The 576,716-nt window shown below is 40.4% G+C and overlaps 11 protein-coding genes across 34 annotated transcripts in view; 7 read left to right on the forward strand and 4 right to left on the reverse strand.

Moving 5' to 3' along the window:
- Positions 1-19,293: 19,293 nt before the first annotated feature.
- CIDEA (cell death inducing DFFA like effector a) lies at positions 19,294-32,894 on the forward strand. Of its 2 annotated transcripts, none has more exons than XM_083826704.1 (5): positions 19,294-19,510; positions 23,039-23,121; positions 23,319-23,465; positions 25,414-25,595; positions 28,539-32,894. In XM_083826704.1, the coding sequence occupies exons 1-5, from the start codon at positions 19,309-19,311 to the stop codon at positions 28,669-28,671; spliced, it is 747 nt and encodes a 248-aa protein (XP_083682830.1). In that variant the 5' UTR covers positions 19,294-19,308; the 3' UTR covers positions 28,672-32,894. The 2 variants fall into 2 exon arrangements, with proteins under 2 accessions (XP_083682830.1, XP_083682831.1); XM_083826705.1 differs by having other exon boundaries at positions 19,365-19,510; positions 22,965-23,121.
- Positions 32,895-45,610: 12,716 nt separating this feature from the next.
- Positions 45,611-53,681, forward strand: TUBB6 (tubulin beta 6 class V). The gene is made up of 4 exons (XM_083826682.1): positions 45,611-45,811; positions 46,136-46,244; positions 47,354-47,464; positions 52,049-53,681. Exons 1-4 carry the CDS (start codon positions 45,755-45,757, stop codon positions 53,110-53,112), a joined length of 1,341 nt encoding a protein of 446 aa, XP_083682808.1. The 5' UTR covers positions 45,611-45,754; the 3' UTR covers positions 53,113-53,681.
- Positions 53,682-58,134: 4,453 nt separating this feature from the next.
- On the reverse strand, positions 58,135-83,732 carry AFG3L2 (AFG3 like matrix AAA peptidase subunit 2). Of its 2 annotated transcripts, none has more exons than XM_083826670.1 (17): positions 83,509-83,732; positions 79,549-79,648; positions 79,007-79,075; positions 77,903-78,018; positions 76,841-76,993; positions 74,432-74,506; positions 72,768-72,889; positions 70,163-70,436; positions 69,452-69,589; positions 65,981-66,134; positions 65,236-65,343; positions 64,964-65,089; positions 63,821-63,931; positions 63,146-63,261; positions 62,012-62,212; positions 60,262-60,456; positions 58,135-59,142 (listed from the first exon to the last, which is right to left on the reverse strand). In XM_083826670.1, exons 1-17 carry the CDS (start codon positions 83,620-83,622, stop codon positions 58,900-58,902), a joined length of 2,415 nt encoding a protein of 804 aa, XP_083682796.1. In that variant the 5' UTR covers positions 83,623-83,732; the 3' UTR covers positions 58,135-58,899. The 2 variants fall into 2 exon arrangements, with proteins under 2 accessions (XP_083682796.1, XP_083682795.1); XM_083826669.1 differs by having other exon boundaries at positions 72,768-72,892.
- Positions 83,733-83,862: 130 nt separating this feature from the next.
- On the forward strand, positions 83,863-91,860 carry PRELID3A (PRELI domain containing 3A). 3 transcript variants are annotated; one of them, XM_083826706.1, is made up of 6 exons: positions 83,863-84,022; positions 84,544-84,712; positions 85,101-85,190; positions 85,942-86,012; positions 86,107-86,209; positions 91,091-91,860. In XM_083826706.1, exons 1-6 carry the CDS (start codon positions 83,991-83,993, stop codon positions 91,202-91,204), a joined length of 579 nt encoding a protein of 192 aa, XP_083682832.1. In that variant the 5' UTR covers positions 83,863-83,990; the 3' UTR covers positions 91,205-91,860. The 3 variants fall into 3 exon arrangements, with proteins under 3 accessions (XP_083682832.1, XP_083682834.1, XP_083682833.1); XM_083826708.1 differs by lacking the exon at positions 91,091-91,860 and adding an exon at positions 87,989-91,084 and having other exon boundaries at positions 83,866-84,022; XM_083826707.1 differs by lacking the exon at positions 83,863-84,022 and adding an exon at positions 84,075-84,205.
- Positions 91,861-91,874: 14 nt separating this feature from the next.
- On the reverse strand, positions 91,875-228,643 carry SPIRE1 (spire type actin nucleation factor 1). 2 transcript variants are annotated; one of them, XM_083826671.1, is made up of 17 exons: positions 227,984-228,634; positions 217,408-217,442; positions 168,797-169,033; positions 146,187-146,312; positions 136,024-136,107; positions 134,954-135,118; positions 128,724-128,810; positions 128,212-128,341; positions 117,268-117,431; positions 112,944-113,034; positions 112,435-112,577; positions 109,605-109,778; positions 106,143-106,280; positions 104,111-104,181; positions 103,596-103,623; positions 103,370-103,506; positions 91,875-102,253 (listed from the first exon to the last, which is right to left on the reverse strand). In XM_083826671.1, the coding sequence occupies exons 1-17, from the start codon at positions 228,324-228,326 to the stop codon at positions 101,995-101,997; spliced, it is 2,412 nt and encodes an 803-aa protein (XP_083682797.1). In that variant the 5' UTR covers positions 228,327-228,634; the 3' UTR covers positions 91,875-101,994. The 2 variants fall into 2 exon arrangements, with proteins under 2 accessions (XP_083682797.1, XP_083682798.1); XM_083826672.1 differs by lacking the exon at positions 109,605-109,778 and having other exon boundaries at positions 227,984-228,643.
- A 966-nt stretch (positions 228,644-229,609) lies between these two features.
- CEP76 (centrosomal protein 76) lies at positions 229,610-243,906 on the reverse strand. Of its 3 annotated transcripts, none has more exons than XM_083826673.1 (12): positions 243,774-243,906; positions 243,162-243,317; positions 242,411-242,492; positions 241,780-242,004; positions 240,323-240,508; positions 238,467-238,564; positions 237,673-237,801; positions 236,396-236,587; positions 233,343-233,509; positions 231,754-232,087; positions 230,320-230,537; positions 229,610-229,832 (listed from the first exon to the last, which is right to left on the reverse strand). In XM_083826673.1, exons 1-12 carry the CDS (start codon positions 243,849-243,851, stop codon positions 229,694-229,696), a joined length of 2,004 nt encoding a protein of 667 aa, XP_083682799.1. In that variant the 5' UTR covers positions 243,852-243,906; the 3' UTR covers positions 229,610-229,693. The 3 variants fall into 3 exon arrangements, with proteins under 3 accessions (XP_083682799.1, XP_083682800.1, XP_083682801.1); XM_083826674.1 differs by lacking the exon at positions 243,774-243,906 and adding an exon at positions 243,539-243,747; XM_083826675.1 differs by lacking the exon at positions 243,774-243,906 and having other exon boundaries at positions 242,411-242,512; positions 243,162-243,298.
- Positions 243,843-259,465, forward strand: PSMG2 (proteasome assembly chaperone 2). Of its 8 annotated transcripts, XR_014580639.1 has the most exons (9): positions 243,893-244,051; positions 245,487-245,658; positions 246,457-246,515; positions 247,453-247,571; positions 248,416-248,589; positions 251,595-251,715; positions 252,099-252,236; positions 254,412-254,527; positions 256,692-259,465. XR_014580639.1 is itself a non-coding variant. In XM_083826698.1 (8 exons), the coding sequence occupies exons 1-7, from the start codon at positions 243,995-243,997 to the stop codon at positions 252,216-252,218; spliced, it is 822 nt and encodes a 273-aa protein (XP_083682824.1). In that variant the 5' UTR covers positions 243,893-243,994; the 3' UTR covers positions 252,219-252,236; positions 256,692-259,465. The 8 variants fall into 8 exon arrangements, 7 of the variants coding, with proteins under 7 accessions (XP_083682828.1, XP_083682829.1, XP_083682824.1 ...); XM_083826698.1 differs by lacking the exon at positions 254,412-254,527; XM_083826699.1 differs by lacking the exons at positions 254,412-254,527; positions 256,692-259,465 and adding an exon at positions 253,190-254,381.
- On the reverse strand, positions 258,456-291,680 carry PTPN2 (protein tyrosine phosphatase non-receptor type 2). 2 transcript variants are annotated; one of them, XM_083826677.1, is made up of 10 exons: positions 291,456-291,679; positions 288,921-289,011; positions 281,082-281,182; positions 280,295-280,393; positions 279,003-279,140; positions 271,485-271,694; positions 269,740-269,898; positions 265,025-265,212; positions 263,436-263,537; positions 258,456-258,812 (listed from the first exon to the last, which is right to left on the reverse strand). In XM_083826677.1, the coding sequence occupies exons 1-10, from the start codon at positions 291,639-291,641 to the stop codon at positions 258,791-258,793; spliced, it is 1,296 nt and encodes a 431-aa protein (XP_083682803.1). In that variant the 5' UTR covers positions 291,642-291,679; the 3' UTR covers positions 258,456-258,790. The 2 variants fall into 2 exon arrangements, with proteins under 2 accessions (XP_083682803.1, XP_083682802.1); XM_083826676.1 differs by lacking the exon at positions 258,456-258,812 and having other exon boundaries at positions 262,439-263,537; positions 291,456-291,680.
- Positions 291,681-320,798: 29,118 nt separating this feature from the next.
- On the forward strand, positions 320,799-334,136 carry SEH1L (SEH1 like nucleoporin). Of its 2 annotated transcripts, none has more exons than XM_083826712.1 (9): positions 320,799-320,967; positions 323,170-323,220; positions 324,635-324,781; positions 325,656-325,867; positions 327,220-327,318; positions 328,378-328,518; positions 328,826-328,983; positions 329,680-329,830; positions 333,350-334,136. In XM_083826712.1, exons 1-9 carry the CDS (start codon positions 320,857-320,859, stop codon positions 333,537-333,539), a joined length of 1,260 nt encoding a protein of 419 aa, XP_083682838.1. In that variant the 5' UTR covers positions 320,799-320,856; the 3' UTR covers positions 333,540-334,136. The 2 variants fall into 2 exon arrangements, with proteins under 2 accessions (XP_083682838.1, XP_083682839.1); XM_083826713.1 differs by having other exon boundaries at positions 320,800-320,967; positions 331,733-334,136.
- Positions 334,137-337,550: 3,414 nt separating this feature from the next.
- CEP192 (centrosomal protein 192) lies at positions 337,551-403,347 on the forward strand. Of its 4 annotated transcripts, none has more exons than XM_083826709.1 (44): positions 337,551-337,732; positions 338,045-338,218; positions 338,996-339,121; positions 340,900-341,054; positions 342,563-342,609; positions 344,045-344,177; positions 346,057-346,211; positions 348,951-349,091; positions 349,382-349,730; positions 350,117-350,257; positions 352,386-352,450; positions 352,530-352,721; positions 353,622-353,745; positions 355,654-355,784; positions 356,215-357,247; positions 357,374-357,500; positions 358,957-359,128; positions 360,102-360,999; positions 362,561-362,709; positions 364,530-364,760; positions 365,946-366,071; positions 366,974-367,117; positions 367,305-367,368; positions 368,017-368,156; positions 368,290-368,382; positions 369,408-369,523; positions 371,612-371,788; positions 373,691-373,781; positions 376,595-376,771; positions 377,281-377,541; positions 377,718-377,836; positions 378,768-378,877; positions 380,455-380,596; positions 382,883-383,055; positions 383,411-383,534; positions 386,311-386,416; positions 388,682-388,886; positions 390,159-390,238; positions 390,956-391,051; positions 392,460-392,579; positions 396,314-396,435; positions 397,328-397,451; positions 397,904-397,962; positions 402,853-403,347. In XM_083826709.1, the coding sequence occupies exons 1-44, from the start codon at positions 337,566-337,568 to the stop codon at positions 402,989-402,991; spliced, it is 7,818 nt and encodes a 2,605-aa protein (XP_083682835.1). In that variant the 5' UTR covers positions 337,551-337,565; the 3' UTR covers positions 402,992-403,347. The 4 variants fall into 4 exon arrangements, 3 of the variants coding, with proteins under 3 accessions (XP_083682835.1, XP_083682836.1, XP_083682837.1); XM_083826710.1 differs by having other exon boundaries at positions 355,657-355,784; XM_083826711.1 differs by lacking the exons at positions 337,551-337,732; positions 338,045-338,218; positions 342,563-342,609.
- Positions 403,348-430,031: 26,684 nt separating this feature from the next.
- The window catches only part of LDLRAD4 (low density lipoprotein receptor class A domain containing 4), a 291,353-nt gene continuing 144,668 nt past the window's right edge, over positions 430,032-576,716 (forward strand). For 2 of the 5 annotated variants that reach the window (XR_014580824.1, XM_083827162.1), the window contains exons 1-4: positions 430,032-430,268; positions 473,665-473,748; positions 535,591-536,049; positions 572,001-572,141. Coding sequence is in view for 4 of the 5 variants with exons in the window: in XM_083827162.1 (XP_083683288.1) it covers positions 536,010-536,049; positions 572,001-572,141 (181 nt within the window). In the remaining variant the exon portion in view is untranslated. Of the gene's footprint in view, positions 430,269-462,482; positions 462,550-473,664; positions 473,749-525,525; positions 525,659-535,590; positions 536,050-572,000; positions 572,142-576,716 lie in introns of those variants that run through there. The other 3 variants (XM_083827164.1, XM_083827163.1, XM_083827166.1) reach the window with 3 other exon arrangements.

Consider the following 576,716-nt stretch of genomic DNA (forward strand, 5'->3'; position numbering starts at 1 on the left):
CCTAGTTCGAGCCCGTTAAACCAGCGCTGTGTGTGCGAAGCAGCAATCCCGCCTTTCCCCACCTCCCCTGCCTCCTGCGTGCCAGTACAGACGTTTTTGAATCCTTCCAGTGGACCAGATGAGCGAAGTGATCTGCCTGCAAAGTACCCCAGTAAACAAAAACGGGATTATTTTACAGACAGATCGCTTTCCCAAGCCAATTTCCCTGGCCACCAGCAGCAGCTGACTTCAGGCAGCAAAGGGGGTACGGACGGGGCAGGCAGGACAGAGCCAAATTACACCAGTTCAAACTTTTGACCAAGGTACAGCTTTAAAACTTTTTGATTACACATATTGATGGAAATAAACTGTATGGGAGTTTGTCCTTCCGTTGTTTTGTCTTGCTAGACAGCCGAAACTTTGCTCGGCATGCATATCCGTCAGCTCTCCCTTCTAGCGTGTGCATTCATAATACAGTAAGTGCAGGGCATAAGCCAGAACCTTAAATCCCTCTAAATACCTAGTTAAACACGTGTGGTTTTTTTCCTACTGGCTATTGTAAAACACTGCAAATGTTTTCCACTGTATACATTATGGAGTACATATGTGCATCTGTAGTTACACATCTGAGACAGATGCTCACAGACGATTTTCTCTGCTAACAGTGGCACAAATATGTCTATCCTTTGAAAAGTCACTATTTCCTCTAAGCAAACAGTGCTCAGCTTCTCAGCGTTTTCTCATTTTCTTTCCGTGTCCCTCACCAGCTTGGTGGTTTGGAACATTTCACACTTCCCAGCTGGCCAGCCTGGTCTCCCATGGGCATGCGAATACGGGCATTTTGGTAGAATAAGCAGTGGAAATACCCGTGAACTCCAGCAAAATGGTTGGTGGTTGAGTCGTTTGCAATGTGTCTTGTTGAGCTCAGCAGATCTTACAGGACAAGTATCAGCGTGTTGCGTATGTGCCAAAGGACTGATATTTTCCCATTGCTAATCCCACCGTATTGAGGAATTGCGTGTGTTGGAGCTCTTACCTAAGGGCCCACTGGCAGCATTCTCCATTTTTCATCTAGATTTTTGTTCCTGTTGGCAATGGCTTCAGGTAAAACAATAAAATCACTTTCCAACAGCTACTAATACTTGAGTTATGCTAGTTCCTCAGCAAGGCTGGACCTAGTCAGTGCATGCACGAAAGTGCAAGAGAATCTTTGAATAATGAAATGGGACTTAAACCACTACAGTAAATTAACACAAACCTCACCCTTTAGCTTCCTAGAGTGACCAAGACAGTTTAACTTTTTTATTTCTTTAAGCCTGTAGGGAAACTATACAAAAACATGCTCTGTTTCAGTATTGTGTGACCAAGACTGAAAATGTAAAGCAATCAGAATTAAGTATCCTACAGCAGTTTCCATTGTACAGTGCGTTACAGTTAGGTCTTTCATAAAGCATCCCCACAACGCTAAGGAATGTGACAAATCATCCACCGACACTGGAAAGAGGAATTCCATCTTCCTTTAATTTAGGGACCTTGCATGACAATAGCACTACAGGATACTGCATTTTATATGCATGCTGTGTTCAGATTGCAAAAGACCTACTTGTTTTCAAAAGAGGAATAACTGTTAAGGATGGTAACTGGATTTCCTGGGGTTTTGCTCCAAAAATTTTTATTTTAAAATGTGTTATGATAGTGGTTTGGTGCTTCTGTTCTTTACAGCCCACTCTATTTAGAGTAAAATGCATTGAAGGTTGAAGTGTGTCCGTTCTCATCACAGAATGGGAATGGGGATTGGAAGGTATTTCACAACACGGAGAATCAGAATTCTGTGTTGCAGCTTACCAAAGTGTACTATTTCTCTCGTATACTGCTATGAAATCTGTTAATACATACGACGTACTGCAATGCAGCCTGGTAACACCACAGACAGACAGACCCACCTCACAGAGCTGGTATGAGAATTAATGAATGTTCAGAAGGTTCTTTAACTGGATTCAGTTTTATACAATTATTGAAATCGTGCTGAATACTTCAGTGCATACCCTAATTTAGAGCACTGTAAGCTTTTATGCACACTACCACGGTGTGCCCCATTAATATCATAGCCTAATACACCGTGCTTTCTTCAGTTTAGTCACAGACTTTCAGTTTTACTGAAAGCTAGTATACTCCTAGTGAATACCCAGGATTTTTTATAATACTGCATTTAAAAACTATTGCTACACAATTCATTGAAATAGATTCAAAATAGAGGCTTGTGTCATCTTGACAACAGTTACTGAGATGAATTGGACATAACAGTGGAATTGCACCTATTTACAGTAGAAAAAAAAAATAGCCTAGCCAAAAACATGTTTCACATGCAGAAGATCCAATCTGACTGCAGGGAGGGAAAGGCTCCTCTGGCTCAGCAACGCCTGGTGTACAGTGAAGAACGTTAAGCAGCTCCAAAAGGAGTGCTTTGCAGCTCCTGGGAGGAAACCCTAGCAGTTCCAGCCAAAATCACTGCCAGTACAATTTGAAAAAATATTCAAATATTATTCATATATTCATATACGTACATGCATAATTTTCCAATATTTCTGAAAGGTGGAACAATTTTTTTATATATATATGTATAATGGTGTATATATAAATACATAAATCGAGATGGAAATTGAGAACAGGCTAGTTTTTTATTTACAAATTGCACATGCAAAGGCTCACAAAAATTCTCTTTAATTTTCTGAATGTCTGTACCTTCAGCCAACAGTTGCAATAAAATTCAAAGTATTAATCCAAGGAAAGAAGAACATTTATTCAGATGTGTTTGCTAAGGTAAAAATCTTAGGCTCGCAGACACATTCCTCACTCAGAAAGATTATGGTAGTATTAAAGAGGTCAGTAGAGAACAGATAAACTTTATCATGTTAAGCTGAAAACTTCATTAGCTGTGAAAGGTCTATGTCATTTAACAGTGGTTTTGTTTTAGCCATAGCTATGCAGTGGTGGTATTTGAATTTTGGATGATTTAGGGAAGTAGAACTATATATGCAAGTGCACTGTTTCTGTATCAATGACATAGCATTTCTTCTAAAAACTGACATTAATGGTCACTTACAAAACCGTGAATTGAATATATTCATAACAGGAATACTGGTTTATTCTATTTTGAAATGAATTCAAGCATTATTATTCAGGCTGTCAGACAACATGGAACTAAAACCAGGATTCCATCGCTTTTGTTTCTCCTTTTTCATAAGCAACACATTGTTCTCCTGAGAAACACAGATATTTTGTCTTGCCAAGCGCCGTCCAATGTTGTTCTTGTTGAGCCGTGCCACCAGAAAATGCCAGTAAGCCCCACTGAAGAAAATGTGGGCCAAAGGCACTATTGGCACAAGTGGGCACAGCTTCGGTGACGTCAATGAAACTCGGGCCACAACGTGACTATCACTGTAACTCAGCAAAGCTATCGGTTGTCTTTGTGCTGAAATCACAGCTAAGTCTTCTGGGACGTAAGTACTGACACGTAGCCAGGATATCTGGAGACACCGAGTGATTCTAAGTAGTTACCTCAGGTGCTCAGCATGCCTCAGGGTCGCTCTTAATGTTTCAGACAACAAATATTTTAATGAATTTCTTTACTGTAAAATGTAATTATCATATATATGTAGGAAACTAGAAATTTAATGCTGGTCGTTTTCTGCCTTGCACCTGGTGTAATCATTTACCATTTGTAACAAGAATGAGACATGCTGCATTAATACAATATTAGTATTTTGCATTCACTTTGCAAATGTAGAAATAAGTATACAAACTGCAAGGGCTCACTGGTTTTTAACAGTGTTTCCAAAATTTATGATAAAATTACTTATATTTTACTGAGATTTTTTTCAGATGCACTTTATCCCTGCACATTTTCATCTAGACATAAAACAGCAGTGGGAGGAGGAATTAGTTTTACAGATGTAACCTGACTTCAAAAGAGATTAAGACCGGTTATTTACACCAGAATACCTTCCACTGACTTGCTAGCCTGCAGTAAATCTGAACCTAAGTGTGCATCTGGAAAAAAAAAAAAAAAGACATAAAGTCATTACAACTCGTATTTCTTATCCGTAGTTTTGTCTAAGATGTCTTCCTTCTGTAGTTATGTACTAGAAGCTAAGAATAATTATCTTCAGATGTTTATAACGTCAAGGCAAACACGGACTACGTAGCCAATAGCCGAGTTTGGATCAAGAAAGCAAAACCTGGCTAATTCTTCATGTAAGCATGTACAATGTCAATGAATGCTCTCCAGACATTGACACCTATGGAAGTTAAACTCATCTCTACCATATAGACATTTTGATATGAAAACTTATTTTAAAAATACAGAAATGTCCATGTTGAACTGTTGTGCTTCTCTTTTGCAAAGTTGTTCTTTGTACTTTGGAAAATAGCACTGGTTTTGTACTGTACCACATACCAGTGTAGTTTTAAAGAGCTTCTCATTATTTTGTAATAAATGCTAGAAATTAACGATCACAGAAATGAATAGACCAGTGTGCAAATTAGGAAAACCCTCAAGTATCATGAAGTTATTATTTTACGTACAAATAAATATTATCTATATGATAATAACAAAAGAAAGAAACAAAGCCTGTGTTGTTCTGGTTGTAAATAACTTCCACAATGTTTGCTGTCAGTTAAGCAAGTTCTGTGTACTCTTGAGCTTTAATCAGGCTGGTTTTGTTCTCAGTTTTCCAGTTCCTGAAGAGTCAGAGAAGCAGTAAATCCAGTACAGTCAAACTTCACATGTGAAAAGAGTGCTCAGAAGAAATAAACACAGAGTGACTCATATTAGCCATAGAAGAGTAGAAATTCATTAAAATCTGTAAATTCTGTATGGTTCCTTTCTTGTTCATCCCACTGACAGAAGTACAAAACCCCAAGTCTCATTTTTATTATGGCTCCTTGAAGTTCCACTTCCCATTTACTCCTCTTGGAAAGCAGGCAGTTTAACCTAATAGCCAGCCTCACAAATTCGCTGTCAGGGCCCTGAGCAGAGCCGCCCACCAATTCGGCGACACCGAAGACCGGCTGATAAGAGCTGTTTTGAAGAAAGAGCTGGAGAAAGCCTCAGTGGGGCTTCTTCCCATGCGAACCACTTCAAGGCTGAAGCTCTCCCCCTTGCCCTTTGTGGAGCTACATCATGGCCGCGTTTGTGTTAGTTTATGTGCCACATTTATGTGCCACATTGATGGGCGCCCTAACCATCCCCACGGACCCACCTCGTCACTACGGACTTGCCTGGTGATTGGGACTGATCCTGGTCACCAGACGCGCCCTGCTTGTCTCACCCAGGTACTGGGCCCCGAGGTCCTTGCCCCACTGGCCTTTGGTCATGCTGGGCACCCAGTGCCCCTTCCCTTGGGGGCAGCCGGCCCTCGCCGCAGCCTGACTTTCACTTTGCTTCCAGTGGTCGTGGGGGTAACCATTCTTCTAGCGTGTAAGCACAGGGGTTCTGCAGCTACAAGGATATTTTTTGACACCCACTCAACCCAATTATCTATGCAAATGTGTCTTAAAATAATCTGAGGTCAAAAATCCGAACGATCTACCAACAAACTATTGCAACTTGTGTGCAGTTGCAGAGCAATAATTTAATGGAAACGCAGTGGGATAGTTCACACCACTGGAGTGCTGCTGTGGATGGATCTGGGGTTGATATTGGGTCCAATGCTGTTTCACCTTTTTATTAAAAACCTAGACAATGGGACAGAGTGCACCCTCAACAAGTTACGATACAAAACTGGGAGATGTGCGGGCAGGAACTTCATGAAGATCAGTGAAAGGAAATGTGAGGTCCTACATCTGGGGAGGAATAACCCCATGCACCCACGTAGACTTCAGCAGCTGTTTGGCTAGAAAGCAGCCTTGCCAAGACCTGGGAGTGCTGGCGGACAACAAACTGACCACAAGTTAGCAATGTGCCCTTGAAGCAAACAAGGCCAGCGGCATCCTGGGCTGTGTTAGGGAGAGCATTGCCCGCAGGCCAAGGGAGGTGCTCCTTCCCTACTGCTCTGCTCTGGCGAGGCCACGCCTGGAGTGCTGTGTCCAGTGCTGGGCTCCCCAGTACACGGGAGACACAGACGTACTGCAGCAGGTCCGGCAAAGGGCCGCTAAGGTGATTAAGGGCTTGGAGCATCTGTCACAGGAGGACAGGCTGAGAGAGCTGGGATTGTTTAGCCTTGAGCAGGGAAGGCTCAGGGAGATCTTATCAACGTGCATAAATACCTGGCACGAGGGAGGAAAGAAGATGGAGCCAAGCTCTTCTCAGTGGTGTCCAGCGATAGAACAAGAGGCAATGGGTACAAACTGAAATACAATAAATCAGTTTAAACATAAGAAAAGGGTTTGGTTTTGTTTATTTTATTTTGTTTTATTTTAAGGGTAACTGAGCACTGGAACGGGTTGTCTGGAAAGGCTATGAAATCTCCATCCTTGGAGATATTCAGAATCCCAGGACATGGCCCTCAGCAACCTGTTCTAGTTCATTCTGCTTAGAGCAGTTGGGTTGGACTGGGGAATCCCCAGGGGTGCCTTCCAACCTGCTCTTTCACAATATCTTTTACAAGGCACTAAGAAAATAAGCACCATCAGCACACAGCTGTTAGCAGCAGATAAGCATCAGTAAACTGTCCCCTGGGAAGCCTGGAGATCTAAACTGATCTTCATTATTTTCAAGCTTAAAAAGAAGAAACTGATAGCGCATGCTAGGTAGCACCAGTCTGCAATCAAAAGACCATCAAACTCTTCTTTGCAATGCAGCGTGGCAGGGATGTGAAGAGCAGTAGCCCTCTGCCATTGCATGGCTGTACTGAAAATCAAGGTACACAGGGAACCTCAGGTACCTGACCTACTTCTTTGCTCCCTTCCAGTCTCACTTCAGTAGCTCAGTGTTACTTTAGATCAATACATTGAAGTAGAATCCTGAAAACAAACAAATATCCTTCCTTCCCCCCCAAAAAAACTAAAAATAAAGCTCTAAGTACAGAAAAATAATTCATGGCCAAGCAGAATGTCACAGAACAGGATTGGTATGACCGGAAGACGTGTCAGAGCTAAATTTCAGAAAAGGATCTCATTGCTTTCTCCATAAAAAAGATCGAAAGTGCTCCAGCCTAAGTGCCATAAGTACAATCCACTCAACCTATATGCTGAAATATGGAAATGGCCAGGAATACTGAGGTGTGGCTAAAATATTGTCCTTTTGTTCCCTCCATATACACTGTATTTTCTCCACAACCCAGTCATCCAGTATAGTCCAGTTTTCTTTCTCGAAGCCTAACTCAAATTCACTATTTTCATAAATTCACGAAGCTTTTACATACACGTTAGCCAAGGATCATCTCACCTGCTTATAGAAGACAGCTGCTGCCCACCGTTAAAATAAGAAAGAAACACAGGGAAACACCTTCCTCTGTTTCGTCCAGTATATGTTATACTGCTTATTTAGTTAAATTGTCATTTTGGGGGGACAAGAAAAACATGCAGGGCAGTATGCAATTTCAGTCTCAAAAGAGAGAGACTGAAAAATGTCAAACAGAAGTAACAGTCCTGCGTGGTGCTCAGGGCACAGAGGGCTGTGGAGTCGGCCTTTACATTCTTCCTGTGCAACATCATGAACACAGTTTTGATAGCTACAAGAACAACTTCAGACAAGGATATATTGTTGTATATTCATGAAGCCATTGCTGCAGCTGGATTAGTTTCATACACCGTCTGATTTGCAGCACTGCTGGAGACACCACAGCCTCACTTGGACTGATACCGTGAGGCTTGGAGGAGCCAGCCCTACTCCCACTGAAGGACGTGGAAAATTTCCCATTTACTGCAACAAGACAGTTAAAACCCAAAGTTTCAGTGCTTCCACTGGCACTGTTGACACTCAGTGACATCATGCCTCAGCAATGTCCTTTATGTAAATAGCAGGGATTTGAAAAGAAAACAACAAGCACAAAAAATAAAGAACCCCCATACAGAAACAAAATGCCTGATGCATTACCTGAAAATCTGGTTGCGTATCTAGCAGAGATGACATGGCTGCTTTTACAATGACTGGGCATTTTCGCTAGCAGCATTGCCACCATTCCCTTCAAGCAAGCGATTTTCATTTTCTTATCTTTCCCCTGGCAAATATCTTTCCTATTGACAAATCCTAAGCCTTTATTATCTTCTTTCTGCCTTAAAAAAAAAAAAAAAAAAAAAAAAAAGATTATTCAAAACAGTTCTAGTTCTGTGGGAGCATCAAGAACAGAGCTCAGACTTAATGCAGAGCCACCTGCTGACAACCAAGTGTATTTGTTTCAAATCCTTAAAATCAGAACAATCAGAACAGGTTGGTGTTCATATCACATAGTAATAAAAAGAAGACAACTAATAGAAAATATGTAAGTCAATTTTAGCCAACACAAATCTTTTATTTCCACCCATGCTGATTTTGGACCACTGCTTCTTTTTCCTAGAAAACAACAGCTCATGGCAAGTTTTCTGTGTCTGTGTATCTGCATCAAAGAGCTTTGAGGGAGAGAAGCTAAAAAGCAGATCATTAAAAACAAACACAACTATGCAGCAAACCTACTGTGTCTTTAAACATATGCAAAATGTCATGGGTGATATTTGAGAGAGAGTCCCGTTGGTGGTTACTGACACTTGTGGATTTCAGTTGCAGTGGTGGCCAAATTTCCATCCACCCCAATTCTGTCCGGTAGCGAGACGAGCTGCCAAAGCCCGAGAGCAAGCAGCACGATGTGACACAGCACACCTCTCTTCGGCACCTGGGTCAAACACGCCCGGTGGCGTGGCTCACTCTGAAAGATGAGTTCAGTCCGGAGGTTTTAAATTGGCTCGTTTTCAGGCTCATTCTTTGCTCTGCTCTGCCTCGTGCACCTGTGAACATTTCAGATGCTATCAGCCGTGTACAAGTATGTGAGAGGCTGGGATAAAACACCTGCATTCAACCCCTTTTTCGACCAAATAACCAGCGCACGTGCTGGTGTGTTACGTGACAAGTACACGTGAAGGCCATGCAAAAGCAGAATATTTTCTGCAAATCCTGATGACTGTTTATTAACTTCTGCTGAGAGTTGCATGACGAGATGAGAGGAGTGCACACAGAAGTCCCTCAGGTAGCTGTTCATTTCCTTCTCACAGAGTCACAGAATTGTAGGCGTTGGAAGGGACCTCAGGAGATCTTCAGGTCCAACCCCCCTGCCAAAGCAGGTTCCCTAGAGCAGGCTGCCCAGGTAGGCGTCCAGACGGGCCTTGAATATCTCCAGAGAGGGAGACTCCACAACCTCCCTGGGCAGCCTGTTCCAGTGCTCCGTCACCAGGTTCTCCAGGTCATACAGAAGCAATCTAACAACACCTGATGTAGGTATTGATCTCGCAACATTTGGTCCCTTTCTGGTCTTGCTTTCAAAAATCGTGTGATGTTGCCAGTGCGACTGGCAGGCGGCTGCTGCCTGGGGCTGCAGCCGAACCGTCCTGCACCACCTTGCAGCTCAGGGCTTGAGGAGCTGCAGCTGAAGCGTTGCCCTAACCCGTGTCCTGGCCACACACCAAAACCCTTCCTTAGAGGCTAACTCGGCCAGACTGGCTGGCCAACAGAGGGCAGCCCTACACTTAGATGGATTTCCTCAGTCTGTGCCCAAGCACCCAGACCCATGCAGTTCCGTGCACCCCTGCACCTCTTAGTCGTATGGTCTGAATTTTTGGGTAGACCTGTGTGGTGCCAGGAGCTGGACTCAGTGATCCTTGTGGGTCCCTTCCAACTCGGGATATTCTGTGATTCTGGCGTTGCCTCTGTGCTGCAACACGCGAACACGTTAAAACCTTGCCCTCTGGCTCTCCCTGAGCTACATGAGAGGGATTCATTTCTGTGCATAGATGTCTCTAGTTAATGCATGCATAACCTCTGTCAAAAAACACCTGGGCACTGCTTCTGCAGCTTTAAGTGTCCGCATTTGGTGAGGAAGACTAAATACATAATCCAAGATACCGGAGGGGGTTGTGGGTGTACACGTACCCACAGAAAGAAAAAAAATGGACATTTGACACTAATAGGAAGGAACATGCTATGCAGAAAAGCCAAATAGATACGAATATATTTAATATATGGCCACAGTGTAAGGCGCTTCACTTAGATCTGCAGAAATAACATGAAATACGAACAATCTCTAGGAAGTTCTGACAGAAACAAGTTTTAGACCAAAATGAAAGCTTGACCTAAGGAAGCGTGCCCAAAAGCTGACGCAAGATCTCAGGCCAAAGCTTTCCAGACAGCAGTCTTTAAGAGCTCTCCCTGAGCACAGCAGAGCTCCCAGGTCTGCACTCACAGAACCATAGGATGGTTTGGGTTGGAAGGGACCGTAAAGATCAGCTGGCTCCAGCCCTCCAGCCATGGGCAGGGACACCTCCCACCAGACCAGGTTGCCCAAAGCCCCATCCAGCCTGGCCTTGAGCACCTCCAGGGATGGGGCATCCACAGCTTCTCTGGGCAACCTGTTTCAGTGCCTCATAGTAAAGAATTTCTTCTTCATATCCAATCTAAACCTATCCTCTTTTAGTTTAAAGCCTAAATTACCCCTTGTCCTGTCACTCCACTCCCTGACAGAGTTCCTCCCCATCACTCCTGCAGGCCCCCTTTAGGTATTGGAAGACCACTGTAAGGCCTGCCTGGAGCCTTCTCTTCTCCAGGCTGAACAGCCCCAACTCCCTCAAACTGTCTTCACAGGAGAGGTGCTCCGGCCCTGTGATCATTCTCGTGGCCCTCAGCTGGACCCACTCCAACAGGTGCATGACCTGCTTGTGCTGGGGACCCCAGAGCTGAACGCAGTACTCGACTACTCATGCCCAAATCCAGCTTCTTCCACCTCTTCCATGTGATGCAGCTCAGATGGGAGACAGGGAACACATTTCAGCCAGATCCCACATCCCTACACTTCCCCTATGATTCAACTTCATTGGCATAAAACTCACAAAGTTAAAACAGGACAACCTTTTACCTTGGGTACACTTAGGCAGTATATTGTACATATAAAAGTACAGCTTGTTCTCTTCCCTAGGAGTCCCCAAAATTGACTATATCAGCATTTGTTTCTTCTTTCCTAAAAAAAAAAAACAAAAAAAAAAAAACAAATGGTCAAAAATGATGAGTAGGCTAAAGTTTAGCTGAGAAAGTTGTTGAGACAGAGGCCTTGGCTAAGTGCCCATCAAAATCAATAGGAGTCTTTCCGTTTACTTAATGGGCTTTAGCCTGAGCCCCAAGTGAAGGCGGGAGTGGGAGGGGGGATCTGCACCGATTACACGCTAACAAAGAGGTGTTTCAAATAATCTGCTGCCATCTGTCTTTGTTTTGCTAACCCACTCCTCTGGGCCTGAACAGAAAATCTGTAAGATGGGTAGAGCATTAATTATCACCAGAATGGCCTATTTGCATTTCTTGTCTTCCAGAATAAATACACTCATTGTCCATGCCAAATATTTCCTTACATTATTATAACGAACCACCACAAAAGTAAGAGGCTACCGGTGGTGTTACATCCATATGTAAACATATAATATGAGTTATATAAATAAGTAGACTACTTTAGCCTCAAAGAGCTGCTATAAAATATATGTATTCAGAGGGGCCAGTAACATTATCTGCATTCAGGAGTGGAAAGGAGTTATGGTTAAGTCTCTTTCAATAACACAGTAATAATATTTCACGCGATCGCTTGGCTCTCCCCCTTATCACAGTCCTGCCCCAACTATAAGGACGTGGAGCTGATTATAGGAATCCAGTGCCATCACGTGCATTGTTATACGTGTCTGTGTCTGTCTGGGGCAGAAAAAGGAGGGACACCACAGAGATGAGAAAAGTTACCCAAGACCAGACTATTGGATCCGTTCTAACGAGAGGACAAAACCTCTTCTTAGAGTAATCACCTACAAGTAAGAACACAGAAGTTTATTAACAACCCGATAAATCTCTGTTTGGTCAGTGTTGTAGAGGCAAGGAGGGCACATAGCTGACCACTTTTTTAGGGGACGTGAAGTCTACTTTGATGCGAGGGAGCAGCACGCACATGCACAATACAGCTTGTGAATCCAGCAGCTTGGAACCAGTGGGACACGAAGCACTTCAGCCATTTGCTTTCACTGTAAATATGTGATTGTTTACTAGGCTCCTTATCTAACAAGACAACTGGAAACATAACCTCTCTGGCAACATTATACCAGGCAGTGATACCACCCAGAAAAGTTAAAGCTCTTCTTTCAATTTCCTCCAGAGGAGAGGCAGCTACTTTAACCGCAGATTTACATTATTCCCTCCACCAGTTAAGAGTGTTTTGTTTTTTTTTTTATCAGAGATCACTATCCTTTGCCTAGGGTGACACAGTCTCCTTCTGAGTGAATGTGTTTTCCTGAGATAGTCACAATTCAGTATTAACTTAGGGTGATCTGCCAGAAACAGATCTTCAGATTTACTTTGGGTTTAGTTACATAAAAAAAAGGGCACACACACAACTGAGGGCCAGAGGTACCTTCCAGAAGTGTCCAGGAGATTTTACTGACTCCAACTCCAAATAAATCACTTCATAAATTCAGAACTGCAGAAGACCCAAGCAATAGTTATAATTTTCTCAGCATACTAAATTTGATGGACAAAATGAAGTTTTGGTATAACTTTACATGAGTTCCGTGGCATTTCAGAAGGTGCTGATTTGTCTCTGTATGTCACGTAAACTCAGTACAGAAGTCCAAAGGCAACAAATGATTAAGTAGTTAACTGTGGTGACTCACGTGCAAGGAGCTGATGACCTCTGCTGCATGGACGTGGCTGTAATGCCTTTTTATGAACCTCGTGAAAGCCAGCAGAATGACTGACAACCAGACTCACGTCTGCTCTTTGGCTCTGAAGTTGCCCTGTAATAAGGTGTTACGGGAACACAGTCATTCTTAGTCATTCATCACAGGACCAAGGATGATTAAGATAGAGAATATTCCAGCTTTGGGTATGTATGTTTAAGAGCTCTCTTATCACATCTGCAGTGGTAGTAATACACCCCTGGTATCTGTCAAAAAGAGAATGGCTCAAGTGTGACCATGAGATAAGGCGGACAGCCCCATATCCTTGTTAACATGTCACATTCACTTCATTTCAGAAATTAAGCAAGACTTGGCTGGTAGCCCATGAGGAAAATGAGGCCGATTGGAGCAAAGCGATGAACTGTATGATTTCTCAAGAATCAATCCAGACTCAGTATCAATGTTCACCTGCTCTAGTCTCAATGTAAGTGAGAGGGTATCGTAAATCTGTGGTCTGAAGTGTCAGTTCCTAGCACAGGGGGAGCATTACTGTCACAGTGACATACAAATAAAGCCAAACCCAAAGGACTTAGCTTTGTCGGGCTTGTTACTTTAGGTTGGAATCAAAACCAGCAAAGGCAAAGCTGAGGGGTGGACAGGCCAGGAGAGATCTGCACAGGCTGGGCATCGGTGTGGGTGGCACTAATGCAAATCCAAGGTCATGAGGTGGGAGAGGACAAGGACGTTGGAGCTGAGGTGACCAGAAAGCTGCTTCTGAGTGGTGGTGGAAAGCAAGGGGAGCATAGTGATGCTCAGTTGTTCAGAGGACAAACCCACTCTCCTAATTCTGCAACCTGACCCGCCTGAGGGCAAGCCTGAGGGAAACAAGGAGCACTGGGGTGTACCACAGACCAGCCCAATGGCTAATGACCACTCCTGTTCCTAACGGATTATAAAAGGACATAGCCACACGTAGAAATACACTGTGTAGAAGGAGACCTGATAAAAAGGAAGGAAAAGGCAAAGCAGTTAGAGTCTGAAGGCTGACTAAGGATATTTCACAGTGACAGGTACAGAGGCAGGCCAGCTCTGGTCAGAAGTCATTTAGCTGCCTAAATCAGGCTTGGCCTCCACACTAGGTCCGAGAGTTACTGAGAGACTCTGAGAGCTCCTGCAGCTCACCAAGAGCTTATTTATCTGGAGGGTGAATGTACCCAGACAAGATATTAAGCCAGTAAGTAGCAGCAATATTTTCCTCAATCTCTTTCAATTTGTGGTCCCTAAAAGTTTTCTAGTGGAGCAGCTTTGGAAATTTCATGTGCATAGATTACTGTGCAGTATCTATCAGCTTAGTCTGTGCATCCCTTAGAAATAACTGATGATGCTTGCAGGTTAACACACCACAGGTTGAAAAACATTGATTGAAAGGCAGTGGGACCCTCAGAAGGTCACCCGTTAAGCTGTCTGGCTATTATTGCTTTAATCTTTACATTTTTGACAGAAACAAAATTTTAAAAAATGTTATTTCTCATTAAACCTTTAAAACATGCTATATGAGATGTAAAATACAGATACTCCTTCTCCAAGAAGATTTTAAAATATTATTTTTTAAATCAATTAGTACATCTACCAAAGAATTATGAACTCACCGTTCAGTTTGGGGGTCAATAGCTCTGGAGTGTTGCCTGGAGTCTAAAGCTCTTCAAGGTCTTCTATAGAAATCATAACACAACTGTACACCATGAGACAATTCCACACTTGATAGCCTCTCATTTTGCAGAGAAATATCTCCTAAAATAAAATTAAAAGCTTATTAAAAAAAAAGTCATATTTCTTTCTGAGTAAGATTTTCTTTTCTTCCTGTATCAATAAACAATAATAAATAGTAGAGATGTTAAAAACAAGAATATTTTCAACAGTTATTCTGTCTTATTTGGAACTTATACATTTTGAAGTTGTAACTTTTGAAATGTAAAATAAAACATTCAGATTATCCTTGCATGCTCAGGATAAACAAACATTATTTTTCCACTGCATTATTTCCAATAACAGACCTCACAGGCAAAATTTCTGCCTTTCTTTACTGCTGTCACAATACAGCTTTCAGTAAGTCAGCTTTCAGTTAAATGCTGCCCACAAATACTTGCAATTCATTCATACCCCCAGGATTGCAGAGGGGGTAAGTGAGGGCAAAGTCTGCCTTGATTTTAATATCCTAACTATAAAACATCCGAATTTAAACAGATGTGTTCAAAGAATTTCACACCACTGAAATACTCTTGGTAGAGAATTTTTTCCCATATATACAGCATGTGCCCATCCATCAACACTGTCTTGATGCTATTGTTAAAATCTTTGAAAACTTAGAAGAACAAAACAAAACAAATACCCACCCATGAAATCTCATAATAAAGAGCATTTTTATGTGCCAGATGGTTCACTGAAGAAAAGGATTAGTCTTTTGTTCAAATGGGGCTTTCAAAATTGGAATCTTTGCAGACCACAGAACCATTTCCAGCCAATTACAAAGGATTTTAATTAGTATTAAAAATATTCCTGTCCTTTTCCGCGCAGCTTTGCAGAGCCGCAAAATCGCCTTTAGGAGGAGCCTCTTTCCCTCCTTTAGGGCTGATAAAAACACCGTGACTCCTGTAAATCCATTAGGCATTATACAGTATGGTTTCATTAACAAGGACTCTGAAAAATACAGAAAACGATGAAAAGCAACCTCATGAGATCATTTACTCCACAGTCTTACCTCAAAGTAATCAACTGTATCTAAGCCTTCCGTGACAGATGATTGTCTAATTTGCTCTTAAAAACATTCAGTGATGGTATAGTAGAGGTTAACACAAATACTAAGAATGATCTACCAAACCTTTAGCATGAACAGCCTGGCAGAAATCAATCAGAGCCAGTGGCAATGGAGACAGGAATCCACTGAATAGTAAAAGCAGTTCAGAAATTAATATGGTTATTTAGAGGACACAGTGAAGAATAGAATGTTGGGTCTATATGGAAGGAATAAGAAATAATAAAATTTACTTAGGGGTAGTCAAAAGAGCACTTCTTGGAAAAATTAGACCAAAGGATCACTTAGCTGAAAACAGGAAAGGGCAGAAAGGCAGAACAAAAGGTTGGTTTTTGCAAATCTCAGCCCTTGTAATCTGTTATCTTTGCAGGTAACACTGCCATAAATATATCTGTCCACTTCTTGCACTCCCCTCTTAAGGGGTGATCAAGGTTGGTAAGATGCAGAAACACTTTATTCTGCATTAATCTCACTCACATAGTTCGTCAGAGTTTTGAGGAACAGAAGGAATGTCCAAATCGATCTTTGGGATCCTGATTTGTCCCTTGTATCATTTGAACACTGGCCCAAGCAATGTCTGTGTCTAACTGACTACACACCTTCAGCAGGCATTTCACCCCAGCCCCTAACAGTCCTTTTATTGTTGACATGTCTCCTAATGCATAACTTAATTCTCCAGTCCTATAGGTTAAGCCCCAATAGGCATGAAGAAAATTTTACTCCATCTTCACAGTGCTCTCTAACATCATTGAACCCTGTGATTTGCTTCTCCACCCAATCCTATTTCCCAAACTACACAGCTCATACACAATGATTCCTGGGTCTCTGATCATTCCTGCTTTCCACTGAGTTTCCTGCAATTTGTCAACTTTTTTTCTTGAAAACCTGGCCTGATGCTGCTTGTTCACTAATGTGAAATTGCATGCAAGACTATTTCAAGTGCATCATGCTGCCTGTTATATATATGCCATGTGCAAACCTTTTTCATAACCATATGACTATTGTGAGAAGTGGCTTAAGCAAACTTGTTTAACTTGAAACGCAATGGACAAGTAACATGTATGGAGTCAGCTAATGCCCCTCAGCGAAGGGGCAGTAAGACAGTAATTTATTTTCAATACAATTACTTGTTCAACTCCACCTCTAGTGTTCACTGCCTTTCATATCCGACACGTACTTTTCCCCCTGCATGATTAATGTTTTCAGTGAAGGCTGAAGCAAAACGTTGCTGAGTATTTTGGCCTCCTCAAGACTACTTCAAGTGCATCATGCTGCCTGTTACATATGCCACGTTTTCCTCTTATAGCTATTGTTCCTACACTGAATGTTATCTTGTCATATCTGCTTTTAATGAGATCTCATTTTTTTGCCTTGGCCTGCCTGAGCCAAAGCTCATACTACTGCTTTATACTCTTCCTTAGGAGGATCTAGTTTCCACTTTCTATTTGATTCCTTGTTAAGTTACAGTTCACAAGTTAACCAGCTTGGTTCCCTTCCCTTCCCTTCCCTTCCCTTCCCTTCCCTTCCCTTCCCTTCCCTTCCCTTCCCTTCCCTTCCCTTCCCTTCCCTTCCCTTCCCTTCCCTTCCCTTCCCTTCCCTTCCCTTCCCTTCCCTTCCCTTCCCTTCCCTTCCCTTCCCTTCCCTTCCCTTCCCTTCCCTTCCCTTCCCTTCCCTTCCCTTCCCCTTTTCCTCCATGACAATACAGAACAACATAATCGCAGAATGGCTTGGGTTGGAAGGGACCTTAAAGACCACCTGATTCCAGCCCCCCTGCCATGGGCAGGGACACCTCCCACCAGACCAGGCTGCCCAAAGCCCCATCCAGCCTGGCCTTGAACACCTCCAGGGATGGGGCATCCACAGCTTCTCTGGGCAGCCTGTGCCAGGGCCTCACCACCCTCTGAGCGAAGAATTTATTTGTGATATCTAATCTATATTGATCTATATTTATCCCATTAATGATAATTCTTTAAGAAAATGGCAATTTCTTCAACCTGAGACTTATCCCACATGGTCCTCTCCCACAGCCCTTGGAGATAACTTAAGCCTGCTTTGCTGACGTCTGTGTTGCCTCTCTTCTGTCCTTCCCCCTAAGACCCATGAACTCACAAGGGAGAGTGCCAGTCTGAAACCATACGGAAATTACAGTAACTCTAAGGATTTTTCCGTACGAGCCAGGGCACAAAATGTCTGGAGCAGGAGATTCCCCTGTTGCGAAAGCATAGCTCCCCTGCAGAGGTCTCTACACAGTGGTAGAAGAGACAGACCACCTTACAAAACTTCTCTTTCGACTCTCTTTTCTCCCTGCACAACAGGAAAAGCTGCAGTATGTACACATTTCTTGACAGTAGAGAAACGCTCGGTGAGAATTCATTATAAACGCCCATTTTGCTTAAATAACCTCAGTTGTGCCCACAATCAACCATAAGATACAGACCCAGGGGAAAACAGGCTGCTTTGAGTCCAATGCCCAGAGAAATATCTACTGTTGCCCATTTCCCGTTCTCCTTGACTTACTGCCAGGGGCATATTACAGAACTGTAACAAAACTACATGTAGGAGTAGTAGTTTGGAGATCTTCAGAGGTCCCTTCTAACCTGTGGTAGGGGATAGAAAAAGAAGGGGTTAACTTTTGAGAAGGGGGGGCCCTCACACCTGCCAGCCCTAGGGAGCCTGAGGAAGAAGAGATAAGAGCCTGAGCTCAGGTTCACATAGGGAAGCCTGTTGGTCTAAGCTTTGCTGTGGGGAAGTGGGATTGCTTCTTTTACCGGGTGGGGGGACACAATGCAATTTGTCCCAGATTAAAAGGTTTATTTTTTTTTTACTGCCGATAAGGGCCCCAAAGCTGAGGCTTGAGGACGTTTATGCAGGGTCTGGCTGAGTGCTGTTGAAGCCTGGAAAGCAAAGAAAGGAGGTGGGTGGCTCCTGTGCGCTGAACAAGCCGGACCAGAAAAACAGTCCCATCCATGGGGTCACCCTGGGTGAGGTCCGGGCCCTGTCACCAAGGGTGTCCCTGCGGAGCCTTCCGGATCGAGCCTCCTGCCACCGGGCAGCGTCACGGAGCTCCCTCCTCACGGGCTGGCCCTAGGTCAGTGGGGCACGGAGCAGCCAGGCTCTGACTTGGTTTCTCTGTGATCGTGGTGTTAGAGCTGTCAAAATGAACTTGTTGTTTCAGAGCTGAAACGTACCGTATCTGTGCTGGCAGGCAAGCATGAAAAGGAAAAAAAAATACATGTTTACCTGCCCCATAAACAGAAATCACTGCTGCCCATGCCCTAGGAAGGCTAAATACCTCCAGTGAAGCTACTATATACATTAATCCAAGTTGTAAGCTTATTCCCAGGCTCTAAAATCAGAAGCTGAAGCACTTTAATCTGTTGATTTACTCTAATGCTTAGAGGCTTCAAATGGGATTGGCTCCTGCTGTTGCTATATTAGCTATAACTCAGATACACACGGAACAAGCAATCTTTCTCTTTCCTTCCCTGGGTAAACGACGAGAAAAAAAAAAAAAAACTAATCGGGAATAACAATAACGATAAATCTTCCCTCCGAGGTGCTTTGCCTGGCACCTGTCAGCACAACCCCGCCACCATCCGTCGTGACAGGGAGCAGCTTGGAGCCGGCCGGGTCTCGGGGCGGGGGAAGGGGGCCCAGGGGTGGGACGGACAGCACCCCAGGACAAGGACATGGCTGCTCCAGCAGCCCACCCCCCGGGCATGCCTCCCCTCTCCCGGGGGCGGGCTGAGGGCCGCCCCGGGGGCAGGCCGGCTGGGGAGGCGGAGCGGCCCCGCTCCCCTTTAAGGGCGGTGGCGGCCGGCGCTGCCCGGCGGCTGGGGGGGGGGGACGGGCCATGGAGGTGGCGCGGGGCTACGTGGGCTCGGCGGTGCGGTGAGTGTCCCCGTGTCCTTTTAATTTATTTTTTTAAGAAGCCTGAGAAGCGGAGGTTCGCTCGGCGGGGGAGCTCGGCGCCGTCCCCGCTCGTCCCGGGGTCGGTGCTGGCGTTTGGGGTGTCTGCTCCGCTTCTGCGCCTCACGGGCTGTGGTGTCTTTTCAGGCTGTGTTTATCGGGGAAGCCAGGTGGGACACACAGTCTCCCGGCTGATTTCTGACTTATTTCTGGTTTTGTTGTTACTGCCGTTGTCGTTTGTCAGTGAACTCTAACCTAAAAATCCAGCCGTGCCATATTCTGAAGCTCTTGTGTTGTGCAATGTTGGTTTTCCTGAGGCTGAGGACCATTGCACCACATTCTTAGACAAACATACAGGGCATATTGCAAACAAAGATAACGAGTGAAATTAGCGTACAGGGCTCAAGGCAGGTTTTTAATCCCTGGTTTCTCCTCCAAACCAAAGAGCTCAGCTGTCCCCCAGCCCTGGCACTACACCGAATGCTTGGGACAGTGTCCGCGAGTCTCTAAGTGGCTGGGGTTATACGGAGCAAGCTGGATGATGTACTAGAGCTTGAAGATATTTGCTTCTTCAGTTATAAATGCTTTTCTGAGTTCTTGTGTTTTCCACTGACATAGGATCCCTCCTCTTGTAGGGAAGAGCGAAGATCTGCACTTCAGCACCATCCCTTTCCTCTGTACCGCTTGTTCCCTCACGCTTGATCTCCTTTTAGTAGGCAATTATTTTCAGTAACTCCAATCTAACAGGGAAATTCCCTGCAAAAAAAGAAGTGATATTTCTTTCTAAGAGTCCCAAACTAAGGCTGACACCTGTGAGTCTCTGGTCTGCGTATGTGTGAGGGGAAACAAGCAAAACAGGCTTTAGGCAGTAGACCCAGAAATGGAAGGGTTCACTCTGTTTTCAGGCTTTTTTTTGTTTGTTTATTTGTTTGTTTTTTTTTAAGCTTTTGTTACCTAGTACTTAATATTGACTGGAACCTCACCCTGCTCTAGACACACTGCTTCATGGGCAGACTTACTTGAAAGATTTTGACTGCTCTTATGGAAACATAAGTGGAATGGCATCGCTTGTTAAATACCTACCCGAGACTTGGACTGCTGTTAAGTGGCAGCCTGGTGGAGCTAATGAAAGTCCTGGTTTATTAATCTCTTTGTTTTTGACTTCTTTCCGCCAATAGAATTAGGCAACGGTGTAAGATCGTGGTTGTCGAGCTCTGAAGAAAATTTTTCTTAGACCTACAAAAAAGGGCTTATGGAGTTGGCTCTGCTAATGCCCGAGATGAACCCTTGCTCTTAAAAGATCTTGAGTCCTGCCTGTGAGCTGTGTTCCTAATACTCTTCCTGCTGCATCGGGATGTGTGGCTTGGCTTTTTTCCTTACGCTTTGTCTCTTTATGAATAGCAACTGGGCTTAAGTAATGGGAAAGAACAGGACTGGTATCTTCTGTCATCACAAAAGAAATCTCAGCAGTAATGTCATGTATACCACTCAAGGAAATATTCTACATGATAGTTTTCAAACATGTGGGGGGGGAATGGGTTGTGCTAGCTCTGGAAGTGTTCTCTCATGAATCCTAAATGCTGCACTTGCTAACAACCAGGAGCCCAGCAAAGTGGGGTCACCAGCGCTGAGATAAATGCACGGGCTTCATACCTGAGGAAGAGACTGGAGTGATTCAGAATGGGAGCTGCCTGCAGACTGGCAGGGTGATTGGGGCACTGCTTAGTCAGTGCAGAGATTAACACACACACACACCCTGTCCTAGCACACTTTCCGTCTATGGAGGGGAAGTTAGTGTCTTCCTCCGTGCTATTTGTCATCTTGTCCTCCTCCCTGGTTGTGATCCTTCTCCAGGAGGAAAATGCGTATAGCTTTTTCATTTGAAACAATGACAGTCTCCTAAAAACCTTACTGAATGCTCACCCGCACCTGCTTTGTTATGCCACACGAACATACTTGCAAAGTGTTGAAAGCCAGAGACCTGGTGTTCAGACAGCACTACCAAGACACCATTAGGTTCAGCTAGAAATAATGCTTGAACACCTCACTCCTTTTAAAAATATATGCTCCAGTAATGCTGATGAGTTTTTGAGGAAGAGAAACTCCTCAGCGTACAGAGGAAAAGTCGTATCCCAAAGCCCTGTAGAATTAGTGGTTCAGAATGAGAGCAGGAAAGAAGTTAATTACTGAAATTAGCTAGCTAGTCACAAAAATGACTTCCCATGCATCTCAAAAATATGCTTAAAGACCAGATACGAGATCTGGAAAAGATATTTATTTTCTTCCAGGTGGTGATTTTTGGCAAATCGTCTGGGTATTAAATTAACCAATACAATTTGGCAGTAAAAAGCTGTCACTGGTGATATTTAGGGGAGTATCACCTAGGGATATTTAAGTGATATAATTTGAGAACATAAACAGTCACTATTGAAGATGTGATTGTCCAGGAAAACTCAAAACCTCTTTCTAAAAGAATCACAGAATCTGCCAAGCTGGAAGGGACCCATGAGGAGTCCAACTCCTGGCTCCGCACAGGACCACCCAAAAAACAGACCCTATGTCTGAGAGCGTTGTCCAAACACTTCTTCAAGTCTGGTAGGCTCAGTGCTGTGACCACTGCCCTGGGGAGCCTGTCCCAGTGCCCGACCACCCTCTGGGTGCAGACCCTTTCCCTAACCCCCAGCCTGACCCTCCCCTGTCCCAGCTCCATGCTGTTCCAAAAAAGTGTTTGAATTCCTAGCCTCTGTGGTAGCCTGCTCCAATGCTATCCGCTTGTGTACTTGGATCTTAATTTAATTTCATTCCGCTTCCTTTGATACATTAGGGCACAAACAAGTCTTATTTTGTCATTCTCAAAGCTAAATGAAGTTTTATAGGCTGTAGATGTTATTTATAAGCATCTTTGCCATTTGCAAGTCAAGCATAACTATCAAAAAGTTCCACTTGCATTCTGAAACTAGGTGTTTTGAATACGGACAGTATGTTCAGTCTCCCTAAAGCTAACCCTTACCTTAAATAAATAGTTGAAAGTAGTCGTGTGTACCATCTGACCGAGTGTTTATCTTGCAGGTAAAGAGAGTGATTTATATGGCTGCATGCAGTAAGAGCTGCTGCCTTTCTAATCCACTGTAGTGTTAAAACCTGTCGACCTCACTGTAACCTTGATGTCAGCTGAGCTCAGCAGCAACTTGGCCCACATCTGCTCGAAATGTTTTTCATTTGAGAAGTGGTTTTCAAATGTCACCAGCAAGGGAAAGTTCAGAGACAACTGTAGGGCTATGTAGTGTTTAATTTTGAAAGCAAGCTCTACAAGTCCAACGTGACCCGTGAATTGCTCATATAATGTCCTTGTGTACCGAACTCAACGGTCCTCCTCCTTCTTGTGGTACTTGTTGTCACTATTTTTATAACTACACTGAATTTTTATTTATCTTAGATCTTTGGTATCCATGGGAGCATCTGTGGGAGCAGTAACAAAACAGACCCTGTTCCCTCCTCTCATGCCTGCAGGGCGACCTTTCCGTGTGTCAAATGCCTCCAGGAGCAGCCGGAAAGGAATTGTTGCGAGCAGTCTGCAAGAACTCATCAGCAAGGTACAGCAAACGCTCCCGCTCTGGCTGAAACTTGCACCGAAGTGCAGTATTGCAGGAAGGCAACCCACCGACTGTCGTTGAGAATCGTTAGTGGGGAAGTTCAGGAGAATGCAAGTCTACATATTAAATGACAGAGGGGAAAAAATATCACAGTAATAGGCTCCCTTTTGAATTCTGTAATCTGCTGTTTTTTGCAGACTTTAGAAGCCTTCCTTATAACCGCTGGAGTCGTTACTCTGGTTTTGGAAGAAGATGGCACGGTTGTGGACACAGAAGAGTTCTTTCGGTCCCTGGATGATAACACACACTTCATGGTTCTAGAAAAAGGACAGAAATGGACCCAAGTAAGTGTTCACTGCCTCCCTCCTGCTTGAATAGAAGTGGATGGAAAAAGGTCTGTGGCTTCTTAAATTCTTGGGAAGAGGGGGAGATGAGGAAGAAAACTTCCCCTGTGCAAGGGAAGGTATCAACTCCTTGTTCCTTCATCCAGGAAGGCTTAACAAGTTCATTTTTTGTCCCCTGCTGTGACATAGAACTGTTGACAAAAATCTGCCAAGAACTGAACTGAAATGCTATCACTGAAAAGAATTATAGGGGAAAAATCCCACTTTTGGAGCACCTCAGGAATAACTTAGTTCTTGAGCTGTTGCATAACACACAGGGAATGAGGACTTTGATTTCTTTAAGCTAAAAATACAATCTCTTCAGTTTGTTTTGGGGGGAGGGAGAATGCCCAAATTAAGCAATATAAAACAAGCTTTGCCTTGTGAATGCAGTAATAGTGAAGATGAGAAAAATGTGTGTGTTAATCTTGCAAACAGCTAAAGGTTGTCATCAAAACCTAACATTAGAATATTAGCCTTCATGCTTCTAGATATTTTAAGAGAGATGTTAAGGTTGCCCAGCTTTAGCCTTTTAATAGTGTAAATTTAGCGTCCAGTTAGTTTTGTGGAGGAGTTCGTTGGTAAGATAGTCAAACTCTGAAGTTTCTCACAATGAAATGATTGTTGTTAGAAAGCTAGCATTAAAATTTCTTCTGCCAGGTGCAGAGTTAGCTTAGTAGCTGCAAGCTGGCCCGCTGTTCCTTTCTGTAGGTGCATGGCTCAACCATGTGGCCCCGTTGTTTGTCTCTTATTGCAGCATGGGCAGGTTGTCTGTTTTTTCCCCAAGATAATTCACTGACTTATCAACCTGCTGCATCTGGGCATGAGCTCCGAAAGCAGAAAAGGAGTTGCAGCCAGGGTATGACTCCACCTTGCTCCTTCTCCCCTTGCCTTATGTCCTGTTTCGTGCGGCAGCAGAACAAGTTTAAACGCTGCCCTCCTCAGTGTGCACACTTTATCCAAATGTCCTGTGTGCTAATGGGGACATGCTCCCAAGCAAACCCAACCGCATGTACATGTTCAAAACCTTCGTTGGTAGGGTTCTACTTGCTGGAGCTGGGAGCTCAGAGGCTATCGGAGTAAAACAGGCATAAAATTGCTGGCTGATGATACACTGCAGTGTTCAAGTTTGTCTGACTTACCGTGGCACTGTCTGAGCACTGGGATGACAAGTACAAAAGGCCCCAGCCTTACGCAACTTTATTGCTTCATTTAGCATGCAAAAAGCAGATTGGCAGGTGCTACGTTACAATCTTTGAACTGAATGTGCTGAGCAGAGCAACCCACGTATCCACTAGATGTCTCTCTAAATAAGGATATTCCTTACTATTTCTCTTTTTTTCTTTTTCTTGAAGCAAATGACCCACTCTTGAAAGAGGGCAAGGGCTGCTTTTAGTAAGAGGTGGAAGATGACTTTCCACACTTCTCTCGCTCTTCTTTTTCTAGCTTAAACTCAGTACTAAAGTCTGGGCCTAATCAGTAGTGGCTCCTTCTTCCATTTACTTTTTAGAAAGAAGGAAAAGAAAGGTGAGCTAGGATTTGAAATGAGAACTTGACTTTTTTCACAGATTTTCACAGGAAGTGAGGCTTTACTTCACCTGAACAACATGTATCAGCTATCTCCAAGATTGCTGATCGCTTTTGTGTTCATTCCTAAACGAAACAACCTAATGTCTTGTTAATTTGGTGTCCTGTTTGTGTGGACCTTTTGGAATAGTTTCAGAAGCCTAATCAGGACTTGAACAAAATTGCATAAGCTACAGACTGGCTTATCTCTCAGTGCTTTTTATTTCTAATTTAGAATTGGTTAAGAATAAGGGAGTTACTTCTAAAGAACTGCACCATTGACAATTGTCTTGCCATGGTTCTCTGGCTTACGATATAAACTGTCTCTCTCTTTTTAAATCAGACAAGAAATGGAGTCGTCCCTGCAAGACAAAAGAAGAAAATGGGAATAGCTAACATCACATTCGATCTGTACAAGCTGAACCCTAAGGATTTTATTGGCTGCTTAAATGTGAAGGCAACTTTCTATGAGATCTACTCAGTGTCATATGACATCAAATGTATGGGAGCAAAAAATGTACTGCGGTAAGTATGTTTCCGTTGCTGATCAGGCATATGCATTAATGAAAACCTGTTTGGTTACCAGTTCTATGGAGTTTATATAAATGTAGTATTTTATTAATTCTTATATCTGCCCAATATGCTGAATCTTCCTTTAATAGCTGTCTTGTAAAAACTTACCGTAGCTTTTTATGGTGGAATCTTAAATTTCCCCCAGGACAAAACCCTATTAGCTTTTACTCATATCAAGAGACTAGGTACAATCTCGTGGGAGAATTTCCTCAGATTTCTTTGACTTGTTTAAAGAATGCAGGGTGCTGAGGAAGGCTCTTTGAAGGGGAACTTCAATGAGAGGAAATAAGACAGGAATTGGAGATCTAAAGACAGAGGACTTAATGGTGGCTGTCAAATTCCCCTCCTGAAAGGTACATGGAGACAAGGGGGAAAAGATTCTCTTAGTCTCTAAGAGAGTCTAGCAAGGACCACCGTCTTCCACGGGAGCAAGCTGTAGTGGATTGCAAGTTTGGTAGAACAGGTTGTTGGGAAATACTGTCTCAAAACAATATCTGTCCTTTCAACTGTGAAAGTCAGTGCCATGTCAAAAACAGCTGTGTCTTGCCCTGATGGAAGAAAACTTTGAGTTCAGCCTCTTTCACAGAGATACCATACTCTGATTTTTAACAGCTGTTTAAGCTACAGCTCTGAATCTCTCTACCTGACCTGCCAAATTCTGGTTGAGATGCAGTAGTGTAGTTGCTGCGTTTTGTTACTTGAGAACCAGACCTACACTGTTCAGAACAGATTACATGGCCTGTAAGGGAGTTTATTTCACTTGGGCGGCATGCAGTCTTTAGTTTGAAGCCTTCAAGTAGTCCCTAGGCTCATGGATGCAGGTATTAAGCATCATAATGCTAATCTTATTCCCTGTCTGACCTCTGCCGTTCTGCTTCGGTGGTCCCTTGCCTAATCTTTCAGACTACAGCTGGTGTGACTGTAGATGAGGCTCATCTCTCTGCCCAGGCTGCAGTGATGTTCCAGCTGTATGCTACGCCCACCCGTAGCACTGGTTTTGCTAGAGTCCCTTCAAAGCAAAGGTCTGCCCTCGGACAGCTGCACTCCTCCAGTTCCTGTGTTTGTTAAGCCTCTTGAGCCAGAGCAAACTCTGTATCTCTGGCTATCTGTTGTGGGGATGAGTGTCGGCACTGGAACTTGCGCCGTTGAGGAGAACTTGAAGTGACAGTGCTGCCTCCCTGCCAGCACAGTGCGGCTGGTGAGAAACAAGAAGTGCTGGCAAACAGCTGAAGTAGCTGCGGAGTTCTTCTAGAAGTGCTGTTACATTACGAAGAGTTGAAGGGGAAGTGCCGGTGTGGGGCTGGGAAAACAGTCCACCAGCAAGGAGCAGGGGGAGAGAGAAGAGAACCTTGGGTGCTCTTGAATAGGACACAGTCTGCCTCAATTTGCTATTTAAACTGGAGACACACGGGGTTAGATTCTCAGTGTAGTCCCTCTGCTAATGAGTTACAAGTTGTCAGCTCTGATGCCCTCTTCCTGAGCCCGCCTGTGGAATGTGAGGGGGGGGGGAAAGAAAACTTTAAACACTGCAGTTGTTCGTTGGTGGGAGGGGCTCGAAGCCTGCCAGATCTCATTAGTGCATTTCTCTTCAGGGTTTCTCCCTGTCTGGTCCAACTGATGGATCAAATGTCCAGTTCAACAAATAACTTCCTCCGTGGCTTAAGTGACAACTGCTCTCGTGTGCAAGTGACACACTGCAGCTGCCCGAAAGCTCAGTACCAGGTGCAGCTTTCTTTGACTGTACAGCTCCTTTGCCTGCGCTGTCCTGCGGAGGGAAGGACACACTGAAATGGCATATGTGTGGGGAGCATGAATAAGGGTACAGTCTTTTTTTTTAAAGGCTCTAAGTAGCAGGGTATTCAACTCTTTTGAAACACTGGATTTTGACTGCAAACCTTTCATTAGAGTGGAAAAAAGAATCGTGAGAACTTTGCGTTCTCTGCTAGAGGTGAAGGGAGAAGTGAATAGCAACAGAGGGTTCACAGTTGCATGTTGACTTGGACAGGAATACAAAAAGCCCTTCCCTTTTTGGAGAAGGGGATCACTGGTATGGTTTCTGCATCTTCAGAAACTGATCCCCTTCCAATTTTGGAGTGGTCCAAGTTCTTGTGCGCTACTTCCCCAGTGCCTTAACTTTATGCGTATGAGGGCCTACTCTGAAAGATTAAAGCTTGAAAATCTCTCAGTATTCATGTCCTCATGATTTCTTGGAGATTGGAAGGGAGAAAAAGAAACAGGTATAAATAAATTGAAGAAATGACCACTCAGATATGATAATCTCTATTCCTTTGGATGCTCTCTTGATCTTAATTTGTAGATCTGTCTAGATTCTCACACCGTATGTTTCAGTTCAGATAAATACTAATGTGTTAAAATGGTTGTGAACTGAGAATTATTAATGTTTGCAGCTTGGACAGTTAATTTGATTGGCTTCACTTATTTTGCTGTTGGGCATCCACTGTACTGTAATTGCTGAGCTTCAGCACTAATCAAGTTTGATCTGTAGCTTGGAGGTGCACACAGGCTTCGTAGTGACCTGCCTAAAGGTGAGAAGCAAGATCAGTTCATGCTGCAGGGCTCCCAGTGTTGCTCTCGTAGTTTGAGCGATGGTTTTCCAGGTGGCCTAATGGGATTACAGAATGATTCATTAAATGTGTTTTCTGGTTCTGCCCAAGTCTACAACATGCCAACAGTTTTCTTTCAGTCAATGGCCACAGACAGAAGTAATTGCACTAAAGAAGGTATGGAAATGACCATCCTCTCAGAAGTGGAAAGGAATGAGAGAATTCCTAAACATATCTACCTAATTCATCCTAAAGGTGCTGGGGTTGGGAGGGGTTTGGGCTACGTTGCCCTGTTGTCGACATTTTTTTAAACAAATGCCTTTTCTTCTAGGAAGGTGCTTCAGCTCATGTCCCACGCGGCACAAATAACTGGACAGTTTCTTCTCTATACTGGAACATACATGTTGCAGCTGATGGATGAATATGATGAAGATGGCACCTGTGCAAGAACGCAGCACAAGTAATAACCACAGCTGCACTCCTGATATTGGATCCTTCTGCCTAAAGACATTCCCTTGCCCAAGTTTGTTTGTAATGATGTTACAGGGGGGAAGATGTCCACTGAGGTGAACTAACAGTTTTCCCGTTTGGGAATGCTTGTAGGCCATAGTCATAAAGTAAGCGTTTGGTGTTTATAGGCTCTTAACACAGCAAAAGGATGGGTGCCTAATGTCTGAGAACTGGGCAAAGGAAGAGAGGGCAAGTTTTTACCCCAGCAACTCAATAGAAAATAAGAATACTTAGAAATACGCATGCTTTGTAACCACTGGATCCTTTCCTTGCACTGATCAAAACGTGGTTTGTTTTTTCATGGCTGTCCGCTTGCCTTCTGAACAGACAGGGCTGTGGTTGTTTTTGTTTTTAATCCTTAACACTGCTGGTACTGGTGTCCAGCTGGCACTGAGCTACAAAAGGGTGAAGTGTACTTATTTACTACTTCTAACAATGGAAATATATAGTACAGCTGAATCCTGGTTCAGTGACTGGCCTAATCTCATGAATTTTAATTGGAGAAAGTGCAACTACTATACAGAAGCTTAAAACTTAGCCTTACTTCCCTTAAAACAAGCAAAAAAAAAAACATGTAACTCTATATTTTTCTTCAAATGTACAGAAAGTTCTGGTGAGTATAGCTTATACCAGTTGAAGAACAATAATTTCTTTAATGTGTCTGATGTCCCATTTTGCCTGAAGCATTGAATACCTTGCTGCAGCTTCATGCACATGGCTTACAGGAAACCTCCTGAAGCTTCTTTCAGGTGTAAACCTTCACTTCTGTAACTTTTGCTCTTCAGCTACAAGATGACACTACATCCCAAGCTGTACTTAAAGTGCACGTAGTAGGGATCTGGAAGAGACATTAAATTTTGATGTCCCTGTGCTCAGGGGAGAGCAGCCGGATGCTGCTGTGTAACATGCATATGCTCTAAACTGGATATTTGCAATCTTACAGTCTACCAAGACAAGTTGTATTAAAGGGCGAAGTTTTTAATTTTTAGATAGGATTGTCCAGAAAGTTTTTTTAACAGCTTCATGAACGACTAATGTGACCAGTTTCCAGTAAGGGTCTCCTTAACGGTAAGACAAACTAGAAAACAAGCAATGGTGTAGGCATCGTGTGTCAAAATTCAGACTCCCATTGTTGAAGGGAAGAAGTCCAACTTCTGTTGTTCACAGGTGTGGCTTTTGAGATTTTCATTTGCTTTCTTCTGTTGGATTTTAATAAATTATTTTCTTGCTTAAGACTGAAAGCTGTTAAGGAGATGACAGACCCAGGTAAATGTCTGACCTGACAGCAGGTGCCACCCAGGCAGAGAAATTCTAGTGAGGGGGGAACAAGTGGGATGGGGGAAGAAAGTAGCGGGAGCGAAAGGGAAAGAGACCAATGTGGGCCCCAAGGTGTTTGCTGTGCTTCTGCTGAGACAAGAATCCTTTAACCACGTGCATCAAGTGCACTGATTAGGTGGAGGAAAACCTGCTGTGCAAAAAGAGGAACAGATGGGCTGAAAAGAGCAAGCATCATGGTTGCTGGTATCCATTCTGATCTGTCAGCTGCACCTGTTCCCTTCAAATGTTACTGACACGTGGGAATATTGCTCTCATGTTTATCTGTGAACTTCAACTTCATACATTTATTTTTGCCTTCCCTTTATGGATCTGACTTAACCAGCTGGGGCTGCATCTTTCAAATCACTGTTGTGGTGGAAAGCAGCCTAAAATCAATCTTAAAGGAACTGACAGACCCAAGTTTTCTAGATCTCCACCTGTCTCTTCACTACTGGTATTACAGATGAGTAGACAGCTAAGAAGAAACTTTTGTGTTTTTTTTTTTTTTCCTGGTGTCTGTTGTTTTCCATCCACTTCTGAATATTTGCTGGGGGGAGAGAGGATGGTGGTGAGGCACACAGCTTGAGACAAGGGGAGAGCTGTGGGTTTTTTTTAACTTATTTCTCTGGAGGAAGAATGTCTGCAGCTCTCAGCACTATCAGGTTTCCTTCAAAAGAGAACAAACTGCTCTACAGGTAATGAGAAAAAGGTTATGTTAAAATGGAGACTTTAGACTTTATCTGTATTGTTCTTGCTCACCACCTCCCCCGCCCCCCCGCCCCGACTGCTACCATGATAACTGATGGCCAGAGTCTTTCTAACCCCAGTTCTCCCTAAGGAATTGCATTTAGCTGATGCAGTGCAAGGGCTTTGTCATTAATTCTTTCAGCTTTTAAGGACCATTTATTCCATTAGAACAAGACCATCTCTTGAAAGTAAACTACATGTAATGCTTCTAATAATATATACGTTGCTAATGGTGGAAGCACCAACGTTAAAAAAAAAAGCAAACAACAAAACTTTCAATAGTTCAATATTGCATTAATCAGTGTGAATTGCATCTTCAACATCTGTAATAGGAAAGCATCTGCAAGTCTGAAGTGTGCAGATACCAAATTCCTCCCCTCTACAGCCAGGGCAGTTGTCACAGAACTAATACACTCCATAGTTTCCAGTGGTGTTACTGTAGAACTGAACCTGGTCTAAAAGGCTAACTCGATATGAATTTGAAATGTTTTTAAGCAGCTGCTTCTTTGGCAGCCTCACTTAAAACAAGCTGCTGAAGATCATGTGAGCTGCAAAGTCTCCATCTCAGAGCATCTCCCTCTAATTCAAAATGCAAACAGCTGAACAAAATAACCCAGCTTTGATATTTTCTCAGAATGAAGATAAATGTCTTGGAAAGTTCTGAGAATGTGAAATTGTTCCATTGCTTCTGAATCTGGGGTTTGCTACAGATTTAGTGTTAGGAAGATATTTGCTACTATACCAACTTCTTTCCAGAGAAACTTTTGGCTTTGGGTCAAACCAGAGGAGTTCATAATTTTCTGAGTTGGAGCCAGTTTGCTTTTTACAGCCTTCTTAAGATGCGTAGCTTTTACTTCAGTTGTATGCGGTACGCAGCAGAGAACTTCAGCATTATCTAGCTTTCAGAAAACTATTTGAGTGGTGTGCAGTACGTAGTGAGACAAAATCTAAAGGCAAAGGCTCCTAACTGCAGGTATGTAGAAATGAAACTAGCTTTTCTACTTTACATTTTTAGTTTTATTTTTTTTCCCTCTTATAGGCTCAGTTAATCTGCGCTTGCTCCTGTTGCAGTCCAGGCTGGTAGCACTGAAATTTCAAAGGTGTGCGACATGTTTACTCCCTTCTTGCTTTCACTGTCCCTTTTTGCCTGTTGCTTTGCATCACTTGCTAACAATGCACCAAGTCATGCTCTGTAGTTACCAAAAAAGGAATTTTCACTGAAGTACTGGATCTTGTTGACTCAGGCACTGTTCATGTTCTGCAAGCAAAACAAAGTTGCTCTCTCTGTGACTAGAATGAAGAATCTAGTAGCTTTTGTGTGTGTGTAACTTACTTCATTTCCTTCCTTTCATAAACCCATGAAGTTGCTGCTTTCTTGCACCTTCCTGTCCTTTCAGGAGAAACAGGATTACAAGATTTTCTGTCTGGGGGAGAGGATAAGGCAGTGCCTAAAGTCTTCAGACCATTAGGAACATGCACTATGAAACATCCTCAAATCCCTTCTCTGTAGGGAGGGAAGGGGTTAAAGAAAGGAAAACAGGACTTTGGGCTGGAAGCTTTTTCAGCACAGTAAGTAGAGAGGTAGGCGTTAACAATTTAGGAAATGTTGATAATTCTGAATATGAACTGTGAAGATAACTGCAGAGGATTATGTGTAACTGACTAGCATTATAGCTAAATCATTTCAACGTACTTCTTCCACAGGTAGCACTTGAACTGAAGGCATAAGCTTCTTTAAGTAAAGTTTAAAACCAAAGCGCAAAGTATATTTTGAACTTAATGCCTCAAGCTTTACTGGAGGTATTAATGTAATTATCAATCCATTTTAGTTATATGCTAGTAATTATCCTCGTAGGGTTTAGCATAAATCACTTTGCTTTCTGTACCTTTCCTTGCCATATGATATTTATAAACCATGAGGACTGCTGTTTTTTTGAGGGAAAAGATGGTATTTTACCGTTTCAAAACTTTGGAACCCAGTAGTTACAACTTGCTATGAAAACTGAGATGACTGAGAATTATACTGTCAGCGATGGCAATATTTTCTGATATGTGGTGCCAATTTTAAGGAATACTTAAATGTCTATGAATAAATTTAAATGGTGGCTTTGGATGTCGCGTCTATTAATTTTCAGAGTAACTTATTCCTGAAATAATCATGAGTGCTAATGGATCTGTGGTCTCTCACAGAAAGTTTCCAAAGGCTGCACTGCAGCAGTGAAGTAACTGGATACTATTATGTGGCTCTGAACTCTTAACTCTCTACTGCTGACTCACTTTCTGGCTTTGGAGAAAACATGCAAATCCTTTCTTTCCATACAAAAGGAGTGCCCTCCTCCATCTCTTACCAAAGTTGCAAAAGACTATGGAGTACAGGAGATAAAAGGCTTGGGAAATATCTGGTAGGAGTTGCCTCTTCACTAAGTACAGTAAGGATCATGGAAATGCCTCATGGAAAACTCCCTGCAGTCATTTACCTACAGCTACACTAGTACACAGTTTGATTGCATAAAGATATATATGTTTCACTAAAGTAAATCAAATTCGTCTAATCCACCACTAACTCATGCTTCAAGAGAAAGAGCATGTAGTTGTGAGATCACCTTGGCCTACTCAGTACTTCCTGTACTCAGCTTAAGTGACAATTTGATAATGCTTGACTACTGAGTGGGTTTCCTTCTTGTGGGAGAACTGAGGTCTGATTTATAGCTTTAGAAAAGCACAAAATAAACCCAATACAGAGGTACATGGCAAGGTTTTGGGTTTATTCTTTTTACTCTTTTTACTCTTATTATTTATATATCTCCTCACTGTGTGAGGAGAGATTAGGGGTTGCCCCTTGTCTAGTAGAAGTGGTCCCAGCTGGCATTGAAACAGACCCACTGCTGGCCAAAGCTGAGCCCATCAGCAATGCTGGTGGTGCCTCTGGAAACATACTTAAGAAAGGATAAAAGGACACTGTGCAGCAGCTGTGAGAGAAAGGGAAAAAAATGAGAGAAACAGCCCTGCAGGCACCAAGGTCACTGAAGAAGGAGGGGGAAAAGGTGCTCCAGGCACCAGAGCAGAGGTTTCCCCTGCAGCCTCTGGAGAAGACCATACTGGAGCAGGCTGTCCCCTGGCAGCCTGCAGAGGAGCACACTGGAGCAGATCTCCATGCTGCAGCCCGTGGGGGAGCCCATGCCACAGCAGGTGGATGTGCCCTGAAGGAAGCTGTAGGAGTCAATGAGCACTGGCACAGGTTGCCCAGAGATTTTGTGGAGTCTCCTCCTTGGAGATCACAGAATGGTTTGGGTTGGAAGGGACCTTAAAGACCAGCCAGTTCCAACCCCCCTGCCATCGGCAGGGACACCTCCCACCAGACCAGGCTGCCCAAAGCCCCATCCAGCCTGGCCTTGAGCACCTCCAGGGATGGGGCATCCACAGCTTCTCTGGGCAGCCTGTGCCAGGGCCTCACCACCCTCTGAGCGAAGAATTCTTTCCATCTATCTAATCTAAATCGATCTATATTTATCCCGTTAATTAATAAATTTAATCCCATTAATAAATTCCATTGTTTAATAAATTTATTTAAGAAAATGACAATTTCTTCAACCTGAGACTTATCCCACACGGTCCTCTCCCCCAGTCGTCAGAGACGACTTATGTCGGCTTTGTTGTGGGGGAGGAAGGTGTTTGTAGTTGTGTGTTTGTGTTTCTCACTATCCTACTCTATTTTTAATTTGCAACAAATAAAATTAATCTTCCCCAAGTCAATTCTGCATTGCCCCGATGGTAACTGGCAAATGATCTCCCTGTCTTTATCCCATCCCAGGAACTTTCTCATCTTATTTTCTCTTACAAGTGCTGTTGAGGAGGGAGATCAGCTGGATGGGTGCCTGGCAGCCAGCAAATGCTAACCCACCACAAGCACAAAACAGTAGCAGTAAGAATAAGCAAAAAGCAAGTTGCCTGTGCTATGGGTGGCCAGTAACATTTGAAGCAAATCTTTCAGAGTGTTTTCTGTTGTGTTTTTTTTTTCATAGCTGTGTTTGCAGAGACAAACTCCAGCACTACACAGTACAGCGTTAATATTTTCAGTTGTCATGATACAAAATATTTACTGGCCTCCATCTCACGAACTTTTTTTAGGTATATCTAAGGTCACCCATCAGTCTGAATTGTTCATACTAGGCTCCACTCCAAATGTATTCTTGGTTAGGAATATTTATTAATAAGCATTAATAACCATTTGAAAGAGAACGTTGAAATAGTACTGTTATTTTATAAAACAATGAAATGTACCACCAGAAATATAGAATTTCTTAATAAAATCTGGGTTCAGGATAATCCATTCTATGCAGTTCCAGTATAAGTTGATTGATCATCAGTTTTCTTAAAAGTTTTATAATTAGCATACATTATGCATAGATTAGGCTTGGCCTTTTTAAGTGCAATATAACTATCAGCAGCAGCACAGGTTGGTTGTGAACCTGTGTGTTTACAAGTTAATAAATAAATAAGTTTAGATCCTTAGAAAACAACTATATTTAAGAAAGTGTTAGCTTAATGACATATACTATCTATTATAGAAGTAGAGAAATCTCAGACATCTAAGAAGTCCTTTAAGGTCCAGTTAGGTGTAATTATTTCTGACGCATTTTGTAACTATGCTTTGAAGTCCATAGTCATTTATGTTAAAAACACTTGTAATTACAAAGCATCTTCCCTCACATAGCTACTTGACTTGGTTTGCTGCTGCTCTTTATTAAGTAGTGTTTTCAGATGCTCTTCCTGCATGTCAAAAATCAAGAAAGAATAAGAAAGAAAATAATCTTATTTAAGTATAAGAAGGACTACTGATTTACTATTGAACTAGGCAAACTGAAGTCTACAGAAATGCTCTCCATTTTTCTCCTGAAAAGCTGAAGTGCAGATGGCATTGTTTCGGTGATCCCTGTACCAAATGTGCTTAATTTATGTGCTGCCAGTTGCAGCTTTCAGGCCTTCTTGCCTACATAAGGAATTTGCCTGGTAAAGCTGCCCAGAACAGTTGTAGAATATTGTTCTCATCTGCACTTGACTCTCTAACTAAATGTGCTTTCCCAACAAAAGTCAGTATCTTCCAGAGTAACTAATGTGTTTTCAGAGATGACTGATTATTTAACAATAAACCCATTTTGTCTGAAATCAGAAATTACTGAATAGTTTCTGCAACTAGCTAGCTATTCCAGTTGCCCTATACAGAAAATCATTTCATCATTGGATGGGATGGCCAGGCTGTTGTTACTTCTCACGGTAAGCATAGTATGCAAACTGCATTAAGAGCAGAATTTCACCGAGATAAAAATGTGCAGTCTCTAATCGAGTTTCACCTCTGTGACCACTGAATTCAGTAAACAGCCCTCTCAGTACCTCCTTGTCTTATCTGTCCCTGACGTGTTGGTACTGTGTTTAGTTTTCACAGGAGTTGTGATCACTGAAAACAAAGCAGCTTTTGTCACTAATGACTAAAGGCAGTAGCAACTCAATGGATAAAAACCACTTCTGCTTCCAGGACTTCCACCTCTCTGATTTTTTTTTTCTTTTCTCCAGAAATTTCCAACTCCTGATGGAAAACCTCTGCTTCTCACTTAAAAGCTCCCAGAACTTTTCAAACTACTCTAGTTTTCCTTCACCTAAATCTTCCTGTATGTCTGATGCTATTATCTAGATGTCACCACCTTCAAGCACGCAATTCCTTTTGCTGTATTTCCTTGCCTCCCTCCTTTTGCACATACAGCTTGTTCTGCAGCTCTCGGGCTACTCTTGTGACCTTCCATCACCTTTGCCAGATTCCCTGAGGCCACATTCCAAAGAAAAAATACTTAATGACTGAGGAAAAGGGGAGGGGAATGACACAACAATTTTTTAAGCAAATGTAAATTTTAAAAAAAATATGTGTATGTCTGTCCTGTTCTATATGTAGTTCATGTTAAGTCTATAGCTAGAAATGGTCAGCCTCCTTGTTTATATAGCAATTTCTGCGTAACTGTCTTCCATACTAATGAAGCTGCTGTCCTGAGATAGTTTCTGACTACTTAGAGCTGCTCTCTGTTCCTGACAGATCGTACAAGCCACGCTTAGTGTAAAGTCCCTATTCAGTCTAGCGACGTGACACCACGATGAAACCATTTTACACAACGGAGCTGTATCTCTCCACAGTTTTTTCTGTGCACAGGCAACAACTGCGTCCCCACACCCATCCCGCAAGGCAGTGGCATTCTCTTGTGCGGCCTGCATGCCCCCGTAATCCCATATCCTCCCGTATTCTGGTACGCTGTTCGACAAACAGGCCATGAAACGGATTATTCGACGTGGGCGGGCAGTGGGTTGAGTCCTGGCCGTGGGCCAAACTGACCTCTTAGATTCTTAGCATTCGTGAGCTTTTAAATCATGACTGTGGTAATGCTGCTACGCTTGCAGTCCGAGGCAGCGGGCGTACGCTACACCCTCAGCGTCGCTGCTGCAGAATGATTTTCTAAAAGGAAAAAAAATGCCAGGTCGCCGTGTGGAAACGCTGTCTTCCCTTTGTAGTCCTTGATCCCAGGGGTGTTGTGCTCGGAGGGGAATTCTTCAGCTGCTCTCGCGCTGCCGCTATCAGCCCGCATTCCTTCAGCGGCAGCACCCGCCCGCCCTTGCCTGCGTTACAGATTGTCTTGTTAAAAATAAGCCGGGCTCCGTCAAGCTGCGGCCTCTGCTGTGCTCTGTGTGCTGGGCTGGTGGAGCTGGGAGGGATGCTTCCCTTCTCCCTGCGAGGGTAACGTGAGGGAATCGTCTGTCAGGCAGGCCAGAAGCGGTGTGCTGGTTGGGTTCGGACACGTGTGACAGATGAACAGGAGCCGTCTGAGTGAGCGAAGGGAGGCAGCCAGGAGCCACTCACCACCCGAGAAAGAGGGTAAGGCAGAAAACTGCGACTCACCTGCGAAACCCAGGGCCCGACTGGAGCAATATGCAATTGATTTTAGCTGCGAAATTATTCTTATAAAATAAGCGTTTCTCACAGTGAGGTGAATCACTTGACTTGAAAAGCTCCCCATTTCATCTCGCATATACACCATGCTTAGCAAGTATTAAATAACTGGCAGTCTAGGCAGGACTCCAACCCTTTCTCTTAGAGGTCTATTACTTTTTTTTTCTCAGAGAATAAAACCAAGGGAAGTTATTCTGTGTAATGCACCCCGCACCTCCCCTTTCTCCCCTTCCCTCCCACACACGGCAGTACAAATCTCTGCTGTCAAGTGTTGCAAGGTGTTTTAGTCAAGAGGAGTTTTAGTTTTAGTCAAGGAGACTGAGCTGGATCGGATACGATCCCATACAAGTGCTCTTCTGCTTTAATAATAAAGAAGAAAAAAAAAAGTCTAGAACAGATGCATTGGTTGTGCTTGGGTCTGACTGGCATAATGCTAATGGCACAGTGCTGAAGCTTCAAAAATGCAACGAACAAGTGAAGCTTTTTGGTTGTATAAAAATCTTCAGGGTAGTCAAAACTGCAATAGGTTGGAATGAATTTCAGAAATATTTCGTTATACTGACAAGAATAAAACAATACCTGATGAAATTTGTGATGCATACCTACATAACACCGAGTAAATGAACTCTATCTGTCTACAGTGAAGGCATCTTCTGCTGTCACCGCTCTCAAAAGACATCTGCAAGGTGCTATGGATAGTTCGATGTAAAGAAAACAGCTTAGAGATCAGCAGCAGTGAAGAAGGCAAGCACCGTGTAAAGATTTATTAGAAAGCAAAGACCAGAGCAGAAAGCATCATATGGCACTGCGTAAGTCAATGGCCGTGATTTGAATTCTGTCACTCTCCTTTCACAGAGGCTACAGCAGAGCTAGTGCACAGAGACGGGTGATAAGCAGGGAGTATCACAGGAGTGGAATGTCCCCCTCAAACACAGGGAAATCAATTAGACTGATACTTCCAGCTCAGAGAAAAAAAACTAAAACCTTCACCTTACACAAGGCTACAATGGTCCTTAGGAAGTTAATCCCTGTTTCCCAAAATAGAAGAATTTTGGGGCACCAAGTTAAGGCATTGACTTTACAGCAGAAAGAAGTACTTCATGGGACCAAATTCAGCTGTGTGGCAGGTAACGCCACAGGACGTAATACACGCTTCAAAAGGACTATTGAATGTGATGGTCTGGATCCAGTCTTTGGTTCAATAAATCCTTAATCCCTGACTGCCAAGATGTAGAAGGGCATTTTGGGGGAAGTGTTGTCATACTCCTTCCCTAGTGCCCATCACTGGCTACTGTCAGAGATGTAATTCTAGTCCAGCTGGATCTTCCGTGTGATCAAGAGCAGTTGCTGTTGGTATACTCAGCGAGAACATACTTTTCCTCTTGGTAATCTTTAGTGTGACTTCTGGTTTGAAGACCGTTTTGTCCTCATTCTGGTGTCTCCCACTCAAAACACTAGGACTTTACTGATAAGCTCTGCATCGTATCTATTCAGACCCTGACTAAACTCCAAAAGCAAGTCAGCAGTATCTCAGATCCATCGTCCTCTTGCAGCTGTACCACTCACTCACTGTGTGTTACAGATAGTGGAGAGTACACATTCCAGATAAAATTTGTTTTCACCCTGTTCTTCGAAGAATTCAGCTGCCCCAAGTCTCCGACATGCAGAGAGGCTGCAGAGTTGAATGTAGATAAATTCCTGACTTGATTTTGTATTCCCACACTTTTTTGGTTGTGGCTGTAAGTAAACATTAAGCTAGATAATTTACCAGCTTCGTTGAACACAAAGCCTGTTCTCTGGATCTGTTTGTTTATGTAGCTAAGTGACCTATTAAAATGGAAGTTAAAACAGCCACACCAAACACGCACTCTGCCTGACATAACAGGCAGGTACATGCCTCTCTCTTCTACAGCTGCTACAGCTGCTGCACAAAAAAATCACCACGACCAACCCTGCGAAAAGTCATGGGTGAGTTATTGTTAGTATTGAGGCTAAACGCAGGGAGAAACAAAGGGCTGAAAGAAAATCCTTGTTTCCAAAGGACAAAAAATGTGTTGCAAATGAAAAGACAGTGAGGCTTCCAGTGCGTGAAAGTGAAAAGGCAACTGAACTCAAACATGTTAATATTCATGGGTAGACTTCTAGTGTGGTTTTTTTTCATTCAACTTGTCAAACAGTGAGAAAAGTATGTGAGAAGGTAGCTAGAAACACCTTCTGATGGGATGGTGGAGTTCTTCCAGTGTGTTGCTTCAAGCTCTCACAGACTTTTCACCCATAAACATATTTAGCCCTGCCCTGATGTAGTAACCTTTGCCTTAGCATCCCAAGGCTCAGACCACAAACAACAGCATTACCTCCCCTGGCAGCTGCAGTTATAAAGCAGATAGGTGAGCAGCATTAAAACAAACTCCCAAGTATGTTTGAGCATAGGTGGCAATTAGCGACACTGCAGCTTCCACAGCAACAAGCCTAACATGGGAACAAAACAGGAAACTCTTTGAGAGCTATATGAAATATAGTGGCTTTTCTAGGCAAGATAGAAATAGCAAAAGCTCCAAAACACCTATGGTAAGTGTGTATGCTGGCTTCAGCCTAATTCGACTGTATGCTTCTGGGTATTGAAAGACCATGCTATGAAGTTCTAGGGCTGTTTCTGGGCTCTTCTGAAGCTGCACTATCTCTGGGACTCATGTGCCTCTGTCTGATTTTGTCACAATATGTTGACAGATTGAAAATGTGGTTACGGAGATACACGGACACACACTTGCACAGAGCATGACTTCCCACTTTTTGTTTCCTCAGGAAGCCAGGCAAAACACACACACACACACACAAAAGCCTAACCATTTAAAGATTTTTTCTTTATTTTTAACCTACATGAAAACTACAGAGGCTACTCTCACCCTGAGACCTTTATCCTCAAGGCAACCATGGTGTAAGTAGCATTCACCAGCCTACTAAAATCTGTCAGAATGAATCTAGTCTACGGATTATATTTATTGCTTTGGTCATTAATGTAAGTGCTAACAGGCTTTATAGCCCTGCATGGACCCTTGTTGATACCCCTACATAGGGAAATAGAGCACATTATCCCTCTGAAAAAGGGAGTAGTGACTATCATGTTAACTGTTCTGCTATGACATGAATTTTTCTCTAGTCCTTAAAAACTCCTCCAGTAAATAGAAATAGTCCTAGCAACAACCCTGATATAAACACAAATGTGTTTCCTGAAAAGCAGGAAGCAGCTAACAATCATATCATATGACCTGCTAAATACAGAAGAACTTTGCTGGGGTTTTTCCAGGACATTAAAGCACATTTCCACGTGACCTTGTTGGAGATGACTATTGCCTGGTCTGCTGTTAGTGGAAAATCCTTCTTCTCTATAACAGAGGCGCTTTACACATTTTATCCTGCGTTAGGAAATTATAACCATAGAATCATAGAATCATCTAGGTTGGAAAAGACCCTTAGGATCATCAAATCCAACCAACAACCTAACAACACCACCAAACCTTGTCCCTATGCGCCACGTCCACATTCAGCATCTTGTAGGGCTCCATTTCTATTTCAGCATTGTGAAAAGCACAAGATGAGAACACTTGAGGGTCTACAGCCCCACACTTTGTTTGGACCATGAAGGTATATAGCTTTTTTTTTGTGAAAACGGGATCTCCCACAGGAGCAATGCAAGTATTTCATTTACTATTACTCTCTGATACCACTGCCAGGACTGACTGCCAAGATCCTTGTCAGAACTTGCTACCAGGAGTAAAGAGCTACCTGGGCTCTGCCCATCATATTGGAGCACCAAAGAACTGTCCAGTGGAAATGAACTGCTCTAGGTTTACACCAGCCTCAGACTAATCTCAAACTAATCCAGACTTGGCCTAGCAGCCAGATATGCCTTCATCCACATCCTTTCTGTCATAAATGGTCATGACACTCCCTAAAATATAAGCATGGACCTCTTTTACTATTTAATCTTTTGCTTCCTCACTTAGGAAAAGATATCAAGTAAAAATCCATTTTAGAGAATACATATTGTGTTCTTATGTTAATCTATTTATAGAATGAACCTTGTGGACTCGGTCAGATGAAGCACCTATAAAGAAATCTTTAGATATTTAGGTGCCTTAAACTTCCAAGAGGCACTTACTGGGTTTTAAAACACATCCATAAGTAAGCCATGGCAGTTAAGCTCATGGTAGGATTTTGAAACACCTAAGTGCCTTTAAAAATCCTGGACGAAGCCAACAAGAATGCAGGCTTTTGAAGATACACATTATAATGGCAACTGCATCTCCTCAGTCAGCTGAACTGCCAAGTAAACACCAGCTCGGGTGATGAAAAGGATTCAAAGGTACATTTACATTCAATGACCAAGAAATGGGTGTTGCTTCTTTTCAGATTACTAGCAATAAAACACAGGGAAGCTGCAGGTTGGTTCAGGTCTGACTGAATATGAGAACATATTTAAATAGTTTTAAAATGTGTTAAAGTGAGATGCAAATGCTTTGGGTAAACTTGCTCACCGCTGACAATTCCACAGCCTGATGCTTATTTCACTTGGTTGCTTTGTATGTGTGGGAAAACGGCTAAAGTTTTGGCCTCTGAAGGACACTGGACCAACTGCAGATGAATCTTTTGAAGACGACAAACACTTGCTGGTACATAGAGCTTTTCAGGACACGTGTGGACTAAAGGTTCTACTGCAGTAGTCTCACTGCTTCTTTTACCCCTTCACTGGCCTACATAATTCTATTTTTTTCTCCCTATTTTCCATCTAAAACTACGATTTGATTCAGAAGGCTGCTGTTGGGTTATGGGATTAAAGGCTTATCTCCAGGAACAATGGCAGGTGGGGGAACCCCAATAACATACCCATGGAAAAGGAGCCTTGGCCCCGACTCCTTCCAGAGAGGGATCAGCCCATGGGCCGGGTGTGACACCCATCACCGTGAGTCAATGGGAGAGGCTCGCTGTACTCGTGGGGCTTACTGCCTAGGGGTACGGGACTCAGTAGGGAATGCAGGGGAACAGAGTCTTTGGGGTCATACAAGACTTACCAGGGAATGCTCAGAGGAGGAATCAGAGGTAGTGAAATGAGGGGCTGGAGGGGAAGGTGGTTTGGTGAGTAACAAGCATGGAAAAATAAAAGGATTAGGGGTTAAAATGGAACCACTGGGTGTAAAAAGTCTTGTCTGGCTATGCCCTGCACTTATCACCTCAGTCTGGCTTGTCTCATTAAACTCTATTTTGATCATTTTCCTGGGCGAGGGGACCCTCCATTCCCCATGTATGTGTGTGTGGTGTCAGCAATTAGAGTAGGGGCCACAGGTCACAGGGGCTTTCGTGTCTGTGCTGCCAGCACCTGAAGAGACCAGAGTGCATGCACATTGTATGGGTCTGTACATCAGTGTGTTCACCAGTAAAAATCAAGCCAGGCCGTGCTGGAGAGCAGGGTACGAAGCTTGGGGGTCATGTATTGGAGCAGCCATAAGTCTGGGCAAGATACTGAGGAGAATAGAGAGCCTGTGAGTTCACTACTGGAGGGAGCAGGGGGCCCAAGCCGGCCACTGAGGAAACTGTGATGGGGTCTGGGGGTGAGCTACTGATAAGGCCAAAAGTCTGCACCAGAACCAGGGAATCTAGGAGCCAGCTTCTGAATGGGCTGAGTGTCTAAGACCAGCTACTGGATGAGGGACCCACAGCGTATATGTGGGTGTAAATGCCATGAACTGAAGCAGGGCGGTGGGCCTCTGAGAACAACACTTCTGGGTGCCAGCAACTGGAAGATCTGGGGTCCAGGAGTCAGCTACTGAACAGGCGACTGTCTAAGGTCAGCTACTGGAGGGATCCATATTGTATAACGTGTACATACGCATATCTATTTTCCATTAATGGGCTTTTGCCCTGATAAGCCAGAGAAAGCAGCAGGATGAGGCCACTGGTGCTGTTTGTGTTTGCATGCGTGCTGTGTTTTCTGTCCATGCCAATCAGTGTGGCTGGATATGTGTGTATAGGTGCGGGATGTGTGTGTGCGCCCATTGGGAACACACACTCAGTCTCTCCACTAACTGGACTTGCATCGAGCTGTGGCAGCCGCACCTCTATCCAGCTAGCAGATTTGGCAACCCTAACAACTACCTTTTGGTTTTATGTTGTTACACCACTTAATGTAGCGGGTTCTTGAACTACGCCTAGGCTCTTTTGTGCCATAAGAGTAAACCTATTTTAAAATCCTAATTCCAATGTTGTAATGGTTACAGGAATAATCTGAGATCCTGCCATCAGAATGCAGGATAGCTTGCCGCTGAGAAGTCTAATGCTGCTCTCGCACACAGGGTCTGAAGTTGAAAGTATTCATGCAAGTCTTCCACAGGTACATTTCATACCTGATAGCTGTGCCTAATTAACAGAAGAGGTATTACCCTTTCCTTGATTGAGATTAGTAAGAAGCAAAGCCCAGCTGACAGATGTACAGGAATAGGTGGAGAGCGAGCGATCTGGAGAATGACTTTTAGAAAGTGGCATAGTAGCAGAAATGATCCTAACAAGACACAATGCTCTGACGGTACGTATGAGACACAATGGTGTATTAAAGGATCTGCAAAGCATGGGGAAAGCCAGGCCTGAAGGCATATTCAAGGACATACAGATTCAAGCAGAGCCCAAGATGACCTCAATAATCAGGCTACTGAGCGAATGACTTGCTCATGGATCTCTTCCAAAAATGCAGATCACAAACAGAAGGACATTTATTTGAGTCCTTCTGCAGAGAAAAAGGCACATAGTATCCAATCCTGTGGTGCTGACTGCTTGCGAGGCAAACGCACTGATCCTCCAGCTGCTTCACGGATGTCAGAAAGGCATTTGACTCAGCCTAGCGTGGTGTTTGTGGGCTACTCAGAGGTCATCTGCAGGAAACTGCTAGCTCCGCTGAAAAACATTTAGGGGAAAGCAAGTTTGGTGCCCAGAGCACATGGTCTAGCTGGTATCAGTCATGTCACAGCAACATAGGGGCAGGTAGAAAGGAGGAGGCCTCCCAGCCTAGGTACAGATTTGGGGTTATTTAGGGGTCATATAAAGATATATTGGGCTTATTTTAACTGTGTTCAGACTGGAGGGAGCACCCAAGATTTTTGTCCTGGAGAATTCCAGCTGGGTCACCTTTAACCTAACTTAATTCTTAATTCTTTTAAAACATGAGTGAAGTTCTGCAACTGTGGCCTCAGGGCTGGTCTTGCACAACCAAAGAGATGTGTTCAGACAGTAAGGATGTGCATGGATAGACGAATGCCTCCTACCAGGGCTATGTATCAGAACAGGCTCTCTAAGTGGCACTGGAAGTGGCATTCCACCGAAGAGTCACAGGGACGTTAAAATGGACAGCCAAGCTAGCCAGCTTTTCTCTACCTGGGAAACTGCGAAACGGCTACCTAAAGGGATCCTAAAGGAGACACGGCAGTTCTGGGAACTTGTTTCCTGTCCGGAGGTGACAGAAGGTCTCCCTTTTCGTTAAAAACCAAGCTGCTCACGCCATGCACCTTCCAGGGCATGCACGAGCTTTCTGGGAGGTTGCTCCACAGAAGTCTCCTCATCGTCCCGGTGACGAGCGCCAGGCGGCGGCTCGGTGTGACCTGCCAGCAAAACCACCCCAGACAGCCGGGATGAGGAGCAGTTAGCCACCGCCAGGACAGCGAGGAGGAGGCACGATTTTATGACTCCCCCTGCGGCTGTCACAGGGGGCACCCTGCCGCAGCCGGGGGCCGAGCCCCCCCTCAGCGGGGGCCGAGCCGCGGCCGGCATGGGGGCGGCCGTTGGGCGGCCGTTGGGCGGGCGGAGGGGTGTGGAGGGAGGGGGGGGGGTCCGCGCCGCCTCGGAGCCCATAAAGCGCCGCCTGCGGGGGGCAGAGCCGGGCTGGGCCGGCACGGCAGGGCGAGGCTGAGGCGATCGTGCCGGGGCTGGGGGCGGGCGTCGCCATGAGGGAGATCGTGCACATCCAGGCGGGCCAGTGCGGCAACCAGATCGGGACCAAGGTGAGCCGGGGGGCCAGACGGGGCTGCCGCCGCCGCCGTGCCGCTTCTCCTGAGGGAGCCGCGCCCGGGAGGAGCCCTGCTGGCCATAAAAGGCTTTGGGAAGCGCTGAAAGCCAACTTTTAAATCTTTTTTTATTTAATTTATTTGTATTCAGTGCGGGCGGGAGGCCGAGCAGCCCCCTCCCGGCGCCAGGTCGGCGCGAAATGGCGGGGAGGGCAGGGTCCGTGGGGCACGCCAGGAATCCGGCAGCTGCCCGGCCGCCGCCCCCGGCTCGGCGGGGCGCTCGCTGACCCTCCTCTCCTCCCGCTCCTTCTCCTCCCCTAGTTTTGGGAAGTGATCAGCGATGAGCATGGCATCGACCCAGCTGGAGGCTACGTCGGTGACTCAGCGCTGCAGCTGGAACGGATCAACGTCTACTATAATGAATCATCCTGTAAGTGCGGGGTGGGGAGCCTGTGGGGAGGGACGCAGAAATTTGGGAGAGAGCGGGTCTTGGTGAAACTGCACCACACATCTGGCTACCCTCCTTGCTTGCCGTCAGCCCTCCGGCACCTGCTAGCGTCTCCCCAGGTGGGGAGAAGTAGCACGGGGGAATGTCCCAGTATGGGCACGGCCGTGGGGTCTGGAGATGGAAGTTTGTTTGTGCTGGGTGTTTGTTCTTCTAACGTATGATTAATTCATCAGATGTGTCATATCGGTTGTCCCAAATTAAACTGTTGTTTATGTGAGCCCGCATCTGCAGTACACTGATTTCAGGATGGAGGGGGTTGGGCCATAGCTAATGGCGATTCATTAATAAGTTGCTAAAAGTGCCCAAATCCTGTGAGGCAGTCTGGTGTTGGAAGGTATTACAGGGTAAACTGGGGACCAGGAGTCCTTTCAGCTCTTGAGAAGAACCCAAAAGTGCAAGCATTTCAGCCTAGGTTAATGCATGTTATTTACCTTAGTTTCTTTGAACAATTTCAACTATTTTGGTTGCCCAGAGAAACTGTGGATGCCCCATCCCTGGAGGTGTTCAAGGCCAGGCTGGATGGGGCTTTGAGCAACCTGATCTAGTGGGAGGTGTCCCTGCCCATGGCACGGGGGCTGGAACCAGGTGATCTTTAAGGTCCCTTCCAACCCAAACCATTCTGTGATTCCTTTTTTGTGCTTTGTGGTAGGGATGCTAATCTGCTATTGTTTGTACCTACACCAAGTAGCACTTTCATTGGAGGTGATTCCTTCAAGCATCAAGCTTGTGAAATGTTTTAGGAACATTTGGACATAAACTCTCCACTTACCCCATGATACACAGAAAAAAGAGCTTACAAAACGTCATGTACCATTGACATCTGATGTCAAGTCTGTTGTTCAAGTAGAATTGATTTCTTCCTATGATGCTGAGATTTTTTTTTTTACCACCTGACTTCCTGTATAGGAAATATATGTCTAATTTATATTAGACTACTAACATGCAATATAACATAATTGTATGTTAAGAGCTGTAAGTGTTTTAGTTATTTTTCTGAACATTGAGGGTATGTTTATTTTTTTGATTTGCAGCCCAGAAATTTGTACCAAGAGCAGTCTTAGTGGACTTGGAGCCGGGAACCATGGACAGTGTGAGATCTGGTCCTTTTGGTCAGCTCTTTCGGCCTGATAACTTCATCTTTGGTATGTAGATGTCACTTAAAAAAAAAAAAAATCCAACAGGTGTTCAATTACTGAGTGAATAGTCAAAAAGCATTTAAACTATGTTGCCTCTTCCCTATTCCCAAGTGATCGTTAGTACTCAGAAGTCTTAATAGCTTAACAAAGCAGTTCCAATTATCTAAGTCAGCCAAAAGATTCCATTAACTGAAAGAGTTATTCTTCTGTTAATTGTCCCTTCAATTAGCAAACTACTGAAAGTTTCCTGTGATACTCAGATAGTGTACACTTGCTTTCAATACTTATGAACTTTATGGAAATCCTGAGACTACTTATTTGCAACAAAGTACATGGAAATTCTGCAGGAAATGTAAAGGGGGGGGGGGGGACCTCAACCACAAACCAGCCAGGCTGTTCTTGACTTGAATTGATGTTAAGTGCTTGATGTGAAGTTGTTTAAAGGCTGTGTTTAGTTTAACTTTTTCAGCAGAGTCTTGCAGTATGGCATAGTAGGCGGTAGAAGAAGATCAATTCTAATATGAAAAACACTCATGTATGGCTGGTTTCTGGGTTATTCTCCAACATAATGAGGAACAGTCTGAGAGCATGTGAGGAACTTCAGGTTTTGCAGTATTTGTGGACAGGGTGGTTCTAGCCTTGGCTGTTTTGCTTTGCACTTCTGTAGTACTCTCCACTGAAGCTTAAAAGTGCACATTACCATGATTCAGTTTCATAGCATCCTTACAAAGTACAGAAGCATTATCGGCTCCTTTGCACTAAAGAAGAAACAGCGTGTGAAAGTCAAGTGATCCACTTGCTCAAACAGGAAGTCTGAATTAAAGCTACCATGAGAACTCTCATGTCCTTCTGGTTTCCAAGTTTGTACTAGCCACAAAACACATTTCCTCCTGCCAAGGCAAGCTTAGGTTGCAAGTTAGTTTGGTATATTGTGTTAACATGAAGAAGGAACGATGCCAGGGACAGACAGAGAACGGATAAACATTATTTGGGTGGTATGAAACAAGCTACAGACCAGACTGTTGCTGTTGAGGTAGGGAATAAGAAGCCATAGTGAGTCACTTTAAGTCTTTAACTGACTTCAGACTCTTAATGCTGCCCCTCTTCTTCTCCCTTATACTCCATGGCAGTGTTTTTAAAGGCATCTTACAAAGGAATTTTAAGTTACAATATGTATGAGTAAGCTTGGGATAAAAAGCCATAGGCAGCTGTACAAAATGTTTTTATATTCAGGTTTCTGCTTTTACTCCCTTTCTCTTGCATGGACCACAGCAGCCCCTTGAAAGTGAATTCAGTTGACCTTTGGAAATACCTGAGCTGGAACTTCACCACTTGGCATATCACCAGTAATACCAGAGCAAAATCAATTCAGTGTCTTCAATACAATACAGCAGTTCAGTTCACTGCACTCCCTTCCTGCCAAGCTAACAATGAGCCAACAGCATGTGATGGATTCGTATCTGACAGAGGCCCCCGCCAGCATCAGGCACTGTCCTCCCAACCTGCTGAATAATGCAGAATGGCTGCCCGAGTGCTGAAGTAATGATCTTCTGTGTCAAAAGCCGACAAAGCGTTTTGTTTTCTCTTTTTAAAAATCCAGCCTGGCCAACAGAGGATTTTGTGACAGAAGCTGGCTGTTCCATACTCGCTGTGTCACAGGCCGTTAGGGCTCGTTCTAATGGAGATGTTTGCAGCCTCTGCTTGTATAAACACATCCGTCTGCACGTCTCTGTAGCGAGTAGCTGTGGACCATCAGTCAGAACTTGATTCAGGTGTACTGGGTACATAATCACACACTCCAGATACAAGAATTTTAGCCCAGAGCAGCAGGAGATTGAGATAGATGCAGACATAATCCTCGTGCTTTACTGTTGGTGTTGGCAGGGTACTGATCCAAAAGGTGAAGATGCACAGGTGGAACGAGCTTGCCGCAGGAGAGCAGCAGGTCTCCTGGCCTCCTAATGGCGTAAGGCTGCCCACCAGGAACCACTGTGAGCAGTCTGATGTAGCTCCTTTTTTTATGGGCTTTTAAGCAGTAGTATACAAGCTACCAGTCTCCTCCCAGACTTGTCTTTTATTTCAAGCAGTGGAGAGAGGGAGAGAAAGAAGATTGCAGGAAATAGTTGCTATTTTGGAGATTAAAAAATAAATAGTCTTTTAAACAAATGGCTTCCGTGCGTGTGCAGCTCAGCCTGAGCACGTGTAATAGTTCTACAGTTCACTGGAGAAAGAAATAGTGGTGGGAAGATTTGGAGGTACCAACAGCACAGATCAGTTGTGGGATTACTTGTAGACTTCCTTTAGATCTCAGAAAATGCACAGTGAGAAGAGGCAGAGGCAGGATGCTAGAGACTGGCTACATACAATACAGAGCTTCCGGGACTGGTGAAAGATCTGCCAAGTCCTGATTTTTGTGGATACACGCTCATTTTCCATGCTTAGATTTAGTCTAGGTGGAGTTTGACAATTCCATGTGTTTGTCTAAGATTTTCAGAGGTTTGCTGGGTATCTGATAAGTGGGGAGCATCCAGTGGGGTTTCACAATCGTGGTCAAGACTTCCAGGTATATGGCAGCCTTGTCATACCCCTGGCACCTCCGCACTGTATGGTATTGTAACAGATAACAAGTCTGGAGCTTCCAGGGATTGCGCATGTGTGGTGGTCTTGTGGTGCTATAGAGCCAGGGGGTCTGGAAGCATCAGCTTACTGGGCGTGTGTGTGTGTGCCCAGCAGGAAATCTCCTAGGGAAACATAGTAGGAGATCCTAGGCAGGTGGATGAGTAAGTAGGTGGAGTGGGATGTTATCACAGGAGCAGCTGATAGTTACAGGGTGGAGGGAAACGATTCGCATTGGTGAAGGCAGCCACCGCTACAGTTAAACCGTGATTTAAATACACAGGCTCTGTTAGTGCAACAGAGAGAGGTGGCAGTGATCCTGTGGGCTTCTAGGAGTTTACGCAACTTGGATTTTTAAGGAGTCTGATGCAGTAGATAGCCTGAAGAAGAACAGGCCCACCTCTGGATTAGCCATTTTACCTCCTAAATTACTTTGCAAGCTAAGAAAAAGCAAGTAAAATCAGTCTCTGATTATTTTTTTTCCATGAACATATATTTTCCACATTTTCAAGAGTAATTTCCATTCTCTTCTTTCCTCACTCTTTGTTCCTATTCTCTATTCTCTCCTGTTCTCTCCTTATCTTACTGCCTACTGGAGAAGGATGATACTGTGTGCGCACAAGGGACGATCTGCAAAATATGGTTCTAAACTCAGAATTTGGCCTTGTTAAAATCCTTCTGCATCTTAGAGCAATGTCTTGTTAATGTGCAGCGTGATGTGTTATACAGATCCCTATCTATAGTAGGAGACCTGCTCAAGCACACTGCAGATCGTTGCAAGCATATTTAATCCTGGAAGGATATTACTTTGTGCTTTGCCCAGCTGGACAGGAAGTGCTGAGCTTCCTAGATTTAAAGAGAGAAAAATACAGCAGTGTGTAGAACAATGCATCAACTAACTGAATACATCATGAGGAAACCAAGCATTTCTGCAGTGAAAATAAAATATATCATATCTGAACAATACCCCCGCAGGCAGTTTCCCAAATTCATATGTTCGGCATCAACACACAGACACTGGGAATTGAATTGAGACATGGTAGTAGGAAGGAAGGGAGGACTTGGAGAACAATGCAGGAGTTGACAGCCCTGTACCTGATTCTGAAACTGTCGCTCCTTCTGATGACCTCTCACAATAGCACTGCTGGCTGGGTTTGGTGGCACGACGTGTGTATGTAGCAGTGACTGGGAGGAATGGGAGTATTAAAGGAAAATGGAAGCAGGGGGAGAAAATCAAGGGCTCGTCAAATGCAAATAATCCAATTTTGCAAGCTGCTTTGCAGATCCCGAAGAACAGTGAATTTCTAGGGAAATGAGTATAAGTTAAAAGGCACTTAGTAACCCCCAAATTTTTGAAATAACATTTGTGAAGTTTCTGTTGATCGCTATTTTGATTCAGGCTAGGTAACCCTGAATTTAAAAAGTTATAGTTCTTGATATAGCAAGTTAAAAAGCATTTCAGAAGCCCAGCCTTACCCCTGAGTGACAACAATGCCTCCTGTCTGGCAGTAGCAACTCATGGGAACAGTCCAAGAACCTTTCATTTAGAAATGCGTATCTGTGATTTAGCTTCGTATACATCATGGTCCTTATAAACTGAGAGCATTTAAATATAAACAGTCTCCTTGTGTTTATGGAATGAGTAGGATTGGGAGTGTGAGAGCTTTCAAAGCATGGAGTCAATGCCATCTTTGCATTTATGGAAAGTTAAATACGAAAAACCAGAAAGCCGCCCAGAGGCATAAATGAAAACTAAGGGGGATTTGAGGCAAAAGGAGACCGTGTTAAAAAGCTTGTGGATACTGCTGAAAACATTTGTAGGCAAAACTGAAGAGCCCAGTTACCTACCCGACAGATTTATAGCAGCTTTTTTTTTTTTTTTAACAGATGTGATGTGAATCTATTTGGTGTCCAAATGCCAAACCCTACCAATAACTTTATATATAATTTTTTCCCTATTGTTTATTGTTTTAGGACAAACTGGTGCAGGAAACAACTGGGCCAAAGGACACTATACAGAAGGGGCAGAGCTGGTTGATTCCGTACTTGATGTAGTAAGAAAGGAGTGTGAACACTGCGATTGCTTGCAAGGATTTCAGCTCACTCATTCCCTGGGAGGAGGGACAGGGTCTGGCATGGGAACCCTGCTCATCAGTAAGATACGAGAGGAATATCCTGACAGGATAATGAATACCTTCAGCGTCATGCCCTCCCCGAAGGTCTCTGATACCGTGGTGGAGCCTTATAATGCTACGCTCTCGGTCCACCAGCTGGTTGAAAATACGGATGAAACCTACTGCATTGACAATGAAGCTCTATATGACATTTGCTTCCGCACGCTGAAGCTCACCACTCCAACGTACGGTGATTTAAACCACTTGGTTTCCGCTACCATGAGCGGGGTAACCACATCCCTGCGTTTCCCTGGCCAACTCAACGCTGACCTCCGGAAGCTGGCAGTAAATATGGTCCCATTTCCGCGCCTTCACTTTTTCATGCCAGGCTTCGCTCCGTTGACAGCCCGAGGCAGCCAGCAATACCGAGCGCTCACCGTTCCAGAGCTCACCCAGCAGATGTTCGACGCCAAAAATATGATGGCAGCCTGTGACCCAAGGCATGGGAGATACTTGACGGTGGCTACCGTCTTCCGTGGTCCCATGTCGATGAAGGAGGTTGACGAGCAGATGCTGGCCATCCAGAACAAGAACAGCAGCTACTTTGTGGAGTGGATCCCAAACAACGTCAAGGTGGCAGTGTGCGACATACCGCCTCGTGGCCTCAAGATGGCTTCCACATTCATCGGCAACAGTACTGCTATTCAAGAGCTCTTCAAAAGGATCTCGGAGCAGTTTTCAGCCATGTTCAGGAGAAAGGCCTTCCTCCACTGGTTCACGGGAGAAGGAATGGATGAAATGGAATTCACGGAAGCAGAAAGCAACATGAATGATCTGGTGTCAGAGTATCAGCAGTACCAAGAAGCTACAGCAAATGATGGAGAAGAAGCGTTTGAAGATGAGGAAGAAGAAATCAATGAATAAAGAAATTAGGTATGCTATTTTCCAGGCCAAATTCTCGCATCTGGATTTGTAATAATTAGGCTTATAAATCTGTATCTAGGCTTCAAAAAAAAAAAAAGGGAACATGAGTCTCAGATGCTAGTGGTGCTCTTCAGAGCCCATTGAGGTCACTGGGAACTGAGGACATTCAGTGTTTGTGAAAATCAGGCTATTTTTGTTCATGAGACAAACGTAAGGCATTCGGTTAAGACTTCGGCCTAGGAGTCTGAACACAGAGATTGCTAGTTTGGGATCTTTTTTTTTTTCCAAACAAATTCGTCTTCCATAAAGGTGTACAAGAAAAGAAGTAAAATACGCATGAATATCTACAAAATGGAGCTGCACTATTTTCTTCCAATTTTGAGTAAGAAAATCTTGTGGGTTTGAAGTATTCATTCTGTACTGAATGCACAATACTGAACTGCCAGGAACAAAAATTTACTGATAATAAAAAGAAGAAAAAGTTTTTAATGTTTCTGTACAGTAAGTATTAATGATGACATTTGACTCCAATTCTCTAAAAACGGAATAAAAAAGATTAGTATCCTCAAGCAAAAGTGTTCTGGGCAGTCAATGCTGTAGAAATACCCAGCGAGCTGCAGGCTGGAGCTAAGCTGTGTGGCTTCATCGCTTGTTGCTGAGTAATCGTAAATGCCATATATGAAATCTGTCCATTTGTGGTATGTGCTTTAAGGACCCGCGGGGTGTAAACTGGCAGCGGTTGATGGTGTTTCTGGCACCTGTCTCCACTCCACCGTGCCCCATAGCTGAAAGTCAGATACTCCAGGGAAGGCGGTGGGAGAGGAGGCACTGGCTGCGTGCTGCTGCGTCGCCCTACCCGGCTTTAGTTCACCGCCCCTAGGGGTGCTGTGGACATCTCGTAACCAGAACTTGTTCAAATCACTGGGTAGGCTGAGGTTAAAGTACAGATAAAAGTGTTTATCCACCATATTCAAAACAGCTGGCAAAATGGAAGGTGAACAGCAGCTAATCTGCTTACACGACAGCTGAAACCAAAAGGTCTCTGTCTTGCCCAGCTGACTTGCCTTGACAGAAGGACCGTTGGGTATCCACCCTTCACGCGCGCTTTGTGCTTCTGGTCGTATCAATTAAACAGCCCTTCTCCATTAGAGAGCCTCCGCCAGAGAACACTCTGTCTACACGGAGTGTCTTAGGTCAGTTTCTAGGCAACAAAACAAGCAAACAAAGGAAAAACCCTGCGGAAATCCAAACTTCGTGTGTTTCAGGAACTCTTTGCTCTTTTTCTTCTCGCCTTCTGAAGCACTTGCTAAGCAATGGCGTTGCTCAATACTTAAAAAGGCACTTTACAAGCATAATTTCCAAAGATCCTAAAAAGACGATCTTTGGTTAGTCTGGGATTCAGGGAATAAGACTGTATTTTATAAAGGGTCTGAGCCGTGTAACTGTTCGTCATGTAAGCTGAAGCTGTCGGCTCAATTTTGTTCCATACACTGCTGGAACTAACCGAGTTTTCATCAAGGACAAGTACAAGCACTCGCCTAGCTTCTTCGGGTGAAGTAGGAGCAGCCATCTCTTAGCTTCTGGAACTTCTGTTTCATTGTAACACAGAATTCATTACTGGGTCCCAGCCATACATTCTGGTATTATTAATAAATTATTTCTTTTTTAAGTTAATACTTTAAAAATGCCAGGGATCTCGGAGATCCTGAATAACTGAGTGTTCGCTTAGTGAGCCAGCCTCTTGTTTTTCCGACATCGACTCAAGCCAGAATTCCACCCGGACCCTGTGGAATCCAAGGCTGCAACGTCCCTGATCCTGCTTTGACTCAGTCATTCTTTTACATGTGTTTACTTTCAACCGCTGGATGAGGATTTCTAGAATGTATTGAGGTGGGGGAGGCAACTTAATGGCACCTTCAGAGGGAAAAAACAAACAACAACAAAAAAAGAGACAGCTCTTGCATGTGATTTTAGAAAAGAAAAAAACAACAACCGAACCCACGCATATGAGACAGGAGCCTGTAGTATCATCACCGGAGGCCCAGCTTGCGTGAAAGCAGTATGAGCCCTGGGAAGCTGGAATGATTCCCGTTCCCTTTCATTCAAGCAACTTTCTAGTTATCTTCCTTTTTTGACACAAAACAGAAATCTCCTTTATTAATAGGCTTGCTGGATGTTTCCTTCAGTTGCATTTCCCTTCGAGTAAGTTTCTGCTCTTTACTTAGAAACGTCTTTTATTTTGAAACGTACCTGCTGAGTCACGCCTGGCTTTGTTTGGCTTTTTCACATTCCTCACTTTTGTTTTTCATTTCCCCGCTGTTTTTTCCGACCTAGTCCCCAGCACCCTTCCTTTCTGTGGCTAGCCCACTGTCATCGGCTCTCCTTTTTACTGCTTTGCACCTGGCGGCACGAAACAACACAGCTGTGTGGTGCCAGGTCAAGCCCGACCTGAGTGCAGTTCCCGATGCCACCCAGACACAAACACCTCTGCCAGCACAAGCATGAGAGGGAAGGAAAAAAAAATACAGAAAATGCGCTCCTAAGTGACCCCACTTTAAAACAGAGTGGGCGAGGCGCGGTGGAAGGAAGGCGTGCTATCAGGCCAGAAGCAGGACCCTAGCCGGGTGTGTGGGGGGGTGCTTTTGCAAAGCTGCTCTGGTCACAGCCAGCAAGGGCTCAGGCAGAGCCCGTTTTTGGACACAGAGCCCCTGCACGTGCTGCCTGGGCCGAGCTCCCCTTAGGCTCTTGATTTATCTGCGTCCTGAGCTCGCTTTTCTTCCTTTTCTCACTTGCATTTTTTCTCTAAGGATACAAATCTCTAAGGAAAGGGCGGTCGCCCCCTGGGAACAGGGGCAAGGCTGAAAAGAGGGTCTCGCCCCGCACCCTCTCCCAGCAGCAGGAGGAACAGGGAAGGCAGTGGCTCCCCTCCTGCTGTGCAAGCCCCTGCTAGTTGACGCTGCACTGCTCTGCGTTTGCAAACGAAAATAATCTGCCTTTATTGGCAGCCACAGCGCAGACTGAACTTGATTTTCTTGATTTAAGCTAAACCACTTGAAGCCTTACAGTTGTAGGCTAACAGTCCTTCTTTAAAGGAGGAGGTTGGGTAGCGTTTAATTAGTTTTAATATCTTTGTTTTGACTCCAAGATCCCAGCACAACTTCTGCCACTTTTGGCACAAATTACGTAAACTTAGTGAGGTGAGGCTACACAAAGTAGGCTGATGCTCTAAAAACAGGGGCAAAGGAACTTGCATCTCCTTTACAGTATCAGAGACTTACTAATTGCATGCTGCACTTAAACAAGAGTGACGTTTAAGCTCTATACAGGTAAATGGCACAAACTGGGGGTAGGAGAACGCTTCCCAGAGACATGATTCTTTTAGAGTCAGGTAAAGACTGCAAAGAGTTAAATTAGGGCATTTTTGGGGTGGTTGGGTATGGCTTGTGTTTGTTTTTTTAGGGGTGGTTGGGGCTAACTAAGGAATGAGGAAACAGGCTGGGGACCTCTAAGACATAACCACATTTAGTCCTCAGCACTGGGTACACATCGCCTGTGCCAAACAAGGAAAAAAGTTCCACTCAGCGGGAAATAGGAGGAGAAAACACATGGAATTAAGTACAGGTATATTTAAAGCTTATAGATGCGAGGAAAGGGTTAACCGGTCCACCAAGAAGTTGGGCACCCAGTGCTTCGCCTCCTCCGAGCGCTGTAAACACCGCCTGAGCGCTTTCACAGGCTGTACTGGGAGCAACAAACGGATTATGTGACAAAAACACCCCAAAGCCTGTTCTGAGATAACCAGCCCTGGAGAAGAGCGAGGCCTCGGGGAGGCATCAACAGAGGCTGGAGCCAGCCCGAGTCCGGGCACCTGCCCTGCGCCGCCGGGAGCTCTGCTTGGCAGGGGAAGGGCGGGGATCTGCAGCACCAGGAGCCGCGCAGTAACGTGGTAGGAGGTGTTTGCCCCGCGCTCTGCTGCAAGGTGTGTGGAAGTTACTGCAAATTTTCACGGGGGGTGTCTCCTTCAAGGAGCAGGGGGTCTCATGACTCAATTTTAAAAAAGCTTTGTCAATCTACCCCTGGGTCTCATTTCCTTGGTCATGGGCATCCTGAGTCACTTTTGTGACATAAAATAGTTTACTATGGCAGTAAGTCAGTCACTCTAAACTTCGATTCCTGTAAGAAAAGAACTGAAGTTTATTTTTTTTAGTTTTATTCAGTTTGTTTGCTTATTTATTGTGCATTCTGCAACAGGAAAATCAGAAGTAGCACACAGAAACATTGTTTAACAACTAAAAAAGGCCCAGTAAGTACACCCTGAATTACTCCTTACCTTGCGCCCCTTGTTCCCCTTCACTGCAAAGCAGGCAACATCACTGATGGCAACAGCTTCATCATGAGAAAGTAAAATAATCCCGAAAGAATGATTTCCATAAACAATTTACTTCAAATAACTCAAGCAAAGAGCTTGTGTCTGACCTTTCACAGGCGCTTCCCCCCCCCTTACCACCCTACCGCTTTCCAGCATGTTGCAACGTGCAGATGGAATCAATCCCTAATTATTCCCTTATAACTGAGAGGGCAGATTAAGCCTTGAATAATTTGTTATCCAGCAGAGGTTTTGTTTCTTCTCCTTCCCTTATAAAAAAGGGAAACAGAACACAGCCCACACCCATTCCCTAAACCAGGCTCCCCCTCTTTTCTCTAGGACAGGGAGCCTGCCAGTTAACTTCTCAACAGCTGAGCTCTCTAACTAGCACAGCCTCGGCACGCAGCAGGTAAGCCAAAGGCAATTACTGTGCTCGGACAACTGCACTGAACTAGGCAGAGAAAATTATTACGCTTTGGTTAAACAAACCAATGACACTCAATCTGATTTAGTATCTTTGGGTTGGCTGCTGGTTTTGGTAAATTAAGGACAGCAAAATTGTTTTCACAAATAATAGTTTTATGCTCAAGACGCTTTGTGTTAAGCTGAATTCTGTACCAAGAAATCATCAAAAGAAAAAAAAAAAGAAACTTTGCTCAGAAAAGTACTGATTTTATTGTCTCAAACTGTATTTACACAACACATTCATATGTTCAATATCTTACAGAACTCTGTAAAAAAACCTGACCAATAAAACTGCAGGAGCCAAACTAAGTTTCAGACTTAAGGACACTGAACCATGAGTACGTTTTAAGATATTTAAGCGGGTGTTCAGTTTCACTGTCAACTTACATGGCAGTTCTCTGTAAACAAATTCTTTTTAAAATCAAAATGACGGGCGGGGAGAAAAAGGGGTCAGATGAAAAAGCTGTTATTTCTGCAAAGCTAGCACTTTCTAAGATCAGACTGTTGGCCAAGTATTCAACAATGCATTTTGTATGATTCTGCTTTGGAAACGAGTCACATACAGGTCTATTTTAGATCAATAATCAAAAACGTTTTTTTTTTTTAAATAAGCGTACATACATCTGAAAAAAGAGAGACCAGTGCCACAAAGTTTGTGCATGAATCTGAACTGTTTCTGTGTTTGAGAGGTTCAGTTCTGGCATTCCACTGCAGCTCAAATCCAATGCATGTTTCTTCAGCTGACAAATGAAGGATGATCACCTTTTACCAGTGAACTGATGATATCACATATGTAAGCCGGGAGCAGAATATCCTCGTCTCATCACGAGGCATCACCCTCCCAGCCATCCCTAATACAGTTTGGTTGAATAAATATTTGTTTGTTTTGGGAGTACAAACGAGGTGAGTTTATTTCTCTTCCAGAGTGCAAGTCAGCATCACCGCACACGTTGCAGTTAAAAGGGGATCCCTCCGCTGATCTGCCTAGCGACCTGTTCATCTGTTGTCTCCTCCTTCTCTTTTTCTCGATCTTTGTTCCAGTCTTTAAGGCCTTCTGGCAGTGAAGTATCCTCATCCAAGCTTCCTGTACCTTCGACAAATTCTTCGTAAGTGGACTTTTCTGCAAACGGTCTCGGGCCAAGCAGGTCTAGCATATCACTTTTATCGAGCACTTCCTTCTCCAGTAGTCGTAGGGCAACCTGAAAGAGCAGTAAGTTATGTCACACAATACATCAGTTTGCTCTCTTCCTTGGAGAGAGCTTAAGGCAGTTTGGGACAAGATTTATCAAAATGAATCTGTGCTGAATTAAGGAACAGGTTGCTCACAGTTCACTTAACACACGGTTTTTCTCCTCTGAGCATTCAGGTAGCAAAAATTCCATTAAAAAAGAATCCTACTTAAAAGATCTGGCAAAACGCCCTGCAACAGGCCACTGTTGCAGTTACTGTTACTTCAGAATAAGTCCTTGGCTGCTGCCACAAGGTTCCTGATGCGATACATTAACTGATAGATCCAAACAAGTGTGCTCTCCCAGTCAGACCTGATGGTTTGACAAGGCTGCTGTTAGGTTATAAGCTACAGAGCACCATAAAAGATCAGTGTGTATAACGTTAGTTCGTAACCTGCTTGGGCCTGTGAGTATACTGTTCAGTGGAAACAATACTCAGTGACCTCTTTCAGGATAGTGACCTACTCCACCACCATCCTCTGAATCCAAACTTAGTGGTGCCTGTCCTGGGAAATTATCCTGCTGCATCAGGATTTCAGGTGTGGCAGAAGAGGATGTACACAAGGTTTGTCTCAACTGCAGTGAAGCAGACCATAATAAGTAGCCAGCAGGCATGAAAGGAAGATGGTAGAATTTTTTTTTTATCTGAAGTTCAGAAGTAATTCAGATAAAGGAAATATTATTTCCTCCCTGCTTAGAGAGCTCCTTTCAGTCTAATCATTTGGAGTCTTGGTGTTTAGTGTTCAGGGCTGTGATTTTTTTGGGGGGTGGTAGTGGTTGCTTTTGGTTTGTTTTCTCCCTTCATACTGGTCTAGTACATTTACTGACATCTACTTTAGTAGCTAGGCTCTTCTCTCCAACTTTGCAAATGAGTATTTTGGTGAAGGAATGTTAAAACAAAACATTCATTAGAACCTTGAGGTGTTCCAACACAAAGATTTTTATTTACTTAAATCTCGTGGCACACTAAAGATTATACTGAATAATTTTCAAGGAAACTTTCTTACAGACACACATTATTTTTAATCTATTCAGTTCAATTCAGATTCCACCTAACCAGCTGGTGGCTGAAAATACTGTAACGCTTACCTTCTCTACTTCTGCTTTCTTCTCAGTCAGAAGGGTTAACGTCCGCTCATATGCGATGTTAATAAGCGACCGAACTTCTTCATCTATCAATCTGGCAGTTGCCTCACTGTAAGGTTTCTCTAATACCATGTCTCCTTGACGGGGGAGATCAAAGGAAATCTGCCCGACTTTTTCATTCATACCAAACTGGACAATCTGAAAACAGAGGGGAGATGGTGAGACTTTAGGGTACGTTGATATAAATCTGGTAGACAGAACTGAAGCAAGGAAGTCGTTTTACTATGACCCAATCTTTTCCTCTAAAGCCAACCCTCGTCTGAATACTCCAGCCTACCTAAGCTTAAGTTCTTTAGTTAACCTTCACTTACTCCTTTTTAATGATTAAAACTCAAGCATCCAAATACCACCATTTGGAGGTGGTTGCTCTCGTGATGTACATAATGCTTTGCTGTTTAAATACCAACAGATTAGAGAAAAACATTTCAACCTTCCAACCTTCCTTAAGCTGTAAAACTCTTTACCAGAAATTCAAGTTAAGGATCAAAGTATAGGGTCTCAAAGGTATTGTTCCATCATATGCTGTATTTTACTCCAACCACCCCCTACAAAAGGGATAAGAATCTCATCTTGCTTTACTCATTAATGAGTATCAGCTCCTCTGGCTGCCAAATATAGATGTTTAATTTTGCATTTTACTCCAGCAGAGGCAGAAATACACATTCACACTACTATTTACAGCTTCGCTCCATCACCACTATCAATCTGAGGGTTACTAAAGCAGCACTCTTCTGCTCAGCCTTGCAAGATGAAAATCGGTGTGACAAACACTATTCAGAAGTGAAAAAACTCTCGGCACTAGAAAGAAGCATCTTAACCTGCTTCCTAAAGATACGTTCAAAACTTTAAGTCCCTAGATCTCTCTGGAGACAACGTCTGCTTAATATGAAAAGCAATTTATACATACTGAACATTTTCTATTTAAAATTGACCAAGAGGCACTGGAGGACAGATACAGATTAGCATTACCAAGGATTTCCCTACACATTTAACTTTCAGATCTGGGAAAACAAGAAGTTTGCCAGAGACCAGCAAGGGGGTATGGCTGGAGGTGGACAGCAGGGGGAACATGACATGTGAGGGAAAAGTACTCCAACGTATTTCTCTTGCTCACCTCATAAGCATCTTATAAAATGGCAGCTTTTATGTTGATGCAGGAAATGGAATAAGCATCTAAGCAGTACACAGCTACAATTAGATGAGTCACTACATTGATAAGATTTCAAATTGCTTACCTATACTAGTTAATATGGTACCAACTAGTGTCTTCATTGACAGCAAACAGTGCTTAAATACAAGGTTTTCTGGATTTAGTTACACATGCAAACCTGAACTGTGTCTTCAAACAGGGCAATTCTAGAAGCAGCAGCAGAGGATCAAACCTGTGCCTAAACTTGATTTTTAAAGCATACGTTTTCCACATGTATTTGAACACAACCGCAGCATGCCTGTTCCTGCAGGTGGATGCATGATAGTGTTCAAAGCCCACTGCATAGACTCTTGCTGTAAGACTACCTTAAGACTCTGGAATCATCAGCATCTCTATACAACAGCATAACATTTAGTCATACAATCTTTTATTGAGTCAGGTTTCAAGGGACATGCCTGATTAAATCACATCCTTTAAAAACATTAATGTTGAACAGTAGAAATAGAAAACCGTAAGGAGGAGGAGTATTACGTAAGCACATACCTGAGCATACGCACTCTGTGTCACCTTCTTCAAGTCATCTTGGGCACCAGTTGTAATTCTTCCAAAGAAGATTTGCTCAGATACACGTCCTCCCAGAGTCATGCACATTCTGTCAAGTAGCTGCTCTTTGGTATAAAGATACTGTTCTTTTGGTAAATACTGAGCATAACCCAGTCCTTTACCACGTGGGATAATAGATACCTGCAATCAAAATTAACTGAATGGTAGAACTGAATAGTGTTAAAAAAAACAAAGTATTTGTTGGTTTGACTTAATTATTTAATACCACAACCTATACCATACTCACCCTTGAAGTTTAATTCAGACATTATTTCCGTTTACATTTTTGCCCTCATTGTGATTTATCCTTAAAAGCCCTGGCTAGATCTAAACTGCGATAACAACTACTAGAATATCTGGAAAAGAAAGGTAAGACCACTGTAATCTCTTTTCCAAAGATTGCATGGCATTTTTAAATCTGGTAATTAAAATCTTTTAGTTACACATTGGTCTGTAAGTATTTCCATAGCAGACATCCCATTTCTGCGTCACAGTAGTGTTCTGAGCAGGTAGTTTCCATGTTCGCTAGAGCCCTTCCTCCCAACAGAAAATTGTACTTGACAAATTTTAAGCTTGAAAGCCAGACCACATTAAGAACACAGCCAAGCAAAACTATGAATGTCACAGCACGTCTGGCTGCCTTTTCTTTATCTTCAACTTGTCAAGCTGTGCATCCAAACTTAAACCAGCTTCTGGACGATAATTTTTGTAGTTGTATTCCTCAAGAGGCATACACCTGCATAATCTTGTAAGATTAATTTAAACATCTGACCTGTACTAAAAGCCCTAGAGAAAAAGCAGCTATCAAATCAGGCAGTCTCATGGGAAGATCGTGTCCCTTTCACTTTTCAAGAGCTGTTCATACTACAAACCCTGTAACACCCTACCAGTCAGAAAACAGTTAAGAAAGCTACAAGTGAACCAAAACAAATGCTAACATTGACACACTTTCAATGTCTTTTGCAAGATTACATATTTTAATAACCTTCCAACATTAGGGAAAACAAACAAACAGGAAAAAGAGACGCTGTCCATGCTACTTTTAAATTACTAGTTCATATTAACTTCCTTTACCTTTAGGAGTGGGTCAGCATGTTCCAAAAACCATCCTGCAACTGCATGCCCTGCCTCATGATATGCTACAGTCTTTTTCTCCTCTGGTTGCAGTACTTGTGTTTTCTTTTCCAAACCTTTACAAAATAAATTTGATTAATAGTTTCAGACATACTTTTCTCTACTGAATCCCTTATTTACTTAGAAATGCAGTGAGCAATACTTAGATGCCATGTACCCAATCTATTGGAAAAGTTAAACACAAAAGAAAACTTGCAGCTTCTAGAGATTTTTATCTTTCAGGTTTTATAGTAACCTCGTCCTTGATTAGATTTTCTACTTTTAAAGCATACATTCTTAAGAATATTCAAATGTTCAAACAAAACATTTGCTCTTTAAAAATCAAATAATCTTCTAGACTATTAAGGCTAGAAGCAGTTAAAAGCATTGGTAAATCCAAACAGCTATTTTTCCTGGAAAGAATTTGGAAAAAATTAGAAAGTGTCCTGATGAAATTTGTATCTCTGCCCCTTCTTCATTTCAGAAGTCACCAAAATAGACCAGCAACTTACTTGCTAAATCCCATGTGTTTTTAGGGGAAAAAAATGCAGTCCTTAAGAACAGAAAATTCAAAGCGTGGCTTTGAATTTGAAACAGAACATTTTTTGATAAATGACTGATGAAATTCACACCTACCTCCAATAACTCTTTCAATTGCTTGCTCAAAATGCTTTTGGTTTATAGCATCTGAGAGATGCCTTGCAGCAATTAAAGCAGCTTCGTTACAAACATTAGCAATATCAGCACCTAAAGACAGAGAAGGCATGAATTACTGATCATTTTCAAAACTTTTCTCTCATTGTAGCATAATCTTGTCTAGGATTAGATTTTTACAGATTCTCATACAGCTTAAAACTAAAGGTAATGCACACTGAAATAATTCATTACGTATATGATGATTTTTTGACATGGACTTAAATACATTCACCATGGCTCTCTGCTTTAGCATTTTTCTTAGGTAGAGTTAGTGAATGGATCTTATGACTGGTGAGGTACTTGTTTGATTATTTAGAAGAATAATTTTCCTACATCACGGATCCAGTATAGCTCAGATCTTGATGTGAGAGGATTCCTTCTAGGGACACCACTGGCTTCAAGCCATCACACTTCTTATTAACATTATTTACAGCAATACTGTTGAGATAGCTTGGTTTCAAAACAAGTGAAAAACCACACTGGTGCGGTTGCCAGAGATGTTGACAATCAGATGCCAGGAAAACAAAGTTTTATTATAGACCACAAAAAGAGTGAAAAATTCAACTATCAGTCACTGCAGTTATTAAATATTTTAAACCACAAGCCAAGAATGAAAGCTTTGCACACCCATTCCTAATTCAACACAAGGTTACAGTACATTTTTCAGTGAGAAGATTCTACATCCAGAAACTGAAATTTCCCCAGAGAACGTGCACTCAAACTCCAAAAAACCAAACCCTTCTGTAAGCAACGTTCAAAAAAATAAAAGAAACATGTTAAAAGGAAAAACATGCATACCAGTGTTAGCAGTGAGAAATTTCTGGGATGTTTTTTGCTGAAGAGAGAAGAAACTGCCATTTCATGTCACCCTGACTGAGGGAGACAAACTTAAAACTCTCATAAGTCTCTGAGCTGATCAAACAGGCAAAGAGTATTTCACACTGTACCAGCAAACAAAAGGAAAATAAGAGAACCAGCCAGATAAGATCAAATGTAAGAAAAACAAAAATAGTATGAAACAAAAATAAATAGCATATGCTTATATAGTAAATGCAGAGAAAAGTGGAATTAAGAATTGCTTACCAGAAAAGCCAGGCGTCAGCGATGCGAGTTTTCTTGCTAAGTTATCTTTATTTAAGACAGTGTCTAATTTCAGAGGTCTAAGGTGAACTTTGAAAATAGATGCTCTTCCTTTTATATCGGGGGGGCCTTTAACATTAAAGAAATAAACATTTTTACTTTTCACATATATTTGAATGTGTGCAAGGAACATACATATCCATATGTAAATAGCTACAGTGATTTTGGCAGTACGTTACCCAAGCAGAAGCATACATTGATGCAAATACACTTACCAATGTAGATCTGCCTGTCAAAGCGTCCAGGCCTCATTAGAGCAGGGTCTAAAATATCCGGCCTGTTGGTACCTGCCAAAATTACTACATTTGTGGTTGTATTAAATCCTGTTGAAGAAATACAATGAAAATTTGTGTAAAGAACTTCCAAGAATAAAAAAATAGAAAAACTGACAAATTTACAGAGCCACAGAAGAACGAACAGTTCAAAGAAATGATCTTAAATCTGCAAATACTTCCTCTTCTTACAGCATCGCCCAGCTTTTCATAACAAGCAAAACTGGCCTTGGGCTTTGCTTTGTGAAGTACTATACGAAAGGCTAATCTATTGTTCCATTTGAAGATAAAATAAGTGCTGAGTAAACTGCAGAACAAGCATGGGTGGTATCTGGGGGGGGTATGTGTCTTTTTTCTGAACAAATTTTAGCAAATATCAGGCTGCAACAAAATAATTTACCACTACTCGTTCTAGGAAGCAAGCATTATTCATTTTAGGAAACGTTTGCCTCCTAATACAAACACAATTTGTATTTAAACTGAACCCAACTGCTGGTTAACAGGTCTGAAAAGCGTATCAGTTCTTTCATTTCTCTGTTTCTCCCTCTGCTGTCACCTGCACACTTAGGCCTTGCATCTCAAAATACAAATGTTAATGTAACGATCAATGCAGTCGGTACTTAAGCCTATAAGGACCTTCGATTAGATCCTTGCTGCTATAATGTAATATTAGAAACTCTGCACTTACCATCCATTTCTACTAGAAGCTGATTGAGCGTGTTCTCTTGTTCGCTTTGTCCTCCAAAGTTTCCCCGTCCTCTCTTCCTTCCTACTGCATCTATTTCATCAATGAAGAGAATGCACGGGGCATTCTTACGAGCAAGAGCAAATAAGTCTCGGACCTTAATAGGAGAACAGAACAAACATCAGCTAAGTTAGCAATTGGTCACCGACGGGACTGGAGCAGGGGCATGTACATCAGTAACAATATCACTATTGCTGACTGTGGCTGTTGATAAGTTTTCCAAATCCCCCAGCCAGCTCTCAGTGCAATAGGAAGTTATACCACGGCTGTCACTCAGTAAGAATCATTAATGTGGAAGCCCACTGATTGACAAATCCTTTCTCAGTCCATAAATCAAGAATATAAATTAATTAAAAGCCTTAAGAAATAACCATTTTCCCTGAATAATTACATCTTCTCTAGATGTAATTATTACATCTGCTCTAGAAGATGTAATTATTAGAGTTGATTACATCAACACTAAAGGCCTACAAACTTCTAAGATTTAAAGCAAGATTACTCTTAAGTTCTTCTTTAATGAAAAATACTACATGGAGAAATGAAATGAAAATAAGCACGCTACAACACAGATGTTCTTTATATCCAATTAAACATTTTAAGTTTTCCTGCAGATACAACAGAGTGATGTAGCTCCCACAGTGAAATTAAGGCTTATTTACAAGCACTTGCCATTATACTCTAACAATATGTTGTTATCAATACTGACTCTTAGCCATCCTGTCTCTCCATTACATGGGCTAGGAAAACTGAATTCACCTCCAAACATTTACTCTGAAGTTAAATTAACTTCTTCCAGAAGTCTGAAAAAAATGGCTAAGTCATGAGTAAATCTAAAACCTGAAAGCCCGATTTTTTTTCCAGATAAGATATTGCCTATCAAACCCTACTGTAATAGTTATACCACAAATGTGATTGGCTTTAAGATGCAACATCACGATATTCCATCCGCAAATGTATCAGAAGGACTTCATTAAAACCAGTTCAGCAAGTCAACAAGACCTACAACTGAGGGATCTAACTGGCACAAACAGGAAATGAAAAATTATGGAAGAACTTTGACCTGAGTGAGAATTATATGCAGCTCAGAGCTTGGTACGTTACAGACGACTTCTCTGAAGAAACACCGAGTACAGTAGATGTGAAATGATACAAATTTTGGACAGGATGCTGTACCATGGAAAGTCATTCTGATTTGTAACCAGAGTTTTGAAAAAAAAAGTACAATGAACAGAAGCATGGAGAATTGTGATAGACAAGGACAGTGTCAGATGCTCAAAGTGAACTCCTATCTTTTGGTCTGAGAGATCCAGGCAAACTCTTTCTCAGAAGTAACAGAACTAAAAACAAACAAACAAACAAAGAAACTAAGGCTATATAAACATTTTTAATTATAGCATAACCTAATTTACAATCGATTTACCATTATTCACAACTGTCTTATTTACCAAATTGATAGAAAATGAAACCAAAACACTCCCTGACGTTCAGTTCTACAGACACCTGAGATTGTCAACTGTATTGAAACTTTGATTCATCGCTGAAGCAGCAACTGTTATGTCAACAGATGTCACTTGGCAGTAAGAGGTGATAATCACCTGCATAAATTAGTAGAAAGACATTAAGTTACTGCTTCTGGGTCCTTCAGGTATGTGTGGACAGTTGATGACACTGCATTTTGATCACCATTAGTATTTCAGGATATCTGACACTCTCCCAGAGAAAATACATCTGTTTCTTTTGTTACCGCTTCTCAGTGAAGTCCCTTCTACAGAGCATGATTTTTTCAACTCCCACCTTTCAAACAGTCACTTTCTTTCAGTCACCATACGTGTTTTTTACACCGTTATCAGTTTCTGCATGTACTTCCCTGCCCTCTGTCTATACCCTGTCCCCACCATAGCAGCTCCTTTTGACAATTTCCTTACACGTTTTCAGTTTCTCTCTGCATCCTCATTGGAGCCTCTCCCCCAGCGTAGTTCCTATATTGAACCTTTATAAACAGCTCCTGTTCTTTCAGTTTCAAGCTCTGTACCTACTGGTGTGTCCCCACCACCCTTCCCTTTTCTCTTTACAGAAGACCCACAATTACCTGCCTTCAATTATCTTTTCCCACCTGTATTACTGGAAGAAGTCCCTGAAAAGGTCACCAGAAGAGACCTAGGCTAGCAAGAAGTATTTGCACACACAGCTCTGACAAACAGGAACAAATCTTGGAAAAGTTCAACTGCTAGCCTCTAAGTCCAGCCACATGAAAACTGTAGTTTTTCCAAGGCTTTACAGTACTTAGAATGAGTTTTCCAGTGAATTTTCACAGGACAAACACTGCATATATCTGGTAAAAGCCACTCCCTATAAATTTCAAATTCAAATCAAGATCCTAGAGCATTTCCATTTCATGCTAGAGGAATTAGTTTTTAAACAGAAGTGAAAAATGGGTAAGTTTCTTTACATCTATTCTCAGAAATTCTAGCAAACTAATTTTAACTCAACTTCTCCAAAAGAACATCAGCTTGAAAATATACTTTCTGAGGCTTAAGACCAGATGGTTGGAGTTTAGTGACGGTAAGAGCTGTTGGAAATGAGGTGTAATTTTGGACATTATGAGGAAACTTACTTTGTGGTGTTATCAGCCTCACAAAATATTTTCAGTAAATTGTTTACAGAATATTTTTTAAACAGGCAGATATAAGTGTCCCTTCTTCCTAGACACAAATAGATATAAAACTGAATGTCTGAAGTGTAGTAGTAAAAAAAATAAAAAAATAACTGGAACAGAGTTAACACCTTCCACTTGAAATAGCTCATTAAAAATGTATTATGGCAAAAGAGTATCTGTCTGTCTTACACTTCTGATGCATTCGGTTATTCAAATCACCTGATCTCCAGAAATTAAATGATTAGCTCCATGATCCTTGGACTCCTATTTCAACCAGAAGCTCATTTGTGTGTCCCAGACAACTATATTTAAGAGTTTGACCCTACAAAGAAAAGAAAGTTCTTCAGAGAAATATGAATGATTTAAGAGCGGGAGGAGATATTCCCATAGCAGTGGCCAAATAAACTACCTATTTCTGACCCAGCTGGTATGTTCAGTTCGGAGCAGAGCTTGAAGAGAGTTCTGCTCTGTTTGCATGGTTTTTTTTGTTTCTAATTTCTGCAAAGAGGTAAACCCTGGGGTGCAGATGGCCTACAACCAGATATTGAACTGGGTTAGCTCCTTTTATGAAAGGCGCATCTAAGATCCTTGTGTTTAAGCAAGCATCTGGCATCACTGACATGGTAATCTGCATAGATGAAGTAACTTAAAGCTATGAATGTTTAATTATAGCTTGAAGCTATAATTAAGCAGCCTACCAAATTTGACAGCATCCTTTCAACAACCAACACAAATAAACAGCAAGGCCAAAGACTTACTCGAGCTGGACCAACACCAACAAACATCTCTAAGAACTCGGAGCCGTTGACTGTGATAAAAGGTACATTAGCTTCTCCAGCTGTAGCTTTAGCTAGAAGTGTTTTCCCAGTACCTGGAGGTCCGGTCAGAATTGCCCCCTGCAAGAGAAACAGATATATTTTCCTCAAGAAGGAAACAATGTAACTCTATGAAATGTCTTACATAAAGATCTTCTACATGTTATGATGTTGAATCCACTGATTTTTCTTCTACCACAGTTAAAAATGCACAAGGAAACAAACTGAAGCTTAATCTGTCATTAAAACCAGCAAAAGGAAAAAAAATAGATACAACACTGCTATGTTGTCTTAGAATTATGGCACCAGTGATTTCTTCATCTACCATTTTAAAAGAATGGCCTGTCACCAGTTGGGCTGCCACTACAGCGCAGCCAAAAAATGACAGGCAATTCTATAGCCATCACATGCAGCGATGGTACACACGCATGCTATGTACCATTTCTGACTCATACAAATGGATAAAGTATTCTATGAGAAATCTTCTGGCACTATAGTTAAGCTGTTGGCCCTTACTGCCTATTTACTTTTTTCTAATTGTGAGAAGACAGATGCTGGAAAGCACTGCCTACTTAAACATTCCTAGTCCAATTCAAAATACCGAGGACTACCAAAAGAATCAAGTCATCATCTGTTCAGTCATCACTCCGTTACCTTTGGAATTTTTGCTCCCAGATCCTCATATTGCTTGGGATTTTTCAGAAAGTTAACGAACTCCATTATCTCTAATTTGGCCTCCTCACAGCCAGCTACATCTTTGAATTTAACATCTATTTCATCCTTAAGGACTTTGGCTGTGGTTTCACCCACGCTGAAAAGTCCACCCATTCCGCGCCCTGCTCGACCTAGGCCTGCAGGACCTCTTCTTAATGTGTACAGTAAAGACCCGATAATAAGGATCGTAGGCAGCAAACTCAGGAGAAATGATCTAAGAAGAAAAACAAAACAAAGCAGAAAACCAAATATATTATAAAAATCCATTACTGGACATCACCGGTTCCACGATAAGCACTCCTGAACAAATTCAGCACCAATACTCTAAGAGCTTGCAAAAATCTTGTAAACATTACAAGTTATTCACATTGGGGGATAAACAAAAATGTGAGAACAAAGAAGATTCTGAACTACAGAAATTAAACTAGCCAAAAAATACAACTCTTGTAATTAAAAGAACTGGAATTAATTTTTCATTGCCCATCCTCATTAGCCCATGCCCATGGGAAAATGAAAAATAATAGTCTTAGAGGGAAACACATCCCTACTCTCAGTGTTTAACAAGTGACAGTTTGGGGTTTTGTTTTGTTGTCTGTTTTTAAACCAAGCACAACATCAAGTGACAGTGATAAGTTTACAGAGGAAAACTGCGTTACCCAGTAAACAGAAGTAGTTCATTTTCCATGCCCTTTAAAGGTAAATTCACAGGACTAGAATTTTGACAAAATAACCATTTGTATAAGTTGTATTGGGTAACATATAATCAGTATACGCTACCCCTTCAAGCAGAAGTTTCTCTCAAATATATAACCCACTCCCATTCCCCTAGGTCTCTCTCTTTTTCTCCTCTGGTAAGAACAGCTCACAAGACATTCTGTCAACTCTCAGCAACAATAAAATACTGAATTGAAGCACTACCACGGGTTATCAGAAGAATTCCAAGCTCTACTGATATCCCAGACTCCTGGGATGAAAAGGAAAAGCTGGGCTTTTCATCGCCCTATGGTATTTAGAAGATTCCGAATCTGTTACACATCTGCTGCTCTCTCCTGTTTCCTGTGGCATTGCTGGGGCAAAAGCAAAAAGTGGCAGGCAACTGTATTCTCTGAAGCACAGACTCTGAGGAGTAGAGGGACAGAGAGAGAGATCATGACCAGAAAAAGGGATTCAGTGAGCAATTTGTGTGAGGATAAAGACGACACAGAACTGACATGCTTTTTCCAGTCTGCTCTGAGAAGCCTCAGGCTGATGTGCAGCCTCTTCACACAAGCACAGTGCTGTCCTGGCCACTCTTTTTTCCAGATTTCTTTAAGCAAGAGCTTAACAGGTTTATGAGCGCACTTAAGAGCATGCCCCACTAGACAGGAACAGAGAAGTAAGGCGGACAGCTTGTAGCAAAACAGGGAACAGAAATCCTCTGTGAAGTCCCAGAACAGTCCAGAGTTAAGGGTACTATTTTTCCTGTTGCCACAAACATGTAGCAGTTTTGTAAAACACGTTGCAGAAATAAACCAAACTTTCCCCTCTCCCCCCTAAAAAAAAAAAAAAAAAAAACCACCACTATATCAAGAATGAAAACACAGTCAGCAAACAACCATTTATCGCCAGTACTCTCAGAATGGCTGAGGCTGGCAGGGACCTCTGGAGGTCACTTCCTCCAACCCCCTGCTCAGGCAGGGCCACCCAGAGCAGGGTGCCCTGGAGCAGGTCCAGATGAGCTACTACATCCAAAGCTGAATTTTCTGATGGGACAGACCTATTCCATAGACATGAGCAGGATTTGTTTTTAACATGTTGACTCAGATGAAAAGGAAAATAGTTCTTGGGATTAAAGACAAGGCTTCTAAGCCATTCAGAAAACCACATCAGAGACTCCTAGTCTCTGCTAAAGCCCGAGTCAATAAACCTCACGAACAGAAGACCAACACAAAGAACACAAATCTAATATTGGAGCAGTTATTCCCTACCAGGGTAGCGACAATGCCATAAATCAGATGTTAGCACTATTTTGCTTATGCAACTTTGGTGATTAAAAGCATGATACATCTTCAAGTTCCTGCTAACAAGCACAATAATGTGATTTCCTTAATCACCAATATCTTGCCTTTTTGCAAGGCCAGAGAATTTGGCTTCTGTTGAATTTGCAGGCAGAAAGTGGTCCATCTTCTAACTTAGTCAGTATACTGTAGTTCTATGCCATATTTTGTCCACTCAAAAATCTACATGAGCACGATCTATGGAGCCTTACTGCTGTGCTTTGCTGACTCCTGCTCTTGTCCAAGTCATGTGAAAGAAGGATTAATTGTGAACAGAAATATTTACGGACTAAGGTTTCTACATAGATAAAGTACTGAGAACAGGTCCTCTTACATTGGACATTCAGAAACAAAACCAAGATTATTGTTCTGATAATACTGCCACCCAGTGTAGCATAAAGGGCATGTCTTCCAACTCCACTTTTCCACTGTAAAGATAACAATTTCTTATCAAGATACCATGATACTTTAAAAAAATAAACAACTAAAAAAACCCCACAGTTTCTTACCCATCGCTCTCTGTTGAGTAGACTACAGGTAATCTATTCTCCACTTCTATTCCCAGGTCCTGCTGCACAGTTTCCAGATTCCGTTCAAAAGTGTCCACGCTACCGATATTAAACCAGACGTACTGCTACAAAAAAGAAAAAGCAGAGATCACCACAAAATGCCCTATCTTACCTCAGCTTCATCACAAGCCAACTTCTTCTAAAACACATGAGCAAACCTCTGAACATATTCAGATCAAAAATATCATTTTAAGTCGCCTTGTAAAGCATGCAACTGATGCACGATGCATCTAATAAATCTAAAGCTTACCAGCCCGAATCTGTCATTGCTTCTATAGAAACCATACACCCAACAGTTTTTTTGTGCACTTTAAGTAGACTGAAATCCTGGCATTTCCTCCATGAACAAAGGGAGGGAGAGATATTTAGAAGATAATTGATAAACAGATGAAGTAGAAGGGAGCTATACAGTCAGAACAGCAAACACAGTGGTACAACCTAACTACCTCTCCAGGTCTCAGCCTTCCTGGTTGAGAAAGGCAATTCTCTATTTTTGGAGTCTATATTAACTTTCAAGTTGTATGTCTTCACAAAAGACAGCATGAGCTTATAACATATACCTGAAAAAGACTCCAGACTACTTTCAAACAGTGTTGAGACCCAGACAGTTTCAAGACAATCTCCCCTTTTGCACCATGACCTGCCTGACTTGCCCCTACTTACTCGAACATTGGAGGAAAAAAAAGTAATCCTAAGCATTATCTGATTGAGAAACTAAGGCAACTTATGGTATGTGGGCTAAAGAGTAGGTGTATAAATAAGTCACACTGAAACCCACGGATGAAGTAATTGCTGCAGATTTCACTCTACCCTGGAGGGACTTGCAGACCTTATTTCAGAAAGTCAAAAACTCCAAAACTAAACCAACCAACCAACCCACCACCCAGGAAGAGGTAACTGGATAAAGCTTCTCTAAACCATGAAATACAGTAAGAAAGAAATTACATCCACCTGTATATTGAACAGTTGGCAGAGAATGCGCCCAAAATAAAAGTTTCCATATTTATGTATATGAGCTTTATTATTATTTTTTTCAATAGGTCTCTGCCTCCGAGTATTCCTCTTTGGAGAACTTCCATCTCCATCAGTCTGTATTACCTTATCGTGTTACCAGGAAACATGGAATAAGTACTCTGCTTGAGAATAAGAGCCCTTAGCTTAATTTTAAAGACTATAGTATCAAACGGCAACAAAGTTAGAAGTCTGCTTGTTTATCAAGTAACTGGCTAAAAGCTTCTGTCTTTTTTGGGACAGAAAAGATCCAAAGGAATGTATGCTTAAGGCTGGGACTTCCCTGAGCAGATGGAAAACAGTGGTTAGAAATACAAAGCTTTCAACAATTTCTCACTCTTCCTGTTTGCATATTTGTGTTAAGAGCATGGTGCTGGATAGGAACTACTTGGCATAGTTTTAAGATATTTGTGGCAAAACGTAATCAATACAGTAAAGCGACAAACACACACTGTGTGATAATGTAGCAATAAGGCAAACAATGTTTCCATTAAAAGAACATCAATGTTCTTAAGTTTTCTGCATCAAGCTTTATCTAAAAAGATCACCTTGCTGTTTTAATACATATACATGAGATGTTATTAAGCGTTTACCCATTCATGAGGAGACTTTCCTGAAACAAAGATCACTCTAACAAAGCGCTTGTTCACCACTTCAAGTCTGTCCACCTGCAGGGTGAAAGGAGAAAACACGTTATGTCCTTGAGCGTACGATCACTACACTTCCGTCCCAGCTAACAGAGCTACATACGCCAGGTATGTTCTTCTATTTTCCACTAAGAATAAAATTCACATTATAGATCAGGATGGTTCCACAATCTGCAGTTTGCATTCTGCAAAGCATCAAGTTTTTTTCTTTATAAGGTAAGTTTATTGTTAAGAAAAAAAACATCTCACAATAAATTCTAAGTTTCGAATTATACTGAATTGTTTCAAACACTCTCATACACTTTTGCTTGGTAGCTTATAAACAGCTCTGTTTTAAAAATCTCAAACTAGACTCAATCCTAAGCACAACAAGAAATAGCAAAACCTCCCTTCCAACCCAAACTTACACACTAGGAATGCTGTTCACCAGGTTCATTTTCACTTACCTTCTTTCAGTGACAATTCAACTGAATTTCATTAATTCCAACATAAGGAAGCTAATATATGATTAGTAAATTAGATGGAAATTATGACCTCATACTTCTTTTGAGAAAAGAGCACAAAAAGCCACACACCTTGGCTCAAATCAGAGGTGCAGTACAGTAGTTAAACAATATTTAACTATTTCAATGGTCAAACACCAGAAACAGTAGACCATGTGCTGCCAAACTCGTTGGAGCTTGCAAAAACAAAAACTGAACAGAATGAGGGAAAATTTACATCTGCTCTACAATTATTTCTCCTAATATATCAGGCTTCCCGTACTACCATATTAAACAACTTAAGGTCCATTAGTTAAAAGAATTTGGTTAAGGTAACAGACACAACATAAACTAAAATCAAGTTGCAGGTTCACATATAAAAACATTAAGCTTTCTTTTTTGGATGGAAAAGTTCTCAAATGACAAGCTTCTTACATTTGACAGGATCTCTTCAGAAGTCAGTTAAAGCTTACCATTGCTAGTGAAAATGAAACAGAACTGTTTCCTTCCATTTCTTTTGCTCCTTTCCTTAAAATAACAGCTTTCAGCATTTTTCAAGTTTTTAAAACTAACAATGGTTCTACAAGTAGAGCCTGAGCTGTATGCAGGTTAGCAAGGCTTCCCTGAACTCACTATATGCGGCCATTTGTGGCAGAACTGATGCAAAACACAAGCTAAGAAGCCACTCTGTATCTAGCCTGACTTCATGCAGGACTACCTGAACACCTTTGTTTTGAAAAACCACGTCACCCGAGTATTGCTGATGTCTTCTCCCAATTAACTGGCCACCACCATGGCAGCCCACAGCTTTTGATGGCTACATATTTAGCTTATTGGAATACCCAGACTACATCTTACAAAGGCCCAAGAGACTTTGTTTTATGCAACAACCCCCTTTCATAATGCTTTTCTGCAACAAGGGTTCAGGCTTCGTTCACTGTTACAGCTAAACTAATATTTACTGAGTGAGTGCCTTAGCTGCTTTACGAGTAAAATCTGTGAGGTTTTGTTCCACAAGGCGCGCACACAGTTGCCAAGTAAGAACACAACTATGAGATACAGTCTGGGCAGAAGGGTAGAAGCGTAGTACGCAATGCAGAGCTGCTCTCTAAGACAAAAAAATAAAAAAAAGATAGGAAACAACCTGCTTAGCAGTTTATGAAAACAACAAAGGGGTAGGAAGCATGCTGTTAACGTGAAATCCTACGTCTGGAACCTAGAGGAGGAAGCGAGCCTGTGTTTTCCTAACCTGCAGCAGAAGCTACAAACGTGGAATTAACAGAGCCAAGCACTAGTGGCTCCTGACACGGAAAAGGCCTGTACAAGGCATTCAAATTCCTGAACTTCGGGGCTGCCCCTAGAAGGGATTCTTCAATTTCCCACCCCCACCTTTCTGTTAGCACCACTGCTCCTCAAATTCCCTGGTGAACTGACTTAAGTTAAGGAATGAAACGAGCAGAATTCCACCTCCCCAGCCCAGGGATGGGCTAATGGAAGCATTTAAGGATGGGAGTAAGTTTCTTCCGAGAGCAGCTGGCATGCCTGCTTAAACCATTAAATCAACTCAGATGTACTATAAAACCATCCCCTGAGAGACTGTGGCTACACTGCCTCCTTAGGCCAGTGTGAAGATGAGCTATCCAACAAAGCTGCTCTATCCCAAGCTGCTCATTCCCTCTCCTCCCTTGAACCGACACAAGCCTTCATACAACCATTCAGATCATCAGACAAGGAAATGATTATGATGATAATTAAATCCTCTCTCCCTCAAAAGCTGTTCCTGAGCTAGTTCTCACTCTGCAGCCAAACAGATACAAGCCTAAGTGGGGAAGCAGCGTGCTGATTTGTCATTTTGATTCCCCTGACTACTCACCACTCCTTTAGAAAGGTAGCTATTGACAAAGTCTTTCCAGGTGATTTCTCTCCCAGGAACCCTGAAGAAGAAGTAATATACAACCATTGTCCAGAAGAAAGAACTTCCCACTACGTACATACGAAACTCCCTGACATCCCAAGGAATGTCACCCTAGGGGGGAAAAAAGAAAGTGTTTTAGAGTCTGTAATACAGTAAGTTCATAACAGACAAGTTCCAGTATCTATTTCTGACTTCTTCTCCTGTCCTCAAGGTTGCCACAGAGAACGCCAAGCAAAACTATATTTTGTTGTACGAACACACTGCAGTAGCTTCAGATACAACTGAGAAATGACAAAGTTAGTAGAAAAAAACATTAAATGCTATACAAAAAGTAACAAGTTTTCATCTATAAACTACTCTTTAGAAAAAAAAAATTGTCATCCATTATCTGACCTCTTCCCCCTCCATTTTAACACAATTTTCCCTGTACTCTAGGACTACATGCAAGCCATACAAAAATAACGGAAGAAACTAAGAGAAAAAAACAGAAGGGATGAAAAAAGCCTGCATACCAAGTAAATTCAGATAAATATTCTTGTGCTGCTAGACGCTATAATCTTTGTGCTACAGCTAAAAACAGTTAACACAAATTACAAAATTAAACTCATATAAATATTCCATTAATGTCACAAGGGCCGACAGGAAACTTATTTAGCTTCTTTGCCAAGCATTGCGTGGTCAGCAGAATTTTTCAAATTGACCTTTTGAGACAAAATACGAAACCTTTAAAGGCCTGAGGCTCCCCTACAAAAATACTGGCTGCTAACAATGATATTCAGGTACCTTAGCATTCCATTAACGTTCACGAACTGTCAAAGAAGAGTTGGATGCCTCTGTAGGTTCATCCAAAACAATTAGTTATGAAAGGCACTGAGTGGGGGAGCCACCTAGAGCCAGTTATAACAAAACAGTAGTCACTGGAAGCTTAAGAAGAACTTATGCAATCAGAAAAAAAGTCTAAGAAGCACACCAGGTTATTCTAAGATAGTACCAAAAAGGATGATATTTTAAAGTCCAGACCTTTTGTAATCTGGTCCACCAGTTAGTGTCTTCTTTCTTGCCGCCTTTTTTTCCACCAGTGCCACCTCCTCCACTACTAGTCCCACTAGGCTGTCGGGCACTAGCTTGCTTTGCTTCTAACAGAAAACAGAAGACAAAAAGCACATCTTTATATCTTATACCAATCTCACACCGTGGCTTTTCACTTTCTTATTAGTTTTAATTTTAAAGAGTTCTGCAGAATGAACTAATTTATAATGCTTCGTTAATTAGACAACACGGAAGTACATTTTTCATAGAGAAACAAACATATAGTCCACTAGTTGGCAGACATATCTGTATCATACAGTAGATGGGTCTGTTAATTGTGTAACTGATGACACTTGGACACCAGTAACTAGAAAAACACCCGAAGTACATAAAAAAGCATGTTAGGGAGACTACATGAAATATATTTCTACGGCACTAATCCAAGACACTGAAGACTATTCTTAAAAATATATATATTCTTAAAAAACAAACAAAAACCCCACACACTGCGAGCAACACCTCCTCCCAGAATTCACCCTGCCCCTCTGGTCATAACATGCTCCTCTTGAAGTTCGGGCTTTAAGGACATCACAGGTTGGAGTCCTGTTTCATATTTTAGAAACGAGCACAGCACGGTATCAGACTGACACTACTAATTCCTCTTTCAAGCACCAGGCTACACGGCTCGTCCTTACTAAAGTTTTGGTTCTGGATCCCCACCCAGAATGACAATTCTGGTTATTCCGGACAGCAAAGACTGTACTTCATGTTGCTCTAGGAAAAGCTGAGAACTACAGAGAATATCTGAATGCATGACTATGCCAGCTGATAGGAGACAGTAAAACAAAAAGTTAAGGACAAGCACTTAAACAAAAGAATGAGAGGTAAGAATAAGTATTATCCCAGAAGAAATACAAAAGCAAAATAACATTATAAAAACATTTTGTACTTTTAAACTGATCTGGTACAGAAATATCTTCCCTGAAAAACGAACAAAAAAATACCAAACCCAAGGTTATGCTAAAATCTAATGAATACACATCCTAATAAATAAATAAATGAATAAAAGAGCTGAAATCAAGCAGCTTTTTGTACCTTTTGTTTCTCCAGCTGCGCCTTTAGTTCCATTAGCTTTCTTCCCGGTGGGAAAATATTTTTCAAATCCTATCAAGAGAGAGTTAGAAAGCAAGTAATTTTTAGTTTACACCTATCATTACACCTCAGTAGTCACAAGCTGAACGTATACTACAAAAAAGAAGGAAGCAGCACAACTACAAAGTATGAACTTATTCTTGTCTTTTTGTTGAAGAGCTCTCCCAGGTTCCCATAAACAAATCTACTACCGATATAAAAAAAAATCAGATGTATTTAATAACCTAAAGTTGTCCTTTAAACCAGACAGACAAACATAGTTCAACAGAAAACTGCATGGCTTCATATTAAGTTGAACAAACTGCAGTCACTCTTTAATATCCCCTAAAAATGCCAGAAAATCAATGCCCCATCTTAAGACTAATGGCTGGTTAATAAGAGAACTTACTGCCCCACAGACAACAAACCTAAATGGTACACAACCACGTGCAGTCCTCAGCAAGACAGGCTGCCTGCTTCATGTCAGCGATCAAAGTCATACGCACCTTTGGGAGGCTGAGAGAAGAGCCTTCTGCAAGCAGCAATTACACTCGCCAAGACCGTACTTCTGTCAGTGGTAACACCAGTGGTAACTTCTTCACGGAACTGAAAGATGAGAAACAAATATAAAGCAACAAGAAAGTTCAATGAAGTCCTCAAGTTCTCTAACAGATATTATAAGGTCTGTTGTAGAGTTTTGGTAAGAGCTGCTGCAGACCAGAGGGTAAGAGAACAACGAGATAGGGAAAAAGCAATCAAATCGGTAATCTCTAGAATGCAGACAGTTTTGTTCTATTTGCTAAAAGCAGAGATTCGTCTCACGGAGAACCATAATGCTCTTTAATAAAGGAGGAAAATCAAGCAGGAAATACCACAAGGTACAAACATCAAACACCTGTACACTGATGCTACAGGAAATATTTCATAAGACCAGCTGAATGCCACTTAAGCGCAATGTTAACTGTGACTGTGCAAGCACAACCTACACTGTAATGGATTATTTTTCATGAAAGAACTGCAACTTTTTCCAGACAGTTGAAAATGCAACTGCTGAATATGAAAGACCTGTTTGAATCCAAAAGGATACATCAGTCAGTGCTCGTGTCTAGCTAAGACACCAAGGCATGGAAGGAGTGACATCTCAGAAAGAGGACTTAAACCCCTGTGTAGGTGGAGATCCGTTAAAAAAATAAAAAAAAAAAAAGATATTTGCCATTTAAGTGCAATGAAGAAAAAATAAGTAAATGACTAATTCTTAAGGAAACTTTAGGTATTGTTACCAACTGCTTTAAAACAGTGAAACCTAATGTTATTACAGAGTTCAAACTTCTCTTCTTCTAGGACATACTTCAGATTCCAAAAACAAACACACACTTTATCCCCTTCCTAAGCTTTCCCATCACTTCTAAAAAAAAAAAAACTCATATCAAGACTTCCCCAGAGACTAAATCCTCTGATGTTTTCTAATGAAACTGACTTTATTACTGCCTCCATTTCCTTTTGCCCCAAAGGAACGCTCAGTCTCCTGTTATTTTTGATCAGAAGCTATTTATCTGAGAAATAGTAAAACCCACATACAACAGAGACAGAACAGCTCAATGAAGGAAAGCTCAATGTTAGTATCCCCGTAACTATTTTGTTATATTTTAGTGGTTACAGACAAGACCTTTGAGCTGGTAGGATACTAGTTTATATGCTAAGACTACCCCTAGGGATACTGGCACATTGTAAATTAAATTCCAATTCTCCTGAAGCCTTCTGCCTGGGAGCTGCCCCTTCCATACCCCACTAACTGAGGAACCAGCACGGAGTTATTGTGAGCAGTCATCTAGTTCCACCTGCTGGAACCTCGAGGAATGCCAAAACGTCCTTGTTTATTTTGCTATAGACTTGAGGTCAGGGGAATTCTTCAGCCGCTTGACACAGCCACGGCGTGTCTTTAAGCAAAGGCTGACACTGGAAATACAAAAGGGTATTTTACTGATCACGTAAAACATGTGCAGTGCAGATAACCCGGAGAACCACTAATCTACAGAACAGCCACCAGGGCCAACATGCCAGGACCTCCAACAGGAGCAAAAGCACGCGTGCTTCTTCCTGGAAGAAACTTTAGGACAAGTGGGATGAATCTGTGAGGGAAAACAAATGAAAACAGAGTTTGCCACAGACCAATCCATCTTTAGTTCAAATACAAACAGGTAGCAAACGCAGCGACAGATGAAACTCAAAGCCATGTCTGCTAATATTGGCTTCTTTCTACATCACTGGGCTCCTACAACAACAAAAATTTGAGATTTATTTATTCAGCAACTCAGATTATGTTAACTGAAGGTTTCTGAATATTACTTTTTATTTCTAAAGAAACAGGAAAGTAACTGCTCATGTTTAAAAGAAAAGTTTGAGTAAGCCAGATCCAACTGCCTGGCTCAGCTAGACCAGCACAGGTTTACTACAGAATTAAGTTACAGTTTAATCAGGTTTCAAGTGAGAGAGGGAGATGGAGGCAGGCAAAGTAGCAGACAGAGCTTTGGGGCAGACCTGATTAATACAACCGATTTCTTACTGGATGGTCCCTACAGATCCTAAGTTCTATGAACAATAAGCGTATAGTCGCCTGTTAAGTTTATATGCAGACATGAGCGTTTTAAAGCTGATTTTGTGAGAAAAGGAAGCAACCAGTTTCACGGCACATCCAGCAAATCACCTGACCGAGGCTGGGTGGCACACTTTCATCCTGCCTGCTGACTCACCGGAGTCTACCCCCTGCAAAACGCTGTTTCCTTTCGCTGCAACATTCCAGGAACGCAAAGGTTGGTAGAACCACGCTACACGCGTGGGGTTATTTCTTTGACTGGGTAGACTGTCAACAAGAAAACCTACCGTGTTGACCCTGATCTAGGACCTGTCCCCGGGCTGGCTGTCACCGGCAGTGCCACAGCAGCCTCAGCTGCTAGGAGCACACCCGGTGCCAAAGCGCAGGGCAAGCACACAGCACATGCCTGGGCTGGATGCTGAAGGAGCACCGTGGCTCTCTGGGGTGCGTACCAGGAGACTCTGCGAGCTTCTCGCAGTCGGAGATGAAAGAGCTGTCAAAGCAGAGAGAGTGCAAGAGACAGCACATGCAAACACCCTGGTAGTTTTTTCTTTTATTTTTCTTTCAGGCAAACTTTGTGACACCTTCCTAAAAATTAAGACTTTGTTTTAAATAGAAATTCAAGATAAGCAAGTTTGAGGTACACCAAAATCGGTTCTACAGCTAGAACACCCCAGAAGTGAGATAAAAATGTTGCTACTCCCGCGTTTAACAAACACACGACCTCTAGCACCAAAGAAAGGCCTTCTCCATAATTCCAATGTTCAACGAAAAAATAATCTTAAATAAACAGAACTACTGACTTCACACAAACACTACAACCATAATCCACGTGTTGTTTCTTTTTCAAATCAGGGATACACTAAGCAAGAACAGAAAATCCTCCTTCAGTTATGTAAGCAAAAAAAAAAATCAAGAATCCACTAACTCAGAAGAGTTGCGAGTTTACCGCTTCATCCATAAACACGCCCCAACTCAAAATTCTTAAGTGGAACACAAAATTAAGCCCAGAGTTACCCCTACTACCTAAGAGTCACCAAAATACTACATAAAAGTATGTTGTGGAAGGAAAAGAAAGCTGGTAAAAAAACTAATTTCAGGTGAGTTACTTACTTTGTTTAGCTAAAAGACATTACTTCTTTTTTTTTTAAACCTTTCCTGAAACAAACAAACTTGTTTTGCTACTTATAGAACCATGGGGATGTCAGGGTGAATATGGTTCTCTCCACAGTCCCTTTGATCCATTCCAAATAACAACATCCACGATATTTTATTGACAGAGATCAGAATCAGCTTTCTGACATCTTAGCAGCGCTGCTGACTGTTTAATTATTGTCTTAACGTTCGGTCTGAGTTGACCATCGTAATTTCAGCATTAAAAACGAAGAAAAAAAATAGCGATACTTTGGAAAAGTTACTGACATCCTTACGCATATTCCTCTCACCATTCCGTAAATCCCTGGCGATACCTCTGTAAGTACGGAGGTGCAGCAGCTCCCCGCTACACACCCCAGGACTTGCCTGGGGTGCCAGCGAGAGGCCCAGGAACTGAGCGACGCCCTTTCCCCAGGGGTATCCCCGGCCTGTCGTGGGGCTGACAGGGGCCGCTCCCCACAGGAGCTGGGGCTGACAGGAGCCACGCCCCCCAAGAACTGCCAGGATCCCGCAACCCCCCCGGGAGCCGCCCCCCAGCCACCCCCCACCGCTCCACGCTGCCCAGGCCCAGCCCCGCAGCACCACCCACCCCCTTCCCTCCTCCCCCAAACCCAACCCCTAAAGCCCCCTCAGAACCCAGCCCCCCCCCCCCCCCAGCCCCCCGGCGCCTCCCCAGCGGCCGGGGAGCGGCCGCCCGGCCCCGCGCCTCCCCCCTCACCTGCGCCAGGCCGGGCCTGGCGGCCAGCAGGCCCCTCCCGCACAGCAGCCGGGCCCCGGGCAGCCCCCGGCGGCAGCAGCCGCCCCGGGCCAGCAGCAGGTAGCGGTGCGCCATGGCGCCCAGCGGCCCTAACGGCCACTAACGGCCACTAACGGCCGCCAACCGCCCCCCGGCCCCACCGCCGCCGCCACGGCCGCCGCGTCGCCCCGCCCCCCCCCGCGCGGCGCGTGACGTCAGCACGCCGCCAACTTGCCTGCCCCCTCCCGCTGCCGCCGCCGTCAGGGGGCGGGGCCCCGCTCTGGCCACGCCCCCCGCTCGCCCGGCTCCCCCCTCCCCCGGCTCACGCAGCGAGTGACGTCAGCGGCCCCGCCCCCCCTCCCCCCCCCCGCGGTCACTGCTGCCGCCGGCCGGCGCCTGGGTGCCGGGCGGCCGCGAGCCGCGCGCGCTGCCCTGCGCCCGCCCGCACCGAGATCGCTCCGGCCATGAAAATCTGGAGCTCGGAGCACGTCTTCGGGTGAGCGCGGAAAGCGGCGCGGGCGGGCGGGCGGGCGGGCGTTCGTCGCGGCCGGCCGGCCGAGGGGCTAGGCGTTAACGGCAGGCTGCTGGCGGCGAGGCAGGGCGGGCAGGGGCTGCCGAGGGCTCCTCCTGCGGGTCAGTTCCTCTGAGGTCGGTTCCTCTGCGGGTCAGCTCCTCTGAGGTCAGTTTTTTATTTTTTTGTACAGCTAATTGGAACGTCACACGTAGCAGCTTGCCCGTTGCCCCTTGCCCTTCTTTCTGTTAGTCATGGGTTAATAATTCTTTCCTTCACTCTGAAGAAAGGAATGGATCTTGTTTTCCTGTTTGTGTACCGATGCTTTCTTACGGCCTTTCCAAGCATCACTGGGTTCTGGAGGGATATTTGATGTGGGAGCTAGGAAGTCGTACAGCACACGCCGTGTTGCGAAAGCTCGAGCAGCCTAGTCAGTTCAGGGTTGTCTGAATACTTGCAATTAACAGCAAAACAGTTACAAATGTTGTCTTTTCTTCTTTTTCCAGGCACCCCTGGGACACAGTGATCAAAGCTGCTATGAGAAAGTACCCCAACCCGATGAATCCATGTGTGGTAGGAGTAGATGTCCTGGACAGAAGCCTTGACAGCCAGGGGAGGTTGCACAGTCACCGCCTTCTCAGCACAGAGTGGGGATTGCCGAGTATTGTAAAAGCGGTATGCCTATACAGGCTTCATAGTTTATGAGGGGTGTGATGCGTTTGTCATCAGGTGAACTGGAGCTGAATTCAAAGTAAAAGCTTGATTGATAGGAAGCATCGTCCACAAATATCACATAAGCTGTAATCAGCGTGGTTTGTAGCAATAATACGTTATAGGCTTTAATATGCCCACAGTGTGTTTTTATGTCTGTACGTGCCTTCTAGGCTGGTCTGTGTCATTCTGTGTGACTGATGCAAGTTACTGCCATGTAATCTTACCACTGATCAGTGTCTTGGTATTTGTGAGGTGTATTCATTTGGGATTTATGCTTTCTTTTTTGTTGTTTGTTTTTCCTTGTTTGTTTTTAGTACTAAACTTTATTGTTGTCTTTCTTCACTTTCAGATTTTAGGAACAAGTAGAACTCTGACTTACATCGAAGAACATTCTGTGGTAGATCCAGTAGAAAAAAAGATGGAGCTTTGCTCAACTAATGTGAGTTATAGCTTAAGAAGTTTCTGATTAGTAGTTCTGGAGATTACATGCTTTGTCTCTTAATGTTTGGAAATGTGTCTACATCTTTCATTATACGGAAATATGTGTCTTAGTTGGCTCTTTTTTTTTCTTCTTCCCACAAATACTTTGGGATCAAGCATATGTGATTGTGTTTTTAATAAAATTATTTCTCAGAATGCACAAGACAGTTGGACTTTAATGTGTTTAACATTACGCTGCTATTTACAACAAATATTTTAATTTGAAATGCCTTTTTTCCACAAGTGTAAATGAAGCATCTTGCTAACTTTTGATGGGAACTTGTAATTATCAGATTTGACATAGAGATATCTGTAGGAGAGCCTTGTCTCTGTACAAGAGGCGTTTTCTTTCCTGAACATTACTTTTCTTTACCTTCAGAATAGTGTTACAGTGGTCTTGGTCTTAAAGAGCCTCTCTGAATTGCATTACCTAAATCTGATATGGCTCAACATTCAGAGAAAACGAATGGAAAACTGCTTGTGCAGCTTACTGTGAATAGGAACTTAGATGGTTATAATTAGATCTAGGATAGGAGAAGATGTATCACCCCTTATAGGTATTTTTATTGACTGTGTCCTGGGTTTCATATTCTGTGTATGCTGTTTTGTCTCTGATGTTAAAATGACTGTTCTGCTATTGAGTGATGCTGTCGATAACGCAAAAGTGAAAGTTGGGAAGTTAGAATTTCAGGTCTTTCTTTCTCTTTCAGATTACTCTCACAAACTTGGTGTCTGTTGATGAGAGACTGGTTTACACGCCTCATCCTGAAAACCCTGAAAAGTAAGTAAGGATATTTGCGTGCTTTTTTATGTATAGGAGACAGTACGTTAGTCAAATTCAGTTTAAGTATTAACTTCTCTTTATTCTCTTACAGAACTGTGCTAACTCAAGAGGCAATTATTACTGTCAAAGGCATTAGCTTGAGCAGTTATTTGGAAAGCTTAATGGCAAACACAATATCCTCTAATGCCAGAAAGGTACATATCCTTTATTCTGTTTTCTCCTTCTCTCCCCCCACAAACACCTTTCTTTTTGTTGAAATTGGAATTGTCAAGTGTGTGTGCTGAGTACTATATTTAATTTCTCTAAACTTTGTGCACAGAATTCCAATTGACTTTTTGTAGGGCCTCAGGAAGTAGAATATAATTTACCAAAGTATGAAAAGGTTTCACTGCTAAGTATCTGGTTTTCAGCTGGAATTGCACATCGGAACAAACCAACCCCTATGTGTATGCTGCAGCGATGCATACCAGAAACATATGATTTTTTTTGTTTGTTTGTTTTTTTCAAAGTACGTTTTAAACACCAGCCGCGTATTTTCAGGAGTTAGCGCTAGTAGTGAAGGTGACTTCCTTTTCAGCCTTTATAATCTGGATTTAGCAGTTAATGCCAGCGAATTTTCTGTGCCTCTTCGCGAGGTCCTATCCATTATTGAGCTGTCTCCTTGCCTTTGGCTGAAAGTAATGTCATGTCAGCAGAGGCATATTTTTTGAAGAGAGGAAACTATGCTGGCCTTTGTAGGTAACACTACACCCACTCCTCTGTCTTGTGCTCGCTTTTTCTATTTGGCTTGCAGCCACAGAGCTGAACTTCAGCACAGACAGTTTCGAGAGTGCTTGTTCCTGGACACTTTGTCCTACGCTTCTTTGGGGAAGGTGGGGAAGAAGTGGAGTTGATGGAGAAGCGCTGGCATCGCTGCCTAACAGCAGGATGAGTGCAACTGAAATGTGAGCTTGTGCTCTGCATTGCTGGAGAGGTTCTGAACGCTGGGAGTTTGGCCCAGGTAACTTCTTCTAGGCCAGAGAGACAGCTCTTTGTCCCTGTGAGAGGTGTTGCTTGACCAAGACAGAGTAACCCAACGTAGTAGGAGGTGTTGACCAACATATCAGAGAAGGAGAAAGCCTCCTTTGCTTCTCGTCTTTGTGCTTCTCCAAAAATGAGAGGAAAGCAGCGTAAAATGGGGGGATGAAGAAGGAGTGATGGATAGTTTTTAGACACTGAAGAGTAACAGTAACTAGGTGAGTGCTCTCTGTGTTGATTTGAAAGTCATTAATGGAACGTGTTTCAGATAAATTCAAATTCTCTTTTGATCCAGCTTCCATTTAAAAGTCTGTGCTGGGCATTTATTTTGGTCTTGCAACAGCAGTCCAGACCCTGGCTCACAACAAAACCTCAGCCTGACTCAGAGATAGCAAAACACCAGCTGGCTGGAGAGGACAATTCAACTGGGCACACTTAGAAGTGCCAGCTGATTTCCTCTTGTGGCATCTGTCAAATTTGCACGGCTCCACTGAACTCAAAGAGTGTAAATATTTCTTGGTACTGATTTATGTGTTGCCGTGTGAAAGCTCAATTCTTTTTTTAAAAAAGCTGTTCTTCTATTCTGCCTCTTTCAAATAACACACTGTCTCACAAGATTCTTACAGATGAAAAATAGCATCTTGTTCGTTCTGTTTCCCTGAAGAGTTTCTTTAGAGACAGTGAACTTGGCAGGAATTTGTACTTGCAGCCCTTTTCTTTGCTACCCAGTAACCTATTCTGCTATTACTAGCTCTTGTAGCATGCTGTGCTACCCTACTGGGTTCTTAGCACCCTTCTTAAACTTCGTGACAGTTGCTGAAATACATATTGTTTCTGAAGAAATAAGTATTGAGATTTTTCTCCGAGGTAGAGATGGCAGATTATGCTTTGTTATTGCACTTATAATGGAAAAAATCTTTTGCCCTATGTTGTCAATTTTTTCTGTGTTACTCCAGGGGTGGGATGCTATTGAGTGGATAATTCAAAATTCTGAAAGCGCTCTAAGCTAGCAGTTCTCCACACCTGCAGTTTGTACTAACTAGTGGTAATGCCAGCGTTCTTCTTCTCGGTGCAGCATTTCGGCTTCCTAGCAAACGTGTGCATGGATTGTCGTGATGTGGATTTCATAAATTAACCTGCACGTGTGTTTGGTACACGTTACATACAGGAATGGCAAACGTTCATTACACTGCAGCTGTAGAGAGTAGGTCACACCTAGACGGGATCGATTAGCCCGTGCTCATGTCACTGAACCACGAACCTGCTGCAGCTCTGTCTTGTGCCACGTTGTCGCTTGTGGTATGGAAGTGGAATGATTACTGCACACAACTGGGCACGGGAATGAGCCCCTCTATCACGTGTTTGCTCTGGTCTGAGTTTTGTGATTCCAGTATGTAAAACAGGTGCCCGAAGGAATTAACACGTTGTTTAATGACTGGAATCGGCGTGATGAAAACAAAGCAGAATCGTACTCCTAGGATGTAAAATTGGTTTCTTAAAACAGATTGCCTAACAAGGGTAATCCTTTGCATAGTGAAATTGTATTTTGCTTTTCTTATGCCTGAGGAGTATCGTTGCCCTTCTGTCAACCTCTGTGGAAATCTGTACAAAGTTTGAAGCTGTCAGAATACCAGACTCTCTTGGTGTTTTTCACTCGTTTTGTAGTTATATTCTTTTTGGTAGTGGTGTGTCCCTTAAGCCACGCGACTGTGACGAAGTCTGACTTCAGGGCTGAGAGAACTGAGTGCAGTTGCCTCTGATACCTCTGTGGATGGTTTTTCTTCTGCTAGCCAGTGTAGCCTGTCTCTGTCATTCCTGTATTAGCTTACACTTCGACTGACAAGACTAAATTTTAAGAAATAATCCATCATGCTGCTTCTGTCTGTGAAGAATGCAGGGTCTTTTTACACTGCTTACTTTGAGATCAGTGTATGTGACGAGTGTTTGCTTTTATGTTCTCATTCCACTAAGCTTTTATGGCTGTTTTTCTAGAAAATGTCAACTACGCAGGCTCAGCATTTATCAACCACTTAAGCTATACCAACAAATCTTCATATGTGGTGTTTGGTCTACTGAACCCATCGCGCTGCTAACACGTGCAATGAAGACTAATGCAATATGCATGCCTGGTTATGAATGTGCTTGCTTAATGAGCTACTACAGAAGTGGTTGTACACTGTAAAACTTTATAGACCAATCCTCTGTCAGATTTTTTTTTAAAAAACTGGTAGTTCCACAGTACTCGAAGGTTTTACATCTTGTTAAAGTTTGTAACTTAATTTCCCATGCAGGATACTCCTGAGATCTTCCTTGCCAACACCACGAGTTTATTCCTAGCTGCAAATTATAGCAAATAGCGTATGCAGGTCTAAGGAAAAAGGTACAGACCTCCGTAGCTGTTAAAGCTGCAGGAAGTGTTTTAGCACTCGAGTTGAGTGTTACACTTGTTGTTTTGTCTTGTCAACAAGTAGATTATATTAACTAAAACACTGTGACCTGGTTGTTTCATACTCAGGGCCTGAAAGAATCTCTCTTTTCCTACTGAGCATTTTTCTGCATCAAAGGTGTTTGACTTTCTGACCAGCTCTCTCCGTGTGATTACATAAATATAACGTAAAGTCACTGCTGTCTTACCCAGCTCTCTGTGCCCGTGTGCCACCCAGGAGAGGACACTTTAACCTGACTTGTAAATACCCAGTGCACGCTCGCTGAAAGATGATTCCCTCCCTCTCCCCCCGCTTTGTTCCTGATCGAGCACTCTACTCGGCTAATTCATGGCCAGTTACACCGTGTTGCTGTGCGGCAGCCTGCTCTCGTCGGGGTGCTTTGACGCATGCTGTGCTGGTGTTCCCAGGGCTCGCGCAGGATGTAGATGTGGTGGAAGTAATCACCCGCTGGAACACGGTGCAAGTGGAGGAACTCAGAAGTTAAATCACGCTCGTGCTCTTCTAAGGAATTTTTCCAGCAGCCCATGCTTAAACTGGGCAGATGAAATCATGCCCTTTTCAATTTTATTGATACCTTTTAAAGGCATGTCATGTACTAAGTGAACCTAAAGCTATTAGCTCTTGAGGTAGCTCAGGGTACAGACAAATCCCTCTTGCTTGAGCTCTGGCCAAGGGCTGAACGCTCTGTTGTGATAAGTGGGTGGCTTTTCTCTGTTTAAAGACTTTGTGTTTACTCTGTGGGTCCCTGTAGAATGAAAAACCTGAAGAGAACCAGTGTTGGCCCTTAAATTAATTTAATGAGAGTCTTCAGATAAACCGTTTACTTCCAGAACCCCCAGCTCCCTGTTACTGCTGGTTTCACTTCTTGTGGTCACTGGAGTGCAGGTGCTAGCGTCGTCTTAAGGCAAAAGACTTCCGACCTGCTTGCTTTGCTGGATTCCACCGCTCTTACTAAAACGTGGGCTGTCAGTGCCTGGCTTTGAGGCACTCCCAACTCTTTCTGAGAACTGGGTGAAGAAAGACCGTCCCTTGATATAAAAGGTGCAGCTGTTGTCTCTCAAATAGTCTGTTTCATATGCTGAAAAGTCACTGTGCATGCATATAGGCGTCAGTACAAGGCTATCTCTTTGAACTCTAGCTAGAGATCAAATCAGTCAGCTGCTGCGTCAAAGAGCGCTTGGAAGACTGTCTTTCTTTGTCCCGGATCTTCTCAAAAAGTGTCCATACGTATCTTGGTTAACGAATCTGCAAGCAGTGTGTAGGCTCTTTCATAAATTTGCTGGTATTTCCAGGTGGTGGGAGCAGCAAACAGTAAAAATGGCAATCCTCTTCCGCAAGGGGACTTAAATGCTGAGTGAGGCTTTTTGCAGAGATGAACTACTGCGAGCGCACAGCAATGTTGCATTTACCTCTTGCTTATGGGTTACACCGATGCCTTTGCAGTGAAATTTCAGTTAGATGAGAAATAATCAAAATAATCCCGTATGGGACCACGCAGGGTACAGAATTAATTTTAAAACAAATCTCATGTCTGACAGAGGAAGAACTATAGAAACGTTCGCAGCGACGTTGTATTTGTTCTGATCCTAAATTTCAGTATTTTCTTGGCAGGGTCGAGATGCCCTGGAGTGGGTGATCGGCAAACTAAACACAGAACTGGAGGAGCTGAAATCAACGCGCGAGGGCGTGAAACCAGCCATGGCAGCGGCATCAGCAGAAAAATAAAAGCCAAAAGTACCAAGTAACTGACAGAAAAAATTTTATTCTGCCGACTGCTTTGTAGATCTCCCTTCCAAGGCTGATCTGCATACTTTTTATATATTTGTGAGAATATAGGATCAGCGGAAAAGTAACCTCATCTTTCATCTCCACAGCAGCTCCTCTGGCCTACTGAAGGCCGAATTGACCTCCTGCAGATGCTCTTTTCATGGAAACGATTTCTTTTAAACACTGGAAACAAAACATTTAGCACATTTAAAACTGCCTAAATGTGCCTTGTGTAACAAAGATTGAGAGTATGCTATATTTTACACCATCTCAGTTTTTCATACTGAAACTTGAAAAGAACTCATGTGTTTTGAGGGTTCTCCGTACGAGCATTTGTTCTGTGAGGGCCCATAGGTACTAGAGCACTGAATTTTGTTTGTTTTGTAACCTGGCAGCATCTTATAACCATTTAAAGGGAACTACATGAGACAGGACATGATACTCTAGAGTAAGATATCTATCTAGAGAACCATCCCCAAATGCTAAAACTTGTGTGATACTAACTCTTCTCATGTTGTTTAAATGTGCTGTCTGAACGTGATGGATGCTTTACCTCTTAGATGTTTATATCCCAACGAAGATAAAGGTTCTATCGATGTTTGATGTTAATAGCCTAAGCGGATGGTTGTTTTTTTTTTCTTTTGGGGGGAGGTTATAATTTATTTTCCTATTTATTAACTTTCCCTAGTTCCTCCCCTCACTAGCAGAAGAGGAGTGGTGATTCCTGGAAGGTGCTGGAAAATACTTCTCTTATTTATCTGTAAGAAGGGTACTTGTAGGCTACCTGAGTGAAGAGGCTGTGCTGTTCCACTGGTCCTTGCTCTTCACGTCATGTCTTAACTGAGGAAGAGACTGATGCAATAACCAGAAGAGTTGAAATAAGCAGGAAGTTTGAAATCCGAAGGGTGATGTTTCATAAACATGTGTTTTTCACGTCCTAAAAGGAGAAAACAAAGAGTACAAGACAAACACACGGACTCTCCTTTTTGAGTGCTTTCTAAAAACTACTGACTACTAGCGTAACTGATTTTTTCAACACTTTGCCACATTGGTACAAATGTTTTTAGAATTCTTTTAAATGCTTCTCGTTATCTGGAAAAATACTGCAGTAACTGTTGAAATTGCCTCCTTTAAAATATACAGAAATAGATATTGGAAATGGGTACCAGCCTTTGTCAGAAGTTCACAAAACTTTCCTACTTGGTCAGGTGTAGTATGTGTTTCTTAGACAGCCCTCTGTTGGGGCATTTTAAATTATGTTTTGTGTGTGCACTAACTGAAATAAATGTTGCAAGGATGTTTACTTGTTCAAGTGGCAAACCATGTGTTTAGGAAGCTGTTAAAGAGCATGAGTAACTTCTTAAAAAAAAAAAAAAGTAAAATGTGGTCATTGTTTTGATCTGGTCATTTAAAACGTCTGTAGCTTAAGGGAATCTCAGTTTGCATTCTGTTTAGCTTGAAAGTGAATATTGATTTGATTGTAAGGATAGTCAAGCTAAATTACACGATCCTAATAAACTTAAGATATATATGTAGATATTAGTAAAAAGTAATGAAATGAGTAGCTGATATTTACATTGCTATTTTTATACGGACCTTAAGCGTTTCTTGTTTTGGAACAGAAACTTAGACTTGAAAGTCTGATGATAGCAGCTCCTTTCTGGAAGATCTGCTGGGTAGTTTTGGTGCAAGTCATTGTCATGCTCCTCCGGTGAGCAATGCCACTTCCTGTGCAAAGAATGCAGAAGCTGTTCTAGCTGTTCTAGCACCTCGTGACCTTCGGCTAGCAAGGGGAGTGCAGCTGTTGCGGAGCTCTGCGTATGAAAGGAAAGGATGAGTAAGTGTGTGTGCGTGTGGAAGCTCGTACTACAGCATTTCCATACGTGCTTCTTGGAGATGGTGAGAACTAAACTGTGAGGGAGTAGAGAAGTTTTTCTGAGGGGTTCAGGTTCAGAGGAAGAATTGTCTAAAGCTGCTTCTTACATCAGATTTGAAGTAATTGCTTAGTGCTGTCTTAACCTGAATGATTTGTGCATATAGCCTTCAGCACTGGCTGCCCTCCCAGAAAAGTCACTGCGAGCACCTGCACTGTGCCCGGGGCCAGGCTTGTCTTCTGTACCGTAGGATCAGTACCAGCTGTACCTCTGATTTTATTGATTACTTTCTTTGCACTTTGTTTCCTTCTTCCAGAAACATCCTTACCTGCTTGTGTTGCAGCATCTCCTTTCTGTTTTCGTTCCCTGCTGGTTTCTCTCCGCATTTCATGCGACTCAGGAGCTAGGCAGCGTGTGCTTGGCTTTCCAATCTCTCCGCTGCTCCACTCGCCACAGCTCAACACTTTGTCTTCTGGTGCTCGGTCCTCTTCTGCTGTTCTCTAAGCTAAATGGGAGAGGGGAAGCTTAGGGTGAGAAGGAGGCTAACTTCAGAGGCCAGTTCTGGCACCCAGCTGCCTCTCGCGACTGCCAGAAGAGTGCTGCTGTTTCTCACCATGTCTTTGGGGTAGGTGGCACTCCTGCAGCTCTGGGCTTGTTGCCCTTCCTACGGTTGCTCACTTTGCCTGTGTGTACAAAGGATGCTCGCACTCAGTGGTCATGCTGTGACCAGGTAGGCTGCAGCGTTTAGCAGGGGAAGTGGTTCTTAATTTCCTGTGAGCTTCCATGGAGAGTTGGGCTTTCTGCTTTCTGCTCATTGAGTTTGCACACAGAGCTTCCGCTCTCCTTCTGCTCTGACCACGGGAGTCTTGTCCGTGGGATCTGATGCAGTCAGCAGCTGTATGTCCAGCCCTGCTGTACACAACCATTTTCGAAGCCTGCTGCCTCCCACCCCAGTTCTGGCACTGTTATAGTCTGAGTTTACCTTTTCAGGCAAAAACATTTTTGGAATTGCATGTCTTGGTCTTGTACACCAGTCCTTCCCTAGGGAAACTCCCATCTCTTTTAATTGCTGGTAATGGCTACAACGTATTTCTGAAGTCTGTTTTATGTCCTGTGCACTGACTGAGTGTCAGAGATGGAAAGCCACCTGATGGAAGGTGCTAGGCAGCTTGCTGGGGTAGCTTTTTGTATCAGTGCAGGAACACCCTGGTATGCAGAAGGAAAGAAGTTTACAAAGCAGAAATGGTGTGGACTCATTAACTTGGAAGGATCTTGAAGTGTTGGGCACCAAGCAGGAGCAAGCTCAGCACTCGTGACCATGAATGGGCAGCAAGTGCTGTCTTGAATGTAATCCTAAACTTTGAGAGTTAAAAATAGAACGCAAGTAGCGTTTTGTGTGCTGGGGGATCAAGGTGGTTTGCTGCTCTTCACGTGCCTCTCAACCACTAGGTTGCAATTCAAGAGAAAGGGAGGCGGGGGGATGTGTGTGGTGGAGAGGAGCTTTGGTTTAAGAGTTCGTGTCCAGCTTACCCTGTCTCCAGGTCAGGATTGTGAACCCTCACCCTGCCCATACCTACACTGAGGAGCGGTGAAGCTGGGGTTAGCTTTGGGCTGGCTCCTGGCTGCTGCAGGGGGAAGGGTGAGGGGAGGCAGGAAATGGCTCCCGGAGCTTGGAAGATGGGGAGCGGCAGCACTCGGCCCTGATGGATTTTTAAGATGTTGGGAGATAAGAAGCTTGAAGTGAGCTCTGGTTTCTGGTTGATGCCTTGCTAGGGCAGGCAGGCGCCTGTTAGCAGCGAAGTCGTTAAGCTAAAATGGTGCAGTCAAATGGCCTTGTGTGCGTAACCTTGTTGTTGTTGTTGATTTGCCCTTGCTCTGTGTCAGTCTTCCATGCTCCCCGGTGCTTCTTTTCCCCGTGTCAACAGGCAGCATGCAGGGAACTTTGCGGCTGTTGGGAAAAGGGGAAACCCTGTTGTACGTTGTGGCATTGAAAGGCCTGCTTAACGCAAGCACAGCACCGAACTGCACCGCTTGGCGTGTGTCAGGAGTTTGTGCGTGCGACCATGTAATGAAGTAGCGCTGGGAGAGAGGAACCTGAACAGTGACATTCCTTGATGTGTCAGTTTTCATGTAAATCCTCAAGGGGAGCAGTTGGTAACACCTTTACTATTCTTGCATCTTCCTAGATTGTAAGCTGTGAAGGCCAGGAATCTGTAAAGTGTCTGTGTACACTATGGTGCTATCTTAAATAAACGATGTCCTCAGTTAAAAAAATAAAAATCTTCTGGGTACAGACTGTTGCTTTTCAGAGGAGTCTGCAGAAAACTATTTGAGTCAGTCTGTGCTGGGAAACACCAGGACAGAGTAAGAGGCTTCCTGGAACGAGCCGTAAGCCGTACTGCATGCTGCTCAAACGTCTGTGGGTCTGAACTGGTAATTCCACGCGGGTCTGGCGGCTGCTTCATTTAGCAGTAAAGCAGGAAGGCGTCGCCTAAATGATTAACCGTGACTTGTACCTGAGACCTTACTTAGCTAATAAGGTGTCTTCTTACCCCTCCCAACAGCACCCGCCACAGGTCAGAATTACGCAGGTAGGCGGCAGCCTTTTCCTTGCAGCTCCAGGGGGAAGGTCGTGCTTTCACAACGAGTTTGTTCAATGGAAGGCGTAGCTGTGAAACACCGCCTGTCCTCGGTTAAGGTGATCGAGGCATGGTGCTCATTTTTATGGGAAGGCACCTGCAAGTAAGATCATCAGTTCCTAATTTGGGGCCCCGCTGCTAGAACAGTTCTGACTCCTCTGTAATTTTGTTTCTAGCCTGGTTGAAATGAGCAGCAGCTAAGGTTCAGGGCTCTAACCAGACAAACATTGAACGTGACTGTCCCAGCTGTGCTGTGTAACACGCGATGCTTCCCATTTTCACAAGTAGGCCAAGACAGAGCAATGAAATGCCACTTTAAACAACTTTTTATTAGCAATGCATAAACAAGAAATTGCATTTCAGTACCGCATAACATGAAAACAAGCAGAAATTGATTCTGCTGCCGTTCTCCGTGATGACGGCTGATGCTCCTGTTGTAGCTGAAGCCGCCCCAAAGGTACACGTGCAATGACAGCACAAAAGCAAGAGAAGTTCAGAGGGGAAGGGTTTGTGCTTTAGGACTGTTAGTGTCCAAAAAGTGCATCTCCTGCTTGGGCTTTTCTTTTTTCTTAAGGAGGGGAAAGGTTGGGGGGGAACCAACTTTATTAGAAACACAGCTCAAGTAACACACGCCTCCTTTCATCTTTGTTTTGCTTTCTGATTCAGGTAATGTAACCACCGGCCCCTTCAATAGAAATGTGCCTGTCTTAAATGGTCTGAGCCAAACTGGGGCCGCGGCCTCTCAGCGTCCTGTAAGCTGGGTCCTGAGACCCTGAGACCATTTATGCTCACACGTCAATGGGATTGCTTATGTCCGCCAAACTTTGGAAGCCAAACTTGCCTCAACTACTGCCCGTGTCTTTTAATTCCAGATTTAGCACCCCGTGAAATACAGTTTAACAGTCCTGCACAGCCTGTCCTGCAAAATCCAAAACGCTGCTGGCCCACGGTGTGTACGTAGCACTGGCACGGCTGGTCAGAGAGACACAGGGAGGACCCAAAGCTTAATGTAAATGCTGCACCCGCATGGGAGGCACCAGGATGCATTTTTTCCTAATGGCTGCTCATATTTTGCACTTGCAATGGTGGTGTTGATGGTGTTTTTTTCTAATTAAACAGGTTAATAATCCAATGGGTCTTGTTCAGCTGTGACTGTCCCTTAGGCAGCACCTCTAGATGAGGACTGTTTGCTTAGGAAATGTGTTCTGATTAGCTACAGAGCCGTCTGTCCCAAAGGGCTTCCTCCGGGACTGTGGTACACAACCTGTCCCTACCACCAACTCCGACTGCGGTGCTGCTTCTGTTGCCTCGGGACGCAGAGCACAGGCTACGTACGGACCTCAGATTCAGGTCAGCCGGGCAGCGCTGCTGCAAAACAGCCCAACCAAAACGTTCCTGCGCTGGGGCCCAGTGCAAGCACATCAGCAGAGGTATCGCTACATAAAGTCAGCCGAGCCCGTAGATTTGCTACCTCGCTCCATCTCCTGGTTACGACGCAGTTTGAGTGCTGGCTGACTGCAAGATGCAGTCACGCCCTTTGCTTAGCCAAATGTGGTGACGTTACGGCTGTTCGGAGCTCACCGCGCTTTGACCCGGTGCTGACTGCGCCTAGCCCCAGCAGCGATGGAGGCTCGCAGCGCAGGCTCCTGCAGCTCCGACACCGGGCACTCGCCTCTACCAGCAGCTCCCAAAATGCTTTCACCAGCTGGGGCTGCTTTGATGTCCTGGTTCCTGCAGCTGGGGCATGGACGGGCTTGCAGCTTACTCTAGGTCAGCCGCGCAAGGACCAGCCCTGGGATTTTTCGGTGTCAAGCCAAGAAGGCGCAGCGAGGGCTCGCTCTGCCCTGGGCTGACACCAGGCCTGCCAGCAGGAGGGACCGCGGATCAAGCTGCCACGAGGGCAGTGACAACAAACTTACACATATGCATCAGGAAACAGGGTCTGTGTCTCTCTGTATCACATCAGACCGAGCTAATGCACCTCTCTGCTTGTTTTCCTACCTTCACTACTTTCAGCGAGTAGTTACCAAAAGACAGGAAGCAGTAATAAAAAAAATCAGACGGAAACAACGAAACAGATCTTTATAGCTGGACTCAATATTCGTAAACATTCCCAGATTTACCTTAAGATATATACACAGATACAAAAGAAAAAAAAATAATAAACTAGAGCAGCTCCAAGTTAGCAACACGGAAGTACCATAAAATGTCTTGGTAACGTTAACAGAACCCATACGCTGTAGCACCAGCCCTGTGTTGGTGCCGCGCAGGTGAGCCGGAGGAAGGCGTTCCTAGAAGATGTACGCAGTGCTGGAGGAGGTAAAGCACGGAGACAGCAATCGTGAGATGAAAGCCGGAGCTTTTGAATTAGTTTTAAACTCTACAGCATGCAGCCAGTGGCTAATGGTGGATGCTGACGCTGAACTTGCCTGGGAGACAGAGGGAATGCTTGAAAGAGAAGAGGGAACAACATCATGGCTGTGATAAAAACGTTCTCCCTGCTTCTGGCTTAAAAACAAAATAAAACCAAGCAACCTGACCAAAAAAACCTCTCCAAGCGATTGCCAGCATTTCTCTCTCAAAGGTGAGGGCTGGAGATGTCTCAAAGCCTGCGCTGCGTGCAGGAAAAGTGGGCGCTCCTCAGCTGCCCCCTCCAGTGTTTGAAGTAACGAGACCTGGGTTACAGCACTGGGCTGGACACGGTGACTGCGCGCTCAGCACGCCGCCGGGTTACATAAGCAGCTTTATTGCTATTCTGCGAGTACTTCCTTCCCTTCGTGCAGCCCAGCCAGTGCTCGGCTGCTGTTCAATCATTTTCGTTAACAAACCTGCGCCAGAAGAACCAGCTGACCGATCTTTACAAACCCACAAAAGCATGAAGAAAAAAAAAAAAAAAGGCAAGCTGATAGAAATTTTACATTTCCTTCCACATGAATAATTAACACGGACAAAGGCTGTATAATGGAAAGGCATTTTATTTTCGCCCAGTAACACCCCTCCCAGTATAACAGAAATAACGGGAAAAGGGAGGAAAAAAAACCCAGCCAACAAACCCCATAAGCGATAATGTCACCATGAACATTTGCAGCTTCAGGTTCTGTGTGTGTGAGAGCTGCAGCAAGGCTCTGCTCGCTCCCTCCATCGCAGCAGCGAGGCACAGCTGGGTTTGAATCCTCCACAACCAGGGTCATAGATGAAACAAGACCGACGCTGCCCGCGGCACTTTTAACTCCTTGGGTCTCCCACGGTCCATCTAAACAGGCTGTGGGCATATTAACGAAGCTAGAAAAATAACGAGATTGTAAAAATTCCCGGAAGGGAGCTCACTGTGCTGGTCCCACCTTCCTTTCAGCAATAATTCACTCTAAAATGCCTATGGAGCGCAAACTGCCTTGAGGGGCTGAAAGCGTTAACTCTAATAAAGGTAACAGCCAACACACACATAAATAGGACTCGTTTTCTTTTTAAAACATCACGGGAAGGTCAGTTCCCACTGCATGATTGATGGAGACTCCCTAAATATTAATAAATACATTACACCTATTTACAGGCTTCCGCTTTCATCCTGACGCTGCCGCGAAGCTCAGAGCAGGGCCGGGACGTGCAGGGCAGCGCCGCGGGGGCTCGCGGGCGAGCGACGGGAGGGGAGCGGGGATGCCAGAGCAAGCAGCGAGGCGGAAAGCTGCGACCAGCCCTCTCCCTCCGCAGAGATGCAGGCAGCGTAGGAAATGAGCTCCCCGCTCCATGCCACCCCCTGCGAAGCTGGCCGGACGCTCAGCCGCTGCCCCACAGCGCTGCCGAGGCGGAGGGGCCTCGGCACGTCCCGGGGGATCGCTCGGGATTTCTTGGTCCTTGCTGCTGCCAGCTCTGCGACGCCCTACGTCCGTCTCAAAGGGGACGAGGAGCCGCCGGGCAGGCTGCGGCCAAGCGGCTTGAAGAGGCCGAGGAAGAGGACGGGGAGCAGAGCGTCAGAGCGACTGCGGCACGTGGGCAGGGCGCCCGCAGGAGGAAATCGAACCGGCGGCGAGAGGGGGAGCTCAGAGTGAGACTTCACGCCTTTCTTTCCGCCCGGTTCTCCCGACGCACGACGCAGCAAACCCGAGGCCTGGTTTTGGCACAGGAATGAGAAAAAGTGCTGATCAGGCGACCCTTCCGGCTGCAGCAGGGCCCTGCCGAGCAGCCCCTGCAATCCTACGTCCTTGCCCCCCCACGCCAACACTCCGGGTGCTTTAACATGCAAAACGCTTCCAGAGGTACCCCAAAAAGGCCCTGACACCTGACCTTACGCAGACGGGGCAGCCGAAGAGGGAGAGCTAGCTCTGGCCCTGCTTTTCCCGTTTGGTTTGGGTCAGAAAGATGTCAAAACGTTACTTCCATCAGCTCTGCATATGCGAAATCCTCGTTTTCCATTTAAAGAAAAAAAAAGGAGGGATGAATCTCTGGGAAGGCTGAAGGAGACTTCTGCCTGTGCTTTTCGAATCACCTTGAATATATACGAGTGGCTGCTCCGAAGGCTGCAGCGTTACGTGCGAACAGACCTTGGGGAAGGGGAAGGGGAAGGGGAAGGGGAAGGGGAAGGGGAAGGGGAAGGGGAAGGGGAAGGGGGAGTCGTCTTCCCCTGGGCAGCAGCAGCGACCTGCGGTGGAAGTGGAGCCGAGCCGCCTGCACCACGGCACGGGGCCACCCCAGGGCTGCCTCCCCCGGGCTTCCAGACGCACCAGACTTGGACGGGAGGATTTGTTTTGGTGAATGCACCACTAAAATCACATCAGGTTAAATCCGGTCCCAGCTACTTTGGAGCAGTTCTGAGGTATCTCTCATTAATCCTTAGTATAGAAATGTTAATAAATAGATCTGAAACTTTTTTTTCTGCTATGTCACTCTATAATACACTGCTATATAGATATTAAATACGCCTCAGGGTATTAAAAAATTTATGAAAAAGTTACAGTAGTTGATTTTCAAGTATTAATAACTCGGCTATATTAGCTTGTTTTGAAATACCAAAACGGTCTGGCCCTAAATTATAGACTGAACTCTGGCTACGCCTGCATTTAAAAAAAAAAAAAAAGTACTTTGAACATAAAAAAAAAAGTGCAAAAAAAGCATGTGATGTCAGTTAACAGTGTACCACCGTTGGAACTTCTAGCCGACTAGTCTAGCACTCTTTTGTGAGCAAATTAAAAAGGGAAAAAGAAAGAAAAAAAGGGATGGGGGGGAACAGAGAGACTGCTCCCAATCTGAGACAGCACCGTCCCAAATTTCAGCAGAATCCTAATTTTTACAGCCAAGTTACAAACCCCAGAAAAAATGGGGTTGCCAGTGGATATGCTGTCAGACATAACGATAGCAGTATTTGCGCGCTCCCCTATAATACAAATGTACACCTTCACCCACCCTCTCCTCGGAGGAACCACGAGAACAACTTTACAGGTTTCCAGTCAAAATGAGAAGCCTCCCTTACGTCCTCCCCACAGGCTGTGCAACTGTCTACTGCTAAAATTTACTAGTAATCATCACCGTACATTCGAGATAGAAAGTATTGGAACTACTAAAACCTGCTCAGGAGACACTCAGAAGACCACTAAGGCTTAAGAAGGCCAGCAGCCCCGGGGAACAGCCAGCCACACGGGCCGACAGCCGTCACGTATTTTGCCCCGGTACACAGACCCCGGGAAGTCCCGGGCTGGACCCTGATCTCAGAGCAACAGAAATGGTTCACAGGAAGACCGACTGGACCGCCGCCGCTCACGCGAGGTGCCTGGTGTGCGAACTGACTCCTTGTTGCTTAATCTAGGATGTGAGCATTACTAGCCTGGTAACGCCAATACGACTTACTGTCTGCTACCGTGCTAACGCTGACACCTTGTTAGATTTGGTTCTCCATCAAACATGTTTTAGCTCATCTCCTGAAAAATGATTCGAAGAATGGTTAAAAAAAAAAAAGAGGACTGAAAGCAAGAAAAAGCTTTCTAGTTTCAATGCACACATACAAAAGAGGCAACAATTTCAAACTACTGATTTTCTTCCAGTGCTGACCCGTTGCATCCCATTCTGTACAGATAAAAACAGCCTTCTGTGTCTCTGGAAAGCATTGGAGTAGGAAACCCTGTGATCTAATGCAAATTCAAGCCCGTCGAGTGAAACGAAGCAACGGAATGAGAATCCAGTTTTCGTGACCTTTCTTATGGATGGTGACCTCATGAAGACAAAAGCAAAGCAAAAGGCACAAGGCTCAGATCTCATTGATAGTTCTTTCAGAGGGGCAGTATTCAGAGGTTCCTGGCGAGGACATGTAGAAGGACTGCGTCTTCCTTTTTAACCTGGCTCGCTTGTTGGCCAGAGAGAGGCTGCGCCGGCTTGAATTGATGATTTCTGAAATAAACTTCTTGCAGTCCACGCACACCTCCATCGTGCTCCAGTCCTCCATTAATTCTTTGGGAAACTGCAGCTCTTCACTGGACTTATCCGCGGATTTGGACCTTGACGCCAACCTGAAAGGGAAAAGATCAGGGCTCCTCTCACTATTTTGCAGCATGGCAGCGGGCACCCAGGGATGCCTTCAGGAAACAGCACGACAGAATGGTCTTGACTCCAGTTATCCTTTTTCCTATCCCAAAAATGACACCAGGAAAGCAAACACTACAGAGGACGGCTTTGGCCTGGTTCAGCAAGATTGTAGGGTCACTAACTGGAGGTATGTGTAAAGTTTACCTTGGCAAGAATAGTCTTACTAGCAACTAAAACCAGATGATGTGCTTGGCTAATCTGACACAGCATCATAACACTAGTGATTTATGCAGAGCATTTACACTGTATATTACTTTAAAAAGGAGCATTTCATTTCTATTTAATTTCTTGGATGACTTTGGCAACTACCTGCGTATAAGATAAAATCAACGGACAATTTGGTAACATCAAAGTGAAAAAAATTAGTGGCTAGAGGATCTATCTGTGCAAGGTAACATTAAATTTGGTAATTCTAGCCTGCAAGATTTATTTCCTGAGAGTCTATTCACACCAGAAAAAGAAATGCTGAGGATTTATTTGCAGAACCCCAGCACAGCTGAGGCTGTCAGGACCCTCTGGAGGCCCCCTGCCCCAGCCCCCTGCCCCAGCAGGGCCACCCAGAGCAGGGTGCCCAGCACCACGTCCAGGCGGCTTCTGAAGGTCTCCATGAGGAGACCCCACGGCCTCTCTGGGCAGCCTGTGCCAGCGCTCGGCCACCCGCACTGCCGAAAAGAGCCTCGCTCTGCCCTCTTTCTTTGTACTCTCCCTCCAGGTATTTATAGGCATTGATGAGATTCCACCCTGAGCCTCCTCTTCTAAGCTATGAAGTCCCAGAGGTACTACGGAAACAACAGTTGTCCCCGTGTCATGTTGTTTTTCAAAGTTTTAAGACACGCTGTTAATATTGTTATTTCTGGTAGTCAAAGAAGTAAATGGGAGAAACATGGATTTCAGAAGCCTTCCAAAAGGTTACTAAAAGCATTAGAAACCTTTAAAACTACCAAACAAGCAGACAGTGTCTTCTTAGTGATTCATAACTCAAGATGAAAGACTTCGTAAGCTCTTTCAATACACACGTATGAGCTAAGGTTGTTCCTCACCTAGGCATGCTCCGCAGTGATCGGTGGTGACTGGTGGAGGGTTTCTCTGGCCTCATAAAACTTTCTCCTCTTTGCAAGGTAGAAGGTCCCAGCGAGAAAATGGGGAGAGTAGAGTATGGCTTTGATGGCAATCGCATCTGTTGAGAACAGCAGAAGGAACATGCAGTATTATTACCAAAGATTAGAGCTTTTCAGAAACAAGCAAGCCATGAATTTGTTTACTTACTTTTTTGCAGCACTGTGAGCATACAGGCCTGCATAAGAAAATGAAAGCATGAATCATTTAATTGGGCAAAACTTTATTTAAATAAAGAAAAATGGATAAATATCCCAACCCCTTAAACAAACGTTTTTATTTTTAAAGCTTCCAAAGAACTACACCTACAAAAAAAAAAAAAAAAAGAAAAGGAACTAACTGTTTTTCCTCTAAAGAAACATCCTTTGGTAACTGATGCAATAAATCAGTGATTCCACAGATCTTCAGACTTATTGTCTTACTGTTCAAAAGTTCACGTTTCTTTCACTTTTGGCCGAGAGTTTCAGTCCAAAGAAGCAAGACTGACACTTAGGAAAGATCTGTTTTAGTATGCTTTTTTGCTGGTTTGTTTCTAAACTTTCACTGTTATAGAAATGAAAACAATCAGCAGTGTGCAGCAGAAACATTTGGGGGTATCTAAGGTACAAACCCATATTTTTCACTCTGAAATGGTACTTGTTCATTAACAGATATTAAATATTTACCTCTTACAGAACTGACAAGTGTAGGACCAGGTAAAGAAAGAAAACCTTCTTGTTCGACAGCAAAAGCAGAGCTAAAAGAAGAACAGAGAGTTCACAACGTTAGACAAAATCCCACACAATGATGACCTTACCCAACAGTTGCCATCAGTGAGACCAGAGTTGCAATACTACATCCAATTCTGCGGTCCATATTTCCAAGAGGATATTGAAAAGTATCACGGTTTTGGCTGGGACAGAGCCGTTTTGTTTGTTTTTTTTTTTTTTTTTTCTTCTTTTTTTTCTTCACAGAGGCTCACACAGTGCTGTGTTTTGTATTGTTGATGACAATAGTGGTGATAACAGAGGGATGTTTCAGTTGCTGCAGAGCAGCGCTCGCACAGAGCCAAGGACCTTTCTGCTCGTGCTGCCCTGCCAGCGAGGAGGCTGGGGGTGCACCAGGGGCTGGGGGGGACACAGCCAGGACGGCTGGCCCAGGGGACGTCCCACACCGTGTGGGGCCATGCTCAGCAGTAACAGCTCGGGTAAAGGAGGAGGAAGGGGGGACACTGGGAGTTTGTCTTCCCAAGAAACCACTTGGTGTGATGAGCTTTCCTGGGAGTGGCTGAACACCTCCCTGCCGACGGGAAATAGGAAATGAATTCCCGGTCTTGCTTTGCTTGTGTGTAAAGCTTTTGCTTTACCTGAACTGCCTTTATCTCAGCCCATGAGTTCCCACACTTTTACCTTTCCAATTCTCCCCCCTGTCCCACCAGGGGAGAGTGAGCGAGAGGCTACGTGGTGCTGAGCTGCCTGCTGGGCTAAACCACAGCAGTCCTTTTTGGTGCCCAACCTGGGGCCTGCAGGGCTGAGTCCAGAATTGTAACCTCATATATTTAGAAATATTCTTTTAATTTCCTACCTGAACTAAATACTTGGCAGTTAATTATTAACTTACTTTACTCCTCCCTCAGCGGTGTTTATATCAGTGCTATATAAAAGCTAGAACAAAACCAAATCAAAACAAAACAGGACAGTAAAAGTAACAACAGTAACTATTACAACTGAAGGACACAGGAACAAATGGGGATAAATTCAGCCATGAAGAAATCTGGGCTGGAAATTGTCCCTAACCATTCATATCAGGTTCTGGAATATTAGGTAGTTGCCTGTGATAAGATCTGATGATTTTCTTCCAATCCTATGTTATTGAAAACTAGAGAAATTCCAGGAATGAGCTATTGTAGCTATCGTACTTGAGGAAAACTGGTTTTATAGTCCCATATGTTTAGTTTATTCAAGGGAGGTAGGGATCACAAGAACATTTATATGAAAAAAAGGCATTGAACAAAGAAAAGGGTTTTCTGTCAAACAGAAGATGACATACTGGAACCCAAAGACTGGATCCCTTTTTTTTTTTTTTTGGTGGAGAAAAAAAACACAACACCACAAAACCAACCGTTCAGAGACAGAAATCAGTATATGCCAAACTGAAAGCTGTAGGAGACTGTATTTAAAAGGGAACTCCATTTGTGAAGTATTAATATCCAGGTACAAGAAGAGCGACACTGGCCAATTTACAAGAATTTTACTGAAACTGCTTTGCAGAAAAGTTGGAAAGAAATCAGATTTGGGACTTATATTTAGGATTGTTCTGGCTTTTACATACTTGCAGTTCTCCAGTGTGCTTTAAAGTAATACTGCAGAAGACATGGAGGCAGAAAACACCTTAGTGAAGTTTAAATATGCACTTAAAGATGTGGTCTGATTATTGCAAAAACTGCTGCGTTTTTGTAGAAGATATAAACAAATTAGATATTTCCATGAAAAGTTTTGATGTTTCTGTACATAACTCAAGGAAGCTGACCCACATGTTATACATTATATATTGCTGGATACCAACTTTTCTCCAGTACAGGGTAAGAAGCAAATGGATCTAACTAGCAAGCTTTGACTTTTGACTCCCAGCTTTCTATCAGCTGGAACGTGTAAAGGAGAGGCTTGTGGGACCAACCTCCCTCAATAAGATGGGACAGCTCCGCGGACTCAGCCATACCTTTCCTTTTTTGAGAGCGGTGTAGACATCTTTATATTGCTGGTACTTTTCCAGCTCTGCCTTCACCAGCACCTGACGGATGTGCATGACTTCCTCCACCGTCAGAGCCAGACATTCCACCGGGTAACAGAACTCCTCCTGGAAGCCAAAAAAACATATGAATTCAAAGCCACATTGCTTCTTCCAAATTTCAACCTAGACAACCAACCACCTGGTTAGTAACTCCAGAAACAGAGGGTTTCTCCCTTCAAACTGGAATAGCACTGGCTCATTCGTGGGCATCACACGAGTTTCAAACTGTTTGAGACTCCTCGAGTGTGATCTAGTTGGTCTGATGTTCAGCCCTCACAACAATGACATTTTCTTTGTTTTTCCTCCTCAAGCCACTTGACCCTTCTCTCTCCATTTGTCTTTTATTATGAAGATTATTTTGACAAATCAATCTTCAGGTTTATAATTTGAAAAGAAAAAGAATTTGGCCCATGGTACTACTTTTAAGTATTCTTGAAGACCCACAATTTGCTCGAGACTTTGTGGTGCCCAGAGTGGCCACGGAAAGTTGTTAGTTGCCCATTCTAGCAGAATTTTTTATTCAGTGGTACCACATCTTGGCGCTCACACGAGCAGAACTACAAAAAGTCGAGGCAATTCAGGCAGAAAGGCTCTCCTCTCTGCCCCCAGAAAGTAACAACAGCAAGTTAGGCTTTATAGAATAATCTTCAAACATAAAGCATGAGAACTGGTTACCCAGTGTTGAATTACTAATGGAAGAGAATCAAACAGAGAACAACAACCCAACGACCACAAATGTCCCATCTGCAAAATTTCTGTATATTCTGTATTACAGCATGCTGGAGAATATTGAGTAGAGAACGCCTGAATTTGGTACCAGAGAATAAAAAGCACCAACCCAATTTGTAATCCAGCCCTGTAGTTGATTATACAGTTCCAACAGAAAGACAGAAACCTCTGTGGGAATTCCCATCGCTTTATGCTTGGTGAACCTTTTCAGTCAGCCCAGAGGGGCTACTGTGTGGCAATGACAATGACATCTAACGCTGTCTGAATAAAGGAAGGAAATTTCTCCTGCAAGTACAAAGACGCGGCTGACAGTCTGGAGATCTAATTTATAAATTGAAGCCATGATTCAGATTAATTGTGCAGTTCTCGATTTGCTTGTATTCAGAGTTCTGTTCTGTCTTTCCATTGGATTAAAAAGAAAATTTTTCTACGTTGCAGACCTGGCAAACATTAGCATTTAGGAACCACCACATTTTTAAAAACTGTTGTCTTACCTATCTAGAAAGGGAACACAAAGAAACTTCACTCTGTTTAAGGTACCCCACAAAAGACTAGAATTGAGTTAACTTTGTTAGATTTGCCAGCTCAATCTCTGGGGCATATAATCGCTAGTTTTCTTGAAAGAACAAACTATGTCAAAAGCAACCGCAATTTGCTCTGAGGTGTAACGCAGCCCAGCCAAACTAAATGACTTGTGTTCATTAGGAGGAACTTTCCAGCTAACCAGCAGCTATCAGCATTTCACTCGGGGTCCTTCCCATAGCAACTGCCTCGCTACAGAGAAAGCACGGCCGCGGGCCGGGGCGAGACGGGAGAGGAAGTGGGTGGGAAAGCATGGTGCACACAATGCCAGCAAAAGACCTCAGTTCTGCATCGTGGGAGACTGGGAAGCTGTCTGCAGTGAATGAAGGTGGACTGAATGCTTTCGATCAATCAGAGCTTTAAGTCCTTTAGAAATAGGTTTCTTACTTGAAGGCACTTCCTTCCCCCTCATGAGCGCCCACTCCTTTAATTTATAGGACGATGATGTCAGTGAATATTGCTCCTTTGAAGACAGGCTGTAGATCTACTATAGGTGTAGAGCAGCTACTAGGGGAATAGTGTGGGTCTGCTGTCGTACCAATCAAAAATGATTACTGCTTCGGCAAATAGAAATAGCTAGCAGGCAACAGGGGAAACATAGAAAAATGTTCACAAGTTTAAATGCTAATGTTTTAATTCCAGAGGTTACACAAGGACAACAAAATGTTAATGCAACATTAAATGAAAGATAAATATTATGCTGATTTCAGAAAACTGCTTGGTTTTTTTTTCCCTTTTTGGAATAGAAATAAGTACACAAGAAAATCTTTTGTTTCAACACTCGCTCTAAGGCACTGAAATTAATTAAAATTACACTAAGCACTGACTAAACTTCATTAAACAGCGATGCTTTGGAGTTATTGCTCAAACTTCAACAATAATCTGCACCCAAGTTAGGCAGCTCCAAACGAGAGAACTTTAGTTCTCTGCAACACTTACAGACAACAGAACACACTAAAGACAAACTGTGGCTTGAATTGTACTCAATAGTTATTTCAATATTAAAGGTAATCGGTATTCTTATTTTTAAAGGAAAAAATCTTACTTAAAATACTAATTTAAACTTGGAGTTTCCGTGATCTTCATGAGAATTGGCTTTACACTTCAACTGTGCAGTCATTATATGCACCACAATAGCTTAACGTGTATGTGTGTAACTAACTTTTTTTACTCAGGAAAAACAGGTAGTAAGAATTACATATCCATTATGTGAAATAAAGTGCTTTGTAGGCCATTCTCAGCATGCACACACCTAATAGGTCCTTATGACTAGCTTTTTTAAACTAATATATTCCTTGTAAAATTTCTCATTAGAAGATGTCACTAGGCGATCAAATGGGCTGCACTAATAAATTGCAATATGAACATGTGCCAGATTGGCCTCTAAATTCTGCAATTAATGGTTAATCAAGCACTCTAAACTCTCACTGATGTTGCAGACTAAATGTTTCTAAGAAGCTCAGCTGGATATCTCAACTATAAACTCTCCTGCAGAAGGTTTCCCACTCTGACTTATCGGTTGGGACAAGACGAAGAAGGATAAATTTAAATTATTCACGTTTGATTCTACATAGGGGTAAATGAATCAGTTTTTCTTGTTAGTCAGTTTGCCTTCCCTGGTACATAGCTATTAGTTATTCTGCAAGCTCTAATACGTAAGTGTGCTGAGGACCAAAACCGTATGTAGGTTTTCAAGTAAAACAGATTGCAAATGCCCTTCCATTCTACATAGTATAACTTGTTAGAAACACAAGAGCTTATTCTTTACGACAGTCCAAGGATTACAATAGTTTTGCTGGGCTTTTGCTGCAGGATCTTCATGTGCTGTAACATTTAAGGTCTGTCCCATTGATAAATCTTGTGATGTTGCATTTTTAGTTTGCTGTCCTTTCAGAACTGATTTCTTTTCCCCGTGAGGTGATTGAAGACACACAAATATCCTACACACATTGAAATCAACGTCAATCAGGTGCAATGTCCCAGCCTAAGCTTTAATTCTTGCCACAGCTTAGGAAGTGCTCCCCTAAGTGGGAACATGCTGGTGAAGGTGATTTCCAAAGCCAGCAAAAAGAGGCAAACCTTTGCGGGTTTCCACCTGCTGGCAAAAGCTCTCTCACAGAGATAGTACATAGCCCCTGCCACCCCACACATGGCTGCTTCAATGGGATGAGAGCTGAGCAGAGAAGCTGTTTGCATAGTTGAAAAAAGTGGTCTGAAAGTCATCCTTGGAAATAAACTCGTTATCCTAGGAACCTGAACAATAGATAGGAAGCAGAGAAGCGAATGCTGTGTATAAATGAAATCATTAGCTTTGGTCCTCTGGGTCATGAAAAATAATAATGATGATGATGATTAAAAAAAAAAAAAAAGCAAACAAACTACAAAGACATTCATATGTACATCTCAGGACACTGGCTTCATCTCACTGATTAAGCACCAAGTAAGCTCACTGCAAAAAGCTCACCACCAGGGCAATCCCCCCAAAACTCACTGAGCTGCCCTGCCTGTCCACGTAGCACTGGTAGGGTGACATATCAGAAGGACGGTATTTGGCAGTTTTCCAAATTTGTTTCCCTTCCCCACCTACTTAGCTCTAACTCCTTCTGTCTGATGAGATGCCAGTTCACAAAACCATAGTTAGTATGCAAGACAGACCAGTTTCTTGCTAATCCTGCTAAGAGACAGTAGAAAACTCCTGCCTGTTTTCACTGGTATTGAGAGCTATTTATTGACGAGGCCTCTTTCACCTTGAAGAGAAACTGCAGTCACAGGAGCAGGTGATAAGAAATGAAACTCCATCAGTCCTGGAGGAAGGGACGAAGAAGTGTGAAGTCAAATTAAAAGTAAATAATATTCTGCAGGTATTGCGAGGCGTTCAGAGAAGGAACTGCAATGTTACGTAGGCAGCACCTGGCGCAGCCACTGAACGAAGCTGGCATCCTCCGGGGAAGGAAAAACTCTGCAGCAAGCCAACGCGTGTAACTGGGACAGTGCCACCATATCAGAAACCATCTACCAAAACTAAAAACAAAAGTATTGTGGGAGTTGTCTGTCACACCCTAGAGGGCACTATTGCCAAGTTAAAGAATTTACTCTCTAGGCATCAAATAAAATAGGTTCTCATTAAAGGAACATCATTTCAGTACTGCTTTCCCTTCTTTCTCGCTTCGTAGCCAAAACCAAGCTAGGTGACAGTTCTTCAGAGATCAAAAAAAATCAAGCAGAAAAGAAACTAGTAAAAATTTTTCCCATCTGTTCCCACATTTGCCTGACTTATCTAAAGTCTTTTCCTCCCTCTTCCTTTAATATTTTTAAGCAGGAGTGGAACAACTGAATTAAATTTTCTTCAGTGGTTTTATTTCAGATATTATCATCCTAGGCATATGTCAGTAAACATATGCCTAGAAACAGGTATATACAAGAAAATACGTACGTGGCCAAAAAGCTTCTGTTAAAAACTTGTTTCACCTATTTAAAATAACAGCCTCACAAATTAGATTTTTAAGTTGTATGATCCCCTCAAATACATGAGATGAGATCAGTATTACAATGTACCATATTTAGATACATTAAAAATGTGATGGAGCAAATACCTCACTATAATAAGATGCTTTCTTCCCTCCTCCCTTAAAACAGTACGTATGTGAATGACTTTGGACCTGCCAGAAAATAAACCCTATGCTTCCCCATATAGTGTGTGCAGCAGGCAATGACAGAGCAATCCACTTTATATGATAGCATCTTCGAACACATGGTGGAGGAACCTTCCAACCTGGTTCTGGTGCAACATGCTACACTCCGAGTTCATTTCAGCAAAAGTCTACTTGTGTTTTGTGTTTATCGATATGCTACAAATTGAACTTCACCTTGAATGAGAAACTACATTCTTGTGGAAGGATATAATAAAGAAAATCCAGCAGACCCTCTGAAATGAAGAGGAGGAAGCATGTAGTGGGAATATTTGGAGATTATTTTCTTGTTACTGTTTAATTTCATCAACTAATAGGTTCAGATCCCAGCCACCATTGCTTGGGCCAACAAGAACACTCTTCAAAACCCACTAATACAACTGCTCTAGAAGACAGGGTGAGTGAATATTCCCTTCCTTTCAAAACCAGGATGTGTTTATTGATTTCTCTATTCACCAGCACCTCATGGGGCATACTTCAAAACCCTGCTGGTAGGAAAAGAGACGAGGAACATATCCTGCATGAAATTACAAAGCACTAATCAGTATGTCGGCATAAAAGAACCAGGATTTCATACCCTTTGCTGCTTATACTCTGTTGGAAAACAGCTCTCAATTAAAGCTAATTGATCAAATGTACTGTACTTTCTTTTCAAGTAGTAACACATTTTTTTGCCTCAGTGACTTCAACAAAGCAACACAGAGAAACCTTGATTTGGATTACTGAAAGAACTTTCACAAGTATAAACATTAACCACACAAGTTCTTAGGATGGGAAGAAAAGAAACCATTCCATTCATTCAGCCATTAACTAAAATACTATCAACAGCTAAAAAAAAGAGAAAAAAAAAAGAAAAAAAAAGATAAAAAAATAATAATCCAGAGCTTTGGAGTCATCTCTATTCAAATTGAAAATCAATAAGGTGAAGTTTGCCTGTGTTGGTAATATTTTGAAATAAAAGCAAGGCACATGGCGTTACCCAGAGTCCTAATCAGAGTGCACACACTTTTTGAGGCACCTATACCCGGGATTTTGGATCAAAATGATAGAGAGAGAGAAAGTTCAAATCTTGATTTCAAAACGTCTTTAGTAGCCAAGGTAGTTTCTGAATTCAGGAGTTTTCTTTGAGTCAAGTTCTAATCACACTGAAGCCAAGTTTTAATTTTCATTATACTCTTAGAATGCCTCTTTTTCTCTCTCCTACCACCCACTCCACTTACAAGTGATCTGGAGCTCTGTTTTGAAGGTGGTAGAAACTGTCTCACATTGGTTGGTGTTTCCTTTTCAATGGAGTGTCGTCTCTGGGGTGGCTGCCGTCTCTCTGGCTGTGGTGTAGATGATATGGGCAAGAACTTGGGAGGCGCTAAAGATTCAACCGGTATAAAAAAATTAGTTCTCTGAAGAGAGACAATGTTGGATAACATTGCTCAGTACTTAAAACAAACATTGATTTACTAGAATTCCTACGACTGGTGGCTCAAGTGACACATACACACTCAGATCATCTTCAGTACAGGTATAGTATTCTATATACATATAGTATAGGCTAATGCCTTGCACTCAGTAATCACATTTGATCTATTCAGCTGGTTCTAGGGTTCATCTTTACAGATTTATTCCAGTAATGTTCAATTTCAGCTTCCAATAAAAACTTCAAGCAAAGTTCATGTAACAGAAGGGCAACAGAAGTGTGTAAAAGCAGCCACTGAGCTCTCTAATCAAAACTTACTCTTTCTGCTGCTGGTGCCTTCCTGAGAGGGGTCTTCCACTTGTGAGGGGGAGATGCTGCTGCTACTTGTTGATTTATGCACTGATTCCTCCTGGGTGGAAAGAGAAAAAGAAATAGAATTCCTCAGAAATTGTTTTTTCTTCTTTTACTGCTCCTTAGCACACAGAAATCTCAAGTTATCAAAGGTATTTTATGATGTTAAATCACTCAAAGCCTTAGAAGAAGTCCTCAGTTAAACATTGACTCTACACAGCACTGCGTAACTTTCTAAGCTTAACTTTTTCATAAACTGGAATAAATGGTACATTATAGGACTTCAGTGTATTTAAGCACTGCATGGAATAATAGGATCAAAAGAGAGGTGCATGAATCCACTGTAACCTGTTACTATTCCACCAGTAACTGCTCATTGTACTCAACTGCTAATTTGCAACTACAGGAGATACATTAAGCCAACTTTATGTGTCACATTAGTAAGGAACCAGCACTTGGATTTCTCTGGTCTTCAAAGGAATGAGAGGTCCTCATACAAGTGACTCAGATACAGAGAAATTAATCTGATCTCCACTGCGCTGTTCTCCAATTCCTAATCTTGGTGCATTTCTCTCCTTTCTTCTGTATTTAAAAGAACTCTTATTCGTTTCATCACAACAGCCAAGAGCAAGTCCTGCATGATGAATGAAAGGCTTAGGCTAACATCTTTCAGCTTTCTAACACATTATGCCACCAAAATTAACAAATCCTTTCACCCCAAACCTCTGTCTTCAGCCACCAGATACTAGTAAGATACAGACCATCACTGGAGCCTCCCAAAGGAACAGAGTTGAAGGGCTGATCGTGAATGCTGTTTACCTCTAATGTGAATGCTTTTAACTGAGGAGATTCATTTAAACTGCCAAGATTTACAAATCAAACAAGGGACCTGCTCTAAAATCCAGCACGTGGCTGAGCCTCTCTCACGGATTTCTTTAGTTACACGAACTGCAGGCAGGAAAACCCCCACTAACTGAAAGTGCAGCCTTTGCTAACAGCAAGTCAGAAAAGCAAAGCTGGCAGGGTCACTTCGATGGGCACCAGGCATCACAGGACAGGGGCCCTTATAAATTCCCACCAGGTGATCTGTACTTTGTGCTTATCCCAAGGACACGCACGCACTGTATGCAAGGGTACTGTGATGTATACTCTTCCAACGCACTTGCCTCAAAACAATATTCTGCAAAGGGACTCCAGCCAGCTCAGATCCCAAAACAACACATTCACTTTAACATACCCAGTGTGCTCCTTCCAAGCATTTGAGATGGGAAGACTGTAAGAAAGTCTGAACAGCATATTTAATTACAACAGCTGTTGGGCTTCCAGAATCCAGAGATCTTTGTAGATATCTGCTTCACGCCACATGGTTGCCCTAAGAGACCACTGCAGAACTTGCAGGATGCGCTGTTCTCTGGATGTGGTCCAACAGAGCTCACAAGTCTCAAGTTAAACATTTAAATTTTGTGAAGGAGAATAACCCCTGTACGAAGCGAACCATTAAACTATCCACTCTTCAGAAGTCAAATCCGTTACTTTTCCATTGCCAGAGAAGCTAAAAAGCTAAGATGAAGAACTAGGAAAGCTGTCAATCAAAAACCATAACCATGCTGCTCTGCTGCTTATTTCTATGAATGAAGCGCAGCCAGCACTTCGGAGAGAATGGAAACCAGAAGTACATTGTTTGACACAGTATTCTACCTGGAAAACAGGTATTCCAAGTCTGTCATTTCTAATTACTTCTGCGCACAAACACATGCAAGGGAAGTGCTATTACTGCCCTACGATTTCTCAGACATGGAAAGCTTTTTTTTTTTTTTTTTGAGAATGAAATCTTGTGCAGGAACCAAATCTTGTGCCAAACCTTCCTACAAACTTCTTCGCATCAATACAGAAACTGTTGACTATTATGGTAGGCAATCAGACACTTTACATGTGAGGTTAGATAACCCCACCATCTGGAACTGTGCACTTCTCCACAGACAACTAAACAGCCAGAACATTCGTGTCCTGAGAAAGCTGCAGCTTTAAAGGCGTCACCTTAAAACATCTGTCTTATGTTACTGACAAAATTTTTGTCCAGATTGCTGTAGTTTCATCAGGAAGATACTTTTCCTAACTGTATTAAAAATTACTATTAGATTTCTACTTCTTTTAACCATACCAGGCAATATGGCACTCCCTGCTCCCCATCCGAAACCATGAGTTTAGGAAATGAAGAAAAAAGCAAGGACAGAATGTAGTAAGGGTTTGTACAATATTCATCCTTGCCAGCAAATGGGCATAGGCTGTATCCTATGGGCTGTATCAGACCTTTTCTTTCACCTCTGGCTGGCAATGCAGAGTGTTGGGGTGTAGTCAGAAGCACAATACAGCTGAGAGAACAAAGGGGTTGCAGAGGAAAAAAAATGCATCTGCATCTCAGCCCATTTGGAGGTCCATAGCTCAGCAGTGCAGGTATTTGCAGCCTGTAATTAGGGCATAACAGTCATAATTTAACTCCCAGTGAGTAACTCTAAATAGGTTTAGTCCAATTCAAATTGCAGGCAAAGAGGTGCCTGAGTAGCTTACAGACAAATAGGACAACACATACACTCTTCTGTGTGTTACATACAAAGCAAAAATCAGCACAAAAGACATTTTTACAGAGCAAAGTTCACTTTCATCAAACGTTCTATGTCCCATCCCTTTTGTAAGCTTGGAAGATTTCACCCCAAATCCCTCCAGTATGTTTATTTACAGCACGTTAGTACTGTTCCTGAAACCCCACCAGTACTCTGCTGGGCATCTTAATCATCTTACTTGCTTCACCAGCTACTTCTGTTGACTCAAACCAATACAGCATCTGTTCTCTGTGACAGCTCGATGTGGTTGATTCATTTTTCAATTTATCTTTTGCTGTATGCCCCAAAGCTTATTCCTTATGATTTTGCTTGCCTACACCGTATTCCCTAATCAATAGCCATAGTCACACATTTATTTTCCCCCCCCTTCAAGAATCACTTAATGTTTCCCTTTACAGAATTTTCTTTTAGTGATTTCTGCTCATTTTTCCACGTGAAACATCATGCTGCATTAGCTTCAGGAAGCACTGACCTACAAGCTGAGAAACTCTGAGTTCAAGATCCGACTCTTTCATTGACAAGTCTCAATATTCCTGCATTCTGCCCAGCTTCATTAATATTAACAAAACCTCATATAGCCTCTATTGTAATTTTAAACACTGCTGAGAGATTTCAGAATGCAAATCGTTTTGGCTTTCAGAATAGATGCACCAAATTATGCACCCCTACAAGTCACCCATAGGATAACCCCTAACACAAAGAGGGCCAACTTCTCATGGATAAAGAAAGTACGCAAGAAGATATATTTATCCCCACATTTATTTCTCTCCAGCCTCCTATCTCTCAGCTTAGTTGCCTTTGTAAGTGCCCTGTCAGGAAACCCCACCCTCCTGATTTAACAGAGAGAAAGAGTCAGGGAAGACTGCCTTCCCCAGGCTAAAATTAGCCTCTTTATTCAAAACCCTGCCTGAATGTGCTTTCCAGACAGCTTAACTTTTAGAAAGGTTCCAATGCAGTAATATTACTGGTCCAGAAGACAAAACTCTTTCTTGAGGATATAATACTGGTGCTTCTCGAGGACTATATATAATGTGGCTTTTAAGCTAGAGAGCTTTTTTAATCCGTTCTCCGTTTTATGGTTTTTAAAAATCATTAACTCTCCCTTTAAGAGAGAATGGATTCAACATTGTGTCCCCATCAAAGTGGTATTTACTTGTCTCTATCTGTGAAACATTTGCTGGGTGTTAGTTCCCAAGCCTACATGACAAATTAACCCACTGAATTTGCACTGAACTGCAACCTCTCCGGCATAGCTGATGCTCTTTATTTAACAGCTGGGACAACGAGGCTGGGCTCACATCTGAGGCCTTCAATGACAGCTCCTGCATGGGTGCCAGGAGGATGCAAACCATTTGCCTGCATCATTCCCAAAAGCATGATTGCTGCATATGCACAGTGGACAGCTACTGGGCGTTTATGAAAAAAAAAGAAAAAAAAAAGAAAAAAAAAGGATATACTAGGATTAAAGACAAAATCATCATTTAAGTTTTTTAAAGAATACTCTCATTTCTGAGGTCTGATATAATATTCTTGAAGTTCTGCAGGCTGGCAAAACACTCTTGGAGAATTCACATTACAATCTACACAGACACTTCTTAGCGGATCAGTTCAGCAAATTAAGGAATGAGACTGAATTCTGACAAACAAGAAGTTGTGTCCTGATGTTTTACCTCCGAATCTGAGCTGTCAAGTTCAGCCAACGTGGGAGCCTTAAGGAGTCTCTTTCGTTGTACTGTCACTTGTGCGGCCCCATTCTGCTTTCCTTGTGGTGCCAGGCCACCGTTTGCTACAGAGGCATCCACTAATTTTCTTCCAGCCTCTGGCGCTGATACATCTAGCAAGAGAAATAGAACAATTGGTGCTTGGACCTCGTGCGCTAAATAGAACAATCAACTTTTATTCTGCCTTCTCAAAACTTACTGTCAAGGCAATTCACACAAAAGGGAAAAATATTTTGATAGTTATACGTGTGCAATTATTTTACTCCAGCAATACACTGCTCAGAACTACAGGCAATGGCTTGTGGTACAGAAGCAATATGGAGGAATGAAAGCAGTGGAAAAAGCAGCAGTGCAAAATACTAAAAAACAACCTCAGACTAATCCCAGGCAACTCTAAAAAATAATTCCCATGTTGAAACTGAAAATATTCTTCCTTCAACTTATAGTCTATAATTAACTAAGTATCAGAAGAATGCACAACCGTATCTGGACAAGTGGGTTTCCAGCGAATCTGAAGACAACACCACACAGAAATTATGAGGTTAAGCATGGAGTAAACCTAGTTATTCCTGCGAGGACAGAATTACACTTCGTTCTGCAGTATACAGAAAAGGAATGAGAACGAGCTAAATAACTAGCATTCATCAAAAATATGCGCCATTCCCTGGTTTGCATGGTCATTTGTATTAAAAATATGTCTGCGATGCCAAATCTTCATGTAACAGCAGCAACACGAGGATCCTGCTCTATTTTCATCTACATGAGTTTTACAAGGATGTAACTCCACCGAATAAATTACTCAGGATTTCTGCCAGTGTGCAATGAAGATGCATGGCTTGTAAGCCCAGGGTCAGCTGTGCTTAGCCTAGCTTAGCTTACACATTCAGATAATGACCTAGGCTTTGATATTTTAGGAGGGCTTAGATTTGGTCTGATAATTCAGTTTTATCCCTGTAAACGTACAAAGTGCACTATTCCAATCTGAAGAAAATTATGTCGGAGGGAGAAGGAAGAGAAGCTTTTTATCTCCCATTTGCATGTATGCCTAAGCATCTGGTCTTTCTACAAATGTGTTTTTCTACACATCTAATTATATGACTCCTTCCCCAGTCTTGTAATAACGAAGTACCTCCAGGTATTTCAGGGTTAGTGTAATGAAGTGTTATTATTCCCATTTTTACACACGGTGACGAGAGGCAGGGAAGGCCGAATGACTCGTACCTTAGGTTACCAGGAGGACTATGACAGAGTAACGATAGAACCCAGGTATTCCCAGTGCCGACAACACAAGTACTCACACATCACTTGGAGTCACTTGCATCGCTGCCCTGGTCTAAACAGACACGGTCACTGCTGCCACAACACAATTTGCACTGATAAAAGCTGTTCTTGCACTAGGTAAGTTAAAACCACACAGTACAGACAAAGCATTTGTTGCAGCAGGACGTCTGTTTTACAACGTTCTCACCGGAGCGGCTATTTAAAAGGAATAATAGGAAGAATAAGTTAAATGAATATATATGTTAAAGAATTAATTAGGTCATTGTTAAATGCTGAAAACAGAGAGAAAGGACAGGGGACATATTACAGTTCCTCTATAAATCATACCTTCAACTAGGAATGTAAGAAAAGGGGATTATTTGGGCTATTAAAGCCATGGTGACATTCCAAGCCTATGAATCGTGTACTACAGTGTTATTACTGCCTTCAGGTCCTCCCTACAAAGAATTGCAATCAAAGACTTAGACTCTCTAACCTTTAGTTCCTATCTTCAAAGGCTTTCCTAATGGATGTCCTGACTAGCACTATGGCTTCTAGGTCATATTTTTTTTCCCTACTAGATTTTTGCAAGTACAGCTTGGGCGTCCTCCACATCAAATGCATTCCTGCCGTAACAATCGCTTAATGCAATCCCAGAAAGCGACAGCAGGAAAACGAAAACCAAACTGCCTCACCTCCCTGCTGCCAATACTTCTCGAGACCTCATAATTAGCTGGCATGCAGTTGATTGAAGAAGCTCATGGTTTCCCAAATGAGCAAGAGAAAAACCTTTGATTTGTCTTTTGATCGCGCAGGGTGGTACCTGGCCAGACCGGCCGAAGCAGCAGCCCCAGCACCAAAGGTGACGTCCCTCCTCTCAAACCTTCCTGGATGGTGACTCCCCGCCCGGTGGTAGGGAGGCTGGAGCATGGACTGGAAGTATTGTTGGAGTCACTGGGAGAAAAATGATGGGCCAGCCAACAGTATTGCCCTCCTTGCAAAAAACTGTACACACAATAGGTTTGGGGAAAGCAAACAGGAGGGAAAGTCCACCCGACATCCCCTAGCACTAAGGGATGTGATATAGAGAAATACGTATTCACGGTCCATGACATAAATTGCTTGCTGTTGTTGTTTTCTGTTTGCCTGGTTTGTTTTCCAAGAATATAGGCTCCAGAGATGGAAATTTCCGAACCATTTTAGAGGTAATTTATGTAGCCAATCACTATCTAGAAAGCCTAAAACTGTTTTTATTTAAGCTTACATATGTATGAGTTGTTTAGAAACACATTGTTTATGACTTCTTGAATAGCCAATGAAGCTTTAGGTGAATCTAGAAGACAATCCATAGTATTTGTTTTGAAGGGCTCTTCGGTAGGGACTAATAATTTATCGCCATTCTTTCCTCTAGAGACAAAAACAGGGAATGTTTATAGAATTCGCAAACACTGAAGAATACCTCCCTCCCCCCAATAAAACTAAAAACTCATCCATTTATAAAACGTTTTTGGACAACAGTGATTGAGTTCAGTTTATCACTCCTGCAGTTATAGTACTGGATATAAATGGATTATCGTAATTTAAGGAAAGGATCATGAAAATTCAGTTTCATCCAGCAGATTTCAACAAAAATAACTTGTTCCAAAATTAAAAACAGAATTTGTTAGCTGATACACAGCAAAAATAGTATCACTTTGTATAAGCTACGTTTGTGGTGTACTCAGGCAGCAGAAACATTACCATGTGGCAAATAATCATATATCACCATAAACAAGATAAAACTAATCGGGATAAGCAAGTCAGAAACAATGAGTAGAGTGATGCTTATTAAAATGAGTATGACAGAAGAAATTCATGGAAAATTCACTGAAGCAAAAAAAAAATTATTATTATTTTTTTAAAACAGCCTAGAATTAAGACTTTATTAGATAATCAGACACACTGGGAGAGTGTCATTTCTCCATGTTTTCAGGCAGCGAGTACAATGCACAGTACCTGCAAATTGGATTAATGTTTGGTTTCTTCTGAGATTCTTTTAAACTATCATTACAACAGGCAAATGAAAGAGGTCTTGGATTTGATTACTTGAGCTTTGTGTTGGCCCTCCCTAACTAGCCTAAGAGGGGGGAGAAAAAAAAACCACATAGGATAATAAGAAATTCACCTTGATCTACATGTAAGATTGTTTCTTATGAAACAAAGAATTAAGCAGACCACACATTACATGCAAACTACAGCAGTCATGTAACTAACTATATGTTGTCTTCTCCTAAGCACCTCTCCTTAGCAAATAATGACAACAGAAACCTGAATTTGGTTCTGTACAGCAAGTGTACTCCTCAACCTCATCGTTTTTACACTGAGTTTGAAAGAAGGCTGAAATGGAAAGAAGGCTAAAATGGGTTTGCAGAATTAATACTCGTTTACATTTTGCTAGTTATGATGCCAGTATACTAGGAAATATTATATAATGGATAATGGTAACAGAGGTATGCTGCTCCTTTTAATGGGCTGGGGTGGTGAAGTCAAACATGAGAACTAACATATCCAAACGGCTGGTCTTTTGCTGGTGCTTGCATCACATTCTTTATTATGTTATCTAAATGAAGAGATTACTGGGACTTGGTGGAGTTCCTTCCTCACACTGGTGCGAGGCGAGGCATAGGTCGTGCAAAACCAACAGTAATACACATCATCTCCCGGCATTGGAAATAACAGGAATAATCCCTGTGAAATTTGGATTTCTTTTTTCCCCTCTCTCTTCTGCCCTGTTCCCTGTTGCTTACATTACAGCTTCAAAAAGGTGTGCACACAGCTTTGAGGTAAGAACTTGAGTGTTGCGAGTATGAAACACTGGAATTCTGAGCCATATTCAATGCAGTCCATAGAAGTAAAGCTGTTCTTAAGCTATTTTTCTACGGGAGAAAGCAGCCAACGCCTGCCTTAGTTCCTAGTTGATACCAGAGTACCTCTCAGATTATTCTCATTACACGTGGCTACTGCTCGCTCCTTCTATTCCCCATCAGGAAAATGCACTCCTCCTCCCCTCCTCGGGATGACAGCAGCAGGGAGATACGTGGCGCTGGGCAGCATGACATTGACATATCAACTACACCAGTGTGCTGCCAGAGAAAGAGGCAAACAGCAAGCGTAATAAAGCCCTGAACCTGTCCTTTAGCACTTAGAAGAAAACAATTCTGATATTCAGCAGGTTTGTGCTTTTGTGACAGCAATTCTGTCAAGCAGAGAGCAATGAAAGCAGCGAAAGAGCAAATATGTGGAAAGAGTGATCACAGAATGAAAGCACAGACTACCCCACCTCCAAAATAATGAAAAAGAAAAAAAGTAAAAACATACAAAGCAACAACACTCGAAACAACTGCTTATCTGCTTACTACCTACATCCCAACACATCAGTTTCATTTGTACCGCTCATCTGGTGTCTCACATCCAGCTAACTGGAATGTTTTAATCATCCTGAATTAAATTCTAAAGACAATTTATCAGCTCACTCAGTCACGCAATGATACTACTTGCTTAGAACCACACGACTTGGAAAAAAAACCAAAACCGATCACATTTAGCAGATGGATAAAGAAAACAGGAAGAGTTCTTCAGTGGTCAGTAAAAAAGTGCAAATCCAAGTACAGCATAGATTGCTACGAAGCTACTTCTTCAAAACAAAAACATCATGGTAACAAATTAATGGATTATGAAGGGAGAATTTACAAAATATTTTGGGGATTTAGACAAATGAGGATGTCTCAGGATTCTTAAAAAATAAAAGGCAAAAGAAGAAGCAAACAGACATGCAAAAGGACAGATCTGAACACTTCCCTTTCATTGGCACTGGCACATTCAGTTTTATAGCCTTAAAACTGAAGGAATTGACAATTTTCAGGCATATCTGAAAGTAGCAATTTTTTGAAAACTGAAGTTTGGCAGCTTATGACGTTATCTGACTTCCAGGGGACGCTTCAGCTTTCTGTGGAGTAAAACATGACACCAAGCACATGCAGAATTTGGATCCCACCGGACAGCCGTAGCAGCCGTACCATACAACATCAGCGTAAGGTTTCACAAAAGGGCTTGAGCTGGATCAACAGCTTGCCACCGCCTCTGACGGGGAGAGCCTGTTCCTTCCTCCCATCCACCCATGGTCATTATCTACCCAGCTCTCTGATCATCTGATCAGATAGTGAACAGGTTTAAAACCCTAAAAATAGCAGAAAACCAACCTCGCAAAAAAATTTAAGTATTTGTGCCTGGGTTACGTGAGTTGAACCAGTTTACCTTGTGAATAAATGAGCGCAGGGGAGGAGGGGGAAATCACATGTTTTGGGGGGGATTTTGGGGGAGAAAAGGAAGGAGCAAGAGCCCGCTCCCCCTCTTCTTGGCAATGGCAAGCTTTTTACTTGGCCATAACATGAAACCACATTCAGAGATAGATCACTTGTGAACCTCACGCCTATATTACAAAGCTATTGTATTTTATTATATCATGGTAATCAAATAACTTCTATATGGTCTTTCTAGTTTGCAGTGGGCCAGCATTTCAATCAGATCATGCCTTTTTAAGGGAAAGTGAGGTTAGAGAGTGGATAGAGAAACAGAGGAAGAAGACTCCGCAAAAGTACTGGGTGAGATGTTTCTAGGTGCAACTGGAAGGAGGGAGGGGAGGGTACAGCTGGTGTTGCTTCTTCACAAACGAGGGCATGGATTTATTTGGTAACTTTTTTTTTTTTTCAGGAGTCACCCAAGGGAAGTTAGGTAAGAGCCAACATAAGAGCTCTCCTCAGTGCACAAATCTTCGAGGATAATATAGAATATTTATAGCCTCGATGATGGAGTCTTTAGGGTTGAGCATCCTGTTAGTGCACATGGAAGGAGGACCAAATTTACTTTAGGGCTAGAAGGCACAAACTCAGGAGTTGCTGTCTCTGAAGCTGAACACATTTGTACAGTCACTGCTTACCCTAACTATTGCCCGCTAAGAGGAACCTTTAAATTTGGTATTAGATAGGTGATGAAGATCACCTATTGAATCATCTCTATCAGCTGTTGGCAGCAAACCTTAGCAACTTACTTTGCTAACCAGGAAAGCTGGAAGGTTTAACCAGTTTTGAGTGAATGTCTTTCACTTTATAACTCACAAAAGATTTACTATAAAGACACTCGGTAGAACTGATAGTTCCTTTCTAGATTAGTGTCATAGGTGCATTTTGTTAAATCTAGAAAGGCAGAAGAATTCAAAACTTGGTTTTGGATGCTCAAGAAAAATGAAGTACTGCAGAAAACGGTCTAGCCAAAAAGTGACTGTAAAGACACCAATGTCAGATAAATAAATAATAAGCAAATCAGACTCGAAGGTGACATTGTTTTCTACAATCCTTTAAAGAGTTTGGAATAGCTCCAGGCCACCTTATTATGGTCATTTATTTACACAGAATTCCAGCACTTTATTTCAGGTGAAACACAGCTGTCTCCTATACCTAGGTATCCTTTTCTCAGAGGGGAAATGCAGGTATTAACAAAAGTAATATGTCTTAAGTTTTGTTTTCACTGACCATATCTTGGAAGAATCCCTTCAAGTTTCTTTCTTAAATGGGAATTCAACAAACAGATGGAACAAATTTCACAATAAGCACAATAACCACGTCAGGTGTTGTTGCACCTTTTACCTGACAAGTCAAAACTGTAAGACATGCTAAGAGGCCGCATTGCTGTAAAAAAAGAAACAACAAAAAAACAACAAAAAGAAAATAATTCAGCTATTAGAAAAGCAGAGAGGTAATGAAAACAAAAGATTAACTCCACTTGAGGCATTTTGGATTCTGTTGCCTAAATCCAAAATGTGTCAGACATACTATTGCTTTACTGGAGTAAAGCCTGAAGTCTGAAAACTACAGTAGCATAAATGGGACTTGCAAACAGAGCAAGCATAAAGATACCTGTAGAATTATAGAACCAGATTTTTTGAAATCAATAAATCAAATACCAAAACAAGAGGCAAGTATCTTAAAAACACAGTATTTTCAATTAAAATGCCATGAAGAAAGGGGAAGGGAAAAAGAGAGACAGAAAAAGAAGAGAAAGAGAGAGAGCTGAAAAAAAGTTGAAAGTACAAAGCCACATTTCACACAAGTTTCAGTGACCTGAAATAAATATTTCTAATTTTTTTTAAGCATAATCTCCAATGATTATAATTAAACTAATAAAGAGAGACACTCAGGCTAAGTTTGACCATTTATTTCCTTGAATAGGAAAGAAAAAAAGGCCTAACAGTGTGATTTGTGCTGATTCTTGTTCTTTAAAAAAAACCCACAACCTTATGTGGATTTAGCCTTTAAAACGTATCCTTAATATTATCCTCTCTTTCTAGGGCCGCTAGCCGTTTTATTCCTAGATAAGAAAGCGGTCAGATGTTCTTTATTTCTGGGAAGTTTACATAACCAATAGCTTTGTTCCTTGCCAGCTTAATAACAAAAAATCACACATGAAAATAAAATCTCTGGATACAAGAAAATCACATGGCATAGCTGTTGAACCTTCCTCCCGGCCTTTGGTCTGCCCATGGTCCTAGCTCCAAACGCACACAAACCCCTGCTGTGTTCAGCCTACCCACACTCCAAGCTGTGCAGTGTAATTCAGGGAGTAGACACTCGACATGTTCTCAGCTGAACCCAAAACTTCAGTATACTAATCCAGATAAGCAGGCCAGGCCCAACTACAGGAATGTACCAGGACACACCAAAACTGACATCAGCTTACCTGTGATACCTGTGGGTGATGAACAAGCAGCGTTGGTATGAAAGGGTCTGTCAGGCACACATACAACTATGTGAAAACAGGTTGAAAAAGCATTGTACTGGGACAACTTTTGCTCATGAGAGCAAATTTAGGTGGGGAGCACTGTAGGTGGCTGACTCTGAGACAAATTTGGGAGTCGGGGCATTTCTCCTGTAGTTTATTACCTAGACAACATCAGCCACAGACAGCAGCGCAGAACAGTATCTAAACTGCTGTCCAAACTTAACATAAAGGCAAATACATTTTGAAGTATAGGGTTGCTATCACCTAATGGTATGTCCTAACTGAAGGTTAATGAAACAAGAGCATGAAACAAAGTTTTCTCCAAGCTCCATTAGCTCAACTTGAGTCATAAATCCATACTTTCAATTAAAAGGGCATGTACCTCAAGGCTGTGTTTGCCTTGATAGTTTATTCTGATGATCAGCTGAGCTTGTTTGAAAACTGATTCAAATTCTTCTACCCAATGTCTCCCTCTGTAAGTGCAGCTAACAAGATTAAATTACCATTTCCAAAGAAGTTTCAGCTTAACAGCAGCCAGCCCTGGGCCAGCCACACAGCCCACCAGCAAGGCTCAGGGGCTGGCACTTTGTTTCCAGCCGCTCCCTTTGCTCGGTGGCAACTGGGATGGAGAAGATCTCACCTGTACGTGTGGGTTGTGCAGAGCAAGGAGACAAAGCTGGGAAGCACATGCCACAGGTCCACTCATATTGCTGAGGATATTCAAATGTAGTTATGTGCTTGACTGCTATAAACTGAGCAACAACGAGTAACTCTGCGACATGTGGAGTGTACCACATACTCCCAGATTTTCCATTGTAATACTCCTTTTTTTCTTTGTTCTCATATCAACAAGTGTTTCTGTCCAGATGGTACAAGTGTCCCACACCGTGCTTCTCCTCAGATTTGCAATCCTTAAATCTTTTTGCCTTGCATTTTTCTCCACTAAATTACATTCAGTGGTCACCTAAACTATATGGCAGATCTATCGGTATCATATTGAAGGTCACTAGCATTATTCCATCGCCAATTCTGCACAAACACATTGTATTCTAAAAGGAACTCCGGGCAAAACAATCATTTCAATGTGACAAAAACCCAAACCTCATATTTCAACATAAGAAGCAATTATCTTCAAGATCCTTGCTCTTTTTTCTTCTTCATGCAAGCAACAAATAAGAATGTATATGATTCCACATTAAAAAAATAAAATCTTCAACACTACGGTTGGGAAGTAAAACTCACATCCCCTTTTACACCTCCAGTAATATGACATTTAAAACAAACAATTCACTAGACTGAAGGGGAATTATCACAGTTCCAAAGTTTAAAAATAATATTCTCTTAAAAAAGAGGGAGAATTGGTGGAAGACAGGTATCCTTCACTGGAGGACATACCCTGAAATCAGTTCAGGAAGTCCTATCCAGTAATACTCCAAAATCTAAGATTGTTTTTAGAAACTGTTTACTAAATGGGTTTGATGTAATTTATATCAGTTAAAAATTGTAAAAATCTATTAGATCAAATTTGCTACCTCTTACAAGACAGGATAGTTCCCAAATGGAGAACGTGTAAAATAGTGAAGTTTAATGTTTGAAAGAAAAGCAAAGAATTGTTCCATGTTTTTACAAACTTCCTGTATTTGGAAAACTGTCTAGGGCTATTAGAATCATTAGTTGATACAACAAGCATAAATTGAATCAAAACTAGAAGCTGGAAGGCCCGAAGAAACAATATCCAAAGCACCATGCATTTTAAAATGCACCCAAGCATTCACCAAACTCTACAACATACTCTATCAAAGAACAATGCAACAAAACAGGTAATGAAACTGTTTTCCTCTATAGAGAATGAATGGGTTGTCAAATCCACTTGCATCTGGATCAGTGCCTTTAAGCACATGTGGCAGGCACGCATATTCTGCAAAAGCAACAACAGAGCACACACGTGGATTATTTCATGCTTTTTCAACCATAAGATGCCACTTCTGCTCTTCAAAAATCAAGCTACTTCAGCTTTCCTAATGCAGTTTAAATACCATGCTTTTAAAGTAAAGTATGTCACAATGTAAGGCGGCATTTGTCATGCTTCTGTCAATGGCAGAACCATTGAACTAATGCGAATTGGTGATCATTGCGAAGTGTAATATTGGTATAATTTCATAGCGGGTTGTTCAATGTACACTGCAGAAATTAACAGCTTTGCAGTAAAAGTCTTAATTATTTGATCAACTGAAAACATATGCAAGCACATGCTCCATCACTTATGAAATGAAGCAAAGATTTAGATTCAAAATAGAAGCAATACTTCCAGCAAACAAAATCAAAGCAGATTTTAGAATCACTGAGTGAAAGCAATGCTTTCAGCAAACAAAATGAAAGCAGATTTTCAAATAAAATAAGGAAATTGATGATGCTAGCAACAGGAAATGAAGAGAAAAAAATTAAGAACAGACATGTGAAGAATACTTACAGATATGTAAGGAATATTGCACTGGGGAGAACCAATATCCATTCCAGTCTGAGCAAATCTAACATTAACTGTCACATCTAACGAGCAATATAATGTCATTAAATTTATCTAACGCTTACATTAAAAACATGATGATCAAGTCGAATCATACAGTACCTTATTTTTGAAAATAACTTAGCACAAAGACTACACAGCCCTAGCAAAGTCATTAGGTTTAGTCTCTCTTCATCTGAATGGGCAAGAATAATTTCTATCTTCAGTGACATTTGCATAGATATTGCTAATATTGCTGCTGCTTATGTGGGAATTTTTCTGTGAATGCTGCTGGTAAAAACTAGCAATGGACTTACCCAGCCTGCTACGCCTGATCTCATCAGGTGAGACTGGACGCAACTTTCTCTCTGCCTTGATTTCCTCCAATATCCTCTCGTGAAGGCTGCGTGGCCGTGGTGGGGTTGGTTTCAGTTTTCTTGCAGAGGCCTTGGTATATAAAGATAATTATATTTACATAAAACAGTGCTCCCTTGAAAGTAGATGTCACACTGGGGGGAGGGGAGAACGACACAATAAAATGTGGCATGTTGTGATAGGATTTTATGTGCACTCATTTCTAAAACTCACAGAAAACATAGGAAGAATTGCATTTTTCCGTGACTCAGAGATAAAGGGCTGCTGGTGAGAACAGCTATTGGCTGCTGCAAGGCATCACACACTGTTCTTCAAGAGACCACATTCTATATACATAAATCAGTATTTCTGAAAGACCGTGTCTGAAAATGTAATATTTAACACATTCCCTGAACACAGACATTTTTTAAAAAGCCACATTTTCGTTAGGAAAGAAGTACACTGGATTACATACAGGATTTAATGGAGGCCGTGATCGGATGAAATCCAGGATTATTTCATGGGCACTCTTTTTTAATCGAGGTGGAATGTCACCGTTGACCTGAAAAGGAGAAAGTGAAATACACACATATTTCCATGCCTTGCATTGATACTCGTGCAGATGATGAGAAAAAAAGAAAATCTGCAACATCCCTGACAGAGCCTGCAGAGTTCTGACACCTGCACTAGACGTAAAATCCCAACAGTCCTGAACAGAACAACAATCTGTATGCACAGCACAGGCAAGCAAAGACTTAAGGGAAAGCTTTTCAGCTTTGCAGATAGCTCCAGAATAACCACAGCTCCAGCAGCATCAATCAGCAGTACTTAGGATTTTGAAATGATGGAATTAAGTATCAAGGCTGCAACCATGTCTATGGGAGAATGCAGGCAAAGCTCGGATCTCGTTTGGAGGAAAAGGTGCCAAGACCATTTTTTTTAGGAACATCTATTTGAACCATGGCCCTCTGCCAACCATTACACGGTCTCTAACAGTCTGCTCGTAGGTTTTGAGCCCAGTTTTTGGATCTGCTTAACATCTCCCAAACTCTGATACGAAAGCAAAAACTGCACCAGGACTATCAGCAATGAATTGCTTTTAGCAATGGATGAAAAATAAGCTTCCCTTGTTCTTTGCCTGACAGGCCAGAACCTGTCTCTGCTGTTCTGGCCATGAAGAAAGAGGTGCCCGGGTGTGGAAATCCCAGCAGAAGGAGAGAAAACCCCTGGGCATGGTTTCATAGACACCTCTTCGCCTGCACTTTAATAAGTTACTCAAGGGTAAAGCAGAATTTGCCAATACGTCCAGAAAGTCAAGTTGCTAGAATGCCATGGCATGACACTGAAAGTACAGGGAGAGACCAGAAGAGGGGCTGGGTGGGAGTTGTTCTTGTTTGCTTGCTTTTTTCTGAAGACACAGACATTTCTTCCTCGGGTATCTCATTTTGAAGGTAGGACCATACACAACACATCACAGGAAAGAGTCGGCAATTCACTGCGTGTACAGGATATAAGCAAGGCAAGGGAAGTTTTCCTATCATCTGAAGAATTTATGAACTGTAAGCTGGGAATAATTGTATGGATTTGCTTAAGAAATCCATCTGTCAGGTTCAGCCTGTGTGGCACAATGCCCAAGCACACTGTCAGAGAGCATCCTATGCCATACATCTTTCTGGCACCTTCTATTACTACACAGTACCTGGCTATCAACCCTGTCCTCCAATCTGAAAGAAATTCCTGAAATACTATATTTCTTAGACTAAATGTCCCAAATTTCATCACTTTTTTTTTTTTTAAGGGCCAGATGGTTAGACTTTCTTTGGGAGACTCTTCTAACAAGCTCTGTAGCCATAAAACACGTGTAACGACAGCTCTGTTTTGTCAGATCACGTGCGCGTTTGCTAACGAGAAGAAATGCTGCAGTCAGAAAAATGGGTTTACATCCCCACACGGTCACCGCAGCATGAACCCAAACTGAACTTCGCTAATGCCACGCAGCTTCCACATAAGCTCTGCTGACCCAGGACGTGCCCTGGTTCTGGGCTGAGGCAGAGTGACAGCCTCCCATCGAAGACTCATCCCTTCCCCGATACGGGATCGGAGGCAGAGTTCCTTCAGGGGGACGTTTCATTGCTTCCTTCGGGACTCTTTCTGGAGGTACCCTACCCCAGACATGGTCTAATTTCCATTTGTTCCCCGCCCCATTAGCTTCCTCAGAGGGAACTTGATGCAGTATGGCACAGAATACCAAGCTGCTAAACCACGTGGCATGACATCTTCCTAGAAACAGTACAGAAAAATTAAAAGGGGAAAGATTTATATTAAATGGTGATTTGGCATTTTATGATAAGGAAGATATTATTTTAAGTGATGTGATTGATTTCTCCTGTTTAAAGACCGAGCAATTCTTCAAGGACAGCGTGGTTTGCAGGATCCTTAATGAAATGGTGAGTCTCTCATCCCCAGGTTACTGTTCATCAGATGTCAAAGCTGATAGCTTAAGTTGCGAGCTATTACCATCAGAACAGCCATTTTGTACGCTGATAATCTCAATTCCAGCCTTGGGGAGCAACTCTCTGCACCACGCTAGGAAATAAATAATACATGGCTCTGAGCCTTTCACCTCAGGGCACTCTCTGCACTGACTTAATGCCACCAGAGTGTAATTAGTATCAGTATTTCCATTTGATTGGAAAAGGGGAAAAGCAAGATTTGCTTAAGTGATTTTCCACAGGATGCAGAGGAAGCTGGTGGCAAAGCAAGTGGATGTTTATCAGTTGCTTCAGCCGACAAGCCAGGATCGGGAGCGCCAGCAGAAGCCCCCTTCTCATACTCGGCTCCCAAACAAGATGTTGACAGGAAAGACACTGAAGGGAAGCTTTTATCTTCTCTGTCCATGCTAGATCTATTTCTTCACTCAAACCGACTCTCCCTGTAATGAGCAATTTAACATGCATCTTTTAATTAATTAATTAAAATTCATGGCTCAATTAAAGTCTAAATCAGAGCTACATTGCACAGATGCAGCCACGGCACATGCAGAATACAAGAAAAATGATCTCGGTGCTCACGTACCACACTGCCCCAAACTGCAAAACAGTATCTAAATAGATACCTCAAAACATTGTAATGCTATCCTAAATCTTCATGTGTATAAATGGCTTTTGTACAGCAGTATGCATTAAAACTGGCCAGGTGAGAAAAGCATAATCGATGATTACAAAAATCAACCAGAAATTTAGAGATCTGAACAGCTAAAGCACAGAGAAATTACCACATAATCCTTGCTTCCATCAAATTTTAATATATAAATAGAGACTTGCAGTTAAAATAATAACTTCAAATGGTACTTGGTGACCTGCACACGACTCACAAGAACTATGTCACTCATCACTGACATTCAACTATCTCAGCCATTTATTTTTCACATTATAAAAGGTGGTAGTATTAAGTAGAAGAGTCCTATCTCTAAGTAACAGATAAAATGAAACTGATGGTTTTGTACCATCTAGAAATTTTCACTTGAAATGAAATTGCGAACACTGACATCGTCAGAGGGGACGTGCTACATCATTCCCAAAACAGCCCATGCTGAAGTCTGGTTGTGAATTCAAGCACTGTAAGTAGATAGACATGCATTTGTCAAATTTCATTATGCAGACTGTGTAGTGCTTTAGTTGTTACCTAGTTGTCACACAGTGCATATCAATTTGCTGATTTATCTCCATACAGAAAGGTCAAGCAGCAGTGTCTATTCTTTGATACTGCACATTGTAAACCACTGTATTCACGCTGCTGCACCTGCACATCTATTATGGATACAAGTTTACGATCCCCTATAATAATCATGGTACTTACACAGAGCCACTGCTTCCTTGGGTAGCCCTAAAGCATGATTAAGAACTGTAAAGCTCGCTGCTATACCTAGGATTTCTGGGAGTGAGTGTTTTGTAGGAGAAAAAAAAGCCATTAAAGCTGCTAAGGCAAACATGCCAAGATTACGAAATGCCAGGATGAAAGTCTTCTTGTTCCCATGACAACCACAGAAACAAAGACTCCTGCATCAGGGGGACAGAGAGATGACGAATTTGAAATTGTTTTTGTATCTACTAAAATAGAAATGCAGAGGTCACTGAAACTAATGAAACTAGTTATTTGCAAAAAGCCCAGAATGTGACATTTTACATCAAGACATTTTGAAGAATTGCCCTATGACAGAGGACTTGTGAGAACAGACAGCTCCAGTTATTGGTATCTGTTAACACTGCTGACAGTCTAAAACACCAAAATAGACCCTAAGTGATGCACCTAACAGGAACATCTGTTCCTTTCCTAATTTTTACTAGGAGTACCGAGCAGTCAGGGACAGATCAAGCTATTCTTTTAAACACAGCATTACATTCGTAAAAAGGAGCGTAAAGACTTTATCTAACATTTTATTTACTTAAAAATGATCCACCTCCTGTTATCTTCAGTGGCGTGCATTTTCACAAGCCGTCAAGTCTAAAAATACTACCCATAACTTTAAAGCAAAAAATGTTTTTAATAAAAATTTTGCCAAACATCTGCTTTGACGGATAGAAAGAAACATAATCCATCTTCCCCAGGCTGCTTTAAAATTCAGATTTAGGACTCCTGTCATTTCCTCCTCTTCTCAAGAAGCATGACCGTTTTCTCTGACGGGAATATATATAATTAGCTCTGACCCATAAAAGTCAGCTAAACGATGCTGTATTTATGACATCTAACCAAACTTGTAATTCTGTATGAATCCTCCAGGCTCCACACATTTCATATCAAACCGCATTCTATTGTGCATGTTTGGCACACTCTTCAAGCAGACCCTGCAGCAGAATCCAAATTACTGGATGGAAGGTTTATAATAAGAAAAAAGTTAGTTTTCTAACACACAGTCTTCAGCAGTTTTCAGATGAAGCCAGCAATTGCATGAGAGACAGCACTACAGGTCCTGTACCTACAGCTGATCGTAATCCCAATTCACGTTTATGCCCAGAGGTCACTTTGGACAATCTACCTAGTAGACAAGATAGCAGGACAAAAATAGATGCTTGCAGGGATTTTGCATACGGCAAGAGTCTGGATGAAGAGAAGAGCAGCTGTGCCTCCAAGACCTACAACATAATGAAGAAAATCTCTTCAGAAGAGGCAGGAGCTCGCTCAACAGAAGATGAATTAAAGCCCAGCCTGCCAAAAGCAAAATCAGATCACCCAAGGGTACCCATCCAGAAGAAACTACTATCTTGATTGCATACAGTAATCAGCGTCTGAGGTGACTTCTTCTTTTGCAGTGGGTAGTAGGGTCAGTTAGCTCTGTTCTCTGAACTGCGAGCGTAAAGGTAGATAGATATCATTCCTGGGTATGTATTTTCCCCTATTAATATTTAAGCAACAGAAAGCTGCTGCAGAAAATGAAAATAGTCTGATAGTCTGAATCCATACCTTGGTTAGGAAAATACTTTCACTTCATACACAAAAGGCCTTTATATTTGTAACAGGACTCATGTATTTGTTCTCCATGGAGTAATTTCAAATTTTTCCTCCTCTATTTTTTTTTCTAATGATCTCAAGTGCATGATTTCTTTCTCTCTCCTCTCTGAATTTTTCAGGTGGAATCCTGGCCTTCTTACTAGCAAAGGTTTTGTGAATTTTCTTCAGGAATACAAGTATAGTTGAATACAAGATATTTTAACAAGATGTTTCCATTGTAACTAATAACAGACAAACATAAATAAATGTCAGATATAAATGTTGACAATGACCAAGTACATGCCTCTGACAAAGGGGTTTAAAATGTTTTACTAAGGATAAGGATCCTTTTAGATCAGTTGCTGCCTTATCAGGAAGAACATCTTTACGATGAACACAATATAAACTAAAAGGAATAAAAGAACAAGGAGATGCCAGTAAATATCAAATGGGCTCTGATAAAAAGAGTGCCTCGGGTCAATCTTATATGCACTTTCATGAGTATCTAGGAGGAGACCCATCAACACTCTCCAGCTTGCCTTAGCTTCTTTTTTTTTTTCCCACTTGAAAGTAGCAATATGATACGCTGAACCAACTGAGCTCAGTTTCTACAAATCAAAGGTTTAAAATGGTTTTCACAAAGTGTTCCTTGACAACTCTTAGCAGACCATGGTACTACAAGTTTTCAAACACTGTAGGTTTTCATTTTCTGTCACAGTTCATATAACAACTTGGTGGCACTTTATATTCTGGAATGCCACATTTATTCCAAAAATTATGCTGTATCTCAACATAAACGTTCTCCCCAGTAAAAGCCTAACACCATCTCTCAGTGGAAAGCATGACAGGACTGTTGAAATGACTCTTAAGGTTATCATAAACCAACAGAAATCATTTGTTCAAGCATATGATATGTAGGAAATGTCTTTCAAAATTTTGAATTTTTCCTGCCATACGGAAAACAAAATACTCAACATTTGTTGGTTTCACATTTTTCCCCTCAAAATACTACATAGATTTAAGATGCCATATAAAACCCATGAACATTAGTACTATCTACATGACATCATAATTTCAATGTTCTCAGGAAAAAAAGAAAAGAAAAAAATTGAATGAATAAAAAAAATATATAAAAAGAAACAGAAAACAAAGGAAAAGGAAAAAAAATAAAAAGAATTATTTCAGATTTGACAAATTCTAGTAATTCTCTTGACTTACCATGACCTTTCTTAAGGTATAGCGTTTGGATCTAATGTCATCCATCAGCATTTCATAGGGTGTGAGCTGATATTCTATGGGGAGTGGGTTGTACTGACGCTCTTGAACCTTCTTAAGTTTGACACCATTCCGTAAATCTCGCATCACTTGTACCCAAAAACGAGCCTGAAGAGAAAAGAGAGCAAAATTTTATTTAATACCTTACCCTTGCATACTAATTCAGATTGAGCTGAAGTTGCTCATTCCCCCTTCAGGACACCACCAAATATATACAGCTTTATCCTTTTATTTTTAACACATCAACCAGACCCACTTTGTACATGGTGATTTTAGATAAGTCCATTTTAAACCCTGAATATAACAGGACTCATGTACTTGTTCTCCATGTAGTAGTTCCAAATTCAACAAGTGCAAGGTCCTGCATCTGGGCCGGGATAACCCTAAACACAAATACAGGTCTAGCAATACCCTCTTGGTACTCAATTTTCTTTTGCTCTGCCTACCACATACTAACATTTCCCTCTTATTATTGGGGAATGGGTAGAGAGGAGTAAGAACAGGTAGTAGACAGAAAATTAGGAAATTGAAATCAAGAACTTTTAAGAATGTCGTAATGTTTCTCTATACACTGGCCAAAAAAAAGTAAATAGAAAACAATACAAGCTACTGAGTGTTCTCTGTAGCATTTTTTCTTTCATCACTAAAGAAACTCAGCTGGTGGTTCTGCTTCCTTCCTGGCTGCCTCTCTGAAGGGCAGTCAGCATGATACCTGTCTATATGTCCAGCCCTTTAAATTGCAAAAGCTTCTACATGAAAGCTGAGTCTAAAGAAATAGTGTGATGCTTGGATACTTACATTATTTCATCTATCTGTGAAGGAAGGTTGAAATTCCATTTGGTACTAACTTGTCATAATTCAGTACTAGTTCATATGTTAAAAAAAAAAAAACACACACAAAAACAACCAACAGACACCGATTTAAACATAAACCAAACAACTTTAGGCAAGCATTATAAAGAAATATAAATTACTAATAACGGTGCTGAATCATTATTCAATTGTTGTCTTACCCAGTCAGCATTCTTTAAGTCATCAAGATCTGTACTGGATTCATCACTTGCCTCTTTGTCCATTTCTTGAATCTTCTTCAGATTCTGCAAATGAAAAGAAAATTATTCAATAAACTGAATGGTGGCATTACTTTACAGTAAAGCAGAAGCTTATCTTTTGAATGATATTGTTTGGGTATTCTACTGAGTATCTTACAACTTGAATAGTAACACTGCAAAAATAATTTGAAATACTGTTTGAATATTTCACTTAATTGAAAAATAGACCTTCGATGCTGCAAAAAATCTGAAGTTCTAAGTATGAGAATACTTCAGATAATAGCATACCAGAAAAACCTATACACAGAAATTGTAATATGCCTAAAGTTGAGCTATGCACAGAAAAAAAAAAGTAGCAAGTTTGTTAAACTCCAACATAGAAAAGGTTACTGACTTGGTAAGAATCCACTCATAACAAAATTACTGTTACTTGCCAAATGCAAGACAGCTCATTTTTGTTGAAGGAGAAATTCCCAGAAAGTTAGTTGCAAGGTGAAATAAAGTATGTGAAATCGTTCAAACAGAATAGTGACAGACTTGCATTTATGTTGACATTAAGCAGCCTGTATAACATAGTTTTATGATTTTATTACTCAGATCTCAAAATCTCTATATGAGGAAGAGAAACAGATCTGTCAGAAGTAAAACTCTTATTTATGAACAAGATCAGATGATGCAAATATGAGAAAGATTGTTTGCAAAGGGGAAAAACAAAGCTTTCATATAAACAAGAAGATGAAAAATGATCAAAAATTACAGTAAACTAAAGAACAGGAAAGCTTGCACACACACAAATGCAGGCAAAAGATTAAACGGTTTGAGAGGCTTTAGAGAAATTGTGTTAGACACCAAGAATTGCATATCCAAATGCTACTTTTACTTTTGTATTGAAATGTTGTGGAATCAGCAGAACAAATACATTCTCAATATTCCATTCCACTTTTACAGAGGGTTTTCTGGGAAATCTTTAACAATGTTTAATCTGATCTGTTTTCTTGTTACTTATTAATGTATTAAAAAGGATAGTTAAATCTGCTAACGACTTCATTATTTTATGAGATTAAACCCACAGGCCAGAGGTCTGACAAAGTTTTATGTATTTATGCATTAAAAATATTTGTCTCACTTTTGAGCACTCAAGCTCTTCCTTTAATGGAACTGAACAATGAGTCTCAAGCCTTGGAGCTTCTGAGAAAGCTTAAAAATAAGCATATTTGGCAAAACATTTTTTCTTGCAAGCAGTTCCCAAACCATAACCATTTCAATGGAAGAAATGCAAGCACTGGAAAAGTGCTTAACTTGCACACATACTGGAGTGTATCTACCGCATGTGCTAACAGAGACAGCATGTGTGAGTCAGCCGCCATGGAAGTTTTGGAAAAACAGCAGATGGATTATTTATTGTCTTTTTTAAGCAAGTAACACATTTACTTTCACATCAGCGAAGAAATATTACCACTGCCCTATAAAAAAAATAATACATAATTTACAGGAAGACTCTTAAAAAGTCATAAATCACCTATGCTACAGAAGCACATCTGTCATTGCACAATGCGGGCACATTTTGGAACGACTCGCAGTATTGCCGCAGGATGTCCAACTGGGAAAGAATGGCTGTATGGAAACTTGGGCTGGTCCTGCTGCTGCGGGCAGCACTCAGTCTAACTCTAACAGGCCATAATCTTTTCCAAAGGGAAAAAAGAAAAACAAAAAAAGAAAAACAAAAAACCAACCAACCAAACAAAAACCAGAAAGAACGAGTAACACGAAGGCCTCATTTACGCCTATTTTGCCACCCAGGGTTTCTTCTTTTCCATATCATTTTCAAAGTTGCAGTAGCCATTTCAAAGATGGTATCTGTGAGCTGTAAATTTCTTGCTTTTGTGTGAACAGCTAACGTTTACTAATAAATTGCAAGATATACAATCGTTCTAACACTTTCTCCTTTTTCTCTTCGTAATCAAAAAGTTAACTGCAGTAAATTCGCTCACAACTGCCGGAGTTGCTCCTCCTTTCCATACTGGAAGGTACCTATCAATTAAAAAAAAAAATTTACACGTTCCAGCTGCTTAACCTTTACTTTGACTGTCCAACAACATCTGCAGCAATTACCCCTTTCAGCAGCCATGCTCCCTACCATACACTTAACGGGGCTGGTTTATGCCCAGAGGCTGATGACTTTGAGTGATGTAAATATTCCATGAAACAAACTAAAACAACTACAACCTATTTTTCTTAACAACAAAAAAATAAGAAGGGGGGAGGGAGGGGAGAACACACATAACTGAACAGCTGAAAGATCTTCCAAAGGAGGCAGCCGTCTAATTAGTTTCTCTGGAACATAGCTGGAGGGGGAGTTTCTACTTTAGAAAGCGCGGGTGTGGGTGCTGCTGGCTACCACACACTCAAGAGCTGAGAGCCAAACCCACCAGCCACAAGGTACATTTCTCAAAGTGCCCTTTTTTTGACACGAATGAGCTGGCATAAGCACAGGCTACAGCCAAAGTGAGGGTCTGGGTGCTCTGGATGCTTCCTGCGCACCGGCAGAGCCACCCACTCTGCCTGATAGGGAGCTGCGTAGGGAGAAAAATCTGTGGGGAAAATACCCACTTTTTTATAGGAATAGTTTCCCCCCTACCCACAACTCAGCTGGCTCAGACCCCTAAATGCAGCTCACCATAGATGGTAATTTCCATCACTATAAAATTGAGAAAGCTTTGGAAGACTGGGGAGAAAAAAGAAACTAAGTACTTCATCCCTGCAGCCATGAATTGCGAAGGTTTCTTTAACTCTCCTCCATCTGCCAGGTGCTGCTTAGGAAGGAATCAATTCAGGGTGACAAATTATTGCATTTAAACTTCTGGACTAAATGAAATATTATCATTTCCCTCCAGCATCCCCAGTCGGTGTCCGTGGGTTTCAGAATCTGCTGCAATCGTAAATTATGGAAACCAAAACATTTACAATACAACAGACCGTTTGTCAGAACTTAGCTGGGATCCAAAACCTATGAGTAACCTCAGCTGCTGTATCCATTTGTATGTACCCTTGGGACAATGGATTAAGGAAAGCTATTATGGTGTAATAAATACATAGCCTAAATGGGTTTCCTTTTCAGAAAGCAAAAACATCTTAAAAGGGTTTTTCTAAATGATCCCAGAACCTCAAACCCATACCACAGATCTGATTCATCTATTACAGCCTGGGCATACGTTCACGAAATAAGGGTCAGATGTGTAGGAAGCAAGCGTTTCAACAGCTCTGGCTTTTTTAAACCATTACAGCACTTGGCCATTTTTTCTTCAGCTGCATTTTGCGACAAATGCTAGCAATAGAAATACCGAATTTCTTCAAATTTCTTCCTGCGCTATTAAAAGCAGGCAGCTGATTCGCTGTTGCCACGTGTCCCACATTTGTCCCACATTTGGGACACGTTCTCCTGCGCCTGCGACAGATGGGAGGTTATATAAGACACTTGTCAGCACAGCGTCAAGGGCTCGCTTCCGCAAAATGCTCCCTAAAATGCAACATTTTAACGAAGACGGTATTTCAGGAATCCAGATCTTCACTTCGTCTTTGGCCAGTTTCAGAACAAAACCTACAGCATCTCCTGCTTTATATTCTTGGTAATTTGGTCACTGATGCAAGTGATTCTTATGCTGATATCTGGGAAACTAATAAAATATTCTTGCACTTTTATTGTCAATTTAAAAATGCATAACCTGCATATAGGGGAAAAACACTTTTATGTATATAACAATCCATCCTGGATTTAAATTCAAAGGGCTTGGCCAGCAGTATTACTTCAGTTCTTTGAAGACTGTCAAGCCCCCTTTAACTCAAGCAAGAGTTGTTGAAGGGAATATGATCAGTTGAATCAGTCCCTGAAAAACTCCCTCATTCTTCAAGTCATTTTAAGAATATCACTGAATATCAGAAAAAGCTCTTCATAAACAGTGGTGTGGGTCGACATACTCAGCTCTGGAAAGAGTAGTCACTGTGCTGCTCAAAAAACTATTAAAGAGATAAAAACAAACAAACAAAAAACAAATGCATGGAACACTTACTGAGTTACAGTGCCTGCAACACACACAAAAAAACAAAACAAACAAAAAATCCCAGTCTTTTCCCTCATTTATTAGGTTGCCATTTAAATGGCTCCTAAATGGAGTGATCAAACATCATGATGGAGTTGCAAGCCTGATGACAATACAGTTGCAAAAGCGGAGTCACTGGAAGCCTAGAAGTCGAAGCAGAGGCGAACTTACAGGCAGAAAAGTTTGGGAATCAGTTTCTCCAACTGTACTTTCTGAAAATCCACTCAGCAGTGTGTTTAACAGCTATTATGGTCACGAGACTATTAAGAGTAACTTGGCTAGTGACCTTATTTGTAAAATGAGTTAGCCATTAACATTATTTAGGTATCTATTAACTAACTACCTATATAACCATATTTTGGACAAATAATACACCAGTATAGCTATGTTATATAGAAAGTAATCTACTTTTTTAATTAGCTGTTTTCCAGCTGAGTCTCTAGATGGCATGAAGATAGGGAAAAAAAAAAAGGAACAATTTCATTTCTATTTATGTACTTAATTAGACCTTGGAAGGTTTATGTTTTCATACAGGTCAGGTTGAAATATATCCAGACAGACCGAAAAAAATTAAGCTATTAGACAGGAAAGAAATCATAAGGTGCATTGTTTAAAAGATCAGTACAAAGATGACAGACTGAGGGCTTTTTCTGTATTCTACCAAAAACTTGGTTAATTAAAAGGCACACTGTGGATAATGAAATTACAGACAAGTTTTTGATGAACATGGACTTTAACTGCAATTGATGAGGTAGGCAATTATAAAAGTATACAAAATTTTAATGAGTTTGGAAGGAATATTAATTGTAATGCTCTAGGATATACATCCATTTCAACAAATTTTTGAGATACAAGTCAAACCTACTGCGGCAGATGAAGACATCTGCCTACAAGACAATGCCTGTATCTTATGGCGCCCAGCATCCCATGCTGTCTTTTAGGACCTGCTATGGTGCCAGTCGTGAGTTCATCACTCACAGTCCACTCACGAATCCTTAGCTCTGCTACAGGCTGACATCAGTATTTACTGGTACCGCTCACAGGGTCACAGAGCGGCTGAGGCTGTCAGGTCCCTCTGGAGGCCCCTGCCCCAGCCCCCTGCCCCAGCAGGGCCACCCAGAGCAGGGTGCCCAGCACCACGTCCAGGCGGCTTCTGAAGGTCTCCATGAGGAGACCCCACGGCCTCTCTGGGCAGCCTGTGCCAGTGCTCGGCCACCCGCACAGCACACAAGTGCGGCCTGCTGCTCACAGCTGTGCCCGCTGCCTCCTGTACAGTTACTGGGTACCACTGAACAGAGCCTGGCTCCATCCTCACTGCACCTTCCCTTTGGATATTTATACACATTGAGATCCCCCTTCATTGAGATCCTCCTCTTCTCCAGGCTGAACAGTCCCACCTCTCTCAGCCTCTTCGCACTGGAGAGGGGTTACAGGCCCTTTACCATCTTCATGGCCCTACACTGGGCTCTCTCCAGTGTGTCCTCATCTCTCTTGTGCTGGGGAGCCCAGAACTGGGCCCAGTACTCCAGGTGTGGCCTCACCAGCGCTGAATGAAGGGGAAGGATCGCCTCCCTTGACCTGCTGGCAATGCTTTGCCTAATGCAGCCCAGGACACCGCTGCCATCTTTGTGGCAAGGGCACGTTGCTGGCTCCCTCAGGCAGTAAGCAGGCATGGAGCACCCGCTCCAGCGGGAGGGGAGCCTGGGCAGCAACAGGGAGCTGAAGGAGGACCGGGGTAGATACCCCCTCAATTAAGCAGGTTCACAAAGCGGCCAGCAGACCAGACAGATCCACGGTCCAATCCAAATCCAATCCAATTTCTGCGTGCTTACACAGACTCTCCCTGTTTCTCACAGTCACACTCGCTGCTGTCTCCGAGCAACGTGTGAGACCTTTTCAGATACTCCACAACAGGAACATTTGTTTTATCTTGTGGACATCGCTCACTTGTGCCTGCAGTTCTGTCTATGGCTAGGGGCCAACAAAGGTGATCTCAATGGCTTTTCGATGATCCTGAACAAGATTAATCTCTTCTTTCAGATGAGGTTCATTTTAGCAGATATTCAAACTGTCTTTGCCTCACACACAAATACACTTCCCCCGCCTTGTAGTCCACATTTCCACACACACTATCAAAAACAAAGGGCAAGATTCCGCTTTTGTGGAAATTTGATTGTAATTTAAAAAACTCACTGCCTGGGATGAGAAACAAGCTGTACCCTATTTTTGCCATCAGCTGTAAACATCTGAGCTGCAGGACCATGGAGTCAGGAGGTCCTGGCCCATCGAAGACCACTTCTGGGTGGCAGCAGATGGTACACAGGGTGGATCTCCTTTCACAGAGCCTGAGTAGCATACAGATGCTGCCAGCAAGCTGAAAAGACATCCCACTACACTTTCTACAAAACCTTCACCTTGCAAAAGGATGCAAAGTTAGGTCAGATTAGTTAACTAAATTGCAGCCCTACTCCGGAGTTGCTGCTGCTGCTATTCCCAAGAAATATGTATTTTTACTCCTTTTATTCTTTTTCATTTTTTAAAATTATTATTACAACAGTAGTATCACACTTTCTCATCTCTGTCTTGAGTACTGCCCTGTACAACTACTAGACGTAACATTTCTTTCTCTGTAAGAATGGAAATGTCGTCTTCCTGTCTGCGAGTCATCTCTACTGCTGACCTCTCACACACAGAGAATCAAACTGGAAATAAAATCCACACGGCACCAAGTATGTGACAAAGTGCCTGAAACATCATATTCGACATCCATTGAGATGACCTTAACAGCTCACTCATTGCTTCATCATTTCTGAGTAATGCACTCACCCAAGTGCATGCCAGTAAAGCCCTTTCTGAAGCTACGCTCCATTTGCTAAGGCAGCGATGCTCACAGGACAGACTGGAGAGCACTACTGGCCTATACCTCGTGCCTCCTGATCCTTCCCTCGTAATTCCAGTAACTTTCAAAGCCCCGACATGTTTTTATACAAACTGAAAACAACATCACAGCAATAGTTTCTTCTGCCTCTTTCAAGCTGCACTTTCCTGCTAAACCTGCCCTGGGCTGTAGCATAAGACCAGATTTGGTACAATCCTAGTAAATGAATTTCTGCAGATAAAAATTCTCCCTCTTCTTCTATAGTAGCATTGGCTGTTTAAAGTGCCTCCTGAGCAAAAAGCATGAGCTTCATATAGCTGGGGAACAGACACCCAGATACGACACAGTAGCCCCAGAAAGAGCCCAAGGAATTTTGAAGTATTTTTTTTTATTCATAGGAAAGTTATTTTAAGCCATGTTTTTCATTTTGATCTCATCACCACAACTAGGTCTGAGGGGTTCTAAGGCTCTCCAAATTAAGTTCTCAGTTTTTAAAATAAACTATTAGTTTAAAACTCCTGGTACCCTTAGTGTCACAGACACAATATTACATGGTATAAGTTTGTGGTTTTAATTGGAGCTGATATATATGGCTTGTTTTTTCCCCAATTCTCTGACATTGCAATCACCATGAATCGATGACAATAAAATATACTTACTAAAGTATTAAGTTTTTCTCTCCTTTATACCCATACTCATATGACAATACAAAAGGAAAAGAAAAAGGATTTTATTAACTTGAATTTTATTTAACTGTATTCCTCGTTAATTAAGACCCTTCTATGTATTCGAAAAAGCAAAACGTACATAATACCACAGTTTTCACTGATGCAAACCTAGCACGATGACATGATTCCTACTTGCCTCGAGTATAAACTATAGAGGTATTTTTAAAACGGAATAACAAGATTTACAGCATTCCATCCTGTATTTGCTTCACACCTTTTTTTTTCCTTTTTATACTACATTATTTTCAAGAATCACATTGTTTCTGAATCTATAGTTGGATAAAAGCTATAAGCAAGGATCAAGAATATCATAAAAACTATTTATATTCCAGAAGCTGCTTGTAAGATAATTTTCTTGGTCACTTCTTGTATGCCTGCTAGGGGACCGATCTGGGGTAAAATGAAATCAAATGATCAAAATTCTGGCTTTGGATAAGTGCAGTGATAAAAGTCTCATTGGTTTCAGTAGGGCCAGAATTTCATCTACAAGGATTACTTCCTTTGACCTAAATGTGCTCTGAAACAATCCCTAATAGCCTTTGAGAGGCAAATGGTTCCTTTCATTTGAGATTAACTCATAGTATGCTCTATGGTGTTGTCAAATGTTGGGTTTTCATTCCCAATTACAAGATGATAAATAATCTGCAAATTCTAAAACACCCCTGTAATTATTTTAATAAATTGAAAAAAAATGTTTTAAATAATCACAATATGCAATATTTTACTTCAACATTGTCAGCACTGACACCTTATTACTGCTTACTGCAGTCAAAATGTTTACGAACTACGGGAAACATGCTTCCTCTCTAAGCAGAAACAAGAACTCCAAAGGGCCTTATCTTTGGGCCTCAGCACGGACCTTGCACTAGCTGCTAGCTGAAGTGTTTATAGCACAGATCCTTCAATTATCCAGTGGTCAGAACGCCAAGGAGCAGTCAAATGCCAAGATGTGAAATTAATGATGTCAAGGTTTTAGCACCGAGACGCTGCATTCTGTCAGCTCTCTGTGTCAGCTGCACTGTAATGCAGGTGCTTCAGAGAACAAGTGGCTCTTCAGCCACGCTGACACTGCCAAAATTATCTGTGTATGATACCACTTCAGCTTAGAAATTGCTTTCAGTTTGAGTAGGGCTGGAGGAAAAATGGAAGTGAAGCTTGATCCCAGGCAACAGAAAACCATCTCTGAAGGATTCTCCCCCCTGGACAGATGTGTCTCAACCAGGTCTCTGAACAGGAGGAAAGACAGCACCAGTCTCTTGTGCCTCCAACTGGTTTGCATCTTTCACTCGTGTGGCAACAGAGCTTTCTTGTGCTGCTCCAAAGCACACCTGACCCAATGATGAGCTGATTCAGCTCATGAACTTGACAAGGAAGCCTTCATTATTATTTTTAATTTATCATTTATTTTCTGTGTTTGTTTTCTAGAATCAGAGGAAGCAAAGCAGTGGGAGCACGTATACATGGGTGGAACAGCTCTGCGTCTTTCAGTAGCAAAACTGTTACATCAGCCCATAAAACCTTTTCAAAGGGCACTTTGGACCTTAGAGAAGCAAATTAAATCCTTCAGGTTTTTATTAAAAAGGAAAATTATGAAAGTGCTGTTATTTGACCGGCTGACTTTGATGAAGAAATCATCCTTGAGAACTATCGTTCCCTTCCTGCCCTTCCCCTCACCCACTGGTTTTCCAGTGTAACCAACACCCACACTGCGTTAACACAATTGTTCATGGAGCTACTCTGCAGACCAGATCACTGAAACTATCTTCATTAAAACTAATCCACCCACTCTCAAAGTTATTCTTCAGCCAGATCGTTTAATTGAAGTGGTTCACAGGATGGCCTTTCAGTCAACAGGAACAACCAAGCAGGCAGTGAACACAGACATCATGACCTACAGGTGGAATTGTTTATGTATTTATTTATTTTAAGCTGGCTCTGCTGTGAAGCCTGTGTGACCGACAAACAAGCTAATCATACATCAAAGGTAAGGAAAGCTGCTGAGTGAGGACAAATTACGAGCAAGGAGAATCTGAGATAATTCTCAGCCAAAGAAAAGGCATGAGGAGGAGCTGAGGAAGGACAGGGAAAGCCCTGATATTTCACAACACCACAGAAGTTTTCAGACTCAAATACATTGCTTGCATGCATGCACGTTGGAATGGAATAGTACTGCATAACATCCCAAGAAATTTTTCTGTTTTCCTTCCAAATAGTCTAGTCACAATTAATAACTATTTCTGAGACATCTGTAAATGGTTACGGGCCAAATGGAAAAAAAAATACAAACAAACAACACAGCTGTAGAACTACTCTCCCTGAACACTGCAAATAATTTCCACAAGCATCTGACATCCACTGCTGGCTGGGTACAGAGGTGATTCTGTAAGCCTAAATCACATTACAACAGATTCAAAAACTTACCTCTTTTGCACTTTTAATTTTGGCCAAGAAAGTGTACAGCTCCATTGTTTCAGCAAACAGAGCCCGACATACTGCTTGATAGTGGTTCGCTGCCTCTGATCGGGTTGGCAGGTGGGCAGCACACAGCTAGAGAGAAAAATAAACAGCAATTACAAACAATGCCCCATGGCTTTAATTATTGCTACGGAGCATGAGATAACATGAAAGGGAACGCAATGGGATATTTAGGGCACAAAAATCCACGAAAAACGTTTAAGGTTAGGTGGAAACTGGGGTGCATTTTCTGGATTTTCTGCTCCCATTTATTTTATATTCATGAGTTTCATGAAGAGGACTATAATAGAATAGATCAGCACTGATGCTGGTAGATGTAATCTTTTGCTTACAACATCCCCTAAGTCATATCCATCACTTGTAAGTATTCTTCACAGAAATCTTTGCTGGAAACAGACAGAACAACAAAATAATGTCTATAATTAATTTGCTGAAGTCTTAATACCAAAAAATTCCCAATACCAAAACTAAAATACCCATGTCATATATCATACTGGTGTATATATTAAAATAAAATAAAATCTTAAACAAGGCTTTAAAATTTGCCTTGTTACTGTGGTTTCATAACAGCTAGAGCTAAAACAATGATCAAGCCAGAACCTGAGGAAATAGGTGGCTACACTGAGAAGATCTCCAGAAGTAAGGCTTGAAACAAAAGGCTCTTTAGGAGAAGAGCCCTTAAATAGCCTAGTGGCATATTTCTCTAAATCTCTCCTGCATTACAGCGACCATTGTGGTCACAAAGGGCGCAATACCAGTAAAGCTCAGGCTGCATTTTCATGTTATTTTTGATCTGATTTAAATCCATGCTGACACTACAAGGCATGATCCTGAGGCCTCTGGCCACAGGCTCCCACCGATGCCCTTATGCTGGCACCTGAGTTTGTGCCCTAACTCGGAGGGGACTCCTCACTCAGACAAAAATTAAGACAGTGAAGGAGGCAGGGCAGGGGAGAATTACTCTTCATGGCTCGGACGCATGTGCAGTAGCGCAGGCAAAAAGGAGCAATGGGAACACCCTGCCAAAACGGGGAGTGAGAGGTGAAGGGAGGATGGGCTGAACAATTTCTTTGGATTGCAGTCACACTTAGATTGGCTTAATCTCGCTGACAAATTGCTTTCTAAGGCTGCAACCTCTTTGTTATTTTTGATTTCTTCCAATTAGTGTAACAATACAGAGTCCGATGGTCAGATTTGATCAACTCGATAAAATTTCACAAGCACCATCTGGACTCCTGCAACATCCTGCTCTGATTGTTGTAACCACATGTGTGTATGTATATTTAAATCCTTTTAGCCCTAAAAAAAGGATATACATATACATATACATATATAAGGAAAGTGTATGTATATATTTCTTCCTTCTTTCCCATATACTTTCCTTATATCTAAGGAAAGTACGGCAGACATTCAAAAGCTACCCTCAATTCACTGCTTTCAAATTTTATGCTGCTTTGTGAGTACAATCAAAATTTTGTTACACACTTCACATTTATTTCTGTGTAATCGGAGTGGCAAAGCTAACATTTTTTATTTAATTTTTTTTAGCAAATCGTATCTTCTCCTTTGCAGGTAAAGGGAGAAAGAACGAAACAGACGTGTCTCTAATGTGTGCTACAGTGACAACATATACTACAAAGAGAGAAACTGTTTAGGTATTTCCCTTGACCTAATGAAAAGTCAGAATCATACTTCATTAAAACACATCAAATTCAGAGTATGGTTAATTTGTGTTCCTTTCTCTCAATAACTAATCATGTCCTTACCTGCCTTACTATGTTTAGGGTAAGCTATTTCTAGTTATTAACTACAGCACAGATAAAAAGGATTTCATTCTACAGTACACCACTTACAGGAATAATAATAATTATAATAGGATAATAACAACAGCAATTTCAAAAAAGTCCTAAAATGGCACAGGTCTTCATAGGAAAGAATAAAACTTCATTTATTCAGATTGCAGACAGGTTTTTAAGAACGCCTTTTTTCTTTATTTAGAAGCACATTAATTAGAAACAATTTGCATCAAATATTCAGCAAGGTAATGAAATGCAGCAGTGGCAAGTTCAAGCAGGGGATGGATATAATCATGATTCTATTATTGAACATGAATTAAAGCAAAAAAATAAAATTAAATGCCTGCTGCAAAAGCCATCAGAAACATAACCACATAAGAAATCAACCATTTGGTTTGTAAACATTCGAATGCAGATATTAGAAGAGGCCCAGTAGCTCCTACTAACTTTCATGTTGTGAAAAATCAGTATCTGAGTGATCTTAGGTCATGTGAAGACGCACTACATAAAAAACACAACACCCTTGTGGTAACTTTAAATGACTTAGCACAATTTTTTGGATAGCGGAAGGTGAGCCTGAAGAAAAAGGAAAATGCAAATAAGCCAGACTGATTTTTCTTCACTGGGATCTATTACACTTGCATGTTGTTCAGAAATAAAAATGTAGGCAGTCAAGGCACACTAAGTGTGAAACGTGACATTTCTAGCCTAAGTTTAGCACATTTATACTCTTGTGCTTTTTTTAATCCCATCTTTAATTTGATGATAGTAGTGTCTGAAAAGCTACGTTTCCGAAATGCACCACAGAAGTCAGCCAGAATGTTTTAATATCTGAGTTGGGAAAGCACAGCCACCTAAGGAGCTCCTCCTCCCCTTACCATGTCACAGCAGTCGTGGTGCAGGACTGCAGGTCTGCGGTCTTTTCCAGCCATTCAACGCTCGTCAAGGAAGGGAAGCCTCTCTACCCTGCTTATTCTGACACTTGCTTTTTCATCCCTCATGATACAACTAAAACTATCCTACGGGGAATGAATGCGACCTGCGCCCAGAGCTTAACACAAGGGCTGCTTGTTCTGCTTCCAAGAAGTCTCACACAGTATGGGTGAAATCAAATGATGTGGTCTTTGGAAACTGGGGGAATATCAAAAATATTATCAACTACTGAAATGAGTCTGTAATATTTCCATTTGTAATCACTGTGAAGAACTGGGATTTTTTTTTCTTTTTTTTCTTAACTAAGCCTACCCAAAAACCAGCTTGACCCAAAGTATTCAATCTTTGCTTAGATCACTAAGAAGATTAGAGACTGTTTCCATCCACATTCAGGGTTCACAGAAAAAAGGCATTATGTAAATACCGGAGCCTTGCCAGCTCCTCTGTCCAAATTCACCCTCAATTGACTAGGAAACAGAGCACATCAAGCCAAACCAGCGTTAACAGAAATCACAATTTAACCATCAGAAGAGATCAAACAGCATTTCTTGGATGCATTTCAATATTAGGGACTACACAAAGTTACAAGGAATTCTCACAGCAGACTCATCCGCTGAAATCCAGATAGGTTTTGCAAAACCTTCTATTTGGCTAACTACATACTGCAAACTTTACCAAAACACCTGGCTTGTTGGAATTCAGATTTCAAAAGACAAACAGTGTTTCCACTTGCAATCATCTTGGGCAGAGCGCCTGAATGAATGCGCCACAGAGAATAAAAGGATCTCTTTTTTTTCCCATGGGACACAAAGGCAAGCTATTGATATTATGCAAAACGCACTACCAGGCTGCAAATGCCAGGCTTGTTAAGTGATTTTAAAGCATTGGAGTATTAACATAGGACTTAAAATACGTACTTTTTCCTTAGCCAACTAGGAGAAAGGACTTGTAACCAACAGATCACTGAACATGCAACTGGACTGGGCATCCGCCTCATCCTCTGCAGCACAGCGTTGCAACAGGCTCCAAGAATAAAACTCAGCTTGAGATGTCCTCCCAAGTCAAAGCTACTTTCAGAAAGATTTTCTCTCTGTGCAGATGAACCAGACCTCGTGACTATTTGGGGGTAGGGATTTGTTTTGTTTAAAATATATATATATATAATTTTATTCCTATGAAGGTGAACTTCAAGGAGCCACCTACCTGGCACTGAAAAGTAGACAATCTTGCTTGAAACAACACCTGCGTATTTGTAAAAGTCAACCTAGCACTTGCTTAGCTTTATTATCCGGAATAAAGTTAAAGGGATGGACTATTCAGAGCACCTAGATGTGGTTTGACAGGAGTCTGGAAGATGGTCCTGCCTGCTACAACCACACTCGTGCTTTGTACAAGGGACTTGTGCTCAGTGCAAGTTTTGAGGCAGGTTTCACAAGACCTGGAGCCACTCACCTGCCTGCTGCTCTCCTGAGCTTTCTGGGCAGAGATTTGCCCCTGGCTCCACGGCTTATAACTGCAGTGGGCCAAGGATGAGCTGGTCCCTGAGGTACTGTGATAAAGGACTTCAGGGGAAGACTAATGAGGTAAGACTGTGATAATACAAAAGGAATGGGAGCAGAGTCAGCTATTAAACCACAAAATCAATGCACAAATTCACGGAAAGTACAGAAAGTGTTCAGAGAAAGTTACTATTCCCGTAAAGCTACCTTCAGAGCCTTTTATAAATTTTACATAGATATTTCAACTGATCAGTCGCAAGTGCAGTGGAATGTCCAATTGCTCAACGTGTGAGTTCCTAATTAATTTCACACACCTCAAGGAAGAGGCAATTTGTGAAAAGTGAGGCAAATAGCTACTGTTTGTGGTGTCAAGCAGACCTACCTCATTATTTAAGTGCTCCCTAGCAATCCGGTAAGGCTTTCCCCTCATGCAGGGATTTGTTGTTTTCATCATGTTTTCCATTGCTTTGGGGTGGACAAGAGAAAAGCTGTGTAGTTCTTAACAACTCTGTTACACATGATCAGAAGTCAGTCCTCCCCACAAAATGGCCTATCATATGCATTTTCACCTCAGTGATTTTTCTAGTATGAAAAACTAAACGCATCAGCAAAGCTATTGCATTTAACAAAACTCTGAGGATTAATCGCTTCAAGCAAATTATTTACATATAAACTTAAATGTCAAACAGGAATGGGCTAACAAACATTTGCAAATGCTCTCCTGAATCAAAACTTAGTTCGGTGTGGAAGAAAAAGAGAAAGATTCACGTGGGTAGACTGTGTTTGGGAAGGCTGAAGTACCATTTCATACACTGAAATGCGTATTTATTTTTGAATTTATCTTTGAAAATAAAAAAGCAAACCCTGAGCAGTTCAACAATGCTCGGTATGAAACTGGTGCACAGCAAAGGACTCTCCTCAACTATTTTCTTCTAAAAAGAATATCCGTCCTGACATTTCTTACAGGTACCAATTGTCTTCAGAAGCTGAGTGCGATGATTCACGTTAGTACATTTCACAACTGTTTGAAAATAGGCCTAACTACTTCTTCTCGATATGAGACAATTTAAGCAGTGATGACAATCCTGATAAAATTTCAATAAGACAGCAACACAAAACTAACACCTCGTTGAGTTGTCTCATTTATAAACTTGAACCTTTTCCAACAACAGAAACAAATTAAAGGTGAAGATGATTTTCATTCTGTTACATTTACATGATGCCATATTTAGCAAAAAAAAAAGTCTCACGAATACTGAACACAATTGCTAACACTTCTGACAGCATTTAAAACTTTCACGGGTGTTAAGAAAGGGAAATCGCACTACTGTATACGTTACAGACAATTTGTCAGCCTGATCCCATATTTTTCATGCTCAGTGATCCTTATTCTTACTCTTTGTTAGCTTCCTAAGTAACTCAACTTTTTGACCATCAAAATAAAGACTTCAAATGAAGGTCAGCGTATATTTTTGCGAGAAGGTATTTCCACCAGACAATTTGACAACATTAGTTTTTACACATCTAACTAATTTTATGTGCTACTGCAGACTTTTAGACAAAGCTGCATTCATGTAAATTCACATTTCTTCTTGAAAGCTATTTAGCTATTATTACACCTCAAATATACCCCCAGCATACAGCTGTGCTAGAATGTGTTATGTGTATTGCTAGCCTGTTTTTTTTGCAGTGCCTCTGGACTAACAACATCCTGCTTCCCAAAGGAGCTTGTTTCAAAGGAGCCAATTAAGTGAAAAGCAATTCTGCATTCTCTCCCAGTTTCAGAGAAACTGTGCTCCCTTGTTCCTTAGCAGAATAATGGAGGAATTAATAATATAAATATGCAGCAATCTGAATTTGCTAGCTCTTGTTCTTTGACTATTCAGTGGAACATCAATGGGATTATTGATGAGCAAGGGTGAAACCCTGCAAATGATATTTTTCCCCTTTTTTCTACAGTAAATGCCAACCCCTGCAACATACAGCAAAGCCACTAGTTAGCCTGTCAGCAGCAACCATTTTCTAAAGCTGTCTGCCTCATAACAAGGCAACAGCTCTGTGTACGCTCAGCAGCTCTCATCTGCACCACTCACGCATTTATCTGCCTTTCCTGCAGAGCAGCAGCGTGAAGGATGGGATGGAGGCATCTCGGTAGGAAAGCTCGCTTCAGAAGTGGAGTAGAAGCGTAGATGGGGAAACGTGATAAAATCGGATAATTAAAGGAGAAGGGGAGTGTCTGTACATATTACCAGGGTTACCTGTACGGTTGTTTAACTAGCAGCCCATTAAACTGTGGAAACACCCTTTACATTATTAAATAACTTAGACCCGAACAACTGATAGCCAAGAGTTGCAGCCCTGCAATGTGATTTTGTATGGCTGTCAGACATGCTTCTCAGGTCCTCCTTAGGACTGGCAGGTGCCTTCTTACTGGACCTAGTGCTTCTGCTCAGCAGAGAAGAGAGGAGAGTTGGTTTTGTACCCGGATGCTCGGTGTACGTGGCAGAGAATGAGAACAGCACAGACGCCCTCCTCTATTTCCCTCTCCCCAGGCCTCCACACAAACACAGAAAGCAGTCAGTGAGTTCAGGGTACTGCCTGAACAAAACAGGGCATCTCTGGAAAAGCAGTGAAGAATAAAAAGAGGGAAAAAAAATTACCAAAAGGCAACAAAATAGCTGGGAATGACTCTTAAATCAGAAACTAAATCTCACTGATACATATAGAAAAGAAAGGGGAGAATAACGCGGAAAAGGTTGTTTCTACACCAATTCTTCAATAATGCCCATTAATCTCATTATTAAACAGTCCAGATGTTTGCATACTCAGTAAGTACGAGACAGTGTATTAATGTAAAGCAGTTTCATTCATGAGCCACTTAAAAACCAATTAAAATATATCAGCTAAAATAAAAACATGCACTTTCCTGGGCAGCAATTTACAGTATGTGTATAGAGCTTTAAAACGTATGTGTGTGGGAAGCTTGTTTATTTTTATGTAAAGCACTGAAACTTCTCTTGGTAGGCATAATAATAATTTGCTTTCATGTCTTGTCCTGAAGCATGACTTTTTATTCCCATCCAAAAAACAGATTTCCAGCTGCATAACCAAACAACCTGCATTACTAAACATAACAAGCTTTTAAACTTCACTCCCAATGAATAAATCCAGCAACTTCTAACCAGTCTCATTTTGCTTTCGTTAGATCTCAGCATATGGAAACCTATTCCTTTATGTATGCCATACTCCTTATTTGTAGTACCTTTGTCAGGGAAATCAAGTCTTGAAACTGATGGCACCAGAAAGCCTACAGAAAAATTCTTCCTCCTCTACTTCTAAGAAAGTATGCTTAAAATTTTTAGCCATTGAATCTCCATTGCAATTGTTTTATAAAACAAATCAGTTACATAAATGTTAAGACTTAAAACATATGCTACTTTAAGATAAATTTGAAGGAAATTATTTAATCCACAATGTATTGTATTTTCATCAGAAATAAAATACTGTATTTCTGAACCAAATATATATCCTTGCTTATTCAAGCAAAAGAAGATATCCAATAAGATGGAACTCAAAAGGTGTTATTTTCTCCTCAATTCACCCTATTTCAGGTGGTGGAGAGCTTTTTGTCCACTTCCTCTATGCACACGTTATTCCTGGAAATTGCCTCTAGTATGGTAATTACTAGAAATTGAATTATCCAGCATCAGTGGGTTTGACATACGTCCTATACATAGGTGGGATTAACCACCTGTAGGGGCTGCAGATGGTGTTTATACTGCCCTGACTGCTCAGAGAGGTGAGGGATAGGCAGCTCTAAAGCTTTTCTTGGGCTCCACACATTTCTTGCCAGTGGCAGCAGCAGAAGTAGAACCACCACTCTGACAAACATTCAAGGCCTCTTCATAGACCCAAAACGACACCAAGTCTACGCTATGGAGACTGCAGTCACTACAGGGGCTGCATCGCAGTAGGTCCCTCACAGTCTGCACGCGTTCTCTCATCTTTGTGACACTCTGAATTATCATTTCTCTTTTGCCGGATACAAAGCTAACTGAACTGGTCAGGAAGCTTTTCTGATTAAGAAAATAAACAAACTTTGGATCAGAAAAACATATAGCATGGTACGTTATTTTTCCATTATATCTCTGCTTTGTGGGTTCATTTGCACTTCTATTTGCCAAAAAGCTTGCAATCTCCATATGAAAATCTGTATTGGACAACTGTAGTGAGTTATTACACATCTTGTAGTAATTGGATTTTTTTCCGGAAATCTTAGGTCCTGAACTCATAGGAGTACATATGAAATGTAATGTTCATTATTTTTAATTAAGAGACTGTAGAGATTCTAGGACAAAATAAAGGCTGACCTCTTGCCCCAGCCTTAAAATTTATTAACATTAATTTTATTTTAATATCATGACTCGTTGGGAGGATAGGAATGAGTCTTTCTTTCTAACAAGGCCAAAAAATACATAACAGAAGATGAGAACCCAAAGATAGAAAGCACGAAATATCTTCTCTTGCTAACAAACTATATTGAGAAGCATTTATTCTTCCCTATTTTTTTTTTTACTGTAAGTGAGCTTCCTTATGTCAAAATATGCCACTTGCAGAGGAAAGCAAAGTCTTGGCCAGCCTATGATTGCAAAACCAAACAAAATATGTTGTATTTTAAAAGATAATTACTGGCACTTGAAAATGCTGAGCATTATTTTGAAAGGAAATTCCTTTGCATTCTCAAAAAAAAAAAAAAGGCAAAAAAAAAAGCACTGGAACAGAAAAAAACATGCTTTTAATTATCTGATGGGTATTCCCAACTCTTATTACATTGCTTTTAAATCAGATAAAATAATTTCGCACTTTAGGTTATTGCAACCACATCACGTAAGCCTTACCATTCTTATCCACGAAAGAGTCTTGCGGAAACAAACGTTCTACAGTTAAAGGGATACATCCTTGACAGAGAAGATTTAAGGAAAAACAAAAAACATACATACACACACCACAACCAAGCTACGAGCTAGCCCTTCATCAAAAGCTTATTATCTGAAGGGAAAAGGAGAAAATGGAGAGAGGCTAATGACTTTCCTAACTCTCCAGTCAACCACTGCATGAGAGCTTTGTTTTCAAACAGAGCTCTCAAAATAATTAAACCATTTCATGCCAAGTATTCTAAGGACCTGTGCCATAGATAATTATTTACCTGTTCTCAGTTACATATCATGAAAGACTTATCTCTGCAAGGGAGGCAGGAACTCCCAGCTCAGTTTTTCAACTTCAAAGTTAGCTTTAAAACCACTGGCACTTGCAGAAGCGTCTACTACATGTCCGTTGAAATAGATGCCTTTTCATGATATGTTTACCAATGCCTTCCAAAGAAGAAATATAAAAAGGAATTGAATCTCTGGGTGGTAATTAATACTGTAGTGACCTCAATCCATGGAGAGTAAGGTTATCAAAGAGGCGATCACTGCAGAGCACTCTCCTGTATTTAGTCAAAAACCAATTGTTTCTCTTAGGTAACTCTTTTTTGTACCGACATTTTTCATGAGAGAGACAGTTTTGAGGGATAAAACTCGGGACAGTTATTTTGAAAACAAGTAAGACTTAAGAACAAAGCACAAGTAACCAGAAATGCAAATGCAAAAATCTATTTCAAACCTTGCTACCTTAGGCAAGACAAAAGCCTGTTTAACATCAGCTTCATATAGAAGGGCTTGACTGTGATAGATGGAGAGGCAAATCTAAGATGCTGGTAAAATGGCTAAATTGGAGTTTGTTGACAGCTGTAAACTGGATTTAGGATGTGCCGTCATGTCTACATAGAGCCTAGCGTAAAACTGATGAGTGTGAAAGCTTGCAGCTTGTTTTGCCAGCAAAGATAGCTGAAAACATTATTGTCATGTCAAAAAGCCCCAAATGAAGTGGTTCTACAGGACTTCTTACTGGTATCGTTAAGTATACATTAGGGTCCCACAAGAAAGAAGACTTCAAATGTAAACGGAGGGTGGGGGAAAGAAATGGGGGTTTCTCCAGTTCCCTCAAACTCTGCATGACACCAACAGAGAGCTGCCAAGAAAGCATCTTGCTTGCAGCATCTTTATTAAAAGGCCTCAATGGCTGCCAAATTAACCTCAGAGAAAGGTTATCTTTATCTGTCCAAGCGGTAAAGAAAATTACTAATCACGTTATTGTGGTAGGCACACAAGACAACAGAGATTAGTGGGGGACGGCCTAGTTACCTCACCAGTTACCTCACCTCAGCAGTTTGCTCCCCGCACCCAGGCAGAATTAATATCTGGTGGGAGATTACAGACCTCTCCAGCCTCGTTTTTTACAGCAGAGAGTGTCCTGGAGGCGACAGAAACACCCGTCCTGCTTTAACTGATCGCTCGATCAGTCCGAGCAGGCAGAGGGAGAGGTGCCATGCCCCTCACGGAGGGGGGGGCAGCTCCCGTCTCCCTCCTTCCTCCTCCAGGCGCTTGTGACAAAAAGTAGACCCAGGGAGGAATCATTAAAAATAAATAACTAATTTGGTGTTCAATGGTATATTATTTGCTGCTGTTTTGCAATTTGTTTGAACTTAAAGATTCTCCATGACTGACAGACTGCTTAAGCAGTAGGTGGGGCCTCCTCATCCTAAAATGGCAGAACTGGAGGCTAATATAAAACAACCAGGAGCTCTGGCATGAAGATTTCAGCATTTTTCCTGAAGCTGACACCATGCAGCCCAGTGCTTTTGGCAACCGTCAGATGGACTCTTCGTTGGAAAATCCATGGTCAATTGCCTTGGCTCTGAATACAAGACACCATTTCCAGGACAACACATTGCCATCAGCACCCCCTCCTTTGCTCACTAACACATTCAAATGTTAGGAAGACTGACATCACATTCTTAAAAAGAGAACAGTGGTTAATTTCAAAGTAAAGTCGACTATGTGTTGACCTCCAATTACACCGCCCAGAATGAAAAATCTTTAAGACACCAAATGACATCACTTTAATTAATGAAACCTGTCCATCAACATAATTCACTAAAACACTTGTCATGTTCAGAGCAGCTTTAAAATTACATTAAAGGGATTTACACAAGCTTTCCCTAGCTTTCTTGATCATGCTAAGGCACATGAATCCCTTCACTTTCTATATAGATTTGTAAGAAATTACAAACAGAAAGGAAAAATTAAACTACTGATTTTTTTTTTTTTGTGTGCTGCCTGGAAAACATATTTTCTACTTTTTACCTTTGAGCCATTAAAAATATTTCTACTGTGACACAATTCCTCTGTCCAGACATGAAAAGCCTTAATAAATCATCCTGACTAATACTCTCCTGAACTTCAGAGTTTTTTCATCTGCTTGTTAATATTACATGCTGCCACAGAAGTCAAAGCTTTTGTAAAAAAACAAACCCTATGGCTCTTCTCCGCCATGTTTTCAATTATCACCTTATAGTCTTTCAATTTTAAATAGTGGATTGAGGACAATGATACTTTACATCTACCTTTGCAAGTGTGTGTAAATGTATAAAATACATAGATGGGGGCTTGCTACACACAGTGCAATACGGTAGACTGATCAATGTGAATTGATTAGAAGAGAACAGTTCATAAAGAGCCTTGTTTTTTTTTTATTTCTTAGCAAATAATTATCATCTTGTCTAGAGCAACCTCATCTAAAACAAGTGTTGGTCTTACTGTTCACCTCAAGAAATCCAGGCATGCCAAAAAGGAAAAGCAAATACAATTGCTCATTAGGACCTTCTTGTCCCAGCTCCAAGCTTCCTTTGCCCTAAGGGTAAGCCAGGCAAAAAAACATAGTTCTCTCTTTTGGCTTCAATCACTCAAAGTGTCTTGCTCTTCCTTGCCATCAGGAACTCAAAAACAATAAAACAAGCTCCTAGTTTATTTAGTGTTTAAAGTCAAGTTTCGATCCTCTTTTTTCCCAGAAGCAAACACATAAATAAAACAGAAGGTTTTGTTCTCTCCACAGGGAAAAGAGAAAAACAAAACAAAACAAAACAACAACCCTCTGTTTTCCATCTAACCAGGTTTCCAAGTGCCTTCTTCACAGACTTTAAACAAGGCAAACTCAGAGCTGTGTATGAAGCATTGCCCCCACATGCAGCTGGCTTCTCTTAGAAGGAGCACTTAGCCCTCTGCCCTTGCCAATCAGCTATATCTTCTTCTTTATATGATTGTTTTGGGTGTCCCGACAATTAGTAGCAATGGATGCTACTCAGCTGTGTCAGTTCATTTTGCCTCCCCACGCAAAATCCCTCAATTCCCACGCCTGCCTGTCTTCATATAGCTTCCAGGCTGGTCTACATCTTTTCTTCAACAAACGCTCTGCCAAACTTGGTAGATACAGTCAAGGAGTTTATCTCTTCGGATCATTTTGTTTACTTGCACAAGCCAGTATAAGTTATTAAGAAGCCTGCTAGGTAAAAATGTTCAAATAGTTTTGCACAATTAAGCATTCAAAACTCACCTGCACAGATGCACACTCTTTGTGATTGTATAGCCCAAGCAATGCAGCAAGGCAATGATAAAACTACCTAGGAAATCCACTCAAACCATCACTCAGAAAAATACTGGTTTTCCCATTGCGTTATTTCATTAAAAATATTTACAAATCAATCATTTAAAACACACTCAGGGCTATGCGACCTGCAACAGTCTTTTGAAAGCCACCCTGTAAGACTACTTCACTTACAATACTATTTAAAGATGTTGCAACCACATCTTTTAAACAAAAACCTACTGTAAAATTATTTTCATTAAGAAATGCAAAACGTTCCCTGTCTTCAAGACCAATCTTTGAGATAAATTCTGACTTTTAGATTCAGATCTTCAGGGGTCAGTACTATCTAATACACAGTTTATTTCTTTGTATCAAATGGCCTTATCTCACTCAAATATTTTTTCTAAAATACAGCATGCAACAGTACACCAAGAACAGGGGAGCAGAAAATCGCATCATGGTTAACACAGTAATCAAGGACATATTAAAAAAATCGTCTAGCTCAAACAGAGAGATTATTATTCTGGAAAATTAGTGGTACTTTTAAGTCAATTCAAACAACTTTCCTCCAAATGTTTCGTTTCTTTTACTACTGTTACCAGCACTGAAATAAATGCACCAAAAGGAACTTTGCCTGAAGCCCAAGGCTCACTCTTGAATAATTCAAAAGCAAGATCACAGTGGCTTAATTAAAGGGCCCTTGCTCAGTTTCTTCACTTTTCCCATGTTGCTGTTATAGCACAATATACCTCTATAAGGAATTAAGGAATTTTGTAGCAACTATGCTGCTTCCCTTTTCTTTGACAATGCAGTGAAATCGTCCTCATAGTGACACCAAACTCGCAACATTAACAATTGAAATACCCACAGGTCTGACCCAACGACTAACAAGAAAACGTTCTGAGCATCCTCAAACCCGGTCATTCGTGTCCTGGCAAGAAGAGGAGAAGACAAAGCTTCCACTGGCTCTTTTCTTCTTGACCTCTCTCCTGCATGGGGTGGTGGATTGTGAGGCTGGAACACCTTACAAAAGTTAGACTACAAACTTTATAGCAGACGGTACTTGGAGACCCTGCCATTCATGCCTTTATTTCAGCCTGGAATGGCTAAGGTGTTTTCACCCAGATGTATCAGTTGACCTAAGAAGTTCTTCCCCCTATAAATCCTGCTTCTCTTGTATCCTTTGAGCATTAAAACAAGAATGCTCATCCTGCCTGTTTCAAACATGAGCTGCATATGGACAACTTTAAACTGCAGAAACAAGTTCATCTACTGTTTTGAACATGGTCTGAAAGTGCAGCTACTGGGAATTTTCAACACATAGCACTGTACGAGAGAAAATTCTGCACAGCAATTTTGCATGTCACCATTAATTTACTTGTCTACTACGGCACGTATCACACACATCATGTAAATGCTACAAGCAATACCGGTAAGGTACCTGGGACATTCCCTAGGGGATGCCGGCATTACATGCAATTTGAAGAACACCCATGCCTTACAGACTCAATAGAAGATGTCATGTGAACCTGTATAAAAACACCCTGCGTTTCTCTACATTTTTTATAGTAGTGAAAGGAGACAGTACAGCTAAAAAGCTAGCTAAGTCACCATGAATATCCAAGACTGCAAAGTCTACACGCGTGGCAACAAGATTCTGACAAGATGAACCTTGACCAAATCCCAACATAAGACAATCTGCTGTCCTGGCCAATTTTTCTGAGCAGATCTACTGCCTTTACCAGGCCGACAGTGAATCTGAGAAATCCTTCGTGGCCTTCTGTGCTCTTATCAGTTTCAACACCTGGAGAGGAGAGGCATTTGCAAGCTGAAGAGACTCTCGAGCCGATCAGGCAGCCCTGGACAGATTGCACTGCCAGTCTGCGCTGCCTGGCTGAGCGCCAGCGTCACTCTGCAGGGCCGAGAAGATAGGGCCACTTTGGTAATTAAGGGCAGCTCTGCTCTTTTTTTTACTTCGTAACAGGTCACCACAGTGTTACCGTATTAATCTATTAATTGACCAACCATTACCCTGATTTCCACTCATTAGTTAGCATTTCAAATTAATCCAATCAAACAAAACGCACCTCATGGAAGTAAACACTCATTGATCTGTTTTGGCCTCCGGAGCCCATTTTAGGCAGCATAGGATAATACAGGTTCTTGGATTATTTGGATTAAACCTCATATTCAGTGTGTTATTTCTGACAAACTGCTTTGCATATTTCAGACATTTATGTTTTTAAAGAGAAAACCAGAGCTCTTTCATGAAAGAATCTGCATTTTATGCAGTGTGGGACACCATTACCACCAAAGAATCCTTCCACTCAAAGTTGGAACTTTCTTTGTACTCATGTATAAATTATTTATAGTAATTGCAGAAAAAAAAAGAAAAAAAAAACATATGAGAAAAAAAGTCCATGTCCTGCTCTGCTTCTTTTAGATGCATAAAGGCCACACACAGATTTCAGACCTATTCTAACCTACCAATATATAAAAATTATCTGAACACTCAATCTGTGTTTCCTGTTTTTGTTGGACAACTCCTTGGATTCCTCAGACTATTTTAGACCTTAGACAGGTTATACCAGTATAATTATGTGAATTACGGGTACTGTCTTTTTTTAACCAGTGTACATGCGTTACTATGAGCCATAATGGGAATGCAAAAATCACTGCAGAAAAGGCGACTTGGGTTTCTATCTCAATCTGGAATAAGACACCCTAATCCAGCTAAGTCCACATCAATGTAAGGGATATTTCAACCATTCTATGTAACAATTATTAAAGCAAGAAAAAAAAAATGCCCTCTGTTGTTGTTTTTTGATGGAAAGACCAAAATCCTGTGGGGCAGCTTCCTCATGAGTACATTTGGTATAATGTGTTTCTAAGCAAAAACAGAAAAAACCTCTAAAAATAAAAGTTGTGATCAGTGCAAAATGACTACTACTTCTACTTTGCAGAGTCTACTTCTACTACAACTTCTACTTGCAGAGTCCTCAGCTGTCACGCTACTTGCTCTGCAGCTGTTCAGAAAGCCCTCCATATCAAAACCATAGTATTATTGTTAAACAATTTTATTTTAAAACCAACAACACATAGCTATTGCTTATACACTATCAAGACTCACATATGTGGAGGGAGACAGGCTTTTTTGTGCACATTCTGTTCTCAGCTCAGCTCCCTGTGCCTGCACAGTGCAGGAGCTCCAAACCCTGACTCCTTTCATGACTCAGCCAGCAGCACAGTTTACTCCGACGGTCCTTTGATTGTGTCTGTACAAATGTTCGAGGAGTCTTATGGCAAAACAGACGAAGGAACTGATGGAGTTAAAGAACAAATCAAACAAGCAGAAAAACCTTTTGTGATGCCTTTACTAAATACAAGTGATGTGGATCCCAGCCAAGGTGAAGAAACATGCTGTGGTTTGAATGAATAGCCATGACATACAAGGCTTGGGCAAGAGAAAAATAGCAGGTTCACTGCGTTTTTAAGACAACTCACAGTTAGTTCAAAGAATGGTGAAGTAATAAGAAAATGCCTCTGGATGGGTCTGACTTTGTCACGATCTATATATTGCTTTGTTTACCAAATCTTACAACTTGTTCTTCTGGACCTTCACGATGTCTGTGCATCTGTCTGAAGACATAGCGTAGTTAACACAAAAAGTTGTGCTCTCAGCATGCTTTGGGAGGGCAGGAGCCCAGAAGGGAATGTTTTTAAGCCCCCTGAGCACGGACGATGAGCGCTGGTCCTTAGGACTTTACACTGCTGAACACAGAGGTCCCACTTCTGCGAATGCAGTACAGAAAGAAGAGAGGTGGCCATGAGGTCCAAGAACCAGAAGCTCTGGTGTGAAGATTCCTGCAAAGATTTTGGCCAGGAAGTATGCCAAAACAAGCCACCTACCTCCTCAGACCAGTACCAACCTTGGAGGTCCACCCTTGGTGGCCCAAATTCCCCAAAGGCTAACATGTCACAGCACTATGACATGAGGGTGTGTTCACAGAATCATTTGGGGAGGTCTTTGGGTTTCTTTCTAGCTTACAAAGAGTTCAAGTGCAAACAGAAACACCAGATGAGAGCCTGCCCCCCTCAAAACTGAAGAGGTACAAAAAACTAGATAAAACTAGATACTGGCACTTCCAGAAACCCAGTGGTTGGTTCAGAAGGTTCCCCAACATTAGAACAAGGGTCTCATGCACCAGGACTGTGTGCACAACTGAAAATCCAGAGGCAGAAGATGATTAACTTTTGGTCAGCACAGGAAGACTTCTGACCCACTGATTTCATCACCCCACAAACAATCAGACACACAGATCGCCTTTTTCTAAAACAAGATACACCAAAATAAAGACAAGCATGTGGCATTTGAGTATGCTAAGTACAGGACCCAAGGGAAGAGAGCTGACCACTTGTTATCTTGGAGTGTAATGATTTTCACAAACGCCCAGCACTATTGTATTCCTTTTTAATATAAAATAACCTGACATTTGGGGCATTGCTTACCATCTCAGTAAGGTTCCAAAATCTTCAGCAGCTGCAGACAGAGTGACAGGGTACATTGCAAGTTGCTTGTTTTGAAATGACGCATAAATACTGCTCTGCAGGCTCGTATAAAAATGCTAAAGCCAATCCAGCCCGAAAGAGAATTACACTTGCAGAAAGCTGCATCTTACTAATTCTAACCTCATGAACTAGGCAAAATTATGGGCCTCTGAATTCCAGTAACATGAACTCTTTAACTGTCTGTCACAAACAAATACCCAGACTTGTTTTTAACTGCATTTTCTGGTTCTTCTCTGACAGGCTCCCATATTACACTTATACGGGGTCATACCACATACATGATAATAATATATGTCCTCACACTCAGAAGGGTGCCTCCAGAACATGTAGATCTAAATGTTGATCGTTTCATCCCACCTGTAATTGCATGGAAACAGGACATATTCTTCTTTTACCCTACAGCTCGACACATGCCATAGATAGTTGATCTGTACTACAAGAGTACTGAAACAAAAAAAGTGGATCAGTATCATCGCTGTACACTTCAATTCCTTCCAGCTCAAAGAAGATATTCTACATTTAAACTACCAAAACATGAATCACGTAAGTTTGCAACTTTATTTTAGAGGTCAATTAAAATAACTAACATTATGTTCGTTTTTTCACTGAAACATAACTTATTCTTCCTCTTTGAGCAAATCACAAACATGAATTTCTATCAACAAACTGCAATCTTGTTTACATTCATTATAGCAAGATAACTCAATACTGCACAAACTGCTCTGAAAATTTTCATACAAATTAAAAGGTTAGCATGGAGATTTCTCAAGTATGAGTCTTGTTTACTATGGGACAAGTGTCACGAAATCATCTTTGTGAAGCAGCAGTTGCATGACAGTTAATTTTCGGTCAGAATTAACTAACGCTATTAGTGAACTACCTCAAAGCGATTTCTTCAGTAAGGCCAAGGACCAGAGGACACCGAGCACCCTGGGGCCACCCAGCTCTATTTGCCTCTGAGACAAGGTGTGGCTCAGCCACAGGTAAGTTTCCTGCTAAAGCTGAATTAACTTTCGGGCTGCAAGGTGAACATAAGGAAGAGTAGGATATTGGTTTAGGAAGACCACTGCCTCCTTACTTATACTGCACGAAATCTGAAGAAAAAGGTAGTAGAAGAGAGGTCGGTGACTTGAATTGCAGATACCACTGACTATTCCTCTACTCTGAAGAAGAGCTAAGCTAAGGGCGAGTACTGGCAGAAGCAATTCATCTATGATGATGTTCAACGCTGAAAGAAACGACAGGGCTAGAACTAGGATGGCAGTTCAGCCTAGCAAACACCAGAACAGAACAAAACCTGGTATCAAATGGGCTAAAGTTCAGGGGGCTTTATTTATACCTGGAATTAGAAGAGGCTGCTGACCTAGAATAAAGGATAGCACTAGAACCGGGTTTAGAGATGGGGCTCAGGCCAGCAGATACTGTTAAGCTGCAGCTTAAAAGGAACCTCAGGGTTAACATGAGAAGTGGTGCTGGCTTAAACCATCTGACTGCAGAGGTTTGTGGGATCAGGAGCGAGATAACGCTAAGATTAGGAGTGGAATTAGGGCTTGAGCATGCTCTAGAAAAGGTTGATGAACTGCATCATCCCGTTTCAATATCAGGGAGGGCAACATGCCATGATAAAGGTGCCACATGACAGGACTCCACACACCCTTAGCAAGCCTAACACACCTCCTGGCATGGCAAGCCCACTCTGCATATATCCTCTGTTGACTCAAGGCTCCCTACTTGAGCTGTATGTGTGATGTAAATCTGATGTGCACCAGACCCCTTTAGATCACCCTATATGCGAGTTTACCTTTCTTTGCACATGCGCATAGTAAACCTGGCGTGCCCAAGATGTCTGAAAATATCCAGTCCTTTCTGTCTCTATTTCTTCCTTCATTTGTACCAAGTCTGCCATGTCTGAAATACATCAAAGTCTAAAAAATTTAAGCGTATGGCAAACAATATTTCCTGTCTTCATAGATACATTTTTTAAAAGAGTGTACCAAGTCTGCACAGCGGGTTGGTCCTGCTAAGGAAATCAAAAGCCAGATCAACCAAATATACAGAGATGCTGCATAAAAGATCATCTTCGTCTTCTCCAAACATGAGCGTTGCCAGTGCTGACCTTGGCAGAGCTATTTAGCGCTAACCTTTTTCCCAATTCTTGGGAGTAGTTATCTACCACATTACTCAGAATTTTCCGTGTTAGGGAAGGGTTCAGGATTGACCTGCCTAATTTACATTACAGCAAAACCTGATGTGTATCTTCTCTATCTCTGTGTTTTAATCACAAGATAGGCTCACCCATATTAGCAATTTAAGGAAAAATTCAGTCATAGTGGTAAGAGAGGCCTTGGACCTGACAACAGCACTTTTTGGGGAAGGACGAAACAAGTCTTCAAGAAACTTATAGATGTAGAACTTAGCAGCATGGTTTAGTGGTGGGCTTGTCAGTACTAGGTTAAAAGGTTGGACTAGATGTTCTTAGAGGTCTTTTCCAACTTGAATGATTCTATGATTTTATGATTTAATCACACTTCAAGGACGAAATCATGTCCATACGGGAGACTATACAGTTAAAAACTTTAAAAATCAACACAGGTAGCACACAGCCCACCTCTACCAATTTTCAAGCTTGCAATTTGGAGAATGCAGGGCAGGCAAAAAGGATAGTTGCTCAATTCAACAAGCAAACCTGCTTCAGCATTCACTACAAACTGCAGAGGAGAAAGCTTCACAGTGAGTCTTGCCAAGAGGGAATTACAATAATCAAGCCTTATGGTCACAAGACCACACACTACTGTTGTGAAACAGTCAGTGGGTAAATAAGGGTGTAGCCTGCAATATAGCTCAGGACTGGAGGAAAAAAAAAAAAAAAGACATCCAAAACATGGTCTTAATCTTGAAAAGGTACAGAGTCAAGAAAAAAGAATCTCACAAATTCGCATGAGTGACAAAAATGTGGCAAGAATGATGCTGCTGTTCTAATACTGTCAATGGATTAATGAAATAGAATAGGGAATAAAGGCACGTCATAGAGATAAGCCTGCAGCAAGTAATTTAATCAAAAGCAACAACAGCAACAAAAGGGAATTCCAAGGCAGTTAGGAGTTAAAGTTAGGATGATGTAGGACTGACAGCTGAAGTTCAGTGTATTAAGGTGAAATCACAAGGACTACATTTCCAGAATAATAAGAAGTTAATAGCAAAAAATGATAAAAATTAAGATGCTGATTTTAAACCACAAATATGCAGGTGCCTCAGACCAGCAGAGATGCTTGTGAGCAAAGCTGAACCAGAAAAGCCACCGTTCAGCAGCCTTAATGGTTGAAGTCTGACTGAACGTTTTCTTATGCCTTTTGTGTTTCAGGCATGTGTACCAGTGTAACTGAAGGATTCCAGAGAAGTTCTCCAAAATTCTTTTCTTGTTTGCAGACATCAAGCAAAGAATGTGCAAAATGGTCACTTCTACAAACCTCTGCCCTCAGCTCTGCGTAGGCCGATGTCTCTGCTGCCTCTATACCAAGCAAAACTTCCTCTAACGATCCAGCTTTGGTTGTCTCACCACGCCACGGCATTAGTGCCAGACTGGAGGGAGAGAGGACACGCTGCATCTACCCTCTACAGCAGACACTCGGGACGTAACATCGTCCCCACAGGGGCTCAGCGGGGTGCTCCTGGCTTTTTCCACTGCTGGCCATTTTCAGGGAAGATGGCTGGGCAGCAGGGAGTGGCGGAGGGAGGGGAGAGCAAAGCAACCTTCGCTCCTTCCCGCTGACATGGCACCAACTTGGAAAGCCCAGGAGTGGCAGGGGCTTGATGGGGAGAGGCAGGCCTACGCGCGGCCGGGCCTTCCCCATCGGCGGGGAGCGAAGGGCTGCTTCGTTCACTGCTCCTGCTGACCCCTGCTCCTCTGAGGGACAGGGGAAAACGAAAGCTTTAAGTGTACGGCATCATTTCCACTGCAGGGAGGAAAAGACGACAGTTTGGGCAGGGAAAATGCGAGACTGCAGTCACATATACATGACACAAGTCACTGTGCTGGGTGGTGAGAGGACTGCGATGAAGCATGCAGAGCCCTGTCACAGGGAAAAGCAGGAACAAGATGTAAATCCTCCAGGAGAAGGGCAAATGGGAACATAGCCATGACTTTTAACCAGGTTCATGAGTAGTGGCTGTCAGTGATACTTTCCCAAATCACATCACAAGTTTAACTACATATGCAAAAGCCTCTCACACAAAAGCTACCCCCATTCTAACCTCCTGAGAGCTTTCCTCTGTATGGCCAGCCTGTCAAAAGTGGCAGGTTTCAGTGGGGGTCTTCTTTCTGCGTGCTAATGTGTCCTGATGTGCTGTTCAGGCTGCTCTCAGCTTTCACCACTACATTCTTAATTTCTCTGTCCACACTAAGCTTCTGATCCTCAGATATGATTTGTACTTAAGTACAAGCAATATAGTGTTCATTCCACTGGTACAATTTAACATACAATTTTCCAACCTGTATTAACTCTCAGATTACTTATGAGGCAAGCCAATTATACAGCTTTTGACAAAATCCATGCTTTTTAACACCTTTGTCTCTACTAGGGGCTCGCTGGGCTCTAAAATTTCTACTCTAGAGAAAATAGAGGGTTAAAAACTTTTAAATCATTGTTCACAGTAGCCTAGATAACATTAGCAAACCTGTTGCAATCAAAATTCATAAGCTGTATTTCCAAATCTCACAACTCAGGTCAAGAACCACAATCATAATTATCATCAATGAAATACTGCACCCTGACTCACTCCATACAAATAAGCTACACTTATAAAAGCAGTCCTCTGCTTCGCTAGACAAGGAAGGCAAAGGAAGAAACTGATAAAGAATAATTAAAGTAACACTGCACTAATGAAAAGGTGAAATAATTGAAGCAGCCCATGAAGTAACCAAGTGTACACAAAATAACTCAACAGATGTTACACTGGAAGGCTCAATATCCAGCACACAGATGAAATAAGAATGTGATATTAACGGCAGATCCTACAGTAAAGTTGATCATGGACCTTCTGTTGCTAACTTTCAAAATGAAATACTATATTGCATGTAATTTCTTGCAAGCAAACTTTACAGAATGACCAGGAAAATCAGAAAAAGAAAGAAAAGGCATAGCTAGTATGATATTGGACAAAAACACAGAAAACAGAGTTGAATTTCTCATTGATAAGAACAGTGAAATACCACATAATCTGCCTATTACTGTACCTTCATGACATCTTTGTAGGAATGAATAGACTCAACTTCTGCTTTGTCATCATCGTCATCGTCCCCCACTCCCTCATCCAGAGCATCATATCCTTCATCTCTACTCCCATCAGTTTCTGTGGTGTTGGTCATGTGGTCTATAAGCTGCTCCAGCGGAGGACTTAATTCCCGCTCTTCATTGTCCTTCAAACCATAGTCCAAGGCTTTGTATATAATAATCCCTAGGGATTCGATAACCTGTAAAAGTAAAAAAGAGGTATTTGTTAATGCCATTCAAATGAACAAATAGGCTAGACTAGAAATGCTCTTTTCTGGTGCTTATATAACAAACTTAGCAATGGAGAAGACAATAAACATCAAAATTAAAGAGAAAAATGAACATCTACTATCTATAGTAATACTTCAGTAATGTAGCATACAACATACAGGTCATTATTTCAAATTTTGAAATAAAAGTAATAATTTAAAAATAAAGCCAGGCCCTTTTAGATTAAAAAAAAAAAAAAAAAGGTACTCAAAAACCAGTACTATAGATTTTTATATACAACCTTTCTCTCCTGGGAAAATAAAAATAAAATGAAAAGAAAGAACAGTTTAACATGAGATGCCTCCCTCCTCCCACGAATGGTTACAACACTTGGAAACTGGCCTTTACTCTCTGCATTTCTGCATAGACCTGAGAAATGTCCGGAGCCAGCTGTGGACATCCCAGTATTAACTGTCTGAGCACTGGGACATCAGCACACAGGAACTCTTTTACCTTCTACACGTACTCCACTGAAGCTACCAACGCCTGGATTTCACTGTAATGAGTTATTACCTTGATTTTTCATTGAATTCAAGGTTTCCTTTTTGTGCTCTGGCAAGAGCAAAGCAAGCAGATGAGCCCTTACTCAGTGAAAGCTAGCAATAAATTGTCACAAACATCCCCAAATGCTAAATGCACATTTCCTTTCTTGGCATCAATTATTTTCCCTGCAGAAAATACTGAAGCTAGCAGCTTTCTAGAGATGTAAGGAGATGGCATTTCAAACTGTGGACTTTGGAAAGTGGTACTAATGGAGAAGGAAGGGAAAATGGGCTTGCACGAGTAAACCACAGTAAGGCAATGTAGATGCTTGTCTGACAAGGAAAGTAGGACTGGAGCTATTGCATGTAATCTCTCATCTTTCTTGGGTGTTATGACGGCTAGTGTGTCACACAAATGAGCAGACTCCCGTGTAGGAGTAGTTGGCACTAGAGCAACTTTAATAACAGAAGTATTTCTAAACATACCAAACCTTGTCATCAAATGCCATTTACTCTCGTCTGGCTTTCAGTACTACCCTGGTCAACACATTTTTTAATGTAGATTTTTCAAAGTCCCTTTTGGTACATAGGATAACATATATAGATTCTTAAAATGTTAAAATTAACTCACTAGCAGCTTACTCGTTCTTACACAGCAAAGTATTTTGTATGAATGCTTGGAGGTTTGCAAAGACTTAAAAATGATAGCTGAATGGACAATTTCATGCACCAGCTGTAGTCCGAAGCTTTACATTTATATTCATTCCTCTGCTGAAATCTCATTGGAGTGCAAACCCACTTTGCAAGAGAGTGGGTAATAAACAAACATAAAACCCAATAAATAAAATAACCCTTTTAGAATCTATTTCCAATAATTCTGATAACTTGATCAATATAAATATTTTTCCTATGCTATTCTCTTGAAATGTGTTTATACTTACTTGAAAAATATTCTTAAGATACAGATCAGAAAAGTGATTAGGCAAATTAATGAAGAAAAATTCGTCTTGATTTATTTAGATCAAAGAACAGCTTCTGACTCAGGAAATGCTAGTGAGACAGCCAGGTACACCAGGGGAGCATCACTGTATGCTAGCTGAGTTCTCACGCACTTCCCTAGACATCTCCTGTGACCCACTTCGGAGACAGGACACGGCACCATACAGACCTTAAGAACTGCCATGGCAGATTAAAACTTATGTTTGCAACGTATCTGGTTTGCCTCTTACATAAGCTATTTTGTAACAACTGCTTTGTAAAACTTGTACTGCTATAAAAAATCTGAACAAATGGGAATTACATAAAATAAACTACATTCTACTGGTATGCAGGTACCTGTTTCCTATACCTCAGGTTCTCAGTACAATCTCAACATATACCCCTTCTACTGAAAGGGAACAGAAGAACAGCAAGTTAATTCCAACCTGAAGTGGACCTAAATGAAAAATGAAGTACAGTTGAATAATTGCTTTGATATTTTAAACACTTGGGAGTAAACAAGGTAATTTCTAACTTTAATGAAAACTAAATTTAAAAGAGCTTAACATACCTGAGAAGGACTGAAATGTCTGAATTAGATGCAAAGAAAATAAATTCTTGTGCTGTACAGAGATGGCTGCTGATGACAGATTCTGGATTTTGTTAGACACTTAAAAAAAATCCATGGAAGAGGGGTATAAAGAAAGTGCGCTCCCTCTGCCTCCTTCTGTTTGGGAACAGGATTAAGGCATTCAAAAGCACCATGGCTAAAGCCGGGTGACAGCTGCTGCTTTCTTTGATGTATCAGCAGTGGGGCTCTTGTAGTTCAGTACCACGGCTTGTATGTTTTTCCGTACTATGTACAGATTTCCTAATACATGCAAAGCAGACACAACACGAAAACCTGGGTTCCAATTCAGACCCAGATTTCGGGCTTTCAGCTCCTTATTTAGGAGCCATGATCAAAACCGCAGTATCACAGGTTCGTCTTGCCGAGAGACAAAGCACCAAGCTTCTTAACCGAGCAACTTTCTTTGACTTGCATTAAAACTGAAAACATTCAGCGCTCTGAGTAATACTGGTTTACCAAGGACCTTGTAAAACCACAAGTGCGGCGTGAATATCAAACAAAAGTCACAGAACCGTCCAAACTTCTTCACCTGGACGGAACTGCTAATGCAACTTTACACAAATAAAACTCCCGTGTCTATATAACTAGAAACACAATGTACAAAGTTGGACAGCTCATTGCTGACTAATCTCACGAGCGCTGACACTTTGCCTGTAACATAAGTCAAATACAAACGAAAAAAGGAAAACCTGTTCATGGTTGAATGGATGAATTGATAATATATGGTTTATTGAGCTGGATAATCAGGGACTAACATATTGTTAAAAAAGCATCAGTTATTTAAAAAGAAATGACTGGTTCTAAATTGCACTGTTTGTTAACTAAACATGAAGTAAATACTTCCAGCACCTAACAGGTGACAAGTACTGACACACTTTTGATTTACATCCGTGAAAGCAGAGGTATAGCATGAAAAGAAAGTGTAAGGAGGGATTTAGTGAAGCCCTGTTTTAAGCCAGACAGATGCACGTTGACACATCAAAACAACTACACGCCACTGGAACAAGTGCCAGTACAAATGATAAACAAGGCTGCTTGATTCAGATTAAAAATAAATAAATCAAGTTCTGCCTCTCCAGTTTTAGAACTCATTTGTTCCTGGCTGACTTAAATTTTGGCAAAGGACCTGATCTCTACAAATCAATCAGTAGCTAAATAACTTAAAAAAATAAACATGGAAATCTGTGTTATTATGCTTTACACCTCCCCAAGTTCTTTTGAAAGTCATGGCTTCAGACCAAAGAAAAAAAACCCACACACCAAACATTTCCCACAGACTGAACTTGCACACTGCTTAAATCATTAGCGAAAGGGGAATTTTGTCTCGCAGTGAGTATTCTTTCAGTTCCGACACCAGTCAGGACTTGTATTATACTATTGCTTTATAACAACTTGCGATAAACTTGCGAGAGACTTTGCCAGAACATTTTGACCTGATGCATGCTGTAAAAACAATATCCTCGCGCTCCTTCTACACACACACTAAAACAAAACCCCAACCATTCAGATCATTTTCATAAACAAACACCAAATGGGACTTTCCACGCTGCATACGTTCCTCCAAGACGTTAAGGCACGCCTCTAGGAAATGGGTTCTTTACTTTCCAGGTCTTTTATGGGACATTCAGTTATGTTCTTCCAGTGAACGCTGCCAGTTTCACATTCTTAAAACTCTTCACATAGACAGCCTTTGTACAGAAGCAAAACATGTTTGAGACTTGCAAAAGTTTCAGGTGAAATCACTGTATTTCACTTTTCTTTTTTTTTTTTTTTTAACTTGAGAAGAATCCTTTTTTCCCCTCGATGTAGATGTTTCTGAATCTTTCTGAAGCTTAGACGAGAGGCAAAATCTGCGTGCCGTTCCCCCCACTCACCACACACACAATAGGGCACTGTCTAAGCTTTCATCCCCTTCCTAGGGTTTGCTTCCATTTTTAAACAAAGCAACAAAGCCTAAGGACAGGCTCATACTTACAGCAGCAAAGGGCTTTTTTTCAGCTCAAATTCCTGTCCCTCCCTAATGTTCTCCCTTCCTCCCAAAGCCACGCAGGTTTTATAGGCCTAAACTGGGATTAAAGAAGCCGTAAAGCTCCAGCTCCTACGGTGAGTCAACTAACTTTGAACTTTCCCACAGGGACCTCAAATACAGCACCCAGTCACGATAATATTTGCATTTCTACTGCATCGACTTTTACAAATTCTAATTTTTTTTAATTAAAAAATGTACACTACAATTATTATCATTAAGTTCTCAACTTCCTTACCAGCAGTTCTCCGGAGTATTTAAGAAAGAGAATCACTGCCTCACTGTCTTAGGGTAAGAGCAGCATGAGCCTGGATCCGGCTGGCAGTGGCCACACCACTGGCCGTGGCAGAGCCACCACCCCTGCCACCCACCCAGGCAGTGCCAAGACAGCACGCAAACACCGACCTTGACCTGTCCTACTGCTGGCTTCGTATTAGCCTGCCAGGGGCTCCACGCCGTGTTTCTGGTGGCATAACGCGCCGTGGAGACATGTCCATGGACAACTCTGATTTCAAGAGTTGCGTACCTTATGTTTTCTCTGGTGCATTAGGGCACGCACAAGTTTTTGTGATAAAATTCCGCAATACAATCCAAAAGATGGGTGTATTCAAGCTAATGCAAAACCCCCTGCTCACCTCCACCAAAGCCAGCAAACTACTGCTCTGATTGCCATTCCCCTCTGTAACGGAGTAATTTGCCTGTTTCTTCAGCACCTAATTCTGTAGCTGAGGAAGATCCCACTTTCAGGGAGGGTGAGCAAATAACACGGTTAGGATAAACCCAGGTACCCTTTCGGGTTATTTACCTCATCATTAGTGCCCTGGGTAACTCTCAAGAATAACTCACGGCAGAGTATGCCTAAATAGCTTGTTGTAAGACCCGCTGCTGTCCCTGCATACCTCAGGTACACTCAGGTCAGTTTTACCACAACATTCATTCCCTGGCGGTAACAGGCCAGCATCACCTGGGTTTTAATAGCAGGGGACATCGCTACATTTAAATACGACCTTCACTAAATTAGTGAGGACGGATTCATTACATTAGTGAAACAGACGGTCAAACAAGAAAAAGTGAAAACTTTCGACTGCTCCCAGTTGAGCAGCAAGGATTCAGAGTATTTGCAGTGAATCAGAAGAATTACTCATAACCAAAGAATATAGACATAAGAGACAGGATTATTTAACTTCTGGGTGGTGTTGGTTCGCAACTGAAATAATGAGATACTGTTTTCTGCAATATAATGAGCCTTGCTATTTAATACAAAGCAGTAATAAAATACTATTATTTCCTATTTAATATAAAGAAAAAAATATCAGAATGTACAGGATACAAAAGAAAATAAATATGAAAAGAAATGAAATGCAAACTTAATTAAATTCAATCTGTTTTAGATATATTCAGATTTAGGAAAACTTCTCTATCATATTCAGGGCAGATCTTTTCCAAATTGATTTTATATCCGCAGGTCTGTGAATGCACAACATGGGTACTGAGACCTACTTGCTGAATCATTTTACTATTCAGGCATACAATAAAGAGGTTCAGTGGAAGAACTGATCAAAGACACAGAACAAGCTTAAACGTACAAAGGCAATGCCAGCTTTTTTTTTCTTTTCTTTGTTCCCTCCCCAGCAAACATGTAAAAATCTAACCAGTTAAAATGTGCTTGGGCCCAGTTGCCTCTTAGAAAATGGCAGTAATTTAACTGTAAGTTTATTAAGGCTCAAGTGTAATAATATAACTCTCCAGCTTATTCAGGGGTTCCGATAATTATAAACATGTTTTTGGTTGTCTAGGTTTCCCTCTAGAGATTATCTACGGAGAACTACCATTCATTAGCATAAATGAAAACAGAATTTCTTCCATTGTATCAGTCTCAATTTACATTTTATCTGCTACATCAAAACATTGGGAAAAAATCATTTTTTCTTCTAGTTTTTGTTCATACATTATAATCTTCAAGCTTCAGATAAATATTTAGTCTGTTATTAAAGAATTTATCCAACCTGAAGGAATTTCACCAAAGTGACAGTTCATCCCCAGAGAAAAACGAAATTAGATTCCCTGATTTAACTGTGAAAACTCTAGTAATAGCAGATGCTCCAATATAAGAATTAGGTGCAATAATTAAGTAACACAGATGGTGAAAGTCATTTTAAAGTTCTTACATACACCTCTGTTCATATCATGGTTTTAAATACGGGTCATGTTAAGGCCTTTATCCGGATCTCATTTAAGTAAACGGCAGAAATAGCAATGACATAAAGAGTTTTGAGTTTGGAATATATTTGCTGAAACAAAGGCAGAGCAGATATGTTGTTATATTTCCCTACTGCAGGCTTAAAACCATTTGAAAAATGTCTTAAAATATCTTATGTATTTAGAACTTTAGGCATGTTGTCTCATCTTGGGTTTTTAGAAGCATCTTATTGTCATTGTCCATAAAGATAATTTCCCCAAAAATTCACTTAAAATCTTAGAGGCTTCAAAATTCAGCACATCAAAGTTTAGTTTGTAAATGCCTCAAGGACTATGGAAATGCTCCTTAGAACATGTTTTTTACTTTAAGTTCAAGATACAAAATCAGATCATGTCACAAACTACCGCCCTAGTTTGCTTCTCATGTGAAATATCTCCCTCCTTGGAGACCTTCAGAAGCCGCCTGGACGTGGTGCTGGGCACCCTGCTCTGGGTGGCCCTGCTGGAGCAGGAGGTTGGGGCTGGGGGCCTCCAGAGGGACCTGACAGCCTCAGCCGTTCTGCGATTCTGCGAAAGCCTTATAATGCTCTAACTCTTCAGACTAATGCTTCTTGCCCATAAGAGATTTTTATTTTTATTTTAATAAAAGTTTTGAATCTAGTATTAAGCTGATAAAACTCAAGGTAGTAGTATATTACATTAGAATCATTTAATACTGTTCCTATACAACGGAAAAAACTGCTATTCTTTTTAGCACATGTAACCCTTCAGTATACCTGACTTTACTCAATAAAATGAGGTCCAAACAAAGTTTTTGTGGTTCTAGTTGTTGTTTTTAATATATATAGGTTGGCCTAGAAATAGAAATCAATCAGGTGAACTCCTTAAGTAAGCCAACAGAAAGAGCAAAGAATTTAGTTGACCATCAAAAACAAACCAGGCCACTGAAATTCCAGAGAGTCAATTGTGTAAGAGACAGAAATTGTCATTTTTTGTATCAGCCTTTTGAATAAATTTATCTGTATTACAATAGAATATCAGATTAACTACAGCGAAAGATTTTGTAGTGAGAGGTAAGTGACCAGCTCAAGTAAAACTTGTATAAAGAGAAAGAAAACAAGTTCAGTAGCTCTGATCCTCAGAGTTCACGTGTGACTGGTTTAAATTTGGCTGATATTGCATATCTGCCCGTAGTCTGTAACACAAGCTATAGATGCAAGATAATAAAATAACCTCACTTGAAAACACTTCGAGTAGCTTTGATTCAGTCCAATTTACTTTAGTCATGAAGCAATAAAACACCAATGCCACTTTTAGTCAAAGTATCTATCTGCACAATTCAACTAATCTCCTCAACAAGTTATTTGTATTAACTTCTTAGCCTTCCCACACAGATTTCATTCCAGCCACTACAGTCATCTGCTACAGGCTCAGCCCCCATTTAATTAATCCCAAAATTAAGCGGGTAGACTCCAGCTGCAATGTAAACCACTTCTCCTCTTGTGACTCAGGAACTATCTCACAACTATTTCCCCCAAAATTAACAATTATAAAAGCCAAGCAAATAAAATAACTGTACAATGAAAGCTGTTCTTTTAAATACAAATTCTAGATTAATTAAAACTTCACATTTGCATGTGTCTTATAAGCTTTCCACCAGAGGCTCTCAACAGACTTTACAAAAGTCAGGCTGCTTTCACTATGTCTTGCAGATTTAAGTGTGCGTTTCAAGCATTTTGCAGACAACGAACTTAACAGAGACAGATGAAGCATCTGAACAAGTTCGCACAGAGTTGGGAATATGACACTTCTTCTGGCTTAAGTGTAGCTTTCCTAACATCCACCTTCTTCCATTCCAGAAAAACCATGTCCTTCTGACTGGCAGAAGACTTCTTATTAGCCAGATTGTTGCAATTTTAAGATTTCATTAGTCTGAACTCAACAATGTTAAGAACCAAGCCCAAACATACCAACATAACAGGTCGTTTTTAAAGTGACGTGGCCCAGAAGAGGGCTGACATCTCTTGCTTTGTAGTGAGTAGCACGTATGTTACACATACACAAAACAACTCAAATTTAATGCTGTTGGTCTAATGGCACTGAATACTGATGGGAAATCAAATAACCACTGGTAAGAACATTGTCCTTTTCATCAAAATGAAGGAGCAATTCCTGAGAAGTCCATGGGACACTGGCTTTTACTACACAGCAACCCAAGACTAATGATGTGTGGCTACCTCTACTATCTCATGGATAAGCACTCAGCCACACCTGGGCAGATATCTACACAGAATTTATTTCCTAAAGAAACTAGTGGGAATCTGCAGATACGGCCTGGGAACAAAAAGCTGAAAAGTGAGAGACTCTTAGTGAGATGCTTTTTGTTAGTCAGATCACAGAATCACAGAATATCCCAAGTTGGAAGGGACCCACAAGGAGTCCAACTTCTGGGTCCCCAAAAGACCACCCAAAAAATCAGACCGCGTGTCTGAGAGCATTGTCCAAACTCTTCTTGAACTCTAGCAGGCTCGGTGCCGTGACCACTGCCCTGGGGAGCCTGTCCCAGTGCCCGACCACCCTCTGGGTGCAGAGCCTTTCCCTAACCCCCAGCCTGACCCTCCCCTGTCCCAGCCCCATGCCGTTCCCTCGGGTCCTGTCGCTGTCCCCAGAGAGCAGAGCTCAGCGCCTGCCCCTCCACTCCCCTCGTGAGGGAGCTGCAGGCCGCCATGAGGCCTCCCCTCAGCCTGCTCTGCTCTGGGCTGAGCAAACCAAGGGGCCTCAGCTGCTCCTCATATGTCTTGTCCTCCAGACCCTTCACCATCTTTGTAGCCCTGTAGTAGATGTGCAAGGAAGCAGGAGCTCGGCATGTAGGACATGACTTGATCATGAAATATGTGAATTTTCAGATGGACTAACATGATAGCTCAAGGAGTTACTTACGTGTCAAACAGCTATTCATTTAGGGCATGTATGATCTCTAACCCTGTCATACAAACATAACGCTGCAGGATGACAAAGCCTGTGCAAAACTCCTACTCATATGAATATTACTCCATGCCCTCTTCCCAATAAGCAGCAACATCAGACACAAGCTTCTGGATCACTGGCATTCAAATACTCCTCCAAGACTGAATGCCTAAGTGAACATAAAGTATTTTAGTAATGAGCAAAGGGAGTTACTGCGCAATTACCTTTGAGCTCTCACAATGGCCTCATTGAGAAAACAAGCATTCCCCAGAATAATGCAAGAAAGCACCAGCAGGCACTGTTGACCAAGTTATCTGCTCATAAGAAGATACAAGCCTGACATTATTTCTTAGGTCTGAAATTCAGGTACAATGATAGCATGGGAGGCTGACTTACCCTAAACCAAAGAGGAAACAGAACCTGTGGCCAAGCCTCAGCAGAAAATTTACCACCTACTCTGAGCTGTAAAACCCCAGAGAACCCATATATGAAGTGACATTCAGTTTTCTGTTTCTTTCACTGTTCCTTCTGAACAGTGAGACCCTCTGCCAAAGAAAACCATATTAAAGCACATCTCTATCACAATTCAAAGTTACTGAAAAATTAAACATACAGTTTATATCCTCAGGTATGAAGTACCTTAGTGCAAGATATTCTAGTACCTGACACCTCCCCAAGTCATCAGAAAGTGCTGAACTATAACAATTTATTATCCCTAATGGCATAGACATATTCCTGGATTCCAAATGGCTGAGCATTGCCCTGTTGCCCTTTGTCAATATTGATAATATCCATGAATTCTAGTACAGTGATGATGGTAAAGATCTGCTTATAATCACAGTTCAGAAATGTTATGCTATTTCCAAAAAATCTATCTCCATTTTATGTTAAGATTACAAAAAAGAAAGAAAGAAAGAAAGAAAGAAAGAAAGAAAGAAAGAAAGAAAGAAAGAAAGAAAAAGAAAGCAAGCATTCCTAACTCTGATTCCCCACAGAAACCTAGATCATACAGTCAGATTTTCTACAATGCTCAGCCCTTGGCCTTCTAATAGAGATATTATGAGATACTATCTAGATAATTCATTTAGCTGCTAAGATAGCAGCCAAGTTTCTTAATATCCAACCACTGGTGGGGAAAGGTTAATTTAAACACTGGGATCTATGTACGCTGCCCAGATACTTCAGAGCAACAACAACAAAAAAATGGATTAAATAATATATATATATATATAAAGGTTATATGCATGCCAATTAACTAGACTTACTCCCTCAAAACTGATACTCAGATTCTCTGCCCTATTTTGCACTGGTTAGGGATCTCAAGAGTCACATCAGATCAGGCCTAGAAGGGACAACCCTGAGATTCTCCTGTGCTGAGCCCTTGTAAAGGGATGTGCTGCCACTCTTGCCATCCTAGCCCAAGGAAAAGCCAGATACATAAAGATGTATTTGAAACACAACTTGGTAGCAAGTGGAAGGGGGAACACCAGGGCAGAGCAATCTACCACATCCACAGGACCATTACAGGAGAGCTATAACATGGTCCTATGCCGTTCATCCCTGGATCAAGGATTCACAGCTAGCTCCTCAGAGCTTCCTCTCTGGCTGGCAAAAAAAAAAAAAAAAAAAAAAAACGCAGCTTAGACGTACAGGGAATACAAACCCCCTCAGACCTGTCATGCTTTGGAAATTAAAATGCTGCTGCAATATTACCCTGTCTTTCTAACCACCTAATCACCCTTTCAGTGACAGAATGGGAACCCTACCTGGAAAAAGAAAGTTAAGGTGTTATGTTTGTACTGTGATGAGTTTCCTGATTTCGAAAACATCACACGTTCCTTTATAACATCAACTTTGTAATATCGACTACAATTCAGAGTTACAATTTCTAGGCAAGCACTGTCATAGCACCTCTGAGTCAGAACATAGTTGCCTACACCATTTTCTTCACACAAACAAAGAAGACATCACATCGTCCACCCATTACTGCAGCCAATTTCAATGTAAGAAATGAATGGGACTGAAGGTCATGTGGGATTTTCCTAATTGCCCGTTTCTTGAGAGACCTCACACTGGCCATTTCCCCTTTCCTATAGCAGTTTCACCACCTGTTATATGAGGATATTGACCCAGTTTAAAAGCTTTGGATAAGAAGTGCTGTGCAAGTCTAAATTATATTTCTGCACGTCACACACAAAGACTTAAACTCAGCTGGAAGCCCCTCTAATCATCCTGTTTTCCCTACGACTTTTGTTCCCCGTAAAATAGGGGAAGGAAAAATGAAGAAAAGTACATGCCTGAGGCTAATGGTTAGGCTTATCAGCTGGGTGCAATGCGACACACAAAACTGCTTTTCTTTGAGAATGTAAAGCAAGATGTAAGAGTAATTTATTTAAATGTAAATAGCACAGGTAGCCAGAGAAAATAGCTAAGATTAGACTATCAGACTGTTCTAAATTTCACAGGAAATAAATTCTGACAGCATCAGCCCTTCATCTCATTATACCAATGTAATTATGTCTACCAGTCTACATCCTAGAGAATGAATGTCTTCAAGTTTAAGAAACAGGAAAAAGGGCAACATGCGCATTTTAAAAGATTTTAGACATTGTGGCTTTAAATTTTGGTCCTTAATTTAATTAATAATCCCTAATTACTTTTAATACTCTTTAAGCTTTTAACATTCTATAAACTTGATCCTATCCACACACCCTTTTAGGAATACCTTTTGTAATAGACACAACAGCACAGGTCATAATATAGTTGCAAAAGAAATTGCCTGGCAGTTTCTTCAGACAAAAACAAAATGAAAAAAAAAAGGTTGTTTCTTTAGATAGTTCCCTAAGCTCTCTAACAAGGTAAATCATTTTGTGGGGAAGAGAAAAGCAGTGTACCAGTCACAAGGTCCATTACAGAAGAAACACTAAATTTTTGCTGGAATTCCGTAGGAACCACAGATTTGGAAAGGCGAAAACATTACAGAATAGCAGAGAAACAGGTTAATCAAAAGTAATCTCTTTAACTCTGTGAGACAGCCATTTCATTCAACCAGAGAACTCTTTTTTCCTTGTTTTAATTTTGCAGTACCCCAAAAGTTGAAGATATTTAAGAATAAATACAGTTATTGTTGTATTACAAACATAAACCTAGATTTCTTTAATAAAATGAGCATAATAGTCAACACTCTTGAAGGAGTTAAAGATCAATCAAATCAGTTTGAAAGAGCATCTGCTCAGCTACCTCTAGGGAATCAAATGTTCAGTATTTCAAATGCCAGTGAACAATTTATATCCGTGAAGTCTGGAGCTCAGAGTGATGGCAGAATTTGTTTTTATTTCCTCCTCATTAACCCTTTTTGCATGGACTACTTTTCTCATTTGTCCAGTAACGCTGTTGAGTCTTACCATCCTTCATTAAGCCACATGTGCTCATGTAAACTACACAACAGGCAGCGACATGCAATCGTTGGCTTATGAGAAGGTGAAACCTTAGAGAGAAGGTGAGTCTGCTGTATGTACTGGGACCATGAGTAAGTGGCAGGCAAACAGCACTGACACCGTTTCAGTGAACACTGGTCTTAAGGTATAACTATTAGTTGTCCAACTCTGTATGCGAGTGTGTCATCCTCACCTCTCCACCTACCCTGTGATAATGCTACAGTGCTTGTGTGGCAATGTGGTCTTCCAGAACAGAAAACTGACTGCTGAAAAACGTCAGGGTTTCCTGACATGAAAAAAAAAGGAAAAAAAAATCAAACACAAAAACACAAAGAGGGAAAGAATAGATAACGTCCTCAGCCAGGCTGACCACACAGCCTCCTCCCCAGTGCTTGAGCTCCTGGGAGTGGGGCCAGGGGAGCCCAGATGGGGACTGGCTTAAGCTTACAGCTGAGGAGGGAACAGCCCTCTCTGTGCCGCCTTACATCAGCCGTGGCTTCAGGCCAAGAGAAGGCACAGCACTGCAGAAACCTCACAGCTATACTTACAGGTGGAAGAGACGTCTATTTCAGCTGGAGGAGCTAAGATCGTCCATCACAAGGATGACTGTGCAGTAGCTATTTAATGTATTTAGATGAAATGTTTGATACGAACAGAATTCTTTCTCTGACAATTTTCCTACCTTTTTACAGTAGACTGTCCTCCCTAATCTCCAATTATATCTATGAACATTGCTTTTTACCAAACACTTACTATAGTTAGAGTTGGAAGCGGGAAAAGTCCTTGCTTTCTACAGTTAAGACTTGAAAAAAAAAGTTTTGGTTATTTTAAAATTATATAAAATTAATCAATCAAAAGCAGGACACAATAAAATAAACAATAATTTATAATATAATATAATAACATATTTTAAACTAGCATTTGTTTTCAAAGCAGAGCACAATACTCCAAAAATACAGTGTTTCCCTTTAGATTTTTAAAGAACTTAATTTTTAAAACCCTTAAAATCAAATTTGTAAGTATTCGTCCATTATGCTTAAAGGTGTTTTTCCTGAGTAATGCCTGACATTCTAACAAAGGCCAGGTGCAAAGGAACAAGCAGATTGGAAACGCAGCCTTCCGTGCTCATTCCCCTTACCTAATTAAGCTAATGAAAAGTATTCTACCAGAAGAAATCAAGCTTTTTTTCTCTGTCCCAGAAAGCTTTCTATTTTTAGATGGTCAAACTGAGGTAATGAATAATGTTTATAACCATTTTCGACACAGCTCCCAGCTAAAACGTATTTTCCAGGAATTGACGAAGCAGTGGAACCATGTACAAATGCCTTAACACCACACTGTGACCTAGAAACTTGTACGCAGCAATTTCAAGAGAAAAATATTTTTCTTTCCCTGTGCAGAAGGTACACCTTAGAACTGGGGGTTACTGCTCAGCAGAAAGCATACGTTCAGGGAGAAACTTCCTCCAGTGTGCAGATGCTTCGGTCGGTGCTGCTCCTGTGGGAACACTACGTGAAATGTGTGCTAGGCAGGATGGCCAGTAGCCACCACAGATACGGACCATAACAGTTCCTGAGGGCAAGACTTAATATTTTCAGAGCATACGTGTTATTTGCCCGAATCTCTCTTTCTAGCCATTTGACTACAGCCAATTTTTCTGGACTGTTTTACAGCTCCTTCCTCCAAACTGTACCTCATTTTAGTAGGAAACTTCCATTTTGCTCTTTTCCAAAATTAAAAAAATAAATAAAATCTTTCTCATGTTGACATTATGATGTTCTCAACAGATCACCTGACACTGTTTTGTATGGAACAACAGCCATTAAACCTAGGAAAGGAAACTTGAGACAACTATCAGACCTACCAAGCATCCTATGAGCATTTACAACTCTTCCAGCGTTCGTTATTGAGGGCTCCCATTGTTTCTTGTTCAGTCACAGTTTTTGTGCTATTGTACTAAGAAAAACTAGACCTGTAAAAAAAATTTGGTCTTCTATAACTCACCAATTAAGAAGTCACTGCTCACAAATTATAGAAGCATACAAAATAAATTCACAGTCTTGTTTCTGCATTCATTACCCATCCTTTGATGAATGTGCTGCACTACAATGTGGAATGATTTCTCAGACTTACTAGAGGGTTACTAAGGGTTGCTAAACTAAGGCAGCACGTACTTGGATAAAGGTCCCAAGTACCCAAAAGTACCCTTTTAGTGATAAAGTCATTAAAGGGTACTACTACACTTCAGGTTTCAAGTAAAATGGGCTTCTGCTAACCCTACCGGAACAGATTTTTGACCAACCATATTCCTCTTTGTGGAACTCACATTAGCATTTACATTAGCAGATCACAGAATCTTAGAAGCACAGAATGGTTTGGGTTGGAAGGGACCTTAAACACCATGTAATGCCAACCCTCTGCCATGGGCAGGGACACCTCCCACTAGACCAGGTTGCTCAAAGCCCCAACAGTTTCTCTGGGCAAAGAAAGAAGCATTTGTGCAAAAAAAAAATAAACCAAAGCAGTTTGTCAAAGAAAAACATTTTTGAAGCAAACCTCTTCCTCGTCCCTCACCGAGCTTTTGGTTTGCATCATGGATGTGGTGCAAAATGGGGCTCCTTCGGGGTGAAGCTAAAACAGAAGATGAAATCCAGGAGCTCACCTAAAAAACCCGCTGTGCTGATGGCACGCTCAGCATAAAGCTCTTGGATTAGAGCTAATCTGCCATGAAGCAACTGGCACACATTCTGTGGACACTGTGTCCTCAACACCAACTTTCTTGCTCTACAGACTTGCAACATGCTACTTGTTAATGCAACAGATTGATCTGAGAATGAAACATCATAAACACCTTCAATGCAAGACTAAAGAACAACTGAAAAGTTCTAAAATAACCATAAAACTATTAAGCCAGCATAGAAAGAATAATGCAGCCAATAGCTTGCATAAATTTTCATAATAATTTTAAACAGAATATTGTGTCTTTAGTGGGGCAGCTCAACTCTGTACCTAGTTTCTGTCTAACTGGAAACTTAAGGTAGCTGGCTGCACTTCTGGTATATCAGGAGAGGTACTTGAACCCTGTGATGAAAATTTGGCAGCATCCACTAGAGATCCTTCCCCTAGCTGAAAGGAGATGAATATCATTATGGCTGGGTATGCTGATGGTAGGGGAGACAGTTTAGTAAGACCTGTATTATCAATATTTATAAGGTTATATTAACATTATATATAGGTAATATATATATATAAAATATATTAACATTATATAAGGTTATATCAACATTATAAACATAATCTATAAACATTAATGTTAAAGCATTCTACTTTGAGTCAATGCAAACAATCAGCAAGGTAATGGGAAAGAAAGAAAATGTTTTACAACTTTTGCGTTAATCACAAAGTACATTGTAAAGAGAACACAAATTATAATATAATATACCTTATAAATACCTCTAAAATATTTCTTTTTCATAGAAGTGAAAATACTGACAGAACAGGAAAATTCTCTTTAAGATGAATACCACAGCCCTGTTTTGCAAACTTTAATCCTCCCATACATACAGTAGATGATGCCTTTCACCAGTTTTTACGAAGTACATTAAATGTTTTCCTATGCATTGGCTTCTGACGAAAACTTCAGAAATTCTTAAAAAAATATGGAGTAGATGGTTATCATCATCAAAAAATATTTTAAATACACTAGAACAAGCAGAAGAGCTAGGTTTATGGGTTTTTGTTTGTTTGTTATTTATAGTCAACAATTTAAGCTTTCTAAACAAAGTAGCCTGGCTTTTTTCCTCTAACACCATCAGTATATTTTCTTCCTGCTACAATGTTGTGAAACTGAAAGCAATTATCACCAATGTACAATTACAAGAGGAATGTAACAACCGTCATAATGTAACACAGCTGAAGTGTAATTTGGAGCTCTGTACATTAAAAGGTGAAATAATACAGGTACACCTATATTGCAGGTCAAACCAGCACCTTCTACCCACTCCCCTTTACACCATGTGAAGGAAATTATATGCAGACTCAGCAACGGATACTTTGACTTTAGAAAAAAAAAGTTTAACATTAATGACAAACGTTTTTTAAAAAAATCTGTATTTTAGGACATTACATTTCTTACTGCAGGTTCAACTTCAGCCAGGATACAGACAGTGAAATATGGATGCAATAAGGTTAGTTACACGCTGAAGGTTTGTAACATCGTATGAATAATTAGGCACTGTAATTACCATCTCCCAAGCCACACCCTCCCCGTACAGGATTCTTTTCACCTATGTAGCATCCACCACGCAGCACAGAGATCTCCTCTCTGCTGAGTCCTGAGCAGAGGTCTGTGAGCAGCAGACTGTGAGATGGGAGCGATGCTCGGGAAGGAACTCACCAAGACTTGGCCACCTCTACAACCAGAGGGTGGCTACATCTTCCAGTACCTAAACCAAAGGATTCAGGAAGGCCAGATGGATTCTGGATTCTCCGCACGCACCAAATCTAGTCCTTTCCACTCCAAGGTACAATTACTTAACACAAGCAGGGATTCAAGTTAAATGGTCCAAAATGTGTACCTTCACCCCTGCAAAATGAAATCATGATGTTCATAACCCTGAGAAGGCAGCAAAGGAGGCATACAAAAAGAGCTACTAAGCAGAAATGACAGGCTTGATTAAAACCAATAGTGGAGCAAAAATATTCCCCACCAAAACATTCCTCAGGGTAGAAAAGAAGGCTTTTTTTCTCTGCTTGACAGAGCCTCTCAAACACCAACAAGCACTTGCTACGTGTCAACAGATATTATCAGATGACTTTGGACACTAACAGTATTTTCCAAACCCCATCTCAGTGGCTGATAAACTCGCTCTACTCTTCCAAAATCTTCCTTATACCACAGACTTTGTAATGGGTTAAAAATTCTATACAGACCAGAAAAAAAAAATCTGCTCTACGTAACCCTCACCTGAGATAGTCTGCTTCCTATAGAAAATACCTGTAATTGAAAACAAATCATGGATGATGCATCATCTCAGAAAACCTGCACTTGGGGTTACATCACTGACAGAGGGGTGAAGGAGTTTTTGGGGGATGAGAATCAGGGGTGGGAAAGGCAACGGGGACTCTGCAAGGAAACAGGATGCTTTAGAGTATCTTACACTACGTAACCATACACACGTGTGAAACTGCACTGCTGAATCTCTGTGGGGAAAAGGAGGAATAAAAAAAAAAAAAAAAAAAAGCAAAACCTGATAACCTGTGTGCTAAGCAGCTGACAATACAGTGAGTAATTGTGATCCAAGGTCCCCAAAACAAATGGCATTGGGAACACAAGCGGACATGGTGCTCTAAGCCACTTTATCACACAGATCTTTACCAGAGAGATCCTTCTCAAATGAGCATTTATTCTAAATGGGAGATAACTTCTGAGCAGATCAGCATTTGTCCAACATCACCTTGAGCAGTTTGCCAGGCAAGATCTACGCTAGGAGAGACTACAAAGGACTCTAATGAGGACTTGACTCACAAAGCAGCATTGATGTACAACCCTACTTTACAAGCAGCCAATTGTAGTTATTCCACAAAGCCCAGCCTGTGAGATGCAATCTCAGGTGGTCTACACCTGTTCTGCAGGACTTTGGGCTGTCAAGGTCAGATATCTTGAGCTGGTTGTAACTTGAACTCTGGCGGAGTTCAGATCAGTGCAGTTCAATAGAGAAGAGAAAGCTTTAGTGTCTCCCGAGTATCTGATTCCAACAGAGAGCAAAGGAAAACAGAAGGAAAGTTTGTGTTAGTAACAAAGGATTGGCTCTGTATTTTTTCCTTCCCTCTCCTGTCCCCAAACCATCAGGCATTGTTAGATGTCTAATTTTAGTTTCAGATATCAGGTCTCTTTTTCATTGCTTCTCCAGGCAACATGAAAAAATAACGGGAGCCTTCTTAAAATCTTAAAGTGATGAAGAGAAACAGTTGCATCTCTTGCTTTTACTATTGACTATCAACACTGAACAGATTTAATTAAAACCAAACAAACAAAAACTATATGTAACCTATGCCTTGGACCTTTGCATGGTGCATGTTATGCCAACAAAGCAACACTGCGAGTCTCTCTCATTAATTTTATATTTTACAGGGACAGTCAGACCAGGAATACCTAGTGAGCACATTTCTAGTAACTGATATATGATAACAACCGTGAAGTATAAAACTTTAAAATCACATTAAGTTTTGAAGATATACAATGCCTCATCATGATGCGACTCTGATGATCACACTCAAAGATTTGTGGTCAATGGCTCAGTGTCCAAGTAGGGATCAGTGATGACTGCTGTTCCTCAGGGGTCAGTATTAGTACCTTGTCGGTGACGGGGGACAGAGGAAGCAGGTACACCCTCAGCAAGTTTATCGATGACACCAAGCTGAGTGGTGTGGTTGACATGCTGGAGGGGAGGGATGCCACTCAGAGGGACCTGGACAGGCTTGAGAGGTGGGCCTGTGCGAACCTCGTGAGGTTCAACAAGGCCAAGGGCAAGGTCCTGCATCTGGGCTGGGGCAATCCCCAGCACAAATACAGGCTGGGTGGAGAATGGATTGAGAGCAGCCCTGAAGAGAAGGACCTGGGGGTGTTGGTGGGTGAGAAGCTCAACATGAGCTGGAAATACGCACTTGCGGCCCAGAAAGCCAACCGTATCTTGGGCTGCATCAAAAGAAGCAAGGCCAGCAGGGCGAGAGAAGTGATTCTCCCCCTCTACTCTGCTCTTGTGAGACCCCACCTGGAGCTCTGTGTTCAGCTCTGGGGCCCCCAGCACAACAAGGACATGGACATATTAGAACAAGTCCAGAGGAGGGCCAGAAAGATGATCAGAGAGCTGGAGCACCTCTCCTGTGAAGATAGGCTGAGGGAGTTGGGGTTGTTCAGCTTGGAGAAGAGAAGGCTCCAGGAAGACCTTGTAGCAGCAGCCTTCCAGTACCTAAAGGGGGCCTATAGGAAAGCTGGGGAGGGACTCTTTGTCAGGGAGTATAGTGACAAGATGAGGATTAATGGCTTTAAACTAAAAGAGGGGAGACTTAGATTAAATATAAGGAAGAAATTTATCACTCAGAGGGTGGTGAGGCACTGGCACAGGTTGCCCAGAGAAGCTGTGGATGCCCCATCCCTGGAGGTGCTCAAGGCCAGGCTGGATGGGGCTTTGGGCAACCTGCTCTGGTGGGAGGTGTCCCTGCCCACGGCAGGGGCATTGGAATTAGATGGTCTTTAAGGTCCCTTCCAACCCAAACCACTCTATGATTCTATGATATATGAAAATCTTACAATGTGCACACAAGACGTTTCCTACTGTGATTGAACGGACAACATTAATTTTGCTGGTTTTCAACTCTCACATGCATTCTCTTTCTTTTGTGAAAATGAGAAGAAAGGAGAGAAAAAAATCCAACTGAAAAATGAGCTTTATCAAATCTTTACCGTCAAGACCTCCAAACCCAGACCATCTGGTCTCATAGAAGCTAAGCACAATACAGGACTGCTCTCTTCCACATGGACTGATGTATCCTTCGTAGGTATTTGCAGAAGGAAAGAGGTCTCCCTAATACTTCTGACCAGGAACACTTCAAAAGTTTTCAGGTCTATCTTCCTTCCAAATCCCATGCTCTTCAACCCGTTCATCATTCTGTATATTTTCCTCATGAAAAAATGAAGATAGGTCACATGCTAATCTCAGGCAAACTTTTATTGGTAAAACTTCAGTCCCCACCGACTGGAAGAGTGGCTTAAAACACACATGGGTGTCTGTGGCTTTTGTTTTGTGAATTCCTTCGCTTCAACAAAATCTTCCAACATCTAGTCACAGTTTAGCTTTACAAATACCCACAAGACCAGTTGCATGTACTCAGTATAATTAGCCACTAAATTTTATACCCCTCTTTCTCTGTAAGCCTCAATTGAAAATGTGGGTCTGAACAGGAGATGCTGAACCATCAGAGCAAAAACTGAAATCTCAGACAGCTCTGCTCTCAGCATATCAAGTACTGCGTAACATTAAGTACTCTGAAAGTCAGGCTCTAGGTCTTCAGAGTGGGACTCAGAAAATTAGTTTATTTGTAGAACAAAATGAAAACACATTATGAAAATGTATATTTGTATAGCATTTTGAAATTACAGTGATTAATTAATATAATGGCCATAAATTGCCATGATAGTCAGAGTTAACCCGTCTCTGAAAACTGTTTTGAATGTCACAAATAGGACTACTCCCTGAAAATCCTGTAGGATGATACAAATATGGAAAGGAATCAAACTGCTCTTCCAAGAGCACCTTTGAGTATGGGCATTCTTAGCTTGTGAACACCTGAATTTACAACCTCGTCAAGTTGTTGGTGATGGGTTTTGTTGCGTTTTCTTTTTTAATATGCATATGTATTGAAATAGTGTCATACACAGACCTTCCTTCAAAATGATCTTTTAAAATATGTGCGCACATAGTCCATTTTAATAATGTTTTGAAATGTGTGCACATAGAGTATGCACACATGCGAGTGTCCATGCACACGTACACATAGGAACACCATTATCTGCAGCAGTAAATGAATTTCCCATCTATCCCCTGCCACGGCTTTGAAGTTAAGCTGCTTATTTAAGAAGAGTTGAACTTACTCTATTTACTCTGGAAGCTTATTAGGAGCAGCAATTTTACACTGGAACTGCTGGAGGGATATTTGCTTAAAAACAAAACAAAAAAATAGTTCAGCCCTTTTCGGAAGACCATAACATGATGTTCAACCCTTCCTAGTGCCTGAATATTTAACAAAGTGGAGACCAAACCTATACTTCATTAGCTTTGTTTCTGTGGGCAAAGCTACTGGAGATGATAGGCAGCCTTTGAGATAACGCTGTCTGAGCCCATTTAGGGCTTTGAACATAAATAGCCCGATTTAGAGCCGCACCCAGGATGTGACCAGCAGCTGAGAGCCCGTGCAGAGTACAGATGCAGCACTAAGTGCTCTCATCAGTCACTCCATGGAGGAGAACCAGCATTTGCTCCTTTCATGTGGCCTCTTAGTCATGCCATAGTGAGCTACAGATATCCTAATTGAGTCCTTCACAAGACGACGATTAACTCCAGCCAAAGACATGTTCAAGAGGAAGGGGTCTGGAGCTCCATCAGCAAGAGGTATCAGATGTTAACCATCACCATTTTCTACCAGCTTGCTTTAAATTAAAAGTGATAATTTAAGAAGAGTCTGTATCACTTCTTTAACTACCAACTGCTAGTACCACCTAAAAACTTCAAACATTAGGTCAGTCCCATAGAGCTTGTGAAGATCAGCTCACTTTTTTATTTTTTTAATTTTGGCTAGTCTTGTTTACGAGTGTTTCACAGTGCAATTATGCAAATTGTAAATCCAACCATAAGTCTGACCATACAAAAGTTCTACTTATAAAATGTAATTTGCATAGGTATTGCATAAAACTAATTGGGAAAATAATAATCATCTAGAAAAGAGTAATTACATTTTAAAAATGAAACCCTCTGCCAATTCACAGCTATCCAGATTTAGTCAGTTCATATCTAATATACTGCTATTTTGGTTTTGTTTTGTTTTTAAAAGGAAGAGCCATAATGCATATAAAAAAGCAAACCTTCATAATCCTGCTGCTCTTTCAAATTAACAATGCTACACAGGGAACAAAAGAGCAATTATTCTGAGACATTTAACAGACTTAAAGATTTTAAAATCAGCTCTTAATAAGATCATGGAAGAACATGTGAACTTCCACACCTCTTCAAAGACATATTAAGAGAACCATAACCAGTTCAGTTAATGAAAGCAGTACCAGGGAAGTTAAATTGAAAAATGCTGTCCTGACAGAATGGCTTAATTTTTTGCACATGCTTTTACTGTGTACCCATTCACATCAAAAAATTCTGATTCAATTTCAACCTCATTTCAAACAATTTTGCCAGTAACAGCTAGAAAAAGAATTCAAGGTTGATTACATACGTACTGTTCCATTCAGATCAATTTACAATACGATTCTGTTGGAATTTGTGGGATTAGAATACATGACAGTTAAAAAATAATAATTTGGGAAATAGATGCAAATATTCTGCTTATTAAGGAATTTCATCTGAACATTAACGTTACAGAACAGATACCACCAAAAATGACCTTCTGATGGCTTTCAGTTAGGGAGTTTTTAGCAAACACATCGACTAGCAAAATAAGTAGGAATATCACTCTATGCCTGCACAGGCAGAAGGGTCAAGAGCACAAAGCTCTCTTTTTACAAGCAGGAAGAAAGAAGGTTAAAGAAGGCATCACATAAGGATTTTTTTTTCCTCCCTGCTTTCAAAAAGAAGTAAGAAATTGAAGAGAAGTTTGGTTAATTTTTAATCAAAGTCAGGAATTTTTTTTGTTCACATAGAAAGGTCATTTTCTAACAACACACACCTCTACTGCTTTGCCTCTCCTCTAAGAAATAGCAAATCCCAGTAGCATATTGAACATTGTCAGTTTAAAGAATTCAGAACAAAGCATGAACAGAATATCAGAATAAGTGCCAGTAAAATGAATGATAAAGATCTTCCGTTTTCGTAAGCACACGGACCTTCCTGCAGAATATGATGTTTATTTCATTTAGACACTGCTTCCCACCGTGACATGCCGTTTCCATGAGCACTAATTCGTAAGTATTGATATATTTCATACATCCCCTCTTATTCTTTGAGTTCATTTAAACAAAGCCTTGAAAAAGCAATCCAAGAAAGTCTCCAAAAAAAAAAAAAAAGAGCGCTTACAACAGATTCAAGAGTCAAGCAAACAGATAATCAGATAATGTGGGAGAGCCTATTATACTGCATGGTTCAAAAGCCTAAAACCCCTCCTCATTAAGATTTCATTTTTAATCATTAAAATACTCTGTTATCCCCATCATAATAAGGTTCTTACACCTTTGTAATGACACGCTTTCAAAGCACTGAGTTCCCCAGACCAGCCTTTGGGTGTGAATAGGCAGAGCTTCCTCGCTGATCGACTTCACAAAGCTCTGGAGGTGTTCCTTCCCACCACTCCCCTCTCCTCTAGTTGGCCCTTTATTGTTATTTTACAGTCTCTTAAAGTATAATTTGTTGAAAAATTAAAAATAAATAAATAAATCAGAGAAGAACAAAAAAGACAAGGAAATGACAGTCACACCCAGGGATTATTGCCTTTATTGTAGATGGTTGGGTGTTGGAGCCCTTGCCATTCGAGAAGAGGCTGATGGGCCTGGGCTTCTTTAAAGCTGGAGAAGAGAAGATTTTGAGGGAGCTAAGCACAGCCAGCTAATACCTGCAAGGTGGTAACTGAGAAGACGGAGCCAGGCTCTTCACTGAACTGCATGGTGTGAGAACAAGAGACAGTGATCAGAAGTTGAAACAGGGGAGGCTCAGGCTGCATGTAAGGAAACAAAAAATTCACCTGGAGGATACCCAAGCCCTGGAACAGGCTGCTCAGAGACGCTGCGGAAATGCTGTCCTTGAAGCTTTTCAAACCCCAAATAGAAAAAAAGCCCAGAGCAACATGGTCTGAATTCAGGGCTGACCAGAGGCCTCCTTCCAGTGTCATGGCTTGGAATTTTTTAACCTAACATTTATCTTAAAATTTTAATGCTGCAACTGCAGAGGAAAAAAGCATCTGACATAAAGCAATCGTATTGATTGTGATGGCCACATAAGCTAACTTGTGAGCAGCAACAAATGCAGAAGTGAGGAGTTTTCTTTTTATAGAAATATACTGATTGGTTGTCACAGATATGTAAAAAAAAAAAAAAAAAAAAGCTGTCCCTTAAAACAAAATCAGAGGCTGTCAGTATTTATTAGGCTTTTAGCTTTTCTTAACACGGCATATTTCATGCATGTGCACACAGTATTAATGTTTTATAGAATAAATACTATTGTTATGTGCTATTTATATGAAAATATAAAAGTCATTACATATTTACATATGAATATTTTGGAATAAAACAGTTGACAGGGCTGGTGTTTTGTCTGGCTCCCAGAAAAAAAGAATTTTCCCTTGCAAACTGATTAAAAATTTGCACATGACAATTTATGTAAATAATTTATAATTATAATTTGTTAATTTATAGAGTCCTGAAGTACAGTTTACATCAAATAGAATGCAAATCATTATTTATAAAAGATCTTCCATGCCTTTGTTTTTGGAATAGTAAATATAAGCAGTTATGTTACTACAATCCCTGCTTTTTTTCTTTTTTTTTTTCCCTATTACTATTTTGGGTGTCCAAATGACAGCAATGTTCTGAAGAACTTCCAAACAAACAGCAAAAAAATCATTGTGCTAAATTATACTAGGGGAAAGTCATCAAACATACCACAGAACTAAAAGTCATTAAAAATCTGTATGAGCTGGAGTCCACTCCTGATGCAGTAAATCCTTTTTGTGCATCTGATTTAGCTGCCTATTGCATAGTGCCAGACATAAATGCATCGTTTTTTTTTCCCAATCCTGTATCTTGGCAGAGGGAAGGCTAACTTGAAAACAGACAACTTCAGCTGAAGGTGGCACAGCACCTTATGTTTGAAGTAGGAATCAATTGGAGATAAGGGGGAACACATCTACAAGGATTCTGGCATATTCAGGAGAACCCCTGGGTTACGTGGCAATTGATTATGAGATGGGAGTGGGGCAAAACTCAATACTGCCTAGTTTCATAAAGTTTTCCTCTTCTGAACAATCAAATACTTTAACTGACTCACAGACGTGCTGCTGTTTGACACATCTGACTCTGAAATCCTAGACAGAGTCATGCTATAAAATCCAGGAGGCCACTCTCTTGTCTTAGCGATCATGAAAGGCATGAGAGATGTTTCCACCAGAACAGCCAGTCTGCATCAGCATCACAAAAACATTATTTTTTTAAAAGCAGAAATTACACCAAAATAGCCTGACTTAACCAGATGAAGGTTTAGTTTCTAGGTCATATCCAGGAACAGTTCACAAAAAATACCTGATTTTTCTCCGCAAGAGGAGGCCTCATTACAAAAATACATCTCTTCAGATGACTCTCTTTTCAAGGACACTATGCTGATCATGATGTTAGTTTTTGTAGCATAAAAAAGTTGCATCTTTTACCAGTGTTTTTATAAAATACTATATATATATTATTTTTCATTCTGGTAATAAGGTATAGCATATTTTATTCATCACAGAAAGTATGAAAGGTGACATGTTGTATCAGATGAATGCAGTAACACAATTTATGGTGGAGGCATTCCCTGGGAGTCCAGCAAAACTTGCCTTGAAAGGTTTTTAATGAAAATTTAAAAGGACAAACCCTTAAACCACACAGGCCTCGGTTTACGGCAACGGAGGAGGTTTGTAGCACAGCAGCTACAAAAAAGATCTAGTCATGTTTGTACTAAAACCTGTTTCGTCATGATACATTTTTTCCAACTGCTCTTGAAATCAAAAGACTCATGCAATTTAGCCTGTTCCTTACAGTCCAAATTCCCGAGTTGAGCAACAGAGTTTATGCCTTTTTGCTGTTTATTTAAAAGTGGTGGTTTTAGCCTTTAAAGTGCAAGCAGAGAAAGAAGGAAAGAAGGAAAGCGTGTATTCTAAAGCGTTTGGGGCTTTAAGGAAGAAATGAAAGAACTCAAACTTATGAATTTCTTAGTAAAAGGTCTTTTATAAAGCCTGACCCAATTTCAGATGTTTGTGTTTTATAATACTGCTTTGTATCATCTCAGATTTACCATTCCCATAATAATCATTATACACCTAGGAAACAGAAAAAAAATCATCCTCGTACTATCCCAGTGCCAACACTTTTGCTCCTACAACATTAAGCTATTTTTAAACACCAGTCAAATCCTACCCAAAAAGAGCAGTCCTTTTAGTGATTATCATTACAATGCTTTCCCTGTATCTAACTACCCAAGGCCATAACACACTCCATCACAAAAAAATTTACTGCATCGTCTTTCAATCACATGCAGAAAATTCAGACTTTCAAACAATTTACTTAATGTAAGATACAAAAAGCAGAAGAAGAAGAAAAAAGCACCATTCTTCACAGATAGTCCTACTTTTAAGAAACAGTTTTTATATTAAACCTCTCCTGAACTTAGCCTTAGCTAGTTACATATTCTGTAATTTCCTCAGATGTAGAACAGGCACCCCTTTATTGTATCTAAAGGATTTAAAGAATCAGGAAATATTAACAGGCAGATAAAACATTTACAGAACAGGTAACAAATCTCTTGCGTTAACTCAAAGGCATGAAGGAGAACCACCTAGAAAGCAAAAGATAAGGATTCGCATTCTCGGTAGGGAAGGCAAGAAGAGAGTAGCAGCACAGGGATAAGCAAACATATCAACCGCTTTTCAAAAAAAAATAAAAATCTAGTGAAGAGTGTTTGGCATCATTTAGATGGACTTTTTCTGCTTCCCTGTGGAAGAGAGAATTCTGCAAGTTTTCCAGAAGTCCCTTCTATCTACGTTTTTATGATTCTGTGATTAATACAGGTTGAGGCTGCCAATCACCAAAGACTCTCACACTGAGTATGCAAGATGTCAGACCTACGAAGCAGAATCTTCTATTCTTCTGGTAAGAAAGTAATATTCTAAAAAAATACTTGCACAGTTCCTCCTAAAAGGCAGATGTAATGGCATTGCATTCTTCTCTTACACGGAATTCTGTGAAATAAACAGAAAAACAATTTGGCGCACAAGCCCAGCACCGTGAGCAAGCCGGTTTACAGTCATGTTGCCCATATGGAGTTGAGGGCCACCACGGTTACATGCATTCAGATACACAACTGAGACGTGTTGAAATGAATACCACAGGCCTTCCCTGTGGTTGAAGTACAAAATTCTGTATTTTATATTTGAAAACTGTGGCAAGACAGACTGGGGCCAAAACTCACGCACAAACTGAAATTCTTACATTAAAAGGCAATTGTTGAGAGTCATTTATGCTTCAGACTGTGATAAGAGGCATCTTTCTGCTTAAATATAATCCTAGATTATGTTTTACTATTATCAATATCCTTTAGGTAGAACCTCAAATTGGATCTATTAGTCCTCTATTAGTCCTCTCCAACACTAGGGCTACATCAATTAGAAAGTAACTTAGGAAATTCAGTCACTCCCCTTCTTCCTTTCCCACACTGATCCTTCAATATTAAATATTACTACATAGATGGCAACATCAGAGATGCATGGATATTCATTTAAATATATATGTTTAAAAACTTCTAAATATTTCCTTTCTGGAAAGAACTTCATGCTCAAATGCAAAGCATTGTAAATTCTGCTTCCTTAAGCCTTGCAGGCAACCCAAATACATCAGTCACCTCAAGACAGAAGAATCTCAACCACGACTCACGGGTTGGGAAATTTCTGCCCATTCCACATCAATGCGGAAATGACGCAGTCACAATGAATGGAGCGGTCCTCTTGCAAAATGGGTACAACAATAATCTGTAGGCCAATTCGTACTCCAGCAGCACTCCCTGACTCACAGCCCAAGCCAATATGCAGTGGATCTGAGATATCTTAAGTCAAAAAAAATAATTTTCATGTAGTATATGGATATTCTCTGTTCTTGTTTTTAATGGAAGCCCTGTATTTGTAAAATAGCAGTGCCTGATTAGAAGAGTCTGGCATAAAGATATGAAAAAGGTGACATCAGAAAATGATGGGAAGTTTACCTTGCAGGATTTATTAGAGAACCTGTTGACTAAATAACAAACAGATTTTGCATTTAATGCATGTGATTTTTTTATTCACAGAACAAACGTCTCAGATAACGAACTCTTATATTCTCTGTTGGGCTATTTTTTGGACTACCTCATAGCAGCTTAAAAATGAATATTAGTTTTCTTTTCCTTTGCAATAATAACAATAAGCATGGTGATCTAATAAATAGATTTAACTTAGAGCTTCACTGCACGTATCAGAAGTATGACTTTGGAGTGCAATAAAAATGGCAAAAGATTTTCTGTGTTCTGTAGAGACCAAAATTAATTTTGGTATGAAAGTTGGGCTAGTTTTGACAAACACCTTAACACTGTGGAAGTTGCAAAACTGATGTCCCTTGAAAACAACTGTCAATTTATCCATTGCAAGAGAAGAAAGGACAGGAGTATTGATTTTGTTGTGTCTCTTTAGAAAGGTCAGGCTTTTCATGCTCCTGTTTACAAGTTAATGAAGTTCCCTCCCTGAGTGCATTATCCCTTTTTTCAGAGAGAACGAGGGCACCAAACACACTAGTTTGCTTTAAAACTGGGACTGTCTTTGCAATACTGCTGTTAACACTACCAAGGAAAGTACATGAGGGGCACTCAGAGTAGTACTTGACATTTAGTACTTTGTTACATTATTTTTGTTGGCCTGAGAGTTTCAGCTTGCTCTTTTCTGACTCATAAAGTGTAGGCATCATAATTTCTCTTCTCAGAAGTCCAGTGAGCCCATTTCTTTCTGAATACAATTCACTATGAAATGATTGAGATGTTTGTTTTTCCACATAGGAATTTCTCTCACAAACAAGTCCTTGACCTTCAGGCGAACAGGCACAATGATTCCACTAATAACCTAAAATTAAATTGTGACTCGTTCACAATGGCCACATAAAATGGACATCAGGAGTGGAAAGATGAAAAAGCGGGTAGGCCACCACCACCCCACTGGCTGGTGGCTCTTCTACAGGTGGGCTGTTGCCCCTGTCGTCACACTATCCCCACTGGCTGGTGAGAGGATGTGGAGGTAAAATACTGCAACAAAACCAGAATCAGTTTCTCAAACACTAGGGCACCTTAATTCCTGTCAGCAGGTAGGGCATGCTAAAGCACCAGGACAAACCCAAGACAACTCCTCGGTATTTTCTTCAACATCCCGCTATGATACTCTCCAGCTGGGTGAGGCATTAAAGCTACGACTTTGCCAGATCATTCATAACTTTGCCATAAAATTCTCTGTATACTGTGGTCTGCATACCTCTACTCACAAGCACACGTTGGGGGAGAAGAGAAGTGCGCACATCCCCACCCACAGGGTTCACCATCCATTTGTGTCTGTAATTACTGTACTGGTAATTTCTATGCAGTGACCAGAGAAAGGACACAGGCTTGCGTGTTTTTGAAGGAGTAAGGAAAACAGTGTGAGGAAGCAGCAAGCGCAGCAAGGGAAGGCGAGTCAGGAGCTGAGGGTGACCACAACACAGGCAGGGGCAGTGCCCTCACTGACTAGGGACACAGCCCCAGGTACCCAAACAGGAAAAGAAGAGCAGGTCCGGTGACAGAAACCAGGGTCAGCCACAGTCCCCAATCAGCAGAGAAGTCCCACGGTGACGAGGCAGGTTCGAGGTTTGGCCAGGAAGGCAAGTCAGCAGGTCAGGCTCAGCAAGCGACACGGCCGGGCACACGCTGAGCTGCAGCACAGCTCCAGAGACAAAATGGGAAGGCACAGCTTAAATGCTGTTCCTGAGCAGGAAGGAGGAACACGGGGGATGAGACTTCTCATGGCTCTACCACAGCCCTCACATAGCTGTTTTCATAGCAATCTGATCCAAGGCTGCAGCTCTACCACAGCAGGGCTGGCCCTGAGCACGGGCAGCCCGGCCTCTCCATGGGGTGGGTGTGCAGGGCCCTGACGTGGGCGTGGTGCCTTGGTGCCAGGAAACCCCAAAGCACTGTCCTCTGTAGGGGAAAAAAAGGTGTATTCTTCTATTGAACAGCATGTGGCAACTATGAGGAAACAAAATGATTCTGAAAATCAGATGTCTGAAGTCAGTATCAAGAACAATCCTGGTGTCCAGACTTACTATGCAATACACAATACTGAAATATATGTGGGCTCTGTAAGTTAGAGTTCAGTGTAGCTCTCTCATAAGCTATCTCAAATTTTCCTAACTCTGTAGAACCTGAGAGACAAAATATGAGTCATTTTCTTGAGGAAGAGAACAGAAACTTCATCTTACTGAATAAAGAAGATTTGGTAATTTGCTCGCTATACTGGTTTCATAACTGATCATGAGACCTAGTAACAAGCCCATGTTGTTTGTTTTTTAATTAAATGACACTTATTATATTTAGGAATCTCCTGGGGGGGGGGGGGGGGAGGGGGGGGAATGTAATAAATTCACTGATGGTTTTAAGAGAAAAATAGCCTCTTTAAACCAATATTGTTTAGAAAATAATACCAATTAGACCCATCAATGATATCACATAAACAAGACCTTCCTTTAAAAGAAAGGATATCAACAACTACTGAAAGAATTACTGAAAACAACCACACATACAACTTTCACATCTGCAAATCATTCCTGCCTATCGTGTTACTGTGACTCCTGCACTGTCAGACTCATTTTGGTGTGCATGAGCCCCCCCAGTGCACACACGGGTGCTGTCTCCTCTGTCCCATTCTTACTTTGTTCTTCCTACAGGCCTCTGTCTTTCCTTAAGGAAGCTAAAGTCTGTTGTGGCCGCTATCATGGCTCGCTCCTCCTAGCCATCTGACCAGCCTACACTCCCAGTGACACTCAGTGAGTCAGCGAAAGCCTGTGCGGCCAGGGCAATGCTCCTGCCTCCTCCCTGAAACCTCCCTGCATCATCTCTGACACCTCATCTCCATACGCGAGGTCAGTGTGGGCGTCCCAAGCTATCAAAATATTTCAGGACTCCCATGCATCAGTCTCTCTCTCTCCTCTCTGCACTTGGAAAACAAGTGAACTTTCTTTCCATCAAATACTTGGAGAGGATAATGCAGGCAAATACGCAGCTAAAATAACCCTGACTCACAGCGTTCGAGAAGCAATAAAAAGGATTGATTTACACACACAGATTTGGTCTTTTTTTACATAAATTATTTCATTACAGCAACATGAACTAACAGATCACCAAAATGTTCCAAACAGCACATGTTTAGGCTAGCTTAACAAAATAAGTAGCTAAGAAAACATCACTAATATTTGAGAAATACATAAAAGTATTTGCCAACCTTGAAACCTTCTCATTTTAAAACTGAATTTTCTAAATAGGCATATGTATGAGCAAATGGTTTATAACACAAGGTGTTGTTATTGAGCAGCTATCCTTCTATAAGAAATATAAAATAATCTCAGGTATGCAAAGTCTATACAAATAATCATTGGAAAACACATCTAAATTTAAGACATCCAGATGGGAGAGGAAAAAAAAAAGGATGAATGCAACAAGGTGAGAGAGATCTAGGTTATACAAAGAGCTCTCAGTTAATGTAGAAACTGTCCAATCTCATACGTCTGGAAAACATTTCATCATCGGCTTTACTGCAAATAAACAGTGATACAATCTAAACCAGAAAATGAAGTACATCCAACTGTCTAATAACAATGGTTACCTAACAGTCTTTTCAAGATCATTCCATTACATTTGAAGCTGGATACATTATGATAAAACATGTTGGTATTTTAAACACTACTATCCATAAGACTCGTTAAATAACAGTAAACTTTAAATTAGATTCGGTGATTTGAAGTCTCTTCTAAAACTTGTGACCAGTCACAAGGCTCTATGCCTCTTGACATTATCTTAAAGGGAAACTTTTTTTTTCCTCCCTGATACTTAAATATTCAGAATGAGCACGTATCTACCTACCACAGCTTAACAAAAAGCTACCAAGTCTAACTTGACTTTTTACATGTACGACACACACTAATTCCTGGCGGGGTTTTACATGTGTACAACACAAACAATACAAGTCCACTGCTAATAGCAAACACCAATATATCCACTACACCTTCTTTTTGTCTACTATTTTACTGTGACAAAACCAAATACACATACATATGCACACACATGCGTTTTTGTTTACTATGCATAATCCAGTATGGGCTTTGCATCCAAGAAATCTCAGAACGATTTGCAAAGTTCAAATAAGATCACTCGTTGAGGACTGGTGTGAAATTGCTGGATCAAAACCAGCCATTTTCTAAACACAGAAATACAAGGAAAAAAAACAGGAACAAAAGGTTTATGACCAGTAAACCGAGTTCTTCAATATCTGTAATCCAAACTTTCAGTATACAGCAGCAGCTGTGTACAGTAAGTTTCTAACTAGATAGTAATAACTAGAGTCTGGGAAGCGTTTCTGGCTTTAACAGCATTATGAGAAGGAGCTCATGCAGTCACCTTTCATGTTGCACTGCTGCATCAACGCTCTGCTCCGAGCACTAACCTCCATGCCCTCAGTATTTCTCAACCTGCAATTCAAACAAGTGCTAAGATTAAAGGGAAGACAGAAAGAATGTACCCATACCTGTGGATTTTATTTTCAAGTAACTACAGCTACTGCTACGAATTTCTTTTTCTGTGTTTGGGTGACTGCCTGCATATGTGTTCTCCACAATGAGGGTGGTGAAACACTGCAGCAGATTGCCCAGAGAGCCCGTGGGACCTCCATCCTTGGATGCAATCAAAACCTGACTGGACAAGGTCCCCAAAAACCTCATTAACTTTGACGTTAGCATTGTCTTGAGTATCTTTGGTCAACAGGGATGGACCAGATGACCTCCAAAGCTCCCTTCTAACCTATATTATGATTCATTGATTTTATTACTTGGGCCAATTTCAAGCCCGGTGCCACAGACTTGCATTCATCAAACAGCAGATCACAGGGGCCTTCATACGGGTAAGTATCTGAAGTCCAGCACAGTCCTTAACAGAAAACACCGTTGACAGACTTTTCAGCAAGGCCTTAGCTAATATAAATCAGTCATGGCACAATGCATTAGTCATGTCAACAGGATTTGAGTAGGGATGGCCAACCCCCACAGTTACTCCACAGTGGAGACAAATATCTGAGAGATAATATGTAGGATTTGTACCTGTGGATATTAAAAGACAGTTCTTCACATTCAGAGCAAATAATACAGCTCAAACTTTGTACATCCAGAAGGAAAACACAAGTAAATTGCTTATACAGGAACAGTTCAATGTCTCTTCGTTAATAATGTTGTGGTTAACAGGAAGACAAACTTCATAGAAAAACACACAAGTAAATATGTTGTCAGAGGTACAAATTCAATAGGATATTGTGTTGTTCAGTGTCTCATGACACAGGAATCAGGTTGTTTAACATCTTATGATCTAACAGTGTTCTCTGCAGGCTGGAAAAAGATGATGCTTGCTTTTCTTGACCCAAGAAAAATACATACATAAGTCAGTTGCTGTAATGGACAAAGCTAAGGAAATCTGAGACTTTGTATTGTAATTATATCTCTAAAATGGACTGCAGGAGCCTTATTCCTCCATCTCAGTGGCAACAGGACAAAGTGTCATGCAGCAGGAGTCTGTAGATCGTGGTCAGATGCCTAAGAACACACCATAGATGGAGAGGAGATGGTAAGAGGGACAAAGCATCCCTAGGAGTCAACTGTACATTGAGGATCCTGAATCTCTAGCTGTCAGTGTTATCAGAGAGTGGAATGGTTGCAGCTGCAGTCAGACGTTAGCAGAACTTGTGGCCGAGGACAATCCTTTGCTGTACCCAGGCCTTTTTTTTTTTTCCTCCTCGGGGTACTGTTGTGAGATCTGCAGGTTAAATCCTTCACTGGGATGTTGAGGACACCTGAGATTTGCAGTGCCCAAGGCCACAGCATAAGTTGGTCAAGCCAGGGACAACACCGTAATTAGCCTCGAACACCAATGGGGTCAACATGATCCAAACAGAAACCCATCACCCTTCAAAGGAGGGATTCTGCAGACGTGGGCTCTGTTCCCCCTGTCTGTGGGACATGATACTGCTGACAACTCTGTGCTTAGTTACTGGACCTCTCCTGAGCAGCAGCAATACTCACTGTGGGCGGGACACCAAGAAGTATGCTTTGATGAGCCTGTACTCAGGAGGTAGACTGCTGGCTGGTAGACTGTCAAAGGAAAGCAGAAAAAAGCAGACTGGGATCCTCATTCACTGAGGAACTGAAGGGCTGACAGGCAAATTAATTAGAAAATAATTATTTAAGGTGAGAGAGATGTAAAAAGATAGTAGAAGAAATGAGTCAAGATCATTCTATTATGACTCCAATGAGTCATAAAAAAGTAAATTCAGAAAAGGACACATCCATAAAACACAGTTCCTGTTGTGCTGGATGATTCAGAGGGATGACAAGCTCTTAACCACATCTTCTGCGTGTCACAGGGAAGCCACAACAGAGCAGCTTCGATGAGCACCACGAGAATCCCTGGTCTTGGGTGTTGGTGGTGCCCAGTAACCCAGACTCTGAACAAACACGGGAGCTATCTCGGAGAGACGAATTGTCATACCCCAAGCAAACTTATTATCAGCATAAACTTAAGTACACATGTAGTTGCTTTGGATAGGGAACTGGGACTGTAAGAACACAGATTTTAATAAAACAATGCTGTTTTATAATTTCTGGTCAACTGTTCTTAAGAACATAATTTCCAAGCCTAACAATTCTCAGTTTCACTGCATCAAAACTGCAAAGGTTGCAACTACTATAACACCTGAAGCAGCTCATGTTCTTTGTTCCTACAGCCATTAAAAAGGGATAAAGCACAGCAAACAACACTTCTGTTTTCTGTTCAGAAAGCTTTTAAAAACTTGCCATCACACTCACTTTTGAAAAACTGGAATAGGCCTCGTAAAAAAAAAAAGAAAGCCTAAACCAACCAAACAGAAATCAGTGTCATACAAATTCTATCACCTTTGGTGAACAGTGTTTTTTTTAGTTACACGCAACAAAAACAAATACAATTGCCTGTTAATAACACTCAAGTTTCCATGCCAAGATAGGAAATGAAAGACAGCATCTGCAGTATCTGCTGCAGTGCCCGCTGCCTGGTCAAAGCTATCTTGATATTCATATAGATATAAGATAGAAGGACCAAGATCTTCATACATATATGAGCAATCTGAAAAAAAAAAAAGACAAACTGACAGGAAGGTGCTTGGTATCTCATTAATTTGACAGTTTGTATTTCAATATGACATTTGAAGCGCTAGAAGAATATAGAAGTGCTGTTGAAATGTAAATCCGCGGTGAGGTTCACGGTGTTTTTAATGATTATATCTTTGTTCGTGATACATCTGCTGAAAAATGATACCAGCCCTCTGAAGCAGATTCTGTAAAATGAAATACTATTTTTAGGACCATGAACTTGCTCAATTTTGTCAGACTTTTTTTCCCCTTACAGTTCTCTGCCCTACTACTTATTAGTGGAGTATTACCACATTGTGAAACTAAACATTATTTCAGTTGTATTTTAATGACAACACTCTTCATGTATTTCACTGCCTTTCCAAATGCTGCAGTAAAGGAAGGGTTGCCTTTGTTTCCCCATTCTATATTAGTTTTTGATGTGTCTTTGCCTTACTACTGGAACCTCTTCCTTTATTCATACCTAAATATGACTCCTGCTCCAAATCCCCCAAAGTTTGCTTTTTTCTTCCATAAAGCTGTTCATTTTGATTTTCCCCTAACATTCTAACTACTTCAGTTCTGAAACACTTTCTGAAATACCTACAGGAAAGATAGGGGTAGGTTTGTCTTCTGTGTAGGAACAACGCTCAGTCCATCTACTGCCAGCAAGCAAGTGAACAATAGAAAAGCAAAGTCTGTTTTTGTACTAGCACAATAACACACACATATATAACCCTGAAAGATAAGAGATTTATCTGAAAGAGAATGGGTTACTGCTTTTCTAGATTTTTAAAGTATTTACAAAATCTACACAGGAGAAAAAAAAAGGCGGGGGGGGGGGGGGGGGGGCAGGGGGGATAGTCTAGCCTGAAAGTAAATTCACAGTATTTTGATGAAAAGTCTCTCAAGGGTATTAGAATTGTCTTGGCAGCAAAGAAAAATAGGCTTATTATTTCAGGTAGTATGTAAAATCTAAAGGAAGATTTTTGCTTTTGTGATTAGGGCTCAAAGAATCTGGATTCTACGCTGGTTCTGCCACACACTCTGAATGTCACACTGGGCAATTTCCCTGATGTCTGGAGCTTGATTTTTCCTTCTCTAAAATGAGAGCAGCTTTTGTTTTCTCCCACCAGTCATTCATCTTGGCTACCACATAATTAAGTCACCGGGACTACTCGGAGAACCTCAGGTTCAGCACACACTTCATATATCTACTGCTGGTCTGGGTTTTAAGCTATTAAGTATGCCATTGCATTTGCATATATAAGTAGCATAACAGACAGACATCAACTGGAGGATCTGAGATTTGCAAACAGACAACATTCCAGAAAGCTGGGAGGCCAGGAATTGAAAAGATCTTAACTTTTAAATAAGCATTTTCCTTATGTAAGAGAATGAAGTACTTTAAATTGAAAAATAATTTTGCTATAATACCTCCAAATAAGTAGTAAAACTCATCCATCACAATAGCATGTTTTTCTCCTTTTCTCTCATTTAACTGTCCTTACCTAAATTTTTCAGATTAACTTTTTATTTAACATCTAGGAACGACTCTGCAATGGTAAAAACAGATTGTATTTCCATACATTTTCCTTGTCCCAGTGCTTTAAATGTTATACGTCCACCTATGCGACTGACTCTCCTTGTACGTGCAGTGCTGCTTGTCAGAGGTCCTTTACAATTCGTGATGAAAGCACCAGACTGATAAAAGGAGGTTAGGTTCAGCATTACCTCTGACTACTAGATCTGCATAAAAAGATTAATGAAAGCTGACAAAAGCAAAGGCCAAAGTTTGAAGAAAAATGTATCAAAATAAGAAGTCTGTTTTACTAAACAAAACCACAGCAAAAGTCCTCAAAGTAGGTTAAACTGAACAGAAAACAAAAACAGTTAAAAAAAATACTGCAGGATGTTCAATGTTATAAACCCATCCTGGCCAACAACATTCATTAAGAACATTACACCTGTTACTATATGAAAAGATTCAAAAAAAAAAAAAGAAGAAGAAATGGGAAAAGAATTATTTTCTGCATGCTTTACTAGTTGTAGGTTTAAAGCAAGCTCCAATAGTAAGCCATACAAAGAGTTATGAACAGGAGCAGCTCTTCTGGAAAATTACAAGGTAAGACACTGGCCAATGGCCAGAGACCACAAATTACTTCACTGTTTTCATACAGTTTCAACTGGATTTGTTTTCTCCATGCCCAACTAGATGAAACATTCCTTGAAGATCTAGGAACTGCATGAAGCTTTCAGTCCTAGGACAAAAGGGAAAGGCTCAATGGGATATTCAAGCACAAGCAGCACTCTCCAGACAAAAACAAACAAACAAACATAATCTGACCTGGTACAAAGTATATTCAAAAGCAAGCATTGATTCGCGATCACCAAACGGTGATTTGGGGTTAGCAATAACATAGTTTAGAAGACTACACAAGACATCCATGTTCTCTCTAACATTTGTAGCGCCTTGGCTCCAAAGCAAACAGAGCCCACAGCACGAGGAATGGCACATCCTCCTAAAGGAACAGACCAGATGGAGCTTCTGAAGGCAACTTGTTTACTTTGCAGTGAAAGTCTGCTCCAGACTTGCAATGGCATGAAGGAGATAATCTGAATCTGCAGGCCAGAGGTGAACAGGAAAGCAGCACACACCGACCCGAAAGCCATGATGTAGCCAGAGAAGAGGTCTTCTAAAAAAACTCTGAAGACATATTTTTCATCATTACCTAGAAAGGAGTAGGTGGCGGGCAGTCTGCATTAGCCAAGATGAAAAAAAAAAAAAAAAAAGCCTGAATTAACATGTTGGCAACAGAGAAGAGGGGTGCTTTTAGCAGACGGCAATTAAGGACTTGGCAAGCATCTGGAGGAAAGAGTGTGAGTCAAAGATAACGCTAATATCTCAAGTTCAGATAGCAGAGAAAGATAGAGACACAATGAGAAATGCACGGCGGAGAAATAATGTATTCAGGCAGCAGTACAACATCCACAAGGCCCTACAGAGCAAACAAGCAGAGGTGCAGGGAGCTGCGAAAAAACGCACTTGGAGCAGAGATGGCAACATTGACAGTCATCAAATATTAGGCAGAGACGGTAACACACACCCACAAAAGCAGGTGACTAACTTTTTGGTCAGAGAGAAACGATATAAAGGAAGTTAATGAGTGAACTGTAAGAGGTTTTGAGAGAAAATAGGGGAGGGAGGCTTGGAAGTGAAGGTACGCTGTAAGTGAGAAACAGAACTGGATGGGGGTCTTTCAGGCTTAGTTTTTCTCCCTCACATACTCCTCCCTATCAGTCTAACAGTGTCCCTACCTCCTTAACTGAAGCAACAGCTAATCTATGAAGTGTGAACAGCTTGCCTTATCCTAGTTAATTATTTAACCTTAACTTTTTGCTGAAGGTGAAGGTGTTACAGGTGCTTCATAATTTATTATGTAGCTATATTAACCTCTGGTTAATAGAAGAAAGGGACATGATGAAACATTTAGAATGTAGTCACCCCTTTGTTTTATCTGCATGTTTAATTTACCATTTGTATTTCATTTTAGTAAATCAAAGTATTTTACTCCACATGCCACAGCATACAGCAACACTAAAGGATAATCCAAGAAACGTTCTTAGGGTCTTCCATTCATGCCATTAAGGAGAGATCTTGGAGCTTGCTTTCTTTTTAATGATTAACATTACAAACATGTAAATGGCAGACAAAATTAAGCAACATAAGATGAAAACATCCACACTAGTAGGTCATGGGGAGCACAGAAACTTACCAGTTGGTAAAGAGTTCACTCCAGAACAAAAGCTCAAACGGGTTGCACTGTGTCAAGTCAAACAAAAGAAAGTGCAAACTAACAAAAACTCCTTTTTGCTTCAGCGAGCCCCAAGACAGATTCAGTATCCTCTTTGGCAAAGAAAGTTCACAGTGCTGCAAGCTCTTATGACTCAACAGCAAATCTTGCTTTGTTGAACGTCTCAACTTCTCAGGTCAAGTGATTTAAATAAAAATTTACATATTAGTGTTCATTAGAAGAAAAGCAAGCATTTAGTCATAGAATTGGAGAAAAGAAAAGCATTTAAGTATGTATTAACCAATTTCTGATGATCTCATTGTACACGTCTTGTGGGTTTTGAGTGCTCAGGGATGGTGTTACTGGGAACATCTGATCCGCGCTGTTACTAACCTACTGAAAATGCACATCTTACTAAAATTACAGTTAAGCTTTACTCACAGTATTTCCCTCAAATAACCTCAAATAACCTTTGGAAATCCCAAATGTGGAAATCCACATCTCTCCTCCCATCTCCTGCAATAACTGAAGCTTCTGCATGATCAAAACCAGCGGACAATGGCTCTTCCTCCCAGCAGATAGTCAAGGCAGCATATGAAGGCAAGAGAAATTGAAGGCTAAACAGAGATGAGCCACGCTGTCTACTAGTTCATAAAAATTCCACATGTTCATTTTCATTACATCAGCTAAAGCTGCATTTAAAGAAGAAAGTCTTTCATAATGTTATTTTCCCAACTATAAGCTGCTGGGAGTTCTACACATTAAAAGAAGTGGGAGTGACTAACGAGAATTTCTACATTAAAACATCATTTACTTCACAGGATAATAGATAAACTAAATCTGATATAGATACAGTTTAGATAAACTGGATCAATATTTCCAAGCAGATTCAAAGCAGGAATGTTAGAATGACTCAACGGTAGTGCAAGCTAGTACTGAAAAGCGTAGGTGTTGTTCAAGTAGGTGGGAACACGCTGGATCCACTTCATTCATAAATAAGTATTTCTCTCACTTTAAATCTCTCCAGTATTCAAAAATGAACTTACTGATATTATTAGTTCCATCTTGCAATTCTTGTGTCATTTTCTTAATGGTTAAATTTACAATTTAAATGCAGAGGATGTTTTAGGTCGGGAACCTGGTATCTGGTAAATGAACTGAAGTGAAATTAAATCTTTAGCTCCCTTGAATTCCTGCTTTCTTTGACCACTGACCAAATTCAAAACTGATAAAAAAGTAACTATGTTATCTTAACTATGTTAAAATAAGCCTAATCCATTAACCACGTCATATTTCTTGGCATGCCAACTATGAAGTACTGCTACTTGGACATTCAAGGGCTTCTATACCAGAGTCAGAGAAAGACACTAAGCCCTGCCTCTGAGAAATAAGAATTAGAGATCAATTAGAGATATAAATAAATAATAATAAAAAAAGGTCTATGAGCAATTTTTTTCTCTTAAAGTGAGTTAATAATTTAGTAGAACTATAAAATGTTACAAAAATTTGATGTTTATTTTTCACAGAACGCCATTAATACCCACTTTAGTCAGAGGAAGTTACTCATGCCCTGCAGTGATACAGCTAACCTAGCTAAAGTAAGAGTATCTGAAAAGAAAAATGCAACATTATATTCAGATACTTAAACAGGTCACCGAAGTACACTTCAGTCTTCCAAAAAAATTATGTGGTAAAGCCTGATATCCTTTGGGTTCTCAAAAATCAAACTTCCCACTGAACCTATTCAGCACTCCGCCTTCATCATGGGAAGCACAAGTGCTCCGTGGATGGAAGTGGTACACGTTCCACTCACACACACCTAGGGAAAGAATGGCTTAAATAAAAGGAAATCTTCAGAGAGAAACACTTTTTGGGAGAACAGTTCTTTACTGTGAGGGTGGTCAAACAGTGGAACAGGCTTCCTAGAGAGGTGGTTGGAGCCCCATGCTTGCCGGTGTTCAAGAGACATCAATACACTAATTTTTGGCTAGCCCTGAAGAGGTCAGTCAGTTGGACTCGATGATCTCTGAAGGTCCCTTCCAACTCAACTGATCTATCTCACTCGTATTGCACTGTACGTCTACTTCATATCACGTATACCGTTAAAGCAGAAGGGAAACACGAAGTTACAAGACTTAGGAAAAGGAAGCACAATAACAAGGTTTTTGGTATCGTTCCTCTGTTTTGTCTTTTTCTGAGGATTAAAAGCAACAGAAAGAGAAATAGAGATCAAGATGTGAATGAAACCCTGTAGTCCTACCTACTACAATAAATATCTCAAATCTACCGCAGAGGCAATAAAAAAACAGCAGCACTTATTGAAAGCAAGCTCTGATTCAATGTTAGATCGTTAGTATTTCTCTCAGCTAACAATAAAAAAAATAAATCAAAAGCAAGAGCCTCTTTTTTCTTTCACATTATTGCATTTCTTAATTAAGTTTTAACAACTTGAAGACTAACAGATTTATAAGGTTCGTGATGAAAGAAGTATTTCACAACTGGATAAGAAGCCAGTAAGATCCTCTGGATTTTTAACAATTACTTAGCTTCTAGACAGTAGCCTGAACAAGAGACAAGTATCAAGCACAAGTTTATGCACCTTATACATCAAAAAACAAATACGCTAACTCCCACTGGACTACCGATGCAAAAAAAAAAAAGCTTCCTTCAGGCATTAAATTAATAGGAAATAAATGAGTTAGAAAAGAGTGATAACAGCACAATATACCACATCAGCTTCTTTGTGTGCTTTTTTCATCTACATTTTATTTACTTTTTATTCCACCAGCTTTAAATCTTCCACATACTTTTATATTCTGGCTGTTGGAGTACTGAATGTATAATTGAGATGCCTAAGAATGGTAGGGCTTTTTTTTTTGGTTGTTTTTGTTGTCATCCCTTCCTCCCCAGACCAAAAAGCCCACACCATACCACCAGGTCAAGCCTACCACTGAAAGCGAACTCACTGAACTGCAGAGGTGCATTTTACATTAATTTCAGAATTGCCTTAGGCAAAATCCATAAAGGAGAAAAAAAAAAGAAGAGCTCCCTCCATGAAATCACACTAAGAACTATTATTTGGCTTCTATTCGTCCCCAGAAAGTGAACCCCTTGTTTGGATTATGCTTTTATTATTAAGTATTTTGCAGGGATCTTGCCCCAGCGCTTTGAAATCTGTCTGTTAAGACCAATCAGTTTGAATTTTCCATAAACCTACTTGATTTCATATGGTAACCACGAGCGGTCATTCTGCAGAATATCTGTTATATTAATTGCCCTAAAAATTGCTGCAGTGCCATATCTGTAACCAGTAAAAGTCACAGTAAAACAAACTTCTTTTTTTAAAAAAAAAAGATTTGCTTCACAAATCTTACACACATCAGAAGTTATGCATTGTAAAATACATAGGCCAAAATACTAGTACAGAGGCATAAATTATTTAACCCACACATACACAATGACAATAAATTTTGGCAAACACATCACACACAAAAAAAATAAAAATCAGACCTGCTAATTTTACAGTAGTATAAGAAAAGTCTGAAATGCTCAAGTTATGAAAAAAAAATATATATGATAACTTAACCTTTGTATTCTTCTAGTTTTCTTTTCTAGAATTTAGGATTTGTAGATGTTGAACTGCAGTAATGATATGAAGATACTGCCCACAAAAATTCCAGAACACAAAATGAAAATTATGACATACCGATACTTAAAAAAAAGAAAAAAAAAGAAAAAAAGAAGATGTAACTGAAGCCTTTTGTTTTATATTTCTTTGTTTGGAAAGCATGATTTCTTCCTTTCAATCAGTAGTTTAACGCGCATATTGTGTGTAAGTTTATAAAAATTGCCACCTTTGCCACAATTCCCCCATCAATTTGGTACTTTGTGAAGAGGCTGGAAAACCCAGCATCTCTACCACAGAACCTGTAACCAGCAGACTTCATAGAAAAACAGTGTCATAGTATCTCAGAAGCCTTTGAGGGTTTCAGTAGGCCAAGAACACAGGCAGAATGTTTGTAGGTTATTTTATTTTTTTTTTGCAGTAACAGAAACAACAACAAAAAGAAATGTTGCATTTTTCCTTTCATTCTGATACTCTGAACTATCTTTTATTTCACACAAAAACCAAAGAAGGACAATACAAGGAACCACTAGATTGTATGCACTCAACCGATACGTAAAGCTTAAGCTTTCCCTACTGTTTGACTGAGCACTCAGATTCTCCTCTTGGTCTGAACACAGAAGCAAACTTATCTACTGGCACTTGTCTACTAGAAAACTAGCACCTTAAAGCTAATTAATGTGATAGCTATCACATCAATCATTATATATGACAGCTACTGTAGATATGACAGCATATCATTGATATGATAGGTATCACATCAAACAATGCAATTGAACCAATAGAGGAAGGGTTTTGCAAAAACTGAAGACCTGTACAAAGACCTTATTCTCCCCGCACTCTGAGATCCCTTTCAGAGTAATATAAACTGAATTTGCAAACTTCTACTTCCATAGTTAATCTTGTGACAAAACTGTGTAATTCTAACGACTTCACGCATTAACTGCACAAGGAACATTTCTGTGCTTTGAGATTTAACACGAACACCACCACCTAAGTTACTGCTCCATGTTCTGCTATTTATGCTTTTCACATGCAAAATGTTCCTTGGAGGGATCAAAGCCAGTGTGAGGCCTATTCTTCTACCAGCCGTTACCTGAAATTCTGTCAGAAGGCCAGGGCTGAATTTTTGCCGCTCTGCTCTTGCCCAGCTGACTGAAAGGTTTCCCAGCAGCATCACTCGAACAAAGATTTTGTCACAAATCCCGTGTGACTTTAGGATGAGCGGATTATTGCAGGCACATCATACTACGCTGCAAAATTACAAAGCCTTTACAAGGAGCAGTTGTTTTCTCCTATAAGACCCTGGACAGATGGCAGGATTTGACTATCTCTAAATCAGCTTAGTCAAATATATTATTAGTTCTCCAGCCCAATATTCATTGTGTATTCTTAATGAAACCGTTGAATGAAAAGGGCAATGCGCCAAGCTTAAAGCAAGCAAACAACAGAAATCCATTTTCCTCCAAGATCAACCTCTTCATGGTATGCTGTGCACATTTATACAATTCAAGGACGACAGAGTTCCTCTTGAAAAAGTAGCTCGTTACAAAACACAGAAGATCAAAACCTGAATTCTGCTTTTCTGTGTGTTTTCAATTTAATCAAGTGCCTGTTGTTTTGTTGCAGCTATGAAGTAATTCAGGCAAATCAGGAGGTCAGATGACTGCCTGCCACCGAAGAACCACACCAAGAAACAAGCATAATGGGCTTCCAGGTATCTAAAATAACAGGTCCCTCAAAGGCTGGAAGTGCATCATCTCTGTGAGATAATCCCATCAGCAAGTGATGAGTGCTTCACTCATCGGAACAGGCACCTAATGCTGGAGCATGACTTAATGCTGTCAGGAAAAGATGCATGATTCTACTTTGATTTCTAAGAAGCAATCCTGAATCCCTGCTAATTCTCCTCTTAACAGCACAGCGAACCAAGAGCTTTCACAGAATTAGCAGATTTGTACCCAAGCACTCACAGAGAATTTTGGTCTGTTTTTTTTTTTTCCAGTGCATAATCAAAACTCATTTTGTTGGAAGACAAGAGTCAGCCATATTTTACTATGGGAAATTGTTCTCAAAAACATTTCTGCCTTTCCTCCTTGCAGTGACATTTCTCCTCCCTTGGCACCATAAGGGTAAAGCTCGTGAAGCAGAACTAACGATCACCACTGTGCAGACAGTGATTCCTCACTGCTGCAACTGCCCCTCAATCACAATCTTACTTCTCTTTGCACCAGGGATTAAAAAAAGAATCCTAGATATTAGTATATGCTAAATCAACCCATTTTATACTGCTTGAATTTTGAGTACACAACACTCTTGAATGTAGGTGTGGCATTATTTTTAATGCAAAATTATGACACATCTTTTGAAAACCTAACATTCTGTGCTATTAAATGCAGGCTCAGATTTTCATTAGCATGAGAAGCGGTTGATTTTCTTTTTGAGTCAATGTAATGAGTAACAAGTATATTCCTATTTGTATTGAAGTAGAAACAGTATCCTTATATAACCTATACATTTATTTCCCTAAGTTATCGTCTGAAATAGTCAATATTTCAAGTTCCCAATTAAAGAGATTTAAAAGAGAAGTTTTAGTTTCCCAGACAAGTACCATAATTTTCACTGTATGTTAACATTTTTAATAATTATGAGACACATGTAATCAATAGCTTGCAAATAGAATTTGCATACACTACACACAACAGTCTCCTCAAAACATTTTGAAAAACGATTCATTTTGTGATTTGACATGAGCTGACGGATGTTGAACAGCTTATTCACCATTGTTTGGGACAGGGTATTTAATTCATGCCTGACTTTAAAACTAATGTGAGAGTTTGTATGTACCTTTATATTTGCTTAGATGCTGGTTAACTATGTTACACAACAAGCCTATGCTCAGTTAGGTGGGTCTTCTGAAATACGTGGCAATTAAACCCTCCTACATATGAATCACTGAGCATTCACAGAATACTTTCTATATGAGTACTAAGTGTTTACAAATGAGGCTGGCATATTTTAAATAATTTTCATCACTTCACCACCTTGGTTAAGACAACGAAGTAATGCTATCATCATGTACAAACAGAGACACAGGCAGACACAGATTAAATAAGGTGACCTTATTCCTTACTCCAATATTCCCACTAAAGCTATGGCAACTGGACCCAGAATTTCACACACACCTTGAATCCCTAGCTTGAAATAAATGGAATATCAATTCAGGATCGCTTACACATTCTGCAAAAGAAATATGATTATCATTAGTTACAATTCTAAGAAGCTTCCCACAAATTCTAATACATTTGATCAGACCACACTTTTCCACAGGAATCAACAATGTGCAGTAGGCTCTCTGCTGAATTCCTAGTTCTGAAAAACACAGACATCATCACCACCAGGGCTAAAGCTGAAGCCCCAAAGGAATTTTGGAGGAGAAAAAAAGCTACTGACTCCTTCACAGTCTCCTTCAAGATGACAAGGATAAACAGAAGAGTCAATATGCCAATGGTCACAGTGCTTATCAGAGACAATTTTCAACGGCGCATCTGTACCATGGGAAATTCTAACCTGCTGAACTTGTTCTTTCTAGCTATTAACAAAAATATTTTTTTTAAATATGAAAATTTAAAAGCTCTCTCCATGGAAGATAATGAAGTAAAGTATGTCCAACTGACTCTCATCAGACATGTTTGAAACAAAAGCATTTTTACTTTACCAAAGTGAAATATTTTATGTTTTCTTAAAAAATATATTTTAACAGGGGTTTATCATCTCTATTTTCACTGTTAGGGCTTATCATTATCTTCTGCTAAAAAACATGAAGGAAAATTGTAAACAGTGTTTAGTATGCAAAGCAAATGACACATTAGATTATCATTTGTAAGTAAGGTACTAGATTTACGAACTGGGTTTCTACAAATGCTGAAACAAAAACAGGATGCATTTGCTTAATCTGAACTGCACAAAGAGAAACAAAATGTGCCTACTTCCAATTTCTGGACTTGTATCAGTGAGGAATTTCTCCTTAGACTGCATCCTGCTGAAGGAACGTTGCCATTTTATTATAAACAGCTGCAAAAACCTGGATGGCTTTGGCATTTTACCATGTGTAGTTCAATTAGCGGGCCTTTCATTTTATTGTTAAACCAGCCATTTTCATACACAGTTTTGTCTAAGTACAAACCTTTTAGCGACAGCCGTTTGTCACCCCCACATATATTAGGGATGAGAAAACAGCCCACCAATTAAGATGCCCACACTGGCCCCATCTCCAGGCTCAGCCTGAGGTAGCGATGGAACAGTTAAAGTAAAAACTCAGTTTTCCATTTCAAAGAAAGTTCAAAGGCAACAAGAAAACACTGCCCTGCAAAGGACACAGGTATTTTTATTTATTGCTGGAAAAGTTTAGTTAAGGAGTAGGCCATCAGATTTACTCTGTATCGTAACAAACAATTGTGAGTCCACATCCTGTTCAACAAGAAGGTCTACTTAGTTTTCATTCAAGTCTTGGATCAAATCTATGAATCTGACAAAATGGTGGTTTGAGCACTCTTACAACAGTCACAGCTTAGAATCAAAGACATGGAGTCAAATAATGGTCAAGATATAAAGTGAGCAGTTTTTAACTGGCTTTACGTTGCCGTTGCTACTCCAGCAAGACGTACTACACTATTTCTTAGGCCCCGTATCACAAAGTGATAAATTAAAGGAAATATTAAAAGCACACGAAAACAGGACATCTTTAGGTAGAAGAACAATATTGAGATCGCTTGTCTTCTCTGCTTCCATCCAAATTCATGGGTTGTCATAAATCACCAAGCTATTCTGCAAACACTAAGTATTTATTCCACAATCTACTAGTCCTTTATAAAGTATACTGAGAGAATTTATCCAAGAGAAATTACTTAAAATATTCTAAAATAATAAAATAAAATTATCTAAAATAAAACTAAAGATAATATTTAAAAGAAGTGAATAACAAATAAGATTACATTATCTGTAGCTCCAGCCTCGTTTTTTGAAAACTACATGGACTTTCTTTCCTCTTTTTCTGAGCATGAGACTAAATATCCCATGTTAAGACACTTTTATGCACCTGTTAATTTAAGTCATAAATACTACAAATATTTCACAGTAAGACTGCCCACTGAAAGCATTCCACATTTTCACTTTAAGATAACAAAAACAAATCTGAGCTAATCAGCACCAGCAGAGAACACAAAATACTTCTCTTACCTCCATTTCTGTGCAGTGTAACCGGCCTGATTTATCTGTAACAAAAAAAGAAAAGCTTTCAGTTTAAGTCAATAGACAAAAAAATAAGAAGTCAACTATTTTTTTCTAGTTTTAGCCAAATATTCTTTGCCTTACTTCAATCACTCATTTCAATAATATTGCAATTATACGCGCATCACAGAATTAACAACAAAAAGGCCCTGCCCTCTTTATTTGGATCCTTCACGACTCTCCCTTTTAAGATGTCTTTAATGTTTGGCTTCATTATTTAAATTGTATGAATGATGCTCAGCCATGGAGGGAACATGAAAACATGTTGGCTTAAATTAAGCAGGAGAGAGTAATTATTTCAAGAGAAAACATACCATTAATTCATAGACCAGGAAAAAGCCACTTGCTTCATCTGATACTTCTGGGATATCAGAGAGTTCAACAACAACATGAAGTTCGAGCAAGCTAAAGTAGAAATATTGCTGTAATATTTTCAGAGGTTCTTTCTTTCACTTTTTGTGTTTCCTCTGAGTTCAGAAACATCACTTTGGAATTTATACAACATGGAGAAATTAAGTGTCTGAATTGTTTCATCAAATTGAAATCTCAATATTCTTGAAGACGAAACACTTTGGTATAAAAGTGCAAGTGGCTTGCCAGTTTATGAAAAAATAAAACTGAAGTTTCACATCATATACCATTCAACTAAAAGTCACGATATTATCACTTTGTATTGATAATTCAAATGAGAAGAGCATGAAGTAGGACATAGCAGGATGATTTTCTCTTGGGAAATGATATTCAGGAAAATAAACTATTCCACAGAAACATTCCACAGAGTAGGGGAGCTCCCCAAAACCTGACTTTCAAAACACATGGATCTTTAATTTGACCTCTGTGGTCTTTGCTCTTTGGGACCTCCCACAGCACGCCGGGAAAGCCTGCAATGGGGAGCTGTAACTGGAAGGACTGTCCTCATCAGATTGCCCAGCGAGCTCAAGGAAGCTCAACCTACTGGTTAGCATAGTATTTGTACACAGGAGCGATCCTGCTGACTTAGTACGTAAAATCTGAATGGCACACAAAACCAGAGGAGAGTCACCCACACAGAAAAAGATTTATTTTTCATGCTGAACTAGTCGCCTTCCCTTTGAAACTATAGGTTACATGCATCTTGAATGAATACGGAGCAACTAACTAACAGAGGGAAAGCTGTTTACCTTCGTTTTGAACTCTTGCCAGTGTAAGCTGAACGCTTAACACCGGTGGCTTATTGCAAAATGAAGCACAGGAGAGTGACTTAGTAAGGCAGCTTTTAAATACTGCATCCTCTTTGCAGAAGGACTGGTGATCCTGGTCAATTCATGTCAAGATCCACATAAGAGACATTCCTGGTGTTCAAACCGGTAACACTTTGTTTTAAATAATAAATTCACTGAGAACTCTTTTTATTTATTTATTTTTACATACACCTACAACTCTTAACAGATTTATGACTATTGAGGGCTACTTCTGTGAAATTCAAATGAAGACGACCAAAACAACATACCTCCACAATATAAGACAATACAAGACCAATTCACAGAAATGCAGTCAAAATGGGGAAGAAAAAAAAAAAACTTTTCAGAAAAAAAAAAAAAGTATTTTTGGAAAATTACTACTTCAGAAAATGTAAGTAATTTGAAACCTTTAATCATGCAATGGTACACACCGTTCTGCCAGTACTTGCAATCACTGATAAATTCAAGTACTTTGACTTGTGTCTCTTGTAGCATGACCAACAGGAGTCAGACCATTTACCAGATCCTCTCAGTAGCACAGACCCATCACTACACTTCATGGCTACGCTGAGGTCCTATGAAGATCCTTTTAACAGAAGTCTTAACCAAATCCTTACATACAAAACAAATAAATCAGCCCACACTGAAAAAGGTAAAGCAAAAATTCTATTTCTGAAAGGAACAGCAAGAAACTCATCTCACGGCCCCTCTGATAAATCTTTGAGAAACTTCCATGAAAGAAGTTCCTCAAGGAAAAACACTCCAACTTTAGAACCTTTCCTTGTCTCATATCTGGTACTACCAAAATTTACTACTGCTTTCAGAGATTTATTTTTTTTTTAATATTATAACTAATGTAGGGAACATCTTAAGCCATATTACTTATTCGCATTGCTTGGAATCTGGGCAACACCACAGAAGAGGAGCAACGTTTATAGCAGCACCTTAAAAAACAATCGTATTGTCGGGATTCCATATGCTGAGGAGGGAAACAGGAGCAACAAGTAGTTTAAGTCTCACACCAGCTCAAATGCACCACAGATGGTATTCTAGACAGGCACAAGCTACTGGTTGACTTGCACCATTTTAACATTACAGACTGCATTATGGAAATTATTTACTGTACCATTCCCTGCCCCTCTCTACCTTGATTCCAATTCCAACCATGTACTCAGCAGATTTCCCTGACCTGTTTGCAGTGACTGTTTTGGAAGTTTCCTAGATTACTAAAGACACACGTATTAACTCACCTAAGAAACATATATTGACATGAATCTATCAAGACTGAGCTGAATTTGCTCTTGTATGGCCCGTGCAAGCAAAAATTAGTCATAATGGCTAGCTATAGGAATTTCTTCTCTTCAGCTGAGATGACTGAAAAAAACAAACTTCTAAACATAGCCTAAGGGTCACACTTTCCCAATTTGCACTGGGAGAGAGAGAAAAAAACAAAACATTTATATATAATATATATATATACACAAACACACACACCCCTATAAGTCATAAAACTGTCTCTGTCTGCAGGCAGAATGGTTTATCTCGTAAATAAGTGAAGGTTTACAAATTTATTTCAGCAGCTGCTTCTTTACATAGATCCAAACCTCCTTGCCCTTCAAAACTATTCAACTAGCTGCTAACCTGTGCAGCCTTTCTACCACTCTTGATGCCAAAAGATATATATCAAAGCGTTTTTCCATGACAGCTTTCCAATAGTGGCTAATGCATTCATTACTAGTAAACAGCACAACTTTAACTGTCAGATTAACTTCAATTTTTAAACTTCATTTTTTTTTCAGTTTGGGAGATTGTAAGATTTTTCCCTCATGGGTTGCTGAAATGCAAAAAAATGTAGTTTTTGAAAGACGGCAACAAGAGGCTTAAATTGAAGGGTATGCCTGAAAATAGTCTTCAAAGAGATGTATAGACTATGGAATAACAACAAAACAAAACCAACAAAAACCTTTGACCACCATTTTTCACTTCTCAAAATTTCTATTTGAAAATTATTCATATTTCAAGCCCCCAACAAGCTGAGTCAGGCCAAACTTTCATTGAGCATTAGGGCGCTCTGACTCATCCCTCAAGGCAGGAGCATCGGGTCGCTGATTAGACAGGGAGAAATAACTATTTCCAAATAATCATTTGGGAATGCTGTTTTAAAAAGACTGTATTCAATTGACCAATAGCCCGTGTTTCACTGAAGGGCAATTGCCACGTCTTGCAAGGATTGATATATCCCAGATAAAGGTCTTCGCAGATTTAAAAACGAACAGCAAGCCTATCATGTACTGGTGCAAAAAGTACGAAGCACACATTTAAGACGTCATTTTAAAGCTGGAGTGGATAATTCGGTATGTTAAGAAGGACTGACTGATACAGGGTATTTGCGAGAAAGCCTGCTGGATGTGCCAAACCATTTGCACTCCACTATCCGAAATAAAACTAGGGAGTCGATGTCTGTGTCCTGGCACCACAGCCACACGGCCGCTGCTGCTTCCACTGCGAGCAGCTGCCCCAAGAGCCTCGGAGCCCCTTCCCAGCCTCCCAGCAACATCTGAGACACCTCTGCACCAATCCAAAAGTGTTTCCTTCCAGACAGCTTCAGTCTCGATTGCAGAAGGGAGATCGTCAGCACTCACGTTCAGACAGCAGCGTGGCTGGGGCATGCGCTAGCAGTAAGCCTGAAAGTCATTTCGTGTTAAAGATTAATATTCTGCTTAAATATCACAACCTATTGCTGCAGGTTTGGGGAGAGCTAAACCTATTACTTCCACAATAGCAGACCTCGGGGTGCCCTCAGGGAAGACAGCCACTGCCCACTCGTGCTGGAGGACAGAGGGAGAGGTGGCAGGAGAAGGAACACGGGGCCCACCTGAAGCAAAGGCAGAGAGGGACAATCTGGGAGTCACTAACTCAGGACCCACAAATTCAACAGCCTTTAGTCAGGCCCCCAGATTAAGCAGAATTTGTATGTATTTTCTGGCTTTCGAGTCTCCAAGAGGCACTGTAGCTACAACAGTAGGTTTTTCCCCGGCCTTAAGAGAACAAGGAACTCCTTAAAAACAACAACAAGCCCTCATTGTAACCATCTGATTGCAGGAACTGGGGCAGTCCTTACCAAATCTGACAAGGTTTTCAATCCAAGAGTCAAGATTAGTGCCGATAAAAGGAAAGGACAAGAATAAAGACAGCAAAGGCACCCAAGCGACATAAAGAAAGGAGATGATACGTAAAGCACGGGGTTAGTAATTAACATGGAGAGGAAAGCAATGATGGAGCAGAAGTGAGCCAGACTTCTGGCACAGGATGGATATTACAGGACAAACAGATGAAAGGCATGGGAGGACAGAAAGAAAGCCTGGGTAATGAAATGGAAAACGTGAAAATGGCAAAGAAAATATAGATAAAGCTTGAAGATGGCCATCAGGCTGCGGGGAGGAAGGTCGTGAAGGCTGAGAACACGAGGAGGTGGAGGAGACAGAGGGGGTTAGGAGGGGAAACAGGAGAGCCCTCGGAGCAACTAGGAGAGGCTGATGTTTTTAAGGCAAACACTTAGGCCTTAAGAGTCAACGTATCCCTCCTTTAAACTATGTAATTAGGAGACGACAGGCAATGGGGTGAGTCCTCACAGCTCATGGCTTTTTGGATCTGACTCATGATTTATGTATCAGCCGCCGGTAGGTGATTTAGAACTGGTACGCTGCACTTCTCAAACTGGGAGAGGACGAAGAGGAGAGAAAGAAAATTGTAATAAAACACAAGGAAAACTCTTAGAGAGATTAATATACTGAAGGAGGCCAGGGCTTTGTGTCAATGTTTTTTTCATGCCTTCATCTTTCTCCATTCAACCCGGATTCGCTGAAGTTACTCCTCATTTTGTACAGTCATGAGTAATCCCCTGCACATTGTACAAAACAGATAATGACTAAGAGGTCTTCACCCAGTAAAGTTTTGTAATAAAAGTTTTTAAAATAATAATTTTCCTTAATACCAAATTAAGGAACCCACATGACATTAATGCTACCCTGTAAGGTATAACACAGTGATTGCTCACTGTCTTGTCCCATTTTTACTCGGCACAAGGAAACTGGCTCTGGTCACCGTGCAATTCTTTCTATGTCCACTGCTCACCCTCTATAGCAAACCCATAAGTCTACCTAGGGATCGAGCCAATTTTTGTTATTCTAAGATAAATACTGTGCTAGACACGCATCTCAAAGTGCTGCTGAGCTCTACGCACAGCTGCCATCCTCTTCCACAGATGCTTATTTGAGTACAGATACTACGCTTGCTCTTCTCTGGCACGTCCATTTATCAACTCTCCACAAAAAAAATGAATATGCGCTTAGACTTCACATGCCTCAAAACGTTTTTGTTTGTTTGTTTGTTCTTAGTTTTGTTACTCTAATCATATTCTCCTTTCTCCTAGAGCTATCCACTTACTTGCTGGTCCAACAAGCAGGCGTGCTTGTGGCAGAAAGCTGAATCCACTGAAGTCTGAGGGAACTTCAAGCACGTTACGGATTTTCTAAACTGATACCACAGCATTGCTGGACCAGTTACGAGCTTTTACCCACTGCTAATAAGCTCTCTCAAGCAGATGGAAAAGTAGTTCTCAGTCTCTCTCTACCTTGGCTATGTCTTCGGAGTCCTGTATTTACACGGCACAGACTGACTCATCCTTCTGTTGCTCTTAAAGCGCACAGCAATAAAATTCGGTGGCGTGCTCATACCTCTGCGCGTGTCACGCAAGCTACCTCCAGATTTTATCAGCGGTGGGACAATAATCGTTTTGTCTCCTTACTGGATCCAGCGCTGTAACCTAACAAATTAATTCAGAAACAAAACGCGAACGCTCTGCAGTTTTCTTTCAACAGAGATGATGAAAAAGCTTCCCTGGTTTTCTAAGATGCATTCAGCATCAACAAGGATCCAGGATGCTACGTGCCTTAATCCCCTCATCGCCTCCCTTACCGCAAGGCACTTTCTCCAGCCTCACCAAGGCACTCACGCTCTGTCCAGGCTCGGGACTCCAGGGTCATCTCCGCTGCCTGTCACTCCGACGCCCTCCTTTTCTCGGAATTGCCCCATTAGGTGCTCGCTGACTGCGGCGTCATACACAGATACCCTCTTCACCTCCAAAGCCCTTCTCACGCTGCCCCTCTCCTACCCGTCACCTCTTGCTGTGCAGTCACTGCCACCCCCAACCAGCCCCTGACGCTGGACTCTGTGACCAAAAAAAGCACCTCTGTTCCTTCTCCTGTGATGCCCCTTACAGACCTCACACTAATTCCCTGCAACATCACGGAGATGTCTCATTTCTCACTCTACTCTTCAATCTCTGTTAGCACTGACAGTTACAATTCTACTTTTCCTTCTACAGCAGCATTTAATTGCACTAGTAAAGAAAAACCCCATTAAATTACAAAAGTATTATCTTTCACTAAGTCATTACGAGCATCGGGAGCCCACAGTTCCTCAAATCTCCTTGCTGTTAAGCTTTCCTTAGGAACAATAACTGCAGATTTCGGACAACACCAAACTAGTCGCTCTGCCTTCACAGCCTAATTACCATCTTCACATTTTTGTGAACAAATCTGGCAACCAAGGTTGCCTGTCGGTAACTTCCTTCCACTTGTTTTGTGCAGGCATCTAGAATGTGATTTCATTTATTTATTTACTCCAAGCCAAAGGCATTACATTTTCTTCCTACCTTGACCTCCACCACTAACAGATACAAGTCTTAAAACTCTAGCAAGAAATGGTGAGGCTTAATACATCAACCTTACTATTTTTAAATACAATTCTTTCCAAATATCCCTGAACAAAATCTGAATTCAGAGCACAATTAAGCGTTAATTCTAGAAGTAGGATTTATTTCAGCAGCAGTCACAGGGCCCCTGTTTTGAAGTTTAAGCAGCAAACACGGCTACTCCCATCCATTATCTTTCAAAAGGGTCAACCAAATTAGAAGGACAAAGCCAGGACATTCATCTGCTTCCGAAAAGCACGCATATCTTTCATAAGCAGTCTTCAAGAGGCTGATAGATGAGAATGTCTTGATGCACACAAGGAAAATTTGCATTTATTAGTCCTATATTTCTCCGCCCTGCCTTCCAATACCTGGACACGCAAAGAAGGACGTGAAAGCCATTACACCTGCCAACACTGCGTAAACTATCCCTCTCTACCATGTCTCACCCCGAGCCCTCTGGGTCCCGTGAAAGCCACCATGCAGCCAAATATTCTGCGTTCTTTTTGATTCAGAGCCAGAGCTCTCCATGCGTTATACCCTGCCTCTGAACACTTGGCAGCTGCCCAGGAGAAAAATCTGCATGGCACTTCAGTAGCTTCCCTCTGTGCTTCCTCCTCTGGGGCTGGAGGACAACACAAAAGGAGGAGGAGGAGGAGGAGGAGGAGGTAGTTCTGGTGCTGGTTTCCTGCTCGCATACCCATCACTTTGTTACTGCTTCAAGTTTAAAAACACCACCACCACTTGTAAGCACTGTTCCTCAAGGAGAAGACTCGAAGCAGTCAAACCACACGTTTACATCCAACGTTTTAACTCATTCAGAAGGTATTTTTTATTGCATCTGGCACTTTACTAGATGCCACTGTTAGCTCCTTTCATACAAATTGCAAGCAAAATAGAGAAGACAAAAACATCCATTAGGTAAAAATACGTTCTATGCTGTATCTCCAAATTCATCTTTCCGAGCAACCCACATTTCTGTGGTATTTAGATGTCAGACAGCTGCAGTGATTCATACCAAGACGACCACAGGGAACTCTTCGTTTTTTTGCATGTTCATGTTTATTTCTTACTCGCTCCACTTCTGGCAGGACGATAAGGTTTGCAAGGCACTGTGAAAACAGCTCTTTTATAAGTGACCCCGAAGCAAACTCTGCGACGCGGCTGCATTTGCTCCTGAATTAGCCTGAGCTCTTCTGACAGGCGTGACTGATCACGCCGTTCTCCCGGCCCTGAACAAAGCCCGAATGTTGGCGACCCAAAGACACCATTCTGTGGGGACTCCTTTATTTGCCACACAGGATCCTCTTGTTTACCAAAACAGAAACCAACGGCCAACATTTGATTCCGTGATGACCCAAACCTATACGCCAACCTACGGCTATACGTTTTTCATGCACCGCAGTAACAGAATAGTTTCGCAGCTCAGAGTATTAGCCCGCAGAATCCCTACTGCTCTAACAAATCTTCTGACACAGCCACTTAAACCTAAGTTGTCTGATACACGAAGGCAAGAAAACAATTACCAGGAATCCTTCCTGATCCTCCTCCTGCTGGGGATTCAGACGGTCAGGTAATACAAACACGCGCATGAAAATGAACAGCTGAGCGAGGTTTCCATTCTCAATCATTTTTTACTTCTACATAACCAAAACCTAACTGATTAAAGGAAAAAAAAAAAGAGAGATAACTAAGGATCCAAGGATTAGCAAACTACGCAGGTAAAACTGAGAAGATTTTAAAATTGTTCTCTGGTTTTGGTTAATGACAGGGATTTGACTTCAAGGTTGTTTTCCTGCCGTCCGTATCAGTGAAACTCATCTTTCTTTCCTACCTCAAGGATATTTTGTTCAATTTCAGGTATTTTCAGTCGGAATTTCAAGTATTGCGCATTAGCCAGAGAACTGACTCGGGAGAAATGGGTTTGGAAACGCACCACCCATTTCTACATAATCAGTACTTCTTTTTAGGATAGCTTTAATTTGTATCTCAAGAGTAAAATTAATGTGGCCAGACGGCTTCAGGGCCTACGCCGCTGCACAGGGCTCCCCTAGCCATAGCACCGGGGCAGCAGCTCTCAAGTTTTCATTGCTGCTAAGCTGAATACCCGAGCGTAAGAATGACTATCCCTTTGAGAGGCTTGAGATGAAGGAGGCTCGCAACGCTCATTAATCATCGCCCAAGGACGTTGCAGGGAGCAATAAGGAAAAGAACTGGGACGGTTCAAAAGATACCAAAGAGCAGCAAGCCTGCTGTCGGCTCTTCCACACAGCGACCTACTGGCATCCACTGCACCATGCAAATTGCGATTTCCAATGGAAACCTGCCACAGGCTCTGCAAACCAAAGAAAAATGCAAGCTGCTGGACTAGGACCACCTTGGTTTCATGTTGTTGCCAGGTAGTCCTACAAATCCTTTGTAAAAGCGTGAAGGCTGAGCACGGCCTGTGCCGCACGGCCGTATTCGGAGGCGCTGGGATGACTTGGGGCAGGCAGAGATAAAGATGTGGGATCGCTGAGCACGGTCTAGCAGCCAACATCTGGCCTGAGCTCCTTTCCTTGCCTGTTAATTATAGCTATTGGAGGGGTGCGTGCCTGGTGGTCCCCCCTCGTGCCCTCCCACGTACATCCGCGTGTGCGTGCCAGAGCGCGGCCCAAACTTCACATTCGGATACACCCCGCAGGTCACTAAAAACATACCGTGAGAGGCAACAGAGTAAGGCCACGAACAGCAAGGAAAAGGTAACAACAAAAAGAAACGCGTACTAAATCACTGCGTTTCCTACCGCTGACATGAGAGAGGGGAAGAAGCCTGATCCCACCCCAGAACACCGCAACAAAAGCAGCACAGGGAGTGCAATGCCCTGTTCTGCGTGTTTGTGTGGCACACAGACCCACCGGCTGGGAAAGCACTTCCCCGGCACCTCTGGGTGTCCGTCTGGCATTTCATTAACATTACAGGCACCTATTTTTTTTTTAAATAAGAGGGCACATCAGACCGTATTCAAGTGGCAATGGTTATTCCACTCACTGAAGTTGTGGGAGAAAGTTAGAGCCCCCCTTCCATTTATTTTTTATTATTTTTTGGTATTTGGATATACTGCCGGCCCCAAGCCGGCTCAGCGCGCATCTCCAGGCAGGCGCCCCGCTGACAGCCTTCACCAGCCGGTGACACGCCGCGCAACATCCACGTCCCAGCTGCCGGGGGACCATTAACCCCACTTGGTGAATTCACCACAGCGCTCTGCTCCACACCGCCTGAAAACCCCCAAATTCCTGCCTTCCCAGGAAATTCAGCGACGCTGGATCCGGCTAGCCTGACGGCGGGGAACGCCATCGATGCGCGATGACCGGCCTCATCCCTGTGCCAGCTGGGTTTAGGTTGAAAAACCCCTAAACCCCCAAACCCGGATAAACCCAGATAACCCCCCCCAAATCCCACATCCCCCCTTACACAGCCTATCCCGGCCGAGCCGTGCCCGGCTTCCCAGGGTCCGGGTCCCGCGGACAAAGGCGGTGTAGGGGGGCTTTTGGGGGGGCTCGCCCCTCACCTGCGGCGCTGTGGGGCGGCCGCCGGGGCTCGCCCCGCTCCATGCTGACGGCGCCGTCCCTCCAGACGCGGAGGTGCGCGGCCGCCCCCGGCCTGCCCGCGGGGGTCTCTCCGCGGCGGGCGCGGGCCCGCAGCCACCCGCAGCACTGGTAGCACACGGCCCACGCCTGCTCCTCGTTGATGGGCTGGTTGTACAGCCGCAGGATCTCCTCCAGCGACAGCGCCTCCGGTTGCCCTCCTCCTCCTCCTGGTTCTCCTCCGCCGCCGTCCTCATCGGCGGCGGCGGCAGCGGGGCGGGAGGCGCCGGGCTGCGGCTCTGCGCCGCGCTCCCCCGGCAGCGCCATGCCCTGCCTCGGCTCAGCGCCCAACGCTGCTGCTGCGGCTGCTCCTTGTGCTGCTGCTGCTGCTCCTCCTTGTGCTGCTGCTGCTGCTGCTGCTGCTCCTTGTGCTGCTGCTGCTCCTTGTGCTGCTGCTGCTGCTCCTCCTTGTGCTGCTGCTGCTGCTGCTGCTGCTCCCTGCGCTCATCCTCCCCGCCCCGCCAGTGCCGCCAGGCCGCCGGACAGCCCGGCCCAGGCAGGCGGGCGGGCAGCGGGCGGCCGGCGGGAGGAGCGGCCCCGGCGCTGCCGCCGCCGCGGGGGGAACGGCTCCGAGCCGCGCAATGGCGGCCCCCGGCGCCCCGCCGCCGCAGCGCCCCCTGCCGCCCCCCGCCCCGGGACCCCGAGCGCGCGGCAGCGCCCGCAGTGCCCCCTGCTGCACGAGGGGGCTCCCCTTCGGCGGTTCGCCTTCAACCGCAGGGAGCGGGGACTTCCCCCCCTCGCATGGTTTTAGCCTTTAATTCAGCCATACCCAGCGTGCGCCGATCCAGCCCTTTGAATTATATTGGATACAAGGAGATCGATGCAGCGAGCGTACTGCCTAAAGTTTTAACTGTGGAAGCAATTCAATAGTTTCAATTTATTTAGCCTCAAAAGAGATGGCTAGAGTTGTCATGGTAAAAAGCGCAAGAGGCAGGGCCTGGGTGCCATTTCTCACAGCATGAGGACTGACAGATGCTCAGCAAAATCATCAGCATGTTTAAGACAACCGAAACCACACGTGGGTAAGTACAGGTGAGAGTATCAGGCTCTGACAAAATCATGGAGGGTTATTACATAGAACAACTACTACCGCAGAAGCGAGCTAACTTCGAGTGTCAGAAACAGGAGAGTTGTTACAGAAATGAGCCTCTGCAGGTTTTTTTTCCTCACCTATCATCCATGACATGTTATTGTCAGGGAAAAGGCACGAGGTTGGACAGACTTTATCTAAGCCAGCACAGTTATTTATGTTTTGGTGTTCAAATCTTAATTTTGAAGGTAAAAAGAAAAAAATCTATAAATTATTACATTCATAGATTATAAACATTACCTATACCCAACTGAACTGTCTGTAGAAGCTCAACATTGATGCTAGTGCTAGCTCCAAGATAGGCAGAAATAAGTTTCCGCTGTGGAAAGGAAACATACAACATTCCTATAAGTATTAAAGGTGCTTTTATTAAAATAAACTGTCTTTATAAATACAATTATCATCGTGTATACAATTCACTTCACACAATGCAGTATTCAAAATTGGTGGCATCTATATAAAATACAATATTAGTTTAATTGCATAATTTGATATGCAGATACATTATTTTGCAGATCCAAAGAGGCATGCATGATTTTGTTTTTCAAAGGACAGAGCGGTATTTACAAGCAAACATGATCCAAACAGCACATGCAGATTCAGGGTATGTAAACACTCGTACACGAACTGCAAGTCGCACTTGGTCACCCCTGCAACAGATTATTTCTTCACAGAAAGGAGACCTGCGACAAAGAAGGAAAACCAAGAGTAACAAATATCACTAAGCTATTATTAAAGTTTTCAGTTATACAGGTGCAATTATTTGAAACATGATTAACAAATAACGAGTGTCCCAAGTCTGTCAACACAAATAATATTGTTTTATAGCGGAAGGGCTGTTGCCTTGAAGGAGAACAAGACCACTGCTGATCACTTAGCAAGTGCAGAGAAATTAAATGCAGGGAGTGAAAAACAACACACTCATTCTTTAATTTAATCCATCAGAAGTCTATCATCACTGAACTCATCCATTTAACACAAGAGCTCTGTACCCCATGCCCGATTGATTACGTGCATCATACATTCCTTAATCTTCCAGTTCTTGTTAAAGGAAGTTGATTTCCTTTAAACTTAAGTCAGTATCAAAACAAACAAAAAAACCCTGCAATTCATAATTACGTATTTCTACTTGGTTTTAACATATACGTTGTTACTTATACTTAGTCTTACCGAAGACACGTGGCAAATGCTCTCCTGGCATTTCTGTATACAAAATGTATAGGAAACCCTTTAAATGTGTGACCATCGGGTACTGCTCTTCGTACAGCATCTTGAAACTCTTCGTTTCCAGCAGAAATGCTCGTGGTACGTTCGAGCTCGTAGGCTGCTAACGCTGGTGACAACAGGTAGGATAGATGGTCGTCCCAAACAGTAGAAAGGCCAAGATCCTGCGAGGCAAGTCACAACATGATGACAACCATGCAGAATGAATTTAAGGATATTAATCACCTTGCATAATGTACAGATTCAAATAAATTCATGACCAATCTTTAACTTGTAGTTCATGGAAGTGAATCCATAAAGCAGTAAGGTGTAGGTACTGATTCACACACCAAGCCAGAAGAATCAAACGCCACCAACAAAATATCAAACACTTATCAAGAAATTAAGTCAGACTCAACTAAAACAAAACCAGCAGAGTTGAAACTACATTTTAGCTACAGTATATTTGGAAGAAATTTAAGACTACAGTGCTGGTGTATAAGATAGGCAACAGAAATAAGGGAAAGATCAACAAAGATTCACCTCACGTTTTCCTAACGTCTCCTGGAAATTCACTTCAAAAAAACAACGCACAAGTTCCCAAAACACAGATATGTATGCATGTGCACTTTCCTCCTACTATCCAACAAATGCAGATAAGTAGAAAAATCTACCATTTAAGTGTTCAACACTGCACGAGATTCATTCTCTGAGAATTACTTGCAACCCTCAGGTTGAGCATTATGTGGTAACAGATTAAAAAGCAAAGATTGCTAACATTGAAAAAAAAAAAACCCATCATCTATCAGGAATTTAAAATACCATCTCCTTCATATCCAGCACAGGAAGAGTAATTTCTGGTATATTACGTCACGTAGAAATCTTGATAAAGGACAAAACTAACTTCTAAAAATACCTGCTAATTTTGTAAAGCACTCAGAGTAAGACTGAAAACTGAAAGCCTGCTTTTATCTATGGAAGAGATATACGTATAAAATTAAAAAATTAAAAATGTGATGGATACTTCAGCCCACTGACAAACAGGATTTTTATCTTCTTGGCTCTTTTATAAACCACTCATAAGTAGTCTGCAGATGCCAGAAAGCCAAAAATCACAGACCAGGAAAGAGAGGGAAAGGCAGGGTGGGGGGAATAAGCCCACAAAACTGCAGCACTGCCACTGCAAACAGTTAGTACGATGTCTAAACTAGCCAAGTACAGTCATCCCAGATGTTTTTCAGTTATTTTAATTTTCACATCTTGCACTTCTGCAACAGGTGATGGAAAACGCATTGCAAAGGCACAACTATGCAAACAAACAGCTACGCAAAACAAGCACACAACAAAAACATGCACCTTTACTACCTCAGCAGACCAGTGACAGTTTTTAAACAAGATTACCTTCCTGTGTTCCGAGACCAGTAATCTCAGCTGCAATTCTATCTCGTTGCTTGTTACTGCAGCATCTATTGCAGAAGCACACAGAGGAGGAAAAGGGGGAACTGAAGACGCTGCTCCAGGAGAACACACAGATTTTATTGCTTCTCCACTCATGGGCTTCCATTTAGACTCGTCGTGCAGGTCAAACACGCAGACCTCCACAGCATCAGTGGGCTGACAATTTCCGAAGAACTTCTGATGGTTGAAGACACAACCTATTGTGCGATAGGGATACAAGGGCTTGGGTTGTTCAACTAGCGGAGGGTCGTCAGGGTTGATAGGCCTGTGGATATACCTGATCAAAAACATTCAGTTTTTTATTAATGCACCTTATTTCACGTTTTTATTAATGCACCTTATTTCATGTCAAGGTAAAAATATGTAGATGAGACAGAAATAAGTCATTTCTCCTTTTTAAAATATAACTCAAGTTTGTTAATAAAATTTCCTCCCCAAAATAGCATTCAAATCAAGAATAATAATTTATTCTAGTAATTAATTCTAATACAGAAAAGTAATTACACGTTTTTGGAGGCGTAGCATACAATGCAATAATACATTACTTTTCCTCTTTATATGTAAGAAAATAAGCTGATTAATCAAGCAGATACTGAATAACAATTAAGTTTTGCAACTATAAAAACATGCCCATACAGCTTCCACACTGTTCATTGCATTTTGGGAAGTACAGCTTAAAATGCTAATCATAACATACATAATCACTGGCAAAACATAACTGCTTATTTTCAACACTGGTTATGAACCAGCTCCTTTCACAAAGCCAAAAGTTTTACATTCAAGTCTATGGTCCCACTGTACTTCTAACAATACAACTTCAAGCTATATATTGCAAAAATTATGTTTCCAAAGGTATCTCTTGTTTCAAACAGCACTAAGAAGTATAATGGCATGGATTATAGTGCTGAGTGTCATCTGTAAACAGGAAGTTCTTATCATTGAAGTTCTGAGCTTTTTTTTTTTTTCTTCAAATTTTGATATAAAAATTGGGACTGAGTACCACTCCATGCCCTTGAGCAACAGGGCATGCAGAATGACAAAAAGGGAAAGAATTTTTAATAAACGGGTACCAGAAGCTTTAGAATACAGAACAACAATGTGCCCTTCTAAAATGACTCAAGTGAGAATTTCAGAGATTTCTTGCACAGAGATTTCTGCAGGGGAACAAAGTAGTGCAACACTAATTTCACAAATGAACTAAGATTAAAAAAACCACATAGGGGCTCCTAATCAATCATATCAGATTTCATCTCCTTCTTCATAAATGAAGACAATCAGCTGCCCTAAGACACAAAACAGCTGAACTACTGAAAAGTATATTACAAACTGATGAAATACTTCACCTCACACTGAACCAGTTACTCTTCAAACAGCAGCAGAACGCAGAACACAAATTTGAAGACAAAAGCCTCCTAGACACTCACATACTTAGTTACATGACAGGATGTAGAGACTAAAAAAATAAATAAATCCAAAGAACTACACAGATCTCAATACACCTTGTTCAGTTTTCTTACATTCTCTTAACTCACCTATGCCCCGTTAAGCTCTCCCAAAAGGTAATCGTTCCGTCGGTTCCACAAGTCATTACCCAAGTGTGGGGGACTCCTTTTGCTTTTGTTCCCACGCACACAAAGGCTTCCAATCCATATCCAAGAAGAAGGCTGCACAGAAGGTTAGCATGATCTTCACAGTCACCCTAGACAGTAAGCATTTGTAAGTTGGTTTGAGTATCAGACACAGCTAAAACTATTAAAGAAAGAAAACCAATTATATTTCTCCAACTGTTATTTAGGAAGTCACGTTTCCCTCCTATTTACGTAAAACATGTATCAAAAAGTCAGGATTTTATTTTTTTTTTTAAAAGGTACTTTTAGGCACAAAGTAAAGCAAGTTGTATGCTGTGCTTTCGATACTCTGCAAAATCACTACACAGCATGTTAAAGCTAGAAATAACATCTACAATTTCAATATCTTCCTCATTCTTTTAAGCAAGAGAAGATGGCCAAAATCATGAACTAGTTTAATCCTGCTAACTGTATAATGGGAAAACTAACCAGTACAAACTATACTGAAATCTCCAGGCTAATTTTACAAAAAGTCTTGTTATCCCATACCAGTAGTTGGTTAGCTTCTTTGATAACTAAAGAATTCTTTCTTGTGGTAAAGTTTTAGCTTTCTGTAACAGAATAAATCATTTTAAGTAGTTTCACTGCAGACTATTTTTATTTTAGATTCAAGTACAGTGTATGACTAACACTGGAAAACATCTCTTATAAGGATACCTTCAAGTAAAACAAAACCAGAACCTCTTAGTTTTGTCTTCACAGACCAATGTTCTAATTAAAAGCAAAAATGTATATAAAGCAAATACCCAAGACAGTATCAGAAATTATACAGTATTTTCATAGTTAGGAAATATGGTCACTGAATAAAATATAGATCTACTGTAATTTTACTTTACTTTTTTAATTTAATTAAGATCTCCCACAGACGTGACTATAGAAAAGCTGAAAGTCACTTCAGCTGCATTTCCTTCCAACCAGAATTTTTCTTCATAAATTTATTGCTACCAATTTTAAATGTCTAATATTTTTTCCTCTTATGTTCTTCACAACTGTTAACTGTAAAAGAAAGATTCCTCATGCAACAAAGCCTTTATAACACAAAGCACAGCATTCATTACATAAATAGCACAATCTTCCCCTATCATAATGTACAAAGCAAATATCCGAATAAGTAGATTTAAACCAAGTTTTTGTTGAACCTGCGTTAATTTAATAATGTGTCATGGTTTTGGCTGGGATAGAGTTAATTTTGTTCGTAGAGGCTCACACAATGCTGTGTTTTGTATTTTTGATGAAAACAGTGGTGATAACACAGGGATGTTTCAGTTGCTGCAGAGCAGTGCTTGCACAGAGCCAAGGACCTTCCTGCTTGTCGTGTCCTGCCAGCGACCAGGCTGGGGGTGCACCAGGGGCTGGGGGGGACACAGCCAGGACGGCTGGCCCAGGGGACGTCCCACACCGTGTGGGGCCATGCTCAGCAGTAACAGCTGGGGTAAAGGAGGAGGAAGGGGAGGACACCGGGACCGATGGCGTTTGTCTTCCCAAGAAATCATTATGTGTGACGAGCCCTGCTTGGCTGGGAGTGGCTGAACACCTGCCTGCCGGTGGGAAGCAGTGAACAAACTCCGTGCTCTGCTTTGCTTGTGCATGCAGCATTTGCTTTACTTATTAAACTGCCTTTACCTTGACCCATGAGTTCTTTCTTACCTTTCCAATTCTCTCTCCTATCCCACCTACGGAGAGTGGGTGAGAAGCTGTGTGCTGCTTAGCTCACTACCAGGGTTAAAACACAATATAACGCCACACTGCTTTTCGTAAGAAGAGTAATAACGGTCCACCTGGTGTCTCAGGAGCTAAATTCTGCTATTTTCTGCAGAGCTTTCCACTACACTGCCTTGGAGAAAACCCTTTCTCTGTACCTCCAAGCACAACAGTCCTCAAACTCAAAAGTCACTATCATCACTTTCATCTGAAAGCCAGCGGGTAGCTCAGAGCTTGCCTTTACATGGCCGGTACCTATGTGTGATACAGTGTTATAGTCATAGGATGGCTTGGGTAGGAAGGGACCTTAAAGATCACCTGATTCCAGCCACCCTGCCATGGGCAGGGACACCTCCCAACAGACCAGGTTGCCCAAAGCCCCATCCAGCCTGGCCTTGAGCACCTCCAGGGATGGGGCATCCACAGCTTCTCTGGGCAACCTGTGCCAGGGCCTCACCACCCTCTGAGGGAAGAATTTCTTTCTTATATCTCATCTAAAGCTATACTCAGAGACAATAGCTAGTGCCTTTTCTGCGTGGTCTTTGAGACTGGTCTAAAAAATGAGGTATAGCTCCTGCTGCCAAGAACAGCGGATCTTTTTAATTATAAATACATCAGTGAGACAGTTTTTGAATGCAGAAGTTTCTCAGTGGCAATGAAAAGCAGCGATCACTCGAAAGAGCTATTAAAAGGGAGCAGTATTGCTTGTATTAATACATGAGAATTATAATCCAGAATGAGTCACAATTTATTTCATTTATGATAGTCATGTGATACAAACATTGGACTAGGCAGAAACTTAGTGAAAAACCTTGTCTTGCAAAAACTGAATACAAAGACTTACCGTCAATATGTTTTAGCACATATATATACAAAACGTGTTTTTCAAAACAGACTTTTCCAATAATTCTAGGCTAATCCAGGAAGCAAAATAGTGGCCTACACACTAGTATCAATTCACTGCATAACCATATAGGATCTTAGAGCCAATGTAGCAACCTCATTGTCCAACAGACTTGAAAAATGTATTGGGAAATGGACCCCAACAATAGCAGTAGAGAAAGCAAGCCTGTTCCAGAGCCTGCTCATCTACTACTTAACACCTGTGTCTCTTTAAAGATATCTTAAATAAGCTATTTGCAACTGGGGATTCTCTGAAATGGACCGAATCCACCTTTCACAGCCTGTTTTAAATGACTAACCTCAGTCAGAGCATACCAATGACAAGGTGTCATACACGGCCTATTTGCACATACCTTGTTTCTACAGATGAAAGCAAGAAGGGTGCACCACTGTTCCTGTTTGCCACCACCTCCTCCAATGACAGGAGCTCTTTCATAACCCAGGACACTGACAAACCGCGCTGCTTGCCTAGGTGTGTCTAGCAGGCGGCCTGCTCGAAGCGGTCTGATATACGAACACACTGGACGGTTTACTCCATTTTCATCCTTAACATATAAAAACAAACAGCACTGTCAAAACTTCCTGAAGTGCCTCCTGTTTCTCTTCACGGAAGTGACGCCTCCCATTCTGGCTGTACCAGGTGTGTTCAGTAGCAGCATCACCTTCCAAACAAGGGTGTGGTGTTCCCAGCCCCACCAGCGGCTGTGAGCCGCTGTGACCCAGTCACTCCCTCATTCCCCTGCAGCAGGGCTGGGGAAGAGAAGGGGAAGGGTGCAAGCAAGAAAAACTCATGGGGGAATAATAGAAGAGAGGGGAGGGGTGCAAGTGATGTAAATATAAAGTACAGTTACTTGCCAGCAATGCAAATATCACAAGAGATAGATCTTAGACTGTTTTTTCTGCCATGGAATTTATTCTCTCCCAAATAATTGTAATTCAAAAATAATGAGACAGAAAAATTCTTCTAGAATTAAGACACGAGACCATTAATGAAATTAGTTCAGAGACACATTACAGCTAGATTTTTCTACTGGCTCTGTCACTGGTAGGATATTCTAGACAGGGAAGAAGAACAGTTCGTGCTGTATCTGCTGTCAATTTTCACATTGTCACCAAGCAAAAAAAAAAAAAGCACGTAATACATGCTTCTGCATTACACGTAAAAAGTGGGTAATAACTGAGTTATCACACAATTCTGTGAATCTCATTTGTGTTCCCACTGTTACTTGAAGACTGGCTGGTCATCAGTCTGCTGGTAAGAGGAGGTGATTGCCCTCCCCATTTCTTTCTCTCTTTCATTTATTGTCTTTACTGACTTAAAGACTTACTGTCTTTATTGTCTTAAGCCTTTGACATTTGTGGTTATTCAGGAAAAGACTAAAGAGGCTTTATTACCTCCTGCATCAGGGTGCCTGGAGGACCCTTTCTTTCTGCATCATGGTACTAAGCTTCCGTAAACACACACAAGTTTAATCCTTACAAATTTCATTTTCAGCATGCTAAACCACATGTAGCCCTGACTGGAACATAACCACATCATAAGTCTATACAGATTCTACATACATACACTTTAAAAATGTAAGAATAAAGAGATAATGAACAGGTAAGCATATTTGCAAAATTTACAAACCTGTGCAAAAATCTTTACTAGCCTCGTGTTGTGTGTAGGCCTAATCTGAAGGTATTCTCTCCACCACTGTTTAGCATATACAAGAAACAATCGTTCTTTTTCTGCTGTCTTCTGACGTTCCAAAGTAAACTGCAGGTAAGAAAATAACCATAACAAAACGACACACATACTAATTCCAAACAAGAACAAAAATGTAATCAATAAGTGTATTAACACCAAATCCTGTCTTATGTAAAATACAGCTTAATATTTACATTGCATGCCACACCAATGCAAAAGAATAGTATTTTTAAATGAAAATCCAATGAGTGAAAACCTCAATTTACATTTCTTGTTTGTAGGCTCAAGCTTGACTGAAGTAGTGTTCATCTTCAGTGATACATGTCTGTACAGAAGGATTACTCAGCTTGTGAAGCGTGGAATAGTATCTGCATGCGCCTTCAGGCCACCATTTACTGGCTTTTCAAGCAGAATAGCTGACTGTGGAAATTATTTTTTCAAATGGAAAAAGAGAGCAAGGAAACATATACTGTCTGAAGAAACTTAAGTATTTCATCCTCATTTCTCTTCTTGAAGCCTTGATACAGATAATTAGAAAACTATATTTCAAATAAAGTAATGATCAGTATAAAGAAAATAGTTTTAAAAAGGCAATTATATTTAAATTGAGTGGAAAAAAATTACTATTGAACATTCAAAAACCCACAGTCCCCAGCACCCACGAGTAATTTTATACTGAGCTTTTTGCCCCCCCCCCCTAAAAGAATAGGTCAGCCCTCCCAAAAATTACTTACTTGAGTATTAGTTATTTCTGGAGACAGCGTCTTACTAAGTTGAGGATACATTTCAAGTCTGATGTTCAAAACACCAACAGAAACCTTTGATTCTGTACCTTCGAACCAAAATACATTTCAATCAGTCCTTTCAAATTCCTTTTACTCAGACACATCAGTGAGGCAGGAACAAATAACTGTTTTAATTATATAATCACAAAAACAACTAAACTTATTTAAATACACAAAACATAAGCATCTTCTTTCATAGCTTAAACTCAAATAAGACTGAAAGAAAGGGTTACATGGCCAAAGAAGCAGACACCTAGATCCGAGATAATTATCCGTGGCTCTCTTTGCAGCCAGTATCGGGACATACAGTGTGGTGAATGGTGTTCTCGAAGTGTCTAGAATAAAGCATCTATTCTGAGGCATCTAAAATTGATTAGAAGAGCCACACTGTAAGAGTGCCTACTCCTACTGACAACACAGGTAGCTCAAATTTAAGTAGTTAGAATAGGGTTAATTTAATTTCACTCAAGATACAGTTTATTATGAAGGAGCCAGAATGCCATACAAATAATCATGTTTAAAATATTAATAATGCATAATGCTTAAAGTTTTGGACTCCGTAACAGCGAGAAGAAATAAATTACAAGAGAGATATAGGATTAGATGCACTATGAGCAACAGAAACCTCATCCAGTGGTTTGTCTATTTATCTGAGTTGCCAGCATGGTTTGATGTTCTTGATGAATTTTATACGATGACTAGACTTTAGAAGAGGATAAAAAGCACTTGATTAACTGGATTTGTACTTTATTACTTAGGAAAAAAGTTAATGAGAAGTAGGTTAGAATTCCTCCCATCACCCATACAAGAAACAAACAAGTTATTTTCATACATTTTAAAGGTTATTTGTTATAAATTAAAAAACTGTCTACCTGAGAGTCTAACCAAACCCATATTGCTTAGTCAAGTTTGCATTTTCAGAATAAAATAATGCTAACAAGCATATCAATGAACATAAATAGATTTATGTTCACTGGATAAACCTGTGCACTAAATCATTCAAAAAGCAGGCAAAGGTGGTAAGAGTTAAGCATGACTTACACAGTATATCCTATTTTCAAAATATTTTGAAGATAGAGTTTCCTCTCTTGAAACTAGCAAGAGCCTAGCTTAACTAACTAGTAGAGAAACTGTGATAATGAATACTCAAATGACTCAGCTGTAACTTGACCAAGTTCTGGGATAACCTGCGTAGGAAGTCATGATACACTGAGTACTGGATTTAGCCTTTATCCATTAAGTTGTATTATCCTAAATAATTAGGATGAAACACCTGGAACAAGGAGTGGTGACAAGTGACACACAAAGATAGAGGTGTATACTGATAGCTAAGCACCTAAACAAGGCTGTTTATCCCTTCTATCAGAAAATGTCCTTCCAGCTATGCGACTACGAGGCAGCACAGCAGAGATTACTTTCTCTAGCAATTGCTAGTTTGCTAAGAACAGGACACAAGCTAGACTTTACTCTTCGGTGCATCGGCCTGACAGATTCCTGGAGATGCATTGGTTGATTTATGTTTGTTTGTTTTGATAATTTAGCCAGATTCTGCAGAAAACCCATAGTGGGAATTCCCAGACATGAGGGCCATGATTACACAGGACCTGGAACACTCATTTTTAATGTTTTCATAACACAAGAATCTGACCATTAGTCTCCTACATAAACATTTCCTAAGGATACCTTACGGTAATTTCCCAGTTGAACTAAGATTAAAGTACATCATAAATCTTGCTTTAAGCCTATAAGCAAATTTAGTACACGACATTTTAAGTCATCATTATATGACTATTATTTATTCTTACCTACACCCAGGAGCTCAACAGCAATGTTAGTTATGCCGTTCTCTGCAGCTAGGACAGATCGCCACTCCAAGAAATAGGATGCTACTAGGGTAGTCTCACCAAACGTGTCTGTTTTGATCAGAACCAAGTGCACTGGATCACATATAGATAACATGGTGGTTGCATCCACCATTTTACTTCCGTCACCTGCCATTATTAAACCAAGATAAAACAGCCAGCATATTATTACCCCAAGTCCTCCTTAAAATTAAGAGAAAGATAGGCATTTATATTTGTTAAATATATTGCATATGCATTAACATTGCATTTTAAGAAAACCTTGCATCTAGAAGCATAAACAACAATCCTATCTTAAACTCAGATTAGGACGGAGCTACAGAAAGACTACAATCAATTTAGAGAGGGGATAAAAAGATTACTATATTTGACTACCCTAATGTAAATGGTTCAGTTGTACAACAAATTAAAAATGGGATTAACATTTAAGAAAATAAAAGATATTATTCTGAAAGTACCACTAAGTAAAAGCAATTGCAAATACTCTCTTAATAACTTCATGTCTATTTACTATACATCAGTATTTAGGAAACGACTTCCTCTGTAGGCGGGCATGACCCTATGCTGTAAATCGCTTTCTGTGCAGCAGAATTAACAAAGCCTGGTTTTCCCTGAATTTGTGGTATATTCACTCCATCCCCCATGTCCAACTGCACAAACTCCAGCTTTCTCTCTCTGCTCCCTGATATTCCATGAGCCACCCTGAATTTCTATAGGATTCGGACAGCGTCAACATGCTCTTCCTTTATCCCACTACCTTAAGTCTTCCCTATTTATTCCAGAAGTCTTCCCTTAACATTTAACTCCCACCATGTTCCCTGGCTACCAACAGCACAGGTAAAGCAGGCTGCAGATGACTGCCTATTGTGCAGATGTCTGCCGCCTGGTAGGCAAACTGAATGCACAATAAAGTTTTTCCTTCCATATGGTGACAAATTTACATCTCTCTTCACAGAAGGGTTGATGGTGGAAGGGACCTCTGGAGGTCATCTGGTCCAACTCCTCTGCTGAGGCAGGGCCACCTAAACCAGGTTGCCCAGGACCACGTCCAGGAGGCTTCTGAAGTACCTCCAGGGAGATGCTGCCCCCTTCTTCACTTGTCAGCACAAAGCTTGTGAAAATCACAGCCATTTTAGCATCTCTTACCATCCTTAAGACTACTATCTCACTGTCAATTCTGGGCAAAGTGACTTTTAAATTAGACCAACTTTAGAGTGGAAAAGAAGTAGTAAGAATAGAGAAAGATCTAGAAGTGGCAAAACCTAATACAGTTATCAATTTCCCTAGGAAAACATGATTAAGAAATAGGGAAAAAAACACCAAATAATATCAAATATAATTCAGAATAACTATAAAGCCAGGGAAAGGAAAAAAAAAACACCACAGTATCAGGTCCTTACCTAGGCTATCCTTGTGTACTTCAAGTAAAAAGCCATCATTAAAGTCTGGCTCACAGGCGCAGGGAACGGGTTTAGAACGGAAGCGCTGATTTCGGAAATGTAAACACAGAGTGAAAGTAGAACAGATTTGGCCAGGCAGAGGATCTGGTTCCTGAAGATGTTCCAGAAAAGCTTTCCCACCCAGAACCTGAAGGTAAAGATACCTTCGTGTTGGGTCAATGTTAGCTGTAAAGCGTAGCAACAAAAATAAAGAGACTACAAAAACAGGCCTTAGGAAGCACGTTAAGTATCAGCTACCTAACAGGAGAATAGAAATGTGAAATTTTTTCACAAGTCCTTAGAAGAAAGTGATTTTAAAATACACAGAACCTATCTTAATGCAAAATAAGTGAAACTCTTACAAGTCAAGCTTTAAGTGACACTAATATCTGCAGCTTACGCGAACCAATATCTTTTAGATAAGCAGGAAAGACATTTATTTCTCCACAGTTTGCAGGGTTTAAATGAATCCAGTCCATATTGGATTACTAATTCCAAATTCAGTAATCATACACTTCAAATTTCTTTCTAGACTATGATCTATGATCCAAAAAAACCACAACAAAAAACAAAGAATAAAAAAGTAACATACTTTTTTTCAGAACTGGTGGTTCTCTAGCAACAAAATGTGTTGATGGTTTTGAAGCAGAAGTCCTCTCCTTTTCATTCATATCCTGGAACCACAATTAACACACTTTTAAGGTGTCAAGTAAGGCAACAGCACTCTTCCCAGTCTTCTAAAATTTAAAGAATCCTCTACTTCAAATGAACATCATTCCTTGTGTACGCTCCCTTCTAGTACGTGAGACTTAAAACTGAACAAATACTTTCAATATAGTATCATCATTACATCTACTTTAGTACACACATTATGCTGCTCTGCTCTCAAAACATCACAAACCACTAAATCCTTAGGAAGCTTTAGAAGTGAATTCCAGCATCTAAAGGGGGCCTACAGGAAAGATGGAGGGAGTCTTTGTCAAGGAGCATAGGGATTGGACAAAGGTGAACGGCTTTAAGCTAAGAGAGATCTAGATAAGACATTTGGAATAAATTATTCACTCAGAGGACGCTGAGACCCTGGCACAGGCTGCCCAGAGAAGCTGTGGATGCCCCATCCCTGGAGGTGCTCAAGGCCAGGCTGGATGGGGCTTTGGGCAGCCTGGTCTGGTGGGAGGTGTCCCTGCCCATGGCAGGGGGGCTGGAATCTGGTGATCTTTAATGTTCCTTCCTACGCAAACCATTCTGTGATTCTATGATTCTAGTGAGTTATAACTTTGTCAACACACCACATCAGTGAGAAGAATAAGCAAAAATTTTATCCCTCCTCAACAGCTACTTACAGTTACAAATTTAAGTTCCTTCATAACATCATCAACAATTCCTCGTTGCCTTAAGGCTTTTATCAGATCTTCTGTGGACAACTGTTGATGCTCAGGTGCTAGCTCCTCACGTATAGTCTCAGCAAGAACTTCTCTGATCCTGCCATGGACATCCATCTGAAAGAAAATTCATGATATGCTACAACAACAAGCCCTTTATAGCAGTTATGACTAAAGAGGCACTCTGTAAGAGTGCAGGAACGTGGAAATGACTACTCCAAGAAGATTACTCCTTTTTACACACAGTTAAGTCTTTTAATTTAGCAGGAACTAGTCAGAGAAGTCACACACTCTCAGCGAAGCAGCTCTATGAAGTAAAAAAAAAATCAAGAGCCTACCAAACCTGAGCAGGTTTGCTGCCTTTGACAGCTTCCTTAAGCATCCCTACTCGGAAAGATGTCTGTAAACCTATTAATTAGGTCTGTAAACCTATTAATTACAAGATGCCCGCTGTTCGCCTCTCCCAAAATTCAACACTGCGGATAATCGGGTCTTAAATTTTTAAGGGTAAAAGTGCAGCAGTATATATGCTGGAAGGGAAGGCACAGGGGCAAGACCTCTTCTCGCACGCACCTTGACGAGCTGCCGCTGGATGAGCTCCCGCAGCTCCGAGGCTCGCTCGGGGGGCAGCGACATGGCGGCGGCCGCCATGACGGGAGGGGGGCGGGGGCGAAGCCGCGCGCCAGGCCCCGCCCCCAGCCGCCCGCCAACGGTCGCGGCGCGAGGCGGGCCGTTAGCGGCCGTTACCGCCCCGCTGAGGCGGCTCGGCGCGGCTCCCTCAGCGCCCGGCCGGCATGTTCGTCCCGTGCGAGGGCGGCGGCCCCGACCTCCAGGGCTTCACGCTGCTCATGGTAAGCGCCGCCGCTGCTGCTGCTGCTGCTGCTCCCCCGTGAGGCTCCCCCCCGGGCGCCGCTCCGCGCGTTGCCTTCCGTTTCCGTCGATTCCTCCCCTCCTCAGCCTCCCCCGGGTTTTGTTCCTGACGGGCTCGGCGGTGCTTGCAGGGCTGTGGTTACGTGGTCTCCCTCCCAGGTTAAAATGGCACGTGTCGTTTCGCAATATTGGCAGGACCTGTGGGGTCGGCACTGGAATAATTTTTTTTTTTCGTTTAGTTGCTGTATTTACATTTTATGTGGAAAAAAAAATCCTCATTTGTTCTGTCTTTAAACTCAGATTATGAAAGAATCATATTTTTTCAGGATTAAGAAAGTATTTTAATCATTTTCAAACCTGCTATGAAATCAACTGACAATGATCAGCCTGAGGCTACTTTGTTTATTTTGGGATAAGAGTTCCTGTCAGGCTGTGAAGCCCTAAGCCATTATTTTTCCTACTCGTAAGTTCCTGTATTGTATTATTTACAAGCAACTTCACCACCGTTCATCTCGAGAGCTACGCAGCCCCTCGTGACTTGATGAGTTGGGCTCGATGATCCTTGTGGGTCCCTTCCAACTCGGGGTATTCTGTGATTCCATGCTTCTGTGACTCTGCGAACTCATAGGCGGTGCGTGCAGGAAATCGCTCCCGATCAGCTGACAAGTCAGAGGAAATAGGTCACTGCTGTGTTCTTCAGCGAGGGGTACCACGCTGTCCAGTCGCAGCCAGCTTGGAGTGACAGTCTCTTAAGTGCCAGTAAGGCCGCTTTCGCTGTGAGCTTGTCAGGATCGAATTCGTTGTGTTCCCACATGGGGTGGCACTTCGGGCATTAGCAAAATCATAGGCACAGACTTGCCTAGAAGTCACAGGGAAGCAACTGAAAATGCTACCATCAGACACAAATGCTTGAAATTCTCTTACTGTGCTGTTAGATTACGTCAGTGTTTGCCCTGCTTCGTGATAACCCATGGCAATTCCTACGAAACGAATACCAAGATGACATCCATCCTTAAAAGAAAATGGAAAACGCCTTGTGTATATTGCTCAAACTGACGCTTACAGTCTTATGTGTAATATCAACATTACCATTAGGTGTCACTTGAGGCCGTCCGATCTCTGCATTCATTTTTAGAGTGACTTTTACCTACTCTGTACCCAAAAAGAGGGAGGGAGGAGACGAGTTTCCAAGCCTTGGTTTAAGTTTACATCAAGATACCATTAGTCACAAAAGTGGCCAGTGGGTTTCTGTGGGACAGGGACCAACCTAAGAAATAGTCATCTTTGTTAGAAGATGAGCTGCGACTTTAAGTCTATGTTTAACCAGAATTATTGTAACTTGAACCTTTGCTATTTGAAGGGTGTATTGTTTCATCTGTAAAACACACTGTATTTCGGTAACTTCTGTTACTTCAGCCAGCAGTGTCAGTGGGAAATGTTGGTCAACTGGCAATAGATCTGGTGATTTCCACGCTTCGCATGACTAAAATTGGTTACTTCTACACGGACTGCCTGGTGCCAATGGTTGGGAATAATCCGTATGCAACATCAAATGAAAATTCGGTGGAGCTGAGTATAAATGCTGAAGGTGTGTATTGGACGCTGGTGATATTTGCAAGATGCATACAGTGCAAGAAGGTTACGTTTACTTGTGTTGCTACACTTTGCTTATGTGAACAATGTTTAAACTACGGTCAGTAATAACAACTTCAATAACTAAATCTCTGACTTACAGGTAAGAATGTATTTACACTTCGCAGAGAAAACTGTGACTCATGTTATTTTGGTTAACCAGTTGGCATATGGAACCAGTAAGAAATGTTGACTCTCAACCATATTACAGTGCAGCCAAAACTCTCTACAGTTCTAATCCTAAGCAACACGCGGTGTGCACGTACTTAAACAAAGTGCTGGAATGCAAGCTGCGTTCTGTGGAGAAGGATATTTCACTTCTTCCTTACCACCTGTGTTTGCCTTTTCTCCCCTGTGTTGATCCTCTGCCCCCTTTAAATTCTCGGGATTTTTCCCTGTCTTCATCATTGAATTTCTATTGTTTTCATTTCTTTTTCTCTTAAATCATATAAATTTCAAAATAATCTTTGCAAAGCTGTATAAAGAGATTATGTGAATGATTACAGGAAGCAGATCTTCAAATATTTTACTTCATTCAATCCTTTGAATTTATAACAAGTGAAATTAAGTTCAATGAAGACAGTGCACAAAATAGGTATTTATTTTTAACAGTAATCAGGTTTTCCAGTAATTGGATTTGAGAGCTGAAAGGTTTACCGTCCTCAGGTTTCTAAAGTGGATAAATCTGGATACTTCTAAGCCTAGATTTCTTGCTTGCTTTCTTGTTGTAAAACTTTATCATTTCTCTTTGTAGTGTATTCATTACCTTCAAAGAAACTTGTAGTTCTGCAGATCAGATCTCCTTTCATAAAGGTATGTATGTTCACCGGTTGTTTTGAGTTCACTATTCAATAGTTTCTGTAGTTCTGCTGGCAAATCATTTAAGTGGCCTAGGTGAATTTTATGGCATTATTCAGTCAGACTAAATAAGCACCACCAGAAGAAATCTGCCAGTTTATAAAGCATTTTGTTAAAAACAACACAGACCAAAAGCTAACAAAATGTTTTTGTCCTTGGTGCTACAACACCTTTTGCAGCTAATACAATTTTAGATCAAAGCTGATGTCTGCTTTCAAAAAGGATTGAGGTTTTGTTTTGTTTTGTTTTTCCAAGGCCTAGAACATCTATGTCGGTAAACTTTAGTGTTCATGTGACCTTAGTTATTAATAGCCTGGAAGAAAACACAAAACTTTCTGGGTTTTGTCCATTTCACTTTTTTCTCCTTACAGTTATTCTATTTGTGTATTTGTCTCTTTATTGTAATAGCTTAATTTTTCTCTGTCACTCCAATTGAATTATTTCAGTGTTCAGCATTCATTTAAACTGCACTTACTGCACTCATTATGTAAAAATGAAGAATTTAAAATTACTCATTAACTAGACACTGGCTGTAATGTTAAATGAGCAGAACACCACTCCAGACAAAAAATAGTACCACAGTTTTTGGCAAAGTTTGGCAAAATCGAGTGTGAACTTAGCATCTTTCTATTGGTGTTAATGGCACACAAAGTGGGTAGTACTGCTGTTATTCAAAACTGTAGTTTTGTATTTTAAACTGTAGTTTTGATCAAGTACACAGCCAGTCCTCTGCTTTCTGAAAACAAATCTGGAAGTGAAAACTAAAGGGATGTGAAGAAAAATTGAGATCATTGCTGAGCATTAAATATAACATCTAGTATTGTCAGCTTTGGGCTTTTTTTTTTTTGAGGACACAATGCATTTTTCTTTTTTTCTTTGTCTTTGCATGCAGAACAAATACAGGCCGTTCTGCCAAGCACTGCTTTCTTGGGTGGAAAGCAGCAAATGTGCCAGAGTCATTCTTTTGTCCAGCAGCCACGCGTACCAGCGCGATGATGAGCAACTTCTTGGGTATGTTTGTGTCCTTGAAAGATCTAATCAACATTTGTGTTCTCTTTGGCAAACTGACATGTTTCCCTCTGTGTAGTACTTTTGGTAGGGTTCTTTTGCTTTGCTGTGTAGGTAGGTCATAAAATACTTAACATTATTAAAACAGAACGTTGTACAGTACTCATCTCTCAACTTTGTTAGTAGCAGCTGTGAGTGAATTGCACTTGGCCTGCACTGTCAGTCAGCCTGAGAGCATCAGTTTTAACTTCTTCATTTCTCGTGGCTGCAAGCAATGTCAAGGATTAGCTGCTAACATACAGACCACAAATTATGTATTTAGCATTTAATTAGAATGTGTTGATTATTTTGAATTTTGAGGATTTTCTAACACCGCAGAATAACTCTGTGCCACCCGAGTCACTGAAGAGCGAGGGTAACACATTCAGAAAATACTTAACTTTATTGAAGCCTGCAGATACTTGTAGTGTGAGCTTTTGAAAATACTGTGTCACAGTGAAGTCTGAGCTTACCTTAACTAACTTTAATAGAATCAGTTCCCATCTGAAGGAACAAAAACCTTTTATGTGTACATCATTTTAACAGCAACAGTTCTCCTACTCACGTGCTTATGTATCTGGTGCTTACCCTATATCGAGTACCTTGCTAATATTTGTGGCAGAAAGTTGGGTATATTGTTTTGAAGCCACAAGCTGCTTTTTGACTTTGACTTGGGGAAGGGAATGTCATTGCAATTCTTCATTGCAGGTTAGAGGTCCTCGATGCTTGTAGCTTCTTTCTGTCACAAGTAATAACTTCAGTGCTGTGTTTTATTGTCACCCTGAATGTATTCTTGATCTGTTCCTAGAACACCGCTGCGCTACCTGCTTACACCAGCTCTTGAGAAAGCAGTTGGAGGCCATATGCAGGAGCTAAAGTGGAAAGAAATGGAAAAAATAGCAGCTTACCCTGGAATAAATGATGCGGAAAAAGTTCTACATATTCCTGGAGGTGGCATCACAAAATTGCTGTTTACTGAGAGGTGAGTTGCCTGAAGATAAACACAGAAAGGTATCAGAGGTCCTGATTTTAGTGCGTGAGTAAAATTATCTTTTAAAGTGGAAAGTTGTAGGAAAAAGTCCTTATTTTCATAGAAAAGAGTTTTGTAGGAATAGAACTTCCAGATCCAGCCCATAACTAAGAGCACATTTAGAGAATATATTTTTTATTTATAAAATAGGAAAATCTGCAATTCCTGAATATTGACATAATAGGGAATTCTATTCTAGGGAATAGAAAATAGGGAATTCTGCATCACAAAGTTTAAAATAGGATAAAAATATGAATGAATAGGCTAAAGGAGAGAATAAATCCTTTACAATTAAGATCATTGTTAATTTTGTATCTGATTTTATGCAAACCACGAGTGGTAAATAATGAGATACCCTGTGCCATTTTAAATAAAACAGTCAGACCCTTGTGACAAATAGTTCCGTCACCAGTTGTAAAGAAATTCTGAACACTCAGAGTTCAGATTTCAGGGCCAGCAAACAGAACTGATTAGTTGTGGATTTTTTTTTATTTATTTATTTATTTATTTTGTTAGAAGATGTGTGCATTCAAAACTGTAGCAAAAGCATGTCCAAGTGTCAAATTTTTGATACGGTAAAACTCATTGTGGTAAATGGGTTAGCTATGCCAAAGGTGTTTGTTTTGTAAGTGTCAGGTGGAAAAATTATTTTTTTCCTTTTTTTTGACACCCATCCAAACAGCTGCATCCAACAGCAGGAGTGTTACTAATATGATGCTTACCTTTGTATTGACTTCAGTTATAGAAGCAATATATAACTGCAAAAGATAAGACCTCCTAGGATTTGAGAGGTGGGGGGAAGACAAAAAACGTCATGCCTAAATGAATAAAACACAGTGATGTTAAAGGAAACTGAACCGTGAAGACAGAAAATTATTTAAGTTGCTGTGGCACATCCACAGTAGAATTTGCATTTGGTTTTAAACTGTCCTGGTTTTGGCTGGGATAGAGTTAATTTTCCTCTTCATAGCTGGTACAGTGCTGTGGTTTGGATTGTTGATGACAATGGCGGTGATAACAGAGGGATGTTTCAGTTGCTGCAGAGCAGTGCTCGCACAGAGCCAAGGACCTTTCTGCTCCTCGTGCTGTCCTGCCAGCGAGGAGGCTGGGGGTGCACCAGGGGCTGGGGGGGACACAGCCAGGACGGCTGGCCCAGGGGATGTCCCGCACCGTGTGGGGTCATGCTCAGCAATAACACCAGGGGGCTGCTGCTGCTAGGGAGGGGCTGAGCATCAGTCAGCAGGTGCTGAGTAATTGCATTGCGCATCCACTTGCTTTGTATATTATTTTATCGTCATTATTACTATTCTCCCTTCCTTTTCTGTCCTATTAAATGGTCTTTATCTCAACCAGTGAGGTTTTTTGGTTTGCTTTTTTCCCCCTGATCCTCTCCCACATCCCGCTATGAGTTGGGGGGCAATGAGTGAAGGCTGTGTGGTGCTCAGCCGCCTGCCATCTTCAACCGCAACACTGATTAAGTCTTTCTTGTGGCCCTTTGAATAGTTGGTATCACTTAAAAAAATAAAAATAAAAAAATGCAGTGTCTCTTGGATGTACCTAACTTATTAACCTGACAACTATTGTATACCTGATAGCTATTTTACCACAAGTAGTGTTCCTGGTCTAACAAAGGAAATTGTGAACTTCAGCATGTGTTTTTGCAAAATAGATGCTTAAGTCCGCTCTGACTTCTGTTTTGAATGACTTTTTTTTCCTGAACGTTTAAATAGCAAACAGGGCTTGGAAAGGTTTGTTCATTGGTAGCAGGCAGAGGTAGATGTGTAACATTGTCCCTCTGAGAAATATTTTTAAGCTCTGTTTTGCTGTCTTTAAATTCATCCCATCAAGTTGGAGACTGTTCTTTTAAACAATATCATACACATTTTTACTGTGTGTAGGTTTAGAGATGCATCCCAAATATCTCTTTATTCTCTCTGATATTGCCCTTAAAAAAAAATCTTTGTTCATGTGATAATTGAATGTTACTATATGGCTAATGCTTTGATTTAAAAGACTTGGGCAAAAAAAAATCCAGACACATTTTATTTTTGGTTTAATGACTTGTTAAGTTGGTACACGCATGCTTTGATTTGAACTACATGAATATTTTAAGTTCACATAGTTCATGGAATCCTTCTCTTCTCCCTATTGATTTTTGGGGGAAAAGTGAAACTTACCATTTGTTTTGAAATAGTAGTAGAATTTCAGCTAAATGTTATAGGAAGTGAGAAGCCTTCAGGCTCAGATATAATGGAAATTGTGCCATGTGAGATTAATGCCGAATGTGTAAGTCCATTGTATCAAAAGAGGTATTTTAAGAATCCATGAGTTAATTTCATTTTCTCAGGTAGCTGTCCTCAGCTAGATTCTAATGTTCTTTTTCTGACACTCTCTTGTAATTTTCCTTTCTAGATGTTAATAATAGTAAGTAGCAATAAATTTCTTCCTACTCTTATCTGTCAGCTCTCTTCTGCTCTGCCTGGAACTTGTTTTCCTATGCTCTACTGTTTTGCTTTCTTAAAATGGGAATATTGTGAATAAAGCCTGCAAAACTGGTGTTTGAAACACACAAAAGGAGAAGGAGGGATTGTAGCAAATGATCTGTATAAATGCCCCAACAGGGCAAAAATGCAAACTGAGGATACGAAGGGATCCCCAAGTAACCCTTCCATGACCTAGGATTCTTGCCTTACAAAGCAAAGAACAAGTTCAAGATTTAGAAGGAAATCATGAAGAATGAAAATGCAAACAAGCAAATCTGGAGGGAAAAAAGAGAGAGAAATATATTTCATATACATATGTAAGGATTTCGCGTATATATATGAAAGTATATTTTCTTATTTTTGTGTTTTGTTTTTTTTAAACAGACCATATGCAGATTGTTGCACTTAATAAATAAATATATTTGTTCTGAATTTATAAAAGAAACAGAAATGCCTGCTTGCTTCTTGTTGCAGTTGTTCAAAAGGAATCCAAATGGCAGTTCTTCTGAAATTCTGCTCGGAAGGGGACAATATCCCTGATGCATTTGCTCTTGTTAACTATCTTAATGAATGGCTCCAGCTAATTAAAAGCAAAGTAAGTGCTGTTTCATCTAGGGTTCTTGCTTTAATATTTTAAATTGGTTACTTTCGTTTTCTGTATCTGTTGGGTCAACTTTTGCCTTTGGTCATCAAGAGCAGGCCAAATTAAAGGTATATTTTGGTTAAAATCTTACTAGAAAATTTCCCACTAAAACAAAAAAAAAAGCAAAATAAAACTGTCTTGTTTAACAGGTGGGGGAGGGGGAATTATGTAAAGGTTTGTTCTAGTTTGATCTTCCACTACTCTTCTCTAAAGCAATCCACAATGATAGTGACATTTGAAAGGCTGCCTGTTATTTTAATATATATGCCAGAGAGAGAATTACATTAAATTGCTTTATTGTTTAAAACTTCAGAGTTATTCTGTCGTTGTTGCAGGGAAGCCATTCCACAGATATTTCTCCAGAACAGGAAATACCAGACATTGCTTCACAATGGAAAATACCCAGTTCTTGGCGCTTACTTTTTGGCAACGGTCTTCCACCTGCACTCTTCTGATCCATTTTGAGTTCTTCTGTAAGTTACGTATATACAGTCTAGTCTCAAACATCCCTTGAAAAGATGATTGCATAGTAATTGCCAAGCAACAGCAGCTTAATTTGTTAGGTACATAAATTCTTGGTTTAGGAAAAACCCCTTTCATATATGTGGCTAACAAAGGAAATAAAGGTAACTTTCAGAAATTGACCAAAGAAATATGTTTTGTACAGTTTATTGAATAAGTTTGGTTAGTTTTTTTCTTTAAATAAAACGTTTAAAAAACCACACAACTATTTGGTTAAGTTATTGCACTGGAAAAGCTCATGGTGCCCTTACATTGCTGAGAAGTTGAGATGGATGAGCATTTTTTTAGATCTTTTTAGAAAGATAAGATCCTGTTCTTCCATGTTAACTGTGGATCTTGTTTCTAAAACCCACCTGGTGATATAAGTAAAGCTCAGAATTGATCTTTCTGCCTTCTTTTCCCAATCCTGGTGTAGTAGCTTCAGTTGGGGAGACTCTAAGTGATGCATGGCAGCCTGTTCTCTCTCTTCCGGCCTATTTCCACAGTATAATTTCCATCCTGCCTCCAAGCACTGCTGAGACGCTGAAATTAAAACTTTCCAGGTAGACAAGCAATCTCAGGCTAACTTGGGGGCGTTTATAGTGCCCTGAAACATAAAGGAAGTAAAACGCTGCCTTCGTAGCGGGCAGCCTGCTGCTGCCTGGGTATTGTATAAGCCTAGTGTGCAGTGCTGGTTTGGTGATGAGCAGTTCACGTGTTTAAGGTTTGTAATGGTACTTGTTGCATTGTTAAGCTGCATGTTCAGTTTTGGTCTTTTAGTTATTTTGGCTCATAGTCTTGTCTTTTTTACAAAAAAAAACTTGAGTAGAAGGCCAAACCCTTTCGCAGCCTGCCTTTTAATAGAACTCATCATGGTGATGGTTCATACTTGCAAATACTGTTTATTACATTTTTGTATTTTTAGAAAAGAACTAATGGCCTAAATATTATTCTGGTGCTGAACTTGCAAAATATGGAACAGTCCTTATCAAAGAGCCAGCTCTTCAACCACAGCTCGCATGTCGCTTATACGATGAGTACAGCTGTTTTGAAATGTTTATGTATGCATTGGAGACGCTAAAGAGGCTTTTCTAACCATTGTAGGGGGAAAAAAAAGGAATTATCAACAGGCACAAGCTTTTTTTTTTTTTTTCTTGTTTTTTGGGTGGTTGTTGTTTTTTAAATAAGATGATTGCATAAGTTTTGTTTAGTTGGCTCATTTAACTACATAGTTCATAGTTCCTTTGGGATCAAATTAACTGCTTTCTTTAGGCCCTGTTCTCAAGTGTCATAGTTCTGACACCTGTGAACTTCAGCCACACAGCGGTAAACTTATTAAATATCTCTGCCACCTGTAACCTGGTTTTCTATACGATGCTCAGGACTCCAAACAAGGTGGAGAGTATGCGTGTGGCAGTGTAGGGCGGTCATGTGTATAACCTTTGGTGTTCAAATAACTTGCTACATACAAGTAACAAGCCTGAGAGGGGTTCCCTGCAGCTGCTTGTTGCAGGCATTAGTTTTGTTCAAGGCCCAGAATATATTGTGTAGATATAAAATAAACAAGGTACTAAAAAAAAACCCTTGGAATACTCAAGTTACCTTCTCTGTTTTTCAAATGACACAAAAAAACTGAAGATTAAAACTTTATTTGGGCAACGAGTAGTGTTGCTTGGGCGTCCACAGAAAGCTAATCAAATAGGAAAACGTTGTATTAATTGGTTGTATTGATCGGGATGCAGTCTTAGGTATGCTGAATGGTAATGGGGCTGGGATGCAGCATTTCAGAAGGTATTTAGCTGCCGAACAATTTTCATCAAAAAGCAGCTGTGATAAATTAAATTCCAAGCCTTGCTAATTTTGCTTGCAGCAAGGAGAAGCCATGATAAAAAGCTAGGAGAGGGAAAGCAACAGCAAGGGGGCGTTTGACCACTGGACCACAGCAGAAGCATTCAGAAGTTTTTTGAGGCATGGAAGTTTTTTTTCTTTCTTTTACAGATGACAGATAAAGGCGCAATTTTTCAGGAAAATAGTCTCTCAGCTGGCTTAGATACTCAGATAGCTTAGTAGTTTTTATTGCTGTCATTTTGAATAAACCAGTACTTATGTTAAAAACATCTTTGGAAAATGTATCCACTTGGTTTCAGAGAAGACGCTGTCCTGCCAACTGCTATTGCTTCGAAAGTATATATTCTTCTATATTCCTGTTCTAAAATCTATTTGTGCTATAACTCAGAGAATACATCATGTGTGAAGGTACCAGGTAAGTTCCTATTTATAACACAGTGACAAGATCTCTAAGAAAATGCTAAGTATTACATTTGAATGTATTTCAACCTAAATGCACCTTCATGTGGTTAACTATCAGTAATCAGAGTAAATTTCCTGCCCCCTACCATAGTCCTCTACAGTTTCTTAATCTTTTATTCTAAATCTTGCAATAAAATTGTTTAAAAGAAAGGTAATTGAAAATACAAAATGACATTTTGTTCTTGTTTGTTGGACTGACTGAACTTTATATTGATGCTAGTCGCATGAAGATTTCCACTACTAGAATCTCTTTTCAGCTATTAACCAGAAGCAAGAGGCATGAAAGCTAGTATTTTCAAGCAGTTAAAAGGCTCATAGTTTTTATGACTTTTATCACCTAGAGCTCTTTTAAAATTTTCTATTTTCTTGAAAGTTTTGATGAACTCCATGCTCAAAACTTCACAGAACCCCAGCACAGCTGAGGCTGTCAGGTCCCTCTGGAGGGCCCCTGCCCCAGCCCCCTGCCCCAGCAGGGCCACCCAGAGCAGGGTGCCCAGCACCACGTCCAGGCGGCTTCTGAAGGTCTCCATGAGGAGACCCCACGGCCTCTCTGGGCAGCCTGTGCCAGTGCTCGGCCACCCGCACAGCACACAAGTGCGGCCCGGTGCTCAGAGCTGTGCCCCCTGCCTCTTGTCCTGGTGCTGGGCACCATTAAAATGAGCCTGGCTCCATCTTCATTGCACCCTCCCTTCAGGTATTTATAGACATTGATGAGATCACCCTGAGTTTCCTCTTCTCCAGGCTGAACAGTCCCAGCTCTCAGAGAGGTGCTCCAAAAACTTCATCACCTTCATGGCCCTGTGTTGGGCTCTCTCCACTGTATCCCCATCTCTCTTGTACGGGGGAGGCTGGCACTGGACCCAGCCCTGCAGGTGTGGTCTCACCAGTGCTGAGGGGAAGGATCGTCTTCCTTGGCCTGCAGGCGATGCTTCATCTGCCTCGTTTCCCCAAGTCTGAGGACAGCACTACCTACATAATGCAGACGTCTTTCCCTCCACCTTGCACAGCCCCTCAGAACAACTGTCAGCTGAATTACCCCATCCTCCAGTTAGGAGTTCACAGGCATGAGACTATTACCTCAGTTTGGTGTTTTTAACCAGCACGATGCCTTGACTTACCTTTGTCAGCCATCCTCTGTTGTGAAAACTGGTGTCTACAGGTCTGTCTTCAAATTAGGCAGAAGCAGCACACAATTATCGCTACTGCAGAAATACCTGTTCTAGTTCTTGGGTTACGAGCTACTTACCAATAGTAAGGATGAAGCCTTGAGCATTCCAGACATAACACAAACTATTTTTTAGTATAGTATTAGAAATAATAAACCCTGTGGCACAACCCAGTGCTAAGCTTCCCTTGAGTAGTGCTCGTTGTTCAAAAAAAAAAATAAAATTCAGGGTCAGAACTGTAGTGTCTCTTCCAGCTACCCAGCACCTATTTGAAACCCATGCAACAGAAACCAGATTGTGGCAAAGATGATTCCTAAAGCAGGGACTGGAGGTGTTTGCAAAATGATGCAGTTACAGGAGGGCCTTGGAGTCCAGGAACTGACTAATGGCACTAGCGGTGAGGCAGAAATGTGTTTTACAGACACAAAAAATACACTGAAACTATTCCTCAGCTGCAAGAAACGCAACAGAGCTTAAGCTATTATTTTTTTTTAATCTTCTGATGGAAGACATCAGCTTGGCACGGAGTAGAACGGTGAGCACAGAGAGCTTTGGGCAGCAGTAACGGGGGAGCACAGGGACCTAAAGCCTCGAGAAGGAAGGGGGGCGCGTAGTGCTCTGGGCTCCCCAGGGCTTCGCCCTTCCCTGCCGAGCGGCTCCTGCCCCTTGCTTTTAACAGGGGCCGGGCCCGGGGGCCCTGGCGGCCGCCAGGCGGCAGCGGAGCGCGGCTGCCCCGGGGTGCAGAACGGCCGCGTGGGAGGGCCGGGAAAAAGCAACGGCGGGTAACGCCGCCAAGCTGCTTTTGCAGGTTGGGAAGCAAAAGAAGAAAAAAAAAAATGGGGGCAATTGGCAGCTAGGAAATCAGAATTTTTCAGCTGAAAATCTACAGGTCTGTCAGTCTAACCCCAATTTAGCACTCCGCCTAGAAACCCGTTTTTCTTCCTCTCTCAGCCAGCAGCCTCCTCGCTTCTTTCTGCACCCGGGTTTCACAGCAAGCAAGAACCGCAGCCCCACACAGAGCCAGCAGACGGGAGGCGCCTGCAGGAACCCCCTGAGCCAGCCCTCAACAAAAGCCACCGGACTCGGCCCCGCTTTCAGGACCACTCGCTCTTTGCCCCCCGTGCATGCTCCCGAGGCTAAGCCTAAAACCAAACGCAGGCAGCTCAGCTGAGGGAAGCCATCTGAGAAACTTCAAGAACGTTTTGAGAACAGAGTCCACCGTGGAGAAGGGCCAAGGTACATTCAGCGGTCAGCGCGCCACGCAGTAAGACAAATGAGTTGCGCCGTTGATAGCTATCTGAGAGAGCAGCGGGTTATAATGAAGCGCACACCCATGTTCCCACTAGTCGTACACATTATGCTCACTTGCAATCCAAAGATAGCAAAAATAATGAAAACATAAATCTTACGCTTAAATTAAAAGCCCTGAATTGCTGAAAGCTGTATCCAAAGATGTGTCAAGTGATAAGGACAGGCCCCATGTCTGTATTCAGCAGCGCTGGGGTTTACTGCAGTGGTTTTGACCAGACCTTGACCTTTCATTATAGGTACTCCTGGTCTGACAGCCACAGCAACTTGAAAATGAAAGCTTAATCAAACTGGGATAGTGTTTTCTCCTCCAACACCGACTCTGAACTATGCTAATCACTTAATTAAGGTATTCAGACAAAAGAGACTTGATTCAGACCATTTCACGATGGTGCCAAGGCTTTTAGCTTAAATAACAGCATAAAGTACCCACCCCCCTTTCAGCTTCACATTGAAGATAAACACAACTCTGAACACACTTGCTTTCACGTATCAGCCTTAAAACCAAGTTTTGTTAAGATTTCAGGTTACACCTGTAGCAGAAATACTGTCCCCACTGCCCACGCGTTCCACGTGTTTTTCTCCTCCCTATTTTCTGTGACTTTATGGTTTGTCCAAAAATCCTGTTACAAAAATATGCAAGTACAAATTACATATAAAGCCTTGCCACACACTAGTTCAGACATTCATATCTAATAACATGCAGCTTCTCAGTGAACTACGAGGACTTGAGTGAGCACTGAACTTAGGTTAACCCTGTTACGGAAGGTACAGGGCTCAAAAGGCTGTTGGGGCTGTTACACTGACTCCTCCAGCCAGCGATCTGTTCACCCCTCTCCCAGTGGTGCTGTTCAGAACGTGAGGGAGAGCCCTGACAGACTGGGGATGTGAAGCAAAACATTACACATACAACACACCGATGGCACAGTCCAAAACCCATTTAATTCAAGACTCCACTGACTGTGTGCTTTGCACCTTGCCCTCAGCACCGTTAATTGGGTATGCCGGGGGTAGCGAGGCTCCAGGCTTCCCAGCTTCCCTTCCACTAAAGGACGAACAACAAAACGCTTTCCCTCCCAGAGTTATTCTGAACATTTTGTGTATATTTTATAGCAAACATAAGGATTACCAAATCAACTGGTCAGATTAATAAAACAATATTCTTAGTGGTGTATTACAAAAGAAATGTGCAAGTGCTCCTCCCAGCTGAAACTACAACAGTTAGCATTGGAATAATTAAAAATATTTGCATAAAGCCCATTCTAATCAGAATATAATCAGAATATTTCACAATTTTCCAGTTAAGACAGGGTATCAGAAAACCTTAAGGTGAAACATTTAAAAGCCTGTTTTGAGCAAGCAGAACAGTTTCTTCCTAACATAATGCGCACACAACAGCATGTTGTCGATTTAAAAAAATATTTAATGCTGCCAAAAACGTATAAAAATACAATAAGAATGGCAGTACAAAACAAAATATTTCCTAATTTATTTCTTTTACATCTTTCTACATTAATACAGGCATTATAAAAACACAAGACAGCAAATTATTTTGTTTTGCAAAGTAGCATGCTGGTGGTGTTCTTCATCCCCTCGCTGTAGTTTACGCTGTAAACAGATAACTGAGGTCTTCTTGGTACTTAATAGACCTCACTTTTGTTCCCGAAGAGGGGCTCATGTCTCGCTTTGCATGTCAATAATTTGCAGTTTATAGCTGCAGAATATTCACAAGTCGTGAAGGCTTAGGTGTCAGTCAGTCTCGGCCTACGACATACAACGCAAAAGAAAGTCACGGATTCAGTACACAGTACGAGGAAAAAGAAATAAGAACAGACAACGGGTTGGCAGCTCACTATAAAACACCAAACAGCTTCTCATGCACTCAACTGATTACTCTTTGTCTGTGGCAAGCACTCTTGGAAAGCCGTCGCCTTTCCAGAAGGGATTTCCACATTGCAGCGTACGGCACGCACTTGCTGGAGAGCTTCCAGTATAGGTCAGTCCAGCAAGCCACTTACTCGTGCGTTCGACCACAAACACTGAGGAGTCTTCTTTGACCTTAGTGGGACTACGGAAGGGCCGCATCTCAGACTATCATCACCTGTCACAGCTTTGTAGGCCGCTCCCGGCACAGAGGCATGGAAATCAGTTTCTAGGCAAAGTTTGCCCGTACTGAGGAAGACGTTCCGACATTAGACATTTGGTTCTTAACAAAGGTAGGGCTATGCGCCGAGGAACACACAAAAATCGTGGTATTTACAGCACTAAAACACCCTGGGTGCGACAGGTAAAATGCTCCTAAGCTCTGCAAACACTGCATTGATTTATATGGCAGGTTTCTTTGTTAATTTACAACACAGTAGAATGTTCTCCCAAGTATTTATCCAATTTAAATAAAGACTCAGACAGAGGTGCAATTTTGAACGCATTTATTTTTCATACATGAAAATGAAAGACTGACCTAAATCTTTGGGGGGCCGCAGGGTTAAAAAACCCAGGAAGACTACCGTGAGTTACGTCAACTTCGCAACTTCCATCCTGTCACTTAAGCCTCTTGGCCATGCAGAAGACTCCCTCTTTTGTCATCAATTCATTAACTTAGTTTCTTGTGCGGTCATCAAGTGTGTCAGGCTTAAGTAATAATGCCAAAGAGCAAACTAAATAATTTGGTTAACATTCATTAAGCTTAAAGCTAGCCAGGCCTTCTAATTGCCTGCACAACCCAAACACACATACATGCATACACGTTTGCACTTTTTCCCTATTCAGTGGAATATAAATTGATGCAAGTAAACCGTTTCACTCAAGATTTAACAAGATTGGCTAGGTTTCACTTGCAGTATCTTAGTTACATAAAATAAATGTGTTTTTTTTTTTTTTCAAAATTCTGTTTCACAATGAATTCAAGTCTCTTACTTAACACATTTCAAGAAAAACAAAAACGTACCATCACATTAAGTGGACCGTCCCTGCATTAAGGATATAATCAAACAGAAAACTTGGACGACTAATTCCAAACCTGCAAACTACTTGCAACTGAGGTCCAGACATTTTTATTGATATTTATTAAAACATGCGTAATTTGTATAGAAGTGTTCAGCTGAGAGTCGAACACTTTCTTTAAATTTTAAGAAGTTCACTATGCATCAAGTATTTTGACTGCTGTATTTCCAAAATGGGGAAAAAACCCAACACAGTAACACTTTGAATCAAAGTACAACAGCATTTCAGAAGTGACACGGAAACAGCCAACAGCTTGCCAGAAACTGGAGGGGAGAAGGAGGTTGTCAGAAGACGTTTCCTTCATTTTCACTCTTTCTTTAAGCATTTCCTAAAATAAAAGTCACTGGGATTGACAGGTCTTCCATTTTGGCCCACATTTGTTCTTATTTAACATCCGAGTTGTACACAACTGCTGTAAAGTTAAATCCTACAGAATAACGAAATATCGCAAGGGCTCAGTTTGCAGTAAGGAAAGCGAGCCTCCAGTGAATTCAGTTTTTTAAGGATTTTGTCCCAAGTCAGATACTGAGGGAGCAGAAAGAAGAGTTTTACCCAACTTATCGCCTGGAATGCTCTACGAGATCTAATGCTTCATTGCCCTCCTACTCCCATGGCACAATTCAGTGGTCAGAATAGTTTTGTCCTAGACTTGTATTGGTTTGTTGTTCTTAATTTAAGATCAATTAGACCTTGAAGATCCTTACGACGATGTAACAAAATTGAATTTTTACCTATCAGCTGTTGAATATCCTAGCTCTACTTTATTGCGTCCAGAAGGTGAAGGCCAGATGATCTAAGAAGGCTCCCTCAGGCCTGCCTCACATGCCCCCGCCCAGAAAACAAGAATGCCTCCTCAGGATCCAAAGAACAAAAAAGCCAAATTTTAGAAGAAAAACGGGGAAAATTTCAAGGGACAACTTGACAAGTAGAGCTCAGTATCTGTATGATGTTGGTGGCCCAGGAAAATTCTTCTCATGCAAACAGAAAGTTGATAAATGACAATGTTTTCACCAAAGTTTCTGCCTGCACTTTTTCCATAGCTGCTTTTAAGCATTTATAATAAAATCTGGAATATTCCTTTGTTATAAAAGCATTTAGTTACATTCCACGTGTTTTTTCCATAACCGAAACATCTTTTATAAGGCACATAAATTTATACTGTCAGTTACAGCTAATACTTTAAAAAAAAAAGTCTTTCCAATTTAAAAAGTAAAAATAATAAAACAAAAGAATCTTGCAGCAAACCTGTTGTTGGCTAAGTTACTGTGGTTTTCAAAATTACGGGTGCCTTAAAATATGTAAGCTGGCCGCCAACACTGTGTCACAGCCATCAGCATGTCATTTTGCTATTATAGCGTGTAATAGCAAATTACACAGCCAGTAATGCCACAATACAAATTATCTTTGTTTTACTGACACACGATTTCCCAAATACATCCCTGTATGTTCCAAGAAACTACACTTTTCCTTATCTGGACACATAAGCATTTGTTTACTATATAAACAGTGCAGTCCAAAATAGTATTAACTGTTGTGAAATGAGGATTTCAAAGAGTATGTGCAACTCAGCTCTGCGTAGCTAGCGTCAGACCGTTTGGGCCCCATGCCTGGCATGTTACAACTAAGCTTGAACATACTGGAAACCTTTCAAATTAAATCCTTTGGAGGAGGAGCAAAGTAATTATCTATCTCTCAGTATTTTTCAGCAACAAATCCAAAAAGTGCTTTATGAAAGGACCAAAAAAAAAAAAAGCACAAAAAAAATCCTACCCACCAAAGAAAACAAAACAAAAACCCAACCAATCCAAAAAACCTCACCCAACAGGAAACAATCAAACTAGGAAAACAGAAAAAGAAAACTTCTCTGAAGTCATTCAACAAGTCAATGCTTGAATAAATAAAATCCAGGTTTCCAAGTGCAGTCCAATACTACTAATGATTAAGTTTCAGCTTGGATGACAACAAGCTACATATGCCACACATGACCTCTGTGTTTGAGGACAACCTGAAGTACAGCAAACGATTTATGTTTGGTTACTATTTAGGAAGTGTTATTGCCCAAGTAACGGCAAGGGTGTACTCAATAATATTAAAGAGACTGTACGATAGGTAGTCCCAAAATATTAGTCCTTGAGCGTTTTTACCATCATGCCTCTTAAATAATGAGGTAGGCAACCTGAGAAGCAATTCTAGAATTTGTGAGCCTCTGGAAGCGGCCAGCACAACTGAAAATACTGCCTACAGGAGAATACTACCACCATTTGTTTCCTATCGGAACCACACTTGGAAGACAAACTAGTTTCCTTTGCTGTGCTTTCTACACGTATTACTGATAAACGAATTTTGTTCTTTATAGCAATTAAAATCTATAGACACACAAAACATTATGCTTCACATTTAATGGAATGTCAGAACTTTAACAACGTTGGCCTTCAAACAGTAGCTGAAGTCTGAATACATTTGTCAATTTAACAGTATGCTTTTCAGTGGGGGCTAAGTTCCCAAAAGCCTTAAAAAATTCAAATTTCCAAGCCTCACTTAAATAATGAAAACTACAAAAAATAAATAAGGAATGCAAATTAACAGAGTAGAAATTGGTAAGTGCTTCATCAGACCCCTAGCTGCTCATATAAATCTGAAAGTCAAAATAAGGGGAATGCTTGCACTATTATTTTTCATGCACAAATTACATTTAGTTTCAAAAATCAAATTCTTTTTGGTCAGAAATTTGTACAAACTGAGCCTTTAGAAGTACAGTGAACTACAAAAAGATTAAATATGCAATTATAAAATATATTTATCCTAGGTCATAAGAATATAAAATGTTTATGCTCACTGGTACATTACACATGACACACATTTAAGGATAACTTCTTTGTATTAATAACGTGAATGATACAACACTGTTTATTGCTTATGTCAGGCATGTAAATTGAAATTCAGACAGCCTTCAGTAGCTAAACCTCTGTGGTTCAGGGTTTGCTCAAGATCCGGTAGACCACCATTTTTAAAAGTGTATAAACAGTTGCAGCAGGTTTGTACCTGCTTATATAAACAAAAAATATTAACTTTGTTGGGAGGGTAGCAGTTCATTTTCGTAAGTACCTGCAATGGAAAGTCCTGAGATGTCGACATATGATCAAGTTTACATCACTTCTCTATAGTATGTAATGGTCTGTACCCATTCCAGGTGCAAGGAGTCTACTGCTTAAAGTCACACCCCTGGACATTCACTCGCAGCAAAATTAGCTGCTGGAGCAGACAGGCTTACTTGTTACTTACAAGGAATGTTCTTGAAAATACATTTTCCAGCAAGAATAAGCGCCAACTAAAATCAGTGTACCAAACCCAATCTTAGCGAGAATAGGTTTCCAATATAACCACCTTTTTCTTTTTCTTTCAGTCTCATTTAGCTTCTGCTTCATCTGCTGCAGCTTCTGTGCTGTGTTAGCTTTTCTATCCTCTCGCAGCCGTTTCCGGACAGTACTTAAAGAAAAAAGAAAAACAAATTTTAAATTGTGCAATGGGAAAAACGCTTATTCAAATGCTAAAACAAACTTCTTCCCAACGCAATCTTTATTCCATTTTAACAAACAGAATATAGACAGTTTCAGTTTAGTGAAGACTTGTAAAACTAGCTAATGACATATGTAAAGATGTAAGTGGCATTTGACTTAAGTGTTCAACAGGGAATGGAGTGAGCTTAATCGAGCTTAGGCTTTCACCCCCATCAGTGCCCCACTTGCTGGCTGAGATTTCTTGCACGCAGGCTGCAGGCATGTGCAATGTAGGGTATTAAATGTAAGCATTTAAGTGTGTGCCTCCACTACAGAGCTCACAGTAAGCTCAGTGATATACTGACCCTAACCTACTCACGTCTACATGCAGATTTCATGGTGCTCGTCTTAGCTTGTCAACCAAATCCCAAGTGAGCTAAACAGAAACCAGTTGCGTGCCGTTACACTATCAGGGCCTTCTTGTGATTCCTGTCTCCAGAAGCATCCTCACCATCTCTAAAAAAGCATGGATCTGCCACAAGGAAAAGCCTCTGATCGTCCCTTCACACACCACACACACCCATAACCCCTCTCTGTGCTTGTGAGCGGCCTTCAGACACGTACAAAACAACTTTCTCTCTCAAAACACTGATAGAGACGCAGAAGTCCACAAGCCATCTGTTATTTCTGAACTTCACTCTTTCTGCACCGAACGTCTGCAGCCCGTCTGGAACAGGCACTGTTCCTTCCTGTGCTTGTACAGCTCTGCACAGTCCAGTCCCGGTCTCTGGCCGTGTACCAACAGCCCGCGGTAACGCGGGCAGACCCCAGTGACACGGTGCCCAAAGCAATCCAGACGGCAGTTCCTAGCGCAGCTGTGCACAGGGACCTTGGCTAAAGCGAGCCCAGGAGTTGAGGCGTTGGTGCGCGTGACACGGGCTAACTTGACAGAGAGACCAAGTCAGCTGCCAGAGCCAGACCACAGAAATCTATCGATGGCAGGAATATAACATGAATGGAGGGTGACGTATGGCTTCCACAACACCATTTCAACCACTACATCAGAAATGGTGTGTAACAAAACCTTCGTGCTTCTGAAGTATCATATATTTTTCCGAAGGTAAGCTGGTATAGTATTTAAACGTTAGTATCAAATTATGTTGGGCATTTTTAGACCTAATTCACATGTGCAATGGAATTCAGACAGTCTGTGTGAAAATGCTTTCAAGCATGAGATTTAGCTGCTTCAGTTGGAGACATTTGTTTTTCCTTCTCTTGACCTTTACACAATAAAGCTTTATCATAAGAAATATATTAAGTTTTATTAAAAAAATAAATAAGACTGTCAAATACCACCTGTCCTTTCCCTCTAGGAATGGAAGATAATGAAGTTTTCTTATGATCAGAAAAGCAGACAATAATTCAGCCTCTCAAGAGTTGTCTCTGCCTCCTGAACTATTTCTTCATTTCACCTACCTTTCAATGTTTCCATCTGTGATATCTTGAACTTTAGAGGGCAGGTCAGTATTTTTCTCCGTTTGATCCTTGCTCTCCAGGCCTATGCTGTTCCCGTTGTACTTCTCTGTGGTTATTTTGGCTGGGTGTGGAGGAGACTGCTCAGAACTTGGTGCTTGGTCCTCCTTAGAGAGCTCCTTCCACCGTTTCTGCAAACAAGGAGAATATATTTCAAACATTCCCCTAACACTGAGGGCATTCAGTGACTATTCTGTGGGAAGACATCTTGAACGAAGAGGTAGATTATGGGAGCTATCAGATCAAGAAGAAAAAAAAGAATTGCTAGACAACGTTTTCAGAGAGGTTCACGTCACGTCTTTAGAGGCAAGGCAGCTCTCATCAGATAAATGGCCACCCAAACCAATTCCTACAATACTCAAAAGGCCCAAGGAAACTTTTTCCAAAGAGATGGGGAAGCCAAGGAACAGTGGGACTGGTATAGCAAAACTACACTGAAAAATCAGAATAGTACTGACATGCCTTTTACTATGGAGAGAAAAAAAAAATACAATGAAAAAGAGTTCTTAAGAAGAGTCCTAGACATAAGGCAAGGGAAAGATTTTGCAGTTTCCTAAGACTTGCTGAAATCTAAACATTCTAGTGTGTCGTTCTTAGATGTGATCACCAAACATTACCAAAATCCTAAGAGGAGCTCAAATATCTTCCCTTTTCATTGTTTGTATTTTAGTATAACAGCTTTTGTTTGGATTTTTTTTTTCATCTTTTACAACTGCTATATGGTACCAATAGCAAAAAGGCACAAGTACAGCACCACTTTTTAATTAATGTATTTCCCTTCCACCAACGTCCAGCTTTACTATCTCAGAAACTTCTGGCTAGGTTCAAGAAACCATTCAAACCACAGACATTACATTTGAAAAGCTCCTTTTGCAGTAAGTAGAGGACCAGTACATGACATGACTACCCATGGGAAGCTCCACACCACAGCCTTCACTACAGTTTGTGTACTCCTAGTGTTCCACACCCTCCTAATTCTGTAATCACACACTCTTTATCTGGGGTCCTTTGTTTTAAGGAGTGAAGAAGAACTTCTGCCCATCCTGTCCTGAAAGCTCTCGGTAAGGAGTTAAGCAGGAAGCTCCAACCGAGTTCTCTATACTGCATCTGCCATGTTGTAACTCTACCATTCACCATTTCTTCATCTTTTTTCCAGGCCCTTTGTTTCTTGAGCTGGACCTCTAGCAAACTGCCTCCGCTGTATTCTTCAATGGTCCCTCTTTGTATTTCTCAAATATGAAGAAGATATGGGCCACTAACTTTGGGGTTTATACTGTCTACAATAGCTCCAAGATGAGGAATAATCTTCTCAGGTCCTGCACTGCTCAGCACTTTTATTCCATCTTACTCTCCTCTGTATGCTTACGCTGTGCTGTTACCTTTCATGGCTCCAAAACACAATTGGCACTTGTGTCCAAAAACTGCATTCAGCTCTAGGGCCCCCAGCACAAGAAGGACACGGACCTATTAGAATGAGTCTAGAGGAGGGCCATGAGGATGATGAAGGGGCTGGAGCACCTCCCCTACAAAAAGAGGCTGAGGGAATCGGGGTTGTTCAGCCTGGAGAAGAGACGGCTCCGGGGAGACCTTAGAGTGGCCTTCCAGTGCCTAAAGGGAGCCTGCAGGAAAGCTGGGGAGGGACTGTTTGTCAGGGAGTGCAGTGATTGGACAAGGGGGAATGGCTTTAAATTAAAAGATTTGGATCAGATATAAGGAAGAAATTCTTCACTCAGAGGGTGGTGAGGCCCTGGCACAGGCTGCCCAGAGAAGCTGTGGATGCCCCATCCCTGGAGGTGCTCAAGGCCAGGCTGGATGGGGCCCTGGGCAACCTGGTCTGGTGGGAGGTGTCCCTGCCTGTGGCAGGGGGGCTGGAGCCAGATGGTCTTTAAGATCCCTTCCAACCCAAAGCATTCTGTGATTCTAAGAAGTGAAAATTGGAGAAATTTACAGTCCCTCCAAAAAAATAAATAAAAAATCTAGGGTTATTTACTCCAAAGTTGCAATCTACTAGTTGATGCATTTTATGTCCATTACCCAGTAGATATACTGCCTCATAACAAAAAAAAAAATAATTTTTTTTTTTGAAAAGTAGTCTGAAATGAGATGGAAGGAAAAATAAAAGATGAGTAGTAGACAGTAGTAACTGGCCTACTACATCTTTTTCCTAATGGGTAATTGTCCCAGCGATGACTAGTCTGAAGACTTTCTTGCATAAGGAAAATTTTACACAGAAGAAAACCTGCAGGTAACAGAATGTAACAGGAACAAAAAAAAGTTGCCCCCAAAACAAACCAGTGCGCTTCTCACACAAATCAGCCAGCCAATAAGGACACTGAATACTTCAGAAACAAAAATTAGTTGCTTTTAAATGTCTATGATTAGAAAGATGAGTTGTAAGTTGACTCTTCAAAAAAACTCGTGTTAGATTCTTGCCCGTGGAATGAATTCAAGATTGCTGGACTAACTTGAACAAGCTCAGAGGCTGATGTGAAAAAACAGGCATTAACAACTTACGGAAATCCACAGTGCAGATTCATCTTACTGCCACAGAAAAAGCCTTTTCCGAAGACATGGTTGTGTCAATAAGAGATTTATTGGCTAAGACAAATACTGATTAAATATGGGGGTAACAAGCACACAGGAAGACCTGAAACAGAGACAGTCGCCCTCAAAATTATAACCGAAATGTCTGTGTAAGGGAGCTAAGTTTTAGGGCCTGTATTAACGCTTGGAATGAATGGAGAGAAGGGAAAGGCATGGTAAGACGGTCAGTTGACCGGATCAGGTGAGTCCTGAAAACTGTGCTTGTTGTTCACAAATTTCAGTACAAAGCAGTGGTGTTACCGTTCTCTATCTGCAAAACACATCTGTGGATCTAAGCAATTAAACCTTCTTTGTCCTTTCAAAGCCACAAATTCATTTTCCATAGACTACTCATTTCAACACATTTTTTCCTGAAAGAGTGACAAGTTATTTTACTATGCTGTTGAAACAGTATTATTCTATCTTTATTATCAGATGGAATTTTATAGAAATGAAAACTCCAATCTTGTTCCACCTCCCTTATTTTACACACTGCAGTACAATTGAGAACGAAGTCATTGTTTCAGCTACAGAACCATGCCACCATCACACCAACACACACCCCTGGGCAAACTAGGTGAGCATTGATCCCTTATAAATGAGAGGAAGAGTCTCCTACCCCGATACAAATACTGCAGTTGCAGCCACTTTAAGCAAGTGAAGGTTCAAGCGTGCATTGTGCTTGCCTGCAGAGTTTACCAAAAAACATGGAAGTGTCAGAGCTGAACATCTGAGTAGTGTCAGAAGCAGCCTGGTAGCGAAGCCCGCCACGACTTCACACTCGCCCCGTCGTTAGCAGAGAAGGAAACACCTCTCACGCTCTGGACAGTGCAACAGTTCTCCATGGGTGAAAAAGTGATCTAGCTGACCTTGAATGGAGAAACGCTCCTGGAAGTACTGCCAACTTGGGTGAAACAAGTATTGATTTCCCACGTATGACTCTGATGCCCTGAAAAGCACCAGGACAACTAACTATGTTGCAAAAAAACACTGGCTTAGGAAAGGTCACCTGAACCATCAGAGAACACAAAACAAAAACCTCCACAAGTAAAGAAATGTGCCTGAAGTGTGCTCTTAGTGCAAACAAGTAACACATTTGAACTCGACATGCAGCATTCTGAGCTGACAATGCTTCCTTGTATCCAGAAACCAGAAATCCTGCAATCTACATGGATAATTGTGGGAACCAGAGCTGCTCAATTTGAAGCACAGCTTTTTAATAGACAAAGCAAAAAAAATATTACCACCAGAAAGAATGCTCCAGAAAGTAAGGAGGTTAAATTACTGTACACGTTAAGATGAATCATGCAGTGCCTAGGCACTTGGTGCAGGTGTTCACACCAGCAGCAAACTCCCTAGGTGTTGGTTAGCAATGTTTGAACCACAGAAGAGGAAACGTGTTTCAGCTCATCTGCTTCATTCATGATTTTAACAAATCAGCAAAATAATTAAAAAACCCCTAGCGTATGAAAGCAGAATTAAGTTACACAACCTATCCTTCTGGTCCTCCCTCCCACCCCAGCACCAGACATTTAAAGCAGCTGCAGCCACTGTAAGTATCACAAACGACACCAATGTACCGGTGAGATACGGTTATCTCTGTCCTGAAATTCATTATATTCAGCTACATTCTCCTAACTCTAACACAAGTTGTAAAGGATACAAAAAATAAACTTTACTAATAAAACTCACCTGTAGCATCAGGCATTTTTGCTGTTAGATAAACTTATAGCAAGGATCAAGAAATACAGCAGAGATCTTTACTACCTCTTCCAAGCAATACTGAGCGTTGCTTTTGCTTTATAATATCGAAGACATTGATTTAACCCTCTTAAAATTAGCATAACAAGCTATTTTTGTATTTTATCTCAGAGGAGACAATTACATAGGATTAAGAGTTTAGCAGCTAGAAAAGGCTAATCAGATATATCTCTAATACCTTCAAGGCACTTATTGACAAAGGCAGTTTATTTAAGTCCGACAGAATGCTTGTTTTAAAACAGTTCAGAGCTCATTTTTTTGCTACTGTTGAAATTCTGCTCTTTACGCTTCAACACGTGGAAATAAATATTTACCTGTATAGTTGAATCCCCCATTATAAACTTTGCTCCTTCTATTACAGCCATATATGAAAACCTTAGCTGATCTGGTGTCTGAATAAGTCCCATTCGGTATTTTCTCATATCCAGTAATACCTTCTTAATATCTACAGAAAATGGGTCCTTTTTTTCCATCTGTAAAGAAGGTTATATTGAAAGTGTCACAGGTATGGATAAAGACAAACAACATACAAAAAATAATTACAAGTAAAAAATGAATCACAAATTAAAAAATATATATTTCTTCACATTATGTTTCTGTTAGTTATGTAAGAAATTAACATCTCCAAATTTCTAAATTGTTTTCACAGGAAAAAAAAAAAGTAAACCAAAAAAGTAAACCATTAACGAAAGCTCATAATGAACAAATCTATGATCGTGTATTAACCAAATAAATCAGTACCCTAATATCAAGTCTTAGAAATTTAGATATGCCTTATTTCATTCACATTTGTACTTCAAAACAGGAGTGTCACAATAAGAACCATAAAGCAGTATTTCCTACTGCTCCTGAATAGAATGGCAATTTGGAATGAATGGAGCAGAGGTTTCCTTATTTAAAGCAGATTCTCTAATTCAAGCAACACACATTTTTCCCCCATACTATACATTCATGGGGCGTTTTTAACTGCATACCTGTGCTTGTTGCAAGGTTCATTTGAGTTCTTTTAATATTAAAGTGTATTTGCATCAAAATACACATGTATGTTTTTTATGAACAGAGGAAAAAAAAGAAAATCTGCAGAAAAATAATGAATAATTGAGAGGGCCTACCCAAAACATAAGATGACTGTTTCATAACTTAAATCACAGAATGCCTAAGGTTGGAAGGGACCTCTGAAGATCATCGAGTCCAACCCCCTGCTGAGCAGGATCATCTACAGCACATTGTGCAGGGTGGCATCCAGGTGGGATCTGAGTTATCTCCAGAGAAGGAGACTCCACAACCTCTCTGGGTGACCTGTCCCAGTGCTCTGTCACCCTCACAGTAAAGAAGTGTCCCTCATATTCAGCTGGAACCTCCTGTGCTTCAGTTTGTGCTCATTGCTTCTTGTCCTGTCGCTGGGCACAACTGAAAGGAGACTGGCTCCATCCTTGACACCCTCCCCTCAGATATTTATATGCACTGATGAGGTTTCCCCTCACTCTTCTCTCTTCCAAGCTAAAACAGGCCCAGTTCTCTCACCCTATCCTCAAATGACAAGTGCTCCAGTCCTCTAATCTAATGAAATCCTAGCTGGCTTAACTCCATGTTATACTTCTCAGTATTAACAAGCATAAGCAAAGTCAGAATCTATAATTTAAAAATCCAACAAAACCTTAAATACATGTTAAATAACTATTTATCATTTATAATGCGCTCAAGTTAAGAGCGATTACTGATGACACAGTTCACAATCCTAAATTCGTACCTAAAAGAAAAAATCTCAATCTATTCTATTCACATCTCACGTAAAAGAGTGCTTCCTATTTACTTTCCAGGAAGCTGTGAAAATGTGTAAAGTTCTTCAAGATGGATTTGTAAATATATTTCAAGGCTTGTGTTTTTAAGCTATTAAAACGTGAAGAAAAAAAGAAGTGTGATGCCTTAACTGAAGTTTTCACTGATGCGTCATTAACTTAAGCACTTCTAAAGCCTTCCAACCAAAAAGCCCACGTGGGGTAGAAAGGCAGGATGTCAGGAGAAGGGAAGTGGTAACAGAAAACAACTGATCACTTACCAGAACAAGACAAGTGTCTACTAATGAAAATGTGCCGGATCGTCCTATCCCGGCACTACAGTGAACTACTGCAGGTCCATGCTCAGGACTTAGTGAGCCAGATTCTCTGACTTTAAAAAGGAAGTTGAGGAATGAAGCTGGGGACTCAGGAACTCCAAAATCTGGCCATGTAGTATAATGAAAATGAGATATCATCCTGGACTCACCACTCTAGAAGTGAAAACAAACAAACAATGCAACTGGAGAGTACTCAATGTTTGTTTAGTTAGCACACATTTCCCCAATCCAAATCAATAGCTACTCTCTATTTCAAACCTCCCGCGTAGACAAACAACCCAGTATCTTGCTGTTGGAGGACACCCAACAGCGCAATTTGAAGCAGCTCCTCATCCACGTTAGTAGTTTTTCCCCTTTGCAATTATTACCAAACATTTTTTCCTCTTCTCAGACTTCCAGTGTTACATTTTGTTTGCTTTACTGCTTGCCCCCAAATATCCCTTTTTCAGCCATTAATGCAGCTTAATGGCTGACAGCAAGTTACGAGGCTGCTAGCATTGACAGGACTGAAAAAATACCCATCAGCATTGTAAGCACTCTCCGCTCCTGTTCAGAGCAAGTTTTAACACCAAGAGGTATCAGAGTATCAGCATCTCCTTTATACTAGCGATGCCACAGAGTAGCAGGAAGCTTTGTAGCAAAGGCCTGTAGTGCCCAGGCTGCTAGACCCAGCTTGAAGCATTCACCGGGTGTAAGGAAATACAGATTTTAACACAACGCAACGTTTTCCCCTCTCTCTGTGAGCATGACCATCTAAGTGCAAGTAATGAAATGACAGTGAGAGAGTCTGCACATACCCTGAAAAGCTCTGATCACAAATTTGGATCATATCTGTACAGAACTCACTTCAGAAGTGCTGTTCAGTGCTACTCCTCGCCTCCCTTCTTTTGTTTTTACAGCAATTTTGAGAAAATTTGATCACCAATTTAGTTCATGATTTTTAGAAAGGTTTCGTTATTTTTACCATCCCTCCATTTCATCTGGTTTTCCACAGATTTAAACCTCCACAAATTTGAAACAGAAGTAGACTTAAGATGTCAAGATATTCAGAAAATCCAGTTTTCTTTTTCAGCACCAACAAAATATATCTATGCAATTCAAGTAAGTTCTACAGTTCATCTCCTGCTCGGCCTGTTTTAACTTCTTGTAAGGGACAACTTATGAAAATCCTTTGTGAAACTAAAATTATTCAATTCATAGTTAACCACAGTAAGAAATTAGTCTCACATTTTGTCTTTTGCCTTCGATGCCTGATGCTGCAAGACTGAATATACTTTCAAAGAAAACAGGGAACATTGGCATGACTTCAGTCATTCTCAAACGCACATTTTGCAGGAATAGTTCGTCTTTTGGCTAAGAGCTTAACATGGACAACAGAGTCTGAACCATCATATTTGGTACGTGAGTATGCAGTGAGATTTCAAAGGGAAAAAATCTACCAAAGCCTCCTAAATTGTATAAATACAGTGGTGATTTCCCTTTCTTACTTGTCTGAAGCAAAGTATTTTTAAAAGTTTGTGTTTTCTGCTGAGATATTACTGGTCTTCTGTATCTAGTTTTCCAAGTAGTGAGTTAACTCACTTATGAACTGAAATGACTGATTTTTTTAAGCATCACGAAGGAGGTATATTCTTTGTAAGAAGTCTGGAAATTATAAAATCTTAAAGAAGGCAACATGCTAAGCAATTTCCCCCATTTCTAAGAAAAATAATTCATTGATTTACAAACAAAAGAAAGGAAAACCAGGGAGAGGAGGTAAACATACGTATTAGGTAAAGAGAAATTTAAAGTTGTTTCTTCTGAATCTAGATGATCCTTTAAGTGGTAATTAATACTCCCCCCGCCAAGATTTTTAAACAGAAAGCCTCCCTTATACCTCAAGATGACAAAACTATCACTTATCTGTTAAAAATACAGGTGATCTGTGTGTTTGTTTTTTTTTAATCCTAGGCTGTAACAAGCACTAGATGTATCCTCATCCTAAAACAAAACGAAACACCCGTAGGGCTTCATGCACATGCCCAAGCATCACCCTGCACATACACTACTAATCTGAGAATAGGTGTACCTAAAGGAAGGATGTAACTGCTGCTGTACATCTCATACAGCTCTAGCCCACAGAATTACTTTTTTTTATCCCTTTTTTTTAAAAAAAAAAAAAAAAACTTTATCCCTTCCACGACTTTCCTTTGCTTCAGCTCATTTAAAAATATCTAGTCTCTTCATCTTCCTTTGCAATTCCGATTTCAGAGCACTGAAACTGGCTGGTGTTCTTTGAACTTGCAGTACAGCCAAATCCCATTTGACTATTTCAAACCTCCCACATTTTCTCTCAAACAGAAAAACTCTTTCAAGTGGTGCTTGGCAGTCAAGCTGTACAACTGAAATCCTGTCTTTATGTGAATATCTGCACCATTCTTTCTTAGAGAACTCCCCCGTTACTAGGCGATGTGGCTAGCCTGCACCACAGGTATCATTTACATGAATTCGTGCAAGACTCTAGAGAGGGAAGGTTTGGCTTGCTGAAGATTCACAACTGTTGACCAACAGAAATTTGATTTCAGGAACAACCAGTTTTATTTAAAATGTTATCAAGAAGCCAGATATTATTTTAAAGAAAAAAGCTGGGCTTCAAGATTCAGACAAGTAGTATAAATTTTATAGATATATAAATAGTATAAATTCTTCTATGCATGGGATGCTTTTCTGCTTAAGAACTGAGAACCAGCTTATCTACAGTAACTACAACATATTCTTGCAAAATTTATTCCGTAAGACCAGCTACTTGAAGAACTCCTAGAAAAATTATGGGACAATATTAAAACAGACAGCTTCAATAAGTGTCAAACCATTCCAGAGAAAATTTCACGAAATACTGAGATAAGCTTACAGCAAATAACTAGCACTGCTAAAACCAGTTAACTTGGAAAGTTATCACCACACTGCGCAGGTTCTCCACTGACTGCTGGCAACACTGGCAGCAACACCAAAATACGAGCAAACATCTACACAAGGACTCGAGCAGAAAAATGATATAACGCAATCAGATGAACTTGCAACACAACGAGCCTTATCACAATCTTTTTACAGTTAGTGTCAAATCGTCCAAAACAAAAAGGGTACAAATATCTCAGAACAACTTCAGGTTGTTCAGTCACCCGAGAGCATGAAAAGGAATGAAATACTATGAAAATGCTCAGAGAAGTTCATGCCTTCAGTGTCATGTAGGTGAAGACAGAAAACACCAGTCTGACAAATTTCACACACACTTTACAAGACGACTTCATAGTTTACAGGCTATTGCAATGGTCTAACAGACGAAGGAATAAAAATACACCTACAGCCCATCGGTGGTCCTGTACTTATCACTCAAGCCTCAAGTGCATTAACAATTAATTTGATCATACAAAAACGAGAAGGCGTCCTCTGGGGGTAATGAGCTAAGCACTGACGTTCAAAATATTAATCAACTTTTACCACAAGGTTTTCTGTTTCTTCATTAGAAAGCCTGGCAAAATTATTTTGAAAATGTATATAAAAATAGTAACAGGACAATGGAGCCAAATATTCCTTGCAAACATTCTGTTTTTCAGTAACTAGTACATAGCCTGCAACTCAATATGATTAATAGTTATGTCCATTAAAATCTGCAAAACTCTTTGACATGCAAGAGTCTGGGTTCTCCTTTCTTGTTAGGCAGCAATATTTTTCCTAACATCTCAGTCTTCTTTCTGTGGTCATGAGAAGCAGAACTAATCCCTCCTGCAATTTGTGAAAATGGTATGAAAACTCCCCGCAAGTTTAAAAGCAAGTGTATGCCATGTTTCAGAAATTCCCTCAAGCCACTGTAGCTATTACACATATAGAGCCACAACAGCAAAAATTATATATAATTGCTACAGTGCTTTGAAGGAATTTCTGATTTTATGTGTATATACACATGCACACACTTCCATATACAAGGATTCCACAAGATACCAGAACACTGCCTGCCACTAGATTGCTCCAGAAGCAAAATGCCTTCTCAGTACATTTAAAGTTTTGGACATCGGAAATGAAATCATCAGCAATTCTAAGCTTATCATCTTCCTGAACTACACTGATCCTGGGGGTGAACCAGGAAGCACCAGCCAGCGCTGGTGCAAAAAGCACACGAAGCAGTCTTATGTCACCTCCACCTAAGAGCAACAGACACACAGAGGCTTTGCACTGTGTTGAGAATCCATTTTGCTACTTCTTTTTTTTCCTCCAAATGTTTGCTCTTTGCAGAAGACTCACGATTCCATCCGGAATTTATTACAACAGACCTTCCTCTAAGGTCTCCTACCACCAGTGTTGCAACAAATGTCGTTTACTTCTTCCAGTCCTTTCTCTTCCAGCAACTGTCTTCTTTGCAAACCCCTTCAGCCGTACTCGTATTTGCTCCTATTTCTAGGAATCCAGCCTGAGACTCTTTCATCTAGGTTCCACTAGCAATTTTGATTCCTTTCCACTGCTTCATTTCCACACCCAGCCCATCTCCAGTTTCCCTCAAATACTGAGGGAAAACTGCTCTCCCATAGCTCCCCTGTATTCCCCAGCACCAACCCAGTCCCTTTTTGCTCACCAGCATTCGGTACGCTATACTCAGCAGGCAAATCACACTGCACCCTTCTCCACGCTACCTGGCTACCACACCAGCAGTTACTGGAAATACAGGTTCTCTCTCTCCGAATACCATATAATTCACTTGTCACAAGGAAAGCTACAAGGAGTAATAAATAAAATAACATATGCAATACAAGGTGGAACCTTACAGAAATTAGCTATGAACACCTAACAATTCACCCAGAATATGACAGTCACCAACCTTAGTCACTCTATCCACTAAGATGATTTTACAGATTTTAAAAAAGGCTCTCAAAAACACCTATCACGTTCTCCAGTACCCTTGGAGACTTTACTTCAACTTGCAGACAGGCAATAGTTTCTCGAGTAAACGACTACAGATTTTTAATGAAAGCACAGTATTTTCTTCTGTCCCTATCTTCCAACACAGGGAAGGGTTTGCAGAAGCCTTCACGTTCAGTCTTTCCTCAAGGAGAGTCGCGACTCTGAACACTCACAGCAGAAAGCAGTGGTTAACTTTCAGCAGGCACCTGACACAAACAAAGCGATGGAGGACACGCAGCACACCACGGTAGGAATTAGAAGCTGCCCTTCTATATTCTAAAAACACAGACCAGCTCAAGCAAAAAATAAGAAAGCTCTGCAACGATCACAAGCAAAACAAAGCACATTAAAATATTTTCAAAACTTCTGGAAAAACATCAATAAACAATCTCTAAGTTTTTGGTCAATCCCAGCAGCAACAACAAACATTTGCCTAGAACAGATCTAAACAAATCTAACTGCCAAATGTCATGACCTAAACCTAAAAAACAAACACCACCCCCAAGCCCACCTCTATTTCTAACTGCTCTTTAACAAGAAGGAAATAAAAAACATATATAGTCAGAGGTTTTGTTTCAGTGGTAAGAACATAAAACACGTTTTCATACATATTTATTTTGCTTGCCTATTAAGAGAGATCTGTTGTAGTAATACAAATAAATTACTTGAGATCATAATGGCTATATTGTAAAGACAATTTCAGCTCTCTGTATTTTCATGGAAATAGTAAAATTTCTTAAGTATTCTTGGAACTCAGAGCAGAATTTTATTTGTGACTCATCTTATATTCCAGGCATCAAGTGGCTAAATGGTTTACTATTCTGTCCCCACAAAAGCACCCTCCAGAGTAAGTTGCATAAACATAGTTAAGCTCACATTTCAAGCCACTGCAAATACTGGATTCCCACTAGTTTTTACTGAAAACTTATCAAATTTTTACAAAAGGCTTCACTTAACATTTGCAGTGTTATTCTGGGAACTATGCATTTTTCCTGTTTGAGTAACCGAGTATGTTCTGTTTCTTCTAGCTGCTTTATATACAAAATATTATTTGGAATTAATATTCATGGAGCTTTATAGGAGCACCAGGGTATTAAAATAAAAATTCAGTAAAACACATTTGCCAAGTATTTGTAACAGTGAGTTAAATGACATAGAAGAATGTCTATACAACACTGATGGGCCTGCATTAACAGTCCAAAGTAAACCCAGAAATTTAAGTGCTGAATAGCTTTAAATCAAAACATCGCCTACAGCATAAGTTGTGCCCTTCCTCATGTGATTTTTGCATTTTCCAACTAATGTTATGTCATTTATCATGAAAATTGTATCCTTTAAAAATAGGAAGTCCAAGATTACATGCCAATGTCAGCCAAACAATTCCACAAAAAAGCCTTTTTGACAATTAGGAAAACTTGTCTCACCTTTCCAAAAAGGAGAGTTATTCTTTCTCAGATGCTATCTTGCAAACACTACTCCTCTTTTCTTAGCCTTTGCTGTTAATAAACCAACAACTAGACAGAAATGCTCCAACTCAGGAGGACAGAACTGCATAAAGATCTTCGTACATCGAATAGATCAAGGAACAACATGCCAAGTTTTATCATGTTGATCTCGTGAGGGAGGTTTCAGATTAACAAACGAATGGTACTTATTTCAAAGTACCATTAGTAGTTACTATAAATTCAAATAATTTTGATCAAATGTGTGAAGATTTAGTTGTATAAAAAACATGCAAAAAGATATCTTCAAGCTTTCCTTTCCCAAATCCACTGACAAGACAACCTTGAATAAAACTTGCCATACGATCACTTTCAATTAATATAAGGCAAGGTTTATAGGGAGAGAGAATATCTTACAAGACATAGCTGGAACAAACAGACAAGCTCTTCAATCCTGTCTTCAGCTCTGAAACAGAAGCAGCAAATTCCAACCCAAGCTCAGGCCAGGAACAATTTTTTTGTGCTTAACTTGATTAAATTGTCAAAGTGCTTAATTTTTAAGAGAAAAGGATGGTTGGTCCTGTGGAGCAAAAGGGGAGGTAAGCAAGAGGAGATAAAGTTACCTATCTACAGGTGGTAATTCCCCCCAACCCCCAAACTTAGTTAGCTGGACTGAAATTATGTGGTAAATTACAGTCCCATTAAAAACCCAGTAATTACTGAGTATGATTTCTGATAGTCAAAAGAAATCAGAAACTTCATATCCTAGGTTCCTCCTTTTAGGGTATTTCTTACAGCTCCTCTTAGGATCACCGCTACCATCAATTACAATTCAGCATGCTAAAGTACTGTCAAATGGAAAACAGAAGTGCAGATAAATGCTGAAGGCGTTATCTCCTAACACATAGACTGACGTTTGCTCACTTGCTTATACGCCACACTTACATCTGCAACGTTATCAGAAACAAAATGCATTAAAATTTTTAGTGTAAAAGCTCAATCAAACCTGCAGTGATAGTATGCTTAACGGTTTTCATTATGTGTTTAAGGCTAGGAATGTGAGATGTACAGGCTGAGAAAAGCTTACGTTGATATTTTCTAACTGAAGTAGATGTACTGTGTAATAGGATTTGACGTCTTCAGATACTAGCCTCACACGGAAACCTGTTTCACTAAATGTCATAACATCCTCTTCTTTTGTTGGCCAGTACTGTGCACATTTCACCTAAGTTATTAAAAAAAGAAAGAAAAAAAAAGTTGGTTAAGTATCCTAGCATCTTGGGCTTCACATTAGCAGATTCTGAGATCCTGTTATATAACACAGTAAACTCAAGTACATATTATCTGCTCCTAGTTTGAGGAATTCTCAAACTCCATCATGTTTACAGCCAAATTATGACGACTGTTTTAATTGCTGTTATGCATTCCAGCTTCTATCTCAGTTCTAGCACATTTTGAGACATACCTTAACCATTCTCACTCTCCCCACTCTTTCTACCTAGTCCTCTACAGCGGACAGAGATCTATACTCAGCTGCTTCAACATTTTTCCCCTGCACTTCCAACATGGACATCTGCACATTTACAGAAGTGATGCAACACATCGTGCCAATTTTCCCAAGTCTAGCTGAAAACTGGAAGATTCTAGTGAAACCAAAGAATGAACAAACAATGCAGAACTGTTCCTTGTCCTTTACTCCTCTTGCCCTGCACTTAAGCTTACCACAGGAAATTTTTTTGTGTAGGAAAAAAGTGACTTTTTTAAGGGCTAGTCAAATACTTTTTGCTAACAAATCCACTCTGGGGACAGGAAAAAGAAAACAACCCACAAATCAAAGTGACATGTATTTATAATTAAAACTTACAGTGGTTTTCGGCACATTAGTAGAAAAACTATATAGTAACAGAAAATTGATATATTCTGCACATGTACCATCAGTTGTAAGGAATCAAAAATAATTAGACCAGTTGTCAAACTGGTCGGTGGCAGCAGCTTGCCTCCACTGTTATAAACACTTGCTGTTGCTGTACAAAAACAACACTGCTCTACAACATTCAAAAGAAATAATCTAAAGAGTTAATTCAAACTTGTTTGCCCACCCTCAGTTTTGTTCTAGAAGATATTCCACTGCTTCTACTCCATCTTACTTCTGTCTCTACACTCTCCTTTCTCAACACCTTACTCTCACCTTTCTGGATGTAAATTTATTACATGTTGTTTCTACTGAAATGAATTTTGTCTTAGCTCCATCACTTCTTTCATGGTACAGTAAATACTCCACCAACCTGAAAGTTTGTTGATTCTTTTAACACACCAAAAGTTCAACTATATTAAAGTTGTAAAGTGAGCCACGTATGTAAAATGTCTAACACCACTTACCGATTCTTTTTCGACAATCCTGTTCAGCATGACAACTGCTTTGGTTTTTTGTTGCCACACCATTAACCAGAAATGACAACATGTGTTAGGCAGTGGACCCTGTGTGGTAAAGAGAAAAATGTGAGAGAGAATGCATAGGTAAAGCAGCGTTTGAACATAGTTAACACGTCACTGTGTCAAACAAGAAAAAGCCTGTCTGAAAAGTTTAAACAAAGTATTAACAAAATGACAGAAAAGACACGCAGGAAAGCAACCATACTGCCCATATCATCCAAGTATTTGAAGTTTAAAGAAAACAGTAAAAACTCCCGGAAGGAATGTTTTAATTTGGGCAGCAACACTGTTACGCAGTTAGAAGAAAAGATACTGCAGGCACTCAAGAGAACAAGATGAAGTAGGGGGTAGAAGTATTGTTTTATACTTTTACACTTATAACAAGTGAAAGTCTAAAAGTATAAAACTTTCAGGATATAAAAGTATAAAACACCTTCTACACCTTATTTCAAAATTCATGTTTACATTTGAGAGTATAGAAGTATAAAGTCCTATTTCCTGAAGAACAAGAAATATTTGAAAAGCTTTATACATAGTTAACTACATATACTTGAATATTCCCTTTACCTTTTTATTAAAATATAAAATGTGTTAACAGCTAGATCAAACAGGCAGTTAGTATGAGGTATATAATCCAGTGACAAAGAATCCTCCGAATGTAAGTTGCCACCGTACAAATCCATCTCTCCCATGTTTCCAATCCCCGTACTACTTACTAATTGGTATGGCTTACCTGCGTTAAAATATAGTATCTCTGGGCTTCCTCTATGACCACTAGGCTTGCATTGATATAGTCATTTTCTGTGTTCTGCAGTTTTACTCGACTGTGATCATCTAAAATTAGAAGAAACTTAACAATTAATGATGCACCCTCTTGATGAATACTCTCTAACAGACAAGCTTAGGTGTGACAAGCAATTAGAAAATAAATTCCTCAGTAACAACCAAATGACAAACGTAACCGTACCCATCTTATTCTCCCCTCAGCATTCCAACGCAGAGTAGTAACTGGAATACCCATTTTTCTCTAAAACCAACTGGTCAAAATGAAACAATCCCTTTGCACACACCAAAGCAGCTCACGTCCATCCCTCAACAGCTGTATTTCCTTAATATAACAGCACGACAACCCAGAACGGGCAACATTCTCTCATATTACACCAGATCACTTTACCGCATGCTTTCCTTTAAGTTCAGAATTCCAAGATCTTCAGTGAACTAAAATTTCACAGGCCAAGGTAGAATCATGAACTGACAGAGCCCAAAAAAAAAAAAACTACTTGCAGTAATTCAAACCAAGCGTTGTTGAATTTAATTGTCCTTATTATTTATTGTTTAACACAATTGAAAATTAGAAACACGAAGTAAGTGGCACATGCAAAGATGTACCTATTTAACAAATCTTCCAATTAAACAAAGTGTAATCTAATTACATGGTTTCCACCTTTCCCATGATTACAGAGGCAGGACAGAAAATTCCCCTATTTAGAGGGCAGGGAGGCAGTCAAAGGACTGCTTATAAAAGTTTAACATTAACACAAGAAAGATCAGACTGCCATACAAAAATACGGCATAATAAAAAGTCACTGTGATCGGTTTTTTAGGACTTTTCAGTCCGATTTATCACCCTCCGGGAGGCATTTCGGTAATCAGACTTGTTCACAGTAAATAATCCTTTGTCAGCCACTCATCAGACCCCATTAAATAAACAGCATCTTTCGTTTAATATTTGTCCATAACTGCACATCTTGTACTGAGGTCCAACTGACTGTGAACCCCGTGAAGCGCAACCACCTAGACAGGCTGCTTATAAGAGCAGGATTAAAAAGAAAAAGAAAAAAAAAAGCAAGTTACTTCAGCACAATTCAGAAAGATATTCCACAAAGCAACTGCCAGAGCTGAGAGTGAAGCAGGGTGCAGTGCCAGTTTTTCACCTACATTCACGTGGTGTAACCCCCAAAACTCACCCAGGAAGCAGCCTTATGTCACAGCTGCTGTCAAAACATGTCAGCCCCCCTTTTCCCTCTCCCATACCCTCGCTGAAAGACAGCCACACCAAAACCCTAACTTCCTTTTGCCAAGTATCTCATGGAACGCACAAAATCCACGAGCTTTGGGCAAGCACCCGCTAATTAGCACATTCTGTACAGCCATGCTAGTTAAATCAGATCAATCCCCTGTGCTGCTGCCAGGCTATACAGCACAAGGCTTACGTAAGAAGAAATCCGTGAATGTGACCCTCAGTAGGCAAAAAGCTGTGGGGAATCAGGGAACAGTGACTGAAGTAGCCTCTTGTTCTGTGAATTGCCCGTATTATTCTATGAACGACTTCCAAATTTTTGGAAACCTGGAAAAAATACATTTACTATGTCTTGATCTGCTTTTATACTCAGCTATCTGCCACTGGCAACTGTCAGAGGGGATACCAAGCTATACACAGGTCCCTTACGAGCCCCATTGTAACTTTTTTTTATTTATTACTTACTCTTTGGATATGGATAACCTTTAATTTCTTAAAACCACCACACACACCCCAGGACTAAGGTTTGGGGTCAATCTACCCCCTTTAGCTGCTAACTTTTACATGCAGTCACATGCAAACAGAGGATAAAAGTGTGCTGAAAAGCTATTTTTAATACAAAAGTATGAGAAAGCTACTGGGTTAGTCTGTTTTCATTAGAACTCCAGCTGAAAGGCAACACCATCTTAACTCTCAGGGGTCTTAGAAGAATTTACGATACATCTGTATGAAGTAAAAAATATTATCAAAGTCAAGACGGTAGATTTAAGACACATTTTAAAGCACAATATATCCCCTTGCACTATTTTCTCTGGAAATTAAAGTGTTACTTTTTCCTTTCGTGTATCACTTTATCTGAAATGTTTCTGCTGGAGAGAAACCAAGACCTTTGTAAATATTACATGTCATCTGCCAACAGGAAAAACTTAAGATCTTGTTATAGTAAATCACACATACCGGTACTAGTGTTCTCGGAAAGGTGACGTAAGCCAGCCCTGTTAACAGTTTAATCACCCGGCAGCAGCTGCTCTATTACTGCCAGGAGATAACTGCTGAGGCCCTACCGAGGTTTCACACTACAATGCCTGCACACGTTTTCGGCCCTACTTTTTCCCTCTTTTAGGTTCTGCTTTGTAAACATTATAAATAAGTTTGGAAAGTTTAAGAAAACCCACAACTAGTTCTATGCGCAGACGCCCTCCCTCCCTCCCTCCCTCCTCCTCGTCCCCAGCCAAAACAGAGGCGCTCTTCCAAATACTGCCGCGTACCCAGAGGATAAAGAAAGCCACTAGCAAATATTGATTTCCCTTTCAAGGGAAAAGGTTCCTAAAGGACACAATGACCTAGAAACCTCATTCAAGTCTTGGCTTGCTCTTCTGAATTAAAAGAAGCAAGCCAACTTTTGATAGTGAATTAGCTGTAACGTATTTCCCATATGTAAGTCATTTCCAGTTACAAAGTACTTCTGATTTATATGAATGATAAACATATCTTAAATCTAATCTAAAAGATTTATCTTTAAACGTTGCCATGCCCACAACAGCTAAAATACAGCACTCATTTTCTGAAGCGTTTATTTCCCTATTTCAACACAGTCTGAAAAGGAAGTGGAAACCCTACAAATGCTTCTCATTCTGACTCCTGCAATAAGAAAACTACTGCCGCAACCACCCTGCCTGAGATAAGGGAACTCTTATTACCCGCTTCAGGTGAAACCCTGTCCCTCTTATCACTGACAGCACTCCCTGCGTCTCATAAAAGACCAGGATTTCACATCACGCGTCCATTTGCCCACTCCCCGCTGAAAGGAAAGTGCCATCTCCAGTTAAAACCGAGATAGGAACGTTCGGCATTTCGCATGATACAGTTCTGGCAGTTGGTTAATGAAAGGTTTTTATTCGAAAACAACTGCATTTCTAGAAGTGAAACCGCTGCGTAACTTAAAACTGATCTTCTGTCCGAGAGACGGCTCTCGCTTGCCAAATACGGTGCTATTTACAGCAAGGGAGGGTGAAATGCTACTTAGGGGATTCAACGCAGTCACGAGCGATAAGCCATCCCTACGGCCCGGCCTGACCCTTCACCACCTACCAGCCCCCCCCTTCATTTCACTAGCCTAAATCCAGTCTGTCCGAGCTGCAGGGTGATCCCGACTTCACTGCTGTCACCGGACAGACACTCACAAGCCTCAGGCAGATCCCGTTTCAGAGGGAGCCTAAGGCAAAGGCAAGGCGAGGTGACTGCCCCCCACCCCGCACCGATACACCAGTCAAGGCTAGCCCCTGGCTGAAACCCATTCACACCGAAGTGCATCCCTAACTAGTGTTCAGGATCCTGGTACTTCTCAGCAGGACTCTGGAGCAAAAAGCGAGCCAAACAAACAGTGAACAATGTCTGAACCAGAGGACATTCAGACTGGACAGCAGGAGAAGTTTCTTTACCGTGAGGGTGGTCAAACGGTGGAACAGGCTTCCTAGCGAGGTGGTTGATGCCCCAGGCCTGTCAGCGTTAAGAGATATTTGGACAATGTGCTTAACAATACACTTTAACTTTTGGCTAGCCCTGAAGAGGTCAGGCAGTTGGACTGGATGATCCCTGAAGGTCCCTTCCAGCTGGACTACTCTATTCTAAAGCTTAGATCAGGATGTGCCAGGAAATTCCCCTATCCCCCAACCCCAAGCTAAGAAATATCTCCAAAAGCAACACACGGGGTTTATTTATACCATGTATAGAACATCTTGTTACCAGAAGCAACCGTTCGATCGTGAAAAATCATTGATGCCAGCTTCTAATACGGACAACAAGAAGCGCATAGGCTTATTTTGGACAGAACATCGCCCTGTTCTCAGCACACACGCTCGAAATGCGGGACAGAAAGGGAACATTTTGTGATGATAATTAATCACCATTAAGTGCAAAACCAAGCACATCAACTCCAAGTCTGTTCCCCGTAAAGCACAATACTCTCCACATTCATCTCTCCCTGGCATTTCTTCTTTGACTACCATAAGCCTGTGGTTGAAAGGTCCAACACAAAGTCTACTAACAGTCTCAGGGAAATCACAACCTCTGAACCTCCAACAGTAACGTGATTTACTTGGTGAAAAAGTTCAGAAGACCTAAGAAACTGGGCTACACATCCCATTACAAAGGAAGGCTGAAGGTAAAATTAATTTATGTCATCCCCCATCTACCCTCCAAAAGAAGGAGAAAAGATATCCTGCAAATTTTATCCAGGGGATCTCACTCCTGACCCTAAATCTGGGAACACTGCAAGCAGATCTCTAAAGGTATTTACAGTCAATCTGAGCCACTAGACCCTTCTGAGATGAATTAAAGATAAAATTTGTAAGGAAAGTAGTAAAGAAATCTTAAGAGTTCCATTAAAGGTATCAATAAAAAATAATAGCCTCACAAGTTATTTTCCTCTGAACAATGTTTTCTGAGAAATGGTTTCATCTGTCAGGAAATGACTGGCTGTCAAACCAAACCTATTTCAGATTAACTTCCTGTTTCAATACTGCTACATAGCCAAGATACTGCTCTCCCTGTTCTACACTAACACCAAACAGCATGACTACTGTTTTCTTGGCTAGGCAATCACTCTTGAGAGCTTTTATCCAACTAAACTTATACACAGCAGCTCTTTAGCCAAAAGAAGCGGACACTTGTAACTACGGACAGGAGACTGTAAAACTCAACCAGTTGTAACAGGCAGACAAGTAGCTTTATACAGCTAACAGAAACAAACTTCTACCTAGAAATGGATGCAACATACAAATTAGTTTCAGCGCGCTTGCCCTGTATGTTGTAGCTGAAATGGGCCAAATCACCCCAAAGCATTTTTTCCTCCACTTGTAGTTGACATCTTTTCCATAAGACAGAGTTATCTTTGCATTTCCTCTTACAGATGTACCAGCTGGGATTTTAGACTGGCTTGGCTGCTACACAGACTAACGAACCATTTTCTCATGGCTATGGAGGCATAGAACATTTTCATCAAGTCGTGTCTGTCTGATAATATGCTTATTTAATTAGCTAGAGTATGAACAACTAGCTCTGAAGGCCTTTAGGTATGGGAGATGAATGTTATCACCACTGTTGCAGTTAAACACTTAAATAGCAGTAAAGTTTACAAAGTGAAGGACCAGAACGTTAGGTTGTGCAAGACTGAGTCTCCTTACGTTTCTGCTACGCCGGTTCCTTGCATACACGCACCACGACTAGATGTGCTCTCCACAGCAGCCTAACCACGCAGCTTCTACCCCAGCTGCTTTGAAGTTTAGGTCCTGGTGTCTTGGAATGTTATTTATCGTATATTCCCTCCCAGGTCTCTTTCTCCTGCCAGCTCCTACTATTGTCTCAGAGACAACTACGAGTCATATTTGAAAACACACAGATGTAAAATGCAGCAGTAATTAGTTCAAAGACTGTTTTGCTGTGTTCTCCTCACACAGCCTTGCTAACAGTGCCCAGCTCTGCGGGCCTACTTTGGCAATCCAGTTCAAGCCCCTGTTCTTTCATGTATGCTAAAAACTGAGACATGCTCCATCAAGGTCATCATGTTGTACTTCACAGCAACTAGTATGTCATTACTTCAATACCATCCTGAATCCAGCTACTACTTCAGGACTAGATTTTATTTGTGTAACAGCAAAGAGACAGAGTCCGTGGATCAATGCAGTCACATAATTTCCTCCTGGCTAAACAAGCACTCCAGAAGCAGGCTTTGCCATTACAGAAGCGTCGAGTGCTCTTCACTATTGTAAAAGTCATACTGTGAGCAAGAAAAAAAAAACAACAACACAAACATACTTTAAAAGTAAGCTGCCATTCTCTCTGTAGTTGTTTAAAAGAAATGAAATACATGGATGGCAGAAATGGCAAATACATTACTACAACTTCTGTGACAGAACTTGTATAATGGACACAGGAATAGACTTTGGGTCTCGAGGGTTCAAAACCAATTTCCTGCCTTCTCTTCTTAATAACCCCCGCCTCTATGTAGGCATAGATTATGTTTCATTCACTTTCTGTTTCTCTTTTATCACAGGTTAAGAAGCTAATGCTGTGTTCTAGCAAGACAGCAAAACTGAGACCCTCTGCATAGGTCAACTAACGCCTAGCAGAGGCGTTTCGGGCTGAGCATAGAGCAGAAGCTAACAAACCTCAGCGAACTTGAAGCATCCTCTTCAGAGACGCACACTTCACAGACAGGACGGTACTGGGAAATGCCACGCAGACACAGCAAAGGAGCTGTGTACGGTACTCAAGGTTCAGTTTCACGGCCGTATGCTACTTAGATTCAGCATTAAGCCAGACTGGATCCATTAGGTGGGAATACGCCGCGCCAGTCAGGATTCTGGCAGCAGCCTAACAACCAGCACAGCACGCAGCACTGCTATCTGACCAGCGTGACTCAGTTCGAGACCCCTTCTGCAGAATTTTGAGAAGTGCTGTGCACATGCTGTTACCGCAACTTTCAACTGGAAACAAGGAGTTCAGCACTTCTCCAAATCTTACAATAGGTATTCGCGTTAGGCTCTCACACAAAAAGCCCCAAATACATAAGCAGCCCTTCGAAAATTCTAGATCCAGTAACAAGAGATTTCGCTGCTCTGGGAAGCTTAGTATGAAAGGACACGCAAACATTTAGCCTGTTCCAACCCCAATATTTTGTAGAAAAATGAAGGCCGTACTACATTTTTTTCCTATTCCTTTTGGAAGTGATTTACGATAGCTTTCTCCAGGTATAACTACATATTCCTAATCTTTTGCTCATGTGTCTTTTTATAAGGACTCTGGATTAAAGTTTTTAAAGTAAACGCTGTTTAAAAAAATTCCACAGCACTTCAATAGCAAATAAGTAAAAAAAAAAAAAAAGTTGTTTTCAGCTGAGATACAACAACATTATGCCACAAAGACCATTTTATGTCAGTTAGTAAAGTACCAAGCACTATGTAACATATCTGCTTGCACTGAGAAAATTATAGAAAGTCGTTACACACATACTCTGAACAGAACAAAATAACCAAATCTCAAGTCATTTTTAAAGCCAAAGTAGAAATCCAATAGCATTTCTCCACACAAACAAGCAGAATCATCTACGCAGTCTTAAAAAAAGTCTTAAAATAAATTGTTTGTGTTAGTAAGGACTTATTAACTTAATTTCCATGCTCAACAGATGTTGATATTTCGATATTTTTTTTTGTCAGATAAAGCACTATTAAATGACTTCCTTACAAGAAAAAAACCTTTAAAATATGAATTGCTTTGCAGCTCAAAAATGTTTACCTATATACTAACAACTATGGTTTACAATCTTCTCATTCTCCAGTCAATACAGTGAGATTAACCTTCAGATTTTTCTCCCTTGTGTTAGTTGTTTTGTTAAGAAAAAAACACGTTCATTGATCAGAGGACACATGCCTACAAAAATAAACATAATATAAAACCTACAAGGACCACAATGCTGCATTTGCTACAGTGTTTGAAGGGGGTAAGTAAAAAGTCGGAAAAGTTTACTGCAGTAAATACGGAAAAGATACTTACATGGACTAACATCTCTATATCTGTTTCGATTTCTGTTTTCTGGGTATTTTGCAACTCTATGAGGGTAGTCACTGGATTTATGTCGAATTTCCTTTAAAAGACAAAAAAAAAAATACAATTTACTTATAGACACTAAGCAGAGTAAGGCTAGTGTTCTATGCATGCTATCACAAAGCTTTTGAATCTTAATTGCTTAATCACAGTTATTAATACATATAATAACATTTTTAAACGAACCTTTATTACAGCTAACACTACTTTCCCTCAGAAAACACGCGTCATTCTTGGCCATGCCGTTGCCACTTAGATCTTTTTACACTTGGCTAACAAGACAGACTTGCACACGCACAATTTGGTAAGCAACTGATACAGCAGGAACAAAGGGGAAAACAGCAGGGATTATGCCCAGGGTTTACCTTGGATTTGCATGTTATCTCCTGCAGAAATACGAGTCAGATGGTGCTAAGAGCAGTATAACTCTAGCTCCTCTACACCAACTGGCAGAGTAAACAAAGATCAGTTACAAAGGTAGCTGAACTAGTTAACTGCAGCCATAAAATCATTAATAGCCACAGAATTATTATAAGTCATTTGACAGTTCATCCCAAATAGCTGTAATTAGACATGATCCAGTATTAAAGAACAGTTCTAGGCTCACAAATATCAACTTGTATCAATGTGAAATCACAGCCTGCTTCCTCCCAGGCATTAATGCAAACCTTTTGATAATCTGCATTTGGAAGACCTTTAAACAGACTCATTTACACACCATTTCAAGGAGTAATGCTTCTCACATATTCTCAATGTTGAGTGGTTTTTTTGCCTCTAGTGAGAGCGTCTCTTCCACAACTTCGAACTAAGGTACAGATTTACAACTGTGAAAGCACAGCTCAAGTGCTATTGACAAGCAGCCTCCAGTCAACTGCACTGTGTCTTTATATCTCTGTACTGATGCCATCTCAGCAGACACACTACATAAAATTAATGATATTTTGATTTTTTTTGTTTTTAGATGATGTTGCTGTATGTGATCACTAAATCCCAAAGACAACTAAACATTCTTCAGTCTTCTCTATGCTTCCGCTACCACAAACAGGGGCTTCTAAAACTTCCTAAGTAGTCGAGATTCTTCCAGATAACAAACACAACGATAGAGGGCTTATTCGTTGTGGAAATGACTTATTTCTGGTGGAAATCGAACATATATAAAGCTCCATTTTTTAGTGCCTGCTGTATGCCATGACTTATGTGCAAAAACAGTCTGTGAAGAACCTCAACCACAGTGTGGAGCAGCAACTGTCAAGCACCAACGCTCCACACATCTGTATAAAAATCACTTCATCTATTACAAAATTAAATTTTTATTTTGGTATAACATAATGGAGCTTGTGTTCTCCTCTAGTTTACATGGCTTACAGGCTTTGGGAACAGCTATACACACACTGAATAAATGGCAGCCCTTCAAAACCAAATTCTCCCAAAATAGTTTTGTTTTTTTTTTTTTAATTACTCCAGAACAGGACCCAACATATTGTGTTTTAAAAAGAATTGCCATCCTTTGTGTTGAAAAACAAACCTATATTTTGTTCAAGAAACATTAAAACCGTTAGAAACATTACTACAGTGATGGGATATGCTAAAGAGAAGTAAAACTATGGAAGTTTAACGACTAGTTCTGAAATCAGTTTCCCCACACACAGTCCAGCTGTCACAAACGAGAGAGACCAGCCAGATGCCAGGTGCAGCGTTACACGAGAAAAACATGCATAGGAAAAATAAATACGAAAAACAGCGTTATTTATTCAGTCACTAATCAGACTGGGCAGGAACTTCAGGAGTCAGCAGAAATACTCCAGGCTTTCCAGGGTTTTTAGCACAAATCTTGGCAAATTCATGGAACTGAAGGACAGGACGAGGGAGCATGGCCTAAAGTTGCGCCAGGGGAGGTTTAGGTTGGATATTAGGAAGAAATTCTCTACTGAAAGGGTTGTTAGGCATTGGAATGGGCTGCCCAGGGAGGTGGTTGAGTCACCATCCCTGGAGGTCTTTAAGAGACATTTAGATGTAGAGCTCAGCGATACGGTTTAGTGGAGGACTTGTTAGTGTTAGGTCAGAGGTTGGACTCGGCGATCTTGGAGGTCTCTTCCAACGTAGATGATTCTGTGATTTGTTTTTTAAATCACCTCTCGCTGTAAGGAGCTGCCCCCCCCGACCCGTGACAGGACGCCCGCTGCCCCCCACCGAGGATCACCACACGGCATTGCCCCCTCCCCCCCCCACAACGGACCTCGGCGGCCGCGCATGCGCACGGAGCAACCGGCGCCCCCTCCCGCACGCAGCGCGCATGCGCGGCGGCGGCGCAACGCCTGCGCGCTCCCCCGGCGAGGCCGGGCCGCCTGCAGGGAGCGCGCCGCCGGCCCTCTGCCCGTTCCCGTTCCCGTTCCCCTCCCTGTCCCTCCCTGTCCCTCCCTTTACCCCCCCTCCCCCCGGGTTACCGGCTCCGGGCCGCGCCCCGCGCTGCGCCGCCCCGCTCACCAGGTAGCGCGCCTGCCAGTCGTTCGTGGCGTCGATCTCATGGAACTCCCGCTCGATGGCGGCGGACATGGCGGTGATAGCGGTGCTTGCGGCCGGAGCGCCAGCTCGCCCGGCGGCCGCCGAGCTGCCCACCCCCGGGGAGCGGCCGGCGCGCTCCGCCCCGCCGCCGCCGCTGCCCGCGCACATAGGCTCGCAGCCGGGACCGCCGCCGACGGCGCAGCGCGCATGCGCCGCCCCCCCAGGCCACGCCCCCTCCGGGAGGGAGAGGGAAGCACCTGGGGTGACGTCACGGAGCGGGTGGCCACCCCTTCTGCCCACCCAGCCCCTTGGCCACGCCCCCTAGCTCTTAGCCCCGCCCACTGGCGCTTAGCCCCGCCCCGCAGGGCCAGCAGCCAGCCGCTAATGGCGGCCCGGGCCGGGCGGGTTCGTGGGGGGAGGGGGGTGCGGGCGTGCGCGGTGCCGCGGGCGTCTGTTGGCCAGGTGGTCTTCTCCACACAGAGGTGTGATCTTGCACGCGGTGTAAGGCAATAAGTTGGTAGACAGAAACCGTCAGCCAAGTAACAAATCTTAATAAAGAAATGAAAACACAAAACTTCCTCACTGAGTTCTTAGAGTTCAGTAAGCTTTTTCTCTGGATATGAACTTGCCGACTGACTGATCTGTATGTGCAGTATTTGTTATTAAACCACGGTGTCCTTTTTCTACCCCTCACTATGGCTACCTCCAGTCCACATCGTGATACCCATGAATCCATCTGACACAGATCGCCCCTGAAGGAAGCCCAGTCGCTGGCAGTCCAAAGAACAGCGAGCAGCGAGCAGCAGCGAGCAGCGTTGCCCAACGACGTGATACTTCCTCTTTATTGTAGTGCAAACGCCAGAGGAGACTTGGAAGTCGATGCCTGGGGAGTGTGAGAGGATGTCCTGCTTGACTGAGCCCACGTTCAGCTCTATCATTTAAGGAGCACCCTGTATCAACTGAGCCAGCCATTGAGACATTGGTGTGTTTTAAGAAGAGTGCAGGAGAAATGTAGTTTTAATACATAAATACATTCATCTGTATTCTGCTCTTCTAATTAGCAGCTGTAATGCATATTAGAAGCTTCTATTTGTCTTGTGGTATTTGGGGATGTAGAATCCTAGAATCCAACCTTTCCTTAAACACCCCCAGGGACAATGATGCCACCACCTCCATGGGCAACCTGTTCCAATGCCTGACTGCTCTTTCTGAGAAGAAATGTCTCCTCATTTCCAACCTAAACCTCCCCTGGCACAACTTGAGGCCATTCCCTGTAGTCCTATCACTAGTCACCTGTGAGAAGAGGCCAACCCCCAGCTCCCCACAGCTTCTTTTCAGGTAGTTGTAGAGAGCAATAAGGTCTCCCCTGAGCCTCCTCTTCTCCAGACTGAACAATCCCAGTGCCCTCAGCCGCTCCTCACAGGACTTGTGTTCCAGGCCCTTCACCAGCTCCATAGCCCTTCTCTGGACACGCTCCAGGGCCTCGATGTCCTTGTAGTGAGGGGCCCAAAACTGAACACAGCACTCGAGGTGCGGCCTCACCAGAGCAGAGTACAGGGGGACGATCACCTCCCTGCTCCTGCTGGCTAAACTATTCCTGATACAAGCCCGGATGCCACTGGCCTTCTTGGCCACCTGGGCACACTGCCGGCTCATGTTCAAGTGAGCATCGACAAGCACCCCCAGATCCTTTTCCTCTGCACAGCTTTCCAGCCACTCTGCCCCAAGCTTGTGGTGCTGCATGGGGTTGTTGTGACCAAAGTGCAGGACCCGGCACTGAGCCATGCTGAACCTCATCCCATTGGCCTCTGCCCATCCACCCATCCTGTCCAGGTCCTCCTGCAGGGCCTTCCTACCCTCCGGCAGACTGACATTTCTCCCCAACTTGGTGTCGTCTGCAAACTCACTGAGGGTGCACTCAATTCCCTCATCCAAATCGTCAATAAGATATTCAAGAGGATGGGCCCCAACACCGACCCCTGCGGAACACCACTGGTGACCGGTCACCAGCTGGATTTCACTCTGTTCACCACCACACTCTGGGCCCGGCCATCCAGCCAGTTTGTAACCCAGCAAAGAGTGTGCCTGTCCAAGCCATGGGCTGCCAGCTTCTCCTTGACGAGAAGCTGTGGGAGACCATGTCAAAGGCCTTGCTGAAGTCTAGGTAGACTACGTCAACAGCCTTTCCCTCATCCACCAGGCGGGTCACCCGGTCGTATGCAGTTCATATTGGGAAAGCAATCATTGGCAATTGGCAGATCAGTGCCTAGAAGCAGCTTGTGTAAAAATAAATGTTTATTAACTGTCATATGTTTCTGGCATAGAGGAACAGTAATTGGCAGACCAGGAAGGAACTTTTGGAGAAATTGCTATTGTTTGTGCTTTGATGTTGTTTTTTTTTTTAAGCAAATCTGAAAATGTTGTACCAGTTCTGTTTTTTTGGGTAACTGAGCCCAGGGTAGGCCCAGGACTACAGTTATAATGGTCTGTGGAGGAAAACTGGATATACAACGTAACCCATGTCCACTCATTAGAAAACTTCATTTACTCTGTTGCCAATAACATACTCCAGCTCTGTACTAGCAGACAAACTGCTATATAAATTCTTAAACCCTTGAGTTAGCATGAGACATATGCAAAACAGAATAATGGAGTTGCTGGAATGTGTGGTGTATTAGAGTTTTCTGCCTTAGTATAAACACAAGCAAGTAATTATTGTAATGTTTCCTTATTAAAATGTCTGCTAAATTGAGAAGCCCCTTGCTGCGCTGACAGATCATCACCCCAAGGCAGTCGGTATCCGTAGCAGTTCTGATCTCAGAATTGTTTTTGATGCTTTTGCACATCTGAATGGAAAAGACCAATCAAGTTAACTCAAAATATTTGTCCAATGACCTTGGTACAACAATTAAGTTTAGTACCACTCTGGAATGGACTGAGTGCTTGTTCCTCCACATGTCCATTTTTTGGATCATTCACTGGAAACTACCTAAGTATCACTGATTGGAAATGATCTGTTATGTGCTGCTTTTCTGAGAACTATTTTGGATATTAGTAGATGAAGAACAAATTCTTCCCTGATGTGATTTTATTCACAGATGTACTCCATGTCAATGTTAGCTGTTAAGGAATAAAGCTGCAATGTGTTTAAGCTTGCTGTGTAGTGTAAGAGCATGAGAATATATCATTCCTGGTTTAAATACTGGAGCCCATGGCCTAAAGAAGAAGAGGATGCTCCCTCTGCCCAAGAAGGGGATGGGACTGGAAACCCAGAAGAGCTGGACACTCTTTTGGGATCTGCTGGGGAGTAGCAGAAGCTGAACAGAACAATCCAATGGTCAGGATGAGATGGGTTTTGTTTATTCTGTGAAGGTACAGTGGAACTTTACTATTTCAGACTTTAGGAGACTGTGTTTTTTGTTCAAATGAATATTAAAACTCCCCTTACTGAAAACGTTTGCCAGCGCAAATACCTTTCTTCAGCTATACTATTGATTTCCTACCCATGGCCTAAGTAGTATTTTGGGATACAACACAAGAAAAAAAAACCTTTAAAATGTATGCAGCAAAATGAAAATCCTTGCAGCAGCAACAGCAGCAGAAACAAAGGGACCATACAGGTTTGCATTCAGCTTCGGAAGTCTATCCAATCAGTCCCAGATCCACATCAGTGGGATTCTAGTGTCCAGTGTCTGCTAAGAGATGGCTGCGTAGTGAAACTGATGGAATTATGGAAACTGTCATAAGTTTGAAAGGGAGGACAACACAGCTTTGCATAGACTAAATGATTGCCCTAACCTTATAGTTTGGAGTTCTGTGTGGAAGAAATTCATGGCCAAGGAAGACAAGCAAGACTGAGGTCTATTTAAGAAGCGTGTTTTTTAGTCCAGAGGTTTGTGCCAGTCTGGACTCCTATGGACTCCTGGATTTCTGTGGTAAAGCTGAAATAATTGTGAAGCATGAAATGGAAATTGCAATGGGCAGAAGTGCTGTCATGAATGAAGAGGCAGTCATAGCTGAAAAGGCAGCCAGCCAGGCTGTTTGATGGGCAGAAACACTTCAACCTCTGCTGTGGCTCTGTGAAGCAGCCCTTCCAGCAATCTAAGCTGGGGTGTGCAGTCAGACAAAAAACCGAATGTCTGCGAGTCAATGCATGGGCTGTGGGGTACGGCCACAGGGAGAGGAGAATAGACAGTTGCCAAGAGAAAGGTGACTTAAGTTGTTATTTGTCTTGTTTGCAGAGGGAATCTTGCTTGCTGGGGCTGGTTTATATATTCTAGTTGATCTTCTGTTCCTTTTCCTTTTCACACCTCAGCTACAGTGGTATTTATTGAAATCATAGTGTGCAAGTGAGGAAGTCTAAGGCAGTGAGTGTCCAGGGTGGCTTGATGCCGTTCCACGTTACTGGTTAGAAGGTAATTAAATTAACATCTGAAAAGTTGTACCTGATCTTTGGTGCTGTTAACTAAAGCCTCTTTAAACTGCATTTAAATTTAAACCTTGGGATTTTTGAGAAGAAACTGGATAGTCGTCTATAGAAACCGCCTAAAGCTGTCATAAAGGTTACACAATAAAAGTTTACAGACTTGAAATTGCTTGAAGACCACTAGTTTATCAGAGTTTGAAAGTATTTCCTCCACAGATTGCACAGGTCTCTTCCATTTTTAAACCACTTCTAACCTCACAGTTGTTGCTCCAAAGCATCACTTTCCATTACTGTATAAAGGTTAAAGAGGTGTTTAAATTGCAGTTTTGGAAACAGCATTGTGTTGCTTTGCTAGTGAGTCTTGAAGTCACATTCTCTCATAATTTCCTAATGATGTTATCAGGATCTTCTAACTTGTCTACAGCACAGATTCTGCATTATAGTGGCTTCCATGTTTGATATTTTCATCTGCATTTGAGCTTATCTCTCAAATTACACAACTAAGGGCATTCTCTGAATTATAGCTGAAAAGGTTGCAATGCACAACTCATACCACTGTTATTTGCTAGGACAAGTCTTTTAAGAAAATGATGTTTTGGCAGAAGTTTTTAATGAGGAGTATCGGTAAATGATTCTGTTATAAATTTGTGTTCTCAATTTTATGTTCCAGTTTTTCTTTGGGTTTCCCAGCATCTAAACATAGCAATTATGCCTGGTTTTGTGGGTGTAAAAGTTTGCAAATTGTGTTTGCCCTTTTTTTCTAGTAGTTTGAAATAAAGTCATAAAAGTCATTTTGGCAATGTGATTTAGGATTGTAATCCATTTTGTAATTCATGTTACTGCATTAGACAACCTGAAGTACCAATAACAGGAAAGGGTTTTCTTTTACTGCTACCTAATAATTATTTTTAAAATCTTGTTGTTACCAATTTCATGGAAACTTAAATCCACCACGTGGTAGTGAGCCTTCAACATATATTACAATAATTAATTCTGCCTTTCCTCTGCTAGCAGAGGTAGGTCTTTGCAAGATTGTGATATCTTTGTCTGTTCTTAAGTAGGCTTTAATACATCTGATTTCATACAGTTTCCCGTATAAGCTCGTCCTATTGAGATAATCAGCAGCCCTGTAGGAGCCACGTTCTCTGAGTCACTGTTTCGATGGCAGGCTTCCATGAATGTGCGGAGAGTTTTTGCCTGCTGAGATGTCGTTTGGTATGCTGTATAGAGCAAGGTGTTCGTGCCTGTCAGTGCGTAAAGACACTGGGTCTCGTAAGGACCGTGCAACACTAGATAAGAATTTGCATAGCTATATTTACTTCACAAGGCAGGATTGTAATAACTGATGTACCTCTCCTTTTGCTCTCAAAGTAAATCAGAAAGTAAGGTGGAAAATGGATTTTGCCCGTAGGTGGCAAAGAACTGTGATGAAATTGTTAATTTGTCAGGCAATATGATATCCTAATGAAAACAAATCAGTAATGCATGTAAAATTTATCTTCCTCCTTATTTTGATAATGTGTTTGTGTCTTATAACAATGGCTTTGAAGTAACTACCAAATTATGAAGTCTTAAAAAAGTCTGGTTTGGATAACAAGTATATTACGGTCTCTGAACGTGCGCTATATTTTCTTTGGTCCAGGCATTTAAAACATGTAATTCATCTCCTTACGGCATATAAATTGCTGTAACTGCCAAACCAATTTGTTTCCTCAAAGAAAAGAAAAGCTGAGTATAATGTACTGAAAGAAGAGTCCATAACACAAGTTTTCCAATTGGAATGCCATCGAGGCCTTTGATGCCTTATTTTAGCCAGGGAACAGTTCCAGCAGTTCTAGTCACGGCGCTGCACTTACTGGAATTAATAACCTGGGGAGAAAAGCACCTTGTGTGGCATCTGTTCAGTATCAAAATAGGTGTATGAAATCTTTGGTTCTTTTGAATTTTTGATCTTTTTCCCACTGTTTCTCCACATATGAAGAGAGATTACCAGTTAACAAAAGACGTCCTTTTCTTTTTCATAAACTTTTGCTACTCTTTCTCAAACAGAACGCTGCAGCTCCTTTAGTGCCAGACCATCTACATGCACTGGAAGTAACTTGTCACAAAGAAAAATGTTCATTAAGGTGTTCTAGTGCAACATTTACTTTATTTTGTCACCCTTTTATATGAGAAATGTCTTGACTGTGTGTTAGATCACCAGAGTCAGATTCCTCTCAAGATTTAAGTGTAAAATAATGCGTTTATTCAACACAGGCTTGCAGTAATGGAACAGTGCTATGAAAAAGACAAAAAAAAAAGTATTATTAAAAATTTATATTTATATTTATATTATGCTCATTTTGGAAGCTCATTTCACTTGAAATTGATCTTCTTTCCTCAAGGTGGCTGTTCACTTCTTTACCAGCCCCTCCTAAGCACTGAACAGGAAAGGTGGGACGTCAAGTAAAAGATTTTTTTTTTTATTGTGTCCAAGCAAGACCACCATAGTTTTGCCCTTTGTTTTTCCTGATTAAGAAAGAATATTTTGTTGAATCTTGCGAAGAGATTCTTGAAAGTGATTCTGCGAGGAGAGGGTTAGGATATATGACTGCCATAGGCCCCTCTCTGCGTGCCCCAACAAGTTGTTAGATTAACATTTCTACTGCATATTATAATCAGTAAACCCCCCCTTTTTTGTGTTGCTTCTCAACACATTGTAATACCTTACATACAGTGTTATGAGAACCTAAAAATGCACAATCTCATCTCTAGATTCAGAGTATATTTTGGCCTATGACTACCATATAAGGAGTAAATATGACAGCAGCAGTGGTGAAAGAAGAAATGAGATGCATTGTTTGTGAAACTGCTACACATGCAAGCTTGGTTCTAGGGGCTTCCTCTGGGTAACGTTGCCGATCCAGTGATGCTAGTATTGCTTGGTCCCATACAAAGTGTGAGGATAATTCTCATTTCATTTATAGAGTTTCAGGAACCTTGGAAAGTAGGATGAGGGAGAGAGGTGAGGGAGGTAACTGCATTAGTTGTTACTGCTAAATCTGCTGTCAAATATGAATAACAGTGTGCAACATGAATGTAGAATTTGCACAGTCCTGTCACAGCAAGTGGAATAAATTCTGAATTCCTTGGGAAGGAGGTTCCAGTGAAATAATGCAACGATTTCGCTGATAAAACATAAATATATATGCCTCCCAGGGCATATGAAAGGTAAAACTTTCCCTTCTCTTGCTTTGCTGTGGGAGGAAGTATCTGGGAGTGCTCTGTCCACACAGAGGAGTGAGTCATTAATAGGTTCAATAATTACTGAAATCTATGCTGCAAATTATAACCCGTGGTTACTCTAATTGGAAACTTATACATGCACCATTTTATCAAATTGTTTTGTAACACAAATTACATGTATGTATACATTTTAAACTTCCAAGCATTACCAGATGTGATGGAAATTAAATTAGCTGGAATTACCAAGTGCTAGAGTATACTTTCCGGAATATTTTTTAAATATTTCCATAAAAAAATGGGCAGATACACTAGCTTGCCCTTAACTGCATGATTAACTCTTTGAAGTTTAACTCTTTTGACATTAGAATATAGCATTGTTGGGGGAAAATGGAAATAATGTTTTCATGTTTGACTAATCTGTTTAATTCAAGAGGCAGTGGGTAGGTAAACTCCATGCACAAAACACTTCTATTCAGCATTTCGTGTGTTTGGTTATACTCTGTGAACAATATTTGTATATAACCATCTCTGCCTGCAACCCTCCCACAGAGCACTGCAATGCGCTGTGAACTCTCTGTGTATTTGAGATGTCCCTCGTTGTTTGTTAGGCTCAAAAGTTACACATAGTACTTGGGGACAGTATATCAGCCACTCATGAAAGATGCACAAATCTGAAAGAATTGCATCTCAGCTTGTTCTAAAGCAGATAATTTTTGTGAAATGTTGAATATATTTTGTCAGCTATATCTGTTAGGCATACACTGTTTTCTCCATAACGTGGAATATGAGTTACCCTGGGCAGGATGCAGTTGCTGGTAATTAGCATCACTGATCTCGACTTTGCTGAAAAGAGTATTCACTGCTCAGCAGTTGCTATTAAGCCTCCACAATAGAGCTGTGTGGGAATGTTCGAAGTGCCATTATTTTTAAGTCATGAAGCAAATGTATCTTAAAATACTCAAGAGCTCTTTTCAGTGTGTTCATATGGTGGCTGCTCTCTTAGCTTTGGACTCTGTTTTGCCATGTGTCTAGAGCTTTCAATTTAAATGTCTGTCACAGCACAAACATCCGTTATTCGTGTAAGGCCAACTAACCACGCTAATTAGTACAAGTCTGTGGAAAATAGACTTTTAACAATGTGCAGACCTCATTTTTGTCTTGCAAGAGTGAAGTTTAGAAATAATTTAATTGAAAATATACAAACAAGAACTATGACCATAAACTTTATGCAGCATTTTAGAACTATATACATTCTTTGCTGCATTTAATGATTGGTCCCTTGGATAACCTGTCCTCGTAGCAATTCCTGTTGCAAATCTCTCCTTGTTATGATTCTGATCTAACAGCAACTCCACGTTGAGACATGATGAATGAAGTGGTCAGAGATGAGTATAAAACCACCATGCAGTTTCTTGTCAAAGGGAACACATTTTTGTAGCTGACTGTAAAGCAGCATAGTTGTTAGTGAGAATTTGACTGAGGGGGTGGTGGGAATTGAAGCCTTAAGTGCATGAAACAAAACATTTTCAAAATTTCCAGTGAATGGAAAATTAGCTTTTGCAGCCATGTGTCTTCTAGCAGTTAAAGTATGGTTCCCCTGGAATCCTGTCTGGGTTTTCATTGCATGCTCTTAGTCCAGATATTTCAAGTTCTTCGGAAACAATGAACAATTATTATTGTCAGAATAAGTTCTAAACTGTTTTCAGTGAAAGTCACATGGTGAGCACATTTTAAAAAATGAAACAGTCTGTGCAGGCTATCTACAGGCTTACATAGATCTATCTAACCTAATTCTGCAGTTTGGGTGAAAAACTTCTTTGCTTCATCCTCTTTGCTTTCTGAAATGTCAGCGGGAAGAAGAGTGTTTAGCAGACCTCTAGGCCTTTTGATGTTCTCCCTGCTGGAGTCTGAAACGTTCCTCAACAGATCTGTTTAGCTTCGCCTAATTGTGGTCTCGCTAGAAAATGAATCCATCACCGTCCAGCTAACATTTGCTGATACTTATTATATGAACTGTGTCCCCAAATCGTCCCCCAGTTAAATAAACTCCATCTAGTTATGCCTGCAGTCATCTCACAATGTTCTAGAAGCTATACGAAACATATGATATCGATAAATAGGTGATTCTAAAACCATTCCATACTCTACCCATACACCATGTGGAAACTGGAAATCTCAGAGAGGCAGGGTCTATTCTACGTAAGAAGAAATGAAAGCATCTTCTGACAGTTTGAGAACCTTGGCTATGCCCTTTCACACTACCCTTTCAATAATATTTCCCCCAGTCTAATGTCCATAAGCACAGGCACTTGCCCTGGCCGGGATTCCTGTTAGCCCAGGAACACGAGATTGAATTTGGTCTTCCGATCATGATTGTGTAAGCACTTACTTTTAGACACATGAAAATGGCCTCAAGGATTATTCTTTTGTTAAAAGTCAAATGTAAAAGGCTGTTTTCAAAATGAACCCTGCATTTGTTGAACTGCTGCCCTTGTGGATGTAGAAATCTGTTAATGACCTTGTATATCTGCTCAAATATATGTATATATATTTAGATGGGTGATCCTGTTGGGATTGAGGAATAGGTGTTTTTTTCTTTAAATGTTACTTTCAAAAGCTCTTTAGCCTATTACAGGTAAATAGAATTTTAATGAAGCATGTTAGTTACGCTTCCTGAGAGCAAAAGTGCCAACCATGTGACAAGCAATGAGCAAGTTATCTCCACAGCTAACACTGCAACGATGACATCAGTCCTGTTGCCAGAAACCTTTCAACCTGCCTTGTACAATTTCTGCTGCACTAGAAGTTCAGATTTTTACCAGACAAAAGTTCAGATAACATACTCTGATATAAGCGTTTATTCTTCTCTTTCCAAAAGGAAAAAATATATATATATATTAAAAGGGTTTATTCCTACTGATAGCCAATGCTGACGTTTCCATTTTAACTTCGGAATATTTCTTTTATTTGTATAGAGAACAGCCAGGCCAGCTGCGGGTACAGACAACACAGGCAGGTTGTCTGTGGATGCAGATGTCCAGGGTGGCAAAGCAGTCTCGGTAAAAACCAGCCAGGCTTCACTCTTTCCACTGCCAAGGCCTTTTCTCCTGTGGAGAGGAAGACCACGCATTTGAGCTGTTATGATATGTGAGCACTGGATTTCTAGCTCCTGCCAGCAAACTCTCTCAGCCTGACTGATTTATACTTTTATTTATATATGTTATGCTGTATTTGCATTGTTTTATACTCACTCAGAGTGAGTATGTACCAGCAGTAGCAAACCTGACCCTTCTGACTCAGTCCTATCTCTGCCCCTTCCCTTTACGGGAGCAGCTGAGCCCTGGCAATGGTGGAGGAGATGTAAAAATTGCCCAGTTTGCTGCTGAAGTGGTAAGAAGTGTGGGCAAGGAGAAGCTCAGTCTAGAGACTGGAGGGTTGGCAGCCAGTGAAGAGTGAAAAAGGCCTCTTAATTCTCCTCTCAGTCAGCCAAAACACCACTGAGTCTTCTCAGCCTGTCTCCGCAATGAATATCCCTGCATGTCCCTCTTCTCTCTTCCCCATACACTTCTTCATGTGCCTCCGCTGTCCACAAGCCCCATGCTCCTTCTTATACAGACCCTTATAACAACTGCTGCAAAATTCAAATTTTCCTACACGTGGAGAAGCCTAATGTCAGCTCCAGGAATCAACCATTTAACTTTTTTCAATGTAATACACATATTATATTAAGTTGAATACTCACTGTTCAAATGTGAGAAAGGAAAGCTGCAAAGAAAGGGAAAAAAATAACATAATGAAGAAGATGTGATGCCTTGGGTAAATGAAATGAAGTCACGTTAGGGACCTCTGGCATTGTGATGTGTATATGGCATCACACACCACCCTGTGAGAGAAACTGCCCTGTGTAACATGGCCCAGCCCTGCTTTGCATGGCTCCCCAGGTTGTGCCTCCCTCCTCAGAGCCAGAGGATTGTGATCTGCACTGTGTCTCCATCCCACGGGCAAGAAGCAGAAGAGCAAAGGCCATGATTTCCTCCTTCCCTCAGCAGCAGTGCTCTTTCCCCATGAGCAGACTGCAGAAGGAAATGAGACTTGGCTGTACGCAGGAGCCCAGATAGACCACGGGTTCCAGAGGTGGAAGGAGATGGACATGCCAGAGGGTTCTCGATCAGCAGTGGGATAGGTGGGATAGTTCAATGCCGTGCTGCAGCTTTTGGCGTGCAAAGACATTAGGAAGGGCAAGTCATCTGGGGAGATGGAGAACTAGTGGGATAAGGCCCTTCCTTCTCTTTCAAACACAGTTCACCAAATCCTATCTGCATTCTTCTGACCCCACTGTCCAGATAACTAAATATTACTGTGGTACTTGGTGGTGCTGTGAAATCTTTTCTTAGCATAGTGAAAGATTCACGTTATCACCCACATGTAAATGCATCAAAGGCTTCCTTAACTTGTAAAGAAGCATAAATACCCATTCTGTAAGCAACAGCCTTAATATTGCATTCAATATTACATCATGTGCAGTCTGCAAAGATGGTTTAACCTTCAACTTGGTGAGAGATTTATACATCGTCTTCTACTTCTGCTGTTTCTTTCCATACATACGAAAACAGACAGGGGAAAGTCATTGCTGCTAAGTTTAGACTTTTCTGTCCTCAGTGTGAAAACTCAGGGCCAGCTATTTTACATTTTCACTTCTACAAGTTCTGTTTCTATTTCCCATCCTGAGATCACTGGTTTAAAGATAGCTCAGATGTATTTATATGGTCTGAGATCAACCCTCATATTCATCTCTTATGAAGCCATTACCGCTCCCTTCCTAGCTGTCAGTTATATTGTTTGTCTGTATGTTATTCCAATTTTCTCTTACATTTCTTTGCAGGCTCATATGACTGAGAATAGTTTTCCACCCACAAGCCACTTAGATCAGATCACTTTGGGTTCCCCTAAGCTCATTTTTTTTTGTGCTGCCAAAGCTATACTTGATCATAACTGTGTAACTGTTTTGCTCAAATGACATTTCTTAGGCTAATCAAGTACTATTTTGGTTACTTTTTCTTCCTGTAATATTTCTTTCATTATGTGGTAAAATGTAAATTTTTTTGAGTTGAAGTTTATTTTTTCTTGCGTCTATGCAAGAATTCTTTTTAAAGTAAACATTAAGTTTTAATTTCAGATTGGGACATCCAATTGATTTCCTAGCAACCTAGCAAAACAAGTTTTAACTCAAACTGTGATTGTAGCAGCAACAAAGCAGCATGTCATATAAAGAAAGATTTGTTCTTCCACTTTCCTTAAACACATGTAGGAGTTTTACTCTCACTTTATTCACATGAAGACTTGTGGACTTTACCTACCCTCATTTCTGCCCATGAAATCTAATTTTGCTACTAATTTCTTTCTATGATCTGTCAGTCACGCCTGGTAAGTGATCCTCTTAATCAGACTTACCCTTCATAGCAATAATTTCTGGTGTTCTTTTTCCTTAACAGGAAAATATCCCCACATCTTTCACATGCTGCTGCAATTATGGGTGCTTTCTTCTGAAACATCCATCTCTAGATTTTTAGTTGATATGACACAGTATTTTACACATACAAGAACACTTGCTGGCAGTGTGCCTAACATTTGCAAATTCTAATCAATAAGCTTCAGATTCTCAAAGCTGATCAACCTACTTAATGACTGGGTTTACTGGAATTTTTCACCGAATCTAATTGTTCGATAATACACTTATTATTGTATCAAATACAAAATACTTGTATTTCCAGAGTGCTATAATCTGTTAATTTCAAAAGACTTAATAGATATTAATTATTTTACCCCCTGTGGACTATTACGAATTGTTGGGAATTTGTGGGAGAAGAATTCACAGGGAGCTTTGTGCTGTTTTGTGGGAAAGGAGTTCGCAGGTGGCTTTGCGCTGTTTCACACGTCCCTGAGTTAGAGATAATGAGGAAAACAGTGGTAGAACCAAAAACTTGAGCAAGGATGAGATAAAGTAAATTGGCTACAGTGTTAAAGATGAGATTTGGGCAGTGGCCAATTGCTGGCTGGCTCAAGGCGCATGTCTGAGGGTGTCTAACCAATTGTATGACAGATTCGGGTGCGTGGACAGCGCGTGGGGCTACGGGGAAAATATATGTAGTGGTGAAAAATGGCAATAAAGGTTCTTCTGTTCAAGAGCCATCAGGAGTCCGTGTTGTGCATGCCATCAGTTGGTGACCCTGACGTGATCAGGAAGGAGCAGCGCTGTATGAGAGTCTGAACGGAACCCAGCCGAATGGATCCAGCTCGCAGCTGGACTGCAGCTTCAACCCCGGGACATCACCTGGAGGACAGGTGAGCGGCTGGGCATTAATCATGGGAGCTAGCCTTTCGGCAGAGGAAGCGGCTATAGTGAAATTACTAAAGCAACTCCTAGTAGAAAGGGGAGTAAAATATGACCTGTTTAAGATAAAGCTATTATTGAAAATTTTGCGAAAAGAAGAAGGGTTCCCCTCAATGGTTTCTACAGTACTTGATGTAAAAACTTGGGACCAAGCAGGGGAAAAAATATGGGAAGCAGCGTCCTGTGGGGATACTAATGCTGCTGAGGTGATGACTACGTGGCGGCTGGTGACAGAGACTTTAAGATCGTGGCAGGCAGAAAAGAAAGTACAGAACGCCGCTGCCCAGGCAATAAAAGCAGCCGAACCGAGATCAGAGCCTGCAAGGTCACCAGAGCGGTGCAATTTGATAGACCTGGGGGATGACAAGGAAGAGGGCCGCGGACCACTGCCGCAGAGCCCCTCCCCACTGACCCCGTTGGCTCCCCCCTCGCCTACCCCCGATGATGCCTCCCTGGGGGCCCGAGCTTTCGACCCACGGCAACGATGGGAGCTGGTGCGCCGGGAAGCGCTAAAGGACAGGTTCCCGGTACGAATGGCTTTCGGGGTGCAGGTGCGACCCAACGGTCCAAATTAATATAATGCCTTCCACTGGGACCTAATTAAAGAATTAAGAAAGGCTGTGACTACATATGGATTACACGCACCATTTACTCGGTCATTGTTAGAAAATATTATGACTGGTCAATTGCTGGTGCCGTACGATTGCCGTCAGATAGCCGCCATGATTTTAACGCCAACACAAAAATTACTGTGGGAGCAAAAATGGAAAGAAGGGCGCGAATTGGCTGCCCTGCGTAACCTGGACCGGCAGCCTGGCGACCCCCTCTCGGGAGCCGGGACCCCACAGTTGATGGGGACCGGGCCGTTATTTGATCCGAGATTGCAGGCTAGGCTCGACGGTGCCATCTTGCGGCAGTCCGCGTCTCTGGCCTTCCAGCCTATGTTGAAGTTCCCTCAAGTTGGAAAAGCCGAGCTATCATCTACCAGCATTAGGTAACAAATTACCGAGCCTTATATGCAATTCATTGATAGATCGAGAGACGCTTTGGACAAACAAATTGACAACCGCGAGGCTAAAGAGGCCCTTATACTAATACTGGCAGCGGAAAATGCAAACACAGACTGTAAGAAAATACTCCAAGCCCTGCCTGCTGATACTACATTAGTACAAATGATAGAGGCTTGCGATCGAGTCGGATCCACAGAACATCACACTGCCGCTTTGCCTGGAGCTTTTGCTGCTGCGCTTAAAACCGGGGGTAAACGGTGTTTTCACTGTCGAGCCACGGGGCATTTTGCCACTGAATGCCCACAGCGAGGAGCGGAGGGGGGAACGCGGTAATCCTGCTCCTCCCACTACTTGCCCGCGGTGCAGCAAGGAATGGACTAGCCAGCGCCGTTTGAAGTATAAAGCAGAGGGAAGGGATGCAGCGCCGTCTTGCTAGGATGGTCTAGCACCACACTAACGGGTCTTTTTGTACTGCCTGGAGTAATCGATCCTGATTATGAAGGTATAATACAAGCAATGGCATGGACTCCTTCTCCTCCAATGCTCATACCCAAGGGGACTAGAATTGCACAGTTAATACTATTTAAAGCCATATTTCCACAAGCAGAGATGCGCGACTGACACGATGCGGGGTTTGGATCGACAGGACCCCCATCAGTTTTTTGGGCCTCAGCCATCGCCATCAAGAGACCTACACTGACCCTAACACTTCATCACCCAAAGGCCGACCCCTCGAGCGCACAAATAGCCATATTAATGGATACCGGGGCAGATGTCACGGTCATTGCTCTTCAGGATTGGCCCAAAGGTCGGCCGTTAGATTCCATCACAAAAGGCCTTGTGGGAGTCGGTGGTGTCTCTGATACTTTTCAGAGCCGGTATATGCTTACCATTAAGACTCATGAAGGCTTGCTGTATAACTTCCAGCCATATGCTGCCCTCATCCCTGTCAGTCTCCTGGGGAGGGATGTGATGGGACAGGGCGAGTTCACCCTGAGCTTTCCGGAAAATTTTCGATAGTGGCCATTGACGAACGACCGCGCATGAGACTCACCTGGAGGACTAATAATCCTGTGTGCGTGAATCAATGGCCGCTCCCTGCGGAAAAGGTCACTGCTCTCCAAGAACTTGTCCAAGAACAGTTACAATTGGGACACATTACCCCCACAGCCAGCTCCTGGAATTCACCCGTGTTTGTTATTAAAAAGAAAAGCAGAAACTGGCGATTACTTCACGATTTACATCAAATAAACAATGCAATAGAAGACATGGGAGCTCCCCAGCCCGGATTACCTTCTCCTGCTATGCTCCCTCGCAATTGGAATATCTTGATTATTGATTTAAAGGACTGCTTCTTTACTATTCCACTTCACCCTGCCGATGCTCCTCGATTCGCATTCTCAGTCCCAAAAATCAATAAGACCGAACCAATGGATAGGTATCATTGGACTGTGCTGCCCCAAGGGATGGAAAATTCCCCAACAATTTGCCAAACATACGCAGCAGAAGCGCTACGCCCTGTACGCAAACGATTCCCAAACATATACATCTATCATTATATGGACGACATATTGCTCTCCAGCCCGACAGACAACTTAATACAAGAAGTACTGCCCGTTCTATGGCAGGAGTTACAGACATGGGGATTACAAATCGCATCGGAAAAAATTCTAATGGAGGCGCCTTGGAAATATTTAGGCTGGAAGATACTGCAGCAAAGTATTCAACCTCAAAATGTAGCCATTACAACGGAAATTCGCACGCTCAATGATGTCCAGAAGATTATAGGAAATATAAATTGGATAAGGACGCAATGCGGAATTAACAACCATACGCTAGCACCCCTGTTCGAGTTGTTAAAAGGGGACACCAATATTAATGCACCCCGCCGGCTGACTAATGAAGCCAGGGCGGCGCTACACCATATAGAGGAGATCTCTGCCCAACAATGCCAGCGGCAAGCAGCAAATTTACCCATCCAGCTCTACATACACAACCTGAATCCACAACCTTTAGCTATTATTGCGCAATGGGACTCCAATGCAACAGACCCATTGCTGCTATTAGAATGGGTGTTTCTACCGCACCAACCGACAAAGACACTTGCCACCCACATTGAAATGTTTTCAGATTTGATTAGGAAGGGAAGAGAACGAGTTATAGAAATGGCCGGAGAAGAGCCAAAATCCATTATCATTCTGATAGTTAAAGACTACCTTGACTGGTGCCTCCAGAATAGCTTAGAGCTACAATCAGCACTTTCAGGTTTCAATGGTCAACTTGATATACTTCTCCCATCTCATAAAATGCTTACCTTTTATAATAATGTACATGTTGAGGACAAGCCGCTATATCGATGGCAGCCAGTCCAAGGACAAACAGTATTTGCAGACGGTCAGGGAGAACGGGAAAAGCTGTAGTCACATGGAAACAAGGAGGCCACTGGCAACATGTCATAGAAACAATACAGGGCTCCCCTCAGATAGTAGAATTACATGCGGTAGTAATGGCTTTCAAGCAATGGGACCAGGCTCCACTAAATATTGTCTCTGATTCACATTATGCAGTAGGAGTAGCACAACGAATTGAAAGATCTCAGATCAAACACATCCACAACGAAGCACTATTCTTAAAATTTAAAGAGTTATTAGTTCTTGTAGAACACTGTACCCACCCTTATTGCGTGATCCACATTAGAAGTCATACGACACTCCCGGGATTCTTTGCAGAAGGAAATGCCCGGGCCGATCAATTGACTAACATTGCATTGCAAGTCCCAGTGCCAAATACATTGTCCCAGGCTCGTCTATCACATCAATTCTTCCACCAGGCTGCAAAGGCATTGTCCAAAGATTTTGCCATCCCCATAGGAGATGCTAAGCTCATAGTACAGACCTGCCCAGATTGTCAACAATGACCAAGCCCACCGACTACAGTTAATCCTAGGGGCCTCTCTTCTCTTCAGTTTTGGCAAACTGATGTTACTCACGTTCCCGAGTTCGGGAGGCTAAAATACGTTCACATGTCCATAGATTCTTTTTCACACACGCTCTGGGCCTCTGCGATGATGGGCGAAACAAGCCGTCACGTACAGGCACATTTCTGTGCGGCCTTTGCCACCCTCGGAATCCCTAAAGAAATAAAAACTGATAATGGCCCAGTCTATGAGAGCCGCTCTACATGGGTTTTTTTCCATACCTGGGGTATCACTCACAAGACAGGCATCCCACACTCACCCACAGGACAAGCAATAGTAGAGCATGTTCACTGCACATTAAAGGACTTATCGGCAAAACAGAAAAAGGGGAAGACACAGGAGACCCCACAGAATAGATTAAACAAAGTGGTATATGTCATGAATCATTTGACACTACCTTTTCAATACAAAGAAATACCACCTATAATTAAGCATTTTAAATCAGTGGAATCAGGACTAGCGTCCATTCCAACAGGAAAAGCGATGGTTATGATGAGAAATCTGGATACTGGGGGGCGGGAAGGACCATATCCCTTAATAACCTGGGGGTGAGGGCACGCTTGTGTTTCCACAGGACAAGAACCACAATGGGTGCCGGCTCGTGGCGTGTGACCATGGTTGGGACCATCGTGCTCGTCCACCTCTGCAGCTTCGGTGCCTCCTGGGTCTCAATCCAGACCAGACGAAACATCTGGGTCACCCTCGCCAGCATGACCGGACAAAACCATATGTGTCTGTCTACGGCCAGCATGGGAAATCCGTTCACGACCTGCCTAGTTGGGATTCCGCTAGAAGGTAAGGACCTGACAAATTTGGTTAGCAGCACATTGATAGGGCCACACCTTGGGGGGGGTGGGATGGAACCTCTCAGGTACAGGAAATGCCTCCGGAGAGGCAATGAACAACTGGAATGGTTGGGTGGCCCAATTACCGATAGCCCCATGAAGCCTCAGGAGCTAGATATCTTGGGAAGTGTTAACGCGCTTGCCTGCTTAAGGTTCAGTTATACTGGGAAAAATATTACTGTGGTTAACATCACGGCCAGCCTATCTGTGTACCGGAATGAATCCAAATGGTGCAGTTACACCACCCCTAACATATCTAGGTCCTTGAATGCACCACTGGCCTTGCCAGCCGGGCTGTTCCTTATTTGCGGTGACCAGGCCTGGCAGGGTGTCCCCTCACTAATTGTGGGAGGACCTTGCACTTTGGGACATTTAACTTTATTGACACTTAATACGTCTATGATCTTGAATATCATGAAGCTCCATAGGCAGATGAGATGAGCGGTCAATCACTACCGAAAGACTGCACGGACAATCTTGATTTCTGGGAGGCTGATAAAGTTATTGTAGCCCCCTTCCTTACACTCGGTGTTGCTGCGACCCAGGCTCTGACAACACTCAATAAATTAGGGTGCTGGCTTGCCAAACAAAACAACGCCACGTCTGCTGCGCCAAGTGCTCTCTTGGCAGATACTGATTCTATTCAACATGCTACTTTGCAGGAGGGAGGTGGCTCGGGGGCATAGTGTAGCAAACAAGCTAGAAAGGAGGAAGTTGGAACTGATGGGAGGAGGCTCCTGGATCTGGTGGAGCCAATGAAATGACCCATCTACATCATGTCTGGTGAGGAACCCGGCAGATAACAAAGACTGGACTGTCTACTTGCCGCAAGCGCCCCTAGAGCCACAGGAATTAGATATCCTGGGATGTGTAACAGCAACAGCATGTGTAAGGTTCAATTGCTCGGGCAAAAACCAGATCATGAAACAAATGGTCAATGCCACACTTGCTCCTTATTGCAATGCATCTCTTTGGTGTAATTATACAAAACTATAATAGCATCATTCCTTCCGCCAGAAGCCTCTCTGCTCGGCTGTGGAACAGACGCCCCTAGGTGCAGCCCGAGCATTTTCCTCGGAGGGGTCTCCACTCTCAGCCACTCACCACGGGAGTAGACAAGGACCTCCTGAAGCTGCGGACAAATTATTTTAAGTGATATTTTCTTGTAGTATGAATGAGAAGTGCAAGAGGCCTCTTTGTGTGATTGTGTGATTGCGTGATTGTGCTGTGCGAGTAAGAAGCAGCATCGCTGCGAAGCAACATCCCTAGCACTTAGTGGCTTGTTAACTGATGTAGATTCTAGTAGGCACGCTACTTTACAATCGTAGTTCTGCATGTGATTTTCACCCTGTTGCTTATTGTACCTTGCTTATTGCAGTGTTCGCGGTGATTGATAGAAAAATCTATAGAAAGCATTTGGTTGATTGAAAATAAAAAAGGGGGAATTGTGGGAGAAGAATTCACAGAGAGCTTTGTGCTGTTTTGTGGAAAAGGAATTCGCAGGTGGCTTCGCGCTGTTTCACATGTCCCTGAGTTAGAGATAGTGAGGAAAACAGCGGTAGAACCAAAATCTTGAGCAAGGACGAGATAAAGTAAATTGGCTACAGTGTTAAAGATGAGTTTTGGGCAGTGGCCAGTTGCTGGCTGGCTCAAGGCGCGTGTCTGAGGGTGTCTAACCAATTGTATGACAGATTCGGGTGCGTGGACAGTGCGTGGGGCTACGGGGAAAGTATATGTAGTGGTGAAAAATGGCAATAAAGGTTCTCCTGTTCAAGAGCCATCAGGTGTCCGTGTCGTGCGTGCCATCAGGAATTGAATTTTCAAGTTAAGGAAAACACGATACAGAAAAACTCATGAATGTCACAGGACCAGGCAGATCCTCTCTGTCAACAATAATATTTTTAAATGGTTATCAGAAATGGAACATTTCACTATGCCATATGCTGCTCGCTGTTGGCATGATAATCCATGATTGTCCATAACTGATCAGTTCCTAGTGCAGCTAGGACCAAAGCAGGTGATGAAGGCAGCCATGAAAGATGGGCTTCCTCAATTTGTATAAATATGAATTTATGTATTCCTGTATAAGCATCCTTAATGCATATAGTTCATGATTTACTTTCTTCTTGGCAGGCCTTTGTATCTTTTAAAATCTTCCTGTATAAGCAGAAGAAAGCAGTCAACAGGGAAAAAAGGAAAGTATTAATTGCATTTTCTTTAAATCCAAGGCAGTGACAGTTACTAGTCATTTTGAATATCTCTACCAATGTTAATAGCTACACTGACCTTCCAGCAGAAGTTAATTAAATGATACAGGTTTATACAGCACGAATAAATCAGCCTAATGTGTTGAAAGTGAAAAATTAACATTATCATAGATATTTTTCTTTCTCCTCTTATGATGTGGTTTAATTTAATGTAATCTGTAGATGATACTGAACCCAAATTTAAGAAAACACATATCAAGATTGTCTTAATTCAGTATGCTCTTCCTCTGTATGTGATCTAACATTTAATAAGGTTAAAATCCCACTGTCCTTTCTGCCTCATACTTAACCATCACCATGAAGGGGATGTTTTTCTTTACTGTTCGGCTCTAGCTGTAAGAGGAAGTACACAGAGGTTAGCTAATGGTCGAACTTGTGGCTCCTTAACTGGAAACTGCAAATTTTCTGGGGTTTCTGTAAGTCCTGGCAGGCTTCCCATTACCTTGCTACATGGCACAAAGTGTTCTGTCTGCCACCAGTAACGAGGGGTGCTTCTTCCCTCCTGTCCATTGCCATGGTGGGTGCCTACCACTGCTCTGCAGTTCGTATTGTGCTTTTGTGCACCACTGCCTCCACCCTCTGGATACCCAAGAAACACAATAGGAAGCTACGGCACTTACTACAGCACTCAGTGCCTTGCTTCCTAGATTTGCTGGACCATTCAAAGGGGAATGTCTTGTTAGGCAGTAATCTTGAATTCACTCTTCATTTCATGTAGTTTTAAGATAAAAAAGAATTTGTACTTCTTATTCAGAAGACTAAAAATAGGCAACAAAATAACAAAGTTTTACGTTTGACCTAAGTGAGGAAGTAAAACTTTTGAACTACATATAGTATTCACATTATTTCCATTTCATAATGTCTTGGATGTCAAGATGTCTGTGGTCTTATATATCTTATCTTTCACCACTGGAAAATCCCTCTCTTGATGTAGCATATTAGTTTTTATAGACCATTTCTTTTATAGCATTTGAAGTCTTCCTGAGGAGGTCCAGAGAGATTTAATCTTATTCCATGAAATTTATTTTACTTGTTCTTAATCTAGAAGATGGTCTGGCTTTTTTTTTTTTTTTTTTAATTTAAAAAAACATTGTTTCATTTCCCAGAATACGTGAATGCCTCTTTGTTAAACCAGATATCATCTGCTGTATCTGACTATTTAATGACTGCTTGCCTTAATATAAGGGGTATAGCTTGACCCCTCATCCCTTTGGTAATTTTGATGTTTCAGCATGAAAGGCTTCCTCTATTGAACTTTCATTCTGCATCAGTGTTTCCACTAATAAAAAACACCTGATACAAATGTCTATATGGGATAAATGTATTTATCTCATAATTGGGCATTGACTAGAATTGGACACAATGGTAAATAAATATCCTGGGATGACAATCCCCACATATTTCCTGGATTTTTTAATCTTAAAGTAATTGAAGATTTTGGACCCAGTTCCTAAATAAATGTCAAGAAAAATAATTCTGATTGCTCTATTCTTTATCTGTCATGACTACGCAGATGAAAATCTATGATAGCAATTTTGCCTTTAAAGTCATTTTCTTTTTTCTTTTATTTATTTATTTATTTTTAACAGTCTCTGTACTAATTTTCCTCACAGAGTGACTAACAGAAATATGACCCTTGTCCACCTCTTGTAGTTAATTCATTAGGTCAACTCTAACCACTAAGCCCCTTGTCAGGTTATTTCTATTAGGGATAAGGAGCATTTGAGCTTAAAACATTGAAGCCAGGTAGATGAGCCTATTCCACAAGGTCTCTTGGCTCCACCCTTGTGAAGCGAAATCTGCCAGCTGTGGATCATTTGACCTTTGCTATATAGGAAGCATGAGGAGTGGAGGAAGAAATTGGCTCCCCAGGAGAGCTGGAGGCTTGGGTTATCTAGGGTGCTTTTCCATTGTGGTGAAGTGGACTCAGTGTTCCCTGGTAGGGTGCTTTTTCTTCATGTTTTCTACTATCTCTGTGAAATAGTTTTAGAGGCTCTATGAGCTAGTTACAGTGGTGGTGCCTTCTCAATGCAGTAAAACCCTGGTGGTCCTACTTCACTGTGGAGTAGTTTGGAAGTGACTCAAGTTCAGAAGCTGGCAGGTAAGTGTTGCTGGGTTCTACAGTTGTTTAATGTTGAGGAGTTGGAGTACTTCCTTCATCTTGTTTGTTTGCAGTGAAATTACTTACATGGATTCTAAGCTCCCTTGCCAGCCCTTAAAAAAAAAAAAAAAAAAAAAAACAACAACCTCAGAAGCTCAAGCATATACAGGTAAGCCTGAGTTTGAAGAATGTTCTTAAGTATTTGTTAAGGTTCAACAACAGGCTGTGTGAAAAAGGTGCCTTAATGTGAATTCAAATTTTGCCTTGGGGCAAGTAGAAACAGATTTGGATAGATACCGGTGGTATTATCATTACTTTCACAAAGTGGAAATTGAGAGAATATGCTGTTTTCACATTATGCAAGTCAAAAGCCTTTAAATTACTAGAAGTTATAGCTACATGGAGATAGTTCCTTCCTTTAAAGTTATCATTGGATGTCTCCTCCTGACCCTTCTGTAGATAAGCTCCCTCAACAAAAAGCATGAAAGGTGTAATGGTTAAAAGTTTCTTAGGTAGGGTCAAGGGAACATCTTTTTTCCTACCTGTTAACTGTCTCTTTCTGGAAGAAAGACCATGTGGAACCCACAGTGGATGAATTGGTTAAAAAACACCACCAGTAAGAACAAAGAATCTACTCTTATCCACAGGTCTGTGTTTATGCTGTGGAGAAACTACATGAAGAGATCCACCAAGTGAAAGAAAATATAACTTCCTCCCCACCTGTACAAACCAGTATCTCAGCTACCCAGGGGGACCAGATCTGGTCTGCAGATCTGGTCCCCAGGAATTTTTTCATGAAAAATGATGGCTGAAGAAGTTTTCTATGAAGGCATTGTGATTTAACACTCAACAGTAGGAGTATTTTGAGGGTGTTTTAGAAGTCAGGTTGCCAGAGAGTACGTACTTCGTAAACAAGTTTTCTTATGAGGAGGGAGTTCACTGGGGCACAGCAGATCCTAAGCCACAGTTGGGATGTCTAGCTGGCATCTCAGCTTGACTGGTTCATCAAGTTGCAAGTACGCAGAAAAATTTTCAACAATGCATTCCACAGTTTTTTAGTCTAATCTGTGGTCATTTGCAAAGGAGTTTTTGCACTGGCAGGAATGCGTTCAAGTAGTTTTGTGGCAATGCAACCTATTTTTGGAAGTTGTCTTGCCATTTTATACACCCGCAACCTCCTCCCTTCCTCAAGAGGAGACATCATGGTCTGAAGTTACAATTCTCTTATGCAGAATATGAGCCCCACAAAGTAAAGGTGGTTGTTCCTCTTGGAGGGGGTACATTCGAATCCAAAACTTATCTTTAGGGCTGAAGAAAGACACGAAGCTCTTTGTGTTAATAGGAACATGATATTTTCTGCCTGGAACACGATTCAACAGAGCAGTCAACCATTTCTTTAGCTTTGAAGATGCTGAAATGGACCCTGGGTTTAAAAAGAACTAGTTCCCAGCCTGTCTCTAAAAAGAGTTGCTTAGGGTTAAAACTTGAGTTTTCTTTGTCTTACATGAAGATCCAAAGAGACTCATCCTCCCTTCTCGGTTGAGTTCGGTGCTGCCTAGTCTGAAGATTTTCAGTACTCAGTGTACCCCGGACTCTCCTATTTTGAGAGGGATTGCACTGCCCCTGAATAATATGGGAATCCCATTTTTCTGTCTCAAGGGTGAATGGTGTAAGGCACTTAGAAATCATTGCAGGTTGTGGTGGTTGTCAATTGCCATGTAGATTAAGGCCGTGCACGTACCTTCTGCTGTTTTGTCTTCCCTTTCATTTGTAGTCTGGTTACTACTAAATATTACATAGTCAGTGAAATGTCCTAAAAAAAAAAACAACCACACATGACTTTTTAATTTTAACAACTTTTTTTCTCTAGGTCTGCTAGTAGCTGACAAGGTAGAAAGAGATGCTTCTCTCTTTCATTGTTGTGAACTTAGAGGCAGCACCAATTTAAACTGTGACTGAGGCTCTGCAATGATGCAAGTCTCTCTTACTACTTCACATTCAGTGATGCAACCTGAGTTTCCATTAATTAACTTCCAAGGATTCAACCGATTTCAAGCTTTTGGACAATGACCATTATTTGAAACATTCCTACAGGTTTATTTTCTTCATTTACATTTGCTATCTCCATCTCATTTAAAGCAGACAGGACTAGTTTGCTTCTCTCTTCTCTGGAAATTTGCACTAGGAACCATTGTTAGAATCAAAATTCTGACCTAAGAGTATGATGAAAAATGTTGAGCTCCAAGTTGGAAATTGGAGAGGAAAATGTTCACGTATACATAAGAATTGTACTCAAACAGCTGATTACACCTTTTCTTACACCTTTTAAGGGAAAAATTTAAACCTGAGAAGCAACAGGTAGTTTCTGCGTTTCCCTCGGGGATAGTGTACTCTTCTGTATTTTGCTTCTCTACAAACAGTTCAAAATTTTAGAGTCGTGTTGTCAGTCATACGACCAAGCAACCTTGCATGGCATTACCTGTTCCTCCCCCTACCCTGAATAGATCAAGCCCTGAATACAAGACCAGACAAGTAAATAATGCCAACATGTAAAACTAACTTGTAAATACATTACTTTTTGACAAGTTTTTTGGCCCTTTGTGGGGCTTAACTGTACTTCAGTGAGAAGAATGTCTTCTGGTGTGAACTGAAATTATACCTCTATGCCACAATGTCTATTTCTGGGGAGGGACAGATGACAGAATTCGTTGTGGACACCTGAAGGAGTTGCAAAATAATAAAAATTTAGGTGAAGGACAAGTTCCGTCTCGTAGTAGTAGTAGTTGTTGTTGTTGTTTTGTTTTCCACGCAGTCTTAAAACAAAGGTCATAAAAGAAATGCTGTTTTCCCAATATGCAAATCAAAAGCCTTTAAATTACTAGAAGTTAGAGTTTCAAGGAGATAACTTTAAAGAAAGAAATTACTGTTGGAATTCTCCCTCTGACCCCTCCATAGTTTGGCTCCCTGAAGAAAAAGCATGAAAGGTGTTATTGTTAATAGTTTCTGAGGTAGGGTTGGGGGAAGAAGTTTTTTCCCACTTTTTCACACTCCCTTTCTTCTTCAGGCGAGTTATGGTAGCTTTCCAAAACTTTGACTATCCTTGGGATGTTCAGACCAGCATGTTCTTATCGTTATGCCTCCTGAATGCCCTTCAGGTTTTGTCTAAGGTTAAACAAATACTTAAGAGTGTCATCCAGAGATCTCTTCTGAGGCAGGATAGTTATGAGTGGCAGGGAGAGTGGGAGGATATGGGCAGGCATCTAGAGCAGGGGGTACCTTCAGTGCTTTGGAAATTCACCCCTGAACAACTGGAAAAAAAACTAGAAAACTGGTGGAGTGTTTGAAAAAGATGTCATCACCCTGGCAGTACCAGACATTCAGAAATCGCTGCAACGTGCTGGGGCTTGGCCTGTGCTTACTGAGCTGCATTCAATGCCAATGTAACCCCAGTGACAGACCCTGTGGCCGCTTCAACCTGTGAGACAGGCCCAGCAGCCACTCCAAGCCCTAAAATGGGCCCCAAGGCTGAGCCAGGGAAACAAACTGTACAGGTGTCAGTTGCACCCGTAACCAAGATGAAAAAATGGTTTAGAGAATCAGATTGTTTAAAACGCAGAGAAACTCCTGCTAAGACTAGGTACGGAGAAGATGAGGCTGGGCCGTCAGAGGAACAGGAGGATGAAGGTGTTGCAAAAACAATAGTAACTACCCAAAACCTATACCAGTGTGAGCTACGAGATGTGTGAAAAGATTTCGGTCATTGTCTAGGTGAGCAGCTTGTCACCTGGCTGCTCTGGTGCTGGGATACCGGAGAAAATAGTCTGGAATTAGAGGGCAGGGAAGCCAGGCGGCTGGGATCCCTTGCTGGAGATGCAGGCATTGACAAAGCAATTGGAAACGGAGCACCAGGCTACAGCCTCTGGAGGCGTCTCCTGTCAGCTGTGAAGGAAAGGTATCTCTACCAGGAAGAACTTGTATGTCTACCTAAATAAATGTAAACTGACCTATTTGTATTGATTCTAGAGACCGAGGACAGGGGTAGTATGTATTTGAATGAATAAATGTGTATGTGTACATGTATTAAAAAAATAAAGTAAAATGTGAGAATGATAGATTTGTTGGCTTACTGACCAAACCCAAATTTAAGATAGGAGTTTAGTCTTGATTTGAAATGTATGATTTGTATTGTCAAATAAAATAAACTTGGTAGGCAAAAAAAGAAATCATGCATGCATCACATTTTAATATATATTTGTATTTCAAATGAAGCATTGTCAATTATTTATGAATCTGATAATTTTGCCTTGTCCCCACTATCCTGTACTATGGTATGAAGAAATGAACTACATTTAAGCAGGTGAAAAATACAAATTCACTTATTCTAACGTAGTCTGAGTCTTGACAAAATCATTACATTTCTAAAAACTGCAGAAGAATGGACTTTTTGACAGATGAATCCCTAACTGTAAACAATTCTCTGAAAAAAAAAAAAAGACAGTTATTTATAATCAACAGTTTACAGTAAAAGACATTTCCCAAAAATAGCTAACAAAACCAACCTTTCAGAGATACTGCCATGAATTTAAAACTTGTAAAACAGTGTTAATGTTCTTATCAGGCACTGACTTTCCAACTATTTGGATAAAGCAGTAACTAAAGTTTCAAAATATAAATGTCTTTAATAGTGCTGAACAAAGATTTAAAAAAAATTGTTCTGCTTAGCAGTCCAAATAAGCGCATGGATGTTATTTGGGTGTTTTTGTTTGTTTTGTTCTTATATGAGTATTTTTCCTCTAGCATGACAAGCTTAATACCTCTTTAATAACATCACTGGAACTGTGAGGAATAATCAATTTTGCTTGCTTTTCCCATTGTACAACTTTAATTTTACCTGTCATTTAGAAAACACTGAAATCTCAACCTCTGAAGTGATTGTGTGCAGCTAGGAGGAAAATAAAGATCATGTTGTCAATGGTCTTACAGTCCACAATGAGGTTCTCTGTAGGAAACAAATTGTGCATTACCGCTTCATTGTCACGAAGAAGAAATTATTACTCCCTTCCAATCATTAGCTCTTTTTTCAAAATGCTTTACAAATTTTGTTTTGTTTACAAATGCCAAACAAAATTCTCCTCTAATATAAATAGGTAAAACGTAGTTGTCTTAATTTCTGTGACAACAGTCTTCTCTTCAAGCCAGTCTCCTGTTCTCCACTCAGAATTAGTTCACCAGAATCTCAAAATTTGGCCAACTTAAAGCATGTACAAACAGCTGGTAATTTTTCTTCCAAATCCTGCTTCATTTTTCATTCTCTGTAATTGAAAACATATTCATTGTTTTCCCTGAACTTGGGTGACAAAATATTTTTAAATATCTTAACTCCTCCTTATGCAGTACCATTAAAATAACTAATTCCTAGCATCTTAATAGAATCACAGAATCATTATGGTTGGAAAAGACCTCCAAGATCACCTGGTCCAACCGTCACCCTACTGCCAACGTCACCCTCTAAACCATGTCCCTAAGCACCGAGTCCAACCTTTTAATGCCAAAGCACCCCTTCAAGTCCAGGATTGTTGTGATTTACCTCAATCTAGTATCATTATTATCGCTCCTTCCCAGATTTGGGTACCAGCATACCTAGCTGTGCTATGAGGTCTGCTAATGAAAACGTGTGTTAGGAAGTGGGCAGCAGAAAATGGTGCTGTGGTCTCTAGGGCATGCGGTCACAGCAGCTCCATCGGTTACTGTGGAATATAGGTAAGAGTTTGTAAAAATGAATGCGCTGAAGATCAACCCCAGACTGCCAGGTGCATTCCACAAGTGGCAGGACAGTTTCGCGTTTATTTTTGCCAAGCCTTTGGACATCCCCGAACAAATTCACTTCACCAAGCTGACCGCGCGTCACTCTTTATTGCCACGACCCAACTCCATCGCAAAACCGAACCGAGGCGGCGAGAAACCACCACAGGAACGGGGCCGGGACACGGCTCACGGACCCCGAGCGCTGCCTCAGGGAGGCTGCGCCCCAACGGCGCCCGACCGCCGTTTGCCGCCGCCGCCCCGCCCCGTGTCCCCGCAGGGGGCGTGGCGGTTGGCGGCCGTTGGCGGCGGCGGTTGGCGGGGCCGGGCCGCGCCGCCATGTTCGTGGCGCGCAGCATCGCGGCGGATCACCGCGACCTCATCCACGATGTCTCCTTCGACTTCCACGGGCGGCGCATGGCCACCTGCTCCAGCGACCAGAGCGTCAAGGTGAGCGGGGGCCGGGGCCGGGGCCGCGGGGGCTGCCCGCAGCCTTCCCCTCACGGCCGCCGCCGCCGCCTCCCCGCCGGGCCGCGGGGTGCGGCTGGGGGAGGCCGTCGGGGCCGCGGCTCGTTCGGAGGCTTCGGCTGTTGTACGGGGGGTTTCGTGAAGGGGGCTGGCGGAGGAAGGCCCCGGCTCGGTGGGGAGCGGCGGGGAGCGGGCTGAGTGCGCCGCGTGCGCGCTGTGGCACGCTGGCTGTAAAATGCCCGAACTTCATGCTCCTTTAGCGAATATAAAATCATTCGGAGCGAAAAGTTAACTGCCTTCTCATTTTTTTTTTTAAATACGTAGTCAGAAGATGGATAAAAACGCATGAGCTACGCAGTGAGATTTAGGGAATTTAATCTGCAGACAGCAGTTTTATTTGATAAACCAGATAAATGGTTGGGAAAATAGCTTTTCTGTACAAAGCAACGTCAAATGTGGAACAGGCTTAAAAACTGCCTCTCGTGGTTTAACTCTGGTGGGGGGCCAAGCACCACCGTGCCTTCCTGTCACTCCCCCTCCTCAGAAGAACAGGGGGAGAAAACACAACGGGGTTGCTCAAGGGTTGAGATAAGGACAGGGAGACCACTCACCAGCTACCATCACAGGCAAAGCAGACTCAGCATAGGGAGTAAAATATAGTGTATTGCCTATCACTAGCAGACTAGAGCAGTGAGACCTACAAGCAAACTACAAACACCTTCCCCCCATCCACCCTCTTCTACCTCCTCCCCCCGAGCAGTGCAGGGGCACAGGGAATGGGGGCTGCGGTCAGTCCCTGACGCTTTGTCTCTACTGCTCCTTCACGGTCCCTCTCTGCCCCTGCTCCACATGGGGTCCCTCCCACGGGATGCCGTCCTGCCCGAACTGGGCCTGCGGGGGCTGCCCACAGGCAGCAGCTCTTTAAGCACAGCTCCCACACGGCTCCGTACCACGGGGTCCATCCCCCAGGAGCAAACTGCTCCAGCACGGGTCCCCCATGGGTGGCAGCTCCCCCCAGACCCCCTGCTCCTGCACGGGCTCCTCTCCACGGGCTGCAGCTCTGGCCCGGGGCCTGCTCCTGCGGGGGCTCTCCATGGGCTGCAGCCTCCTCCAGGCCACATCCACCTGCTCCACCGGGGGCTCCTCCACAGGCTGCAGCGTGGAGATCTGCTCCGTGTGGGACCCATGGGCTGCAGGGGGACAGCCTGCTCCACCAGGGGCCTCTCCACAGGCCGCAGGGGAACTGCTGCTGCGTGCCTGGAGCACCTCCTGCCCTCCTGCTGCACTCACCTTGGGGGTCTGCAGGGCTGCTTCTCACTCCTCTCTCCCAGCTGCTGTTGCATAGCAGTTTTTTTCCTTCCTTAAATCTGCTCTCCCAGAGGCCCAACCAGTGTTGCTCACTGGCTCAGCTCTTGCCAGCAGCAGGTCCCTTTTGGAGCCGGCTGGAGCTGGCTCTGCTGTGATGTGGGGCAACTGCTAGGCTCTGCTCACAGAGGCCACCCCGGCAGTCCTGTCCCACTGGCACATGAGCCCAGTACATACAAGCAAGCAGCCTCTTCTCTGTGATCATCTATTAAGCAACAAATCTTCAGAAAGAAATCATCAAGATGATTAAGATCTATGGGATATTGACAAAAAGAAAGGTTAAGGGACTTGAATGTCGTTTTAAGTCAGTTGAGAAATACTAGAAACAAAAATAAGATCCCTTACCCCACTGGCTTCATGTGGATTCATTCAGCAGGACTCGGCGATCTTTGTAGACCCCTTCCAACTGAACTGTTCTGTTCTCTTCTTCTTGGGGGTGATTTTCATGGGCCACATCACAGGTTTGGGACTCTGTCTGAGGACATACCGTGGGACCAGTACAATAAAACTAAGTAATTTACTCTTGGAATAGAAGATAAAAATGGAATGTTGAAAATTGTAACAACTTGTCTTCTATGAATAACATTGTTTAAAAAAGATACACTTCATGTGATTATGGATTTTGCAGGTGTATGCTTGTTTTCCCTGCCTGTTGTAGGGCTGTTTTCAAAGTTGGTTGAAGTGTGGTTGTGTACTGAGCTAGGTAGAGTTTTCCAGAATAAAATGTTCAGTGATATTTTTTTTAATGGCTGTGGTTTTTGGTACTACCTAGTAAGCTTTACATACAAACTGTGTGATTGTATTTTGATTTTTCAATAGGTCTGGGACAAAAGTGAAAATGGGGATTGGCATTGCACTGCGAGCTGGAAGGTTTGTATTTATGATTATTACACAGTGATACTCTTATTTTTTATTTTTTAGAAACATACCTATTTTCTGCTGACTTTAGAGTAGAAATACTTTTTTTTTCTTCTTTTTTGGAGATCCTGTGTTTCTGAAAATATTAGAATGGTTTGGGTTGGAAGGGATTTTAAAGATCATCTAGTTCCAGCCCCCTCTTGTTCAAGAGCACCATCAGTAATAAGCCCTGTTCAGTCTTAAAGCTCGCACCACTTCTTAGCAGTACAAAGGTACATCCTAGGCTGAGGGAATAAAAGTGCAGCCAGGAAAAATACACATTAGTAAGCATCAAACCTCATTAACTGTTGGGACTACGCTGAGTACCGAAGTGCGTAAAGACACATTGTATGCATTTTCACCAGGTTTCCACGTCAGTGAATTTTAACTTTAAGTTGTTATTCGTATGGTAAAATACTTTGTCTCTGCTGTTACAAAGCATCTCCAATGCCTCTCACTTAAAGCAGAAGCTAGCATGCAGTCTTATACTATTAGTACTTACTTACGTTGCTATTAGTACTTATTTACGTTGACAGACTTTGTTATCGGTAAACATAGTGGTGGCAGTGAGGAATTGGAATCAGTACCTTTATTTTTAATTTAATATTTCCTTTTTTGCATATTGTAGAGTGGGGGGGGGGGGGGAAAGGAAGAGGTCTGGCTGGTAAATGTTACATCTGACTGCTGTATTATTTTCCATAACCTTACTGAGAACTGTTCATGGAAACTAGTTCATCAGTGTAACTAATTAGTGCATTCAGCCTCTGATTTGTCCGTAAACTTGTATAAAATAGAACATAATGTGTATATATATATATATACATATATATATTACTGTATATATACAGTAATCCTTGTAAATGGAAGTGCAAGTGAAACTTTTGAATTCCTCTTCTCTAGAAAAAGAAGCATTCACTTGACTAGGTATCAAAGAGGAGTTTCTTGTAAAGAAGAAAAAGATAAGTGGTGCCCTGCACGTGCTTTGGAAAAGTACAGGCAAGCTGGGAATGGGCATGGTAGTAGCTGAAAACTGAAAATGAAGCTGTACTTTATGCGTCAAGGCAGAATCATAGCTTGCAACTATTTTTCTGGAACTGGTATTTTAAAGGAGTAATAAATAATGCCTTGAAATGAGCTTGTAATAATATCTTTTAACAGTTAATAGCAACAAAACTTAGCAGTGTTTACAGAAATAGACAAATTCAGCAGTTGCGTTGAGCTTTATAAAATAGTGTAGGACCATACCACAGGAATGGTCTTGCTACTTCCCACAACTTACTTCTGCTTTACAGCAGGCAATCATGAAAACATACATAAAAATCATTTGTGATCACTTGGAATAATATAATGTTTTTCTAGACTGTAGCCTTTTGGTGTTATCTTCTAGACACATAGTGGATCTGTGTGGCGTGTGACATGGGCCCATCCTGAATTTGGGCAAGTCCTGGCTTCCTGCTCTTTTGATAGAACAGCAGCTGTGTGGGAAGAAATAGTGGGAGAGTCAAATGATAAACTCCGAGGCCAGAGTCACTGGGTAAGATTTTAACATATTAATTCACTTTTTCTGTGTTCTCATATAAACAGATTTGCTGTGCCACACCGATTTGTTTGCTAGTCATAATGGGCCGAAGCTTTGAACTGCTCAAATTCCAGAATTAAGCAGAAAATTGGACATAAAGTTGTTCTAAATACCCAGTTACTAGACATTTCTAGTTTTGCAACATACTTGCTATTCCTGAAACAGAATGTGGTCTGTTTTCTTCTGATAACAGTGTTCTTGACTTTCCAATGTTTTGTTAATTTGTGGCAATATTCCAAAATAGAGTGAGTAATTTTTAAAGCATTGAGGCAGACAGCTAAATGGCAATATTCAGGCCAATTAGTGTGACTACCAATGGTGTTTCTTAATCGGATGTTCCTCTGGAAACCTGCAGACAAACCTTCTCGGAAATACTTGTCGTTTTGATGCTTCTCTTGGAAAGTGCTTCCTGGTAAACTTCAATAGCACTGAGACTGGAAAGCAGGGTTGTTAGGCTTCACAGCTGATACCGTCACCAGTATGAACAGTGAGGACAGTTTGAGCTGCATGTGGCCAATACTTCTTTATCGCTTGTATACTTATCTGTCACATGTTATTTTTCTGAAGAGCGTAATCTAAACAACTCTTGTTGGTATTAGTACTTTGATATCATGGGATGCTTACCCCTGCTTCAAATTGCATCAGTGCAATGATTTGTCATTTCTCTTTAAGTTGTATAAAGTTTTTTTTTACTTCTTGATGGATGAGGTAAGTGATCCTAAAAAATGGTATTGTCAGACTTGGCTTTTAGGGAAGGAAAAAAAATGAGAAACAGCTCAGGGAATACATTTTTGATGGAAACTTCAAGAATTTCTGCCTTTCTTTGCAGGTAAAGAGGACCACATTAGTAGACAGTAGGACATCTGTTACAGATGTGAAGTTTGCTCCCAAGCACATGGGTCTTATGTTAGCAACTTGTTCGGCAGATGGAGTTGTAAGGATTTATGAAGCCCCTGATGTGATGAATCTCAGTCAATGGTCACTGCAGCATGAAATCTCATGTAAGCTAAGCTGCAGTTGCATTTCTTGGAATCCTTCAAGGTATGTTAATAAAGCTGTAGTTGTTGTCTTATGACTGGTTAAACAAAAGATCTGAAGAGTTAGTTCTAAGTTTTGTAGGATAAATCCTACAGTACTCATGCAGAAGGCTGAACGTACGTTACTCAAATCAGGAAGAAAGCTGCTGACAGCTCTCTTAATAAAGCCAGCTTGGCTGACCACAGAAGTGTTAGAAAAAGTGTTCCCTGTGCCCTGTGAGGATGTATTCTTACCTTAATTATTTGTAGCAAGTAATGAGCTAAAGAACTGTGGAGTGCTCTTTATTTATTCCACAAAATTTAACTGAGATTCCTTAACTGGCTTGGGGGGAGGGGGAACGGGGACACACACACCTTATCGCACTCTACAGTTACCTTAAAGGAGGCTACAGTGAGGTGGTGATCGGTCTCTTCTCCCAAGCATCAAGTGATAAGACATGAGGAAGTGGCCTTGAGTTGCACTAGGAAAGGTTTAAGTTGCATATTAGGAAAAAATTCTTCACTGAAAAGGTTATGAAGTGTTGGAACAGGCTGCCCGGGGAAGTAGTTGAGTCACCATCCCTGGAGGTCTTCAGAAAATGTGTAGGTGTGGTGCTTAGGGACATGTTTTAATGGTGGGCTTGGCAGTGCTAGGTTAAAGGTTGGACCAGATGGTCTTAGAGGTCTTTTCCAACCTAAATGATTGTATGATTCTATGATTAAGACGTCACAATAAATGATAATTTTTGATGCCACTAACAAGGACACGTACCCTTGCCAGTGCTAGGAACCGCAAGCCTTGTTAACACAAATGCACAGTCTAAGAGACGTGTTGTTCCTGTAGTTGTATCCTCAGGGGCACAATGATTTACTTCACCTGCTTGGACAGAAAGAAATAGGAGAGGAATGTGATGGGGTTGTCCCAGCCCAGGAGAATACATAAATAATCAGTGCTGAAGGTTCAAAGTACAGGCTTTATTGTTGAAACACCCCAGGGAGTTGTGTTAAAAGCTGATTAAAAACTAGAACTCGTACACATTTACCCTTTGTAATCCCTCTTTCCCAAAACCTGAATGAAATCCTACTAAATCCATCACTGAGAGTACTGCATAGGATGCAGGCTCTGCCATGTAACTTACAGCAAGTATTTAAGTGAAAATGCATATATAAAATTAGTCTTTTTGTTGTATAAAGTGGGCATTCAAGACAACAAAATTGAGGTAGCACTGATAACCGTGAATAGTATTTAGTAATTTTCCCAGGTGACTTTTTTTTTTTGTTTCCTTTACAGATGCATGTCTTAAATTTTAAAAATGGGTTGGTTTACTTTTTGTGAAATAATTTGTAAAGGTAACAATATTTATTTTTTATTTCTAGCTCTAGAGCACATTCTCCAATGATAGCTGTAGGAAGTGATGACAACAGTCCAAATATATTGGCAAAGGTTCAAATTTATGAATATAATGAAAATACCAGGTATGCTACATAGCAGTGTATAACATTTGTGGTATCTTAAAATAGTTTGTAACGTGGCCTTTTGTTTCATTCCTGTTGTTACGTGTGGATAGGAGTGTTAAATAATACTCCTCAGTTTTGTCTCTAAGACTTTGGATGGGAGATTCACCTCAGAATCCTTGCTGATGCTAATGGACATGACAGATTTTGATAATTCTGTTCTGTCCCAGCACAGAAATTCCAGTGTTCTTAACAGCATTTTAAAGGGAGAATTGCTTTTTCTGCTTCTACTATTTTTTTATCCTTAATTTTGCACGAGGAATCAGTAGGGCCAAAGTTGAAGTTTGAAATCCGCTGAACTAAGCACTGTTTTGTTGAAGGTAACAAAATAGTCTTAAAAACATGTTTGTAAATGACAGAATGTCCTGTGAGTTACTAGCATTCTGTAAAAGTTGATACAGTTAAGAATTCAGAACCAAAAAATGCCTGGAAGCGTACACACAACCACTTTGAATGAAACGATGGCACAGAACCCATTTCATTGCATGGTGGCCACGTGAACAGAGCCATGGTGTTTTGTGAATTTAAGCCTGGCTTCTGACAATGTTTTCTGTGCATTAACAATAAAGAAAATTTGTTGTAACTTAACTTTGTGGTAAATAAGAAAATGAAATATGTTTGTTACACAGCAAGGAAGGCAGACAGTGCTCTGCATACAAGCATGGAAAATTTAGTAAGTTTCTGGGGGTATAAATTAATTTTAGATTGTAAATGGAAGAATTTTTTATTTGTCTCTTCCAGCTGTGGACAAAGATGTTCTTTGTACTGAAATCCTTGTTTGGCTGGATGATTTAGCATACTGTTAGTAGTAGCTGATGTATCTGATGTATTTAGTTTCTGAAGAAGTCAGCTTGTAACAGTGTAATAACGGTGTAATTTATGTTAAGAAAATGATTTTAGTTTTGCAAGTCTCATTATGTATATTAAGTCCATTTTCCCTGTTCTGCTGTGTCTGGTTTCTATAATTTGTGTCACTGGTAATTTTGGTAGCACTAAAGGTTAATTTCTCATGCTCTACAGGAAATATGCAAAAGCAGAAGCTCTGATGACAGTCACAGATCCTGTACATGATATTGCGTTTGCTCCAAATCTGGGAAGATCCTTCCACATCTTAGCTGTAGCAACCAAAGATGTACGAATTTTCACACTAAAACCTCTAAGGTGAGCTTAAAAGGAAGACCAGAAGACTGTCATTGAATATGATATGATACATCCTACATGCTCTTTGGTAGTATGTGGGAAGCATAAGAAGTAGTTCAATTTATGCAGGATTGCTTTTTAGCAGCCTGATTTTTAAGGTGACAAGAAAGTGACCAAGACTTTCTGTCTGAATATCTTTTAATGCTCTTAGTCTATTAACAATTGTTCTGTAAATTCCTTGAAGGATGCAGTCCTGTCTTTTAGTCATCATGTTCAAGCCAGACCTTGGAACAGTTGTGTACAGAACTGTCGCTCTTTTCTTTAACAGGAAAGAATTGACTTCATCTGGAGGATTAACAAAATTTGAAATTCATATTGTGGCACAGTTTGATAATCACAATTCCCAGGTGTGGCGAGTTAGCTGGAACATCACAGGCACAGTGCTTGCCTCTTCTGGTGACGATGGCTGCGTTAGGCTCTGGAAAGGTAAGAATTCTGTGTCTCATCCACTTGAAGTGGTATTTTGCTTCGTATATCAGCTTTGTGGTATGCTGAATACGTTTGAGAAAGCATAATACATTTCTAGAGTAAAAATATTAAGATCCTTAAATGATATACTTTTACATTTTAGGAAAAGGAAATGACTTTCTGGGCTGAAACACTTACTTGAATGGTTTAGGTTGCTGTGAATAGTTGTTACTGTACTATATCTGATAACCTCAAATTGTTTTACCAGATCACAGCGATGTAAAAATGTCCTTTTTAAAAACTTAACGTACTGAATTACTGTCTTTGCCAGTTGCTAAAACCCAAAATTTTTAGTTACAACATTCAGGCAAACTGTCTTTTTTTTCCTCCATGAGTTTTTTTTTTTTCCCATTTGAATTTCCAAAAGCAACAATAAAAATCAGTTGTGGTTTTCTTATCCATTCTCATTTGTTTCTCAGCATTTTTAGTAAAGATGAAGCAAACTCATTCTTGGTACTGAACAAAACTGAGATTTAATTGATGGGTAGGCAGAGAATGTCAGGCAGCTAAAGGGCCAGATCCTCAGCTGTTTGAAATATTTATGTTGGTACTAAAGTAAAATTCTGATTTGCGCAAGATGCGTAGCATCTTAGCTGTGCCAAAAGCTAAGCTTCAGAACAGAAACTAACAATTTTTATATATGTATATTTGCAGCTAATTACATGGACAACTGGAAGTGTACTGGTATACTGAAAGGTAACGGGAGTCCAGTCAATGGTGGTTCCCAGCAGGGAATTTTTAACACCTCTCTAGGTTCAGCCAATACAAGCCTACAGAATTCACTAAATGGATCATCTGCCAGCAGGTAGGGTAATTGGTAGAAAGGTTGAATTTCAGTAAATATTTTCTTCTCTGAATCTTCTTAATTTCACTTAATTTTCGTGTTTTATATGTTTTAAAGCGCTATGTCATTTGCTGTGTGAATACTTGTACAAGCTATTCTGACTTGGCTTTGTGGTGGTGCCTGTTATGCAAGTGTTAAGAGGAAAATAAAACCAAAGTTACACTGAATTACCCTGTATAAATAAGTTATGTAAACAATGTTTCACTTTTAGTCCTTTCACAATATTAAAACCAAAAACCGAAAAGCAACTTTTCTGAAATAATTTTGAACAAGGAGAAACTTGATCACACTGCTCTGTAATTGCCCCTGTTTTAGATGCATGTTTGAAAGTTAAGCAAAAATACCAGCAACAAATTCTGTTTTTCACTGGGATAATGTAGCAGAAAGGAAACAGGAAATGATACTTAATTACGTATGGTTTCAATAGTCATATATGTTAGTGTTAGTTTAGTTTACTTGCATTTTTCCAGTTATAATGTCGATTGAATACAAGTTTGTTGTTTTTTTAATCTTGCTCCTTCATATGGAATTCTTACTGCTGATTAATTTGCTTTCTCTGTTGTGTTTTTATACTGCAACAATTGCTATTAAGTATTTAACTGCGTTAACTGAACATGATTTTTAATGTGTGCACACTAAACTCTAGAAATTAGTGAATCCTGCATTTGTAAGGTGATGTCCGCACAGGTTATGTGCTGTATAAGGACTGGGTGCGACCAGATTCCACAGCAGAAACTTCCAAGTTATAGCCCCCATTTTCAGCTACTAATATATACATACATACATACATATATATATATATATATATAAAATTAAAATACTCTTTTGTAAAGTACTAGGACAGTTTGCTTTTGGAGAGTGTTGATATTCCCCCCCAGCAATTCTGGCAGCTCAGAACAGCAGTTCTGGCTTCCAAATCCCGAGCTTTGTTGAACAGAGAAAGGTGTTCACGTTTTGCTCACGAGATAAATGGGAGAGCAAGAAGTAGTTCTGGGCCAAGTCTCCAAAAAAGAAAAAAAGGAGGGCAAAATGGTATCAGTCATCTGGTTCCAGGTGCTCCGTACCATGCAGCAAAAATGCTGGAATGAAGCTTGGACATGTGATACCCAAAGCTACGTAGTTGTTATTTGGGCTCCTGCAGGGAGATGCAGGCCATTTTATACCTCTTTAGCATAGGCTGTGGTTTCATAGTCTCCTTACTGAAGACTACTGCTGCCAGAAAGACTGCCCTGCCCTACCCTACCCCACCCCACCCCACCCCACCAGAGAGTGCTTGTTCTCCTCCCCCCTATGCTGGTAGTCAGCCATTGTGTGAACTGAAACACCATTATTTTAGACTTCCTCCATTGCTCTGGGTTTTGAAAGTCAGATATCTGAATTCCCTTTTTATTAGAAAATTAAATCTGTGGCTGTGGAATTTAAGAACATGCTCCTAGGACAGAGCCATGCTATAGAAAAGATGCACGTTTTCTCTTGCAATCACATTGGCAAGAACTTCATAAACACAGTTGCTAACTTTTTTTGCAGGGGTTATTAACAATTGCGGTAAAGATTTCTTTACTGACATTTGACTAAATTAGTATGCTACACAATTTATTTTGTCTGTTACTGTAGATGTTATGTTTCAATATTTAGACATTTAAACACACAGAATAGCTAAAGCATAGGCAGATTTGGGTCGCTGGAAAACTTTGTCAAATGCAGTCATCAAAGTGGGTTCTCAACCAAAATAGTTTTAAAATGGATGGTGTAGTTGTCAGAAGAGAAGGCAGTAGGGTTATGTTGTTATGCTGATATAATTATGTATGTCTAGATTTGTGATACAATTTCCCTTCTCCATCTGTATTATGTCCTTTTTAACAGAAAGCAGAGCTGATACCAAGCTAACTGGAGTAACTTTGGTGTTTTGCTGCTTGTTGCATGCACACAGGAATGGAAAATGAACTCCTTTTTCCCCTCCCCAACGCCGTTTGACCTCTCCCAAGACACCAGCAGCCTGCTAACTACTAAATGCTATTCAAAAACCTTTTTAAAACACGTTGTATACTTTTTTGTACTAGGCCGCAGTTTGATACTGTTGAAACTCCTGACAGAAAAATACTTAGGAGAGGCTTCTTGTTTAAAACAAAACAAAACTTCCATCAGAACAATTTTTTGAAAAGCTTGACAAATTAAAAGACTAGTTCATAGTTAAAAATGAGAATCTTGATTGGGATGGGAGGAGGGAAGTGACCATTAAAGTAACTTTCACTAAAATTGTTTTAATAACTGATATGTTTTACATTTCATAGTGTTTAACACTTGATTAAAATTCCTAAACATCGTAAGTTTGTAACTGCTTTGTAATATATGAAACTGTTTTAAAGGAATAAGAAAATTGTGTTTTGAAAATTGTACAGATGGTAGCTTTTGATAGTTGGGTATTGCTTCATTTAAAACTTAGTATGACTTCAAATGCATGTTTTGTAAGTACTGTCATACTTTCTTCATCCTAACTGAGAGAAGTACTTCTTCTGATGTGTTTGTACATTCCTCTGGCAATGATTCCATGGAGTAACTAAAATTGAGTGTAGTATCTAAAAGTGCAAATAATTGAGCCATACAAAAAATGAAACCAAAATGCAGCTTGTTGTGGATTGTCCCATACTTTGGTTAATTGTATAGCTGTTCTCTTACACAAGTCCACAGAACTGTAAACAAGACAGAAAACATCTGTAGGTACCTAACATAGTAACACTAAAATGCACAAGTATTACGGGTAAGTTCTAATAAAAATGACAGAAAAATGGCATGAAATGGTGTAATTCTGAGTCTTGCATTCACTGGGAATCTTAAATTTACTCTGAGGATTTTGCAGAAGTACGTAGTACACACAAAGACTGTATTTCATTGAAAGTAATTATTCTCTGTAAATGTACATTATTAAATTTAAAGTATTGTAAAATCTATATGATGTTTTTATGTCTATTCTGGAAGTGACGTGAAGTTAATCTGAATTAGATGGATACACGGAAAATGTACTTGCATAGTATTTAATGTATAACTCGTGTCACAAATGAAGCGTTACTAAAAGCTGTTAACAAATCACGGGAATTCTGGGAGAGTGAAAGCATGTTAATAGCTGTGCTACAAAATCCTTTAGATTTCCAAAGCAATCTACCAATTTTGTAAAATGTATGCTAAGATTATTATTACATTATTATTTTCTATGAATTCCAGGGGAAAAGACTGTATTTTTTTTCCTTTAAAGAACAGTTTCCAGATTTGTCTTGTTTTGAATTACAAGCCTTGATTTCTGCTATTACGTTCTATTGGTTTTGGCATGGATATACTAAAGCTTTTGGTTTTTTTTCCAGCATGTCTTTTCTCCCCTTTGGTTCTCCTTGTATTTACTACCTTTCTCTTTTTCTTGTTTTGTTTTTTGTTTTGTTTCGTTTTTGTTCTTGTTTTGGTGTTTTGTTCCTGTCTTAATTGTTTCAGGTATTTCTTTCCCCCTCTGGATTCCCCACGGGCTGGATCAAGATGGTCCAGTCATGCCCAGCTCCTTCCTCCTCCTCCTCTGATAGAGCACTCTTGCGATGCTGACACTGCCAACCTCCAGTATCCTCACCCTCGCAGACGATGTATGTCTCGGCCTCTTAATCTATTACCTGAGAATGAAGGGGTTTAATACACGTTACTTTTAATAAACTTTAAAGGGCCTTATTCTGATGTTTGTAAACACGTTCATTCTGGCTGCTTTTGTGTTTCTTCTCTCCTACAGAAGATTCTCAAAATTCGGGGGCTTTTATGCATGTTTTGCAAAACAAACTACAGTATTTGGAACATGTTATTTGAGTTTGTGCATCAAAGGAACATTTTAGTCTGTAGCCTTTGATGAACACATCAACACATACAAACAGTATTAACCACGACCTGTTTACAGAGTAGCTGACTTCAAAGTGCCTGCCCTTTTTTCTTTTTTTTTCTTTTTTTTTTTGGAATCAGTTTATTGTAGTCTTGAATTTTTTCTTTTCTGTATTGCACTGACAAATGTGAAATGTACTCTCAAAATTAAATGTACCTTCAAGAAGCTGTTGAATAACTGAAGGATGATATTGGATCAACTTGTATAAAAAAAACAAATCAAAACAACACAACCATTCCTGTGTACGCTGCAGCAAAATACAATTTGGAGTGTTTGGTTACTTTAAGAATTTTCCATCTTGCTGTACAAATATTTAAATTTTATAATTGTGGTTGACTAATAAACTTATTTTAAAAGGTCTGTATTAGTACGCTTTTTGTTGTAGTAGTGTGGGGTTTTGTTTTGTTTTGTAACTGGCTGGAGATTCGGGATTCAGATGGCCATTCCTGTAGCTTTGTGTTTACGAACCTCTGCTGTTCGGATGCACTGTTGCATGTTAACGTTTTTATTATCACACACCATGCTCTTTGACTTTTTTTTTTATGGGTGTGTTGAAGGTCTGCAGAGGCTGGTAGAGTTGTTAGATTTCACAGAATCACAGAATTGTAGGGGTTGGAAGGGACCTCAAGAGATCATCGGGTCCAGCCCCAAAGTCAAGCTGTCCCAGATTTCTTTTCCAGTGATTGAATAATTCACTTAGGACATTTTGAAGAAATTGTACTGAATTAAGAACCTCCTTTTTCGTGGGTCAGCATAGGAACAGCATCACTGGCGTTGACTCAGGTTGGGCTGGTGTGAGATGGGCAGGAGGATAAAACCTGACAATTACTGCATGGTATTTCTACGGAGTAGCATTGCTGTAGGGGGTGTCACTGCCGAGCTTGTTCAGCAGATTGTGTGTGGGGAAAGAATAAAATGGGTTTTGTGCAGCACAAACCCAAGAGTAATAGTGTATTTCCTGGCTGCTCCTGCTCTTGGTGTTCTTGGCATGCTTCAGAATAGGTTTATGCTACTTCCCGGGTCAGGTCACTAGCATAAGGGAACCTGTGTTCTTCAAAGCTACAGCGAGTTCCTCTGAATTTCACTTGTATTCTAGAAACTGCATTTACTCATATATTGTAAGACCTTCGTATACTTTTGCTCAGATACATCGCATTTGTTTCTTGCTTTATCTCTGATGAATCTAGTTCTAATTTACTAAAAGCTGTAGGAGGTAACCACACCATTATGGACTGCTTGCTGACAGTGCATAGACATAGGCTGCTGCTAAGTTTCAGCCAGTAGGGATAGAGCTGGGAAAACAAATAAATAAATAAATAATTTGTTCGTTAAATGCAGCTACTTAGGCCTTTTTATCAATAAGTTAATTTTTTATGAAACCATGCTGTACTTTGCATGGATGGTAAACTCAGAAATGTTACATGATTAAAAATAAGGTTAAAAGGGAGATATGAAGTAATATTCCTCTGTAGAGGAATAAGTCATATGAAAGGGGGAGAGAGAAAGAGATCAAAGCTTGTTATACTGGAATTCATTCCTAAAAGAGAGGAAACTGGTTCTGGGTATGCAAGCAGCAAAATCCAATTATGAAGGTTTAAGCCATTTGCAGAATTGCTCTTATCCCTCTTGCTCCCTTCAGTACTGCAATTAACCTTTACTGCATTTCTAGCTGTAATAAGGGGGAAAACAAACAAACGAACAAAAAAAAACAGCTCCTTCCTAAGCAGCTATCAATAAAAGCAAGGTGGCAGTGTCTGTATATATTGCTGTTTCCCTAAGATGGAAATCTGTACTGTGAAACCCTAGAGTGTGTGAGATATGCCTCAATTACTGCAACATAACAACAACAAAAAAGAGTGTAAAATATATTTAAGAATAACTTAATGTATAACTGTTCTTGATAAGCCTCAGATCTACGGGAAAGATTCCTGCTTGCATTTCCTTTAAAATTTGCTTCTGCTGTTCTGGAGGCCAGAATAACCACCTAATGGTAACAGTCAGGTAAATGGTAACTTTTTGTAGTTTCTAATATATATACGTATTTATAGGTAGTTCAGGATGGTAATGGCAGCAGCTGTAAAGGCGACCTGGCTGCAATGGGAAAAGGCTAACAGAAAACCCTGACAGAAGAAATTGGCTGCCCGCCTAAGGAGTAGGCCTGTGAACCAGAAACACCCCGGAGAAGCACAGCCCGCCTCTTTGAAGTGCAGCTGGGCGCTTAACAACTGGAGACATCCTGGGAACACCATCGATAAGGGCAAAAGCAAGGAAGTGTGACAGCAACTTATCAACTGGAAAAGTGAGAAATAGCCTGGAAAAAGGGGAAATGTCCTGAGGAAGTGGGAATTGGCAACTGCTATTGGCTGTTTTAGCTGAAAGAAGAGAAAAATAGTCTGAGAAAACTAAATTTTTTTGTTTGAGTAGTAAACGTGATCATCCCTTAGCTGTCTCAGGTGAAAAAAAGAAATGAGCGGCATATGTTGGCTGCTTTAAGTAGTGGTGTCCTAGGCCCTCTAAAGTGTCTGTGATACAAAAGTGATTTGTTTTCTACCCAGAATGGAGCTTCTCTCTCTGGGAACTGTCCACGCACAAACTTTTGCTACAGGACTTCCTAAGCAGATTGGACCCTCGCTGGGGATGCCTGGCCGACTCCAAACCCTGATTATCTTTGAAGTGAGGCTTTGTTGTGTTATTGGCCCCACTTACTGGGATCGTTTTGATGAGTGTTTGGTACTGGCAACATTTTGTATACATTAACGTAGTGATAATAAGTAGTAGTAAGATTTATAGATATATATACTTGCTGCTATTCCTGATTGCTGCTATACTATTAATGTATCTATAGTTGCTTTTCCGGTAATTATTTGGAATATCTTGATATATACTTATTAATCATATATATGCTTGCTAGTTGTGCTTTGTATTAATCTGTGATAAAGCAGAAAAAATTAGGAAATAAAGCTCCTGTGTCCTTGTGTATTATGGAATTCCACAAAACCTGCTGTTGCAATGTCTATATTGCAATGTCTGCAATGTATATACCCACAGGCCAGGTAACCCTTTAGTTTGTGACACATGGTCATGTTATTTTCGCGTGCTGAACACTGTTAGATATCCTGACGGATTCCAGTCACCCTTCTTACTAATGGGAGAATGCTGTTAACATTTTCAGCGTAAATGAGTCATGTTTCCACTGGCCTGGCCAAGTACTTTGACTTCAGCAGCTGAACTCTTACTGCTTTTATGGCTGACGCTTGCCTTTCCCCCTGCCTGCCATTTTGCGCTGCTGCCTCTCAGAACCAGGTCCTTTTGCTCCATGTCCTCTACTGCCCAGCTCCACTTTCTCAAATTCATCTTTAGTCATCCTTCTTGCTCACGTGAGTCAGGGTTATGATCTGTACTTACATGCGGGACCTGGGTCCTTGGACATAAACAGCAGAAACCCTACAAGGGAGGGAGATTACAGGAGGCCTTAAGGAGGGAGGATTACAACAGGCACTTACAGTATTTTAAATTTATCCAGCGCTTTGAAAGGCTGCTGTCCCTGTGGAGGTTTTTTTTTTTTTTCCTTTTGAAAGAAGATACTGTGTTACCCTGCATACCCTGTGCATGCTCACAGCACATTCCAGCCCCAGCTTCCAGGGCTGTGAGTTTTAGGTTCTTGTTGCTTTAACAGAGCAGCCAGGACGCGTTTTTCTGTTTATTCTGTTTATTTCGTCTTGAACACAACGCAGCATGAAATCCTGATGCCGTTCACCCCCCGCCACCAACAGCAACGCGCGGCCCCGGATGAGGGGAGGGGAGGGGACGGGATGGGGAGCTCTCGCCTCGCCCCGCCCCGTCCCGCCCAACGGCCCCAACGGCCCTAACGGCCTCATTGGCCGCTTGGCCGGGGCTCGCTTCCCCGCGCTCGGGGGGCTGCGAGCGCTGCCGGTGCCGCCGCCGCCTCGCACCGGGTGAGGGAGCGAGGGCGGCGGGGGGGCTCTGAGGGGGGCTCGGTGGCCGGGGGGGGGGGGCGCTGCCTCGCGCCGGGGCCGTTACGTTGCGGCGCGCGCGGCCGTTTGAAGGTTTGAAGTTTTGGCGGTTGGGCCCGCGCGAGGCCTCCCTCTCCCCCCCCCCCTCCTCCTCCTCCTCCTCCTCCTCCTCCTCCTCCTCCTTCTCCTCACGGGGCGGTGTGGCCGGTGCCTGCCGGGGCCCAGGGGTCGCGTCGCGGGGCTCTGCGCCTCCCCCGTTGCTGAGCCGGGCGCTGTTTGAACCGGCTCGTGCAGGGGGATGGAGGACTTCAGGAGGATCGCCGACGAGACCTTTCCGAGCTTCCTGGGCAGTTCCCTGAACAGCAGCGCGGGCGTCGCCTTTGGGAATGTCACGGTTTCCTCAAACCCCCCCGGCCTGCCTGTTGCGGCTTCGACTGTCGCCAAGAGTAAAACGGGCTGTGACAACAGGTGAGGCTGCCACTTACTGCTTCACAAGAACAGTTCGCTGCTTTGACGTGCTTAATTCGGACAGGAAAAATTATTTGGATGTAGTGTTGGACGATAAAACTGTTTGCTAATCGAGAGCATAATACTGCATTAACAGTCAAAAATATAGATTACATATGTAACTCATAACGTATTTTTTTTATAAAATAATCCTTTAGAAGGGTAGTTTAGTTTTCAGGATAAAAAGACACTAATCGAGTTTAATTTGGTTCTTCAGCTTAGTATACTCAAGTCTGAGGACATGCAGAGAATATGTATTTTTTACAGGTGGTTTCTATGTTAACTGAATCTGTCGCTTTTTTAGAAAAACTAACGTAAGAAGTAGTGTTGTGGATACCAATTAAAGCTTAACACAGCCTACAATGATTTGTTCAACAAGGATTAGGGCACAGTGTAACAACTGAAGCCTTTGCTCGCTTTTTTGCTGTCCTGTGTGACTTACCATGAAGTAAGATCGGACTGTTATGACCTGTCTTTGCAGAAGTGTGCTTTTCTAATGGGACAACAATAACCACAAAAAAAAAGTGCTATTTCTCTAAAGAACTTCAGAAGATTGGAGAAGATTATTCTGGGTACATATATGTACCTGTAAATACAGATTGGCTGGAAAATGTTAAACTATTCAAGTAATAAAACATATAGAAGATGAGTGGCCCTCAAACGTGACTTTTTTCTAGTTCTTTGAGAAATGCGTATTAGAACGACTCTGTTTTGTGCTTTCCCTCCCAACCCTTACAGGCTTTCTGATATCCGGGCATCTTATATAGAAGAAGGGAAGCAGTCACCTCCGTCACAATCTCCTCATGGCAGTCAGTCAGATCCTGAGCCTATGGAGAGATTTGCCCTCAGATTTCTTGATGACCTGTGAGTGAGATAGCTAAAACTAATTCTTTCCTAAAATGCATGTACCGGTATATAGTATGTAGATTTGTTAAGCTATTCTGTAATCTAATAGTGGAATATGTTTGGATTTGGAAAATAACCTCGGCAGTCATAACAACCAGGGTGAATTTGGTCTCTGACAATAATGTGCCTCCTGCCAGCCGCCCCGATCTCTGGTGGTGCTGTTTACTCCCTGGTAAGCAGTGTGCTTTCCCTACAGCAGCAGCCAGCATCCTAAAGTGGGGTCTTACCTGGCCACGCAGTATGGAGCTCCCGTTGTGAAAGGAACGGGATGAGAAGATGGTTGGTTGGTGGCATGCCCTGAAAAGCGTGCTGCTACTGGCAGTGGCTGCCTGCTTGACTCGCAGCTTCTACTGTGGGCCTTTGGTAACTGGAGAGCTCAGCTGTGCGTTCGTCTGTTAGCGTACAGGGCTGAGGAGCTCAGGTGCTTTCCTTGCTAAAACAGCTCCCCTCTGTTTTCTGAAGGGGAGTATGTGCAGTCCCTTGCAATCCTGCCACTTAGGCCTGCAGCCCTAAACAAACAGCATTCTGCTGTTTAATTCACTAACTGTGCATGACCAGAATGAAGCTTTAGAAGTGATTTTTGTTTCTTCATTTTTTTAACTACATGCTGTTTTTGTTGTCACGCTAATGAAAAGTTTCCCAAGCTTGATTGATTAATTGACTTATTTGAATCTGGCTTGTTTTTACTTAGTTTACACAAATTTTGGATGTCTCTGGTTCGTGCCACATATGTGGATAAAGGAAGGTTTGCACTGATATAAATCTGTTCCAGGTATCAATGAAGTTTGCATCCAGAAAGGAACATGTCTCAAGTAACTTTAGCTTCTTTATAAACTCAGTCTTTCCTGTTTCTTAGGAAATAAGTGGTGTTAGTGAAAACACTAAGAGCATTAATAGTGTTGGAAGCTGTTGTATAGGTTATTCTAAAGATGAGCAAATTTTATTATTGTTTGATACAAATAGCCGTATGTGTCTTTCTCACTGATAAAATTGCACTATAGGCAATATGTCCCTATACAAACAATAGATAAAGATTTAAGAGAGTGTCAGCTCCTTGTTTGTACTTAAGTTTAAAAAGTCACATTTTAGACTTTTGAATTCAGATAAAATTAAGACATGAAATATTAATGCAAAAATGTTTAATTTTGCTCAATGTGTAAGATTTAACATCTTATCAGAAGTGAAAAGTAACCTTCCTGCAGAATTACAAAAGCTGTTAATGAAATTCCAAGTAGTTCTGTTCAATATTCTTTATGTTTAATGTTCTTTATGATTTAGACCCTAATGTAATGTTATAAGAGGTGTGCTGATATTTATAGGTTTAGCTAAATCCTTAGTGTTTGTTTGACTTGCTCACAATTGGATTGTGGAACTTGCATGGCATAAACCTCTTCCCCCTTATACTTTTCCCACTTATTGCAAAAATGTGAGAGAAAGGAACAAACAGGGAAAAAAGGGGGAATATACTAACATTAAATTACACTAAGTGCTTCTGTGGAATGCTTTAGGTTGTGAAACAGCAGCCCTTTTAATCTAGATAATTATCCCTGTACTATAAAATGTCTGGTAAAGATGTGTAGGATCTATGTCGATGCGAACGACTGGCTTCCTAGAGATGAAGGTATTAAAATTGGGCAATTTCTCAAATCTTTATATAGAGAGATATTTTACACTAATGTTGCTAGATATGTAATCTTATTATTTTTTATTGAAATAATTCTTTTTCTTTTTTTTAGTGAAGTTGCTACTCAAGTTAAAGAAGCTCAACCTGCTAGTGTTAGCCTGAAAGAAAACTACTCGATATACGGCGATCAAGGCCAGAATGCCAGTGCGCACTCAAGTCACCGTCAAGATACCTTACTTAATTTGTTACCGCTTGAACAATTGGAAGGTATTAAACTTTGAGAGGGACTGCATACTTATTGTCAGTAGAAATAGCTAGTTACGGTGTAGGTGTCTTCTCTTGACCCTTTCAGTGTTTTGTGGCATTGTGTAAAAGGGGTTTGAAGAAGAATCTTTTTAATTGGAACAAACTCTGGGCACGGAAAGCTTGTGGCTGACATCATGTTGTTGGATTTCTACCCAAAGTACAAAACTAGACAGGAAAGTGGTGTAAAATGCTGTAACTAGAATGCAAGTAGGACTCTAAATTTATTTGAGGAACTTCACTTTGCTTGTGAAAAAGTATGTGTAAGTTGTTTTCTAACCCGTCTCTTTCAGTTGGTTTAAGTCTGTGGGATTATATTTTTTCTTGACCTGTTCCAGCCTCTGATGGGTGGTCTTTAACTGCAGCTGTAGGAAGTGGAAGTTCATACGTTCCTAGTGTGATGTGTGAAAAAGTAGTTTGAAATGCCTGCCACGAGAACTGTGCTTTCTGGAAGTATGCCTAGAACAGTGGAAGCAAAACAGTGTTCTGTAACTTGTTTTAAATGTATGGTTGTTGATGTTCAGCTTGGGGGGAAAGGGGTTACTAATGCTAGTCCTGTGATTAAATTATTCTGGCTCCTTAAAAATTCTGTACATATACTTAGTAAACACTTACTTCTAGTCTCCTCAAAACTTTATCTGAATTTTCATGAGGTAAATGTTAATAATTTAATAAGAACATATTCAATTATAAAGTATGGTTTGTCGTATGAATGGACCTCATAAAGCACAGTTCTAAATGAAGTGCTGTCTTCAGTCATTTATTATTGCAGTCTTGAAGTGGCACCTAACTATGGCAACAAAAATCACGAGGCCTTTGAAACTGGAAAGGCCCAGTGTTTGGGCTGGGTAGTGCTCAGTGCTACTTAGCCATCCAATTTAATTTTGTGGTTTATTCAAGGATTAGGATTATAGTCTGTAAACTGCTTTTGATTTGAAACTGTTTTTTATTCCCATCTATTACTTAGTTAGGAACCTTTTTTGCTAAGATCTGTGTGTGCATGTCTAAAATGTTTTGTCTTGTAGGACTTAAAATGAGATTATGGGTGGATATAGTAAAAAGAAAATTGTAAGTTGCTTCAAAATGATCAAAAAAGAATAAGTATTGGCTCAACAGGTGAAATGCAACAGTGGAACTTACCACTTGTTGCTGTTCCCGCTTCTCCTGGTGCGACGTGGGACTCCTTGCTTTTTTACGCTACTTTAGTCCTTCAGGCAGTAATGATCTGACAATACTTACAGTTCTAGCCTTGATGAAGCCCTGCCTTTTTAATTATTTCCAAGATACTTTTAATGGTTCTTATAAGAACGTATAAATTTTGGTCTTGTGATAACGTGTATGTTTCAGGGTTATTTTTATAGTGTGTGACAGGATCTTCAAGATGCTGTCTGCTCTCTTATACAATAGCTAGCAGTTAGTACTATAACATAATAAAATACTGATATTTTTTTTACTACATTCTTTTGTTCCAGATTTGCCAACTGGAATATGTTTTCTTCCAGACATTAAGAATAACAAGGTGAAACCTTTTCTAAATATAGTGAAATTAAACTTTTCCAAGTAATAATCTTGTACTAGTTTTAACTTTGTGAGAGGAGAAAGGAGGAAATTGGACAGTTTTTGTTGTTTCTTTGGGTACACCTGAAGGCTGTCAAAGCACTGTGACGCTGAATGTGTCATGCCTCATTTTGCTTCCTTTTTCCAGCTCACTTAACATAATTAACACCATGGGAGCATGGCTCCACCTGATCTCTCTTAATTGTGAAAGCTGTTGTTTACTCCTACCCTGTGCTGTCTTCTCATTCTTTATTCATGTATCGATCTTCTTATCGCAGTTGTAGTTTAGCTTAATGAAGAGCCTTGGAGGAACCTCTCTGAATGCTTTTGGAATTTGAAGTAGATAATGTCAGCTGGATTTGCCTTGCCCCTGTACTTGTTCATTGCTTTGAGGAGTATCAGTTCAGATGGCTTCTTTAGTGTTCCCAACATAAACTGCACCATTTGTAAGATCCCAATCTTATTGTTGCACCTGATTTTTATTTTTTTTGCCTCTGTATCCCAGAGCTAGCAAACAGGATATTGTCAGGGCTGAGTTTCAGCTGCTTTTGTCCGCTGCTTCGGAGAAGCTGATGATTACAGGCCCAGAGGTATAAGGCAGATGGGAATGGGAGTTCCTGTGGCCATTATAGAAAATACGCTTTGGGCTGTAGCAAGATGCTGTATAGCTACATGCTTTTTCACGTGTCAGCTGGTATTTACTTAGCTTTCTTCCAATTGATTTTTTTTTTATTTTTTTATTTTCTAGGGGCCCAAGTGGCCAGTGACTTGCAGTTAAATGCTCACAGGCTGTCACTCGAAAACCATAATTCAAGTCTTTTTCAAACTATCTACTGTCTACCCCTTTCTGAACATTGATTTTTTGGTAGCTGTCAAAGATGAACTGCTTATCAGTTGAGACAGAACCAAAACAGATACTGAATTGCTGTTTAAAAAAAAATCAACAAAGGGTAGATTGGGCGTGTGATTTCTGAAGAAGCATTGTTATAGCAGTATAGGAACTTCTTGAGTGTTTCCTACTTTGTACTTTAAGCTGGGATTATGGTTTACTGAATGAAGAGAGGTTTATTGCTCCCCCCCCTTCCCCCCCCAGTGAGTTAAGTCTTTAATGTAGTGGTTCAGTATTTTAGTTCTGAAACCTTTTATGTTTGGTGTTATTCAGGTGCTTTTTCCCTCTATCTGTTTTATGATCTTTGTGTCTCTTGCACATATCCATTCTGGAAGCTAGCAGGGAAAAATGCATTGGTACTAGAATGTTTGCTGGGATATGGAGAAAGAAGGTGGTGGTGGTGGGATTTTTAGAAAGTTATTAAACCACCTTAATTATTTATTATTAACTGGGTTTATACAATAGCTAATAACTTCCAGACATATTTCTCTCTGGATGTTTTTCACAGGTTGGTCCATCTGAACCTTCTGAAAAGCTGGCAGGAGGTGAAACCTCAAGCGATCATCTTAGCAATAGCCTTTCAAGTTTTTTGGAAAACGAGAAACTCTCATCTCTTACAAGCTTAGAAGGAGATTCCACTGGTAAGAGCATTTATAACTTTAACTTTCTCTGGATAGTTGAGCCTAGAATTCTGACACAATGTTCCTGCCTTCTTGAGAAGAAAGGTATTAGGTTTTGTTTTTTTTTTTTTTTTTTTAAATGATAGGACCGAGGGAATGGTTTTAAACTAAAAGAGGGGGATTTAGATTAGGTGTCAGGAGGAAATTCTTCACTCAGAGGGTGGTGAGGCACTGGCACAGGCTGCCCAGAGAAGCTGTGGATGCCCCATCCCTGGAGGTGCTCAAGGCCAGGCTGGATGGGGCTTTGGGCAACCTGGTCTGGTGGGAGGTGTCCCTGCCCATGGCAGGGGGTTGGAACAAGGTGAGCTTTAAGGTCCCTTCCAACGCAAATGGTTCTATGGTAGTATTTCATACAGGATTAGACTACATCAAAATCTTGTATTAGGAATATTAAAGAAAAACAAATTCATTGAGGAAACTGACTCTTTTGAAATTGTAACAGGAGTAGGTGCCTGTGGAGTTTATCAGAGAAGATCACAACTGGAAAGGATAATCTAAAAAAATTAAGCAACAGTCCTCAGTTACAGTGAATCAAAAATAGAGGTAGAAAAGTGGGCATTCACCCTAACTACAATTTCTGTTGGGATTAAAAGAGATGAACTCTATGAACTTTGGTTCTGAGGATAGTATTAGTTTTCATTTCAAAGACTGAAACTTAGCCAGCTGTAGGCCTCCCCCTCCTGGGATATGACATGTGGAAACAGCCATGATTCTTATTTTTTGTTTATTGACTGTCAGATAGAACAGACTCTGAATCATGTCGTAATATCAAAGCTGCTGAGTGTCCATAGCTTCCAATTTGCCTAAATCTCATTCTGCTGAAAGACTGGAACTTGGTGCTTCTGTAAATCAGGCCCTGTTTGTACAGGGCACTGGCAAAAACAGGAATAAAAAACTAATGATGACTTGTGTGTAAGTACTTTTTCCCCCCATATGTTTTTGCCATTTTGTAGACTTCTATGGCAGAAGGAAATACTAAGAAGATACTTTAGAATTATGTTTTATAGGCGGAAGAATTGAAATGCACTCTAAGGCAAAATTATTGGAGAATTCTCAGATTGTCACCAGCAACCTGAAAATGAATATTTCTTAATAATTACATGGAAACTGAAATATGGTGTTTAGTTTATAAATACAAAGCCTGTTTGAGTATACTGTTTTTAATAGGAAAAGCACAGACAAGGTACTGGTTTCTGGAAATGAAAGAATAATAAAAACTGTCAGATTTCTTTTTGGAATACGTTCTACAGTGGTTTTAAGAGTGCTTTTAACCATGACCTAAAATGCTGACTGAAGTTTGGGACTTTAAGAACAAACAAACAAAAGCTCTGGGAACTTTCCTTTCCCTGTAACCTCCACAAATTAAAAATAAATAAATAAATAAAAAATAGTATAAACTTTATACTTGGGGACAGTAGGAATAGTACTGTTCTTACTAATAGCACTTAACTCTTTTTAATTTTTAAAATAGAACGATGCTTCAGTCAGTTTTAGTATGGCTTGAAATGTTACATATATTTACTTTTCACTCATGAGTGACTATATATATAATTTGGTAGTTTGAATGTGGTGGAATATAGCACTTTGAAGGAAGATGAGTGACTTAGGCTGGGAGTTGAAATGCTACCTTATGGGCATCTTGTTTTGCTGTGTATTGCTACTCATAGCATAAGACTGCCACACATTACTGTGACCCAATTCTTTTTGAGTGGGAGAAAAACAGGATAATTCTGATCTTGCTGTGTGTCTCTGTGTTAAAGTTTATGGTGTTGCTCTGATAGTAGATCAGGTGATTATTAAATATGAAGGGTGAATGGGGTATTTTCTTTTGTTTCACTAGATGATGATATTGATGATGAAGAGTTCTTCGATAACCAGCTGGAAGCCTATTTTGAACAGCTGATACCACCAGAAATAGCAAGAGGAGACATCAACGTAGAGAAACTTTCAGAGTGCTGCACAGCACTGAAGCTGTCTGAAAATGGCTTGCTTCAAGTAAGTTTAAAGTGGAGTCCAAAACTCCGCATACCTAATGGCCCTTAAGCAGGGTAACATCTTTGAGGGTTGTCTGCCAGGGTGAAATAGGTTTTCTTTCCTGACAAACCCAAATACTGCCCAACAGGTAGCCTGTAAGTAAAGGATTTTTTTTTTTTTATAGTAAACACAGCACTAAACTAGAAACCAAGACAATCAAGTGAGATTGACTCTCCTTTCCCTTTGCAAGGGAAGAGAGGAAAAAAAGAAAAGAAGCTAGGTAGCTGTTTTTGTATTTATTGTCCTCTTCCTTGTAGTCCAGAGCTAGTAGCTAATACATATGCTTGTTACAGACAATCTTGTTGTTTATGAGATAAGGCATGGAGAAATCAGGTAAGTAGCTGGCTGTTCTGAGAGGCGTTAATCTGGAAGGCTTGTGTCAAAGCTTAAGAACTTCCTACTCCCTATTACGATGTCTCCTATATTCAAGTCTCCATTCAGGTTTTCCATCCCCTAACACTGCTCCTCACGATCCTCTTTGTCATTTTCTTCTTTTTCCTGTTAAGTGGTTCTGGACCTTATGCAGTCAGTTTTGTTACTTGATCTTGCAAAGGAAAAAAATAATCCAGACTATTAAGAGTAGATTTCTCCCTTCTCTGGGATGATGGAGACTTGTCCTCAGAAATCCTGTAATACCTAACTCTGCATCACTAGTGTTTCCTGAAGGTGGACTTTTCCTGCTGGGTTACTTGAGTCTGTGTTTCTTAAACCTTATTACAAAAGTATGCTTTTCAGGTAATAAATTAAAAAAAAAAACAATCTATTTCTGATCTGCAAGATAGTTTGTCCTAAAGAAAAGAAAATAATGTCCTGAGCAGCATGTTACTCAAGTATCCGTTAGGATATTAGCATGTGATATTGGATTGCTAGCTTGACCTTTCAGAGTGACAGTGAGGTAGGATGTATGTCAGCAGTTGCTGAAGATAGAGCTAGCCTGTGCTTGACGAATTTCATGTGTGCTACGGTTCAGTCTGCCCTTTCTGGAGCTTCATTTTTAGAGTTCTGTGTCATGTGTGCTAGTCTGAACTTAGTGCGTCTCTGAGGTCTTCTCTTGAAGGCATTATGGTAGGAATATTTCTCCTAAACATTGCTTCCTCTCTCAGCTTCCTAGCGGTGGTTTTAGTATCAAAGGTGGCGAGGTGTTTGTAGAAGAGCATTTGAGATCTTCTTGTGTCCTATAAGGAAAATATTGGTAACAAAGCAAAAGTCTCTACTGACACCATGGTCTTCTGAAGGCCTTCTTCTGATTTAAATTTGGTTACCAGCATCTGAATGCAAAGAATCCTTAATGAAGAATAAAAAAGCTGTCTATACCCATAAAATACTTGCTTTACCCCTTCCCCCCACCCCCAACAAGGGGGGGGGTCAGCTGAACAGAAAGTAAGGCCACCTATTGATCTTGCCTGTAATGTCCAGGAGATGGGTATGTTGTCTGTGTAGGAATTGCTTCGTTTTATTCTGATGGTTCTGTGACAAGACTACTTTACAAACATGTTACAACTATTGATTCTTAATTAAAGTTACAGTTCTAACTGCATCAATCTTCAAAGAATGGAATGGAGTTTTATATTAAGATACTTACTACACTTTTTGAAAATAAATTTAATTTACTTCTGACAAAATATTACTTTCTATTAGCTTTATTTTCTGCTTCTGTAAATATGAAGGTGATGCTTGCTGGCACTAATGTTTTTTTATTTTGTAGCGTACAACTAGTTTATAAAGAGCTTTTCAATCACCAGGTTATTATCTTGGGTAGAAATCTTCAAGGTTTTATTAAGTGAACAGTATCATGAAGACTTGGTGTGTAAGTAAGTGCCTTAGAGAGGCAGTCAGTGTGTGGAGGGTAAGCACAGAGCAGCAGCTGGCTGCTTCTTGGCTTGCCTTCCAGCAGCAGCTAAGTCTATTACAAACAGATTGCTTGGATGGGAAACTGACAGTTGCATGCTTGACCCGAATAGGAAAGTGTGATTGATTTGAATAGGTAAATGAACTGTAGCTTCAGAAAAACAGTGTCATACAATTGACTTATTGCTTAACAATCATCATTGGAAAGATTGTAATGACTCTAAGGAGGTGTTGCCTGACAGGTTCGGAAATTCCCCACCTGGCTTCCAAGTTTCCAGGCTGTGGGAAGTGTTCTGTTAACCTCCATAACAGTAGCTCTGCAGAGGCTGCAAGTTGCTGATCTACAGCTGTACGTGAAGGAAGGAACAGGTGGTGGTTTGAGACCATGTGGCCATGGTGAAGAGTGCGAGTAGCAGTTATGTTATCTGCCCTCAGCTCTCCCCTGTTTGTGTAATGTTCCTGCTTCACCTCCGCTGTAGAGGGTGGTGGGGTGGGTACAGCAGGTGCTGAGCTGGTCCTTATTCAGCAATGGTCCTAGAGGAGAAAGGAGGCAGTATGGTGTACTTGTTAAGGAGAGTGAAAGAATGCAGTAGGAGGCAGAAGAGATCCTCCGTCCTCTTGCTGTGTATGTGCTTGGTGGGGGGAGTTCTGTGGGTTGGCATAGCCAGGAGCTGTTGTCCTCACCAGGGTTGCTGGCAGACAGAGATGGCAGTGGCACATGAACAAACATTCACTTCACCAGAGAATATTTTTTAACTCTGTAGAAATAACTATAGTATTAATTTTTTATCTTCTTTATATCTGTTGCAGTGCAACTTAAATCTTTATTATTATTTATATATTTTTTTTAAGGAGGACTTTCGGGTTCCTGATGCTTATCAGGCGGTGACAGGAGCAGACTCTGGAAATGCTAGTGATGAAGATTCACAAAATCAAGGGATAGCTGGATGTCCAGAGCAAAGAGAGGTGCTCCCCAGAGCAGTAAGGCAACTGGTATGGAATTGTCATTTAAATTTCTATTTATAATATAGAGAATAAGACAGTAGTTTCTGTGTGTGTGTGTGTGTATATGTATATATTAAAAAAAAAAGGCAGTGCACTTGAAAACCTGTAAGAGGTTGAACTAACAACCCAAATTCACTTTATAAAAGATGAATAATAACAGTTTTCTAGATATACTTTTAAAACATAGTTAACTTTGGCTATTTTTTACCTGGGACTATTAACATAAACAGTTAACAAACGCAATGCTGACACTTTAAAAATCATTATTTTTTCCTGAGAATTCCATGACTAGTGGAGATGCACTAGATTCCTGCAGTGCTGCTGAGTTGCGATTGGATTCACTGTATCTTCAGTGCATGGACAGCCGTGAAGCTGATGTCGCGGGTGCTCTTTCAAAGCAAGAAATACAGTCCTCTTCTGAGTGTCAGACTGCTGCTTCTGATGCAGACGTACTACATCCAGCAAAAGCAATTTCAGAGCCCTACACCACTCCTAAAATTCCTCTTAGTGCAAATGCACCTGGAACAGATGCAGATTCAACTGAATGTGAAGTTGGTCTTGCTGATGCTTACCTGTCTCCAGCTGCAGACAGCTGTGAGAACACAAGTTTATCTCCAACAGACAAAGGTAGGTTGCTTTAGGTATAACCTAAGTATGCAATTGTGGCTAGACTGTTGCATGGAAAGAGAAATAAAGTTGTTAGGTATGACTTTTTTGGGTTGTGCAAGTTATTTTAAAAAAATCCACTGTTTCTTTATAAATAAGAAATAAATAGCTTGAATAAGTTTGGAGCTGTAGTTTTTAAGAAATACCAACTGATGTATTTTGGACTTATATTGAAACATTTATAGTTGCTTCTTTGATAAAAACTGCTGCAACTTGCTGTTGCAGCTATGTTATCTTCATTAACTAGTTGCTGACCTTTGACAAGTGAACTCCTTACTTAAATTTAAGAGACTTTACCATGTTACTATTATTTTAATCAACAGTGCAGTATTTGATGTATCTTTCAGGTGATATACCACATAGCATTGTTTATCAAAATGAAGAAGGCAAGTGGGTGACTGATCTTGCTTATTATACTTCATTTGATGAAGAACAAGGTTTAAATCTGTCTGAAGATGATAAAATAGATGACGACTTCATAACTGGATGTATGTAATCTTTCTCCTTTTTAGTTAACTGTTATCTGTAGTGTAGTGTTAAGTAAACTTTATTCCCTTTTAATTTTTTTGTATTTAGAAAGTTAGTATTTAATGTTGCAAATCCTTCAGACTTTAGATACAAGAAATTATTTGAAATCTGACATTGTTAGTAGCCTACAATGATATTAATATTAGTTATAGTTGGTAGCTTCTTCCCTTGTTTCCTTCTCTTCCCAGGAAGTGGTGTGGGTGCTGAAACATTGGAACCTACTGGGGATGTTTACTGGGCTCTTTTAAGAAATCCTAGGCCTTTGTCTACATAACTTTTTTAAAATTTTTCCTTTAACTGTCTCAGAGTGATCTTCATGGCAGTCTGTGTGTTTGTCATACAGGTTTGGATGGTGTGCCTGTAGTACCGTAGACAAATCAATTCCTTAGCACCAAAATATGCTCTGATTATCTGTTTTTACTAGATATATTGGAGCATTGTATGCGACAGTATTTCTCCTCGACTCTCCTAGTTTCTAAAGCTGACATATGGATGGGCTAATGTATTCTGAAGATGTCTGCTCAAGTTTCTTCTCTCTTTCAAAGAGGATGCTCTGCAGATTGATTTATTAGGAATGCAAGATCAAACAGGGTTGATTGGTTGAAATGATGTTTGTCAACACCATGGTGGTTTTCTGTTGGAACAAACAAATGAGATCCACTGTGGTAGAAATTTCCCTATCGGCTAAGTCAGCGAAGCAGAGCTCCTTCATTATTTTTTTAAATGCCAGGACATTTTGGACATTTCACTGTATTTCAGACTCTGCTTGTCCAATCATTCAAATATTTGTCTGCTGTAAATTTTTCCAGGGGTATTCAGCTTTTTCCCCACCTGATGTTTTTTAAAGGAATTACACTTTCCAGCTGATTGGCTTACCTTTTCACATAGTACAAGACCTGTGCTTCCAGATTCAGTGTGGATAGCGTTTTTCTGTGTGCTAGTTTGCCTGTCTGCAGTGTTCAGGTATGATGCTTGAATGCTTGACAGCTGAGAGACTTTTTTTTATATGGACAGAAAAGAAATGACATCTGATGACGCTTCTGAGTCTCACTAACGACATGTCTATCTCTGTCAGTGAGCTATGCACACTGTGTGTTCTTGTACAGAGTAGTTAGTGCAGGATTGCTCACTTGACAGAGTTCAGTGCTTCAGGAAGTCCTCATAAGACTCCTTATGGCTTACACAGAAGATTAAAGAACTGATAATGACCTAAAGTTCTACTGGATGTAACAGCATATCATTGATAGCGGCATGTTGCCTTTAGGAGATATAGTTGGATTGCTCAATAAAGAGGTATTCCAATATTGTTGCTTTCCTCAAAAAGGACGTATTCCAACTTCCCATAAGTCACTTTTATAGACAACAGCTGTATTCACTTTACAAGTTTGCGTCCATTCTTGATGTATTCCTCTGTGACTAGGGGTGCTGTGTGTACAAGGCCATATACTTCAACATTAAGGTATCATTAAGCAGACCAAAATGCTAAGGTAGTAGTAACAGTATCTCTTGATAACTAGTTTAAATCATTTCAGAGAAGAGATTTTAAGTGTTCATTGTTAGGAAAATAATACAAGTATTTGAATTTAAAGGAACTATTAATTTATTTGGCCTGTTAGTTTACGTGAGTATTTCATGAACTGGTACAAACCGGTCTGTTTCTTTTGCTCCGATTCATGGATAGCACCTTGATGAAATTTTCAAAGCCAGATGTAATCTAAGCCTGTTCAGAAGTGGCCATGTGATGCTCGAGTCTAGCTAGTATGGATGGCATAGTCATTACAAATATGTATGTATAGTTTGGTGATAAGGCCATAAGATGCCACCTTTATTCACATCTAAGTTAGCTAGCTGAATGCTGCTTTTACTGTGGCTACTGAGGATGCAGGAAATACTCTTTTAAAGCAAACTTCATGTGAACTTTTCCCACCATAATGGGAGGAGCAACTCCTGGTGTGTCCCCGATTGTCTTGGTTGCAGAATTAAGTATTGTAATCTTTGCCTTAAAGTTTAGTTTAATGACACAAAATGGTAATGTCAATGCTCACTAAATTCTGACTAGTTTTAATACGTGTCCTTTCTGGTTTTAAGCTGAAGCAGCAGCAATGATTGCACAAGACCAGGAAGAATTTGAGAAAGCACACAGACTTGTGCAGGTAAATAATTATCTGAATGTAAACAGAATAACACTCATTTATTTGTAAGTTACAATTTCTGAAACTTCTCTGTCTACAGGCAGAAAAAGCAGACATTCTAAATACATCTGAAATAGCAGACTCCTCGTGGAAATCTGCCAATAGCTGCATTCTACTGAGAACATCTGAACTTAACAGAGATGCCAGTTATTTACGTTTGTCTTTGGGAGAGTTCTTTGGTCAGAGGTCTGAAGCTCTGGGTTGTCTTGGTGGAGGCAGTGATGTGAAACGGGTATGTATCATAATGTTCTGAGGTGCAAGGGAAGGACAGGGAAAAAACAGTACTGCTTTTTTAAAAAACATTGTAACTAATTCTTTTGGAGAACTACTTTCCAAGTTCACTTAACTAAGGAAATTCTGTATGTATATATGACAGGTATGGATTAGTTTGTTTCTCACTTGTACTCACTTGGAACTTCTGATACGAAGGGCTGGTTGGTGTTAACAGGGAATCTTTACCTTTTGGTCAAAAATTAATTATATGTAGGATTATAGAGAGGAGAATACGCCATGTTATATGCTGCTTTTTAGAGGTCTGAGCAAACAATTCACCTAGTAGTTGAATTAAATGTTGCTCAGACAGTTATTGGAACATCGAGGGTATCTTTGGCTATTGTTAATGTGCTACCTAGGCACATGTTCAGTTCTAGTAAAAGCGTAGTCGTCTAGACTTCAACATACTTCTATAAGCTTTTTCTGACTTACACCTGGTCTCTTGTCTTACCTGTTGTTGGTAGACAGTATCGCATCTGTGCTGCAGCTGAACAAAACCTAAGAAGTATGTTCAAGGGAGGAAAGTCAAATTCAGTTATGTCCTGCTGACCTGGTAGAGTGAGCATGTTCTGCACTGGTACATTCAAAGGCTGAGAGGCAGAGCATGCCTCCAGGCAGAGTTGATGAGAGCATATGTACTTTCTTTTGTTTAACTGGTACTTTACGCACACACGCACAGGAAGCATATGTATTTTGATTAGGCACTTGCAAGGCTAGGAGGTGTGTTATTTCTCAGCCATACAAAAGCCAAACACCAACTGGGGAGACACTGTGTCTGAAACTGCTTTGCAGGCCCACTGAATGTTTATATTAAAGATTACATCTACTAATGCTGTGTTCTGGGGTAACTTTTTTATAGCCATCTTTTGGTTACCATATTACGTCTCCGAAGAAAAGGGAACCTGTTGCTTTGCTAAGACAATCTGATGTATCAGGATGTGACACTCTCCAAGAAACTTCACAGCTTTCTGAAGTGTTTACAGGTAATTATGGAACGGAAGGGTCAGCCTTAGAGAGTCTGTAGCAGTAGTTAAGAATTCCTTGTATATAGCTAGCAAGGACTATTAAGAAGAATGTGATAGACTCATTCACCAAATCATTTTCGGGGTTGTGGGATTGAAGATGGAAGGATTTTGCACCAACAAAATACAGAGCCTAAAGAGTTGCAAAAGGGACCATTCTAACACCAGATAGTAGCCAAAGTTTTCTTGGTAATGTGAGCATTTCTAGACACTGGATAAATAACAGTGTCATGTAATAATTGAAGTCTGGTCAGAGTTTTCCTATTGAAAAAGCTATATAAATGTGTTGCCAAAAGAAATGAAACCAGAAAGCTGGTTTGTTTGTCTGTACAGGTATAGAGGATACAGGGAAAGAAATAGAATTGGGCATGAGTTGTCTGTGTATATAGTCTAATTTCTTCCCTACCATCTTTTAAAATAAATATACTTCTGTGAAATCTGATTGACTTTTAAGTAAAAAGAGTTTCTTCCAGAATTTTATATGTAAAAATCACAATATGCACTTTGCGTATATTTTTGTATCAACTTAACAAGCTATCCCTAGGAAATAATTAAGAGTACTTGCTCAGAAGACAAGTTCATATTAAAGCATGTCTGCTTCTCTTGATATAGGTGGGGTAACATCAGTATTTGCGAGCCTGTCTGTAGCATTAATGCAGTGACTGTGAAAAACATCCATCAGATTTTTACGGAGCACATGTCCTTGAAAACAACTTTACAGCCGTTACTTTCTTCATTCTAGGACCTTCCAAATATTTTTTCAAGAATCTCTAATGATTTTTTTAAGTGTTAGCATGCTTAAGTTCACTATAAAGTCTGTGTTTTTGTCAAAAAACAAAACAACAACAACAAAAAAAAGCACAAAACTAGCTAGTAACTGAAGTTTGTGACCACTGTTCAGGTAAATAATAGCTATAACTGTTGCTTTAAATAATAGACAAGTACCCTAATGTGCTCTGTAGTTATTTTGATATGAGTGTTGCTATAAATGGTAGGGGAAGGAGGTTTTTAGATCACTTCATGGCCAGGATATCAAGAGTTATTGGCATCTGATTTTTCAGTAGTACTGGCAATGATCTTTATCAGCAGTGTCAGTATGCAATTCTGCTTTAAGGAGCAGTAGATACAGAAGAAGCTGAGAACTTAGCAACCTGAGGGAGGGTATTACTTGAAATGCTAAGTGTATCTAAGCTCCAAATATCTGCTACAAGCAGAAGAGAAATGAAAAATAAATGCTTCATAATTCTTTTCTTATTAAGCTGAGCACTTTTAAAACTGTTAGTGTTCTAGGAAGTCTGGATGTTTTTCTTTAAGCAGAAATTCCTTTGGTGCTATGGTAGTCTATAGATCTTATCAGAATATCTCCTAGTTTGGGTTTGGTATGGTAATCAAGAAGATTCTTAATGGTTTTGATGGTTTCAGAAACACGTCCTCCGAAGCATAATTCCTCCTAAGCATAATCCTTCAAGTTCATTGCTATCTACCTCTGTCAAACCCTCCAGTGTATGAAAAAAAAATGGCTTTACTCAGATGTAACTTTTCTAGTTTTCTACTGGAGTTGTGTTTGTGTTCATGTTACCTTGCAAATACCGTTTTATGAGAAGATTTGTTTAGCTTGGGCTAATGTGATAAACTACCTGAAAATGAAGAGTAATGAGCATGGTATTAATAACATCAGCTAATTATGTGAACTGAAGGTAGACTTCGAGTATTGCACAGACAACATTTGATTCTTGCAGTATTTGTATTTGTGCCATTATGGCAGTTGTTTTTTCCTACAGAGCACTACAGGAGCATGTGTGTCCAATGAATGCTGATGTTCAGACAATGTATTTATAATTAATTATCCATCTTTTTTTTCTTTCTTAGAAGACTTGGAAACACAAACAAAAGAACATGGAAATTCTACCAGCTGTGAAGGTGCATGGCATAGGATGGACACTGCAGCTGGAATACAAAAAAGCATTAATACAGAAGCAGCTACCCAAAGTAACCCAAAGGTATTTCTTTGTGTTTTCTATTAACTGCAAGTATGAACTTCAACAAAAGTCACTTAACACTTACTATTGTTTCTTTGAATAAGGCTAAATTTAAACGTTCGTATCAACTTGTTCCTTTTATATTGATCATTTGAAATCCTAGTGGGTGCCTCTGTTTGTTAGGCTAACTTTGTTAGAATGCCACGATCCTTTAGAGAGTGAAGTGTTACTATCATCATCTCATTTTCCTTTTTTTCCCTTCCTCATTTGGGTTGACAGACCAAGCAGTTCCACGTAGTGTTTATAAAATGAGTAATTTTCTTGTTGTAGTATTTCTTGTTGACAGTAGATTAGAAATGTAGTAACAAGAAATGTGAATGTATTAGGCAAATGCAAAATCACTTAAATAAATTTCCTAATTTGGTGCTTAACCCAATTTCCTTTGTTGTAGGATGGAATTTATGAGGACAAGTTTGAAGGTGGCTTATGTAATCATTCTGATTCTGTCCTGAGTATTAGCACAATTGCATCTGCTATTGCGAATGCTTCCTGCAGTGCTGATCCTACCCAGCTAGCTGCTATGATGATGGCACTCTCAACCAAAAATAAAAAAACATGTTTCCTTCCTGGAATTATTAAAGAGATGGAACTCTCTGCTAATCATGCATTATCTAACAATGTGGAAAACGGTGCATTTGATATGGAAAAATACCTTAGAAAGACAGATGAGCTTGGACATGAAAGTGAATATGAGAGTGTTGTGAAACACGACACATCTGTCCAGAACTTTATGACTGATGGCTCTTTACTTAGCAAAGTTAAAAATAAAGATGCTCTTCTAGAAGACTTGTTAAATGATCAAAATGAGCAGCAAGAAATAGATAAGCGATTTCTGGATTATTTTCATGCAGAAAATGATACTCAGAATATCTGTAATCCATCTGATGTTTCCAAGCATGATGACAGGACTACTGATAGCATAAAATGTTCAGAAAAGTTGACAGATTTATTAAATAGTAAACATTCACAGTCTTTAAGTGCTGACCTTACATCAGATACGCTTGGTACCTGCTCACCTACAAGAAATGATACACAGACATGTGGAACTTCTTTATCAGCAAAAATAGAAATGTCACAGAGAAGTCTGTTTGCTCACCAGACTGACAGTCTTACTAGCAGATGTTGTACCAGGGAAGATGCAGAAACAGATCAAGCAACAAATGCTGTTCCTGAACCGCTTAATGATTTGGAGAGAAGTACAGGAAACACTGTGTCACTCAGCAACTTGAAACCTGCCAAACAATCTGGTAAATATGTCTTAGTAAGTCCTACAAAAGCAAAGCCTGTGCAGAAATTGAACACAGATGAGAAGAAGCAAAGTCCAAAAATAGAGAAGAGAAACAAAGAGGCCAGTACTGCTTGCAGCGGGAATGTGAAACATGTAACTTTTGAGAAGCTCTCCCTGACTTCCCAGAATAGTACTGGTAAGTGAATCTGAAGAGTAATCCAAAAAGGCAAATGTAACCAGTTATAGAAAAGGCTTTTCTTGAAAACAGACTTGCTTCCTGTGCTTAAATAAATATTGTTATTAAATTCTGCTTATTTACCAGAACATCAACCCATTCTTCCTGAATGTGACTTGCAACCTTTAGAGGATGAGCAGTATAGCTTCAGACCTTCAACTTCGCCCCTCATACACTCTTCTCCTAGTGATGCTTCTGGAACAGCATTTTCAGGGTAAATGTTTTGGATTTTCAGGGTAAATGTCTTGGAGCAGGTTATAAGAATTACTAGTGCTTCATGAGGATTTTTGGGTGATCAAGTTTTAATTGTAATGTTGTCCTTGACCTCAGTTTATGCTTATAGATCTTTATTAAAGTATTACTTCATTCTTAGACCTAATCTTTCTTTTTGCTTTTAATGTGTGTATGGGGGAGCAGTCTTAAGCAATTGTTAACTTTTTATTTTCCTCACTGGCATGATGAGAGAGATGATGGACAGGAATGTGGTTGTTTCTGCTCAGGATTGTCCAGTAAAGCAAGAATACAAAATACCCAGCATGTTAGCTAGTCAGATTCTTTAGATAACTTCATCACAAAAATTTGGATATAAAATACCCTATTTACTTTAACTATTGTTCTAGTGCAATTCATCTACTACAAATAAAGCTATTTGGTTGGTGATTACAATGTCAAACTTTGCAATCATATAGCTAGAACCATATAGACCAATGACGGTGTGGGTGTTTTTTCTTTTTATAAATTACTTGTATTTCAGTCACTTTCATTCTCAGATTCACATCGCTGCTTGTGAGAGAGGGTGGGCTGAAATATTCATATTGCTTTTGAACACTTCATATTTTGAAGCTGCATCTTGTGTCAAAGATTCCAGGATTTCTTAGCAACTGAAAGGGTAACATTATTTAAATGGCCTTCAGTAATAAGAAGTGCTATATAAATTATAAGATTACAACTAAGCCTGTCATGTAGTCTTAAACATATATATTATGACCATAGCCAGTGGCTATGTATGCTGTCCTGAAAAGAAGAGGCATGGAATTGTTTGCCTTAACTTCTTAAGGTCACCGCCTGATATTTAACTACAGTTAGGATGTGGTACGTGACCTTAGAATTACATGCTGCTTGGCGTTTTTCAAAAATCAAAAAGTGCAGAAGTATGTGTATTTATGCAAGTGTGGTTTTTTTTTTGGTTAAAGTTGCCAGTGACTTCAATTGTTTTCATGGTACTTGACACATTTTGTAGAGCAAGAGTGCCTATATTTTCATGTGTGTGAAATGAAGAGAAACTCAACAGTGAACAGGAAATACTGATATGTGATGTCTGGGATGTTGAATGATTTCATTTGGCATTCTTTGTTCTAATTGGGTATACTTATTTCTCTTAATAACTTACTGTGTTTTTTCTATGACCTTAGCATCTGAGCGTAGCTGTGGAACTCTAATGCTTTGCTTTATGAACTCATGTTTAGCGAAAACGAGTTTCTTTTACATCAAAGCCAGGACTTGTAAAGGTTATTTGATAGCTGATTTTTCATTTCTATTGACTGTAGTAAGCAGAATGATGAAGTAGACTGATTTTAAAATAGTATAGCCGTATTATGTAGCATTCATTTCCCTGGGTGTATCATTAGAAATGTATTTTAATACCAGTGTACTTTGAATTTGTTTTTCAGGTCTGAAGCTGATTTTACTTGCACATCGCATTATCCAAAATCTCCTTGCAAGGAGAGCACACTACCTCAGTCAGTTTATTCAAGCCCGAGCATGAGCAGATTAACATATGTCTCCGCATCTGACAGTACACTTAAAAACACAGCTGTAACGCGTGATCCGCAGACACACTGGGTAAGAAAATCTTGATCTGTAATTATGCATTAATTCCCTTTCTTAAAAAACACCCACCTCCCAAAACGAGCTCTTAAATGGTGAATATAATTTTTAACAGTTCATTAGAAAAGCCTTAAGGGTTTCAGAACAGCTTAGTACATACTGTGCATAGGGAAAAGGTATTCTGTTTCTCCCTCTTCTCTCACCCACTCCTGAGTTTTTGGAGATTTAAATTCTGAGCTAGATTTTGATTAGTCACAAACCCTAGTGAATGTGAACATAATCAAACATTCAAAAAACTACTAACCTAAGAAAAAAAAGTTTGTGGGTTTTCTCTATGCATTTTTCTGTATTGCTTATTGAGTCATTCTGTTCTTGGAACACAGTGCAGCATTCCAGTAGCAGTTTGCAGCATCTATATCTGCTTTTGTCACCCCTGAAGCTCCCTTTCTGCTCAGCTTCAGCTGTTGGGAAGAATACTTTTCTTACCCCACCCCTTGAGAAATGTTTATTAATTCCTGTTTTAACTTAATTTTCCCTAAATGATTTCGGGACCAAAACCGCCATTTGTCTATCTCTGACAACCGTTCTGACTGTTTTTACTGCTTTAGCAAAGTGTGTACTCTGAGTGATACTTCTGTTCAGACTTGCAGTCTTACGCTGATTAGGATGATGAGTATTCTTTTATCTCAGTCAGTTGGTTTCTTCAAATCTGGAATCTTTGTTGTGCCTCCCCTGCTCCAAAATGTGTGTAAATGTGGATGGAATTTAAAAACAAAAGCTGAAAACCTCTCTGATAGCATCCATCCCAGTGGAAACTTTTTCAAGTGAAGAGCCACAGATGTTATAAAAACAAAACTCCAGACAGGACTTGACAAACTTGATTGCTTATGTTGGATACAATACTGGTATTAGTGTCTGTCTCATTAACCCTATTTACTTTTCTAGAATTTATAATATTTCTAATAATACTGTATATTTTGTTTACTAGAGTGAAAATGCAAGTGCACTTAGTACAACAATAATTCGAGCCAGCCCAACACCTTCACAGGAACATGCCAATGAAAATGTAGAAGACTACTTGTGCCAAAGAAACCGAAAAGGAGTGCTGTTTAGTGTTGATGAGAAATCAGAAGAAAACGATCTTGCAGCTATTAAAAGAAAACTTGAAGATGAAGTACAGGGCCAAGAACTGTCCAAGGAAGGTTTACCAAAGAATGAAAAGCCGCTTGCATCTATTCCTTCAAATGTAGCAGCAAATCATAGAGAGTTAGACCCTGTTAAATCAGCTTTGTCAAGTAAATTTTGCAGCTTCGAGCCACTTTCTGTAAATGTTGATGCAGAAGTGTGGCAGGATCATACAAACAAAGCACAGAGACAAGGATTACCATCCTTAAATGTATTACCTATGTTTCCTGGCTTAAGAACTTATATTCCATTAAATCAAAACTCATCTGGTGAACAGTATATTCCTATTTCAAGCTTTAAACCCCATGTCGCTACCTCTGAAAGCCAAGCAATTTCTTCTGTTCCCACGTTGCTTACAGGACATTCTCTTGCAACGACTCCATTTGTACAACAGCATCTGGGAAATATGCCACCTACTGGAAGTACAGTTCTGTCTCAGTTTCATGGCTGCAGCTCTGCAGGTTTTGGTCTTCCAGCAGGGCTTCCTTGCTCTACTATCCCAGCAGGACATGTGGAGAATCCAGTTCCAGTAGGAATTCCTTTGGGTTCAAATCTTGGTCCTGGCTCTTTGGGTGCAGCTTCGCTTTGTAATCCACATTCTGCTTCCTGGAACAAGAATATCTTAAACCTGAAATCATTTGCTGGACAACCTCTTGGAACTAGTAGAAAAGAGTGGGACTTTTCGATGTCACCTGGTCTTGGTAAGGCTTTTAAAAAGTATGCTGAAAACATTGCTTTGGACAACAGTGGCTAAAATTATTAAGGTGGCAGTACACTAAGTGTAACCACAACTATTGTTTATGCATCTTTGATATTTTTTAAAATGGTATTGCTAGTTTTTCTTATTTAATCATGTTTTCTAAATTCAATGTCAATTTTTATAGTCCTCCTAATGGTCTTAAAAGGTATTTTTCATAGTCTAAAGAGGCTAGATTTCAACATTCAATCTTTTTACGTTTGTTTAAAGGATCTAGCACTGTCTTCGATCTCATACTTTCTGCTGTTTCTCTGTATCTTGACTTACCCCTAAATCAAAGCAACGTAAATTATTTCAATTCAGAGATTTTTCTTAATCTGATCTGTTTAGTTGTTTTTTCTGATTTTTTTTTCTAGTTAATTTTTTGAGATAAAATGACAAGCTAGTGGGGTTGAAGGTTTGCATTTGTAATACTCTATAGGTGATTTTCTATTTAGTAATCAATAAATCTTTGATCTTGTTAATGCAGTTTAAAATAGTAACACTTGAACAGTTTTACTCCTTATCTTTAATTGCTGGCTTCTTGTACTTGCTTTTGAACTTCTCTGAATATCTGTGCAGTGTAGACTTGATTTTTTGGCAAATTTGATTTTTTTGAACTTGAAATTAAATTCCAGTGATGCTAGTCTTAGTTCATATTTTCACCTTCATGTTTGTGTTTGAATTTTCTGTTTTGGAGGGTTAATAATAATTTGTGGCCTTAGAAATAAAACCTATTGTTCAAGTAACTAAAATTTTACTCCAGGTAAAGTCGTACATGTGTCTTCCTAACTGAGAAGTCAATTTTTTAATTTGACATGAGTACCCATTAGTGGGTTTGTGGATAATTAATCTTTGGCATGCCACAGAACTCTTACCTCATTTTGTTGTCATTATAATGTTGCGTTTCGTCTGAAAGAGTTGTTTTGAATATTTTAGAAGTAAGGACCTCCTGGAAATAAAATACTTGATTTAGGATTTCTTTTTGATTTGGAGATTATTTTTGATGGCAGCATTTCCACAGCAAAAATCTACTCTAAGAATACTCAGTGTTTTCTGTAGCGTAAGCTTGCCTAAACAGCTTTTTAGGTAGCAATTCTACTCTAGTAAAGGAAAAAAAGTCCTTTTTGGTCACATTAAATGTCCTAAAGAAGTTGTGGTATTGATGCTTGTATTTTGGTCGTTCGGGCTACTACTGATTAAACTGTGAAAACAGTGCTTTATATAAGGGGTGTGTGTGTGTGTACACCCACTTTGTGGGTTAGTGACTGCATGGGATGGCCTACTTCCGTAAGTATTTTTGTGTGTGATACTTGAATTCCAAGTTACATGCAAAGAAGTAATTGATTAACATCCTGGATATCAGGCTGGTGGAAAACATTCTTATGTAAACTATAGTTGTCAAATGTTGCCTTGATACAAGGAAGCATTTGGCAAATGGGTTTACGAACTTGATGTGGTGACAGCCTGAGTGCTGATTTGCTTGTGGATACTTGGAGCTAACAGGAGCATATTTTCTTCTGAAGGACATGTAAAAGTACCAGAAGAGCTGAAGTTCCCTAATGCCTGTTGTGTGGGAATTGCCTCACAGACTGCTCTTAGCATCTTTAATCCAACTGAACGGTGGCTGCAGGTCAGCATTGGAATACTCAGTATTTCAGTAAATGGGGAAAAGGTAAGAGTTTTTTAAATAAAGTTGTAAGCATAACACTGTAACCTTATGAGATGTCATACTGTAAAATTAGAGCCCTCTAGAGAATTGTAAGTTCTTTCTGTTTTATAGTTAAGGCAGACAAAAGCAGTGGTACCCTCTTTCAGGCAGGCCACCTGATTTATTCTAATTAGTAGAAATAATAGGGGTAAATACAACATGATGGGGTTGACTTTTAAAATTATTTTGCACGTATAAATTGTGTTAAGTTGTGTAGCTTCCTACTTATTCGTTCCCATCTTTGTGTGGAAAAGAAATTATCCCTAGAAATGCAGCAACTATCCTCTCTGGGGATGCTTTCTAATATAGTTTTTGGAGTTTGCTCCCATTTTTCTCAAAATCTCTGAATCTCGTGTGACAGGATAAGAAAGACTTGGAGCAGGCTTCAAGCTAGATGACTGTGGGTTTTATGTATCTTGTAGACCATAGACTGGATATCTTGGACTTTTTCATTTACTTTTGTCGGCACAGTAATAGTTCCAGACAGAAAAGATCTCAAGAGCATGCCAGTGACTTAGATTAAAAGTCTACCAGTACTGTTTCCTCCACTGATGAATACTCTTTGCAGAGGAGAATACGGCAACAGGACAAGCATAGTATGCTTTGAGCTTCTGACAACTGGACACGTGGGAACTTAGGAGCTAGGTGTTATTTCTGCTCATAGCTCTCAGTGGACTGTTCTCTATCTTGCTAATCTTTTGAAATTGTTTAGGGACGTCCATAGTTCAGTTCAGTTGTAGGTTCTATGCAATTTTTATTTACTGGTCCTTTTTACTAAGAGATAAGACAATAATTCATTTTGTGGGAGTTAGAAGCTGTAATATATAAGCATATTGTACATACGGATCCATGCATCATTTCTTGGTATGTTTATTTTCTAGCAGGTGTAGCACATGTTTTTCCAGGAGAATGACTTCTGGTTTTATTGTCATTTCCTCCTAAGAAATAAAAACAAACAAAATCACTAATCCACAAGTCTGTTTTTGTGTATGTGTAGATGTATATGTACATGGAAGTTTGATTTATTTTCTTACATTTTCATAGTTGCTCAGTATCAATAGGATCTTAGGCAACTGTTCAGAACTCAGACTCTCTTGTACTAGGTGGTGATTTTTTTTATGAAATTACAATGGACAGTCACATCTCAATCGTTTACATGAAGAAATACACGCATTCAATTTGTCTGCTGCACAATGTAATGAAAATTCTTTTTTTCAGTCAGGTTACCTTTGAGATGCACAGAGTATGACTTGCAGATGGTCACTCCTGCTTACAAATTATATATGAATATGTTCAACAGAAACTTTAGGATTTACTAGGCTAGTAAAAAACTAAGGCTAGGATTTACTGCTGATCTCCATCCTATCAACCTTTCCCTTAATCTTCCCCCACACTTCTTCCTCCCATCTTTGGCCAAAAGCACCAAGTAAAATTGGTTTCTTTTAATTATTTTGCTGATTATTTTCTTTCCAAAATCAAAACTCTACTTCTAAATTCTTTTTCAAAAATAATAAATACTATAATCCCAATCCTAATCTTCTAGTAGATGCTGGAAAGGAAACCCCAGCAACTTTCAGGCTGACTAATCTAACTTTTAAAACAAATGCCTACAGTTGGGTGAGATGGAAGTGGGATGTAATTATGATGATGCAAGAATTAATGTTGAACAAAACCACATACAGGATGTTTGTGTTGAGCAGTGGTGCCAGACGAATATAGTAATTTGAAAGAAGCTGTCCTCCAGCAAAAGGCTTGTTGAAATTGACATAGATTTTGTTTTTCAGGTGGATCCTGCGAAATATCAATGTCTTGTGTTCAAGAACAAAACTATCATAGGACCCCATTCTACTGATGACCTGAAAATACTTTTCCTACCTTGTCATTCGGGGATCTTTCAGTGTATTCTCAGCATTTCATCTTGGCCAGTTTCTGCAGATGCTGAGACAATCGTTCAGGCAGAAGCTTTGGCAAGTAGGGTAGTTCTGACAGCAGTTGCTGAAAATCCTCATTTAGAAGTAAGTAGCATTGCGTTTTTTAATTGGAATTTTATGAATACTTTAATGGCTCTGACAAAGAATAGGAATGTGAAGTTGTTCCTCAAAGGAACCTAGAATTTCTTATGTTAGGGATGGGTAGGGAATATAAAAGAATATTTTTTAGAAACTTATAACTACTTAGGAAGTTTTAATTATGGAAGAACACCTAGCTGAACACGAAGAATTCATATACAACTGTGAAAACAATTAAACAGTACTGCTTTTTCATTATTAAAAGAATGGATGAGGTCTTTAACATCTAATGCTTTTTCAGTATACATTACCTACTGTGTTGGACATCATTTAGCATTAAAACATAGTGAAAAGCATTCCAATTGTAAGTTTTATTTTTTCATTTTTTAATTACATGAAGTGGGTTTTGTCATGGTTAGTTATTCCTTTGGGTTTATTTATGGCTGTAGAGAATCTTTTCAGAATAGTTCATAATTAAAAATAAATGGGTATATGGAATGCTTTATCATCTGTCTTACCATAAAAAACAGCTAGATGGGAGGTAGTATACTAACTCTAAGAACTAAATTTGGATTTGTGCAGTTGCACATTTAAGAGTCTGGTCAGGCAGAAGTGTGCATGATGCTACTTTTGGAGGTGTCTCAGCAAATTATGTGGTTGTCTGTGACCTTGCTGACAAAAGTCAAATTGTCAGTATATTAATCACAGCTAACAATTTTTTTCATCTTACCCTGAACTGTTAACCTACTTGGCCTAAGTAAGCATTTTTAACAAGTTTTAATGATATTCTAGTTGAATATATAGGAATAGATGCACTATTTTCATACTTAGTTAATTTGAATTTAACTTTCAATGTAACTTTCGTAAGTAGTTTGACAAAATCCATCGTTGTCCATGTTCTTCATTCAAACTTGCTCCATTTTTAAATTAAAAGTAAACCATACTATACCTCTACATATCTTGTTATCTTATTGAGATGGTAAAGTGTACCAAATAAAAGCTGTATTTTGCTACAGATCACAACACAAAGTATTTTTATAGAAACAAAATTAACCCCTCTTTAGTTATTTTCCTGAAGCTTAACTAGCTAAAATGTTACAGTTAACGTAATGTAGTGTCCTGCTGCTTTTGTATGCTGGTGCATTTTGGTGCTTTTCCATCCTTATGATTTCTGCTTTGCCTTAAAACCAGGTGGAAACAGGAAAACAAGATTATCTGGATTTTGGTGACTTGACTTCTGGCAGTTGGAAGGCTCTTCCACTAAAACTTACCAACAAAACCCATGCTTTTGTGCCAATTAGACTGATTATTAATGCAGTAAGTACAGTAAGCATCTTGTATGTGAAAGTTAACTTCTTGTGATACTGAATTTTAATAAAACCCCTTGTGGTGTGTATGTAAATGAGAAATATGCCCTTGACACTAGATGAAAAATCCCAAGGAGTCTAAAGTTAGTAAGGAAATAATTTTCACTGGGTGGTAATCTGATTCAGCTGTAATGGTACCAACAAAAGCGCTTCTGGAAAAAGTTGAACCTCTTTTTTTCCCCCCTCCTTTTGTAAATCAGCACAGCCACAATCTGTCCAGGTGTTGCATGATTTGAGTCAGTAGTTGAGCAGATAGCGAAAGAATGGTGTTGCCTAAACCTTCCTTTAGAGAAGACGGAACTATTCAAGGGGAAGCTGATGACTGAAACAAGCAGCCTTGCTTCACAGCAAGTTGAACAAGTCCTGTGTTCCTCTGCAGGAGTGAGAGTGAGACTCTGCCTGCTCTCTCCCACTAGGCAGGAATGCCCTGCATTGTAGGCTACAACATGCTCCCCTTTGCGTCTCTGATGCAATGCAGATTCTGCGTTGGTGGCTAGACTGGCTGCTTTTTGTGCTGTCTTGTTCCCTTATGTGGGGACAGCAGGGGAAGGACTGGCCTTATGTTAAGGTTGGATCATCTCCTCAGTGACTGGTCAGGTTTGGCCTTGCGTAGCCAAACTTCTCGAAGCCTTGCACTAATGGTTGTCTCCTTTTACTGCAGAAGGGTTTTGGACTATCTTCAGAATGTTTTCTGGACTGTAGCATACCAACTAAAACTACAGGCTAATCTCTAATTATTTTTCCAGACTAGTTTTCCTGTTTAGAGATGGCCTTACATTTCTCAGCTCTCTCAGTATTCTTGTTAGTGACAATAAGAGTTTTAATACATTAAAAACTTTATTTTGTGTACAGAATGCAGTAGCTTGGCGTTGCTTCACATTTTCCAAGGCACCAGTTAATCCTCCTAGTGAGCAGTCACTCCAAATGGATACGGTTTCTCAGATAGCAGCTCCATCAGTTGTAAATCATGTGATCCATGCAAGTTACGATGGACAAGTAAGTAGTTTGAGTTGACTGATTCTCACTGTTACTGTCTGAAATGAGTTCTGAACATCTGAATTCACAGTAATGATCTCTACAGAGCCTACCTATTTGAGTAGTGTTTTATTGCTACAAGTTTCATTATATTTCTCTTCAAAAATCTGTCTACTCCATGAGATGAGTCAACCAATTTCTTTTTCAGGATCCTGAAGCTCTAACTGTTTGGGTTCTCTTCCATGCACCTAAGAAACAAATTTCTTGTTCAGGTATAGTAATTTGATTTTCATTTTTAACTAAAACAAATTTGACTTTTAATGTATGCACATGTTAAAATTGTAGAAACAGGCTGCAAATTTGAAATTAAACAGTCTTTGGTTTGTGTCCTAATGTTTTGGGTATCATGTTTAAATTTAGTACCTGAAGGAGAAGGCATACTTCTATGCCTTAGTCTTTTAGATGTTAACAGGGGTACTTACGCTTCCATATCAGGCTGTATAAAGTGATTATCTACTTCAAGATGTGTGAAATTCCCTCTTCTTTTGCTGAGGGGAATTAAATAATCGCTTAAGAAAATGCTGCAATATGGATGAGAAATTTGAAAAAAAAAATCTTTTTTTTTTTTTTCCCTGGCTTCCTCAAAGAAATAGTATATCAGCTAGTTTGGCTAGTGTGCTTTTTGGTTTGCTTTAGAAAATTTCAGCCATATTTGGCAGAAAGGGAAAAATCTTAAATAACATCCTGTGAGACTTTACCTGTAGGTTTGCGTGTTGTCAGAGTGATAGGGAGAGCTTATATCAATATCCCCACTTGAGAGTAAGGTGTCTCAGTTCAGCTACTGATCAACACGTCCATAGGAATGGCCTCTGCTGCTAGCATACTTGCTTGAGTTCTGTGATTGATGGAGTTGTTCCTAGATCCCTTGGGTCCAGCGGATGAATTCTTGGCAAGAGTTGATGTGGAATTGGATAGTCCGGGACCTAGCAGTGTGATTAAAAGTATTCCTCTTCGAGCAAGAGCTGGAACAGCGAGGATACATGCTCCAAAGGACTTACAGGTTTGCATGTATTTACAAAGTATGTTCTAAGAATAGTTTGCTTCTTCCAGTAATATGTTTTTATAATACATTATATTTTATATTTTTATATTTATATGTGTACACACATACATACACAATTTTCCATTTCTAGACAATACATCTGTCTACTGCTGTGGGTTCAACAGCCAAACAGCAGCTGCCATTGAAAAATGCTGGAAACATTGGTGTATACTTGAAAGTTAAGGTAGGCTGGCTTCTCCATCTTGAAATCATGTGTTTTGTGCCATTAATGTATTTGGAAAAAATAGTTAAGCCTTGAGATCCTAGCTTAACTGGTTTACAAGTTGACATAAAGAGAATGAAAGATAACAGATGAGTTTGTACAATTGGAAAAAACAGATGAGAATTTTGTTGCTCAGCTTTGATAATATTTCTTTTAACAAATATACTTTTTATGTATCTTAATGAATAGATTTTTAACAAACTTATAATGTGTAGAAGTAGTGAATCCTGCACTACACAGCTGATGTTAATTAGCTCATGAAGTAAAGTTTCTTTAGAACAAGTAGGAATATTAGCATTGGTAAATGTTTTTTATTATTATTTTTTTAATAAAGCTGCATTAGTTTTCTATAGACAGCTTGCCAAGTTAGGTATGAAGCTGAGTTCTTTTCAGGTATATACGTTCTTTTCACCTTACTATAATTTGTCTGAAAATCCCTGGAGAGTCTGGTCCCATACTGAAGGGTAATGACACATTTGAAACTAGCACTTTGAGGTCAAAAAAAAAGGATCAGTTAGGTCCTATTTTAGTTATATATATATATATATATATTATGTACGAGTGTAAAACAAAGTAGATGGCTGTAAGCACAAAATTTCTTGGAACAGAGGCCATGGAGATAGGTGCATGAGTAGTGCCACAAAACTTATGTTAATGTAATGTTAAGAGTTGGTACCCTATGTTGAGGCTAGTGCTGTTACTTAGCTAGTAGTGTATCATTGCCATGTTGTAGTTACTATTCAATTCTTTAAATCTCCTCGTGGCTCTTTTACTGTTGTATACACAGTTGTCTTCTGCTAGAGATATTTATGCTGTCCAACTGTTGGAAGAATTTAGCTTGTGTGAGATGGTGTGAAAAAGTTCTGAAGCTGTCAGGTATATCTAAGCTATCTGAATTGCATGTATGACAGAGGGACAGCCAGATTGCATTGTATGTTCTAAAAGTATTTACTGCCCTTAAATTAACCTTCCCCATTCACCTTCAGACATCAAATCAGGACAGCTGCTTTGCTGTTGAACCAGGCGATCTCTTCCTTCTTCCTGAAGAAGAACGAGAAGTGACTGTGATGTTTTTTCCAAAAACTGTAATGTCTACACAAAGGTAACATAACTGATTTTATGCTGCCTATTTTAAATGGTTACTTTCAACCTTATGGTCATGAACAAATGTCTCCCCAGCAGGGGACACTGTGGAGAGAACTTTACCTTGCATTGCTTTCTTGGTTCCCCATTCATGACTAGATTTTTTGCTAAGAATCGCCTGTTCCATAGATTCCCTGCCTCATTTGCTGTGCATAGCTTTAACATGTAGGCAATTTTCCTTGTCACAAATCAGCAGCTATCTTGAAACTTGTTGTTTTAAAAACAAAACAAAAACCAGTAATTCCCTCAGTACCTTTTGTAGTACTTGCTTCTAAAGTACAGCAAAGTTTTAAAGTACTTAACTTGTGCAGCCCCTTCAGTACCTTCCCTTTCCTTCATCTAGTTGAGACAAGGGAAATAATTTTTCTGTTCTACAACTGAAAACCTGAAGCAGAGATCATCAAAAGTATTAATTTTGGCTGCTGTAACTGAACAGAGGTTACTACATAAATCTTGTATAATACTAATGTGTGTATTCAACTTACAAATGGAAAATATATGAATAATTACACTTATATATAAATAATCTATATAGTTTATAATAAATATAGTTTTAAAATAGTTTAATAAATACTAGTTTAGTATAAATAATAGTATAGTGTATATATGGTATAGTAAATAGTATAAATAATAACAGTTTAATAAGTATAGCTTATAATAAAACTTCCTCTAAAATAGCAAGAATAGACAAAATCTGTCCAAAATATGTTCAGCTTCACCATCTAGCTTAATTGGGCATACCCAGTGCATTAAATTAAAAGCTAAGTTCTGTGCTAATGACAGTATGATCCTAATGGATAGGCATGCGAAGTGATTGATCTGTGCTTTCCTGTGGCCTTGTGCATAACTGCTTTGCTTTACAGCCTCTAGGTGCTCAGCAGGGTTAGAGCCTTTTAAGTTCACTTGCAAATGCTGCCAAATGACTACTAAACTATCTAAAGCAGTAATGAGAATTCCTGTTCCCTGCTGATGGGATACAGGACTGTCAGTAGGCATCACGGGAATTCAAGGACAGCTAGACAGAAGTTCTTGAGTTTCATTCCTGGCTTGAAGTGGGTCTATGCTATAGCAAATTCTTCAGCCTGTTCCTTGTGAGCTTGGTATCCTTACTGCCCTCTGCTTTTTTTTCTAATGGCTTTTTTCCTCTTTTTGCTTTTTTGAATGTTTGTTTCTTGTTCCCTGTATCATTGGTTAGATAATTTCAATCTTTACTTCCTTCCCTATATATACTTTAGTTTTCTTGTTTTATTTCTCTGCTGATTTTCTGTCTTTTTTACTTAGGTGGCACTTTGGCTTTCCTTGTTCTTCTGCTTTCTTTTTTTTTAGTTTTCCCTCCCAGTTTTGTTTGATAGTTTGGTCCAAATTTTCTATTCAGTACTAGCCTATTTCATTCTAATTCATTATTTAAATCTGCACCCTTGATGCTCTCATCCGTCTATTTCTCTGCTTTGTCTGAAGAAGGCAGTAGTCATCCGCACTGTGCTTGTGTCCTGCCGCATAGAGGCTCTGTCATGAAAAGCTAGCCTTATCCATAGGCACACTGTCCCAGGAAACAAACTGAAGAAAGAACCTTGATTTTTGTGGTTTAAAATGCTATGGAATTTTGAAATTCCTGGGTGTATTGCACTTGTGAAACTTCACTGAAGCTTTACAGGCATTACAAAAGGCATTTCTGTACTGTACAAAGAGACAACCAGACTTCATGGTTTCTCTCCAAGGTTAGTCTGTCAAAATAATCAGAAATCAGCATGGGCAAAAAATATTTTCTTTAGCTGTAGTCTCTGAAACACTCAACTGAGCCATGCCCAGATGAAACACTTCAGACGACAGTATGAGGTACGTGCAGCACACATGCCTGTAGCCTGAAGGATTTAAGTTCTGTCATACTTAAAAGCTCTGCCATGCTTAGTAAAATAAAAGTGCATTTTCTCCTCAAGAAGGTAGTTTAAAAAGGCCTATCTACAGTATTTTTTTCAGTTATGTTTTATTTTCACCAGCTAATCTTGTTCTGTGATTGAGTTAAAAATTATTTAATTATTTTTTAAAGTGTTTTGAAAATCCTTGTTCTGCCATCTGGGCCTCAGTATGAAGTGGTGATGAAAGGTGAGGTGGAGTCTGTGGAAAATAGACCTGTGTCTACAACTGCCAGCTGCTCAGACATCCCACCCATTCTCTCCAACAAGCAGTTCATTGCTTGGGGAGGAGTAAAACTTGGAGGATCAGTGTAAGTAAAACTTAAAAAAAAGTGCAATATAATATAGAATATCATGCTATTTGCAGCACAACTTCTGTACTGTTCCTGTTCACGTAATAATCCACAGGTGATAAGCTAAGCTGTTTGTACACAAGTGAGAGAAGCAGTATATTACAAATTTTATTTTTGGACAATAAATTTTTGGAAACTAATTGTGATCTTGTTTAAGGCTTCTTTATTCAAGAGCCTTTAGTTCTTGTTTAAATAATACCTGATTCTGTAAGACTTGTGTGTAATGTAAGTAGAAATGTAATCGAAAATATTTTCCGGATAAGATGGAAACATTCTATTAGTTCTTATGACGACTTTCTCCTGCTAGAAATATCTGTTTTTCTTCAATTCATTAAGTCTAGAAGAATCCAGTCTGGTAATGACAGTCTGAATAGCACAGTCTGTTGAACTTCCCTGAATTTATTTGAATTTGATTGTGTTCTGATATTAAAACTACTAGTGATTGAGAATCCATTGCATCCCTAAACCATGATTATTTATCCTTCAGGCTAGTTCTTGTCTGAATTTTTATGTAGTTTCAAGATTCCAGTTTCACTATTCCAAGATTCAGTAAAACTTTTCATAATTGTTGAGATACACTTTATTGCTTCTTTTGTGTGTCAAGATTGCAATTTTTGCAAATCTCTGGACTTCTACTAAGTATTACTTTGGGGACTAATGCACTTTCGTACTAATACTGAACTTCTCAAGGAATCATAGTATCATTAAGGTTGGAAAAGACCTCCAAGATCATCTGATCCAACCATTGCCCTACTACTACTGTCACCCAATAAACCATGTCCCTAAGCACCACGTCCAACCTTTCCGTAAATACTTCCAGGGATGGTGACTCCACCACTTCCCTGGGATGTTACCAGTTACCATTCTAAAGTGACCCATAGAACCACTTCTGATAGATGTAGTTTTTTGTCACGATAGTGGATTTCTAAAATAGTAGTTTTTGTTGTTTTGTGTTTTTGGAATGATTTTCTCAACTCTATTTTTTGTTCATCCTGAAAAATAGTTTTGACTCTCAAAAACTATTAGGAAGCTGAACTTCTTAAAATTTTTGTTTCAGTAGTGTACAAAACGGCGTATGCTGCTGAAAACTGAGGAGAGGCTTTTGTCTCTCTCCCTCCTGTTTGCTCTAACTGCAAGATCCTTCCTCTTGTTTTTACCAGCTTTGGGGCTTATTAGATCGTTATGTTGATTGGTTTTTGACTCACTAAAGCAAAAAAGGCACTAGCTCCTCTTGCTGGAGAGTTTTCCTACCTCTGAAGAAGGATCTGAGTACTTGGAAGCCTGGTCAATGCCAGGACATATCAGAGGGGAAAAAATGCTTTTTGATCAACTTCATGCTGCCAAGTGGCCATAACTTGCTGTGGTACAATCCTATTGAAGAGCACATGAAAAGGAAACGTTATCCTTAATTTAGTTCTCTACCACTGTTCCAATGAATCTGGGTTGTGCTAGTTACAAGACTGCTTTTTGCATAAGTGAGTGGTTCTGGATAATCTGATAACATTTCTGTCTTAAAATGGTTTTCATTTTTTGAATTTTTAAAGGAATTTTGGTATTGACACAACTGCTGTGTTCTTTGATAGTTCAAGTTGCTATTTACAATACTTAAACTTCAGAAAAACTATATATATACACACATTTTTCTGCTGTATGAGGACCAACGTGTAATGATGTATAATGCTGTAAAGTCTAAGTTTGAGAATATAGAAGTAACTTTCTAGCTAATACATTCTGTTGTACCAGGAGGTCATGTTTTTTATGAAATGGCTTCAATTGTCCCATTTACATTGCTTCCATGAATAAATACATATAGTTAACTTATATCTGCTGCAAAGTATAACTGAATTTATATTTTTTCAGCCAGCAGAAGTTAACTCTAAGAAATAACTCTCCATCTGTGACTCAGCATTTAAGACTGGTGATAAGAGGCCAGGATCAGGACTGCTTTCAGGTAACCGCAAAGAAAATTTCTCTTCAGTATTTGTTATCTATCAGGATAAGTTTATAATAAAAATGTCAAAACTTGTCTGTTTTGTAGTGCTTGCTCAGTGGTAGCTAAGCTAGATTAGAAATCAAGTTGTAGAGGATCTCTGCAAATAAATTTCATCACAGAAAGTGAATTTTGGATTTGCTATTTTAGAATAGCAGCTCACTCACTAGTCTGTTTTCAGTCCAGAAGAGTTGAATGGGGTTAAAGGTTTAATATATAGTTATACTAGCTCAGTGGAATGGCACAATTGAAAATAGTTTGTCTACTTTGGATGGAATTTCACACAGTAAGCATATATTAAGATGGGGAAATATCTGTAATTTTCTGGCTGTCTTTTCAAAGAGATATTTTGGGTCATCATATGGTCTTGTACTGCACTGATAAGGATTTTGATTGCTCTTTTGGTCCTGTGCAGTGGTCGTGTTCAATCTGCCAACCTATGTCCCATTTCTTTATATTAGTGGATGTACCCTCAAGCTGTGTACAATTTGACTTGTCATGCCAGCACAAAAGGACAATTTCATGAATTAGGCTGTTATCCTACTCAGATTCTGTTTTACAGGTAAAGGATGTCTCTGAAGCACCCACTAAATTCTGGCAGTACTCTTGACCAGGCTGTTGACATAGCTCTTTGTGGCATTGCCTGCTTGACTGAAGGTGGTGGTGATCAAAATTGGAGTGGTGTTCCCTTTTCTGCTGGTGCTCTGTTCCATCTTGGCACCAGGACCTTGCTCATCTCTGTCTTGGGTTGACCAATCGTAACAGAGAGGAGTCAGACATGCTCTGAAATGTTGATAGACTTGTGACGCTGCTTGGCTAGGCATGTGACATATTTAATGTGCCAAATAGATTTTGAATTTCAGATTTCACAAAAGAGAAAATCTGTAACTAATGAGGCATCAGATGTCCTGGTAATTGTATGGAATTCTGGACATCAGAGACTGTTTTTTTTAATTCTGGAAGTACTGGAGATGTTTTTCCTGTGCTTATCAGCAGATTCAGCTCCCAGTTATTAACTGGTTCATCTGTAGCCTTTCCTTTGAAGGGTGGCTGGTTTTCTGTGGGTCATTGCTAAACTTATATTCATTCTCCAACAGTCTGAGAGGGTTTTAGCCAGTGTGGCTTAAGTTCCATTACTCCGCATTAAAGGTGATCTGGATGGAATTGTTTGGTAGGTTGTTGGTTACAACAGGAACAGAAACCAGAAAATCTCCTGGCAGTGTTAACTGCCAAAATAATTTTTTGTGCCTCTCTTTAATAACACTGTAGGCCTCAGTTAAGAGGATGAGCAGGTAGCCCAGGAGTGCATTGGCCAGTGAGGACTGTAAAAGAATTAACACTCCAAATAAATTGGAAACTGTGGAAACCAAGTTTTTTTCTTCTAGCTGGAGTCAGTAATTACACATTATTGCGCCCCTGCCCACAGTTTTTCTAAAGAATGCTTGAACCTGCTAAGTAGTTTAATACTTAATGCAGCTGAGACATGGCTGCTTAATTAAAGAGCTCATACTTGTGTCTGGTGTGCCTGTTCATTCTTCCTGAGTGACTATCATACGAGACTAATTGATAGAGCCAGAGGAGCAAATGGCTCTTTTACTGAAAGGAGTATTAGGATACCGGTGTCCAGCTGTGCTGAAACTTGTGAAGGGGCTGGTTAAACTGTTCTCACTTCTTTTAAAAGAAGTGATCTCCCAGCTCAACCTAAAGCTTGTGGTTCGCACTTCTATAGGACAAACTTCTGGTTAGACTTGTTTTAGAAAGTGTCCTTATCGGTAAGCCATCACTTTGGGTTAGAGTAGTTGGAGAGTTCTAGCAAGTTCCTTGCTGCTGTATCTCTGTAACCTTTTGGTGCCTTCTCAGAACAGTGTTCCTGTGACTGTATCTATACATAATTTCTTTCAAGATATTTTGAGAACTTTATTTTGAGCTCAATCAACTCAAAGTGCTATTTATTTATTTTCCTAAAATCAATGTCTTCACAGCTAAATTGTGGCTTCTTACAGACTTGATGCTTTAACCAAACAGGTGTTTTGTCTCTGGATCTTGTCTGTAGCTTGCTGTCTTTGCCCTGAAGTGCTTGTTCCTTTGTGTTTAAAAAAAAATAATAATAAAAAAAAAGTCAGCGACTAACAAGCTGCGTATCTACTTTGAGACTGCCCAGATGAATATGGTAGCGGAGCTACCCTGATAACCTTAGGGAGAGCTGATGCAAGGCTGCATCAAACTGGGGCTCGGTTTACAGCTCTTCAAACTGCCCTAGCACACCAAAGTCAATAACTGTTGGAGTGATCCTTCAGTGGTCCTTCTTGCAGGAAGGATTCCAGATTTACTCCAAGGGACTGTGTGTATGAGAGGGGTGAAGGAGAAACTTGAATTAGTCTTCAGAATTATTGTAACTATGGAATTTTTGTTATATAGTCCTCATAAATTTATATCCCTTTGTCCCCCAGTCTTCAGATCTGATAACTAAAAGCTTTAGCTGAGAGAATTAATGTAGCACTACTTAAGTTCAGCCTTACATACTGTATTGGGGATTGAAAGGAAGGAGTTCTGTGATCTAAACTGAGAGGTGCTGGTGTGCTCACTGTGAGAATATAAAGCATCTTGAACCTAATATTTTCTTTTAAGTATTGCAACCTTAAATATCTGCCATTGTCAACTTAGTTAATTCAGATTTTGATGAAGCTAATTTAGGGTTGTTAATGAAGTAAGTCTTTTTAGTATACACCTTTTCACCGTAGTTGCTTATTTCTGGTATCTTCTTTTTTTTATAGCTGCAGAGTATATTTGGATCAGAAGAGCGCCTAACTAGTAGCTGGGAACTCAAAATCCGTCCCAGAGAAGACACTAATATATACTTGATGTTTACACCTACTCGTGTAACTTTCTTCTTTGCAAAGCTGGAAATCAAACAGCTGGGGATTCGATCACGGCCAGGAATCAAGTTTACTGTAAGAGTCCTAACCTAAATTCTAGTAATTCTGCACATAGTTTTTTTCTGAATTTGTTGAAAGTATAACACTGTGTATCTATTTCTGTCAAAGACAAAACTTTTCAAGATATTCACGATGCGCATCTGTATACTTGTTAAAAGATTATACAGCTGTTACATTTTAGAATTTAAACGTTGAGCAGCCTTAACTTTGTATGCACTTTTTTCCATGTGTGAAGAAAGAAGCAAGATTTTATGTGCTATGATAAAAGTAGCCCAAGATTTTAACTCCAGAACTGCCAAAAATCTGAACTTCTTTGCTTTTATAGATAGGCCTTAAATTAATTTTCAATAGAATTTGAAACAAGTTAAATGAACTTAAGCTTCTTTATTTCTCGAAAGTCTTTTCAGTTTACATTTTAATCATTTTCAGCTGTTCTGCTGTATGTCTTTGTATAGTTTAACATGGTTTTACAGAAGCTTTAGTAAGGCTTTAATTTGAAGCACTGCTTTTTATTTTTTCCCCAGATACCTTTATCTGGATATGGAGGAACTAGCAACGTAATTTTAGAAAGTGTTAAGAAACTATCAGACAGTTACATGTTAACACTGGATGGATTATTGCCTTCAAGATTAAGTACAGTTTCCTTCCGCATAAGAAATACAGGTTCTCGGGCTGCCTATGTTAAAGCACTGTGCTTTGCAAACCTACAGACAAAAACAGTTATGGATCCTCAGGTAATGATGGTGTCTCCAGAGAAGTTTGTACTAAGAGAAGGAACATACAAAGTAAGTAGGCTACCTGATTCTGAATGTGTTATTGATTGATATAAATGTGATTAATGAAAATGTCTGTCTGACTGGTTCTTCATTAAATTCTCATTTAACTTTGACTTATATTTAGTACTAATGTTTGGAAAATTAAGACTTTTTTCCAAAATATGTTGTCTATTTATTTTTATCAGGTGATTACTGTAACATGGAATCCCATGGAAAAGGAAAATAACTTACTTAGAGCAAAGACATTGTTATCAACAGTGTGTTTTTTCTGTGGAGATGAAATTTCCAGGCAGCAGTATCGTAGGTAAGATGTACTTTGCTATTGTTCTGTAGAGAGATGTTTAATGAAATGTTAAAGCTAGAGGTTTATGCTGCCGCAGGTATGGCTTTAACATGCTTCCAAAAAGGCAAGCACAAAACAGCAAACCTTGATGACATGGGGAGATCCAGTAAGTCTTGCATCTGGTAGGCTGTTTGGCGAGGGGGCGTTGTTTGTGGTGGTTTGGGTTTTTTGTTTAGTTTACATACTGTAGCTACAATCCTAGGTAAGGGTTTTCTTTTTAATTTTTTTTTTCTTGAATTTGAATGTATTATCTTTGGGGGAGGATTTTTGCTTTTTTTTTTTCCATCGAGAATTGTCTTCTACTTTGGTATCCCTTTTTTCCAATACACTTGTAGATTTAGTTTTTAAAGCAACAATTCTACAGATTTCATTAGTGTCTGTTATGTTTTACCTAGCTTAAGTAGAGGCTATATTACTGTATTTATATTTGAATTTCTATAATGTCAATGCACAAAAATTGAATGGCATGCTCTGCGTTTAACAAAAGTGACTTGTGCTGTGTATGGTGTGTAATGATCATGCGAAATGTTGAAAATAGGCAGAGTTCTAAGGTGCTGGTGATCATCATCCAGTGCAAAATTTCATTAAGTGAATGAGTCTTTCACAATTGCTCTTAAATGTCATTCTCTGAAACTTTATGAAAGTCATTGTATTTATTGTTATTCAAATGAAGTATTAAACCTAGTTGAATTTAACCATATAACTTTCAATAAAAAGCTCATGAAATAGCTGCATGTGTGATCATTTTGATAGCAAATCAGCCTACCTTAGATATTCCAGAAATGATAAAAGTTAAAATGATGCTGGTTTCTTACAATCTTAGCCATCTTTTCAGACTGATGCTTCCAACACTTTGAATAATTTAATGATTCTGGTTTCTCATCTGTAACAGAGCTATGATGTGTGAACTTGAGGTAGCAAAACACATAGTCCCTGAAAACAGCATATTGAGAAACATTGTATTTGATGAAGAATTTCAAGGGGAACAGCTTGTGACAGAAGGTAAGCCTATGAACTTTCAAAAGAAAAATGTAATACTGTACTGCAAATAAGCCTTTGAGGAGGGGTGCTGGAAGAGTAGCTCTCAGGGAAACAAAGTAGGTTTTTCTTGCTCTTTGTTAACAGTGTTATAAACTTAAAGCCCTTGCTTGCCTTCTTGTCATCCCAGATCTATGTACTAACATTAGCATTTGAAACAGTGCATTGTCAGTTTGTCATCATGGTGCTCATTTGATACATCAGTGTGGTATATGTAACAGTGCCATTAGACTAGGCAGCATGCGTACTCCTAAGAGAACTAGAATTTTACAGGCATTCCTAAGTGTCAATGCCATTGGGGCACAGGAGCATAGAGGAACAATGGCAGGTGGGGGAGCCCAATAATATCCTGCCCCTGCTGTTCCCATGGCCATCAAAGAACAATCAGCCTGTCTCCACAAGCACGAGGAGCTCAGAGGCAGGTGGCGAACCCCAGTAATGTGCTTGAAGAAGGAGACCTGGCCTCTCCTAGGGCTGTCCCAGGGGAGCCATCAGCCTCATGGCCCCGTGCAATGCCCACAGTGGGTCAGCTGGAGAGGATATTGGGGGATCACCTTCCAGACTGAGAGGGGTTACTGCCGACGGGGCGTGGGACGCGTGGGCTGAAGGTGAGGGGCATTTGAGGAACAAACAACTGGAATTCAAGGAACAAGGTGTGTGTGGAGAGAGAACAGAAGTTAATGGAGTAGAAATAATGGTCATCCTATAGGATGAATGTATTTCCATGCTGAATGGCATTACATATGGCAGAATAAATAAATAATTTGCTTCCAAAATCACATTCTGATAGACATCCTTCTGAAAGACTTGGCTTTGTTAACAAGTTTCTGGTTGCATGTAAATTTTAACTAAAAGTGCTTCTACAGTAGTTATTACTGTCTTATCGTTACTGAAGTGCAGATGTGTAGATTTGCATACAGTTATTAACAATTTGCCCTGGTATCTACTATTCAGCAAAAGCAATAATGGATCAAATGTATCTTCTGTGAGAAATGTTCACTTCTTCATTCTGTCCATTTAACATGAAGTGGCTTAAAGCAAAGGAGTAAACTTTGACTAGGTTATTAATAATTTTGATGAAACAATTATTTTTAAATCATATGCTGACATTTCTGGGCTTTTGGATATTTACAGGTATAACTAAATAACGAGGCATTGGATTGAATAGATTGAGTAATTGAAAAATAACTTCTCTTAAAAGTTGAGTCTCTATGAAGCCTTTGGAATTTATTAATTGTATTTGTCAGGGTAAAAGAAGGTAAATTTTAACTTTAATTGGGTGTAGAATAAGATTAGTATGTACTGTTTGCATAAAGGTGGAAAATAGGCATTATTAAAAAGTTAAAATTTTTGTGTATTTATATTTGTTGCATCTCATGTTTATGTTGATTTGTGCCTGGTAAGTAAACTTGTTATAAGCCATTTTTGAACTGTAATACGTTAGCCAACAGATTATTAATTAGGATTATATCCTAAATCTCTGTGCAATTTCTGAATATTATTGATTTGTTCTTACTCGAATTGGTCTATTATTCTTATAGTGTGCGATATCCCACGGGGGACAAGTGACATCCGTCTTTTCTATGCAAATATGCGAAAAGTCATTCTTACTGTGGTTGGATGTTTCGTTTTTGATCGGGATGGTTTCCAGCAATCTCCTGGACGTCATCTGGAATCAAACAGGTAATGTAACTATAAGGATAACTTTCAGATAATGCCCAACTGAAATGTGGCTCCTTTCATTTGAAATCATGAAGATTTTAATGACAGTAATGGAAAACGACTTGCTCCACAAGTTAAAGAGCTGCCTCTATGGTGAGAACGGCCCCAGTGAATATATAGGTGGTTCTTCTCATTGTTTTTCTCTGTAATCCGTTAAACTATTATGATAACCTTTAAACTATTCCTTAAGTTGACATCATAGACTGTATCTGCAGCTTCCTGTTCTTCATCTGATTAAGCTTTTCCTGTTGGTCCTACAGGACTATAGCTACCTCATTCCTTGTCAAGAATTTTTGATGTTTTGTGATGGAAGTAGTTTATATTCGGAAGGATTAGTGGCTTTTTCCTTGTCCAGCTCGTGTGCCAGCCTGTCAATGTAATGTATGCTATAGCTCATCAAAAGAATGACTGGTGCTGAAGCTTCCTCTCCTGACCAAATGAAGTGGTCTGTTACTGAGGATTTCTCTGGAGGATTGGCAGAGACTTGGTCTTCAATTTGGGTGTGTTATTTTTATTTAGATAGGTTGCTATAGCACTTGGAGCCCTGAAAACTGAAAGATCCAAATTCTTAAGATAGCATAGCATAAAAACAAAATACATAAAAAATAAATAAGGGTTAACATTAACGCTATGAAGAACAAATTAGCATAGTTGGTTCTTGAGTCTTCATACTTTTTTCCCCTCAAGATCCTGTAACTTAAGTGAAGAAAGGATCCTACCTAGTCCTGATTAACATCTATTTAGACACTTTAACATTTAACACTTTAGCATTTATTATTAACAGTTAATTAACATTATTAACAGTTTAACATTTATTTACACACTGCCTTGGAATCACTTGTGCATGTTGAGCTCCAGATGCTGAACACTTTGGCCTACTTGACAGATTTGTAGACTAGCAAGGTGTTTGTTGGGCACAGTGGGATTGTGAAGATAGAGACTGGAAACAAGTATCCACAGCAGCAAGTAGGACACTTTTCAAGCCTTTTTTCCCCCTGCTTAATAGCCTTAACAGTTCTTCTAGTTTTGAATTTATTCACTGGCTAAGCATCATGAGGATCTTCACTTTCCAAGTAAGCTGTAATTCTCAGAAGAGATCTGTTAACTACTTATATGACCATTGTGAAATCCTGTGTCGTGGGTGTGAATTGGCTGCCTTTCTAATTTCATCACTATCTTAAGGGATTAATCCATAGGTATTAGTTCTGTTCTAAGCTGTGTGAGGATTCTCGGAAGGCTTACAAAATAAAAGTAGACATATTAGGGAAAAGAGCGACATTTACATAACACTATATGGAGCAAAAGTTACCTATTTTTCCCTGAATTGCTGAATTCTGCTTCTATTTTACTATTTAAAATCAAATCTATTGCGAGTTAAGCTTTTAACTTAAGAAAATACACCGAATCCCAAAATAGCAACTTCCTAGCTTTTGTATATGACCTTATCTGCCATGTTTTTTGCAAGCAAAACTGTGAAGTTCTGGATCATAAGGAAGCATGTGTTTGGAGCATGATTGGAGCATGTGTTTTGCATTGAGAGGCTGAGGCAGCTGGGTTAGTTTAGCCTCAAGCAAACAAGGCTTTGGGGGGGGGGGGAGGTGTCGGGATTTTATCCAAGTATATAACTACCTGATGGGGAAAGTAGAGAAGAGAACCAGTCTTCTCAGTGGTGTTCAGTGAGAGGTCAAGAGGCAATAGGCACAAAATTAAATGCAAGAAATTCCATGTAAACATAAGAACTTTTTTTTTCCTGTTGAGGGTGGTCAGGCACTGGAACAGGCTGCCAGATAGTTGTCAAGTTTCCATCTGTAGAGAAATTTAAAAGCTGCCTGGACCGACCTGCTGTGGCTGACCATGTTTTGAGCAGGTTGTTGGACTAGTTGATCTCCAGAGGTCCCTTCTGACCTCAGGTATTCTGTGATTCTGCTAAAGATAACTTGCACTGCTTCGTTTCTCTCTGCAGTGCCTTTTTAATCTAAGTATGTATAGAGAAAGCTATTTACTTTGCTATCACCTCAAGATAATTGTTTTAGTACCTTATATTAAGCCACTTCTAAACATCCAGGGAAAAAGCTGCATCATGATTTAGCTGCTGACTTCATTTTTTCAGCTGAGATTTAAACTGAAAACACATGTGAAGAGCATCTTATTTCAGTATTAAATTTTGAAAAATATTAAAAGTAGGCTGTTAAAATTACTAAGTTATTTTCATTACTACTTTTGCTTAACCCGATCTTATTTTTTCAGATCTGAGAACTCTGTCAGACATATCAATGCAACTTTGGATGTTCTTCCCGTTAAAGGACCTCAGGGTCCTCCATTACCTGTAAAAACTGATGATCTTATTCAGAATCAAGTAGATGTTCAACAGACTTGGGCTGTTAAACCTGAACACTTGATTTTGACATCTCCTTCTATCAGTAAGTATTTTCTGAAGTTAATAAAACAACATTCTAGTACTAAAATAACTGTACTACTTAGTATGTTTATGTTTGTAAATGTGGCTTGAGCAATAATCTTGCTTCATGTAATGTTGCACCTGAACAATAACCTTGGCTTGAACAGTTGTGGTTATATTGTTGGGGTTAAGGTGTTGTACGTGTTTTGTATACCTATAATACTTGATACATTATTACAAATATCTTAAAGCATTTTGAAGGTAAAAATAGGGCAGAAGGGCAGAAGATGCTTTATCTTAATCGATGCATCTCAGACTTCTGGACACTACTGTGTTTTTTTACATGTTAGCTGTTTGTAGTTGCCTTTGTTTTACAGGTGGAACAGCTGATACTGGGCATGTACAAATTGTCAACCATTCTAATAGGATGCTGACATTTGAGCTTTCATGGCCAGCTCACTGCCTTACTATAACCCCACAACATGGAGTTATTGAACCAGAGTAAGTTTCTTTTCATAGTTTTCCTTTATATGTAAAAGTGTGGTGAGGCTTGGAGTGATTTATTTTGGTGGGCTCCATGGCCATGGTATAGATATTGTCATCTCCCTCAGCTGCTCCTTGTAAGACTTGTTCTCCAGACCCCTAGACATGCTTGAGCACCTCCATGTCCTTTTTGTAGTGAGGGGCCCAAAACTGAACACAGTACTCGAGGTGCGGCCTCACCAGAGCCGAGTACAGGGGCACAATCACTTCCCTAGACCTGCTGGCCACACTGATTCTTATACAAGCCAGGATGCTGTTGGCCTTCTTGGCCACCTGAGCACACTGCTGGCTCGTATTAAGCCGACTATCAACCAATACTCCCAGGTCCTTCTCTGCCAGGCAGCTTTCCAGCCACTCATCTCCCAGCCTTTAGCTCTGCTTGGGGTTGTTGCGCCCCAGGTGCAGGACCCGGCACTTGGCCTTGTTGAACTTCATACAGTTGGCCTCAGCCCATCGCTCCAGCCTATCCAGATCCTGCTGCAGAGCCTGCCTACCCTCGAGCAGATCGAGACACGCACCTAACTTGGTGTCATCTGCAAACTTACTGAGAGTGCTCTCAATCCCCTCATCCAGATCATCGATAAAGATATTGAAGAGGACTGGCCCCAGTACTGAGCCCTGGGGGCACCAGTAGTGACCGGCCTCCAACTGGACTTAACTCCATTCACCAAAATTGTAACTGCGTTGGCCGGGAATCGAACCCGGGTCAACTGCTTGGAAGGCAGCTATGCTCACCACTATACCACCAACGCTGTGCCCTTGGGCTGAGGGCTGTCTGAGGAATGATTTTTTAGTAAGACAGAATTGAAGACAGCATTAAAGAAACTTTTTTGTATTGCGTAATTTTAAAATGTATTCCTTTCACTTGAGAAGAATGTGTTGAAAACCTAACAAGTTGTGTCAAAGTAAGTAGTCTGGATCGAGAAAGGAGGTCTGCAAACAGGAAACAGACCTGTGGGAACGGCTGACTTAAGCATGGCAAGCTATACTTGCCTGTTTTTCTGCTTTTCATGACCATCTCACTGCAGTGCTAAAAGCAGTTGTGCCATTCAGGCAGAATCTTTTATAATAAGCACTGTGATTGCTGGAGCTGTGTGGAATTCTTGAACTGATTTAGCCTAGGAAAGAAGGTATGATTCCTTAGTGATAGCGAAAGCAAGTCCAAAGATGAAGGACTGCCTTTGCTGTGTTCGAACATGTCAGATCAAGCAGGCCGCCTCCTGTTTCAGCTTGACTAAAACTCTCAAGTTCACTGGAATGTGATTGAGGCAACCTCTAACCTGTCTGAATGTGGAATAATGAAGTTCAGAGTCCCTACCGACTGTAGGTCGGTTGGTAGCGCTCGAAGATTTTCATGGGGAAGTGTCTCAGTGCTGAGTGTTGGTAGGTGCTGTGAAAGGAGATGCACTTTTGGAGCAGGGAATGTTGGAATCGGGAAAGACCGCAAGAGTGTTCTTCAGAAAGTGTCTCTGGGGCTTCCCTTATGAATAAGGTTTGAAAGGGTGGTTAGGCAAAATTTTTCTTCCCTAGACTGCTCCATTCCACAGCAATGAAAGCACTGAGAGGTAGTGTCGTCAGGCTGAATATGATCTTTGAGACGCATGTGGTTTGTGACTCCACGCAAATCGGATTTGTATATGAAGTTTGCAGTAGATGTCTTGGCTCCTATCAACTTCTCCTTGACAATGGAATGGTTTGTGACAATGGGTAACTGAGACAGTGTGTGTACTTATTAAGTCATATTCTCACATACACAGCTTGTATATGAGAGAGGGGGAGAGTGTAAGTACCATACATGTAAAGACTCTGAAAAATGCTGAGACTTTAATAAAAAAAAAAAATCTAAAATGTATAGTTGCAGTTGCTCTGTGTATATAGTGATTGGCTATGCCAATGAAAGGCTTCCTCCTGATAGAAACTAAAATCCTACCCATTATTTATTGAGACAATTCTGTAAGGATATATGAACATCCTGATTTCGTATTTTAAGGCTGTTGATGTCTGTTTGACAGCAGAAAGTACCTTTGTTGCTTTCTTTCTGCTCTCTTTTATATTTAAGACTTTGCAATATAGAATATGGAACATGTAAATCAGAACTTACGTTCTCACTGGTCGAATGACTGGGTTAGGTTGTAACTGCTTGGGAATGAGTTGAGTGGACTCTCCAGTTTGCGCTACCCGGAATAATCATAGAAACCACTGATAACTTTAAAAGCATTTTCGTTTTTTTTTTTTTTTGAAAATCAGTGGTTCTGAATGGGAGGAAGGAAAGCAAGTTGCTTATCTAAAACTAGAATTGGTTTCTAAGATATAATTTGTGCAGTATATGTTGAACAGTAGTTTCCTTGTGGACTAGCATCGAAGCTTTATTTTATCTATTTTATCTGATTCATGTAGTTTTATGTGGCCTGACAGGGTGTATGTGTTAATGATAAATAATTTTTTCCCCTCTGTCCCCTTATACAACCATCAATGACAAGTTCATAAAACTTGTTTACAAAACTTAAACTTATAAAACTGATTTATAAAACTTGTTATTGTTAATCTTCTAATAACTAAACCTGAATAGTAAATTGAATACCCAAAAATCTTTTTGGATAAAAAATAAAAATATTTCTAGATCATCTTCACTTGTTTACTATCTTAAAAATGCATTCTTTCTTGAGCTAGTGAGCTCTATTTCAGATGCTCAATCTAATATGAGGATCATACTAACTTTTTTTCCTTTTATTAGGAGCCGTACACTAATTCTGGTGAGTCCTAATCCATCACTTGCCACGAAGCCTTCGGTAATTCCTTGGAGTGGGCTAATCTATATCCATTGTGATAACGGACAAAAAGTACGTGGCTTACTTGAGAGCTTAGTTTGTGACTTTGTTTTGCTGCATAAGAGCTAGTAATGTTGTTAAAATCTTTTAGATGTGGAGCACAATTTCTGTAAACTTGATTCTCATTTAAATCTCCCATCTACCCAATCTCCCCAAATTTGTAAAGTTCACCTTTCAAAAAGAAAAAGATCACGTTTTAGGAACTGAGATTCTTGTCTTGGTTCATTCATCTCTAAAGAAGTATTGTAAGGTGAACACTTAGACTGCATTGCCAACAAAAATTGCATCTGTATACCCATCGCTTATACATCAATTTCTAGAAATGCTAGATTTATATTTTTATATATATCAATATATATATTTGTCTCTGCTTTTTTTATATTTACGTATATATTTAGGTATTTTTATATATAATTGTCTCTAGCTAGTCTATATAATATTTTAAGATGAAAAGTTAAAGTAGGTTACTGGACAAGACACCACAGCTCCTTTTGGGCACCCTTAAGGTGAACTTAACCTTTTGGTGGACAAGTCTGTGATAATGTGTAGAACAGATTCTCCTTTTCATGTGTTTTAAGCCAAGACTTTGCCCTGGTTGAATTAAGGCATAATAATAAAATTTATGAAGCCAACAGGTTTTGTGCTTTCATCAGCATAATAGTAGAAAGGATCCTTGGTAATCTCCTCCAGAGAAATAGATATTTGATTGTCATTTTTACAGCCAGTATGTATTTTGGGTTAATTATAATGGTGCAAGGTGAGAAATTAAAGACACTGAAAGGATAAAATAGCATATCTGCTTACCTTCTTGATGAGGGAAAATGATGTGTGTGATACTGAACTGGAAACTGCTTTGGGGAGGGACCCTTTATCAGTGGGCATAGCGATGGGACAAGGGGTAACTGTTTTAAATGGGAAGAAGGTAGAATTAAATTAGATATTAGGAAGGAATTCTTTATTATGAGGATGGTGAGGCACTGGAACAGATTTCCCAGAAAACCTGTGGATGCCCCATCCCTGGAAGTGTTCAAGACCAGGCAGGATGGGGCTTTAAGCAACTTTGGGTAGGAAATGTCCATGCCCATGGCAGGGGTGGTAGAACTAGGTGATCTTTTAAGGTCTTTTCCAACCCAAACCACCATTCTGTGATTCTGATTTAAATCAAACAAGCCTCCCTGCCCCTGCCCCCCCCCCCCCAAAAAAACAAACAAACAAACAAAAACAAAAAAACTGCACAGAAGTTGGTGAGAAGAATAAGTTGAGAAGGAAATGAAGGTTGTGCACATCTTTAACTGTTACGTTGTACAATATGAAAAAGGTTTGAAAAGAATCATAGTCATTAAATTGGATAAGACCTCTACGATATCTGTTCCAACCTTTAACCTAGCACGGCTACATCTACCACTAAACCATGTCCCTGAGCACCACATCTACGCGTCTTTTGAATACCTCCAGGGATGGTGACTCAATTGCTTCCCTGGGCAGCCTGTTCCAGTGTCTCACAACCCTTTCAGTGAAGAAATTTTTCCTAATATCCAACCTAAAGATCCTCGGGTGCAACTTGAGGCCATTTCTTCTTGTCCTCTTGCTTATATGACAAAAGTAGAGGATATAACAAAAGAATCTAATTTTAAGTTATGATATTTGTAATGTTTTCTCATTTCTTTGCAACCTGTCCAATTAAGCGGGAAGTACGCTAGGATTTTCTTACTTTTTAGAAGCATTGCTTATGTAACCAGAAGTGAACACAAAGCTCATTCTGCATGAGGCATCCCTGTTTCCTTTCTCTGCAAATACAGAATACTGTAGGAGTTGGCAGTTAAATTCAGCTAGTACAGTTTATTAATGTTTCTTTTATTAGTAGATTGACATTGGATTATTCTTCAGTAAAAATACATTGCAAAGTATTTGTTCAAGACATTAGTTTTAAGTAAATACAGCTTGTAGTAATAAACAAACTATAAATAGTAGCAGAAAATAGCATTAGGGAGAGGGGTTCAGCCTTAACAGAACATCCAAAGTATTGAATAAAAATTTCTAGATAGTAAGTGTTGAGTAAATTTTCTTATTCTCCTGTATTAAATTTGTCCTACAATTTTAAAAGTTTACAAACTGAAGTTAGAGAAGACCAGGTAATTCATTTTTTTTTTCTGTTGGAATGTGAAGACGGACAGTGCGAGTTCTTACAGCTCAAGGAAATAGAGCTTAATAGTTTGACTTTTGGGTATAAAAATGTTGACTATTTAAATATTTCTTACTCTTCAAATTGTGCAAAAGTTTATTAAAGTGCAGATTCGAGAGGAGAATGTACAAGATGTGCCTGGAGCAGGCTCTCCATCTAGAAGACGGGATATATTTACTCTACAGTCTGCAAGTCCTACTGTTCATGTGGCAAAACCTCTCTCAGCGCTTCCTTTAACAAAAATGGAAATAAAGAACAGATCTGTTCTGTTTCCTAAAACAAGAGCTGGTGAAAGTTCAGGTAATAATACTTGCATAGTAAATGAAACATCTGCAGTGTCTTATGCTCAGAGTTTTTGTTTACTATATTGCATGTTTGAGAACTTGAATGCATTGACTTTGTTTTTTGTTGTTTTCATCCAGTGTGATTGGACAGTTCCCCTCTTCTGATCTTTGTTGAAATGTTAGTCCTTGTGATGGTATTCTTTTTAGAAGGAAAGAACCTTTTTTTTTTCTTCTCCTTATGTGGTATAGCAACACCGTTTCCTGCAGATAGTTTGCATACAGACAGATAAGTTGCCAGTTTCTTAAATTATGATGAATGCAACCATACTGTGCCTCTGCAGAGAAGGTGCTTTGTGGTTACTGTGTTTTGTTGAACCTTTTTTGGATCATGCTATTGTGAAGTACACCTGTTCTCTTCATCTTTGTGTGTGTCCCTAAGATATTAGATGAAGCTATCTATGTGTAGAAGAGAAATAAACGTTCTTCCTTAAGACAATAGGAATGTCAGCTATGAGACTGGCTATCTCTGTCTTGTTCAAAATGATCTAGGAAGATGTTGTTGATAATGGTTTCTAAAATCCTCAGTTTGTACTTTTAATTCCAGTAATGCTTAAAATTCTTCAAAGTACTGTATGGAGCTATCATTGTGTCATCTACATACCAGATTTGTTAGTCCTTGGTTTGGTTGGTCCCAAACAAGAATACCATTGGTGTTCTTCACTAAGCAGCCAAATAACATCTTGGAAGAGAATTGGGTGTCTTGGTTTTTTTTTTTTTGGGGGGGGGGGAGGGGTAATTTTATGTGCTAAAAAGTGAAGATATCTGCCAAAAATCTGAATGCAATAAATTGAGACTGTTGAAATTGACTTAGATTTCTCTCTGATAATGGTCTTATTCTGGATTTTAAGCTTATTTCCTACTACAAACAGTACATTCATGTAACTTTCTTGGACATGCTTCACAGTCTTTGGTAGAATTATCTACTATTGTTTAGGGTTTTTGATGGTTAGGTGTAGGTCTCACTTCGTTTCTTGTAAGCATCTTTGATATTATTCTTCACTAGAAGACTTACAAATTTATTTATATGAGCTTTAAAAGATTTTATAACAGTGTGCTTTGTTTAAGTCTGGTCCTGAAGTTTCAGATCTACTTGGCATCATGAGAACTGTTTCCATTAAACGTTTTTGTGTCTAGAAATACAAGTTTTCTGTTTAAATCCTTTCAACTAAAGGTACTTGAACAAAGGCTTTTAATATATGTATATATTTGTCTCATTTTTCTCTTCCAGAGAGCTACCTGGAAATGGAGAATAAGGGGGATGAAAATGTGAGGTGGAATTTGTCGTCATTTACACCACCTTACGTTAAAGTGAGTGAATGCTTGTATTGCTAGCGTTCAGCGTCAATCTCATGGGTTTTTTCTTTTTTCGCTCTTCCTGCTGCTCTTTCTCCCTCTAGCCTCTCCAGGAAAAAATATGTATTTGAGCCTGAACTCAGTTACAGGGTTTCTTCTCAGTTTTCTGCCTGTCCACATTAAGGAAATGTTCTACTCTTTTCCTCGGTACTGTGCTCTCTGGCTGTGAATCAGTGCTGTGTGGGACAATTTCTGGTTCACTTAATGAATTTGCCTGTGCTCATCCAGTGTAATCCTCCAGATTGCATTAAATAATCAAACATACATAAAAGATGTGTGTTCATTTCTGATCCAGAATGCCAGTCTAACTTACCTTGTAAGAGACTTGTGCTTCTCAAATTACGCTATATGTGATAGCTCTGTAGGTAGTTAAAAGTTAAGTCAAGGGTATTTGAATCACACTACTGTTGCCTCTGCAATTGTAGCTGTAATGTTAATGTCTGTAACCACTTGCCTATTTTGTGATAGTTTGAGTGCTCTGATGGTCCCTTTGGTTTTAAGCTAGAATGATGACTTCAATGTAGTAGTTTCGTGTCTCGGCTCATTTGCTGAAGAATTCGATGTTTGTTTATTTGAAAGTAGTTTGAGGTTTTTTTTCAGTCCTTTGCAAGGATAGTGCATGTGTGTGTTTCTTTAATGTTTTCTGAATCTGACTCGTAACTTTATTTGCAGGATGTGGATGGAACTGATTCTGTTTATAGGGTTACTTACTCTGCTTTCAGATGTTACCGCGTTTCTGGTACTCTTGAAGCTCATGGAAAAGAAAAGGTACATTAATATGCTTGAAATACGTCAATTTACCTTAACTGTAAAATGATACCTTCCAAGAGAAATTCTTGGAAATAGCAGTCGAATTTTTGAAGCTGGTTATACTCTATCTGATAATATGTATCAGGTAGTCAGTATCTACTTCCCACTCACTGTCTTCTTACCCAGGCTGTTACAGTGTCAGCTGAGTTGATTCTAAGAATTCATGCAATCTGTAGTTTGACTTTGTGCCACTTCTTGTTTGTTTTAGAAGATAAACTATCCTAGAACAGAAAATTGTTTTCAAATGCTTTGCAAAATCCACAACAATATTGCAACTAATACTGTGTTATTACAAAACTGATATGAGAACTAGTTTCTCTTCCTTAAGGAGAGGTCTCTTTTTGTAGTTCTTTAGGAACAAACATCTGTTCTTGAAATTGATTTCATTTGACTTACAATTTTATCTTCTGGCCAGTAGAGGGTTTCATAACCACAGTTATAAAACACATTCAGAGACATACTTGAAGGGGTTTCTATAGGGCTTTTGTCCCTCACCTTCTCCCCTAATACTACTTTAATTACAGAATGTCAGGGATTGGAAGGGACTTTGAAAGATCATCTAGTCCAATCCCCGATCTATCCCCAATTCTGTCTGTTCATCTTCATGAACACCTATCTTTTAATCATTACAGATTGCAATATTGATGATGCAATTTAGGATCTATTTACAAGAAATAGAAGACTTCCTTTCAGTTTCATTGGTTATGCTACTACTGGAAACCACTATTTGATTTTGATTTTAAACAAATGTGTTTGCTTTATCAGTCCCAATTCAGGTGTATTTATTAGAATAACGTTTTGATTATTGGTATATAAGACTGTTGGGCAGAGCTGATAAGGTGTAGATTGCTGTCATTATTAGCTCTCTTTTATCCCAACTCTAAAATCAAAGCAAGGCTACAGTTGAATTAAGCAGACATGACATTATATAGAAAGGATCCTTTATTACATAGGTGGCCTTTAAGAATGATCAAATATGTGGCCTGTAATTTACTTTAAATTTTAGTCCTTCTAGTAATTGTAGTACAGGGTACTTATAGACTAAGTTGTTGACAACTTAGCTGACATGTTCCCCTCGTGGTACACTTCTTCCCATTTTACTAATACAAATAATTGTGCAAGCACTTGCTGACTTTTTTTAAGGAAGATTAGCTGAACTTAATTTTTGTGTGAGTGCTTACACAACCCGTTTCATCAGAACTTTTTTTATTTGTGGGTTAGGGAGGATGAGCCATTAATGTATGCATCAATTTCTGTAGTGAGGAAATTTTGCGCTGGCTTAAGTGTAACTTTGTGTAAGTATGATTGTGAAGTTGGATAGATTATTTTAGTAAAATTCTGCAAAATTTTTCTTTTGTTTTGGTAGGTTGCTCTAATATTTTTACCTAGAGACAGTGGGGATTACTCCCAGTTTTGGGACCTCGAGTGTCACCCTGTTGAGAAACCTAGTTGGAAACACAAACTAAGATTTCAGCTTTCTGGAATAGTGAGTATATAAATATATAAACTGTCCAGAGCATAGTTTTTTGATAATCTATTAATGTTACTACACAGTAGTATCTCTGGTATGCCTCAATGTTATTCTGATAAAAAAAAAAAGGGGGAATATTTTATGTCAGCCTAAACTGTACTGTTTTTCTTATATTAAAAATATATTTCTCATCTTGCTTATATGATAATGCATTATCTTTTGTCACCGTGTAAAATATTTGTCTGCTCAGAGAAAGCAGAGAAACTTGACCTCTGTGGGAATTTTTTCTGTAGTGTAAGGTTTGCTTATATCAGACACAATGCATTGGTTTCATTTATGTAAATGAATATCAAAGTAATTGCCCTTTGCTCTAATACATAACTTAATGCAATACTGGAATTTAAAAACACCTATATTGGTTACATGGATATGTTTCTGACAGAGTCTATTTGAATGCTTTATCAGAGCTCATGGGGTTGATTTTTGAGATTTATACATAGGAACAATTAGATCTGAGCTCTCCTTTGTGCCCCCCATGTTCCTCAGGTCTCGTTTTATGGTGAGCCTGGAGAGAAGGGTTTGGGAGTTAGAACTAATTTCTGACTCTAAGGAGACAGAGAACCTATCTCAAATATTTAAGAGTGAATTCTAATGCTTAGTTAAATGAGCTGAATGTGAACAACTTTGTATATTAGGTATTACGTAATTACTATATATGTTTTTATGTCCTCTCCAGAAAGTTGGACTTGATTTTTTTGAGAAGCCCAGGTAAATACTTAGGGTCTTTCTGTAGAGTACCAAGGATGTTTCAGTAGAAGGAACCTTACTTGTCCTTCTTGGCAAGATACCTGCCTTTTTTTTTTTGGTAGGGTCTTTGTTCTTCCCAGTAATTATGTTGAAAAGTGGGCTTGTTAATGATGTATATGTTAAGTGGCTTCTAATTTTTGCAGGAAGAATGAGGCCTGTATAATATCTGGCTTGAGAGAGGATTTTTTAGATTTCATCAAATTCTTTGAACATAAGTTTCCTTAAAATGAGGAAAGCACCTATCATTTGACTGTTAAAAGCATGTTGAAATTGAGAGAAGATGAATTCTTTATCAGAAATCTAGAGTTCTGGATGATTCTCTTCTTAGAACATGACTAGTTGTCAGAGTTGTGTTAAATCTTTGAGCAGCACAACTTGATATTAATGTTTTTGAACTAACATGTCAGATTTGTTCCTCTTGATTTTTTCTAAAGCTGTTTTAACAGTTAGATCTTTCCAGCATCTCCATATGCTTATGGGAAAAACATTGCAGAAATATGTTGAGATCATTTTGAAAAAGAGTTGAAAATATTTTGCTTATTATCTAAGTAAGGAACTATGTATCAGTTTGCAAGAAGGGTCAACACAGAACATTTACTTAGATTGTTGCAGCTTTTTAATCAGATCCACTTTTAGTTGAGATGACAAGTCAATTATTGTCTATTATGTCCTAGGGACGAAGAGTTTAGACTGCATTATTACAACTTTGAAAAGGACTTGTATCATGCTGGGTTTGCTGAGGCAAAGAGGGCTACTGCTATGGTTAATGTGACTTATGATAAAACGAAGTAGGAAAACTGACTGTCATTCACAGTGACTGAGCAGTACTTTTTTATTACACCACTTCAAAAGAAAAGAAAATGTGAAGGAGATCAGGAAAGAACTAAAAGAACCAGGTGAATTTAGGAAAATCAGTGACACCACTTTGATTTTTTTTTTTTCCTTAAGAAACAATTATCTATGACTTTGATTATGCACTGCATGCATTTGTAGTCCCCACAGCTAGAAACCATCGTCAACAGCTTAGATCATGTCTCCAATCTGATCCTATGGACAGGGAAAGCAAGAATTGTACGTACCCTTTGCAGCCCAAGCATGTCAATACTGGTGATTCAAATTCAGTTTTTCCTTTTCCTGAAAAACATTTATTAGGCTGCTATCACAAATTGGTCAAAAATCATTGGAGTAAAAGTAAGTATCACCATTGTGCACAAATCTCTTGGATTGGTATTTTGGTTTAAGTATTGGTCTCTTCTGGGTGAAGCAGTGAATCAGCAAAAACCTGTCTGCTGAGGCAGGACCTAAGTTATGATTGGTCACGTGGAAAGCTGATAACTGAATAAAGAACTCTTGCTATTGTTTGAAGATACTACCTTTTTTTTGTGTGATTTGTGTACTTTAGCTGTGTAACTAACTTTTTAGCATATCATTTTGCAACAGGCAAAGTGAACAAACTGAGCTCAATTTCTCAATCCTAAACACAAAACATACAGTCACTTAGAAGTCTTGATTTGGTTTTTATTGTTATCAGCAAGTATGGAAGCTTCATCTTTTTTGGCTATTCTCGGAGTGAGAGGAGGAAAGACTTTTTTTAAACTCAGTGAGCAAAACAAATTCCAATTTTAAAACTAAACAGATTCATATGCTCCTGAGGTTGGTTTGGATCAACAGCGCTGAATGTAACCATTTGGACAGCATTAACATACTGCTTTCATTTGAAACAGGCAAAATCAGTAGGGAGTCAAGTAAAGCATGCAATACTTCACAATGCTCTTACAAAACCAGGGAGATCCTCTGAATATTCTGTATTAGTGTGTAATGTGTATTATTCCCATGCAGTAAAGTTGCCCTATTCTAAATTAGAATTTGAATGATAACACTGAGGTGTGACACCCATCATATTTCCTTACATGGAAAACATAAAGTTCTTGAAAGAAGAGACATACCAATCCTTTCTTGTCTTTATGTATCGGGTTCTGTAGTGGTTCGTGAGTTATTTGCAACTGAAGAGTATGCTCTTAAAACTAAAATTATTTTTTTGGTTGCTGGCTGCTGCTACTTCTGACAGACTGATTAGCAGCTCCTTCAAGACAAGAAATGAATGTCTAAAAGACGGGTTTGTCATAGCAGCTCTATTGAAGAATAGTCTATTTTTTAGTCTTCCCTGCATAAGGGAATCAACTGCTTGTCTAAAACATCAGCATAGTTTGGAAAAAAAAATAATAAAGATCATGTTGTATGATCATAAGCACAGGAGGTAAAGAATCTTTGTTCTTTTATGTCTTCGTTCACGTTGTTGTGACCCGAGGAGCTCCAGACAGTATCTGGCTAGATTTTGACAAACAATGGAGAATTTGAAATTAGCTATTTGGCAAAGTATTCCCTTAGGATGAGCTGGTTTCCTTGTGTTAGAGAGCACACTGAATAGAGGCCCTGAAAATGGTAGATGTTTTGGTGTAGTATCTCAGTTTAACTGTTACTATATAATGCACTATCAGATTCTTTTTCTTCGGAGAGATCTTTCTTTGGGAATGATATATCATCTATAATACAGTAGTATTACGAATTTTCTTGATTTTCTGAGAATTTAACCTATAATGATGACTTAGGTCTTCCTTTTGGAGCAGTCGTTTTGCTGACATAGCTGCTCCTGAAGCCTATGGGCAGAATATCTGCAGAGGAATTGCTAGTGGCTTTCACAAGATTCTGCCTGCATTGCTAGTTTGCTGTGAACTGGCTTGTGAGAAATATTTATTAGGTGCAAAAGCCTGTTAGTGTTCCTCCCAAATTACTGCTTTTGTCTTAATAATCCAGACTACTATTCTGAAGTATACTTGGAAAAAAAAAAAAAAGATAAAGCCTTAGTCCCTTCTCATGTGTAAAGAAAATTACTTAAATACTTTTGAATACAAAATGTAAAGGCTTCTCTATTTTTCCAATAGGGTACTAAAACTGAAAATAAAACTGCAATTGTGAAAGCTTCCACAGATACCGTCATAGGAACTGGGCTTCCAGTTATACCAGAAAGGAAGGTTTACTCTGAAGCACCTACAATTAAAGCAGGGTATGTATGGGGCAAAAATTGAAACGAGAGGCTGCAACTGGGTAGAAGCTTAAAAACAAACCTTTTCACTGTTAGGGTAGTTATACGGCAGAACAGGCTGCCCAGAGAAGCTGTGCAGTCTGTGGAGATTTCTGGGACCTGACTGGACTGAACCCTGCGAAGCCTGGTCTGACCTCAGAGCTGGTGCTGGCTGGAGCAAGAAGTTGAACTAGAGACCTCCTGAGTTATCCTGTAACTTTATATTAAGGAGTTGCAAAACCGTACTTGGCCAAACCTCTTATTAGCTTTGTATTTTCAGTCTACCATACTTTTTTTCTTTTCAGTAAAGTTCCTCATTTGCCTAATCATAATTTGTTGTTGTAAACTAACCAGTATCAGCAGTAGAATCTTCTGTAACTGACCCATTTTGGAGATTCTACAAAACTGCAAAGTTGCTTCTAAGAAGAGCAGCATTATACTGCATATCTTAATTTTGCTGTTCTTCAATCTAAAGTTGATCTACAGTTCTTATTCTATGGGAGGGGAGTAAAATTTTCTGGTTAAACATGGAATCCCTGAAAAGAGGTTAGCTCTCTACTAAAACATATGGGGGAAATTCAAATTGTATAAGTGTGTATAAGTAAATATACATATATTTATATATGTGTGTATTTATATATATTTATATATTATATATACAAATATTTACGCTGCAGCGATGCTTTCATTATACACTTAATGGCTAAAATGTATAGCCTATAAAACTTAAGGTGACAGTCGATGCCTTTAGGATCTTTCTATTTTTCCTGATTTATTCTCATGAGAAATCAGAAATGTGTTGACGCATGCAGTCAATATATGCAGACCATGTAAATAAGAAATTTTAATATCTTAACTCCCTTTTTCAAATCAGATCGAGTGACATAACTCGAGGGGTATATGCACCAGAAGACCTGTACACTTTTCCTCTAACTAGAGTTGGGGAATCACGCACATTAAAAGTCAACTTGCGAAATAATTCCTTTAGAACGCACTTGGTAAGTTTGACAAACTTGCTTTTAAATATATTCTCATAAGTCCTTCCAGCAGTTCAACTGCTATTTTTAAATCTTAACAGAAGTTCGCAATAGTGCAAGTCTTAGCTTGATAGTTTCAAAAGACAGTATTATATCTGAAGAATTCTGCTCTGTAATTTTTCCCTTTTCACTGAGTCGGTGAGGTTATTTGTAATATATGCAATTGAAAAAAAATACTAAATTATAGTTCGTGTAGAGTTGTTGTTATCCTGATTTATTTTTTTTAACTTCATTAAAACATCCTGAGATTTGGATTTTTCTTAATACTCACGAATATGGGCATGTTATTTTCAAACACTTTGTCTATCTAAAGCTGTATTTGTAATTGACCTTGTTTATCTTCACCATGTTTTAAATTAAATATGATAGGCTTAGATACAGTGAGTTTTTAAGCATTTTGTATTAAATTGCAGCTGACATTCTTGAGTCCCAAAGAGCCTTTCTACATCAAGCACTCGAAATACTCTCTAAGGTGAGTAATGCTTATGCTAACACTCTCATCTAACAAAAAAAATTAAAAAAGAAATTCAATAAGATAAATATCTTGTTAATGTACAGTGCGAAAATGTAGATACATACATTTAATTAGACGGAATGATGGGTATTTATATATATATATATATAGTTTTGCTAATGCCGTGCTCTGTAATCTTGGTTAGAAGCAGAATAAGCCCACACAGTTATTTCTGCATCTGCCAATTTCTTCTCTGCAAATTGTTTCTAACAGTGCTGCTGCTTTTAATGCTAAGCCTAATGCTTCACTTAACCGTTTGGCATACTGTGCACAATCAAGTCATTCCTTCCATTTATACTTTGTACGCAACAGACCAAGCAAATTGCCTTTATCACGCTTCTAATTTGACAAATCTGCAGAGCTGCATCAAAGATTCTCTGCAAATACAAGGTTTGAGCAGCCAGTGGAATTGCCTGGTCATACCAAATATTTAAGCATATTACCTGCATAAAAGGAATCTTCATGTTGGTGATAACAATCCCTCAAAATATACCCAATCATCTTTGGAGCTGATTACGAGTATTTGACAGACCTGTTAGTCATCTGTTCAAGAAATACAGCATCTCTCCTGTGCTTGTCTGCAACAGTGGGATTGTCAGGAAGATATAAATGCAACCATTTCATTAGAAGTCTTACAGCACGCATTCTCAGTGTTTTAACAGATCCCCATTTTAAAGATGGAGAAACTAAGGGTATACAGAATAGAAATTGTGAGCCAAGTCAGAAATAGAACTAGATACTCTGACTCCTAATCTAGTTTCCTGTCTACCACTGATACTTACCATTTATTACAAAAACAGGGCTGTGGTGTTATTAACCATAGGTATTCGAGGTATTTTTAAAGCCACTTTTTATTGTTAAGTGTTATTACTCTGCTTAGGCAATTTTCCAGTGTCTCTACTTAACTGTCTTTTTTCTTAAATATGATATATCAGACAGTACAGAAGGGTTTTTATGGAAGTAGCAACCAAAATAAAATCTCACCAAATAAAGGTGACTAGCTATATCTATGAGGCTGTACAGCTACAAAGGACAGGATGTCATGACACCCCATGAAAGAAGATGAGTAACTTTATTGGAAGATACTTAGATATTTCAAAAATATTCTTGAGGAATGCTGTCAAAGCTATTTGGTATATTTTCTATGAGAGTTGATAAACTCCTATTGCTTTTATCCGAAGCAGAATTAACAAGTCTAAAATTGAGCCTCCTATTTCTAAAGGTTATCAACTAAATATACCCTACCTTTTAATAATCACATTCTAGTACTGTTCTTCTAGTAAATTTGGCTATTTTCTCCATTTGTAAATATTAGCCTCTTCTAGCTTTTTATGATTCATTCATCCAAAGTCGACATAGCTCTCTGAAAAAGCTCTCCCATTTAAGAGCATAAAGCACAGAAGAATTATGTGACTTGAACAGATGCTTTTAAAAAAACAAACAAGTATTAAAAGAATTTTAAATGGACTTTGAGAACAACATCATTGAGGATTTCAAGAAAGCCGGCATTAACTGCATCCTTCTAGCCTAGGTTAACTGGACATATTGTAGAGTAATGTTCAAAAGCAATTAGCTAAGAAAACTGTTCTCAGGAACTTGGAATATTAGTCTGTAAATAAGTTTAAAAATAGAAAGTACCGCCTGTCTACATTTGGACCAAAAGAAGTGTTACTTAATAAACATGGTGTGTTGCATGTTCTTTATTTTGAGGGCCAAATTTGAAAGCAATCATGTGTAATCAAGTTTTAAGTCTGGGTAGTGAAATTGCAGGTTTATGTTTGTATTTAAAATCAAGAAATCTGACCTTCAGAAACCGGCACAGTGGTTTGCCAGTTATTTGAATTGGTTGTATGCTCACAAGTACCACTAGTTAGCAGTGCTAATTCCTTCACCTCTGTTTGCTGAATTGAAAGTAACAACAGGCTCTATCCAAAATACAGCATCTTGCAACCAAAACTGCAGGAAAAATAATAAGGAATTTCAGTAATTTTCACCAAATATCTTAATGCATATATATATGCTAAGTGACATCTTCGTGGTTGAAATATAAGTCCTGTAAAGAATGGATGGGAAGAAATTGTTGGAGGTTGGCATTAAAAAGAGGAGTTATGTTTGTTCACAAATACAATATAACAAATTCAATATAACATAGAATATATAAGTATATTCTATGCTGCAAAAAGTACTTTTAACAAGATAACTCAAGTTTTATAAATATATGGATGAAACATTAAAACACTTGACTTCATAAGACCCTTTGAGTAAGTTCTGTTTCTGGAAGGACTACCAGGTTATGCCTACCTAAAGAAGTTTGAAAACTAAGGTATTTCTATTGTCTTTAGAAGCCATCTGAAATAACCTGATTACAGGGTAGTAGGTATTTCAGATACTGTGCTAAAAGGTAAAACTCTTCTGCACTTCACTGATTTATTTTTGTTTCCAGTTGCCGTTATTCTTGCAATTGTGATTCATCATTCACTATTGATAGACTTGGTTACTATAATTTAGATGCAGCTTACCAGTACTGTTTCTGTTGAAACAGTGGTTTTGGAGAACTACAATATTAGTTTGTGTTTGACTATGAAGTAGGCTTCAGGCATACCTGACTTCAGAAATACCACTTGAAATTGATGCAATAACCTGTAAAAGCCACATAGACTTCATAGACTGAGTTGTGGGCATAGTGACAAGTTTGAACTGAAGTAAAACTTCTCATTAAGACCAAAATAGTTAATTGCATGTGAATTTGAGTTGTTCTGACAGTACTTTGACTATGTTTCTGGTTACTGTACTTCAGAAAAATCCTTTGGGTTACTTCCATTAATAAGAACATTTATACTGTGTAGTAGACCAAAGAACTGTTATAGTTGGAGTCTGACCTTCCCAGTTTTCTTTGTTGAAGAAAGTGAAAATAACATCTTTCCCTTTGGACTAGGAAATATGAGAATTCAAGGCTGTTAAGCCTTATTTTGGTAGGGAGAAGTCAACTGGCTGCTACAAAGCAAACTGAGTAATATCTGACTAATTCTGCTTTTAGAAAGGACAATGTATAGCACCAATTAGATGTATACCTGAATTCATTGGTCAAAGTGAATGGAATATAGTTGCTACATGCTAAGAAACTGCTCAATATTATTGAGGTCATATATTAACTATTTGGGAAAATAATATTTGAAAGCCAGATGGGACCATCTCGTGAAAAGAATCATCCATGACTTACTATTGTTTTGATAGTGTAAGTTTGAGTTTGGTTATGTTCTTTTTGAGTAAATGTTACGATATGTAAGGAAGCACACATGTGTGATTTTGAAGATGATATAGACTTGTGCATCCCTCCTGAATTTACTTTTATTTTTGTAAAGTCTTGAGTGGATTGGTTGTATGCAGCTGCAGTCTCGATTCTTACTAAATTTTCTTCTCTATTGCAATGTATCTGTTATAGAAGAAAAGGTCTTACTTGATGTTCTTCATTTATAAAATAGTTCTTTTTAAACTAAGCTGAATAAATATCTTCATCCCATATGTTATAGGTGTTTGAAGAGGCAGAGCTTGGCAGATTGGTTGTATAACACTAAAGTATGACATGAAACACTTATCTGGCTGAACTCCTTTGCTGTATTGTTTATTTTAGTTCAGTACTTCATGATCGATGTGTCATTTTTCCACCAACTCAATTAAAGAATACAATAGCACATCAGTCTATATTCTGGTAGTGTATACTCCTTACAGGTTACCTCACCGATCATGTTCTGTTTAACAAAAAAAAATAAATATCGAAATACATTTTCATGCTTTAAAAAAAAAAAAAAGCTGGGATCAGGTTTATGCATAGGGCAAATATTATGACTTCCAAGTGTAGAAGAAGGATAAGTGCACAGATTGATTACAATAGGTTGGATTACTGTGGAAGAAAACATATGTAGAGGTAGGAACAAGATATGGAAAAAGTAGGGGAAACGAATACAATGCAGGGGATGTTAGATAGCACTAATCACTGTCCAGGGCAGAAAAGTGGAATTACAATAAAGTTTAAAAACAGTCTTATTTTCTTTGTCTTACTGAGTTTTGCTGTTTGTTTTTCTTTATTCTACTACATGCCTGCTACTGTTACCTGTCTGCTAGTACTGGGTATTTCCATTGTATGCCATGGAATTGAATAGGCTGCCACTTAGCACTTCCAGCTTCTTTGCTTGTATAGCTTGTGTTTATATTTAAAAATGTTCGCTCTAGGCTTTTGAGAATTAAGACAACCAGCCATTACATCCTACCTAGAGCTGATTTTATTTATTTTTTTTACTACTTGGTATGTTTTTATGCAATCTGAATAGAAGAACACTTATATAATCTAAAAAGATATGATGCAACATCTCAAAAATACAGTTTGAGGGTGGATGCATTTATTGGCTTGTGATGATTCAATGAAATATTTATTCACGTGGAGGCAATTAGAAATGAAATTATTTTATTAGTTTCAAATTGATCAAGAGTTGGAAATTTTAGTATGCTCATCAACTGATTTTTGAAAGGAAGAAATGTAGTAACTTTGCTCTAAATATAGTTAAGGTTCTATCGATATTCTTGCAAAGAGGCAGACCAAACCTAGTCAGCTAAACTAGCAGCAATAAACAACTAATACTTTGTATAGTTAGTAAGAAAGAATCATCTTTTACAATTGAACTCCCTCATAAGATAAATAGATCAAAACTATAAAAATAAATTGATCCAGTACGCACTCTCCAGTATGCATTCAGTACACTGCTCTTTGGAAAATCAAAACTAGAACTTCTCTATCTGGTACAATTTACTTGCATATTAACACTGATTATACACATAATTGTCTCTTTACAGATCCCATCATTACATCAATGTGCCAGTCCAGTTCAAGCCACCTGCAGAAGGCGTATTTGAAGCTCTCTTGGCTGTGCATACATCCAAATATGGCTATGTTAATATTCGACTATGTGGTAAAGCTGTTGCAAAAGACTAGTCAGAACAGTTTTACAGCCATTTATAATAATTTATAACGGTTCATGCAATTTAAAATATTGAAGGATTTGCTACTACATTTCCATACTAACTTCCTACTTGTTTTGCCCTGTGATGCTGCTTTGACAGAAAGTCTTCTTTAAGATGAATTATGGTGCTTGTTCTACAAGTATATTTTCATAGTAAAAACACTGAGAAATATCATTGTATGTTTTAAAGTTATCATGTTCTAACTTATGTTTCTGCACTTTTGTTGAAGAGGGAAGTTTTCTATTTTTGCATTTATTAGGACTAGTTAGATACGAATGTATTTTATTTTTAACATTGTAAATACAGAAATAAAGCGTGTTAACCGTTGATTCTATCTGATTTCTGTCTTCGGTTGTTAGAGGGTTCCTCGCTGTAGGTAGATGATTAATCTTCCTGCTCTTAGGAAGCAGGAACCTAGCAAAGCTAGTTTTTTGTGTGTGTTTTGTTTTGGGGTGCGGGGGGAAGTGGTTGCAGTACAGAAGCTGACTTGTTAAATATCATGCCTTCAACCTGGTAAAGGTGGGATGGACCATAAAGCTGACAATTATCCTATACCTCTGCACAGTTCAGTGGCAGACATAAGCATTGTTTTTCAATCCTAGCAATGTGAAAACATAAATTCAAAATGGGCATACTGCCTTCAGCCCTCCAAAATGATTCATCTAGCTCAGCATTCTGTCTATTAACAGTTGCAAACTAGAGATGTTGTTCTGGGAGATCATGTAAGCATGACTTGCTGCCTTTGGTTCCCTTTGCTTGTACTTCCCCAGCTATCTGCAGTCCTTGGATTAGGGATGGGAGGTTAGAGATTCCCACCTAGTTTGTTTTCCATTTATGCACCTGTTCATGAATTTATTAATATACTTCTTTGAACACTTCAACATCTTGTCATGTACCACCTCGTGGGGCAGCAAACTCCGGAAGTTCATTGCTCTTTCAGAAGAGTTATTTTTTGTATGTGCTAAGCTGGTTTCTTACTAATTTTGTTGAGCGCTCTCCAGTTTTTATATTGTAGAATGATCAACAACCTGATTCTACAATCAGGTTACCCATTGCTACCATGCCCTTCGTACCCTTTGGCTGTCTGCTAATTTATTTCTGTAGCTGGTAGCTGTATGCCTTCAGTAGCATAATGTTCGTAACCTATGAGAACTATTCCTTTCAGGTTGAGAGAAGAGAACTATTCCTTGCAAGTTGATAGAAGATTGAGTGAAATTCATTTAAATATGAGATTGTTTAATTCTGTTTTCAAACAACTCATATTTGAAGATAATTTTGAAGGGAAAACATGAATTGCCTTTGATGCATTCTACCATGGTTATGTTAAAGTATACTGAAGTATACTACCGCTGCTTTTTCTTTATTAAAACATAGTTTCTCAGCAGACTGGACGCCAAGAAAGGGAGGATTTACGTGTAATCTGTCTGCTAGATACTGTGACCATCTCTCCTTCTCTCTGGCTGATGCTGCTTGCATGTTTCCCTCATTAATGTGATGGCTGTGTACTTCTGAATACTGAATTGGAATGAAGGAAATCTTCTACTGTCTGCTGCATTTTCTCAAGGGACTTGGCTTCCTTACTTGAGAAAGACTTTGGTGTCCAAAAGCCAATATTGGATTGGGTTTAGATGCACAGTTGGAAGTATCCCTCTTCCAGAACTCGAAAAAAGATAGACTTTTGAAGATATCCACACTGAGCTCAATGCATTTCCTAGCAGAATACCTTCCAGCTGCCCTCTGTTCTGAAGTTGTCCTTGCCTCCTGGTCCCAGACTCTGCAGTGAGGCAAGCTTCAACATCATCTGACACTGTATCCTGAGGAGTGGTTAAAATTGATCTTTGTGGAAGAATTTTCAAATCACTGAACTATGTATCATACTTAGGAAATTGCTGTAGCCTAAAATAAGATAGTTCATACAAGATAGTAAGTGTTACCCTTGTACTACAGGTTCTCATAGGACTGAGCTGCTTTTAACTTGATTTGACAGTTGTCCAGTTATCAAGTGACTGTTGTCCCCCTGTCTAAGGTTAATCTCTAAATACCTGTACAGTGGCATTTACGCAGTAACTACACAAACGAGCAGTGGCCATTTGGGCCTGGAAAAGGCAATTGTGCTACTTTCACGTGTACTACAACTTTGAATAAAGTACCAACAACACGCTTTTTAGTGCAAAGAGGAGGAGCTCATATGCCTGGTAGAGACCTTAGGATGCTGACAGCCTGTCCTGACCCTCCCCTATTATTCTTGAGAAAGAATATTATTCTTGAGGAAGGTACTGCCAACTTCAGGACAAAGAGGAATACTGGAAGTGTATACATAACACCATCAGGTGTGTTAAAGCTAAGACATTTCTACATAACAATTATAACTATACTTTGACTTTTTGTGTGTGTTCATGGGATAATTTGAACTACTAAACTTGAAAGATTGATCAGTTCAAAATAAATTCTTACCTCCATAGGGATAGTGTATTTCCTCTGGCCCATAAAGCCATGAAGTATAACATCCACCAAGACTGGTGAAGGACCTTAATTTCAAAAAGAGATCTTTTCTGTCTATCTCCAGGTAACTATCAGAGCATGTCATGTCCCTGAGCGATGTTATGACCTGTAGAATTTTCTCAGTAACCCTCAGATAAAATTCTCTCATTAACAATACTCATTCAGACCCTGCAGCCCCTTGCCACCAGCTTTTTTTTTTTTTTTTTTGGAGTTTTACAATGTAATCCTTCAAGTACACTACACATAGAACATCATTTACTGTTGTCTAAAGGTACTCTAGTCTTGGTACTCTAGCTACTGTTACCTAGAGGTACTCTAATCAAGACTCTAGTCTTGCTGATGAAATAACACATTTGAAAGTATGCTGGAGAGATGTAAGCCATTGCAAAAATTCTGGCACTTTCTCAATGGCCTCTTCAATTCTTCCTCTGAAAAGGTATTTCTAAAACATTACATATGGTTGTAGATAACTGCATTGCAGAGTAATTTTACCTAGTCTTCCAGGATGGACTAGAATAGTTCAGTTGGAAGAGACTTTCAGAAAACATATATCCCAACTGCAATGTTGAATGCAGTGCAATAAGGATGTTACCTCAAAGCTGTTCACCTTTCAGGAGATCCCACTTTGGCAGAAAACTCAATTTACCACTAAACTTAAATGCTAGAAGCCTCATCTTCCTATCTTTGAAGTGGAAGGAATTTTACAGGGCCTGGTTCCTGGTAGGAAGGCAAATGATCAAGAGAACTAGGACTAGAAGGTGTTTTGAGCAAATTTGTCGACAACACCAAACTTGAAGGAGTTGTGGACTCGGATGAGGGTGGAAAGGCCTTGCAGAGAGATCTGGACAGATTGGAGAGCTGGGTGATCACCAACCACATGAGGTTTAACAAAAGCCAGGGCTGGGTCCTGCACCTGGGACGGGGCAACCCTGGCTATACGTACAGACTGGGCGACGAGACGCTGGAGAGCAGCCCCACAGAGAGGAATCTGGGGGTTGTGGTTGAGAGCAAGTTGAATATGAGCCAGCAGTGTGCCCTGGCAGCCAGGAGGGCCAACCGTATCCTGGGATGCATCAAGCACGGCATTGCTAGTCGGTCGAGGGAAGGGATTGTCCCGCTCTACTCTGTGCTGGTGCGGCCTCACCTCGAGTACTGTGTGCAGTTCTGGGCACCACAGTACAAAAAGGACGTGAAACTGTGGGAGAGTGTCCAGAGGAGGGAGACGAAGATGGTGAAGGGCCTAGAGGGGAAGACGTATGAGGAGCGGCTGAGGTCACTGGGCCTGTTCAGCCTGGAGAAGAGGAGGCTGAGGGGGGACCTCATTGCAGTCTACAACTTCCTTGCAAGGGGGAGTGGAGGGGCAGGTGACCTATTCTCCGTTATCACCAGTGACAGGACCCGCGTGAACGGTGTCAAGCTGAGGCAGGGGAGGTTTAGGCTAGACATCAGGAAGAGGTTCTTCACTGAAAGGGTGGTCGCACACTGGAACAGGCTCCCCAGTGAAGTAGTCACTGCACCAAGCCTGTCTGAATTTAAGAAGAGATGGGACTGTGCACTTAGTCACATGGCCTAAACTTTTGGGCAGACCTGTGCGGTGCCAGGAGATGGACTTGATGATCCCTTATGGGTCCCTTCCAACTCGAGATATTCTATCATTCTATGAAGAGAAAGTGTCTCATACTCTGTTGTGAAGCTGTTACAACTCTGGGTAGCTAAGGACTGATGTGTGCATTTCCCCTGATTGCTCTGGGAGTAAACAGTGTACAGCTGAGCAGATGGTGGGTGAGGGCACGAGGGGGGTTGTTTTGTCTTTGTTTGTTTGTTCATTCCACGAGGTTTTCAGAGGCTTCTGTCTTAGCTGAGAGTCGTAGTTCCTTCAAGATATCTCACCAATACTTCCTCTTAAAGTACATTCCTCATAGTATTTCTGAATGCTAAAGTGGCTCTTGTGTTCAGAATGAGCTACCTGTCCCTGTGTAACAAATTTTCATGTAAGCAGTAGAAGTGCTTTTGGAGTAGACCTAATTATCCCTACTCACTGTGCTTTGGTTTGTGTTGCTGACCAGTCTTAAAGTATGCAAACAGAATTACTTTTGGATGAGTTGAAACCAAAAGATATCGTCCAGAAACACTGCAATAACTATCAGAAACTTGATCTCTGAAATCAGACTACAGCTTGTCTAGAATACTTCTGAGATATATGTAGAATGGATGTACAGTCATTAGCATCAGCAGTTTAATTCTACAGGTTCTCTTTAGCTACATTAACAAGTAATATATAACAAAAGCCTTATTTATTGAAGAGGAGAAGGCTTGTGATCTGTTGCTCATGGAAGGCATGTTTGTTGTACGTTTACTACTCTAGCAGTAGATCATCTACTTAAACATGACGTTTTAATAAACTCTGCTATGGTTTGGTCATACTTGTACAACCTGATGGTCATCTTTTCTGAGCCATTTTTATGAAAGGGCTGATTAACCTTTTATCTTCTGAAAAGCCTTGGTTTCACTAGAAATTGTCTTTAGATCACTGTCTGCTAATAAGGAAGCTGGACCACTAAGGAAGAAGGATCTTTGCCTGTTAATAAGATCTATGCAGTTTATTCCCTTTTACTATCCATTGGGACAATGTTTTTAGTAGTCATTTCCGCAAGGGTAGATGGCAATCCTCCTTGTGCTAAGATTTTGCAATGCTGGTTTCCATGAGGATAAAAGAACTGTTAGAACACATCCAAAATTTTGTCAAAGGTTTTTTGTATATTCAGTTGATTTCAGAAAGACCTGGTTTGCAGGTGATGCTAAATGTTTTGGCGTCTATTTGCAGCCCATTTCTCTTGCTTTGCTTCTAATGACAATGAGTTTCTTTGCAGTGTGAAGAGGAAGCTAGAGACTGGTAACTCCGTGACTAGACTCTGTATTAGAAAGTATCCCTAGAGCTCTTGTCCCAGCAGCTGTTTTGGCGGTTTGAATTATATTGCTTTATTTGTATTCATAAGCCAAATCAAAATTATTCCAGGTGAGGGAAGGAGGATAGGTAACCTTCTAATATTTTCATTATTCTACCCCTTAGGCTCTTGTTTTCAAATGTTTATTTAACAGAAATTTCTATTAGTGCTACATGATGTGCAATTAAGCTACCTACTGAATAAATAAATAAATTTGGCATCACTGTGTTTTTTTGCAGTTTAAGTACTGCATACTATTTTGTTATGGTTGCAACAGTCGTTGGATGCATTGGCAACAGTTAGCATCTCTAGACATGAAGCTTGTCACATACAGGTAGAGCAAATTATCTTTAGGAAAAGATAAGGTCTAATGTGCACAACACAAACTTGAAGACAGCATTTTATTTTTTATTTATAGCGGGACAGAGAAGACGAGGAAAGGAATACTTCAGTGGAAGCCCAAATCTTTACTGTACAGTTGATTTATCAGTTCTAGATGAAGTTTTTCCCCAGTAATGAAGGTCCAAGAGCTGGAGCATAGCCAATGTATTTTTAGTTGCAAGTTGGCAACATCAATGGGACTTCAAAAGTCTTGAGAAAGTTGCTTCAAGCTAGTTTCATTCCTAGTCTGTAAAATGAGACTGCTTCCTCTACCCACAGTTGTCTTATCTACATTATCTACACAGGTTATATAAACTTTTGTGGTCAATGTGATCTTGCTTTGAGTTGTCCAGTGCTTACTATGAAGTAGCCCTGATGTCTGTCTTTACCTCTTTTAGGGGTACAGAAAAATAGAACAACTATGACCAATTCTCAAAGACTACAAATCAAATTTAATTAAGAGTCCAAGCCACAACAGTTATGATCAAAGAATCAGAATTAGCTTTGTATATAATTCTTGTCTCTCATGTTGCTCATTGTCGGTTTTGAAACTTTTCTCAATTTTCTCCTGTTGGATGCAGTCTTTTGTCTCAGACTGTGAAGATTGGCTCAAACATGCCAAGCAGGCAAACTTTTTAGAAAAAAAAGAAATCTCTCTTTAATTAGGGTAATCTTAAGTGTTGGTTTTAATACCAATCAGAGAGAAAATTCAGAAATAAATTATTTTTTGAAATTCATTAAGTGTCTAACACTGAGGATGTCTTTGTACCTGCTCAGCCTAATTGGGATATTAGTAATCATAATTATTCAACAGCTTTGTAAAGTTTTCACATCATTGACTACAAATGGAGTTATAATACATTCTGTACACGTGCTTCAGTGTGTTTTGGAAATTGTTTCCCTGGCATCTGAAACTAATTAGTGTTTCAGACAACCTAGTAAAGGTGCATATCAAGGCCTCACTGTCTAGAAAGTTATTTTGATTATATAAAAGGTTAAAATGGTAAAGAGGATTTTGTGAGGGATTTTTAGTTTACAAAGTAAGTTCTTGAGGGTGGTGGTGGCTTTTTGGGGTAGAGTATTAAAGACGTTATGGCATTTATGTGGTAGGAGTGCTTGTTAAGTGAAATGCTGATATATTCTTGTTCCTAGGGTTTGTGGAGGAGTTGCGGGGCTGCAGGGTTATCAGAGTTCACTACAAGGTTAGTGGGTAATGTATCTTACGTACTCAAAGTATGCTAGGTTTCTATGTTGTAGCATCTTTGGTAATGAAAAAAAGGCATTATGGGAACAAAAGTCCTTAGAAGCTAATGAAAGAATGGACATTTGACATAAGATCAGTTGTCCCTGGATCTGTAATTGAATGTCCTGACTTTTATTCACAGCTATCTTGTTTTAACTTTTTTTTTTACACAAAGCTAGATAATAGAAGTTCATGCCTTAATACTTTGATTGTATAGCACAGGTGAAGAGTATGCATATCCTTACAATCAGTAAGAAAGACATGAAACATGAAGAATCTGCCTGCCTGCAGTGATGCCTCATATTCAGTAAGAAAGTTGACTGTTCGTAATCTTGAAGTGGCAATGTTTGCATCATAACATTTTTCTCACCAAATCTACCAGTTAAACTAGAATATTGATTCTAGTTTCCAGCTTAAAATTTTGAGTTGACAAAAACATTTTTTTCAATGTACTTATTAACATTTATGTTTTTTCTTCTTTACAGCTTTGCATTAGTTCGTTGATCTCCCATGGAATGTGTGTTATAGGTTTCTAGGTAGTGGTGACTTCAAGTACAAAACCAGGTATTACAAGCTGGACCACGTAGTGTTAAAAAGAGGGTTTTCTTTAAACATTTCACACAGTTAAGCACACTGCTCCTTAAAACTTCTAAAACTCGCTGTAATGTTGTGCTGAACCTATAGTAACAGCATTGAACACTTCACAACATAAGAAAGTTAATATAAAAAATGAACAGTTCAGCTTTCGATAACATAGTTGCTGACCACAAGGCTTTCCTAAGCATATCCTTCCAGCTCCTCTTTTCTTTTAGCTCCATGATTGTCTAAGGAAATATTTACATGAGCCAGTTTTAGTTGTGAAACCAGATGGATATAAAGCACTTAATTTCATGTAAATGTTACCTGAGCATCTCTGAAAACTGAGCGCTACGTTTTGGCTGACCCACAGACATTGCAACATGAAAACATGACTTTGATGTCAGTCCCTTCTCTCTGACTCTGGAAATGTGTCATTTCTGAAGCTGCTCAAAAGCTCAAAAATTGCATCCAAATTGTCATTCAAAATATTTGATATACTTAGAAAAATCTGCTACATGCCTGGTCTGAGATTTTTTTAATTATTATTCATTTATTTATTTATTTATTTATTGGTGGGGAAAAGAAAATCAATGGTGACAAGATGCAACTTTTACAAGAAATGCCACATCAAAACCTGGAAGGTTAAGACACTTCAGAAAGCCCTCTACCTTAATATTTTTCCTGATTAGCGCATTCACTGCTATTATTTTCTCAGCCAGTTCTTTGTAACACTACTTCATGTCCTCATGGCTCAAAGCGCCGAATTCTGAAATGGTTTCTCTTTGATTCCGGTGGCAGCTTGCTGTCTGGGAAGGACAGTTTCAGGTATAGCTTTCCTCACAGGCCCCCATCTCTTGCCACCTGCCTAAGTCTGACAGTTGAGCACCAGCTGGGAGTTATGACCCGGAGAAGCATAAAAGGGCCGGGAGAGACAAAATGATCCATCAAGTCCTACTTGTAAGTCAGGTCTCCAAACATGCATTTTCTCCTCTATAAATTCAAAATTAAAATACTAATGGGCGTTCTTTTGTATTCATCCAACAATTGGTTCATTAGGTAGGTATGTACAAAGAGGCTCTGCTTGTCAATGCTGTTTGGCTCTAAAAGGAGGAAAAATCGGTAGGGGTTAGGCTAGTCGTGAAATGCCCCCACCCCTTTCTTACCTTCCCTCCATGTCTGCTCTGTGAGGCTGGCGGTAGGTAATACTCATCCTGCATAGAGCTGGTTTTCATTGTGAGTGTTCTGTCACTAGTCACAGCTGTCAGGTATGTCAGTCATGTAGTATTGTGGTGGTGTCAGAGACATAATCAGAGAGATTAGGTGGACACAAAGAGCTCTGAATGAGGTGGTAATTGCGTTCAGGGGGAAAAGAGAGTTAAAGAAAGAAACTTTCCTTTCTCACAAGATCCATTAAAGAGGTGACAGCTAATATATTAAAGCTGGAACAAGATAATTGTGGTAAGAATCTTTGTGTGTTCTCCCTAAAATGCAATGTGCTCACAATAAATATTCAAATGCTTATTTTGTGTTGTGAATACCAGATAACCATTTACAGTGAAATGCAACCTCTTTCAAAAAGTTTAAATTCATTGCCAAGAATGTTCTAGGAACAGTTATAAAACCCAAAAGGAATATTGGTGCTATGCTGAATCACAAAAATGCCATCTTATGAAAGCTTCTTTGCAGGGATTTTCTTCAAATTGGTCTAAGTGATGGAAAAGAAATAGAGATGCCAGCCGTGGGCCATACTCTTCCAGACTTTACTCTTTGAGTGGTACTTTGAATAGTACCTCTCCCCACCCCACCCCCCTCTTTTTTCTTTTTTAAACAGTGTGACTACTTGAGTAACTGTTTACATGACACTTGTGCTGTATTAATGCCATGCTTCAGAATTACCTGTAGGATCCAGGAATTCTCCTTCCCTCTACCCCTTCCCCTTCCCTGGCCTCTGAAAGTGTGGTTGTTTTTTTTGTTTTTGCTTTGTTCTCATTGCCTTCCCCCACTTCTGAAGCACCGAATGTTGCTACAAGTGTACACACAAGGTTGGCAGAGTCTATTGGTGGGTTCTTTGGGAATAAAGTCTTCTAAGCACCTATTCGATGCATCTTGCCGCTCGATTTGGGGACAGGTCCTCTGTCCCCTCCACTCCAGGTAGTTAGGCATGAATATTTTGTTTTCTTCGTGGTTTAAACATTTTACTTTGAAACTCTAGGAGCACTCTAAATAAAATCTCAGCTGTTCCAAGGACGTAAGAAATTGTTGATACTCTACTTTCCTGTTCTTATGCAGGTACACACATATAGATTTTGGTCATTTAATGTGGGCCAATGTTACGTTGGTAGGGTGTTTGGAAAAAATGCAACAGCCTTTGGAGTATTGTATATTAACAGAAGAGAGGTTACATAGACCTTTCTGAGTTAAGAGTTAATTCCATGGCTTCTTGTGGCTGTGGAAAACTAGGCTTCCATGATAAATCCCATGGTCTTTGTGTTCTCAGTGAACAGCTACATCGATTTCCTGGCATGGCACAGCTGCTGACATATCGAATGGTTAATCTGAAATCAACGGCACTGCTGAGTAGTCTTCAGTATCAACGAGTATAAAAATTATGAGTAATGAGTATAAAAGCTAAAAGCAACAGTAGGGACAAAATCAGTCCCACCACAAATATAAATAATACCGTACCTATTTCACCATTGTACCATTTGCCATCAGAAGATGTGAAAAACACAGTTCTATTTCAGTCCGTTAACTTCTCGGTATCTTACCAGAATTTCAACATTGGCTGAAGTTAGAGTCCAGTCTGGTAATCTTTCCTCACAAAGCTCTCACAGGCTTCAGTGACAACTGTGTATGTACAGCAGATGACAAATTAGATCCTACAGAGATAATGTTTTCATGTCTCGATACTTAAAGCAATATTTTTCCATTTTCTTCTGTTAGCACCAAGTTCTAGTAAGCCTCCTTACAATGTGAAATGAGAAACTATTGACAGTGAGATAACAGTTAGTTAGAAAATCTTATTTGAATGTTTCTTCATAGAAATGAAAGCGTTTTCAGGTGTCTCCTGGTATTTATGGATGGCAATGGTAGGTTTCCAAACCTCCTTCTTGCTGGCTATTCTGATTGGTACTGAAAGGGGTTGAGAAGTGTCACCTCCGAAGACAGAAAGATTTGACATATTACCGTTATAACAATCCTGCAAGTGCCTTGGAGATAGTTGAGTCACTGTGTGTTGGTACAATGGATTCATCGGTCTGATTCTGTGACACAGGTAAAGCACTTTGACATAGGTTAATTCAGGCTGTGTTTACAGAGGTTGCTCTGATCCCTTTTCTAGGGCAGTATATTTGTTTTCAAAGAAACAACACCTAAAAACCTTTAGAGACTGAAAACCCATTCCTCCCTATTTACAGAATAGTATTTTTTTTTCTTTCCAGCTGAAAGCCTGATAAAATGCCTTACATTTTCCTCATAATCCTTTATGAGTTTTAAATCTATTTTTTAAGTTGGCAGTTTTAAATGGTTCCTGGTGACTAGAGCCCTGGTGAGCTTCAAAACCACACACGGTTTCAATGAAGCTGTGTGAACCTGCTTCACAATCTCTGCAAGTTTTCCAAGCTTTTATGCTCTCGTATGGTTTACAGACAAAAACCTACAGGGGTCCCATTTAAAGCCTCCTAGCAGCTAAAAGATAGAGAAAAAATGGCTTTTAAAAAACCTGAAGTACCCTCTTCTGAGTGCATTAAAAGCAATTTTGTTTGCTTTCCACTTTCAAAATGCTTCAACCCGCCAAAGGCGCCGTGTTAGAAAATGACTCATGAGTACTAGAGAGAAACACTCTTTGAAAGTTTGTTCATGGTAAAAGATGATAGCTAGGCAAGTGGATTTCTGCATTCAGAAAGAAATATCTCGTGTCCTCATATTGCAGATTTTTTTTTTTCCTTTTTCAATAATCTACTCAGGTGTTCTTCACCTTTGTCTTACAGGTTTTCAGCAATTGTGTGAAAATCAACTCAGAACCTCCGCTTGTTTGTTCCTATGGATGCCGTCAATGTCTGGAGACCAGGGCCTCCAAGGAGAGGGAAAGCAATGCCAGAGAAACGAAGGCTCATGATTTAACCCACTGGCATATTTAAGATGCAAAGAGTGTGAAAAATCTTTCTTCCTTTCAGGTAAATCAGGGTGTGTCACCCCTATTGATTGTCTGAGAGCATGTCCCGTGGGGTTTAGGAGCTTTTAGTATTGTTTCAGAGCATCATTGCAGTGTCTGGTATTGGAGTGGTTTCTTGATTTATTTTCTGTCTGGGAAACATTGGGTGCAAAAGCAAAATATTAAAATGTCCTTTTCACTTTGCTGATGTTGATACAGTTCCTCACAATCTTTTTCTCTCTCTGTCCTCCTGTATAAACAAAGACAACATCGTGGAGTAGATTTTCCAAAATTTGGGAATATTTGGGCCTTGTGCTCTGTTCTGAGCCTCTCTCAAACAAGTAGGCTTTCCTTTCTAAATTGCTTTGCTGAGTGTTAAGGACAGAAGATTTGTTTAATGGAATCTAGAGATGACCGCACAAGTGAAATTTTGGAATTTTTCTAATAATTTAAATAGTTGATAATGATAAGAATCTCTCTCCAAACCATCAGTTTTGAAGGATTACCTTGGATACTTTACAGTTTCTCATATGAGATGAACAGGAATTGTGCATTAGAATCAGAAGGGAATTTCCCATAGTTTGGTGGAACCTCTGTTTTATTACAAGTAGATATTATAGATGTAAATTCTTTAAATATGTATGTTATCTGTGTATAGTTATACAGTATATTTAAAAAGCATTTTGATTATTTTTTTAAATAGTTGTACCGGCAATTCAAAAAAGTCTGTATTCTAAATGTAGCACGTTATAAGAAAAACTATGGAGAAAATGGACCATCAGCATGAACTTTTAATGTTTTTAGCTTTCAGTTTTTGAACTTCACACATCTGCCAGCCCCTTAGTTTTCTCTCCAGGGAGTCGAAAAAGAAGAAAGAAAAATTTTTATGCACTTAGTTGTTGACAATAGCTGAAAATTGAATAAGAATTAAGTAACTAAAAGAATTCGGCGGAAAGACAAGTGGTATTACAACGTGTCTAAGCTGTATTGTCCTTGTGACAAAACAGAAAGCAAAACATGTGTGAACATATGAACAGAACCTAAAATCATGCGATAAAGGATATGAACATAACCTAAAATCATGCAATAAAGATTCTTACCTGTTTTTAGCTGATAAAACATGTGCTTAAAAGCTCTCTCTGGATGGAAAAATCATTGGCTTAAAGGCTAGCAACCTATTGTGTAGCAGAATAGTAATTTTAGAGTTTTGCTATTTTTAGAAATCAAGCCAATTAAATTGTGGGATTCAATTTTCAAAGCATTTACATACCTAGAGCAGCAATTGGTGATTAGTCTTGCCATTTAGTTGCATAAATCATTTAATGTAAGTGAATTATGCACTTCCCCAAAACTCTTTTGCTGCACCTTCACACCTGCTTAGCTTTTCCTGGTTTCAAACAATATATGTTAGGTAGCTTGTGTACGTTAGGAAGTAATTCCAAAGCCTGTTCCATGAGCTATATATTTCTTGTGTAGCCTCTATAGTTTCTGTCTCTCTGTCTCCCTTCTGGCCACCCCCTAGAGTCCTTAGAGGATCTACTGGCTTAGCTTCAGGCATCTCCATGTGATGGAGAGGAACTAGTCTGTTAGGATTTTCAGTACTGCTGTTAATGAGTTTTAAAACAAAGCCAACCAACCAGACAAAACGTACAAAACAACTGAGGCTATTTGCCAGAACTGCTATTATAATACAGAATTATTTAAAAGAAGAATAATCCCTAGCATCACCAGAAATGAAAGCAGCTGTCACGGTATAGTAGTTACCCTGTTATGAAGAATGTAGGTAAGATACTTCTGATGGCTTCAGTAAGGTTATCATGGATCTTATTTTACATCATAGAGGTTCTCATCCAGCCTTTTGTAGAAAGATGAGTTTTATTTTGTGTAATTACAAAGGCACATTTTTGAATATAGAATGAAATAGTAATTCATAACTTTTAGTGCAGTATGAATGAGACAGGTGAAAAATGTTAAGAACACAGAAGGTAAGGGAGTAGCTTGGTCTTTTTTTTTTTTTTTTTTAAAAAAAAAAGGTTTCAGGAAGATATTTTGGATACTTTGACACGTGGCTGTGCAGAAAGTGATTTTTGTTGAAGATGTAGAGGTTAGCTTTACTACCATAATTACTCATGTGTTGCTAAAATTTTTCTTGATTCTAGCAATGTATAGGAAAAAAGCTGCGTTTTGGAGTACAGAAGTGTAGTTAAATGAAGTCGTGGGCAGAAGTTACTGTCTGGATCTTGTTCTGTTTTGCGGAAGAGGTAACTGCCCCTCAGCTGTTTGTCACCTTCTTTTCACCTGGTGAGGATAATCATCTCAGTTCTACTACTTTTGTGTGTAGTCATTCTCTAACCTGTCTGTCAAAATGAGTTAGGTTAGAAAGACATTTTATTTTTTTTTAAATTAAGTTAGTTAATTCTGAAGGAAACAGATTGTGGAACATTTGTACTGGAGAGCCCCTCCAGCAGATAATCTTTGTCGGAAGGGTGATAACAGGCATCTGGAGTATGTAAACTCATCTAAGCTGGAGTTTTTTAAAATTTATTTTAATATATATATATATATATATTTAATGTAGAGTCTGGCCAGATCAGAAAGACATCCTGGAAATCAGGCCGGCTTGGAACAGTGATGCCAAGTATGAGGATGTCTCTGTCAGCTTGTTTGAAAACCAGCCCACATACTGGTGCCATTTTTTTCTGAACTTCTTGAGACTGGATTGAAACTCAGATCCTCTTGTCCCCGAACTGCAACAAAAGGGAGAACAGCTCCATCAGCAACAGCAGGTACTGTGTGGTCTGTTTATCCTGGATGTTTTTTTCTTAATGTCATGATGTGGGAGTTGCACGACAATTTCCCTGGGGGTACAGTGGGCTTCACACAGTGCACTTTTGATGGGTAAAGCCCAGGCTGCTTGCTTAGGCAGATTTTTGTCATGTTAAAGAGTCCTGTGTCAGAGAACCTAGCCAGGGACTCGCTTTCTCCAGTAATTAGTGTATGGGCCTAACCTTGTGACTCCACATTCCCTGAATCTCTGACTTCAACCACGAAGAACACTGTACAGTCACAAGGGCTTCAGGCTCCTTAATGGGACCTACAGAGCACGATGCCCGTTTAATGCAGCATCTTTGCATCCAGGTCAGTACTTCTATTTCAGCATCAAGCTTCTGTAGATTCAGTCTTCATAAACTGAAACTCTCAAAGCACTGAAGGGTAACATGTGTCTATTGTAGCTGCCTCTTGTGATGTTTGTTTTAGAGATGATTCACATACTCATGTCAGTTCAAGAATAAGTGTTAAGTTGCTGAAATGATCTACTTACTGGGATACATCTGAAGGAAAGGATTTTTCTTTTATACATCTATTGTACCTGATTATCTCTTATTCAATTCTTTGTTTAGACCTCTGGAAGGAAGGGTGACTTTGGAAGAAAAGTCACTAGCTCAAAAAAGTGTTAAGAGTAGTAATATCTATTTGCAATAGACTTATTGTATGACCGTGATGCTTTCTTAAAAGAAAGCCCAACTTTAGTAATATGACCATATTCTTTCTGAAATTTGCCTTGGTGTGACTTAGAAATCTGAACAGTTTTTAATCAAAAACATACAATTGGACTAAAAACTACGTACAGTCTCTGTAGAACTTACAGAAGACCATGGAGCAGAAAATATGTATTCTAGCCTTGGAAATAAACAGATGCTCCTGAAGGTGCAACTGCGGGTTCTTAGTCAAAAGACAGCTTTAATCCCCTTCTGAGATGAAATTTTGCAAGGCATCTGGGGGCCAACCGATCTTAAAAGATTTACTATGGGGATGAGGTATTTTGGGGGCTGGGTACTCTGAATGGCATCTTGATGTCAGCCTAGCCCCGTGCCGATTTTCCTTTCCTTCTCATTCTTAGGGAATTGCTAGGTGGCCCGTGTTCTTCTTGGTGTTGATGAGGTAAATTGTAAACATCCCTCTGGACTTCTAGATTCACCTTGTAGAGTGCTTTGTGTCAGCTGTGGCAATGTAAAGTTTCTTTCACTCAGTTAATGGGACAATTATATCAGAATGGTGAGATCATGCCTTTTGCTGAAAAGAACAGTGATCTTTCATGGACAAAGAGAGCTTTATTTAAATCATTGCAAATAAAGCACTATTTTATTCAGTGGAAGGGGGTGAGTGCTACAGTTTGGGTAGGCACAGCATGGCAGGAAGGTGAACTTGCTTTACAGAGCGGTAGGTAGATGACTGGGGTCTCTGTCCCAGAACAAATTAAGCAAAGTTTTGTTTTATCCTTCTTTCATCAGCTCACAGTGTGCACGCAGTTACAGTATTGCCCAAGATTGTTGCAAGTAATCTTATTTGTTTTGTTAAATGTAGAAAACTTATCTTGGTCTCTTGTTGTGTATAAGGATTTTTCCTGTAAGGTAGATATTGTGCACGTAAATCAAGCTATAGTGGTGAACAGCTCTGTACTTTGAGGGAACTACTAAGACGCATAAACCGGTCATGGGTTATGAGCCATATCCAAACAGAAACATGGACAAATTACCCACTCTTGATTCTTTAGGATCCTATGTCTATATGAGGGAGAACCCAATGACATTGCTAAGAGAAATTTCAAGATATATTTGCAGTTCCTTCGTCAAGCTGCAGAGAGTATTTTTTTTTCTTTAAAAAAGACTTCCAGTGGGTACTAATTTTAGTTTGACTTTTGACACTGTTCTAAATGGCATCTGGATTTCTTATAAAATTGTATGTCTGGTACAAAGCTGAGACTAATGACAAATAATTTCCTCTGCTCTTGTAATTCTCTTTGAGAATAGACAAGTTGCAGCTATATTGACTCCAAAGCATTTTTGTTTTTTATTTTTAGTGGCAGGTGGGATTCTGAAGTTCTCTGAGGCTTCTTTAAATGAACTGAGCACTTAGCCTGTGCCTGGATTGTCCCAGTTAGCTACCAGGTAGAGTCTATACCGATTAACAGGGAGGTTTGTGGATGGAGAGGAGTCTGCCTGGTATTGTTACAACCTCCGCAGTATCAGCGAGGGATCTGTGAGAGCAGAGAGGCCCAGGAGGCGAGAGGGTAGCTTGGAGTCTCTTCCAGCAGCAGCTGTGCAGCCTCTGGCTGAATGCCCCGTGCAACTGCTAAAGCACTCCAAGCTGTGCCGTTCCTCGCCAAGATCTCCACGTTGCTGTTGGGATGCGGTGCCAGGAATGGTGTTGAACAGAACAATATCTTCTTTGCTCTGCTGCCTTGCCCCCAGCAGAAGGGCAGATATTTGGAGGGAGGAAGGACTAGGAGATAACAGTTTGCCTGTTCCCCCGGGGAGGCTCTGAGGTCTCTGCAGGGCCTCGCTGCATGTGGTGTAATTCAAGTTGTTGCTCACATCTCATGGTTTCAGGATAAAAACCGCTCTCAAGTACGGCAGAGAAATAAATAAATATCACTGCAAAAACAATGCTTAAACAAAAATAAAGAGTGAGAAGATATTCCAATACCCATGGGGAGGAACAGCCTTCATTGTGTGATAATTGTCTGGTTTTGAAGCAATACACTTTGGGATGGTTATGTGCTAAAAAGCTGTGGATGCCATAGCTAGAAGTAAACCATAAGCACATTTATTTGCCCATCTACGCACACTGGTGAAAAGTTTCAAGTTTGAGGAACAAAGAGATTATTTCGCATCTCTGTTGTCTTGCCAGAAAGACATAGCTTGCAGAAGTGAAATTTTCTGGCAACCTTTTAACTTAGGTTGGCATAAGATATAGGTGTGGCTATGTTTTATAAAAATGCTGCCAGACTGTCTGACATAATGTAGGTGCATGTATATTGAGAGCGTATGTGCACGAATAACCTGCTCTGTCTCCTTATTCTAAGTAATTTACCATGCATTGGCTGTTTGCATTAACTGCCTGTATGCAAATTGTTATTGTCAGGTCAATATGAGATTATTCGAAGCCATTTATTTTCTTGGTTAAAGACCAACTTCTTCTGCATATGTTGTTGGGGCAGAGCGTACGTTTTATAGAAATTACTGCAAATTTACTGATTTGAAGTAGATTTGACATCCTTGCTTGTGACAATTTGTTCACGAATTTCTACTGTTAGAGTGCAGTCTAGTGAATATGACAGTGAGCAAAAGCAAGATGATGATAACCCTGCACAAGTGAGGCAGAGCTTCACCAAATGGAACTTCTTTCCCTACATATTCCTGATTCATTCTTTGGGCAGTCTCCATTCAGTGCAATGAGGGGGAAAACTGCTGTAGAAAAAATGAGATGCAATAATAGAAAAGAAATATAAATAAGATATCAGTGCCACAGTGTAGATTGACACATATTTCTGCAAATTATATTGTATCAGAAGAATTTCTGAAAGTGCACTGATCTGCAACAGGAGTTCTTCAGTGTTAGGATTACAATCCATCTTTTCACTTAACATTACAGAACAAAAAGCAAAACCACAAAACTTTAGTAATCGTCTCCTAACCTACGAAAACTTTTCTCGTTGTTCATTTGTATTCATGAAAGTCTGTATTATACAGTGTATAATGAATAATTAGTGTTTCTAATCAGTTGCAGAAAACTGTCTTTGAATGTAGTAAAATACTCTTTCACTTCATAGGCTTGAGAGTAAAATACAGTTTTTTTGTGCATCTCATTGCATTAAACATACAAATCAGGGTATCATTTTCACAACATGACAGGGCACATCTTCGTACTTTAACATTCACTAGAGAAATATGTGAATAACCTGGTAGGATTGTATCTATAACGATGATATACACAAGCTTTGGAGTTAAAATTTTGAAATGTAGAAACATTTTTCTCAACAGTTTTTGAATATATTTTTCTAGTAGTGTCTTGTTTAAAGTGGTTCAACTGTCAGTGAAGAGTGCTGAAGGTGCCAGCCAAATGAATGGTGTGTTAAAGGAAAAAGATGTAAAAATCTATCATTTTTATGTATTCCACATTCTCTCAGCTTGTTATGCTGATGCTAAAATAACTGTGAAAGATTAATTTTAATGACTTTTTATTTTGGGCTCTGTTCTTGGAGTCTGTAAGGTATGTTAAAGATCTGTAGGTAGCCTGCTTATAAATAAGTGAGTAGCGAAGGAAGTATCTGAGATGAGAGGCAGCAGGTTATTGGAGGAATTCCTGTTAATACAGTCACCCGGATCTGTGCATTAGGGCATGGTTTGTCCTTCTTCAAGCTGTTTGTGATCTAGTGGTTAAAGTTTGGCTGTAAGGATGAATTCTGTCACTCAGCCTTCTCTGTTGTTGTTTTCTTGTCCACAGAACAGGAATAATGCCTGTGTGTGTCTGGGCTGGTGAGATACAGCTGGTTAATGTCAACAAAATGCCTTGAGAGCTGTTAATGGAAGGCATTAAACTACTGTGTTATGCAGATTTTTAATATTAAAAATGTACTACAGATGATCTGCAAAAGAAGTGGGGAGGATTAAAAGTGGGAAAAAAAAAAAAGTGATACATTTAACACAAAAGAGCAAAGACAGGATTCCTAGGACCTCTTTGGGAGTAGTCTGCTAGAGGGGAATACCACAACAGTCTTATTTTCAGTATTTCTGTAAGCAACTGTGGAAATGTTTTTTTCAAACATGAAAAAATGCATTTGGTCACAGCAGGCAATGAAGCAAACCAGACACAGTCAGCAGCAGGTTCCATTTGCTCTCGTTCTGGACAATACAGCTCTCAGGTCGGGCGGTGTTAGCCTGTGTGCCTTGAGGGAGAGGAAGGGTTCTCGTTGTCTCTTAGACATGAAAAACACTCAGCTACTGCTCATATGGGTATATATGCGATTTGAGTACTGTACTGTCCAAGCTATTTGTCTTAATTTTAACTGTCTTCCTTCACAGCAAAGTCTTCAAAATTTTCAATGCTGCATTAACGCAAAGGCTTTATTTTAAAAGGATTCCAAAAGAGGGGGAACAAAAGGAGAAAGAGAAAAAAAGGAGTTGTAGCAAGTGGACACTGGTAACTTTTCAGAGCTCTCCAGCTTTATCCTGGGGAAAGCTGAAGGGCAGAACTAAGACAAATTTATTGCAGTGCAGGGTTCTTAAAATGAAGGCAATTTTATTTTAAAGTTCAAGCATTGACAAGGTTCTCTGTACTGTACCAGGGACACAGTGAAGATGATCCTTATCTCAAAAATAAGTTTTTTTTTTTTATTTGAACTGCATGAATAGAAAGGTAGAATTATTCTTTGAAGCCCTAAGAGGGGCGAATTGAGTATCTTGTAAAAACATTTGGATGTGTCAAATTATTGGGAAGGATTTGAAATCTAGAAGTATGGGCAGCTGAATAGGAACGGTTATATTGGTGACCAGAAAAGACAGATGCTTATACATTGTAATACTGATTCTCCCACTACAGTTTGGCCTAACATCTTGATGCTCTTATTGGTAATTAGTTCTGTTATGCAACCTGCTCACATGATTTCCCTGTTGCTATGACACGATCCAAAGTTTTTGGGTCATGGCTTCATTTTAGTACTAGATGAGCACAGCATTCTTTATCTATATTTTCTATAGGTTGTGTGTGTACGTGTGCATATGCACGTGTTTAAAAAATGAGTCTGATCCTGGTCCTACTGAAGTCGTTGGGATTTCTGATGTGGACCTGAAAAAGAGTTAGGATTCCGTCCAACAATATTTGGCAATTCTTTCATTTGAAAGTGTTTTCCAAACTGATTACTTCCTCCACAACTAACATAAAGCAGTGCAGTAGAACAGGTAGCTAAGAAAGTAATTCTGAATATGTTTTTGGAGAAGAAGGGGTTTTGGTCTACTTTAAAAATAAAAATTTATAAAATAATAAGCAGTCAATAGCAGCCTTGTGGTTCAGTAGATAGAACACTGTAAAATGTAAATTTTGATCAATACCCAATTCTGACTGTTTTTTAATGCAAGATCACAGAGCAGATCCTCCGGGAAACTATTCTAAGGCACATGGAAGACAAGGAGGTGATTGGCGGCAGCCAACATGTCTTCACTAAGGGCAGATTGTGCCTGACAAATCTGGTGGTCTTCTATGCCGGAGTTACAGCATTGGGTAGGGGAAGAGCTACTGACATCACCTACCTGGACTTGTGCAAAGCATTTGACACTGTCCCCCATGATAGCCTTGGCTCTAAATTGGAGAGACATGGATTTGATGGATGGACCACTCTGTGGGTAAGGGATTGGCTGGATGGTCGCGATGTCTCAGTGTCCAGGTGGAGAACAGTACTAGTGGTGCTGCCTCAGGGGTTGGTACTGGGACCAGTGCTGTTTAATGCCTTCGTCCTTGGCATGGACACTGGGATTCTCCATCTGTCCCATGGAGGTACTAAGCCTTGTCCTCCAGCACAAATCAATTTGTGACTTCAGATTGAAAATTAAAATATATTTGTGAAATGTTATTATAAATGAGAATCTTGTATCCTTTACATGGCAAAGACTTCATTTTGCAAAGCAGAAAATAGAGAGTTGTACAATTGGATGTAAATTGATAGTAACAGAGTACATTCTGCTTATTAATTCATATGTTAAGTCACTGAAGCAGTGTCCAAAGTGCTTCAGTGCTGTGAGAGGATTTAGAAATAGCATTTTATTATCCTTATGATTTTGCATACTGGGGGCTTTTTTCCCCCCATCTGAAAAATTTTCTGACTAAATTTGTAAAGAAGATAAATGAGTGCAAAAGCATATGGAAGTTACTAAATACCTTTCTATTTTAATGTGGTAGTGCTATCAACATTTCAGCAAACTAGACAATTTGGTATTTCAAATACAAGTCAGGGAATCAGTTCAGAGCTGTAGGTGCTATTTTTATTTTAAAGCAATGCTGTCAACAACCTGTTTCAGGTTAGGATTCCATGCCTTCAATCTATGCTGCCTCATAAGACGCTTGGTAGATTTGTAAAAATCTGCTAACTGCAAGAAAAATGGTTTGAGGGTCTTTTTTTTATCGAAAGAGAGGAATAGTCAGGTTAAGACAAGTATTTGTTTTTTATTTGATGGCCAAATATTATCAAATTACTACATACATTGTCGAGCCTATAATAAGATGTTGGTCTAGAATGCCCTTTTGGTGTTCTGTCATTCATCCACCTTTAACAGGGAATATAGTTTCTCTCTTTGATGCAATATATGTGGTATTCGGTATCTTATGTGATATGATCTCATTCCAGTCCATTTCTCTTGGTTCCTTGCAGCTGGCTTTCCACATCATAGCTTTCTTGGCTGATTTATCAGAAGCTAAAGGTAGACCTGGCATCTTGATCTATGCTCATTCCCAATGGAGGTATTTTCCATTAACCCTTGTTCTAGGAAAAAGAGGAGGTGGTTACTGCCGTTATAGTCTGGGGACTCTTCGGGGTGCCACTTGTCTTGTCTGTGCATCAGTTCTGTCTAAGTTCTGTGACAATAATAGTTGTCAAAGCTTTTCATCCACTGTTTTTTACAGGCTCCAAATTCACTAGTACATTGGTGCTGCCTTTCGGTGCCTGGTGCTGTTGGCCATAATTACATGGCCAACATTACAGGTTTTGAAGCTACAACAAGAGATAGAGAATGTGTGTCCAACCGAGATTACTGCCATGCCTCTCACAGGCTCTTGGATTACTTGCTGTGTACAGTAGCTGGGAGCATTGTAGTTGATTGCTGATTGCCTTCTCTATATTTCTTTGCCTAATGATGTCCTTTCGAGTCTTTCTGTTGTCCAAAACCTTATGGGAACAAAGAAATGTATGCTCTGTAACGTTACCTTTTTATTAAAACCCAAGGGTGCAATCCAGGTATTCATAATGCTCGCTAAATTTACAGTCTGATGTTGCATTTTATTTAGCATGAAAACCCATTTAGTTAGGTCCCGCATGACAAGAAAACCAAAACATCTCTTAAGATTTGTGTCGTTATCTAAAACTGAGATTGACATCTAGTGGAGAGGTCTGCAGGTGTGTGGGTGGAATTGGCAGGTGAACAGCACATTGCAGAATGAGTGAGCGTGCACGTGCACCCAGGAGCAACACATAAGTTGGCGTATGATTTCAGTGAATGACTAGAACAAACAGATTTATTTATATTTTTTTTTACAACAGCCAAATGTTATAAGTAGTCTTTCTTGTATGGCTTTACTTACAGCCTTACATACTTTTCCCCTCATGTCATCGCTTTAATACCTATCACCTACTTAACAAGGCAGAAAAAGTGGTCATATCAGTGAGAGCACAGCCACTGGAGTGGCACGACTGCACACCACTCTAACACGCTGTTGGAAGTTCCGTCGAGATCCCAGAGCTCCCTGTGCATGGTCGGGAGCCCCACGAGTCCATCCGTGCACATCTGGTTTGGCATCGGGGGGCGCAGCAAGACTTTGCACCTACTCTGAAGTTCACTGCAGGCTGAGGGCTCCATCCCTCTGTGACTGAAACATTAGGAGTTGTTAATTTTGTGTTAGAAAACAAAATACCAGCAAAAAACAGCTCTCCCTACCCCAGGGGCTTGATTGAGTAGGGCCTTTTGGAAGTTAGCATACTGAAGTTTTTTCTGTCCCTGTGTACTACAGGGTGGCAGTAAGGTTGCAGTCTGTTTTTTTCCTTTCCTTTCTTTCTTTTTTCTCTTTTTTTTCCCCGTAAATCATCAGTGCTTATCTGCTCCTGCTGGACAACTGGGAGATAAGTCAGGATGACCTGCTGGGTAAAAAACCCTACCAAAAAATCTTCTAACTAGTTTTAGGTGTTGCTTTACTTGTAGCATGCTTTTACACGTAGTTTAGTAAGGCTGGCCTATTACGCGCACCCATGTGTTGTTTGGCTGTGTTCTTAACTGCGGTTTGAATGGTTTTAATTTTATCTTCCTTGTTCGCTCAGTGAAACAGATAATAGGAGTCGGTAACACTTGAGATGCACCGGTCTGTGGCTTCCTGGTGGGAAACAAGATGAGTCACCCGTAACCAAAACCAGCAGCCACTCTGTCCCTGGATTCAGATTTGTTCCTCTCAGCCTAATAGTTCAAATACTTTCTCTGCTGGCTTCCTCCCCAGCACCGCAGCACATCTTGCAGACTGCAAGGCACAGAGGAAAGAGGTGATAGCAGCGGCAGCGTATGCAATAAGCCCAGAGAAGAGGCCCCACCAGTGATGGATTTGGGCATGCAGATCACGTGCTTCACCAGCTTGTGCATCTCTGATGACAACTAACAGCAAGACTGGGCCAAGGGTTTGTTACACTCCTGTTGTTACTGTGCAGCCTCCCAGTAGCACAGAAATTGCTCTTATTACCAGATGAAATGATAGAGTAGTCCAGAAATAAATAAGCTAAAACCAACAACAGTCCAAACATTAACTACATTGTTAGCAGGTTTAGAGGGAAGGATAAAGAAAAGAAAGAAAATCGTACACAGATCTACCTAGACCTTAAATCAATTATAAGAGCTGTCTCTTCTTTGTCCAGGAAAAACCAGCAGGATGCCAATGCAACCTAATGGGTATGAAAAGCCAGCATCGTGGTATTGTGAGTATTGCTTTCACAGAATTCTTATTTATTCATTTATTTCATTAACAAGTCTCTTCATACACCCAAGCCCTCTCTGAGATTCTCTTTAGAGTGAAACCTCTATGCAGTTCCAAGATCTCCCGTGATGTATAACTTTATCAGGAGATAAATCTTAACACTCCTCTTAGACTCTCTCTCTTTAAATTTTGGAAATGCTGACATTCTTCAGGCATATTTAAGTGGAGCTGTACTTCATCCAGACACTGAACAGAACCTGGAAATGATAATCGCGGTGATTAAAAGGTAAAGGAATTTATATATCTGAGAAATTGTTCCTTCTTTCAGGTGCCAGTATGTTAGGTTTCAGCTTGTCTCTTCCAGGGATATCTCAGATAGGAACAAGAGTACCAGGAGTACCGAGTGTTACCTTTGTCTCTTTTTCCTGGCATAGATCAATACACACATAGCACTTTCTGACCATGTGTATGAGTATGCCTTTTTTTTTTTTTACTGTCTTCCTTCTACATAGCCAAAATATTGCAGATTGCTGCTATTATACTTTTCAATGACCTTCGAAGTGCGTAAATCTTTGAGTCAAAATTATCTTGTAGTTTGGTTAATCTCTGAAGATGGTGTGTATGGCCTGAAATTTTGAATATAAGAACTTAATTTTAAACTTAATTAAAACTTAAAAATTTAAATGTTTTGAGAAAAATATATTGACACGTTGATTTCTGTGAGAAATCAGAAAAAGAAAACTTGAAAATATGAGGAGAAATACCAACACTGTGCATATTTGTTACCTGTAGGGAATTATACCAGTGAAAATAAAACCAACAAAAGAGCACGTCCAGTCTCTAGTACATGGGGCTTTATATCTACAACTGTGATCATGTCCACTACAGAACTTGTAATAGATTGCACCAGTTCGTAAGGGACCATGTATGGCAGAGGTGCTCTCAGGGAAAATTCACTGTGTTGTTATCAGAATAAAGGATTAGTTTTCTGTGTGAGAGTAAACCAAAACAGTCCGCTTAATCTACTCTTCCACATCTTTCCTTTCTAGAGGCAATTTTTTCCACTCTACAGGTAATGCATAGAGATGGTGTGTTACTTGATGGGTGATCTTGCTATGCTTTGCAAAGTTTTCCATGGGCTGTGGATATTACTTTGCACACGACAAGAATCTCCGCCTGAAGTGAGCAACTTCTTGTTTTCCTCGAGAAGTCATGGAAGGGAACGGAGCCGGAGCATGTCAAACTCGTTTGTTACGAAGCACACACAGATTACTGGGACACGCTGGGAAACGCAGCGCTTGATTCCTGATTGCAAACCACAGCTTGCAGACTGGAAATCGGGGTTCTCCCAGTTTGCCAGTAAAATGCAGGTGGGAGTCGACTGGTGAGTATTAAGCCTGTGAGCTTTGGATGATTTTTGCAACTTTCTGGACAAGCAGCCCCCGGACATATCACCCTGATTACTGGAAGCTGTTCTTTCCTGTATTGTTTGGTACTTCTTTGGCTCCCTGCTGATTAATCCAACATATGGTTGCTAAAATTATCTCTCACTGCTGTTTCTCTCCTTTGGCATTGATCCCTTGCTTCCCCATTTTCTGTCTCACCTGGTGACCCCAGCTCAAGCTGAGGGCCTTGGCCCTTGTGATCTTCACAGCGTGGCCTCCTTGGCCCTGGGTTGCCGGAGCAGCGTCCTGATGGCTTCCCGTCTCCTGCCGGCAGACTTGCACCTTCCCTTCAGCTTGACACTGGACAGAGGTGAGGCCAGAAAGGAAACCACCTCAACTTCAGAAGCACATTTGAGTTCAACAGGCACATGCTTGAAGTAAGAGAGCTCATGGTGTTATCCACTCCCTGCTACTTCTCCTGTTCCTTCCTGGCTCACACGTACGGTAAGGAAGGGAAAATATTCAGAGCCCCTCGTGGATGGGAATGTGGACTGAGACTGACGATGTGAATTTGTGGAAAGAGGGATTCTTTTCCCCGTGGTAATGGTGTGCGTCAATATTTTGGTGTTTAAACTTACAGCTTGTGGCTGTTGCACTTGTTGCCACCCGGCTTGGGCACAGCCGAGGGTCAGGTTGCCGAGGGGTGTCACAGCCCTGTGTCCCACGGGGGGGTCACGGAGATACGAGGAGCGGGATGGTGGCAGGAGGCTGGGTGGCGTTACTGGGGCTGTTACCAGCCCAGAGCTGGACAGCACCTGCGGGTGAGCGCTGCCTTCCTTCTGCGAGGCGGGGCCGAACCCTGCCTTGGGTTCGTGCCTGTGGGGCCGTGCCCGGAACGGGGTTTTCCTGTCTGGCAACATTTTTTGGAGATGTCACAAAATTTCTCATTCTGCACGGGACAAAATCGAGCCCGGAGCCAACACCCCCCCCCCCCCCCCAACACCGTGCCGTGCCAACCCTGCCTTCAGCACCGGCTGCGGAGGGAGGGGGGAGCCTCGGGCTGGCTGCTCTCACCTCACCCCAAAATTTGGGGAGGCGGGGGGAGGGATAAGGGGCGTTTTGGGGGGGCCGCAGCTCATCCCCCCGGCAGGGGGCGGTGTGGGCCGCCGAGCCGGGCTGTGCCGAGCCGGGCGGGGAGGGGAGGGGAGGGGAGGGGAGAGGAAGGGAGGGGAAGGAGCACAGCCGCCCCTCCCCCGCTTCCTCCTCCTCCTCCTCCTCCTCCTCCTCCTCCTCCTCCTCCTCCTCCTCCTCCTCCTCCTCCCTCCCCCGCGCCGGCGGCCCCGCGCCCGGCCGCCAGAGCCAGACTCGCCGCAGACAGGCGGCAGCCAGCGGGGCGGGCAGGGCGGGGGGAGGAGGAGGAGGAGGAGGAGGAGGAGGCGGCGGCGGCGGCGGCGAGGCTGGGGATGAGTTGGAGGCAGCCGCGGAGCCAGCCCCAGCGCACCGAGGGAGGCTGCCGGGGGCGGCGGGCGCCCCGTCCGCTCGGCGGGGGCCGGGGGGAGGTGAGTGCGGGGGGCACCGGGGGGGGAGCGGCTGGGGGGGGGGGGGGGGATGGCCCCCGGGGAGCTGATCGAGGCCGGATCGCCGAGATCGCTCCGGGGTTTTGGGGACCCGGGATTTTATGGTCTCGTGCTGCCCCCCCCCCCCCCGGCAGGGGCCGCGCTCCGGGCAGGCAACTTTGGCAGGAAGGACAAGGAGCGGGGGGGCTGCCGCCTTGGCGCACAAATGACCTATATTTGACAAAGTGACCCCCCCCCCCCCAACCCTCCACCCCCCTTTTTTTTTTTTTAAAGTTTATTAGCAGAAGTGTAGCCCTGCCTGCCGGGTCTGCCCGCAGCCCTCGCGTTGGATGCGTGCATCCCAAACCTCCGAGCCGGGCTCCCCGGCGTGTAGGTGGGTGGCTCTGGGGAGGGGGCGAGCGCACCGCTGTGGGTAGGCTTCGCCGGGGAATAAACAGGAAGCAGGCAAAATGCAAAAGTAACTTTTTTTTTTTTTTTTTCTTCACTTGGAGGTGCATATTCTTAAATGAGTGCCCACAGCCGTAAAGGCTTTGCTGGGATTTTCCGCTCCAGAACGGTTCAGACCCTTTTGTGAGTAGCAAGTGATGGCTGTGCGAGAGAGCAGGAGGGATCTGGTGAATAATTTTATATGCCGCTAGAAATAGCGTTTGGTGTCGTAAAAGTTTTATTGATTTAAAACATGGCTATCTTCCTGTCAGGAAGGAAAACTGAGAGGTTTATCTGTGCTTGCAAGGAGAAAAACTTTTGCATTAAACGTGTGGGGAATGGCAAGGTGCACCACGTAGCACGAAGAGTGTGCAGCGCCTTCCGTCTGAGGCTATAGCTGAGAAGGGAGAGAGTTTTCATCAGTAAGAAAGCCCGAGAGGCAATTACCGGTAGGCACAGACGAGGTAAGAACATAGATGCTGCCTAAGTACAGTAATGTACCTTTCTGGAAGGCGCCTTTGGCTTTTCATCCCTCAGCCCCTGAGTGGTGTTCGTACGGCAAGACTTGTCTTCTGCCTCCCCGCGTCGCTTCTTGGGTGAGGCTCGTAGGAAACGTGCTCCTTGCAACAACCCAGAATCGGTCAAACAACGGGTGGTGCACTGTTGAGTAGAGATGAATAACTGTGCGTGTGGTGCACACGTGTATGGTCCCCCTAATGAGAATATAAATATTAGGGCTTCGTGGCTGTGAGTACCAGGGGAAGGTTTGCTGGGAGGACAGCGCACTGCTGGGGAGCGCTCTGACCGACCTCCCCACGTCCACGTTCACTGAATAGCGATGGTGCTCTCCCCATCCATGTCTGTGCCGGGGTGGTAGCACCAGGTATTAAGTTACTGCGATACATAAAGCGAGCAGTGTGAGGAGAACTGACATCGGAATGCGTCAAGTATGCGGTTATGTACAGAAGTAAAATTACATCTTCTTATATATTCTGCGTTTGTATCAGCTTATTTAATTCTGATTCTTGGGTACGTGAAGACCATTGCTGCATACACATAAAGCACATTGGTATTCGCCGGTAAATTAAGATGCCCGTGCAGGCCTAAATGATGATGAATGCGTAACACAGAATGAGTTAACAATGTGAGACAGTATATTACAGACCATTGGTTTATGTTAATTGAAACATTACAGGCACTAGGCAGCGTTTGGCTGATGAAGCTTGAGTTCAGCCTTCGGTGGAAGCTGCAGGAGTAGAAGGAAATTGGGATTCAAGACTGAGGCATAGCAGAATTACATTTAGTGAGATGCAAATCATTGAGCAGTAGTCTAACCTAACCGTTTAGAGATAACCTGTCCCTTTGTGATTTTTAAGCAGATAAAATGCTGTTTTTTCTGCGTAGGACCATTAAGGCGAGACCTGAAAAGATGAGTTGTTGTTAGTTTTCTGCTCACTGAAGGTACCGTGTCTGTTTTATTTTTATTTTATTTTTTTTTTGAATGAGAATGAAGTTTTCCCTCTAATTTTCTTGTCCAAACTTTAGTTCTCTTTTTTACAGCTGCCCTGCAGTATTCTCTCTAGCGGCTGCTACCCTACCACCAAGAACTGGTTGCACTTGAGTGATGCTGTCTAAAATCATTGGGAGTACTTTCAGGATATGTAAATCAGAAATAAGTAAATTATTATTAAAAAAAAAAAAGGAAGTGTCTGAGAGATTGTATTGAATTAAATTACTTTTGAGAGAATTGAAGTGCTAAAAAACGCATGCCTGCCCACCAACTCTTGTATTGGTGGAAATGGTTCTTGCATTTAACTTACGAGTGGCCTTGGAAAAGTTTTTTTTTTTTTTTTTTCTTTTCTTTTTCTTCTGTCTCTGGTTTTTAATAGTTTAAAACCGCTCCTTGCGAATGAATTGCCAGTTAGGGAATACAAATACTTCTAGGAGTATGGAGACGAATATCTTTGCAGATTGGTTCTGTGGTAACCGTGAAATTCTTCAATGGCACCAAGCTAGTATCAGCTGCTCGTTAAAGGCACTGATGCCAGAACAGTGGTGCATCAGTTGCTGGGAATCCAACCCTGTAGTGAAATGATTCATACATATACATTTTCTTTTCTCAGTTGACAGCTATTTTTAAGAATAGCCGTCTTGCCTAGAAGGTTGATGTCTAAGCAAAGGCAGCCTAGATAGCTAAAAATTTCTTTCCCACCAAACATAATCTTATTTTTGCCAGACTTCTAATATGTACACTAAAACATTTAAATGGAATTGGTTTTAATTGATTTCTTGTTAGCTCTCTGGTGCTAATTAGTCATTATAAAGTGATCATGATATTTTGGAACTGCTGTCAGGAAACCAGCAAATTTTTGTACAAATCAAAGTGATGAGTTTGAAGTAAATGTCAGTTTAAAGGAATTTCTTTGTAAAAATGTATAGTGGTGTTTAAATGATAGCAGAGGACTCGATTAGCTGAATAGCTTCGTGCAATTAATGGGATTGTCTAGGTACCTAAGTCTGCAGAAACAGTCTCGGAACAAAATAATGACACGTTTATCCAGTGTCCTTTAACTTTTACTATGCGTTGCGCAGGCAGAATGTTCCAGTGAAGGAAGGCTGTTGACCTTTCTTTTTCTTTGCATTCTTCCCAACCTTGTATTTGAAAGAGAAATGTAAGTTATTTATTTTAGAGAGGAGTTTTACGTGCTTACTTCTGAGACTGTCAGTTGAGTGATAGTAACTGTAAGGGGACTGCAGTAGAAAGGAAGCGTGCAAGTTCGAAAGAGTGATCACAGCATTGCAGTGTTTTCTGTTCTTCATGCTGGCAAAATGTCTCTGTATTCATTATCTATATTTATTTAATGTATGCATTTCAGTAGCATATGCCTTGATTTAGCATATTTGGAATATGCTAAATGTAGGTGCATTTTGCTAAATGCTTTTTCGTATTGTTTAGTTAAGCAGTGGAGATTTGCAAGTACCCATATCACCATTCGTTATCACTCAGCATAATAGTAGGTAAATTTAATCTTCCTGATTAAGATTATTTTGGTCACAAGAGACAAGGGAGTGAAAATGAATCATTTTCTTGATGTTGCGCTGGGTCTGTGCCATTCATATCTGCCTTTCTTTTCTCTAAAATCCTATTACAGACAGTACTCTGACCTTTTAAATGATCTTGCTCTCCATCAAACTTTTCTTTCAGATAGGAGACAGAAATTAGGAAGAACCTAAATGCAATTTCTCTTCTTGTTGCCAGTGGAGAGCTTTCCTAGATTTGAATTAAGCTTTCTTTGTGCCAAATGGTTGACTTTTCTTGAATAAAATCTCTTCAGGGTATGCAAAAAGTCCTCTGGTTAATATATTGGCATTCCCAGAACCCACTAAAACTTAGGCAGGTTGCCAGACACCACTTAATGAGGATGCCGAATGTCTGGCACAAATCTGCATGAAAACCGGCAAAGAAGTTGGGGGTGGAAGCGAGTGCGGTGGGGAGAGGGCTGGGAAAGCAACACGTCCACACCCACTGGTTATTTTTATGTCTGCGTTTTGCAGATACCACTGATTAGAAATCTTTTCTGATGGATTTTGAAAACTTGCAGGGCACGACTTTGAACGTTCCCCATTGAGGTAGCTGTGTTCACTTGGGTTATCATTTTATTGTGGAAGTAGTTTATGGGCTAGGGGATTTAGTTTTTGCGGAGAGCACCAAAAGAGGATGGGAAATTGTAGTGATTTTTGAGACTTATCTGCTAAAACTGAAAAGCATTTGAAAATGTTGTTAGTTTGGGGAACAATGCAAGTCGGCGATTGCCAGCATCCGTGTAGAAAGGCTGGTGAAGTTGCAGACAGGGATAAATAAACTGCTGCTGCCTGAAGAGTTGTGTGCAATGTGAACCTGTGGTGTGGTTCTGCCTGATGCGACTGTGCCTAGGTTTTGCCTCATGTTAAGCAGAAGTGCCGGTGTAGTAGACTTTTTGACCTGATGGCATGATACCTTTAAAAAAAAAAAAAAAAAAAGAGTTCAAGCTGAGGTATTTTTCCATTATAGCGATGTTAGAAGCATAATGTATTATTTTGTGTCGAATCAAATGCTTAGTCCTGAGGGTTGGAACTGATAAACCAAGGTCAGTTATATTCTGACCTAAACATTATATAAGACATTTAAAACATGAACATTTTCAGCATTTTTCCCAGGCTTTAGTCTCTCCCTTGCTCAGTGAAAAAGCAGTAGACCTATATAGACATCTTTAAAGTAGATAAGCATGTATATAGGCAATTTTAAAGTAGATAGGTTCATAGGCAGGACTGAAATATTTTATCCAAAATATTTCTTTTAACTCCAATGGGCCAATTCATTGTTGTTTGTTTATTTTTGAATGATACTGAATTCAGAAATGCGTGTGCTTGTTACTTTCCAGTATAAGTTTCAGTTGTGCAGTTTTGGGGAACTATTCTTAGGAGGAATTTTGCTCGCTAGAGTAATAGCAAGTTTCTGAAGTATGCGTTTGGATAGGACTAAATTATAATTTCCTGTTTGGTTTCACTAAGATGAGGCAATACATGAAAGTATTAAAGTCTTTGAACTTTAATAGCAGTGGAGAAAGGGCCAAGTATATGGAGTATTTGGAGAGTTGTATGGGAATCTTTGAGTAAGGTATTACTAAGTTTTATCTGTGTTGACACTAATTCTTAGCTGTCTATAAGATGGAGGAAACAAATGGTGAGAGTGGTGGACAGTGTACCCGTGTTTTTGAACCAACATGTTTAGGATTAGTGCAAAAAGGCAGGACTGCATCTCCTAGAAAAGCCCCACTGCTCGAATGCTGCACATAGGAATGGGATGTGTTGTGGAAGTGTCTTTAGGAATTGCGTTGTGTTTGCATCTCCAAGTGCTCTTGATTTCTTCCATGCTAAGCACCTTGGTGCCCTTTTTGCTAAAAATGGAAGCGAACAATGAATCTGTTTCTCAAAAAGACTGATTCACAGTGTCAAACTTGCTATTGCCTATAAAAGTCAAGTTTGGAGATTTTCATTCATTTTGTGTTCAGTATATCATTTTGTTCACATGTTCTGAAGTTGTCTGTAAAAGATGTAATGACTTCTAGGCAAGAAGTGCTCTTATGAAGAATTGTATGATAGATATCTTGAGGTTTAAAGGATTCTAGTATAATCCTTGACCACTGAATATATTTAAGTCATGATTTTAGACAATAGTATACAGTTCTGTTAGAATGCATGTTAGTGCTTAGTAAAGTCAAATCTGAGCTCTCTTCAACATTGAGAGAACACCGGGAAACCGTGTTTTCTTGTGGAGAAATCCTGGTTTTACTCAGAATTCTGAAATAAGAGTTGACTCATCTGTCTAGTGATGTCCAGCATATGCCAGTATAAGGCTACTGTACCTTGTCTTCAATTTTTTGTGTCCGGTACTTGTAAGCATCTTCAAACAGAACAGTTCTTAAAACACAACTTCCGCTCTTCTTGATTTCAGAGGTTATTAGAAGGAAAATGTGTGCTTCTTTTCAGTTACCTTTTCCTGTAGTCTAACTGAGCCTATTATTTTTGGATTCTCACACCTGTAACCTACTTGCTCTCCATTTCATAGAAGGAAAGGAGGGGGCAGTCTGTGACTGAGATATGAAGCAATCTCTTTAACAACCCTCTTCTTCCACTGAGACTTTCATGAAATTTTTACTGTGTGTTAATTAAGAGTGATCTGTTATTACTTTGGACTTGTAAACACCTTCAAACATTCCATTAGGTGTTAATGACACATGAAGCAAGAATTAATATAAATTTGTTATAGTACATCCCTACTAGATATACGTCTATGTAATTGCCTTCACGTAGAATTGTTACACCCAACTGTTGGGTGTAAGTGGCGTTGCTTCATCTTCTGCTTTTGCTTAACCATTAGTTATTGTGTCAAGTGATACTAAGAGTGTATTTTGACCTGTATTATACAGAATTTCAACTGGACGTTTGCTATGGTTTGCTTGGGATTTTTGTAAGACAGAAGTGAGTTGCCTGCCTTCTGCCCTATGGGTCAGAGCTGAGGAGCACAGCAGGAGGTGTGGGAGAGGAGATGATGTGAGGAACACTTAAAAATAACCTAATTTAATCTCCATAGCCATTGAACTGGCGCCTTCTGTGAATTACCTAATAGGTATATGTTCCTCTCGCATAATTTCACCTTAATGGATGACTGGTTTTGTAGGTTTTGCCTAACTAGTGTTAAGCAAAATGAAATTGAACGTTTGTAAAGAAAAAAAAATACATATGTGTGTGTATATATATATATATATATATATATATAAAAATATGTATGTGCAGATAAGATACAATACTCCTAAATTAAAGATTGCAGCTGCTAATATAGAAGCTAGGCTTGGGCTGACTAATAGCCCCTCTCGGCCAGTGCACTTGATGTGTAAATGTTTTTGTTTTACAAAAGTTTTTTGTTAGTTATGATTCCTCACCAAACTTGTATGGGTAGTGGAAGGGGAGGGGGCTCTATAAATATTTCCAAAATGTATGTTTTCTGTGTTTGTGACTCTTTCACATTCCTCATACTGTTTAAATAACCTTCCTAACAGGTTTCTAGAAACAGCACGTTTGAGATTAACTTTTTGCAAATACTCAATTTTCACTTAAAATGTCTTATGTTATGAGTTAACTTTATTTAGTTGGGAAGCTTAAAGCGATCATATATCCAATCAAAACAGCTTGCACTATGTTGAGTACAGGTACTGTTTGGTGCTTACTTTCACATAGATTATAATAATAATATTTTTTTCAAAAAGCTACCATCTGTTGAAGAACAGAAATACTGCCAATGTTTGTCAAATGTATGCTTTATCTGACCTGTTCTACTTAGCACCTTATGGCAAAGCTTTCTCATCAAAGCAATTTACAATTTACTTTATTCTTACTGCGCCTTAAATAGATTGATAACAGCGATAGTATCACTTTTTAACGTAGGCATTAATGTACTGAGGATTAGGGAGATAAAAATCTCTCTAGCTGCAAGAGGAAGTTACCTACAATAGGTGTAGAGATTAGGATTCTAACTCACAGCTGTAGGTGAAAATCTGTTTTGTCCTAATGATCTTTACAGCTCTTTGATGAAAATTACTGGGATTATGTAAAGTTCCTACAGCAGAAAGCTCCAGTAGTCTGTGTAGATTGGTCTGCTTTTTTTTCGTGGGTGGTTCCTGGGCAAGTAGGTAAATTTCAAGAAAAAAATACCACAGTGCTGGTGTGTGTTAGTGCTGGTAATGCACAAAAATAAGTTAAGAAGCATTTGGTTCACGTTTCTTCTTTTTTTTTTTTTTTTTAAATCACCAGAAAAACCTCACCATCCAAGAGGAATGAAAAGAACTAGAGAGGAAAAGAGGGCTTCGATAGGCTGTAGAGGAGGAGTTAGATGCATAAGATTTCCTGGAAGTGTCTTTTGAGATGATGGGTTCTCTCTTCAGTTGAATATGCAACCAGCAGCAACAGACTCTGCCTTTTCCCATTCTCTCTTTCCCTCTGGGTATTGTTAGAGGTTGGAGATAAAAGCCTTTAATTGTGTCTACATGGAGATACCAAAGCAAATCACCTGAAGTGTCGAGTCAAGATGTGTATGTTTAAGTATGTTAAACTTGTGTGTGAATGCTGTGTTGAATATAGAACAGCCTTCTAGCTCTAGCTTGAATCAATCAAAGGTCATTTTACATCTGAATGAGAACATCATTCAGAGCATAAGTTGAGTTACAGTGATATGAAACCATCTGTGTATGAATGAGAGCCTCTTGACATAGATGTTTACCATGCTTTATCTTCACCATTTTATCCTGTACTTGATTTATCTTGACTTTCCTCAGTGTCACTTATTATTGATCAGTTTTCACGATGCTGCTATGAAGAGGCATTTCAGATGAAACTAATTGCGAACTTTCAAGTGAACGTAATTTAGTCAGAAATGGCAGTACATTGAACTTGAGATGATTCATTGCAAATATTTTAGATTTGACAGACTTTCACTCAAACCAAAACAAGACGTGACCTCTCTTTGATTCCTGGTGAACTGTGGTTTGGCCGGAGGCCTGGTGTTTTCAGGGTCCTTGGCATGGAGCAAAACTGCAAAGGATCCGACCGCGACCAAGGACATTGTGTTTCTAGGAACATGGGGTTTTCTTGCACAGCCTGCATGAGAAGTCTATTGCAGAGACAAAGGCTGAAGAAATCCCTGGGGACCCACCTCAGATGTGGGGACCTGCAGTGATCCTTTGTATTCTGAAACTGGCAGTCCTCCAAACAGTAAAAGTAAGAAAAAAAATAGTCCTACTCAGCAGATGTAAAACTGGAACCTTCAGTTGGTAGGAAATTAGGAAATTTTGGGGCTTTGTCTGCTCTGAAATAAATGAATAATAATGAAAAATATGTTGCAACCCAGAAACTGGCTAGTTCTAGGCTGAGCTGTGTTTCATTATGCTTTCATGGATGTTGATTAATATCTGTCTTGCCTCTTCTTTTCAATCTGGAGCTCATCTGAGGAAGTTCCTCAGGAGAACCAAAGACACTGTTGTCTAAAGGCTTTAATTTACATTCCATCATGTCAGCCTTGACCACAGAGGTTTGTAAGTTGCACTTTCCTATGTTTTGCATTGGAAGATTTACATAAAGCAATGATTGTTCTGAAGCTTTTATATTCTAAGGCGTTAAAATGGACCGTGAAGCATTCTGAGAAAGGAGATAGTTGGCTTCTTTTCCCCATTTCTGTCCAGCTGAACTTATCTCCCAGAGGGACCAATGTATTGCAGAGAAGAGGAACTGCCCAGTTGAAGCAGTCATAGATGCAGAGTACGTAGCTGAAGTTCTGTTCTACTTGCACCCTTCTGAAAGTTACCCTTACAAAATTAAGACTGTTCCTGACGCTCCTGTTGAGACCCATGAGGTGATGGTGGTAGAGGTTATATCCTTTCTCTAAAGAGGAAAAGGATACCCTTTCTCTTTCTTTATAATCATTCTATTTATAAGATGATTCAAGGATTGCTGTATTCTCCTTATGTTAAAAAAAAAAAAAAACAAAACACAAACAACCAAAAAACTTCTGAACTTTCAATCCACCAAGAAGATAAAATGCTCCCTGGAAGTTGTTTGTTATATGAATGAAATCTTGGGAGTGACTCTGAACTCAATACATTGAAATGGTTGTGTGGTTGAAGATGTTGATAACACAAGTGTCTCTTTAAAACATAAAGGGACAAATGAGTTGCAATATACTAGCTGCTGTACATTCAGTTGACATATCCATGATGTTTGCACACTTGTTAAGTCTAAGGCCATTGCGGCAGAGGCAGATAGATTTTAGCAGCCTAAGCATCTCCCTGACTCATGAGTACACAGGATTCCAAACATATTCCCAGAGTCAGTGAGTTGATTTGTTTTTAAAATTTGAGTTTTGTTTGTTTTTAAAGCTTTGTCACAGAGTTGTAACAGTTTCAGCAATCTAACTTATGTGGTTTACATGGTATAGCAGGTACTAGGGCAAGAGAAAATATAAGAAGTCATCATCCTGATATCATGAGTCTTTTTTTTGGGTGAAGGAGAAGAGTAAACTTATTAGTGGATGCTAAGAGTAGTTTCTTTTCACAGTGTAAAAATGTTAAACGAGTATTTTTTTTCCTGTCTCTGACCATGATAAGTAAAATATGCCTTCTTCCCCTCGTGTACTTGAGATGTTTTTGGGTGTTTCTGACGCCTACCAAAAAAATAAATGCAGGATGCAACCACTTCTGTTATCTCCCATATATTTGTTAGTTTTCCTGTCGCTCCTGTAGCTGAAGACTTCCCTTTCCCTCTCTCCCTTGTACTTTAGGATGCAGACATTTCAGAGAAGTCATGCATCTGTAATGTCTCAATGGCTTCCTCTTCTTTGCTTTTCCCTTCCACCCCAATCAAGAAATTCCAGATGGAAGCTCCTTGGTGTCAGTAACAGCTGCAGAGCAGATAAATTTTTTTTGCATCCTCAGAGCTGTAACCGTTGTAGCTCCATATATGTAGTTATAATATACATTTACATTATGGATCTTCTGGTCTTTACAGCTCCTTGAGGCTCTTCTAATCATCCTTTCTGTAGTATTTCCCCTGTTTTCTGTTCCTGGTTAAAAGTAGTCGCTTTCAACAAAAAGAAGTTAAGATTCCATTATAGACTTGATTTTTAGGAAGTCTGACTATTTCGGAGTTCTGTGTTGTGACTCAAAAACTGTGCTCCCTTCTTTCATCTCTAGGGTTTATAATAAGGTGTCAGCAATGATCTAGTCCATCTGGGAGCTTGCATCAGTACTTGGGAGAGCCATATGCGTCTGCCTCAAACAAGGCTATAGAAAAGTGTTCCACTAGCAACCAAGATGTCATCCATCTGCTAGACAATCCTGTAGCTAGTTAGCTTAATGACGTATTTATTTGACTAGATGTTTCTGCGTAGCAGACTCCAGCTTTTCTCCCTGGTCAAATTAATACCAAAACCTCTGTGCTCTGGAGGAAAAAAAAAAAATAAACCTGTCCGTTCTGGAGAATGTCAGGAAGTTTGGGGCTTGGTGGGTTTGCTGTATTTATCTACTTCAGGATGTGGCGCTCCCGATCTCCACGTGAGCGCATTGTGAGGAGGTCGCCCCGGCCTTCCTGTGCGGGCAGGCCGTGCCACGCAGGTGTCGGGGTGGTGGGGGGATCAGCGGGCCAGACACAAGACCTGCGTGACCTTAGCTGCACGTAGAAATCCAATCACACTGCTACTACTTTGGAGTATTATTTTAGCACAGGGAGCCGCGTGAGGATTGCCTTCCGCAGCAGTGAGAGCCTGGGTAGTCACCGTAAGTGCTTTCCACGGCTACACAGAATAAGCCAGGTGATTATTTCACTTTGTTGCTTTAGCAGAAATGTTTATTGCAAGATTAAGGGGCTCACAGTCTTCAATGCACACATTGTAGTTATTTGTGTTCTCAGGTGGTCCTGCACGGTCAGAGCTGCAGGAGCTGGGGTGGAAATGTGCTGTGGGAAGAGAAGCCCTGTAAACTTCAGATATTGCTTGTTCTTACTGTGGTAAAATAGAGCACGTTGGGGCTGACCGTCATTGATTTTTTTTTTTCCCAGCCACTCTATCTACTGTTTATTTTTAGTCCAAAGAGGCTAAGTCAGTGTTGCAAATTCTAGGCTGATCTGATTTCTAATCTGTCTGTGAGTCAGAGTTGAGTTGAGAAGGGGGCAAAGCAACAGGAAAAATGTAAATGTAAAGGAAAAGAATACTTCATGTTCGTGGCAATTGCATTAATCTGTGTTGAGGTAATTTGGTGAATATAATGTGGAAAAATGCATATGTGTGTGCACAAACAACTAAGCCATCGAGTCCATCGGTAAATCTTCATTCATATCTTGCAAGGGACTTTACATGCATAATTGCATTAATTTCCGTGAGAGACCATCGCAGTGTCTTCTGAATACAGCTATTTGCATGATTGGAGCAGAAGCAATGCTATCTACTAACTCTGGTCAATTTTACCTGGCAATCTTTCGTTAAAAATCAGTGGACGTTGATAAAAATGAACTTTGTGAACCTCAATAAAAATTAGTAGTTTATGGAGGTCCTAAATAAGGCTGAGAAATAGACCCTAAATAAGGCACAGAAACAAAATTGTTTCTTTGCAGTACACTTAGATGCCTCTCTTCTTACAGGTGTAAAACATCTTTTGTGGGTGTAGTAAGAGCTCTGTACTCACTCTTTCCTCATCTTCTGATGATACAAAAAGAACTGAGGAGTAATTCAGGTTGGAAGGGACCTTCTGGACTTCATCTAGTCCAACCTTCCGTAATAGGACTAAGGTTTTGGTGAAGTGGAAGAAAATACAGAGCATGAAAAAAGATGACCTGAATTCTAAACATTGCAAGTCCCAAAAAAAGAGCAAAATCTACATAAACTCTTGTCGCAAGTGGAAGGAAGTTACAAACTCATGAAGCTGTTGCATGTGGTTGAAGTAATCAACAGTGGTTTATATCCTTGAGATGTCTTCTAAGTGTTGTCTATGTAATTAGTCAAGTGTCATACTGCTTACTTTCTGAGAAGGGAAAGAGCTGACAATACTTCACTGATAGTGAGCGTATGCATTTTTATTTGTATCAAGTCACTTTTTGCCACGGTGGTGCTATCTGTTGTTACATAAAACACCATCAAACAATCTTCTCAACATCTCACAGAGCCATGGATTATATTGTTTGCTGAAGTCCTCTCAGAGGTAACTGTCTGATGGGTCAGAATAACATTAAGTTTTTGGTAAGAAAGGGATTTTACATCTTACTGGAAAGCTCACTGTATTAACATTTGATTGCTTTATAACAGAATGAAAAAAAATATCACTTTTGTATTTTTTTTTTTAAATTACATATATTTTGGATCAAAATGTTCTTTTGTAGTCTTGTATGATACCATGCAAAATAAAAGAAGAAATCATTTAGAATGGAAAGTCATAATGTTATGAAATGTTGTAAAATTTCTGCATTATAAAATGTCTATTTCAGTTTTTATTTCATGATCAGTGTCATCAAAAGGATACCTTACAAGAAATATTTCTGCTTTTTTGCATTGGATTTTCTGATGGAAAACAGATCCACAGGAATGTTTCTGGCAAGGACTACAAACTTCTTTGGAAGGTTTGCTTTGTATTATTTAGTTGCATTTTAAATATTCACCCCTCTTTTTAAAGTTCCTTTACTTTCATTTCATTTCATTGCAAACTTGGAACTTTATGAAGAAGATTACCAAAATTTTGGTATTCTAATTCATTACTTCATTCCTCTTCACATTTGTTTTACCATGTAGGAGTATATATTACTGTATAGAAGATAAATCTTCCTGATTGTTCTCTGTTATTGCATATGGTTTATCTGACTTAATTGCTGGCAATATTAATCTTATTTGTTTCTTACATGTACAAATACTGTATAAGATGCCCATTATTTCTGTATTTTTTCATCTCTTCTACTGCGTATTCCCCAGTTTCATTTACCAGCTGCTAATCCTAAGTAGTTTAGAGCTTTCCGCACATGGAAGACGACTTGTACTAAAATCTAGTCATTTTTAACCAGCTTTATATTTTGTTCACTTTGAACTAAGACTAATAACAAGCCAAATGAGGTTTTGGTTTTGAAGAACAGTTATATCATGTCTTCTTCATTAGCCAAGAGTTTTTCTTCTTTCAGCGCTTCATGTGTTGATGTGTATATGATTTTCCTGTCATTAAATGTTCCTGTCCAGTTATGCAGAAGTGCTGTGTTATGAAAGAAGGTTACGTGCTTGACTTCTGCTCAGATAATTAGCATAAAATTTGACTGTCTTATTCAATTTAGTTTATGTATACTAAGACAGCTTTGTTATGCAGACTGACCCCCCCCCCAAAAAAAACCACCCCCAAACAAAAAACCACCACCACCAACAAAAACAATAATAATAAAAAAGAAAAACAACCAAAAAACAACAACAACAAAACACAACCAACCAAAAAACCCTAAAGCAATGAATGAAGTGGTACATCTTCCTGGAGTAATTTCTGGAATGCTGTTTGGTTGAGTCTCTCAGTAATAAGATTTAAGTCACTGTCTACGCTTCTGCTGTAGGGGAAAAACTAAACAAAAACACTGGGGTGACAAATTGGAAGGTCCTTACCCTTGATCTTGAGTGGTTTCTGCTTGGTACTAATTTGTGTTACAATCTTTATTCTACTTAAAAGAAAAAAGGCTTAGAAGATAGGTGTAAAAAAAAAGGTTGTCTTTGAGTTTTGCCTTGAAAGTTTCTTCTGTGAGCTTGCATATGTGCTGGGCTTGAGTGCTCTAAAAGCCAACAGGTTTATTTCAACATTGCTCAATGGGCTAGACCTTGAACACAATTACGGATGGAGAGTTTAATAGTGGAACAACCTATAGTGAGTTATCACATCAAAGTCTGAATCACTAGAAATGGTAGGTGATAAAGTTCACTTTATTTTCAAGTATTTGCTATTTAGATCTGAAAGCAATTATCTACTTTTTAAATTTCTGTTTAGCTGTCTGATTGCTGACACAGCATAACTTTTTTTGTTCAAGGTTTTTCATATCAAAGTAAATTACATGCTACAGGGCACATTTGTTTTGTGGACGTCACTTTTATAGTCAAAACCTTAAGCTGCTGGATAAACAAGGCATATTGTAATTAGGTATGTCTGTTTTCAGCAAAACGATGTCATAATGTAAAACCATCAGATTAATTAGAGTTTGATTAAAGTGGCGTGAATATCATTGTGCAATCTCCTCTGCACTTGTACCTACCTTATTAAGACTATATTCCCTTTGTAGTGTCATATGGTCCTGCAAGGAGTTGAGCAGGAGGTATTTTTTTTTTTTAAATTAAGAGTAATTTATTGAGCAAAACGGCTGAATTCAGGATGGTACTTACCTGAAAATGTTGTCTGTTAATGTTTTTTTTTTTTTAAGAAGGTTAAAGCTGTTATTCATGTTTTTTTTTGTGTTAATTTTAAGTAGTCTGCAAAAGGTAAGTAGTACAAATACAAGACCCCCACATAATTGTGAGCTGTATAAAACGGACCAGAGTAATGTGGATAATGCAGAAAAGCAAACATGCATATAGATATGTTAATTAGCTTAACAAATTTGTCTTCCTTGGCCCAGAACCTTTAAAATGAACTTATCATATAGAAAACTTGAAACTGAAAGTTCATGAACCTTCGAAATCCAGTATTAGCTAAAGCAAGGAGCAAGGACTTCCAAAAAACCACCCTGGAGTATATATTATAGAGGCTTGTAATAATTACACAAAAAAAGTCTGTTATTCTTTTTCTTTGCTATGCATGAGCAGCTGTTAGATTCCAGCCATTTCAAACATTTAGGGAAGGAACAAGACTCCATTTCCTGTGTTATTTTACACGCTCTTGTACCATACATTATTTAATTAAACTGCTTGTTGCAGAGGACTGTCTGCCATCTGGAACCACCGAGATGACTTCTGGACCTTTCCCTTACTGTTAATTTAATTTTCCTCTCTCTACTGATTAGACTATTTCTCCATCCATTTCCACAAACTTTGTGGATCTTACCTTAGTAAGGTTTTTCTAAGTCCAAGGTCTGATTTTGACCTTGTGAGTATCCTTCTTGAGCAAGTTACTTGTGGCCTCTGCATCGGATGAAGAGCTTGCATTATCCCCTTAGTGCAGGAAAACCTGCCAAGGTCACAAAAAAGGGGGAAAAAAAAAGTGGCATACTTTGCCAGCCCTTTGCCCATTAACTGTGCTCTCACTTTTTCAGCAGAAGCAAAAGACATGAAGAGAATTGATGAGAGGCATGAATTGCAAATGGGCAATACTGGTTAGTTCACTGTGATAAATGTGTTTGGTCCCATGGTTTGAATTCTGCATTTAAAAAAAAAAAAAAGGAAAAAAAATCTCCCAACAGCCTCTTCCTGTCCCAAACTCCAAGTTACAAGTTGCCATCAAAAAGGGGAACGTGGAAGAGATGGAAATGTGTTTATAAACAAATACACAGCAGTGTATTTTCCATGGTCAGAACTTTTACAATTTTTTAATATATTTTTTTTATAAAATATGATTTTTCTCCTTCTCCAGTTTGAGCTTAAATTAAATACTTCCCATATGTGACCTTCAGCAAAAAAATAAAAATAAAAAATTCTGGTCCCAGCTCTGCAGGAGTCCCAAGCTGATGTTGATGGCTGGCTGTGCTTCCTGGAGAGAGTACTGTTCACAAGTGGGATTATAACCAGGAAAAAAAAGTGCTGGCTACTCTAAAGACAGATCTCCCTTTTATGTCTAGGTCTGTGTTCATAACTGAAAATATGGGCCACTTTCAAAGTTGAACTTCTGTTCATGTCTGTGAGGGGAAAAATGTGTTTACATTACAGGTTATTGCGTATTGTGTCTACAAATGTAGGTCCTTTTGATATGAGGAGAGTTTGTATTGAACACACCAGAATTTGCTCTGTATAATGCTTTAGGAATGTTCACGTTGGTATTTTGTGTATAGGGGGGTGGGTGGGAAGAAAAAATCTGCTTTAACTTAAGTTTAGTAGCCTGTGTAGAAGGATCCCAGCAGCTAGATAGTCTTCTCGCTGTAGCTGTTTGAAAAACAAGTATTAGCAGTATGCAGAAGTCTCTGGTGATTTTCCTACATTTTATACTGGATATAAAAAATGATGGTTAACTTACTGAGTGTCAAAAAGAAAGATTCTTTTCTAAAACCAGGACTGGAAAGACATTAATACAATGTGACAGTATTGCTTGTTGCTCACACTTAGAAGTCAGTATATTTTGAGTGTGTAGGAAGTTTGTCGTATTGTTAGGGATCAAAAGCTGTGCAGTGTCAAATGCTGAAATTTTTATTTTTCATGTGATACTCGTGGTGTTTTATTGACAATATTGCAAGAAAGAATGACTTTCAACTCAAAAAAAAATTGTCTTAAGACAAAATAATAATAAAAACAACAACCCAGGCAACTGTAGCCTTCCTTCTTGATGCACAGGGTTCAAACTGGTTGGCAGTAAATATGGAAACTTAAAGGAAAAGAAGCAAATCTTAATAGATTATCAGTGGCACTGTTTAATGCAAACTAAATTATTCATTTGGACGTTATAGGGGCTCCATTGCCACATGTTGAAAACAACCTGTGAGATAAAAATAACATATAGCACTTAAAAAGTAGAGGCAAATCCAGAAGCTCTAAATCTGACAAACGAGTGCCTGATGTCTTGGCTGAGCTGAGGAGCTGTGCCAACATAGGGATGCAGGAAACAATACTCTCATAGCTCTGAAAATGCAAATTTGACAAAAATGCCTGTTGCTCAAGAGGACTGCTTCCAATTCACCAGACACCTTCCCCACATATTCCTCAGTATGGCATACTGAGGAGGTTATTTGTACATCGATGTTCATTTCTTCTCCCCTCTACTCGTCTTTTCTTCTCCTCTTCTTTGTTTTGCTGCCAGTGAGCTATTCTGGTTTCCTGCAAACTGAGTTAACAAGAGCTAATACTGATACTTTCAGGTAGTTTATTCCCATCTGTTCATGCAACTGAATAAATGATATGGTTAAATGTTGTATTTCCGAAGCATTTCTTCAGAGGGGAAGGATTGCATCTGAGGTTGGTGTTCAGGGTACTGTTGCTTTCTCAACGTTCAAGTAAGCGTGTATTTAGAGAGGCAAAGAGATGAAAAGCAGATGATGACTGTGGGGTGGTGGTGGGGTGTATATGCGTGCATGTGTGCATATATATAAAGAAAAGGAAGATTAGTATCTCACATGGCTTTCACATGGATCTGTAAAATGAAGTGACTGATAATAACTGACTAAATCCTTTATTCTGTACACACTTAACCCTGAATATCCATCCTTTCTCCTGTCTCTGTATGTATATTGAATGAATACCAATGGGGTGGGAAAAATGCTTTGGGTAGACTATTCTGATGTGGTTTCAGCCTATGGCTCATATAAACCCAAAGACTATTGCAACAGCTATGTCAGAAAGGGGGAGCAGATCTCATAGCTAACGTCCAAGATGTGTGTGGTTTTGGCTTCATGCATGAAACCATGTACACGGTGAGTCTGGGACTCTAAAGAGGATATTCATGTCATTTAACTATGCTGATCTATTGTTTTGTTTTAAATACAAAATAATTTGGAAGAAATAGAGGGTAAGGGAAATAAGATGTGATCCTAATTTACTTGGATTTACAAATACTAAACTGACTGTTGGCAGAATTTCCCACTGGTGCCTTGTGGACAGATAGCAAGCTGCTGAATTACAGATTCTGGGTGTGTCTCACGTTGCATTTTGTTTATTGGCTGTTATGCATATACCACATAATAATAATAAAAATCTCTGTACATTCACTTTTTCTCACAGTACAAGGCTTGACCTAATTTCTAGAAGCATGCTCCTTTTTTTCCCCCATTGGTACTGCAGTGGGCTATGTTCAGTACACAACAACTGCTGTGTTCCTCTGTGTTTCCATTTTCTGGCAATGTGACTTCACTGTACTGTGGTGTTTTTTTCTTTTTCTTTTTTCTCCACTCTATCCTCAAATATTTCTTATGCCCGGATTTTCTGTAATCAAACATACAAGTTCGTCGGTTGCCCTGTGCACATCATACTCCAGTTTGGGGTGGCCATTGTAGCAGGGTACAGCACAGAAGCCAAGTATTGCTGTCAATCACATGTAAGGCGGATTGCTCCTTGGATCCTTTGGTTTCCACCACGTTTGTGTGATCTTTTACAAATACCCAGTCTCCTCATTTGTTTCTTGCCATTGTTCTGATGGCAGCCTGACCCAATCCTAAGGAGATGCTCTTATTTCCTGGCTACCAGGCCAATCTGACGAACTTTTGGTATTGACTGTGACATTTTGCTTACAGTTAAAGCATTTTGTAGAAGTGGAAACTGTTGTCTTGACAACTAAACTCCAGCTAATAATAGATAACTGAAGAAACCAAAAGTCCAAATATATTGTAATTCTTACAAAATGCAAACTCCTTTTTGAGTTTGAGAGCTCATTTCAAGACAAATGCGCTTGTGTTTCTGATCTGTAGTATAAAGAAGTCAAAGACAGCTGTGACACAATGGTTTTATAGTGGAGTTCATCTGTATCTACCTTAGATACTGTTTTTCTGTGATAAAGCCTGTTTCCTATGCTAGTTTTCTGCAAAGAAGACTTTATTTGCACTGTAATGGCTCTTCCTTACATTTAAGTGAGTTAAAATTTCAAATGTGCTTTGAAGTTTGGGAGCCATCGTGTCAGTCCAGCATGCCGTATTTTCTTCATGAGAACTGTGGCTTTCACTTGGACAGCCAAGTGATAGATTCATGGTAACTTGTATCTTCCACTAGAACTTGCATCGTTTTCCTTTTTCTCCCTTACTTATTCTTTTAACCATTTTAAAGTTAGGCTTCCAGGATAATTTGTGTTGTGGTTGGGACTTTAAATAGAGTAGAAGCAATGCAATATAATGCAGCAGTTGGAAATACTGGAAAAACTGTTTATCGATTATCTGTTTAGTTTTCCTATTTAGTTTTACTATTTTTTCCTGTTAGGTCCATTCCTTTTCTTTCTTAGGATTTAAGAAAAGCTAATCTTCATTAGCTTGCATTTGGTGGGTGCTGAGAGGTGCTTAGGTACTATAGTAATATGAACAATACACAAATGTACATGGAACAGAATATTAGACTTCTCCCTCTGCCCCTCCCTCTCCCCAACCCCACCTTTTTTTCCCCTAAAAAGAGCTAGAGAGTGTCCCAGCATTAGTGTTAATACTCCTTCCCAAAGTAGGGCGTGAGTAGACCTCAAAGCATGGACCTCGGTTTATGATCCTCGTTTCTGAAGAGAAACAGTAGTTCTGGCTCAGCGTTAAGTTATTCCTCAGGATTTATGGTACTTTAACAGGAGGAAGTACATAGAATTTATATCAGAAATCACACAGAAACATCGTGTTTGATTACAGCACAACGGGAAGATTCTGAGTTCTCTCCGGAACGTTTCTGGAGTAGATGAAAAGAACTATTAAATGACAGTGAAGACATTGTCTGTAGTGAGGACCTCCGTGGGACTGTTTTTTGGAGTGGGAGTTAGTGTAAATGTGTTTGGACAGGCTCACTTGTTGTGGTTCCATCTGTGGTTTTGAGAGAGATTTAGCAATGGGAACTTTTTTTTGTTGTATTTGCCAAAAAAAGAACATTGTATTTAGTCATTTAAGCTGGTAACATTACTACCCTTCTGGAGCTGTGAAAACTCTGCTCCTGGGCCCATTTATCAAAGAATGCCATCATTCAGGAATACCTCATTCATGCACCTCCTGGCCCTGGAGGTGACTGGGGTGTGTTCTGACCCTGTACCTGCGTCTGTCCCTGCATGAAGTCTCCTGAAGTGTCTTAAATCTTATGAAGGAGAAAACCAATAGTCAGGACTGTTAGGTTGGAGATGAGACATGGGGTTTGAGGTTTCCGTTCCTTTATTTCTGGAAGATGTCCTTAATCCTATATGCACCTCTTGCCCCCTTTTCTCATTTTACACGTAGAGGTATTAGATTTCTAACAAATGCTATTGTTTTTCAAAGTCTGAATTATGGCCATTTGTATTTTGTGACTTCTCAGATGGAGCTCTGTCCTTCTGCTGCCTCCTTCAAACACCGACTGCTTGAGTATCCACCTCGAGAAATTGTTACGGGAGAGAATCCTCTCGATTGGGATTCACCAGAAAGAACCTGTTGTATGCTTGCTTTCCCTTTTCCTTCAACAGCTGTAGAAATAGGCATGCAGTAGAAGTTGGAGGATCCGCCTCTGCCTTGAACAGAATTCAAGGCAAAGAACTTAATGCTTCTGGGTTGCACTTCATACTTCAGTTTTTATGTCGTAATGACTAATAGCAGTTCAAGAGAATACTTTCCAGATAAAAAAAAAATGGCTATAGTAGTAATCTACGTGAAACACTTTCTAGGGATCTTCAAGAGGAAAAATGTAAAACTATAATGCTGTATTAGATATAAATTAGTATAAAGGGAAAAGTAAATGCTCACATTATAATAGACTGGGCACCTGTAACTGAGGTTGCCTGTTGCTTTCTATTGTAAGACTGCTTTGTTTGCTTCTGACTTTCCCAAAATTTAAAGGCTTGAGCTGAAATTTTCCAGACAGGTTATCGTCCTCAGACTGCTTGGTTTGGGCTGGTGAAACGAATCAGTCGGAGTACTTCTGAGCATGAATTTAGGGAAGAAGGCTGTCTCTGCTGTCCCAGCAGTGAGGTGTGGGTCTCTGAGGGAAGATGTGGTGGCTGGTGGTTGACCATAGCTGGAGCTGTGCCAGGACAGCTATTTGCGGTGCTGCGCTCTAAACCAGCTTGCTGAAGTCGTGTGGATTTAGACTAACCCTCCAAGTGGAAACAGGAAGGGGAATACTGTTCATGCAAATAATTTCAGTCAGACAGTTTGGTTGTAGCCCTGCGAGAAGCTGCGCAGCACGAAGCAGCCATCCTCAGGCTGTGAACAAGAGTGGCCATCCGGGGTGGAAATCTCTTCGGCAAGCTCTGCTGCTGAAGCCGGTCTTCCACCTAGCAGGGATGCCATATTATGTTTTACTCGGAAACATCTTGTTTAAGAAAACAAGCTGTGTTTCAATGATGATGTCTTGACAGGTTGAATCTCACTGTCAGCACTTTGGGAGCACAGATGTGCATGTGTTCTGCAGCCTGAGTCTGCCCAGATGTACGTGAACACAGGGCTGGCGTTTGTTTGGGGAAAATACCTCTCCAGGGGTCCCGAGTCCTGTCTGCGTTTAAAAAGCTGCAGGAGGTGGCAGTAGGAATTTATAAGAAAAATAACAAGAAAAAAAAAAACTACTTAGAAACAAGGAGCCTCTATAAATGACCCAGTGTGGGACCAGTATTATAAAAGGGGTTGTTTAATGTGTCAGCAAGAAAGTAGCTGGATTTAGGAGTGAATTGAGAGAGAAGGTTATCATGAGCGATGTGAAGAATAACCGGAAAAATAACTTTCCCTACCATATTGCATGACAGCCTTTGGATGGCATTTTTTTTGAAAGCTGACTTAAAAAAAAAAAAAAAAAATAATAATTCCCTTTGGCTAGAGTTGATGTATGGTGCTGGTTGTTGACTCTGGGGTGAGGGGAAGGCTTCCATGCAGATATTTGGGATGCATCTGATAAGTTATACTTTCCTAACTCTCTTCCTCGTACACAATTTGTCAACATTGTGCTGTAGGCTTTTTGCAGGACTGCTGGTTGCCAATGGGGCTAGACCTGCAGAAATCAGAAATTCCCGGATTTCTGTTGTTTAAAGGATGAAGTGGCTAGGTTAATAGAATTATTTCACTTTAAGCCATCATGCTGAGTATAGAAATACGCATTGTTTATGAGTTAGGCCAAGAAGTAATAATAAAAAAAAAAAGTTGCTGTAAAGTTAGCCAGTAACCTGCATGATCACTCCCAATAAATAACAACAACATATGCTATCATATAAAAGTGGAAATGGATCTGGAATGGCTGGTTATAGCAGACTTCTGTCCATCTGTCACACAGGCTAATAAGTAACTTCTTTGTTCTTGTGTTTAATAAGGGTGGCCCCATCAAAATGTCAATAAATATTGTGAGGAGTATAGAGGACCCATGTGGTTTGGGATGGATCAGAGCCAGTGGCGTGTCTCCATCTTCTGTATTTGTAGCAAACAGAAAGGCGATGCTGAAGTAGAAGCAGAATGTTCTGAAATGTCTGTCTCCAGCTTTTGGGAACTTACTTAATGTAGTTTCATGTACGTTAAGGTGATGGCTTTTAGATGTAGGTGAAGAGCAGAGCTGACTACCCCTGCCTTGCACTGCCTTGCTGGGACTGGGAAGTGCCTATCCAGCCTGCAGCTCGTGTCTGAAGCGGCCACCACTGTAAAGGTGACTGTTTCGGATTTGTACAGCTCAACCTTTTATTTTTGATCATATTTAACCAGGTGCTGGTTACTTCAAATCCATTTTTTTAATGCTAGTAAATTGCTCTTAATTCTAAGAACTAAAACTGTCTGCTATAATGCAGCATATGCAGCCTATGGTAATTTCTTAACCGTATGATATCTCATCTTCATTTCCATTTGAAATTTTAGCATCTACTATGCATTGTTTTTTTGGTTGTTTGTTTTATTCTGCTGCCTTCTTGTAGCTTTTTTTAATTTGAGAGTGTCTGAAGCACCAGACTTCTTGTTCACACGCTGCTTGCTATGATGAGCTGCGCAAGACAACATCTGTGTAGTGCAGACAGAGTGCCCGAAAGAATGCGGGGTGTGTCTGTCTCCCTGCTTATCTTGGCTTGCTTCTCTTCTCCTGACTCCTCTTAAGATCTGTCTTTCTAGTCTGCAGTCTGTGCTAGCAACTTGGTGAAACTGGAGTCAGTCTCTGGGATACTCCACAGAGACCTGTCAGTGGCTGGGCAAGAAAGAGCCAGCCAGGTCCGTCCTGCTGCTGGTGAAACGTGAGGTGAGGTGGGAACATCTGGACACAGAGAGAGTGGCACTCTTGTATATGGTAAAGGACAAAAAAGGAGGAGTGAGCGGATGAATAATAAACAGAGCAGAGCGGGGAATGTCTGAGAGCATTTTTAAGGTCTGAGGTAGATGTGGGAGAAACTCTTGGATAAACCAAAAGCAGAACACAGGAGCAGCAAATTGTGACTGAAGGAAGTCTAGGGACACTTCTTAAAAAACGTCCAGAAATGGTGGCGGTGAGTTCTGTTCGTTTTAGTTGCTTTTAATTCTTATTTTCCAAGTCAGGTTACTTGGACTAGGTTGCAGCTGAATTTCACCTATAGTTTCCTCATCCACATCCAGCCCAGGCCTGAAAACTCTTACAGAAGACGTCTTGTGGGCTTTGAGGCGGACTCACAAATGCATGGAGGTATGGTGCTCCTGACTTCTGGCTGCTTGGTGCTGGGGTGGATGTCATACACACATCGTGGTTTGCCAGAGCATTTAGGTCCTTTGGTAATGAAAAGGGACAACTTAATAGGAAAATAGGATTCACAGACATCAATATTATGTCTCTGAGGTGGCAAAATCCAAACAAAAACCAAGCCAGCCCACAAACCCAACACCTAGAGAGGGGTGTTTTCATTTCCTCCAACAAACATTTAATGCCGAATGCAGAAGTCCTGGAGAGAAGGACCACACTGAGGGAGTCTTCTTCAGTGGTGGGTGTCCTTGGCAGGCTGCCCCTGCTTGTGGCCTTTTTTTCCCCTGAGATCGAATGGTTCTGGTCATTAGTGCAAACGTGATGGGTTAATATTCTTTGAAGCTAAAAATGAACAGCCGTGGTAGGAGAGCAGTTGTCTCTCCCCTGTGTCGCGCTGTAGACAGACTAATCCTTCTCTTGCCAGTCTCTGATGCAACTTAATTAATTTTAGTGGAATTACTCCTGATCTATAATTAAGTGAGAAGGAAATTGAACTGGACAATGTGAGAAGCTTCCTATGTTGTTGCTTATCATTATGAAGAGAAATGGAGGAGTTCACATTTCATTACTGCCAGTCTGTCACCTTGAACACGAAATCCTCCTAACTAAGCACCGCTTCAGAAAGAAGTTACTAAATGTGGAGTATAAGTTCAAGTTCATCTTATTCTTCAGCCAGCCATGTAAGAATGGTTTTAAATTCAGGCGGGCACCTAAAACTGAGTAGCAAGTCATAGACTTTTCTTGATTTTTTTTTTTTTTTTTCCATTTTAAGACATGCTGTGCTAACATCCCCCAGTACTACCACACAGAACCTGCAGGGAGGTCCTACTGAAGCCCTGGCTTTTGACGCACTCTGTCTGCTTGCACAGCTCTGCCTTCTGGCTTTGCGATTTGCTTTATCATATGGTCTGTTCCTGTTTTACCTGGGGCTGGGAGCTGTTCTGGATAAGATTTTTCTTTCCAACAAATTTTCAGCAGGTCCTGTGCTACCTATTGCAGCACAGAAAGTAGCAGTGTGAGAACTTTCATACCAGCATAGTGGGGGATGGCTATAGTAACCGGAGGAAATAGCAACTATTTTTGGTGCCCCGTCTTGGGTATTTTGTACAAAACCACTTAAACTTTGCAGGAGCAATACAACTCTTGAAATAGAAACCCATCGTTCACATCTGAAGTTAAATATGCAGAAGTTGCTGGAAGGAATTGCAGATTATTTACCATTTGTCAGAGCTCTCAAGGGAACAACTTTGTTGTCATCAAGAGTGTGCCAAAGGTAGTATTTCTGTGATTCCTCATTCTTCATGGAAACTCCCTGTGTTATGTTATTACTGTTCTTAGGCATCTGAATTACTTTGCCAAGTTCTAATTTAAATACATATTTGTCGTCTTTTTTTGATAGCCATTTCTTTGTTACTGAATCAAAGTAAGTTTTAGTGCTTCTTCTGCCCTCACTTGAGAAATGTAATGAAAATGTTTGTCGTCTCTGCGAGGAAGGAAAGTGTATTTGGCCTAGGATTAAATAAAAAGTTAACTTTGCATATATAGTAGTATGAGCTATAGCCTGCAGAAGATTAAATATGGTTGACTGAGTCGAACGTGTGTATCCCAGAGTAGTTGCTTTGCTGTGTGTGTATGTTCGGGAATCATTTGGCCTCTTTTGTGTTCTTAACTTCTGGGATAATCAAGTTGCAGCCTTACTTGTATTTCTCTTTAAGATATTAGAAACACAAGTTATTAAGTATCTGTTGTTTTTAATTTTCAAGTTAGTTTCTGTTGGAATTGAGTTAGGTTACTTTACTATGCCATGGCTTCTCAAATTCACCCGCTCTCACTAGCCTCTCTTTGTGTTTCACATAGCAGCACTTTCATTATCAAATAAAGTATCCAGTGTTGATACATATGGCTTCCTCTTTGCATTTTTTGACTATTTGGTATGCTAAGTTAAAATGCATGATTTAGTAAAAATGCAATCATGAGTCTCTAATTGCATGGGTAAGAAATATTTTTGTAATTAATATGCTAAATATTTCAGTAATTTGATTTTTGTCTTAAAATAAATCAATTGCTGTGTGAAAGAAAACAATTTTCAATTCTTTTTTATTATTCTTTTTAAAAGAATTTAAACTTTTTAATAAAAATAAACTCAAGCTCTAAACTGACCCTTGGCTTTGGCCCTATATTTATGTGGCTGCAATTATTTAATTACAGCAGCTGCAATTTAAAATGTTCTTTCTCATTTTGCAGTGTGGCAGGATGAGCTATCTGTTCTGAGAATTATTTGGGCAATTCAGAATCTTCAATGATATTTATAGCCTTCAAAATCTGAAAGTTAGGACACAAAATGTATTCCCCTTTTGCTATAGCCAGTCCTATTTATATATAAAGGAATTCAGCTGATATAGTAGCATATGCCAAATCTGATGTTAATGCTGTAGGGGAAAATAACAAATAGAACATCTTTGCTTTCAGGTCAATTGATGTCTGTCTGTGACTTGAAAATCTTTTTTAAAACCCTCTCATTAAAGGTCATTTATTTTAAATGCTATTATTTAAAAATAATTTATTGGTTTTATTTTTTTTATTTAAGGATGCTGTTGAACCATTTGCTACTCTGAGGTGATCTTTTTGCACAAGTTGATAATAATTGATATACAAAGAAGGCTACGGGTAGAAACTTTAGACCCAGAGAGAGTAAATAATTAACCTGCAGGTTACATCTCCCATCAATCAATTTCTGGAACAGCAAAAATAGTTTAAAAATTCCTTGAAATTGAGGCAGAAAGGTAAACTGGAAAGGGCGCATCCAAGTTGGATGTGAGAACTAGCAAAAGGGACAGATTGCTTGGAGAGGATCAGTTTGAAGCAGTTCAGGTACTCCAACTTCTGGTGAATATGGAATCCCTTACAACATCCGAGAGGTGAAAATATGAATCTGGTTAAAAAGTAATAGCAATCTTACGGAGAGTGCAGTTATTTGGAAATCAGTATACGTCCTTACCGAAAAGCTGTGCCTTCCTTTTGATTTGAATGAAAACATTCCTGTCAGAATGATTTTTTTAAAAAAAGAGGTTATGTTTAACAGTTCACTAGGTGCAAATTTAAAATGTGTTTTCTGGTAATAAAATGGATTTTCTGTACTGTTTATATGCTGTCGCAGAACTCTCTTCCCATATATTTTGTAGATGTTATCAAATGCTTGAGATTGATGTGTTTGTGAAGTGGGGAGGCTGCGATACAGAGAAACAAACTTGCGATGAAACATCTGCATGTGGTGGTTACAATTTCGTTTCAGCTTGGTAGGGTTTGAGAAGCATGTGTGTTATGTCTAGCGACATGGAAGAACAAACAAATTTCCAGTTTTCCTCAAGGCAGATCCTCAGCTGATGTAAACTATCGCAAAGCAAATGATGTTAATAGAGATTTGATTATGTTTTTCTAACCAGTGGAGAATCTGTCCTTCTGTCGTTCATTTCCCAGAGACGCTGCTGTGGTGTCTGTTGGACCTGAGCCATTTTTTATTAAGGAATTCTTGGTGTATAGGAGCTGGTGAATGAGCTCCATGTGAGCACATCCCTTCCCTGAAATATCGATTCTCATTTTACTTTTAAACTTTTTACAGAAATGTAGCTTTTCTTCCTGTTCCTTTTCCCTTAGCTCCATCAGCATCTTTTGATGTCACCCTTTGGCAGACTTAGTCCTCAAGTTCCGTAAGAGGAGAGAGAGGACAACTACTGCTAAGTCTTTTTTAGAAGAGAAATTAGAAACAAAAAACTGATTTGGCAAATTTAGAAAAAAAAAAGGGGGGGGGGACATTTTGCATGTTACAAAAACATTAGATGCCATGTGTAAATGAAGCACTATTTTTTTTTTTTTTTAGGGTGCATATGTTGTCATTTATATTTTGGTTTATTTTTTTCAAGTTTTTACATCTGGGGTAATTTGAAACAGCTTCTACATGGTCAAAATAGTTTAGACTGCAATATAAGGCACTGCAGATTAGCACTAGCTAGAGATGCAGTTGGAAGTTAATCTAGATGACCTTATTTTTGTCATGGTTTTTGGACTGTAAATGGCTAATTCTGTATTCTATCCAATGACATTTACTGTTAGCTTATTCTTAAGAAATTATGAAATACTCATTTTGATATGTTCTTTTAAACAGAGTTAAAGGCAAGAGGCAGAAGGAGTAGAGAGAAGTATTATATTAGAGTAATTCCCAATAAACAATCGATTTAGAACAAAACCATCCTTAATGATGTGTCCTTTGAAGATGACCTGTGATTGCAACCCACAGTTTTGCTGTCATTTAAGCTAGAGGGGACATGTGTTACTGTCTTGCTCAATTGATGAGATTGGATGGATGATTGAATGATGAGACTGCAAGCCAGGTCTTTAGCTTGTCAACTCATGCCTAATTCACGATGACAGTGTGCATGCAAGGCAAGCGTCTGTATTCGGTCATATTTAAGCTTCTAGTTACAGTCTTCTCTCTGTTAATGCTGTAGGTGCTCCAGAACAGACCAGAAAAGAAAAAGAAGGCCATGGACAGAAAGAGGGGGCAATTTTTATGTACTTTGGTTGCTGTTTTTTTTTTTTTCTCTGGTTCTTTTAATGTTTCCATATAGAAATAAGTACTAAGGAAGCGTTATCCATGGGCAAAAATACAACTGTCTGGGAAAACAGTCTATGTTTTTATGAAATACATTTTTTGTTAACTGCTTTTTTTTTTTTTTGCAGTTTCCAAAATTGCTTGATTCTGTTCTCTGCTTTTCGTTGTGATTTTCACACGTTTTCTTCTGTTCTTGCCCCTTCTCCCTTGCTTGGCTCTCGATTGTGCAGGTGTTTTCATTACTGGGAACCATGCTGATACCACTAATAAAGTGACATAATGGGTCCTAACTATTTTTGGAACTGACCAAATCACAAGTAGTTGCACATCCTAAAGCTGCTGAAATATTTCTGATATTTTATGTTGATTTTAAAAATGTTGCCTTATTCTATGGTAATGATTTTAACCCTACTGCTTAGCAAAAGCCCAATGACATGGAAGAGGAAAGTAGCTCTCTGCACGTCAGAAAAAGCAAATGTCAAAATGCTGGGACGAGAAGAGAGATTAGTGCTGAAGTGCTACCGGTAGGTTAGAACAGTTCAGATGGAATTTTGGTCTTCTAGAAGTTGGTATCATTTTCAGATAGATGATTGAGAGTTTTGTAAGATGCCAACAAATTCACAGGCACAGCTACCAGTGGATCGTTTTTTTTCCCTCCATGTTTTAAGTGGTTTCATAGATGAAGTTGTTTATGAAAGATGCTCTAAGTTCTTTTCAGAAGTTCCCGTGAGTTTCACAACAAGAACCACTTTGGATAATATATTCCACGTACATAAATTTACTGATTTTTACCCATGTTTTGCTTCTCCGTGTCCCCAGTGATTGTCATACCCCCCTCAGTGTCACAGGTGTGACAATGAGCGTTGTGCTGGTTCACTTGCTGTTGCTCAGCCAAACGTAGTTTCTCCAGGCAGCCAGTGGGAGTTTCATTTCCTGTGACAGGGTTTGCTGAGTGGTCTTTTAATGCCATCAAACAAGTCAGAAATGTAGGCGAGTACTTGGAAACCTTGTAAATCATGTGACGTTAACTGATTTTGAGTCCTAACAAGTCTAACAAATATCACTGATGTACAGGCTCTGTCACCGTCTCAGAGGATTGATCTATTCACGCATGCATGAAATGCCAAGTGCTCTGCTCATCCAGTGGAGGGCTTGGACCCTTTTGGTTTTTGTGCTGCTTTAATTCATTAGCCTGTTTCCATCGTCTTATTTTGCAGGATGTCTTATGTAAATGATGTATATTACTGGTTCTTTAGATTACTTAAGTTCATTGTAGTTGAGTGAGTAAACATTGCGCAGAAAATTTCAGAGGTCACATAAGCTGCAGGACTTTCAGACGTGGAGAAGCACTGTGACACGGTTGACCAAGTTGTTCCATCCTGCTGTGCTCTGTACGCTTCTTTTCAAGCCTTAATGCACCTACAATTGGGAAGATTGGGCATGTAATCTACATTTCTTTTAATTTACTCTTTCAGTAGACTGTGTATTTTTTCTTACCTCTCACAGAAGAGGGCCTGGCTCTGGACTTAGCTGTAAGTACGTGTGCCTTTTTTCCCTGCAGGGGGGAAGTAGCAACAGGGATTCAGTGCGTGGTCTCCACTAAGTCACATATTGTCACATTCTGTAGATGTATGTTTGGCCCTACAGATATATTGATTGGCATAATCAAAACTATTGTTTGGCACAGAGGTTTTTAAGAAGCATTAATATACTTGTAATATTTTTAAGGAATGCATGGGGTCAAATTAGGATTCAGACTATCAAAACTGTAGAAATGTGGAAACGACGAATTGCATTCAGGGGGTTTGACAACAGATTAATGGAAGGTATCTGTCGTGAGACATTGGTGTGACTGCCTTGTAGGAAATGGGCTTAGGGAGCAGACTAGTAGGCAGAGTTCTGTCCTTTGCAAGTGTAGAATATATGCAATGTGTGGTATCAAACCAATAATTTATATAGTATATTGAGTGTAATACACTGTAATGAGAGTATATATGTGATACCAAGATACAGTTGTATTACAAATTTGCATGCGGTGCGTATGAGAAAAATCTAGTTACTGCAGACATTTTGACATGTATATATTTATTTTCCACAATTTCCTTAAAAAAAAAAAATGTTTTTTACTTCCTTTATTTTGACTTTGTCTTATATTTTCTTGGAACTGTATACTGTAACTGTACCCTTGTGATTTTTTTTTTTCCCAGAGTTTCTGTCACAGGATGCATTGTGTATCTCCTGAGGTGATTTTGTTTCTTTTGGGGAAAGTTGGGTGTTGTTCGTAGAGGGTGTTCAAAGCACAGGTTCCTATGCACCTACAAAGAGAAATCTTACAAGAGAAACTCCTTAGATCACAGAGTGTAATTCCTATCAGGGCTGTGCCTGATACGTAGGGTTGAGGCCCTTGTTTCTGAAAGCAGGTTGCGTCATTATTGGCTGACTTAAAACCTAAACTGGTAACAGGATCATAAACTCTGTGGAGAAGGGATTCAGTATACGTCTGTGTCAGAATCCTTTAATTTACAATCTTCATGCTTACTTAAACAAGGGTGAAATAATTGGCTGTTGGAAAATTACTGGTGAGTTGATATCTTTGTTTTCGGTGCCTGTGTCAATCATTAGAAGACTCTGGAGAGTCACTTCTTGCTTTATCATCACTGTAAGTGAGCATATTATACACAGTATACTTGGGAGACTTAGGAAGGTTGAAAAATTTATCTAGTACATCTAGTGTATTGGTGTATTTGTGGAGCAAGTGTATTTTTCACAATCTGTCTGTGCATTTCTACAAATGTCCCTTCTGCTTGTATAACACTGGGCCAAAAAAGGCTTCTCAGAAACTCAGTATCTTTAACATACCTCCCAGAACTTGCTATTAGTTCCCATAATTTTCAGGCATAGAAACCAAACTGCCCCTTCTGCAAGCTGTTATCAGCTTTTTGAAAACAATTTGCTTATAGAATTTTATATTATTTGAAAAAAGCCTATGCTTAATTAATATGGCATCAGCACTGCAAAAAAAAAAAAATGTTGCTTCCTTTGAGCTTGTCCAGCTTGTTTGGTTTCTAGAAGTTCATATCCAGTGCTTTGGTACGGTGTTAGAAATAACAGAAGGGCAGAACTTCGTGGTAAGAAGCTGTTACAGTCCCTTTTACTTGACAGATTATTATTATTATTATTATTATTATGCTCACTGAAGTTTTCTTCTGCCTGTTAACCTCAGATCTAGTGCTGCAGCTGTGGTTAGGTGGGCCATCAGGGTAGGGTACAAGGATTTCTTCCCCTTTTCTTTACAGAGGCTGAGTAGGGCATTGTAGGACTTTGGCTGGATCTTATTCAGTCACGACAAGTTACTTGTATCCTGTGGGTCTCCTAACACAGCATATACTCTTGTTCGTCTGTCCATCTCTTCCTTAGTCTGTCGTGCTTCCTTGCACGATTCATTTTCTAGATCAACAAATAAGTGCTGTATCTTTTTATTCTTCAAATACCTTTTTTTGTTCTTGTTTCATGGATGGGCTTAGCACTGGTTTCAACAAATGCATTGAAACATCATGTTGGAACCTCCCCACTTGACAACTCGCTTGCTCTTCTCAAAACACTGACTCCTAATGTTCCCTTTCAGAAATCCTGCCATGTTTGCTGCAGTTACGGAATCTGAGTTCTTAGTAACTCAAGTGTATAGGACTTTTAAAGTAAGTGTATATATTTGCTTTACATTTATTATTTTTTTCCCCCTGCAACTTCTGCAACTGGAGGGTTTCTTTTTTTCTCAAGGCTTGCCGTAAGTGCTCTGTGGCATGCCCTCTTGGGTTTCTCCTTAGCTTCCTACATCTACTTCTCGTGCCCCTCTGCTGGGGTGTTTTGTGGGCAGCTCTGATTGGCACAACTACTGTTATGTTCCCTGTGTACCGTAGTGAAAAGCTGGAAAATGCCGATTTTAGGGCTACCTATGGAGCTTGTGTACTTCAGTTTCCTACACATGATGAATGAGGCTTGAAGTTTTAGTGTGGAGAAGAGGAGGCTCAGTGGAGACCTTATTGCTCTCTGCAACTACCTGAAAGGAAGCTGTGGGGAGCGGGGGGTCGGCCTCTTCTCACAGGTAACTAGTGATAGGAATAGAGGGAATGGCCTCAAGTTGTGCCAGGGGAGGTTCAGGTTGGAAATGAGGAGACATTTCTTCTCAGAAAGAGCAGTCAGGCATTGGAACAGGTTGCCCAGGGAGGTGGTGGATCACTGTCCCTGGGGGTAGTTCAAGGAAAGGTTGGACATGGTGCTTGGGGACATGGTTTAGTGGGTGACATTGGTGGTAGGGGGGTGGTTGGACCGGGTGATCTTGTAGGTCTCTTCCAACCTTAATGATTCTGTGAATTCAAGGTCAGAGCCAGGCCTCTTCTGCATGAGTGGAAAGCTGCTGAAAGCAGAAGAGCGTGCTCTGGGCACCTTGCCCCTTGGAGCTGCCCTGATGACTATCACCAAGTCTGGGGTGGGATCCTGAACAGGGGCACCCTCTTGGTCGGTTTTCACGACTTGATCACTGGCGATGGTGATGTACTGGCCTGTCATACAAACATATCTGTCACTTGTGTTTGGAAAAAGTCAGGCTGGGTGCACGGATGAGGGCTTGCTGTTCTGGTCCTAATCATGCAGTGATCCTGTGCAACTGCTTTATTACCTTCCGTGCAATCCAGGACTGACAGTTGTGCTTCCCAGGGATGGTGAACGTTGGATTATGTGGAAATATTAGTCCTAGTGATTAGAGGAGGGTGCAGAGACCTTGGAGCCCTAGGTGTGAGTGGCAGTTCCTGTAAGAGAGGCAAGTTACTTTGTGGAGGAAGGTTTTTCTTCCACAGTTTGAGTTTTTCCGTAGCATATGGGTAGGTAGGAAGAGTTTGCCAAATGTGTGATAGTTACATAAAACATGCAACATCTGACAGATACGGAAAGGACTGTAATAAATGATTTCTTTGCACTCCTGCTCCAGAAAAGCTAAACAAAATGTTAATACAAAGTCCATCAGTTCCTCTCTCCCATTTCTGGGGTCCTTTGTGTTCGTGTGGAAACTCTGTAAGCATGGGCTAACATTGGCCAGATCAGCTTGAGAGCTATTTACTAGGAAAATGTTAGGTACTATGCTATTTCGAATAACAGCCTTTATTTATTTATTTGCTATTGCTATTAATACTTGTGGGAGATTTATTTCCCATATCTCATCTCCATTTCCAGTTCTACATCTACTATAACCCAGAGACACTAGATGCTGCTTGCAGTAGTCATTTTTTTTTGTCTCCTTTCTCCCATTTCTGTCTTTCCTATTTTTAAAGCTTATTAGTTTTCTGAAGGATCAAGTGAAGTTTAAAAAAAAAAAAAGTAGAGTTGTATTTAGGAACTGGGGATTATTTTGTTTTACTGGAAATATTTAGCCAAGTTGGTGGTTTGGAAATGTTTTCATGAGAACTGCTTGAGCTAAAAGTTACCGAGACAAAATTCCAGAAAAATAACTGTGAACTCCAGTTTATAACAAGGTCATTTCTGGCAGTCTTCAGTTTAAAAACTTTCCGTAGCTGCAAGAAAGGAAGAGTTACAGATCAATGCGATCTGGAGTTTTTGGCAAGTTAAAACAATTTAAAAAAAAATATTAACATTTGGATTTAACCCTCCCTCCGCCTCCTGCTGTGACTAGCTCATTTCCATTCAACTTTTTCTCTGTATCCTTAATAAGAATGACACTGAGGAACAGAGGATGGGAAGAGAGACTTTTTTTTTTTCTGTTTAAAATTGGTTCCGCAGGATGGAAATTTGGCATCACATGCGGAAACTAGCAAATCTGTTTACAGAACTCTGCCTCTCCATCCAATGAAACCAACAAGAAAGCTCAAATAAAGAGAGATTTTAGTGATGAAGTCACATTTTGTTGAAATTTTTCTGTTGATTTCTTGGTCTTTTTAGCTTGTTCAAAAACTGGTTGGTTGGTATTGAGACGCAATGTAAATAGAGGGTGCCAGTACTTTTGTCCTGGGGTTTTCAGAGCTTCAGGCCACTGTTCACGTGAACGAGCCATGTACAAAGAGCGTGAAAGTGATGGTATCAAAGACACTGAGGGTCTTACAGGTAGGGCTAACATAAATATTAGGAGGGTATTTTTATGAGAGGAGTCCTTGCAGGTTTCAAATGTAAGTGTAAGGGTTGGGATTATGCATGCTATTAATGCAGAAACACACAGGAGTAAGGGACATCGGTTTCCCATCTCTAACTTCTATGAATTCTAGAATCTAAATTCTATAAAAGCCAGATCTTTTCGAAGTTCAGGTGGGAATACCCTGAACACCCCAGGGAATACCCCTGAATAGCCCTCTGTGGTATGCTAGCACTAAACAGGTAGGATGGGAGGTTGGAAGGACACAGTTCCCTGTGTAGCTAACTTAATAACCAGCAAAAAATCAGACAATGGGGTTCATGAGCCAATGGGGAAATTAGTCTATTAATTTAGTAAAGAATGGTAGAAACTTATCTAGGAACAAGCAGAAGACTTGGGAGAAGCCGTAACTTGCTGAGTCAAAAAATGTTCTGGTGCTATGCAATTGTCAGCAGTTCCACACATCTGCCAAAGAGCAATAAAAAATAGGTAATTTGTTTTAGTAATTACTAAATTTTTAATATTTGCTTACTTTTTATTCTAGAGATTAAAAAATGTTAGAAAAATGAATAAGGGCTTGTTTTCATGGAAGAGTTACAAGAGGAGTAATTGTTTTTATTGTGCCTTTCCCACTTCTTAGTCATATACAAAGCTGTATAGAAAGGGAGAGTTTAGTGATACCATACATCCCTTGGCTATTTGGCTTTAAAATAAGGAAATGCTTATGGATCTTTTTAACAACAAGAATAAAAAAACCTCCAAACTAACCAACCAAAAAAAAACACACACAAAAAACCCCACAACATACCGACCCGAACCAAAAGGGAAAAAAAAAAACAAAACACCACAGAATTATATTACTTTGTTCCCTGAAGTCTTGTCTGCAAAGACAGAGAATTCATCAATTTCAAGGATAATTTATACCTCATGAGATGATATTTTCAAATGTGTTACCTGAATGAATATAATCGTTGGAGGAAGAGTCAACTTTTCTTTTATGAAGGGAAGTGGCACCTTTCAAACTCACGGAGGCCCATTGAGAGGGGTGAATGTGCAAGTGAATAAAAAAATCTGGAAGACATTCAGAGGCTTTGGAAGGAGGGTCAGGTTGTGGACTAACACATTGTTAAAAGGTGGGAATAATAAGGCCAGGAATAAGTGGTCCCTTCTGGCAGTGGTCCCTTCCAACCGATAGAGTTGGACTTGTGTACTCAACAAGTACACTGGAAAAGGAGCTTACCAATGAAGAGGGAAAGTTTACTGATGATATTAATGTGTTCATGGTAATAAGGTTGGAGTGAACCATAAGGAATTGGAGGAATGCTGGAGAAGGCAGTGTGACTGGATAGTAGAATGGTAGGTAAAATTTATTGCAGGTAAAGTTTAGTGCAGATAAATGGGAAGTGATCTACAGGGAGAGAAGTAACTGCAGTTCCACTAAAAAGTGATGAGCTTTGAGCTGGCTATTACCATGCATGACTCGGTTATGATAAACAGCAGTGTAAAATGAACTCAGAGCTCTGCGCTGATCAGAAAAGCAAATCACATGGTAGGCGTTGTTAATAAAGGAAAAGAGAGTAAAACAGGACATCATCATTGTTGCTGATGTGTAAATTCATGGCTCACCAGCGTCTTGAGTAGTATGTGCAGTTCCTGTCATCTCAGCCAGCAGTGATACAGTAGGCTGGAAAAAATTTAGAGAAGGCGTTCGTAACAGATACAGAAAAGCTTACATACAGAGTAAACTGTCTCTCTTTATCCTGGAAAGAAGAGACTTTGGAGTGTGTGCTTGAGGTATGCAATATTATGAGTGAAAGGAGAGGGTGGACAGGTGTGACTGTTCAGTGTCTCTTCCAACACAAGTCCTAGGCGGTATGAAAAGGAGTATAAGCAAAGGGAAAGAGGTGGGTCTTCGTGAAACAAAGTGCCAAAGAATATTGTGTTTGAAAGTTTACATGGATCCACTTTCGGATGGTACATGCTCAAAAAAGTCCATTTTTTTCTGTAATTGATGTAGTGGATGGGTGCACTTTGAAACATTAGTGTTTTCATGGACTACTGCAGTTTTTGGTTGTCTTTTATTTCCTGCAGTAGGCAACTATTACAGGTCTATAAGGAAAAGTGAGATTAGCACACTTAGCTGAATTAATACTAATTATAACTGTGTATAATATTATAACTTTTCATGTGTGAAGAAGGATTTTTATTTTTTTATTTAGTCTCCCAGCTTCCTCAATTATTTCAGAGGATTTAGGGGTACCTGGATTTTAAAAATTACTTGTGGATTTAGTTTCCAGTAAATGTCTCTACCATTCCCTTTGCCTCTAGAAAATAATTCTCTCAGTGTGTTTGATAACTTCAGTTGTGCGCGTAGCAGGAGTACTCTAATTTATAAGGGCTTTTATATTTATGCCCTCTTAAGGCATGCTGTTCTTCATTGGAGGTAGTGGTGAAACGGTGTCTTAGCCCCCAGATGTGGCAGCTTCCTTCTCAGTGAGTTGCTGGCTTCTTCTCAAGCGGTCCTCCTTTAACCACTGCTACTGAAATATTGGGTCCCAGGTTTGGGGCATAAAAGCAATTGTTCATGCCTAGAAAGCCGGGAACTCACTGCCTTGGTATCATCATCTTGACAACATGGTATATTTCTCTTGAATACGCCTTTCCCAGTTTTGTGGCTCAAGCTGTGTGTCGGTGAAACTACGTGTGTCTTCCCCTGAAAGCAGAGGAGTGATGAGGACGTTGAAAACTTGTCGGTGCAGCTCCCCTCACCTCCCCGAGCTGGGTGAGCTCGGTCCCCTCCTTCCTCAGGAGACTTGCGTCAGTAGCAACACCTATTGCAACACGTTGCGTGTGCCTGTGTTTTGTGCGTGCTGTGTATGCTTTGTGCCTTTTCCCCCCTCCATCCCCGGTGCCTGCACTCTATTTCCGTGAACCTTCGCTGGAGATGTTAGCAGTCAGCCTTGGCAGCCTCGTCAGGGAACTGTGGGCCAGCCTCTGTTGCTCGGCCTGTCACATCCTTGCTCCTTGTGCTGTATCTAGTCTGGGGATTTTGGTTTCCCGGACCGGCTGGAGGGCTGGAGTATGCACGCATGAGCCTCCATTGCTCATTGAACCCTGAATGAGTTTTTACACAGAGACTCTGCCAGTGGTGGTTTCTCACAGCTCTACAAAGCCTCCATTCATTTTTATTCCGATGGACGTTTTCTCTTTTAGGAAACTTCTCTCTCATGCAGGATTATTTGTCTGTAGCATATAATATAAATACCAATACATATAAATACCAATGCAGTATTTGATGTGGTACTTCGATGGACTTGTGTGTAACGTTTTGCTTCTGAAATGAGAGACAGATCTTGGGAAGGTCCTCAACACAGTTGCAGAGCAACCATGAGTACCAAAGTTTAGTGGGAGCCCAGGTTTCCTGATGGTAACGTGTTGTGCTAACAGCAGATTCATTTGTTTCCTAATTAATCAGAAAGAGTGTTCTTTTTATTTCAGCCATCTGGAGGAGAGCATGTTGTTTAGCTTCTTGCTACTGCAAATTGGAGCTACACAGGAAAAAGGATGTTTCGACTTGTGTTTTTGGCTTGTTTTTCTAGGTTGAGTCAATACAGAGCACATTAAAACATACAGTGATCAGCTGCAAAGATCATATCTCAAGGACTGCAAAAATGTAACTTAAAGTTTTGTCCTTGAAAAGACAAGAAAATATTGATGGCTTAATTGCTTATTATTACTTGTTTCGTTCCACGGAATCAATTGCCAGACAAAAAAGGTATTTCCTGAGTGAACTGCAGGACCGTTCTAGGACACCGCATTTGTTAGCGCGTTGTAGGGAACATTCAATGTTGCTTTTACATTTCTTCTTTGGATTAATGTCAAAAGCATATTGCCTGTCACACAACTTGTTGAGTGTGCCATTAGCTTGCTAACTTGCCACAAAGATCTTAAAACACTGCATTTTTTTTTTCTCCAGAGGTTGCTTCAGCGCAACCTTTCTTTGGAAGCTGTATTGTTCGTGTGGAATATTTTCCAAGGAGCAGTCTGTCCCTATGTGATGTTTACTGTATTTTTGCCTTGCAGCCAGCAGATTTTAGTACAAACTTGCCTGGGGGTGGCCTTGTCCTATTTTCCTCTTAGATGGTTCCGGCATTTATAGAGCTTGGGAGATCGTGCTTCTGAATTTTCCAGTCTGAAGAGCTCGAGCCAAAACAGCAGGGGAGATAGCAAACCTGTACGTTGTTTGGCTTACGGCAACTGGGCCTGTTTTTCCTTTGACCTAAAGCAATGGCAGATTTTCTTGGGTTCAACGTGGAGGAGGGGGGACGTGAAGAAGAGGAAAGGTATATGAGGGAAATTGCTTTATCTCTTTGCTTGGAAAAAGCAAACCTCTTTTAAAATTATTTTCTTCCCCCATCCCAACGCCTATTTTTGCACTCCTAACAAAGGTAACTTAATAAACCTCAATTTACATTTACATCACAGATAGGGAGGTTTTTTTTTTCTTTGTTGGAGCTGATTTATGAATACCGATTACTGATGAGAAAAGGGGCTGTGTTTTGTTTTAATATTGCATTAGTATTTTGAGCAACAAGCTCTTTTTTATGTTGTCGTACCATTGTGCTCACAGAGTTGACTTTTTATTAGAGGACTGGCTCCTCTGGGGTTTTTAGTGACATTTGATAGTTTCCCACCACACTCTATTTTCTCCTTTACGTCTTGGTCAGTGGAAAAAAAAAAAAATAAACAAAAAAAATCAACCAACCCTCTTGCCAATTGGTGCCCAAAGCCTCTACTGGGGAATGAACTTTGATGAATGAATGTGGGAAAATTGGAAATATCCTGCAGATGGGTGGCTCAGAGAATATAGCAACTCTTATGGCTTGGCCTTGTTCTCAGAGAGCCTTTGTTGTCTGTAAACACTTTCTCCACAGTCTTCCCCTCTAAATGAGGTTTCCTGTGGAAATAGACCTCACTGTAGCTGCCTTTTACTTGTGCTGCTTTTACATTTAGCAGTAGCTGTTTCAGTTAAGTTTTGCATTTATGTAATAGAGTTGTTTTGTTGTGCCACAGAGTGATTTTATTCATGAAGGAATGCTTTTTAATGTGATTGAGTCCCGAGCTCATGAGTTCCAGGAACATAGGAAAGTTTCCTAAAAAGTTGGTGAGAACAGCGAGTGGTGAAGCTCGCCACGTGTTTAAAGTGGAACACAAAGTAATGCTGCCTGTAGTGCTGAGCACTTCTGAGGGGCTCATCCTGATTAAATCAAATTCAAAAGTGTTGTTTTTCTAAAGATTGTTAGGATTCTTGATTGTATGTCTACACTGCTGTGGGAGAAACAACTGATAGATCCTGAGCATCCTCAGCTGAACATGAAGGGAAAGAACAAAATCATCTTTCTTCCCCTTTCAGTGTTTTCTCCCTTCATATTGTTTACTTCATAGATTTTTCTTGCAGGTGCGTGAGGATCATCTTAACATCTGTTGCAGGAGAAGCTATCAGCTCTACTGTACTTCTGGCAGGGGATGATAGTGCAGAAGCTATGGGGCTGCTGCTTCTGCGAGGAAGCTCTTTACCTGCTTCATAGTGCAAGTGCTCGTCCAGAGTTTAAAAAAAAAAAAAAAAAAAAAAAATCCAAATTGGCAACTTCTGACAAATTTCCTTCCCTTCCTCTTTTTCCCATTTGCAGTACACTCTAGGTTACTCGTAACTTGTATGCGTCACCATTTCATACCAACGGGAAGATGGACCTACAGTAGGTGGAAGAACCAGGAGAATCATCATCGCGGCCTACAGCTTCCTCTCACGAGGGGCAGCGGAGGGGCAGGCGCCGATCTCTTCTCTTTAGTGACCAGCGATGGGACCTGAGGGAATGGTGTCAAGCTGAGGCAGGGGGTGTTCAGGCTGGACATCAGGAAGAGGTTCTTCACCGGGAGGGTGGTCGCACACTGGAACAGGCTCCCAAGGGACGTAGTCACGGCACCAAGCCTGTCGGAGTTTAAGAAGCGTTTGGACTGTGCACTTAGTCACATGGTCTAAATTTTTGGGTAGACCTGTGTGGTGGCAGGAGTTGGACTCGGTGATCCTTGTGGGTCCCTTCCAACTTGGGATGTTCTATGGTTCTATGCCAGGCGGAGCAGATGTACCTTCATCTAATGGTTCACACTGAGAGGGAAGGGTCAGCACGGAGCAGGTGTTGCAGAACCAGCATTTTCGGTGTCTTCTGGCTGAACAGTGGGGACACCTCAGGCTGCCCGAGTGGGCCGCAGCGGAGCTGAACCCTTCCAAAGATACCTTGGCTTCAGAGTTGTGCAGTGTGTTATGTGGGCGAGCGATCCGGTCCTGCTTAACTGTTGTGCATTTCTTTTCCTCTGTTCTTTCTGGTCCTCAAGTCAGCCTTGCAGTATGAGGCTTTCTTTACTTTATAGCTTAACTTGTTTCGTGTCATCTGGTTGAAATACCCTCTTGTTTTCAAGTTTCACTTTTTCTGCATAGAAAGACTGTTTAAATTAGATACATTTAAAAAGAAAGTAATCCCTTCAGAGGTGATAATTTATCTCCATTTCCTTTAATAATCATCGCTTTTCGTTTATTTTCTTCACGTAGCATGAACTTTCTCTGCTTTTTGTTGCCCTTTGTCATCCCACAAATCCAAAGAGGCTGTGGTGAATTTGTATTTCACATCTTCCCTTTATTCAATGATCGTCCAAACTGAAAGCAAAACACACAGGCAAAGGACCCTCGTACCTCCATGAACATCCTCTCTTGGGTTTTGGTATTGCCCCTCATCTCACCTTTTTCACTAAATGTAATAATTCCTATAACTTGTCTACTGGTATTTAATACTTTTACTATTGTCATTAGGAATAGATTTCCTTTCCCATGCCGAGCTTACTCAGAGAGGCTGTAATCACTATTTACTGATTTCTCTCTTCTTTCAGTGTTTTCAAGAACATCTTCCTTAATGTTCTACTGGAAGATCTGGTAGATTCTTCGTTGATAATAATTGCTGCATAATGAAGCGCCCTTGAAAGTCAGTTATGTAAATGAGCAGCCTTGAGCTGGCCATCAGAACAATGCTGGCTTGAACTTTAATTTAATAATTGAGGAATTGGAACATAAAATGGTTCTTTAAATCTGAAATCGGGTAGAATCATATTTTTATTAGACAAATTCTAATTGCACGAACTATGATATATCACTGGTATAAAATTTGGTTTAGCTGATTAGTTTGCATGCAGGCAAGCACTTTAGATACAGTTATTTCTTAGGAAGAATTCTTGCGTTCAGTTGCCTTAGGTGTTTTTAGGTGATTATTTTGAAAGAAGTTGCTAACTTGTGGCTTTAAAATACCAAGTAGGGTCTTTTTTTGAAATACATTGTTTGTGTCTGTTTTCCTCCCTTTCTGCTTACCTTTGTTATGATAAAAATCACAATTCTTATATAACAGTTCCATGTATTTTCCTTGAAAACACATCATACCTGAGTCTTTTGGCTTATTAAAAAGTCCATGAGATGTAGACAATTGATGGCAGTTACATCATCCAAATAATTTTGTCAGTTCAGTTAAAGTTTATTCATTGTTACATACAAGATATGCAAAAAATGGTGGATGCAAAGTTATTTGCAAATACAGCCTTGGCAAACCTCCTCTGGAATTCTGAACGGGTTTTCCAGCTAGACTTAGTCATTTTTTCCCTAATGTCTTGGCATAGCTGATCACTCAGGAGTGACATATGGTAGAAACATGCTCTAAGGGACAAGTCTCCCGGATGGCGCACAGCACCACACAAGATAGACAGATGGTGGCTTATTCAACCTTGGAAAAAGTTTAATCCTACATATTGGCAAGGCGGCCTGGGTACGGAGAGAGAGGCACACACATGCCTGTGAAATCACAAAGCTTTTGCGAATTTGCTTGTTATTACTGAAAGAGCTAGAAGGATTGTGGTGACATTATACAGTGTAAATATCTGCAAAGTTACATGTTCAGCATGCTATCAGGAAAAAGTGAAGTCACCTAGAAAGTGGAAATCCCAGAGTTAGCGGAAGACTGCAGAAAATAAAGTTTGCTGAACTTTCCACAGCTGTTATTAGACTAAAACATCTTTATTCAGCAGAGTTGCTGAGTACTTACCCTATGTACGAATAGCTGTTGATTAAATGAAGTATCTAATGGGAGAAAGGGTATTTTATGTTTCTCATGGTTTTACTTAAGTTTCAGGGGTTGTTATCGGTTTTGTAAAGTGTGTTAAAAGCATTTCAGAGTACAGGATCTGTAATGTTTAGTTTAGTGATCTTAAATGTAAGTTCAAACAAAAAGTTACAAATTGCCTGACACTAAATTTAAATTTATAGCAGAAAATGCGATCTGTATGTTATAGTTTTAAAATAAGAGCATCGGGCCTATCACTTAAATATCTTTGTGCTTAAGACAGTGAAAACAGCCCCGGAGTATCTCAAATGGAAAAATGAATTGCTGGTGTGCTTTATTGAGATACCTAAGAAAGAACACAATCTGATGGGAAATCTTTCTGGAAATCCAGTAGTGACTGATTTTCTGGAGGCAGCACAGTGTTTTGTAAGGACCTTGAAAATACTGACCCACTGAGAACATGAAGGATTGTCTGCCAAACATCTTTTTCACTCTATTTTCTTTTATTTTCCTGGTAGATCACGCTCTATATTCATAACCAGAAGGAACTGGAAGAATCTCCTGACTCCCTGAACTTCAAGGATATCACTATGTTGTATTGGGTGAGTTTAAACTAGACAAGACTTTTCTTTCCGAAACACTTTTAGAAAGGTAAATATAATTCAAACAAACTATTCTTTTATTGTAGAGGAATACTTTAGTCAAATTAATCTCATGCCAATAACATTTCAGCCCTACCGTAATGTGACCTTTTGGATACATATTTGATTGCAAGTATATATGTATGCATGTTTTGATGTGTGTGTATAGATAGGTATTCATATGCATAACTGTAGCTAAACGTTACTAGTAATTTTTAGATATTGGCATATTTTGATTTATTAGCCCTGGAAATAATATTGTGGAAATATACTGGTTTCAAGGAAATCTCTCAGGTGAAAGTGATGAAGGAAGGAAGGAGGAGAGAAGTGATATGCTTGGAGCAGCCAGTATATTGCTAATTATTTGCCAGGATGTGGAAGACCCAGTTAATATTACTGTTTAACCTACTGAGAAAAATGACTTGAAAATGAGATCCTAGTTGCTGAATTCTTAAGTCAGATGGCTCATTTGGCATTGAATGACAAGTACTTCTGAAACGCGGTGCAGTGTCAGAGTCTGAGAGGCAGTTACAGCAAGAGAGAGCATAATTCGATAACCTGTTTAGGTTATGGATTGAATAAGTAAAAGACGTTACATTCCTGCTTTCAGCTGAGGGTGCTCTTGTGTAATATGATGATATGCTTGCTTTGGGGCTAGTAAACATGAACGTTCTTCCTGAGTACCTTTCAGGTACTTATTTTCTTGTCGCTCTTTTCTTTATTTTGCTGTGCTCTGTTGTGAGAAATGGTGACCATATCATAGCTGAACCTGAAAGCATAATGTAGTTGCTGCAAAACTAGTGCAATCTTTGATTTATTTTTTCAGCTTCTATAGCTAATTATTACAGGACTAAGCCAGTACAAATATGATTAATTAAATTTTGTGTCCAAGTGCACAGTCAGCAAAATAAAACAGACATCAGTTTACTCCCAGCCTAGACATTGCAATATTTTTTTACATACCACATAGAAGAAGCAAGCGATTTGGTAGCCCATCCTGCCCCCTAAGGCAGAGTCCTGGCTTGTTGTCACAAAGCATGCCTGTGGGCCTTCCAAACATCATTTATTTGTGAGAAAGAGAGCTACAATCTGGTGAGATGATTAAAATTCTGCAGATCCACAGCTGACACCTTTTTGACCCAGATCTGAAGTTCAGGCTTGGAAGTACTTGAGTCCCTTGAAATTTTAAGTTATGCTTCATGGAGTTGCTGTTTATATAATTCATAGGCTAAGCGTGATCATATCGTTGCTGAATTGCTGAACGCCAGTGTGTGTGAATCAGCCATCTGCTGTCAGGGCTGAGTCTTGTATCTCCCTGGCCAGTGACAGTGGAGGTCATTAAACCACGATGGCTCTCACTCAGATGGGCATGGTTTGAGGTAATAACATGGCCGTGTCAAAAAAAAAAAGTCACTTTTCTTCAGCCTACATATAGTAATGACATTTGAAGGACTGAAGTGGATGAAAGTGGAGTTGGAATAGGGGAATGGAGACGCACAGAGATGTAAAAGGGTTGGATATGTGAGAGGAGCAACGTCTGGCTTTTGTAGCAGGGTTTTTGAGTTAATTATGGGACCAGATGAGGAGTGGAGAAACCATGTACACAGGAGAGGAGCAGCCTTCAGGATTTGGAAGGGAACCTGCATGTAGTAGGTGGGCTTTCTTTTTAGAGAACCTTAGAGTGGTAAGGTAAATGAGATATAAAATGCATGCAGTCTTATTTTATTTTGTCTAGACTTGTGTACCTTGTGCACTTCCTAAGTGGAGAGTGATTGGGCTCTTTTGTAACTCCTACAAAGCTTCTGTGTGCTTTGCTCCAACGGCCGAACGTCCTAGAAACCCAGAATACTCGCCAGGTTAGATCTTTGTGTTAAGCCTGCTGTGAAGTTTGATCAGGATGTGGGTTAGTGCTAATCATAGGATCTTGCGCCACTTTGCTCTGCCAGATCCTGTTTCTTTGGAGGTGTGGTAATCAATACCTAAAAGTCAAATGCAGAAACAAAGGAAAATACATGACAGGGAGATAACTGAGCCAAACCAAAGGAAACTTAGAAGGTAGTGAGGACAGGACACAACTTTGTGTACAGCAGGGGGAATTCGGCCATGCTAGTTCCTGCTAATTGCTGCCGGGCTGTTGAGAGCCTCTGAAGTCAAGGTCACACTGAAACTTGAAAATCAGGACTGAAATGCCTTGCACACCTTGAGGAATACATTTAGTCTTTATTCCAAAAGCGGTATTGCCAAACAGGGAGAAAGAACATAAATCCTCATTCAGTCTGTAATATGGTAGTAGGAAAGTGTGAAGTTGTAATTGCCTTCTCTACTTTGATTTTTCCTTGTTGTGAGGTGGTGAGGTTTTTTTTAGGTATTAATTCCTTATTTAGTAATTAATTCTGCCCCTCACCCCCCCCGTTTCCCTTTGAAGCCCTGGTTTAGAAACGATACCCCGCAGGTCTGCATGAGCAAGAGCAGTAGGGCTGTGCGCTGGAGGCGGCCGGCGTACCTCTGTCGGATCTGCAGGTAAAGCTGAAAATGGCTGCGATCACTTTTATGCTTTCTGTCTGTCCCCCTTTGTTCCTTCTCCCTCCCGCTTTCCCTCGTGCTCACTTGCTCTCTCTTTAGTTTAACACAGTTGAACAGCAGTGAAGTGTAAAATGTGCTTTTGCCAAGGTCAGTTTCTTGTGATTACTCGCCTGTGGCAACTTATGCCAGTTGCAACAGACTGAGTCTCAGCAGTCCACAAAGTCACACTGGTGCTTATGCAGAGGACACCCAGTGTAGGTTATAGTAACCGTAGACTGGAATAGCCTGCAATGCTGCTGAATTTTAGCAGCTCTATTTAACTCTTCCCATCTAGCTTGCACTTGCTTCAGTGGTTTGGAGCCTGTTCCACGAAGCGGTAAGATTGTCCTGTTCTCTGGGGACCCTCGAGGAGGTTTTTGCAAAGACTAAGTTCTTGTTGTTAGAGGTTGTTTGCTTTCTTGTAGTGGATTGCCCAAATTTCAGGACGTATTCATAGGAGAAAATATAATAAAGCATCACTGAGGCATTGCATCTTCTAAATGTTATATATTTTTGTTGGCTTGCTTTTGGAGAAAATCCTATCAAATACTGCTCTATTGAAAATGATATAAGACAGAGGAGAAAATTGATATTTACATAACAAGAAACGTTATGGAAAAGTTTAAGAAGTTGCTTATTAAAGCAAGAATGCAGAAGATAGTGAAACAGTCTTTATACCCCTCTTTAAATGTTGTATACACTCATAAGCATGAAACAATTTTTTTTTTTATTAGAACCTAATAATGGTTTTGACTACTGTGACTGAGGAAGGAGTGCGAAATTCAAGAACATCTGCTTTTGGAGACATGAATTGTTGGATCCCATTGTGCTTGGGTACCACTAGATGGGAGGTACCCCAGCTTTCATTCCCCTTTCTCATGTATGAGCAAACTTATCCCTTCATGGAAAACTACTATATTTAGAACAAAAAAGTGTGAACTTCTGATATTATGTTGCTTATTTGTATTATAATTGACAAAATACGTAATTTTTATTTTGTAAGTATTTACTTCTGTAAGAAGCATTTAGCTCTTCAGCTCTCTGATACTGATTTTGGGTTACCTGTCTATCACTACTGACTACTAGGGAGGCGGTGAGTTGTTTAGATGATCAGCTGAAGGGCTAGAGCTGAACTTGAGTGACCTTTGAAATTCAGTTAAGTGCAAAATTTCATTGCTTAAAATGGATTATGCATTTGATTCATTTTGAAACCATGCACTTCTATATTAAACACCGCTCTCTCGTGTCTGGCATTGGAATGATTGTTGGACACAAGTAAAATAATGGGTCAACAACTGAGTCTTGATCTTGTAGACACCTGTGCACAAAGCACACAAGAAAATTCCTGTTGAGCTCAGTGTAACTGCCCACAAAACAAGGTGAGGACTGAGAAGTCATTTGAAGAAGAAGGGTCCATCATGTATTTTCTGTTTAATCTTGCTTCCAGGCTTACGTAAATTGTGTGTGTGTATATATATATATTTATATATATCTTTTTTCTTTGAGGCAGATGTCACTTGTTGCTTTTTTGCATACGTAGAAGGCAGTGGAATGAATCTTTTGTTGCAAGTATGTTTTGGACTGACATTTGCTTATCCGATTCTATTGCTATTCCAGCCCCTACTCCTTTGCTTTTAATAACATTTTTATGGGCTCAGCTCTTACGGAAGAATATGCTGTGGTAGCTCTGTTCTGACTTTGGGAAGATTGAACCGTCTGCTTGTCTTTAAGGTTTGAAATGCATGGTGGAAATGAGCATTGTTGCGTGTGTGTGTGTGCTGCGGTATACAGGCTTGTAGCATGTGTCGAGGTGCAAGGCGTCTTCTGATTGTTTTAGAGGGACAGTGGAAACACGTGTTACCCTTATGAAGAAAGTAGTACCAGGAGAAGCGCAGCTGAGGTCTTCAGCCAGCTGAGAAACGAACAAAAGGGTGTTCTTGGGTGTGATAATACGGAAGAGTTGCATTGTCTGTGCTCACAAGAATTTATCCTATTCATTTCTTTTGATCTTAAGGAACTTGAGAGAAGGAAGGAACTACTCAGCAGGTTTTCTGGAACATTCCTAAAGACATTCCTGCAGCGGGCTGCTGCTGATGCATGCTCAGAGGATTTCCTCATCAGTATGTCTAGCACAAGCAAAAGGTTGACAGTTGAGATCGAAGAAGCCTGCACAAAACCTTGAACTCACTCAAATCTGTGTGCAGAGCTCCTAAACAGTTTTAAAAAAATTCATTAGAACTTTGCTATTTCTCAAGTTCTTGCTTCCTTGATTTTGGATGGTAGCAGAAATACTTTGCTATGCACAGGAAGGTGTATATGTGTGTATATATATATATATAATTTTTTTTTCTTCTGGGCTAGTGAGAATCAAGAGCTCTTGAAGTCTTGCAAAATTTGCAGCCTATTTTTTTTCTTTTAACTCATGGGTTGAGATGTGAAAACTTGTTAAGGGAGTTATCCATATAATTTCTGGCAGTTTTAAAGGGAGCCCTCTGAGTCAGTGTCCTAGTCAGCTTTGAAACGTTTACTGTGCTAATTCAGCTGCAATGGAAATAAGCATTTTGACATATGGATAAACTTCCACCTTTGTAATGCATCTGCAGTTTGTGAGTATCACAAGAGGTTTGTGTTGTACAGCAAAACATCTCTCTCTTGAACTCTTAGCGTTTATCTTGCTTGGTTTGGGAGCAGTAGTAATATCCCCTCTTAGCATTCAGTTCACCTTGAGACATAGGGGGTATCTGAGAACTTGGAGCCAGGTAAAGAGAAGTCAATACACTTAGAAAGAGAAAATGCTCTCAAGTCCTGTATGAAAGATGTTTATTCCAAACGAAGGCCTGTGTAATTTGAGTAGCTCCGTAATAGTTATCACCCTTACATCCTTGGAAGATGAAAGGGAAACCAGTTGATAAATCATGTTTCCCCTTTTAATAGGAAGATTATTTTTAAGCTTCTAACAGCTTTTAATAAATGCTGGTTTTCCATCTCAGTTATGACAAGACAGCATCATCCTGATGGTTTCCTTCTTATCAGATAGGCAAAATTCAACAATTGAGTGAACATAGGAGGCAGGGTTTCTTATGGTTTGTTACTTACAGCTTTGACACCTGAATCACTGCAAGGACTAGGACAGTCTATAACGTGACTTCAGCTTCCACATGGGAAATATTGGCTAATAATTTCCTGCCTCTTGGGTGCATGTGAAGATTAATTTCACAGAACGAGTGAAGTATTTATTAATAAATGGCCATTCTTGGGATGTCACTTACTTGTTCATAGCAGTGACACGGGTAATATATTGCTCCTGAGAGGAATGTAGATGAGCACATAAAACAAAAGACACACATTTGAGTAATTTTCATCATCCTCCCTGAAAGCATGTGTATTCAGTAGTGTCCATGTTAGTACTTAACTGTTCTGATGATTTTACCCTGCTAAAGAAGAAATACCGCCAAATATGAAGGAAGAACCCAAGGTCATGCTCACTTTTTCTGCTTTCAGGTTGCACCTACAAGAGCACTTGATAATCTTTCTTTCAAGCAGCATCCATTTTAAATCCAGCTAAAATTTAGAAATTTAACGTTGTTGCGTGTTTTCTGCGGTGCAAGTACGAGGTATGATTAAATTGTGAAGTGTTAACAGAAGTGTGGCTATTTTTTTTAATTCTTTATTTTTTGTAAAACAGTTACATAAAATATTTTGCCAATCCTTTTCCAGTGTCAGAACTGTCATTTGGTCTGTGACGGGAGATGTGGGAAAATGAGCATTACTGTACATTTCTTTCAGTGGGCAACTTGAAGGATATGACTGAACAGCAAGGTCATACGGGGTTTTGAAGGAGTTTTAGATGCTTTTATTATTTTTTTAGCTTCCTGATGAAAAAAAAAAGCCTCTGGATCTGTATGTATATTTTTTGTTTCTTTATATGTTTAGACTTCTGTATTCTACTATAAATATTAAAAATAATCTTATGATAAATATCCTTTGGGCTTAAATTGGAATTGCTTCACAGAGCCTCTGTTTTTGGATGTGAGTTGGAAGAAAAGAAATGTCGTAAATTTGAAGGCCAGGGGAGGAGAGTGCACTTGAAAACCTGATTTGCTATAAAAGCTCAGGCACAGAGGTAATTTTTGACAAGGTGCTGAGTATCTGTCCTGCAGACATTGGTTCCTCTGTTGTTGTGTCATTGCACTGAGATAGTTTTTAGTGCTGTAGTCTAATTTACCTAAACGTTACATTTGGGAGAGGAGTGGGGAGGGTGGAAACAACAAGAACAATTTAGTAGCTTTACTAAATCTCAACTGATTTTAGAAATTTGTGTTATCTATGGTACTGGCAGTGCCTGAGTTGTGCCTTAATGAGTCTTTTCGTTGTAATTTCAGCCAGAATGGTCTCTTTGCCTTTGCGTCCCGCAGTTGACATGAGAGTTTGCAGCTGTGTTGAATACAGCTTAGGAATGTGGTGTGGCATGCTAACTGTCCTCTGCAAGGTTTCTCTGCCTGCAGGAGTTGCTGAAGGTTACTGGTGGTGGTTTTAAACCATTGTTACGAACACATATAACAGCACAATTCAGAACTGAAAAGATGTCGTTAATTTATGTTGTATTTTATATTTTGTAATTAAGATGAGAGTTAAGTTTCGATCTTATATTATTGATGGAGTTTTTTATCTCTCAGGAATTAAACCTGAAGCAATAACTTATGAGTCATACTCTTTGTCCCGCTTACAGACTAACTTGACTCATCAGTGATTTTTCTTCTGGCATGATTTGGGGGGAAAGCCATTTAATTTCTCGTGTGTGGTTTCTAATCATTATTGACTGTTGAAGAAAGACAGAGATGAAGACAGTCCAGCTAAACAGCTGATTTTATTTAGAATTGTGCTTCTAAAGAGTCACATCATACAATAAAATATTATGATTGCACAAGAGAGACTGTAAGATGCAGATCTCTCATTCTTTAGTGTCAGACAAGGATGAGTTGTAAGAACTCATTATTATGCTCATAATTCCTTACCTATTCGTTTCAGTAGTTTCCATATATATCTATATATATAAGATAATTAAAAAAAAAAACAACTTCATATGTGGAAAATGTTTCTTGCAGATAAACCCCAAAGCACAGAGCTTTGGTTTTTTAGATTTTATTTAAGCTACTCACAATCTAATGATAATTTGAATTTGTATACAAATTATACTGCTCGTGTGACTTTTGCCACACTTAATAATCCTTATTTTATTGGGTGACATTATTTTTAATGTTATACTTGTAGTATAACCAAATGCACAACATTGTTCAGTGCTAATTTTGTAGCAATTTGAAAAGCAAAGCTCGACTTCAGTACTGCTTTACAAGTTTACAAATGTATAATAATCTAGAATTAGCACATTAAAGCACTATAAGAAAAGTTTCTCTTATTACTAAGAGTAACCATATACCTTTTTCTGTATTAAACTGTTCCACACTAATTTTATTCCTATGTCCAAGATTTAAATACTTTTATGTCCTTTCTTGAATCTGTAAAAGCTTTTAACTAGTTTTCTCAAAACGTCAGTTTGTTTTTATCTGCCATGTGTTCATTAGCCCTGATGACAGAAATCTTTCTTACAAACAATAAATAATTTAATCTGTTTGATATTATAGAATCTCTCCTTCTTGCTATATGTTCATTGTCAGAACTTGACTAAAGGAATTTATTTCATGCAGTGCAACACTTCTTTCCTAATTATCTGTAAGGAAAACACAAATGGATGTGTCAGTTGTACGGTGATGGAGCTATGCAAGATATTTCTTTAAGAAATCAATATATATATTTTTTGCCATGTATGAAGACTCAAAATCCACACCTTCACTCCATGACCAATTAGTAGGTACTTTATCGTTTAGTAGAGAGTCACTTTAAAGTCACTTTACATCATTTATGCTGCAAAAATTGTTGGAGTGACTAGAGAAGAGAGAAATGTGTCATGTGTATGATACCTACAAGAACAGACGACAGGCAAATGAATATATCATGGGTAAGATGTGCAGATTCTCTCTGCAGGTAGGGGGGAATCCAGACCGTTCTCCTGCATCCTGTTGGCACTTGGTCGTTCATCTGTGGGGAACGAAACCCCCTTGGTTCTTATCTAGGTAAATCAGACTTCTTAAATTGCTGGTATCATTTTAAGACAAATATTTCTTGCCAGTTACACAGCGAATGGGAAAATTTTTAGGGAAGAAACAGAACTGATTGATAAATGTGACAGAAATATTTATTACAGGGCTTTTCACTGAAGAATAATCTCTGATATGAGCGGCTCTTACTTCCAGGTGATGTTTACCTCCTTTCAAACTGACCAAACAGCAATCCTTCCCTCAAAAACGTAAAGCAAAACTTGCTCTCGAATTCTTCGTTTCTGCTCCCTGCTGGAGTCATCCAGTTTTGTTGATCATGATGTAATCTGTTGCATAACCGGAGAATACGGAGCCTACTGCTACAGCCTGCTTCTTTCTTGGCACTGCCGGGAGGCTTCAAAGAGCGACTGTGCGTGTGAGGCGGCTGCTCTACCAGCAAGACCAAGAGGATCAAAGCATATGTTTAGAAACGAAAAACAACTCGAAGGAACGATGACCACATGACTGCCATCCGGAAAGTGAAAGTGCTCTCACAAAAATGAGCTATTTTGAAGTTTAGAATAATTATTTCAAATTTTATGGAGCCAGAAAAGATCAGGGAAATTCATAACGATCTTATTTTGTAGCTACTTGATAGGAGAAAATTTCTCATGTTTTGGATGATTGGATGTTTTGACAGTTGTATGCAGTTTAATTATTTTGTGCAGGACTTTTATGCTGCATCATGTTGCTTTCTTGGCTTTTTTTCTAGTGTTTGTAGTTAGTTTTTACCTAAAATCAGTAGAAAAATTACTTTGAAAGTAAGAAAAGAATTGCAGGAAATTTTTTATGTAGAATTTTTCTCTGAAGGTTGAACAGTTGTTTCAAGATCATGTTTAATGAGCTTGGGAAAAATACAGATTTTGTTCTTTAATTTCACAATAAATGGAAAGAATTTGTCTTCATAGTATCCCTAGACAGTTCAGATGAAAATGCCTGGTTTGTCAGGAAATACCTAATTTAAGACCATCTTAATTATCTTTCAGAGAATTTCATTAATCAAGTTTTCTTTATTATTCCTTGTTCTTTAGCTATGCTTTACATTATGATATACCACATGCTTAAACCGCTCCTTTTTCAATGTCAAATGTTCAATTTTTTCACTTTCAATACTGAATATTTTTATTTAAGCGTTTCCTGATGGCATTAATATTTACCTGTGCTGACGTAGTAAGTTGTCATAATGGGGATGTAGCCTTCTTTGCTTCGTGTTTTTGGTGAAAATGGGTATGATACACAAAATATTCAAAAGAAACCGTGTGGCTTTCACACGGTCAGCTTTATGGCACTGTTCTAGCTCCTGTTCCATTTGCTGTTTACCTTCATCCTGCTTTGTGTTTTCTGTTACAGGGAACATGATAGTAGTTTGCTTTTTCATGCACATCAAGTCTAGATGTGAACCTACTAGAGAGGCAGAGGAGTGAGTGTTGAAGATGGGTGAGCTTACTGCTCTCTCCTTGCTGTCCTTCTCTAGTCCTCTGCATGGTGAGCCAGTGCCTGTGCCTCTACTGTTGCAGCAGTTGGCACGTATGTAGTGTTTCTCATATGCTGTGAACCCTAAGAAAAACTGCAAAGCACAATGTGATCACTCTTGATAGACGCTCACTAAAGTGTAGCACCCTGATAAAGTGTATGGCACTCTTCCCACGCTTAACAAATCTGGGATTATTGTTTAACCAGGATTTGGAACTCCAGCGTCAGAAACACTCCTCCTCTCCTCTTATCCCCTCTTCTTTCTTTGATAAGCCTCACTGTGTATATGTGCAAAATTACATGCTCTGAGGAGAGTTTGTTCTGACGACTGCAGGAGGAAGCCACAGTTGGGATTTCTGCTTTCTTTCTGTGACCGCTTTGCCCTCGGTGGTGGTGCCTGTTCCTCCTCTGGCACTTCCTCCTGGTGCAGGGAGGAAGGGATGCTCTGTCACACCGGGCCCTCTTGAGACCACAGCTGCGAGACTCTTGCTTACATTTTAAAGAATATGAGCAACCTGTATCTTTTCAAAGATGTGCTAGCCAAATTCGGAAATTATCCTGAGGATTACACAAAAGGTGTTTTCCTTAGACAAAAACTACCCCGGACCCTTTCTTGGAAGCATCAGTCTTTGAAAGCTTTCCTTTAAAAAGTCTTTCTTTTTAACAAGAGCCAAATGAGATATTTTTCTTTGTCCTCCTTCATGAGCCAGCTGGCTGAAATTAAAATACTTTAACAATTAAGACTTAAGGCAGCATGACTCAGCATGAAAAAATTCAGATCAATGTTTAAAGCTTAGCAGAGTTATAAATAACTTCAGGGATGGACAGTGCTCTCAGCCCTGATGGTAAGGCTGAGGGGCAGCTGAGAATGTTTTCTACTGTGCGTTTACAAATTCGAATATAAAGCTCACTAAAGCTAACCAGAGGTAAAGATCAAATGTTCTTTAGTTTCTTTAGCTCTTGGGTGTTTTTGAGGTAAAATTCTGGCCGTGCTGAAATCTATGGAAGATTTAATAGGATAGGAGATAAAATGTTATGGGTTTTCTTTTGCTTTCTTTTTCTTGGGTAGGAACTTTGTCAGAAAATGCTCAAAGTTCTCCTTTTTGCAGCTTTAGTCTTTAGGAGGAAGACAACGTGCTAGGTGAACGTGGTTTTCTTTTTTTTTATGCTATTTACTATGTCAGCTTCTTGTGAAAGAGCTGGATTTATCAGCCCTTTTGACATCGGTCTTTTCTGTCACTAGCTTTGAAATACTACCTGCACTGTAGAATGGCACTTAGGGTTTTAAATCTAAGCTTACTGCTAAATTCTTTTGCATCGCATTGTTCAATTGCTAGGTGTGTGTATAGTAGAAGAATAATACAAAATCATGTTTTCCTTTGGTTACATTTGTCCCTTGGTTTAAGTAAGCAGTGGTTGTTTTTCTTTACTAAGCACAATCCTTGCACATTACACTTTTGAGCTGCTGTGCAATTTCCCTTAGACCTTCTAAACCGCTGCCTACCTTGCTGTTAAAATAAGAGGGCAATTTCTTGAAGACACCGCTGGAAAAATCAAGCATGCATTGATCTTGTTGAAGAAGGACCATCACCAGTTTACTAGTTGTGATAATAACGTTATTCGGCATGTGTTAAATAGCCTCCCTTACTAGAAAAATAGATCAGTAGCAGTGAAGTTGTGTTGTTTAGTGGAAACTCCTCTTCTCCTTTTTTTTTTTTTTTTTTGGGTCATTGAATTCTCAGCTTTTGAGAGCCTTTTGTACTCTGTTTTTATGTTGAGGGTATTTTTGACAGGGACTCAATGCTCATTGCTGTTGCAGTTACTATGGAGAAGCTTTCCAACAGGAAGGCTTATGCTGTGTTTTCTGAAGATGGTCAAAGACTGAATTTGCCCAACTTCCTCATAACTTGCAGTTACGAAGTTCATTTTGTAACAGTTGTCTTTAGACTAAAAATTCCTTTGGCTCATCTGCGCTTCCTTTTAGGCTTCGCAATCTGTAGTGTCCTAATGGAAAAGATGAGAAGCAGAATGCAAAAGTAGTATATCCTGCTCATCACAAGAGGAATGAATGTGCTATTTTATGGCTGCCTTGGAAATGAGTTTATCTGAGATTTCTGGTGCATGCTGAGACGTGTCTGTTAGTTTTTCCACTTGTTGGGTATGATTTGCATTGAGAGGTCAATACCTTATGCAGGATGCTAGGCTGTGGTGTTCTCCTTGACGTCGTGGAACAGGAGCCTTTAAATAAGTTTGTTTCGATGTGAAACGCATCCTGGGTCTGATGCTGAATGGCAACAATGCATATGCTTTGATTCACATGTGGGATTTTTATTTTTTTTTCTGGTACCTTCTGTAGTTTTTCTTTGTATCTGATGCATTGAATACCACTTAAAGAGCTACCAGCATTAAGGTGCAGTTCAAAGTGGCAGAAAACCATATGAAGCTGAGAACTTTACCCAAAAATAGATTGTGAAAGGTTCTGAAAGCATTTTATTTTCATCTTCTCTGTTAGTGTCTTTGCTGATTGAACGCTTACTCTTAAGCCCACTGTTCTCAGACTGGTGAGGTTGTGTGATTTTTATTTTATTTTTTTTAAGCTCTCACCTCCTCCAGTGATAGGAAGGCGATGCTGTATCCTTTGAAGGGCCCCAAGGTTTGATAGCATTGTGCTGCAGTGCGGGCTTTCAAACTGATCCTCTTCAGTCCACTGTGATGTGAAGGATACAAGCCTTTTTCTCCTCGTCCTTTTATTTCTTTCAAATCATCTGTTAAATACCTGAGAATGAACACACTTTTGGGGAAAAGTTTTCCATATAATAAGGAAAGTTGGAGAAGAGGAGATTCAGAGAGGGAACTGTTTTCTAGGTTATGCCTGAAGGATTATTCCGATACTGCAGGAAAGACTTCATAACATGCAGCTAAGCCTCAAATCTCTTCAAACTCCTAACTGAACTTTCATCATTTATCTGTAAATACAAAGGTATTTTAAAGCCCTTTCAGATGGCTGGTGTCAGAATCTGAGCACGTGGGAGATGCTTTCTGGTCCTGTTTTTTTGAGGCATGATACAAGATGAGGAGGGAGTAAACTTTTGTAGAAGATCTTAAGGCTTCAAAAAATTGAAGCAGTAACAATGGTATTGGATAACATAAAAACTGCCTTGTCCAAGGTCACACTGCAGATAATTTTTAAGGGTTGGGATTATAATGAAGGTGTTGTGTTTTTTTTTTTCTGCTTTCTGCCCTTCCTAGCTGTAAAAATCTAAATGTTTTGCTTCCAAAATTTCAGTGCTGAAATCCCTGAGTTAAATCTGAAGCCATTCTTAAACTGCAGAGAAATTGTTTGCTGAACAGATGACAAGAAAACAACCCTGAGGACTGCTGTGTTTTGCTTCCTGTTCTTTTTTTTTTTTTCTTTTTGTGGCTCTGTCTCATAGAGCTTTGCAAGCCAAAGCTTGTGAACTCTTACTGAGGATAAAGGCTGAAGCTTCTTGTGTATAATCATGAGTGAGCTGACAGATAGACTCTATCAAAGTGACAGTTACTGTGTGTAAAAAATTAGTGATAGATGGGAAATATTTTGTCATTGAGTCTTGTCCAAATTGTGAACATTTTCAATTGGTGACCTTTTCCATTTTAATTAGTGTAAATCTTAAAAGCACAGGATATCGTGATTACAGAAGACAAATGTTGTTCAATTATATTGCTGAGCTTGTCCCCTAAATTTGGTATGAGGTCTGGTGTTCACTGCCAGATTACAAAAATGAAGTTTGCTCTTAAAGAAGGATCATCTTGAAAAATCTAATGCGTATAAGTTTCTAATGTCACCTTTACCTCTGGTATTTTTTCCTGCTATTAAGCCAGCTCATATTTTTTTTGTTAAAAAAAGTCTTGGAAGCATCAACATGTACATTAACATTTATGAAGAAAGCAGCGATTGGAACATACATTGATTAAAAAAAAAAACAACAGCAAAACACTTCTTGCAGCTGGCCCAACAACTACTAGTCCTTTGAATATTTGGTCCTCAGTAAATATATATGAAATTGGAATTATTGATTCATATTAATGGATTTCTCAGTTCATTTTTTGGGGGGAGGAAAGGCAGCAGGGGCAAAATACTGAAGTTTCATGGTGCCATGAAGTTTAATTACCTCACTGTGTGCTCATTTAATAAAGTCTGATGAAGTTTGTGTCTGTTTTGCTCTGTCTTTGGAAATGCAGTTTATTTCCTTATAAAGCAATAACTACAGGGATGCTGTGATAGCTTGGGTGTTACTGTCCCTATTTCTTTCCAATTCCTTATTGCAGGTGTGTGTTTGAGTACCATGGTGAAATTTTCTCTCCTATGTAATTGACAATTCCAGCTTCTTTCCAGAATTCTCAACACAACTCAGTCACCAGACTGCTTCTTGCTGCCTGAAGGGTGGTGACCACCTCCATAAAGCGCTGACACAAAGCAGGAAGGGTCACAGAGGAGAGGCTGAGGGCCGCATCCACTGGACAGGCACTAGTTTCAAGTCAACATTTTAGAACTATGAACTATCAGAAATACACAAAAGTTTTCCTGGCTTCCCTCCGAGAATTGCATGCCCATCTGATAAGGGGCAACGTGACCATGGTGTATTATATCAACAAACAATTAGGAGAAAGTTGTTTCTGTGACACCGAAGCACAGAGCTACTGCCTTACCAGCAGTTCTGGTAAGATGCCTTACCATCTGCTTTTATACTCCAGTTTTCTTGCAGATGTGCTGAGGGGAGAGGCTCTTTTAGATCACAGCTGGGATAAAAGTTTCATTTACCTTTGTGCCCTTAGATGCGTGTGTCAGGTTGTATGCCACCCCCAAAACAACTGATGGCTGCTTCTGCCAGCAGGGAATGGTAGTGGTATCTCTCTCCTTGGTAAATTATGCCTGCATGTGTCTGTGATAACATGTTGCATAGGCAGCTGTGTGCGTTTCCTTTTTCTCACCCTTTCTTGGAAAGGTGCTCAGGATGAGGCAGACTGGTGATCCTTTTACCATCGCTGGGGCATGCTCTTTCTTGGTCCCGGGGGCTTTGGAGCACTGAGAAAATGTCTCCGTCTCCCACATATCTTGTGTGGATCATGGAACTGGAGCCCAAATTTTACCCCCCACTGTGCTCTCTCTCAGGTCCCTTGGTAGATTGAGAAGCCAGTTCTGTAAGAAATAATAAAACTGTCTGCTGAGTCATTAATGATATGAAAGTAACTACGTGAGGTTATTATATTCACCAAAATGAACATACGCACTGTTCCTCTGCACCTGCAAAGTGAAGATTCCCTGGTGGTATCTGGAGCTCTTTGAGGGATACAGGCGATGCATGCCTTTGTGTCCTCCTTGTTTCCACCCTTCCTTCAGAGTCCTTCAGAGCTTTCGGTTGTACCTCTGCAGTTGAGAGGAAGCTGGAGGCATCCTGAGCACACTCTGTCATATACGTTTGTGTTGTAAGCTCAGCAAAAGGAAACGCAAGAGCCGTCTGTGCCTTCTTCAGAGGTGAAAGCACTCTAGTCTTGAGCACTAGCGTCTCTTACACGTGGTGTTATGGTGGGCACGTGGACTTGAAGTGTCTGAAGAATTCTGATTTCTAAAGTGAAAATTTTAAGTTAGTTCTCCTTCTGCAGATTTTGTACTCCCTTAACAAAATGATTACAAAGTTACTTGAAAAAAAAGCTATTTTGAATGCTGTAGAGGAGGTAGTGTTAAATCTGTAAATTATGGAGATGTTCTCTATATTCTTTCAAAGAACTGAAGATTATTCGAGGCATCAGTAAGAACATCTGCACTGGGTAAAGAGGATTGAAAACAGTAATTTTCCTTCTTCCATACAGTGGTAGCATACCTTTCTGAAACTTCCTCTAGCTCAAAGTTGTGTGGATATTTTTCAGGTGGTAGACTATCACTGCTCTTTTAGTTTTATAAAGTTCTTTATAAATAATTTTACTTATTTTTTTATATTTTTATAAAATTTTATAAAGGAATCAGAGACTATCCTGATGGTAAAAGTTATTTGGATTTTAAAACAGATGTAGAATTATGTGCATGTATTTGTAAGATGTTCATGTAGAATCAGGAGAAAAGGAATCCCAGGCAATTTTAGAAGAAACTATTACTCTCTAATACTGATTTTGTATTTATTATGCAAATGATCTTATGTATACTTTATTTCACTTTCTTGCACTATTAAGAAAACAGCATTTATAGGATGCGTTTTAATTTAATTGCACCCTTCTCTATTTACAAAAGGGTTATCTGTGAGGATGTGCTTTTTAGTGTTTGTTTTTTTTATGACTTGGTGTTGCGTAGTTGAATAAATAATTTGTGTTTGAAATGTGAAAAAGTCAACAGCGCCTTCACTTTAGCAAGCTGATCTACATCTTTGTCTAAGCCAATTCAGAAGAACACATTTACACACACATGATGAAATCCAATGTCCAAAACATGACAGCAAAAAGGATGTCTGTGTAAGCGGTTGGACACCTTGAAACCTCTTCCACTGTGGGTCAGCAGAATTTTGTAAAGCTGTGAGATTTTTGAGGTTTAGTAGACAAATCTTACAAAGACTTCAGTTAAAAACAACAACAAAAAAACACTTTTAAGTATGAAAGAAAAACAGATTTTTCCTGTTTTATTTAGGCGGCCTCCTCCAGCTCCTAACCATAGAGATGATGGAAGGAGTAGACCTGTCTAGGCTGTAGCCTGAATGTTAGGCATGGTGGCATCTTCTGTGGAGATGGCAAGAGATCTCCCAGATGCAGGTGGGGCCCTATATTACTACAACCAGATCCTCCTTACCTACACATGAACAACAACAACTTTGTTTTGGTGTTTGTAGTACTTTGAAAACATACGTTTTAAATTATGACAGACGTGTTGGTGACGAACAAACTTTTTTGTTTTCCTTACGCAACTTGGCATACAGATCAGGCAATCCCTTCTGTTTTGGGCTTCAGCATAAAGTAGAGCTCCTGATGCCTTCAGCTATTTCTAGAAGTAGATCCACGCTTTGGGTACGATTAGTAATTTATTCTTCTCTCACAAACTGGTTATTTCTTTTTCATATTTTAAGTGTTACCTTATTTGGTTATGTGGCTTTGTCGAGACCTCATGAAGTTGATCTCCTTTCTAAGGAAAATTCACAAGACCCAGAATTTTGATTGCAGTTTTATGTTTTTAACACAGTGCTCTTCACAGCAAAACCCATCTTGGCTGACTACAGATTATTGATAGAACAGCTCTCTTTGAAATGAACTTTGTTTGAGAGCAGGAAGAATTGATGGGGCCTTGTGAAGGTGATTAATAGAATCACTGAATCGTTAAGGTTGGGCAAGACCTTCAAGATCACCTGGTCCAACCAGCCCGCTACTACCAATGTCACCCACTAAACCATGTCCCTAAGCACCACGTCCAGCCTTTCTTTAAACACCCCCAGGGATGGTGACTCCACCACCTCCCTGGGCAACCCGTTCCACTGCCTGACTGCTCTTTCTGAGAAGAAATGTCTCCTAAGGAGCATTAAGGAGCAGGGATTTTTTTCCTGGTTTTCTTAGGAGATCCTACACTTCCCTTCTTTGTTCTTGGTTTTAGCTTTTTTCTTTCTTTTTTTTTTTTCTTTTCCCCTCTATTACTGAAGATATGTTTCACTTTAAGTCAGGCTTCACAGAGATGTTTTTGTGTTATATTCTGTTCATTGAATATTCATTAGCATTCTTCATTATTTGGAAGAATTTTAAGTTCTGCTCAGTTGTAAGAAGTCATCTGAGTTCAGAACAAACTTTGAAGTTTTCATCATTGTGAACAACTGTTTTAATTTCAGGCAACGCATAAGCTGTGTGCATTCATAGGAAAAGCATATATCTTCCGTAGCTTATACGTGCAGATGTGCAGATCGTGTTGTCCTCACTAACAAACAATGCACTTCACTGCAGTAGGAAAAAGTAACAGTAATGCCAGTTACCACAAAAATGTCAATTGCTTCCATTGAAAGGGCCACAAAACCTTATGCTTCAAGGCTTAACAAATGTCTAAGACATAGATCAGTGAAGTGGGGAATGTTTTTATACACGTACACACTAATGGGACTTAAATTATTCCTGGAGCGTCTGTTTAGGCTGTTGTCTAAAGTTACTTGGTTACATAAACCATAGACGTCTAGTGTAGTGGGATCTAAAATATCCCAAAGGATTTAATATAGCAGTTGCTGTGTTTTTATGGCAGTATTACCATTTGTCCCTTATTTATCACCTATGAAATTGATGACATTTTCAATGATATTAATTTATGACAGTAGGCTTAGAGTCTAGATGCAAATTGAACTTTTGATTAGCTATTCATTGATTTCGTGTGATGTATGAATTCCAGTCAAAGTATATGAAAGTAATTTTTTAAAATGCCATTTCAGTAACGTAGCCGTTACTACGTGGGATATTTTGCTGCTCATCTGGTTACTGAAGAAACACAGTTTTCACTTCCTGGGCATGCAGTAACTTTCTGAGATGCATCCTGCCTGGAGAACATTATGGCTTAACTAAGGAATAACCGTGGAACTGTAATTAAATACAACTGTAGTGTTAGAGCACGCTCAATAAATTACCGTTTGATAAAAGCTTCATGGTTCTGAGGATTCTCTGTTCTGATACAGGTAGATAAATCTGAATGATCTTGTTTTCATTCTACATTTCTGTTATAAAAACTTAATCTATTACTGGCTTTCTAGTTTTTTTTCTATGTTTCCAACTTGTTAGCTTTTCCAAACAATTTCCAATGTTTTTTTTTTCTTAACACAAAACTCAGTAAAGCACTTGAGCATGTGTTTTATTGTTCTCTTAAATCAAACCTTGGTCATCAGGGCATGAATCCCTTTTCTTATTAAACTACAACTGCTGGGAAGCTGTAAGGGGGTTGCATTCTCCAGTGAAGTATTCCAGGTTATAACAGCAGCCTTTGCCATGCACTAACTGTGTTTTATTTTAACAGCATTTATAGGAAAGTGATAGTGAGGAATAACTGTGAAATGAAGAGTTTGTGTTTTAGCATGAGGTGTTTGCTTTAAAATTGCTAATTATAATTTTTGATGATGAAATTGAGTTGAAGTTCTAGAGAGGGAATATACAACTGAAAATATAGGTCTTTGGGTAAAAAATACAACTATACTTTTTTAGTTTAGTTTCAAATTTTCACTTGCTGACTTCTGAACAATCTGCTTTCTTAAGCTAAAATCAGCACATTTTGTGCAAAATGAACTTTAAATTTCAAAACGCTAACAAAAAAAATCTGTGAATAATCGGGCCTTTGGTGGTACATTAATATTTCATACTGAACTATTTATTAATTACAAAAGTTTTTTTTCTTTTTTTTTTCTTTTGATAAGTTAACATATTTGTATGAGGTATGGTAGACTGCTGCCAAAGATCTTGTCTTCTGAAAATTGCGTCAGCATGAGATCAGTCTGACGGGGATTTTGCAGGTGTGTGTGGCTGTTTGGCAGTGGTGTGAACAAAGGAGGAGGATGTTGGTGAGCTGGCTTCCATACATGTGGAAGCTGCAGTTTGTTTCTAGTCATCCATCTTCATTTGTACCCTCTCAGTGGAATATATAATGTTAGGTTTGGATTTCATTTTAATACAGCTAAAGTTGGGTCTTGTTAATCGGGAAGTCCAAAGCTTGTTTCTGTTTAAATTCTCTGGAAAATGATGCATGCTTCAAATTTATTTTATTTTATTTTATTTTATTTTGTTTTGTTTTATTTTATTTTATTTTATTTTGTTTTGTTTTATTTTATTTTATTATTTTTTTAATCTAAAATGCTACTCTTATTTAAAGGATTCATGTCAAACTTGTAGATCAAAGACAGGCTATGTAGAGGCACACTGCTATGTTACTACATACTAAGGGAAATATATCACAAAGAGCTTATACTTAAAATGGAATACTAACAAATAGGAGTTTATAGATCTGATGATCTTGGCTGGCAGGCAATGAAAATTGCTTGTCTCCTGCATTAATTTATGTGTGTTAAAGAGCTAAAATACTAACTGGGGAGATGGAGTGGATGGTCACTTTTTTTTTCAGGTTTGCATATCTTGCAGTATTGCCTAGCAAAAGTTTTGATCCATACTAAGTATATGTAGAATCATAGAAAATCCCAAGTTGGAAGGAACCCATGAGGATCATTGAGTCCAACTCCTGGCCTCACACAGGACCGCCCAAAAATCAGACCATGTGTGTTTCTCATTATTCTTTTATTTCATCATTCCTTGATTGTTGTTCTCTGATGTTCTTCATTGTACTGCTAGAAAGTCTTGTTTTAATATATTATAAATATTTTCATTAATGCACCCTGTTACAGTTAGAAGACTATAGGCCTAGGCATTCTTAGAGAATAAGTTTTAGTTACAAATATTTGTACCTACTCTTCCTGTTGATCTCTTTTAACTACCTGACATGTTGTATGATGTCTTTCAGCATTCTCCTATTTCAGTGACTACAAGACACACGTAGTTTTGTGTTCAAGCTATTCAAGCCATCAACTTTTTGACAGCAATTATTCTAAATCCACTTCAAACAAGGACAAAGATGCTGGCAGCTTTTTCCAATTCAATGTACAGGAATTCTTTCAGATTCTCACTGGTTGTAGAAAAGGAGAACTGGGTAGTGCCATTTTCACTTTAGCTTTGTGAAACCTAAGTGTTACTTTAAATTTATTTTTGGTTTTACTTTTTTTTGTTTCTCCTTATGGCATTTCCCTAAAATGTTTACCAATCCTATTCTCTTATGAGGTTGGCGATTTCGTGTTCTTAGTATCCACCTGTCCTTAACTCTGATTTTTGCTTCTGGATGAGTAACTGCTCAGCTGAGAACAGTGCAGACATGACTTCAAGAAAATGCCATTAGTTTTTACAATACAGTCCCTTTCCCTTTGATAAAACCATGAAGAATTTAATTGGGTGTACAATAAGAGGTATATTATTTGATATGTATATTTTTTTCCTTAAAAAAGTTCTGTTGCTTGGAAAGTTGAAAAGTAGTAGGAAGGAAACACAGTGCAATTAAAAATACTGACCATTTTTGTTTGTCATGTAAATGGAACTTGAAGTTCGTCTTATGCAAAACCTCCTGCTAGAGTACAAACTGGAATTTGACTTTGCTATATTCAAACCTGGAAAAAATGGTATACCTACTGCTGAATGGTTCTTTTATAGTGCAAGCTAGCCTTAATTTAGTACTGTTTCAGCTAGTCAGCTTTCTGTAGGCAAAATTATTGCAATGTTAGCAGTAAAAGAAAATGCATGTTGAAGAACTGAAGAAAAAAGCAAATAATTTCCTGAGCCTGACCTCACAGAGAAACCTCTTCCTTCCCCCAAGCCAACCATGATAAAATGCCATAAATTTTCTCCACATGTTCTAGCTGTGCTAAAGCAGACACTACTAAAGATTTGAAGCTTGTAATAAGATACGGTTCATCCTGAGGAGTGGGACTGAATTTCACCTTGTTCTTTACTGAATGTTTTCTTTTGGCTAGACATTTGAGTTGTATTTGTTTTATTTTTTTCCCCCCACAGGATATCTGCTAGTGGAGGGTAACATCGTTGGATGTACATTTCAGCATTTAATTTTTTGGATCAATGACCCATAGCTCCTTTTGTTGATGTTTTGGGGAGGGAATAGATCAGTGTTAGTGCTGTGTCTTATATGTGAGATAAACTTCTGCATCACTTAGTGCTAAACCCTAAAGACAAAGATGCAGAACAAAGACAATGGAACATTAACTTGCAATATTTATTCTGAAATTGATGTATACAGGTTAAAGTTTGTTCCTCTGTGTTACATTAGCCAGAATTTTATGATTTAAACATTACTTTTTATGACTTCAGAATTGATTAAAATGTATTACACTATGTTACAGTGATAGAAGTAGCATTTAAGAAAAGTTGGGTAATAGGAAGCTTTGTTACGAAAATGTTTAAATAGGTAAATTTTTAGTTCAAGTCCTTTGTGAAGTGCTGTTTGTTACCCTTGGGATGCAGCCAGTTCAGTTTGTGTTGCTGCTCTTTGTAAGATGAAATTTTTCTGGCTTGTCTAACACCTACTGCTTGGAAAACAAACAAACAAACAAAAAACAATTAAAACTCTTGGGTTCGTACTAATCTATATCCTTGAAAAAGTCACATCCAAATCTGGGGGAGCAGATCTCAGATTCGTAATTGCCAGACCATTTTTTTTTTTATCTTAATACTTCAGAGGTAAAGAATCCCTGTTGTCCTGCATTTCCAAAGCACTGAGCTATGTTGTGTCTTACAGCTGAAATAAACGTGCCAATGAAGATGAAACCAGTCTCTCCTCAGGAGGAAACATGCCTCTGGTGTGTCTAAGAAACTGGTGAAGCCAGGTGGGCATGTGCACAAGTGCCCAGGCACAAGGGCTTGGGGGTGGCAAGTAGCCCAAATGTCTGCTCCTTTGATAGCTTTGATAAAACAGGGAAGAGGAGAAGCAATTTTTGATCTCTAGATTTGAAAGTTACATTTTTTAAGCAAATTCAAACATTTTTATGAATCACGAGCTAGCTCTGTGTCTAGGTTTACGTGCTGAACAGAATGGATACAGAACGGTTTGGAGTAACTGTAGACTGCTGCTTGCGATCCGAGCCCTCCTACCTTGCTTGCAAGATGACCTTGAAGGCGCGAGGGGGGAATCCCCTGCTCGGGCGACCAGGATTGGGTGACCACCAGAAATACCGAGGGCAAAACTGGTCTGTGGTTAGGGAAGAAAAATCTTCTACAGACTGCTCTGACGTCTCTCTGCGTGACCTCGGGTTGCTTCATCAGCTCTTTCTTTTGCTTGGTAGCGTCTGTATGGGAAGGGTTGTGTTTCTCTTTGGACTTGGTTTCCTCCCTTTGTATACCTGTGCTGACTGACTTTGCTAGAGTTATTTCTGGTCGGTACAGATGTAAGATGAGAGGCCGGGTTTCTGTTTACATTGTCCACATACGTTTGATCTCTTTTTAAGCTTTGGCGTTCAGTCTCTGCTCTATGCAGAACTTAGACCGATACAAACATTTTCTTAATGCTCTGTATAAGATGGAAAAAGTTTAAGATGATTAACTCCTGAATGTAAAGCAATGAGCAGGTCCAAGACTGAAGTGCTAACAGTTAAGCTACTCTGGAAATGAGTTTCTTCAGTATGAGGTTCGGTTTTACATGCTGATGAATTTTGGGTACGTAGAGAAGCTCCGGGATGTCAGGCAGAATGTCAGTAAAGCTGTTTCACACTTAAAGTCTGTCCTACAAGGAAAGGCCATTGCAGTCTGGAGTATTCCTCCTCTAGATATGCTAATGCACTGTGAAAGTGCACATCATGCCTGGATGGGCCCCGCTGATAAAATACTGCCTGGAGATCTCGCAAAGTGCTAATGTGTCAAAGTGCCCACAAGCAGAGGGTGAATAATACTGCTTTCTAAAGGTCACGTCTGTTGAAGTTAGCTCGTGCGCTCTTCTGCTGTGGAGCTGGATTGCGCTTTCAAAAGTTAGCTTGTTTTTAATAACATCAGAATCTGTGTTTAATTGATAAAATCAACAGGACTGATAAAGTGTCTTGATTTAGACGGGAAAGAAAAGCAAACACTGAAAATTTCAAGTCAGTCACCTTTAAACTGGCTTGTTGAGTTAGTGTGGCTATCTCACCTACTGTGGTATTTTCCCCAAATGTGTTGCCCGTGTGGGGAATTTCCTTCTTTTCTTCTCATTTCCAGTCTCTGTGTCTTTACAATTTAATGAGTGTACACTTCAACTTAAGTGTCACTTTCTTGAAGCAGGTGCTGGCAGTTATGTAGAACCATTTACCAAGCAAAGTTATAGCTATTCTCACTAGAAGGTGGATATTTTTAAATACTTTTAAAAACAAACAAAAAAACCACACAACTACAATCTTAGACTAATTTTTTTCTTACATTTGCAGTAATGTTAATCTTTGCGTTCTTTGTCTTTCTGTTTGAAGCCTTCAGCCCTTCTTGTGCTTTTAATATTTAACGTCATTCGTGAAATACTGTGGGTGTAGTGTATCCTTTGTGTCAGTAACATTAAATAAAATGTATGTGAAACTATAGTATAATTTGAAGTAGCTTACCGATTATTAGGCTCTTGCAGTTTTATTTGGGACGTGGTTATGCTTAAACACTTCTCATAAAACAAGTATATAGGCAACTTACATGTTAATATAGCTAAAAAAAAATCTTCAAATGACTTTTATTAGTAACATAATCTATCAAACTTGTCAACTATTTTTAGTGTCTTGCTGGACGTTTGTATTCATAGTAAGTACAGGACAGGAGGTTATCTTGTTTATACAGTATGTGGCTGTCTTGGATGTGCAATTTTTTTTTTTTTTAAACTTATTCCTATCTCTGAGTTCTTCATGATTTTGCTGTGCATTTTTTTTTTCTGTCATGAGGAAGAGACATTTCCTATTTAGTCAGGAAAAGGTTTATCCTTTTCCTCTTAACTATTCCAGTTAGGAGAGTGCAGGCTGTAGTGAAGCTTTGTGAAGAGGAAATGCTCTTCCTCCTTTTGTTTCCTTTTTTGGTTCTTCTCAATGAGTTGTTTCTTGACACCACGTGCTTGGTTTAGAAGCTCTGTTTCATCAGGATGGTATCTTCCCTAAATGTTCGCTTAATAAGGAAAAGCATTTTTGAGCCCGCTTTTATGAGTATATTGAAGTAATGTTTTTTCTTCTGTTTGACCTGTGTTTTCATTGCTCGGCTTTTAAAGGATAGGTGAGAGTTCATCTTTCCAGCACATACTGGCCGAGTGTTTCTATGCGCTCTGGTTGTTGCTTATTTAAGCTAGGGAAGACATTCTCAGGTTTCGTTTGGTTTTGTTCTTCCATTCCTCCTATCTGCTGAGGATCTTTCCATCAGATAGAGGAGACTTTGCTGTCCTAACTTTACATTTTCTTTTTTGCTGCTTTTTGAGGCATCCATTTACGGTCACTGTTGCTTCTTCCCTCTTGAAATTAAGTTTATTCTTAAAAGCTCACCAAGAAGGTACCAGCTGATTTAGCTGCCTTGTGAACTGCAAGGCACGGGAATTCCTACACGACAGCCCTTTGTATATGTACAGAAGCGTAGATATTTCCCTTTTTAGCCTTATAGCATGGCTATCTTAGGTCTCATACAAGTTCATTCTTGTGATTCTGGTCTAGTTTCAGCTGCCAAATGCCATTTCCAAGGCATTTGCATGCGTGGTGGAACCTCCTGCTGCAGGAAAACGTGGTGGTGCAGCACTCAACGGTTCCAGTGCCGCGTTTCCTATTGCCCTGGGATGCCCTTCTGGCCCTCGCGGGCACTGTGCTGGATAGGGCCTTGGGCCATTCGGAAGGATTGGGAGTTTTAAGGCAACCGAGAGCTTGATTATTGTCAACTGACTTGCATGTGTAAGCACATGGCTTAAAAATGAACCAGAACTCAAAGCCCTTCTTGTAGGCTTGATGCCATTGTCCAGTCTCCATTGAATGAACTGGGGTATGCAGATGGAGCACTGGTGGTACTCATAGTTGCTTGGTGCACCAAGCAAGGTGTCTAATAGGTGGCTGTGCTTGACAGTAGTTATTAAGCACCTCAAAATTTGAAAAACAGGACATTTAAAAATGTTTACAAATTTAGAAGAGCAACAGAACAAAAGCTTGACATCAGTTTGTGGTAAAACTAAATGTAGTACCTTAGTGGCAGTATCTGGTGAGACTGTGTATACCAATATATTTTTTTCTGAAATACTTGTTAAGTCCTACATTGTAAAACATGGTGAACTTAACTAGGTGTCAGGTACCAGAAAAATCATGCTGCTTATTTTCATTTGCTGTTGCGCGTTTTTGTTCTTTTTTTTTTTTTTTTTTCCTAAGGGGAGAATAAATTTGATTTGAAAAAAGAAAGAGGAGTCTTACAGAGGAAGTACAGACCTGATTACAGTCAGGACAAAGATGCTGAAAATGGTTTGAATTTACAGAAGTGAATTACAAACAAAATTTGAGGTAATGCGGATATAAATCTGGTTAAAATTATCCTTATGGCTGTACACATAACTAGAAAGATAGTCCATCCAAACCAGAATATTTGGATGTACAGAAGGTAGGATACTTCTCCCTAACGTAGGCCATTTGGTCAGCCTAAAGATACTCCAGGAAAACTTTGCTCTCATAATTGAATGATCCAAGTTACTAATTACTTTCCCATATTACCATGCGAATCTACTTGATTCTTTACCTACGTGTTGTTTTTCCCTGCATCTCAGCAGCTTCATCTTTTCATTCCAGTGTTTTGGTAATTCAGCAAAGATTACATGTACACCTGCTAAATTATCTTCCCTCTTCCCTATGCGTTATGATTTGGAGCTGTTCGGGAAATGCAGCACATCTCTCTTTGCCTTCGTTAAAGAAAACTTCCCAGCCAAGATTACTGTTAACTATTCCAGACATTTTCTTCAGTTACAACAGAAAACTTTTTTTTTTCTCTATTAATGCAAGCTGGGGGCAGGGATTAACAGGCATTGGGAAAATAAGGCTCCATTTTATATTCAGGTTTATAGTCAAGAACACATCAATGACTTCTTAATGAATGGGTGAGCAATTGCCAGTGTACAGTGTGCTGATACCTTGTTAAGTATCAGCTATCCATCTTTCAAAGAAAACCTCATGATAATTGATAGCCACCTTTTTTATTTATAATCACTAATAATGTTTAATCAATCTAGTCAGCAGTGTGTATAGAAGGTGATAATCTGTATTAATTGATTACAAAATGAAACCTTAATATTTAGTAAATGTGACAGTGATTACCAGAAATAAAAACAAACATTTCTGTAAAACAACATTTCTTCCCAAATGTTATCATCAGTTATTGAGTGATGCTAAAGGTATTCAGCCCTTTTACCTTATCTTTCCTGGGGTTTACCATGCTTTATTCTTCTCCATTTGTAGCTAAAGGGAAATTGTCTCCTGCAGGTTTCTGGGTGGAGAGGAGGGTGAGATTGGGATGGGAAAGAAGGGAAAAGGAGCTTATAGAATAATCGAGACAGTGTTTTGGTTCTGTCTCGTCCTTCAGGGTGCTGCCCCGCTTTCCCCATCCTGAGGCCTAGGGGCCTCTTTGCCACAGAGCACGGAGCCACCCCTTGTGCCCAGAGGTTTAAAAGCGTCCCGCCTATGGAAGGTTTCCTTGTTACTTGTTTTCCTAGGTGTGGGATGAAACCTGGTAACATGTAGATAGTAGCAGATGATTGATTTATTAATTAGCTGTCTAGTATGAAATAGCAGGAGGAGCGTGGTGCTGCTGCACAAGCCCATGAAAGAAATTTATTGGGCTGTGGAGGCAACCGAGTCTTTGAGTAGAATGGAATGTGCTCCTCAGAGAGTGCTAAGGACTGTGGCTTTTTATTTATTTATTTATTTATTTAGTGTTTGTGAAGGAGCTCATGAACAGCAAAAGGGTTGTGCTTGTACCTCGCGGGCACTGCTGCTGTGGCGGCACAATCTGCAGTGCCAGCGAGGCCTCTCCCACGTGGTGGTTTGTGCTCGGCTGTCTCAGAAGAGGAGCGTGGTGGTGGCTTCTGAAGGAGCCAGCAAGGATGTGGATTTTGGTGATCTAAAACATAAAGAAAAGGAGACACTTTGAATTCAAAGCCATTACGTGACTGTCATAGCTGGTCAGACCTCATGTTGGCTGTTTTCCAGGCCCTACAGAAATTCTGTTTGAAAAGAAGCAAATTTGATAGGAAACCTTAAATACTGGGCCCACAATGTAAACAAACATCTCAGTCCGTTGGTAGAGCTCCCCTCCTGTTTCTTATGAGTGAAATACTCCACCAGTTTTCTTCAGCTCTTCCCTCCAGTGTATTTTTTGGTGGGCATGACTATGCAAAATGCAAGAGCAAAGGCCAGCAAGAATCAAAAATAAAATAATATAAAATAAAATCATGACAGGGTGACGTGAAGTGCAGGAGGGCAGCAGAGCATGGGCTCTTGGGTTGTAATGTCTTTTTTGACAAGTGTGGTTCCCCTGGGGCAGCAAAGCAAGTTCATCTGCATCTACCAACTGCTTCAAGGTGCGTGTTATGAGGAAGGAAGGAAGGACAAGGAGAAAAATGTGCCCTTCTTTGGAAATATGTGATGCTGTTTCGGTGCCGCTTGACTCAGGGATCATAAGTGCTTTAAAGATCTCGTTAATGATAATAAGCTAATATATTGAAAACTAACGGCCTTATATCTCCATTGAATGGAAGGGTTGTTGTACTTGATTTCTTTAGTGCAGTTGTAAGCTCGCTTGGGTAATGACCTTTCTTATGTGGTTTGTAAAGCGCTGTGTTTACTGATGGTATTCTACAAATTGCCGTAAAAATACGGGGGGTAATGTAGTGGCACTTACCTCATCTAATCTTTTTCTCTTCCCAGCGTAATAAAATGATACAATTATAATTGAAGAAGATACTAGGCTAATGTAGTCTAATGCTGTTGTTTTCAAGGAATTAGAAGCCATTTATCAGATATTTAGAGTAAAATGCCTCTTTTAATTCTTTGAAAATCGAGATGACAAAGTTTGGTTTGAAAAAATCTGCTTTTATGTACCTATTAACTTAATTTTGAGGATGTTTAAACACATATAGTTGGTATGTCCAAAGAAAGCGGTAAAATTTTAGGCACATTTTCTTTAAAAGCTGTGTCATAGTTGAGTTTGCTTCAGATATTTCTAAACATAGGAACCAAAATTTGGTTGATTCCAATTAAATAAATAGAAAATACATATTTTTTAACTTGATCCAGGTTCAGTCATGTATTAAAAGATGCTTGAGTATACATGGCAGAAAGGAAAGGAGAGATTTTTCCTGTTTTGAAATTTGGATGTTAGTTTTTGCGGTGTTTTCTGCAATATTCAGTGTTTTTATGGCTTCAAATTGTAGACTCAGTTGATTAGATGATAAATTTAGTTTTCATTGGAAGGAGGGGAGGCTGTGTTCAGCTTTGCTGATCCAGAGAAAAGCTGGAAAATGCTTCAGAGGAGCCCCGATTCACTTTATTCTTTGAGTGCCTTGATTTTGAGGACTGCAACCTGTGCCTTTTAAAAGATGGAGTTTGCGATGCACAGAGTAGCACATATCGAACAGGGAGCAATATTGAATGTCGGCTGCCGTTCTGTAGTAATGAATCCGCTTATGAATGGCTGTGGCAAGTTTAAAGGTTATTATCTCATGTTTGTTTACTTTGTAAAGATAAGATTTCAGAGAAAATCGAAGGGCACTGTCTGGAATTCTCAGTCACTGCAGTTCCATGGAGAATATTGATCAGTTCCTAGAGGTTGCAGGGGACTCATTATCTCCCTGCTCGTTGTAGGCTGCTGATGAAATCTCCAATATTTAAGCTTTGTGATTCTTTTATTGTTGTTTTGGCAGTTTGTCAAAATTAAATGGCTTAACCAAATCAATATGCTGTCTTGCTCGTTAACATCTGCATTTCACATGTCCAGATTTTTGTTGTTGTTGTTTTGAACATATTCAGAGTGGATTGAGCCACAATGATGACAGAAGGAGCCTTGGCCTCCAAAACTCTTAGCCTCTAAGGAAATTTTCTGGAAAATAAACTCTTCACTCAATTCTGCTGTCACAGTCTCCACCAAAATCAGTGATAATGGCACACGTGCCCGTGGGTAAGAATCTGCTGCTAAGGGATAGACACAGCACTGAACTTCATGAAATTCACTTAATTTAGAACAATAATTAGTGATATTCAGCAATGTTTAGCAGTGAGACAAATAACTGCATAGTTAAGAATAAATGAATAACTTCCTTTTTGTTGTGATGGCCTCTGTTTCCATTGGGTGACTATGTTCTTCTCACTGACTAAAGTTGTGGTGGTATGTGGCTTTAGATACATGTTTATCATTAACTAAAATAACACAGCTGTTAAGAAAAGGTTTATTGCCATGCCTGTTCTGCACGCTAAGCACATTCTGCGTGCATGTCAAACAAAATGCCAATTTAATAGGCTCCCTCCGAGCTTCCAAAGGAGTGATGATGAAAGTTTGGCAAGTTCACTTGTGCAGCTCTGTATAAAATCTGCAAGGCCATTATCTACCAGACACTTGCAATATGCATAATGCCAATGGTGTTTTTACATTCTTAGGAGTCTAATAAGCTACACGCGTCAAAACTGTAAAGTTGAATTATCTTAAGTGTGTGTAAATATGGCAATACAGATCTTTTCTCTTATTCATGTGGAACTGTTCCTGATCATAATAATTAAAAAATAAACAACATCAGAAATATTTAAATACAGCACAAGTATTTTAACATTTCACTGCTGTAGAGTGGGGTGGGAAAGGGAGGAGGGTTTGGAAATTCCTCCTGTGAGCGGCTGGGGCTCGGAGCAGCAGGACTCAGAGGCTTGCTGCCCGTGGCAGCTCGGCTGTGTGCTGTAGGTGTCTACTTTCGGTTTGAATCCAGTGACTTCTGGAACTAGCAAAATCTAACGTGGATTTAGTCATCAGTTGTTCTATTTCTTAAAAAAAAAAAAAAAAAATTAAAATTAAGACTCATTAATTTGATCTATTTGTTTTGATCAGAAATGTAAAGGAAAGCAAATAAAAGGCTTGTTGCAGACGCATCTGTCTACATCCTTACCTGACACCTCAGTAATACACTTAGCAGGTTGGCAAGTTCAGGCTGTCAGAGAGAGCATGCAGTGGTGAAAAGCCGTGTTTGTCCCAGAGTAGTTGGGGCACTGTAAATGGCCAGGATAGTGCTCTAACCTTGTTTCTGCTGTCCCTTTACTTCTAGCTTCATTCAGCTCTCCGGTCTCTGCAGCCACAGTTGCACAGGAGCTCTGTAGCCTTCCACAAAACAAAACTTTCCTTCTTCCAGGCAACGTCTAAAGTACTTAATAATACACTTTGTAATTTCCCTTTTTACCTCACATCAGATGACAGCTTGAAGAGCTAGGGCTGAGGGAAAGGCAAATTCAGGCTAACATTTTTCACAGAATCTATTTTGGGCATCAGCTTTGGGTGCCAGGCTTCAGAGAGCAACTTTGGCTTAAAGAGAAATCGTGCGCTCTGACCTCGCGCTCACTCAGGTTTGAACTGCGGGACTCAGCACCCCTGTCAGGCTTAAAATGTTTCAGACAGAGTGACTCTTTTTGATAAACTGGACTTACGTGATTTGCCAGAGGTCAGATGAACCCACCCGGATCCAGAAAAGGAAAAGAGTTGTCCGAATGCCCAGTTTTATGCTTTGCTTTCAAGACTGACTTCTCCAGCCTCTTGGAAAATCTTGTCTTTAATGACAAGCCAGGAAGTCTTTTCAGCAGACCTGAACTAAACATTTATACCTTCACACCTCCCTTTAATGCCTTCCTGATTAATAGTAACTTTAAATCATGTTTTCCAAAGTTGAGTTTTGCTGCCTTCTGTTTTCGCCTTATCCAGGTTAATATTTGAAAGATAAAAAGTGAATTATGGAGTGTGTTTTCTAGCCACAGTGTCATATTTATGCTGATGTATCTCAAGTGTAAGCAGTTAATTTTTTCTGTCATAAGTGAGGAATAACTCGATCAGGATTACTGGGTGCAGAGGATAGCTCATGCACTTCCACGTTGATCTCTGATCAGATAACGGGCCAGCAAAGTTGCAATTCCAGCAAAAAAAGAGCTGTGTTACTCTCAAAGGGAAAAGTGGCCTACTGATGTTTCAAATGTAAGTCTTCCACACATACAAACCCGCTTTTCTCTGCATATAATGCTGCTTCTGCTAGCAATTAGGAATTAGCTGCCTCCTGACCCTCCTGGAGATTAATGATCTTGGTCTACCTGGGTGCAGCAGCCAAGTGATGCAAAACTTCTCCCTTTCCCCAGTTCTGATCTCTCATCCCTGCCCTCAATGTTACCAGCATTTCTATGCTTATTGTCAAGTTTTTCTTTTACAGTCCACTAATATGACTCGGGCACAGTTGCCTTTCTGTTCCCATGGGACTAAAATCTCTGCTCCTGATAAATTGGAGCTGAAAATTAGTGGGACTGGAGCTGGACTGTACAGGAAGAAGAAACTCCATGTTACTGAACTTAGCCAAGTTGGGTTGACAGTGTCCTGTTAAGGCCATGGTGTAGAACAAGACCTTCCTTAACCAGCTGCAGGAAGCTTGCGCTGCCCTGTAGTGTTTTGCAGCTTTAAAATCTTTGTACTAGTTAGCTAATGTTTTTTTCTGTGTCATAGGAATGATAAGCAGACCTGGCCTGGGAAGTAGGGATATTTTTGGGGAAAAAAAAATCAAGATTAAAAGAAAAAAAAAGCATTTTTATACTTGCTTAAGTAATGGGTATCTGACTGTACATGGTGTTGTAAGCTTGAATTTTGACAGCTGTAACAGTCAAGTACAGTTCTGTTATTGTAGTCTGAAAACATCAAATGCGGGTGCCTTTAGTTACCTGGCAGCTTTCTGGTGTTTTGATGAAGAAGCCAGTTGTTTGCTCTGCTTGCTGCAGGAGCAGAGAGCTGATGTCTTAGCAGAGAGAAAAAATACCTGGAAGAAATACTGGATGGAAAAATACTTGAGGTATTTCTGTATGTGGTAGCGAGTGTCTGAGGTCAGTATGGTGCAGGCGGTCGGCTGGTCTGAGGTTGGCTGTGATGTTTTTCTGCTAAGAAATAACTTTTTGTGAAGCCCTTTAATCACATCACCCCTTGGTAGCAACAAGTTTTCTGTAGAGAAAGGCTTAAAAAGATGAAAGATTTAAGGCTGCCTGTTAGAAGAACTTTCCCACCCAAGACATCTGCATACTTGCTGATGCCTATCGTATTGTGCACACGTTTCTACGCCACTTTTACATTAACATCAGACGTTTTCCATTTTCACCAGTGTTGTAGTTGCAAGGTTATAGACAGCAACTTGTGCATTGGCATAGAGATATTCCTCTCAACCAGACTTTGATAGGACAAACACATAATTTTATCTGGGAAGATCTCCTCTGCAGAAGATTGTGATTCATCTCTTTGTGTTCAGCTAAGCCAGGCAGTCAGCAGGAAGCTGCTGAGCTGCAGAAACATTTCTGCATAAGCTTTCAGCTCCAAAAAATACTTTGCTGCTTCTTGATTTGGTGTATTGTTGCTCTTAGTCATCAGAGCCCAGTGTCTCACCGCACCACTGCCATGTGTGTAAGAGCACAGCTTACTTCTGTAAGCCAAAAAGTAGGGTTTGTTTAAGAGCTGGGGGAGTCATTAGTGATTCTTACCAGCTCAACTGCAAAGTTTCATAAAGTAGCATCCATTTCTTTTGAAAACTCTTTCCCTTGCTTATGCTTCTCCCCTGTTGGCCTACAGTGAAAGCAGCTATTGAAGAAGCCAAGGATTTTTTTCCCCGGCAGCCTGATGCATGTCCAAGGAGGAGACAATCTGTTCAGCAGGGGAAACAGGCTACCAAAAGCTTATGGGGGTTCTGTGCGTGGTGACTTCTTCAGCCAGCGGCACTGAAGGTTGTCTTCCCACATTTCAGCTGAGGAAAGCTGAAGAATAAGTGGATTTGTGCTTGTGCATTTAGAGATGGCCTATGGGGAACCTGAGGTAAAAAATAAAATACAATTGCTGGGAGGGTCATGTAATCTCTCCGTGGGTCAGTGTACAGTGACTGTAGGCCCCAGGATTTTCGTTTCAATGCAAGGTGGGACCTGATAACACGTTACAATATCGTATGGACCTGGGTTCCATCAGCACAGACATAGCTGTGCTGTTTACTGCCCTGCTTTCTCTTGCTAGTTAAGAAATGTGTCAACTGTATCACTATTTGAGAGTGATAGGTGCTGTAGATGGTCTCTGTTTCATCAGTAGATAGAACTACCAGCTCCTTTGGATGGTCCGGAGATGTTTATTAATGTAATATCTAAATTAGTCCTCTGTAGAGATTATGAAAAATTGTTTTTACGGCATGGACTTCATCAGAAGTGAATGTCTTTGCAGGGTTGATGTCACTTGAGGATGAGGGACGTTCTGCTGCTTCACTTGTCCTCTCACACCAGTTAAAGCACCTCGTGTGGTGCAGAGGAACTCGGATACCAGGCCGGTCATTAATGGCCACGTGACGATATCGAGCCAAGTTTTGGGATAAAGATGTTGGGTGGCTCAATTCTCTTTAACTTCTGATCGATACAGCTCATCCTGAGCACATCTTGGGCTCGGCAGGCTGTGAATCAGGGCTTGATGCTGGTCTTTTATGGTCCTCGCTGGAAGGAAGGATATGGGAGTATGGTATCTGGTTGGGTGTAGTCGTAGGCTGCCCTGATCTCAGACACTCTGCAGTGAGAGAAGCAGCAACAAACCTTCACAGGCTGTAGGATCTCCAAATGTAGGCTCTGGCAGGAGTGCCACAAGTTGGTCGCTAAATTTCCAAGCAAATCATTGACCCTAGGGTTTTACCTAGTAACAGGGAACGCTTGAAATGTAGCATTTCACGTTGGTATGCCTGACACGGGGACCTTCTCAGGATTTATGTTCTGCTTCAAGTTTCTGTTATTTCAGTGGCGAGCCTGAAAAGCCAACATTTTATAGGCAGAGAGCGGACACCTGCTCCACATCTGTCCCTCTGTTATCTCACTTCCAAAGCTCTTTTAATGTTGTTACTGTTATTTATACATCTTGTGTGCTCTATGCCAAAAAGATTATGGGTCTCGCTTGTAATTTTAGGAGACAAAAAGATAGAGAGAAATCTCCTGTGATTGCTTTGCTAATGTTAGTTGTGGCTTGTGAAGGTATTGCTTGTACTGCAGAGCATCCTCCAGCCTCAGGTGGCTGGTTTGTTTTGCCTTCTTTCCTGAGCTCTACAACCATGTTCCTATTCTGCTGGAGCATCAAAGGGGCAGATGGGCAATCCTGTGTCCTCGTAGGGTCTGTGTTAGCTGCAATATATGAAACAAATGTATTTTTGGCCTTCTCTTTCTCATCTCTTACAGTAGCTTTAAAATTAGGGAAAAAAGGCAACATGTTCAGGGAATTCATTAAAGTTTTCTTGCCAAATGTTTAATGAAAATATCACAGATTCAAACAATTATCTTTGGCTTCCTAAGTGTATCTTGAAATTTAACTTTAGAAGTGATTTTGTCCAGTTCCATTGCTTTGTAATCCACAATCCAGTTGAAAATATAGAAGCATTTACCTGTGTGGAAAGCCCCCATTCACTGACTTTGTGGCAGCTCATAAAAAGTGATGCAAACTGCTGTCACGTTTTCTAAATCGAATCTCTTAAGACTTTAGTTCCTCTGCAGTTCTCTGTGACTGACCTTAGCCCTGGGCATCTACTGGGTGTTTGATGGGTGTTTAATGCACCTGAAAGATGTGTAAAACTGAGCTGTGTAGAGGTGCTTGTGTTTGCAGAAAAGATGCTCTGCAAGTAACTGCTCTGTTTTGTGACAGTAGTTTTTTGGGCAGACATAAATCCAGTGAATGCAGTGCAAGACAGAATCCATTGAATTAATTCTGACCTAAAATATTATTTGGTAAAGCATGGATGCTCAAGTAGATAAATAAGAAATGATAAGGTAAAATAAGTGGTACTTTAATGTAATTCTTTGCAGCAATGTCTTCAGTTAACTAGGATATGTAACCTGTACTTCATAATTAAGAAACAATGAAGCTTAAGGTAGTGTTCTCTTGTCCATTGGGTTTTGTATGGCGAGTATGTCTCAAAGTTGTGATTTTCCATAGAAAATGATTCTCGATTTACCATTGCCAGGATTTTTAAAAAGAAAAAAAAAAAGAATAGAAGCATCATGCAATTGACTTCTTGTACATCAGTTTGCCATGTGGATGAAAAGATTGCCAGTCAGCCATGTGGGAAGTATTTTTAAAATGTTTTGGGGTTTGAAAACTTACAACTATGAGTGTTGCTTTTCAGATGTCTTTGAGTTGAAAACTAAAAGGTGGGACCTTATAGAAAGGCAGAGTGAGAGCAGTAGTGTGGTGGTATTTTTGTTAGTGTATGAAAACAGACACGAGACTGGAAATCTCATTATTCCAGTAGTTTCTGAATGTTAACGTTCATCAAACAATGTCTCTGAGAGGGACAGGAAAGAAAATTAAATGGGTGTTACAGTCCTCTGTTTCTGTCTCATGAAAGTGTAGCAGCCATGGAAAATCCAAATTTCTCGAAAAGAATGAATGTTTATTACAGAGAGCCTCTAGTATCTGAACAAAACAAACATCTGGTAGCCTGTATAAAGAAGGTTAATTAAACCGGTTCTTTCATGCTTATTTAAAGCTGTCAAGATGAGTTCAGCACTAACTTCCTAATCTTTTGAGAGCTGCTTCTTGTCTGCATGTGAAAACTAAAACAACAAAAAAAAGTTTGTTCTGATGAATTGTATTGATGTGGATAAAATAAACACTTGCTTCACTCACGTGTAGACAGATGTCTTGCTCAGGTATGTATGTCTTTACTGTGGTGGCTGTGACTTCCATTGCCTGCAGTGACCCAAACAACTTCTTCAGGACAAAATATCGTCTAACTGAAAAGACAGGAGCCAGGCTGAACAGGAAAAAATGAATTTTATGTGCCTGTCAGTCCTACCAAAACCTGTAGATATTCCAGGGCCAGGAGGGTAGTGTTCACTGGCTGCTATGGATGGATCTTCAAGGATGTCCCCTTTATCTGTCCGAAAAATTCTTTGTTCCAGTTCCTCATGGGTTATTTCCGATGGCTGTAAGTGAGGCAGTGGAGCATGGCATTGGCACCAGAGACTGCTCCAGTCTAACCACTGTGCCTGTGTGAAAAAGCTCTTGTCTGTTTTCCTGAATCATATATTCTAACACCTGGGTGAGTTAACTCTTTGTAATTATATGACAAGTAACACTAGTTTTCTTTTGTGGCAAGCAGTAGTCATTACAGAAATGAGTCATGGTACCAGGAATTCTGGCGCTTAACAGCTTTTCAAACATGAGACCTTACAAAGGGGAAAGAAAAAAGCCTGGTTCAGAATCTGAAAAAGGAGAGCAGTGCGTAAACAGTGATAAGTTAAACAAAAAATTAGGAAAGACAGGTTGGAAGATAAATGTAGGAAAGGTAGATGAATCACTGAGTTGATGGGAATGACAGACTCTGTGTCATAGCAAATGCCTGCTCTGTGGAACAAAAGAATTAACAAGGTAGTAAATAATTTAAACACATCTTATATAAGATTTAGTGTTTTGTCTTAAAGAAGGGTTTATTATGATTGCCATTATGAAATCTGCATGAAGGAGAGAGGGATTTTTGCCTAAACTTTGCCCAGTGCGTTAGTGCCCCAAGAGGGGATTTGATGGGGAAAAAATGCTTTTAATTTTGGAGTAAGAGTTTGACTCGTTCGTTGAAAAAAAAAAATGAATCTATGATAATAGCAAATTAAGCATACAGAGTATTTGACTTACTTAAAAAGTCAAAGAGAGAGGTCATCGAAACTGTGGGCAACAATAAATATTAGGATGCTATATCGTTAATTTTCCTACTGTAATTACTGGAGTCTTTGTTAAGAAGGAACTGCATGATAAGATCAGGCCTTGTAAAGCTCTGCAATAACTATTGGAGCCATTAGGATAGGCTACTGTTTACTGTTAGAGCATTATTAATATATATGAAAATATTGGTTGTTTCAAGGTGGCTGAATCTGCTAATTTGTATTTGCTGAGACTCGTGTTGCAAATTACCAAATTCTGTGAAAGCATAAACAAACAAGCCCAATCAGTCAAGATCACTTCATCTCAAAGAGAACTTTATTTAACAAGTCTGCTTAGTTTTAACTGGGTATGGTCCCAGATTTGAACCCTAGGTCTAAAATCCTCAGGAAAAGTTTGAATTGGAATTTGGACTTCACAGATTTGATTTTCTTAGTTATAGGGAAATATGGAAGAGTTTTCTGTGCTGCAGGTTTATTCGTGATAAGGTAGCAACCCTTTTATGTTAGGTGTTATATAAATGTGTGTCAAAGACCAGCATTACTTTTTATTGAGCTGCAAATAATGTGTGCAGTTTGGAGTCAGGTTTTTATGTGCTGAGAGCCACCAGCATGCTGGTCCCCAGGCTGAAGAGGCAACAGAGAATTTGGACAAGAAGAAGGTGTGAGCTTTCAACAAGGGGAAAACGTCACCAAAAAAATACTCTGCTGCCTTTTTCTTTGCTTCTCAGTTTTGCTGATTGAAATAGACTTTGTGCATGAGGCCTTCTCTTTATCAAGCAATTCCTGTAGCGTTCCTGTAATTTGGTGGTATGGTGAGAGAGCAGAATCCTGAGGAACCACAAGCCTCTCTAAGTGCTTAGAAGAGAAATCTTTCTGGTTGTCAGCAGCCGCATTTGATAACAAGAGAACAAGAGCATCCTTCATGAGGTAATAACCAGTATAAAGCTTTCCTGATCCTTGGTTTCTGGTGGGAACACGGGGATGGTTGGCATTTCATTTCAGGGAGTTGCTGTTTTATATTCCAGTCATCTGGAACTGGTCCTTAGTCACAGCTAGGAACGATTGCCTTCATAAGCAGGTTTTGTAAATACAGGTCCTAGCCAGTGTTTTGGACTGTTTTTTATTTTCTTTAAAGAACAGGTAAGAAGTGATGAGGCTGTATTTGGGATTTGAGAAAGAGAATTTTGCTTCTGATGTGGAATTTCTCTGTGGAGTTTGTTTTGAAAACCTCAGAATTCGGGTCTAATTTGTAGCAAAACCAAACATTACTCAGGAAAGATAGTAGTTGTCCGTGCAAATGAATCCAACTTTTAAACGAATCCAGGTTTGCTATTTTTTTCTATTTACTGTGGACTTTTCCCCAGTCTGGAATATGTCAATGAAATTTATGTAGTTATAGTGCTTTCTGTACTACGTCTGTGCAGCTAGTTAAGGTAGAGCTTTTTTTTTAGCGTAATGTTGATGGTATTAATAATGATATGTACAAATGAGGAAGCAGATGAGAGTTTTTAAAACATCAGATTAGAGTAATCACAATGTAAACATGTAATACACTGGAATAATCAAATGACTTTCCAGTCAGATGGATTTTTCTTGCTGATTGCGTTAACCTTTCTCCTGACTAAGTGGGGTAGCTGTGTGTTTGTCTCAGTTTTATTCTTTTATGGTCCTACATGATTCATGTGACTGCATCAGTAGACAAGGGAAGACCAGCCAGTGTCATCTACCTGGACTTCGGTAAGGCCTTTGACACGCTCCTATATGACATCCTTACTGCTACATTGTAGAGATACGGATTTGGAGTGTGGACCAGTCAGTGGGTAAGGCATTGGCTTGAAGGCTGCATCCAGAGAGTGGTGGTCAGTGGCTCTGTGTCCAGGTGGCGGCCGGTGACCAGTGGTGTCCCTCAGGGGTCTGTCTGTCTTGCAGCTGGTGCTGTGTAATACCTATATCGATGACAGACAGTGGGATCGAGTGCACCCTCAGCACATTTGCAGATGACACCAAGCTGAGTGGTGCAGTTGGTACAACAAAAGGAAGGGATGCCATCCAAAGGGACCTGGGCAAGCTGGAGAAGAGGGTCCATGTGAACCTAATGCGGTTCAACGAGTCCAAATGCAAGGTGCTGCACCTGGGTCAGGGCAATCCTGAACATGAACACAGACCGGGAGAAGAACTCACTGAGAGCAGCCCTGCAGAGAAGGACTTGGGGGTTCTGGTGGACAAAAAGCCTGACAAGAGCCAGCAGTGTGTGCTTGCAGCCCAGAAGGCCAACTGCATCCTGGGCTGCATCACCAGAGGAGTGGCCAGCAGGGGAGGGAGGTGACTGTCCCTCTCTGCTCTGCCCTTGTGAGGCCCCACCTGGAGTCCTGCATCCAGGTCTGGGGCCCCCAGCACAAGAAGGATGTGGGGCTGTTAGAGAAGGTCCAGATGAGGGCCACAAAGATGATTGGAGGCTGGAGCACCTCTCCTATGAAGAGAGGCTGAGAGACCTGGGAATGTTCAGCCTGGGGAAGAGAAGGCTTCAGGGAGATCTCACTGAGGCCTTTCACTACTTAAAGGGGGCATAAGAAAAGATGGAGAGTGACTTTTTACATGGGCAGATTTTAAACTGAAAGAGGGGGGATATGAATTAGATGTTAGTAGGAAATTCTTCACTCAGAGGGTGGTGAGGCCCTGGAACAGGTTGCCCAGAGAAGCTGTGGGTGCCCCATCCCTGGAGGCGTTTAAGGCCGGGTTGGATGGGGCCCTGGGCAACCTGATCTAGTGGGTGGCACCCCTGCCCGTGGTGTTGGAACTAGATGGCCTTTAAGGTCCTTTTCAACCCTAGCCATTCTATGATGATATGATGATTTCTTGTCAACTTTCTTACTTAGAAGCCAGCAATTTTTGGTGTTACTCCTTTACAGGCTTTGATCTCTTTTTACAACAGCAGTTGGAACTATTTTTTGTACTGTCTTTTCAGGTAATTTTTTTTTTTTTTGGTAAAAGATAGATGGAAAAATGTTGCTGGTTTTACATTTATCACTTGTGGTATAGTTAGCAGGAAGTGAGATGGGTACTATCGGTTTGTATCACGCTTGAATTTTTTCCTCAGCTTTCGGTTGTATGTTGTAGTCTCATATTCAACTATTAAAGAGTAGAAAATAATTTCAAGCTTTTTAACATAACCCTTGTCTTCACTAGAAGGAGAAAGGAAAAAATCTTCTGCACTCTTAGAACTGAATAGAGAATTTTCAGCCCACCATGTTAATTTTTTCCAATGTTTGCTTTTTAATCCTCGGTGAATGTCTGAATCAGAGTTTAGTGATGGGGAAAACTTCCTGTATGCATGCTATTAGAGATAAATGATATTTCTGCTGCTGGAAAGTAGGTAGGTATTCAGTAGCTTGTTAAAAACTGACATTTCCTCTGCCACATAGATTTGGTTGGTTTGTTTAACAGAACACTTAAGTGAATTTTTATGTGTTGGGATTTTCTCCAACATTGAAGACAATTTTGTTCAGTTGGATTTTCAAACGTTTAAAAATTGGAATAAGAAAAGCTGCACTGTTTAGGACCCTGGCTAAGGTTTTAAACAGAGGAACAACTCGTAGTGTTCGTTATTAAAATTAATTAATTGCTACTAGTGGGCAGTAGGGCTGAGTTACTGTTGCAGTGAGACCAATAACTTAGAAAATTTTGAGTCCTTTATCTTTAGACTTCAGTTAGAGCTTTGCACAAGAGAAGTTTGATTATTTCACTTAAAAATGTTTTTCTTTACTTAAAAGGGCATGGAAGAGCATCTCACTCATGGATTTTTAAATGCTTTCGATGTTTCCACGGCTATATCTTTGGTAGGAATTTGGTTTAATGGCAGATAAAAAAATCTTTACTATTTGATACCTGCTTAATGGTGAAATACATGCCATTAATTTGATCTCAGTCTGTTTTCTGTTGCACAGATGTTCACATTACAAAATCATTATTGTCTACTCGTAATCAGCACTCCTATTGGAAAAGCCAGTATAGGAATGGGGAACTAAATGGGTGTCTGAAGTCTCATCTTATTCTAGAGACAGTCTTTCCAAATGAGCAATAAAGGAGGCTGTGTGAGGAAACACATCTTTGGTGTGTCTGATACGTCTGTTCTACAGCTAAAGGGAATACTTCAGCCTGACCGTTCACTCACTCAGCACCAAGCCTTTCTGTACTGAATAATTATTTTTAATGAATAGCACGGGGAGTTAAATCCTTATGACTTAGTTATTTCTCAAGTGAACTGAAAGTCTGTTTCCATAGTGAATATGAAATCATAATTTGCAATAAGAGTTCGGAGTAATGTAGTTGTGCAAACCTTTATTATGGTCAGATGAAATTTGGCCAAACTTTTCAGAAAGATTTCGATTAGATTATGTGAAAATAAAACTAAGGAGTTTCTCCTGACCTTTGGCTGAAATTGAAATGAATATGCACAATGACTACCCTAAGTTTTAATGCATTTAGGTACACATGTATTCTTTTTTTTTTTTTTTTTCCAAGTGAAGCTTGAAAAAAATGAATAAAATCAAAGATTTGCTGATTTCTTTGAGTTCTTTTCTCATCGTATAAGGCATAACACTCTTTGGTTTACTTGTAAAATTGTGAAATGAACATGGGTCCCTCAGGTAAAATTCTGGTCAGAGTGAAGTTATTAGCAAAATTCCCATTGAACGAGAGCAGAATTTCACTGAAACACAGAGCACTTGAAATCCAGTGTGAGGTTAAAAAATAACCCCAAAACCTAACTCGTATTTGAAAAAGTCTGTATGGTTCTCATGTACTTCATATCTTTATTAAAATAAAATGTGTTTATTTTTCTTCAGACTGACTCTCATTTCTTTAGACAGTATTGCTAAGTTAAATCAGAGCGAGTTTGTTAGTAGAAATTAATTGCTCACAGTGTTCGTAAAAACAATTAGTAACGTACTAGTAAACACTCCTCCAGTTTGATAACCTTTCTTTGCCAATTTACGTTTCCTTTGACAGTATATAATTGGTCTTTGACACAAAGTATTAAAAGTGTTAATCCTAAATAGATGACGTGTTCATGTCATCCCCCTTCAAGTAACTGAATTTTGAAAAACAAAAGCCTTTTTTGTATGTAGTTTCAAAGTGACTGGGCAACTTACTTTTTTTGTTTTTAATTTGTGTTACTTGGTGACTCATAAAAGGAATTTTAAAACCAAAGTGGCAATGCTGTCTCCATCGCTTCCTCGCTTGGACAAAGGAAGATCTGATACTGTGTCTAAGCAAGGTTCTCAAGAAATGTAGCCCAGCATATTCAGCAAGACTGCAGCACTGAAGGAAATCCTTTGCAGCTTGTTCTTAAACTCTCCACTTAAACACTCCTTGGGGCTAACAGCAAGTAATGCAGCCCGTTTGTCTTGGAGAGGCAGGACTTCTGCCTGTACGACTTCTGGAGTCAATGCTACTTGTGAGAGACAAGCTCAGAGCTCGGGGAATCATTAATCCTTAGCACTTCTAAGAAGGAAAGAGGGCAATGTCATGCCCAACTGGGGCTGAACAACTGGTATAATTGTAATGTGCTCAGGGAAGGAGCCATTCTTTCCAAAATTGTCCAACAGATACCTGGACCAAACCTGAAGAGAGGCCTCTGTGAGACCATTAAGATGAGTAAAAGGAGCAAACCATTTCACACAGAGAGTGCTAGGGAGGACCTAGAGCTGAGAGGAGGCCCTGGCTCCATGACACCTTTCAAGAGAAAAAAGCTACTGCTGGGGGGGCAGAGAGAAAGTCCTATTGTATTATCCCTTGCTTTCTCAATGAAAGACTAGTTTCTCAGCTCAGAATAAGAAACAAGAGAGACTGTTGCTTTCTAGGTTGGTTCTTTTGTATTTTAATGAGAGTTATTTGCTTTTTTTTTTTTTTTAATAGACAGATTTCATTTCTCCTTGCTATGCAGAGACAGCAGACTGTCTCAGAAGCATTATCAGCAAATGAGGTTAGAAAGTATCCTCGTTACAGTTATTTCAGCTGCTCACTGCTCTTTGGGGAAGTAGCTCATACTGGGGGTTGTTCTGTAGTGCCTCAGTGAAAGGCATTTTCCTTGGTAGTATTTTGGCAGTTGCCTGTTACAAAGCATTGCAGCTTGGTCCTTTCTCCCCCTTCTTGCCTTACCTTCATCTCTGCTTCTCATTCTTCCATAATTTATGGGCAGATAGTGATAGAACACAGGGGAATGGTTTTGAACTAAAAGAGGGTTGACTTAGATGAGATGTTAGGAGGAAATTCTTTTCTCAGAGGGTGGCGAGGCACTGGAACAGCTTGCCCAGAAAAACTGTGGATGCCCCATCCCTGGAGGTGTTCAAGGCCAGGCTGGGTGGGGCTTTGAGCAACCTGGTCTAGTGGGTGGCATCCCTGCCCATGGCAGGGGGGCTGGAACTAGATCACCTTAAAAGCTCCCTTCCAACCCAAGCCATTCCTTGATAATTTATCTAAACAGCTTTCAACAAACCCAAAGAGATTGTACGCTTCAAAGCTGAGTTCTATTTCTTAACTCTCATACTTCTTGAGAGCTGTCAGAAGGTAGTTTTACATGTGGAGAGAGAATTGCTTGTTTCACCTCAGCAAGTATTTTTAGTTAAGCATTTTTCCTTTAGGCATTTTCACATGGTCTCTACTGGATCTTTAGTAACATACAGGCTAGTACATTTTGTTTTAAGTTGTTATTTGTAGTTTTGCTATAATTTGGAGATAGCCAGAGGCTGTACCTCCTGTAAGAAATATATTTTCATCTTCCTTAACATGAAGGAACTTGCTCTGTTAACTGCAGCTGACTTAATGTTGGGAGCTTAAGCACTAACCTGAAAGATGTCCATAGGACATTTAGTTTAAAACAACAAGGGTGTAATTCACAAGTCATATTTAAGTAGTAGCATCGTTTAAACCCAGTTAGCAACTGGTTTTAATAGACTTTGCTATTGCAACCTTGGTTATGACTTTCCTAGTTGATAAAATTATTTGTTTAAAATTCTTTTTTTATTCCCCACTTACTTTTGCTAAGAAGTGCTTAGTTATCATCTCTAAAAGCCTGATCAATCAGTTTGTTAAACATATGTGTACTAAGTTAGAGAGACTTTTTCTGTGTGCTGAAATTTATTTTTGGCCTTGGGTTAGGAGCAAAGAAGGCTGGCAAAGCAACTTTTGCATTTCAACTTCCTCCCAGCTCCTGTGTCTGGCAAATCACAGGGCTGTAAGAAGTACTTCTGCTTCTCGTTCATGTCCTGCTGGCACTACCTTCCCAGTGGATTGCTTCCCCCAGTGTGGCTGGAGTGGGCTGTGCGGCACAAGGCAGGCGGTCCCTGTGGGCTGCTGGTTCTGGTCAGGTGTGCAGGCACTCCTAGTCCTCAGGTGAAGCTCTGTCTGCCACAGTAGAGCTTGCTGTGTCTGACACCTCATGTCAGACAAGCTCGAGAAGAAAGAAAAGTATTTGCCCTTTCTTTTGACATGAGAATCCCCTTTTCCTCCAGTTTTCTGAAAATAACACATTAACATTTTATTTTTTTAATTAATTGTCACCTGTTAGTGGTGTCTGCAGTAATTTTGTTGTCATCCTCATGTCATAGGAACATTACAACATATATGTCTGCCTCTACCTACAAGCAGGCAGAAGCTCCCAAGCATGTGTTTTTTCCTGCTCCTGTATTGTGATGGTGGAAGATGCAGTACCTGTGAAATGGTTGGTAGCCATGGCCATCTTGATGATGGCTCATCCAAGATGTTAGTCAGGGAGCAAAGAACTACCCTCCCACCATATTAATTAATTTAAAAAGTTCACTTGTGTAATCTTACAACATGTATGTTAGTGTCGTTCCTTGTATGTTGTTTCTTATGGGAAAAATCTGTGGGGAAGCCTTCTCCTCTGAGATTTGGAGTTCTGCTCCCCATCTTCTCGGTTGTCCAACTGATAGGAATAAACTCAGAGATTTGAAGCTTACAAATACGTATTTTATACATACAAAGAAATGCATCAGATTTAACTTTAAATATCTAGTATACTCTCTCCAAATGTTTGGATGGATGCGTGTGTACATGGAAGAACAATGTCTTGGTAAATACCTACCTTACTATCTAAGATTTTAGAGTCATATTCTTAGAGCTAATTTATTTCTTAGTAATGAAAATTTTATCTGTTAGTGGAAGTATTTCTTGCAGTTGTTTTCCATGGAAGCTGTGCTAAACACCGTGCTTCCAAAAGTGAGAAGTGAACGTGTGTGCATGATACACATGTATAAACTATAAAACAAATGTCTGTAATCTAGCTACTGCTTTTTAGTAAATATTTGCTATTGTATGACTGTTTTCAGCTGCTTATCACTTGACGTATCTTTAACTTTGGGTCTGAAGTTCTCCATGCTGACTGTCTGCGTTCCAATGTGTTTTGTTTTAGTGGAAATGGCTGCGCAGTTTCCAATAACAGGATTAATAAAAAGCATATTTTGCATTTTTGAAAAGGAAATACACTGGTGAACTTTTCTTTAGAAGACTACAGTCCTCCCTGATTTAGACATTTGATGGGAATTTGGTTTTTGCTTCTTAACTTTCCAGTGCTATTAATATATACTAGTAAAACGTTTCTTGTCTCGCCTAGCTTACCCACATCGAACTGATGTAATGAGGAAGCCCCTAAGGAGATGCATGGTTCTCCTGTCAGAGCAGGGTCTGAAGTTGTTAAACAGGATTGAGGCCATATGTTGAGTACAAAGAGGAAAAGCACTATCAGACGTTCATATTTCATTTCTGAAGGCATTTTTATACTTGGATGTGAGCAAAAAAATCTGTAAAATGCTGTGTTGTGGAGTACTTGTAAGGAAAAGTGGATATGAGCAGGTCTGAGCTTCTGGGCTGCTGGACTCTGGGAATAGCGGGACTGGGGTTGCCCTGAATTCTGCTGCAGAACCTGTCAGTTAGATTAGCTTAATGCATGTCCCCAAAGTGACCGAGGACAACACAATCTTTTTTAGGAACTTGATTTGAAAATCTTAGTGATGTTCTCTGTACTGTGTCTTCAAGAGTATAGTCTGGGAATGAAACATTTAATCATGCTTTTGTCAGCACAAGGCTTATACGACTGTTATTTGAGGGTATCAGAGCCTATCTGTGGTTTCCAGTTTAGAAACTGGGAAGATAACATTTTAAATTTTGTTTATATCTCTTGATTGTGTGTGTATTGTTTTTAGTAGCATTTTTGAAAAGTGAAAAATGGTTTCTTAATATTGTGAAATCAACTAACTGCATTCATTTGCGTATGCAAGGATCTGTGAAGGGATAAAGGATAAAATTCTCTGCAGCTATGTACCTCTAGAATAATTTTTGTGAGGTTTTCTATTTCCATTTTATAGATTTTTAAATGAGTTAGAAATCTGAAGACTTAATGGACAGTATTAATCTACATAGCCATACTTAAGCAATCATTTGCCTTTTTTTTAAGAACTAATTAAGTTAATTCTGTTCAAATAGGTTTTATGAATAAACATAAGTTTACATAATGGTTTTCACCGTTTAAAAAAAGCCTGTACTGGTGCAGCAAACCTGCATGTGCTCACAGTCTCACTTTTTACCCCTCATGGGGTAAGATGCAGCACAGTACGTGTCGTGGCTGTCATGTGGGGGTTTGTCCAGGTATCAGGCGCCATACTGTGGGCTGTGCTCCACATCTGGGTGCACATCTCAGGGGTGGGTTTCAGAAACATCACGTCTCCTCTGGTGGTACCCCCGTGGGAGCTGCCAGGCATGAGCTATGCCGAGCTCAGCGAGGGACCAATTCTCACCTGAGTTTCTCACCTCACCAGAGGTTGTGCCTTGGTGCTGGGGAAGGCCTTGCTGGTGCTGCTAGCTCAGCCAGCCCTGGAGAAGCTGACCCCTATCTTTCAGGCAAAGCAGAGCCTCAGGGTCTAAAATAAGCCATCCGGTTATGGATGTGGTTAATGCATTCGCTGGTACAGAGATTTCATTAGAGAAGAAGGGAAGGATCGCGCCCTGAGGGATGCTGCGGTGCTGGTGAAAGTTGCTGGTATCAGTGTGGCCTCCACTGCCTAGGTGTGTCTGTCTTCAAATAACCGACTCCAGATCGTGTTCAGATTTAGGTATGGGATAAAGATTGGTTAAAGCTGTAGATTATTTAAGTAGCCAGAGTAGGATATGAAACATTGGAGTTCGTTTAAAAGCTCATTCATGAGACGAAATGTTCCTTTGTTTGCCAGGCTGAAAATTACAGTATCATTCACTTAATTTCTAGTAGCACCCTTCAAACTTCTGAGGCCCCTGATTTTGGTGAGAGAAAAAGGAGCACAGTCAAGGCACGGTGGTTTCAGAGAAGACCAGGGTAGGAAGGAGCCAGAGCCACTAAAATTAGATGGCACACCAAGGTGAGCCTCGGTGAAGACGCGTGAAGTGTGTATCTGAGTGGCTCACAGGCTTGAGGCCTTGGAGCTGAGGTGAATTTTTCAGCAGTGTTACTAGTAATGGGCTTTTAAAGTGTTGGAAGGGAAAGGAAATAACAGCAGTCCTGTGAAAGAGACCCCAAGAACCACCCCTGCCTTTATCGCTGAGTGAAAAAAGCAAGTCTTGGTATAAAGATTTTTTTGGGGAAGAAAATGAACTTGACTGCAATGAGCTGATGCAGGCAGTACAGTAATAATGATAGACTTTATAAAGCAAAGTGTATTTTATTAATGTGCTGCAAAGCACTCCGGAGATTCTCAGTTCCCAAATTAAGCTATAAAAGATAATAGAAGGGTTTATAAAGTTTCTGCACAGTGAATGATTTCATGGCAATGGCTTTGTTTGTTTTAATGATGTGAATGGAGGGCATTTGCCTGACATCTTCAGCATTCCCAAGGAGAAGAGCTAGGTCCAGGAGTAACATTTTGCATTTTACTGACATAATAAGGACCCTTTTACTGAAGCTGTATCCTGGTGCACTTTGTAGTTTGTGGGTTTTGAAGTTAAAAGCTTCAGTAAGGAAAGAGAACCAGAAGCTTACTATTGCTGTTACTCAGGCGGTTGCAGAAATAAATTCATTTGGATGGTAGTTGAGGACCAAGACTTTTTTTTGGCATCCATAATCTTAACATAGTTGTGCATGGACAGGACGACTTCTGTAAGTGGTGGTGTTTTGCTGACAAGCTCGCCTGAGGAGTTGAGAACCAGTATGGGAAGAGAGACTGAGCGGCCTCTGTCTTAGACCAGCCCTTTGCCTTTCCAAAACCAAGCATACGCAGACCTTCTTTGACTGTGCTGTGGCCAAAGGGCACCCTGCATGCTGTCCCTGAGCGCGGAGGTGCGTGCTTTCTCCAGGGGCAGGGGATGAACAGAGAAGTTGTGCATTTTTCATCTGGCTAAATGGAATGACAGAGAAAAGTCTGACTTTTAGAAGTTAGATCTGAGCTACTGCTAATGTATTTTAGTTTGTGTGCAGCATGTTTGCTTCTTGATATTTTTTGTTAGGTATCCTCCTTTGCCTCCCTTCCATTCATTTTCATGGTTAAATTGAATTATTAATCTCAGCAGAACTACCTGCAAAAGTACTGCATTGTGTTATTTTGAGGTTAATATTTTTAGTGTAAATTAGTTTCCTCTTGAAGCAGAAAAATATCTGCATTAATGCCATGAGGTGCTCTAAAAGAGCATATATTGCAGGCACAATGTGCGTGCAGGGCTTTATATAAAGATGCACAGGCACAAGTGCATACACAAATACCCAAACAATTTTCAGAGATGCTTTGTATAGCTCTTACAATGCTGTTATGTCATTGAAAGTTGCTGTAATATAAAGAGGTTGTAAGAAGGCTTCTCTGTGAACTGGGAGAAGGTATGGAGTTTTATTCACTAACAGTTAGAAAATCACTTTTTCTTTTCCTGAAGTCACCACATATCAGACTGTTTATAGGCTTTGAAAAGAAAGATTTTTTCAGACTGTGAAGGTATATATGGTGTTATTTGCTTTTTTTGTTTTAGCAGATTCGTCTGTTGTTTGAACGAAGGATTAAAATAAAGTGAAGAAACTCAATCCCCTTCTTCCTTACAGGGGTGGAGGCTTCATCCAGCTGTGAGCTCTTCTGGCTTCTCTATAAAATGCTCGTGCATTGCCCAACTGCCTTCATGTGTTTCAATTAAAACTTGGCATTGTCAGATCAGATTTGTTGTAAGTGCAGTTTGGTGGTTTATATTATGCAGCTGAGTAATGGAAGGCAGAGCATATGTGTGCAAAAAAGGCATCTAGTTGGAAGCTGGAGCTGAACTGCATTCAGTTTCTGCCAGTGCTGCTTTTAAGTTTGTGCTATTTTAATAGTTTCCCAAAGTGACAGCGTTACTGAAAGAAAATAGCCCTCTGAGCTGGCATTTTTGATGTTTGCTTATGGCCACAAGGTAAATTTGGTTTGGTTATTTGTTAAAAATCCACATAGTTCTGTCTGCAAATGCATATTGGATGTTTTTCCTCGTCTGTTCCGTGTGTTTTTAATAAATAATAAAAAGGCCCAGGGCTTTTTTTGAGCTCCTGTATGTAAAATAAGTTTAGAGCTTCAGTCTTGCCACAAAGTCTGAATTATAAAATGGTTCTGTTTTGATGTATAACGTGATTTAACAGGAGCAAAACCTTTGACATTTTGTTGGTAATTAAGTTTTAAAATTGTGAAGATGTACGTGCTTGAAAATGACCTATCACAAATTCCAAAATGTGTAGTGAATTAGCATGCTAGGGTTTGTTTGTTTGTTTTTGTTTTTGCTAGGGAACAGATTTTGTATGCTACTTCAGTTAGTTTTTCTTGCATGTTGTTTAAAAATGAAGAAAAACACTAACAGAGCCAAAAGCATGAGTGTTAAGCCAGAAGGGGTGAGAAAAGTCAGAAAAATGCCTAGGTAAATCAGGGTTAGTCTTGCTTGCTTATGCATACCAGCTCACAACTTACTCCTTCAAGAAAAAACAAAAGGGGAGCTGGAGGGGGGACTGAAGAGAACGAGTAATTCTCCCATTTTGTTAAAGGAAGATAGCTGTGCACAATTCTGCTGGATATCGTCCTCTCAGTGACCATAGTGTGGCATTGCTGTTTGTCCCATTCTGGAAGATGGGGCAGGAGAGGAGGGCAGGACAGTGATTCCTGGGGCATGGGGCATATATGACTTTGGGCTGGAGGTGGGAAAATTCAGTTAAGCCTGCACATCGCTGCTGAGCAGGGGATGCCTGTATAAAGACCTGGCTCTGCCTGTGGGATCTGGGACCACCATCCTACCTCAGAAGAGTTTTCTTACACATGGGTGTTGCCTTGCATCAGCGGTGGAAAGAAAGTACCGCATACCTCTACAAAAGTGATCGTTGTTGTTTGCAGGATCAGCGTTCAACCCCCAAAGATTTTGCGTTTGAAAAGAATGTGAAGTGCGGATATTTAATTTGATGATAATTAACTTTGAACAGTGTACCCAAGCATTTGGCGCATTCTGAAGTGCTTTAAAATCAAGGTTCCAGTTGGTTTCTTAGAAATTTTGTAGTTAACCCAGTTTCTGCTCTTGATGCATGACTGACTGGGTAACATATGATGAACTGCGTTATATAAGATGCTCAGATTGTTGATCCAAAATTCTAGATATTTAACTCTTCTGAGATCCTAGCGTTTCTTGTTTTATTTTTGTCCTGTTTTCTCTCTTTAGTATTTGAAGTGTTGATATGAAGCCCTTTTCTGCCAATGCTGTTAGCAGAAAGAACATACATACACCCATCTGCCTGTTCCTTGGGCATGAGAATGGGTTGCGCTGTCAAAAGCTTTAGCTATGTGGTGTAGTTTAATACAGGTGGGATTTCTCCTGCTTTCCCTTCTGTTTTCTTTAAATAGGTGTGTGTCTTGCTGTGGGATATAGTGGAATAAGAATCATCAGGGTTATTGGCTCCAGCTGCCTCCTCAGCAGAAAACTGCAGTTTATTTGGATGAGCTTTGCTGTCTCTTGAATATTTTGAGAGGAAGACAGTCTCTTCCCGTCCTTGCATCTTTCCAGCCCAAATGTTTGGCTCTTTATTATGCTTTATTAATAAGTTCACTGCTTTTTCTCAGCTATAGGGCTGTGATGCAGGAGGCAGATGCCCCTATTTGAAAGCATTCCCTGATCCTGGAAGCTGAATTATCAAAGGCACAACGTCAGACTTTCATTATGTTTTCCACCTGTTTAAAAAGAAGAAGAAAAAAGGTATTCTTTGCTTTTATGGTAAGACTGATGATAAGTTCGCCTCTGGAAAATACGAAGCTATAACTCCGTGGCTGAGGAAGACGGTGTTCATGTGCAGAGATCATCGTTTTCTTCTGAAACGAGATTGAAGCATTTCTGGTTGTAACTGTGAATGTTTAATAACGTTTCATAATTATCTATAAACTACATAGGTGTTGGCCCTTCCTATAGGAATCTGTGTCTATTGGCACAGGGTAGGGGTGGGAGAAGACTGACAGGTAGGCTTGAAGGACCACACATGTAATCTTGTGGGTATTGGAAAGTAACCATTGTGTTCTGGTGCTTAAATGGACAACGGGAAACAAGGCGAGAGGTCAGATTTCCCTGAAGGGGTGGGTAGTGCCAGGAGAGCAGGTGAATGGGATGTTTGCCGGAGAGAAACTAAACAGCCTGTCCTTAATGCAAATACCAATTTTTGAGCTGTTTTGTCAAAAACCTTAGAGTGTATTTTGCTTTCAATTAATTAGTTAATGGAGGTGCTGTCCATGTTGCATTGCTAACAAGCTGCTTTAGTTGCATACAGTTACAGCACCTCAGCTGCATCCAAATAATGGCACATGAGCATAGCAAGAAGGGTTTTAAAATATGACAAAGGTATATTAAAATACATTTGTTAATAAAAATATTAGTAAAAAAGATGAGATGCTTTCTGAATTACAGCTGAAGCAAGAGATTTGAAATGCCTGTTCGCCTCCTTATGTCAGTACTAAACGAGAACTTCCTGACTAGAGGAATTATTCAGATTTAACTGATAACAACATTAGTTCCCATGCCTTTATGCTGTATGTTTATGTAAAAAGCTGTCCTTCAAGGACAAGAAAAAAAATAACCTCTTTGCTTTTGTTTGTTAAGTAATGAGGGATTTGAACTGAATCCGTGTTGTTCTCTGGAAAATGAGATTTAGTTGATCACCGGAGGATACTGCTTCCCAACTGTGTTCTCCGCTTGCATTTTGTGTTATTTTATGGGTTGTTTTCCAACAGATTTTTTAAAGAAGGACAGTCTTAAAGGAGACTGTCTTGTTAGTAGTGCCTGGAAATAAAAAAATTGCTGGCCTATTACTTAGTAAAAAGAGTTTCTTTGGGGTGATTTTACAACACTAATGGGATTGTTTTGGGCTTGCAGAATGATATATTCACTCAAGTGCAAAATCAAATTAATCAAAATACTGCTTTAGCTTTTTCTCTCTATTTTATTAGTAAACACACCTGTTACCTAAGCGTTTTGTAGCTCCTTAATCCACAGGTAGAAGTTGCAGCCTCTTTACTGATGGGATCAGAGCCTAGAGAGATCAGGTAACACGTCCTAAAAAACAAAGGCAAATCTCCCAAGCCCAAAAAAAAAAAAAAAAAGAGAGAGATGCTAAACCATTATTTTCTTCCTTTCCTCATTTCCAGGCTGAAAGTTGGCGTAAAGTTGTATTGCTGTAACTAAGAGCTACTGAGGCAACTGCTTAAGCCCCACTGAGCGTGGGGTTTAGAAGGAAACGTGTTTCTGTGCTGAAGGAGTGCAGGAGTATCGTATAGATGAATTGATGTGGCCTGGCATGGGCAAAAGCACCATGGACTCGAGTGAAACTTTTACCTGGATATGAGTTTACAATACAGGCTTCACATTAATCTGGTTGTTCCCTAGAATCGTTCAGGGGATAAAATTCAAGTAGATGCCCAGGAAAGCAAAGTGTCTGGAAACCATGTTACTGGTTTGGGTCTCAGGGTTGTTGCATTGAGTTCGGATCTCCGTTGTAGCGTGATGGTGATGATACGGGTTAACCTCGCTGGTTTTCCTGGCCACAGGGCAAACGGGAGACCTGGTCTTAACAGGTGCAAACAGGAGTCTGAATCTCCGTTGCCATATGCAGATTGTTGTAGCTTAGTGTGAAAATCAAAACTGGTAGAATATGGAGCAGCAGGCTGCAGAATTTTTCAGTTTTCTAACACATGGTGGAGTTCGGCAGGGGAAGGTTTAGATATTTCTTACAACAAGAATCCTTTCTGGATATAGTCACACTTTTTTGTTTGATCATTTATTTTCTATGGTACTGAAGGTAAAACGGATTGATCTGTGCGGTATGTGATCTAAATAGGCCGTCTGAAGCACAAAAGCTTCCTTCTGTTAGAAGAGGCCTACAGCTGGGAGCGCCCTGTGTGCCTGGTGCCTGTCCCCGCTTTCTTTAAACTGGGGTTGCCCTCTCTGGATAGCTTCTTTATGCATCTGGGCTGCTAAGATGCTGTAAGTAAACCAGATGAATTCTTGTGGCATGGTTTCCTTTGCGGGAAACCAGAGCTGGCTGTGTGTAGTAGTGTGTGTGAAGGCGTAGTGGGCCTTTCTCCTACGTTCCTTGCACTCCTGCTCCCACCAGATGGACTTCGATAGCACTGACTGATACAGCCTTCCAGAAAGCTACAAAACTCTTATCAGTGCTTCTTCAATTAATATGATGACAGTCTACGCTAATTAAGTTGTAAAGTTCATGTTTTGTTCTTTAGCAGAAGAGGATTTTCTCTGGTCGTGGTCCAAGTGCCCAGCGTGCGATACCCCTCTGAGGTGGCAGAGCACCCTCGCTCCCCAGCGGAGCATGCAGCAGATCCAAGTGCTGTAAGGGCAGTAGTTTTATTCTCCAGCAGCTTCCTTGCTCCTTGAGTCTCTTCACCATCAGTTTATTTTCCATTGCAGTTAGCAGGCTTTCAGTGCTCTCTTCTGCATTTGCCAAAATGTGCTTTTTCATTCATACCAAGTGTTTTGACAGAAGCTGGAATAGTTTCTGATGACTCCTCCTATTAAGCTCTGAATTTTCAGCTTCCCATGGGTAGCTGTTTCCACAGTCCCCGGCCATGTCTTAAGGGAGGGCCGCACCGTTCTGTGTCCATACGCTGCTTGACAATTTCATGTGGGAGATGCTGTCTTCTGCACTTTCCTTCCAGAGCAATCAGAGTACAGATGTTTCTGCTTTCAAAAACTTAAGTGCAGCTTGGCCTAGATTCCTGCAGTCTGATTTTTATGCACAAAATTGGTGCCTGTGTATGGATCTTCATGCATGTATGTGTGTATTAGGATTTTGGGAGGTGTTGGCTTTGGCTGTGTACCCCTTCCCTGGGGGGTGCAGCGCCCTGTCCCCAAAGGGGCTGTCGATGAAGAGAGGAAGGGTGCCCCCAGGTCTCTGAGGGATGGGCATGGTTGGCGTGGGCTGACAGGTATCGTCTGCTGCAGGAAAAAACACCGTGCTCTCCTGAGATGTTTCCTCTGTGCTTGCACGTCCTGCGTGGCACAGCAGAATTAAACGGGTGACATCCTTATCCTGCTGCCACTGCGTACCTGGGTGCTCAGGCTCAGCACCTGTGACTATAGTAGCTGTGGATGCAACTGGGTGTTGCATCCCTGGAGTATCATCCTGGTATCATCCCTGGAGTCACTTCCTTCTCTTTTATTGTTTCATCTGCTGACAGAAATCCTCTCCTCTCCTAACATTGCTCTTTTATTTAACTCTGTGCTGTCAGCCAAATGAGCAGATATATTAAGGCAAATATACTGCACCACCACCCCACCACGGCATGTACACATGTAATTCTAAGCACATAAACCCTTTTTTTTTTTTTTTTAAACACAAATGAGTATGGTTCACTAAGGTATTAAGACCTGTTCATCTGCATGTTTTACTTTGTTATATACACTGTATTTGGTTTGAGCTGCATTTAGAAGAGATTGCTGGGAAAGCGTCAGAGAAAGGGGACAAAAGTAAATAACACAAGGCAAAACAGGCTGTAAAAGAGAGAAAAAAAATGAAGGAAAAACAATTGGGCGTCTTGAAGGCTTGAGGTGTGCACCATCCGCCGGGTTTCTGGCAAACTGCTCCTTTCTGATACAAGTCACAGGGACACACGGCAAAAAATTCTGCTCTTATCCAGTCTCCTCAGTGTAATTTATACTTTTACCAGCCTTCTGCAAATTCAAAACCAATGCCACGTTGCTTTGGAAAAAGATTAATTGAGGCTGGATTCTGCTCTTACTACCTCTTCATTATTTTGGCAAATAAAATTCAGAGCTCAGGTTTTTCTCTAACTGTTGAGGTTCATAGGGCAGCATGATTAATGATTTCTCTTGACAACTTCTGGTAATTATAGTTTTATTAAGGTCCAAAAATAAACAATGCAATCTTCTCATTTGCCCTGCATAACACAGCTTGTACAATTTCTCCCAATAATTATCTCATCCAAACCCAATAGCTTGTCACGGAGATTTTAGTAAACTTTTCCACTGGGGTTTTACTGCATTCTGTCAGCAGAGCTATAGGAAAATGTATGGCTCCTTAGTTTGTTCACAGAGATAGAAAATAGAGGACTCAAATTAATTATTTCAGTTAAGAAGATTAATGGAAGGAAATATGGCATGCTCCTTTGTGTTATCAGTTATTTATAGGATTTGTCCAAGTGAAATACTCCTTGCTATCTGATTACCAGAGGCTATTTGCCTTGGCATGAAGCTACTAAACAGACTGATTTTATATCATTGCTTCGTTCCAAAAAGAAGTAAACAAACAAGAGGAGGAGTTGGAGGAGGAGAAATGTCTTTGCTGAAACATTTATTCTTTTTCTTTTAAACTAGACCTTGCCTGTAGTGTTTTTTGCAGTGTATGCTGGCATTGACATTGGGGATACATCTTGCTTTCTAGACCATTTTCTAACAGGCTAGAAAAAAAGATGCTTCGTGATGGCAATGTGCCCTCTTCTCAAGACCCATTTCCTGCTTCAGCTAATGCAGAAGGACCACAACTTGCTTTGATCGTCCTCACGTTTGCTGCAAGTCAGGGAGTTCTGTAACAAAAAGGAAGGAAAAAACTTGGACACTGTTCCTGAACAAGCTGAAGCATATCTGAAAGAATCTGTAGGAATAGAAATATGTATGACATAACATTGAAACTAACTTTGTCAGTCACTGCAGTTCACTAAAAAAGTGAAATACAGCAGCTGTTTAAAATGTCACAAGGAAGCTGTACAAATATTGAAGATAGAAAGTGAAAACAAATGATGTATATGTGTGTGTGAGAAAGATGTGATTAGATAAACATATTTTAAACATCTGGTTTTCAGTTTGATTTGTGTATGTTCTCCTGTGAAAGTCGCCTTGAGTTTTCTAAGTGGTCTTTGAGTTATGAAGCACAGTATTTCCCAAGAACCAGGATTCACTTAGCACTGGTGCAGTGTTATCTTAGAGGGAAGACAAATTATAGATAGAAGTAAATAAAATAAATGAAGATCTCACAGTAAAACACAGACCTTACCATCTAAGAAAGAGTAGGTATAACTGGTAAATATTAATATCTAGTTTAGAAGTCTCTATAAGAAGCAAAACCAAAGCCTGGAAAACTCTGGCTGACTCCAGTAGGGGATGGAGAGGTAACCTATATGTGTGCACACATGCTTCATTTTAAACTGAATTAGCAAACTTTTAAAGATTTTTTATTTTTTTTTCTTACAAATGCTGTTTTGTAAATACAGAATGTTGGATTTATTAATTATTTTTTTCCAGCCAGAAACTTCTTAAATCTCCCTCCAAGTCGATGCTGTCTTAAAATGTAGGAGGTGCAGGCCTTATTACTTCAGCAAAGTGTAGAAGCATCCGGATGGTTCAGAGCTCGTCCTGGCTCCAGGTGTCCTGCTTTTATCCTCGGGTCTGGAGGCACGCTGGGCTCTGCTGCTGAGCTGGGGCTCTGCTGCCAGCCCTGCAGGTGTTCGGCACCCACCGCCTGCAGGGCCCACGCTGGGAGCAGCGCCGGAGTCTCGCTGCCCTTTTGCGCTTCCTTAACCTGAAAGCTAAAAGCTCGAGCAGTGAATCCTCCCTCCCTTGCTGAAGTTAAATTAAGCCACAGCTGTCCTTGAGGACGTCCTGTGCCAAGGGCAACCACTGGAGATGCTCCTCGTGGCTGTAGCCCTTCTGCCAATGCATCCAGCGAATTCTTGCTGCGTGTGGGAACCAACAGCACGTGGCCAAAGAGACAGGCTGTACTTAGGGAAAGGAAACGGGAACAAAAATAAAAAAAAGAGCTGCAGTGTTTACATTTTGGTCAATGTCTCTGAGTTGTTCAATATGTTACAGAGATACCAGTCTTGGAAAAAATGCTATTTTGCTGCTTCTTTGCATGCAAGTTCCTTGAGGCTTGGTCCTAACTAATGATTGTACAACACTTCATAAAATGTAGATATTATTGGAGGATTTAATGACACTCCCTGGCTGCTGCTTTTCTCTCTCAGATTCTTATTTAAAATTGCCCTTTAATACTGAATCTTCAAATATTTAGAAAAGAGCAATAACAGGTCGGCTAGCTAAACATACCATGAGAACCTATAACTCACATCGTGTGTTAAATAGTCAAAATATTTTGTTTGCAATTTGTGTGAGGTTTAGGTGGTGGCGTCTTTCCCAGGACTATATCTGAGAAAAGTAGAGAGGATGAAAAGAAAAGGGTTTGATTTTTCTCAGGCATTCAATCATGTAAGTGCATAGTAGCTGAAAATCTTTCTAGAACAGCCACGTATTTATAAAACACAATGTTTTGCTTTGGTTTCCTTCAGAGACTCATATAATACTGCAGTGGGTGACTGAAAGCAGAAGTAGAAGCCGAGTTCCCATTGCAATTGGGAAAGAGGTAACAGATGGAGCAAAGAGAAAATATCTAGTCTTTGTCTTCTAGATTTTCTCTTTGCCATCTGATCAGTTTAATGGGACGTGTTCCCCTTGAGGTCTCCGCAGGTTGTGGAGACTGTAATAGTTACACTGAAGATTGCACACTGTTGTAGTGCTGTCAGCACTGCTTACTTTCCTCTCTCCTTTCCAGAAGAGTATTTTCAGGCACTGTTCCTGTGAGAGGGTTCATTTAATGTTTCTGCACCACCCCGCAATACAAGGATCAAGGCTTCGATGAGGCTGGCTGAGCCATGCTGAACGGTGTCACCAAAGGTCCTGGCCCGTGGTGTGCATGCAGACATACCAGTCTGCTAGGAAACAAGCACAAACCTCTGCATAAACATCAGTTCCACTTGAATGGGAAAAATTCTGAATAATGTAGAGTACAGTAGAGTAGTTATATTAGAGTAGTCATATCCTTACGTGCTGTTAAAAGTGGAATTTGCCATTTTCCCGATGTGCTGTGGTATCAGGTGCTCTGCTTTGTCTTCTTCATCTTGGGAATACTGGAAATTTGAGAGACTTGACATTGTTGTGCAAATGTGACTGACTGGCTGGTGAAAGGTCTACCTGTTGAAAACACTCACTAAATCACCCGCTTAGCTGTAGTGTGAAGCAGTTTCTCAGAGCCCAACCGGGTTTTGAGTTATGGAAAGGCAGAGGAAGCTCTGAGCACTGCACAGGCTTCCCCCCTACTCATGTCCTGCCAGAGCAGCGTCTCTGGAGCACAGTTTGTCTGCCAGGGGAGAAGAGTGCTTTTGCAGCGACAGAAAATGCTCCTTTAGGGCAATCATCAGATATCAGTCTCTTTTTTTTTTAATTTGGGGCCTTAAGGGAGGGCTTAAATGTGATGCTTCAGTGCCTTTCAAATTTCAAGGTCTGAATGAACTCTGGAAGAGTTTCAGTGTCCTGTAATGTTACAATCGCGTGCTTTCTGCCTCCAGAAACAGCAGTTGCTGAACGTGCCAGCATTGTAGGGTTTCTGCGCCACTGCTGGCTTCTTAACAAGTTTAGCAGAGGCGTTGAAGATGTGGAAAATAATTTTTCTTCTAACAAAAAGTTAATTTTCAGGAAAGTGGATGTATTTTATTCTCTTCAGAATCAGAAGTATATCTAATACACAGATACAGTTATTTAGTAGCAATGAGAGATTTTCCCTGGTTGCTAAGGTATTGGTGTGCGTTCCTTGAGAATCTTTAGGATGGGGAGAGACATCAAAATGCTGAAAATAGAATGCATCAAAATTGTGGAATTATAAACCAAAAGCTGTACGGCTGGAAATGTGAATGCAAATACGGAGCTATTCTTATAAATAAAAAAGAAACTCAGACCTCTAGAGAAACAGCTTGGGAAATGAGTGCAGCATCAATCTGTAGTCATTATAGGATAGTTAGCACACTGTGAAGAGCCAAGAGGAATTCGTGCTACGGTGTATGTATATTATACTTGTTCAGTACTATGTACTTTAGGATAAAATGAGCTCGTATTAAATCGTTATTAGTTGTACAGAGCACTTTGAAGGGCTGAAATTGAGTAGTAGTAGCATTTTTAGCACTCTCTAAAATGTTATTCAGTTTTTTTGATAGGAAATGTAAAGTCTTTGTAGTTTTTTCTTTAAGTTGCACGTATTTTCCTGTTATATTGAGATGTTTAGGTAAGAAGTGGGGAAAATGTCTTGAAACTGATCTGTAACCTTACATGAGTTGAATGCAAGTTACTGGGTTCGAATATAATTGACTAATTAGTTAGTCCTGTGCTGTTTTTTGAGATAAACTTGTGGTTTTCAGAAATACTGGCTTCCTAAAATTGAAAAATGGTCGCAACGTTATTAGGATGGAAAATTCAACAAAGCAACTAGCTTTCATTCCGTATGTTCTGAAGGAAACTGCACTCATCAGGTGTCAAGCTCGCCTGATCGCAGCAGCACACCTGAGAACAGATCCTTTTTGTCTGTCAGGAAGGAGCCCTACGGAAGACCCTGAGGGCCAGCAGGCTGTGCACGCAGCGGCATGTGCAGAGCAGAAGGTGCTGCAAGGGGTGTGAGAGTCTCCTTTGCAGTTTTGGGCCATCTGAGATGTGCAGCCTTATGCTTCAGGGCACAGGGTGGCCGCTAGATGTTGCAGGTCAGGGTAGACCCTGAACTGGGGCTGCGGTGCGAGTGGCAGATCCTTGGCATCTGCTGAGCCACGGCTGTGCTGGGACTGGCGGTGGTCCTGGCACCCTCTGCTGCGGGCTGCTCCAGTCGATGGACCTCTGGTCTGATCCAGTCTTGCAGGCACTGGCTAGACTCCTTAGTTTAAATCCGTCAGTAGGTTATAATACCATCACTGACGTAGCTTTGACCTGCCCGTGCTACTGAATTAGGTGAGCCAAGCACTGCTACGGAGGAGGATGGCTGGGCAGTGAGAGAGTTCTTCTCCCAAGTCATCTTTTCTTTCTGTGAGCAAAACCATCCCTTTTTTCCTAAAATAATCTTTTCCTTAAATACATACCTGTCTGCTGCACTCCTTCACCCCGTAAATGTATCCTAGTTTTAACAAAGGTGGATATGTAGCAGCTCTGGTTTTCAAGGGCTTGCAGATAGCCATGCTCCGATGGAGAAGTAGTATCAGAACAACTTATCCACCTTTCCCTTGCATAGCCTGTGGGTATTTTTAACATTACTGAATCTGAGTTGTGTCATCTGCTTACAATTGAGATTTTAAACAATCAACAGCACAGACGTATAAACCCCAGACGTTTTTAACCTCAGAAGACAGAATGGCATGTACAGTGTCAGCATCCAGTGCTCCGTTTCCCTGCTCCAGAAAAGAAGGGAAGCAGCTATATGAAATGCTAATAATCTCGCTGTGGTTTTTGAATAGACTAGACTTGAGAGCCTTGAGTATTTTTCCTTTTCCCTTTTAACTGCAATTTTGTTATTGTATTGCTGCCCCCATCTCTGCTAAATATGGCTTTTGAAATGTAAATCACATCATGTTCTCAGAGATGCATATGACACCCTAGCACTGTTCCTCTTTGCACTTCAAAGAGCTGTGTGGTCACACTTTGCATCTCAGCAAAATCGCAATATTTGCCTTCTGAAGATCTCCTTTAATGTGTACAATCAATCCCTGATAATGTGTTTTGGGTTTTTGTTCCCTGGAGTCTGTTAATTTTAATGTTGCTACATGTCATCAGGAAACATAATCTCTTCTTTTTTAATTTCTCAGTGAGCGTGCCTGAGGGGAGACAAACACAAGAGAGGAGAGACAATTGAACATCACCATTGGCTGGGACCTGAAAAAATGGTGCTGGATGAACAGAGGATTAGAACTTAATTGTAAAAGGGAAATAAAGTCTTGCCGGGCTATTTTCTTCATTTCTGCATTCATCATGGCCCAGATTCTCTGGCTGGCTGGTTGATGGGACTGTCCAGCGCTTGCTGCTTGGCTTCAGTGCAGATCCCCTGTGCCTACAGACTGAAAGACCTGGGATCAGGTGGGAATTGGATGGTGCCAAAGCCAGGAATGGGAAGAGACATGGACTCTGACGAGCTAAGATGGAAGTGACTTGACAGCTTCAAGCTCAGCAGTTGTCTCCAGTAAGGACAGGTTAAGGTTGGAATCACAAGCTTCACTGGGAGAGCAGTATGCAGGAAGCTGGTTTTCAGGCCACAAATGCTTTCACAGGTAAGGACTTCTGCTCTAATTCTGCTAATTATTTTGGGACAGCTTGCTAGAGTTGCAAAAAAAATTGTGTAGCATCTTGTAGTACTTCCAGTTTAAATAAGATTTTAGAACATTTCACTTGAGAAACAGTTCAATACTTGTATTAATAGTGAATAGTATCTGTATTTCTTGCCCCCTGAAATGGTTGGTTATAAGCCTTGGGGAAGGCGTATCTCAGCTTTCCTCATTAAAGTACTCATCAACAGCTTAACAATGAGCGGCCTCCTGGGTCAGCTGGGCCTATTTGCATTGTATAAAATATAGTCTATTAAGTTGCTCTTATATTTAACATGGGAGTTTGGCGAGGGCGCAGGACGGACATTGTTTATGTCAGGAGGCTTCTCGGAAACACGGTAGCGTTGAGTTTTCTCCCTTCAAACAGAACACACCTCTGTGCAGGGCTTGCCAGATAACTTCTGCTTGGGCTCCCTCCCTTCCTCCCCACGTGGTCCAGTTGCAGCAGTACTTGATATGGCAAAACCAAAGGGTTTAACTGAACACCGTTTCAACTGATTCCAATGTATTTCCCCGTAGACGTGTTGAAAGTAATTTAGTAAGAGCAAGGATACGAAGGTGGTGGGCTTCCCTGAGAAAAGCTCCCTCTGGTGTGAACTCCGCTGGAATTCACTGGGCGCTTTGTGTCTGAACTGGTTTCTAATCCGAGAGTTGGAAGAAAGGAAATGGGGGTTAGAAGATGCTGCTGCCGTTTCCACACCTGCTGGCCAGCTGCGGCCCCGTAAGAAATGGATGGAAAATCAGCTGGATAGTTCTCTTGGTTTAGAGGGCCTAGGTAAGGGGTTAGTACCACAGTGAAAGTAACCAATGGGCGAGACATTTATTTTTCTGATGTAGATTTTTTGCCTTTAGAAGTTTGCTGGATTGGGGGTTGTATGTATGGGATGATCATTTTCTGTCTCAAGCTGCTTTCCTTTGGGCTCCTTGCTATTCTAGGAGGTCTTCCCAAGAGGGAACAACAAAACCGTTCGTGTTCCTGAGGGCAGGCTCCCCCTTTGCCCCATCTCACAGCAGATCCACCCTCACAGAGGCTGGTCCCACCCTTCTCACTGCAGCGGGATGGTCGCTGCACGGCCAGGTGCCTGCACTTGTGCCTCAGTTCAGCACGGTAGTGCACATCTGGAGGAAATCCCATCATGTCCCCCTTGCTGCGTTGTTTTTATTTACAACATGACTTCCGTGCGTGTGAGCGAGATGCCTCTTGGAGGAGAGCAAGTGGGAAGCTTTGCTCCAAATGTGCTCCAGTGCTGATGGGAGATGTGAAGTCAGGAACCACCGCAGGGCTCTCCTGCCTCTGCATGACATGCAGCATGCTCCCACAGCTCTCTGGTGTGGTGCTTGGATGGTCTGTGCATCTTCCTCCTCACCACTCTCTGCTAGCCCTTCTCCTCCTCCTGCCACTCCACTGGAAGTCTTCCTATTTGGATATCTGTTCCCTCCTTCTGTGGCTCTCCCCTCTGCTGAAAACGCTGTTACCTTCAGCACCTTTGTAATATGATATTATTTTCTTTCCAACTTCACCCTCTTCTGCCACAGCCTCAGCTCTCCCTTTGCTCCCAGAGGGTCGGCATTCTTGGCACGCGGATGAGACTGCTCAGGCAGCGGGGCGTCAGAGAGTCGCTGACCTCGTGACTGCTGCTGGGTGGAGGGGAATGGCAAAGAGGGCTGCATAAATTTCAGAAAAATGAAACCCGTGTGCCTGGAGGCCTGGGACAACAATCAAATTGTGGTGACAACCCAGCAGATTCCTACCCATTTTGGACACTTTAACAGCATGAGGGTTGTGCTCTCTCTCGTAAGGAGTTCTTTTATTCTTTTGGAGTTGCCCTCAGGTAAAGAAGTTAATAAACATTTTCAAATCTTGTTAGCTGTACTAAAGAATTATTAAACTTTCAGGCAAGTTGCACCATATGTTCAGGAGACATGCAAAAGAAATGGGCAGGGGACTTGTAAAGCAAACAGGCTGAATTGCCATTGCTTTTAGATGATAAGAAGGCAAGGACTTCTGTTTCTCCCAACTTGAATCAAATTGATATCCACTTTTTTTTCTTTTTTTGGAGGTCATTCTTTTTCCTTGGTAGATTTATATAACACATTCAGCAGCAAAAGTGGGTAGTTATGTTATTTCTTACAGAAACCCATAGGAGCGTGTTATGCCAATTTAAGAGTTGCAGCAGCATGTAATGGTAGGTGCGTATAGCTTCTCCTGTGATCCTTGCTATGTTCCTCCTTTTGTTGGCATGCTGGGTTAGCTGTAGAAGAAAACAGTAGTGGCTAGTAGCAGAGGGGGCATGACCGCATGCAGAAGCGAGCTAATTTGTACAGAAAAAGCTTTGATATCTGAAAGCAGTGCAGTGTCAACACTGAATCTAGCAATGCTAAGTGATTGCAGCTATTGGAACAACTGGGGTAATCATTTTCAATTTACAGCTGAACATAGTGCTGTTAAAAGAAGCCTTGGAGGACGATGCCTCTGCGAAGCCACCTTTGGAGTATTTCAAAATATTCCTTTCTACCTTACTAATAGCTGTGACCTGGGAAGGCTTACAGGTATGGCTAGGAGACACTTTGATCCCATCTGTACGCTGATGTTACTGGTACAGATGCCAAAGTTGCCATTTTTTGCAGATGGCTCTTGTTCCAAGACATATGCTGTATTTATCATGTATTACCAGACAACGGCGTATGGTAAAACCCCTTTAACTTTACTGGCCAAATACTAATTTCAGTAGATGATGCAAGTATAATAGATTCAGGATTACAGAATGTGGAAAAGGCAATGGGAAGGACATGCTCCTAGGCTTGATTAGGAAAGAGATGGTTGAGCCTATGATAGTAAAAGGCAATTCGAGTGATAGCAATCACAGGCAAGTGAGCTAATTCTTCAGAAGAGGAAAAAAGAGAACTTCAGAATACAAGCAATGGTATGCAAGAAAGTAGACTTAATTAACCTAATAGAACCGATAGGTAAGATTTCTTAGGAAACAAACCTAAGAAATTCAGGAAGGCTTACGATTTCTAAAGGAACTGTGCTTTTCTTGTCATAATAAAGGGTTTTAAAAGCACAAATAAAAGGTATCCCAGTAAGAAAGTGTGAGAGACAAAATTGCATGAACTAAAAAATGAGAAGGACTCATAAAGTGGAAACTAGATACGTAATCAAGATGAATACACAAGAACAGTAGAAGAATGCAAGGGCCAAATTGGATAGGCCAAAGCACGAAACAAAGTGCAGCTAGTAAAGGACATGGTAACAAGGAAACGTGCTATATTCTCACTAGTAATAAGAGGAAGACTGAGTTTCTGGACTATTTACTGAGAGGGAAAGGCAAAACTCATGATCTGATGTGTGCAGAGAGGACCAAGTAGTTAATGACTTCTTTTTGCATCCTTCTTTGCCAAAAAGGCAATCAGGTGCAATCAGGCAGCAAGGAAAGGAATAGTGCTTTGAGGCGGGTAGGAATTCTAAACAGAACAGGAATAGAACTGATTATAAACTAATTAGATAAGATAGGTATTTTAAAACAAGCTGCAGCTTATTAAATTATCTCTCCAGCATAGGGTGAAATAGCTGAAGCAATATCTGAGCAATTAGCAGTTACGCCGGAGAGCATTTGGAGGACAGTCTAGGTTCAAAAAAACTATGGAAGAGCAAACACTGCACCTACGTGTAAACTTCCCTGCGTCTTTCTTTTCCCCCTTCGGAGTAGACAGCTTAGCTTAAGTTCTTGGGGAAAAAATGTCAGAATAAAATTATTAACTGTTTTTTTTGTGTGTGTGTGTTTTTTGTTTTGTTTTTTAAACAAATAGCCTGTCGGTAATAATGCAATAAATGAATATGCATGATTTTTTTTCCAGAATATACCTTGTCAGTTGAGCCTAACTTCCCTCTGAGTAGGAAAAAAAAATGTACCTTCATTTTGGAAGGCTTTTCGCTCTTTCATAAACAAGGTGGCAATATGGGCTCCAAGGTGGGTACGCAGTTGGCTGAAAAAGCTGTTCTCAGAATAATTACTAGTGATTCATAGTCAAACTGGAAGGATATGTCAAGTGTGATTTTGCCCAGGATTGCCTGAAAATATTCAATATTTTAATTAACGACTTAGATGATAGAATCTGCATGCAAAATTTCCAGATGACACCAACTAGGGAGAGGATGTAAACTCTCTGAGCACAGGATTAGAATTCAAAATTAATGCGGTATATTGGAGAACTGATCTAAAATAAATACGATGCAGTTCATTAAGGACAAGTTCTCCATTGTGGTTGGGCAGGAATAATCAGCTGTGCAAATCAAAATGTAGAATAACTGGTGAGACAGCAGGTCTGCAGAAAACAGATGGGCAGTTGCAGGAGACCAGAAAATGGCTATGAATCAACAATACCACGTCATAAACATTATGCTAGAATATACGGACAGGAGTCTGTGTGTAAGACATGCAAAATAATTTTTCCACTCTACTTAGCACTCTACTTAGGCTGGTGTACTATTTCTGCTCTGAGCAGCACTCTTCGGGCCTGTTGGAAGCATCCAGCGAAAAGGAAAAAGAAGGCCAGAGGTCTAGACAACATGGCCCTTGAGAATTGAAAAAATGGTCTTTTTGAGAGTCGAGAAGTAATTCCCAAACTTTCTGAAGATGTTTTTTCCTAGGTTCCCACGAAGCAGAGGGGTTTTGTGCCGAGGCACGTCTGACGCACTGAGCTACATGGCAAGACGTGGCCGTAATAAGCAGTGCAGCGAAGGGCCCGCTTTGGTCTGGTGGTCAGAAGGACCGCTTCCCTTGCACACTTCATAGCTGCCGTGAAGGGTAACGCCTTCTACCTTGGTCTGACTTGGTGTTGTGCCAGTACTAGGGTACTGGTGGTGGGGATCAGGACAGCCAAGGTCCATTAAAAAAAATTAGCCACTTCCTTCACCAGTGCATGTTTCAAGTGCTGGTTTAATGGAGCAGAGCAATTCTGAAATCAGCTCTCCATCACTGGAGAATGTGTGGCACCGGGACGTCCAGAATGATCAAAGGATAAGGGGAATATTGTAGGGGGGATTAGGAATCGGTGTATGAAGCATCCTGACTTTACAGGGTCATCTTAGGTCCGTCAAGATTTTATTAGCTCTGTTTCAGCACAAGCTCTGACGGACCTGAGCTGACTCTTAGGCATTCCTGCCCTGTGACCCTCAGTACTGCTGGAAGAATTATTAGCTCAGGCACTATGGAAACTGGAATAAATAGTGTGAGGTTGCTCTGTGCAGTGGGCCCCTGCCCTTCCGCCTAGCACTGACTTTGTCACCTTCTGATCCTGTTCCATAGCTCCGTATCTTTTCCCTCATACCTGTCACCATGGAAGTGATTCTACCCTCAAATCTTTGAATAGTCCCTTGCAGCCTTATCTCAAGGTTGTTGTCGCCCAAGCTTGACCTTCATCAGTATCCAAAGAGGCAGAGTTACTCCCAAGAAGGGCTCTTCAGCTTGGCTATTACTTCACCAGGCCCTAATTCGGCAGAGAAACTGTGTTTGTTAGGATTTCCTCTTGGTCAGAGGAACGTGGCTTGAGGAGATCCCCTCGCCTCTGCTCTGTGTACCCCTGGCATTCAGGACTTCTGTTGTGTTTCCTGTCCTGGGTTTCATGCTTCCCTAACCTCTCTGTGCCTCTTCCTCCTCCAATGCACAAATTCCTTCTCCCTGTACTGAGACTCCTCCATCCCTCCCCTTCTGGGCCTCGTTTCTCTTCCAGATTCCCTACCCTTCTGGTAATCTTCCTACTTTTCAGTGCCTTCACCTTCCCTTGTTTCTGGACTTCTCCCATTTCCAGACCAACTCACAGCAACTCAGCTCCAGGCTTGTCTGAGAGCCTCTTCCCCTCTTCTCTAGACTTAACCCTTCTCCTCCTGCTCTGCCCTCCTCAGGGGTGTCTTTCCCCACCTTTCCCTGCTGCAGTGAGTTCTTCTGGTTTATGCGGGACGTTTCTTTGCATGATGTGAGAGCTTGCCACTTGGTTTGGCTCCTTTCCCCTTTAAGCTCCCCCTTTCTTAAGCTTGTTTTGCTTAACTCGAGTGTTTTGGGTGGAGATGTCTCTGGCCTGGGGATTATAGTTCCAGAATAGGGAGGCTCCTTGAAGGGATTACATGGGAGACCAGATAAATTGTTCCAGCAGATTGCGTATGCCTCAGTTGGCCATTATTCGTTCAGAGAATGAAAGAGTGAGGGAAGATGTGATAACCATTTAAATGGATATGGAAATTTTATGTAAGGAGGAAGGTAATAAAAACTGTTTTCCAGTTCTGCTGGGGATAGAGCAAGAAGTAACAGACAAGCTTACTGTGGTGGGGAGATTTAGGTTAGACGTTAGGAAAATCTTTCTAATGGTAAGGATAGTTAAGAACTGCAGCCGATTGCCTAGGGAGGTTGCAAAGTCTCCGTCACTGAAGGTTTTTAAGAACAAGTTAGACAAATATCTGTCAGGAATGGTTTATGTATAGTTGATCTTGCCCTGGGGCAGGGGAATGGACTTCATGAGAGTGCTTCCAGCCTTACTTTTCTGTCATTCTGTTATTGCTGCTTCCCTGGATAATAAATGTACATTTTATACATTAGTAATCCACCTGCACTACCCTATCTTCTCCATGTTTAAGTAGATTCTGTCGGAATAATTGATAAAGGATGGATTAAGTGTCTTATGTTTTTAAAGTCTACCCTTTCTTTTTGTTGGAGTGTTGTCCCATTGCCTTTGTTCTAGCCTACCCCAGCTTTCATTATAACTTTCTTTTTTAAACATCTTATTTTGTGAGGGCATGATATATATATCTGTATCAGAGCTACTAGTATAGAAACATTTGCACATTTTAGAAATACTGCATCCATTATTCTGTTTCACAGTATGCAAGTATTGCAAGAAAAGCTTTTTGCCACTCTTCGGTTGTAAACGTATTTAAAAGGTAATTGTTAAGAGTAATCAAAAGTGGGCCAAAGCCAAAGCAACCGCCATTTGAGGTTGTTTTCTTTATAATGAATAAAACTATGCATGATTTACTTGTCGTATGATAATAACTGGTGGATCTGATGCTGAAGGTAGGCTTATTCCTCCAAATTCTAATTGAGGCTCAATGTAAAACAGAAAAACAGGTTTGAAATGTCTTCTAATAAGTATATTAACATAATTAATATTAAAAGCAGTTGAAAACTCATTTATGCATTAACACAGGTATACCACATTGCTGCTGTCATTATTTGCATGATTTTCAATTACAGATAAACATTTCATTTAAAGAATACAACTTGAATATGTAGCAGAACATTCTCATTCCCCTCTGTTCTGATTTTGCTTTCAGCTGCCTCTTGAAGCTAGTCTGACCTTCCAAAATTCTCTGCATTTTTTTTGACAAATGCCTTCTTATTTTATGAATTTTCAAGGTTACTGTGTCACACGTGGACAGCTCTTTCTGTCTCTTAGTTCTGGGAGAAACAGATTGCATTTTGCAATGCCCCTTACTCAGCACATGGATAGTAACAGATCGTATTCCATTGTAGTCCCTTAGATGTTTTACTTAGAGTTTGCAGGGTTTTTTTCTGGGTACAGACAGTATTCTCAGCAAAAATACATGGAAGAAGATGCAACCTCAGCCTTGAAGAGTTTATCTAAATACATTACACTCAGTAGTGTTCAATGAAATTGTTTTCAGTATGGTAATGCACACCTTACAAGTCTCCTGTTCAGGGTTAAATGCTTTAGTAGAATTACTGGAGATTGAGAAACTGAAAATCAATTCAAGAATGGTGGTGCTAAATGAGAGAAATAGCTTTTGGTTACAACTTAGTTCTTCTGCTGTTCTTACAACAGGTGTTTGGAACAGCAGTGGTTTTTGCTTTAGGTCACTGTTCAGATCCATGAGGTTGGCTTTTAAGTTATGATCCCAAACTTTGTGTGAGTGAAAGAGTGTGTTTTGTTTATTTCCTTTCAACTAAAGAGAACAGTTATCTTCAAAGTCAGGTTGAAGGACTGTTTAATCTGTAACTGGACAGATACTGCCTTTACTTATTGAACTGTGGTAGTCCTTATGCGAACAGAGGGACATTTCACACAGGCCAAGGATTTCATATTTTAAATGCTTCTCCTTTCAAATTTTAATTTAACTGGAACAGAAGACCTCCTTGCCAGTTTGCTTGCTGTGGTGAAGTACTTCATACTTGCCTGCTTGGTAAGGGAAAGAATGGGGGAATTTGTGTGTCAGTCACTTTCAGGAGATGGCCTTGCTGCATGAAGCCACTGGGAGCTCAGTGAATGTAGAAGCAGAAAAAAGAAGAAAAGAAGCCAAGAGGACTCCAGAGGAAATGCAGTGCTGTGGCGTCCTGTGAAACACCTTGAGAGATACTGACCAAGGATCCTCTGCACACCTGGAATTCAGTCCCCTTATATTGCAGGCTACAGTTTCATGGAACACCATTCATATCAAGCTCCATCCTGAAATATTACTCAGATCTGGAAGGGTTTTCCTTCAATTTTTAATTAAATTTTCTTTACTATTTAAGTTAATTTAAATGCCATTAAAAATCCTTTAATTTTTCAGTGTAGGTGTAGTCTTGGCTATATGTGCATGGTCCATTTGTTCTTATGACAGTTAGTCCAGAGCCCAAATGAAAGCCTGTGAGGTGTGCAGACCAGAGTGAAAGCAAGTTCAAATTTTCAGAGACATTATGGCAATTGTGATTGTTAAAATTATTTAACGAAGTAGCGTACTGCTGGAAATGGCAAGCTCCTTCACAAAGTCATGGGTGAGAGCACTCCGACATTTTCGTGGAGGATGTTGAACCTAGATCTTCGTCTTTGATACTCATTTTTAGTAGATTATATTTGAAGCCAGAGCGTGCTGTTTATGAAGTTGATGCATCTTTGAAAATGTCCATCTGCCATTTCTCGTTTCTTAATAGTACATGTCACAGTGCCGTTGCATGAAACAACTTAATCAGCCAAATGGCCAATTCCAGACTGAATATGACAATAAATTGAACTGTAAATATGCTGCATTTCAGTATTTAATCATAATAAAACAGCAGACTTTTTCAATGAGGAAAATAAGCGTGTTGTCCCTTAAGTAAAAAGACAGAAAATCAGAGGTGAAAACTGACTCTTAAATTGGCAGTGTGTGTCAATTTAATTTAATTGAATCTTTCTGATTAATTTGGTAGCACTGGTTTGGTGGTTGTTTCATGTTTTTTTTGAAGAAAAGAGGGAGCAGGAACCGCGAGCTCTGCTCCTGGCTGGCTGCGGGCCTGTCGCCGCCGACAAGGCCGCGCGTGTGCTCTGAGCGCAGCAGCTCGCTGCCATCGCGTGAGACAGAAATCAAGCCCTTGGCTGCTGCTTTCCAAGGTGCCCAGAAGTCTAAAGTCGGAATGTTTACTTTATTTCTGACAGAATCGCTAAGTGTCCTCCGGCATCACGAAATCTGCCAGCATTGGCACTTTGTAGCCGCGGTGCGACCTGCGGTCGGTGGTTGATTCCCACCTGCTGCAGCTTGGCCACAGACACAAGATGAAGACATCCCCCAGCTCCACTGCTTAAAATTCAGCTTTGTATTGTTTTTTTCCCCTCTCTCTCTCCAAAAAAAGAAGGGGGGTCAAGGCAAAACTTCTCCAGGAGTGCCTGTCTCAGTGCGGAGCGCAGTCCTGCAGGGGGAGCCCAGCGCCGTGGGCTGGCCGTGGCCCTGGCTCACCGGGAGGAGGAGGAGGAGAAGGTCGCCAAAAGAGAAGGCTGGGCTGGCTTCCAGAGCCAGCAGGGACTGCAGGGGGGAACAGGCTGGAAATGCCTTTCATTGCAAACTTAAAAACAAACAAACCAACCAGCCTTCCCCCCCCCAAACAAAAACAAAAACAAAAAAACCCCGACATTAAGAGATGAAGCATAAAACCAAAGCTGATGTCAAACTATTGAAGGACTTCACTGAGTCCTTTTGGAGGCTGGGGAGGTACAGCGGAAACATGAACAAAACCTCCCTATTCACATAAATATGATGCAGGATGTTTCCAAGTACTCAGTGCCAGGCAGTGGTGTTTTGAGTGAACAATATGAGGCTAAGTTTTGAGTTTTGGTCTAATGGTTTGTTGTTGGTGGTTTTGTTGTTGTTGTTGTTTTGGTTTGGTTTTGTTTCTTTTATTTTTGTTTGTTTGCTAATGTCAAGGGGGCTGTTTGTTTGCCTAGAATATCAATTTTCTTTTACCGTAAAGCAAATAGTATGAACTAATGTTATGTTTCGTTGTTGTAAGCTGCAGCAGCGCCTTTACAAACCAGTCCTTGAAGAACAAGGGAGTCCAGGTAAACAGAGAAGAGAAAGTATTTAACATTGCAGGGTAAATGTAGTGAAAAGGCCTAAAAGCTATTGAGGAGAAGGTAATACCATATATAGTCAAATGTTACATTTACTTTTCTAATATTTAATTCCTTTTACTTTTTGAAAAAAAAAGAGGCCAGGATGTATGGCCATTAATTTACTTGCTAGATCTGTTTGTTTTGTTTGTTGTTCAGAGCAAAGCTTCTTGCTGGGTGGATGGAGTCCTTCCTGTGAGCCTTTCTATGAATGCCCAAGTTCTCGTGGCTCTATCAGCTGCATCTCCCCATCCTGGGGCTTGGCTTTCCTCGCTGAAGTACTTCTTGATGGAGCAATATAGATCCACCCAAGCATGCACCCCACGCTGCACCTCTCCCAGTTTTTTTCCCCAGGGACTGCCCAACCCCTGCTCCAAACCCTTTCCAGAGGGCTACTCCCACCCTCTTTAATTTCAGCTCAGCCCTCAGCAACAGTGAATAAGCAAAATGTGAAGTTTCTAGTAGGATTATTACTTGCTAATAGGGTGCAGCCTTCAAGGCATGCCGGCCTCTTACAAACACCAAAGATAATCTTTTCCCTGGAAGAGAATATGACACAATGCTCTGTATATACTCTGTATATCTGTAAAAGTGCTGCTCCTTTCTGAGACTGATCTCTTCCAAGGCACTGCTCAGGTAGGGCTTGGAAACTGCTGATTTCTGAACAGAGAGGGCTTTGGCTTTGACAATATCAGGAGCCCAGCAACGTGGGCTTCCAGTCCTTTCCTGTAGGCACCCCACTATAATTCGACTATGAAACTTACCCTATTAAACTTAACTTATGGAAAGCTTTTATGGCAAGCAAGGGGAAGGATTCCCAACCATGTTTGCATGTCCCCTTTGTATAACATGGATGCTCTCAGACCCCTTTGCTCAACCCTTGGAGAACCTCCCATTGGAGCTGGGAGCTCTATCCCTGATTTGAGTTTTTGTTGGGTCACCAGTCTGCACTACCTCCTCACCCAGCATTGCCACCAGTCTGTTCGTAAGATGTTTCATCCACCATACCCATACCTTTGCTGCTGTAATTTTACACTGTGTTAATGCTTTTTTGGTGGGAAAGTCACAGCTTATGAATTTTATTTTTTTAACATCTTACTCTAGTTCAAGCTGTAGGCCAAAGGAATCCCCTACAGATGATGTTTCTGTGGCACTAGTTGTGGATATTGAGTACCATAAAAAAAAAAAAAATTATAGATACATAAATAGGAGAATGGGTGTTATACAGTGAAGAACAGATTGAGCAATAGGTCTTTCATACATTGTGGGTTTTGATTTTATTTCTTAAATTTTTCTGTCCTATTGTGGGCTCTTCTGGAAAAAATTTGGTGTCCTTGGCTTTCTTGCTCTCTTTGCAGAAGGCACTCCCTTCTGATCTAAGGGCAAGAATAGAGAAAGCTTTGTTGAAGGAGTGGAGTTACAATTTTTAATGATGAAAACAGCCAAAAAGAATCCTGCTTTACAGCCAGCATCTCGGCAACATCTTCAATCCATGCCTCTGAGGATAAGCTTGCTTCTGTTGTCAGCGGGTAAAATGGCTTCATTCAGTGCCGTTTGACTGCTGACAACACTGCATGCCTGTGTGATGTAGGTGTATGTATGCTGAGGTGGTGGGAGGAGGATTACTCTGACCCAGGACAATGTAGTAACTTCAGAAAAGCCTGGAAGACTTGTTTGGATCTGAATTGTTCAAGAATTGTCTGTTTATCCTGGAGGCCTAGACTATACAAAACCAGTAATTTATACTGTCTGAAGATGAATTCACAGCCTGGCTCTGTATTCACTCAGTCCTTGATTTAAACGAAAAAATTGGAGTTTGTGTATGACTCTCTCTTTTCCCCCTTTCTGAGCTTTATTATACTTGATTTGTTTATCTCAAAAGAAATACTTTGTACAAATATCTGCTTCCAGTTGCTCAGGGCAAGAATTCGAAGAGACACATGACCTGCCACGACAATGCAAGAGTAAGTTTGGAAAAACTTCACTGTTCTTAACTCAGGATGTAGGTGGCATCTGTGAACTAAAGATACTTTTTTTTTTTTCCATAGTAAACGTAACTTTCGTGCCCAAACCAGTGCTGTTTATAGAAGATGTTGTAGAGTTTATGTGTAATGAAAGGAACAGGGGTAAGCTCCAACAATAAAGGCAACAAGTATGACTCTTGAAAATGTTTTTATTCGGTGCCTTCTCTAGTGTATATGTGGAAAAAGTGACATAGCATTGACTTAGTGGCTTTTGTGCAATCTCTCAAGTATGTTACTGTATCAAAAGCATTTTATTCTACTTTTTGATACAAACAAGTTAACGTTCTCTCACACATATGGCTCCTGCTGGTAACGTTCAGTGTTGCAATAACACCAAAGAGCCTTCAACGAAGATGAGAACCCTGCTGTGCTAAAACAGGGCAAGTCAGCCCATTTTGCAATCTGAAAATCATAAGGAAAAAAAAATAGCAAGATGGAAGCACAGAACAGTAGTTACTGCTGCCCTCAATTTACAGATAGACAACTAAGGCACAGAATGAAATATTTATGTGGAGTGATCTAGGAAGCTTGGCAGACCTGAGAACTAAAGCTACAGCTTCTGAATCTGAACCCAGTATGAAGGGTGAGATTATAACCACAAGTACTAATGTATTTATTTTTATCTCCAAGTCAGAGCATACTTACTGCACCATTTTTTCTTATTTCCTCTGTTGTATCTTTATTGTCTTTTCTTGCTGCCATGAGAAGAATGTAAGTCAGAATTTCTTGTGGAAACTGAAGGCTTGCTTTATGCCAGCACTGCTGAGAAGAATCTCTCTGAAGAATTACAGCTACCCTTAAAATCTGTGACAGAAGCAACCCACCTCATCTACAAGCATTAATTGTGCATTGGGAAAATGGAGGTGCTGGGATACAAGACTGCTTGAAGAATATGGCATGTTACTTAAGGCCTTAGAAAATCTATTATTTAATTGCCAACTAGAGAGTAGGATTACTGAAATTTGGGGAAACAAAATTTAGTGAGATGAATACAAATAAAGCTGCTCATACTGGTTTCACTCCTTCAAGGGTCTTTAAATGCAAAATGTGATATTCGTTAATGTAGTGCAGGCAGGCTCATTGCTTTTTTGCCTTATATGTAAGACTTGCTTGGTGTGGTAAGACTTATTTTGAAGAGTTTCAAAAAGGTCTGTTTTTTATGTAACATGCTTTCTCTGAAGTGAAAAAGGCGAGGTTTGTAGAGAGATCATATTTCTTACTAGAACTAGTGGTCAGTTTGGAAAGCAAACAAACAAGATACTGAAAACCACAAGCATTCGGGCGTATGAGCCCTTCACTTCCAGGAAATTTTTAAATGAGCATTCAAGATCCTTCGGTTTGCTAAGGGCCATCTTCTACTGCATAAACAAAACAGCATTAAAAACAGTCACAGACAGGCAGTGGGGAGAAAATTCTCATGGAAGTGGAATTGACTGTATTTCTATTGGCATTTTGATTGCAATCAGTACTGTGATAGTGACCCACATCCCCCAGTTGTGCTAATGAGAAAAATACAGAAGAAGGAGAAGTGAGATGGAAGGACAATATCTGAAAGTGAGGTGAACATGCAAAATTTCACCCTGAAAGAAATATTTGCTTGAGCCTGTCACCTGGAAACACCGTTCTGGGAGAGATGGAAGAAAAATGTCAAAGACAGCCTGACTTGTGATTGTTGCAAAAGGTAAAGCCTTGTAAAGGACTCCTGAGTACCAAAGATAAAATTAGATATGAATATAGTGGTTGACGTGATTGTCTTAACAGAGATTACTGTCATTACTACCACAATGAGAGCTCTGCCATCATTGGGTTAGAAAATGCTTAAAATACTTGTACAGAGAACAAACTCTGGAAATCTTGTCTTTAAACTGCCAGTCTTGAAACAATTTCAACTGGGAAAGAGCCGTGATTATTTTCGGAAGAGTATCATAAGTCTAGTGTGCTGATTCTTACTTTTTCTGTTCTTAAACATAGGGCCACTGTCTAAAAGTTAGATCAATGTGAGACTGCATAGACATTATACGATGCCAAGAAAGCAGTTCTCTGATATTTATAAATAAACTTTTGATGTGTTCCCATTTTCCTTCCTCTTCTCTTTGCTGTTATCCCATGCATTTGCCCCCAGGCTTTCTGTACTTGTTTATAGAGGCATTAATAGTAATTCTCTGTTTCTGAATTTTATTCTTGAAGAAAATGGATCAATTATACAGTGTTATGCCAGCTAGGTTACAGCTAATGGCCATAGCTGTTAACCTCACATGTTCTTTTTACCTGCATGGTAATAATGAATCATTAAACTGAGCAGAGCAGTAATCCTTGAGATATAGAAGTAGAAATCATTTAACAAAGGTATTTCAAAATGATTCTTTTATTGATGAACACTGTGTAATATTGTCAGTATCTTTAAACTGTTACAAGAGTTTAAAAATGCAACTTAAACTGTGAGAATAATGTATAGAGTATTTGCATACCCTGCTGCAGCAGGCATGTGAATCTTTAAAGATAATTCTTTGGAAATGCTTTTTAATAAAGAATGAGGTAGGCAGTCTTTGTATAAATGGTACAAGGGGACCCATTTTAATAAAACTTAACAGTTAAGAGCACTTATTTTTGCTAACTGCATCTACCAGAAGTTGCAAAATTCAGTAATACTTATTGAAAGTAATGCTGTTCATTTTTTTTCTTTCTGTCTGGTTTTATAACAGAAGTAGCCTCCATAGGGAGTTATAGGGGTTATAATATGTCATTGGATTTCTCTGTTTTAGACAGGTAATGGTCACTTAAGTGCAGCTCTCAGAGTTTGTATATAAGGAAGAATTAAAGAGAATTGAAGCTGCATCCTTAAAATAGCAAATAGTTTAATATTAGAATAAGGTATTAAAAAATGTGAAGGAAAACATAAAAGAAACAAAGGCTAAAATGGAGCTGACCAGAAAAGCTATGATGATTATCAGACTGAAGATATGACATAGCTTTGTTTTTCTCTTCTCAGTAGTAATACCACTTCAGTTGCTTTGTCTCCAAGTGATTTTGCTGGGAAAGAGATGACTCTGGAGTTTACTCTCTGTGACAGTGCTGATGAAGTTTGGAAGGGTTACTTTATTAACTGCTCTGCATCTGCTCCTGGACTACAGTTGGTAGGTGTCACGGAGAGTAAATTACAAATGATTTAGAGTTCGGGTATTGATATTAGCAGGTGCATAGCTGTATAGAGTGTCAAACGTAATACTTGTCCTCAGATTTATTCTGTTGGACCTTATTGCTAGGTATGTGGTGATTGTTTCCCATAATGACTTGCTCTGACAGTGGAAGGCATCGCGTCTCTGGTGAGCTCATCGGTACTCTTGTTACTGAGAAGAGCTGCTCCATTTGCTGTCAGGTATTTGACGTTGGGCCTTACATCTCCGTATTAGCAATTTCTGCAAGGCAGAGATTATAGGGAGTGGTAGTTTCTTTTATCAGTCCATCTGATTTAGTTGGAGAACACGGAGAAGCTGTGTGCATTGCAACCCTTCCTTCAGATCTCTGAAAAAGATCCTGAAGGATGGGTCTGCGTGTTCCAAATGCTGTCTATTTTTTTCCACTTGTATCAGTTGATCAATTAAAAGATAACTCGTCTCTTCTTAAAGCTTGCCTTGATTAAACTGCCACATCCACAGTGAGCCACAACTTTGTAATTTCAGCCTTTGCCATTCGGGACACCACACCCTTATTTTCTTTCAGCTGCCCGAGTTAAAGTTACTTTCCACCATCTCACTTTGTGACAAGTTCTCCCTTCAGGATTTCGAGGCAGAGCTGTCCTTCCTCAGTGGGGCTGTAGCCAGAAGGGCAAACAGTTCTCCCTAAGCTCAAATCAAACTGTGCTCAAAACCCGATGAAGCAGTTGAGCCTGCAGTTTGCTTTTCAGCTCATTCTGTTCCCATCTCCTCAGATTTCACTACAGACCCTATTGGTAGCCAAAGTATTTATTTTGTGGCCTGTCATATGCAATTCAAATGATCAATTTAAGGATTGGTTTTATACTCCTCAGTCAAATCACCCTGGTTTCAGGGACACGGCGTACAGCTTTGTATTCTTTCAAAGGGAATTTTCCCGGAGCAGGTAAGTCACTGTCTTCTTTGTAGCAATTGCAGTTTTCTGTCAGTTTGAATGTACCTCCTTCCTCCTGGTCCCCAGCTCCTCTCAGAGCTTTGCATACACGTCACTGGTAGCTTCTCTACGGGAACCTTTTGGGCACTGCTGGCCATACAGTCAATACACAGAAGAGGAGTATGGGTCCCTTCCCAGCTGCCCTATGGCTATACCGCCTTCCCACCTCTTTCTGATGACAGAAGAAAAGTGCCTCTTGCTAAGAATAAACTTCTGCGCTCAGGGCTTGTGGTCCAGCTGCTACCCTGAGAACACGGCTGCAGGGCCTTCTGCCTCTTCCCTTAAGTGGTCAAGCAGGGGGCTTTACTGGCAACCATGATGTCCCCTTGTGCAGCAGCTACAAAAATGGAGAGACCAGCTTCTACTAGCTCTGACTGTCCTTCTGCCAGCACTTGACCAAGCTGACTGTAGTGGTTTCTGTGGTAGAGCTATGCTAAGGAATAAATGGTTGGAAAACACCTTAGGCCAACGCGTTGACTGGTTTGTGCATTTTAAGTTAAAACACATACTGGAGAAGAGCAAGACTGATTTTTTTTTTTTAAGGCCACTATTTCTCTTCCTACAGGAGAGGTGATCATGCGTAAGGAGGCTTTATTACAAAATCAGGATTCATATTAGTGAGCTTTAGTTAAAAACTTTGTGTCATCAGACTATCTAAAGGGGCTCTACATATGCCATTTAAGGCTTTCCCTTGTTGGGTAGCAAGGTGTGCAGCCATTGTGTGTGTAAAAGGATGAACAGAAATATAGCAGAAAATTTATCATTAACAATTAGGAACATAAATTGGTTAGGAATATTGAAATATTGACTTGTCTGGGTTTCAACTACTACGTTACGCTCTCTCATTTCTTCTGTTTTTACAAAGAATATGCGGAGAACTTGCAAGAGCCATCATGTAACGGGTTTGTTTTGCAACTACTTAAGAGCACGTTTTGCAACTAAAATTCTTCTAGTAATGCTCCATAAAACTAACTTTTCATAAGAAGAGGGATTTTAAGACTTAAAAATGTTGCTGTAGTAACTTTTTTTTTCTTTTAGTATTAAACTAGTAATGTGGAAGCTTGTAGAATTTTCTGAAATCAGGTTTAAGACACAGGGTACATTTACACTCATGAGGAATAAACACCCATGAAAATCCTAAAAATATCAACTTTAAGGAAGATATGCCTGAGGTGCAAAGTGCAGGTAATTTGAGAACTTCTACAAATGTTTAAGAAACTTCAGATTGATGGTTCACTGTAATTTTTCATCATATGATTTATTACTAAATAATGTTGTTAATATCAGTAGTAGACCTTTCATCAATTACAATGTATGGTTTTCATGCTGAGTGCAATGGAGGTGGTTTCTATAGTATCTTTTATATAACGTATATTATTTCTATGGTGGCATCCAGAAATCTGCTATGGCAATTTAACAGTTCAGGCACAAAATTTCCTACTTTTTCCCTTTGCATTCTGGTTGGTAATAATTATTTTGTATGTGATTCACTAAAAAAAATAGTTGTGAATATTGTAAAGCTTGGATTAATTTTGATTTTAAAAGAACAGTGTCTGTTGGTTGTCTGTGATGTAAAAGAAATTAAAAATACACATGAAGCTCATTTTCAGAAGCTAACTGGTATTGCCAGTGAAACTATAACCTGATCAATATTTGTTTAGTCTGAGAACTTTGGTGCTATATGGGTGTTTTCTACATGATGACAGAAAGAAGGAAAATCACTGGATGCAAGACATAGGGGAAACTGATACGTGAATATGGCTGTCTCCTTTTGCGCCTGCAGGTAATGTTGCATGCCTCAGGACTTTGCTTACAGTACAAGGTGTTCTCCTTCAGTACTAAATCTGCCAGCTCAGTAAATCCCAGACACGCTTAATTATCCTGTTCATTTTTCTGGAATAGGGGAATTGGGAGAGGCACCTGGATCCTTCATGTGCTGCAAATTCACCTGCACGATTTATGTTGGTTGCTGCCGAGGAGACTCTTTTCCCTCAGCATCCTTCACTGATTGCTCACTTGGCGTTTGGTCCCTGTTTAGAAGGCGTAGTCCTACATCCTCCTGGAAGTGCTGTTATGGCTGGAGCACAGTCCTATTGAAACTGAGCTGTTGAGAGACGTATTATCACCTCTGTGTTAGGGACTGAGGACACAATGCCAAGCGAAAGTAAATTTGAGTCCTTGACCCATTGGTACTAGTGGCTGAACTGGCAATAAAATAAAATGACAGTTCATGTTTTAATGGCAGTTTAAGCCAAGAGTTACTGGTCTCTGTTCACTTTTAAAATTATCTCTCTCTGACATACTGGGGAATAGAATAATAACCCAAAGACAATCTGTAGGTTACAAAGCTGGATTCAGTTGCCTGCTAATTGTGTTGTTATCTTTATTCCTCATCACAATCTTTCTCAATGTGCTGGGGGCTTGCAATATTCATCATGATGGTTGCAATAGGAGCCTCAAAGCCACTCTCTCAAACCTTCACACCTTTCTCATAAATCAGAAATTTAAGAGGGCAATTTAGTATATATATATATATTTTTTTCATTCTGGACTATCCCAGAGCCATTGTAAAATGATGGCTGTCTTGGACAGGGCCAGTTTCATGGCCTCCAGGGTGGAGAGGTGACAGGGTCATGGACAATTGACATAGACCGTGATGTATTTTAGACAGTGCACATGGCAGCTTTCCATCCTTATGTCTTGCATACTCTGCTAGTAATCTTTATTTCATGTGGAGATAAAGCATTTTCATTTATCTGACTACTTTAATTTAAATAGTTGGAGAATTTGTCATCAGGGACAAAGACATCCTTGTATACTGGTGAAAGAAATTTATGATCTTTCCTCCTTTCTCATTGAAATCCCAATCCTTGCAGTCTTGTGGTGAACATTAGCTTTATTACTGACTTCACTGAGCATAGAGATTAGATCCTGAAAGAACTGAAAGATACAGGAAGAATATGGATTATTCTTGTAAGAGAATATTGCTCAGGCTTTCTCCTTTAGGTGCTATTTCTGCCTCAGGAAATGAAAAATAAACAAGGTAAAGCCCCACTAGCAGCAGTGCCAGTTATCTATTGACACAGTTGTTCTTCCTAGATGGTTTAAGAGACATTTGGAACCACTTCCGAACAACAAAAAGTTACTTTTCATGTAAGATGAGACAAGGCTATGTTTGGTGTAACTTTTTCTTTGATGGGGGTAAATGTTTGGACTAAACTAAAGTTGGCATTACATCTCATCTGATAGCTGTCTGTGTGGTACAGTTGAAACAGAGTGGCTAGTTTCCATTGAGGCGACTTGTACAGATAACAAAGTAATTAATAGTTGATGAGATTAAAAAAAAAATAAAAGAAAAATGAACTAGAAAATTATTAATTATTTTCTTCAATACTGGTTCTTCTCTACGCTGAGACGTGCTAATGTGACTCAGTCTGCTAGCACCTTCCTTCATGCAGTCATCACAAGCCTTACCTACCTGGCTTGTTTCATAGCAGCAGTAGTGACGTTACCATTATCCCAGCCCTAGGTATGCTGAGAAGAGCCAAAGAGCTTGCCCAGTGTCTTATAGACTAAGGAAGACTAAGGCTGAGGAAATAAATGGAATCTTCTTGTCCCACTATCTTGATCTAGAAAATCTTCTGTGACTTTTCACACTTCAGAAAAAGAAATCTACAATTATTGCTTAAGACAGCATAATACTTTCTACCATTGGATATTTTCATACCCAACCTTATGCATTCTCTTTGTGATGCTCTAAACTGGGAAACCATCCCAGTTTAGACTAAATCTCATGCTTTGCAAGTGTAGTAGTGCTGTACTGCAGCCTGCTTCCTCTTATAGCCACCAGCATAGCAAACCTTTTTTCTCCTCAATATTATATGAAGATAACCGAGGCCATTCCTCTTGTTTGGCCTGATGAGACATCATGTAATAAAATGAAAACTGGAAAATTGTAGTACAGCATGGAAGGAGTATTCCGTATGCATTTGGAATGTGCGTTTTCAACCTGAATCACCTAATGCAAGTCATACATTATATAATATCACCTAATTTAGACTCAATACATTTTTTTTTTTAAATAACAAATTGTTTCCTGTTGGCCTGTGGTAATTGTCACATACAATAATCCAATACTGTTGCAATGATTCTGCATTATAATTTTGAACTCTACATTGTCCTTATATTTAAGGAGTATGAAATAATTCACAGATGGAGTACTTTGTGAAGGAGTCTCAGGGTCAATACTCTACACCTCAGGCTAAACTTATGCTTCCAACCTTGGCTTACAATGCCTGTTTTTTGAGTTTGCTATCAGATATATTCATGTGAGAGCATACGTCTTTGTGTCTGTGTACGATGGTATGAATCAAAACTGAACTTTGTAAGGAAAGACTATGGAAATATTATATTTTTTGTTTTTATTTCTCTGTGATGCATTTGCCTATGTGTTCTAAAGAAAAAAATATTTTAAAAGAAAAGAACACTAGTATGATTCCTTTATTAATTAAGTTACATTTTCCTTGTTTTGCTCTTGATAGGTGACTTGAAAGATAAAAAATTTTAGAAGACTCTTGCTGATATCTTTATGCAAAAAGGAAGATTTAGGCTGCTGGTTGCTAGGCATTTGATATAAATAAGCATTAAGTGAAATAGATCTGTGAAGCCCCATTAAAGTTGAAGATCTGATCTACAGAGTTTTAAAGTGATTTAACTAGCAGTGTTCTCTTATCTCAGTTGCTTAGTTTTCATCATGTCGGTAACAGTAAATTTCTTGAGTTCTCTCTATAGTTTTGGTGAGAGAGAAAGAATGAATTAGTAAATATTAAAAAAAAAATAAGAATAGAACACTCTTCTCTTTTTTTAATGTCCCTTTTATATCCCCACCCATAGTATCTCTCCACAATCTTTCTCTGTATAGATCACCGTTAGTATCAAAGAAATGAGTGAGCAAGATATTTTAAATATATGCTTAGGAGTTGAATACAGTGAAAAAGAATCATTGTTAAAATACATGTGATTAGCCACGCCAAATCCCAACACAACAACAAGGCAGACCTGCTGCACATCAGTGTAGTATGAGGAAGGTGCCTAGCCTGCCATATTCTTCACCGATGTCTGTGATGCTTTAATTTTAACACTGATTTTGCAGACAGTCTAGGTATGTGGATTCCTCCCATCTTTCATGTCATCGAATAGAATTTTTTCCCCAAGTTTTGTCTGTAATTACACACCTAAAAGGCTGGAGGTTGGTGGTTCTCTGAAGGACTGTAATCTACCGTTTTGAAACTAAAACCAGAATTCTTTTCTTCAGCTATTCCTTTGCGGGTCTTCCTCTTACAGCTCGCATTGTCAAATGTTTCCCCTACCTTAGTAATTTAAATGATGCAGAGAACAGAATCCTACTGCTGTACTCTGTAGAAATCACCATGGAAATCAAAAAGTGATGCTTTAATGTCCTAATGAATAATGGTGAGGAGCAGAACAAAACTGAATCCATCCAGTCTGACAACAGAGGCTGTGCCGCAACCTCACCTTTCAAGAAGAGTAAGCAGATACTTTCCTGTGTCGTATCACGTGAATGTTGTTTTTAGTCACAAGGCAATATAATTTTTCTTTTATTAATGCTATGTTTAATATATGCTTGCAAAAATGTTTCCTTCTGTATTTTAAGCTTTGACAAAAGTAAGACTGATTGTGTGAGGTGGTGTTTGGAAATCTAGAAAACATATTTAAACCAAAACTGTTCTCATCTCCCTTAAATGTACTACCATTTAAGCTATGCATTTAGCAACTGTGGTACATTGTGAAGACGGTAAGTTCATGCAGTTCTGCATGTATATCTGTTTATGTTTAAAAAAACAATTCTTTTAACCCATTAATCCCATTTTGAAGCTTCTTATGACTTCATACTGTGCACCAGTATCAGTGTGAATTTATTGTTTAAAACCAGTAACCTCCTCAAAAACCCTTACATATAGAACTTCACTTTTAGATTTTCATTTTTTTTTTCATTTCATAGAACTTCGATCTATTATGAAAGGGGCTTTCTACCCTTTCAGATTACTTTTTATCAGGGTATGGAGTCCTGTCGTAGTCCTGCTTCTGTTTTCTTTGTCTTAGGTAGTAGAGCACATTAAATTTTTTGCTGTCAACTCAAATATGTGGTTACTGCATGAAATGTGGTAAGATATTTTTCAATATTATTTCCTCACTGTTATTAATTACAACTTCTCTAGCTCAGATGTAATACCTGTGTGTTTGTTCCTAATCCACTGCAACACAAAGAACAAAGGGTTTTGTAAACCATTCCTGAAATACTTCAGATGAACACTTTTTGCTTAATATCGCAAAGAATAGGCAGCGTTTGCACACTGGTTTGCATCCCAGCCCCATTCTCACAACCGACAGGCTTGGTGTGCAAATTTACTAAAATGTGCTAACGTTCACAATATTCATTTAATTGTAGCCTTAGTTATCTACCAATAAATAGCTGAGACCTTAATTGGACTAAGAAAAAACCAAGGAGTCCTTTGTTAAGTTGAGTCATAGTTTCGGTCCCCTTTGAATTTGATTCTCAAATATTTGTGTGGTAGGTTGCTCATTACCTTGTCTCAGTAGCTGCTAAACTTCCTTTTTCTTTCCTGAAGATGTGCGATTATTCTTTTTATGTTCATCTGAATGCAGTGCCTGCAAAACGTAACATGTTTTAAAAATGCAGCCTGGATTTCAGAATGACCATAACCTCTCAAGAAGGATTCTTGTATGTCAGTATAGCATTCAATAGTGAAATAGTTTGTTTTAAAGAAGTCTTTGCTAACAACAGGGAAAACGAATCTGTTTAGATACTATTTCTTCATGTCCCAACATATTTTTTACTCGGAATGACCCTAAATTAGGGGGATGTGATGGAACACACAAGGGAGCTCTAACACGTATTTTGTTCCTTTTTCATTGTGTCGTGTTCCCCCCTCCGCCCCAACCAAAGGAAAAAAAATAATAATAAATTAGCAGTATGCTTTATTAGTTGGCTTTTCCTCTTTATTACATAGAGCTCCCTAGCTGAAATCTGAGGAGAGACCAGCACTTTGACCTCAGCTTCATTATGTTGGCTTATAAAAATACAGAAATCTATCACCGTTTCTGAAGAGATTAGTAATAATGAGCAGGTGCAATATGTGACAAACTACCTCACCCACAATTAAAATACACTTAGGTGCTCTTGAGTTACCGATGCTCTAGCTGCTTATTCTGTTTCAATGGGCAGTATGGTATGCTTTTGGGTGGTTCTCTGTGTTCAATGTATCACTCGTATAATTTTGAACATGCTTTAACTTGTCATTGATACACTGATATCTTGAGCTGTAACCGGAGATTTGTCCTAGCCCATCTCTTGTCCCCACCCAAAAATTCCATAGGGCTCCTGACATACAGTGTCAGATTAAAATTAGATGGCTGAAATGGTTATCGCTATCAGCCACCTACCCCGTCCCTCTGATACCCATCATTGTCCCAAGGCTGGTGTGGCTGATCCGCATGTCAGCCACATCAGTTTCCAGTGCAGCGTCTTCAGATAAGCCACAGGCAGAAGTAATGTCTGGAAGAGCTCTAGGCTTGAGCTAATGTGTTAGGATTTTGGGGTGTGGTTTAGAGATCAAGTGCTGCTCGGCTCTCAGATATGAGGCATATTTTGTTGGTAAAGTCAGCTTCACCCAGCAGTGGTCCCCCAAGCCCTGGTCACACGTTTACACGCGCATGGCAGGTTGTCATCCAGAGGTGTGCGGGTGCAGCTGGTGCCAGTGCTTCCGTGTGAACCAGCTCTTTCTGAAAACTTGTTTTTAGAAAGAGGCGAGGATGGCTAACATCTCCGAGTCCGCTGTGCCAGCAGGGTGCCAGGCTGCACAGCTCCATGCAAGCCAGGTGTGCAGATGTCCCCGGCAAAGACAAACCCTCGCTGTCACGCCTGGAAGCTCTGGCACTCCCCTTCCACCCTGGGCTCCCTGCTCCCATCCCTCCCCACCGCTGCCCCTCCGCTCCCTCACCTGGGGGTGCCAGGGGGACAGCCAGATTAAAACAGACTGCTAAAAATACCCTTAATTTCAATCTCTCTGCCCAGAAAAGTGGCTGTTCATGGGTGGGAGCAGCAGCTGATGGTGGGGGACGGCTGTGCCCCCCTGGCTGGCAGAAGGGCCTGCCCAAAGTGTGTGGTTATGGGGAGGCAGCCCTTGAGTTCATTTATGTTGCTTCTCACAGCTGCTGTGTCATCGTGACCTGGGATTGTGAATGAGCAACTGTTTATGTAATGACAAGCTTGTGTCTATTAGGTGCTTTTTCACTTATTCATGCAGTGTATTTGCAAATTTGAATGCGGTTGTGGGAAGGGAAGATGTTTGCTTTGGTTTTCTTGCCATAAAGCTTCCCAAGATACTGCATGACGTATGTATAGACTCAGCACCGTCTAGTGTCACATCAGTCATGTGTTTGTGTTTAAACCAGAAATGTACTGTCAGGAATTATTACTTTTTTTCTACAACAGCAGAAAAATTTATATGGTAGGGATTTTTTTGGGACATCTATATTGGTGTTTTCTGTATTATCTACTTCGTAAGCACTTTGACCAGGGAAATCGTGAAGTAATCTTGGTTAAAGACTATTTAGCTGCTATATGGTCAAATACATTGCTGATGCTTAAATGGTATGGCATAAATGTAGTGTGAAAGAATCTTTGTTAAAATTATGCTGCTTAGCTTGCTAAATGAGGCACTCTCAAACAATAAAACAATGAATTTCCTCTTTGCTGTGTGGTCACAATTCTTCCCATTTGTCTGTCTGTCCTGCGCACTCAGTGTTGGCAGCACTGTAGGCAAAAGAGGAGCTTCTGATGGCAATAGCAGTGTCACTACTTCATGGCACGGATACCTGGAAGTGAAACTGAAAAAGGGTATGAGAGCCTGGTGGGGCAGAGCTCACCCCGTTCCCCACTACAGTTACTCTGCCTGTTCCCCTGCTGTCACAGTATGGTTTGGGCTGTTGTTCTGGCAGTGATATCATCAGAGCCTCGCTGCGTCTCTGTCTTTTTAGTTATTTGGGAGCATTGCCAGAAACTCTCCTGACACAGACAGTGGAAAGATGAGTGTAATTTTATTTATTTATTTATTTTTTACCAGTTTATGTTTCCATAAGAGCAGAGCAGAATTTCCTGGGACAAAGGAAAGGCACTTCTGTAGCCTGAGGCTGTTCTTCCTGCTCAGCATCAAAAACCTGCTGTATGCAGTGCACATGGGAGGGATTCGCTGAGACTTTTATAGTGGAAAATGTTAGGCAGTCCTAGTGACTACCAGCTCCACTCTAACATATAGGTGCATATAGGTGGGAGTCTGTATACATTTGTAATGCAATACATATTTGGGAAGGAGTGCTAATGGAAATGGGCTGGAGGAGAAGGCATGAGGTAGAAGAGAAGAATTTTCTAACACGAAAAGCATATTACATAGTTGAAAAGGCTAAGCCACAAAAATCCAGCCTTCTGGGAAAGGTACTAATGTGAATGACATTTGTTTTAGAACAAGCTGAGTAAGAACTGAAGAATTAAATAATGATTGGTATCAGGCAGTATTAGTTTGTAAAAACCATTGCCTGCACTGCCAGATATAAGAATTGAGGGAAATCTATTTGGCCGTACCATATATATTATTTTGTTTATAACTTTTAAGTGAACATTCAGGCACAATTATCTGAGTCAGACCCTTCTTAGGTAACTGGACTTTTCTTAAAGGGAAATTGCTTTTAAATATGAAGACTAACTGTGACAAGAAGTTTATGACAGGAACCTGCAAATCTCTGCTGGTGTGGATCGTGGAACATGTTAATGGAAAAACACCCACAACTAATAACAGTCTTCACAGTATGTAATAAAAATCTTGTCATTAGTGAGCACTGCACAATTCGAATACTGTTGAGAAATGAAGAGAGAACTCTTTTGTCCATTAAAATCTGCAGTTCACTTTCCATTGGAAGCTCTGTAACCGTCCTGCCTCTTGGCACATAGTAAATACATATATTTCTCTGGTATTTTCAGCCCAGTACACATAGGAAGATGTGGAAAAAATGTCGTCATCGCTATGAGATTGGTATCTTCTGAACAGCCATCGGAAACACGGCATACTCTCGTCTGCATTGTACATTACTTACGTGGAAAATCAAGTCTTTAGGTGTGTTTGCAGAACTCCACTTACTTCAGTAACGCTACACGATTGTAGGTGAGGATGGCATTTATTCTGCATTTCAGTGCCTCCTCAGATCTCAGTGGAAACAGTTCGTGCCTTACAGGAGCCACAGTCTGAAGTAATCTGACCTAATTTAATCACAGAGAACATAAAGACAGCACTTTTTCCCGTAAACCAATTTTCCCAGCCCCCATGTGTTGAAGTAACTGTTGTGTCCTCACCTGGGCCCGTTTTGAGGCTTGTAATCAAAGCTTAGCAATGCATCTGTGAAGTGACATGCTTTGGTTCCTATTTCTCTTGATTCGAAGATTGTGATGTTCCCTGGTAAGATGGTCTAGTCTTGAACTATTTGCTATGCAGAAGACATTCCAAAAATAGAACAAGAAGCTGCTACAGTAACACAATTTTTATTTGATATTCTTCTGTGTATGCAGCACTCCACAAACCTGGCGAGTGATACTGCTTGTGATTATTAAAGATTTTTAAGATAAAAACCAGCTAAGTTAATTTTAAAATATTTACCATAATTCAGGAATTCTTTGAATTATGATTAAGAAGAACCATAAAGTTAAGAAAATCTCATTTGCATGTACCCATTTCTTCTCCTCTCCAGTTGCCCGTGATAATGACATTGTGCTTGACAAAAATTACAAGGTACACGTTTAATGTATTTTTAATCGTCTCTTCATGTAATTTCACAACTGAAAACGAGAGTGTCATTAGCTGAGTCACCAATGCACCTTCCACGTACTCGACTGGGAAAAGTTTGTTAAAACGTATAGAGATATCTGGGGCCGGCAGCCGGGCCCGTCCCACCGCCTCAGCCAGAAGCGGCACAGCCCGGGCACGGGGGCTGGGGCCTGGGCCCATGGGCGGGCCCGGCTGGTGGGGGGCCATGGCTGGGCAGGGCAGGGCTGTGGGGAGCTGGAGCCGGGCCCTGCTGTGGCCTTGCTGGGGCTCAGCCTGGTGGCCCAGGGCTTGCATGGGGTCCTGGGCCTGGGCAGGGTTGGGGGATACGTGTCCCTAAGCGGAGTAATGCCGGGCATGTGATGCCAAGAGGGGGGGGGATGTTGCTACAGGTGCTTTGTGGATGGAGGAGGTGATGGGCTGCTTTGGTGAGGGTTCGAAGGAGGCAGTATGCCAGCAGGGAGCAGGGAAAATACTTGAATTTTTCTCAAAAGTTCTGGAGTTTCAGGGCTATATGGACGTAAACTGGCAGGTGATTGTGAGTTCAGGAAAACAGAGCTGGTAGAAGGGCAGCCACCCACCATCCGCACATGTATTTCAGAACAAACAGGCTTATGCCAAAGCTGAAGCAGATCTTAGGCTCTACGCTATAAAAACTGCTAAAACAGAACATTATTAAAGCATTGCCAAGGCCATGTCTGAATTATTGTACAGGGAAAATATGAGGATTAGAAATAAAAACTGCACTGAGACCATGGATTAGCATTGCAATGAACTTGAGCCTTAAAATGGATATGATCAAGTGTGTCTGCTGTAGTATACTTTGTTTGTTTGTTTGTTTTTTATAATTGACTGTAATGAAAATAGGATCTGATCCTGTATAAGTAAGAAATGGACATTAAGATTGTTGATAAAATATCAAAAGCATATTATTTCCAAGGGGGGAGGGGAGACTACAAGGGAAAAATTTGAGCCAAGCTACAGATTTATATGTACTCAGAATAAAATGAGGGTATTTGCATGTTATTTGCAAGTATTTTTGCAGCATTCTGTTACTGTCTCGCTGTTTTATGAAAAGATAAATGAAAAATAAAACAAAAGTTTATCCCTGAAGAATGCAATAAACAAACCTTTCCTTTATTTGCAAGTACTGGCAAAGACTGACTAATTGGCTAAGCCTAATGGTCCAAGATCACCTTGGAGAGGGGTTGTCAGTTTGAGATGAGCACTGTGATGGAGCTGATGGCTTTTCCGTCTTGAACAGACCTACTCAGGGGAGCTGCTGATCCCCACCACGAGGCTGTGGAGGCTCACTGCGTAGGCAGGATGGTGACTGAGTGATAGCCAGGCTCTTGAATTTTGTGTAGATGCAAAAAAGTTTCCAGTGCTAGTGAAGTCTTCTCATAATGCCTTTAATGGACTCTAGAAAGAGGTCTTTCTGTTTGTTTTCACACAAGACACAGGTATGTATGGGGAAGACTGATCACAAGTGAAGACTGATCCCATTGAAAAATCTCAAAATCTCAAAATAAAGGAGTTACTCCAGTTGTCACCATGATGTCTAATGTAATTTTGTTTGGGCTGTCAATTAAGATAAGCCTAATCAAATGTCCTAATGTCCATGAAGTGATGAACTGAATAGCAGATTTTGCTACTAGTACATAAGAATATATTTTCTTCCTTTAGGTACTGTCATAAATAGTAAATAGTTAAACTGCATTGTTTCAGGCTTTGCCTTAAGAAGATGGAAAGATAATTGCTGGATAAGCAACGGACTGAAAGAGGGTTGAAGCTCAGCAGATGAAACTGGTTTTGAACCAGTAACAATCTTTCAATCACTCTGGTTTTAAGGTTGTAATCTCCTCTGGGCAGAGAACACTTATTCTACATTTTGTGCTGCTCTGTGAACAGACTTTTCTGTCCTGTATGAGGCTTTGGGCAGGGAGGACAGACCTTTGACTGTGCCTTACAGCTCTGTTTCTTATTCTACATAAGCTGATCTGCTTTCATTTTTTGCTGGTATTCTGCTTGGCATTCTTTTTATGAAGTGTTTTTTTGTTTTGTAAAGACCTTTTTATCCCTCCCTTCCCTGCACCAATGGAGTTTTATTAGATCGTATGGCAGCCTGCCATCTTCCCTATTAACAAAGCTTTTTCCCAAATAAACATGTTCCTTGTGTACACTGCCTCCTATTTCTGATTTATTTCCCATTCTAAAGCTACAATCTACAATATTAAAAATAATATGCAGACAGATGTTTATCAGAGGTTGAACAGGGTTTTATTGTATTACTCTGGTATTTGTGGTTTATATTACTTTAATCTCTGGTAAAGTGTGCACCTCCCACCCTCCCCAATTTACTTTTGCCTCTTATTACCATTATAGCAGGTGATGATGCCCTTTAAACACGTTTTCTTTCAGGTTGTTATGTGTTGAAATTGTAACAGCAGTATGAAGAAATGTGATGACATATTTAAAATGAAGTTCTTATTTAAGAAATTAAAAATTAGGCCTTTATTCTAGAAATCCAGATTGACCTGGAGGCAGGGATTTTCACCTTTGATTTACATTACTCCAATAGGGTATTTGATCACCCTCTGCTGGCTGTACTGCCAGGGTTGCTACCAATTCACTGGATTGTCGGAGAGCGCCTTTACACACTGGTCTAGTCCCAGACATCATTTAGGATTTGATTTTATTTGTTTGAACTGTGTTGCTGCAGTTTAGTGGTAACAATTTTAGATCACTGGCTGTGCATATACTTTTTTTTATTATTATTATTTGAATGGACGGAATAGAATTATGCCCCTGAGTCAGATAATCATCTCAGACCTGTTAAATAAAGAGCTGTGACATGCATCATAACAGTGGCCTAAAACACCATATTTTTTCAATATGACATTTCGTAGCTTTTTTTTTTTTTTTGGCCTGTGGTTGGACTTACATTACAAAAACAAACAGCACTTAGCTATAATTAAAAATGCCCTGCAGTAAGTGGAATGACAAAACAATAGGAATGCTGCTCATATGTATGAAGTCAAGTGTAAATGAAGTCTAAAAGAATTAAGTTGAACGCAAAGATAAAATTATATTGTTGGATAGGCACAGAAAGTGTAAAGTACTCATACACTATACAGCAGATCTTGCATTTCACAATAAAAAAAACGATCAGAGGATTTTTTTTGGTATCATGAGGCAAATTTCATCTGTTAGTGTTTCAGCTGAAACATAACCTTCAATTAATGCTTTTAAATGCATATATTCATATATTAATGGGTATTGGCATGTAGAGAGTTTATACACACAAGCATCTACCTTGAACATGTGAGCAGCAATGTACTTGTTTATACTAAATGCATACAGTTTACAAAAATAGGAGACAAAAATAAGTTTACAAAAATAAGAGTATTCTTAGTATTCATTTTTTCCAAGGGAGTCTGGTTCTACCTTGAAGTATGTTCATTAAAACTTTATTTTGAAGAATCAGTACCTTGGCAAGATGCATTTTAAAATTATGCTGCAGACACAATTATAAATGCAGTAAGCCATAATTATAAGGAGGGCTGTGTTTTTCAGCTTCCAGTAGCTGTCATCTGCTTCAGGTTTAGCTGTAGTCAGAGCCTTGCTGACCAACCGACTGATGTTTCAGTAATTGCCACTTGAAAATGAAGAGGAAAACTGCCTAGCTTTGAAATGTTATTTATGAAAGAGCGATCGTGCTGGCTTGTTTTCAGAGCTGGAGCTCTTCCCCCTCCTCTTGTCTAGACAAGCCAAGTACACGACTTTGTATTGATAAGAGGTCTCTGGTGTGTCATTAGGCACATCAGTCTAGTCTGGACTGGTCTGGATTTCCCTGACAGTGTTTGGAGGTCATTCCTGGTATTTTGGTACAGAGCTCTGCAGGTTTATTTACTAACATCCACTTTGACAATACTCTTAGTATTTGCTTTCTACTATCTGCATCACGCTGACTTTGACCTACCTTGATTTAGAAGAAAGGGTTCATTCTGGTTTTAGGAAAAAAAGCACACATTGTTTGAACACATTTACTATGCAAACTACTTTAAGGTATTGAATTTGAGTTTACAAGTCACAAATACCTAATGGTAGCTATGTTCCCTGTTTGTAAGTGTCTGTATTTTTCACTGAATAATCTGTTTAATTCATTTATTCCATTCCTATAGTGCATTTTTCCTTTGTGTATTTCTTTCAGACTGCAGTAGAACATGATTATGCAGGTTAAGGTTTGTACTGCCGAGTCCTTCATTAGGTATTAAGTTTTGCTAGATGGCATATGAAGTCTACATTGCCATTAACATCGGTATTTGTGTCACTGTATGTCAACAGTCCTTTTCCTAATTCAATTTAAAGGAACCATAACTACAGAGAAATCCTTTTTCAGATGCTTACAAAGGTTTCATCGGATAGTTCCAGACTTAGAACATGGACAATGCTGTCTTGTGTTGTCCTATGTGTAATGTCAACTAACTGCCATGGTGAGAGGGAGCATCTATCACTGCTCCCTTAAGCTACTCCTTACAACTGCTTCTGGGCTTCATCAGGGTCTCGTGTACCTATTTTGGCTTTTCCCAGTTCTGAGATGTTCCATCACAGTCTTCTTGTCTGCCTTCTTTGGGAATGGAGCTTTTCTGTCGACCAAGCTTCTACAGACAGACACAGTGGGCTCCTCTTTGGAAATATTTGTATTTTGTATTTTTCAAGACTGAGCAGCAACCCCTGGGGTCTTAGTTCCACTTTTGGGAAAACTCCACTCTTCAGAGCCTCCATGCAACATAGACATTGTCAAAAACTGGCACTCTCTTGGATTTAGGTGCTTTTTGTTATCAGAGGTGATTGGTTTTGAAGCTGATTGTTGTAGCAATTGAGTTGCTTTTGAATTAGGTGTGTGTTGTGGGTTGGTCCTGCTAAGCACCTGCACAGCCCCTCGATCCCTGTCCCATTCAGCTGCAGGATACGGGGGAGACCAGGAAGAGTAAAAGCAAAAAAAAACCACAACAGTTTTGTAAGTGAAGGAAAGAGGGAAAAAGAGAAAGCTTTGAGGCTGTGGAAGCACTGCTTAGCAATAGCCAGAATGCTGGTGTGTTATCAACGCTGTTTTGATCACAGATACAAAAAACAGCACCGCAGGGGCTGCTGTGAAGAAAGTTAACTCCATCCCAGTCAGGCCCAGTACAGCGCGATAGCGTGGCTTTCTTGGCAAATAGATTTGGAGTGAGATAACAAGGCGAGGTCATTTTGAGACTGAGCATTTTACAATCAACCAAGAATTCCTGTGGCATAGAGAGCAACTATCCAGTCGCTGCAGGGGACAAGGTCTGATGAGTCTTTTTTTCTTTTTTTATTCACCTTGTTAATGGCAATGTTCATGTGTCTGAGGGAAGGAGCATCTAGCTGTAAAATTTTGCAAGAAAAATAGATTTTCAGTCTGTTTTTGAATCCAGTTTTCAATGCAGTCTGTGAGCTGGGACAGAAAAAAAAGATTGAAAATTCTTTCCTCTGGTTAGACCTCTTATAGTAATGTTAGTTAAAATACTGCATTTTAAGACTTTAATAGAGCTACTAAAAATTTACTGCTTCATTTGGTCTTTTGTCTGAACACCATGTAATCTGGTGGCAAATAGAAACCCAAAGTTCTTAGCTTTAATTGCTTCTGAGTTGACATCTTACATTATAAAATGCTTAAGCATTTTATATCAGTCATGGGGGAAATGTGGAAAGCTTTACATTAGGACTCAACATGAAGACATGGGAAAGAATTAAAAAATTGTGGCCAAAGTAACATGCCATGTGTTCTAGCTTCAAGCAATATGGTGTTTGATATTTCTCTTTCAAATAGAAGCAGCGTGTTCCTTTACTGCTGTAATTTTCAGAACATCTCAGGATTTTATGGTAACTTTATAAAGTTTCTGCCGTTTGCGTTATTTAAAATATCTGCAAAGTTTGAACCCTTTCAAGCCAACTTTTCATATCTTCTAAAGCAGCTTTACGCTTTTCTTGTTCCAGTTTCTTACTTTCTGAATTTGCAAACAAACTGAGTCCTGTGTGCTGTAATTATCAGATTGTTATTATTGAGACCGATCTTTTAAGTCTCCTTTGCAAAAGTAACTGTTAATAGCCTTCGGAGTTCCTTGGGTTTCAAAGGCTTACACTCTTTGGTCAAGCCCTTAAATGGCTCTTCAGTTCTTAGTTATTGCAGAAGAGGAGAAGGTGACAGGGAAAAATATTTTGCTTGTACAATATTTGATTGTACAATTTATTCTGAATAGTTTGTAAATCTTGAGGAGTTATTTAGGCAAATACTTACTGATTTTTAGGTGCAGTTTGACCAAGTGTGATAGAAAGATATATTTTAAATGCACGGGAAATGCTTGTTTTTCTGATGTAGCACTTTATAGCTTTTATTTGTATTCTTAAGTAGCATTTTATATGTTGCACATGTTGATGCATATATTTTACTGCAGAAGCTCCTTTTTGGTGTGTGTACCAAGATATCATGAATAGTTGTGATGAAAAGTTTTCTGAGTGAAGTCTGCAAATCACTCTTACCTAAAAGGCAAATATGCTACAAAAAATGGTTCCATTCCCTTTTCCGATTTATTTTCCTCCCCTTCACTATTACCGTGCTTATGTTGCATGTCAAATACATGTGGGTAAAAGTCACGCCTCAATAACTGTTCTAGTTTTTTTTTTTAGAATGATAGCTCCTGTCGTCTCAACTCAGAGCAAGTCCAGTCCTTGTGCTGTTCAGATTAATGGGAAATCTCTTGTTGATACTGTTGAAGATGAACAAATGCTATGTCTTTGCTGGGAAGCATAAGAGATCATCTCTCTTAGAAACAGCCAACCCAAACTGCAGCCCTAGGGAAGCCCAAATTTCAGAGAATGGCACTAAATGGCATTAAATAAAATACTTGTATTTCTTGGTTTTAGTTCCAGCTACTTTGCCATTGCTTCTGAATGAGAATCACCAGAATTTTTCAGCATGCTGAAAGCGTAATCATTAAATTATAATTTGTCTAGATATAATATGTCTTCTATGTGTGTAGTGTATTTATCTTTGGAACAAGCCCAGTGAAAAAGCTTTTTATAATAGTGTTTATATTTCTGGGAATATGTCTTGATTATATTTCAAATGCTTACTATTAAGCTTTGTTTCTAGAGGTGACATTTAAATGATCGGTTTAGCTGAAGGGCAATGGAATTTTAATTATTGACCAAGTAGATACTCTTGGTATATAATGCCATATTTAAATACTGAGATATTACCATATCAGACAGAGGACAAGTAAGTCAGACTGAAACCATGACTGACTGGGCTCTGAAAATTAAATAAAAACATCCTAGATGACTAGGCACTAGGCTACAATTCCTATAAAGAGCTACCACTGGTTAGCACTTACTGAATCTTTATCAGTAAACAGAAGGCCAAGGATGGAGGTTGTCCACCCAGGTCATCCAGAAGTGGGTACCTCTCCTGTCGGTGTAAAATTTGAGTGGGACACGATGTAAGGAGTTTTTCCTTGACGTTGTTTTTTGAAGAGATGGAGGTAAGTCCAGTGTGGCATCGTACACAGGATTAGTTAGGCTGCCTGCATCCTTTTGCACAAAAGGAGAAAGGGAGAGAAGTTAGAAGGAGCTTGAGTTAACAATGTTTTTGTTTAAATACCTGGTCTCAGAGGAATTCTTCCTCATGGCTGAACCACATTTAGTGGAAATTATTAATTTCTTTTTAATGAACAAAATGTAAAATGTACCACATGCCTGTGTATAGCATCCAGACGCTGTATAGAGGTTTTAGAAGTTTACTGACTTTGTAAAGCAAACTGGCATGTGGGAGTTCAATGTGCAGACATTGAGTACATGATTGTAATTAGTTGGGAGACTGGCAGATTGGCTTTGGGAAGGTAGTTAAGGAATAATTGTCTGTGTCTGGACAGGATTGTTGCTTCTTACAAACTACACTATTGCCTTACAGCTGGTGCTGTTTTATATTGCACAAGACTTTTTTTTTTTTTAATGTGGGATAATGATTATATTTATTCATAGTGCTGTCTTGCCCCAAATATGCAAGGTGCTACACAAACATATCTGAAAATAGTCTTTGTCCTAAGTGAACTAATTGTGATCAACATGAACTAGCAAAATTATTGCCTGTTTTTTAAGAAGTTGAGTTTCCCCAAAAGAGAAGTCTGGTTTATTAGGAGATTGATTCTAGTGATCTGAAGTCTATCACACATAGTCAGATATAATTTATGCTTGCAGTGCTTACAAATACTACATTATTTACTTGGGTGATGAAGTATCAAAGACCTATCCACCATGATAGCATCTACTTAAAAACATCAGTTGCTTTTAATATCAGTTATTCTAGCTAGTGAAGAAGGTAAGCACTGATTTCCTGACAAATTTTTGATTTGCTTTCCTTTTTGCCTTTCAGAGTGCAAATTCACCTGCGCCAGTGGTAAATGCTTGTATCTTGGTTCATTGATTTGTAACCAACAGAATGACTGTGGGGATAACAGTGATGAAGAGAACTGTCTGCTTGTAACCGAGCATCCACCTCCAGGCATCTTTAGCTGTGAGTACTTGCTCTTCGTGTGCATCAGTGAGTGTACGTATGTGGAATATGTCTGTTACCTCAGAAATCAGCGTGTTCAGGAACTTGGTCTGCTGTTTGATCTCTGGGGGGGGATGAGACAGAGGAAGTAAACACTGTTTTTTTCTGAACCAGCAGTGCTATATAATATGCTTTCTTTAGGTTTCTATATCTGGAAAGTTGTAGTCATGTGGAGGGAAGTGGAGGAGTTTGTGCTGCAGGTATGAGGTTGCAATAGTATGGATTGTATGCGGCTTCTGAAAAAGAAAGCATAATATTGGAAGTGATTAAAAGTGTTCCTCAAGTTTCTAAAAAATGTTCTGTGCTTTGTGTGTGTGTAGTATTTATATAATATTGAGACTATTAAGAAAGTTGTAATCTTTCTAGTCATCATTTCTATGAACCAAATATGTTTTGTTAGTGTTGATATCAGCATCATTTGGAAGGTCACAGAGCTTTTGTGGATATATATTTAAAATAGCTTTAGTTGTCATTCTTTGGTGTATAAATATCTCAGACAGAGTGACAGAGTTTATCACCTGAATTACTCTCTTAGTACATTACCCTCTGTGATGGACACTGAAGTCAAGTTTTGATTTTGTTCTTGCATCTTCTGCAACTATTTTTAAACCACAGTTCACCTTTCTGGGTGGAGGATAAATTTTCCAGTAATGTGTCTGGTCTACAAGTACAATAGAAGTGCTGCTGCTGTGATGATTTCCTGTCATACATCAGCGTACTGTGTTACGTCAACATTTACTTTAAAAAAGATTAAAATTCTGCTTTTGGAAACGCTTTACTTAATGCAAGGATAGCAGGAACAAGCATTGCATTTATTAGGAAGAAGACAATTCGTCACATGCTCCCTAACCCATTTCCTTCCAGCTAGGGTTGACAATTGCTTGCCACAGATCAATAGGTCCATACTATGGTCAGTGTCTAATGGAGAAACTTGTGTATGGAATGAGGTATCTAGCACTGCTTTCCAATGGCGTGGTGCTGCCAATAACAACAGCTCTCGAAAATCTCTTTGAGCTCTAGCTGTGACTGGGTTATGAATATCTGTGTTAATTGTGTTGTTATTAATAATAGAAATTACAAGCAGTATGTATCTGTAGTTTTTGTATTGAATACATGCAATATTAAGTGTGATCACTAGAGTGAATTCATAATAGAAACTCGTTAGCTGTTGGATATATTCCCTTCCTTCTCTTCCCTCTAACCTCCAACTTAACATATTTTTAAATGACTGATCTTGCACTTTTTCTGTGATTTCAAACATTTTGAAATAGTATTGACCTACATATGTGTATATATTACTTCATTGTATTTTGCTTTTGGTTTGGTTTTTGGAATGGAAGTCTTGCCGAAGCCCCAGGACTGGCTGTAGACTTGGGTGACAGGTCCAGATCAAAATGCCATGTGTATTTCTCCATAAACTTAGTCTGGCCTTCCCCGTTGACTTGTTAAAAAAATATGCCTTATAATTTGTGCATGCAAAGCTGTAAGCAAACCTTTAAAGTACAAAAAGAGGCATTTTCTGACTGAGATACTGTGCAGCTCCTCCACATTAAGAAACCAAGTCAGCACAACTGTTTGGCCAAAAGGAGCTCCGAAAACCGCTGTAGTAGCAGATGGAGTGAAGGACTGAGTATAGCTTTGGTAACAAGCAGCAGCTGGGGCACTGTCCTATTACTTATTTTGGAAATCTTGGGACAAGCTTGTTCCAGAGTGACATTACAGGCAAGAGGTCGTAATTGCATTGCGTATGAACATTTATTTCCTTATTTGTTGGTGGTAATGTAGTCAGCACTGTAAGTCCAGACGCCAAAGTCTCTGCAGCCTCATGCAGTGGTTGTGGTGGCTGTTGATGAGTGTGTGGATGCATTGCAGATGGCCGGGGGATAATGGGGACACCCTGTGAGTTCCTTGCTGGAGTCCAAGTGGTCAATTTGGGCTCCTAAAGCCTCATGGATTGAGTCATTTTTCAGCAAACCTCTGTGCCAGTGGTAATTGGGCTGTAGTTGCAGCAGAAGTGGCACTGTGTCCTGGCCTTCTCCTCAAAGTGCCTTTAGAGTCTACAGATCATTTCTTGCTTGATCCAGGGTTGGTAAACTTCCCAGTCTTCCCTCGAATTGCCTCTCTCCCCTGAGGCATTAGAACAGCTCACTGATGTGACAAAAGGCAGTCCTGAAAGGGAGCTGTGCAGGTAATCTGGCTGGTGGTCCCCCCTATCTCAAGGAAAATGAAGTTCATCCACACCAAACTGGACAAAATTTGTCTTTAAGAAGCCTTCAGCAGCAGGTTTCCTACTTCTTCCACGGGAGCTGAGGTTGGTGTTATTTGCTTCCTTCTCATGTCAGCCTTTTGCACACGTGAAGGCGGTTACCTTCTGGTAGATTTTAAAAAAAATAAATAATACCAAGTTCTTCCACTTAAATTTTTTTCCTTAAATCTGTTAGATTTGTTCATTTTATCAAACTCCTTCTAAAATATGATGTCCAAAACTGTAGTTCTGCTATTTCAGACCTCCCCAGTGCTGAGAGAAGCAGAATAATTACATAGATGGTCTTGTTAAATCCTTCAAGAACTGTGTTTGCTGGCTTTGTAACAACATGGCAAATTAGTAGCATGTAGAGGAAATACTTGATTTATTGGCGGGAGCATTCTGAAGTGTTTAACTTTTTGCTTACCGTGTGGCAGAAGGAGCATTTGTTGCAGTTTCGGATATCAAAAATGAATGTACTTTTTCTTTGCAATAGGGACTGTGCAACAAGTGCTGGTGAATGAAGAGACTTCTGTTCTAAATCAAATTAAAAAAAAAAAAAAGGTAAAACAGTGGTCCTAATGGTGAACCAAAGATAAAAGGACAAAGTCAAGCAGAAAAATAATACAATCATAAACAGTATTTAAAATAAATGAGGATTAGAGATATTTATTATGGTGAGCATACCAGAATATATGTGCTAGAAATGTCCTAGCTGATGAGGCTGCCTTCCAACATAGAAATACATACATTGATTGACTTCTAATTAGCAGCAAGAAGGTAACACAGCACTATAAAAAGAAAACAATTAAAACCAAGAAAGAGGAATTTTAAAGGAAGAATTTCTAGGCTGGTCAGTATTACATATCAGCTCTATTCTTGCACCTTCTTGATTGCGTGCAGTTCTTGAATGGGCAGGGAACTGATGAAGCAGCAATGTCTAAGCGTGTGCTGGTCCACATCTGGGCAGGACTGCCTGTCTGTTTTTTGCTGGAACTGCTGTGGTCTTTACATAGAGCAGGTCAGCCCTAATGTGGTGTTCTTTCCCATCTACAGTTTTTTCAATGAATCTCTTTCTCCCACTGTATTCAAAACTTCTATTCTTCTGTAGAGACAATATTAATCTCATTTCACAGTAATACATATACTGACATATACTGTCCCCAAACAATGTCTAAATAATTTTTCATATGGAAGCCCTGCTTCAGTTTATTTAAGCAGTATGTGCCATGTTAGTGGTAGCCTATATTTCCAGGCTACTGAAGCATTTCTCATTTGTGTTCTTGCCAGCAGCCAAATCCAGAATGTCTCGTTGTAGCTCATTGTTTTGTTTAGTTAAGTTGCATGAGCAGTGGTATAGAAAGACATTTTTTGTGGGTGACCTGCTCCCAGGATCTTGTGATTATAGCAGACGGTATTGCATTGTGTTAGGGTAGTTTAAATCTCATCCACCGAGTGTTCCTCCTTGCTGCTCTTACTCTGGCTGTGTTGCGAAGTCTGTTAATTCAGTCTTTCTAAATGTCGCTGCTGAACTCAATAAGATGTCTCACGTATGCAAAGTTAAACAAAATGTGTATTTCTGCAGCCCTTTGGTTTTATTAGTTTTCCTCTGCTGACTTGTAGGTAGAGTTGCTTTATGCTGCTATATGGGCAGTTTAGTTCTGTATAGAACAGAGAGACCGGAGGGCAGCTGGGTGAAATCAGCATCAACAAAAGATGTATTAGCTAATGCGGGTTAGAAACTGATTTCAGACAACACAAGTTGCCATCCAGGAAGTGTCAGTTGCTCAAAATACGTGCTAAGGCATTGAAGCCGAATGTGTCAAGGTAACAGGTTAGGTAATGAGTGTTAAAATATACCTTCCCCCTTCCTACGTGAGGACGCTCAGAGATAAGTCTGTATTTCACTACAGGTAGCCTCTTACCAAGGAGCTCATGGCAACTTCTGGTAGGTCCATTTATTGTTCTTATTTTCCTCAACTATTAATACTTATTGAGGTAATACAGATGGCTATTCTTTTAACACTACTTTGAGGTTGAGGCTGTATTAACTGCATGAAGCTGTGATTGGAAAAATGCAATTAGGAGTAGAATTTTAAACATTACAAACTTGGCCTTGTGGGCAGCTTGCTGCTGCATGTGACCTGCAAAATTTGGACTCTGAGGAATTGAAACAATGTGCCTGTTTCTAGCAGGACACAGTTCATTTGTTAGAGCATTTCCCTTTGTTTCGCAACAAATGATCAGCCTGCCTTGTCCTGCTAGAAGTAAATTAGATTTTGAAATGGAAA

The sequence above is a fragment of the Anser anser genome (genome assembly GCF_964211835.1).
Source record: "Anser anser genome assembly, chromosome: 2".
Lineage (NCBI taxonomy): Eukaryota > Metazoa > Chordata > Aves > Anseriformes > Anatidae > Anser > Anser anser.

Bases quoted from the DNA above. Each gene is read 5' to 3' on its own strand.
- CIDEA (XM_083826704.1), top strand. From the start codon at position 19,309: ATGGCTGCTCCAGCAGCCCACCCCCCGGGCATGCCTCCCCTCTCCCGG. The intron at 19,511-23,038 runs GTGAGTGTCCCC...TCATGCCTGCAG, and splicing joins TACGTGGGCTCGGCGGTGCG to GGCGACCTTTCCGTGTGTCA. The intron at 25,596-28,538 runs GTAAGTATGTTT...CTTTTCTTCTAG, and splicing joins GGAGCAAAAAATGTACTGCG to GAAGGTGCTTCAGCTCATGT.
- TUBB6 (XM_083826682.1), top strand. From the start codon at position 45,755: ATGAGGGAGATCGTGCACATCCAGGCGGGCCAGTGCGGCAACCAGATC. The intron at 46,245-47,353 runs GTAAGTGCGGGG...TTTGATTTGCAG, and splicing joins CTACTATAATGAATCATCCT to CCCAGAAATTTGTACCAAGA. The intron at 47,465-52,048 runs GTATGTAGATGT...TTATTGTTTTAG, and splicing joins GCCTGATAACTTCATCTTTG to GACAAACTGGTGCAGGAAAC.
- AFG3L2 (XM_083826669.1), bottom strand. From the start codon at position 83,622: ATGGCGCACCGCTACCTGCTGCTGGCCCGGGGCGGCTGCTGCCGCCGG. The intron at 65,344-65,980 runs GTAAGTGCAGAG...TTTCTTCAACAG, and splicing joins GCTTCTAGTAGAAATGGATG to GATTTAATACAACCACAAAT. The intron at 65,090-65,235 runs GTAAGTGTATTT...TTAATGTTAAAG, and splicing joins TGACAGGCAGATCTACATTG to GCCCCCCCGATATAAAAGGA.
- PRELID3A (XM_083826706.1), top strand. From the start codon at position 83,991: ATGAAAATCTGGAGCTCGGAGCACGTCTTCGG. The intron at 84,023-84,543 runs GTGAGCGCGGAA...TTCTTTTTCCAG, and splicing joins AGCTCGGAGCACGTCTTCGG to GCACCCCTGGGACACAGTGA. The intron at 86,210-91,090 runs GTACATATCCTT...TTTTCTTGGCAG, and splicing joins TATCCTCTAATGCCAGAAAG to GGTCGAGATGCCCTGGAGTG.
- SPIRE1 (XM_083826671.1), bottom strand. From the start codon at position 228,326: ATGGCGCTGCCGGGGGAGCGCGGCGCAGAGCCGCAGCCCGGCGCCTCC. The intron at 146,313-168,796 runs GTACAGTAATAG...TTTTCTCTCTAG, and splicing joins CCTACAAAGATGTCATGAAG to CTGTGTGCTGCCCACCTGCC. The intron at 104,182-106,142 runs GTATGGCTGAGT...TTCTTCTTTTAG, and splicing joins CCGCTCTCAAAAAAGGAAAG to CTCTGCTTTTGCTGTCGAAC.
- PSMG2 (XM_083826702.1), top strand. From the start codon at position 243,850: ATGACGGGAGGGGGGCGGGGGCGAAGCCGCGCGCCAGGCCCCGCCCCC. The intron at 244,052-245,490 runs GTAAGCGCCGCC...TACTTCAGCCAG, and splicing joins AGGGCTTCACGCTGCTCATG to CAGTGTCAGTGGGAAATGTT. The intron at 251,716-252,098 runs GTAAGTGCTGTT...TCGTTGTTGCAG, and splicing joins TCCAGCTAATTAAAAGCAAA to GGAAGCCATTCCACAGATAT.
- CEP76 (XM_083826673.1), bottom strand. From the start codon at position 243,851: ATGGCGGCCGCCGCCATGTCGCTGCCCCCCGAGCGAGCCTCGGAGCTG. The intron at 238,565-240,322 runs GTAAGAATAAAT...TTTGGTTCGAAG, and splicing joins TGTTGAGCTCCTGGGTGTAG to GTACAGAATCAAAGGTTTCT. The intron at 236,588-237,672 runs GTTTGTAAATTT...TTATATGTTAAG, and splicing joins TAGTAAAGATTTTTGCACAG to GATGAAAATGGAGTAAACCG.
- PTPN2 (XM_083826676.1), bottom strand. From the start codon at position 291,641: ATGTGCGCGGGCAGCGGCGGCGGCGGGGCGGAGCGCGCCGGCCGCTCC. The intron at 289,012-291,455 runs GTGAGCGGGGCG...TGTCTTTTAAAG, and splicing joins ACTGGCAGGCGCGCTACCTG to GAAATTCGACATAAATCCAG. The intron at 279,141-280,294 runs GTAAGTGGTGTT...TTAATAACTTAG, and splicing joins GGATTGTCGAAAAAGAATCG to GTGAAATGTGCACAGTACTG.
- SEH1L (XM_083826712.1), top strand. From the start codon at position 320,857: ATGTTCGTGGCGCGCAGCATCGCGGCGGATCACCGCGACCTCATCCAC. The intron at 323,221-324,634 runs GTTTGTATTTAT...GTTATCTTCTAG, and splicing joins ATTGCACTGCGAGCTGGAAG to ACACATAGTGGATCTGTGTG. The intron at 324,782-325,655 runs GTAAGATTTTAA...CTTTCTTTGCAG, and splicing joins TCCGAGGCCAGAGTCACTGG to GTAAAGAGGACCACATTAGT.
- CEP192 (XM_083826709.1), top strand. From the start codon at position 337,566: ATGAGGGGAGGGGAGGGGACGGGATGGGGAGCTCTCGCCTCGCCCCGC. The intron at 367,118-367,304 runs GTAAGTAGTTTG...TTTCTTTTTCAG, and splicing joins ATGCAAGTTACGATGGACAA to GATCCTGAAGCTCTAACTGT. The intron at 386,417-388,681 runs GTACGTGGCTTA...ATTGTGCAAAAG, and splicing joins ATTGTGATAACGGACAAAAA to TTTATTAAAGTGCAGATTCG.